The 552,990-nt window shown below is 42.1% G+C and overlaps 9 protein-coding genes, 2 long non-coding RNA genes and 277 other non-coding genes across 306 annotated transcripts; 3 read left to right on the top strand and 285 right to left on the bottom strand.

Moving 5' to 3' along the window:
• Window positions 1-12,143: 12,143 nt before the first annotated feature.
• Window positions 12,144-14,611, bottom strand: LOC134024975 (uncharacterized). 2 transcript variants are annotated; one of them, XR_009930956.1, is made up of 5 exons: window positions 14,047-14,611; window positions 13,292-13,447; window positions 12,964-13,109; window positions 12,695-12,814; window positions 12,144-12,449 (listed from the first exon to the last, which is right to left on the bottom strand). It is a non-coding gene; the product is annotated as an uncharacterized LOC134024975 (long non-coding RNA). The 2 variants fall into 2 exon arrangements; XR_009930957.1 differs by having other exon boundaries at window positions 13,313-13,447.
• Window positions 14,612-17,225: 2,614 nt separating this feature from the next.
• On the bottom strand, window positions 17,226-33,070 carry LOC134025297 (calpain-3-like). 4 transcript variants are annotated; one of them, XM_062468232.1, is made up of 14 exons: window positions 32,933-33,070; window positions 31,916-31,959; window positions 31,418-31,626; window positions 27,588-27,624; window positions 20,971-21,000; window positions 20,647-20,742; window positions 20,015-20,089; window positions 19,835-19,892; window positions 19,691-19,755; window positions 19,408-19,476; window positions 18,129-18,207; window positions 17,911-18,027; window positions 17,755-17,813; window positions 17,226-17,644 (listed from the first exon to the last, which is right to left on the bottom strand). In XM_062468232.1, exons 2-14 carry the CDS (start codon window positions 31,943-31,945, stop codon window positions 17,618-17,620), a joined length of 951 nt encoding a protein of 316 aa, XP_062324216.1. In that variant the 5' UTR covers window positions 31,946-31,959; window positions 32,933-33,070; the 3' UTR covers window positions 17,226-17,617. The 4 variants fall into 4 exon arrangements, with proteins under 4 accessions (XP_062324216.1, XP_062324217.1, XP_062324218.1 ...); XM_062468233.1 differs by lacking the exon at window positions 20,971-21,000; XM_062468234.1 differs by lacking the exons at window positions 20,971-21,000; window positions 31,916-31,959; window positions 32,933-33,070 and having other exon boundaries at window positions 31,338-31,546.
• Window positions 33,071-33,583: 513 nt separating this feature from the next.
• LOC134025298 (calpain-3-like) lies at window positions 33,584-81,233 on the bottom strand. The gene is made up of 9 exons (XM_062468236.1): window positions 80,782-81,233; window positions 68,018-68,087; window positions 37,368-37,486; window positions 36,991-37,124; window positions 36,692-36,860; window positions 36,243-36,323; window positions 33,955-34,046; window positions 33,757-33,829; window positions 33,584-33,600 (listed from the first exon to the last, which is right to left on the bottom strand). Exons 1-8 carry the CDS (start codon window positions 81,049-81,051, stop codon window positions 33,826-33,828), a joined length of 939 nt encoding a protein of 312 aa, XP_062324220.1. The 5' UTR covers window positions 81,052-81,233; the 3' UTR covers window positions 33,584-33,600; window positions 33,757-33,825.
• Window positions 81,234-137,873: 56,640 nt separating this feature from the next.
• LOC134025140 (BUD13 homolog) lies at window positions 137,874-142,675 on the bottom strand. Its single transcript, XM_062468024.1, has 6 exons — window positions 142,601-142,675; window positions 141,959-142,048; window positions 141,703-141,744; window positions 141,567-141,615; window positions 141,044-141,405; window positions 137,874-138,077 (listed from the first exon to the last, which is right to left on the bottom strand). The coding sequence occupies exons 2-6, from the start codon at window positions 142,025-142,027 to the stop codon at window positions 137,874-137,876; spliced, it is 726 nt and encodes a 241-aa protein (XP_062324008.1). The 5' UTR covers window positions 142,028-142,048; window positions 142,601-142,675.
• Window positions 142,676-144,172: 1,497 nt separating this feature from the next.
• Window positions 144,173-144,622, bottom strand: LOC134024654 (uncharacterized). Its single transcript, XR_009930911.1, has 3 exons — window positions 144,501-144,622; window positions 144,363-144,395; window positions 144,173-144,247 (listed from the first exon to the last, which is right to left on the bottom strand). It is a non-coding gene; the product is annotated as an uncharacterized LOC134024654 (long non-coding RNA).
• Window positions 144,623-156,038: 11,416 nt separating this feature from the next.
• On the top strand, window positions 156,039-158,802 carry LOC134025139 (uncharacterized). Its single transcript, XM_062468023.1, has 3 exons — window positions 156,039-156,113; window positions 156,233-157,119; window positions 158,712-158,802. The coding sequence occupies exons 1-3, from the start codon at window positions 156,039-156,041 to the stop codon at window positions 158,800-158,802; spliced, it is 1,053 nt and encodes a 350-aa protein (XP_062324007.1).
• Window positions 158,803-188,176: 29,374 nt separating this feature from the next.
• On the top strand, window positions 188,177-222,698 carry ezrb (ezrin b). 3 transcript variants are annotated; one of them, XM_062468226.1, is made up of 14 exons: window positions 188,177-188,323; window positions 189,264-189,356; window positions 193,063-193,146; window positions 198,620-198,715; window positions 201,648-201,922; window positions 202,391-202,474; window positions 202,861-203,007; window positions 210,367-210,463; window positions 212,633-212,796; window positions 213,696-213,826; window positions 219,146-219,306; window positions 220,588-220,680; window positions 220,949-221,191; window positions 221,315-222,698. In XM_062468226.1, the coding sequence occupies exons 2-14, from the start codon at window positions 189,345-189,347 to the stop codon at window positions 221,477-221,479; spliced, it is 1,752 nt and encodes a 583-aa protein (XP_062324210.1). In that variant the 5' UTR covers window positions 188,177-188,323; window positions 189,264-189,344; the 3' UTR covers window positions 221,480-222,698. The 3 variants fall into 3 exon arrangements, with proteins under 3 accessions (XP_062324210.1, XP_062324212.1, XP_062324211.1); XM_062468228.1 differs by having other exon boundaries at window positions 188,307-188,367; XM_062468227.1 differs by lacking the exon at window positions 188,177-188,323 and adding an exon at window positions 188,821-189,088.
• A 3,370-nt stretch (window positions 222,699-226,068) lies between these two features.
• Window positions 226,069-238,247, bottom strand: sytl3 (synaptotagmin-like 3). Its single transcript, XM_062468225.1, has 15 exons — window positions 237,789-238,247; window positions 236,145-236,360; window positions 235,835-235,902; window positions 232,764-232,815; window positions 232,560-232,626; window positions 232,384-232,456; window positions 231,723-231,832; window positions 231,387-231,497; window positions 230,945-231,114; window positions 230,741-230,843; window positions 230,230-230,403; window positions 229,974-230,073; window positions 229,770-229,875; window positions 229,124-229,329; window positions 226,069-228,782 (listed from the first exon to the last, which is right to left on the bottom strand). Exons 1-15 carry the CDS (start codon window positions 237,911-237,913, stop codon window positions 228,700-228,702), a joined length of 1,764 nt encoding a protein of 587 aa, XP_062324209.1. The 5' UTR covers window positions 237,914-238,247; the 3' UTR covers window positions 226,069-228,699.
• Window positions 238,248-291,578: 53,331 nt separating this feature from the next.
• On the bottom strand, window positions 291,579-310,632 carry pum2 (pumilio RNA-binding family member 2). Of its 12 annotated transcripts, none has more exons than XM_062468161.1 (23): window positions 310,448-310,632; window positions 308,635-309,001; window positions 306,966-307,034; window positions 304,931-305,036; window positions 304,443-304,630; window positions 304,129-304,301; window positions 303,574-303,868; window positions 303,384-303,477; window positions 302,695-302,802; window positions 302,345-302,490; window positions 302,108-302,222; window positions 301,624-301,764; window positions 297,892-298,191; window positions 297,447-297,674; window positions 297,089-297,356; window positions 296,602-296,731; window positions 296,209-296,337; window positions 295,832-295,969; window positions 293,858-293,983; window positions 293,545-293,616; window positions 292,474-292,595; window positions 292,036-292,228; window positions 291,579-291,862 (listed from the first exon to the last, which is right to left on the bottom strand). In XM_062468161.1, exons 2-23 carry the CDS (start codon window positions 308,986-308,988, stop codon window positions 291,731-291,733), a joined length of 3,627 nt encoding a protein of 1,208 aa, XP_062324145.1. In that variant the 5' UTR covers window positions 308,989-309,001; window positions 310,448-310,632; the 3' UTR covers window positions 291,579-291,730. The 12 variants fall into 12 exon arrangements, with proteins under 12 accessions (XP_062324145.1, XP_062324141.1, XP_062324144.1 ...); XM_062468157.1 differs by having other exon boundaries at window positions 296,203-296,337; window positions 310,448-310,631; XM_062468160.1 differs by having other exon boundaries at window positions 296,203-296,337; window positions 297,892-298,188; window positions 310,448-310,631.
• An 844-nt stretch (window positions 310,633-311,476) lies between these two features.
• Window positions 311,477-315,849, top strand: LOC134025258 (rho-related GTP-binding protein RhoB). The gene has a single exon (XM_062468171.1). It carries the CDS (start codon window positions 311,664-311,666, stop codon window positions 312,252-312,254), a length of 591 nt encoding a protein of 196 aa, XP_062324155.1. The 5' UTR covers window positions 311,477-311,663; the 3' UTR covers window positions 312,255-315,849.
• LOC134025255 (apolipoprotein B-100-like) lies at window positions 315,055-334,713 on the bottom strand. Of its 2 annotated transcripts, XM_062468155.1 has the most exons (26): window positions 334,569-334,713; window positions 334,230-334,268; window positions 333,537-333,649; window positions 333,295-333,440; window positions 333,009-333,156; window positions 332,470-332,622; window positions 332,159-332,283; window positions 331,979-332,064; window positions 331,448-331,898; window positions 331,212-331,329; window positions 330,949-331,095; window positions 330,561-330,772; window positions 330,237-330,453; window positions 329,952-330,131; window positions 329,625-329,828; window positions 329,369-329,536; window positions 329,060-329,265; window positions 328,744-328,929; window positions 328,528-328,658; window positions 328,218-328,419; window positions 327,930-328,102; window positions 327,642-327,817; window positions 327,454-327,569; window positions 321,846-322,219; window positions 316,977-321,661; window positions 315,055-316,740 (listed from the first exon to the last, which is right to left on the bottom strand). In XM_062468155.1, the coding sequence occupies exons 1-26, from the start codon at window positions 334,621-334,623 to the stop codon at window positions 315,667-315,669; spliced, it is 9,885 nt and encodes a 3,294-aa protein (XP_062324139.1). In that variant the 5' UTR covers window positions 334,624-334,713; the 3' UTR covers window positions 315,055-315,666. The 2 variants fall into 2 exon arrangements, with proteins under 2 accessions (XP_062324139.1, XP_062324140.1); XM_062468156.1 differs by lacking the exons at window positions 331,979-332,064; window positions 332,159-332,283; window positions 332,470-332,622; ... (3 more) ...; window positions 334,230-334,268; window positions 334,569-334,713 and having other exon boundaries at window positions 331,448-331,477; window positions 331,713-331,773.
• Window positions 334,714-362,809: 28,096 nt separating this feature from the next.
• On the bottom strand, window positions 362,810-363,022 carry LOC134025727 (small nucleolar RNA U3). Its single transcript, XR_009931238.1, has one exon. It is a non-coding gene; the product is annotated as a small nucleolar RNA U3 (small nucleolar RNA).
• Window positions 363,023-363,428: 406 nt separating this feature from the next.
• On the bottom strand, window positions 363,429-363,640 carry LOC134025522 (small nucleolar RNA U3). Its single transcript, XR_009931039.1, has one exon. It is a non-coding gene; the product is annotated as a small nucleolar RNA U3 (small nucleolar RNA).
• A 406-nt stretch (window positions 363,641-364,046) lies between these two features.
• LOC134025667 (small nucleolar RNA U3) lies at window positions 364,047-364,258 on the bottom strand. The gene has a single exon (XR_009931180.1). It is a non-coding gene; the product is annotated as a small nucleolar RNA U3 (small nucleolar RNA).
• A 406-nt stretch (window positions 364,259-364,664) lies between these two features.
• Window positions 364,665-364,877, bottom strand: LOC134025779 (small nucleolar RNA U3). Its single transcript, XR_009931288.1, has one exon. It is a non-coding gene; the product is annotated as a small nucleolar RNA U3 (small nucleolar RNA).
• A 406-nt stretch (window positions 364,878-365,283) lies between these two features.
• On the bottom strand, window positions 365,284-365,495 carry LOC134025654 (small nucleolar RNA U3). The gene has a single exon (XR_009931168.1). It is a non-coding gene; the product is annotated as a small nucleolar RNA U3 (small nucleolar RNA).
• Window positions 365,496-365,901: 406 nt separating this feature from the next.
• LOC134025683 (small nucleolar RNA U3) lies at window positions 365,902-366,114 on the bottom strand. Its single transcript, XR_009931195.1, has one exon. It is a non-coding gene; the product is annotated as a small nucleolar RNA U3 (small nucleolar RNA).
• A 406-nt stretch (window positions 366,115-366,520) lies between these two features.
• On the bottom strand, window positions 366,521-366,733 carry LOC134025730 (small nucleolar RNA U3). Its single transcript, XR_009931241.1, has one exon. It is a non-coding gene; the product is annotated as a small nucleolar RNA U3 (small nucleolar RNA).
• Window positions 366,734-367,139: 406 nt separating this feature from the next.
• Window positions 367,140-367,352, bottom strand: LOC134025688 (small nucleolar RNA U3). The gene has a single exon (XR_009931201.1). It is a non-coding gene; the product is annotated as a small nucleolar RNA U3 (small nucleolar RNA).
• A 406-nt stretch (window positions 367,353-367,758) lies between these two features.
• On the bottom strand, window positions 367,759-367,970 carry LOC134025767 (small nucleolar RNA U3). Its single transcript, XR_009931277.1, has one exon. It is a non-coding gene; the product is annotated as a small nucleolar RNA U3 (small nucleolar RNA).
• Window positions 367,971-368,376: 406 nt separating this feature from the next.
• On the bottom strand, window positions 368,377-368,589 carry LOC134025692 (small nucleolar RNA U3). Its single transcript, XR_009931205.1, has one exon. It is a non-coding gene; the product is annotated as a small nucleolar RNA U3 (small nucleolar RNA).
• A 406-nt stretch (window positions 368,590-368,995) lies between these two features.
• Window positions 368,996-369,207, bottom strand: LOC134025576 (small nucleolar RNA U3). Its single transcript, XR_009931091.1, has one exon. It is a non-coding gene; the product is annotated as a small nucleolar RNA U3 (small nucleolar RNA).
• Window positions 369,208-369,613: 406 nt separating this feature from the next.
• LOC134025521 (small nucleolar RNA U3) lies at window positions 369,614-369,825 on the bottom strand. Its single transcript, XR_009931038.1, has one exon. It is a non-coding gene; the product is annotated as a small nucleolar RNA U3 (small nucleolar RNA).
• A 406-nt stretch (window positions 369,826-370,231) lies between these two features.
• LOC134025623 (small nucleolar RNA U3) lies at window positions 370,232-370,443 on the bottom strand. Its single transcript, XR_009931137.1, has one exon. It is a non-coding gene; the product is annotated as a small nucleolar RNA U3 (small nucleolar RNA).
• A 406-nt stretch (window positions 370,444-370,849) lies between these two features.
• LOC134025613 (small nucleolar RNA U3) lies at window positions 370,850-371,062 on the bottom strand. Its single transcript, XR_009931128.1, has one exon. It is a non-coding gene; the product is annotated as a small nucleolar RNA U3 (small nucleolar RNA).
• A 406-nt stretch (window positions 371,063-371,468) lies between these two features.
• LOC134025712 (small nucleolar RNA U3) lies at window positions 371,469-371,681 on the bottom strand. The gene has a single exon (XR_009931224.1). It is a non-coding gene; the product is annotated as a small nucleolar RNA U3 (small nucleolar RNA).
• Window positions 371,682-372,087: 406 nt separating this feature from the next.
• Window positions 372,088-372,299, bottom strand: LOC134025823 (small nucleolar RNA U3). Its single transcript, XR_009931329.1, has one exon. It is a non-coding gene; the product is annotated as a small nucleolar RNA U3 (small nucleolar RNA).
• A 406-nt stretch (window positions 372,300-372,705) lies between these two features.
• On the bottom strand, window positions 372,706-372,917 carry LOC134025822 (small nucleolar RNA U3). The gene has a single exon (XR_009931328.1). It is a non-coding gene; the product is annotated as a small nucleolar RNA U3 (small nucleolar RNA).
• Window positions 372,918-373,323: 406 nt separating this feature from the next.
• Window positions 373,324-373,535, bottom strand: LOC134025821 (small nucleolar RNA U3). The gene has a single exon (XR_009931327.1). It is a non-coding gene; the product is annotated as a small nucleolar RNA U3 (small nucleolar RNA).
• Window positions 373,536-373,941: 406 nt separating this feature from the next.
• LOC134025820 (small nucleolar RNA U3) lies at window positions 373,942-374,153 on the bottom strand. Its single transcript, XR_009931326.1, has one exon. It is a non-coding gene; the product is annotated as a small nucleolar RNA U3 (small nucleolar RNA).
• A 406-nt stretch (window positions 374,154-374,559) lies between these two features.
• Window positions 374,560-374,771, bottom strand: LOC134025634 (small nucleolar RNA U3). The gene has a single exon (XR_009931147.1). It is a non-coding gene; the product is annotated as a small nucleolar RNA U3 (small nucleolar RNA).
• A 406-nt stretch (window positions 374,772-375,177) lies between these two features.
• On the bottom strand, window positions 375,178-375,390 carry LOC134025574 (small nucleolar RNA U3). Its single transcript, XR_009931089.1, has one exon. It is a non-coding gene; the product is annotated as a small nucleolar RNA U3 (small nucleolar RNA).
• Window positions 375,391-375,796: 406 nt separating this feature from the next.
• Window positions 375,797-376,008, bottom strand: LOC134025778 (small nucleolar RNA U3). Its single transcript, XR_009931287.1, has one exon. It is a non-coding gene; the product is annotated as a small nucleolar RNA U3 (small nucleolar RNA).
• A 406-nt stretch (window positions 376,009-376,414) lies between these two features.
• LOC134025819 (small nucleolar RNA U3) lies at window positions 376,415-376,626 on the bottom strand. The gene has a single exon (XR_009931325.1). It is a non-coding gene; the product is annotated as a small nucleolar RNA U3 (small nucleolar RNA).
• A 406-nt stretch (window positions 376,627-377,032) lies between these two features.
• LOC134025573 (small nucleolar RNA U3) lies at window positions 377,033-377,245 on the bottom strand. The gene has a single exon (XR_009931088.1). It is a non-coding gene; the product is annotated as a small nucleolar RNA U3 (small nucleolar RNA).
• A 406-nt stretch (window positions 377,246-377,651) lies between these two features.
• On the bottom strand, window positions 377,652-377,863 carry LOC134025627 (small nucleolar RNA U3). Its single transcript, XR_009931141.1, has one exon. It is a non-coding gene; the product is annotated as a small nucleolar RNA U3 (small nucleolar RNA).
• A 406-nt stretch (window positions 377,864-378,269) lies between these two features.
• Window positions 378,270-378,482, bottom strand: LOC134025681 (small nucleolar RNA U3). The gene has a single exon (XR_009931193.1). It is a non-coding gene; the product is annotated as a small nucleolar RNA U3 (small nucleolar RNA).
• Window positions 378,483-378,888: 406 nt separating this feature from the next.
• LOC134025616 (small nucleolar RNA U3) lies at window positions 378,889-379,100 on the bottom strand. Its single transcript, XR_009931130.1, has one exon. It is a non-coding gene; the product is annotated as a small nucleolar RNA U3 (small nucleolar RNA).
• Window positions 379,101-379,506: 406 nt separating this feature from the next.
• Window positions 379,507-379,719, bottom strand: LOC134025680 (small nucleolar RNA U3). Its single transcript, XR_009931192.1, has one exon. It is a non-coding gene; the product is annotated as a small nucleolar RNA U3 (small nucleolar RNA).
• A 404-nt stretch (window positions 379,720-380,123) lies between these two features.
• Window positions 380,124-380,335, bottom strand: LOC134025622 (small nucleolar RNA U3). The gene has a single exon (XR_009931136.1). It is a non-coding gene; the product is annotated as a small nucleolar RNA U3 (small nucleolar RNA).
• A 406-nt stretch (window positions 380,336-380,741) lies between these two features.
• LOC134025594 (small nucleolar RNA U3) lies at window positions 380,742-380,954 on the bottom strand. Its single transcript, XR_009931110.1, has one exon. It is a non-coding gene; the product is annotated as a small nucleolar RNA U3 (small nucleolar RNA).
• A 406-nt stretch (window positions 380,955-381,360) lies between these two features.
• Window positions 381,361-381,572, bottom strand: LOC134025604 (small nucleolar RNA U3). Its single transcript, XR_009931119.1, has one exon. It is a non-coding gene; the product is annotated as a small nucleolar RNA U3 (small nucleolar RNA).
• A 406-nt stretch (window positions 381,573-381,978) lies between these two features.
• Window positions 381,979-382,191, bottom strand: LOC134025612 (small nucleolar RNA U3). The gene has a single exon (XR_009931127.1). It is a non-coding gene; the product is annotated as a small nucleolar RNA U3 (small nucleolar RNA).
• Window positions 382,192-382,597: 406 nt separating this feature from the next.
• LOC134025766 (small nucleolar RNA U3) lies at window positions 382,598-382,809 on the bottom strand. Its single transcript, XR_009931276.1, has one exon. It is a non-coding gene; the product is annotated as a small nucleolar RNA U3 (small nucleolar RNA).
• Window positions 382,810-383,215: 406 nt separating this feature from the next.
• LOC134025710 (small nucleolar RNA U3) lies at window positions 383,216-383,428 on the bottom strand. Its single transcript, XR_009931222.1, has one exon. It is a non-coding gene; the product is annotated as a small nucleolar RNA U3 (small nucleolar RNA).
• A 404-nt stretch (window positions 383,429-383,832) lies between these two features.
• On the bottom strand, window positions 383,833-384,045 carry LOC134025611 (small nucleolar RNA U3). The gene has a single exon (XR_009931126.1). It is a non-coding gene; the product is annotated as a small nucleolar RNA U3 (small nucleolar RNA).
• A 406-nt stretch (window positions 384,046-384,451) lies between these two features.
• On the bottom strand, window positions 384,452-384,663 carry LOC134025755 (small nucleolar RNA U3). The gene has a single exon (XR_009931265.1). It is a non-coding gene; the product is annotated as a small nucleolar RNA U3 (small nucleolar RNA).
• Window positions 384,664-385,069: 406 nt separating this feature from the next.
• LOC134025679 (small nucleolar RNA U3) lies at window positions 385,070-385,282 on the bottom strand. The gene has a single exon (XR_009931191.1). It is a non-coding gene; the product is annotated as a small nucleolar RNA U3 (small nucleolar RNA).
• A 404-nt stretch (window positions 385,283-385,686) lies between these two features.
• LOC134025689 (small nucleolar RNA U3) lies at window positions 385,687-385,899 on the bottom strand. Its single transcript, XR_009931202.1, has one exon. It is a non-coding gene; the product is annotated as a small nucleolar RNA U3 (small nucleolar RNA).
• A 406-nt stretch (window positions 385,900-386,305) lies between these two features.
• LOC134025678 (small nucleolar RNA U3) lies at window positions 386,306-386,518 on the bottom strand. The gene has a single exon (XR_009931190.1). It is a non-coding gene; the product is annotated as a small nucleolar RNA U3 (small nucleolar RNA).
• A 404-nt stretch (window positions 386,519-386,922) lies between these two features.
• On the bottom strand, window positions 386,923-387,135 carry LOC134025610 (small nucleolar RNA U3). The gene has a single exon (XR_009931125.1). It is a non-coding gene; the product is annotated as a small nucleolar RNA U3 (small nucleolar RNA).
• Window positions 387,136-387,541: 406 nt separating this feature from the next.
• LOC134025743 (small nucleolar RNA U3) lies at window positions 387,542-387,753 on the bottom strand. Its single transcript, XR_009931253.1, has one exon. It is a non-coding gene; the product is annotated as a small nucleolar RNA U3 (small nucleolar RNA).
• Window positions 387,754-388,159: 406 nt separating this feature from the next.
• LOC134025718 (small nucleolar RNA U3) lies at window positions 388,160-388,372 on the bottom strand. Its single transcript, XR_009931230.1, has one exon. It is a non-coding gene; the product is annotated as a small nucleolar RNA U3 (small nucleolar RNA).
• A 406-nt stretch (window positions 388,373-388,778) lies between these two features.
• Window positions 388,779-388,991, bottom strand: LOC134025609 (small nucleolar RNA U3). Its single transcript, XR_009931124.1, has one exon. It is a non-coding gene; the product is annotated as a small nucleolar RNA U3 (small nucleolar RNA).
• A 406-nt stretch (window positions 388,992-389,397) lies between these two features.
• Window positions 389,398-389,609, bottom strand: LOC134025731 (small nucleolar RNA U3). The gene has a single exon (XR_009931242.1). It is a non-coding gene; the product is annotated as a small nucleolar RNA U3 (small nucleolar RNA).
• A 406-nt stretch (window positions 389,610-390,015) lies between these two features.
• Window positions 390,016-390,228, bottom strand: LOC134025677 (small nucleolar RNA U3). Its single transcript, XR_009931189.1, has one exon. It is a non-coding gene; the product is annotated as a small nucleolar RNA U3 (small nucleolar RNA).
• Window positions 390,229-390,632: 404 nt separating this feature from the next.
• On the bottom strand, window positions 390,633-390,845 carry LOC134025800 (small nucleolar RNA U3). The gene has a single exon (XR_009931307.1). It is a non-coding gene; the product is annotated as a small nucleolar RNA U3 (small nucleolar RNA).
• A 406-nt stretch (window positions 390,846-391,251) lies between these two features.
• On the bottom strand, window positions 391,252-391,463 carry LOC134025592 (small nucleolar RNA U3). Its single transcript, XR_009931108.1, has one exon. It is a non-coding gene; the product is annotated as a small nucleolar RNA U3 (small nucleolar RNA).
• A 405-nt stretch (window positions 391,464-391,868) lies between these two features.
• Window positions 391,869-392,081, bottom strand: LOC134025726 (small nucleolar RNA U3). Its single transcript, XR_009931237.1, has one exon. It is a non-coding gene; the product is annotated as a small nucleolar RNA U3 (small nucleolar RNA).
• A 404-nt stretch (window positions 392,082-392,485) lies between these two features.
• On the bottom strand, window positions 392,486-392,698 carry LOC134025754 (small nucleolar RNA U3). Its single transcript, XR_009931264.1, has one exon. It is a non-coding gene; the product is annotated as a small nucleolar RNA U3 (small nucleolar RNA).
• Window positions 392,699-393,104: 406 nt separating this feature from the next.
• LOC134025709 (small nucleolar RNA U3) lies at window positions 393,105-393,317 on the bottom strand. The gene has a single exon (XR_009931221.1). It is a non-coding gene; the product is annotated as a small nucleolar RNA U3 (small nucleolar RNA).
• Window positions 393,318-393,723: 406 nt separating this feature from the next.
• Window positions 393,724-393,936, bottom strand: LOC134025596 (small nucleolar RNA U3). Its single transcript, XR_009931112.1, has one exon. It is a non-coding gene; the product is annotated as a small nucleolar RNA U3 (small nucleolar RNA).
• A 404-nt stretch (window positions 393,937-394,340) lies between these two features.
• Window positions 394,341-394,553, bottom strand: LOC134025695 (small nucleolar RNA U3). The gene has a single exon (XR_009931208.1). It is a non-coding gene; the product is annotated as a small nucleolar RNA U3 (small nucleolar RNA).
• A 406-nt stretch (window positions 394,554-394,959) lies between these two features.
• Window positions 394,960-395,172, bottom strand: LOC134025741 (small nucleolar RNA U3). Its single transcript, XR_009931251.1, has one exon. It is a non-coding gene; the product is annotated as a small nucleolar RNA U3 (small nucleolar RNA).
• Window positions 395,173-395,578: 406 nt separating this feature from the next.
• Window positions 395,579-395,791, bottom strand: LOC134025593 (small nucleolar RNA U3). Its single transcript, XR_009931109.1, has one exon. It is a non-coding gene; the product is annotated as a small nucleolar RNA U3 (small nucleolar RNA).
• Window positions 395,792-396,197: 406 nt separating this feature from the next.
• LOC134025619 (small nucleolar RNA U3) lies at window positions 396,198-396,411 on the bottom strand. The gene has a single exon (XR_009931133.1). It is a non-coding gene; the product is annotated as a small nucleolar RNA U3 (small nucleolar RNA).
• A 404-nt stretch (window positions 396,412-396,815) lies between these two features.
• Window positions 396,816-397,028, bottom strand: LOC134025753 (small nucleolar RNA U3). The gene has a single exon (XR_009931263.1). It is a non-coding gene; the product is annotated as a small nucleolar RNA U3 (small nucleolar RNA).
• Window positions 397,029-397,434: 406 nt separating this feature from the next.
• Window positions 397,435-397,647, bottom strand: LOC134025707 (small nucleolar RNA U3). Its single transcript, XR_009931219.1, has one exon. It is a non-coding gene; the product is annotated as a small nucleolar RNA U3 (small nucleolar RNA).
• Window positions 397,648-398,053: 406 nt separating this feature from the next.
• LOC134025706 (small nucleolar RNA U3) lies at window positions 398,054-398,266 on the bottom strand. The gene has a single exon (XR_009931218.1). It is a non-coding gene; the product is annotated as a small nucleolar RNA U3 (small nucleolar RNA).
• Window positions 398,267-398,672: 406 nt separating this feature from the next.
• Window positions 398,673-398,885, bottom strand: LOC134025591 (small nucleolar RNA U3). The gene has a single exon (XR_009931107.1). It is a non-coding gene; the product is annotated as a small nucleolar RNA U3 (small nucleolar RNA).
• Window positions 398,886-399,291: 406 nt separating this feature from the next.
• LOC134025581 (small nucleolar RNA U3) lies at window positions 399,292-399,503 on the bottom strand. Its single transcript, XR_009931096.1, has one exon. It is a non-coding gene; the product is annotated as a small nucleolar RNA U3 (small nucleolar RNA).
• Window positions 399,504-399,909: 406 nt separating this feature from the next.
• On the bottom strand, window positions 399,910-400,122 carry LOC134025608 (small nucleolar RNA U3). Its single transcript, XR_009931123.1, has one exon. It is a non-coding gene; the product is annotated as a small nucleolar RNA U3 (small nucleolar RNA).
• A 406-nt stretch (window positions 400,123-400,528) lies between these two features.
• Window positions 400,529-400,741, bottom strand: LOC134025691 (small nucleolar RNA U3). Its single transcript, XR_009931204.1, has one exon. It is a non-coding gene; the product is annotated as a small nucleolar RNA U3 (small nucleolar RNA).
• A 406-nt stretch (window positions 400,742-401,147) lies between these two features.
• LOC134025621 (small nucleolar RNA U3) lies at window positions 401,148-401,359 on the bottom strand. The gene has a single exon (XR_009931135.1). It is a non-coding gene; the product is annotated as a small nucleolar RNA U3 (small nucleolar RNA).
• Window positions 401,360-401,765: 406 nt separating this feature from the next.
• LOC134025583 (small nucleolar RNA U3) lies at window positions 401,766-401,978 on the bottom strand. Its single transcript, XR_009931099.1, has one exon. It is a non-coding gene; the product is annotated as a small nucleolar RNA U3 (small nucleolar RNA).
• A 404-nt stretch (window positions 401,979-402,382) lies between these two features.
• On the bottom strand, window positions 402,383-402,595 carry LOC134025665 (small nucleolar RNA U3). The gene has a single exon (XR_009931178.1). It is a non-coding gene; the product is annotated as a small nucleolar RNA U3 (small nucleolar RNA).
• Window positions 402,596-403,001: 406 nt separating this feature from the next.
• Window positions 403,002-403,214, bottom strand: LOC134025760 (small nucleolar RNA U3). Its single transcript, XR_009931270.1, has one exon. It is a non-coding gene; the product is annotated as a small nucleolar RNA U3 (small nucleolar RNA).
• Window positions 403,215-403,620: 406 nt separating this feature from the next.
• LOC134025560 (small nucleolar RNA U3) lies at window positions 403,621-403,833 on the bottom strand. The gene has a single exon (XR_009931076.1). It is a non-coding gene; the product is annotated as a small nucleolar RNA U3 (small nucleolar RNA).
• Window positions 403,834-404,237: 404 nt separating this feature from the next.
• Window positions 404,238-404,450, bottom strand: LOC134025759 (small nucleolar RNA U3). Its single transcript, XR_009931269.1, has one exon. It is a non-coding gene; the product is annotated as a small nucleolar RNA U3 (small nucleolar RNA).
• A 406-nt stretch (window positions 404,451-404,856) lies between these two features.
• Window positions 404,857-405,069, bottom strand: LOC134025559 (small nucleolar RNA U3). Its single transcript, XR_009931075.1, has one exon. It is a non-coding gene; the product is annotated as a small nucleolar RNA U3 (small nucleolar RNA).
• Window positions 405,070-405,473: 404 nt separating this feature from the next.
• Window positions 405,474-405,686, bottom strand: LOC134025752 (small nucleolar RNA U3). Its single transcript, XR_009931262.1, has one exon. It is a non-coding gene; the product is annotated as a small nucleolar RNA U3 (small nucleolar RNA).
• A 406-nt stretch (window positions 405,687-406,092) lies between these two features.
• On the bottom strand, window positions 406,093-406,305 carry LOC134025705 (small nucleolar RNA U3). Its single transcript, XR_009931217.1, has one exon. It is a non-coding gene; the product is annotated as a small nucleolar RNA U3 (small nucleolar RNA).
• Window positions 406,306-406,711: 406 nt separating this feature from the next.
• On the bottom strand, window positions 406,712-406,924 carry LOC134025664 (small nucleolar RNA U3). Its single transcript, XR_009931177.1, has one exon. It is a non-coding gene; the product is annotated as a small nucleolar RNA U3 (small nucleolar RNA).
• A 406-nt stretch (window positions 406,925-407,330) lies between these two features.
• Window positions 407,331-407,543, bottom strand: LOC134025649 (small nucleolar RNA U3). Its single transcript, XR_009931163.1, has one exon. It is a non-coding gene; the product is annotated as a small nucleolar RNA U3 (small nucleolar RNA).
• A 406-nt stretch (window positions 407,544-407,949) lies between these two features.
• Window positions 407,950-408,162, bottom strand: LOC134025648 (small nucleolar RNA U3). The gene has a single exon (XR_009931162.1). It is a non-coding gene; the product is annotated as a small nucleolar RNA U3 (small nucleolar RNA).
• A 406-nt stretch (window positions 408,163-408,568) lies between these two features.
• On the bottom strand, window positions 408,569-408,781 carry LOC134025663 (small nucleolar RNA U3). The gene has a single exon (XR_009931176.1). It is a non-coding gene; the product is annotated as a small nucleolar RNA U3 (small nucleolar RNA).
• A 406-nt stretch (window positions 408,782-409,187) lies between these two features.
• On the bottom strand, window positions 409,188-409,400 carry LOC134025647 (small nucleolar RNA U3). The gene has a single exon (XR_009931161.1). It is a non-coding gene; the product is annotated as a small nucleolar RNA U3 (small nucleolar RNA).
• Window positions 409,401-409,806: 406 nt separating this feature from the next.
• Window positions 409,807-410,018, bottom strand: LOC134025817 (small nucleolar RNA U3). The gene has a single exon (XR_009931323.1). It is a non-coding gene; the product is annotated as a small nucleolar RNA U3 (small nucleolar RNA).
• Window positions 410,019-410,424: 406 nt separating this feature from the next.
• On the bottom strand, window positions 410,425-410,637 carry LOC134025758 (small nucleolar RNA U3). Its single transcript, XR_009931268.1, has one exon. It is a non-coding gene; the product is annotated as a small nucleolar RNA U3 (small nucleolar RNA).
• Window positions 410,638-411,043: 406 nt separating this feature from the next.
• On the bottom strand, window positions 411,044-411,256 carry LOC134025582 (small nucleolar RNA U3). Its single transcript, XR_009931097.1, has one exon. It is a non-coding gene; the product is annotated as a small nucleolar RNA U3 (small nucleolar RNA).
• A 404-nt stretch (window positions 411,257-411,660) lies between these two features.
• On the bottom strand, window positions 411,661-411,873 carry LOC134025751 (small nucleolar RNA U3). The gene has a single exon (XR_009931261.1). It is a non-coding gene; the product is annotated as a small nucleolar RNA U3 (small nucleolar RNA).
• Window positions 411,874-412,279: 406 nt separating this feature from the next.
• Window positions 412,280-412,492, bottom strand: LOC134025716 (small nucleolar RNA U3). Its single transcript, XR_009931228.1, has one exon. It is a non-coding gene; the product is annotated as a small nucleolar RNA U3 (small nucleolar RNA).
• Window positions 412,493-412,898: 406 nt separating this feature from the next.
• On the bottom strand, window positions 412,899-413,111 carry LOC134025580 (small nucleolar RNA U3). The gene has a single exon (XR_009931095.1). It is a non-coding gene; the product is annotated as a small nucleolar RNA U3 (small nucleolar RNA).
• Window positions 413,112-413,515: 404 nt separating this feature from the next.
• LOC134025750 (small nucleolar RNA U3) lies at window positions 413,516-413,728 on the bottom strand. The gene has a single exon (XR_009931260.1). It is a non-coding gene; the product is annotated as a small nucleolar RNA U3 (small nucleolar RNA).
• A 406-nt stretch (window positions 413,729-414,134) lies between these two features.
• Window positions 414,135-414,347, bottom strand: LOC134025704 (small nucleolar RNA U3). The gene has a single exon (XR_009931216.1). It is a non-coding gene; the product is annotated as a small nucleolar RNA U3 (small nucleolar RNA).
• Window positions 414,348-414,753: 406 nt separating this feature from the next.
• On the bottom strand, window positions 414,754-414,965 carry LOC134025773 (small nucleolar RNA U3). The gene has a single exon (XR_009931282.1). It is a non-coding gene; the product is annotated as a small nucleolar RNA U3 (small nucleolar RNA).
• Window positions 414,966-415,371: 406 nt separating this feature from the next.
• Window positions 415,372-415,584, bottom strand: LOC134025703 (small nucleolar RNA U3). The gene has a single exon (XR_009931215.1). It is a non-coding gene; the product is annotated as a small nucleolar RNA U3 (small nucleolar RNA).
• Window positions 415,585-415,990: 406 nt separating this feature from the next.
• Window positions 415,991-416,202, bottom strand: LOC134025655 (small nucleolar RNA U3). The gene has a single exon (XR_009931169.1). It is a non-coding gene; the product is annotated as a small nucleolar RNA U3 (small nucleolar RNA).
• Window positions 416,203-416,608: 406 nt separating this feature from the next.
• LOC134025682 (small nucleolar RNA U3) lies at window positions 416,609-416,821 on the bottom strand. Its single transcript, XR_009931194.1, has one exon. It is a non-coding gene; the product is annotated as a small nucleolar RNA U3 (small nucleolar RNA).
• A 406-nt stretch (window positions 416,822-417,227) lies between these two features.
• LOC134025729 (small nucleolar RNA U3) lies at window positions 417,228-417,440 on the bottom strand. The gene has a single exon (XR_009931240.1). It is a non-coding gene; the product is annotated as a small nucleolar RNA U3 (small nucleolar RNA).
• Window positions 417,441-417,846: 406 nt separating this feature from the next.
• Window positions 417,847-418,059, bottom strand: LOC134025687 (small nucleolar RNA U3). Its single transcript, XR_009931199.1, has one exon. It is a non-coding gene; the product is annotated as a small nucleolar RNA U3 (small nucleolar RNA).
• Window positions 418,060-418,465: 406 nt separating this feature from the next.
• LOC134025765 (small nucleolar RNA U3) lies at window positions 418,466-418,677 on the bottom strand. The gene has a single exon (XR_009931275.1). It is a non-coding gene; the product is annotated as a small nucleolar RNA U3 (small nucleolar RNA).
• Window positions 418,678-419,083: 406 nt separating this feature from the next.
• LOC134025690 (small nucleolar RNA U3) lies at window positions 419,084-419,296 on the bottom strand. The gene has a single exon (XR_009931203.1). It is a non-coding gene; the product is annotated as a small nucleolar RNA U3 (small nucleolar RNA).
• Window positions 419,297-419,702: 406 nt separating this feature from the next.
• Window positions 419,703-419,914, bottom strand: LOC134025575 (small nucleolar RNA U3). The gene has a single exon (XR_009931090.1). It is a non-coding gene; the product is annotated as a small nucleolar RNA U3 (small nucleolar RNA).
• Window positions 419,915-420,320: 406 nt separating this feature from the next.
• LOC134025520 (small nucleolar RNA U3) lies at window positions 420,321-420,532 on the bottom strand. The gene has a single exon (XR_009931037.1). It is a non-coding gene; the product is annotated as a small nucleolar RNA U3 (small nucleolar RNA).
• A 406-nt stretch (window positions 420,533-420,938) lies between these two features.
• Window positions 420,939-421,150, bottom strand: LOC134025620 (small nucleolar RNA U3). The gene has a single exon (XR_009931134.1). It is a non-coding gene; the product is annotated as a small nucleolar RNA U3 (small nucleolar RNA).
• Window positions 421,151-421,556: 406 nt separating this feature from the next.
• On the bottom strand, window positions 421,557-421,769 carry LOC134025607 (small nucleolar RNA U3). The gene has a single exon (XR_009931122.1). It is a non-coding gene; the product is annotated as a small nucleolar RNA U3 (small nucleolar RNA).
• Window positions 421,770-422,175: 406 nt separating this feature from the next.
• LOC134025711 (small nucleolar RNA U3) lies at window positions 422,176-422,388 on the bottom strand. Its single transcript, XR_009931223.1, has one exon. It is a non-coding gene; the product is annotated as a small nucleolar RNA U3 (small nucleolar RNA).
• Window positions 422,389-422,794: 406 nt separating this feature from the next.
• On the bottom strand, window positions 422,795-423,006 carry LOC134025816 (small nucleolar RNA U3). The gene has a single exon (XR_009931322.1). It is a non-coding gene; the product is annotated as a small nucleolar RNA U3 (small nucleolar RNA).
• A 406-nt stretch (window positions 423,007-423,412) lies between these two features.
• On the bottom strand, window positions 423,413-423,624 carry LOC134025815 (small nucleolar RNA U3). Its single transcript, XR_009931321.1, has one exon. It is a non-coding gene; the product is annotated as a small nucleolar RNA U3 (small nucleolar RNA).
• Window positions 423,625-424,030: 406 nt separating this feature from the next.
• On the bottom strand, window positions 424,031-424,242 carry LOC134025814 (small nucleolar RNA U3). The gene has a single exon (XR_009931320.1). It is a non-coding gene; the product is annotated as a small nucleolar RNA U3 (small nucleolar RNA).
• A 406-nt stretch (window positions 424,243-424,648) lies between these two features.
• Window positions 424,649-424,860, bottom strand: LOC134025523 (small nucleolar RNA U3). Its single transcript, XR_009931040.1, has one exon. It is a non-coding gene; the product is annotated as a small nucleolar RNA U3 (small nucleolar RNA).
• A 406-nt stretch (window positions 424,861-425,266) lies between these two features.
• LOC134025813 (small nucleolar RNA U3) lies at window positions 425,267-425,478 on the bottom strand. The gene has a single exon (XR_009931319.1). It is a non-coding gene; the product is annotated as a small nucleolar RNA U3 (small nucleolar RNA).
• Window positions 425,479-425,884: 406 nt separating this feature from the next.
• Window positions 425,885-426,097, bottom strand: LOC134025571 (small nucleolar RNA U3). Its single transcript, XR_009931087.1, has one exon. It is a non-coding gene; the product is annotated as a small nucleolar RNA U3 (small nucleolar RNA).
• Window positions 426,098-426,503: 406 nt separating this feature from the next.
• LOC134025719 (small nucleolar RNA U3) lies at window positions 426,504-426,715 on the bottom strand. The gene has a single exon (XR_009931231.1). It is a non-coding gene; the product is annotated as a small nucleolar RNA U3 (small nucleolar RNA).
• A 406-nt stretch (window positions 426,716-427,121) lies between these two features.
• Window positions 427,122-427,334, bottom strand: LOC134025570 (small nucleolar RNA U3). Its single transcript, XR_009931086.1, has one exon. It is a non-coding gene; the product is annotated as a small nucleolar RNA U3 (small nucleolar RNA).
• Window positions 427,335-427,740: 406 nt separating this feature from the next.
• LOC134025569 (small nucleolar RNA U3) lies at window positions 427,741-427,952 on the bottom strand. Its single transcript, XR_009931085.1, has one exon. It is a non-coding gene; the product is annotated as a small nucleolar RNA U3 (small nucleolar RNA).
• A 406-nt stretch (window positions 427,953-428,358) lies between these two features.
• LOC134025676 (small nucleolar RNA U3) lies at window positions 428,359-428,571 on the bottom strand. The gene has a single exon (XR_009931188.1). It is a non-coding gene; the product is annotated as a small nucleolar RNA U3 (small nucleolar RNA).
• A 406-nt stretch (window positions 428,572-428,977) lies between these two features.
• On the bottom strand, window positions 428,978-429,189 carry LOC134025558 (small nucleolar RNA U3). The gene has a single exon (XR_009931074.1). It is a non-coding gene; the product is annotated as a small nucleolar RNA U3 (small nucleolar RNA).
• A 406-nt stretch (window positions 429,190-429,595) lies between these two features.
• Window positions 429,596-429,808, bottom strand: LOC134025675 (small nucleolar RNA U3). The gene has a single exon (XR_009931187.1). It is a non-coding gene; the product is annotated as a small nucleolar RNA U3 (small nucleolar RNA).
• A 404-nt stretch (window positions 429,809-430,212) lies between these two features.
• LOC134025618 (small nucleolar RNA U3) lies at window positions 430,213-430,426 on the bottom strand. The gene has a single exon (XR_009931132.1). It is a non-coding gene; the product is annotated as a small nucleolar RNA U3 (small nucleolar RNA).
• Window positions 430,427-430,832: 406 nt separating this feature from the next.
• On the bottom strand, window positions 430,833-431,044 carry LOC134025547 (small nucleolar RNA U3). The gene has a single exon (XR_009931063.1). It is a non-coding gene; the product is annotated as a small nucleolar RNA U3 (small nucleolar RNA).
• A 406-nt stretch (window positions 431,045-431,450) lies between these two features.
• On the bottom strand, window positions 431,451-431,663 carry LOC134025606 (small nucleolar RNA U3). The gene has a single exon (XR_009931121.1). It is a non-coding gene; the product is annotated as a small nucleolar RNA U3 (small nucleolar RNA).
• Window positions 431,664-432,069: 406 nt separating this feature from the next.
• On the bottom strand, window positions 432,070-432,281 carry LOC134025708 (small nucleolar RNA U3). The gene has a single exon (XR_009931220.1). It is a non-coding gene; the product is annotated as a small nucleolar RNA U3 (small nucleolar RNA).
• A 406-nt stretch (window positions 432,282-432,687) lies between these two features.
• LOC134025673 (small nucleolar RNA U3) lies at window positions 432,688-432,900 on the bottom strand. The gene has a single exon (XR_009931185.1). It is a non-coding gene; the product is annotated as a small nucleolar RNA U3 (small nucleolar RNA).
• A 404-nt stretch (window positions 432,901-433,304) lies between these two features.
• Window positions 433,305-433,517, bottom strand: LOC134025590 (small nucleolar RNA U3). Its single transcript, XR_009931106.1, has one exon. It is a non-coding gene; the product is annotated as a small nucleolar RNA U3 (small nucleolar RNA).
• Window positions 433,518-433,923: 406 nt separating this feature from the next.
• On the bottom strand, window positions 433,924-434,135 carry LOC134025536 (small nucleolar RNA U3). Its single transcript, XR_009931052.1, has one exon. It is a non-coding gene; the product is annotated as a small nucleolar RNA U3 (small nucleolar RNA).
• A 406-nt stretch (window positions 434,136-434,541) lies between these two features.
• Window positions 434,542-434,754, bottom strand: LOC134025640 (small nucleolar RNA U3). Its single transcript, XR_009931154.1, has one exon. It is a non-coding gene; the product is annotated as a small nucleolar RNA U3 (small nucleolar RNA).
• Window positions 434,755-435,159: 405 nt separating this feature from the next.
• Window positions 435,160-435,371, bottom strand: LOC134025696 (small nucleolar RNA U3). Its single transcript, XR_009931209.1, has one exon. It is a non-coding gene; the product is annotated as a small nucleolar RNA U3 (small nucleolar RNA).
• Window positions 435,372-435,777: 406 nt separating this feature from the next.
• LOC134025625 (small nucleolar RNA U3) lies at window positions 435,778-435,990 on the bottom strand. The gene has a single exon (XR_009931139.1). It is a non-coding gene; the product is annotated as a small nucleolar RNA U3 (small nucleolar RNA).
• A 404-nt stretch (window positions 435,991-436,394) lies between these two features.
• LOC134025589 (small nucleolar RNA U3) lies at window positions 436,395-436,607 on the bottom strand. Its single transcript, XR_009931105.1, has one exon. It is a non-coding gene; the product is annotated as a small nucleolar RNA U3 (small nucleolar RNA).
• Window positions 436,608-437,013: 406 nt separating this feature from the next.
• On the bottom strand, window positions 437,014-437,225 carry LOC134025524 (small nucleolar RNA U3). Its single transcript, XR_009931041.1, has one exon. It is a non-coding gene; the product is annotated as a small nucleolar RNA U3 (small nucleolar RNA).
• A 406-nt stretch (window positions 437,226-437,631) lies between these two features.
• On the bottom strand, window positions 437,632-437,844 carry LOC134025603 (small nucleolar RNA U3). The gene has a single exon (XR_009931118.1). It is a non-coding gene; the product is annotated as a small nucleolar RNA U3 (small nucleolar RNA).
• Window positions 437,845-438,250: 406 nt separating this feature from the next.
• Window positions 438,251-438,462, bottom strand: LOC134025685 (small nucleolar RNA U3). Its single transcript, XR_009931197.1, has one exon. It is a non-coding gene; the product is annotated as a small nucleolar RNA U3 (small nucleolar RNA).
• A 406-nt stretch (window positions 438,463-438,868) lies between these two features.
• Window positions 438,869-439,081, bottom strand: LOC134025717 (small nucleolar RNA U3). Its single transcript, XR_009931229.1, has one exon. It is a non-coding gene; the product is annotated as a small nucleolar RNA U3 (small nucleolar RNA).
• A 406-nt stretch (window positions 439,082-439,487) lies between these two features.
• LOC134025641 (small nucleolar RNA U3) lies at window positions 439,488-439,700 on the bottom strand. The gene has a single exon (XR_009931155.1). It is a non-coding gene; the product is annotated as a small nucleolar RNA U3 (small nucleolar RNA).
• A 406-nt stretch (window positions 439,701-440,106) lies between these two features.
• On the bottom strand, window positions 440,107-440,318 carry LOC134025674 (small nucleolar RNA U3). Its single transcript, XR_009931186.1, has one exon. It is a non-coding gene; the product is annotated as a small nucleolar RNA U3 (small nucleolar RNA).
• A 406-nt stretch (window positions 440,319-440,724) lies between these two features.
• Window positions 440,725-440,937, bottom strand: LOC134025671 (small nucleolar RNA U3). Its single transcript, XR_009931184.1, has one exon. It is a non-coding gene; the product is annotated as a small nucleolar RNA U3 (small nucleolar RNA).
• A 404-nt stretch (window positions 440,938-441,341) lies between these two features.
• Window positions 441,342-441,554, bottom strand: LOC134025790 (small nucleolar RNA U3). Its single transcript, XR_009931297.1, has one exon. It is a non-coding gene; the product is annotated as a small nucleolar RNA U3 (small nucleolar RNA).
• A 406-nt stretch (window positions 441,555-441,960) lies between these two features.
• On the bottom strand, window positions 441,961-442,172 carry LOC134025818 (small nucleolar RNA U3). The gene has a single exon (XR_009931324.1). It is a non-coding gene; the product is annotated as a small nucleolar RNA U3 (small nucleolar RNA).
• A 406-nt stretch (window positions 442,173-442,578) lies between these two features.
• LOC134025694 (small nucleolar RNA U3) lies at window positions 442,579-442,791 on the bottom strand. The gene has a single exon (XR_009931207.1). It is a non-coding gene; the product is annotated as a small nucleolar RNA U3 (small nucleolar RNA).
• A 406-nt stretch (window positions 442,792-443,197) lies between these two features.
• LOC134025702 (small nucleolar RNA U3) lies at window positions 443,198-443,410 on the bottom strand. Its single transcript, XR_009931214.1, has one exon. It is a non-coding gene; the product is annotated as a small nucleolar RNA U3 (small nucleolar RNA).
• Window positions 443,411-443,816: 406 nt separating this feature from the next.
• On the bottom strand, window positions 443,817-444,029 carry LOC134025595 (small nucleolar RNA U3). The gene has a single exon (XR_009931111.1). It is a non-coding gene; the product is annotated as a small nucleolar RNA U3 (small nucleolar RNA).
• A 404-nt stretch (window positions 444,030-444,433) lies between these two features.
• On the bottom strand, window positions 444,434-444,646 carry LOC134025693 (small nucleolar RNA U3). The gene has a single exon (XR_009931206.1). It is a non-coding gene; the product is annotated as a small nucleolar RNA U3 (small nucleolar RNA).
• Window positions 444,647-445,052: 406 nt separating this feature from the next.
• LOC134025739 (small nucleolar RNA U3) lies at window positions 445,053-445,265 on the bottom strand. The gene has a single exon (XR_009931250.1). It is a non-coding gene; the product is annotated as a small nucleolar RNA U3 (small nucleolar RNA).
• Window positions 445,266-445,671: 406 nt separating this feature from the next.
• Window positions 445,672-445,884, bottom strand: LOC134025588 (small nucleolar RNA U3). The gene has a single exon (XR_009931104.1). It is a non-coding gene; the product is annotated as a small nucleolar RNA U3 (small nucleolar RNA).
• A 406-nt stretch (window positions 445,885-446,290) lies between these two features.
• LOC134025617 (small nucleolar RNA U3) lies at window positions 446,291-446,504 on the bottom strand. The gene has a single exon (XR_009931131.1). It is a non-coding gene; the product is annotated as a small nucleolar RNA U3 (small nucleolar RNA).
• Window positions 446,505-446,908: 404 nt separating this feature from the next.
• LOC134025748 (small nucleolar RNA U3) lies at window positions 446,909-447,121 on the bottom strand. Its single transcript, XR_009931258.1, has one exon. It is a non-coding gene; the product is annotated as a small nucleolar RNA U3 (small nucleolar RNA).
• A 406-nt stretch (window positions 447,122-447,527) lies between these two features.
• On the bottom strand, window positions 447,528-447,740 carry LOC134025701 (small nucleolar RNA U3). The gene has a single exon (XR_009931213.1). It is a non-coding gene; the product is annotated as a small nucleolar RNA U3 (small nucleolar RNA).
• A 406-nt stretch (window positions 447,741-448,146) lies between these two features.
• LOC134025700 (small nucleolar RNA U3) lies at window positions 448,147-448,359 on the bottom strand. Its single transcript, XR_009931212.1, has one exon. It is a non-coding gene; the product is annotated as a small nucleolar RNA U3 (small nucleolar RNA).
• Window positions 448,360-448,765: 406 nt separating this feature from the next.
• Window positions 448,766-448,978, bottom strand: LOC134025587 (small nucleolar RNA U3). Its single transcript, XR_009931103.1, has one exon. It is a non-coding gene; the product is annotated as a small nucleolar RNA U3 (small nucleolar RNA).
• A 406-nt stretch (window positions 448,979-449,384) lies between these two features.
• LOC134025807 (small nucleolar RNA U3) lies at window positions 449,385-449,596 on the bottom strand. Its single transcript, XR_009931313.1, has one exon. It is a non-coding gene; the product is annotated as a small nucleolar RNA U3 (small nucleolar RNA).
• A 406-nt stretch (window positions 449,597-450,002) lies between these two features.
• Window positions 450,003-450,215, bottom strand: LOC134025605 (small nucleolar RNA U3). The gene has a single exon (XR_009931120.1). It is a non-coding gene; the product is annotated as a small nucleolar RNA U3 (small nucleolar RNA).
• A 406-nt stretch (window positions 450,216-450,621) lies between these two features.
• On the bottom strand, window positions 450,622-450,834 carry LOC134025764 (small nucleolar RNA U3). Its single transcript, XR_009931274.1, has one exon. It is a non-coding gene; the product is annotated as a small nucleolar RNA U3 (small nucleolar RNA).
• A 406-nt stretch (window positions 450,835-451,240) lies between these two features.
• On the bottom strand, window positions 451,241-451,453 carry LOC134025661 (small nucleolar RNA U3). The gene has a single exon (XR_009931174.1). It is a non-coding gene; the product is annotated as a small nucleolar RNA U3 (small nucleolar RNA).
• A 406-nt stretch (window positions 451,454-451,859) lies between these two features.
• LOC134025757 (small nucleolar RNA U3) lies at window positions 451,860-452,072 on the bottom strand. Its single transcript, XR_009931267.1, has one exon. It is a non-coding gene; the product is annotated as a small nucleolar RNA U3 (small nucleolar RNA).
• A 406-nt stretch (window positions 452,073-452,478) lies between these two features.
• Window positions 452,479-452,691, bottom strand: LOC134025557 (small nucleolar RNA U3). The gene has a single exon (XR_009931073.1). It is a non-coding gene; the product is annotated as a small nucleolar RNA U3 (small nucleolar RNA).
• A 404-nt stretch (window positions 452,692-453,095) lies between these two features.
• On the bottom strand, window positions 453,096-453,308 carry LOC134025738 (small nucleolar RNA U3). The gene has a single exon (XR_009931249.1). It is a non-coding gene; the product is annotated as a small nucleolar RNA U3 (small nucleolar RNA).
• A 406-nt stretch (window positions 453,309-453,714) lies between these two features.
• LOC134025646 (small nucleolar RNA U3) lies at window positions 453,715-453,927 on the bottom strand. The gene has a single exon (XR_009931160.1). It is a non-coding gene; the product is annotated as a small nucleolar RNA U3 (small nucleolar RNA).
• Window positions 453,928-454,333: 406 nt separating this feature from the next.
• On the bottom strand, window positions 454,334-454,546 carry LOC134025645 (small nucleolar RNA U3). Its single transcript, XR_009931159.1, has one exon. It is a non-coding gene; the product is annotated as a small nucleolar RNA U3 (small nucleolar RNA).
• A 406-nt stretch (window positions 454,547-454,952) lies between these two features.
• LOC134025660 (small nucleolar RNA U3) lies at window positions 454,953-455,165 on the bottom strand. The gene has a single exon (XR_009931173.1). It is a non-coding gene; the product is annotated as a small nucleolar RNA U3 (small nucleolar RNA).
• Window positions 455,166-455,571: 406 nt separating this feature from the next.
• On the bottom strand, window positions 455,572-455,784 carry LOC134025644 (small nucleolar RNA U3). The gene has a single exon (XR_009931158.1). It is a non-coding gene; the product is annotated as a small nucleolar RNA U3 (small nucleolar RNA).
• Window positions 455,785-456,190: 406 nt separating this feature from the next.
• On the bottom strand, window positions 456,191-456,402 carry LOC134025812 (small nucleolar RNA U3). The gene has a single exon (XR_009931318.1). It is a non-coding gene; the product is annotated as a small nucleolar RNA U3 (small nucleolar RNA).
• Window positions 456,403-456,808: 406 nt separating this feature from the next.
• Window positions 456,809-457,020, bottom strand: LOC134025811 (small nucleolar RNA U3). Its single transcript, XR_009931317.1, has one exon. It is a non-coding gene; the product is annotated as a small nucleolar RNA U3 (small nucleolar RNA).
• Window positions 457,021-457,426: 406 nt separating this feature from the next.
• Window positions 457,427-457,639, bottom strand: LOC134025756 (small nucleolar RNA U3). The gene has a single exon (XR_009931266.1). It is a non-coding gene; the product is annotated as a small nucleolar RNA U3 (small nucleolar RNA).
• A 406-nt stretch (window positions 457,640-458,045) lies between these two features.
• LOC134025579 (small nucleolar RNA U3) lies at window positions 458,046-458,258 on the bottom strand. Its single transcript, XR_009931094.1, has one exon. It is a non-coding gene; the product is annotated as a small nucleolar RNA U3 (small nucleolar RNA).
• A 404-nt stretch (window positions 458,259-458,662) lies between these two features.
• Window positions 458,663-458,875, bottom strand: LOC134025747 (small nucleolar RNA U3). The gene has a single exon (XR_009931257.1). It is a non-coding gene; the product is annotated as a small nucleolar RNA U3 (small nucleolar RNA).
• A 406-nt stretch (window positions 458,876-459,281) lies between these two features.
• On the bottom strand, window positions 459,282-459,494 carry LOC134025725 (small nucleolar RNA U3). Its single transcript, XR_009931236.1, has one exon. It is a non-coding gene; the product is annotated as a small nucleolar RNA U3 (small nucleolar RNA).
• A 406-nt stretch (window positions 459,495-459,900) lies between these two features.
• On the bottom strand, window positions 459,901-460,113 carry LOC134025578 (small nucleolar RNA U3). Its single transcript, XR_009931093.1, has one exon. It is a non-coding gene; the product is annotated as a small nucleolar RNA U3 (small nucleolar RNA).
• A 404-nt stretch (window positions 460,114-460,517) lies between these two features.
• Window positions 460,518-460,730, bottom strand: LOC134025746 (small nucleolar RNA U3). Its single transcript, XR_009931256.1, has one exon. It is a non-coding gene; the product is annotated as a small nucleolar RNA U3 (small nucleolar RNA).
• A 406-nt stretch (window positions 460,731-461,136) lies between these two features.
• On the bottom strand, window positions 461,137-461,349 carry LOC134025699 (small nucleolar RNA U3). The gene has a single exon (XR_009931211.1). It is a non-coding gene; the product is annotated as a small nucleolar RNA U3 (small nucleolar RNA).
• A 406-nt stretch (window positions 461,350-461,755) lies between these two features.
• LOC134025697 (small nucleolar RNA U3) lies at window positions 461,756-461,968 on the bottom strand. The gene has a single exon (XR_009931210.1). It is a non-coding gene; the product is annotated as a small nucleolar RNA U3 (small nucleolar RNA).
• Window positions 461,969-462,374: 406 nt separating this feature from the next.
• On the bottom strand, window positions 462,375-462,587 carry LOC134025577 (small nucleolar RNA U3). The gene has a single exon (XR_009931092.1). It is a non-coding gene; the product is annotated as a small nucleolar RNA U3 (small nucleolar RNA).
• Window positions 462,588-462,991: 404 nt separating this feature from the next.
• On the bottom strand, window positions 462,992-463,204 carry LOC134025745 (small nucleolar RNA U3). The gene has a single exon (XR_009931255.1). It is a non-coding gene; the product is annotated as a small nucleolar RNA U3 (small nucleolar RNA).
• Window positions 463,205-463,610: 406 nt separating this feature from the next.
• Window positions 463,611-463,823, bottom strand: LOC134025720 (small nucleolar RNA U3). The gene has a single exon (XR_009931232.1). It is a non-coding gene; the product is annotated as a small nucleolar RNA U3 (small nucleolar RNA).
• A 406-nt stretch (window positions 463,824-464,229) lies between these two features.
• Window positions 464,230-464,442, bottom strand: LOC134025769 (small nucleolar RNA U3). Its single transcript, XR_009931279.1, has one exon. It is a non-coding gene; the product is annotated as a small nucleolar RNA U3 (small nucleolar RNA).
• A 406-nt stretch (window positions 464,443-464,848) lies between these two features.
• On the bottom strand, window positions 464,849-465,061 carry LOC134025659 (small nucleolar RNA U3). The gene has a single exon (XR_009931172.1). It is a non-coding gene; the product is annotated as a small nucleolar RNA U3 (small nucleolar RNA).
• Window positions 465,062-465,465: 404 nt separating this feature from the next.
• On the bottom strand, window positions 465,466-465,677 carry LOC134025556 (small nucleolar RNA U3). The gene has a single exon (XR_009931072.1). It is a non-coding gene; the product is annotated as a small nucleolar RNA U3 (small nucleolar RNA).
• Window positions 465,678-466,081: 404 nt separating this feature from the next.
• On the bottom strand, window positions 466,082-466,294 carry LOC134025775 (small nucleolar RNA U3). Its single transcript, XR_009931284.1, has one exon. It is a non-coding gene; the product is annotated as a small nucleolar RNA U3 (small nucleolar RNA).
• A 406-nt stretch (window positions 466,295-466,700) lies between these two features.
• Window positions 466,701-466,913, bottom strand: LOC134025722 (small nucleolar RNA U3). Its single transcript, XR_009931234.1, has one exon. It is a non-coding gene; the product is annotated as a small nucleolar RNA U3 (small nucleolar RNA).
• Window positions 466,914-467,319: 406 nt separating this feature from the next.
• LOC134025658 (small nucleolar RNA U3) lies at window positions 467,320-467,532 on the bottom strand. Its single transcript, XR_009931171.1, has one exon. It is a non-coding gene; the product is annotated as a small nucleolar RNA U3 (small nucleolar RNA).
• Window positions 467,533-467,936: 404 nt separating this feature from the next.
• LOC134025555 (small nucleolar RNA U3) lies at window positions 467,937-468,148 on the bottom strand. Its single transcript, XR_009931071.1, has one exon. It is a non-coding gene; the product is annotated as a small nucleolar RNA U3 (small nucleolar RNA).
• A 404-nt stretch (window positions 468,149-468,552) lies between these two features.
• LOC134025774 (small nucleolar RNA U3) lies at window positions 468,553-468,765 on the bottom strand. The gene has a single exon (XR_009931283.1). It is a non-coding gene; the product is annotated as a small nucleolar RNA U3 (small nucleolar RNA).
• A 406-nt stretch (window positions 468,766-469,171) lies between these two features.
• Window positions 469,172-469,384, bottom strand: LOC134025721 (small nucleolar RNA U3). Its single transcript, XR_009931233.1, has one exon. It is a non-coding gene; the product is annotated as a small nucleolar RNA U3 (small nucleolar RNA).
• A 406-nt stretch (window positions 469,385-469,790) lies between these two features.
• LOC134025657 (small nucleolar RNA U3) lies at window positions 469,791-470,003 on the bottom strand. Its single transcript, XR_009931170.1, has one exon. It is a non-coding gene; the product is annotated as a small nucleolar RNA U3 (small nucleolar RNA).
• A 406-nt stretch (window positions 470,004-470,409) lies between these two features.
• Window positions 470,410-470,622, bottom strand: LOC134025714 (small nucleolar RNA U3). Its single transcript, XR_009931226.1, has one exon. It is a non-coding gene; the product is annotated as a small nucleolar RNA U3 (small nucleolar RNA).
• A 406-nt stretch (window positions 470,623-471,028) lies between these two features.
• Window positions 471,029-471,240, bottom strand: LOC134025809 (small nucleolar RNA U3). The gene has a single exon (XR_009931315.1). It is a non-coding gene; the product is annotated as a small nucleolar RNA U3 (small nucleolar RNA).
• A 406-nt stretch (window positions 471,241-471,646) lies between these two features.
• LOC134025643 (small nucleolar RNA U3) lies at window positions 471,647-471,859 on the bottom strand. The gene has a single exon (XR_009931157.1). It is a non-coding gene; the product is annotated as a small nucleolar RNA U3 (small nucleolar RNA).
• Window positions 471,860-472,265: 406 nt separating this feature from the next.
• On the bottom strand, window positions 472,266-472,478 carry LOC134025713 (small nucleolar RNA U3). Its single transcript, XR_009931225.1, has one exon. It is a non-coding gene; the product is annotated as a small nucleolar RNA U3 (small nucleolar RNA).
• Window positions 472,479-472,884: 406 nt separating this feature from the next.
• LOC134025808 (small nucleolar RNA U3) lies at window positions 472,885-473,096 on the bottom strand. The gene has a single exon (XR_009931314.1). It is a non-coding gene; the product is annotated as a small nucleolar RNA U3 (small nucleolar RNA).
• Window positions 473,097-473,502: 406 nt separating this feature from the next.
• On the bottom strand, window positions 473,503-473,715 carry LOC134025642 (small nucleolar RNA U3). Its single transcript, XR_009931156.1, has one exon. It is a non-coding gene; the product is annotated as a small nucleolar RNA U3 (small nucleolar RNA).
• A 406-nt stretch (window positions 473,716-474,121) lies between these two features.
• On the bottom strand, window positions 474,122-474,333 carry LOC134025810 (small nucleolar RNA U3). The gene has a single exon (XR_009931316.1). It is a non-coding gene; the product is annotated as a small nucleolar RNA U3 (small nucleolar RNA).
• Window positions 474,334-474,739: 406 nt separating this feature from the next.
• Window positions 474,740-474,952, bottom strand: LOC134025550 (small nucleolar RNA U3). The gene has a single exon (XR_009931066.1). It is a non-coding gene; the product is annotated as a small nucleolar RNA U3 (small nucleolar RNA).
• A 406-nt stretch (window positions 474,953-475,358) lies between these two features.
• On the bottom strand, window positions 475,359-475,571 carry LOC134025586 (small nucleolar RNA U3). Its single transcript, XR_009931102.1, has one exon. It is a non-coding gene; the product is annotated as a small nucleolar RNA U3 (small nucleolar RNA).
• A 406-nt stretch (window positions 475,572-475,977) lies between these two features.
• On the bottom strand, window positions 475,978-476,189 carry LOC134025561 (small nucleolar RNA U3). Its single transcript, XR_009931077.1, has one exon. It is a non-coding gene; the product is annotated as a small nucleolar RNA U3 (small nucleolar RNA).
• A 406-nt stretch (window positions 476,190-476,595) lies between these two features.
• LOC134025549 (small nucleolar RNA U3) lies at window positions 476,596-476,808 on the bottom strand. Its single transcript, XR_009931065.1, has one exon. It is a non-coding gene; the product is annotated as a small nucleolar RNA U3 (small nucleolar RNA).
• Window positions 476,809-477,214: 406 nt separating this feature from the next.
• LOC134025552 (small nucleolar RNA U3) lies at window positions 477,215-477,427 on the bottom strand. The gene has a single exon (XR_009931068.1). It is a non-coding gene; the product is annotated as a small nucleolar RNA U3 (small nucleolar RNA).
• Window positions 477,428-477,833: 406 nt separating this feature from the next.
• On the bottom strand, window positions 477,834-478,045 carry LOC134025534 (small nucleolar RNA U3). The gene has a single exon (XR_009931050.1). It is a non-coding gene; the product is annotated as a small nucleolar RNA U3 (small nucleolar RNA).
• Window positions 478,046-478,451: 406 nt separating this feature from the next.
• Window positions 478,452-478,663, bottom strand: LOC134025563 (small nucleolar RNA U3). The gene has a single exon (XR_009931079.1). It is a non-coding gene; the product is annotated as a small nucleolar RNA U3 (small nucleolar RNA).
• A 406-nt stretch (window positions 478,664-479,069) lies between these two features.
• Window positions 479,070-479,282, bottom strand: LOC134025548 (small nucleolar RNA U3). The gene has a single exon (XR_009931064.1). It is a non-coding gene; the product is annotated as a small nucleolar RNA U3 (small nucleolar RNA).
• Window positions 479,283-479,688: 406 nt separating this feature from the next.
• LOC134025728 (small nucleolar RNA U3) lies at window positions 479,689-479,901 on the bottom strand. Its single transcript, XR_009931239.1, has one exon. It is a non-coding gene; the product is annotated as a small nucleolar RNA U3 (small nucleolar RNA).
• A 406-nt stretch (window positions 479,902-480,307) lies between these two features.
• Window positions 480,308-480,519, bottom strand: LOC134025537 (small nucleolar RNA U3). The gene has a single exon (XR_009931053.1). It is a non-coding gene; the product is annotated as a small nucleolar RNA U3 (small nucleolar RNA).
• Window positions 480,520-480,925: 406 nt separating this feature from the next.
• LOC134025638 (small nucleolar RNA U3) lies at window positions 480,926-481,138 on the bottom strand. The gene has a single exon (XR_009931152.1). It is a non-coding gene; the product is annotated as a small nucleolar RNA U3 (small nucleolar RNA).
• A 406-nt stretch (window positions 481,139-481,544) lies between these two features.
• LOC134025519 (small nucleolar RNA U3) lies at window positions 481,545-481,756 on the bottom strand. Its single transcript, XR_009931036.1, has one exon. It is a non-coding gene; the product is annotated as a small nucleolar RNA U3 (small nucleolar RNA).
• Window positions 481,757-482,162: 406 nt separating this feature from the next.
• LOC134025602 (small nucleolar RNA U3) lies at window positions 482,163-482,374 on the bottom strand. The gene has a single exon (XR_009931117.1). It is a non-coding gene; the product is annotated as a small nucleolar RNA U3 (small nucleolar RNA).
• A 406-nt stretch (window positions 482,375-482,780) lies between these two features.
• Window positions 482,781-482,992, bottom strand: LOC134025601 (small nucleolar RNA U3). Its single transcript, XR_009931116.1, has one exon. It is a non-coding gene; the product is annotated as a small nucleolar RNA U3 (small nucleolar RNA).
• Window positions 482,993-483,398: 406 nt separating this feature from the next.
• Window positions 483,399-483,610, bottom strand: LOC134025535 (small nucleolar RNA U3). Its single transcript, XR_009931051.1, has one exon. It is a non-coding gene; the product is annotated as a small nucleolar RNA U3 (small nucleolar RNA).
• Window positions 483,611-484,016: 406 nt separating this feature from the next.
• LOC134025744 (small nucleolar RNA U3) lies at window positions 484,017-484,229 on the bottom strand. Its single transcript, XR_009931254.1, has one exon. It is a non-coding gene; the product is annotated as a small nucleolar RNA U3 (small nucleolar RNA).
• A 406-nt stretch (window positions 484,230-484,635) lies between these two features.
• LOC134025530 (small nucleolar RNA U3) lies at window positions 484,636-484,847 on the bottom strand. Its single transcript, XR_009931047.1, has one exon. It is a non-coding gene; the product is annotated as a small nucleolar RNA U3 (small nucleolar RNA).
• Window positions 484,848-485,253: 406 nt separating this feature from the next.
• Window positions 485,254-485,465, bottom strand: LOC134025529 (small nucleolar RNA U3). Its single transcript, XR_009931046.1, has one exon. It is a non-coding gene; the product is annotated as a small nucleolar RNA U3 (small nucleolar RNA).
• Window positions 485,466-485,871: 406 nt separating this feature from the next.
• Window positions 485,872-486,084, bottom strand: LOC134025736 (small nucleolar RNA U3). Its single transcript, XR_009931247.1, has one exon. It is a non-coding gene; the product is annotated as a small nucleolar RNA U3 (small nucleolar RNA).
• A 406-nt stretch (window positions 486,085-486,490) lies between these two features.
• On the bottom strand, window positions 486,491-486,702 carry LOC134025528 (small nucleolar RNA U3). Its single transcript, XR_009931045.1, has one exon. It is a non-coding gene; the product is annotated as a small nucleolar RNA U3 (small nucleolar RNA).
• A 406-nt stretch (window positions 486,703-487,108) lies between these two features.
• Window positions 487,109-487,321, bottom strand: LOC134025735 (small nucleolar RNA U3). Its single transcript, XR_009931246.1, has one exon. It is a non-coding gene; the product is annotated as a small nucleolar RNA U3 (small nucleolar RNA).
• A 406-nt stretch (window positions 487,322-487,727) lies between these two features.
• On the bottom strand, window positions 487,728-487,939 carry LOC134025527 (small nucleolar RNA U3). The gene has a single exon (XR_009931044.1). It is a non-coding gene; the product is annotated as a small nucleolar RNA U3 (small nucleolar RNA).
• Window positions 487,940-488,345: 406 nt separating this feature from the next.
• On the bottom strand, window positions 488,346-488,558 carry LOC134025734 (small nucleolar RNA U3). Its single transcript, XR_009931245.1, has one exon. It is a non-coding gene; the product is annotated as a small nucleolar RNA U3 (small nucleolar RNA).
• Window positions 488,559-488,964: 406 nt separating this feature from the next.
• LOC134025542 (small nucleolar RNA U3) lies at window positions 488,965-489,176 on the bottom strand. Its single transcript, XR_009931058.1, has one exon. It is a non-coding gene; the product is annotated as a small nucleolar RNA U3 (small nucleolar RNA).
• Window positions 489,177-489,582: 406 nt separating this feature from the next.
• Window positions 489,583-489,794, bottom strand: LOC134025806 (small nucleolar RNA U3). Its single transcript, XR_009931312.1, has one exon. It is a non-coding gene; the product is annotated as a small nucleolar RNA U3 (small nucleolar RNA).
• Window positions 489,795-490,200: 406 nt separating this feature from the next.
• On the bottom strand, window positions 490,201-490,412 carry LOC134025541 (small nucleolar RNA U3). The gene has a single exon (XR_009931057.1). It is a non-coding gene; the product is annotated as a small nucleolar RNA U3 (small nucleolar RNA).
• A 406-nt stretch (window positions 490,413-490,818) lies between these two features.
• Window positions 490,819-491,030, bottom strand: LOC134025600 (small nucleolar RNA U3). The gene has a single exon (XR_009931115.1). It is a non-coding gene; the product is annotated as a small nucleolar RNA U3 (small nucleolar RNA).
• Window positions 491,031-491,436: 406 nt separating this feature from the next.
• On the bottom strand, window positions 491,437-491,648 carry LOC134025805 (small nucleolar RNA U3). Its single transcript, XR_009931311.1, has one exon. It is a non-coding gene; the product is annotated as a small nucleolar RNA U3 (small nucleolar RNA).
• Window positions 491,649-492,054: 406 nt separating this feature from the next.
• LOC134025562 (small nucleolar RNA U3) lies at window positions 492,055-492,266 on the bottom strand. Its single transcript, XR_009931078.1, has one exon. It is a non-coding gene; the product is annotated as a small nucleolar RNA U3 (small nucleolar RNA).
• Window positions 492,267-492,672: 406 nt separating this feature from the next.
• LOC134025585 (small nucleolar RNA U3) lies at window positions 492,673-492,884 on the bottom strand. Its single transcript, XR_009931101.1, has one exon. It is a non-coding gene; the product is annotated as a small nucleolar RNA U3 (small nucleolar RNA).
• A 406-nt stretch (window positions 492,885-493,290) lies between these two features.
• On the bottom strand, window positions 493,291-493,503 carry LOC134025637 (small nucleolar RNA U3). Its single transcript, XR_009931151.1, has one exon. It is a non-coding gene; the product is annotated as a small nucleolar RNA U3 (small nucleolar RNA).
• Window positions 493,504-493,909: 406 nt separating this feature from the next.
• On the bottom strand, window positions 493,910-494,121 carry LOC134025526 (small nucleolar RNA U3). The gene has a single exon (XR_009931043.1). It is a non-coding gene; the product is annotated as a small nucleolar RNA U3 (small nucleolar RNA).
• Window positions 494,122-494,527: 406 nt separating this feature from the next.
• On the bottom strand, window positions 494,528-494,740 carry LOC134025733 (small nucleolar RNA U3). Its single transcript, XR_009931244.1, has one exon. It is a non-coding gene; the product is annotated as a small nucleolar RNA U3 (small nucleolar RNA).
• A 406-nt stretch (window positions 494,741-495,146) lies between these two features.
• On the bottom strand, window positions 495,147-495,358 carry LOC134025599 (small nucleolar RNA U3). The gene has a single exon (XR_009931114.1). It is a non-coding gene; the product is annotated as a small nucleolar RNA U3 (small nucleolar RNA).
• A 406-nt stretch (window positions 495,359-495,764) lies between these two features.
• On the bottom strand, window positions 495,765-495,976 carry LOC134025804 (small nucleolar RNA U3). Its single transcript, XR_009931310.1, has one exon. It is a non-coding gene; the product is annotated as a small nucleolar RNA U3 (small nucleolar RNA).
• A 406-nt stretch (window positions 495,977-496,382) lies between these two features.
• On the bottom strand, window positions 496,383-496,594 carry LOC134025554 (small nucleolar RNA U3). The gene has a single exon (XR_009931070.1). It is a non-coding gene; the product is annotated as a small nucleolar RNA U3 (small nucleolar RNA).
• Window positions 496,595-497,000: 406 nt separating this feature from the next.
• LOC134025597 (small nucleolar RNA U3) lies at window positions 497,001-497,212 on the bottom strand. The gene has a single exon (XR_009931113.1). It is a non-coding gene; the product is annotated as a small nucleolar RNA U3 (small nucleolar RNA).
• Window positions 497,213-497,618: 406 nt separating this feature from the next.
• On the bottom strand, window positions 497,619-497,830 carry LOC134025584 (small nucleolar RNA U3). Its single transcript, XR_009931100.1, has one exon. It is a non-coding gene; the product is annotated as a small nucleolar RNA U3 (small nucleolar RNA).
• Window positions 497,831-498,236: 406 nt separating this feature from the next.
• Window positions 498,237-498,449, bottom strand: LOC134025636 (small nucleolar RNA U3). The gene has a single exon (XR_009931150.1). It is a non-coding gene; the product is annotated as a small nucleolar RNA U3 (small nucleolar RNA).
• A 406-nt stretch (window positions 498,450-498,855) lies between these two features.
• On the bottom strand, window positions 498,856-499,067 carry LOC134025525 (small nucleolar RNA U3). Its single transcript, XR_009931042.1, has one exon. It is a non-coding gene; the product is annotated as a small nucleolar RNA U3 (small nucleolar RNA).
• Window positions 499,068-499,473: 406 nt separating this feature from the next.
• Window positions 499,474-499,686, bottom strand: LOC134025732 (small nucleolar RNA U3). Its single transcript, XR_009931243.1, has one exon. It is a non-coding gene; the product is annotated as a small nucleolar RNA U3 (small nucleolar RNA).
• A 406-nt stretch (window positions 499,687-500,092) lies between these two features.
• On the bottom strand, window positions 500,093-500,304 carry LOC134025662 (small nucleolar RNA U3). The gene has a single exon (XR_009931175.1). It is a non-coding gene; the product is annotated as a small nucleolar RNA U3 (small nucleolar RNA).
• A 406-nt stretch (window positions 500,305-500,710) lies between these two features.
• Window positions 500,711-500,922, bottom strand: LOC134025540 (small nucleolar RNA U3). The gene has a single exon (XR_009931056.1). It is a non-coding gene; the product is annotated as a small nucleolar RNA U3 (small nucleolar RNA).
• A 406-nt stretch (window positions 500,923-501,328) lies between these two features.
• Window positions 501,329-501,540, bottom strand: LOC134025633 (small nucleolar RNA U3). The gene has a single exon (XR_009931146.1). It is a non-coding gene; the product is annotated as a small nucleolar RNA U3 (small nucleolar RNA).
• Window positions 501,541-501,946: 406 nt separating this feature from the next.
• Window positions 501,947-502,158, bottom strand: LOC134025539 (small nucleolar RNA U3). Its single transcript, XR_009931055.1, has one exon. It is a non-coding gene; the product is annotated as a small nucleolar RNA U3 (small nucleolar RNA).
• Window positions 502,159-502,564: 406 nt separating this feature from the next.
• On the bottom strand, window positions 502,565-502,776 carry LOC134025670 (small nucleolar RNA U3). Its single transcript, XR_009931183.1, has one exon. It is a non-coding gene; the product is annotated as a small nucleolar RNA U3 (small nucleolar RNA).
• Window positions 502,777-503,182: 406 nt separating this feature from the next.
• Window positions 503,183-503,394, bottom strand: LOC134025538 (small nucleolar RNA U3). Its single transcript, XR_009931054.1, has one exon. It is a non-coding gene; the product is annotated as a small nucleolar RNA U3 (small nucleolar RNA).
• Window positions 503,395-503,800: 406 nt separating this feature from the next.
• Window positions 503,801-504,012, bottom strand: LOC134025669 (small nucleolar RNA U3). Its single transcript, XR_009931182.1, has one exon. It is a non-coding gene; the product is annotated as a small nucleolar RNA U3 (small nucleolar RNA).
• Window positions 504,013-504,418: 406 nt separating this feature from the next.
• On the bottom strand, window positions 504,419-504,630 carry LOC134025684 (small nucleolar RNA U3). The gene has a single exon (XR_009931196.1). It is a non-coding gene; the product is annotated as a small nucleolar RNA U3 (small nucleolar RNA).
• Window positions 504,631-505,036: 406 nt separating this feature from the next.
• On the bottom strand, window positions 505,037-505,248 carry LOC134025749 (small nucleolar RNA U3). The gene has a single exon (XR_009931259.1). It is a non-coding gene; the product is annotated as a small nucleolar RNA U3 (small nucleolar RNA).
• A 406-nt stretch (window positions 505,249-505,654) lies between these two features.
• On the bottom strand, window positions 505,655-505,867 carry LOC134025626 (small nucleolar RNA U3). Its single transcript, XR_009931140.1, has one exon. It is a non-coding gene; the product is annotated as a small nucleolar RNA U3 (small nucleolar RNA).
• A 406-nt stretch (window positions 505,868-506,273) lies between these two features.
• LOC134025629 (small nucleolar RNA U3) lies at window positions 506,274-506,486 on the bottom strand. Its single transcript, XR_009931143.1, has one exon. It is a non-coding gene; the product is annotated as a small nucleolar RNA U3 (small nucleolar RNA).
• Window positions 506,487-506,892: 406 nt separating this feature from the next.
• Window positions 506,893-507,105, bottom strand: LOC134025568 (small nucleolar RNA U3). The gene has a single exon (XR_009931084.1). It is a non-coding gene; the product is annotated as a small nucleolar RNA U3 (small nucleolar RNA).
• A 405-nt stretch (window positions 507,106-507,510) lies between these two features.
• LOC134025635 (small nucleolar RNA U3) lies at window positions 507,511-507,723 on the bottom strand. Its single transcript, XR_009931148.1, has one exon. It is a non-coding gene; the product is annotated as a small nucleolar RNA U3 (small nucleolar RNA).
• Window positions 507,724-508,128: 405 nt separating this feature from the next.
• LOC134025651 (small nucleolar RNA U3) lies at window positions 508,129-508,341 on the bottom strand. Its single transcript, XR_009931165.1, has one exon. It is a non-coding gene; the product is annotated as a small nucleolar RNA U3 (small nucleolar RNA).
• A 406-nt stretch (window positions 508,342-508,747) lies between these two features.
• LOC134025668 (small nucleolar RNA U3) lies at window positions 508,748-508,959 on the bottom strand. The gene has a single exon (XR_009931181.1). It is a non-coding gene; the product is annotated as a small nucleolar RNA U3 (small nucleolar RNA).
• Window positions 508,960-509,365: 406 nt separating this feature from the next.
• On the bottom strand, window positions 509,366-509,577 carry LOC134025615 (small nucleolar RNA U3). Its single transcript, XR_009931129.1, has one exon. It is a non-coding gene; the product is annotated as a small nucleolar RNA U3 (small nucleolar RNA).
• Window positions 509,578-509,983: 406 nt separating this feature from the next.
• On the bottom strand, window positions 509,984-510,196 carry LOC134025567 (small nucleolar RNA U3). Its single transcript, XR_009931083.1, has one exon. It is a non-coding gene; the product is annotated as a small nucleolar RNA U3 (small nucleolar RNA).
• Window positions 510,197-510,602: 406 nt separating this feature from the next.
• LOC134025628 (small nucleolar RNA U3) lies at window positions 510,603-510,815 on the bottom strand. Its single transcript, XR_009931142.1, has one exon. It is a non-coding gene; the product is annotated as a small nucleolar RNA U3 (small nucleolar RNA).
• Window positions 510,816-511,221: 406 nt separating this feature from the next.
• LOC134025566 (small nucleolar RNA U3) lies at window positions 511,222-511,434 on the bottom strand. The gene has a single exon (XR_009931082.1). It is a non-coding gene; the product is annotated as a small nucleolar RNA U3 (small nucleolar RNA).
• Window positions 511,435-511,840: 406 nt separating this feature from the next.
• LOC134025737 (small nucleolar RNA U3) lies at window positions 511,841-512,053 on the bottom strand. The gene has a single exon (XR_009931248.1). It is a non-coding gene; the product is annotated as a small nucleolar RNA U3 (small nucleolar RNA).
• Window positions 512,054-512,459: 406 nt separating this feature from the next.
• On the bottom strand, window positions 512,460-512,672 carry LOC134025770 (small nucleolar RNA U3). Its single transcript, XR_009931280.1, has one exon. It is a non-coding gene; the product is annotated as a small nucleolar RNA U3 (small nucleolar RNA).
• Window positions 512,673-513,078: 406 nt separating this feature from the next.
• Window positions 513,079-513,291, bottom strand: LOC134025776 (small nucleolar RNA U3). The gene has a single exon (XR_009931285.1). It is a non-coding gene; the product is annotated as a small nucleolar RNA U3 (small nucleolar RNA).
• Window positions 513,292-513,697: 406 nt separating this feature from the next.
• LOC134025802 (small nucleolar RNA U3) lies at window positions 513,698-513,909 on the bottom strand. The gene has a single exon (XR_009931309.1). It is a non-coding gene; the product is annotated as a small nucleolar RNA U3 (small nucleolar RNA).
• Window positions 513,910-514,313: 404 nt separating this feature from the next.
• On the bottom strand, window positions 514,314-514,525 carry LOC134025631 (small nucleolar RNA U3). The gene has a single exon (XR_009931144.1). It is a non-coding gene; the product is annotated as a small nucleolar RNA U3 (small nucleolar RNA).
• A 404-nt stretch (window positions 514,526-514,929) lies between these two features.
• Window positions 514,930-515,142, bottom strand: LOC134025781 (small nucleolar RNA U3). The gene has a single exon (XR_009931290.1). It is a non-coding gene; the product is annotated as a small nucleolar RNA U3 (small nucleolar RNA).
• A 407-nt stretch (window positions 515,143-515,549) lies between these two features.
• LOC134025742 (small nucleolar RNA U3) lies at window positions 515,550-515,762 on the bottom strand. The gene has a single exon (XR_009931252.1). It is a non-coding gene; the product is annotated as a small nucleolar RNA U3 (small nucleolar RNA).
• Window positions 515,763-516,168: 406 nt separating this feature from the next.
• Window positions 516,169-516,381, bottom strand: LOC134025565 (small nucleolar RNA U3). The gene has a single exon (XR_009931081.1). It is a non-coding gene; the product is annotated as a small nucleolar RNA U3 (small nucleolar RNA).
• A 406-nt stretch (window positions 516,382-516,787) lies between these two features.
• LOC134025777 (small nucleolar RNA U3) lies at window positions 516,788-517,000 on the bottom strand. The gene has a single exon (XR_009931286.1). It is a non-coding gene; the product is annotated as a small nucleolar RNA U3 (small nucleolar RNA).
• A 406-nt stretch (window positions 517,001-517,406) lies between these two features.
• LOC134025780 (small nucleolar RNA U3) lies at window positions 517,407-517,619 on the bottom strand. Its single transcript, XR_009931289.1, has one exon. It is a non-coding gene; the product is annotated as a small nucleolar RNA U3 (small nucleolar RNA).
• A 406-nt stretch (window positions 517,620-518,025) lies between these two features.
• Window positions 518,026-518,237, bottom strand: LOC134025801 (small nucleolar RNA U3). The gene has a single exon (XR_009931308.1). It is a non-coding gene; the product is annotated as a small nucleolar RNA U3 (small nucleolar RNA).
• Window positions 518,238-518,641: 404 nt separating this feature from the next.
• Window positions 518,642-518,854, bottom strand: LOC134025772 (small nucleolar RNA U3). The gene has a single exon (XR_009931281.1). It is a non-coding gene; the product is annotated as a small nucleolar RNA U3 (small nucleolar RNA).
• A 406-nt stretch (window positions 518,855-519,260) lies between these two features.
• Window positions 519,261-519,473, bottom strand: LOC134025768 (small nucleolar RNA U3). Its single transcript, XR_009931278.1, has one exon. It is a non-coding gene; the product is annotated as a small nucleolar RNA U3 (small nucleolar RNA).
• A 405-nt stretch (window positions 519,474-519,878) lies between these two features.
• On the bottom strand, window positions 519,879-520,090 carry LOC134025666 (small nucleolar RNA U3). The gene has a single exon (XR_009931179.1). It is a non-coding gene; the product is annotated as a small nucleolar RNA U3 (small nucleolar RNA).
• A 404-nt stretch (window positions 520,091-520,494) lies between these two features.
• Window positions 520,495-520,708, bottom strand: LOC134025632 (small nucleolar RNA U3). Its single transcript, XR_009931145.1, has one exon. It is a non-coding gene; the product is annotated as a small nucleolar RNA U3 (small nucleolar RNA).
• A 404-nt stretch (window positions 520,709-521,112) lies between these two features.
• Window positions 521,113-521,326, bottom strand: LOC134025532 (small nucleolar RNA U3). Its single transcript, XR_009931048.1, has one exon. It is a non-coding gene; the product is annotated as a small nucleolar RNA U3 (small nucleolar RNA).
• A 406-nt stretch (window positions 521,327-521,732) lies between these two features.
• Window positions 521,733-521,945, bottom strand: LOC134025761 (small nucleolar RNA U3). The gene has a single exon (XR_009931271.1). It is a non-coding gene; the product is annotated as a small nucleolar RNA U3 (small nucleolar RNA).
• Window positions 521,946-522,349: 404 nt separating this feature from the next.
• LOC134025650 (small nucleolar RNA U3) lies at window positions 522,350-522,561 on the bottom strand. Its single transcript, XR_009931164.1, has one exon. It is a non-coding gene; the product is annotated as a small nucleolar RNA U3 (small nucleolar RNA).
• Window positions 522,562-522,967: 406 nt separating this feature from the next.
• Window positions 522,968-523,179, bottom strand: LOC134025544 (small nucleolar RNA U3). The gene has a single exon (XR_009931060.1). It is a non-coding gene; the product is annotated as a small nucleolar RNA U3 (small nucleolar RNA).
• A 404-nt stretch (window positions 523,180-523,583) lies between these two features.
• Window positions 523,584-523,798, bottom strand: LOC134025624 (small nucleolar RNA U3). The gene has a single exon (XR_009931138.1). It is a non-coding gene; the product is annotated as a small nucleolar RNA U3 (small nucleolar RNA).
• A 406-nt stretch (window positions 523,799-524,204) lies between these two features.
• Window positions 524,205-524,416, bottom strand: LOC134025715 (small nucleolar RNA U3). The gene has a single exon (XR_009931227.1). It is a non-coding gene; the product is annotated as a small nucleolar RNA U3 (small nucleolar RNA).
• A 406-nt stretch (window positions 524,417-524,822) lies between these two features.
• On the bottom strand, window positions 524,823-525,035 carry LOC134025564 (small nucleolar RNA U3). Its single transcript, XR_009931080.1, has one exon. It is a non-coding gene; the product is annotated as a small nucleolar RNA U3 (small nucleolar RNA).
• Window positions 525,036-525,439: 404 nt separating this feature from the next.
• On the bottom strand, window positions 525,440-525,655 carry LOC134025553 (small nucleolar RNA U3). The gene has a single exon (XR_009931069.1). It is a non-coding gene; the product is annotated as a small nucleolar RNA U3 (small nucleolar RNA).
• A 406-nt stretch (window positions 525,656-526,061) lies between these two features.
• On the bottom strand, window positions 526,062-526,274 carry LOC134025686 (small nucleolar RNA U3). Its single transcript, XR_009931198.1, has one exon. It is a non-coding gene; the product is annotated as a small nucleolar RNA U3 (small nucleolar RNA).
• Window positions 526,275-526,678: 404 nt separating this feature from the next.
• Window positions 526,679-526,890, bottom strand: LOC134025639 (small nucleolar RNA U3). Its single transcript, XR_009931153.1, has one exon. It is a non-coding gene; the product is annotated as a small nucleolar RNA U3 (small nucleolar RNA).
• A 406-nt stretch (window positions 526,891-527,296) lies between these two features.
• On the bottom strand, window positions 527,297-527,512 carry LOC134025546 (small nucleolar RNA U3). The gene has a single exon (XR_009931062.1). It is a non-coding gene; the product is annotated as a small nucleolar RNA U3 (small nucleolar RNA).
• Window positions 527,513-527,916: 404 nt separating this feature from the next.
• LOC134025545 (small nucleolar RNA U3) lies at window positions 527,917-528,132 on the bottom strand. Its single transcript, XR_009931061.1, has one exon. It is a non-coding gene; the product is annotated as a small nucleolar RNA U3 (small nucleolar RNA).
• A 404-nt stretch (window positions 528,133-528,536) lies between these two features.
• Window positions 528,537-528,749, bottom strand: LOC134025652 (small nucleolar RNA U3). Its single transcript, XR_009931166.1, has one exon. It is a non-coding gene; the product is annotated as a small nucleolar RNA U3 (small nucleolar RNA).
• Window positions 528,750-529,153: 404 nt separating this feature from the next.
• LOC134025551 (small nucleolar RNA U3) lies at window positions 529,154-529,369 on the bottom strand. Its single transcript, XR_009931067.1, has one exon. It is a non-coding gene; the product is annotated as a small nucleolar RNA U3 (small nucleolar RNA).
• Window positions 529,370-529,775: 406 nt separating this feature from the next.
• On the bottom strand, window positions 529,776-529,988 carry LOC134025653 (small nucleolar RNA U3). Its single transcript, XR_009931167.1, has one exon. It is a non-coding gene; the product is annotated as a small nucleolar RNA U3 (small nucleolar RNA).
• A 404-nt stretch (window positions 529,989-530,392) lies between these two features.
• Window positions 530,393-530,606, bottom strand: LOC134025533 (small nucleolar RNA U3). The gene has a single exon (XR_009931049.1). It is a non-coding gene; the product is annotated as a small nucleolar RNA U3 (small nucleolar RNA).
• A 406-nt stretch (window positions 530,607-531,012) lies between these two features.
• LOC134025543 (small nucleolar RNA U3) lies at window positions 531,013-531,227 on the bottom strand. Its single transcript, XR_009931059.1, has one exon. It is a non-coding gene; the product is annotated as a small nucleolar RNA U3 (small nucleolar RNA).
• A 406-nt stretch (window positions 531,228-531,633) lies between these two features.
• LOC134025782 (small nucleolar RNA U3) lies at window positions 531,634-531,839 on the bottom strand. The gene has a single exon (XR_009931291.1). It is a non-coding gene; the product is annotated as a small nucleolar RNA U3 (small nucleolar RNA).
• Window positions 531,840-532,243: 404 nt separating this feature from the next.
• LOC134025763 (small nucleolar RNA U3) lies at window positions 532,244-532,456 on the bottom strand. Its single transcript, XR_009931273.1, has one exon. It is a non-coding gene; the product is annotated as a small nucleolar RNA U3 (small nucleolar RNA).
• A 404-nt stretch (window positions 532,457-532,860) lies between these two features.
• LOC134025762 (small nucleolar RNA U3) lies at window positions 532,861-533,073 on the bottom strand. Its single transcript, XR_009931272.1, has one exon. It is a non-coding gene; the product is annotated as a small nucleolar RNA U3 (small nucleolar RNA).
• A 5,906-nt stretch (window positions 533,074-538,979) lies between these two features.
• On the bottom strand, window positions 538,980-539,190 carry LOC134025784 (small nucleolar RNA U3). The gene has a single exon (XR_009931292.1). It is a non-coding gene; the product is annotated as a small nucleolar RNA U3 (small nucleolar RNA).
• Between the last annotated feature and the right edge of the window lie 13,800 nt (window positions 539,191-552,990).

The following is a 552,990-nucleotide window of genomic DNA, read 5'->3' as shown; positions in this document are numbered from 1 at the left end:
CAGATTTGCATTGGTCTCTATGGGGCGAGAGTTGGACTTTGTCTCGCTTTCGTGGGGCTCTGAACAAATGTACGTCTGTTGGATTCAACAGACAACTGTCTACGACCAGCACAAAATTAGCTATCTATTGATCCAAAAACGATGCATTGTGGCAATGCTGGCAAACTAGAAATATTTTTTCAAGACATCCGAAGCTGCCCTCCACTCTAAGCGTTTCAGTCTGCACTCTAGGGTTTCACGTACACATCCATGTAAATCTCAGAAACGGCTTGAAAAAGTCATGAAACATAATCAGTGATATTGAAAAAAGTTGAATAGATATCAAAAAGCTGTATTATTTAAAAATAGTTTAGGGTTTTGTCAACATTTTAAAGTTCAAATGGTGGCTCTAGCTGAAAGATTGAGGAAGAAGAAGGATTTGGAAGTTGAAGAAGTTTAAAGAAGTTTGAGAGGATTTGAAAGAAAACTCCATTGGAAACCCATGTTAAAAATATTATGAATATTGCAGAAGGTAGACGCTCTTGGAACACCTCACTTGAATTGGTGAATTAGGCAAATTATTAACCGTATCTCCATGAAGCTATTTAGTGAATTAACAACACCAGACAAAATGAACTTGAACCAGATTACGTTTATCAGTGCAATATCTGCATGCTCACAATGTCGTGTTGCGTACTTAGACACAATTGGAGCAGTTAACACATTGACACATGTCTGTGCATGGTAGCTGGTGCTTTCTGCACGTGCAGTGTCCCCCCACACATTGTAGTGTTTTGCACTTGCAGTGTACAAGCTCCATGACACTTGCTGGTGCTGGTGGAAGTGTCATCCAATTAACTGCAAAGCATCCCCTCTCGATCCTCCATCCATGCTGGATTGGTGGAGGTATGTCTGGCATGTTTTCTAAACTTCTCCTGTAGAACAAAGGAATAGATAGTATTTATCTTTATAAATAATAAGTATGCATTATTCTACGACGTTACCGGCAGTAGAAGATGGAATCGCGATTCAAACAGTAGCATCTGCTAACTGAAAATATGCCCCCCAAAACGTAAATAAGCTTGACATTTATTTAGTGGAAAATCGCTCATTCATAAAAAGTTCGCTGGTAGCGATCATTGTCAGTAACAACGCAAAATGCGATATAGCCCTGTGTGGAGAAGCTGCCCCGGTAAATTGTACTACTACGGTACAGTACTAGACTACTGCTGTGTTCGTCTTGGTAGCGATTGCGTTGGTTGAATTGGATTTAACGTTCCATTGTACGGTTTAGGCTGAAATTAATTATTTTCATGAACAGATTGACAAAGTTTAGGCTGTGGCAATGAAGTTCAGGTTAGTAGTTAGATAGACTTTTGATTTAAGTAAGGGGAGTGCCGAACATGTTCTGTCGCCGTTTGACTTCCTAAACAGCTGTGTAGCTTGTAGTGTCTCGCGTAGGCTACAGCGTTGCAGTGATACACTATGGAACGCCGAAAGGGTCAAATGTACTCGTAATTTAAACACGTATTTTTGATCGGACACCCGTTTAGGAAGCGCCTGCAGCTGTTTCATAAGCTATGGAACGCCGACAGGGTCAAATGTACTCGTAATTTAAACGCGTATTTTTGATTGGACACCCGTTTAGGAAGCGCCTGCAGCTGTTTCATAAGCGGCTGCAGCCGTAAATGTGCAGGCGAAAGTTACACATGAATGTACGCGTTAGTTAACGCTTGCAGGCGTTAAATAAACGCCTGTATATTTACACGTGCAATTGCAGGCGTTAAATAAACGCCTGTATATTTACACATGCAATTGCAGGCGTTAAATAAACGCCTTTATATTTACACGTGCAATTGCAGGCGTTAAATAAACGCCTGTATATTTACACGTGCAATTGCATTGCACATGAAAATCACTGCCCACAATTTCCCTAGCTCCTCCTGCAGTTATCTGGGCTAGTGTGATTTGATTCTTCCCTGTATTTTCAAGTACCAGCTCCTCCCCACTGTAGAAGCGGAAGATTTCAAAACAAGTTTAGCCCAGCACACAGAAGTTTGAAGGATGAGAAGATGGCAAGAAGGAACTTCCTAAGACAGTGTAAGCAGACACTAAATGACTGCACTCAGCTTTTGCTGTCGGATAACCCTGGACACGACGACCTTCAGTCCATGTTGACAAAGGTACAGTTTTTTCGAAATCATTATTTGTGACTTAATCGTAATCTTCACTGGCTAGCTAGGCTAACAGGGGTTTAACTTGGTCACTCGCTGTGCGGATAGCTTTTGTTTGTTTGTTTTTTAGCAATGGATTGCTACTGTGATACTTCTGCATTGCTAGCTAGCCAGTCACTGACTAGTCTAGACTGTTGGGTAAAGACTAGCTATTTGCGTTTCGTTTTTATCCGTGAAAGCTGCCATGTTAAGGCTGGACAGTCCATATCCAACTATCTGTCCCCTAGTTATGTAGCTAGCTAAACGAGTTAGCCTCAACCCCCAACCATCTGCTATCCTCAGTAGTCAGTACAGTAGGCTCCAGTGCTGCACATTCTTGACATTCATTTTTTGTTGTTACCTAAAGTCGATTAGTCTAGCTAGCTGGTATTTTGAGGCAAAACCACTGCTGAAGGCAAGCAAGCTCAACCTTCAACCTAGGCGACTATTTGTTCACGTTCTTATGAGATATGGTCGATAAATTATTACTGGTTTAGATACAACAACAAAAAATACTAGCCTTGTCTACTTTAACACCATTGTCTTCTTTCAGGCTGGAAACAATGCAGCAAAGCCTAGAGTGGGCAAAGGGGTACGCTCTTAAATGTTGCTTCAGCAGACGGCCTGATAGCTGAAGTGTCCGAGCTCATGCAGGAGAGTCGCACCCATGGTCGGCATGCACAACCAGGTGGGAACCATTTCAGTGGGGGTGGGTGCTCACAGCTCAGATAGTCCTTTGAGTTGTTTCACACATCGTTCACTTGCTGCCCATTGCATTTTCCCTTGTGCAGTATTTTTTACTGCCCTAATTCATTTGTTGTTAAATTGCAGTGGTATTTAACAGTGCATGCCTAGAGCTTGTGCAAGTTACAGTCTCTTAAATGTTGTAAGCACAGCATTGTATTATTGTTGCAGCCAGTTCGGGTTACAGGATCCATTGACTTGGAGTGGAGCTAGAGGTGCTCCTCATTATCACATCACCGGAGAGCAACTGAGGGGTCTGATGATAGATGGCAGATATTCTTCACGTGTTCCATTCTACACTCAAACCACATCTAAGGTCAGTTGTGCTTGGGGTTGAATGCTATGAAATGCAAAGCTTTTAAATGCATGGTTTCCACAATTCTGGCATGAATGGGTTGTCAATAATCAAGTACTCTAGTGATACATTGTCTCATCTGGGCATTGTCAATCTTTCTGTCTTGTCTTGCATTAACCTGAAGGCAGCTGCATTCCCATCAATGTTGCAGAGGCTGCACAGAAGGTACAGTGTTGCTGCTCTGAATTCTTTATAACACATCGATGGAAACTACAGACTAAAGGTAGATGCTCGCTCACTCACTCACTCACTTTCTTGGTATATCTTGGTTATTGAAACTGTAGGTTGTAACATCTCAAATGCTATCAGGTAGCTCACTTGTTTATCAATTAGAGCAAGAACTGACATGGATATGTGGATAAGAATAGTTTTATGATGTTGCTGCTACTTTGGTTATTGATACAGTAGTAGCACCTTGAAATATACATGCTTATAGTGACAAAGTCCAATGTTATGTCTTTTCTGATTTCAGGTGGAGGATAGTCATCCACGGTGGCATTGATGGCTACAGTCGCCTTGTTGTGTTTCTCCGTGCTTCCAGCAACAATCGCAGCAGTACTGTAATGGACTGCTTCATGAATGCAGTGACCAGATATGGTGTTCCGTCCAGGGTCAGAACAGACCATGGAGGAGAAAACAACGCTGTCTGTTTATTCATGAACATTTTCAGAGGGTCTGGTAGAGGCAGTGCTTTGAGGGGAAGGAGCACACACAATCAGAGGATTGAGAGACTGTGGGGTGACCTGTGGCGTGGTTTGACCAATGTCTACTACCATCTGTTCAATTTCCTTGAGAGTGAGGGGATTGTGGACATTGACAATGAAATGCATGTCTGGGCTCTGCATTATGTGTATCTACCTAGAATCAATAGAGACATGGCAGACTTCTGCAACCAGTGGAACCACCATGGTTTAAGGACTGAGAGGCACCAGTCCCCTCTGCAGATCTTCGTTAGGACTTGCCTTGCACAACAAATGCTACCGACCACTGCAATGCAGGACCTCTTTTCTGCCACACTCCCCGGAAGTGAAGGGGCAGACAGCACTGTACCCAGAGGTATGGACGGGGCAGCTCAGGACGGGGCGGCTCAGGACGGGGCGGCTCAGGACGGGGAGGCAGGGACACATGTTGTTCACTGGCCAGAGAGTGACCATACCTCCAAACCGGTTTACTTTGGGAAATGCTCTCATGCAAGTACTTGCCGCACAAATCAATCCCCTCGGAGGCCTCAGAACAGCCCTTGGAATGGACATCCTGCAAGAGGTCATTTCTTTCCTGGAGTCCTCAAATGACCAATAACATTTTGGACTTTCAGACAAGGAATACACAAGTAATGAGAATTATATTTGCACTGCCAGTTGCACTGCTACTCACTTTACTCTGTAAAATGTTTTTTTTTTGTCTTTTATTGACCTTTTTGATTTTTCATCAACTGGTGCCAAGTTGTTGACCAGTGCTATTCATCTCAAGCATTTCACTGTCCAGTTGACACCATCACTAATGTATACACATAAATGACATTTGTGCCCAAAATAAAATTATAAACACTGTGTGGCCTGCCTTTCCCATAATTCTTGATAACCACAGAAACATATTACATGGTATATAGGCTTAGACTAACATCTAGTGGACAATTAGAACAACACATGTTGCAATTTGTGTTGCAGGCCCTGCATTTCTATCACACAATAAGTGTGTATGTATGTATATACAGTGGGAAAATGTGTCCAAACTTTTGACTGGTACTGTATATATATATATCCAAACTGTATTTGTGAAATCGAATAAATAGAGGAATAGCTTGGTGTTAAAAGTATCAGACTAGATCAACAGGTTTTATACTCAAATATCATTACGTTGAATGCAAGCATCTGCCAAAAACCTACAAGACAAAGACAACGAAAAATACAAATACAGATTTCTCGTCTTTTATTAGAAACAAAACAGAATTTGTCAGAGGGCGAATCAGAAGACGTTAATAACAACTCTGTTAAATGGTACCAAAGGTAGGTGACTGGAGGATTCCACTCTCCATCTTTTCTTTGAAACCTGTGTAAGTGGCGTGGATGGGCAATCTTAAAATGATGGCACAAGTATTTGCCTCTGGGAATATTCTCACAGGCTCATCCCCTTGGTGATGTAAGAATTCAATGGTTGGTGAAACTGGGAAGCCGAACCGAGGAATTGCTGAAGCACCCGATGTGAAAATTAGGATCTGCTCCAGGGTTAATTTCTCAGCGTTCCCCTCTGAAATGTTTTTTCAAAAGATCATTCAAAAAAACATCACATTTAAAAACAAACCTTAATACTGTGAACACCATACTGTCATTGAAAGTAGTTACTGATTGAATACATCTTGTAGAGATGTAAGATACTGAGAACTTATGTCCGGCTGAGTTGTGAGTGATGAGGTTAAAATGATGTGACATGAAATTTTAATTCTGGTTTTGTCTAACCTTCCACCTCCAGCAACCAATCTCTCCAAAAACATATGGTCCTACTCTCCACTGTTCTCTTGTTGCTGCCAGCAGGGGAGAGTTCCGGCTCAAAAAGAGAAGCCAAGTCTTTGGCTGATAGAGGCTTCTCTACATGGATAAAAACCTCTCTGAAGAGGGTTGGGTGTCTGGTTGCAATCGGGAGGAGACTAAGAAACTCCAGTCCCTCTTTGAACCTATAACATATACAAATAAAATGTCATGCAATTTATTGACCCAGATTGACTAATCAGTTTATGTTTAGTCCTCATATGTATAAAAACTCACTGTTCAACAGCATCCCGTAGCCTGCTTTCCAGGTAGAACTTGGTGGCAGATTCCACCAAGGCATCCCTCTCCTCCAAGGTCCGCATATATCGGACTGAACCCAACATAGAGAGTTCATCAGAGGCCTCCAGCACCGCTTCCTGAGCCTCGTCCACAGTTTGTGCTATTTGTACCTTTGATCATTGAAATTAATGAATGAGCAACTGCACACTGTAAATCAATAACCTTGAAAAGATGTATCAACAATGAAATTATTCATAAAAACCAACAGGATAATAACTTAACCCTCGTGCTGCCTTCGGGTCACATGACCCAAAGGTTCATAACGAACCATCGTTGTGTTTACCCAATTTTACCCAATACAAAAACAAATTAAAATAATTTTCTTTTAACCTTTGCAATGTGGGGGGTCTGAGACAGCCCAACGGTTAAAAGAAAATGCTTCACTTTGTCTTTGTATGCGGTAAATCTGTCGCAATACGACGGTGGGTCACAATGACTGATGGGTCAGAATGACCCGAAGATAACACAAGGGTTAATAGCAACATGAGAGAAAGAAAAACATTCACAGTATCAAGTACCTTGGTCAACTTTTCCCTGAAGTTGTAGTCATTGATTTCTGCTATGTCTGTGACAGGAGGTTGTAGGCCACAGACTTGCCTGTAAAGTCGTTCTGAAAAGAACTGTGGCTCTACACCCCCGTGTACCAGACAGACAGAAATCATTCTTCCCACCTGTTTGTACACGCCATCATAGAGTGCTGTCGAATATATAAATATTTTTTAATACATAGTATACACATACATAATTGAACATTTTTGGAAGATATTGGGCTCAAAGGGCTAATAACAAATGTGTATTTGTTGATGTAAAAGTAACTCACCTTGAGAGTTGCAGGAAAGGGATTTTTCCCAGTCTGGTCCCTCAAATATATCAGATGAGTGGATGGCACTCATCAGCAGACGCCCCCTCTCCAATTCCATTAGCGTCCCTGAAAACAACATCCAATTTTGCCTCAGGGTTAAAGCGTGCCCGCCGAAAACCTCTGAGCGCACACTCGAATACGCTGTCTCGCAGGATGTTCATTAGGTTGGCATCAGGGCTTGATGTTGAGTCCACCATGCTGCTCATCAACTGCATCAGTTGCTTGAGATCCACACTAAAAATTTGAACAATTCAAAATAAAGGTCATAAACTGACTACTTAGTCTGTTAATTTGTCAAATACTTTAAACAACATATTGCTCTCATAACTTACACAGTGTCTTCATCTACATCAGGAGATGTAGAACGGGCACTCCATGATGGGGAGGCCACAGGAAGTGGTTCAGAATGAGAAGCTCCAGGAAGTGGTTCTGAATGAGAAGCTCCAGGAAGTGGTTCTGAATGAGAAGCTCCAGGATGTGGTTCAGAATGAGAAGCTCCAGGAAGTGGTGCTGGCAGCGGCAAGGCCACAGGAAGTGGTGCTGACAGCAGCAAGGCCACAGGAAGTGATGCTGGCACAGGTGTGGGGTTGTTTGTGGAAGCAGTCTGTAAAGGATCAAGTAAAAGCATATCAAATAAAAATGTGAAGAAAACAATAAAGCTGTTAAACATGAGTTTCTTGTTTTCTGAAAATGATTTAGTAAAAAAGTAAATAATCGTGAATTCCTCTCTATGTAATGAGGTTGGCATAATTAGGTGAAGGCCTTGAATGATACATCTGTTTTACTACCAAAACTTAAGAGTTGAACCATTAGACATGAACAATAAGATCTACTGATCCAGTACATCACATCAAGCACAGAGTGAAAAATCTGGGTTTTATTACCTTCTCCCGAATGTATAGGGCTGACCTTCCTAGATGGCCACTTGAAAGTATTGCCGCAGGTGTTACAGCGGTTACATTTATTTGGTGAACACACCTGTGCGAATCCACCTTGCAAATATCGTAATCAGCTTCAGGGTCGAGCCGAGGGAATAGGCGCTGTAGCGCATCTTTAAAATCCCTCTCTGCCTGGTCTCTTGGAACCACCAAGTTCTGAGTGGTAGTGCTATCTAAAAGGTAAGTATACATAAAGGAAAGCTCATGAAAATGAACATATTGCTATGAAGAAAGCAACAACAACAAAGATAAATTGCAATATTCTTACTGCCGGTGGTGGAGTAGCGTGTGGCTCCTGGCCTTAAAAGTGTAACCCTAAAAGTTACGGTCCGGTTACGCCTCCTTGTTGTGACAGAACGAGCAGGTCCACCTGCCCGTGGGTGAGTGTTCATTCCACGTGGGTGAGTGTTCATTCCACGTTGTTCATTCCTGAAAAGCTCAAATCTTCGAGGGAAGTAAATACTTTTTGTTATATTAAGGAAAACTGTAGAATCACAAATATAAATAAATTATAATTTACATTTAGACAAAACTCAAAAACACTAAAACAGTGAATGACCACTGAGATCTCTCTGACTGTGTCAGGCTATTATCTAATAGGCTATATCATCTCATCAAATAGCCTACGTGAAGTCCTCTCCATAGAAAAAAATATAAATGTTATATTGTTATTTTATATGATATATTGAGACCTTTCTGTTTTATTAATGATTGCTACAGTATAACGGTGCGTGTCCACTACAGCGACGCGAATCGCTTGCCTTCCCACAATGCACCACGCTCGGGGGCGTGTCAGACAGATGAATGCAGAGTTGTAGTTCTCTAAAGTCACTGTTGTAGTTCGTATAACGTCATGGCAAAGTTTGCAGATTTAGGTAACGTACTCGCTAAGTCGATAAAAATACAACTTTTATACATATTAAGTAAAAATACGATGTAGCATGATGTTATCTACTATACACACTAGTTATGGCTCTTTTTTTGCTGTATTTAATCAGAGTGAAAGATGTTAAAGTACGCGATCGGACGCCAACGTTGTCTCACAATGTCGATGAAACAACTTTTACACACATGATGCAAGAAATCCAATATGCTAGCTATATGTAGAATTATATGTATTTTTTATTTTATTCAGGGTGAAAGATTTAATGTTACAGTATGCCACCGGGCACTCAGGGTAACCAGTCGTGTAACCGACTACTGCTATTGCTAATGCAATAGCGCCATTCAATGTGGCGCTGTTTCGCTGCCACATTGAATTGCCATTTGAAAAATGCATTTCCATTTCAATAAAGAGTCGAAAAACCTTGTCAATATGATGTGCAATATCACATACTTATAAATAAGCTTTCATTCAAAACTGTATTCTTACTGAATTGAGGATTGCATTGCCACTTTGCACATTGAATTGTCATTTGAAAAAATGCATTGCCGTTTAAATAATATGAAAATAGTCTAATAAACTTCCATATATAATAGCCTACTATTGCAGTGATGTTACCTGTCAACAAGGCTATCCTCTCCTTGCTCTGGAGCTTCCTCTTCAAGCAGACTGTCAAAATGATGATTTATGCGATCCCTCATTTCAGTTATTCTCCTTCGAAATCGATCAGCCATAGCTATTTCATTTGAGACACTGTTGAGAAACCTTGGGAAAAGTGCGCGCAAAAACTAAAAACTATTAACTCACTTCCGTTATCGTTTTCTGAAATGATGTGTAATTTTGTAAAAACCCCAAATATATATTCTGCTGATGTGGGTTTTTTACAAAATTACACAGCATTTCAGAAAAAAAATATATATATTTATTGTGTGATAGAAATGCAGGGCCTGCAACACAAATTGCAACATGTGTTGTTCTAATTGTCCACTAGATGTCAGTCTAAGCCTATATAGCTTATATAACTATGTAATATGTTTCTGTGGTTATCAAGAATTCTCAATAGTCTACTCTACTCCAATAGTATGTGACTGCAGTCATGGACGGATTAAGAAACCACGGGCCCCTGGGCCTGGATGTGTCAAGGCCCCCCTCCCTCCCCGCCAAAAAAACAAACAAAAAACATTTATTAATGTTTTTGTCAGGAATAATATTGTTATTGTTTTTGTTGTTTTTTAACGCAGAAGTACTCGAGTAATCAACAAAATAAACAACGTTTATATTACCAAAATATTTGATAGTTGTAACCCTAGTGTACATTTGTAGCCCACACAACCCTCTCTCTTTCTTGAAAAATGACCATCATAGGCTTAACAATATTATATCTTCAATAAATAGTGTGTGTTGGGGGTGCTTAGACACAGCTCTAATGCTATTGTTTTTGGATTTCTCCCTACAAAGTTGAAGGGCCCATATTGCATGGAGTACTCAGCCCCTCTAAAGTCCTATAGATAAACTGAGGGGATAAACACTCACTTGAAAGGTATCATGATGGTTTCTTTCTTGTGACATCTTCAAAGTGAATGTTTAGGCTATTTTTTTTGTTTAATCAGTAGGACTTTTGGGGCCCTCTTAAAGACATTAATGACTTAAGCCTAGCATATACCGGCTATGGCGCATCGTGTCATATCATCATATCAATACAATACATATCAAGTTCATAACAGCGACGTCACGCAGAGGCTCTGGGTTAGGGGCCCCCTGAGCTCATAGGCCCCTGGGCCTGGGCCCGGTAGGTCCGTTGGTTAATCCATCCCTGCCTTCAGTACCGGAGGCTGCAGTTTCAGGACTACAGTTTCAGGACTGCAGTTTCAGGACTGCAGTTTCAGGATCGCAGTTTCAGGACCGCAGTTCTAGGACCGCAGTTCTAGGACCCTAGTTTTACCTGACAGCGCCACTTAGTGAATTGGATGACGAAAGGCAGTGTCACTAGATCGCAACAAGATATTTGAATGGTTTGAGATAGGGAAGAAACAAGAAAAACTCGGTATGGATATATTTAAAATATATATACAATAATAAACAATAATAATTGCAGTATCACATCCATCCACCAAATACACCTGCATCGCTCCATCCAATTCTTCATCATTTCCTCCACCCCATCAACCACTCTTGAGAGCAACATTTTGAAGCTGAAGTTTCAGCACCACATTTCTAGATTTTCGCGACCACCAAAAGACCAAAAAGAGTGCAACCAAAGCAGTATTCCCCACAAATAGTACTTTCTGTCTTCAACTTGGTTGTTAACAGTTGTATGTTTGGCAATCAGTGTAATTAGCTCATTGTTAGGTAAAGACAATCATATATCTCAGGGACTGCTTTGATAACACAGACTGGTCAGTGTTTTTTGACAACACACTTGATGAGGCTGTGGAGGCTTTGTCAGAATGTGATGATGTTTGACCTGTAGCTCTTACATCAACGGTGATGAAGAGTTTTGAATGTCTGATACTTTTGAAACTATAAGAGACAGTCCAAAACCTGGCAGATCAACTCCAGTTTGCTTCCATGAAGAGTAGAAGTCTAGATGATGCTGCCCTTACATTGCTGCATCATGTACATTCCCATCTGGAAAAACTAAAAGGCTTGTGTTTGTGGAATATTTCTAGTGCCTTTAACAGAATGTAACCACATCTGTGGGGAATACAACTACTAAACATGTGTAAATCCTTGATTCATACTGCAGATAATCTAATTCCTAACACACACACAGGGTTCTGTCTACTCCCCGGTCAAAATACTGCAATATACGTATTCTGTGATTAATTTCATTATATGCTCTATTATACATAAATATCAAAGTTAGCTGAGGAAATATAAGTTCAACTCTAATCTGTTATACTTTATTTGTGTGATGTGGGATGGATGGGGCTGCGGAGGATCCACCGCTTCCTTCTCATCTGCTGCTGGTGGTGAACATCTATGGTGGATGGATGGGCTGCATGAGGAGGCTTCCTTTGGTGTGGATGGGCATGCTAGGATGAACTGTTTTGTATTGGACATGACTCAAAACATTGAACACATGTCAGTGGATCAGATCATCTTTCATATACCTGTAAATACTGCACATGCCTGTGTGCATGCTACATTTTGTATGTGTCTGACACCACAACGTTCTGGAAAAGTGAAGTTATATTCTATTCTATTTGCAATGGCTTTGGCAGTCACTCAACCACAAATGTGTAATGTTAGAGAGGCAAGACACAAGGACGACTCTCAGGGCAGATTCAAGATATACATTGTTTACTAATTGTTAAAAATAAACAAACAATGACAATCACCCCTCCATATCACTCCATCAACCTATCTTGTTATGAAACAAGCTACATTCACTTCTTCTCGTTATAATTTAATGTTGAGCAGTAACTTACATTCACTACTGCAGGAAGATATTGATTATCTGTTCCAGTCCATGGTTATCCAATTCAATAGGTGGCAATCACAGAAATCTAGCTTCTACCAGAACCTGTTCTAAGCCTGGACGGACTGTCTGGCCTCAGCATTTAGTAATGCTGCACTTGTTGCTGAAAGCGTGGAGAAACACAAGGAAGCTGTAACCATCAATGCCACCATGGATGACTATCCTCCACCTGAAATCACAAAAAACATAACATTGGACTTTGTCACTTTAAGCATGAATATTTCAAGGTGCTACTACTGTATCAATAACCAAAGTAGCAGCAACATCATAACACTATTCTTATCCACATATCCATGTCAGTTATTGCTCTAGTTGATAAACAAGTGAGCTACCTGATAGCGTTTGAGATGTTACAACCTACAGTTTCAATAACCAATATATACCAAGAAAATTAGTGAGTGAGCGAGCATCTACCTTTAGTCTGTAGTTTCCATCGATGTGTCATAAAGAATTCAGAGCAGCAACACTGTACCTTCTGTGCAGCCTCTGCGACATTGATGGGAAGGCAGCTGCCCTCAGGTTAATGCAAAGTGCCTGACAAGACAGAAAGATTGACAATGCCCAGATGAGACAATGTATCACTAGAGAACTTGATTATTGACAATCCATTCATGCCAAAATTGTGGAAACCATGCATTTAAAAGCTTTGCATTTCATAGCATTCAACCCCAAGCACAACTGACCTTAGATGTGGTTTGAGTGTAGAATGGAACATGTGGAGAATATCTGCCATCTATCATCAGACCCCTCAGTTGCTCTCCGGTGATGTGATAATGAGGAGCACCTCTAGCTCCAGTCCAAGTCAATGGAGCCTGGTAACCGGAACTGGCTGCAACAATAATACAATGCTGTGCTTAGAACATTTAAGAGACTGTAACTTGCACAGGCTCCAGGCATGCACTGTTAAATACCACTGGAATTTAACACCAATGGACACAAAAATACAATGGCAACTGCAATGGGCAGCAAGTGAAAACAACTCAAAAGACTATCTGAGCTGTGAGCACCCACCCCCACTGAAATGGTTCCCACCTGGTTGTGCATGCCGACCATGGGTGCGACTTTCCTGCATGAGCTCGGACACTTCAGCTATCAGGCCGTCTGCTGAAGCAACATTTAAGAGCGTACCCCTTTGCCCACTCTAGGCTTCGCTGCATTGTTTCCATCCTGAAAGAAGACAATGGTGTTAAAGTAGACAAGGCTATAGTTTTTGTTGTTGTATCTAAACCAGTAACAATTTATCGACCATATGTATCTCATAAGAACGTGAACAAATAGTCGAATACATCGCCTAGGTTGAAGGTTGAGCTTGCTTGCCTTCAGCAGTGGTTTTGCCTCAAAATACCAGCTAGCTAGACTAATCGACTTTAGGTAACAACAAAAAATGAATCTCAAGAATGTGCAGCACTGGAGCCTACTGTAACTGATTACTGAGGATAGCATATGGTTGGGGGTTGAGGCTAACTCGTTTAGCTAGCTACATAACTAGGGGACAGATAGTTGGATATGGACTGTCCAGCCTTAACATGGCAGGTTTCACGGATAAAAACGAAACGCAAATAGCTAGTCTTTATCCAACAGTCTAGACTAGTCAGTGACTGGCTAGCTAGCAAGGCAGAAGTATCACAGTAGCAATCCATTGCTAAAAAAAACAAACAAACAAAAGCTATCCGCACAGCCAATGACCAAGTTAAACCCCTGTTAGCCTAGCTAGCCGGTGAAGATTACGATTCATGTCACAAATAATGATTTCGAAAAAACTGTACCTTGTCAACGTGGACTGAAGGTCGTCGTGTCCAGTGTTATCCGATAACAAAAGCCGAGTGCAGTCATTAAGAGTCTGCTTACAGTGTCGTAGAAAGTTTCTTCTTGCCATCTTCCTTCAAACTTCTGACTGTGCTGGACTAAACTTGTTTCGAAATCTTCCGCTTCTACAGTGGGGAGGAGCTGGTACTTGAAAATGCAGGGAAGAATCCAATCACACTAGCCCAGCTAACTGCAGGAGGAGCTAGGGAAATTGTGGGCAGTGATTTGCATGTGGCGTTTATTTAACGCCTGCAATTGCACGTGTAAATATACAGGCGTTTATTTAACGCCTGCAATTGCACGTGTAAATATACAGGCGTTTATTTAACGCCTGCAATTGCACGTGTAAATATACAGGCGTTTATTTAACGCCTGAAAGCGTTAACTAACGCGTACATTCATGTGTAACTTTCGCCTGCACATTTACGGCTGCAGCCGCTTATGAAACAGCTGCAGGCGCTTCCTAAACGGGTGTCCGATCAAAAATACGCGTTTAAATTACGAGTACATTTGACCCTTTCGGCGTTCCATAATACACTGGATTGAAACCACAGGTAATGATAATTTCACCCACAAATCGTTTACTTGTAATCTAATGTCATAATAAATCCTACAACGAAAATGTATATGTGAGGAATGTTTATTTTAACGATTGAAAACAGATACATCATAGACCACTGTAGTATGTGTTGCCCGGGCAACACAGGCTAATGTCATGATGCTAATACTTCAGTGAAATAGTAGACTACTGTTTCCGAAAGTAGATGTACTTCCTTAATAATATCAGCTTATATTGTACATTACACATCACAATTGTGTGTCATTTCACAAAGTAAAATGAGTAAATAGTTATCACCCTGGCCTCTTTGCTTGTGGCGTTTCTGCAGCTGCCTTGCAGTAAAGCTATAGTTAGCCTAGCTATCCCCCAAGTTAACAGATGCGAAACGAATGTTCTGCCAAAGATAGTCACGCGTGTTTTCGTGACGTTAGTGACGTAGTGACGTTAGTAACGTCAGTGACTGTGGCTAGCAAATTAGCTGCCTTGCAGTAAAGCTATAGTTAGCCTAGCTATCCCCCAAGTTAACAGATGCGAAACGAATGTTCTGCCAAAGGTAGTCACGTGTGTTTTCGTGACGTTAGCGACGTAGTGACGTTAGTAACGTCAGTGACTGTGGCTAGCAAATTAGCCACCGTTAGCTTCACTTTTCGCCACAAAAACTTAACTTGAGCCTAAACCATGCAACGGAACGTGAATCCCAATAGAAGCAACTCAATGGCTACCAAGACGAAATAGGCTATTGCCTCGAGACAACCCCAAATACGTGATGAGTAGCCTACATTTGTGTAGTGTCTACTGAAACTAGTTGATTCAGAAGAACCAAAACAACATGTTGCCTGAAGGGCAACGTAGTTAATAAATCCTTGACAGAATTCCTGATATTCCCATGTGCTTCAGTGGCGCAAGGTGTAATGCAACTGACTGCAGTGATGAATGTGGTTTTGCTCATGGGATCGAATCCCACTTCATTCGAGCTTGAGAATCTTTTATTTTCTTAGTTTCCATTTATTATGGCGTGAATGGCTGTAATGTAGTGCTCACTACATTTGATCGGAATATTACATTATGAAATGAATTGATTTCAAAAGATACAGCCATACACAAAATCGCATAGGAAACGAATAGACCCATGTTGTGTTTCAAAGGGTTACGCGTATTTTGATCGTATTGTCTGGGTTAGCAGCGACGTTCTTAGTATGCATTTTTAATATGTGTTGTCAGAATGAGCTTTGATGTTGTGGTAAATACGGCTATTGCCTCGAAACAACCCCAAATACGTGATTAGTAGCCTACATTCGGGTAGTGTCTATGGTAACCAGTTGTTCCAGAAGAAACCAAATCAAGATGTTACCTGAAGACCATGATTAATGATGATTAATAAGTACGTAACTTGTAAAAAAAAGTTGTGTGATCTTGAATAGCTCGCAGTGTAAAGCAATGGCCTTTGGTGTATTATGTGTTTTGCTCTTGTGCGATTGAATCCCACTTCATGCGAGCCTGCAAATGTTTTATTTTGTTTCCATTTATTTTGTCGGGAATGGTAATGTAGTGTGCACGTAGCCTATACTTTCATATTCGCCGCAGCAAATATGAAATCTGACTTGAAAATTGCCAGTAATATGTTTGTGAATTTGTGACGAATCTAGTGATAGAGGCAGACTGATAGGTGCACACACAGCTGGGAAAACAGTAAGTTTGGAAACCAGTAGGGACATAACACCAGTACAGCCTGGAACACTGCATTTACAGTGCTCCATTTTCAATAGCTTGAAAACGTATTAACTTTCTTATTTGTAATTCCTGTGGAAGTACAGAGCAGCGCGCAGCTAGCTAAAAAAAGTGTCAGAGATCTACGCAACCTCCGTTTATGTTCCTGGACCAGAAAACCAGAGGGCGGGTAAATGTAAATTTTGGGGCGTGACAAAGTTGATGCTGCAAGTTGTGACGTCACAACGTCCTGCCATCGCCGTCCGTCCATGCTCTGGGCTCCCCCTAGCGACGGACGTCCATGCTAATCAGGGCCGGCACTCTGAACATCAACGCCGTGCGAAGATTCCCCCTAGCGACGATGTCCATATAGACGTCCATGAAGCTCTGAGGGATTTAGCCCCTACTGGTCTTACCTTGCTAGCTATTTTAGAAAAACGGTTACTTCAGTCTAGAGAGTAGCCTATTACTAACTTAGGCAATTCGGGCCGATCACACCGAGAGCGTATTTTTAAAACATTGCACTTAAAACCCCATTGTTCGTTATGGTACGTCAGTACAGCTCTGTTAAATTCCATATGCACTTTTTGTCTAGGCGTTTTTGAGGCAGACACTTTTCTAAATTATTTATGTGTTTTGATTTTGGTGTGCCACCCCAAGATTTTCCCTTGCCCCATCTGGCCCCTATGAAAATGTCTGGGGGTGTGACTGCAGTGCAGAGCCTGAGATCATAATTCTTAATATGCTCTAGTAGGCTATACACTGAGCATGCACTATGTATATAATAAGGGGATTGTACATTTGTCAACAATAAAATTAAATACGTTCCCATTTTCATGCTATGAAACTTGCTGGGGTAAAATATACGTCAAATGTTTCCCAAATGTCTTTATTCAGAATATGATGAAACTACACATTTAGTCATTGCCCAAATTCTGAGATGACGTTTTGCATAAATGTTACTTCTCCACACTTGTACTGTGTAATGTAATATACACATGTATTAAGATCGTACATTTATAACACTACACAGCTATGGCACTCCAGTCCCACGGACCTTTGATATTTGAAGGGAAGGTCTGTGGGGGCCACGTCCTCACCAGGATGTGTAACAGGCTTACCTCTTGCTTGAGTAGCAGAAGTAGAGAGCGCTTGGACACAGAGAGATGAGGGCAGAGGTAGGAGGAGGTACATGCAGTTATGGTAAAAGCTTTGTCATGAGTAAGCAGGAAACACTTCTGTTCTGTTCAGGGGGGCAAGGAGTCCTAAGCATACATGGTCAGCTGGAGCCACTGTGAGGAAAGAGAGGGAAACTGGATTTGGAAACAACACAAGTTGAGATGGATCCTTACATATCCCTGTACTCCTTTATTTTTGTTGTGACGTCTGTGGTTAGACTCACCTCATTAACGTCAAGTGAGATTGTACCGCGTTTTTCTTTATCAAAGGCATGGAACGCCCCTGCAAGAAGACCTCATAGACATCAACATCCTAAACAATACAAATCTAGGATTTGTGGTTCATTTAGTTTACCATCTTGATTCTGGTGTATACTCACTGAACATTCCCTCAAGCCTCACAAAACAGCAGATGAAGCTGTCAAAGTCGATGTTAAGATGTTCGTCAGCATAGCGCATTGCGATGATGTTGTACAGCTGGTTGTTCAAACGGAAGCCTGTAATGACAAAGATTTTACTTGTATTTAACGGTAGCTGGATGATGATGGCACATTTAGATCTTGGAGGAGAGTAAATCAGGTCCTACGTGGTTTCTTACCTGCATCATTGACTGCGTTCCTCATCTCAAAGCTACTGATGGAATTGAATCTGTCTCTATCATAGCGCATGAAGATCATCTGCAGACAAAACAGAATTCTCCTGATTGTGAGGTTTTAATATCACGTGTGCGGATGAGTTTTAGGTTGTCAGTGACATTCAACAGATGGTAATGAAATTATGTACTTCTTTAAACTTTATTACTGAGAAAGACAACTAAAAGTGTAATTAATTAAATATTTTTTTATGAGGATAAATTGTCTGTAGCCTACAAGATTAAGCCTTTTACAGCAGATTTCCAGCAGGTTAGGTTTAGGGAATGGCATAAGTACCCGAACGTGACAGCGACGATCGACTGTAACAACAATGATCATGTGAGTTTGAAAATACATTTTATTCTTTTTTTCTGAATGGTTGTTATAGCTGAATTTTGGGCGGTACCTTGAGCTCTGATTGGTTTAGCTTTGCCGAAGCATGCAGTACAAAGTTCAGACCGAAGAACAGAGAGAAACATGGCTTCAAAGTTGCGTAGTGATGTCTGGCTTTTCATTCGACAAAATAGATTAAAATACTCCAATGTAATCTTCCATATACATAACATCATGAGAACACTAGCTATAGAATGTAGCCTAATGAATTATTTTTGCTTTACTTGCCCGTGTTTCAGCGCGCTGTTAGAAGAGCGCATCCAGAACGAGAGCCAGAATGGGAGTTCTTGCTATAGCACCTGACTGCATTTGCATCCTTTTGTGCAGATACAAGTTGTAATGTTACGTTTATGTTGTGTAGCCTAACTCAGACATCTGATTAATCTCATAGGAGGTCATAGAAGGGGCTTCAGTTTACTGGATTTAATTTACTCTTTAGTTTCACCTCATGCAGCTGTTCTATTTCAGATGTTTCTTTTTCGATAACATTGATGCAGCATAAACAGTGTCATTTTTTCATGTTTTCATAGACATGTTTTCATGTCATTTATATGTGTCAACATGAATTTTCGTAACAATCGTAAAATATTTTCATTATCTCCATGACGCACATGCCCCGCCCCCCGAGTAATTGATTTTTGAGAAATTGACAAAAATGCCCATCCCTAGTTAGGTAGGTAAGATAGGAACATATTTTATTTGGGTAGTCTCATGCTATTAGTTACCCTCCAACCATCAACCTTGGGGTCCCCCCAAGGCCTCTGGCACACAACACCGAGCTCTGGGTGTAGAAAAAACACAACACACGAGTACAAAGTACATAATACTCCAACAGATAGACTTTCTTCCTACCTGCCACTGTTTAATCTTGTTCCACAGTTGTTTGAACTCATTTAAATTAAGTTTCCCAGTCCCATCCGTCTAAAAGCAGAAACTGAGGACAATAACTCAAGCCAAACTGAGGACAATAACTCAAAGCTACTCAGTCTACATTATACACAGGCATAGATTTTCCCATATGCCCACTATACATGAGCAGTAGTAAGTGGTAAGCAACATGACAGGGAGTAGCTGTGGCAGGAACTGCTGAGTCGTAAAACATGTCTTCACGTGGTACAATGTACAAAAAGGATACATCCATAAGAGCAATCATGCTCCTACAACTCTCCAAGCTGAACCCTTCGGTATTCATATCATTATCTGTGGAGGGAAACAAGAATCAGTCCGGTACATTCACACAGGGAACGAGGGAAGGAATACTCAACTTAAATGCACTTACATTTTTCTAGAACCCGCTTCATGATCACCTTGAGTTCATTGGCACAGATTTGCATATCCTTGAAGGAAAAAGAAGCTTTGCACAATAAGACATATTGGTTTTGCTCTGCTCTTTAGAAAGATTTTGAACACATTTACCTGCCCCAGTCCAACTTTGTTTCCTAATAGCCCTGGTACTCACATTACCAGCAATCTGCTGGAAGATGGCCCTGAAGTGTTTGTCTTGCTCACTTTCCACTGGTGGTTGTACTTTGGGCTGAGAGAGACAGGATGAGAGATAGGGACAGAGGGAATAGGGATGAGGTGAACAGACTAGTATGAGGCATTCAGTTCTGATAGTGGAACCATGGTATTTTCTTCCTTTGACACTGAAACTGTAGTTTAATTGTTTGTTATGGAATGTGCATTACCCCTTCACACTGGCTCTACTCTAACTCTACAACAAGGCAGAACCACATACCAATGATAGTGAATGTGTCAATACATAGACCTCTGAACAGGTGCAAAGGCCACTGACATTTAGAAACTGATTTCTATTTGACGGGACTGTTAAAGTTTCAGTCAGGAGATGTGTGGCCTAGTTCAGCTCAGGTTTCAACCCTGTCCGTGACCTGAAGATATACCAGGTCAATGGTCAAACTGTGCTATGGTTACAATATAACCAACAGCGTTGTTTGGTTGGCAATATTACCAGAATATTTTGTAATATTTACCTCTGTAAAAGTGTACTGTGCACCTGACTTGATAAACATATTCCACACACATTTCTCCACACACACTATTTATTTTTTCAAAGTGAAAAAGGAAAACCACCTTGTCTTTTGTCTCTTTCTTCTTTTTATCTACTTCAATGTCATACTGTTGGATCTCCTTATTGGTCTTTGATCTGTCTGACACGAAGAGGATGGGCTGTAGTGCAGGGAAGTTGGAACAGAAAGGAGTCAGGTAATAGAAGAAGAGGTCAAAGTGTCAAGACCCTCGGCCAGGGGGTGGAGCAGGAGGGGCAGTAGGAAGAGATGATGTAGGAGGTCATGGAGTTGAGACAGAATAGAAAAGATAGAGTCAAGGCTGAGGCTTAGGCACTTATCCTCGCTGAAGTGTGCAACCTCTTCACAAATACACACACAAATGCATTACCTCATATGTTGCTTTCCTGTTTTTGCCATTCTGCACAAGAGGTTGGAATGGAAAGGAAAACAGTGACATGGAAGAAAAAGAATGACATGAACATGCCCATTTTAAAGGACCTTTCATTTGTGACAAGTGCTGCTAAAAGGTCCTCTTGTCGGCAATCTTAAAACAATCTTTACTACTTTACTTTTTTTTTCTCATATTACTAAAGTTAAAATGTTGAAGAATTCAGTCAATAAAATAAACACTTAGGATCACTGAATACCCATAATTAGTAAACAAAGTAGGGTTATTAAGGCATGTTTCCTAGTCAGGTTTTGGGGGTGTGATGGGGCTGAGGTTGATTTGCATCTTTGGTTTGGTTGGCTATTGTCATTTAGTTTTAATATGTGTTATGTAGTCTTACTTTAATATGCCTTATGATAAATAAGGCATCAATCTAACATTCTCAAATTTACACTTGTATTAATTACACAATAGTAGACAGACACCAATATTTACTGCAGTGACGGTGACAGCTACAGTACAAATTTCTATGGTGTAAATATAGTACCTCTTGTAAGAGACAAGACGTGTGTCAACATCTACAACATACAATATCAGTGTTGTTACTGAACTGAACTAATAAGTGGGGGTGGTAGAGAGATCACTTATTTCCACACTCATCAAAGACCTGATGAGTGTGGCGTAACCTGGTTGCTTACCTGGTTGAGTGCATAGGCCTACAACATACAGTTAGGTCCATAAATATTTGGACATTGACACAATTTTCATCATTTTGGCTCTGTATACCACCACAATGGATTTGAAATGAAACAATCAAGATGTGCTTTAAGTGCAGACTTTCAGCTTTAATTTCAGGGTATTTACATCCAAATCAGGTGAACGGTGTAGGAATTACAACACATTTTATATGTGCCCCCCCCCCCTTTTTAAGGGACCAAAAATAATTGGACAAACTAACATAATCATAAATCTAATTGTCACTTTTAATACTTGGTTGCAAATCCTTTGCAGTCAATGACAGCCTGAAGTCTGGAACCCATAGACATCACCAGACGCTGGGTTTCGTCCCTGGTGATGCTCTGCCAGGCCTCTACTGCAACTGTCTTCAGTTCCTGCTTGTTCTTGGGGCATTTTCCCTTCAGTTTTGTCTTTAGCAAGTGAAATGCATGCTCAATTGGATTTAGGTCAGGTGATTGACTTGGCCATTGCAGAACATTCCACTTCTTTGCCTTAAAAAACTCTTTGGTTGCTTTCGCAGTATGCTTCGGGTCATTGTCCATCTGCACTGTGAAGCGCCGTCCTATGAGTTCTGAAGCATTTGGCTGAATCTGAGCAGATAATATTGCCAGAAACACTTCAGAATTCATCCTACTGCTTTTGTCAGCAGTCACATCATCGATAAATACAAGGGAACCAGTTCCATTGGCAGCCATACATGCCCACACCATAACACTACCTCCACCATGCTTCACTGATGAGGTGGTATGCTTTGGATCATGAGCAGTTCCTTCCCTTCTCCATACTCTTCTCTTCCCATCATTCTGGTACAAGTTGATCTTGGTCTCATCTGTCCATAGGATGTTGTTCCAGAACTGTACAGGCTCTTTTAGATGTTTTTTGGCAAACTCTAATCTGGTCTTCCTGTTTTTGAGACTCACCAATGGTTTACATCTTGTGGTGAACCCTCTGTATTTACTCTGGTGAAGTCTTCTCTTAATTTTTGACTTTGACACAGATACGCCTACCTCCTGGAGAGTGTTCTTGATCTGGCCAACTGTTGTGAAGGGGTTTTTCTTCACCAGGGAAAGAATTCTTCTGTCATCCACCACAGTTGTTTTCCGTGGTCTTCCGGGTCTTTTGGTGTTGCTGAGCTCACCAGTGCGTTCTTTCTTTTTAAGAATGTACCAAACAGTTGATTGAGCCACACCTAATGTTTTTGCTATCTCTCTGATAGGTTTGTTTTGATTTTTCAGCCTAACGATGGCTTGCTTCACTGATGGTGACAGCTCTTTGGACTTCATATTGAGAGTTGACAGCAACAGATTCCAAACACAAATACCATACTTGAAATGAACTCTAGACCTTTTATCTGCTCCTTGTCAATGAAATAACGAACTCCCATGAGGGAATAACATACACCTGGCCATGGAACAGCTGAGCAGCCAATTGTCCAATTACTTTTGGTCCCTTAAAAAGGGGGGGGCCACATATAAAATGTATTGTAATTCCTACACCGTTCACCTGATTTGGATGTAAATACCCTGAAATTAAAGCTGAAAGTCTGCACTTAAAGCACATCTTGATTGTTTCATTTCAAATCCATTGTGGTGGTATACAGAGCTAAAATGATGAAAATTGTGTCAATGTCCAAATATTTATGGACCTAACTGTATGCTAAGATAACTTTTCATATCTCGATGTATAATACATAATTTGAAAGCTTACAATCTGCACTTTCATGATCTGTAAAAAACTGTTAAATCATTAAACCATGACCTACATGCGGACCAAAATACCAACACCTTTCACATTTGTAACATTTGAAGAACTCATACTTGAGTATAAATTAAGCATCTGGACATGAGATGGTATAGATACAGATGGTAGAAAGAGAAATGTGAACAGCACAGGTGCAGGGAAAACTATGGTGGCCCTGAAGTTCAAATCACACCCACTAACATGAGTGCATCCCCCAAATGAAAACACTCCACCCAAATACGAGTCAACTCCCCACAAATAGGATGACTTGCTCACCTCCCCCCAATACAAAGGCACGCTCCCCCAAATGGGAAACGACATTACATTAACTCAAAAACACATTACATTAACTCAAAACGGAAAAGGTAGGTACAACACTTCGCCACTGAATGGATGCAGTAACTAACAAGAAATTGATCAACAGAAGTACAAAATGCAATAACCTGAGAGTTACGTGCACCAGGACATTTGTTTGGCTATCGAAGCATGTAGCAAATAGTAGGCTACTTATGCAAAAGTATATATTGCGTGTTAAACGTAAAAATTGATAGCCAAACAATTATCCTGGTCCACGTAACTCTGTCATTGTGGCATTTCGTTCTTCTGTTGTGGACTATTAGTTTTTTCTTCTGAAAAGTCCTGCTTCCTTCAACTGTGTTTTTAGCGTGCGCATAGGATACTTATTTTAATGTTGTGAAACGTTAACAGCATATCTAAGATTATTTCATAGGAATGTCCCTTATTAAAATAAAGAGTAGTGCAAGTCATGACTTTGAATTGTTAACACAAATGTTTCTTCTTTTCTTCCAACCAAAACGATCAACTTCATGGTAATGACAGAGTTACGTGGACCAGGGGGGTGTTCCATCAACGTCGCTAACGCAAGTCGCGCTAACACGAATAAGTCTCACTTGGGTAAACGTCAACTTAGACTTAAGTCTCAAGCCGTTCCACTAACGTTCCGTTCCACTAACAGGCAACGCTAATTCAAGCTAGACCTCAATAAGCTTAGACTGTGCAGCCCAGATCAGGCGATCGTCGAAAAGAGGAGTTATGTCGCAAAAAGTATAGTGTTAAGCAGCAGAGGGGTGTTGTTTCAGCAGCTTAAATTGATTTTTTGAGTTTTTTTGGAGTTGTCCCCAAAAAGGGCAATGTTGCCGCAATTAACATGGCAAGGGAGACAACTTGTCAAACCATTACGACCGTTAAAATGCGTAAATTGTAGACCTACCAAATCTACTTAACATATATATATGCATTTAGGCCTACTGATAATTAGCGTAATTTGATGAGCTGTCTGAAACCGTTCTGACAGTAGGCTAGCCTATGGCCGATATTCTCAACAGGAGATTGAGAATAATAGCCCAAAAAAGAACGTGGCAGCAATTGAAAATTGTAGGATAAAATTCAAAACACTGAAGAAGGCCATGGTTAATTGCACTTGATGTAGGCTAATAATGTTTTTGTCTTCACATCTTGAACAAAATCAAAAATGACTTCAAAATAACTTTGCCACACACATTTATTAACTGATAGGCTAAATGCTGAGCTTTAAGATAAAAGGGAAAGATAACCATGACTTAAATGGGGATTCACTGAAATGACTAGTATTGCACAGATCCAGCACTGACTTTTTAGATCAGAAGGTGACCCAAACTGCACACTTTGTTTGGCAGAACAGTCATTTAAAATTGCTCAGCATGACTATCATTATTATATTACGAGTATTTCCAATTTTGTGACAACGCTTGTGCCAAGTGTTGTCACAGCCTCACTTTAAGCATGCCCTACTGGGAACATTAGGGGAGACTGTTGGGCACAGAGTCTAATTGTCTTCTTTGGAAAGGGCAACATTTGGGACACTGTCATGTAGGGGCAGCATAAAGGGCACTTCATAACAGCACCTTTTTCCATTGGAAGTAAGGGCATGGGAACAGTCCAATTTAGGCCATTGTAAGGGCACCTTATAGGGTACTGCATCACATTTTCTATACTATAAAGGAACTCATAAAGACATGTTTTTACATTTATAGAGGGCACACTGTCATTTATTGCATGGGGCATCCTGTGCACTCAAGCATATTTCACAATGTGAATGGCAGACAGTAGGGCACTTGGTCTAATTTTTGCCACTCTAGAGGGCATTTTAGAAACACTTTCAACCATGGGGGCACCAGGCAGTCACCCCCTGAGTCTTCCAATGGGCCTGGATACACCCATGGGGACAGTATATTGCACCTATAATATTGGGGAAGCCAGAGGAGAGGTAATATAGAGGCTTGTCAACATATAGGCTACTTTAAACAATGAAAATACTTTATACAATTGAATAAAAAGTCTCCTTGATTCTTTGTGTTTCAAGATTACCTGAAAAACTAATGATAATATTCAGGTACTGCTTTGGAGCAAGGTATACCCTTCATATTTCCTGGCATAGTTGCCCGTTCAAGAATGTCCCACATGCAAAGACATAGACAGATGCAGACAGACTGAACAGTTTCAAGGCTTGGCTACAGTCGGTTTGCTTCCTTGTGTGTGATTCCAGCAGACTACATAGTCTAGGCCTACCTACATAGACTGCAGTCTACTACCCTCCTTTCTACTATTATAGTCTACTCTCCTTTCTATTACTTTCTACAAAGGATGGTAGGCTGCTCTTATGTATTCATTGCCATCCTTAAGAGTTGCTAAAGTGTTATTTCATATATATATATATTGTATTGTATATGTATTTATTTTTTTAAGAATGACAATTAAATGTATCTAGATAAACTATGCTGGGCCTGCTGAACCTATACTTCTTCCACAGATACTGGTCAGGGAAGCATTACTTCTGTCTCTGAAGACCCTTGGGGCTGGTGGGATAAACGCTCTTTGTATAATCTGAGCACCTTCATCCACCACAGGGGTTGTCAAAGAACGGATACGCCATAATTGATTGTAACTTGTCTAGACGCTCTGCTTAGTTTCTAAGTCCTTATTTTATGTCAATTAACCAATGGCTTGTGAAAACAGTTAATGTGACATTATTTCTTAACTTGTTTATTTAAATTAATATATTTTTTGGAGATGAAGTAAACATGTAGCTAAATCATTAATGTCTGCACTTCAGACATTAATGATTTAGTCTGAATTTACGTTTCCGAACACGGACTAAATTAAGTGGTTTGCGCGCAGGAATTTACTCGACGGAACTGTCTTGTGAGATTCTGTTTCCGCCTGTTTGAAATTATTTGCAACACATTTTAGTTTATCTTGACTTTTAGCCTGACACGGATCAGGCTAGTTCCGAAGTATAAGTTACCTTAGTTACGTAGCTAGAACTAAAATAAGCCACCTTAATGGAACGGAACTCTCGCTAAAGTAAGTGAGACTTGGCGGAATAAGTCTCGCTTTTCCTTAACCCTTGTGTTATCTTCGGGTCATTCTGACCCATCAGTCATTGTGACCCACCGTCGTATTGCGACAAATTTACCGCATACAAAGACAAAGTGAAGCATTTTCTTTTAACAGCTAGGCTGTCTCAGACCCCCCACATTGCAAAGGTTAAAAGAAAATTATTTTAATTTGTTTTTGTATTGGGTAAAATTGGGTAAACACAACGATGGTTCGTTATGAACCTTTGGGTCATGTGACCCGAAGGCAGCACGAGTCGACGTTGATGGAACCGTAATCGACGTTGATGGAACACCCCCCTGGATGGTTGTTTCGCTATCGATTTTGACGTTTAACATGCAATTTATACTTTTGCATAAGTAGACTACTACTTGCTACATGCTTCGATAGCCAAACAAATGTCCTGGTGCACGTAACTCTGTCAGGCTATTGCATTTTGTAATTCTGTCGATCAATTTCTTGTTAGTTACTGCATCCATTCAGAAACGAAGTGTAGTACCAACTCAACAAACATTACCCTTTCCGTTTTGAGTTAATGTAATGTGTTTTTGAGTTAATATTATGTCGTTTCCCATTTGGGGGAGCGTGTCCTTGTATTGGGGGGAGGTGAGCAAGTCATCCTATTTCGGGGGAGTTGAATCGTATTTGGGGGAAGTGTTTTCATTTGGGGGTTGCACTCATGTTAGTGGGTGTGATTTGCACTTCAGGGCCACCGTAGAAAACAGACAGATCCACTTTCTCACCAGTACACTGTTATCCTCGATGGTGTTGCCCATTTCCCTAAGAAATAAGGAAGAATGTTTTAAGTACATTGTTTTTGTCTACCATAGAGACTTAACTGTTATTGTCCCCTCATCCATTTACGTACACAAAAACAGAACAATACTCAAACATAATGTGATCACACAATTATTTAACACTCAATTATACTTACCGTATTTTACGGAAAATAAGCCGCGGCTTGTACTCCGATTTTACAGTTTTCTTGTGCTTGTGCGGATCATATTTTGAAGCGGTTTATAGTCCGGTTTTAGAACAAAAAAGTGGCTTCTCTCAAGATCTCTACTGACCATGCAGCTAATTTTATGCTCAACACTTAAACGGGGGCTTAGTACTTGAAAGAGGAATTATTTACTGTTTTCTCAGTTACACTATCAGGGCTTGGAAATACAGTGACTTGCTAAATTAGGCAAATGGCTAGTAGAACATAACATTTCATAATAATTTCAGTTAATCAAACAGCTGCAAACCCAGTGAAATGTTATAGGCTAGGCTAGCTAGCAAAATAACGCTAGCATCGCTAACAACATGACTAATTCAACTTTGGTAGTCTAACCGAGTTGTAAGTTCGTTTTAGATATAATTGTATATGATAGTGTGGACAATAGTGATGGTTTGAATGCGTGAGACCTTGGTTGAGAGATTTTAGAGAGTTTGAGACAGTTAGAGAACGTCAGAGACAGTTAGAGAAAGTTAGTTACTTGTGTGCCATTACCGAAATCCTGTTTGTTTATTTGTCTGTTTGTGTGCTGTTGTGTGTATATAAAAAATATATATAAATATATATATATGAATCTGTAACAACTTTATACTGAGTTTATTGGCTCATACAGTTTAATTGTATTGTTAGATGATAGCCATCGCTCCCAAATTCGATACCACGCCATCTGCATTGCAGGACGGCAATAATTCCGTTCAACCATAAGGATCCGTAAGATTTCAATGTGGAATTAGCTATAAGACTGTTAGTTTTGGTATACTCGTAGCTGCCAGCAGATGTGTTGAGTAAAGGTTTCGAGCGTTTCAAAGGCCCCGACTCTAATGTTTCAATTGTATCTGTGTTTTGAAAAGCCTCGATTTGCCCATCACTAGTGGACAATAAGACACAGACGCGGTCTCCTTTCATAACTTGTATTTTACCACTGCTCTTCTTGACATCGCCATTCGAACAGCCCTCACTGATTTCACATACCTCACTGATTTCACGTAATCAGAGCCTGTTTAAGGAGAGCCTGGCCACTCCCTATTAAGCCCCATTGTACTGAATTTTGTTGCAGTTCCACCAGAGTTCCACTGGGAGTGATTGCGGTTGAGTGCAGTATGAATGGGAGTCTATGGAGCCAAACGGCTACATTTGTCTCTTTCGCCTGATTGTCGTTGAGAAATCTCAGATTTTATTGTAGTTTTTGTTCAACATGGATTATAGGTCGAAAATTGAATGAACGAGCACTTATGTCCTTTCTAATTCTTACAGGGTGAGTCGTTGTTGCCCATAACACGCTAGCATTTTGCTAATGAATGCTGATTGGTTAGTGAAGGACTGACTATGACCAGAGATCCCGCTTGATGGCATCCGAAGCAGAATCAGAATGTCAGAGCATTAGCAACATTAGCAACAACATTAGCAACCCAAAACTCTTTCTAGCATGTGTATTGACAAGGAGAGCCTAACCTGTCATCTGTGTTGTCGATAGCTCGAGAGAAAAAATGAAGTGACCAGAGCTTGCCGTAAAACAATATCTCTGGTCGTATGACGTCAATGACATTTTAAAAGGCTTTTTAGAACAGAAAGGCGACTTCAAAAAAATCTAACACCCAGCAGTGTGTATTTGTTTTGCCTCCCCTTTCGAATTCAAAATTCAAATTACTAGAAAAAAAATTATATCCTGAAAAAAGGATTTTGAGGGGGTATAGCTCCATAGACCTCCATTCATTCTGCACTCGACCGTTAGCGTCTTCATATGGAACTAGAGTGGAACTGCAACCAGTTCAGAACCCGGAAGTTTCCCCGAGAGTGGCATTCTCTCCATAGATATATATAAAGACTAGGGCTGTGTCTACTACCGCGCACTTTACTAAGTACACTGCAATACATATGTAGTGCACTCCGTCGCTGAGTAGTGCTGTCTCAAATGGAACACTTAAGTTAACCACTTGGCGGGAAGTGACGGACGCAAATCTGATTGTGACACCCGCGAATCTAAGGCGAATCTGCTCGTGAGTCATTTCGTCTGCCATTATTTTAGAAATGAAATGAAAAGCTGCCGAAAGGGCTCCTCCTCTTCCGCTACGTAGCCAATATGGCGCCCGTTTAGGGCGAGTAGTGTCCATCGTTGTACACTGCATTTTTTTACCATTTGCAGTGCGTCATCCGGGTACTTTCAGTGCACTGAATTCTGCTGGTTCTGTCAGTGTAAGCGCCCTAAGCACTGAAAGTCAGTGCTCGAAGTGCACAAGTGCGCGGTAGGAGACACAGCCTAGATGTCTTACGGCGGAGTCTAGAATGTCCGCACATGGCGGCAATCTTGCTACAGTCAACTCGCTCACCCATAACATTGTGTCAGAGATGTCGTTAAGCCACTGCATACTTATGAATAATTATGTTTTTTTTTTTTTTATAGAATAGAAGTATGCAGTGGCATAACGACATCTCTGACGTTGATAACAAACCAAACCATTTAAAAATCGGTTGAAAATTGAGCAAGTTATGGTCATTTAAAAAGTAGCATCAACACAATGTTATGGGTGAGCGAGTTGACTGTAGCAAGACGGCCGCCATGTGCGGACGTTCGACTCCGATATGCGGCAATGCGAACGAGACATCTACCCTTTATATACATCTGTGGTTCTCTCAATAGGTGCGTTCGACTTCATGCAGCGCCGGCGTCACCTGCAGCCGCCTGCAGCCCGGCTGACTTGAAGCAGCCAATGGCATTCTCAGCTTCAAGGCATCCGGCTGCAGCCGGCTGTTGGCGCAGCCGGCTGTTGGCGCCGCCGGCGCTGCATGAAGACGAACGCACCTTATAGTAGACATTCTCTGACGTAATGCTTTCAGCATCAAGCCTACGGCAACTCCCGAGGGACGAAACACCCTTGTCCGTTACATAGAAAGGTCTGCTACAGTAGGCTATCCTCTGAATTTGCAAGCTAGCTAAACGTATAATATATCTAAATAATTTTGTAGACATAACAATGGATTCTGCCACTAAATGAGTGACTTGGATTTATTTCTGGACATACTATCCACAACCGAAGTGTGTTACACAATGCTGTAAGATCGCCTATACACGTGCATTGCTCTTGGTACCCAGAATGCCCTGCGGCAAGCTGAAAAGCTACTAAGTTAAGGGCATTAGCTTAGTTAAATAAGCATTGTTTGGAGTTCTCTTGTTGTGTTCGTTCTGTTTGGATATGTTAGACCATAGCATAATTTGGGTGTTAGATAATTTGAGTGTTCACCCTGATTGGGAATGTTGTTTAGTTAGATCGCTATCCAAGCTGTCCGCAGCAATAGCATGAACGTGCAAGTGATCATTTGTCAGCATTGGGCCATGCAACGGTAAGATTGTTTGCTTATAAAGTGCGACTTGTACTCCAGTGCGGCTTGTACTCCAGTGCGGCTTATACTCTGATTTACAAACACAAAGTGCTCATTCTGGTGGGGTGCGACTTATACACGATACAGCTTATTTACCGTAACATACGGTACATACCCATCAATATACTTGCTTACTGTCCCACACACAATTTTTTATCCTGCTAAATATTTCTCCCACCTCCACCAAACTCTTACTCAGACATGCTTCTCTTCTCTGAAAAGACCCTGAGGATGAACTCTGTTTCCTGGTGGGGCTCAAAAGTCGAGGGGATGATCACATACTCCCCAGGGGGAAGTCGGAAGCGGTCTGTCACCTCACGGAGGTTGACGTAAGACTTGCATTTAGCCTTGGAGGCGTTGTAGAGGAAGAAGTCCTTTTGCAGGTGCTGTCTGCTACCACATATCTGCAGGCCGGTAAAGAGAGAGAACAGGAAGAGAAGTGGAAAGATGGGAAGAGGGGGATGTAAGTACAGGGCTAGTTTTTAAACATTTAGGATTCTGTTTTCATGTGTTTTATGTGTATTTATGGGTTACACTCAGAGAATTTGAAGACCTTACATAGTGAAAAGAAACATGTAGACACATTATGTTACAGTAAGACGGCAGCAGCCAGAGCTACAAGTCATGTAGCTTTCCATTAAGAGGCAGAGGCTAACACATAAGCAGCATTCTGGATACAGGTGAGAGAATCACCACATCAAGGTCCTCCTTCCACAGGATCATACCTCCTTGGGCACCTGTGCAAAATAATATGAACAGACAGAAAAGCACAGTAAAATCACTAGCACCTTAGAGAACATTATTTCAGGGGCGTCGCTAGACCCTTTTTACTGGGGCAGAAGCCCCAGTATAAATCTGCTGTGCCCCAGTAAAATCTCAAGTTTTAACAATTTACTTTATTAGTCAGTGGATTCATTTAGATAGATAATTCCGAAAACAAGCAGTATCCCAATCAACGCTTTTAAAATCAACGCAGTTTAACCGAAACAAACTGATGCGTGCCGCAGAATTCCATGTCCGTGCACTCTTCTGTTCTTCCTATAATAGCCACTGCGGCGGCACACATAAGTCCAGGCAAGCAAGTCAGAATTGAGGTAGGCTAAGAAAACATTACGAAACTAAAGAAATAGGCCTACCGATCATCTTATTTAGACTCAAGCATAATAAAAACATGAGTCAAAAATATTATATCACGTAAAGCTCAAAAAACAGTATTGGCTCAAATTATTGGGAAAAAAATTGCATTAAGTTGCATTAACTATTGATGTCCATGCCAAAGCTATATTCAAACTTACGTCCCTGAACTGTACGTATAGTGGATTAAGCAAGGGAAGGTTTGTGTGTATTGTGTTGCGCACTTCTTGTATGCAGCTGTAACGGGTGTGAACCTGTGAAACTCACTCCTCAGGTATGTAACAGGCCACCCGTGTCAACGAATATCTAGCTTTTCTTTGGCGTAGTTGGCAGTGGTCATGCTTGGCAAGTCAGAGGTCGTGTGTTCGAGCCCAGCAAGTGGCAAATGACACCTTGTGACTGAGCGTGGCTACGTCTGTTACATACCGTCACACAGCCAGCATGGAAGAAAATAAAGTGATATGAGTAATGAGGGTCCTGTGTTCCAGTTGAGCTTCATGTCTAGCAACGCCCCTGCATTATTCCATGGCACTTTTGGAATAACTTTGGCATGTAATTTGGCATGTATGGCTGTACCTCGTAGATGCAGAAACCGATGTTGAAAAGCCTAGTTCCCATTTGGCGGTTTCCCTTTTGCATCAGAGCCACCACCACGGTGCACACTAACTCGCCGTCCTCAGGATCGTCATCCTCCTCATAGAGACGCAGGCGATACTGGGGGTTAGTCCAGTACGTGTCTGTTGGGAGGGCAGACGGTGTTTGTCACAGTGGTGCTGACAGCCACACTCGAAAAGGGCGATAATCACCAGAGATCCAACAACATGCTACACAACCTTCTGTCAGTGCCTGCAAGTATAAAACACTGTCTGCACATGCTGATACTTTTCTTCTGGAGAGTCTATAGATGACCCAAGCCCATTGTTGAATATCAGAGCTGTAGTTTACTTTCTGTTAATAGTTTCTTGCAGTGAGCAGATGTTGAATATTTCCTCTCTGCGCCCTATTCCTACAATTTTCAAACATTCACATTGTTTTTAGGCAGGCATCAAAACTGAAGGGTAAGGGCAGGATGTGTAGGTTTACCTGGATAGTTCCTGCAACCCCCGGCAGAGCTACCTCTCACCCAGCGACCCTCGTTTATCACCACCTTCCAACTTTGGGTCTCGTCCCCCATCAGACTGTCTGGGGTCAAGTTACAGATCTCGATCTTTGTGAAGTTATTTTGGAAATCTTCAAAGGACATCCTACATGGCAAGACAGAAGGGAACTTAGCAGAAATAGCAGTAACTTCACCTGCAGGTATCTTCACCTACAGGAGTAAAATGGTGGTTGTACAGGGACAGGGATATTCTGTAGAGGATGTTTGGAAAAAGGTTTCAGTTTTAGAGGTCTTCTCTCACCAAAACTCGCTGTCTTCCGCAGTCTGCTTCTTCAGCTTGTCTTTGTCTGCTCTGGAAATGCTGGACCAGTCATCTGCTCTATCGGAAGGTTTACAAGTGAAGATTACAAAATGACTTGGCACAATCATTGTGGATTGCAGGATTTTTTGCTCTTCTGCTGAGTATTTAAAAAAAACAAATGTCAATCAGGTTGCTTACTTTGCGCTCCACGGCCCATTCCATAGGACCACACCCCAAGGATTCCTTAATTGTATCAGACGAACCATGGTGTTCTTTGTCACCTTGTTACACTAAGAAAAATTATGTACTGTCAGTAATGTATGTGTCAGTAGCCATAAATAATAACTTCAAGTTTGTAATGTTCCAGTGTTGCATTAATGCAATAAGAAACAAGAGAGGATACAATTTCTGTGGAAATTGTGGGGTGTGCTTGCGTCGGTTGCAGCTGGGCCTTTTGTTTTTTTTACTATATCACCAAACCTATTGTTTAAACCAATATCAAACATTCCAAGATTTTTCATGTGTACTTAAATTTTGCAACTGATATTTCTGTTTATTTTAAATACGTATGCATACTTATTATTTAAGAAGATTGCATAGATTAAAAAGCATACATTTGTCACTGCTCATTTACACTTCAGAATACCAAGAGTGACGTGTAGAATGAAACGGTTCCTTTCTCATTTCCCTTAGTGCATGCGGGAATGGTGATAGGCTATATGGCAGATCTCAACTATGTGAGGCTGACATGAAAACGAAGAAATATGACAATCCTATGTAAAAATGGTCCTTACCTATATGACTTAAACTTCCCCTTAAGTATTTCCCTTCTAGTGATATGTTAAGCATTTACTCTATTGTATCCATTCATGAACCCCCAAATTTGAAATTGAAATTTATTTTGGGAAAACTGGCTGATATAACAAGTTTACTGGAAGCGATTATTGTCAGTAACGTCCTTGTCTGAAGACCCAGGGCTCATGTGACCGGCTGTCCATGTTGTAAGTAGGGAAAAGCGCATTCAACTTGGTCAGCTTCTCTAATACTCCCTCTACATCATCTCAATCCTGGTCATTGATCCTGGGCCTTGGACCTACTGTAGCCCTGCATGTTTTTGATGTGTATCTGTTCCAAATGACTGGGTTGTCAAAACAAAAGTTGAAAGCACGATGCCACTAACAAGTGTGTCCTTTGTGCACCCCCACTCCCCCACCTGTCTCTGAAGGTCAGTCACTGTGTTGCCAGCCAACCTTCACTGAGGGGATTGTTTGAATGTGCCAATTTTTTTTTTTCTTTATGTATATTTGAGACCACACATTCGTAGATGTAGGCCTACGTTTCAACTAAATTTATATGGAACTATATGAGGTTGATCGGATTAAATAAGCGAAAACAAGGCACCATTTTCCCTCATCTGTCAATTTTTTTTGGTACAGACGGGAGAAATGCCTGTGGCAAGCTAACTAGCTAGAGCGAAGGGCAGTTTGTAACGCTAAGAATAGCTCTAAAACAGGGGCACTTTTCGGACATAAACTCAAATATCTGGAAAATGTTAGCTTTAGCTGTTTTCACAGCCCTGTAGAGGAGACCTTCGCGAAGAGATTGGCATACAGTTAAGCTGTGGCATTGCAGTTCAGGTTAGTATTCGGATTGTTTCACCAATTGAAAAACGAATTGGACTTTTTATAAGGGGCCAAAAATGTACTGTCACCATTTGGCTTCCAAAACAAACAGTGGTGGATTAAAAATAAAAAAATTACCAGTGTCACATACAGCGTTACAGTGAGCTAACACTGGTTTAAAAGTGGTTTACTTCACCAACGAATCGTTGACTTAGAATCTACAGTAATGTCATAATAAATCCTAAAACAAACATTTATTTGTGAGGCATGTTTATTGTTTTAACGACTGAAAACTGACCGCTGTTGTATGCGTTGTCCAACAGAGGCTAATGTCATGATGCTAACACCTCACTGAAATAGCAGACTACCGTTTCCAAAAGTAGATGTACTAATAATTTCAGCGTATATTGTATTGTACATTACATTTCACAATTTTGTTTTTTATCACAATGTTAAATGAGCAAATAGTTATCACCCTAACCTTTCTGCAGCTGTCTTGTTTTTGGTTGCTATAGCTATCTCCCAGAAGTTAACAAGCACGCGGGTTTGCGACGTTAGTGACTGTGGCTAGCTAGTTAGCCACCGTTAGCTTCACTTTTCTCCACAAAAAGTACATTTAGCCTGAACCATGCAACGGAACATAAAATCCAATACAAGCAACGCAATCGTGACCAATACGAACATTTTGACACTGACATTGTCTATGTAGTGCAAAAACTGAGGGACAAGTTAGGTTGGGAAAATAAATAATAAATATATGACAGAGAATATCGGTTGTGCCTTGTGAATATAGGTTGGGTGTAGCAAGAACACTTAATTACAGCATGTGGTTTGTTAAAAAAAGACCCCCAGTAATTTCCCTACCTCCTCCAAAGCTGTGATAGAATAGGCATGACCTTTGACCAGCCCAGTTTTGGTTTTACTTTCATATTCCTGTGGCTGGACCTGAAAAAGGGATAATATGACATCATGACAAATACGCTCAAGTCTAATACAGTCTAATAAGACTTGCTAAGTGTAGTATTTCCCAGGAGGTAGTGTATTCCAGTCTGACAACAATGAGTTACTGGATACTAGACTAGACCACTGGGAAGCACAAGACCAAATATAACTGTAAAACTCCAAAGTCTGTCTGGGCTCAGTTTCTACAGGGTTTGGTGGCTTACTGTTACACATATGTGACAGATTGTGCGGCAGATATTCTAAGTAAAATTAAGAGTACTTAAGTGTTTGAATCCAGTACTTTGCTGAGCAGTGTCCCTGCAGAATATTAAATTGCATTTAGCACACAAGTGGATGCTGAGAATACTCACATCTATGGCGCAACCCAGGAGAGAACCTCTGTCCAGAGCTTTCCTCAGGACCGTGTAGAGGTCTTTGGGAGCCTCAGACATGTCAAAGAACTCAGTCACTCCCCCGGTGAAGTCCTCCATAGCCTCCAGGGAGTTCCCTCCTTTCAGGGCCTCATAGGAGCCATTCAATCTGACCAGAGGGTTGTATTCATCAGGGTTCTGTAGTAATATTTCTTTGAAATTGGGTCTTTATTTGAGGAAAAAAGGTTGATGTAGTGATGCCATGTTGTAGACAAAATGGGCCAATTACATGAACTTACTTGGCATAGGCCTTCTCCAGCAGGGCACTCCAGAACTCATTCTTCCTGCCAGACTTGGTGAACATCAACTTGTTTCTACAGGTGGGGATACGGTCATCCACCACCACATCTACCCATTCCCCATACCTCCAGAACTGGTGGGACATAAAAACGATGAACACAGGATGTTTATGTGCTTCAATTGAAAGGATTTATTTATATTGTTTTAAACATATTTCAAAAGATTGTACAAAGAATGGCAGAACTTACTAATAAACTATTCTCCAATTTGACCAACTGTGCTAAGTTAATTAGGGGGCATAAAATGTACTGAAGAGAATTTTGATCCTCAAAGTAGCCTACTAATTTGCTTTGAGGGTTTGGGACAAGGGCCATACCTGGAAATGAAAGATGCCAGCGTAGTTCTCTGTAAAGTTCTGGTCTGGAGGGATAACTCTATACAACAACTTCTCATTTAGTGTCAGGCATGCAATGGCGGCCAGCAGCCAGCAGTCACCTGTAAACAACAGATCAAATACTGACATTCAGTTACTGTACATGCTGGCTCTGAAACCCAGAAATGGAAAGCTGCTGGGAAAGAGAAATACCTCTATCTTACAGAGATCATGGAGTGTAAGTTCCCAGCGATGTCATTTGTAAGTGAATGCCCTCATGGAAACCATAAATGTGCCCACATATACAGTATGCCTCATGGGCTATTCCAAATGGTCCATGCATCTCCTGTAGACTAGAATGGATGTATGAAGACAGATGACTGGATCAGTAGACTGATCCCCATCCAATTTTCTACCTAACATGGCTAAGCCCTGAAGACAATCTTCTGCATGTGTTCCTTGATTTTTTTCAGTCTCTAAAACTCTTCCCTTACTTCAGCTAGTGCCAGAGTATTCTGCACGAGAGGCTGGAGAGTGCTTACTCATCATACTATGATGCCAGGAATCTGTGTGTTTCTGTGGCTCGATTATCTTGTGAACCGGGCACTGCGTGAAGTTTAAATGTGTCAGGTGTACTGCTTAGCACCCAAGAATGTGTAGTGAAGCGTGTAATGCAGTTTATACGCGACACATAGAGAAAAGTATATTTGAGGCAATATAAAATGCAGTTCTTTAAAGGCAGGTAAAATAGGCTACTTGCTGTGGGTCATTCCATGTACTATGCTCCATGCTACTCAACTTGATGATTAACTTAGCGTTGTCAATCTTCCAAAATGTCAGATCGGATATAATTTTTATCGGGGTATGGTTGGCCGTTTGTTACCAGTGTAGTGAAGTTAGGTCTTAAAGGGGTCATTGACTGGGTTTTGGGGGTATTTCACACTGTTCCTTAAGGTCTCCGAATAGGGCATGTAACATTGGTTGGACTGAAAATGGCCCCGGTGCTGTTCTATGCCCCTGGTACTTCCTGTGAAATTGTCCTGGGAAAAAAACGCTAGGTTTTCTCCTTTTATGGTATGCTCATGAATATATAGATGAGCTGTGCGCTGATTCGTTGGTTTTCAACGTGTAAAGCCGCGGAGCAAAAACGCAACACGGCCAACAGCACACTGAAACATTGAAGGTGGAGACTTGAAATAAAAACTTGCAAATAAATCTATTGTGTCTACACAACACTGTTTTCAACATATTGACTAGATATTGTGGTGGGAAATTGATTAGTGGGAAGGTGGCAACCGGAGAAGTGTACACTGGGTCAGAGGTTTTGGGGCCTAAGATGGCGGACTGAGGCCTACGCAGTTAAGAATTACACTCAGTAACAGGATCAAACCAGAACAGGGAAGATGTCTAGTGAGGAGTTGGTTTGGCAATCTTAGGATGGGGAAAGAGTGTGTGTTTTGATAAGTGTGGCCTGTTATAAGTAAGAACTTGCATAACAGCGGGTTTGCTAGACAAATCAACAGGATGGTCTGAAGGGATACATCTGGTGTGGTGGAACAATAGCTGTATATACTCCCAAAGGATCGAAGTCACGCATTAGGAGTAGAAGTCCCGCATCCGAAGTAACAGGTCCTACTGACCTAAGCCAGATTCAGGAGAGATGGAGGATGTAGGAACGGGTTAAGCATGACGTGGATGGAGACTGAGAGTTGGGGTGAACTGGAGTTGAGATGAATCGAGGACATTGAGAGTGGGGGCTTTCTGGGGGCTTTGGAGGAGAGAAAAGTTGATCAACACTTTAAGAGCCAGGGGATGCGCACGCAGTTTTGGGGTGGATAGGAACTGGTTAAAGAACCTTCTAGAATGTTCTAGAAGGTTATGTCATTGTATCAGACAGGGTGGGGGTCTGATCCTCATATTTGTCTATATAATGAGATGTCCAAGGAAATGTGAGGGCTTTTTGAACCTTCCGTGTATGTATGCTGCATCTGCGTTGCTGAATAAACCACCAAGTCATCTTGACTTTTGAAAAATATTCCGTCTCAGACTTTATTTTTGATAATCCTTATGGAAGACATCTAGTTCTTCAAAATGTTGGTGACCTCCGACTCTATTGTCTTACTTCTAAAAAGCTGTTAAGTTTTTTATGAATGTTTTTGTGAAGTAAGGCTACAACACGATTAAATAATGAGAAGTAATTGTCTTTTAAATCAACATGGCTTGAGTATGTGGTCAGCATTTGCTATGTATGTATTGTTTGTCTTGTTTGCTTGTAACAAAGTTTTCTATGCACCTCCGGGCTTAAAAAAGGCCAGCCCGAAGAGGCTTGTGGACCAGAGATTGAGAAATTTAAAGACTGGTAGCACTCAGTCTTGGCCAAAGCTGCCGAGATGCTGGGAGATGCTTGGAAGTTACTGGCAGGACAAAATGTGTATGCGCGCACACACACCATCCTGAGCAGGCTCACGGAGCTGACGCACTGAAATTATAATTTCTTATTCAGGCGTCAAGGGTTAGGGAGGCAAGGGTTAAATGTATTCTATCTTTGGCCTCAAAGTTGATCTGTCTGGTTTGGAAATATAGGTAGACGAACTACGTGAAGGAGAAGCTTGAGCAAATTCCGTTGTTAGAACGTGTGAGATAAACAGCAAATGTTTACTCCTCGACAGGTCTGCAAACGCCTTTGTAAACCGAGATTTCAAATCGTTTTAACAAATCGAGGCGACAAAGCGTTTGCTGACCTGTCGAGGAGTAAACATTTGGTTTCTTATATACTACAACAATACGTGGGAAGATCACAAATCAAACCATAGAGTTAATATAACTAGAAGCAACTTTTGTCTTCCAAGATGGCGTCCCCATTCATTTCTATGAAAAGTGCTCAGTGGCGCAGTGAGGCAAGCGAGAGTACGAAACTGGACCGCGCCATCTTTCCACTTCCGACTCTTCCGGTCTAGCTTTAAACAGTGGCTCTTTTTTTCCCTAGCTCCGACACCTCGTGCACGCTTGCAACTAGCTGTACACGTCATACTTTGCGACAACCAGTCGCGAGCATAGATTTATATGGTTGCGAGCAGGTGAGCTAAGGCATTGCAGTGGCAGAATGGGGTACAAGTCCGATAAGAATCAGAGACATGATGCAAACTTTACGGAAATGTATGCTGTCACTGTATAGTATTCCTTTCACTTGTTTTTTAGAAATAGGCTATAGGGCTAAATATAGGGCTATTCTAGATGGAACTCATCACATATGTTGGTTTTTTTCTTCGTGATTTGAGTATGATTTCCAACGCATTGTATCGGATTAAATAAACTGTTTACATGAACACTTACCTCTGTCGTTGTAAGCTTAATAGTTATTTTTGTAACAGAAATCTTCCATAATGCAGACTTACCACAGCTTACTGTCAACTTTATATTCAAACGAAATGCCACGAAAATCACACTGCCTTCAATTTAACATCAGTGTAGAAATGTGGCCTGTGTTTTATATGTTCAACCTAACCCAAACGCCTATTAATGGATATAACGTGATCTAACAAGACTTGGTAATAATGTAATAAATTGAGAAGTGTGTCTAAAATATAATCTACTTTATTGAACGTGCCTTTGAAAGGGGCATATTAACAGAACTATATACAAGACGTTTCCATCAGATATAAGTGGGGGTGAAACATAGTCACTGAGGACCTTCATTGTCCCACAAAAGCAGTCTGGCTTTGACACGATCAAAAAAAGAATAATGAGTGTGTTTAACAAAAGCTTCTGAAGACAAGACTAATATTATTTAAATATATATATATAATTTCCTATTGTGGTTATCAGTTAAAGTACTATTAATCTTCGTCTTTGCTCCAGATAGACATGTCAACAATCTATGCTCACGCTTAACATAATATAATATTTGCCATCATGTCATGAACGTTTTTACGAAAAATCAAATCTATTTTAAAATAACGGGAATAAACTATATTAACAACATTTCATGTATGTGTGACAACCATTTGCTAAACTTGCTACAACAGGGCAGGCAACTCAAGCCATTTCTTTCAGCTCCAAGTAAATCGGCTATCGGCCAATGTGAACTTTTGTGCTTGTGCCCTGTTAGTATCCACAAGCACATTTGCAGGCAACTTTTATTGACGTAAGCAAATAAATGGGGTGCTAGTTTACCCATTTCGGATTGGTTTCAAACTTCAGCAAAAATCAGGAAAAATGATTGTATGAAAAAGCTAGTAGTATGAGCCAGGTTCGAGAATCGAACACAAATTATTGGGGGAGATAGTTTTGTAAATGTTGACTGGAGTTAATAGAATAAAAACGACCGGAAGAGTCGGAAGTCAAACACGAAATGCAATACCACCTACATCCACCGGGGCCGTTGCTTCAAGCCGAGGGGCGAGGGGTGGGGGTCTGAATCAAACAGGTCGAATCTGGAGCAGACGCCATGTTGTCAGAGCAATCAGCTGCACTTGCACTGGTGACGTCACTACATATCCAAGGCAACAATTCGTCTTCTGTCTGCTTCAGATACTTCTTTAAAACGGGAAGCGATTGCGGGGCGTTTTTTGACCTGTGCAAAAACCATATTTGGTTGTTTTAGTTTTTTTTTGGCAATTTAGGCTACTTTGTTGCCGAGCAGATGCCACGTCGTTAAGGTCAATGGCTACATCTCCAAGGCAACCGCTTGTTGCTAGGTCCGTAAAAACGTTTATTTACCTCTGCAAACTTTCAGGAGGTATATAAACAGCAAATGTTTAGCTACTCCTCGACAGGTCTGCAAACGCCTTTGTAAACCGAGATCGAAATCGTTTTAACACGCAAAGCGATTGCGGGGCGTTTGCGGACCTGTGCAGAAACCATATTTGGTTGCCGAGCAGATGCTACGTTGTTAAGGTCAATGGCTACATCTCCAAGGCAACCGCTTGTTGCTAGGTCCATAAAACCGTTTATTTACCTCTGCGAACATTCGGGAGGTATATAAACGGTATTATTAACTTTTGAGAACGTCTTCTGGACCAATAGGAACAGCGTATTGGTCCAATTATTACACTAGTATATAAGAAACGGATTTATTAACTTTTGAGAACGTCTTCTGGACCAATATGAACAGCGTATTGGTCCAACTATTACACTAGTGTATAAGAAACACAAGTACATCTTATTGAACATTATTTATTTTCATCACCAATTATCATAGTAGAACAGCTTTCTCAAGCAGTTTGTAATGCATTTTGGAAACAGGAGATGAGCTCCTGGTCTAATGCGCCACCTGGCTTGAGAAACCCGTTCTCAAAGACTTACTTTTAGTCATTATTTGGGTAGCACACATATTCTGAATGCCTTAACCCTTGTGTTATCTTCGGGTCATTCTGACCCATCAGTCATTGTGACCCACCGTCGTATTGCGACAAATTTACCGCATACAAAGACAAAGTGAAGCATTTTCTTTTAACACCTAGGCTGTCTCAGACCCCCCACATTGCAAAGGTTAAAAGAAAATTATTTTAATTTGTTTTTGTATTGGGTAAAATTGGGTAAACACAACGATGGTTCGTTATGAACCTTTGGGTCATGTGACCCGAAGGCAGCACGAGGGTTAATCTAAAAATCGAAAAATTAATCTATGCCCACCACTAATAAATAGTCAGTACCCTTCAGTCACATACTCCATACTACTGCACTCAACCCCTCCCGTTTTCTTCAGAACAAAGAGCTTGCTGTGGCCTGCTCAAGGACACTCAGACAGTAATCTGTTGGAAAGGAATTTGTTGTGCAAACTGAAAAAAATAAAAATGAAATGCACTACTGACTTTTTCTTATCTATTCCTTAGGATAAAGAACACTTGGCCTAGCAATCCCATACACATCTCCCAGCAGTGGAATGCAGAGATTTTAGCGACTGCAGATGTGGCCTTGCTAGAAGCTGGGCCTGAGCTCCTGTGGTCCACACACGCTAATCATATTGGGCGCATTAAGAATGCTACCCCAGTTGTTATCATTGATTGTGACTGTGAATGACTATTGTTTGCTTTCTTTCTCTGTTCCCATTGCAGAAGAGAGCCAGTATCTGTTTGCATTCACGTTTCGCCAGGTTCAGTATACGTTTTCAGTTCTACGACAGGGGTACACCGAATCACCTACGTTGTTTAGTCAAGCATTATGAGAGGACCTCCAGGATGTCACGTTTTCAGTTCTACCACAAGGGTACACCGAATCACCTACGTTGTTTAGTCAAGCATTATGAGAGGACCTCCAGGATGACCTCTCCTCGATTTAATGAAGGGCCAGACTGATACTCATTTGTTGTGGAACACTGAAGCTGATAAATCATTTGTATCTCTCAAGCATACTGGACGCACAAGTCCACAGACATCGCATACATGAGCCACACCGAGAGTCATTATTGCACGCTCCCAATTATACTGATGTGAACATTGAGATTCATCATAAAGCACACATGAAGAACAATCTGTACAACAACACCTTACCGTGGACGAAAAAATGACTGGACGCAGCATTAGAGGGGACAGACCTGGCAGGGTTTGTGGTTAGAGTCCCAAACATTCTGGAGGTTATCCAGGGATATCTGTCCCTCTGTCAATGGCTGATATATGTAAGGTCAAGAAGTGGCCTTGTGTCGGGTTTGATGTAACAAATGTGACTGTTCTGTCGAGCGAGTCAGTCATCTCTTGAATATGCCCCACCTGCAAGGTTATGTGTATGGCACAGTGGTACAGTGAGTGTTGGAAAAAATACATGCAAGGATACGGTTTCTATGTATGCTCACACTCTACTGGATGATTTGTAAGTTCAATTGTATCTGAGTTCAATGTTACTTGTCCTGTATACCATTTGGGCGGGTGACATAAATTCCTGATGTTGCTGACTATGCTATTCCTACACTTTTAGCATACTACAGAAGATGTAGTATATGGTTGATTAAATTATTAAATAATGATGGGAAGGTATTTGGGAAAATACAGTTAGGTCCATAAATATTTGGACATTGACACAATTTTCATCATTTTGGCTCTGTATACCACCACAATGGATTTGAAATGAAACAATCAAGATGTGCTTTAAGTGCAGACTTTCAGCTTTAATTTCAGGGTATTTACATCCAAATCAGGTGAACGGTGTAGGAATTACAATACATTTTATATGTGGCCCCCCCCTTTTTAAGGGACCAAAAGTAATTGGACAATTGGCTGCTCAGCTGTTCCATGGCCAGGTGTATGTTATTCCCTCATGGGAGTTCGTTATTTCATTGACAAGGAGCAGATAAAAGGTCTAGAGTTCATTTCAAGTATGGTATTTGTGTTTGGAATCTGTTGCTGTCAACTCTCAATATGAAGTCCAAAGAGCTGTCACCATCAGTGAAGCAAGCCATCGTTAGGCTGAAAAATCAAAACAAACCTATCAGAGAGATAGCAAAAACATTAGGTGTGGCTCAATCAACTGTTTGGTACATTCTTAAAAAGAAAGAACGCACTGGTGAGCTCAGCAACACCAAAAGACCCGGAAGACCACGGAAAACAACTGTGGTGGATGACAGAAGAATTCTTTCCCTGGTGAAGAAAAACCCCTTCACAACAGTTGGCCAGATCAAGAACACTCTCCAGGAGGTAGGCGTATCTGTGTCAAAGTCAAAAATTAAGAGAAGACTTCACCAGAGTAAATACAGAGGGTTCACCACAAGATGTAAACCATTGGTGAGTCTCAAAAACAGGAAGACCAGATTAGAGTTTGCCAAAAAACATCTAAAAGAGCCTGTACAGTTCTGGAACAACATCCTATGGACAGATGAGACCAAGATCAACTTGTACCAGAATGATGGGAAGAGAAGAGTATGGAGAAGGGAAGGAACTGCTCATGATCCAAAGCATACCACCTCATCAGTGAAGCATGGTGGAGGTAGTGTTATGGCGTGGGCATGTATGGCTGCCAATGGAACTGGTTCCCTTGTATTTATCGATGATGTGACTGCTGACAAAAGCAGTAGGATGAATTCTGAAGTGTTTCTGGCAATATTATCTGCTCAGATTCAGCCAAATGCTTCAGAACTCATAGGACGGCGCTTCACAGTGCAGATGGACAATGACCCGAAGCATACTGCGAAAGCAACCAAAGAGTTTTTTAAGGCAAAGAAGTGGAATGTTCTGCAATGGCCAAGTCAATCACCTGACCTAAATCCAATTGAGCATGCATTTCACTTGCTAAAGACAAAACTGAAGGGAAAATGCCCCAAGAACAAGCAGGAACTGAAGACAGTTGCAGTAGAGGCCTGGCAGAGCATCACCAGGGACGAAACCCAGCGTCTGGTGATGTCTATGGGTTCCAGACTTCAGGCTGTCATTGACTGCAAAGGATTTGCAACCAAGTATTAAAAGTGACAATTAGATTTATGATTATGTTAGTTTGTCCAATTATTTTTGGTCCCTTAAAAAGGGGGGGGCCACATATAAAATGTGTTGTAATTCCTACACCGTTCACCTGATTTGGATGTAAATACCCTGAAATAAAAGCTGAAAGTCTGCAATTAAAGCACATCTTGATTGTTTCATTTCAAATCCATTGTGGTGGTATACAGATCCAAAATGATGAAAATTGTGTCAATGTGCAAATATTTATGGACCTAACTGTACATGTAACCACACTGTGGTATGTATGCTAACAGCCTGTTGCATGATTTGCCTGTTGCAGATGGACCTGTAAGTATAAGGGCATCACCATTTTTGGTTCCTCGTGCAGCTAACAATGGCACCATGTGGGTATGTGGTAAGAGTACTTATTATTTCCTGCCGGCCGACTGGTCAGGAACGTGTTACCTTGGGTTTATTGTATGAGCCCTCAGACCTGTAGATGGGTTGCCCCTGCACCCCTTTCCCAAACATTGGTGGCACCGCCACAAGAGAAGTATTATTAATGCAGATGCACTGGGATCACATCACGTGGATTCAATAGTACACAGTCACGTTTCACATTTTCAGCTGCCATTCTCCCTGTGTATGGTGTTATCACTGCCTTTAGATATATTAGGAGCTTAGCAGTAGGGTTGGAGTCCATTGGTAATGAGACAGCCGACGCCTTAACTGTGGTTGCTTCTGAGATGAAGGCCATAAGGTAGTGCTACAGAACCGTATGGCACTGGATTATCTGTTGTCAGCTCAGGGAAGAACCTGTGCTGTGATAGGTCATGACTGTTGTACTTTTATCCCAGATGAATCTGCTAATATCACAAATATGGCTGCTCACATTAAAGAGATAATTTCAGCTTTGGTGGAACCTGAAGCTTGGAATTGTGCTGACTGACCTCCTCTGTTAGGGGTTTATTTTTCGACTATTATTCAAATGGAAATCACTGGATTGGGCATGTTAATTGTTGTTGTGCTGATTGTGGTTTGTGCTTGGAAGATGTGTACTGCCTGCTGTGTACAGTGCTGTGCAGTGGGCTTTCGTAAGGCTGCCAGTAAGATTATGGTAGCCCAAATCAAGCTACAGACATAAGCAAGCAATGATTACTGCATTGCCCTGAGAATGATTGACATGTCTGATATGTAATCTCAAGTACCAAGTGACTATTTTGCCAATGTAATAAAGATGGCCATTTGCCTCCTTTTATTTTTCCAACTGATATACAATGCTGTATGCAATCTGAATAGATCTGTCCTTAACCACAGATCGGTGAACAATAATTAAAGATAGTGGTTACTTTATTACTTTTATATTGTTTGAAATAATCTGAATTTATGAACAGTGTTTGATCTATACCATGCTGTGTTGAGCTCATGAGAGCATGACCCTTGGTTATGTCCAGGAGAGAAATATGCCTATGTTTCTAGTATCATTGATAAACTGTCAGTATGCTGTTTGCTTATGAAGTGAATAGCTATAAGCTAGTTCTTTTGTGGGGTCTTAGGAAATCCCTGTGTTACTAGGATGAATCAGAGGTCACAATATCGCCAAAGTGTATAATGCCATGCAACTTTGAACAAGGAAAACAGAAGGAGCGTTTAGGTCATTTCCGGGAGCCCTATCTTGAGAACTAAGCAAAAAGCTATTAACTTTGTACTTTTTCACCTGATTGGGTACTACCTAACACTTCTTCAAATCCCATAATCATGTATGCTGTGCTGAGTAGTAACAGATAAAGTATTGTTTGATTGTTAAGGTTTTTAAATGTTATGAAACTTGTGAAATGTAAGGCACTACAGCAGGCCTCAGATAAACAGTTGATAAATGTTTGTTGTGTTGACGTTAAACGTCAAAAGGGGGGACTGTGGAAGAAATTGGAATTTCCTGTGTGCTTACATTATTCACTAATCAATAGAACTAGTCATTGGATACTAGTTAGTACGTTCTCATGTAAGCTTGCTATTAATAAGAGTATATTGTGTCTATGTGTCAGGTTAATAGATGTTCGGGGTTAGGAGAAAGTACTGGCTAAACGTCCCTTGTCATGACTACTAGGAGAGCTCCAACTATGAACTCTCTCGTCTGAGTTGTCATGTGTTGGGAGCAGTGAATCTCTTTCTCTGAGACTGTTGTAACTGTTTACATTCTTGTGCCCTATAAAAGATGGTCCTCCGGCTTTCCCAACGGAGAGAGACATGATTGAGACCTAAGCCTGGTGTTGTGTTGTCATTTATTGTCAGAGGTCTGGTTTTCTCTGCAAAGCATCGTGGAATAGTAGAGGAGGTCTAATGGGCTGAGGAAGCTGCTGAATCATGCCTGCCTTGTAGCTGGAAGGACAGTGAGCCTGCACCACCGCATCCATGCCACTGTGCCATAACATTCAGCACAGTGCTAGTGGAAATATGTTGTCAGGCATGATTTAATGTTTAATGTGTTTTCAGTTTGAAAGGTGTTTTGGTGTCCAAGTAGCCAGCGACAATGGAGTATTATCATACAATCAGTAAATTGCAACCTCACACTGTAGGCTATTTGAGTTTTCTAAATGTGAAATCTGTTCTCATCATTGTCAGGAAAACATTTTTTTTCCAGATTTTTCTTTTACCATAGCACCTTAACACCACTGACAATTAAGTAAAAGGCATTGTTTTGTTTAATGTTGTTTAAGAGTCTTCGTGTGATTAAGATGCCTGTTTAAAGAGTATTAACAATATTGGGTAATGCCTTCTTGTTTGCATTGTCTTATGTTAAATGTGTGTCAGTGCAAAAATAATAATAATAAAGTTACAATCATTTGAAGTACAACGTCTGAATACTTAAATGTAATATATCAGTCTTATTTTTCATTAACTAAACACTCCAAAAACCTGTTTTTGTTTAATATTGTGTGTAGTCTATGTGAGGAAACAAATTAATTGAGTAAGATAAGTCTGGAACATAAAACTTGACATAAGCACTGTATGGCTACGTGTACATAACAATGTAACATGATACATAACACGTACAATATCCATAAGAAATCTGGTGATTTTTTTGTTATATTATACTCATAAAATTCGTTTTTGATGATTGGAGGCTAAGACCAATAACATCTAAATAAAAAATAGTTAGCGCTTCAAACCAATGAAATCAGCAGCGGGAGAAATCCGATGTCAAAAGGTACGTTCGACTTTATGCGGCAGCGCCGACCTTGAAGCTGAGAATGCCATTGGCTGCTTCAAGTCAGCCGTGCTGCAGGCGACTGCCGGCGCTGCATGAAGTCGAACGCATCTAAAAGCAGCAGGTAGGCTACGTAACTGCAAGGATCCACGTGATCGTCAAGATGCAAAGACAAAAGCAACAACCACAGCAAAGACAGGTGAAGTGGCACATTGTAAACGCAACGCTACAAAGTAAACGACTGAGAGCAAAGCAATAGCCAAGATAACCAGACGTATTGTACAAAAGCATCGACTTATTTTTGGCACAAATGGTAAGCTGCAAATCACAAGAACTGCTACGAAGTAAACGACTGAGAGCAAAGCAATCGCCAAGATCCATTGTACAAAAGCATCAACTTTTTTGGCACAAATGGAATCCCATAAGGGGAGTGCCGAACATGTTCTGTCGCCGTTTGACTTCCTAAACAGCTGTGGAGATGTTTTTGTTAGCTACTCACTAGTGTCTCGGGTAGGCTACAGCGTTGCAGTGAGCTACACTGGTTTGAAACCACAGGTAATGGTAATTTCACCAACAAATCGTTTACTAATGTCATAATAAATCCTACAACGAAAAAGTATTTGTGAGGAATGTTTATTTTAACGATTGAAAACAGATACATCTTAGACCACTGTAGTATGTGTTGCCCGGGCAACACAGGCTAATGTCATGATGCTAATACTTCAGTGAAATAGTAGACTTCTGTTTCCGAAAGTAGATGTACTTCCTTAATAATATCAGCTGATATTGTACATTACACATCACAATCCTTCTCTTGGCTCTCGATGAAGGCGGTCACATTTTTCTCTCCTCCCCTCCCTGACATTCCCTGCTTGGCTCTGTCTTGTCTTGTCTGTCTCAAGATATTCTCTCATCATCACTCTCCGAAACTAGAAGCATTGAAATTGGAATTAATTAGCTGGTCTCTCAATGCAATTGACACCAGAGAAGATTAGAGAAGCTCGGGTTCCGTGGAGGACGTTGAAGACATCTTCATATTCGGAACCGTGATTACAGGCTTTCTGCTGTTTGGAATAGGCGCTGGCTTTGTATATCAGAAAATCAAGGAAACGGCTGCGGCCATCAAAAGCCCCGTTAACCTGCCAAACATGATTGATGCGTTGGGCAGAGCTGTTGGAGCTCAGACTGTGAACTTACAATGCAGTATGGATTACAACAGGGATAAGTTTGCGGCTCTGCAAAGGAAGATGGAGGAGATGGAGACCTTCCTGAAGGGTGGACGTGAAAATTGCGTCGCGGCTACTCGTCAAAACAACTACCCCAATCTTATCCACTTTCGGCCCCGTGAAGCACAGGCCTTGGCCAAGGCCGTTGCTGGAAAACAACTCCCCTGGAGAGCGCTGAAGCGAGACTATCTTGCTCTCCCCCCCCCCCCCCCCACCCCCACTGACATCTGTGGTTTGATCTCTGCCCGGGTCATGACCAAGGATGTCTCCTTACCAACACAATCTGCATTGGGAGAATCGGACTGATTGTGGCCTAGGTCGAGGGCGCCAACCCAGACCTACTCACACATTAACTTTCACCTACTACAGATATCACCACCCCCCCACCCCCATCCAACGCCTTCGCCTGCTTGTTTCCCCAGGGTGGCTGGCGGGTCTGTGTCCAGCGCCTACCATGGCTGCAGGTCCAGATGCTGCTTGTCTACCCCCCCCCCCCACTCCCCGTTGCAAGTTACGTGTTTTTGTAAATGTTGTTGGGCTTATGTGCGGTTATGTGAGGTTTTTGCCTGTTCCCACACTGTACTCCTCTAGGAGCATTGTCTGGGGGTTGCCTTTTTCTCTCCTCTCTCCTCATGTTATGCTGTAACTTTCTAGTTGGCGCCGAAAATGGCTGCCGAGGTAGGCTCTCCTGCCAAAGTAAATTCCTTGTCTGTGCAAACTTTCATGGCGAATAAACACCAATTCTGATTCTGAATTGTGTGTCATATCACAAAGAAAAATGAGTAAATAGTTATCACCCTGGCGTCTTTGCTTGTGGCGTGTCTGCAGCTGCCTTGCAGTAAAGCAGTTAGCCTAGCTATCTCCCAGAAGTTAACAAGCTGCTAAACTAATGTTCCGCTAGAGGTAGTCACGCGAGTTTTCGTGATGTTAGTGACGTAAGTACCATCATTGACTGTGGCTAGCAAGTTAGCCACCGTTAGCTTCACTTTCCGCCACAAAAACCCAATTTCTACTTAAACCTTGCAACGGAACGTAAATAAAAATACAAGCAACTCAATCGCTACCAAGACGAAACTTTTGACACCTAGGTTGTCTATGTAGGCCAAATATTGACTGAGTTTTAGGGGGGCAAAACGCCATTGTGTGGTGTAGTCCTAGTGTGCGGAATAAGCCTACTTTGGGCCTATAAATACAGTGATAAGTCACTTATTATTGGATGGCAATTGATTTGAATTGAAGGCAAAGCAAGGCTAGTTTACAGTTTTTTTTACAATCGCTATGACAATCTTTTCGATACATCTAACAAGTTTCCTTAACTCTTAATGCACCAACACACCTACCACACACAATTGGCAAAACTTGTTAATTTCTCTCCCTCTCCCTTGCCCCACTTCTCTCCCTTGTCCTGGTACTTGTCTTCCTCTCCCTCATGCAGGCATTACATATTCTTTCTTTCTTCGTGTTTGTCTGTACTGTTCTTTTTCCACATAAGATCAGCCCAAAGAGGTCCTCTTACTGTATACACCTGAGTGTTTCCGAGTTGGGAATCAGCTGTGATTTACAGTATTTGCATAACTTCAACCAGCTGTTTCTCAGTAGCAATGTAATAAAATACAGGGGATATGTTTGTATTTCAATTTACAATATGAACAGCTGTTCACTTTGACTTTAGCCAATAAGTTAGGTTATGAACATTATGTTATCTGTTCCGACATACAGTGTGAAAGCATTGGTAAATTGAGCAGTAAAAAACGATTGTTTTGGTCTTGGTTGAGCTTGTGTGTAAAAGAAGTTCAGGCATTTAACATTTGTGTTTATTCTATGCATTTTGTGTCAAAGCAACAAGAAATGTGTTAATGGTATAGCCAATACAGACGGATGTTGTGCTTGACACAGTTAAAAGTATTGAAAAAATTGTCATAGCGTTTGTAAAATACTGTATTTATACAGGCCTAGCACAATTCATATACAATGGAAATTCAAAGTGCTTTACAAATGAGCAGAAGTGTAAGTGTAGTGTGTATTTAAACAAAACAAAAAGAATATGTGTAAAATAATGACAATTATTAGTTGGAAAATTATAAATTATTATACATATTCAATTTTAAATTAGAATGGACGAAAACGGTATAACTACTTATTTTGCGCAAACATGTCAGCTCTCAATTGGGCGTAAGAGTGCTCTTGGGTGTGCGTAAATTCCATTCTTACCCAAGAACAAATCCCAAATAAGAAAACATTGGTGAATGCCAGAATCTTCATGAAAACTGCGTAAGTGGGGTTTGAGAACAAATTTGTTCGTAAGAACATTTGGTGAATGAGGCCCAGTGTTTCAGGATTTGGAGAACTTTTTACCATTGCATACAAAATCGGAAATAGGAAGTCGTCTGCTACTGCATGGATGCACGATGCTATTGATGTATGTGGAACATTTGTGTGGGGTTTTTGTTATTGTAGGAATAACCACGTAAACTGTAAAATGTAGTGATTGTCTAATTTGCATAAGGAAGAAAGGAAATGATTGAAAGAATGGATTTGAAAAGAAACCCATGCATACTACTGACTGTGCATGAGGAATGATTCGAGAAAACTTTCGAGAAAATAAGGTGTTGATGTAAAAAAAATAGGTTGGATAAGGTAATTTTAAGAAAATTATGTCAGGTGGAACTTATAAATAAAAGTAATATTGTTTTTGCTCTAAGACCTAATGAAGGTGCCCCAGTGAATGAACGTCATTAGATATATCGGTATGAATGAATATGGGTTTATAGATAAATAAACTGCATGTTTGCCTAAGAGCAGAGAGTAATATCCTTTCTGTTTGTTGGAAGGTCCCCAGAGAGCCAAAAGAGAAATGGAGTCAGACGACAAGTGTTTAGATAAACACCCAGCCTGATTGTTGTATCTGGTATATGCTCCTCTGAAATAAAATTGGTGTAGGACTTGTGGGGACTGATATACATCACATCCATACTGATAAACACGACACCCCAAGGTAAATAATAATGTATGAGAAAGCATCGGACATAACCATGGGGCATGCGATCATAATACGCACACATCACAAAATGGCGGGTCTGGTCAGGAGGGGGAAGTTTGTAGTACTCACCGAACAGAGAATCAGGGCATATTTGGTACTTTTGCGGTACCCCGATGTAATAATAGCTGCATGTACCACTGTGAACCCGGCCGATAGCACACCTCTTCCGCATGAGGGAGAGCCTCATGATTGTGAGATGCAGGTGGCGGAGTATGTAAAGTTAAGATCTTACCAAAGTGCAGAGCCGCTCACCTGTCCGGAATTAACCTTGTTTGTGGATGGTTTTTGTTATAGAGAGGTGGATGGGCTAAGAGCTGGGTGTGCAGTGGTACAGATGCAGGAAGGTATGGAAGCTACCCCGTTGAAGGCAAGCCCCCCGTAGCCAACCGTACTTAGCTCAAAAGTTGATTGCATTTATGGAGGCCTGTAAGCTAGCGGAGGATAAAACTGTTAAATAAAATGCATTTTGAGCATGTAATAATAGTACAATTTCTGTTTGTCAGGGATGGCCCACCGATCACTAATTAAGGAAATGAGGCATAATTGGGCGCTCCGCTGGAAGTGGAGTGCATCTCTCTTTCTCTCTCTCGTTCTTTCTGAGTTGTAGGTGGAGAGTGGGAGAAACGGAGAGTACAGGTGGTTTTAATGAAATTAATATTATCACTATAAGATGGTTTAGTTTAAATAAAATAAGAAGGAAAGTAATAAAGATTGAAATGTGTTCAAATGGTTTTGTTTCCCTGTTATTCTTGATCGGACTGTGCCAACTGAGAGGGACTGATATACACTGCACGCATACTGATAAATTGAGCAATCAGTCCAAGCCTTTAGATAAAGATGAGATCACTCAACTGAAGTGATCAGATAGGACACTAAGATAGATAAAGAAGTTACCTACATGAGGTGACTAGATAGATCCCCTGAGAAACAGGTATGATAAAAGGAACGTGATAAACCTTTAGCATATGAACATAAAGTATTTCCCCCACCACATCACGTGACAAAGTAGGGAGACTAAACAATCACCATGTAAGGAGATACAAGGTGAGAGTTCTAGATAATCATGTTATCTCTGTCTAAACCCAGATCACCACGCACAGGGGAGGTCTGCAGGTGCCCACCTGAACCATGCCATTCCACGCCCGAGCAAAGAAGAGTCTGCCCACAGTGCCAGACAATGCCAAATCCACTGCTGACCAGGTGCTCAAGGCCAAAAATCCCCTGCTGAAGGAGCGAATCTCCGTCCAGAGCCAGAAATGGAGAAATAGGACCCGTGACATGGCCCTTTCCTGGCCTGAGGGTGGCACTTTAGACGTGAGTGTCTGCAAGGTCCTCATTGAGAACCGCCCTGGGAAAGGAGGAGCGGTGAGACGACGGAGAAAGAAGGAGGAAGAGCTAGGTATTCTTGCCCTTTACCTCAACGAAGGAATGAGCTACAGAGCCGCCGCCAAGGCCAGTCGAGAGAATCTCCAGGACCCTAAGACATTACATTTACATTTAGTAGACGCTCTTATCCAGAGCGACTTACAGTAAGTACAGGGACATTCCCCCCAAGGCAAGTAGAGTGAAGTGCCTTGCCCAAGGACACAACGTCATTTGGCACGGCCGGGAATCGAACCAACAACCTTCTGATTACTAGCCCGACTCCCTAACCGCTCAGCCATCTGACCCCTCCCATACCCCCGAAGAAGCTGCCACCGTACGGGCCGCAGATGGTCGTACGGGGGCTAGAGCCAAGAGTCATCAAGTCCAGTGGGAAGGTCAGAGAAATTGCTGACTCTGACCAGGAAGAATGGCTCCCACTGACACAGCCGATGACAGCCCAGTGAGGGTTAGTAAGGGAGCTTATGCTCATGTTAGAGCTGATCTGAGAGAAGCTGAACGCCCCCGCACTAAAAAGACTGTCATGCGGAAGGGGGGGCTCCAGGGAAAGACAGGGAATGAGTTATGAAGTAACCATACAGAAGACTCCAGTACTGATGAAGAGGAAGCCAAGCGTCTGAGGGCATGGAGAAAAGTCAAACCACCAGCCCAGTATCAAGTGCCAATCCTGGTCAGAGGCGCGACCCTGCGCTACATTCCCTGGGCAGCCATGGACATGGTTGGATTGATGAACCGTATTCCTGACCTCCGGGTGGGAGCAGGGAGGTGGATCCATGCGTTCGAAGAAGAGACTGTGGGCCGCCTGCTGGCCATTGGTGACATCAAGGCCATCCTGAGCAAGAGCTTAGGAGTGGGGGAGATGAGGGAGATGCTTGAGGGGAACCCACTCCACCGGTTGACCCTCACGCAGTCACAGGATGGGGATCTGTTTAACACCTACCTTCCAGGACTGTGGAAACATCTAAGGAACAAATTCCCCACTCAGGTGAAACTGGAGCTCCTTACAGGTGAGCTCCTGGGAGAATCTGAAACTCCCTCAGCTCACATTGCTAAAACCCTGAAGATATGGAGGACTGAGCTGGGAGACAGCCCGGAGAAGGATTCACTCCAGAGAACCATGTTTAGGCGGAGTGTAATCAACAAGCTCCCAGCCCAGGTGAAAGGCAGACTGGATGAGGTAGTGGGTCTGACATCAATGACTTTCACTCCATTCTCTGATCATGTGGTCCATGCAATAGAAAAGTTCAGTGAGCATGAGGCAGAGACGTGGGAAAAGGACGGAAGTGATCTGAGAAAGCTCACTCAGATGCACTTGAGACAGTAGTATCCAACCCACGCACCTAGTTTTCTAATGTACCGTGATGACCAAAGTACTTTATCCAACACCATTCTTATGTATATCGACATGCTTCTTTTGGGCTCAGTCATGATAGGACAGTGCCACAAGGACCCCATCACCCTGAAAACTGAACTTATCAATAAACACCTCCCTAAAGAAACAGTAATACTGAAAAACGGAAGGAGCACCTGGCAAGAAGACTTAGAACTGGCACCAGAACATGGTAGAACCACTATGGGACATGATCATGAAAGCAGGCAGTGCCCTGTTATCAGCCAAATTGACCTGGACTGGCGAGGGCGAGGAGGCATTCGTACACCAGGCACCTGCAGTGACCGTATCCGACTACACCCAACCCTTCCATTTGTATGTATCAAACCGCCATCACTATGCCACTGCTATGTTCACCCAGGTATCAGGGGAGGGGGGTAGGAGACAACCCGTAGCTCACTAATCTGTAGCATTGTCAGAGTAGAGAGGAGGTTCCCACCATGATATAAGGGGGTGGCAGCAGTTTAAGGCTTTCTCAATTAAATGTCTGAGAAAGCCACTGTCATCATTATGGGTCATGGGATAATGATGCATACACATCAATTGGCAGGCCTGATCGAGAGGGGTGAAGCATTAAAGCATACTCCGTCATGTTGAGGTATCCTGATGTAGTGATATGAGCATGCACCACTGAAGATCCATCAGACAGCATACCATTTCCGCATGAGTATGAGCCTCATGATTGTGAAACACAGGTTGCAGAGAATACTAAATGAAGATCCGACCTGAGCATAGAACCGCTCTCCTGTGTTGATTACATTTTGTTTACAGATTGTTCTTGTTCCAGAGAATCGGAGAGGCTGGAAGCTGGCAATGCATTGGTGCAGACGCATGAAAATAGGGTACCGATCCCGATATTGTCTGAACCATGGTCTCAACAGTGCTCAGCTCAGTTGGCGGAGCTGCGAGCACTAACTGAAACATTGAAATTGGCCCAAGGTAAAATAGGAGCGATGTTTACCGATTCTGCCATACCCATGGGGTGTGTCACGTGTTTGGATCCCTCTGGGAAATCAGGGATTTATACAAACTGTTCGATCCCCCATACAACACCATGCCTAGGATATTTCTCTAATCTCGGCCATGATGTTACCACAAAATAGCTATGGTGAGGTGCAGAGCACATAAAAAGATAACATTTTAGAGACTACTGATAACAGCATGGCAGAAGAGAGGGACAAATAGGCAGCGAGGGCCACCCCCACTGCTGTCATGATGACAGTTGTAGAGTTGACTGCTGAGTTTACTCTGCTGAGAGTCATGAACCAGCAACCATAGCTGAGAAACAGTTATGGGGTCAGAGGGGGGCGGTCAGAGGACCTTACAACATTTGGAGAGTTTATGAAGGATTAATGTTTAGGGATTAATTGTTGACTTATTGTCTTTTATAATCTTCAGTGTGCATGGCTAAGCCAGTGCGCAAGGGGGGAGTTATATTATAAGAGGAAAATCATAGATTGTAAGATAATGTGAGGGGTCAGGTGGAATACAGGGTCCGGGGGCACCCTCTCCTGGGAGGTCCCGATTAGGTGAAGGAAGGGGAGAGTGGAGCCGGAAAAAGACTTGTGCAGACGGCGGTTGAGGGACCGCCTGTGTTTCGCCGATTGTTTGTAATAACTTTTGTTTTGACGTAAAGTGTTTATTTTTACCATTTTGGAAATCCTAGTATGGTAGTGTGCCTGCTAGTGTTCTGGGTCCTCTGAACCCAAAAATAAAAACGAAGTGTTGCTGCAATTGTCCGTCTCAGCGTCTCGTTTTTGCTGTCCTGCACACAGGGAGGGAACGTATACGGTGACGGAGATAGCGAATCGTCACAATAAGTAAGCAAAATAAAATGAGGATTTGTTAAGTAAAAAATAAATTTAAACAATAATAACTCAAAAGAAGCCACTATTGGGGAAAGGAAAAACAATATGACTTTATTCCAAGTGTTAAAAAATCGGAATCTGGAAAATCTCTGTGCTGGAGGGCCGAGGCACAGTTAAAGTCAGAGACACCATCAGTCTCTACAAGCAGACCAGTCAACGCAACTGCTGGAAGCCATTTGGGCTAAAGAAACAACTGCCTGATGACTAGTGACTAGTCCCCCTTCAAGGTCAACGAATGACTCACTCGAGCTGGTTCCCGGAGGAACCACCAGGCCAGCAGAGAGAGCGGGGACTCAACCTCTGAGTTCCTGGCCATCAACTTCCATACAGCTTGACCCTTCTCCTTCTACGTTGTGGCTGGAGGAGGAGGTGGAGGTTAGTGAGAGCCAGGGGATTGTAGTGGAAAAAGGAATGCACAGCAATGTCTTTATGCAGAATGTATAACCAAAGTAATTTCTAATGCCAACCAGTAAAAGTAATTAAATGTAACTTTAAACCTGCCAATGGAGGTGTGAAAGTTGTAACCAGATGTTTTGAAGTTTGAACTAACCCCTGACAAACCTTCCAAGGACCCAGCTGTTTAAAACGAGCTTAACATTTCAGGCATAGTGATTGATGCAATAAGCCAGCCCCGAGGGATCCTGGGGGGTGTTCCATCAACGTCGCTAACGCAAGTCGCGCTTACACGAATAAGTCTCACTTGGGTAAACGTCAATTTAGACTTAAGCCTCAAGCCGTTCCACTAACGTTCCGTTCCACTAACAGGCAACGCTAATTTAAGCTAGACCTCAATAAGCTTAGACTGTGCAGCCCAGATCAGGCGATCGTCGAAAAGTGTTATGTCGCAAAAAGTCAAAACGTAAACCAGCAGAGGGGTGCTATTTTCAGCAGCGTGAATAGATTTGGAGTTGTCCCCAAAAAGGGAAATGTTGCCGCAATTAATACGGCAAGGGAGACAACTTATTAAACCATTACGACTGTTAAAATGTGTAAATTGTATACCTACTTAACATAACTGACTATATACAGTTAGACCTTCTGATAATTAGCGTAATTTGATGAGCTGTCTGAAACCGTTCTGACAGTAGCCTATGGCCAATATTCTCAACAGGAGATTGAGAAAAATAGCCCAAAAAAGAAAGTGGCAGCAATTGAAAATTTTTGGATAAAATTCAAAACACTGAAGAAGGCCATGGTTGATTGCACTTGATGTGGGCTAATAATGTTTTTGTCTTCACATCTTGAACAAAATGTATGAATTACTTCAAAATAACTTTGCCACACACATTTATTAACTGATAGGCTAAATGCTGAGCTTTAAGATACAAGGGAAAGATAACCATGACTAAAATGGGGATTCACTGAAATAAGTATTATTGCACAGATCAGAACAGTCATTTAAAATTGCTCAGCGGAAAGATTTAAAGGGCTGCTACTGCATGACATGGGCTCTCACCAGTGTAACAATGGGAATGGGACGACACCCCAAGTGTCGTCACAGCCTCAATTTGGGAAAGCATGCCCTAGTGGGCACATTGTAGGGGAGACTGTTGGGCACAGCATCTAATCGTCTTCTTTGTAAAGGGCAACATTTGGGACACTGTCATGTTAGGGGCAGCATAAAGGGCACTTCATAACAGCACCATTTTCCATTGGAAGTAAGGCATGGGAACAGTCCAATTTAGACCATTGTAAGGGCACCTTATAGGGTACTGCATCACATTTTCTCTACTATAAAGGAACTCATTAAGACATGTTTTTCGATTATAGAGGGCACACTGTCAGTTATTGCATTGGAATCCTGTGCACTCAAGCATATTTCACAATGTGAATGGCAGACAGTAGGGCACTTTGTCTAATTTTTGCCACTCTAGTGAGCATTTTAGAAACACTTTTTCAACCATGGGGGCACCAGGCAGTCACCCCCTGAGTCTTCCAGTGGGCCTGGATACACCCATGGGGACAGTATATTGCACCTATAATATTGGGGAAGCCAGAAGGAGAGGTTATATAGAGGCTTGTCAACATATAGGCTACTTGATACAACAAGTAGCAATGAAAATACTTTATACAATTGAATAAAAAGTCTCCTTGATTCTTTGTGTTTCAAGATGACCTGAAAAACAGATGATAATATTCAGGTACTGCTTTGGAGCAAGGTATACCCTTCATATTTCCTGGCATAGTTGCCCGTTCAAGAATGTCCCACATGCAAAGACACACAGAGATGCAGACAGACTGAACAGTGTCAAGGCTTGGCTATAGTGAGTTTGCTTCCTTGTGTGTGATTCCAGCAGACTACATAGTCTAGGCCTACCTACATAGACTGCAGTCTACTACCCTCCTTTCTACTATTATAGTCTACTACTCTTCTTTCTATTACTTTCTACAAAGGATGGTAGGCTGCTCTTATGTGTTCATTGCCATCCTTAAGAGTTGCTAAAGTGTTATTTTATATATATATATTTATGTATATTAAAAAAAAGCCAATTAAATATACCCTTGCGGCTAGTGGGATAAACGCTCTTTGTATAATCTGAGCACCTTCATCCACCACAGGGTTGTCAAAGAACGGATACGCCATACTTGATTGTAACTTGTCTAGATTCTGCTTAGTTTCTAAGGCCTTATTTTATGTCAATTAACCAATGGCTTTTGAAAACAGTTAAAGTGACATTATTTCTTAACTTGTTTATTTAAATTGATATATTTTTTGGAGATGAAGTAAACATGTAAATCATTCATGTCTGCACTTCAAAAAGTCTGAATTTACGTTTCCGAACACGGACTAAAGTACTTTGCGCACAGGAATTTACTCGACGGAACTGTCTTTTGAGATTCTGTTTTCGCCTGTTTGAAATTATTTGCAACACATTTTAGTTTAGCTTGACTTTCAGCCTGACACGGAGCAGGCTAGTTCCGAAGTATAAGTTAACTTGGTTACGTAGCTATAACTAGAATACGCCACTTTATTGGAACAGAACTCTCGCTGAAGTAAGCGAGACTTGGTAAAACAAGTCTCACTTTTCCTTAATCGACGTTGATGGAACACCCCCCTGGAAGAGGCCCGAAATGAGATAGCATTAGATTTGGATCAATTTCAAACAAAATCAAACCTTGCCCAGGGACACGTGCCTTGCCCAGGGACACGTCATTTTGGCCGTGCCAAAATGACGTGTCCCTGGGCAAGGCACTTCACCCTACTTGCCTCAGGGGAATGTCCCTGTACTTACTGTAAGTCGCTCTGAATAAGAGCGTTTGCTAAATGTAAATGTAATATTCTTTATTTATTGTCAGAACACGCTCCAAGTAGACATATGTAAAAATTAAAGCTAATTCGTTTAGAAATTCTAGGCTATACTTGATGTTACATGTTGATGTTCAGCCTATTCATGGGTTTCAGTCACGTGACTTTTTGTTGCGGCCGCCATCTTTAGGACCAATTCGCAGCCTCTCCTCGGGTCTCCTCAGTGAGAATGGATGATGTCGCACACGAAAATAGCACACCTTACCACCGACGAAAAGCAACAATATTTAAATAAGATAGATACTTTAAGTTTTGATCCTTATTCACTGACAAGTGAACTGCTTACTCCACTAAAGTATAGTCAAAACCTGCCAAATTTGACATTTGCTGACATCTATATTTACCTCGTCCACAATCCCTCTCCATACACCGGGGAAGCCCTTAAGGCATTTAAAAGCACCGAAACCTACGGCTACTTCTCATCACGATCCGTTAATGATCCCAAAATGTATCATTCTGGAGATGAAGAAAATGTTCTTGATCATAGGAAGGGTCAGTGGCAGTCTGTTCATCAAGCGATATTAACATTACACGAATAGCGTTTATATCACTGAACTGAATTGCCATCATATTCTGTTGTAATATCAGTCACATCAGGACACCAAATGAAAAGTAGTTTAGCATACGAACGCCACTCCAACAAGTAGCAACATAACATAATTCAACCATATAACTGTAGTCGAGGGTTTTATATATATGTGCTAAACTTAGGTTTGGGCTTTAAAAGAAGGACACAGGCTTCCAATGCCCCGGAACCAAGACGGCACTGCACGTCTCACTTTATTTAACTCACTCCGTCAGACCTTCAGAACAATGACTCCCCTTGTCACAATGAAAGCTCATAATAAAATACCTTACATAACTAACGTTACTAATGTACATTTATATCAACGTTATTCTAGACAGCTAGCATTAGATATAGCTAATGCTAGCATGTAATGCTATCTGTCCAGAATAACGTTATACATGCTAAAAAAAAAATTCTGTTCTGTAGGAGTCCAGTGATCCCTCTTGATAGCAGCAATCCATTTCTCACGAAGCTCAGTGTTTTTTGGAACATTGTAAAAGGTAAATTTATGTATTTGAGATTTGCTGTTATCACAGCCCACAGCACAGCAGATAGACGGCATCTTGCCGTCTGCATATTCCCGTCTATCTGCCATACATACCCTTAAGTCACCCCAGATTTTGTCTCCAGATGTACTCCCCTGCAAACTTATCTCCATTTTATAGATGGCAAAAGAAGCTCCCCTTCCCAGAAGGTGATCTCCTAGAGAGCAATCAGGACCTCAGGTCAACAGACATTTTTCCCCAGCCTGCGGCTAAGACACTTTACAACCTCTGCATGATAAGACACATCACTTTGGCACACATCCTGAAATCTCATTACAGGTTCTCAATGTCTTTTTCTTTTCAAATGAATATCAACTTTTAGTAGTACAAACAGGTTTCTCAAAAACAAAACATGAAAACTTGTCGTCGGACCATTCCTGAATCTTTACAACATTTCTTTAGTTCATGCATATTATGTTTGCTAAAATAGGGTATATGCTAAAAAGGTTTTTTCTTAAAGTTTTTCTTGAATAGTTTGTAACTTCTTATACTGTAAACACTCTTTCGTTATCACTCCCTCCTGTTGAGACATGATTAATCTCATGGCTCAATATTACAGCATAACGAAATAGATTCACTTCTTGCATATCTCTCAAGAAAGTCTCATCCACATTTCCTATTTTTAAGACATCTGGTATAGCTGCCTCTTTTGCTGCCACATCTGCTTTAGCATTCCCCAGAAAAATGAAATCAACGTTATCAGTGTGAAGTATACATTTACAGATGACAACCTTTTCAGGAATTTGGCATAGCCTACTTCTAGTAGAGCAAACTAGTTCTTTATAATTGATGTCTGCCCTTGTAGAGGTGTTCATTCCCTTATTTACCCATTGTTGAGCAAACACATGTATAACAAGACAATACATCGTCATTTGATATTCATATAGTTATGCCTAGAAATTACAATCTGTTTCTTTGTACCCTGATTTAACTGTCTCATTTCTTTTACGCCAAAAAAACGTTTCTTTCTTTGAAAACAGTTAAGTTTAAGACCTCTATTGTTTCAGATTCCTTTATTTTTCCAAATCACACCTCTTTTTGTCAAAGATATGATAAAAACCATTGTCATTATCCCAAACCAGAATAGAATCTGCATGCTTCTTAAATGAAATATAGACCAAATAATGTACTTAACCCTCGTGCTGCCTTCGGGTCACATGACCCAAAGGTTCATAACGAACCATTGTTGTGTTTACCCAATTTTACCCAATACAAAAACAAATAAAAATAATTTTCTTTTAACCATTCCAATGTGGGGGGTCTGAGACAGCCCGACAGTTAAAAGAAAATGCTTCACTTTGTTTTTGTATGAGGTAAATTTGTCGCAATACGACGGTGGGTCACAATGACTGATGTGTCAGAATGACCCGAAGATAACACAAGGGTTAATGTAGCCATTAACCAAACATATTTCCCAACTTTATTTTCTATAAAGGCTATATGGAGCTAGAGCTTCATGAGTGTTTTGCTTCAGACAAAACAATCAGTTAGCTCCAACTTTCATAACCACAAATATTATCAGACCTGAGGATTCTTCCCAAATCATTTCAGAACAAAGTTTATAATAACCCTCTTTATACCATTTATTAATACAACCTCATCACAGCCTAACTGTTTATCCCAAACATTATGCCAGGCTCTGATAAATCTCTCAAACAAAACTTAAAATCAAATTGCAATCAAAACCAAACAAAAGTACATAGTAATTATTTTCTGTAGGAAAAATTCAAGATGTAACTGTTATCCTGTATAATAATGATTCTGAGTTCAGTATTCCTTGGGTGCAAAGAGAGGCCTACCACCAAATCTGAACTCTGGGTAAACATACAAGACCCTTATCTTGGGGCTGAGGACTAAGAAGAGGGGGGTTTTGGTTAAGGAGATACTGTGTGACAAGGACTAGGTGGAGACGCAAGGTCTGGTGACCACTTGCTTGACACCTATGTGAAGGAGCTTTTACGACATCAGGAGATCCTGTTGTTGTGTTGTTTCAATCAGGGTTGATGTTGTAAACATGCACTAACGCACACACGCGAGCTAGGTCTATGCAAGGGAGCCAATGAAAGAAGAGCCATGGGACATTTGCATGCATTTGTTTTCACCAATCACTGTAAAGAGCTGGTCGCCATGCACGACGATGGAGAACCTCGCAGCAAATATGTCTGTTTAAAAAAAGGCCAGTTTTTTTTCTGGGGGTGGAAATTCTGGACTAGCTATGAGGCACAGCTTTCGATGGACAAGGTAAGAATAAAATGTTATATATATATATAGTCGACTTTTGTGTTCCAAATTGAGAAAAAATCCACAGTGGGGTCGTTAAAGATGCACTCTGGTCCCTATCAGCTAAGATCTGGTGAGAACCCAGTGCAGCGAGTATCGGGCGTCATATTTACTGAGACCCGTGATCAGTGACGTATCAGTGTTGAAAACTTATGCGGGAGCAGAAAGATCGGTGAAGTAAATAAACTTTTTGTTTTGCTAAGGAAGGCGCCGGGAGATCCGGGAAGCAGAATTAGTTACGGCCTGACCAACCAGAACTGAGATATTTGAAATATATCTGAGTTTGGTGGTAGTCAAATACCTAACCAAATGGAAAGATTATTGCTAATTTCTGTGAGAATACCATTGAAGTAAAATATAGTTGGATGAAATACTCCGCTGTGAAGTCGTGCACTAAACTCACAATGGGTCCTGACCTGTAAATGTATATTGGTTGAATTTGACATAATTACTGATTGTTATTGCTGATGAATTGGGAATTGTAATTTACACATGGTAACCTAAAGGTGGTTGAATGCCATTAGAGAGTGGAGTTCTACATAAGTGCGTTTATTGTTGCTGAGATGTGTTTGTTTTCAGTATCTGAGTCTGGTGGTAGACACGTGCCTTACAAACATGTTTTATTAAATCCTAGCCAAACTAACAGGTTGACAAGGCCTGGCCGACCAGGACTCAGATGTGCGTGAACATAAGATAGGACTTTTCAGTGTAGAATGTACATGCAGCTGTACCTGTCGTTCCCCCCGACTGATCTGTGGATCTCAGCTAAGATCGAGGCCTGCCTCACAGACATCTCCGCCTGGATGACCGAGCACCACCTCCAGCTGAACCTCGCCAAAACAGAACTCCTCATCATCCCGGCCAAACCCTCCATCTCCCACGATCTCTCAATCATCCTGGGATCAGCGACGGTGACCCCTTCATCCTCTGCCAGGAACCTCGGGGTGACCATGGATGACGAGCTCTCCCTCACAGCCCACATTGCTGTGGTCTCCTGGTCGTGTAGATTCACCCTCTACAACATCCGGAAGATCAGGAGATACCTGTCTGAGCATTCCACCCAGCTGCTAGTCCAAGCACTTGTTCTCTCAAAGTTGGACTACTGCAACTAGCTGCTCGCCGGTCTCCCAGCATGCGCAACCCGTCATCTCCAGAGGATTCAGAACGCAGCGGCCCGTCTGATCTTCAATCTACCCAGACGCTCCCATGTTACCCCGCTCCTCATCTCCCTCCACTGACTTCCCATCACGACCCGTACCAGATTCAAGACTCTGGTACTGACCTTCCGAGCGGTGAATGGTGGAAGGTGAAAGAAATATGCTGCTCCATCTCTATAATTTATTTACCAGTTTAGTTAGTGTACTTCAGGTACAAGTATTATCACTTAATAGATACGCATTACTCCTACGCAGAAGGCGAGCGTTGTACTCGGTGTGCCTGAACAATAGGGGACAAGGCAGAGAAGACGGTTTAAACCAAACATAGAGCGGCGATTCTGGGTGAGACCTGGCTGAACAGCTAACTGGTGGGACAATTTAAAATTATACAACACCAAATAGTATTTCCCGAGGAGTATGTAAACAGAGCAGCGTGGCGGGAGGGAGGGGCAGGAGTGGCGTAACCATGACAATGATTGTCATGTACCCGTGTTAGTGTGGACGGCAAATATTTGGAAAACGATATGAAAACGCTAGTGTGGACGGAGATTGTTTTCAATTCGAATACGCGTATTTGTATTTACCCGGGCTAGTGTGGACGGGGCCGTAGTCTCTACTTGATGGGTCTCACACCTCATTCTGGAACTTACTGTCACATTGCTAGTCATATGTTGAAAAGTAAGGATCCAGATGTGTTTTGATTGGTTGTTCTACAGATAATAGTTTGGTATAAAGGGAATTGTGAATCATTATTCTGTGGATTCTTGATCTCTTGAGGGCTTCTCCTGAGCTCTGGCTTCTCCTACTACTTCTCCTTGCTCACCTCGTGCTTTCTTTCTCTGATTTACAGCTCTTTTTTTTTTAAGTTGAGAATTGTCTCAGTGTGCAGTGGTCTCAATTTTTCTCCAGAGCTGTAATCAAGGTAGAGTAGGTAAGATTATAAACCTTAACTTTGTAACATGTTAGCCTTGTAATTAATTTCATTTATTTGAAATTGTATTTAATATCTATTTCATTTAACTCACTTTTATCATTCTTGCTCTGATATAACCCATAGAGTCAAATAACTTTAATTCCATTGGTATTGGCATTATTTGCAGGGTTTTTCCTGGGTCAAAATGGGTCTTCGGTGCTCCCAAAAAAAGTATATATTTTTTCTACTTTTTTCTAATCAATGTATTTATTCGCCCCCCACCACCCCAAAACTACTTCAGCATAATAATGCACCTAAAATACAAACCTGAGCAAGGGCAGCAATCGCTATCGAATCAACAGACAATTTAGCTAGCAGGGGAAGAATACAAACAACGAAAATCACCAGTTAACTTGATTTAAAATTGCAAGAACTATAGAATTATACAATATCTTATACAATTACAGGCTTAAATGAACTGACAACATAAGTTATACGATTTACAGTTCTCAAGGACGCACACACGCAATCTCAACTGCGGTGTGAAGCGCGTGTCCATGCAATTCTCCAACATGCACTCTAACAATCACTGCTGATAGACGGCCTAAAATTTTGTACAGCCTGATTTCTGATACCGTGGCTGCAGAAATTTAGCCATAGAGGAAACACTGCACTATATATTATCATTCCAGGTTAAGAATACCAATGGAGGCTGTGTTGGAAATCGTAAATTTTGAGTGGAAATTTCATTTGCATTTGTACAGGTGTATTCGTGCACATTGGGTTGGCCCTCGCAGGGGAACGACAATTTACTGGCCGCTCTGTCCATTCGCGCACCTCACAGTTGCGTATTGATCAGACAAGAAGACACGCTTATCAACTCGATTACTATTGATCAAAACAGAACGAGGGTTCGGCTGTAGCCTACTTGAAACATACTATTGAGAACATAATTCGCTGACATGCATTGCACGCTTGATGAACACAGCTTTTTTTTTTCTTCATCACTGACTTTTTTTTGCCTTTGGCGCTCGGAATTTGTCCTTGGCACTCGGTAAAACGGCTTTGGCGCGCGCCAAAATTTTCTCTATGCAAGAAAAACCCTGATTTGATTAATGTTAATAACCTGTTTAGTTTACACATCTTCCTTTAAACATTGGGGAATAGTTTTGGTTGTTTGGCCAATAATTAAACCTCCTACAATTACAAACTGTCTTGTTTCCTATTCTACATGATTTCCTTTTATGTTTTTATTCAAGGATTATTACAGAACATAGTACCTCAAAGCAGAGTTCTCACAGTTTAATGGTAGCTGTTCTATATGCTGACGTTTATGTATGCATGTATTGTCAATGCCTGCATGAAGCTTCAGCTTTTACTCACAGTAAAGCATAATACTTACCAAGGTCTCCTTGACAGATGTCTATCCTATTGGCTCCATCAATGATGAACTGGGGGTTGTCACAAATTTCCTGAAAACACATTCATTAAAACCAGAACAACAACAAAAGTGTTTTAAAGGTGACATGACATGCTGTTTTTGGATGCTTTTATATAGGCCTTAGTGGTCCCTTAATACTGTATCACAAGTCTCTTTCCCGAAATTCAGCCTTGGTGCAGAATTACAGCCACTACTAGCAGTCCCACAAGGAGCTTTCCTCAGAACGCGCTGTTTTGGTGTCTGTAGCTTTAAATGCTAATGAGGAGAGAGGCGACACCATGCGCTAATGTTTACAATGGATGTATCGCAACGGCTCGTAGCGCCGTTGCTGTAAGATGCCTTGATTTTGCCCATTCTCATCTGATCACCCTGGTTTGCAGAGGTGCACATTCAGTCATTTTAATGAGGGGAAAGGCGGATATCGCGTGCGCCATAACACCAACAGCAGAACAGTTATCCAAATAACAAAGAAGTGTACAACACTCGCGTTACAGCGTGTGTATTCACACACATACTAGCTATCTACCTTTACATTAGCTACAGTAACTCAGCTTTTAGCTGCAGAGCTAATTACAGCCACATTCTAAGGGTAGCAAGCTAGGAACCATATACAGTAAAGCAACAAAATGATATAGCGTTAGTTAACTTACTTGTCCGATGTATGTAGCTGGACTTAAGAGAGTTAGTACTGATCCAGAATTTAATTTCAGCAAGACCAGTAGTGGCTGAAATGTTTGGCACAAACATACAAAACTTTGGGAAGTTGTGTCGGCGCATTTCCAGAGAAAATAAAATGAAGACACTGGATCTTCAGAGGCTCGGATGAAGGAATAACTGTAAAAATACTTTTGTTTTCCTTTGTACAATCCAAACTGAGCAAATGTAATGCTTCTACGTTTGCAAGCCATGATGTCTCTCGAGGATAAAAACACTTGCACGGTCGTAGCTCAGTTTCTCATGGGCGGGCCAGATTATCTGGGCGGGCAAAGCAGAGAGAGGGGAGGTAACCTTCCTCCTTGTGACGTCACAAGGAAGAGTTTTTCCAACAGAGAAATTGAGCCTTCATTTTCTCAAAGGCGGAGTAGAACACCCAGGGCTTGGTTTACACCTATCGAAAATTCTACCCACTGGGGGACCAAAGGCAGGCTAGGGGAACTCATATTAAGGTTAAATAAGCTTTTCAAAGTTTTCATGTCATTTCACCTTTAAATCCAGGCAGGATTACAAGTATGGGGCAGCTTTGCTGCTTGGCCACTAATAATAAGAACAGGTAGAAACACAATAGGTGGCTTTGCAGCATCGCTGCTTGGCCCCCATTAAATCCCAGAGCCTCATTATTCTCTGTTATTGGTGGAAATGGTCGACTTTCTTCCTCACAGGTAATGCCTTGGCATTGCCTTGGCACAAAATCATACTCTTTACTGCATTACGGTACATTAGCTTAATGATTGAGGTTTGTTTTGGGCATAGATAATTTTCCTACAATATATACATTGGATGTAGGGTATTCTATTTCTGCAACCCCTTAATACATGTGAACAAATATAGCTGGGTAAAATAGCATAGAAATTGATATTCAGTATTTATCCTTTTAGAGATAGCTACAGCCTTTATGTGCAGTTATGTTTGTGGGCTCGGGAGGTATACAACAAAAGGCCTTACCACACCAACTTCATAGATTATGTTATGATGAAGACACAAACACTGTCGACAAAGTCATCTGCTCACACTATTTAAAGAGCTGCTTGAAAGATTGAGACCCTCATGCCAACAGTGTTAGCTCTATAAAGAACATGAGGAGTGGCTGGCACAACATATTATGTGTAGCCTGGCACATAATGTATTCCCCCTGAAGTGGACTGCATCATATGTCGTCCTTAATGAGCAAACTATAGCATTGCAGTTGAAAAAGGAGAAGGGAACTTGACCGTTACTTCTGTGTCGACCTCGGGCCAGCTGCCCTCTCTGCACAGAAGAGTATGTAGTATGTGCAACCAAAGCAACTGCAGGGGATTTTATTTTGTTGCAAGCACCTGTTGCTAGTCAGAATCCATGGAGTATTCAAGACCCAGAAACACGATATTAATATAGCGATGACCCTTCTCACAGTTTTTGCCATTTTTGCCAGATACGCTAAACTCTTCAAAAGTGAGTTTACATTTGAACCTGATGAAGAAAATAAGGTCTGAATTAGATATGTCATTAAATTATTGTTAAAAAACCTAAAAAAACATTTTAAACAGATTGTTTAACATGTTGGTGGCACTGAGAGCAGCAACACCAAATAGTCACAAAAAAAAATATATATATATGCTTTCTTTTTCCAGCCCAAACGCATCAGCTACCATTCATCTTCATAGTGTGTATAATGTGTGTTTTGAGGCATGCCCCCTTGATTTGCTGCTTGGGCTAAATTTATTCAGCCCACGGGTCACTGACTTTTGACCAATGACAGCCGGGGGTGCTACTGTACCAGAGTGGGGACTTATGAGTGACAGGTGTCTGGGCAACAAATCTATTAGAAATGTGTCAATTAGAAATATGGCAGTCTTAACCGCATTTAGAACTATGCTTAGGTTTCAATTAGTTTTTACTTGTGAGTCAGCACTTGATCAATATCCTATTGCAACGGACCGTTTCTTCACACCATGAAACTCTGCCAAAGCTCTGCTTTTAAAATGTCCCAAATCAAACATCTGACCAATAGATGACTGATCAACCTTATGGCTAATTGGTTAACAATCTTCTGAATACTATGTGAAGTTTAGTATCAACTCTTTGTATGTAAGAAGCCAAAGCCATGACAGTCTCCTAAATGTTAGCATAAGCAGTGCGTTTCTTATTGGATAGGATCAGTGAAATTGTATTTTGTTGAGTCAGCAGCACTCATGTTAGCTGTGACTGAGAAGCTGAAGTTGAGAAGTCACTTAGGGACAAGAAAGCAAACTGGCAAAATCGTTGGCTGGATTTAGCTCTGACTAAAAGTCTTGGGTCAGAACCTTTCAACATTGTTGTCCAACTTGCTGTCAAAAATCTTCCATGTTGTTTTCATCACAGATAAACACTATACTGTATGTGTTGACTAATGTCATACTAATGTGGCCAACTGGAGAAACCACACTGGCTTACCAAAGGAAAAGCCTGGGTAAGGACACTATCTGACAACACTGATCAGTGTGTGACTAGTTATCCCAGATTTCCTACTGTCAGCTTCCTGGCTATTGCCGAAAGAATTGCAAATCCTGCCTGTTGAGGAAAGTCTGCTGCCTGCAATGCTAGAATGTCATAATCCACAACTATGTCCTGATAGACATTCAGCATAAATACTCCCAGGGCCTCATGTACTAACGCTTGTGAGCCCACTTATTTTTTCCGCAATTTGCGCGTAAATGCATGGCAAGGTATGTACAAACATGCCACACTGAGGTAAAAGCGCAGACTGCCTGTAGCGGGAACTGAAAATGGCAATTGCGCTTTTCCATGTCATGCATATGCATTCACGGTAGGGTCAAGGGGAAAGTGGGAGTTTCCCATAAAGAGATGGGAGGGGATGCGTAAAGTGCGCCTAATTATGTATTCCGCGGTATGTACAAAAAACACCTGTGAAAGCGCACCTGTATTTTGCTGTGAAAATTCTTTGCCAAAGCAGGCGTGAACCAGGATGCGCATATGCCTCATGGTGAAATGTCAGCCGTAACCCGAGCAAGACGAAGACAAAGGCCAAAGGATTTGTGCCACAAGGATCACACTTTTTGAGTTGAGTGAACACAAAATCATTACGCGTTACAGATTAAGCAGCCATGCAATATTACAGTTACTGGAAGAAATCAAAGATTACATCGAATCTCCAACTCAGCGTTCACATTCCATTCCAGCAGTTAAACTACTCGCTACATTACAAATATTGGCATCAGGATCCTTTCAAACAGTCATCGCTGTTTTGACTTTGGTGGCTGATCCATGATAGAAAGAGAGCAGTGGCGGAACCAGACTTTTATATATGGGGTGGCCAGGGCTACTTCAGGGGGTCCACAGACCAAGAATGAAAATGTGTGTGTAACCTTAGCCTGGCATCTAAGCAGTGTAAATTATTCATATGATTGCTGATGAGAAATAGAAATTAAAATGTACTTAAGCCTGAGTTCTTCAGTGTGGCCTAGTATGGTCCACTAGGGTTACTTTAATCCAATTCTACATTTACTATGAAAAGACTGTCTCTACATCTGAATTGCAACCTATTTCTTTCTTACACACACTGTACTGTAGGCTACTCACAAACTGGAGAGACTTTGGTCAGTCTGTTTTCATGAATATATTATCTGGGTCTAACCAGGTTAGAGGTTAGATCCTTCTTTTACATTAAAACATAACTATTAGTGTAAACTCACACAAAAAAATGCCACAGCCATCAAAACAACAACACTCATGAATCAACAACCAACATTTTAAAGTGAGGCTTAAACAGACTTTTGTGTAGGCTTACATGTGTGGCCTACAAACACAAGCTAAACTTGGCATGTGACTGACTGCGTAGTATGCTCTGACCTTATGCCTGTAGCCTCGGGGAGGGAGCTGCTCTGAGGTCTTGGGGTGGTGAAAGGACTGGGGTCTATTTCCACCTGATCCTATTTCCTCAGCTTTTTGAAGAAGTCTGCTGTCACTGTATAGTATTCCTTTCACTTGGTTTTTAGAAATAGGCTATAGGGCTAAATATAGGGCTATTCTAGATGGAACTCATTACATATGTTGTTTTTTTTCTTCGTGATTTGAGTATGATTTCCAACGCATTGTATCGGAATAAATAAACTGTTAACCTGAACACCTAGCTCCGTCGTTGTTCTCGCCAGGCAAAGAAAGCTTAATAGTTATTTTGGTAACAGAAATCTTCCATAATGCAGACTTACCATAGCTTACTGTCAACTTTATAATCAAAGAAATGCCACGAAATTCACACTGCTTTCAATTTAACATCAGTGTAGAAATGTGGCCTGTGTTTTATATGTTCAACCTACAAAACCAAACGCCTATTAATGGATATAACGTGATCTAACAAGACTTGGTAATAATGTAATAAATAAAAGCTTGAGAAGTGTGTCTAAAATATATTTTATTGAACATTTGCCTTTGAAAGGGGCATATTAACAGAACTATATACAAGACGTTTCCATCAGATATATAAGTGGGGGTGAAACATAGAGTCACTGAGAATGGACCTTCATTGTCCCACAAAAGCAGTCTGGCTTGATGACACAATAAAAAAAAAAAGAATAATGGGTGTGTTTAACAAAAGCTTCTGAGGGCAAGACTAATATTATTTAAATATATATAATTTCCTATTGTGGTTATCAGTTAAAGTATTCATCTTCGTCTTTGCTCCAGATAGACATGTCAACAATCTATGCTCATGCCTTAACATAATACAATATTTGCCATCATGTCATGAACGTAAAAACTTTAATGACAGAAAAATCTAATCTGTTTTAAAATAACGGGAATAAACTGAAAATGTTTACTCCTCGACAGGTCTGTGTAACGGGTTGAATATTTAGTGATTAATAAATGAAATCTTGGCACCCATTTATTTTTTTTAAAGGTGACATGACATGAAAACTTCACTTTAGGAGGTTATTTAACATTAATATAAGTTCCCCTAGCCTGCCTTTGGTCCCCCAGTGGCTAGAATTTTCGATCGGTGTAAACCAAGCCCTGGGTGTTCTTCTCCACCTTTTAGAAAATGAAAGCTCAATTGCTTCTGTTTGAAAATCTCCTCTTTGCATTACATTTGCTCAGTTTGGATGTACAAAGGAAAACAAAAATCTTTTTACAGTTCCTTCATCCGAGCCTCTGAAGACCCAGTATCTTAATTTTATTTTCTCTGGAAATGCGCCTACACAACTTCTGTTGTAGTTGTATGTCTGCGCCAAACACTTCAGCCACGACTGTTTCCTCAACTTGAGCTAATACAAAACTGGCCTTGCTGAAATTAAATTCTGGATCAGTACTAACTCTCCTTCGTCCAGCTACTAACCTCGGACAAGTAAGTTAACTAACGCTATATCATTTTGTAGCTTTACTGTATATGGTTACCTAGCTTGCTACCCTTAGAATGTCAGGGCTCTCAAGTGTCACGCATTGAGCGTGACAGTCACTCATTTCGATCCTTTGTCACGCACTCCCGCCACACATTGTATTTCTCACGCGGAAAAACTATTTATAATATATTTAATATGCCGCAGCGCTCAACCGATCAAAAAACAGAAAGAGGCTACACAATAGACAATCAGAAAATAGCACTATTGTATCTGGGTAAGATTTAACTCAACAACCAATGAAAAAAGCATATCCTGGAATTGTTCACGTGATCTGCTACAACATCTTCCGAAAGTTTCGTTCACCCACAGAGGAAACCACTGGAGCTCGAGCATCACTTTGAGCACAGAGTGGGCTAAGTCATGATCTCCTGTTTTAATGTTACAACAAATTCACAACTTGTTTGACACAAACAATGACAACTTGACTGCTGTTAGAAAATGTTTCACAGATAATTAGCATCAGTTTTTCATGTGTCTGTAACTTAGCCAACAGTTTTACAGCCTGTTCACTGACAACACCTGCTCAGAACAAGTATTCTAGGCCTAGTAATATTTTCGTTATCACACGATTATAAACATCTCTCCAAATAGGCTTAATAATTTTATTAGCACTAAATACATTTAAGTGTATTGCATAGTTGATGTTATAGGTCACTTTTAAAATCATGTCATATTTTATAATTATATCCTGGCCATGGATGCATTAATCATTGCATCTGTCTTTCAAAGATGTCAGGTAAAAAGTAATTCATTCATTAATTGGGGGGGGGGGGGGGGGGGGAATGTCACTCTTGCCTGTCTTCAAAACTTGAGAGCCCTGAAATGTGGCTGTAACATTAGCTCTGCAGCTAACAGCTGAGTTACTGTCGCTAATGGAAAGGTAGATAGCATCAAGTATGTGTGTGAATACACATGCTGTAACGTGAGTGTTGTACACTTTGTTATTTGGATAACCGTTCTGCTGTTGGTGTTATGGTGCGCGCGATATCCGCCTTTCCCCTCATTGAAATGACTGACTGTGTACCTCTGCAAACCAGGGTTATCAGATGAGAATGGGCAAATTCGAGGCATCTTACAGCAACGGGGCTAGAGCCATTGCGATACATCCATTGTAAACATTAGCGCATGGTGCCGCCCCTCCGCTCCTCATTAGCATTTAAAGCTACAGACACCAAAACAGCGCGTTCTGAGGAAAGCTCCTTGTGGGACTGCTAGTAGTGGCTGTAATTCTGCACCAAGGCTGAATTTCGGGAAAGAGACTTCTGATACAGTATTAGTGGACCACTAAGGCCTATATAAAAGCATCCAAAAACAGCATGTCATGTCTCCTTTAAACATACGTTTGCAAATTGTCAACTGCAATTGTCAGCCTCCACCAGTGCATTAGATGGCGCTAGAGTGTAGAGTGAAGTGTGAAGCTAGAATCTTTGGTGACCAGCAAATATGCGCCAGAATAAAATGGAAACCAAAGTATGCACAGTTTGCTAACTGTCTTCACACGACTTCTATCTTTTCTATTCTCTTTTCTTCTACCACAGGTTGGTCAACCAGCTAAATACTCATTGAATGTTTTGGTGAAATGATAGTGTGGGGTGTTAGCAATGTGTGTATAGTGAATAGATTTAACGGAGGAGTATTTTGTTGTTTAGTTAGGATCGGAGATTTACTGCAAACTTCGAAGCAGTGCGCCGGCCGTTTCAACGCGAGTGTTCAGAAATTCACAAATGTTAGTTAATTAATAGTAGGATTCACAGTACATATAGAGGAAGTATGATCAATATAAAAATGTGATGATTGTAAAAGTTGTAAAATTTAGTAATCTGTATATGGAAGTTGAAAGGAAAGTGCGGGTGGTAGTTTTGGCGGGTTAGCCTAGCAGTGGGCGTCCTTGCTAGATTTTGACTTCACGAGAGTCAACTATGGCGTGAAATTAGTGCCAGGAGAGCGAGCTCTGTAAAAACGATTTGTAACTTGCAAAAAAGATTTGTGTCTCTGTAGAAAATGATTCGTGTACTTGCAAAAAAAAGTTTTGTGTCTCCGTAGAAGAAGGCAAGATTTGTGTACTTGCAAAACAGATTTGTAACTTGCAAAAAAGATTCGTGTACTTGTAAAAAAAAGTTTTGTGTCTCCGTAGAAGAAAAAGATTTGTGTACTTGTAAATAAAAGTTGTGTCTCCGTAGAAGAAAAATATTTGTGTACTTGTAAATAAAAGTTGTGTCTCCGTAGAAGAAGGCGGGAACAATGCTCCCAAAACCATCTAAGCCAATCAAATATAGCCATTTCTGTGTCTACTATCATTGGACATTTTCGTCTGTCTATCACACAAAGACCGTCAGCGAATAAGAACAACTAGAATGCTAATGATTTCAATGGCAAGTCATTTGGTAAGTAGTTCAAAATATCCATGGGCATGTATCTTTAATGCAACATTTAAAGATTATTCGGTTAGCACACTCTTAACAGTATAAATTAATGTCGTAGTAAGTTGAATAGTTTTTTAATGTAAATATGTATTCGGATATTTAATTAGACGACCAGTCATTAAACCTAGCATTAGTTGGACAATGTGCAGCTAAAAGGCAGGGAACTGCCGCGAAATCACTCAATATAGTTAGTGGTTTTCATTCGAAATGAAAGCTGCAGTAAATAATACACTCTAGAGTGAAAGATCCATATCTTTTTAATTTATGCGCTTAACTTTCCCAGCCAACATTTGAGATCTATCCAGTGTGTCCAGCTCATGTTTAGTTTAGCATGGCGAATACACCAACATAAAAAAAATGTAAAGTTGTGAACGCTTAGTATGATGCTTACCGGCTGCAATTTAGCTGCACATTGTCCAACTAATACTAGGTTTAATGACTGGTCGTCTAAATATCCGTATACATATTTACATTAAAAAACTATTCAACGATTTGTTTGTAAACCTCGACATACGGTCTCGGTTAACAAACGTTTTAACAAATCGAGGCGACAAAGCGTTTGCTGACCTGTCGAGGAGTAAACATTTGGTTTCTTATATACTACAACAATACGTGGGAAGATCCCAAATCAAACACGTCGAATCTGGAGCAGACGCCATGTTGTCAGAGCAATCAGCTGCACTTGCACTGGTGACGTCACTACATCGCCAAGGCAACATATCAACAACATCAATTCGTCTTCTGTCTGCTTCAGATACTTCTTTAACCCTTGTGTTATCTTCGGGTCATTCTGACCCATCAGTCATTGTGACCCACCGTCGTATTGCGCCAAATTTACCTCATACAAAAACAAAGTGAAGCATTTTCTTTTAACTGTCGGGCTGTCTCAGACCCCCCACATTGGAATGGTTAAAAGAAAATTATTTGTATTTGTTTTTGTATTGGGTAAAATTGGGTAAACACAACGATGGTTCGTTATGAACCTTTGGGTCATGTGACCCGAAGGCAGCACGAGGGTTAAAACGGGAAGCGATTGCGGGGCGTTTGCGGACCTGTGCAAAAACCATATTTGGTTGTTTTAGTTTTTTTTTTGGCAATTTAGGCTACGTTGTTGCCGAGCAGATGCCACGTTGTTAAGATCAATGGCTACATCTCCAAGGCAACCGCTTGTTGCTAGATCCGTAAAAACGTTTATTTACCTCTGCAAACTTTCAGGAGGTATATAAACAGCAAATGTTTACTCCTCGACAGGTCTGCAAACGCCTTTGTAAACTGAGATTTGTTAAAACGTTTGTTAACCGAGACCGTAGGTCGAGGTTTACAAACAAATCGTTTTAACAAATCGAGGCGTCAGTGTATTAGTCGGTGTTCAGAAACTATTTACTTGTAGGTCCAATCAGCGAACAGAGGGAGTGGCTGAGAAAGATGACGTTGATGTCGTGCACTAGTTTGAGTTGTACTTCAGTAATGGCGGCGGAAAAAGATGCGAACAAAGCTATTCTGCGGTTGTGGCAACGCTGCCGAATATCCATAAGTTAAAGCCGGAGCAAGAACAATCCTTGCTGAGTTTTGTTGGTGGCCATGATGTTGTGGCCCCCCTCCCCACGGGGTTCGGGAAAAGTTTGATTTTCCAGCTACGGCAGCTAGCTCCGTTACAGTGTTGAAGGAGTTGGCTAAGGCGAACGCTAGCGATTGGTTATGGCAGATCAGAGTGGCTCTGCCAGATCCAATAGTTTTAAACTTCAACAGAGTACCCGCCTTCAAGGAAGTTAACTCTTGTCAATGAAGCGATCCCAGACCGTCTGTACAAATGAAATGTACGAGGGTCTGGTTAGGACCAGGCTAGTGATTTGTGACTGACTGGTGAACTGTGTAAATATCCTGCTGCCAGATGTCAAAAGAAACGCTTCTTTTAACAAGATAAATTAAATGTCAATCAGCATCCAATTGCCAGGGATAGCGAATGACACTTTGGGGTGGCCAGTCCGATATCACAGGGGTCCAGTGCCACCCCTCTGGCTCCACAACTGAAAGAGAGAAGGAGGCCCATTCAATTGCACGTTTAAATGCTCGCAATGTACGGTATAGTGGGCGGAGAAAGGCTCTGATTACCCGATGACCTGCAGGTTTCGTAAATACGACGTAAACTGAAGTATCACAGCGTGCGCAATCTGCGAGTTGGCCATGGCGCTAATAACGTTACGTTTGCGAATGTACATAGCCTACATGAGGCCCCCAGTGTCTTATGGGGCAATTGGTGAGTAAATAAAAGTATTTTCTATCATTTCTAATATGCTGTCTTTTGGTCCCCCTGAATACTAGTGAATATATTCTTTAAGAAGATGTTACATGGTTTATTGCTAAATAGGCTCCTGGCAGTTCCCTTCATTGCTGTATAGATCGCTGTATAGATAGTTACGGTTAGGGTAGATGTGTGATGCTATATGCCACACCTTGATTAATCTAGGTCAGGGGTCGGCAACGCAAAATGTTAAAAGAGCCATATTGGACCAAAAAAAAAAAAAAGTGTGGAGCCGCAAAAAAATTAAAGCCTTATATAAGCCTTATAATGAAGGCAACACATGCTAGTGTCTATAGACCAATTATTTGTTTGTAAACATTCGGGATGCGCGCGCAATGTGGCTGCAGAAAACCGGGAAAGGATAGCCTTTATAATGGCTAGAGAAGTACACGGATTATACAACTAGTTCGATTTAAAAAGACCAAAAAGGTCGAGAAGGACAGCCTTTAAGAGAAAAGTCGATTCCCCATTGATCTGTCACATCAGAATTTTGATTTGAGTTACGGAAGACTTGAAATTTGAGTGAGAATGTCGCCCGGCAGACCGCATCTTATGCGGCAGCTATGTCTTCACATCACAAAGTTCATAATTTTACAGTTTTACAGTCAATTATACACCTTAAAAGTCAAGCAGGGCAGCTTTAAAGAGATATGGGAATTCTGCTTTTAGCCAGTCTGAGTGAGACTGCATCCCCGTTACACTGTTTTGACGTCGTTAGCCTCAGTCAGACTCGGGTCGCTCACTGGCAGTGTGCACAATGTTGTATTTCACTCCATTCCCCACTATAAACGTCAGGGAGGACTGCTTTTTGTAGATACAAGCCTGCTGAAGATAGCCAGCATCTCGGATTTCTTTAACCGAGCCTGTTTCATTTGCCTGAGAAAGTGACCTCCGTTAGCCAGGCTAGTTTTGCCCTATCACTTGGTAAGGCTATTTATAGGTATCGGCGGTCAAGTGACTTTTGTGCATGGACAAATGAAACGTAAATGTATTTGTCCAAAGGACAAGTGCCTCAAAAAGTTAATGTCAAGCTCTGAAATCCAGTGGCCAGAGATATATGATGACCTGATCCAAGTGTATACCTGGGAGAAGTCCGTCCTTTGCAGCCGACATGCGCAGTTGAGCATGCTTGACAGTGGTGTGACGTAGGGTGATAATTGGTCTATATTAGCTATATTACTATCAAAATGATAAGTAGGCTACAAATACATAATGAGCATTCATGCAATCACACTTTTTCTCTCACTCCCAACTGGGTACTCAGCTGCAAATGTAGCATGCCTTCCCTGGAAATGTCTTTCCACGTTACTCTTTTTGTTATTTGACAACTTCTCATTACAAAGCAAACATGCAGGCAATCCTTCCGCATTGGAAGCAAATGATTCGGTCCAAAAACGGTTGAATCCTCTGTTCTCCTCAGCTATCTTTCTCTTTTTCCCTTTGGGATCCATGGCCCATACGACACACCCGCCGGTTTGTTTGCAACAGCCACCTGTCTGGCACTACGCCGAGCTGAAAGAAACGTGTGTCGCAGGCTATGACGTAAATCTTCGTTGACAGAAATGTTGAAATAAAATATTTATTATACACATGCACATTTTGCTGTAAAAATGTGTAAATTAAATATTTTTTCAACATTTCTGTTTTAATAATTAATACAAAACATATGTTCACACCATCTTTTTCCATTTTCATATTTTTGAAAAAGCTCCAGGGAGCCACTAGGGCGGCGCTAAAGAGCCGCATGCGGCTCTAGAGCCGCGGGTTGCCGACCCCTGATCTAGGTAAAGAACAACTGAACAGTTTTCTTCTCTAAATCGATGTACAGATGCCATGATACAATTAGAGGCATTCTTACTCAAGTTTTACGTTTATTTGCCATTTGCAAAGTATAATTCAGGTACTCACCGATGGGCGCTTCCACTCAATTTTGAGTGGGAATTTGCAAGTAGGGGAAAGAGAGGAGTCATTTGTTGGGAACAGAGGGTCCTCAAACAGCACCTTCTTTCTCACATATTTGTCACGCAATTCCAAGAAGTTCTTCAGCCTCTTGGCATCTTTAACAGCTTCATTTCTGCTCAGAATGGCAGAGTAGTTGGTGGACGTGGTAAGATAGTCCTGCTTAGTCTCAGGTGATGCCTGGGTTTCCAGTGCCATTGACATTGTAGACTTTTTCATTGGAACCAGCACTTTTATTTGTGTGAGCCCTCAGCTTTCCCAGTTCTACCTTAAGAGTTAGTTCAAAGTATAATGAATTAAACTGCAGAGACTGGGCTTGCCAAACAGCTTTGACTTCCAATCTCCTCCCTTGGTGTTCTCTCTTACTCTCAGTTCCTGTACATGCTGGAAACACACTGAAACCTAACCCCTTGCACACACACACACACACACACTTTAGCCTTCACTTCTCTGATATACCACACCTAAAAATAGGCCTTTTGAAGGGGGCGGGGGTGTTCCTCTCCCATACCTTCAAGTGTATACTGTTCAATTTACTATTAAAAATGTATTGTTAATGTTGATGCATTATCAGATTGGTCTGAGCGTGCTGTTATTAGTAATAAGTATGTTAACAATTTTTGAATGTTTGCCCTTTGTTTATTTGCTATACTAATATAATTGTAAACTAGAGAGGGTACAATTTCTGGGGAAATTGTGGGGTGTGCTTGCGTCAGTTGCAGATGGGTCAGATTTTTTACTTCAATTTTACACTCATTTTAAAAAGCATACTTATTATTCATGAATATTGCATAGATTTAAATGCTGCTCATTTACACTTCAAAAAACTAAGAGTGAAGTGTAGAATGAAACGGTTCTCTTCTCATTTCCGCTGCAAGAGGGAATGGTGAAAGGCTATATAACAGCCTCACATAGTTGAAAAGTTGCATCAAAACGATGAACTGAAAAAACACTCTACTCAAAAACCCCTCCCTTAACCCTGCCGTCCTCCAGAACTACAGACCAGTATCACTGCTACCCTTCTTTTAAAAAACAATTGAACGTGCTGTATCTAACCAACTGTCAAACTTTCTCTCTCAGAACAACCTACTAGACCCCAACCAATCAGGCTTCAAGAACCCATTCCACAGAAACTGCCCTTCTGGGCAGCAACTATGGAATTCAAAATTTTGGGTGGATTTGCTTGAACAGCGATACTACATAAGTGTTGTGTAGTCTCAAATATGCTTCGGAAACTACACTTTAAATCGCACACTAGACAGACAGCAGTGTAACTGCAGTGATGGTAGCTACAGTACACATTTCTAAGGTGTCTTGTAAGACACAAGACAGGTGTTGTCAACATCTACAACATAGGCCTACAGCATTGGTAGCAATCTTTTGAGAAAGATTTCAAGCAAAGACATGATGAGTGAGTATGATACATCAAGGGAGGAGCTGGATTGAGATTTGGGCTCAGAGACATTAATCTGCCAGACATACAATACTTGATAACTTGGATCAGTGCAGTAAGGCAAATGCAAGCATCTTATTGACAGTGCCCATGCATTAGCCAAGGACAAAACAAGACTACTTGTTCCGCCCTCCACTTCCTGATTCCAGGCTCCGGTATTTCAGACCATCTTTTCCACCTTACCTGTCAAACCTACACACCTACCATCCATCACTTCATCAACCCAACAGTACTTAAATCCTGGTGTTCCTTCCACTCACTGCCAGATTGTCTCCTCTGTTTATGCAGTCAGTCCTGTTGGTTACTACCAGTCTAATTCAGCCGTTGACTAGATCCTTACTTGCCTTTTTTGTTTGCAGATCTGCCATCTCCATCTTCCCTGCCCCGCTCCTCCGGTCTGTCTCTTGTTTCAATAACCCCCCCCCCTGAACCTCTATGCCTTGTGTCATGCCCTAACAACTTTGTGTTGATATGGTTAAGTTAAAAAAGGAGACAATGACAAAATGATCTCTGCTCCCACAAACAAGCTCTAGTTATAGTAGCATACTTGTTCTTTCCAGTCAGTGCCTAGTTCTGATGGCCATACCAAGACTGGTCCTATTTGAAAAAACATCCAAACCTCCAGTCTCTATTTTGTTGTTGTTGCCATTGTTCTGTGAGAAACCTTTAAAAATTAGTCACTGTTGAGTTGTCGTTCTTTGAGGCAAATCGATCAACTACATCCTCATACATCTGAACACCATTTGTAGACTCAGTACTGCTCATCTGCAAACCATGAAACTGTCCCCTGTCTTCTTGTTGTTTCTATGAGCCAGACGATAAGGATGGTCACAGAACTTGACTTATTTTATTGAGCCATCTTATTACGTACCACATCCATACTTTCTTGTATCCATGTACCAATTACATCATTATGTACTATACATGTTATAGCACAATACATTAGACCCTGTGTACATGTGAACGGTACTGTGTAGATTTTAAATACATAATTTTTTTTTTTTAAAAGTCAATGTTTTTGTCTTCAAGTTCTGATGTAGTAAACCATTATCAACTCATTGCACTACTTTTTATTTTATTTAACATTTATTTACCCAGGCAAGATCATTAAGAACAAATTCGTATTGACAATGATGGCTACTGCCAGAGCTCTTCAGTAATTATGGATCTCCATAATGTTTGTTTTTCCTTTTTAATTTTACCATAGAGAGGTGTTTAGTTGCCTTGCACATCAAACAAATGAAATACTCATTCAACTTTGTCAGCTTCTCTTATACTCCGTCTATATCAACCTCTCTCAATCCTAGTTTTCGGGCCTACTAGCTTGCATGTTTTTAGAGGTTTATCTGCTCCAAATGAATGGGTTCATTGAAGCGTGTCCAGCACTCTCCACTGTTGATCAAGCTTGCCGAGGTTTCCTGTGTACAGGTGTAGAAATGACAGATGCTAGCTGGGTTTTTTTCTGATCACTGAGCACCGTAGATGGACTCAAGGCCCCAAGAGACTGGAGTTGCTGCATGTTGGTAGGCAGACATTGTTTCATTTGCTTCGCAAATTCAAGCAGGTATTCTTTGCAATATTTTTTGACGTTCTCTGCTGAAGGTGCAGATCTGGATCTGAGTACATCTGAAAGACAATCTCCGCACTGTAGCTTCGGTCCTTGTCTTTTGCAAACTGGAAGTGCAATCTGAGCTCTTCATACTGGTAGAGCACCCGATTCAGGCACGCACTGACAGCTAGCCACCTTGTGTCTGAAAGTTGGAGGATTTTTAGTGGAGCTTCTCCAACGTTAATCGTTTCATAGAGTTAGTTTAGTGAAAACCCCGCATAAGTTTGCGAAATCTGGTATTCTATATTTCTCGGCAACACACGCATTGCATATGAGGAGCACAGCTGAATCGAGTGCAGGGCTGCCAACTTTTCCAAAAACCTTGGCGTGAGATTTGGTAGCAACCCCCCCCCCCCCCCCCCCGGGGGGTGAGCTATCGCGAGCTTCACCCCCCACAACCCCCCCCCCCCCAGGCCAGTTTACACGGCTGTTTACGCGTCAATGATGCTTCACTCCGTTAACCTGCGCCTCGTTCGTTACTGTTTACAACGTTAGCTTGGCTACTTGTTTGGTGTTGCCTTTTCAGCGTGAGATATACAATGTGTGGCGTGAGAGCGTGAGAAATGGTTGAAATGCGTGTGTCACACGGCGAAACCGTGAGAGTTGGCAGCTCTGCGAGTGACACACACATTTCACAAACACAACGTTGGGGTTGTGCTTTCGAAATTTTGTGTGAAGTGAATGTTCTTGCCGCACATAGTATTGCATCCGTCGTTTGCGAGCCCGATGCATCGTTTTGGACATAGCTTGCATTCTTGCAAAAATTTCAGCAATGCGTCTCTTATTGAATTGGCATCTCCGCCGTCAACATTTTTGATACCAGCCAAAGTAGACACAATGCGCTGCTGTGTTTGGCTGTAGTATCGTATTACAACAGCAAGCTGTTTTTGCATGCCCACATCGGTACTTTCATCGATAACTAAAGAATACAGTTCTTCCCTTATATCCTTTAGAACAGGGGTACTCAATTAGAAACCCAAAAGGTCCACTCACCAAATGTCCATTCAGTCCAGGGTCCGGAACAGTGATGGTTTATTTTTCTGGCCCTAGGCTTACCTCAGAGTTCTGGGGGTAATTTTGTTCATAGTGTCTATGCTTTGTGTCATAGTGATGTTTCACATTACCACTTTTGACAAGGGCAACCGTCTCATTGCAGATTAAACACATCGGTTTTGTGCACCCCACCGGCAGTACAAATGCATACTTGAAATTTTTGATTTTCGGAAACAACCTTTCGCTTTTTGTCGGGTTTAGAGCACGGCATGATTTTCGCTAAGGAAGACACAGGTACCGTTCGCAAATCGATTAGCCTGCGTTGTTGCGAATGAAACACACAACCTGCGTGACCCACAGAGGTTGCGGCCAACGTTGAGTGAGTTGTCATGCTAATTACAGTCATTACAGCTCCTGAAAACACGCTTGGATCATGACTAAATTAGATGTTGATTTTGGCTTCGGTCCAAATTGTATTTCGTCTGGATCCGGACCACGGTCCGCCTGTTGAGTACCCCCGCTTTAGAAGCTGGTGCTGAATGTCTGGGCCGATTATGTGTTGTATGAGTGCAGAGCATTTTGTCCTGTGCAGTTTGATGTCATTCTGTGCAATTTCACCAACAAGCTCTCACAGGTGATCCAGGGTCAAAATGTTTGAATGCAAGCAATGTGCGCTGCCATTTTAAGCTTGGCTAACTTGACAGAGAGGTCAATTCTCGCTGTGGTTTTGCCACTGTCAAACAATGTACGCACTCGACAACTGGAGAACGGAGCAGCATTGTGAATGTGTTTCTCCGTTTTGCTGTGGTTTTGGAGATCACTGTGGTGCAAGCGAATCTCGCTTTTGCAGTACGGACAAAAAGCTTTGGTATCATCCCCAGTTGTTCATTGATTTTAATACTGACTGATTTTAAGACCAGCACGTACCAATCTGTATCATCTATTACTTCAGGCTGTTGGGGGGGAGGGCAAGGGACTGCTAGGTGTGTGTGCAGAGATCCCCATGGTTGGCTATTGCCCAGCCTAAGACAACTTTCCTCTTTGCTGTGACTTTGCTGTGACTTTGCTGTGACTTTGCTGTGACTTTGCTGTGACTTTGCTGTGGGTCCTTAATACTGTGTATTCATAATACCTGTAGCAGGTACCTTGCTGTGGGGTAATATTGTTGTGTTGGGGGCTCTCCATATAGCTGGCCAAAGGGGGGGTTTATGCCGAGCACCTAGTGGGGTCCCAAATACAGCTGCTCTGTGCTGCAGTCCTACCTTTTGTTAAATAAACCTTCTAAAAACGTATTCCTGTTTCTGGGAATTGTCTAGGACCTGGGAGGATCTGTGACCTGAGCGCGTTGCTAGGCACGACAGATGTATTATGAACCTTTCGGTCATGTGACCCAAAGGCAGCACAAGGGTTAAGACATGCATACTAACTAGGGATGGAAATTAGCACCCGCCACCAGCCAAATGCGGGTGATTTTGTGATGTGGCGGGTAAACTCGCTTCACCTACCGGCCACCGTGGCGGGTAAATAAAAATAGCATACTGTTTCACCCGGACACTTTAGAGGCGGCGCACCTTCAAAAAATGTGGCGTTACATCGCAGGCGTTAAGAGGTCCGCTGAGAAAACATCTCAGGAGGAGCCAGTGGACAAAGAGGCGAAAGTCAAAAAATGTTTTTTTAAAGAACGATGGAGAAAAGCAGACAATGGGGAGTCTTATTTGTTCTTAGTCCCGCGTTTCTAGTTTACAACAAGACAAATCTGATAATGTACTGCTCTGTAAGTCATCAACACGCTTCAGAAGATGCCAAAACTAATAGTTTCATTGTTGGGACTAAAAACCTAAAACTGGATGGGTGGAGGAATGTTAGTTTGTTGTTTAATCTGCCCTACTCATTTAATGAAATGTATATCAGTTCTTGGTTTGTGTATGTATAAGAGAGAAAGAGAAAGTGTCAGTGTTTCAATGAGACTTGAGATTAAATAAACTGCTTAAGTATTTTAGATCTTGTAGTATTAATTTTCACATGCAGTTACACATTGTCGGTTAAAAACAAGAAAGTGGCTGGTAAAAACATTGAGTGGCTGGTAGATTTTGAAATCCACCAGCCACAGTGGACAACTTTCAGATATCTTGGCCTGATGGGGTCAAAATGCCACCCTTTTGAAAGTGACAACTTTGAAGCTGTTATGGGGTGGTGGTGGTGGGCCCAGGTGCACAACGCAGACTAACAAAACGATGAGGGATGGTCCAGAAAGGGTTTAATGACGGGGTTATTGCAGAGCGGAATGGCAGTGACAAAACAGATGGGACAGGCAGGGTAGGTTTGGCAGGGTGGCAAGGTTGGCTGGTGATCTTGGAGGAACAGGCAAAAAACAAAGTTAGCAAAACGAATGATGATAACGCAACAAACACTTCTACTTGACTATGTTCAGAAGGTAACCGAGAGCATGACTACCAAGGTCGACAAAACTATAATCCTGCGATGAAAGATGTGAAAACCAGGGTTGATATACTGCAGGGCTGATGAGTTGATGGGAAACAGGTGTGGAGACTGAGGCAGTGTGTGGGTAATTGGGAACCGGAGACCATGGCCACACCCACCACTGGGAGAACACAGAAACAAACAAAAAACCACCACTATGGGGCAGAGGTAGAGGCAGGGTAGGAAATTTACATATTTTTGGGGGGGCAATTCTTGCCCCCACTGACTGAAATCCAGGGGCATTTAAAAAAAATTGGGGGCACTTTTTGAAAATTGTGAAATAACATTTAACCTTTGTTCAAGATAATAAATATGCTTATGTAGGCTAACAGTATATGAGCAATTGTCACCAAATGGCAAAAATAAGACTTAAGCAGTAGTCTACAGATTCAAAGTGTTTTCTTAGATTCTTTTTACAAAGAAAAAATCTGACAATCATATTTGTTTTGTTTTTTTACAACTATTAAGTTATAATTATTATTATTTTTTTTATAATTATAACTTATTATATTTAGAAGTAATAAGTAATGAAGTAAGTTGGAAAATCGGACTAATATAGGCTACATGGTAATTATAATGTACAACAGTTTGATCGCACATGCAGCGCGTCTTGTTTATAGGCAACATATGGAAAGGGCATTAAGGCGAGAAAGATTCGTCCGTCATCGCACAAATCCACTGTTAATTTGATTGGTGATCGATTTCCAAGCTGATAGTTTCTGTTTGTTTGTGTTGATAGCCTATTATTAAATTTCCCTGTGAGCACGCTTCTATTCTGAGTAAACAACTCTAGAAGTTTTCTAATTTCTCTATCAGAAATGTATTTTCTTTTGTTTTGTTTTTTTAATCCATGGCTTGTTTTGAAGGGAGATAGGCCAGCTATAGAGTGCGCTTTGGATAGGCTCTTAAATGGGTTGCTTGGCAACGATCGACGCTTTCACATTTTCAACAAGGACGTGCATCTTAAAACCAGGCGTAGCTACGACCGTGGTCTGTCAAGCTTGGTGCACTTGGTGTAAATTCAAATCACAAAGTCGGACGTAGCTAAGACCGACGTAGGAGTTAAGACCAACTTTTTTACGCCCAGCTGGTGCACTTGGCTTATCAGCCTGGGCTGTGTTTCCCGATAACGATGGATCGTAGCAACGATCGAGCAAAAAACGAAACCATCGATATTTCTTACGTGCGTTTCCCAAACATGCTCGTAAGGAGTAGGCTAATCTATGCACTTTCAAGAGTTACGAATTTTCAAGAGACACTTTAGCTACGATGTCTTTAGGAAGGCCAGTAAAACTAAGATTCGTCCTACGATGGATTCTACGATCAACTTAGGCTTACGACGCTTTCGGGAAACGCACCCCTGGGCTCTCCTCTGTTGAGTCCCTTGCTTTGTGACGCGCTTGACGTCAAATGCGTCACAAAGCGAGCAGTGAGTGCTGCTGCCTGTGGCAATGAGCGCTTCTGCCTCCGGAGCAAACATCGCATTTAAGTTGTTTTTGAAGCAAATACTGGATCGATTAAAAAAATTACAAAACGTTTGTTTTGGGGGCAATTTTTGCCCCTCTCCTAGTGATATCAGGGGCATTTTTGCCCTTTGCCCTCGTGTATTTCCGACGCTGGGTAGAGGGCATGACAGTACCCCTCCTCGGACGGACGCCACCTGGCGGACGCCCAGAACCAGTCGGGTGAACACGGCGAAAGTCACAAATGAGTGACGGATCGAGGATCAGGCGCCTAGGAATCCAGGACCATTCCTCTGGACCATAGCCCTCCCAATCCACGAGGTACTGGAACCCGCAACCACGGCCATGAACATCCAGCAACTGCCGGACTTTGTAGGCGGGGTGATCGTCAATGATCCGAGGGGCGGCGGAGCGGGTGCAGGCAGTGACAGAAGACTGTCAGAGACATGCTTGAGCAGGGACACATGGAAGGTGGGGTGCACCCAAAGGGAGGCAGGGAGTCTCCGACGGACAGCACAAGGGTTAACAACTGATTCGATCTCGAAGGGTCCAACAAAACGGGGGGCAAGCTTCTTGGATTCCACTCTGAGTGGGAGATCTTTAGCAGACAGCCAAACCTTCTGACTGGGGGCGTATTGAGGTGCTGGGACGCGGCGGTTGTTGGCGTGCTGCTGCGAGCAGCCTGAGGCACGGAGCAGGGCAGTACAGGCACGCTTTCAGGTGTGCCGGCAGCGCCGCATGTGAACTTGGACAGAGGGGACCGTTCACAGTTAATGGAAATAGGGGGGGTTGGTAACCGAGGGAGCATTGAAAGGGGGAGAAGCCAGTAAAGGCGCTGGTGAGGGTCTTGTGTGCATATTCAACCCTAGGGAGCTGGTAGCTCCAGGTTGAGGGGCGGTCTGAAACAAGACATCGAAGTGCGGCCTCCATCTCTTGGTTGGCTCTCTCTGATTTGGCCATTGGTTTGCGGGTGGTAACCGGAGGATAGACTGACGGTGGCCCCTAGGGCTGAGCAGAAAGCCCGCCACACCTGTGATATGAACTGTGGTCCACGAAACTATATCCAAGGGGATGCCGTGCAAACAGAGAACATAAAGGACCAGCAGGTCAGCGGTCTCCCTAGCAGACAGGAGTTTGGGCAGGGTGATGAAATGGGCGGCTTTGGACAACGGTCTACAACCGTGAGGATGGTGGTGTTACCCCCGGATGGAGGGAGACCTGTGACAAAGTCCAAGGCTATGTGAGACCAGGGACGACTGGGGATGGGAAAGGGACGGAGAAAGCGAACCCGGGGTCTGGTGGAGGACTTGTTACGAGCGCAGGTGGTACAGGCAGAAACTAAAGAACGTGTGTCAGCGTCCATCGTGGGCCACCAGATCCGTTGTCGAAGAACGTCCAGAGTACGGGTGATGCCTGGATAGCAGGTTAGATTGAGCCCATTGGAGCACCTTGGAGCGGACAGAGTCCGGAATGAACAGGCTGTTGGGGGGACCGGTACCAGGATCGGGTTGCAGTGTCTGAGCTTGTTTGACCAGGGACTCGACCTCCCATGTGAGGGCAGAAACCAGGCAGGTGGGAGGCAGGATGGAACCCGGATCAGGCGTGTTATCCCCAACAGAGTGCAGGAGGGAGAGGGCATCTGGCTTGACGTTCCGAGAGCCTGGGCGGTATGTGAGGTGGAACCGAAAGCGACCAAAGAAAAGGGCCCATCTGGCTTGGCGGGCGTTCAGATGCTTGGCGGTCTGTATGTAGGACAGGTTCTTGTGGTCGGGCCACACAATGAAGGGCAGCTCGGAACCCTCCAGCCAATAACGCCATTCCTCCAGCACCAGCTTCACCGCAAGAAGCTCCCTGTTCCCTACATTGTAGTTCCTCTCTGGAGGAATGAGTCTCCTGGAGAGGAAGGCGCAGGGGGGTAATTTCTGGTCTGCAAGAGACCGTTGGGAGAGCACAGCCCCTACCCCTGTGTCCGAGGCATCAACTTCAACAACAAACTGGAGCTCCGTGTCCAGCTGGGCCAGGACTGGGGCGGATACTAAAAAGCTCTTCAACCTCTGGAAAGCAGCCCCGGCCTCTGGAGTCCAAGAGAACGGTGTGGATATTCAGGTGAGGGCTGTGAGAGGGGCAGCAATGCGGCTGTAGTTGCGGATGAAATGGCGAACAAAATTGGTGAAGCTTAGGAAGCATTGTAACCGTTTCAGGTTGTCGGGAGAAGGCCATTCTGCTACTGCAGAGACCTTGGCGGGGTTCATCTTCACCTGACCCTCAGCTATGATGTATCCCAGGAAGGACACGGAGGGAACGTGGAACACACCCTTCTAAGCCTTGACAAAGAGCCTGTTCTCCAAAAGGCGTTGAATGACCTGACACACATGTTGCTCGTGTTCAGCAGGAGACTGAGAAAAAATCAAAATATTGTCCAGATACACAAAAACAAAACAGTTCAACATGTCGCGGAGCACATCATTGACCAGGGCCTGAAAAACGGCAGGGGCGTTGGTTAACCCAAAGGGATTACGGAATACTCAAAGTGTCCAAGGGGGGTCTTGAAAGCGGTCTTCCATTCATGTCCCTCACAGATGCGAATCAGGTGATAGGCGTTTTGTAGATCCAGTTTGGTGAATATGGAAGCCCTATGAAGGGGGATGAATGCAGACCTTATGAGGGGTAGTGGGTACTTGTTCTTCACTGTGATGTTGTTGAGACCCCGGTAGTCGATACAGGGGCGCAGGGTTCCATCCTTCTTCCCAACGAAAAAGAACCATGCACCCAGGGGTGAAGACGACGGAAGGATAAGGCCAGCAGCCAGTGAGTCCTGAATGTACTCCTCCATGGTGAACTGCTCGGTGCAGGAGTGGTTATACAGCCGACTGCTGGGGTAGGGAGAACCGGGTAGGACAGGGGTCGGCAACCCGCGGCTCTAGAGCCGCATGCGGCTCTTTAGCGCCGCCCTAGTGGCTCCCTGGAGCTTTTTCAAAAATATGAAAATGGAAAAAGATGGTGTGAACATATGTTTTGTATTAATTATTAAAACAGAAATGTTGAAAAAATATTTAATTTACACATTTTTACAGCAAAATGTGCATGTGTATAATAAATATTTTATTTCAACATTTCTGTCAACGAAGATTTACGTCATAGCCTGCGACACACGTTTCTTTCAGCTCGGCGTAGTGCCAGACAGGTGGCTGTTGCAAACAAACCGGCGGGTGTGTCGTATGGGCCATGGATCCCAAAGGGAAAAAGAGAAAGATAGCTGAGGAGAACAGAGGATTCAACCGTTTTTGGACCGAATCATTTGCTTCCAATGCGGAAGGATTGCCTGCATGTTTGCTTTGTAATGAGAAGTTGTCAAATAACAAAAAGAGTAACGTGGAAAGACATTTCCAGGGAAGGCATGCTACATTTGCAGCTGAGTACCCAGTTGGGAGTGAGAGAAAAAGTGCGATTGCATGAATGCTCATTATGTATTTGTAGCCTACTTATCATTTTGATAGTAATATAGCTAATATAGACCAATTATCACCCTACGTCACACCACTGTCAAGCATGCTCAACTGCGCATGTCGGCTGCAAAGGACGGACTTCTCCCAGGTATACACTTGGATCAGGTCATCATATATCTCTGGCCACTGGATTTCAGAGCTTGACATTAACTTTTTGAGGCACTTGTCCTTTGGACAAATACATTTACGTTTCATTTGTCCATGCACAAAAGTCACTTGACCGCCGATACCTATAAATAGCCTTACCAAGTGATAGGGCAAAACTAGCCTGGCTAACGGAGGTCACTTTCTCAGGCAAATGAAACAGGCTCGGTTAAAGAAATCCGAGATGTTGGCTATCTTCAGCAGGCTCGTATCTACAAAAGGCAGTCCTCCCTGACGTTTTTACTGTAGAATGGAGTGAACGGGCAAAACTAGGCTGGCTCAGGCAAAACTAGCCTGGCTAACGAAGGTCGCTTTCTCAGGCAAATGATGAATGAAACAGGCTTGGTTAAATAAATCCGAGATGCTGGCTATCTTCAGCAGGCTTGTATCTACAAAAAGCAGTCCTCCCTGACGTTTATAGTGGGGAATGGAGTGAAATACAACATTGTGCACACTGCCAGTGAGCGACCCGAGTCTGACTGAGGCTAACGACGTCAAAACAGTGTAACGGGGACGCAGTCTCACTCAGACTGGCTAAAAGCAGAATTCCCATATCTCTTTAAAGCTGCCCTGCTTGACTTTTAAGGTGTATAATTGACTGTAAAACTGTAAAATTATGAACTTTGTGATGTGAAGACATAGCTGCCGCATAAGATGCGGTCTGCCGGGCGACATTCTCACTCAAATTTCAAGTCTTCCGTAACCCAAATCAAAATTCTGATGTGACAGATCAATGGGGAATCGACTTTTCTCTTAAAGGCTGTCCTTCTCGACCTTTTTGGTCTTTTTAAATCGAACTAGTTGTATAATCCGTGTACTTCTCTAGCCATTATAAAGGCTATCCTTTCCCGGTTTTCTGCAGCCACATTGCGCGCGCATCCCGAATGTTTACAAACAAATAATTGGTCTATAGACACTAGCATGTGTTGCCTTCATTATAAGGCTTATATAAGGCTTTTAATTTTTTGCGGCTCCACACATTTTTTTTTTTTTTTTTTGGTCCAATATGGCTCTTTCAACATTTTGGGTGGCCGACCCCTGGGGTAGGAGGTCTATGGCACAGTCGTAAGGGCGGTGGGGAGGCAAGGACAGGGCGCACTGCTTACTGAAGACAGGGGCTAGGTCATGGTAAACCGCAGGGACAGAGGACAAGTCAGGGGGCTCCTTGGGGAGTGGGATCTTGGAGGGGCCAGGAGCAGGGGCAGAGTCAGACCGGAGACAGTGGGAGTAGCAGTGAGTGCTCCAGGACAAGACCTTCCCTATTATCCAGTCAACGGGAGGGTTATGAGCCTGTAGCCAGGGATGACCTAGCACCAGTGGTGTGAAGGGACAGTTCATGACGTGGAGGCAAAGCAATTCCCGATGCTTACCAGATAAAAGCAGGCTCAGAGGAATGGTCTTGTGTGTCCCTCGAGCAATGAGTGAACCATTCAGTCCCTTGGCGTCAATTGGAGTGTTCAGGGGCGTGGTCTCGATTCCCAGTTGGCGAACAATCCCTTGATAAATGAAACTTCCATCTGCTCCTGAGTCAATGAGTGCATTAACCCTTGTGTTATCTTCGGGTCATTCTGACCCATCAGTCATTGTGACCCACTGTCGTATTGCGACAAATTTACCTCATACAAAAACAAAGTGAAGCATTTTCTTTTAACTGTCGGGCTGTCTCAGACCCCCCACATTGCAATGGTTAAAAGAAAATTATTTTTATTTGTTTTTGTATTGGGTGAAATTGGGTAAACACAACGATGGTTCGTTGTGAACCTTTGGGTCATGTGACCCGAAGGCAGCACGAGGGTTAAGGGGCAAGTGTCGGAGAAATTTAGAATGTAACAGTATATTCTGAAAATACTGGTGATTAGCATTCCTTGTCAGTAGAGAACACTCCTCCCCACATGATGACACTAGGCTTACGTAAACAAACTGACCTAGGTTGACCATTATCATACTAGAGGTGAAATAAATGTGTTTAACCTTATGTGTTGAGTGAATCTTATGGTCAAGCCTAGGGTCAGAGAACTCTGTAAGTTTCCACGTGCACGTGCACTCTTCCTCTGGGATCAATCACATTGACAGCTGGAATTCAGGGGAGGGGACTTCATACCAATATGTTTCAATGGTATCACAATGGCGTATGATGTTTTGTCTCCTTGTGGCCGCAAGCAATAAAGCTTTCTTAACTTGTTTACTGACTGGCTGTGCAATGCTTGATAGATTAATATTTCGGACAAATTGGTCCTTCGGAGCCGGATCTTCAACATCCTTTCCATCATCCAGGAAGAACTGAAATTGTGCACAAAATTGGAGAAAGAACTCGCAGCAAATAATTGTTGTTTAACCCTTGTGTTATCTTCGGGTCATTCTGACCCATCAGTCATTGTGACCCACCGTCGTATTGCGACAAATTGCTGTCTCAGACCCCCCACATTGGAATGGTTAAAAGAAAATTATTTGTATTTGTTTTTGTATTGGGTAAAATTGGGTAAACACAACGATGGTTCGTTATGAACCTTTGGGTCATGTGACCCGAAGGCAGCACGAGGGTTAAAAAGAGTTGCCCTCCAATGAGTTTTTCCCTGGGGGATGGAACGGTGACGAGATTCTGGACTAGTTAGAGGCAAAGCTTTCGGTGGACAAGGTAAGAATAAAATTGTATATACATGTGTATATATAGTCAACTTTTGTGCTGCAAATTGAAAAATTCCACCGTGTAGTCGGTAAAGATGCACTCTGGTCCTATATCTGCTAAGACCCGGTGAAAATCCAGTGCAGCTAGTATAGGGCGTCATATTTTACTCAGACCGGTATTGGTGGCGTATTAGTGAACTAAGTCATTTTGCTAAAACCTAATATGTGAAGTGAAAGTGTGTGCATAATATTGATGACGCGAAATGTTTTGAAAACTGATGCAGGAGAAATACTGGTGACGTAAATAGGCGGGGTTATAATTGCTAACGTGGTGACGGGAGATCCATCATCCGGGAAGCAGAATTAGTTACGGCCTGACCGACCAGAACTGAGATATTTGAAATATATCTGAGTTTGGTGGTTGTCAAATACCTAACCAAATGGAAAGATTATTGCTAATTTCTGTGAGAATGCCATTGAAGTAAATATAACCTGTAAAAGCTCATAGCCTTATTGAGGAGGCTACTGTAAAGAGTATACTCCGTGCAGCACGAAAAAGATTAAATCGTTCTAGAAACTGGCGCGCGATTGTTGTTAGGGGTTAAGGTGCTGCATATTAGGGCTGTCCTCGACTAAGATTTTCTTTGGTCGACCAAGACTCGACTAAACACTTCTGAAAATCGACTAATCGAAATTTGAAACAGATTTTTTTTCTATAAATGTTACAATGTTTTTCATCAAACCCTTTTGTGTGATGTTTATTCTCACTGTTTTAACCCTTGTGCTGCCTTCGGGTCACATGACCCAAAGGTTCATGACGAACCATCGTTGTGTTTACCCAATTTTACCCAATACAAAAACAAATAAAAATAATTTTCTTTTAACCTTCGCAATGTGGGGGGTCTGAGACAGCCCAACGGTTAAAAGAAAATGCTTCACTTTGTTTTTGTATGTGGTAAAGTTGGCGCAATACGACGGTGGGTCACAATGACTGATGGGTCAGAATGACCCGAAGATAACACAAGGGTTAAGAGATAATATGAAAGAAATACATACGTAAGAAGGGAGATTGACAACTAGACAAACATAAATGTACAAACATTTTCCCGATCTGACTCAATGTAGCTGCTGGACATTCCAGATTCAGCCGCTATAAAATAAGCTAATTACTAATAAGTCTTGTGTCACTAGTCCTGTTGTTACCGAATGCCGATATAATACAAAAACCTGATTATTATGTATTATCTCTTACAATGTACTACAAATTAAAAATATTGTTTGTTAAAAATAAACCGTTGTTTGCATTCAACGTTTTTTGAGTCACCCGGTACTTTGTAAATGTACTTTAATGAAATGATGCCATACCACAGATTTCTTTGCCATTTTGACTAATAACACCGACAAAGTAGGCTATGGCAGAGTTTGTAGTTCGGCAGCCAATTGTGCTCGTGCCGTGTGCAAAAAAAATAAACAAAGCGCAGATTAACGAAAGGGAAAACAATAACACCTTTTCTTTTAAATTATATATTTTTAGAGTTTCTTTATTTGTCTTAAATAATATAATCTACAATTTCTGTAGAACATTTCTTTAATTCAGCAATGGTGACACAAGCGGGAATCAGATCTCACACTGCCATACGGCAGCTCGACTAAAAAAACCTTAGTCGACCAAGAGCATATCGACCAGACAATCGACTAGTCGACTGAGTGGGGACAGCCCTACTGCATATATGTGTTTGATGCTGCTGAGATGAATTGTTGAAGAGTTAGAGTTTGGTGGTAGTAATATTAATAATACCTATTCAAATGTACATGCTGAAGGCCTGTCCAACCAGAACTCTTAATCTAGTAATCTTAGGTGCATATGTAGACCGGATCCCAAGTTTTATGTGGAAATTAAAATAGTACTAAGAGTTGATAGAATTGTAAATATCGAGGTTCTATTGTAAATATAACGGTAATTGTTTTACATGTTGTACAGAGGAAGTGTGAAATGCTTAGAAATTTGGAAACCAAAATTCGGGTTCATTGGTGAAATGGAAGTTTTTGTTTGAATTCCGATTTTTACAGTTAAAGAATATAGTGAGGAGAATGTGGTCACTTTTGTCTCCAATGTGTCTTAAAGAAGGCTGACATGACTTTAGTTCCGAATAGGCCGTCCGCTATCTGTTGAACAAAGTGCTATTAGGATAGCTTTGGGATCAGAAAGGAAAGATCCAGGCTGAGGGCTTTGTTAGCTAATTCAGCTAATGGATAATTATCCTCTGGTGAAAACGAGGAGGGAGCAGAGCCTGTTTAAGGAGAGCCTGGCCAGCTATGCGGATGACACACAACTATATATATCCACTGAACCCAACGATGCAACGGTCATCAATTCCATTACCAACTGCCTGTTGGCAATAAACAAATGGATGAATGATAACTTTCTTAAATTAAATGAAGACAAAACCGAAGTCCTACTATGTGGCCCCAAATCCAAAAGAGAGATGCTTATTGAGAATCTTGGGGGCTTAACCTCCTGTCTTAAACCAGAGGTGACGAGTCTCGGTGTAATCCTGGACTCAGATTTGAATTTCAACTCTCACATTAATAAAGTGACCAAAACAGCTTTCTTTCACCTGAGGAATATAGCAAAGGTACGACCATTCATAAACCAAAATGATGCAGAGAAGTTAATTCATGCTTTTATATCCAGCCGGCTGGACTACTGTAACGCACTTTTCACTGGTCTTCCCAAGAAAACCACTGAAAGACTACAGCTCATTCAAAATTCTGCACCTAGATTATTAACCAAAACTAAAAGGAGAGAACACATTAGTCCTGTCCTAGCTACTTTACACTGGCTCCCTGTTACCTTCAGAATTGACTTTAAGGTCCTTTTCCTCACATACAAAGCTCTACACGGACAAGGACCTAGCTACATTGCTAAATCCTTTATAAACTACACACCAGCTAGAACACTGCGATCATCAAATGCAGGCCTATTAGAGGTCACCAGACATAAGAAGATTGGTGATTCGGCCTTTGTCAATTACGCCCCAAAACTATGGAACAAATTACCCATAAATATTAGGGAAGCAAACACTCTAGACATTTTTAAAAGACAGCTTAAAACCTACCTTTTTACCGAAGCATTTAAGTAATTTTATCTCAAAAGGGTTTTCCTACTTTTATTAGTTATATTATTGTACAATCTTGGTTTAGTAAATTTGGGTCATTATTTGACTTGCTAATTTTACTTTGTCTAGGTCAGAGTTGGCGAACTCTGATAGCGTACAAGAACTCTGGTCGCGTGAAGTATTTAAACAAATATGTAAAACAATCTGTATTCTTGATCTGAGGCAAAGGATCCGTTAACAGAGAATACGGCCCATACTCTTGACCTGGGGAAAGGATCTGTTAACAGAGTGTATGGTTTTATATATACAGACCAGGTGTGAACCAAATGTATATGTTACTTTTAAGATGCATGTTTAAAGTTGTTTTCTCTCTTGAACAGAGATCTTATTGGGATTTTTATTTTTGTTTGAATTGTTTATCACTTGTATTATTGTTTTTATTGATTTTATGTAAAGCACCTTGAGCTACAATTCTTGTATGAAATGTGCTATATAAATAGTCTTACTTACTTACTTACTCCCTACTAAGCCCCATTGTACCGAATTGTGTGTAATGAATGCTGATTGGTTAGTGAAGGACTGACTACGACCAGAGATCCCGCTTTATGGCATCCGAAGTGGAATCAGAATGTCAGAGCATTAGCAACATTAGCAACAACATTAGCACGCCAAAACTCTTTCTAGCATGTGTATTAACAGGGAGAGCCTAACCTGTCAGCTGTGTTGTCAATGCCTCGAGAGTAAAAAGGAAGTGACCAGAGCTTGCCGTAATGCAGTATCTCTGGCCGTACAATGTGTATGACGTCATTGACATTTTAAAAGGCTTTGTAGAACAAAAGGCGACTTTAAAAAAAAGTAACACCCAGCAGTGTGTATTTTTTTGCCTTCTCTTTCAAATTCAACATTCAAATTACTAGACAAAGAATTATATCCTGAGAAAAGTGGATTTTGAGGGGTATAGCTCCATAGACCTCCATTCATTCTGCACTCGACCGTTAGCGCTCTCATATGGAACTACAGTGGAACTGCAACCAGTTCAGAACCCGGAAGTTTCCCGAGAGTGGCAGTTCAATCAGGAGAGACCTGGGATGAGTGAAAGTTTATTACAGAATAATAAATATACTATGGAGCTTGAACCCCACGGGGAATTATATAGATCAACGGGCGCCTGCCCAACGCCCGAAGAAGAATCCCCCACGGAGTCCAGACACTGGTGGCGGTGGCGGCAGCCGACGACGGGGTGGTGGAGGATCGCGCACTTGATAGCATGAACAAACTACACAGGGAGAGAATCATATTTAAAGGCATGGATCATTTGACGCCATTAATTGATAAGCGGGAGCGCTAATCGACCTGAACTGCCTGACCAGGGAACGGGGGAAGGTAGGGCGTTCTTAGCGGGGGGAGTGAGTAGTGTACACTACGATTAAGCCTGAGTGCAGGGATCGGGCTTGCCTGACTGAACTTGCGCAAGCTTCATTTCTCCCCATATTAGACATTCTCTGGAAGGAGTCTTTCCTGAGACAAAGGAAAGTCCAGGAAGGAAGTTAGCATGAGCGAAATTGCACAAACTTACAGACAGGATCAACAGCGATGGTGGTGGGTACGGGCTACTGAATGAATTGCAGCTTGACAATTGATACTACAGCTAGCATGACGCATGCGCAGACACAATGAGATTGACAATGTAAAATACATAAATTTAGAGAAATAGACGAATTTGACATACTAACTTGGTTACTTTTGAAATATGTTACGTGATGAGTATTTTGATACATTTGCTAACAAGATTTGTGTTTGTTTGAGTACATTTTACATGAGTTAAAGAAATTCCGATGAGAGATGAAGAAAGGTGGGGGCTAAATTAGAGTCCCGTTACGTTGAGATTTTGCAAAGGTGAATTACCAGAGGGTGTGATTCTGCATAATTATGTGAGTATTAATGCTGAAAGATGTGTTCGTTTAGATGAATTTGAAGTTTGGTGGTAAACAAATGCGTGATCAACATTTCATATAAATCCTAGTCAAACGGGGAGGGTTTTTAAAGCCTTTCCGACCAGAACTAAGATGTAGCTATTTATAAGCGGCAAATCTGTGATGTGTGACAGTATTCAATAAAAATGCAGAAATTGAACCCCTGGTTCATAAATTGGTTTTAATATAATTGGAAAAGTTATACTAGAGTGAAATTAAGTGAATAGAAGACATTCTCGTCTCGTCATTCAAATTCTTATTCTTATATATATTTTATTTTTTTAATTGTTATATTTTTAAATTGTTTAGTTCTTAGAATTAGTTTAACGACTGTACTTTTAAACTTTTATTTAAGACCCGTATCTGTTTATTGTTTGCACCTTCCTGCCACAGTAAATTCCGTGTTTGTGTAACATAGGCTACATGGCAAATAAACCAAATTCTGATTCTGATTGGGATGGGAGAAGAAACCCACCCAAATTAGCTTCGGTTAAACAGGCATGGGAGAAAATTGCCACAATTGTTACAAATCAAGTTCACATACATAGAGATTTCTCATGAAAATATTTTGAATCATTGACATGAAAGAAATGTAACACAGCCATACAATAAATCTAAACTATGTAACGTAGCTTCGCAGGAAGAAGACCCTGGCCTCGCCAGCAGTGCGCACGGGCCAAGCTTGCGTCCTTAAAATAGCATCTGAATAATGCGCCATTGACTTTAGACTACGTTTTTCCTGGTCTGTGGCGGAATTATTTTTCGGAAACTGCAAAATAGCACCAGGGTATGTGTTGTAGAAAAAACATCACACTGTTGTAATTATGAAGATAGAGAATGATTATGGATTATATGATTGAAAATTAACCTCTTAATCACTTTTTGACTTTTATGCCATATTACTGAAAACCAGATGCAAAACTGTTGACTGATTAGTATTGCCAATAATATGTAGAAGATATAGAGGGGCGAGAGAAGACTGTGTGTATATGCTTATTCCATAGAAAACTACAAGGCCCAGCTATCATGAGGCAAATTTACGTCCCTACGCCAAGAAACCCAGTGCACCTGGCCTTCATGGTCGGAGCAGGCCTAAAAAATAGAAGAGTTTTTATGCATCTGTAACCTGAAGTCCCTAGGGGGAGACCAATAGTGTGGGAAATGCATAATGCATCTGTGACCAACAATATTGTACCAATAGCAAAATTACAGAACTGATAAGGTTTTCATATATAAGAGAAATGTCCGGATAAAAATTCCAGTCTGCTCCCGGGAACACGCTCACATGTTGGATACTCTGTCCAATAAACCTTTGCATCAAACTCTGAGTTCCAGTGCGTCTGTTTGGATTTAGGATTTAGCCCTACACGACACTTAGAATCATTCTTCAATTTTGAGATTTAATATTATTTTTCACTTGTCAGAACTTAGTATTTTTTCTTCACTTCAAGACATTACTTCCAAATTATTTCCGTCATTTCCAACTTTGAGGAATTGATCAAAAACGTAGTACATATTCTTCCACTTCAAACGTTTGCACCGGAACACGGCTCCTTTTTTTGCTGAACCGCCCCCGGGAGCGCAAGGTCATTCCCTAATTTACCGAGATGCGTCTGTGGAGGGAAAAGTCTGCTTTGCATCGAGTGCAAACTAGGAATGATACTTTCGTTGTTGAAAAAGTCAATTGCGCTGGGTGCAAGATAGGGCCCATAGGGTGTAGACTAAATAGGCTAAAAAGATAGGAGACAGTAAGCAGAAAGGTAGAAAAGATGGGTGACCTATTTCCTCGTCCGTAGTATTGTGACATTCATGGTACCATATGTAGCTTACTGTTGCTAATATTCATAATAGTCTTCCCTATACTATGGTCTGAAAAGGGAAGTGCTCCTGTATGATGCCCCTAGTGGAAACAATAGGACAGATAGAGACAACACCGCTGAGACAAGAGCAGAACAAACTAGTATTAGGAACTGGATTTACTGACAGAAAATCAGTGGTTGGAATGGATAATGTTTACTGCTCGCCAAAAAGGGCAGTCCAACTGTTTTGCATGTGCCAAAGCTAAACCTCAACTAGGCACAGTGCTATTCCGTCTTAGTGATTAAACAGATCCCACAGGTTTACAATGTGTGCTTCAACTAGGGCTGAACGATTAATTGCATTTGCGATTAATATCGCGATGGGACAGAACGCAATTTTGTAATCGCAAAGGCTGCGATTTTTCTTTGGTCACGTGACACGCGAGAGTAATGCAGTTTGCAGCCGAAGGATCAACTTTGCACCCTACACTGTACCTTGACCTGTACGATCATGGCCTCAGGCTCGACAGAACCTGAGACTACAGTCACTTTGCCAATTTTGCCTTTAACCCTCACGCTCTCCTCATTGTCTATGCAGCCTGAACTTATCCTTCGCGCTGTCTCCGGGTCATTGTGACCCACAGCGTTGTATATTACGCCACCATCGCGCTGTCTCGGGGGTCGTTGTGACCCACAGCGTGGGAATGAAAGGTTTGACTTTATTTATTTTTGTATTATGAAAAGTTGTCAGAAGACCGCTGTGGGTCACAAGGAACCGGAGACAGTGCGGGGTCTCGTAATAGACAACACAGACGTTGCCGTGTCTAACAAAAAGGCAGAGACAGCGCAATAACCCTTACGCTCTCCTCATTGTCTATGCAACCTGAACTTATCCTTCGCGCTGTCTCCGGGTCATTGTGACCCACAGCGTTGTATATTACGCCACCTTCGCGCTGTCTCGGGGGTCGTTGTGACCCACAGCGTTGTCTATTACGCCACCATCGCGCTGTCTCGGGGGTCGTTGTGACCCACAGCGTGGGAATGAAAGGTTTCACTTTATTTATTTTTGTATTATGAAAAGTTGTCAGAAGACCGCTGTGGGTCACAAGGAACCGGAGACAGTGCGGGGTCTCGTAATAGACAACACAGACGTTGCCGTGTCTAACAAAAAGGCAGAGACAGCGCAATAAATAAGTATCTCCCTGGTGGTCTAGTGGCAAGACTGTGGGGCTTTCAGCTCCGTGGCCCGGGTTCGCTTCACGGTCAGGGCAAATATGATTTCATTTTTATTTCGACGGATAATGTTTCACTTCACTATTTTTGTATTACGAAAGGTTGTCAGCACGAGGGTGGCGTAACAGACTAGGTATGGTGAGTCACAGCGCAGACTAGGATACAGCACGAGAGTGTACTAATAGGCTAGGCAGACAAGGCTAGAAAAAAAGGGTTCACTTTATTTATTTTTTATTATGAAAAAGTTGTCACAACGTCAGTTTGCTTCACCACGACCCCGAAACGGCACGAGAGTGGCGTCGTAGACTAGGAAGACAACGCGAGGAATAAAATCAAATGTTTCACTTTATTTTTGTATCATGAAAAGTTGTCACACCACGCATGACACCGTGCTTCACAACGACCCGCAGACAGCACTAGGGGTAAAACCTCCAGCCCGCCGTCCTGATACATCATCTATACATCCCATGCATGTGTTGGTAGTAGCGTTAGCAGCGCTGTGGCTTGAGCAAAGCCCTCTTCTGCACTCGACTGAGTTGTTCAGTCTTCTGCACACACTCCCGCGGGTCGTCCAGGGTCAACGGGAACCTCTCCTTGGCCGAAGCCCAGCTCGGTGGGGCATGTGGGGCAGTATACATGCGAACAGGATTTGCAGACAGGCCTCTTACACCCGCGACAAACGGTGAACGTTTTACGGTCCTTCTTCACCGGGCAGACTTGACATCTCTTCCTCTTACTGGCAGGGACCGGCGAGGTCGGTCCTGCCGATGAGGAGGCGGCGGCGGCTGCTGCTGCTGCCGCTGCGCCATCCTCTCCGGGTCGCCGTTGAGGAGGCGGATCGCGACATCTGGCCATCCGTAGATCTTTCACAACCGCGGCAGCAGCTCCTGTGCGGGGCAGACATCGTCTTCTTTCGATCAGCGGAGTCACGAGGGCCCTTCCGAGCTGCTCGAGGAAAAACCTTCTCTTGTTGCGCTTACGCGGCATCCAGTTGGGGTTGACCTCTCTCCATATCACAAAGGCGTTGTAGGAGGAGACGTCAACGATGTTGCTGAAGATGACGAGGGGCCAGCGGGCCGTCTTCCTTTTACAGCTGTAGGCCGTGATGACCTTATCCAGATTGTCGACTCCGCCTTTGTTCAAATTATAATCCAGGACGATGGTCGGTTTGCCGTCGTTTCTGTCACTGATTTCAGCGTCTGTGTGGCGTGTGCTCATGAGTAAAACGTTCTTATTTTTCTTCGCGAGGTAGGAAACCAGAGTGGTGGTTGGAGTGAAGGCGAACTGCGACGACAGCACCCGTCGCGTCTTCGTCGTCAGCAGCTCGGACGGGAGCTCGGCCCTGTTCTTTCGCACGGTGCCAACCACGGTCATGTTTCTCGTCGCCATGAGCTCTCGTCCGAGTTCGTAAGAGGTGAAGAAATTGTCACACGTGACATTGCGATCCTTCAGGCCCTCTGTCACGTCGAGCACGACGCGCATCCCCTGGTTCCTCTCCGGGACTCCGTCCATCTGCTTCCCGGTGTAGACTTGCATCTTCCAAGCGTAGCTTGATTTTGCATCGCACACGACCCACGACTTGATGCCGTATTTCGCCGGTTTGCTTGGCATGTACTGCTTGAAAGGACACCGTCCTCTGAACGCGAGCAGTTGTTCGTCCACGGTCACTTCGGGCCCTGGGTCGTAGAGGCGTGGTAATCTCTCTACCCACATATCCCAGACCTCTCTTATCGCCGCCAACTTGTCCGTCGCGCGTCTCGCCGCTCGTGTCCCACGGTCGTCAAATCGTATCGACGTCGAATAGGTGTAGAAGAGTTTCAGCTGCATGGTAGCGCGAAAAATCGCTCTGCCGCTTTGCGCGTCCCATAGACTGGCGGCCGCTTCGCCTCGGGACTTGTACACCCCTGCCAGGATTAGCAGCCCTATGTAGGCACGTAGGTCAGTGGCGTCCATGGCTTTACACTCCTCTCCGCGTTTCAGATAACCTTCCCAATTTGTCACGTCCAAGATTACTCTTTCGATTTGTGGCGTGACAAAGAGTAAAAATGCGGAGACGATGTCGTGAGCGTGGGAAACGGCGTAAGCTGTGGGTCCTCTGGGGGTCCTCTCCGTACTGTCACGTTGCAACAGCAGCCTCGGATTCCTCCGATACGCAATCGAACACCATTCAATTTGGCAGTTTTTCAACAAGAAAGTATCTCTGTCGATTTGAGGGGCTTGGTCGGCGGCGGCAGCGTCGTGGTTGACTGTGTCGTACTCTTGCCCGTCTTCCTCTTCGTCTTCTGACACATGCTCCGCGTACTCTTGCCCGTCTTCTTCTTCTTCCTCCTCCTCTTCTGCCACATTCTCTGCACACTCTTCCCCGTCATCTTCTGACACATCCTCGGCCTCCTCTTCAGACTCACTTTGCTCGATATTGGCAAACATCTGCTGTAGAACTTGCAGCGCACTGAAATCCCGAGCCATAGCTGCGTTACCCTAGACAGAAGCTGTCCTGACCCCCACGGAATGTGTGTTAGTAGCACTTGTCTACAGCTTACGTGATTGCATGGACAAATTATTCTAAGGACGCCTCCCTAATTCGACCGCCAAAGAGCGATCAAGAATCGTCGAATCGTAAAGGCCGTCTTTGAAATGTTGGCCTGCGACGACCCCTCTCGGCCGTTCGCTCGGCGAAGAGGTCCGACCGCGGTTTTCATTTGTCTCCCTTCATTCCAACCTTATCAATTTAATCTAGGTCAACGTGGCCCGTCTCATTTCGAGGGCCGCAGCCGCACGGCCGCTTGGCAGACGGGTCCGACCGCGGTTACCATTTGTCTCCCTTCGTTCCGACCTTATCAATTTAATCTAGGTCAACGTTGCCCGTCTCATTTCGAGGGCCGCAGCCGCACGGCCGCTTGGCAGACGGGTCCGACCGCGGTTACCATTTGTCTCCAGCCGTTCCGACCTTATCAATTTAATCTAAGTCAACGTGGCCAGTCTGATTCCGAGGGCCGCAGCCGCACGGCCGCTTGGCAGACGGGTCCGGCCGCGGTTACCATTTGTCTCCCGCCGTTCCGACCTTATCAATTTAATGTCGGTCAACGTGGCCAGTCTGATTCCGAGGGCCGCAGCCGCACGGCCGCTTGGCAGACAGGTCCGACCGCGGTTTCTCTGAACCCAAACGTCACGTGGCCCGTCTGCTTGCCGAGGCCGTCCTACCTGCAAACTTGGCAGAAGGGTCCGACGGCGGTTTTCTCTGGTTCTCTGGTTGGACCAAAAAAAAAAAAAAAAAAAAAAAAAAACAGTGATGAGAGAGGTTCGGCCGCGGTTTCTCTGACGCCAGACGTCACGTGGCCCGTCTGCTTGCCGAGGCCGTCCTACCTGCAAACTTGGCAGAAGGGTCCGACCGCGGTTATCTCTGACGCCAGGCCAATTCTCCCGCCGAGAGGGATCGCCAATCGTCGAATCGTAAAAGGCGGCGCGCGCGCGCGGTTGGACCAAAAAAAATACATAAATGTGAAATAAAATATAAAATAAAATACATAAATAAGTGGACGAGACGAGGTCGGAGAGAGGCGTCGATTTCATCTGTCTCCAGACGTCACGTGGCCCGTCTGCTTACCGAGGCCGTCCTACCTGCAAACCTGGCAGAAGGGTCCGACGGCGGTTTTCTCTGGTTCTCTGGTTGGACAAAACAAAAATAAATAAATAAATAAAGTGGTGAGAGAGGTCCGGCCGCGGTTTTCTCTGGTTCTCTGGTTGGACCAAAAATAAAGAAATAAAAATAAAAACAAAGTGGTGAGAGAGGTCCGGCCGCGGTTTCTCTGACGCCAGACGTCACGTGGCCCCGTCTGCTTGCCGAGGCCGTCCTACCTGCAAACTTGGCAGAAGGGTCTGACTGCGGTTTTCTCTGACGCCAGGCCAATTCTCCCGCCAAGAGAGATCGCCAATCGTCGAATCGTAAAAGGCGGCGCGCGCGTGCGGTTGGACAAAAAAATAAATAAAATTGAAATAAAATAATACAAAATAAATAAAGTGGACGAGACGAGGTTGGAGAGAGGCGTCGATTTCATCTGTCTCCCTTCGTTCCGACCTTATCAATTTAATCTAGGTCAACGTTGCCCGTCTCATTTCGAGGGCCGCAGCCGCACGGCCGCTTGGCAGACGGGTCCGACCGCGGTTACCATTTGTCTCCAGCCGTTCCGACCTTATCAATTTAATCTAGGTCAACGTGGCCAGTCTGATTCCGAGGGCCGCAGCCGCACGGCCGCTTGGCAGACGGGTCCGGCCGCGGTTACCATTTGTCTCCCGCCGTTCCGACCTTATCAATTTAATGTCGGTCAACGTGGCCAGTCTGATTCCGAGGGCCGCAGCCGCACGGCCGCTTGGCAGACGGGTCCGACCGCGGTTTCTCTGAAGCCAAACGTCACGTTGCCCGTCTGCTTGCCGAGGCCGTCCTACCTACAAACTTGGCAGAAGGGTCCGACGGCGGTTTTCTCTGGTTCTCTGGTTGGACAAAACAAAAACAAAAACAAATTAAAAAATAAAGTGGTGAGAGAGGTCCAGCCGCGGTTTTCTCTGGTTCTCTGGTTGGACCAAAAAAATAAATAAAATAAAATAAAAATAAAGTGGTGAGAGAGGTCCGGCCGCGGTTTCTCTGACGCCAGACGTCACGTGGCCCGTCTGCTTGCCGAGGCCGTCCTACCTGCAAACTTGGCAGAAGGGTCCGACCGTGGTTTTCTCTGACGCCAGGCCAATTCTCCCGCCGAGAGGGATCGCCAATCGTCGAATCGTAAAAGGTGGCGCGCGCGCGCGCGGTTGGACAAAAAAATAAAATAGAAAATTGAAATAAAATAATATCAAATAAATAAATAAAGTGGACGAGACGAGGTCGGAGAGAGGCGTCGATTTCATCTGTCTCCCTTCGTTCCGACCTTATCAATTTAATCTAGGTCAACGTGGCCCGTCTCATTTCGAGGGCCACGGCCGCACGGCCGCTTGGCAGACGGGTCCGACCGCGGTTACCATTTGTCTCCAGCCGTTCCGACCTTATCAATTTAATCTAGGTCAACGTGGCCAGTCTGATTCCGAGGGCCGCAGCCGCACGGCCGCTTGGCAGACGGGTCCGGCCGCGGTTACCATTTGTCTCCAGCCGTTCCGACCTTATCAATTTAATGTCGGTCAACGTGGCCAGTCTGATTCCGAGAGCTGCAGCCGCACGGCCGCTTGGCAGACGGGTCCGACCGCGGTTTCTCTGAAGCCAAACGTCACGTGGCCCGTCTGCTTGCCGAGGCCGTCCTACCTGCAAACTTGGCAGAAGGGTCCGACGGCGGTTTTCTCTGGTTGGACAAAACAAAATAAATAAATAAATAAAGTGGTGAGAGAGGTCCGGCCGCGGTTTTCTCTGGTTCTCTGGTTGGACCAAAAAAATAAATAAAAGAAAATAAAGAAAATAAAAACAAAGTGGTGAGAGAGGTTCGGCCGCGGTTTCTCTGACGCCAGACGTCACGTGGCCCGTCTGCTTGCCGAGGCCGTCCTACCTGCAAACTTGGCAGAAGGGTCTGACCGCGGTTTTCTCTGACGCCAAGCCAATTCTCCCGCCAAGAGAGATCGCCAATCGTCGAATCGTAAAAGGCGGCGCGCGCGTGCGGTTGGACAAAAAAATAAATAAAATTGAAATAAAATAATATAAAATAAATAAAGTGGACGAGACGAGGTCGGAGAGAGGCGTCGATTTCATCTGTCTCCCTTCGTTCCGACCTTATCAATTTAATCTAGGTCAACGTTGCCCGTCTCATTTCGAGGGCCGCAGCCGCACGGCCGCTTGGCAGACGGGTCCGACCGCGGTTACCATTTGTCTCCAGCCGTTCCGACCTTATCAATTTAATCTAGGTCAACGTGGCCAGTCTGATTCCGAGGGCCGCAGCCGCACGGCCGCTTGGCAGACGGGTCCGGCCGCGGTTACCATTTGTCTCCCGCCGTTCTGACCTTATCAATTTAATGTCGGTCAACGTGGCCAGTCTGATTCCGAGGGCCGCAGCCGCACGGCCGCTTGGCAGACGGGTCCGACCGCGGTTTCTCTGAAGCCAAACGTCACGTTGCCCGTCTGCTTGCCGAGGCCGTCCTACCTGCAAACTTGGCAGAAGGGTCCGACGGCGGTTTTCTCTGGTTGGACAAAACAAAAACAAAAAAAAATAAAAAAATAAAGTGGTGATAGAGGTCCGGCCGCGGTTTTCTCTGGTTGGACCAAAAAAATAAAAAAAATAAAATAAAAACAAAGTGGTGAGAGAGGTTTGGCCGCGGTTTTCTCTGACGCCAGACGTCACGTGGCCCGTCTGCTTGCCGAGGCCGTCCTACCTGCAAACTTGGCAGAAGGGTCCGACCGCGGTTTTCTCTGACGCCAGGCCAATTTTCCCGCCGAGAGGGATCGCCAATCGTCGAATCGTAAAGGCGTCATTAGACTCAGGGGAGATGTTGGAGGCGTGGATCAAACCTCGTCAAGTTGAGAGAGCCCAATGACGCATACCTAATTCGACCGCCGTAATTGACAACGCAGACACTGCGGTGGGTCACAACGACCCGCGGACAGCTCCACCTAGTGTTAACTAGTGATATAACCTGATATATAAACTTCTGGGGCGGGCGGTGGGTTCACAATTGACAACGCAGACACTGCGCTGGGTCACAATGACCCTGAGACAGCTCCACCTAGTGTTAACTAGTGATATAACGTGATATACACACTTTGACAACGCAGACACTGCGGTGGGTCACAATGACCTGAGGGCAGCACGAGTGTTCCTCCTAGTTTTAACTGTTGATATTATGTGATATACCCCTCCCCTACGTATCTACGTTTTTGTATTAGGAAGAGTCGCACCGACACGGCGGTGGCAGGGTTAATACAAAAATAATAATTCTTTTTTTTTTTTTTTATTAGGTAAAGGTATCGCTACACGACGGTGGGTCACAATGACCCGAAGGTAGCACAAGGGGTAGGAATAGGTATCGCAACACGACGGTGGGTCACAATGACCCGAAGGTAGCACAAGGGGTAGGAATAGGTATCGCAACACGACGGTGGGTCACAATGACCCGAAGGTAGCACAAGGGTTAAAAAAAAAAGATGCTGCGCAGTGTCAAGTATTGTGCAAAACCTGCCTGGCTAACGTTGCTACCTCACGGGGCAACACCACCAACCTAATTCGGGCCTAAAAAAAAACACCACAAGCCATGTACTATGCATAGCTAAAATTCTGAACACCAGTGTGTCAAATAAGCCAAATAACACCCGACAGGATCACTGATCGAAATGTTTCAAAGCCTAACTCAATGTAGCTTACTACAAAATTACTCAAGCAGTAAGCGTTCATCACAAAATATATGATACCCCTCGGTGATACACATACAGTAGGATCACTATGGCTGACGGTGCCATACTGTTTCTGTTGGGCTACTGACTGGATCAGAAATGTTCAGACAGTGTCTCTTTTTCTTTTAAGATTTAACCTTTAGATGCGTGAGTTCTAAATATTTCCGACTGTATCCACAGCGCAAGTTATTTTTACGAAACGGTAGCTATCTAGTTAAGAAGCTTTAGTAAGCTTTAGTTAAGAAAGTGCAACTAAAGCTTACGTTTCTAGTTTAGCTTTGATTTACCAAAATATTTAGGTAGGCTACAGGCGGTATGTTCTCCTTAGTTTTTCTGAACTTTGTGTCTGATTTTGATGAATGAAGTTCACTTCACAAGGTGTCGATATGCTATTGTCAAATTTCTTATTCTACTATGTTCTTTCTGTACATCTGAGCTAACTAATCACCACATCCATACCCAAACCACCATAGCTACTGAACAGGGGCAAATCCATGATGAGTCGGAACACTAGAACAATGGATGGTATTTATCAGTACAGTATGGTCTATCATAAGGGGACACTTTCAGCATGATGGCTGTTATTTTTACAGTGTGCTTTTCAGTGTAAATGAGAGTTCTCATATCTGGGAATACAGCTAAAAAATATGTCCGTGACATAAATGGTGTATACTCTTGGCATAATGGCCTGAATTTCGAGAAATGAATTGGCCTTCCACTGTAAATATGTGGTGCATTATTTTACCATAGTCTACATAATCCAAAGATTAACCACACACCTAATAGTTATTTCTGTGTTCTTGTGCCAACATCGGTGATTTAAAATGTTTTTTTTACTTCAAATAAGTGATCAATTTAATGGGTTTGAATGCTTGTCTTATTGGGTGTGCTTTGCCTTCGGCAAGGGCACAACCTTTGTTCTCTCACATATATATTTATTATTTATTGTGAGAATGCTGTTTAGCATTCTCACTATTGTTTTCCTGTTTCTCTTTATTGTGAGAATGCTGTTTCAGCATTCTTTATTGTTGGAATGCTGCTTCAGCATTCCAAGTATTGTTCTTTGAATCTTTATTCAACTTATTGTTGGAATGCTGCTTCAGCATTCCAAGTATTGTTCTTTGAATCTTTATTGTTGGAATGCTGCTTCACCAAATTGGCCAAACAAGGTATGTACATTGAGCTTAAAGTGTACATAATCTAGCTAGATCGTTTTTATTTTAGCAAGTTTCACAGAAATCTGCAAAAATCGAGGCTCAAGACTGTCATAGCTGACCGTCACGAACAGCCAAAAACCGGGGCTGGGGCATGTGTTTGCTGCATCTGGCTTTAATCCTACGAACAAACGCTTCGTAACTGGAAAGTTTTTACTTTTAATTGACGATATTGAACATAGATGTTAAGTAAATTGTCTTTACTCTAAATATCTTCTGCGTTTTCAATTTGAAGCAGTAAATCTAACACAGTAGGAATTCTCCCACGACATCCGCTCGTTCTGCTTTGACTAACAAATATGTTCTCAGTCCACCATACATTAGACAAGCTAATTTTCGAGCACTTTCGATACAAGATACAGGCCATGTTAGAGTTGAATTGTGTGGGCAATGTAGAACAGCAGACAGAAATATGATCTTTTGTTATGGCCATTCTAGTGACACTACGACATACGGCGAAACCAGGTCACATAGCTAGCTACGTTTTTCCAGACATAATATTCGTTACCTAGCTACAAACAAATGCTTCGTAACTGAAGAGTATTTACTTTTTATCGGCGATATTGACAACAGAGGTTAAGGAACTTGTCCTTAATCAAAAGATGGTCTCCGTTTTCAATTTGAAGCAGTAGATATGGCTTACTGTAGAAAGTCTCCCATTGCATCCTCTCTCTAGCTTAGCTTCGGCTACAGATGGACGACAATCACTATGCATGCATTATTCACGAATGCTACAGTCTGTAAAAATACCACTTTGACACACTTGCAAGATGATCCGCTGGTTAGATGTAGCATGATCTTATTTACTACCCACAATAGTTCAACTTTTTTTGCAGCAGCATTTTAATCAGTTAGCTCCAGGTCCTCACTAAAATACATTTCAGACCAATTTGAAACCTGAGCAAATTACTTTCGTCCAGCTCCTGCCCCTTTCAAAAATACCTTTCGGGCGCTTTGAAGCTTCAGCTTATAACTTTCTACTAAATTTTCAGCATGGTCAGCTATTCAGGTTTTCAGCATTCTCACTGCTGTTTCGCAGGAACATTTTTATTATTTATCTTCTATTTCTTCCGTGGCACCTTTCAGCGCCTTCAAATCTTCAGCTATTAAAACCGTTCAGCTATCAAAAAATTCAGCAGTTTCAGGCCATGGGTGCTATGACTTTTCAGCTTTGTACCTCTTATGCTTGAATTAATATAAATCAATATTCATAATATTTTTAACATGGGTTTCCAATGGAGTTTTCTTTCAAATCCTCTCAAACTTCTTTAAACTTCTTCAACTTCCAAATCCTTCTTCCTCCTCAATCTTTCAGCTAGAGCCACCATTCAAACTTTAAAATGTTGACAAAACCCTAAACTATTCTTAAATAATTCAGCTTTTTGATATCTATTCAACTTTTTTCAATATCACTGATTATGTTTCATGACTTTTTCAAGCCGTTTCTGAGATTTACATGGGTGTGTACGTGAAACCCTAGAGTGCAGACTGAAACGCTTAGAGTGGAGGGCAGCTTCGGATGTCGTTGAAAAAATATTTCTAGTTTGCCAGCATTGCCACAATTTTCGCTCTTCATGCTTCATTTTTGGATCAATAGATAGCTAATTTTGTGCTGGTCGTAGACAGTTGTCTGTTGAATCCAACAGACGTACACATTTGTTCAGAGCCCCACGAAAGCGAGACAAAGTCCAACTCTCGCCCCATAGAGACCAATGCAAATCTGGTGACAAAATCGTCAGAGAAAGCAAAAAGAACAAGATTTTGAAACTGCCGGTAGAGTCGTATTTCAGACCGCACAGAAATATAAAGGACATCTCTGGTTTCGGCAGAGTCTTGGGTCCCGGAAAATATCCTTATTTTTTGGATTGGACGTATAGTTTTGCGTCTAGGTTGACTTGTTTGAGGTGTGGATTCTAGCTACATTTCTGTTATTCTCTGCCCTCATCGCGTTAGCAATCATAGCTGCACCATCACCGTGGCAACGACAGACACGCACCACTCAGTCTCACGCAGGTGATTGGTATTAGCTGATTAGTGGAGTCACAAGACAGAGTTTGATAGTATTTCAACCTAATACAATTTACAAGAGGTGACTCTGCAGGTGTTGCTAATATCTCCTTTACTACTATTGCTAATGGAACTGTTTTATTCTACTACGCCACTGAGTGCGTTTACTTGACCATGAGAAACACGATTACTAGCAATTGTCGGTATATGCCATACGATTACTCCGTTTACATGTGTAATTAGTTATGCGATTACTCAATAAGCGCGTCTACATGATTCTTTTTATTAATTGTTGTATGCTCCACGGACAAAACTTGCACCATCATCCTTCTGCAACAAAGTGTCGCCGTGTCTTCCTGTATCGGCCCTACTGCTGTATGTTTCATTCAATCAACACATTGAATCCTACTAAGAAGGCCGAGTAAACGCACTCAATGCACACATCTGCTACTGCTATTACTATCCCAACTATAATTTCAGCTGTTAAGACTATAATATTCTTTTCATGACTAGCTAGCCTAGGCCTACTTCTTCTTCTGTTTAACAGTTCAGCTTTCAGCTTCTCCCGCATTGTATTTCAGCTCTTAGCGTTGTTAGATGATGCAGTTCAGTTTCCACATTGCCTCTTTTGTGTGACTCACACATTTTTGACATTCATTTCAGCTTGCGGGTATTTTCTCATTTCTGTATTTTCTGCAATTTAAGAAAAATAATTTCATCTTTCAGCATTCCAACGCATTTTCAGCAGGAAATGCCTTTCTAGTTAGTGTGTTTGCTGCAAGCAAAAACACTATTGTTATTCTGCATACTTATTATTATTTATTTATTTATTTATTGGGTGTGCTCAAGCCTTCGGCGAGAGCACAACCTTTGTTCTCTCACATATATATTTATTATTATTATTTATTTTTGCCCCCCTAAATCTTTGTCAATATTTGGCCTACATAGACAACCTAGGTGTCAAAAGTTTCGTCTTGGTAGCGATTGAGTTGCTTGTATTTTTATTTACGTTCCGTTGCATGGTTTAGGCTGAAGTTAAGTTTTTGTGGCGAAAAGTGAAGCTAACGGTGGCTAATTTGCTAACCACAGTCACTGACGTTACTAACGTCACTACGTCACTAACGTCACGAAAACACGCGTGACTACCTTTGGCAGAACATTCGTTTCGCATCTGTTAACTTGGGGGATAGCTAGGCTAACTATAGCTTTACTGCAAGGCCGCTGCAGAAACGCCACAAGCAAAGAGGCCAGGGTGATAACTATTTACTCATTTTACTTTGTGATATGACACACAATTGTCATGTGTAATGTACAGTATAAGCTGATATTATTAAGGAAGTAGGCCCACATCTACTTTCGGAAACGGTAGTCTACTATTTCACTGAAGCATTAGCATGACATTAGCCTCTGTTGCCCGGGCAACACATACTACAGTGGTCTATGATGTATCTGTTTTCAATCGTTAAAATAAACATTCCTCACATATACATTTTCGTTGTAGGATTTATTATGACATTAGATTACAAGTAAACGATTTGTGGGTGAAATTATCATTACCTGTGGTTTCAATCCAGTGTATCACTGCAACGCTGTAGCCTACGCGAGACACTACAAAAACATCTACACAGCTGTTTAGGAAGTCAAACGGCGACAGAGCATGTTCGGCACTCCCCTTACTTAAATCAAAAGTCTATCTAACTACTAACCTGAACTTCATTGCCACAGCCTAAACGTTGTCTATCTGTTCATGAAAATAATTAATTTCAGCTTAAACCGTACAACGGAACGTTAAATCCAATTCAATCAACGCAATCGCTACCAAGACGAACACAGCAGTAGTCTAGTACTGTACCGTAGTAGTACAATTTACCGGGGCAGCTTCTCCACACAGGGCTATATCGCATTTTGCGTTGTTACTGACAATGATCGCTACCAGTGAGCTTTTTATGAATGAGCGATTTTCCACTAAATAAATGTCAAGCTTATTTACGTTTTGGGGGGCATATTTTCAGTTAGCAGATGGTACTGTTTGAATCGCGATTCCATCTTCTACTGCCGGGTAACGTCGTAGAATAATCTTCAAAGGGGGTTCTTTATTAATGAATGAATGCAATGAGTAGGCTAAATGCCTGAAAATATCATGAGAAGGGAAAAACTTAAAATGACGTTTAAGTCATAGAGATTAGGTACATTTTTACACCGGTCTGCCAAATGTATTCGTTTTGATTCAACGATGAGGCTGCCTCTTGCAGGGGAAATGAGAAGACATCTATTTCATTCTACACTTCACTCTTATTTTCAGTTGTAAATGAGCAGCAAAAAAAAAATGTCATTCAAAAACGGACCCCTGTGCAACCGACGCAAGCAAGCACACCCTACAATTTCCCCAGAAATTGTACCCTCTCTAGTTATTATTTTTATTTTTATTTCTTTTTGCCCCCCCCAAACTCAGTCAATATTTGGCCTACATAGACAACCTAGGTGTCAAAAGTTTCGTCTTGGTAGCGATTGAGTTGCTTCTATTGGGATTTACGTTCCGTTGCATGGTTTAAGTGGAAGTTTTTGTGGCGAAAAGTGAAGCTAACGGTGGCTAACTTTCTAGCCACAGTCAATGACGCTACTTACGTCACTAACGTCACGAAAACTCGCGTGACTACCTCTAGCAGAACATTAGTTTAGGAGCTCGTTAACTTCTGGGAGATAGCTAAGCTAACTGCTTTACTGCAAGGCAGCTGCAGAAACGCCACAAGCAAAGAGGCCAGGGTGAGGCCAACTATTTACTAATTGTACTTTGTGATATGACACACAATTGTGACGTGTAATGTACAATATAAGCTGATTTTATTAAGGAAGTACATCTACTTTCGGAAACAGTAGTCTACTATGTCACTGAAGTATTAGCATCATGACATTAGCCTCTGTTGCCCGGGCAACACATACTACAGTGGTCTATGATGCATCTGTTTTCAATCGTTAAAATAAACATTCCTCACAAATACATTTTCGTTGTAGGATTTATTATGACATTACATTACAAGTAAACGTTTTGTGGGTGAAATTATCATTACCTGTGGTTTCAAACCAGTGTTGCTCACTGCAACGCTGTAGCCTACGCGAGACACTACAAAAACATCTAGCTACACAGCTGTTTAGGAAGTCAAACGGCAACAGAACATGTTCGGCACTCCCCTTACTTAAATCAAAAGCCTATCTAACTACTAACCTTAACTTCATTGCCACTGCCTAAACTTTGTCAATCGGTTCATGAAAATAATTAATTTCAGCCTAAACCGTACAACGGAACGTTAAATCCAATTCAACCAACGCAATCGCTACCAAGACGAACGAACACAGCAGTAGTCTAGTACTGTACCATAGTAGTACAATTTACCGGGGAAGCTTCTCCACACAGGGCTATATCGCACTTGGCGTTGTTACTGACAATGATCGCTACCAGTGAGCTTTTTATAAAAGCGATTTTCCACTAAATAAATGTCAAGCATATTTACGTTTTTGGGGGCATATTTTCAGTTAGCAGATGGTACTGTTTGAATCGCGATTCCATCTTCTACTGCCGGTAACGTCGTAGAATAATCTTCAAAGGGGGTTCTTTATTCATAAATGAATGCAATATGAGTAGGCTAAATGCCTTAAAATATCACGAGAAGGGAAAAACATAAAAGGACGTTTAAGTCATAGAGATTAGGTCAATTTTTACACCAGTCTGCCAAATTTATTCGTTTTGATTCAACGATGAGGCTGCCTCTTGCAGGGGAAATGAGAAGACATCTATTTCATTCTACACTTCACTCGTATTTTCAGTTGTAAATGAGCAGCAAAAAAAAAAACGCTTTTAAATCTATGTAATCATTATAAATAATAAGTATGCATTTTTATATAAAATATACAGAAATATCAGTTGTAAAAATGTCATTCAAAAACGGACCCCTGTGCAACCGACGCAAGCAAGCACACCCTACAATTTCCCCAGAAATTGTACCCTCTCTAGTTCTTCTTATTCTATTTCTTCCGTGGCACGTTTCAGCGCCTTCAAATCTTCAGCTATTAAAACCGTTCAGCTATCAAAAAATTCAGCAGTTTCAGGCCATGGATGCTATGACTTTTCAGCTTTGTACCTCTTATGCTTCAATTAATATAAATCAATATTCATAATATTTTTAACATGGGTTTCCAATGGAGTTTTCTTTCAAATCCTCTCAAACTTCTTTAAACTTCTTCAACTTCCAAATCCTTCTTCTTCCTCAATCTTTCAGCTAGAGCCACCATTTAAACTTTAAAATGTTGACAAAACACTAAACTATTTTTAAATAATTCAGCTTTTTGATATCTATTCAACTTTTTTCAATATCACTGATTATGTTTCATGACTTTTTCAAGCCGTTTCTGAGATTTACATGGGTGTGTACGTGAAACCCTAGAGTGCAGACTGAAACGCTTAGAGTGGAGGGCAGCTTCGGATGTCGTTGAAAAAATATTTCTAGTTTGCCAGCATTGCCACAATTTTCGCTCTTCATGCTTCATTTTTGGATCAATAGATAGCTAATTTTGTGCTGGTCGTAGACAGTTGTCTGTTGAATCCAACAGACGTACACATTTGTTCAGAGCCCCACGAAAGCGAGACAAAGTCCAACTCTCGCCCCATAGAGACCAATGCAAATCTGGTGACAAAATCGTCAGAGAAAGCAAAAAGAACAAGATTTTGAAACTGCCGGTAGAGTCGTATGGGTCTCGGAAAATATCCTTATTTTTTGGATTGGACGTATAGTTTTGCGTCTAGGTTAACTTGTTTGAGGTGTGGATTCTAGCTACATTTCTGTTATTCTCTCACCTCAGCGCGTTAGCAATCATCGCTGCACCAGCACCGTGGCAACGACAGACACGCACCACTCAGTCTCACGCAGGTGATTGGTATTAGCTGATTAGTGGAGTCACAAGACAGAGCTATTCAGTCAACTCGTCTCATTAAAAGACTAAGAGCACTATAATTTCAGCTACTAAGACGAATATACTACTTCTACTAGCAATTGTCGGTTTATGCCATACGATTACTCCGTTTACATGTGTAATTAGTTATGCGATTACTCAATAAGCGCGTCAACATGATTCTTTTTATTAATCTTTGTATGCTCCACGGACAAAACTTGCACCATCATCCTTCTGCAACAAAGTGTCGCCGTGTCTTCCTGTATCGGCCCTATTGCTGTATGTTTCATTCAATCAACACATTGAATCCTACTAAGAAAGCCGAGTAAACGCACTCAATGCACACATCTGCTACTGCTATTGTAACTGTTGCCACCATATTACTTTAATATTTTGTAAAGGTTTTTCAGAATTGTACATTTTGAATTTGTATGTAGCATTACTGTATTGTATTGACATTATTGTAATAACAGAAGACTTTTATTTTGTAGCCTTGGTGGAGCTGCTAGTTTTTGAGCGCGAAACACAGAGAAGAAAGCTGATGTCCTTGCACACACGTTAGTTAGGTAGTACGGTCCGTGTACCTTGTGGCCATTGGTTTTTCTATTTTGCAACCCGTGTTGACAAACGCAAAATAGGGCCGTAATATCGTTTTGTCACTTTAGTAAGTCGAACACACATTTAAGTATAACGGCTTGTTTTTGGTTGTTTCGTTTTTTTGGGAATAATGAAATAACCATATAACACAAATGGTATAACGAGCCATTAATCGTTGTTTTATGCAAAAGATAAAAAATAGGCTCGTAATATCGATTTGTCCATTTCGGAACCAGATGATGGGGAAATGCGTGGTATCCGTTGTTTTGTTTTATTTTGGAATAACGGAATAACCATATAACACAAATGTTATTACGAGCCATTTACTCGTTTGTTTGATTATTCCATATCCTTTATGCTGGTATCTGCAAAAAAAAATGAAAAATAGCCTCGTAATATCGTTTTGTCCATTTTGGATGTCAGAACCAGATTATGGGGAAAGGCTTGGTTTCCGTTGTTTTGTTTCATTTTGGAATTACGGAATATCCATATAACACAAACGGTATAACGAGCCATTTACTCATTTGTTTGATCGGCCGTATTATGCATACTGGCACAAGTGAAAAAGAGAGAGAGGGGGAAAAATGTGAAACTATTGGGGGTGTTATTACTTGCGAACACCAGAGGGCAGCAAGGACTAGCTTTTAAAAAAATGTTCCTGTGATCTGCAGGCCTACAATCTTGACGACATGGCAGCAGGTTCTTTAGTAGAAGACACACACACCAAACTGAAGGCACATGTTGACCGCGTTTGCTAGTTGCTACTTAGTTAATAAATCTTTGATGAACCCAAGTTTCTTTAATATATATTAAGTTTCTTTAATATATATTAGAAACATTACAAGACGGGGCTCCAGTGTGTGTTCAAACAAGGCCAAAAGTGCCAGACGGTATCAATCACACCCGTGCAAGTAACACTCCACGCCCCAACCCTCCCTCCCCCAACCTAAATGATGCTGGCCGGGTTTCCCAGATTCGTTAAGATCTCTTAACGCTAAGAGCTTCTTAAGAGTGTTCTAAGAACGCTCTTCAGAATCAGAATGGGATTTATTCGCCATGAAAGTTTGCACAGACAAGGAATTTGCTTTGGCAGGAAGGTGCATACAATAAACATATACCTAAAATTTAAATATGTGGACTATCTATACTAAGGGTACATAAACTAGCAGTACTAAGTGGGATTAGAATAGAATTAAATATACAATAAAATAAAATATAAGTTGCCGTAAATTACAATATAAAAATACAAATATTACAAAAAATACAAATGTACAAGATACCATTTTGTAATGCAGTGCAAAAAGCAGTGTGTTTTAAGCAAGAAGTCATTAGAGTCAGTGTGGTCCCTTGGCCTTGTTGAAGAGGCCAACAGCGGAAGGGAAGAAACTGTTTTTGTGGCGTGAGGTATTGGTCCTGATGGACCGCAGCCTTCTGCCGGAGGGGAGTGACTGAAACAGGGAGTGTCCAGGGTGGGAGGAGTCGGCCACAATCTTCCTCGCTCGCCTCAGGGTCCTCGAGGTGTGCAGGTCCTCGAGGGTAGGCAGATTGCAGCCAATCACCTTCTCAGCAGTGCGGATGATACACTGCAGTCTGCTCTTGTCCTTGGCAGTGGCAGCAGCGTACCAGACGGTGATGGAGGAGGTGAGGATGGACTCAATGATGGCTGAGTAGAAGTGCACCATCATTGTCTTTGGCAGGTTGAACTTCTTCAGCTGTCGAAGGAAGTACATCCTCTGTTGTGCTTTCTTGATGAGGGAGCTGATGTTCAGTTCCCACTTGAGTTCATGGGAGAGGATAGTGCCCAGGAAGCGGAAGGACTCCACAGTGTTGACTGGGGAGTCACACAGGGTGATGGGGGTGAGTGGGGCTGTGTTCCTCCTGAAGTCCACAACCATCTCCACTGTCTTAAGAGCATTGAGCTCTAAGTTGTTCTGGCTGCACCAGGTCACCAGGTTGGCCGCTTCCCACCTATAATCAGACTCGTCTCCACCAGAGATGAGCCCAATAAGGGTGGTGTCGTCCGCAAACTTCAGGAGTTTGACGGACGGATGACTGGAGGTGCAGCTGTTGGTGTACAGGGAGAAGAGCAGAGGAGAAAGGACGCAGCCCTGAGGTGATCCGGTGCTGATGGACCGGGAGTCAGAGACTTGTGTTCCCAGCTTAACGCACTGCTTCCTGTCAGACAGGAAGTCTGTGATCCACCTGCAGGTGGAATCAGGCACGTTCAGCTGCATGGGAGAGCTTGTCCTGAAGCAGGGCGGGGATGATGGTATTGAAGGCAGAGCTGAAGTCCACAAACAGGATCCTGGCATAGGATGCTGGGGAGTCCAGGTGCTGTAGGGTGAAGTGGAGGGCCATGTTAACTGCATCGTCCACAGACCTGTTGGCTCTGTAGGCAAACTGCAGGGGGTCCAGTAGAGGGTCAGTGATGGATTTAAGGTGTGCCAGCACCAGGCACTCGAAAGACTTCATTACCACAGAGGTCAGGGCGACGGGTCTGTAGTCATTATGTCCTGTTGGCCTTGGCTTTTTGGGCACAGGGATGATGGTGGAGGACTTGAGACAGGCTGGTACATGGCATGTCTCAAGGGAGGTGTTAAAGATGTAGGTAAACACCGGAGACAGCTGGTCAGCGCAGTGCTTGAGGGTGGCTGGAGAGACAGAGTCCGGCCCAGCTGCTTTGCGGGGATTCTGCCTCTTGAAAAGTCTGTTAACTTCACCCTCCTGAATGGAGAGAGTCGTCACTGTAGAGGGGGGGAGGTGGGAGGCCTCCTGGGTGGGAAGGGGTAGTTCAGGACTGTCCAATTGTCTTTCAAATCTGCAGTAGAACTCATTCAGGTCGTTGGCCAGGCGGGAGTCGTTAGTGGAGTGGGGGGCTCTGGGCTTGTAGTTGGTAATCTGCCTGAGCCCTCTCCAGACAGAAGCAGAGTCGTTTGCAGAGAATTGGTGTTTTAGTCTCTCTGAGTACAGTCGTTTAGCCTCCCTCACCGCCTTGCTAAACCTGTACTTCGACTCCTTGAAACTGTCTTTGTCCCCACTCCTAAACGCGGCCTCTTTCTCTGACCTCAACCTTCTGAGTTTAGCTGTAAACCAGGGTTTGTCGTTGTTGTAGCTTACCCTGGTGCGTGTTGGTATACAGCAGTCCTCACAGAAGCTGATGTATGATGTCACAGCCTCTGTGAGCTCATCCAGACTATTGGTAGCAGTCGTGAACATGTCCCAGTCAGTGCAGTCCAAGCACGCCCGCAGATCCTCCATAGCTTCACTGGTCCACTGTTTTGATGTCCTCACAGCAGGCTTACAGCGCTTTAGCTTCTGCCTGTATGCAGGAATCAGGTGGACCATGGCGTGGTCAGAGTGACCCAGTGCTGCTCGGGGGACCGCATGGTATGCTTTGCTGATTGTAGAGTAGCAGTGATCCAAGGTGTTTCCTTCTCTGGTAGGGCATTTGATGAATTGTCTATATTTTGGGAGTTCATGAGTGAGATTGCCTTTGTTAAAGTCGCCTAGCACAATAACCAAGGAATCCGGATTTTCATGCTCCACACTCAGTATCTGGCCGGCGAGCACACGTTGAGCCTCGTTGACGCTAGCCTGCGGAGGCATGTAGACGCCAACCAGAATGAATGATGCAAACTCTCGTGGCGAGTAAAAATATCTACAGTTAATAAAAAATGATTCCAGATCAGGAGAACAGTGCTGCAGAATCACTGTCACATCTTCACACCAGCCACTGTTAATGTAAAAACAAATACCACCGCCTTTCGTTTTGCCAGAGAGCACAGGGTCACGATCCGCTCTCAGCAGTTTGAAACCTGCTAGCTGTAGAGCAGAGTCTGGGATCAGTTCACTCAGCCATGTCTCCGTAAAGCACAAAACGGAAGATGAATGAAAGTCTCTGTTTTTCCACACCAGTAGCTGAAGTTCATCCAGTTTGTTGCTCAGTGAACGCAAGTTGGAGAGAAATATCCCCGGTAACGCCGTGCGTGCCCCACGCCGACGGAGTCGCACCAGAGCACCGGCTTGTTTGCCTCTCCTACGGCGCTTCGCTGCTAGGACAAAGCCGAGGGTGGCTTTGACTATAATTCCCACTAATTCTTCCGCTGGAAGCAGAAAAGTGGGAAATAAATCCACAGGAGTTGTAGTCCTGATGTTTAGAAGTACTTCTCTAGTTAGAGAACCCCGGAAATCTTGGCAGAACACTGAATTAACAGACAAAACAAGACAAAAAAGAGCGCACCTAACGACCTTAGAACGCTCCTAAGAAGCTCTTGGCGTTAAGAGCTTCTTAACACATCTGGGAAACCCGGCCGCTTTCAGTTCTGTTGTACGTCTTAATGAAGTGCATTGAGGCAATCATAGTGAGCAAGTTGAGGTCATGTGGGCTACCTTTGCAGTTTACATAGACACACAACTGACAGTTGTGGATACTTTTCTGTTCTGATCATATTCTATGTCCAAATTCAACTTCTTAAAAATCCAAAAACAGCTTAATGAAGAACTTTAATGAAGTGCATCGAGGCAATCATTGAGCAAATCTTCCCTTTTTATTTATAAAAAAACATATTATTTTCTCATGTAACTTTTATTCAGTTTGGATTAAATGTAGAGTTAACTTGACCCAAAACATTACATTTAAATCTATTCAATTTTGCAAAAGGCCATTGTAGGGACAATACAATTGTTGTCCTTACATCCATCAATGTACAACACGTTTAGCCTACATCAATGCATTCATACCCTGTGACACACAATTTAAAAATGTCCTTTGAAAGAAAATTTCTGTTCTGCTTGTGATGATTTGTATATCAGCCTACACTTCTGTGCTTAAAGTTAGTAAACTAGCTTTTGGGGGGGGGGGGGGCAGCAGTTACATTGGGGCCAGAGGTTCTGTTAGAGGGGCCAGTTACATTAAACATTATTGTTGTCATATAGTTTTCTTCACTGCAGTGCAGGCATTAACAGGCAAATGCAGTGGCACCCCCAGAAATGTTTTATAGGAGTGTCCAGATGGGGCCACTGAAATCCTGGGGTGGCTTTCCAAAATCACAAGTCATAACTTAATTTCAGCAATTGTATTATGCTGTTGTAGTATTTAGGTTAGTTGAAAACAGCAGCGGACTGGGGAAGGGTGACAGAATCTGAGTGTGGAGATATGTGGATTTATATGCCGGAATGTTTTATATACAGTACACAGTGATCTTTTGTGCAGGATACAGAGAGAATAGAGTATAGAGACTTGTTTAAACAATTGGAAAGCGTGAGAAGGTAAAGAAGTGAGTGGAGAAAAGAGAAGCAGAAAAGTGCAACACCCTACCATTACCATTATCTCTAATTCACTCTCCTGAGTCTCATCTGTGTTGTATGTCTGCAAACTGCTATAGTATGGGCCTACACGAAAGTTATTAAGTCATTGGACTTGTGTGGGGAGGGTTTGACAAATGTGATGACTGTATTCCTCCACAGATACCATGGGCTTGGACATGGAGTTGGACCAGTTACTTTTCACTTTGACTTGATGGGTGTGACCTGTGAAGAATGAATGGCACCATGCAATGGTGAAGGGCTATAACCCAGGGTTGATTGCAACTGGTGTTGGAAAACACATGTAGTAGGGCAGAATAGAGGAACTGGGCACAAGGTACTGGTTTGGTCCCTGGTTAGTCCCCAAAAATGTGGCAGAAACAGCAGAAACTATTCGATGGCATTGCATCAAGGCCCAATTGGAGCAGAAGTCATAGGATATTTACAATTTTAGTAGGCCAATAGATCTGTTTTAAAAGTTCAGGGGTGTAATTTATTGGATATAAAAGGTGAAGCACAGACAAAAGGGAAATCAGATTTTCCTGGGAACCCTCTCGTTGCTGCTCCGTGCTGTTTTTGGACTTTGAAGAAGTTGAATTTGGAATATGATCAGAACTTTGAAAAAAGTATCCACAACAGTGCCTCTGTCAGTTGTGTGTCTATATAAACTGCAAAGGTAGCCCACATGACCTCAACTTTCTTACTATGATTGCCTCAATGCACTTCATTAAGACGTACAACAGAACTGAAAGCGTCATTTAGGTGGGGGGAGGGAGGGTTGGGGCGTGGAGTGTTACTTGCACGGGTGTGATTGATACCGTCTGGCACTTTTGGCCTTGTTTGAACACACACTGGAGCCCCGTCTTGTAATGTTTCTAATATATATTAAAGAAACTTAATATATATTAAAGAAACTTGGGTTCATCAAAGATTTATTAACTAAGTAGCAACTAGCAAACGCGGTCAACATGTGCCTTCAGTTTGGTGTGTGTGTCTTCTACTAAAGAACCTGCTGCCATGTCGTCAAGATTGTAGGCCTGCAGATCACAGGAACATTTTTTTAAAAGCTAGTCGTTGCTGCCCTCTGGTGTTCGCAAGTAATAACACCCCCAATAGTTTCACATTTTTCCCCCTCTCTCTTTTTCACTTGTGCCAGTATGCATAATACGGCCGATCAAACAAATGAGTAAATGGCTCGTTATACCGTTTGTGTTATATGGATATTCCGTAATTCCAAAATGAAACAAAACAACGGAAACCAAGCCTTTCCCCATAATCTGGTTCTGACATCCAAAATGGACAAAACGATATTACGAGGCTATTTTTTCATTTTTTTGCAGATACCAGCATAAAGGATATGGAATAATCAAACAAACGAGTAAATGGCTCGTAATAACATTTGTGTTATATGGTTATTCCGTTATTCCAAAATAAAACAAAACAACGGATACCACGCATTTCCCCATCATCTGGTTCTGACTTCCGAAATGGACAAATCGATATTACGAGACTATTTTTTATCTTTTGCAGATATCAGCATAAAGGATATGGAATAATCAAAACAACGATTAATGGCTCGTTATACCATTTGTGTTATATGGTTATTTCATTATTCCCAAAAAAAACGAAACAACCAAAAACAAGCCGTTATACTTAAATGTGTGTTCGACTTACTAAAGTGACAAAACGATTACGGCCCTATTTTGCGTTTGTCAACACGGGTTGCAAAATAGAAAAACCAATGGCCACAAGGTACACGGACCTAGTACATTAGTCAAGAGAATTACATTAAGATATTAATGCCTTTAAAATCTGAAAGGGACTGTAAAAGAAGATAAGAAGATTTCCTTTTAGAGCATGCAGCCAACGAGGTATTTTGTCTGTTTGTTATGTACTTTAACTTTGTGTTACTTTTGATGCTGTGTTTGCTAACCAGCTAACGTTATGTCTTATGTGTTTTGATACCGTGTATTACAGTTTTCACGGTTTGATGTGCAGAAGAAGACTTCATTAAAAACCCGTAAAGGAAACCATTTGCTGTCTGACTGTGCTTGGGAGGGAGTCACAGCTATTACTATCCCAACTATAATTTCAGCTGTTAAGACTATAATATTTTTTTTATGACTAGCTAGCCTAGGCCTACTTCTTCTGTTTAACAGTTCAGCTTTCAGCTTCTCTCGCATTGTATTTCAGCTCTTAGCGTTGTTAGATGATGCAGTTCAGTTTCCACGCTGCCTCTTTTGTGTGACTCACACATTTTTGACATTCATTTCAGCTTGCGGGTATTTTCTAATTTCTGTATTTTCTGCAATTTAAGAAAAATAATTTCATCTTTCAGCATTCCAACACATTTTCAGCAGGAAATGCCTTTCTAGTTGTTGGAATGCTGCTTCAGCATTCCAAGTATTGTTCTTTGAATCTTTATTCAACTTCTTCTATTTCTTCCAAGACACCTTTCAGGTGGATCAATAGATAGCTAATTTTGTGCTGGTCGTAGACAGTTGTCTGTTGAATCCAACAGGCGTACACATTTGTTCAGAGCCCCACGAAAGCGAGACAAAGTCCAACTCTCGCCCCATAGAGACCAATGCAAATCTGGTGACAAAATCGTCAGAGAAAGCAAAAAGAACAAGATTTTGAAACTGCAGGTAGAGTCGTATTTCTGACTGCACAGACATATAAAGAATATCTCTGGTTTAGGCAGAGTCTTGGGTCTCGGAAGATATCCTTATTTTTTGGATTGGACGTATAGTTTTGCGTCTAGGTTAACTTGTTTGAGGTGTGGATTCTAGCTACATTAGTTATTCTCTCTGCCCAGCTCGTTAGCGATCACAGCTGCTCCATCGCCGTGGCAACCAAACAAACACGCACCAGGAAAGCAGAAGGAACACGTTTTTGAAACTGCAGGTAGAGTCGTATTTCTGACTGCACAGACATATAAAGAATATCTCTGGTTTAGGCAGAGTCTTGGGTCTCGGAAAATATCCTTAGATTTTGGATTGGACGTACAGTTTTGCGTCTAGGTTATCTTGTTTGACGTGTGGATTCTAGCAAAATTTCTCTTATTCTCTGCCCTCAGCGCGTTAGCAATCATAGCTGCACCATCACCGTAACGACAGACACGCACCACTCAGTCTCTCACACAGGTGATTGGTACGTTTACTTGACCATGAGAAACCCGATTACTAGCAATTGTCGGTTTATGCCAATAATAAGATTACTCCACAGGGCTCGACAATAACGATGGCCCGATGGCCCGGGGCCAGTAAAAAGTAACGTCGGGACAGTTAAACTAGCAACTCACTGGCCCGATCGGGCCACTGCAAATTATTGATTGAAAAAAAAAATTGCATTGTAAAAGTTAACATCCTTCATATGTTTTGCTATCTGCTAAATGCATAAATAACTTTGCAGCTCGTGGGGCGCACAGTTGGCAAATCAAGAGTTGAGGAGTGACGAGTGGTTGTCAAATTGTAATTCTCTAATCTCGATACATTTTTTAACAACTGGCGAGACAATAAAGTGAAGATGGCAGCAAAGTAGAGCTACGAGCTCAAACGGAAGCAACTTTTTTATGGAACGAAGATGCACTGTGTCGTTTGTCGTATGTTCCCGTCTAAAGCAGACAAAAGTGGATATTTTTACATTTTACAGAGGCACCGACAATTTTCGAAAACAATACCTGACCAGCCATGCTAGCAGTAGCAGACAGCACCTGGTTTGCGTGACAGCTAAGCGGATGGTTGACAATCCATCTTCCAGGCCGTTGACTATGCTGGTCAGGAATTTAAATGTAGATGCCCATCGTGTTATTGCACGATTTATAACAACGGCATATCACGTAATTAAGACGGGCCAGCCGTTCGCCTCGTTCCCCCAGGCTATTGAACTGCAGCAGAAGAATGGTGTCGACTTGGGTACTTAGTATCATACTGATGAAATGCTATGGAAGCTTTTATATATTAGCATTGAGGGACCAGAGGTTGGGAGAGAGATGGCTGTCAGCAGGGAAGAGAGCACGTCACGTTTGAGGTTAAAAGTCAATAGTTTTGCTGACTATTACCTTTTTATTTTTTATCACTATAAATGTGATTTCATTTTTGTTCTTTTTATATCCAGGATGTGTTTAATAAATGGTTAAACATGTTAACAGAATAACACAACTTATAAGTCTTTGGTTTTGTTGTAACAATGATAAATTACAACTTTTGGAGGGGGGGCCAGTAAAAATTGTCTTGGGGCCAGTAAGTTTCAAACCCACTGGCCCGGTGGGGCCAGTGCCAAAAAATGTTAATGTTGAGCCCTGCTCCGTTTACATGTGTAATTAGTTATGCGATTACTCAATAAACGCGTCTACATGATTCTTTTTTATTAATCGTTGTATGCTCCACGGACAAAACTTGCACCATCATCCTTCTGCAACAAAGTGTCGCCGTGTCTTCCTGTATCGGCCCTACTGCTGTATGTTTCATTCCATCAACACATTGAATCCTACTAAGAAAGCCGAGTAAACGCACTCAATGGTAGGCTACATCTGCTACTGCTATTACTATCCCAACTATAATTTCAGCTGTTAAAACGATAATATTCTTGTTACGACTAGCTAGCCTAGGCCTACTTCTTCTGTTTAACAGTTCAGCTTTCAGCTTCTCCCGCATTGTAGGCTATTTTAGCTCTTAGCTTTGTTAGATGATGCAGTTCAGCTTCCACACTCCCTCTTTTGTGTGACTCGCACATTTTTGAAATTCATTTCAGCTTTCAGCTTGCGGGTATTTTCTCATTTCTCACTTTTAAACTTTTTAAAATATTAAGGTTTTTGTGCAAATTATTCTCCCTTTAAAAGTAATGGTAAATCCTTTCAAATCATTGGTGGAATGCTGTTCCAGCCCCTTTCAAAAATACCTTTCGGTTGCTTTGAAGCATCAGCTTATAACTTTCTACTAAATGTTCACTATTTTCAGCTTTTTTAGCATAGTCAGCTATCCCCATTCAGGTTTTCAGCATTCTCACTGCTGTTTCGCAGGAACAGCCTTTTCTAGTTATTGTTTATTTTCGCCCCCCTAAGGATCAGTCAATATTTGGACTACATACACAACGGCGGTGTCAAAAGGTTCGTCTTGGTAGCGATTGCGTTGGTTGTATTTTTATTTACGTTCCGTTGCATGGTTTAAGTAGAAATTGCCATATGCATAGGCTATGTGTGCTCATAACTTAGTTGGGTGTGCTTTGCCTTCGGCAAGGGCACAACCTTTGTTCTCTCACATATATATTATTATTATTATTTTTGCCCCCCTAAAACTCAGTCAATATTTGGCCTACATAGACAAAGTAGGTGTCAAAAGTTTAGTCTTGGTAGCGATTGAGTTGCTTCTATTGGAATTTACGTTCCGTTGCATGGTTTAGGCTGAAGTTACGTTTTTGTGGCGAAAAGTGAAGCTAACGGTGGCTAATTTGCTAGCCACAGTCACTGACGTTACTAACGTCACTACGTCACTAACGTCACGAAAACACGCGTGACTACCTGTAGCAGAACATTCGTTTCGCATCTGTTAACTTGGGGGATAGCTAGGCTAACTATAGCTTTAATGCAAGGCAGCTGCAGGAACGCCACAAGCAAAGAGGCCAGGGTGATAACTATTTACTCATTTTACTTTGTCATGTGAAACACAATTATGAAATGTAATGTACAATATTAGCTGATATTATTAAGGAAGTAGGCCCACATCTACTTTCGGAAACGGTAGTCTCACTGAAGCATTAGCATCATGACATTAGCCTCTGTTGCCCGGGCAACACATACTACAGTGGTCTATGATGCATCTGTTTTCAATCGTTAAAATAAACATTCCTCACAAATACATTTTCGTTGTAGGATTTATTATGACATTACATTACAAGTAAAGTAAACGATTTGTTGGTGAAATTATCATTACCTGTGGTTTCAAACCAGTGTTGCTCATTGCAACGCTGTAGCCTACGCGAGACACACTACAAAAACATTTACACAGCTGTTTAGGAAGTCAAACGGCGACAGAACATGTTCGGCGCTCCCCTTACTTAAATCAAAAGTCTTTCAATAGGTGAAACTATCTGACTACTAACCTGAACTTCATTGCCACAGCCTAAACTTTGTCAATCTGTTCATGAAAATAATTAATTTCAGCCTAAACCGCACAACGAAACGTTAAATCGAATTCATCCAACGCAATCGCTACCAAGACGAACACAGCAGTAGTCTAGTAGGCTACTGTACCGTAGTAGTACAATTTACCGGGGCAGCTTCTCCACACAGGGCTATATCGCATTTTGCGTTGTTACTGACAATGATCGCTACCAGTGAGCTTTTTATGAATGAGCGATTTTCCACTAAATAAATGTCAAGCTTATTTACGTTTTTGGGGGCATATTTTCAGTTAGCAGATGGTACTGTCAAGGTGTCATTGTGAAGATAGTGGTTAAAGTCAGTGTGAGCCATTGGCCTTGTTGAAGAGGCCAACAGCGGATGGAAAGAAACTGTTCTTATGGCGTGAGGTTTTGGTCCTGATGGACCGCAGCATTCTGCCGGAGGGGAGTAGCTGGAACAGGGAGTGGCCAGGGTGGGAGGGGTCGGCCACACAATCTTCATCGCTCGCCTCAGGGTCCTCGAGGTGTGCAGGTCTATGATGGCTGTGTAGAAGTGCACCATCATTGTCTTTAGCAGGTGGAATTTCTTCAGATGCCGTGGGAAGTACATCCTCTGTTGTGCTTTTTTGGTGAGGGAGCTGATGTTCAGCTCCCCCTTGAGGTCCTGGGAGATGATAGTGTCCAGGAAGCGGAAGGACTCCACAGTGTTGACTGGGGAGTCGCATAGGGTGATGGGGGTGAGTGGGGCTGTATTCTTCCTGAAGTCCACAACCATCTCCACTGTCTTAAGAGCATTGAGCTCTAAGTTGTTCTGGCTACACCAGGTCGCCAGGTTGTCAGCTTCCCACCTGTAATCAGACTCGTCCCCGTCAGAGATGAGCCCAATGAGGGTGGTGTCCTCCGCAAACTTCAGAAGTTTGACAGATGGATGACTGGAGGTGCAGCTGTTGGTGTACAGGGAGAAGAGCAGAGGAGAAAGGACGCAGCCCTGAGGAGATCCGGTGCTGATGGACCGGGAGTCAGAAACTTGTGTTCCCAGCTTAACGCACTGCTTCCTGTCAGACAGGAAGTCTGTGATCCACCTGCAGGTGGAGTCGGGCACGTTCAGCTGGGAGAGCTTGTCCTGAAGCAGGGCGGGAAAGATGGTGTTGAAGGCAGAGCTGAAGTCCACAACCAGGATCCTGGCGTAGGATGCTGGGGAGTCGAGGTGCTGTAGGGTGAAGTGGAGGGCCATGTTAACTGCGTCGTCCACAGACCTGTTACACCTGTTGGCTCTATAGGAAAACTGCACGGGGTCCAGTAGAGAGTCTGTGATGGATTTAAGGTGTGCCAGCACCAGGCACTCAAAAGACTTCATTACCACAGAGGTCAGGGTGATGAGTCTGTATTCATTAAGTCCTGTTGGCCTTGGCTTTTTGGGCACAAGGATGATGGTGGAGGATGGTTGAGACAGACTGGCACATGGCATGTCTCCAGTGAGGTGTTAAAGATGTAGGTGAACACCGGAGACAGCTGGTCAGCACAGTGCTTGAGGATGGCAGGAGAGACAGCGTCTGGCCCAGCTGCTTTGCATGGGTTCTGCCTCTTGAAGAGTCTGTTAACTTCACCCTTGTGAATGGAGAGTGTCGTCACTGTGTTGAGGGGGGGGGGAAGGGATAGTTCAGGACAGTCCTATTGTCTTTCAAATCAACAGTGAAGCATACATTGTGAAAAGCAAATAAGTGCCAATGGGAAAAAACAGAAGAGCATGTAGTTAAACATTACAAATTAAACAACATGAACGTCGAAAGTGCTAGAGTGTACCTGGAGGAAAGCAAGCAACAATAATATAATTCACAGCAAGCACAGTAGTTCAATCAGTTACAACTAACCAACAAGTCCCTCAATAAGTGTTCCTGGAGGAAATAAACTAACATCTGATCCAACAAATCTTTCCTAAGTACCGTTGTACTTCCGGAGCAAGTGCGTCTTTAGCCTTTTTCTTGAAGGTGGAGAGACAGTGTCTCTGATGGAGGTGGGGAGATGATTCCACCATTGGGGGGCCAGACAGGAGAAGAGCTTGGGTTGGGAGTGGGCACTCTTGAGAGGTGGGACCACCAGATGGTTGTCAGAAGAAGACCGAAGGTGGCGAGTGAAGGTGTAAGGTTGGAGGAGAGACTGGATGTAGTCAGGTGCAGTCCCGTTCACCACTCGGATGGTCAGTACCAGGTTCTTGAATCTGATGCGAGCCGTGATGGGTAGCCAGTGGAGGGAGATGAAGAGCGGGGTAATATCAAATCAGAATGTGTTTGTATAGCCCTTTTACAAGCAATGTCACAGAGGGCTTCACATACGCCCATAGATCTGCCCCTCAACCAACCTAAACCCTCAAGGAAGATAAGGAAAAATTCCCAGAAAAACTCACTAGAGGAGAAAAAATTGAAGAAACCTTAGGAGGAGCAATTCAATGAGGGATTTTCTCCTCCAGAGACGGTTAGTGAAAGAGAGCTGCAGAACACAGGCTAAACATAGTCATACAACAGGGAAGTGTCAATGGGTGTTGAAACACCAAAATCCAGTGTTCCTTGGGTCAGAGTTGGTAAATGTCAGTTTAAGCAGAGGTAGCCACAGGGCTGGGGACTGTGATCGGCGCAGCATCACAGGCAGGGGGATGAGGAAAGGGACCGGGAACTCACTGTTGTCCGTCAGGGAGACTGGTGCCCATTTGGCAACTAGATCCAGCTTTGGCAGACCGTCACAGATCGATGTCCACTGGCGACCAGGTCCAACGTTGGCAGACTGATGACCCGGCAGGTGCTGACAGCTCAAACCCCCCACACCACAGGGGATGTGTGGATTCGGGACAGAGAGAGGAGAGCAGGGGTTAGAGAATGCCAGGAGCAACTAACAGTTACATTAATATTAGAACGAGGTGCCCACCGGTCAAGTGTGGACTAGTGCAGTAATTTAGCAGAGCAAAAAGAGTATTTTATGCAGCCCTAGACACTAAGATAGCGCCAGCCCCCTTCGGTTGTAACATGAAATCTGCTCCAGGGAAGAGAAACTCTAAAATACGTTATTCTTATACGAATAAGAATGCCCTGTCCCCCGTCGTCTCGAACTAGTAACAGAAACAATAACAGTAACAATATACAGTAACAGGTTTACTTTATTTGTATAATTAAGTCGGGCCTCCATGGAAATATAGAAGCTTTATTTGTAATTTAAAGTTATCTATGACACATATACAGACACATGCTTCAGGTTTACATTAAAAGTACATACACACACTTTAGCAGTCATAGAACTGACTAAACAAAAAGGTTTTTTACCTAACTTTGAAACATTGGAGCGTCTGGGTATGTTGAAGATCAGGGGCCTGTTCCATAAAGGCCGCTCAAATAAGTTGGACTTAAAGTCCCAAACCAGACTTGAATTAGCTTAACAAGTCAAGCGGGGCTAAAGCGGTTCCATAAAGGCCAATTTCAGCTCACGCAGTCCTACTAATTCAAGACAGATTTAAGTAGTCAAGCTAATTGTGCGTGCACCCTATTCTTAAGCAGCCAGAGAGGTAAAACATGGATCATACAATCCACCACGGCAAAAGCAATGCACACGGCCACGTGGCTTCTTCCAGAAAGAACGTTCCCTTTAAGCCTTGTACTATGACAGTTCCCTCATCCACCGCTTCATCAAAATGAAATGACACGCCATGATTGACGTGAACGATAGGCTACGTAGGTCGAGGTCCTTTTTTTAGACCTTTAGTTACTTTTTTGACATTGTTTTAAATAAATAGCCTACTATTAATCAATACGTTACCCAGTAGCCTAACTTTTTAACATGGTTGTGTCGGGAAAATAGAGGATATAGATGTAGCCTATGGGTTTAGGTTTGTTTTGCAATTGTATACTACTGTTAACAACTATACAGCTATGCTAATTATACTCAGATAATTTAGATTGAGATAGGCCTATGCCTGATGCCTAAACATTTGAAATCACAAACAAGGCAAGCCATATGCTACGTTTAATGTGGCGTGTATCAAATCATTGTTCATCATCGTTTAATGCATTAGGCTAAATGTTGTAGCCTATGTAGGCTATTTAAGTTGATTTTCTATCAATGTTGAACATATTGAACTGATGAGAATAACAAAATGAGAATATCCGTGGTATATCATCATTTTCCCGTTGGGTCAGTGTTACAGGAAGGTCTGGTTAAGCACCAAGTCACGCTAAGCCTGACAGTTTAGCCTGCCCCGGACCAGACTAGTTTCGCAGCCTAAGTTGCCATAGTAACTGAGTTCGAACTACGTTGAGCTTGCTTTATGGAACCGAATGAACTAGAAATGAGTCCGACTAACTGACATAAGTCTGGCTTATTCGGTAAACTCGCTTTATGGAACAGGCCTCTGGCGGGCTGCTGCGTTCTGAATCCTCTGGAGAGGGCGGGTTGCGCATCCTGGGAGACCGGCAAGAAGAGAGTTGCAGTAGTCCAACTTGGAGAGGACAAGTGCTTGGACTAGCAGCTGGGTGGAATGCTCAGACAGGTATTTCCTGATCTTCCGGATGTTGTAGAGGGTGAATCTACACGACCGGGAGACTGCAGCAATGTGGGCCGTGAAGGTGAGCTTGTCATCCATGGTAACCCCAAGGTTCCGGGCAGAGGATGAAGGGGTCAACATCGCCAATCCCAGGGTGATTGAGAGATCGTGGGAGATGGAGGGTTTTGCCGGGATGATGAGAATTTCTGTTTTGGCGAGGTTGAGCTGGAGGTGGTGCTTGGTCATCCAGGCTGAGATGTCAGTGAGGCAGGCCTTGATTCTAGCTGAAATACCCGGATCAGTCGGGGGGAACAACAGGGACAGCTGCATGTCGTCAGCGTAGCAGTCGTAGGAAAAGCCATGGGAGGTGATGATCGGTCCAAGTGAGGTGGTGTACAGGGAGAAGAGGAGGGGTCCAAGGACAGAGCCCTGTGGGACACCAGGTAACACCTGAAGCTTTTATGATACTTTGAAGTAGGGATGCACAATATATCGGCAGCAATATTGGTATCGGCTGATAAATGTTTATTTTTAATGTTATCGGTCTGATAAGAAAATGTGGTCGATAAATTAAACCCAATAAATTATGGAATAGTTCTGCCCGTTGAACCAAATTTTGTCTGTCAGGCAATATCTTTTACATAAAGTCCTTGGTGTTAACCAGGAGTTGGGCACACATTTTGCTTAAATTCTGAACTTGAGGTTTTATCGTTAGATGTATTTGTTTATACTTAGACGATAAAATGCTTAGAAAGGACAGCGTTTGTTACTCTGGCACAATAATACTTGGTTGACTAAACTGAAAGTCATCAACAGCCTGGTAACAAACCAGCATCAAACCAACGGCATTTACATTTAGCAGACACTCTTATCCAGAGCGACTTACAGTAAGTACAGGGACATTCCCCCCGAGGCAAGTAGGGTGAAGTGCCTTGCCCAAGGACACAACGTCATTTGGCACGGCTGGGAATAGAACTGGCAACCTTCAGATTACTAGCCCGACTCCCTCACCGCTCAGCCATCTGACTCCTTCGCATTTAAATACAGTCAGCCCAGAGAAACAAGTACTGAAGTGATGTACACCGAGCAAAAACCTCTAGCAGTTGTGGAATGGTTGTTACTACCTCAAACCTTGAATGAGTTGTACTCGTTCTATATGTCGTACTATATGTCCTTGAGTCATTTAGAGCAGTCTGGTCCACAGCTGAATTATAGAGATGCATTGAAATGGTGTTTGATGTATTGTCTATTAAGAACAAACTTATAGTATATAAAATATGTTTTAGAAGTTATAATGTGTGAACCACCTGCTGCAATAAGGTATTCTAAATTACTTGGTTTCTTGTTCAAAGCAATGTGTGCACTGTGTAATGTGAACAGGCAGCCATGGTGATAGGATCACCACCTGAATAGCAAAATAATCCTAATTAAGCGTAGCGTGAACACAGCCGACAACTCACAATGAATGTGATAAGGGGGACTGCTGAGATCACTGTGCCGTGATCGGGCATCATGTCTGGACCTGGGGCCGAGTGCAGCAGCTGGGCAGACATTTTACGCCTAGTGGGGAGCAGGCGTAAGTTGGAAAATCAGACTAATATCCATGGTAATTATAATGTACAACAGTTTGATCGGACAATATACTCACAACGATGGCAGCGCGTCTCGTTTATAGACAACTAATTGAAAGGGCTTTAAGGCGAGAAAGAGTCGTCCGTGATCGCACGAATCCACTTGATATTTATCCCGAAAATGAGCTAATTGAGAGGTTTCGTTTCGGTAGGAACGATATTTTTGAGCTAATCGAGGAGCTCTCCCCTCATCTCCAACATGCAACGGACAGAAACGCCGCGCTGTCCCCCACCTTGCAAGTGCTGATTGCACTGAGGTTTTTTGCAAACGGGGCCTTTCAAAATACAATGGGAGACATGATTAATGTTCACAGAACGACTTCTTGTCGAGCAATTCGAAGAGTGTCGTTGGCCCTTCAGTGCTGCTTTAGGCGACATATCCACCTACCCACCTACGAAGAAGCATCCAAAACCAAGCAGGATTTCTATTCGAAATCTGGGGTACCTGGTATTGTCGGGTGCATTGACGGTACTCATGTTCGCATTCAGGCCCCCTCTGATCATGAGTATTTATATGTCAATAGAAAGGGTTATCATTCGATTAATGTACAAATAGCATGCGACTCGGATATGTCCATTATAGACCTTGTGGCAAGATGGCCTGGGTCAACACATGATGCTCGCATCCTCCGAGAGAGTGCCCTCCATCGGGAATTTGAGGCAGGGAGAGGGAACGGCATTCTCCTTGGGGATAGTGGATACCCACTGAAACGGTGGTTAATGACACCGGTGATTGCAGCGAGAACTGCACAAGAACAAACCTATAACAATAAGCACGCACAAATAAGGAACATCGTTGAGCGGTGCATTGGAGTGCTCAAACGCAGGTTAGTAGCCCGGTTAACGGGCAAAAACGAATAGCCTAAGCAGCACTAACACATTTTTTAAAGGTTAGTATAGGACCTATAGGTGTATATTTTGTTCTGATAGCCTATATGGTGATTTTAGTTCTTGTTTCTTTTAGGTTTCACTGCCTCCACAGTGAAATGCGAATGCACCCTGAACGCGTCTGTGTTGTTATTGCTGCTACTGCGGTGCTGCACAACATCTGCGTTAAAAAGAGAATCCCCCTTATGATGCAAGGAGAAGTGGTGCTGGAGGCTGACGAGAACCCCGTGGCTGGCATCCCTGAAGATATCGGTGGACGACTAGTCCGCAATCATATCATAAATAACATCTAGGCCCATATGCATAGGCTATGTGTGCTCATAACTTAGTTGGGTGTGCTTTGCCTTCGGCAAGGGCACAACCTTTGTTCTCTCACATATATATTATTATTATTATTATTCTTTTTGCCCCCCTAAAACTCAGTCAATATTTGGCCTACATAGACAAAGTAGGTGTCAAAAGTTTCGTCTTGGTAGCGATTGAGTTGCTTCTATTGGAATTTACGTTCCGTTGCATGGTTTAGGCTGAAGTTACGTTTTTGTGGCGAAAAGTGAAGCTAACGGTGGCTAATTTGCTAGCCACAGTCACTGACGTTACTTACGTCACTAACGTCACGAAAACACGCATGACTACCTTTGGCAGAACATTCGTTTCGCATCTGTTAACTTGGGGGATAGCTAGGCTAACTATAGCTTTACTGCAAGGCAGCTGCAGAAACGCCACAAGCAAAGAGGCCAGGGTGATAACTATTTACTAATTTTACTTTGTGATATGACACACAATTGTCATGTGTAATGTACAGTATAAGCTGATATTATTAAGGAAGTACATCTACTTTCGGAAACAGTAGTCTACTATTTCACTGAAGTATTAGCATCATGACATTAGCCTGTGTTACCCGGGCAACACATACTACAGTGGTCTATGATGTAGCGTTATCTGTTTTCAATCGTTAAAATAAACATTCCTCACATATACATTTTCGTTGTAGGGTTTATTCTGACATTAGTAAACGATTTGTTGGTGAAATTACCATTACCTGTGGTTTCAAACCAGTGCAGCTCACTGCAACGCTGTAGCTTACGTGAGACACACTACAAAAACATCTACACTACACAGCTGTTTAGGAAGTCAAACGGCGACAGAACATGTTCGGCACTCCCCTTACTTAAATCAAAAGTCTATCTAACTACTAACCTGAACTTCATTGCCACAGCCTAAACGTTGTCAATCTGTTCATGAAAATAATTAATTTCAGCTTAAACCGTACAACGGAACGTTAAATCCAATTCAACCAACGCAATCGCTACCAAGACGAACACAGCAGTAGTCTAGTACTGTACCGTAGTAGTACAATTTACCGGGGCAGCTTCTCCACACAGGGCTATATCGCATTTTGCGTTGTTACTGACAATGATCGCTACCAGTGAGCTTTTTATGAATGAGCGATTTTCCACTAAATAAATGTCAAGCTTATTTACGTTTTGGGGGGCATATTTTCAGTTAGCAGATGGTACTGTTTGAATCGCGATTCCATCTTCTACTGCCGGGTAACGTCGTAGAATAATCTTCAAAGGGGGTTCTTTATTAATGAATGAATGCAATGAGTAGGCTAAATGCCTGAAAATATCATGAGAAGGGAAAAACTTAAAATGACGTTTAAGTCATAGAGATTAGGTACATTTTTACACCGGTCTGCCAAATTTATTCGTTTTGATTCAACGATGAGGCTGCCTCTTGCAGGGGAAATGAGAAGACATCTATTTCATTCTACACTTCACTCATATTTTCAGTTGTAAATGAGCAGCAAAAAAAAAATGTCATTCAAAAACGGACCCCTGTGCAACCGACGCAAGCAAGCACACCCTACAATTTCCCCAGAAATTGTACCCTCTCTAGTTTTCAAATGGTTTTCTTCAATTTCATTTATATATATCTTATTCATAAGAAACAAACAGTACAAACAATCTCTAGCTACATCAGTAGGCCTTAGAAATAGCCTATCAATGGCAATTATTTATTTATATGTATATTTGTAAATATTTGTATAGGCCTGACAATTGTTTTCATTAAATCAAAATAGCTTAACTAAAGAATGGTGTATGTCATCATGGTGTCTTCGTTTGAGACGTTAGTATATTTTGTCTCAAGAAGTTTGAGTTCTAGTTTGAGTTTTTCTTTTTGAAGCTCTATCTTCTCATGTTCTGCCTTGAGTTTGGCGGTCTCGACCTCAACACGAATGATTTCCTTTTCAAGAAGTATGCGCTGCAGCTCAGCAAAATCTCTCTTTCGTTTGGGGGTTGTGGGCATGGACCTCTGGGATTGTGTCATCCTTTGTGTTGTGGGGCTCTCCTCTTCACTCAGGGTGTCGTTTGAGTCTGTAAAATTGCAACAGTGTAGACTATTTGTAGCTATTTGTCTATAGGCTAGCACTTGATCGTAATGCAAACGATATATAGGCCTACTCGCTAGTACGAGGCTATTGATTAGCAAACAAACAAATGTAGCTGTAGTGGGAATAGGCAAAATGACTTACCAATCACACTGACAGCTGTCATATCGTGATCTGTGCTGCACTGAATGTCGGAGTCTTCAACCATTTGAACTGACAGTTCAGAACTGTCAAAGCCGTTCAATCCGTTAAAGGTGGGAGAGTCCTCTCCAAAAATATCAATAATAATACCACTATAAACTGATATTTTTGGTGAAGGACCACCCCCGGTTGGCGGGTTTTTAAATGCCGATGCATCCTTTTTTGCCCTGGAAAGAAGATCTTTCCACTTCTTCCTAACCTCTTCAACTGTCCGCAGTCCTCCGTCACATTCATTATTAATTTGATCGGTTATTGATTTCCACGCTGACTTCTTTTGCTTGTTTGTGTTGCTGTTATTGAATTTTCCCGTGAGTACGCTTCTATTCTTGTTATACATCTCTATAAGTTTTCTAATTTCTGTATCTGTAAAGTTTATTTTCCTTTTTTGGGGGTTTTCTTTATCCTGCATTGCTTAATTTTAAGGGAGATGCTAGGCAGTATTAGGGTGCGCTTAGGCTCTTAAATGTGTTGCTTGCAACGATCAACGCTTTCTCATTTTCACAAGGACGCGCATCTTAAGACCAGGCGTAGCTACGACCGTGGTCTGTCAAGCTTGGTGCACTCGGTGTAAATTCAAATCACAAAGTCGGACGTAGCTAAGACCGACGTAGGAGTTAAGACCAACTTTTTTACGCCCAGCTGGTGCACTCGGCCCCTGGCCTGGGGACTGGGGGCCTCCTGGGATCGGGCATCATGTCTGGACCTGGCCTGGGGACTGGGGGCCTCCTGGGATCGGGCATCATGTCTGGACCTGGCCTGGGGACTGGGGTCCTCATGTCTGGACCTGGCCTGGGGACTGGGGGCCTCCCGGCGTCGGGCCTCATGTCTGGACCTGGCCTGGGGACTGGGAGCCTCCCGAGATCGGGCATCATGTCTGGACCTGGCCTGGGGAATGGGGGCCTCCTGGGATCGGGCATCATGTCTGGACCTGAAGGTGTGCCTCGAAAAACGTGCCGGACCTGATACTGGATCCACTGCTGGACCTACTGCTGGACCTAGTAACATTTAAATTGATTCACTTGGCCATACATTTATAACATGCCATATTTTAACACTGAAACAGACTAACCCCTACTGGTTGACCAAAAATAATGGCTGGAGACCAACCAATAGAAGCCAGCCACTACTGATGCTGTGCCCTGTCCTACTTCTTTACCTGGAGCGATAGCCATCCCTCGCATGACCTCTTGCTGCATGACGAGATCCTGAAAAACACAGAATATTTTTACATTTCACAACGCCTGACAAAATACAAAAGTGACTGTTTCAAGTCTGATGCAATGAATACTCACTGGGTGTCGACAGGTCCCTGCTCCGAGGTGCTGTGCTTGCATCTTGAGGGCAAAGAAAACAAAGAATATTCAAAGATTTACAATTATTGAAATGAAACTAAAAGAATTGGCACTCCGCTCCTCTAAGCTAGGCAAGTCTGAAACATTTCATTAAGCCTGTAAAATAAATAATTACCAAATTTGATTCTCAAGCAGTGAGTAACACTTTGTCCTGAATAGACCTTTGGTTGGTGCAATGGATAAAGTGAATACTCACTTTACATTTCCTGGCGCTGAGATCTGGCAGCACATTTCTCTGGGCCAGAGAAGGCTTCCACAAGGCCATCAAAGGTTTGACTTACGGAGTCTGAAACACGAGTCAGCCTGTAAGTACGGTCATCTCGCATATACAAAATGAATAATGAAATACTTGAGTTATAACTACGCTTAATTCACAAGCAGTGAGAAACTACTCGTTTTGAATGGACAATGACAATGGCCGCGTTTCCCAGATTCGTTAAGGAGCTCTTAACGCTAAGAGCTTCTTAACCCTTGTGTTATCTTCGGGTCATTCTGACCCATCAGTCATTGTGACCCACCGTCGTATTGCGACAGATTTACCGCATACAAAGACAAAGTGAAGCATTTTCTTTTAACCGTTGGGCTGTCTCAGACCCCCCACATTGCAAAGGTTAAAAGAAAGTTATTTTAATTTGGTTTTGTATTGGGTAAAATTGGGTAAACACAACGATGGTTCGTTATGAACCTTTGGGTCATGTGACCCGAAGGCAGCACGAGGGTTAAGAGCGTTCTAAGAGCGTTCTACGCTCCTAAGAAGCTCTTAGCATTAAGAGCTTCTTAACGAATCTGGGAAACGCGGCCAATGATGGTTGGTGCGAGGCGAAAATCAAATACTCACTAGGAGTGGACATTTCACTGCCCCGGGGACTCTCCGCACACTCCACTTGGCCAGACATGGCTCCATCTTCATGGGCTAAAACACATGAATGAGCCTGTGACTCATGTTGTATACAACACATTATCATGCTTCTTAGGTTGTACTCACAAGGGCCGCGTTTCCCAGATTTGTTAAGAAGCTCTTAAGCGCTAAGAGCTTCTTAGGAGCGTTCTAAGAGCGCTGTGAAAGAAGGACGTGTTTCCCAGAGTCGTTCTTAGCTTAAGAAGATCTTTCACTAAGAAGGAAATGTAAGATCAGCCTGACCCACTCTCAACAGCCTTCTTAGCGACCAAACTCTCACTGCAGCCGCATCAGGGAAAGTTATATCTGACACTCAAAGGAATACTAAAACCATGCGTGATGATAAATGTGCGCCCACAGCTGCAGAACAAGAAAAATAATAGCATAAGAAGAAAAATAACTATATAAAAATAAATAATTGCCCATGTGTTCCTGTAGCACATAAATAAAATGAATCATCATTACTATCACTCATTACGTTTTCACACACATTCGGAATCTGCATATGAGTTTACATTAGCTATAAAAACATCAACAACCCTGTGGTATTTCACAGATACCAGGGAAACTGACAGGTGTAATTGAACTCGGCTGGAACCTCATCAAGAGAGGCTCCACCTGCTAGTCTATATAAAGTCCACGCGTGTGAGACACCATGGCTGCAATACAGCATATTCTCTCTGCTAACCAACAGCGTCGCCGTGCGCGAAGCCAGATGGTTTACATATGCCTATGTGAGTCAGCACTTCTCGCCCTCAGCCTGGAGGTGCAGCTCCTGGCCGCGCTGCGTTTTTACGCAGTGGGGAGCTTCCTGGAGGTGGTGGGGGACGGCAACGGCCTCAGCAAGGCATCGGTTTCACGGAGTGTGGCAGCCGTGACACCGATCCTCCTGCGCCATGCCCGGACACACATCAGAATGCCCACCATACGGGACGAGGTCCACCAGGTCCACCATGGATTTCATGCCATGGCTGGGATCCCCCGGGTGATTGGTGTCGTGGATGGAACACTGATCCCAATCTACAATCCCTCCCTGGTGGATCCGTGCTGGATTGGGAGGAAACATTACACTGCCATCAACATAGGGTGCCACCCCCCTACTCCCAAAATTAAACCCACTACCATCACACAACCCATACCAACTATCATGTAGCCTATAGGGCTTGAAAGCTAGGAAATGACGCTAAATGATCCACACAACATATGGTTGAAAAGGAAAAGTAGTTTATTAAAATAAAAGAAGAGAAACAGGGTGTTGTGTGTGATTTATCCGCTGATAAAGTGGTGGGTGATCGATTTGCCTGGCATCGATTGACTTAGTTTCAGCACCACGGCGGTGGGCAGCTCCCTCTAAGAGCTTCTTAAGAAGCGTCTTTGGCGGGATCTTAAGAAGGCAGTTAAGAACGCGTCTGGGAAACACCCCTATCTTAGCGCTCCTTCTTAGCCGAACCCTTCTTAAGAGCCTTCTTAAGTCCTTAAGAACGAAGATCGAATCTGGGAAACCCGGCCAAGTATTGTGCAACATGTTGGTGTCCTCAATGGGCTGCAGCTTCCTTGGTGCAGTAGGGAAGGTGGGTAGCTTGACGCCTATACAGAGGTAATCATGTAAAACTAAGCATATCCATCTCCAAAATATTTAATCTTAAAGAATTTGATTTATTTTGAAACTGGAATTATGAATTCATTGGGAGAAAACCATTACCCTTGAAGCACTCCTCATCCGAATCCGTTAATTCTGCAAAAAAAAATAGAAACATTGATGTCTCAAATTTGAGGCCCAATTTGTATCAAGCGATTTTATATTTCAAATGTATTAAATATTTGAGAATGAGAAACATACCATTTCTGACAAAACCCTCTGGAATTCCTTTTTTAGTGCGCTTCCTCATCGGTGTAATCACCTCATCGTCCTCCTCCGCCTGGCTGGTCAGGTTGTAGGTGTCACATTCACAACGCTTATCTAGAAATGATTCAACAATATTTTGACTTGGAAATGTATTACATTTTCTATTCATCTACGCAAAACTTGCCTGAAGTGATTTTTATTTTGATTAATGAGAATGTCATCCTGGGGGTCAATTTGGTCCTTTTTCCGTTTTTGTAACGCTCATTTTACGTGGCCATCTGACGGTTTTCATTTCTCTGTCGATCGAATTGTCAGGAACTACTCCCTCCTCCTCTAGGGTCCCCTCCCTCCAAACAGCCCTTGTGTACATGACCTGGAAAGGAAAGCATATGCATGTTACTATAGGTTTTCAAGTATGATATTGTGGCAAGAGGACAGAGAGGCCCAGGGAGGTTTATGGATGCAGTGAGAAAGAACATGCAGGAGTCATTAAGTTAAGTTAAAACTTAAGTTTTAACCTTAATATGTGTGTTCCACACCATGGCGATGGGGTATGAGGACAAAACCACCAGCTTCTTGTAGGAGGCAGGCCACCTTCCGGAACAGATCCCTTTCTTGCTGTAGTGCATTTTTCATCCTGACATGACCATTTCCTATGCACACTAGGTTCAGAAGTCCAGAGCTACACGGTTGGTGAAATAATGGTGAAGTGTGACGCTGGCGCAGAATTTCACAAGCAAAAGTCCCATCTGCATTTTGCACGACATGCATATAATCTAAGACAAATGAGCTAACACAAGGAATTCCTGCAGCAATGAAGGGGCTGATACCAGTTTGGTGGTTGCTGTACTCCACTCTGGAGAAACCGTCGTCTGTTCGAGAAGTGCCCTCCTGTTCACTGAAAACTATTCTTCTCTCAACACGAGTACCTCTGACTGATCATCTTTCACAACTCTCATAGGCAGTATGACCCTTAATACATTTCAGATATGCCATTGCTGGCGCATCACAGATGAGAGCATCAATATTGACAGTGTAAGTCTGGCCTTTAAAAACTATTCCATTGTCTTTGAGATGTTTGTATTCAGTGAAAAAGTCTTTTAAATACTCCTCAAGAGGACTTGGCTTACTTTGTCCACTAAACATGGCTACAACAAATGGATCAAAATGGCCACACTTCACCAGTATTGGCCAGAATTGAACACCACTACTTCTGAAAAGTGGGACGCCATCAATGTTTACGCTGAGGTGCACATCCTTACTCTCCATCTGACTTAAATAACGACAAATACCTTTTTCTAAGCCGTAGTACTTGTACTGCCCACAACATTCTGGCTCAGTTGTGTTATGCTGTGGTGTAGCAAGGAGTGTCCGGCAATCCACAGGCAACAGGTGCCCTTGCTTTCTCAATATGGACATTAAACCATTAAGCGCTGTGTCTGTCACTTTGTACTTTAAGGCCCACAGTCTCAGTTCATCCTAAAAGCTGATCACTTCAGCTTAATTTGGTTCCTGTTCCGAGTCAGTAGAGCAATAGTCCATATCAGTGTCAAAGTCAAAATTGTCTGATGTCCCAAGAGCACTGTCATTCATTAAACTATCTGGGGTCCAAGGCACATTGTCACTGCTGCAACTACTTGGAGTCCCAGGCACACGGTTGCAATTATTTTCAATGTCCTCTTGTTCATCACTGTCAGAATAATGTAGCAGTTGATCCAGTTCTCTTTGGCGTTTTCGCCATTCTCTTACTCTCAAAGTCATCTGTAAACACAGACGTTAATCCAAATGAGTTTAGTTTTACTGTTTATTTTACTGGGGCCTGTACAAAAGGAAAAAGGATGAGATCACAACACGTACCTTGTTTAGGTGGTTATCTCCTAAAAGGGAAGGACACCTCACTCCTTACAGCACATAACAGAAAAAAAATGGGTGAAACACCTCAAGTTTTCATTCTCCTTCACACAACAGTTTGTTGCAGTGTTACAAACTAAACTAGAGCCTAAGGTGTAAGGGTGTATGGTCAGTCAATGTGTATGAGGGGCACAGCAACGAATTGTCTTCCATGGGGTATTAGGAAAGCCTTCCCTTCTACCAGTCCAATTTTGCAGTGGTGTGTCATGTCCAAGAGGATATCTACTAAATGTATGCCAAATGTAGAGTAAATCTGTTGAATCTGTGTTTTGTCATTGGCAGATTAAATTGTTTTACTATCTTTGACCACTAGATGGCATATTTATGTACAAAGATAAATGTAACTAGAGAGGGTACAATTTCTGGGGAAATTGTAGGGTGTGCTTGCTTGCGTCGGTTGCACAGGGGTCCGTTTTTTAATGACATTTTTACAACTGATATTTCTGTATATTTTATATAAAAATACATACTTATTATTTATAAAGATTACATAGATTTAAAAGCATATTTTTTTTGCTGCTCATTTACAACTCAAAACACGAGTGAAGTGTAGAATGAAATAGATGTCTTCTCATTTCCCCTGCAAGAGGCAGCCTCATAGCTGAATCAAAACGAATACATTTGGCAGACCGGTGTAAAAAATTGACCTAATCTCTATGATTTAAACGTCCTTTTAAGTTTTTCCCTTCTTGTGATATTTTCAGCCATTTAGCCTACTCATATTGCATTCATTCATGAATAAAGAACTTTATTTCAAGAACTTACTTCCTTAATAATATCAGCTAATATTGTACATTACATTTCACAATTGTGTTTCACATCACAAAGTAAAATGAGTAAGTAGTTATCACCCTGGCCTCTTTGCTTGTGGCGTTTCTGCAGCTGCCTTGCAGTAAAGCTATAGTTAGTAGTGATGTGTCGTTCGTGAATGATTCGTTCATTTTGAACGAATCCTTACAAGGACTCGGGAGTAACGAGTCCTCTCAAAGAGTGATTCGTTCATTTTCTCGTGGCCGCGCATCGGGACTGTTGCATAGGCTCGTCCAAGTAAACATAAATGATTCGTTCATTTCCCGACTCGGTCTTCGGGTACGAGTCTTTGGATCATTTTTCACGTGACCTGCATAGGCTCTGTAGTGGTAGCTAGAGGAAACGAACGATTCGTTCATTTCACGACTCGGTCTTTCTACGAGTCTTTGGATCATATTTCACGTGACCTGCATAGGCTCTGTACTGGTAGCTAGAGGAAACGAACGATTCGTTCATTTCACGACTCGGTCTTTCTACGAGTCTTTGGATCCTTTTTTCACGTGACCCGCATTGTATTTTTTAGTAGAGGAAACAGTTTCCTCATTCCCTTTCGCGTGGCCGCTATTTAGTAAGACGTGAATGATATTCGCTCAAGTCATCATACTGACTGGTTTTGTTATTTTCACTTTACATTTACACTTACAGTTTAGTGCAGTGTAATTGTTTGCCGTGATAATTAAATGCGAGTGTGATAATAAATGACTATTTAAAACCATACAAACTGTCATGTTGTACTGCATTTAATAGAGGAGGTTTTCTTAAAAAAAATATGATCTGGCACACAAATGTGCAATTCAAGTAAAATGGTCTTATATTATATGGAAAATTCTGTGTAAGACACACTTGATTTAAGTCTGTGAACTTTGAGTGACACTGTCCATAGGAGGGGGGCATGCAGCAAGTTCACAGTTCACACCAATTGAAAAAGATCAGGTTACACATGTAGGGCCTACTGCACTTCATGTTGGTGCCAAATAAGGGTGGAGCCGGTGTTGAAGTACAGCTGTCAGTCATGGCTGTCTCCAAGGGGACTGTGGCCCTTCCCCACCCTCCCCCACAGTTTTGCATTAAGTGACTTGCAAGCAGAAGAGACCCCAGACAAATTGGAATAGGTCAAGAGAATGAGCACTAGAAAAAGGAGTGATGTTTGGTCTCATTTTGAAAATATTTCATCGACGAAAGAAAAATGCAAAATTTGCAAAAAACGTATCCATTCAAGGAGGAAGCACCTCAAACTTGAGAAGGCACATTAAATGTGCACATCCAACTGTGCTCTTAGCACAAGTTAGAGGAGACAGTGATGATGCTACTGCGACAGCAGGACCTGTTTCCACCAGCAGCACCTCTTCAACTGGGCCTGCAACTGCTACGTTGACCATGTCCACAGCATCCACAGCAGCACTTACCACCACCCAAGCAGCAGTTAGGCCAAGGAGGCCACAACAACAAACCTCAATGGGCAGTTTTGTTACAAGGCCAATGGATCCGTTAAGGCAGAGTAAACTGGATGAGGCTCTAGACAAAATGATTGCTTGCGATTTCCAGCCCTTTTCTGTGGTTGAGGACAAAGGCTTCAGGGAATATTCAAAGCTTCTGGACCCATCATACAGTCTACCAGGTAGAAAAACGATTTCAACTAAAGTTCTACCTATGATGTATGAGAAATTAAGAACTGAGGTCATGGACAAAATCAAGTCTGCCATGGCTGTATGTCTCACAACAGACTGCTGGACCTCAGTAACTACCACAAGTTACATGTCTGTGACTTGTCATTTCATGGAGGATTTTCAAATGACCTCAAATCTCCTGGACTGTTTTGTCATGACAGAAAGACACACTGCTGACAATCTTGCAAGGGAGCTGACTAGGGTTAGTGAAGAATGGGGTGTAAAGGACAACATTTTAGCCTGTGTCACAGACAATGCTGCCAACATTGTGTCAGCTGTGAGAGACCTTCACTGGGACCACGTACCCTGTTTTGCCCATGTTCTGAACCTTATTGTCAGAGCTGCCCTGAAGATGGTCCAAAGAAAAATGGTCCTCAGCGCTCACTGAAGTGAGCGCTGAGAGGTATGTGATTAACACCTATTTTAAATCATGATTGCAAATTCAATTTCTCCTTAATTATGGATTGTTTTTGTAACCTTTTTTTCACAAACAAGTATGTATTGGCTTTTTAATAATACATTGTATTCATTATATTAAAATAATTGTTAATTTCTTTAGGTTTGTGACTGCCTCCAAAGTGATTTTAATGACAAGAGGCCTTCAGAAGATTGTTGCCCGCAATCAAATGGAATCCCTCCATCCATAAACCTGTCAAAGATCTCGTGGACAGAGTCACCCCTCCCTGAGTCACCACCTTACCGCGGTGGAGGGGTTTGCGTGTCCTAATGATCCTGGAAGCTATGTTGTCGGGGGCTTTATGCCCCTGGTAGGGTCACCCAAGGCAAACAGGTTCCAGGCGAAGGATCAGACAAAGCGTGGCTCAAAAACTACCATGAAGAAAACGAACAATGGTTCTCAGTTGCCCCTGCCCGGAAGCGGGTCACCGGGGCCCCCCCTGGAGCCAGGCCCGGGGGTGGGGCTCGATGGCGAGCGCCTGGTGGCCGGGCCTTTTCCCATGGGGCCCGGTCGGGCACAGCCCGAAGAGACAACGTGGGACCCCCTTCCAGTGGGCTCACCATCCGCAGGAGGGGTCATGGGGGTCGGGTGCAGTGCGAGACGGGCGGCAGCCGAAGGCGGGGGCCTTGGCGGTCCGATCCTCGGCTGCAGAAGCTAGCTCTAGGGACGTGGAACGTCACCTCGCTGGCGGGAAAGGAGCCGGAGCTGGTGCGCGAGGTAGAGAAGTTCCGGCTAGATATAGTCGGCCTCGCCTCGACGCACAGCATCGGCTCCGGAACCAGTCTCCTTGAGAGGGGCTGGACTCTCTTCCACTCTGGAGTTGCCCTCGGTGAGAGGCGTCGAGCTGGGGTGGGAATACTTGTTTCCCCTCGGTTCGGCGCCTGTACGTTCGGGTTCACCACGGTGGACGAGAGGGTAGCCTCCCTCCGCCTTCGGGTGGGGGGACGGGTCCTCACTGTTGTTTGTGCTTATGCACCAAATGGCAGTGCAGAGTACCCACCCTTTTTGGAGTCTCTGGGAGGGGTGCTGGAAAGCGCTCCTCCCGGAGATTCCCTCGTCCTCCTGGGGGACTTCAATGCTCATGTGGGCAATGACAGTGAGACCTGGAGGGGCGTGATTGGGAGGAACGGCCCCCCCAATCTGAACCCGAGCGGTGTTTTGTTGTTGGACTTCTGTGCTAGACACGGCTTGTCCATAACGAACACCATGTTCAAGCATAAGGGTGTTCATATGTGCACTTGGCACCAGGACACCCGAGGTCTCAGTTCGATGATAGACTTTGTAGTCGTGTTGTCGGATCTGAGGCCGAATGTCTTGGACACTCGGGTGAGGAGAGGGGCGGAGCTGTCAACTGATCACCACCTGGTGGTGAGTTGGCTACGATGGTGGGGGAAGACGCCGGTCAGGCCTGGCAGGCCCAAACGTAATGTGAGGGTCTGCTGGGAACGGCTGGCAGAATCCCCTGTCAGAAGGAGCTTCAACTCCCACCTCCGGGAGAGCTTCGACCATGTCTCGGGGGAGGCCGGGGACATTGAGTCCGAATGGGCCATGTTCCGGGCCTCCATTGTTGAGGCGGCTGACCGGAGCTGCGGACGCAAGGCGGTCGGTGCATGTCGCGGCGGTAACCCTCGGACTCGGTGGTGGACGCCGGAGGTGAGGGAAGCCGTCAAGCTGAAGAAGGAGGCCTATCGGACTTTGTTGGCTGGTAGGACTCCAGAGGCAGCTGATGTGTACCGGCAGGCCAAGCGGAATGCGGCTTTGGCGGTCGCGAAGGCAAAAACCCGGGCGTGGGAGGAGTTCGGCGAGGCCATGGAGAATGACTTCCGAACGGCTTCGAAAAGGTTCTGGACCACCATCCGGCGACTCAGGAGGGGGAAGCAGTGCACTGTCAACGCTGTATATGGTGGGGATGGTGCGCTGCTGACCTTGATGGGGGACGTCCTGGATCGGTGGAAGGAATACTTTGAAGACCTCCTTAATCCCACCAACACGTGTTCCGACGTGGAGGCAGAGTCTGGGGACATTGGGGGGGGCCCTTCTATCTCTGGGGCTGAGGTCGCCGAGGTGGTTGAAAAGCTCCGCGGTGGCAAGGCCCCTGGGGTGGATGAGGTCCGCCCGGAGTTCCTTAAGGCTCTGGATGTTGTAGGGCTGTCTTGGTTGGCACGACTGGACATCGCGTGGACATCAGGGACAGTGCCTCTGGACTGGCAGACCGGGGTGGTGGTTCCCCTCTTTAAAAAGGGGGACCGGAGGGTGTGCTCCAACTTTAGGGGGATCACACTCCTCAGCCTCCCTGGGAAAGTCTATTCAGGGGTGCTGGAGAGGAGGGTCCGTCGGATTGTCGAACCTTGGATTCAGGAGGAGCAATGTGTTTTTCGTCCTGGCCGTGGAACTGTGGACCAGCTCTATACCCTCGGCAGGGTTCTGGAGGGTGCATGGGAGTTCGCCCAACCAGTCTACACATGTTTTGTGGATTTGGAAAAGGCGTTCGACCGTGTCCCTCGGGGGCTCATGTGGGGGGTGCTCCGGGAGTACGGGGTACCGGACTCCCTGATCGGGGCTGTTCGGTCCCTGTACGACCGGTGCCAGAGTTTGGTCCGCATTGCCGGTAGTAAGTCGAACTTGTTCCCGGTGAGGGTTGGACTCCGCCAGGGCTGCCCTTTGTCACCGATTCTGTTCATAACTTATATGGACAGAATTTCTAGGCGCAGCCAGGGCGTTGAGGGGGTCCGGTTTGGGGACCTCAGGATCGGGTCGCTGCTTTTTGCGGATGATGTGGTCCTGTTGGCTTCATCGGGCCGTGACCTCCAGCTCTCACTGGAGCGGTTCGCAACCGAATGCGAAGCGGCTGGGATGGGAATCAGCACCTCCAAATCTGAGGCCATGGTTATCGACCGGAAAAAGGTGGAGTGCAATCTCCGGGTCGGGGAGGAGATCTTGTCCCAAGCGGAGGAGTTCAAGTATCTCGGGGTCTTGTTCACGAGTGAGGGAAGGATGGAGCGCGAGATCGACAGGCGGATCGGTGCGGCGTCCGCAGTGATGCGGGCTCTGCATCGGTCCGTTGTGGTGAAGAAGGAGCTGAGTCGAAAGGCGAAGCTCTCTATTTACCAGTCGATCTACGTTCCTACCCTCACCTATGGTCACGAACTGTGGGTAGTGACCGAAAGAACGAGATCGCGAATACAAGCGGCCGAAATGAGTTTTCTCCGCAGGGTGTCCGGGCTCTCCCTTAGAGATAGGGTGAGAAGCTCGGTCATCCGGGAGGGGCTCAGAGTAGAACCGCTGCTCCTCCGCGTCGAGAGGGGCCAGTTGAGGTGGCTCGGGCATCTGATAAGGATGCCTCCTGGACGCCTCCCTGGTGAGGTGTTCTGGGCACGTCCCACTGGGAAGAGGCCCCGGGGAAGACCCAGGACACGCTGGAGGGACTATGTCTCTCGGCTGGCCTGGGAACGCCTCGGGGTCCCCCAGGAAGAGCTGGTTGAAGTGGCCGGGGAGAGGAAAGTCTGGGCCTCCCTGCTTAGGTTGCTGCCCCCGCGACCCGACCCCCGGACAAGCGGAAGATGATGGATGGATGGATGGAAGATCTCGTGGACAGCCTGATGACAGAAATGTTGAAGAGGTTCAGTAAAGTGGAGTTCATTGAGAAGCTTGCTGATGCTACCTGCTTGGACCCGAGGTTCAAAAAGCAAGCCTTTGTCAACAGCAAAGCAGCAGACGAGGCAGTGAAGAGAATAACATCAGCTGCAGCACATGTTAACCCCCTCCATAGGGAGGAAGAGGAGGATCCACATTCTGCTACAGCTGCCAGTACAGGGGCCATGTTTTGGGAGGACTTTGATGAGAGGGTTGCAAGCTTGAGGCCTTCTACTACCACACCAACTGTCTCTACTGATGCCATGATGGAGATGCGGGCTTACCTTGCTGAGCCACTTTTACCCCGCACATCAGACCCTCTGGCATGGTGGATGAAGTGTTCACCTGTTTACAAGAGAGAGTTTTTTCTAAAACGGGGCAGATCATTTCAGATCGAAGAAACAGGCTCAGCCCATCCAAGGTCCGGGAGCTTGTTTTCTTAACCCTCGTGCTGCCTTCGGGTCACATGACCCAAAGGTTCATAACGAACCATCGTTGTGTTTACCCAATTTTACCCAATACAAAAACAAATAAAAATAATTTTCTTTTAACCTTCGCAATGTGGGGGGTCTGAGACAGCCCAACGGTTAAAAGAAAATGCTTCACTTTGTTTTTGTATGCGGTAAAGTTGTCGCAATACGACGGTGGGTCACAATGACTGATGGGTCAGAACGACCCGAAGATAACACAAGGGTTAAATGCAAACCTGCCTTAGAGTACGCCCTCCTAAACTGCAGTTTTGTCACAGAATGTTCCTTTGGTTTCTAGTGTGATTTAATTACTGTTATTGTTATCTATCTGTGGCTGTATAGTGCAATTTAAATTCATTTTTATTTAACCTTATTTATGTCTATCCTTTTGAGATATATCTTATATATATATATATTAATATATTTAGTTACAAAGCTCTGCTTGACAAACTTTTTTAACTTAAAAAAACATACGGTTGTATTGTTTTCTATAATGTAAAGTGTGTTATTGTTATATGCAAAGAGTAAATTATTAATAAATGTAACATGGTGCAATATTGGGATTTTGGGTTACAATAAAAACATTTTACATCACATTTGATTAATTTGGCATTTCATTCAAAGCGACACACTAACTTCTAGATGACTTGCAAGTCACTTAATGCAAAACTGTGGGGGAGGGTGGGGAAGGGCCACAGTCCCCTTGGAGACAGCCATGACTGACAGCTGTACTTCAACACCGGCTCCACCCTTATTTGGCACCAACATGAAGTGCAGTAGGCCCTACATGTGTAACCTGATCTTTTTCAATTGGTGTGAACTGTGAACTTGCTGCATGCCCCCCTCCTATGGACAGTGTCACTCAAAGTTCACAGACTTAAATCAAGTGTGTCTTACACAGAATTTTCCATATAATATAAGACCATTTTACTTGAATTGCACATTTGTGTGCCAGATCATATTTTTTTTAAGAAAACCTCCTCTATTAAATGCAGTACAACATGACAGTTTGTATGGTTTTAAATAGTCATTTATTATCACACTCGCATTTAATTATCACGGCAAACAATTACACTGCACTAAACTGTAAGTGTAAATGTAAAGTGAAAATAACAAAACCAGTCAGTATGATGACTTGAGCGAATATCATTCACGTCTTACTAAAACAGCGGCCACGCGAAAGGGAATGAGGAAACTGTTTCCTCTACTAAAAAATACAATGCGGGTCACGTGAAAAAAGGATCCAAAGACTCGTAGAAAGACCGAGTCGTGAAATGAACGAATCGTTCGTTTCCTTTAGCTACCAGTACAGAGCCTATGCAGGTCACGTGAAATATGATCCAAAGACTCGTAGAAAGACCGAGTCGTGAAATGAACGAATCGTTCGTTTCCTCTAGCTACCAGTACAGAGCCTATGCAGGTCACGTGAAATATGATCCAAAGACTCGTACCCGAAGACCGAGTCGGGAAATGAACGAATCATTTATGTTTACTTGGACGAGCCTATGCAACAGTCCCGATGCGCGGCCACGAGAAAATGAACGAATCACTCTTTGAGAGGACTCGTTACTCCCGAGTCCTTGTAAGGATTCGTTCAAAATGAACGAATCGTTCACGAACGACACCACTACTATTTAGTCAAATACTAGTACTCAAATGCGTTTAAAATCAGCCTCCACATAGCTCTTTAATCAATATCTGGCAACTGTTATTACAGCTATAATTTCCTACAAATTATACATGTAACATAGTGACGTGAAGAACAGGCTGTATTGAAAAGTCAAAATAATATTGTACATGTGCCCTGGGTTGTCTTCTGTCGCTTCCAGTTTAGCTAACGTTAGCTATTCTGGGGCACGTGCTGTGTGTTGCCATACCGATTATTATCAGCTGTGACTAGCACCAACCATAGGTTTCTGTCTTTAGGTTGGTCTGTTGTTTTCACACAAATTGCATGCGTGTATAGTGTAGCAGCAAATATGAATTCGCGATTGTATAATGTCGTATGGCTAGGTGTCAGACAGCTAGCATGGATAACATTGATTGTTCGATTGCATGGATATCTTGCCTACTTGCCGTCTAGCAGCACGTCGGCAGACAAGCGTTTGATAATGGGGTCAGGAGTATGTTAGCAAAATATAATTCCGAAAATACTTTTTAATTGTTCTCAAGCATATTCAGTTCCAGCTCAACCAACTCTCCAGCTGCTGGAACTTTTAAATGTGATTAAATGACTTGGACGACAGTCTCAGGTGTGGCTTAAAATTAATGATTCCACAGCCTAATTTCAGTCAAGCATAATTTATGCTTGTCAACTTTTGCACACTCCGTTTTCAGTCAAAGTCAGAATATCTGATGTGAAAATAGTCAACTGTAAATTGTTTGTTAGCCTACAAGATGTTATGTGTTGAGTTACAATTAGAGAGGGTAACGTTTCTGGTGCTTGCAACTGAACAACTCAATGGTGCCCAAAGGAAACATAGCTAACAAACTAAAACTGCCCAAAATAATACATCATTTGTATAAATCAGCTGATTTTATTTATTCATTTTATTCAACAGAGGTGCATAGGTGTTTAGTGGTGATGGATGAGTTAAACAACTATTTAAGGTCACGGCATGTGCCTGAGGAAGACATACAGAGAATGGAAGATGAGAAGGTAGTTAATATAGGAAATGCTTTGTTTTAGTAATGATCTGGTGCTGTACATGCAGGGTGTTCATTGTTATAATTGAATGCACTTGACCTAAGAATTTATGACATATTTCTTAATTTCAGATTGATTCCAGTGTCATACACCTCATGACAGATGACCAGCTTAAAGAGTATCTGCCATCCTATGGCGATCGACTGGCTGTTTTTGGATACTGCAGACGTAACGAAAATCAACCCAGCAGTCGCAAGTCAAAGATCTTTGAGCGGCTTAGAGCAAGAATCTCACGAAACAAAGGTGATCACGTGTCCGAGAAAGATTATCAAACCCCTCCAAAGAATGCTCAGAAGAATCATAGAAAAATTGAAATAGGATGGATGCATTTCCGAGAAGTGGGATTCATGCAGGTACGAACCAAAAAGGGCGGGGGAACCAGAAAAGAGAGTGTCCCGAAGAGCTGTAACAAATACAACTTGATCGAAAAGGCAGCACAGTTGTTTTTTCCAGGTGGGAAAAATGCTGAGGGGAGTCTTACTGATTTTGACATTGATGTAGTTGACTTCCAGCAGCATGCGTTAGACGATAGTTTCACAGTTGGGAAACTGTATGAAAAAACAAAGTTACCTGTCTTGCGTTTCTACTTAACAACCAAGAAGAGAGACATTGCCAGTGTCATAAGTCTGGATGAAGAGAAATGTGATTCACCTGCTGAAGAAGCTGAAAAGACACAGGAACGACCTGATATCTATCGCCACTCTCCAAACACTTCTGCAACGGACACTGGGGAACAAAATATTTCAGATGTAATTTTTGTTGGAAGCAGCACAGTATTTGCAAATGCAAGCAGTGAGAGTGTTTCCCTTCTTTACAACACAGTCGACCCAACTGATGCATCTATTTTGTCAGAACATGAACAATTACATAATGTGGATGCTTTAGATGATACTGGCATTGTAACTTTCCGCACAGAAATCATCACTGGGATGGATTACTCCAGTCTTGATGATACTTTGTCTCTCTCTCTCTCTCTCTCTCTCTCTCTCTCTCTCTCTCTCTCTCTCTCTCAGGAACTGCCTCCTTCCATGGATATGTTGCAGGAACAATTCAATCAGAGCAAAAGAGTGAAGAAAATTATTGTTCTTCATCGTGGACAGATTCTTAGAGAACTTATTCAAGTGTTTTCTGAGGAAACTGTCATGGAGGACGACGTTTACTTTAACCCTCGTGCTGCCTTCGGGTCACATGACCCAAAGGTTCATAACGAACCATCGTTGTGTTTACCCAATTTTACCCAATACAAAAACAAATTAAAATAATTTTCTTTTAACCTTTGCAATGTGGGGGGTCTGAGACAGCCCAACGGTTAAAAGAAAATGCTTCACTTTGTCTTTGTATGCGGTAAATCTGTCGCAATACGACGGTGGGTCACAATGACTGATGGGTCAGAATGACCCGAAGATAACACAAGGGTTAAAGTAATTCTCCCAGATGGAAAGCCTGAAAAGGCTGTGGATGATGGAGGTGTTATGAGGGATGTACTGTCAGAATTTTGGAATGACTTTTATGAGCAGTGCACTATGGGAAATGGCTTCAAAGTGCCATACCTACGTCATGATTTTGGTCAACAAGAATGGGAAAGTATAGGCAGAATAATAACATTTGGCTGGCAAAAAGAGAAGTACCTTCCTGTGAAACTGGCACCAGTACTTCTGGAGCAAGCTGTTTTGGGCTTTGTGGAGAGTGACCTCATGGACAGCTTCTTCAAGTATGTCTCAGAGTCTGAGCGGGTGCTCTTTGAATCTTGTCGTTCAGATTTTGAAGATGTTGACCAAGAAGAATTGTTGGAAGTCATGGACATTCACAACTGCCGCAGGCTTCCAACAGCAGATAACATTGAGCAAATCTTGAGGGAGCTTGCTCACCAAAAAATGATTCAAGAGCCTGCTTTTGTGATTGAACAGTGGAGCAACATGCTCACACCTGTTAAATCAGAGCTGAGAGGGATCGCAGCAGTCTATGAAGAGCTTCAACCCACATCACGAAAGATCATGAGATCAATTACTTACCCTAGTACCCAGAATGCACAGGAGAAACAAATAGTCAAGTATGTAAACACATACCTTAGAGAGTCAGACACACAGCACCTCTCCTCTCTCCTCAGATTTTGCACTGGGTCAGATTTGTTCACAGGAAAGAGCATCACTGTCAGCTTCACACAGGTTCAGGGTTTTCAGAGAAGACCTGTTGCTCATACTTGTGGCTGTTACTTGGAGTTGCCAGTAAGCTATGATAACTACCCCGATTTTCGACATGAAATGAACAAAGTCTTAGAAAGCAACGTGTGGGTAATGGACATAAAATACAAAGATTTCAGCAAACAGGAATTGGACTGCCATCAGAGTTTAGTGTTTATACATTGTAGGTTTTAAAGATTTGTCTAATGAAGGAAGTACTACAGCCACTTTGTTGAACCTTCCAGAATGTCACAGCTTAATACCTGTGAGATCATTTCTGTGTGGACTGTCACCGAATTACATGCAGACGTAGGTAAGTGAAACGGATTTGAATGATACCCTGCTGTTGCCCTCGTGCCTCTCCTGACAGTAGGCACCGATATACTGGGACTAAGACCTGTTCCCGTTACATGTTCATCCCTACCGGCGTCATCAGGACGGACATCATCACCAGATCCTAAGGGCAAGTCATCGTCTGCACACTCGCTTTCCTGAACACTTGACTCAGTGTCATCAGTGCCCACACCACTACAACCTGACTCATTCCCTATAATAGCACCAAAACCTGTATCTTCCTTTAGGTGCACATCAACCTGTTCTGCCGTGGAGTAGTCAGTGACATCTTCTACCACTACAAAATCAGGCTCCGCTGACTCAAAACCCTCTTCAACCACAGGCTGACTGTTAGTTTGTGCCCTAACCCTAGTTCTTGGTTTAGGCACTGGAATTGCTCCGGGGCGCAATCCAGTCCGGTGAACTCTCTTCATGGGCCCACCTTCCAAAGGTTCAACAGTGTATGTGGTCCCTTGTACATCCACCACTTGGTAGACTATTGGACTCCATGCATCTTGAATCTTATTTCTCCCTAAAGGCCTGTGACGCAAATAGACAAGCTGACCTATGTTTACAGGAGGACAAAACACCTTCTTATTTTGGAGAGAGATTCTTTCCGCTGCCTTCTGTTCTGAGTACTCCCTAGCTCGCTCATGTGCCTGTCTCAACCTCTCTTGATGGACAGACAACCAGTCCTGTTTCCTGTCTGTAACATGCCCATGCCCTAATAATGCATCTACAGGGAGATGTGGCTGTACCCCAAAAAGTAAATAATAGGGCGAAAATCCTGTAGTGGAATGTGGCGTGACATTGTAGGCATGAACTAACTCAGGAAGATACTCGGGCCACCGTCTCTTTTTCCCTGGTGGGAGTGTTTTCAGTAAGTCGTGGAGTGTTCTGTTGTACCTTTCACACTGCGCGTTACCCTGCGGTCTGTAAGGGGTTGTCCTCGACTTTTTAACACCATAGAGCTTGCACAGTTCCGCTAAAACTTCACTTTCAAAATTTCGACCCTGATCAGAGTGTAATCTCTCTGGCACCCCATACTTCATGAACCACTCCTTAACCCTTGTGTTATCTTCGGGTCGTTCTGACCCATCAGTCATTGTGACCCACCGTCGTATTGCGACAACTTTACCGCATACAAAAACAAAGTGAAGCATTTTCTTTTAACCGTTGGGCTGTCTCAGACCCCCCACATTGCCAAGGTTAAAAGAAAATTATTTTTATTTGTTTTTGTATTGGGTAAAATTGGGTAAACACAACGATGGTTCGTTATGAACCTTTGGGTCATGTGACCCGAAGGCAGCACGAGGGTTAAGCAAAACTTTTGCTGTTGTATCAGCTTTTTGGTCCTTTGTAGGATATGCTTGAGTAAATTTGGTAAATACATCCGTGATCACTAACACATTCTCACGTCCGTCTGAAGCTTTCTCTAACACTGTAAAATCTACAGCAACAACCTCAAGAGGTCGGGAAGCTAGAAATGCCTTAACTGGAGCCTGGATCTTGGGCTGGGGCATTTTGGTCAGAATACACCTCTGGCAGTTTTTAACCCAGCTCTCAATATCATCATACATCCCCACCCAAAAACACCTCTCTCTGATTAGATTCACAGTGCGCTCGATGCCCTGATGCCCCATATTGTCATGTACACTTTCTATGACTTGGTCTTTTAAACAGGTAGGCAAGAGCAGCTGCCAACATTCACCATGCTGTGGGCCAGTTTTAACTCGGTACAACAACCCTTCTCTCTGACGGATGTCGCCCCACTGTTTCAGTAGCCGTTTAACTGGCCTGGACATGACAGCTCTGTCCTTTTGGCTCGGCCTCCTATTTTGATCCCAGAATGTCATAAACTCCTTCAGAGCTGGATCATTCTTTTGGAAGTCTATTAGTTCTTCTTTGGTATAACCTGGGAGTGTATAGGTGTTTCCCTGTCTGTCACTCTGCTCAGCAGAATCTGCTTCTAGAGCTCGGATCTGTCTTACCCTGTAACACTCAAGGCCCTTAGAGGCAAGGTCCGGCTCTAAAGCTGTTCCTCTCCATACCACATTACAGATAGCAACACAATCATCAAAATCAGAGTCTGAAGCACCTTCAGGCTCCCCTACAAACTCCTGCCGAGAGAGGGCATCTGCTGCAGCATTACTACACCCGGGTCGGTACTTTACCTCAAAATCAAACACTGACAGCTGTGACACCCACCGCTGTTCTATGGCGCCCAGCTTAGCTGTCTGAAGGTAACAGAGGGGATTATTATCTGTAAGGATCACAAACTTTGATCCAAGCAAATAACCCCTGAACTTTTCAGTGACCGCCCATTTTAAAGCAAGTAACTCCAGTTTCATGCTACTGTAATTACGGTCATTCTTCTCAGCATGGCGTAGCCTGCGACTTGCATACGCTATCACTCGTTTGGTGTCACCTTGTTGCTGATATAACACTGCACCCAATCCGTGCTGGCTAGCATCTGTCTCAACGACAAAGGGGCAAGTGAAATCAGCAAAACCCAGTATGGGGGCAGAAGTAAGCTTCTCCTTTAACTGTTCAAAGGCCTGACTGCACTCAGGAGTCCACAATGACTTAAACATACGATTTCCCTTATCTACTTTTCCTTCACGCAAACAGTGGTTGACGAGGTTGTGCAGTGGCCCAGCAAGCTGCGAGAAACCCTGAATAAACCTCCTATAGTAGCTACCGAATCCCAAAAAGGACCTAAGCTCTTTGACACTGGATGGGATCTCCCACTTCTTAACAGCAGAGATTTTACTTGGGTCTGTCCCCACACCCTCTGCTGACACCTCGTGACCAAGAAACTTCACTGTTTTCTGTAGGAAAGCACACTTCTGCAGTTTTACTTTAAGGCCAGTCTTTGCTAGTCTCCTAAATACAGCTTCCAACCTGTCCAGGTGCTGTTAAAATGTCTCAGAGTAAACCAAAATGTCATCCAAATACACCAGGAGTATTTGGAAAACGAGGTCACTCATAGTAGCCTGCATAAGTCTCTGAAATGTGGCTGGCCCGTTACAGACACCAAACGGCATCCTAACGTACTCAAACAAACCAAACGGTGTGGTAAATGCTGTCTCATGCATAGCCACTTGATGATATCCACTGGCTAAGTCTATGGTGGAGAAAAACTTAGCACCAGTCAAAGCATCAAAACTCTCATCTATTCTTGGTAATGGGAAGGCATCCCGTCTTGTCTTTGAATTAAGTTTTCTGTAATCCACACATAACCTCAGACTGCCATCAGTTTTCCTTACAAGCACTATAGGGGAAGCATATGCACTAGAGCTCTCCTGAACAACTCCCTTTTTCAGCAACTGGCTGATATGCTCCCTTACCTCACTGTACTGTGTAGGGGGAATACGCCTGTACGGTTGCGTCACAGGTGTGTCATCAGTAAGATGTATCTCATGTTTCACCTTATCAGCATGTCCTAAATCCTCATCTTCAACTGCAAATACCCCAATATATTTCTCCAACAGAGCCTTCAACTTTGCTTGCTGTTCTGGACAACCACCAATCTGCAGCTGGTCAATGACAGACTGTGAATTAGAGGACTCTCCTGTCTGCTGATCAATACTGACTTGCTCGGTATCAGACGCGATCCTCTGAAACTTCACTTCACACCCCTCCTCAGCTGAAACACTGTCTACATAAGTCAGAACTCCAAGCCTCGTCTTTGGCTTCAACCAGACATCCTCACTAGATATGTTCATCACTTGAACCGGAAAGGTATGGCTCTCTGAGATGACCAAGGTAGGTAGAACAATTAGCCCTTCAGGTAATGGTGTGTTCACAGGATCCAACACCAGTAAGGGGCTTTTCTCATTTACAACCCTGAGCCCCTTAGCCATAACTGTAGCAGCCGATGATGCTGGCACATGGATCACATCCTTACCAGAGACCCTAGCAAAAGAGACCTTATCTTTTACATCCGCTGTCTGAATTTTCTGGAAGGCTTCCCTCCAGCTGGAGTCAAATTTACCTTCCACTGCATGGTCAAACTCTGTACACACCAACTCCTTGCATTTTTTTTACAATGTTCATGCCTATGAGACCTGGCACAGAGGCAGAGTGAAATGCATCTTTAGTTATTAGAAACCCACGCTCAGGGATAGTCAGACCCATAGCTTCAACATCAAGCTCCACATATCCCACATAAGGTATATTCAGGCCATTGGCGGCAGTAATCTTTAACCACTCAAATGTAGGATGATTTTCCTCGTCTTTACCTGACAAGTGTTCTCTAAAGAAACTCTCTGACATTGTACTGACCTGGCTGCCAGTGTCCAGAAGACATGTTGTCACAACACCCTTAAGTTTTACTTCCACAGTCCTACACTCCCCAACTGCTCTTTCTAATATCCTACTTCTGTCCAGACTGTCTTTCTGTGAGCCAACTGTTTCCCCTCGGTTGGTTTGGCTCCTCACAACCGAGGGTGCTAGTTTTCCTGTACTACAGGGAACTCGGTTTGTGTCTCATCCTGAACTCTCTGTGACCGGAGACATGTCCTTGCTACATGTCCCGCCCCGTTACACTTAACCCTTGTGTTATCTTCGGGTCGTTCTGACCCATCAGTCATTGTGACCCACCGTCGTATTGCGACAACTTTACCGCATACAAAAACAAAGTGAAGCATTTTCTTTTAACCGTTGGGCTGTCTCAGACCCCCCACATTGCGAAGGTTAAAAGAAAATTATTTTTATTTGTTTTTGTATTGGGTAAAATTGGGTAAACACAACGATGGTTCGTTATGAACCTTTGGGTCATGTGACCCGAAGGCAGCACGAGGGTTAAAGCATATAGGCTTTCCATCTGGTGTGAATCTGGGTTGGGGTCTAGCTCGTTGTCTAGGCTCTGGGACTGTCCGACATGTACTGCCTGTAGTCAAATCTTTCAAAGCCCCAGCCAACTCTGACAGTGTTTTAGTTAAATCTGTGATCTGTTTATCTTGACGGGCAACAGCTCTCTGAACCTGATCTAAAATGGTGCGCTGCTCCCTTTCTGTTGTGACCCCAGAGCACAGGGCTTCATTGACATCTGACTGAACCTTCCGGCTCTTGGCAACTCTAGTGTAAGACCTAGTCTCCTCCACTTGCCACAGGAGCGCTTCATCCCGAATATCTAGAATACTGACCTCTGGCCGATCTCTAACCATCCTGCGGAGCTCCCGCCTAAGAGCTGCATCTCCCAAACCCTCAATGAACTGGTCTCTCAGCACAACTTTCTCATTGAGTACAGCATCACTGGACTGTTTCATAACAGATTTCAACAGTTGTGATAGTGCATGGGAGTAGTCACGGAGGTCTTCTCCATCTGCCTGCTTACGGTTATAAAAGGCCTGTAGAAGTTTTGTAACACTACGTTTTTCCCCAAAGGCATTTCTTAAGTAGAAATAGAGCTCACTGGCCTCCACTGACTGATCTCCCATACATAATCGCATCTCTTCTAATGCTAAGTCAAACACCGCCACCGCTGCCAGAGCAAGACAAGCAGCTTGGCAAAAAATTGCCGATAAGCTAAATGCGAAAGTTTTGGGGAAATGTATAAGCTCATCTTAAGTGCCTCATTACCCCAATCAATCAGATCACATTTCTTTAAATGTGCCTGATCTTGCTAGCGAAAATAATGATCTCAACTCTTTCAGAATAAGTAGGCTAGATAAAAACAAGGCCAAAGAGTATCTAATTGATACGAATTCATAGACACTTATGAGGATTTATGTAGGCTACTGCGCTTATATATATATATATATATATATATATATGTGTATATATGCATATACACACATATATATATAGGCCTATGTGTAAATCCCTCTTTGATTTCATTGACTGGGACATGGCCAGGGAATATGATGAATTGATTCATCAGCTGGTTAAGCCCAAGTACACTTTTCTTACAGCAACGCATGCTGCGGCTTTGCCAATGTTTTCTGCATCGCCTATACTGTATAAAAATGTAGCCTATACCTGACGCAAAAAACCTGAAGGCTATGCAGTCTGAAGCACAGTTAAAGTTTCAAGTAGTAGCTTTATTGTCAATTTCTTCACATGTCAAGACATAAAAAGGAATCGATATGACGTTTCCCACTCTCCCACAGTGAAACATATAAAAAGCACAGGCACAATAAATGAGTCCATGTCGGCTGAATCGATATCGCTCAAACAAGAACTCATTCGTGTGAAATAAAGGATCTTGGCAATCGCGAAGAACTCTATTGGTATGGAAAGCTAATCGAACTAAATTATAGCTCCTTGGTCAACTGGGTCTCTCAAAAAGAGAGCTGCCATGTTATTTTCTGGGGGTGTGGCAAGCTTATCCAGCTACACTTACGTTAGCCTGCTCTGGAGCAGGTTAGTGCTAATTGATATGTTACTATGGTGATTTATCGAAAGTTGCTTCCACGAACCAAAAAGAGGGGCGTTTTTTATCTTAGCCTGAAAATTAGCTCGCTAAACCGCTTAGCGAGCTACGACGAATACCCCCCGGGGAAGTGAGCAACAATGGATGTTGACAATAAAACAATTTATATATTTTATCTTCGCGTGGTACTGTCGGACTCCCTGTTGTGACACGGTGTAATGCTAAGGTTACTAGAGCTAGCAACGTCTAGCTAACGTTACATGACTATGAACATTTAGGCTAAAGACAATGAACAGCATTGATCATTTTTCAAAGTTAGCTGGTGAACAAAGCTGGATTTATCACGTACTCAAACGGACAATAAGTTTACTTTTCCACATGTATGTATCTAGCCAATAGTCCAGTTTATAATCCCGCCGGCCAAAATAGTTGGCAAATGCCTTGTGTCATTGTCAACATCCGTTGTTGCTCACTTCTGCTGTGTTGTGATCATACACTGGTTGTGACTTCTGCAAAGCGTTGACATGTCTCGGCCACCGTAGACATGTGTTGGCAAAATGTAATTTGCTGCAGTGCAACAAATGTAACAATTATTATTTTCAAAACGCACATGTTTTTTTGACAAACAATAGTTAATATCCGCATATAACACAGGTAATGACTTTTAACACATGGTCATTACGGCTCTTAAATATACAGACTATTAAGCAATAATTGAACTCAAAATGTGTAATTACCTGTAAGAAGTTGTCTGAAAAGTAGCCATCCTCTCTTAATTTGTCAAACAGGTCCATCCAAAACTGGACACACTCACTTCGCAAGGTCAGCCACCATCGTTCAATCCGCTGGTTTCCAGTGCTTGGACCAAAGGTTACACTGTCTGTTCCTGCTTGGTTCTCCGAAAAATGCAAAAACCGCTGCATTTCAGCCATATGACAATTTTCTGTTCCTAAATCAAGTCTGAGTCTGGCAGGGCATCCACCAATGTTGATCACAGCATCCATAAAGTAGCCAGCGATGATCTTTGGATCATTGTTTGTTTTGTAAGCTTCAAGCCATATAATTTTTCTGGAAAACCCATCAATGCATCCACTGATAGCAATTCCAAATGGCTTAAGTTTGTCATAGCCATCAATGTGCCAGACATAGTTTGGACCACAACTGTGGTAACGCCTTCGCAGTCTGTTTCTTGACCTCAGATCAACACCTTCACCATCCAATAACTGTAGCAATATTCAAATTGTTTCTCTGTCAGTCACAATTCCATGTAACCAACATTTTTGGTGCATCCATCTGTAACCATGACACTGACCAGAGGTTTCCAATTGCTGTTCGATAAAGGTTGCCACCTCAGCCACATCGGTTTTATTCTTCCTACGCCAGAGCTTCTTCTTGCTCAAAATTCTTTCAAGAGTGTGCTTGCTTAACCCTCGTGCTGCCTTCGGGTCACATGACCCAAAGGTTCATAACGAACCATCATTGTGTTTACCCAATTTTACCCAATACAAAACCAAATAAAAATACTTTTCTTTTAACCTTCGCAATGTGGGGGGTCTGAGACAGCCCGACGGTTAAAAGAAAATGCTTCACTTTGTTTTTGTATGCGGTAAAGTTGTCGCAATACGACGGTGGGTCACAATGACTGATGGGTCAGAACGACCCGAGGAGAACACAAGGGTTAATACAACCCCATGTGAATTAGCATGCAATTGAAGTATTTCATCCGTTGTAAAACCACGTTTAAAGTAGTCGTCGATGTACTGACAATCCATGTCCATTTTGAAATTGAATATGCTCTATAATTCTTTTTGTCTCATAATGTTGACTTGGTATCTCATAATTTCGACTTGGTATCTCATAATTTCGATTTAGTATCTCATAATTATGACTTACGTATCTCATAATTATGATTTACGTATCTCATAATTTCGACTTAGTATCTCATAATTATGACTTAGTATCTCATAATTATGACTTACGTATCTCATAATTATGACTTATTGTCCCCCTTTTTTTTTTTTTTACTGGCGGAAATGGGCTTCCATAGGGATCCTATTCTGATTTTGAATAATATATTTTTTCCCTTGAAAATGTTACCTAATTTGCACACTGAAGATACACGCCACATACTGTTCAATATAATCATGACACAAATAATGACCACAACTTGTCTGTAGGTGGCACTACAGTACATGCCAAAGTTATACATTTCAAAACAATAAAATTTCCACTCATTATGATGCAGAAAGCTGAAACTTTGTGTACATGCCCCGTTTCTCATAGTAGTAAATAAGTAAGTACATTTTATTTATAAAGCACACTCTAACACAGCAAGGCTGACCGAGGTGCCGAACAAAAGCACAAAAAAGACACAATAAAATACATAGGGAAAAAAATACAGTCAACAGTAAAATAAGTAACATTACAACTCAAGAGGTAGTGGGAAACGCTAATGCATATAGCTCTAAGTGCGTTTTAAGTTTGGATTTAAAAACAGACAATGCCTTCCTGATAGAAAGGGGAAGTTGATTCCACAGCCCAGGACCGGTGTTATCGTCCAACTGGTTTCCACACTAACTGGTTTCCAGTGTTGTGCACGTTCATACCTCTCATGAACTAGTTCAAAGTTCAGTTCATTTCATAGTTTTAAGGTGTGTGTTTACTGTGTGTAAAAATCCCGCAAAAAATAAGGTGCATCAGATCAGGGGGGTATTCCAGGTAGCGGGTTCAGTGAAAACTTTTAGTTGTTTAACCCTGAAAAGAGGCTTAGGCCTATTCCAAGGATTCCGTTCCAGAAAGAGAGGTAACGAAACCTTTTGGTAAGTTTCCATGGTAACTTACTCCGTGAAACTAACCTGCTCGCTAGCAAGTTTTCCATGCCAAACTCTGTGTTTCTTCATATCCCCTCCCACTTTTTGAGCCTGCTAGCGTTGGCAGACATGGGATATCATTTCCTGGTTCAGCCGAGCGATCTCGAACAAAATTTAATTCGCTTAGTTATACGTCGGGAGACGATATTAAGACTGCGATTTGATGTGCTTTAATTCCCTGATGAATACCTAAATTAACGTTACCGTTTCCCATCACAATCTGTAATTTATTTTAGCAACATTTTAAGCCATTGGGCCTTCATCGCTAATGTTACACTGAGAAGTCAGAACTGACCAAATGCTTTTTCGTACTGAAATAAAGACAAATAATTGGTGGCCAATCCGCGAAGCGGCGCAGCCACCTCAAGTATACCTTTTCTTATAATTGGTGGCCAAGCCGCGAAGCGGCGCAGCCACCTCAAGTGTTTCTACCTTTTCTTATAATTATTGGTGGCCAAGCCGCGAAGCCTACTCCTCCTACAATTCTTCTTTAATCTTCCCCAGAATTGGCACACATCATCGTCAGAGCAACCCTCACAGAAGTTATCCAAAGATTTTTGATTTTCAAAACCGTTTGTCCGGTACAGCCAATCAAAATCGGCAGCAAAGACACCAAACAGGACGTTGGGTCATATCTCAGCCAATCCTTGAGAAATCAACACCAAACTTGGTATGATGACTCGGAACCCTCATCTGAGGATGTCCAAACAATTTGGTGTCATGTGATCACTGGGCGTGGCCGCAGGATGCAAAAATGTGTTTTGGCCAATAACTGTTGATTCGTTTGCCTTTATTAAATGATTCCTTTGTCTCATGATATCTTGGGACATCCCGTGTGTGACACATGATAACTTGTGATAACAGCCGAATTGATGCGGCCGCCATTTTGAATTACTGAAAAAACGTTTTTTCTGTACTCCTCCTACAAATGTTTTCCAATCTTCACCAAATTTGGCAGAGATCATCTTCAGACCAAGCCTCACAAAAGCCATATGTTTTTTGGATTTTCAAAACCGTTTGCCCGGTACGGCCAATCAAAATGTGCCGTTAAGCCAGCAAACAGGAAGTTGGGTCGTATCTCAGCAAATCTTTGATGGATTCGCACCAAACTTGTTGCGTGTACTCGTAACCCTCTTCTGAGGATGTACAACATGTTTTATGGGTCATTCGATTGCTTGGCCACCTCATTGCTGCTTGCAGCTATATTTATTATTACACTTCTTCTGCCATTGGAGTCTATGGCAGCCCCTAGAACCGTATGGTAAAAAGTTGTGAAATTTGGCACACTCATTAAGCACAGTCCCCTCTTTATATTCACCAAGTTTCATGTCTCCCATTGGAGCACTCTAGCGCCACCAACGGGTCAAAGTTGGACTTGTGTTTACACACGTAACTTTTGAACCGTATAACCGATTTTAAAAAATGAGGTACCATTGGATTCCCTGGGTCAAGACGAGTTCAACACACCCTATGACGTCAATTTCCGGTTATATAGATTTTCCGCCATTTCCGGTTTTATCGAAAACCTTTGAAAGCCTACTCCTGCCCGGTACGGCCAATCAAAATGTGCCGTTAAGCCAGCAAACAGGAAGTTGGGTCGTATCTCAGTAAATCTTTGATGGATTCGCACCAAACTTGTTGCGTGTACTCGTAACCCTCTTCTGAGGATGTACAACATGTTTTATGGGTCATTCGACTGCTTGGCCACCTCATTGCTGCTTGCAGCTATATTTGGTGGCCAAGCCGCGAAGCGGCGAAGCCACTTAAGTGTTTCTACCTTTTCTTATTAGGGGCCAAGCAGCGAAGCTGCGAGGCACCTATTGTTATTGTTAGTATTATTATTAGGGTTCCTCCGGTAGGAGAACCCTATTGTTATTGGTGGTATTATTATGTTTTACCCATGGGAGTCAATGGCAGCCCCTAGACCAGTACCGTAAAAAGTTGTGAAATTTGGCATGTTGAAACTGCAGACCATTAGTAACTACCATACCAAACATGGGCCATGTGAGACAATAGGTGGCGCTACAGGCCACGCCCCAATATGTCAATTTTCAAATTGATGCCATTTGCAGGCCATAAGTCCCAAAATTCTGAAATTCATTACATATGCCTTATTTCTCATGAGGAATAAAAAAGCCTCAAGAAGCTATAACGGCCGCCATATTGAATTTGTCTGTACAATAAAGATTAAGGAAACGCGTTTTTTCCCTACTCCTCCTACATTTTTGTTCGAATTTTCTTCAAAATTGCCATAGATGATATCCAGACTGAGCCTCACAAAAGTTATCGTAGGGATTTCTGATTTTCAAAACCGTTTGTCCGGTAGAGCCAATCAAAATCTGCAACAAAGCAACCAAACAGGACGTTTGGTCAAATCTCAGCAAATCTTTGAGATATCAACACCAAACTTGGTATGTCACGTGGAAGACACTACAACATGTTACCATGTGCAAAGGCAACTTCATACCTCTAAAAATGATTGATATAAAGCAAATTGAATTTATTGCTAATGCTAAAATAATGCTTTACACATCCGCCGGCCAAAAAACTATACTCTGATTCAATCACTAGTTCATATGAAGACTCTTGAGAATGTTGAGTACACAAATCTGAGAAAAAGTTGACTGTAACATGAAAACTCGATTTTTAGTGAATATTTGAAACATGCATGCTTGGCTAATTTCTAGAGCTGTTTCCCCAAATCCTCTCTCCCTTTGCTCCTGTGCGCGCGTGCTCCACATTCTCACACACAAGGGGCCAGAGCCCCTTGACACACGCGCGAGCTTGGTACACGCACAAGAAGACGACCATTTTATTTTATCGTTGGAGAACTCCTGCAGCCCTCAGAGATTTTCATTGTTACATTTGACAGTGAGTAATAAGATCCTACAATGGCAGTACAAAACATGTATTTTAGCGTTTGTATTCGTATGATAACTTGAAGACTTTTATACTGTCGTAAACAGGATAGCAGCTAATCTATCTACTGTAGGCTAGCTGAGCTAAGAATATCTCTTTGTACAGACAGTATTACAGGCTAGCAAGTCGTAAAATCTTTAACATTATACTTGCTTCTGTGAGACGCGTTTGAAATTTGTATACTGTGCGTGACTATGCGGTTGGGTTGTTCTATTTTTACATGTCATTGTTGATGTAATTTAAATTAGTACGGTGAGTTCCAAATGTGTCTTTCGATTAAACACTGCAGCGTGTATTACACAATGATCATTTGTGGTGCGGCTTTTATTCGAAGGCAACGTTTAATTAGTAAGACAGATTCAGTGAATTGTAGTTGCAGTGCGGCCATACACAAACATATAGACAAGGAGGTCAGATAAATGCCGAGCAAGCTATAACCCTTAAGGCTAGTTTTTGCTTTTGTGGACGGCGTTTCAAATTTATGTACTGTACCTACCTACGGTTGGGTTATTCTATCTTTAGCTACATGTCATTGTTGATGTAATTTTGTTTGTTCGTTCCAAGTTTTTCTGACGGTCTTCACATTGTAAGTTATTCTTTTTGAAACTGTAGCTAGGTAGCCTAGTTTGCTGCACAGTTAGAGCTACCTAGCATAAGCAAGTAGCAATGGTACCATGGTTGTTTTGCTTGCTAGCTTTGTTTGGGTTCATGGTTTGATCGTTTAGGAGTTCCATTGAAAGCCTATAGACCTACAATACGTTTGTAATCGGCATTTTGTACCATGCTGCACGATTTCCTATCTCTTGATAACATTTTATATTTGTATCAATTTTATACACTAAATTGCCAAAGTATTCGCTCGGTTGCCTTTACACGCTCATGAACGTGAGTGACATCTCATTCTTAAACCATAGGATATGATGTCGGACCACCCTTTGTAATAGTTTCAACTCGTCTAGGAAGGCTTTCCACAAGGTTTAAGAGGTTTATGGAAATGTTTTACCATTCTTCCAGAAGTGCATTTGTGAGGTCCAACATTGATGTGGAACAAGAAGGTTTGGCTCGCAGTCCCTGCTCTAATTCATCCCAAAGGTGTTGTATTGGGTTGAGGTCAGGACTGTGTGCAGGCCACTCAAGTTTGTCCACACCAATCTCGCTCATCCATGTGTTTATGGGCCTTGCTTTGTGCACTGTTGCACAGTCATGTTAGAACAGGAAGGGGCCATCTCCAAACTGTTCCCACAAAGTTTGGAGCATGAAATTGTCAAAATGTTGGTGAATTATTGCATTTCAGGAAATTAACTTATGGGTAGGAAATATTTAATGGATTGGGCTCGGCGGGGTATTTTGTCATCCATCCATTCCTACTCCATGCTCTTGATTATGTAATTGACCTACAGGTACATCTTCTAGGCTATGTTTATTTGTTTTAATTTTCTAATGTGAGTCAGTGGCTTGGCAGTATTTTAACAGTAAGGTTTGGTTATTTGTGTTAAACTGTGATGATTCTTTTGGTGAAACATGAATTTAAAGTAAAAACCATTTGCAAGATAAATTGTTCTCAATTGGTCTTAATTTGTATTTATAGTCGAGTCCGTTTCTCTGTTTACATTTTACAGACTTAAATTTGAATGTAGACAGTGTAAATTGAATAAAGGTAAATAATGGATGTCTAAATATTTTTTTTAAGTACAGAGATTGGTGTTTTGAGAATCCTAACCATTTCAATATTTTCTTAAAGGTCTGTATACTAGAACTGTTGAGTATGAAGTTATGATAATGTAAGACTATGAAATTGTTAAGCAGTAGTGTGGTATGTTACATTTCATAGTTTTTGATGGTTTTTCTATGTGTTTTTTAGATGCCATGTTCCAGCAAGAGATCCAGGGACCAAGGATCCACTGTTGAGGTTAGACTTCCTTGTGGGAAAAAATGCTAAACCAGTGTGTTTAAGTGATAAGATTAATTGAGAAAAATGAATGTGAAGGAGCATTTTTAACAATGTCTTTGTTACGGACCCATGTTTAAAATGTCCTAATTCAGTCTGTATAGTTGTGGTTGTGTGTTTTTTCTTTTCTCCCTTCTTTCTTTCTATTCGCTGCATGCAGGTATGGTCTAGTCAGCGTTTGTTGGCGGTTGGCTATCAGTCTCCCTATCTCGTGATTGGCAATCAGCTGCGCACTTCCAATCAGCGGTTTAGTTGTCAACATAAAATTACCACACTGGTCAGAGATTGCTTTTTGCTTTGGAAAGTTGCTTGTTTAGAGAGTTGTCAAGTCAGAGAGACTTCTTGTTGAAATCATTGTAAATGTTGTTATTATTTTGTTAGAATGGTTTGCTTCATAGTGAACCCTTTTAATAGAGCAGTTAGTGGTGCAGCGTTTATTCGAGGGTGGCGTTCATTCAAGGGCAACGTTTAATTGGTAAGAGAGATTCAGTGAATTGTAGCTGCAGTGCAGCCATAGACAAATACAGAATAGACAAGGAAGTCAAACAAAAGCCCAGTGTAAAATGTATGCCGCGCGTGTCTCTACTTTGTGTACAAATCTGACGCAGCATGCCGTAACATTCTTACAGCTTTCAAACAGAAACCTGTGCAGAAAGCACTCACCACCAGCAACAGATCTATAGCACGCAAACTTGGTGTTGATGAAAAGCACATTCAGGAATGGTTAAGTCAGCTACCTCGCCATATTGTATACAATATGTATAACTATCTATAGGCCTGAATGCAATTGTCGCAATTGCATTATAATAATGTATAATTTTTTTTCAAGCAATGTCTTAATTTAGAATTATATAATTGTATTCAGAATTATTACGTGACTTTATTTTGAAGGCCTTTTGGGACGCTCATGAGTGAGAGAGTCGACAACAGCAAGCGAAGCACAGACAATTTAAAGCTCTGATAAAAGTTTCAAGTTCAAGTTTATTATCATATACTCATAAACAGCATTTATAAGTAATGAAATTCTTTGTGCTCAATGTCCGTTCAACTTGCAGAATAAAAAAATTAAATACTAAAGAATGGAGAAAAAGGGTAGAAAAAATAAGAAAAATTGTAGTGCAAAAAGATATTTCAAGGACAGTTCAGCATCCTGATGGCATGTGTGAGAAAACTATCCCTGTATCTGCTGGTACAGGACCTTATACTCTTGTATCGCCTTCCAGAAGGCAGGAGGGAGAAAAGACTGTGGCAGGGATGACTAGGGTCAGAAATGATCCACTTGGCCTTTCTCCTGCACCGCTGGCTGTAAAGGTCCTGAATGGATGGTAATGCAGTCCTTGTAATACGCTGTGCAGATTTGACCACTCTTTGTAGTGTCTTCCTGTCCTGGGCAGTGCTGTTGCCAAACCATGTTGTAATGCCACCAGTCAGTATGCTCTCAATGGTGCACCGGTAAAAATTGGTCAGTATAGTGCAGTCCATGCCAAATTTCCACAGTCGCCGCTGAAAAAAGAGCCTCTGTTTCGCTGTCCTTGTAACCACACCAATATGGTGTCCAGCTCAGATCCTCACTGATGTTGATACCAAAAAATCTGAAACTTTTGACTCTCCACAGCTGTGCCCGCGATGTGAATGGGTGCATGTTCTCCCTGCAGCCGCCAGTAGTCCACTATCAACTCCTTGGTTTTTGCTACATTAAGCAACAGGCTGTTATGCTGACACCAGGATGTCATTGTTGTCAACTCTGCTCTGTAGGCAGACTCATCACCATTCTTGATGCAGCCGATAATGGTGGTGTCATCAGCAAACATAATGATAGTGTTGGACCTTTTTGTGGCTGCACAACCATAGGTGAACAGAGAGTACAACAGTGGGCTTAACACACAACTCTGTGGGGCACCAGTGCTGAGTGTTAGACTGGTGGGGTGATGTTACCTAACCGTACTGCCTGTGTCCTGTCCAGCTGCACATGGAAGGACTGATGTTCGGTCCTGTAGTTTTATGATGAGCCTGGATGGTACTATGGTGTTGAAAACGGAGCTGAAGTCGATGAAGAGCATCCGCACGTATATGTTGTTCTGATCCAAGTGAAAGAGAGCAGTGTTCAAGGCCAAAGCTACAACATCATCTGTAGACCTGTTCGGCCTATATGCAAACTGGAGTGGGTCTAATGCAGGTGACAGGCAGGATGTAATGTGGTCTTTGACTAAAGTCTCAAAGCATTTCATCACAACAGGGCAACAGGGCGGTAATCATTGAGACAGCTCACTGATGGTTTCTTAGAGACTGGGATGATGGTGGCCCCCTTGAACCTATTGGGGACGACAGACTGCGACAGGGAGAGGTTAAAGATGTCAGTGAACACCTCTGCCAGTTCAGGAGCACAGGCCTTGAGAACACAGCCAGGGATGTTGTCAGGTCCTGGAGCTTTATGCACATTCACTGTAAGTGATAAGTTTAAGGTTGTTATAGAGGTTGTTAGCAATCTAAGGAAACCTCTATTCCCTTGTGTAGGCTACAGCATGCAGCCAACAAAGTATGTTGTTTTGTGTCTGTATTTGACTTTGGTGAATGTTATTTACATGCTGCGCATGTCATTGCATGTTCATATTAAGCTAATGTGGTCTTTATTTTCTCATTACAGCGTGAGTTTAGTTTTAACGGTGGATTTGGAGAAAAAGCTTCAAATAAATCTGTAGCAAGAAAGACACTTGTGCCTGCCAGTGTTTCATGGGATAATAGTATGCTACACTTGTAAATTACTTGTGTAATAAATACTGTGTTTTAATTTAACCAATTAAATAACCGTTTTCTGATTTTTTGGGGGAGGCGTTTAATCGAAGGTGCCATTTATTACACAATGTTCATTTTTGGTGCAGCGTTTATTCAAGGTCAACGTTTAATCAAAGAAAAACTGTAGTTTTCTTCCCAGCATGGGAAGGCCAAAGGATGTTTACAATTGTAGTAGGCCATTGATATGTTTTAAAAGTTCAGGGATGTAATTTGTTGGATAAGAAGCCCCCATCCCCCACTCCAGAGACAATTGATGACAGAGAGGTGCTGACATTAAGTTAAACATAGTCATGCGTTAAAGAGTAGAGTAAAAAATAGAGACAAAATGTGTACATGGATGTTGAAACTCAGTGCTCTGAGTTTGTGCATGTCAGTTTAGACAAACGTAGCCTTTTCAACCTCTAGGTTTAATTCTCTCTTTTATACATTTAAAGTTGGATTTGACATTTAACAGACATTTAATCATTTAGCAAGTTGTTTGACTCAAAAACCATAACGAAGTACATATGGTGTAAAAAATCTGCAGTCAAATTTGGCGAAATTGCTAGCTTGGATGTTATCTTTACATATAGATGGGTTGGTGGTTACAAACAATGAGGATGCGCACGCAGCTTCAAGGCAGAACAATGCCTACCATTTCACCTCTAGTTTATATGTTCCCACCCCCCCCCCCCCTTCTGAATAAAGTTAGATAGATCTGATTTGTTGATATCTGTTTTTATGAAAACCATTTTAGCCAAGCTAACTAACATTGTTTTTAGCTAGCTGACATTACCATTCAATCACTAACAAAACACGAATAGAAATACTTTGCTAACAGTCCTCACGTGTAATCAAAAGCTTGTAGTGAGATCACATGCATGACCCCCCGAGACAAGCTTTCATGTTTGCATCGCTAGCATCTCGTCATATTACACAGCCGGAAGACAGCTAGATAATAAATATTGTAGCGTCAGCGCCCTTGGGTACCCAGCATGCAGTGCACACCAAAAACGCAAATAGCTGTGGAAAATAGTTTGGTTACAACAGCTGTGCAAGGGATTTCAGTTGTTGTGTTCGTTCACTTAAATGTGTGTAATGTTATTGTTTTTTACTTAAGATAATACTGTTGGTCACCCTGATTGTGCATTTTGTGTAGTTTAATGGGATCAGAGAGTCTGACCATGACAAAGTATTGTTAAGCTGCTGTACCATCACAAGGTACACTTGCTAACAGCTGGACATTAGCTATACCTTGGTCCAGTTCCCTACATGACTCTTGACAGTTGTTTGACTGAGACTCTAGAGAGAGCTCAATTCAGGTAGAGTTCTAATAGCCATAGTCTTGTAACCAGTTTCAGTTTTGAAAACAGTGTGACTGTGTATGGTATGTTTTTTGGGCTACTTCTAATACTCATACGGCTGCCGCATTTATGCCTTGGCATGACCTGCGCTGGGATAGAGGGAAACCGCATGGATGGGGAAAGTGTGTGGGCAGAGCAAGCAGTAGTAGTACATAACCTACACACTTCCTTTAGTGAAGTGTATCCTCACTTTCATAAAGTTATTGTTGTAATCAAAGCTTTTAAAGAATGGATCTCTGCATGATGGGCCTGACCAGAGCACAGGTGGCCTGACACAACACGCTTCAAAGTTGTCACTTTCAAAAGGGTGGCATTTTAACTCTGTCAGTCCAACATGTCTAAAAGTTGGTACGCATGCCTTATTGCCAATGGGGAACAAATAAGTCTCAAGAACCCATAATGTCGGCAGCATGGATATTTCTCTACAGTGACAATTTGTGAAGAATTTCAAAAAATGACTTCAAATCAGCCATTGATCCAATTGTCTTGAAATGTTGTGTACATGTATGAAATACATGTCTGTGTCATGTCAATTTTGTAATGGTTTGCAATGCTGAGGAGGAACCCGCCATTGCTGCCTGCAGCTATATTTATTATTATTATTATTAGGGGCCAAGCAGCGAAGCTGCGAGGCACCTATTGTTATTGTTAGTATTATTATTATTATTATTATTAGGGTTCCTCCGGTAGGAGAACCCTATTGTTATTGGTGGTATTATTATTTTTTACCCATGGGAGTCAATGGCAGCCCCTAGACCAGTACCGTAAAAAGTTGTGAAATTTGGCATGTTGAAACTGCAGACCATTAGTAACTACCATACCAAACATGGGCCATGTGAGACAATAGGTGGCGCTACAGGCCACGCCCCAATATGTCAATTTTCAAATTGATGCCATTTGCAGGCCATAAGTCCCAAAATTCTGAAATTCATTACATATGCCTTATTTCTCATGAGGAATAAAAAAGCCTCAAGAAGCTATAACGGCCACCATATTGGATTTGTCTGTACAATAAAGATTAAGGAAACGCGTTTTTTCCCTACTCCTCCTACATTTTTGGTCGAATTTTCTTCAAAATTGCCATAGATGATATCCAGACTGAGCCTCACAAAAGTTATCGTAGGGATTTCTGATTTTCAAAACCGTTTGTCCGGTAGAGCCAATCAAAATCTGCAACAAAGCAACCAAACAGGACGTTTGGTCAAATCTCAGCAAATCTTTGAGATATCAACACCAAACTTGGTATGTCACGTGGAAGACACTACAACATGTTAACATGTGCAAAGGCAACTTCATACCTCTAAAAATGATTGATATAAAGCAAATTGAATTTATTGCTAATGCTAAAATAATGCTTTACACATCCGCCGGCCAAAAACTGATACTCGGATTCAATCACTAGTTCATATGAAGACTCTTGAGAATGTTGAGTACACAAATCTGAGAAAAAGTTGACTGTAACATGAAAACTCGATTTTTAGTGAATATTTGAAACATGCATGCTTGGCTAATTTCTAGGGCTGTTTCCCCAAATCCTCTCTCCCTTTGCTCCTGTGCGCGCGTGCTCCACATTCTCTCACACACAAGGGGCCAGAGCCCCTTGACACACGCATGCTTTCTTGAAAATGTGTGCTGACCAAGCCCCCACCCTCGTTTTTTAGCCCCTGTTTCATTTCGCTTCCAATCGCAGCTCGCTGTTACGAATACAAATTATTTTTCGGCGGCCATTGTTGTTTCCCGTGTCCCGTGAAAGTCGTCTCCCGTGAAAGCCGTGTTGGAGGCAGCCACTTTCGGTAAGTCCTGGTTTTACACATTTTAAGCTAGAATTAATGATTGGGTTTGTGAAAGTACACTACTCTTGAATTATGGTGAAGGTTTAGCACTTTTAGACTTTATAGATCGTGATTCTGAAGTGACGGAAAACCAAACTCGAAAAGTAGCTACTGTAGCTCTAGCTTTTTTCCTCTGTGTTTTTAATTAGTGAGTCATTTTGCATCTCGGCGAATTGTTCATCAAAAAGGTCGAGGAGAGCAGCCTTTAGGAGAAAAAGCAATTCCCCACAGACCTGTCGGCTCATAATGGTGATTTTTGGCGTGAAAGTCTTTGTAATAAGCCTATGCGGCAGGGAGACTTTTTCAAGGCGAGCCTGTTTCATTCGTCATATGCCCTGAGAAAGCGACCTACGTTAGCCAGGCTAGTTTTGCCAATTTCGGTAAGTCAGGCTATTTAAAGGTCTCTTACAGTCAGAATCACTGTTTACAAGCAAAGGTCGAGCTGGTCTTTTGTCAGATGTGTATATATTGACCAGTTTAGAGGTAAATACTCTTGCCAGAGCCTGGAATCGAACCTGTGTTTTGAGTGACTGCATGGGTCTCCATGACGTCAACACATTTGGATTCAAGTTCAAGTAATGACACTGCATTTCACAGTCAAAACTGAAGTCTGTATCAAGTGTAGATGGGAAAAGCTTCATTTTTCACAACTGACATGGACCCTTTCTTCACTTTGACAGGTCTGGAGGGTCATGCAGAGGCCTGCTCAACAGAGTTCAACAGAGGATGCAACAGACTCGAGGATGGTGAGATCCACACAGACCCCTTGCTGGACTACCCCTCTCTAGCTGGACAGCTTCTCTTCAGCCCTGACCCCAGAACAGCTTGATCCAGCTGGCCTGCCTGCCTGCAGGCCCTGCTTGCCCCTGCCTGCCAGCCCTCCAGAGACAGTCACCTCACAGACACAGTAGCTCTGCAGCCTGCTTTTTTGAGGACATTGATGAAAAAGGACAAGCCAGCATTACTTTGATGAAAGTCTAAATGTTTAATCCTTTCCATGTGCCAGTATGCCAAGCTGCTGACTTTGTGTCTTAAGTGATGAAACTAGTTCAAGTGATAGACTTTTGACCTGAATCCAATGATTATTCATCTGAATAAAAACCACTCAAGAAAAGTACTGCTTCTTGGAGCATTTGTGCTCCACATCAGTACATCTCACACATTTGCCTTTGTTTCCATGGGATTCATTGAATTGTTAGTTTCTGCTCCACCATTTCCACCCTAGTGTAATAATAAGTATAATTTAGGACAGCAATTACATTTTTGTGTTATCCTTCCGCATTACACACATTTAGTCAATGTTCTTAAACTCAACCGATTATTGTCATTTTACCATACTGTTCATATTGAACAGACATCAGTGTTTACTTGGAAAGATGACTGTATATTTCCACTTTTGATTTGTATTTCCATCGTAAGTTTGGTCTTTAATTTCATTTGGAAGTGGTATTAAAAGGTCTTACATTTAACTTGTTTATACCTGTAGACACCCTGTGAAGCCCCCACTGCAGAGACAGTTGGTGACAGAGAGGTGCAGAAATTAAGTTAAACATGCCTTAAGAATAGAGTAACAAATAGAGACTAAATGTGTAAATGGCTGTTGAAACTGAGTTGGTGCATGTCAGTTTAGGCAAAGGTAACCTTTTAAACCTCTAGGTTTAAAACAAATTCAGATTTGATTGGAACTCTCTTTTATACATTTATAGTTGGATTTGACATTTAATTCATTTAGCAAGTTGTTTAACTCAAACAACCATAACACGGTACATATGGTATACAATGCTGCAGTCAGATTTGGCGAAATTGTTAGCTTGGATGTTATCTTTACATATAGATGGGGTCTTGTTGATGCGCACGCAGCTTCAAGGCAGAAAGACGCGTTCCATTTCACTTTTACTGTACCTACACCTTTAATGTTCCCGCCATCCCCCCATTTCTGAATAAAGTTCGACTGATCTGATTTGTTGATTTCTGTTGCTATGAAAACCAGTTTAGCCAAGCTAACTAACATTGTTTTTAGCTAGCTTGCATTACCATTCAATTGCTAACAAAACATTAGTAAAAATAGCTTGCTAATCGGGCAGAACTTGAACTCGGGCAGGAGACTCTGAGACCTCAGCGCACCACTAGCATCTCGTCATATCACGCAGTCGGAGCACAGCTAGATAATCAGCGTCAGCGCTCTTGGGTACCCAGCATGCAGTGCGGCATGTTAAAAAAACAACAGCTACGCAAGGGATTTCAGTTGTTGTGTTCGTTCAGTTAGATGTTTGTAATGTTATTGGCCGGGTTTCCCAGATTCGTTAAGAAGCTCTTAACGCTAAGAGCTTCTTAGGAGCGTTCTAAGAGCGTTCTAGAGCGTTCTTAGAACGCTCTTAAGAAGCTCTTAGCGTTAAGAGCTTCTTAACGAATCTGGGAAACCCGGCCATTGTTTGTTAGTTAATATAATCTTGTTGGTCACCTTGAGTGTGCATGCTGTGTAGTTTAATGGGAACAGAGAGTCGGCCATTTTACTATCACAGGCTATACTTGCAAGGAGCTGAACGTGGGCTGTGCCCTAGACCAGACCAATTGCCTATGAGGCTGATCTTGATTCTGGATTGACTGAGATTCTGGAAAGAGATCTACTCAAGAAGAGAGTCAATATCTGTGGTTTTCAAGCCATCTTTGAGAAAGTTTGAAAACAATGTTGCGGTTAATATGTTTTGATTGTGGGAGGCAACTTTTGGACTACACCTAAACCTCATGCGGCCACCGCACCACCCGCACTGGCAAAGAGGGAAACAGCATGGATGGGGAAAGTGTGTGGGCAGAGCAAGCAGTAGTAGTACATAAACTACACACGTCCTTTACTAAAGTGTATTCTGACTTTCATAAAGTTATTGTTGTAATCAAAGCTTTTAAAGAATGGATCTCTGCATGATGGGCCTGACCAGAGCACAGGTGGCCTGACAGAACACGCTTCAAAGTTGTCACTTTCAAAAGGGTGGCATTTTAACCCTGTCAGTCCAAAATGTCTAAAAGTTGGTACGCATGCCTTATTGCCAATGGGGAACAAAGAAGTCTCAAGAACCCATAATGTCGGCAGCATGGATATTTCTCTACAGTGACAATTTGTGAAGAATTTCAAAAAATGACTTCAAATCAGCCATTGATCCAATTGTATTGAAATGTTGTGTACATGTATGAAATACATGTCTGTGTCATGTCAATTTTGTAATGGTTTGCAATGCTGAGGAGGAACCCGCCATTGCTGCCTGCAGCTATATTTATTATTATACTTCTTAAGACTGGGTGTCTATGGCAGGCCCTAGAAGCGCTTGGTCGAAAGTTGTGAAATTTGGCACACTCATTAGGGACAGTCCCCTGGTCCAATTCACAAAGTTTCATGTCCCATACTTGGGCACTCTAGCGCCACCAATGGGTCAAAGTTGGACTTGTGTTTACACACGCAACTTTTGAACCGTATGACCCATTTTCAAAAATGAGGTACCATTGGATTCCATGGACCAAGACGAGTTCAACGCACCCTATGGGGTCAATTTCCGGTTATATAGATTTTCCGCTATTTCCGGTTTTATCAAAAACCTTTGAAAGCCTACTTCTCCTACAATCTTTGTCAAATCTTCTTTAAAATTACCAGATATGCTCTTCAGACCAAGCCGCACAAAAGTTATGGTAGAGCATTTTGATACCCACAACCGTTTGTCCGTGACAGCCAATCAAAATCAGCAGAAAAGCCACCAAACAGGAAGTGAAGTCATATCTCAGCAGTTGTTTGAGGCAGTGAAACTAAATTTGGTAGGCCGCCTCGGAAACTTATTCTGAGGATGTCCTCCAAAGATTGTGTCATGTGACTAAAAGGGGGCGTGGCCGGAAGCATAAACGTGTTTTGGCTAATAACTGTTGAAGTGTTTACCTTAATAAAGTAATTTCTTTGTCTGTTGATGTCTTGTGAGATATCAAGCCTGACTATTAATAACTTTTCATAAAATTCGAACGGACGTGGCCGCCATTTTGGATTTCATGGAAAAGTATAAAAACCTTTTGCACGCCCCAATTTTTGTCCAATGTTTACCAAATTTGGCAAAGATGATCTTTAGACCCAGTTTCACAAAAGCAATCAGAAGAATTTTCAATTTTCAAAAACTTTGTTCGGTAGAGACGATCAAAAGCGGTGGCGAAGCCGCCAAACGAGGCGCAAAAGCATATCTCAGCAACCATTTGCGCGATTGTCACCAAACTTGGGTTCCATCGTTCCCATGAGGAGCAGAGGAGGCCTGCAGTGTTATACCAGAAAAATAACTTTGAACTCTCAGTACTCTTGAACGCAAACATATATTTCAAACAAACTTGGTGTGTTGCATGAGTGCAACAGGTTGTTGTGACTTAATTGTTGCGCAAGTGCTATGGAGGCCATGTCCTGCTCTGGACTGCTTGGCCCCTCCATTGCTGCTTGCAGCTATATTTATTATTATTATTATTATACTTCTTAAGACTGGGTGTCTATGGCAGGCCCTAGAAGCGCTAGGTCGAAAGTTGTGAAATTTGGCACACTCATTGGGGACAGTCCCCTGGTCCAATTCACAAAGTTTCATGTCCCATACTCGGGCACTCTAGCGCCACCAATGGGTCAAAGTTGGACTTGTGTTTACACACGCAACTTTTGAACCGTATGACCCATTTTCAAAAATGAGGTACCATTGGATTCCCTGGAAGAAGACGAGTTCAACGCACCCTATGGGGTCAATTTCAGGTTATATTGATTTTCCACTATTTCCGGTTTTATCAAAAACCTTTGAAAGCCTACTCCTCCTACAATCTTTGTCAAATCTTCTTCAAAATTACCAGATATGCTCTTCAGACCAAGCCGCACAAAAGTTATGGTAGAGCATTTTGATCCCCACAACCGTTTGTCTGTGACAGCCAATCAAAATCTGCAGAAAAGCCACTAAACAGGAAGTGAAGTCATATCTCAGCAGTTGTTTGAGGCAGTGAAACTAAATTTGGTACGCCGCCTCGGAACCTTATTCTGAGGATGTCCTCCAAAGATTGTGTCATGTGACTAAAAAGGGGCGTGGCCGGAAGCATAAACGTGTTTTGGCTAATAACGGTTGAAGTGTTTACCTTAATAAAGTAATTTCTTTGTCTGTTGATGTCTTGTGAGATATAAAGCCTGACTATTAATAACTTTTCATAAAATTCGAATGGACTGTGCCGCCATTTTGGATTTCATGGAAAAGTGTAAAAACCTTTTGCACGCCCCAATTTTTGTCCAATGTTTACCAAATTTGGCAAAGATGATCTTTAGACCCAGTTTCACAAAAGCAATCAGATGAATTTTCAATTTTCAAAAACGTTTGTTCGGTAGAGACGATCAAAAGCGGTGGCGAAGCCGCCAAACGAGGCGCAAGAGAATATCTCAGCAACCATTTGAGCGATTGTCACCAAACTTGGGTTCTATCGTTCCCATGAAGAGCAGAGGAGGCCTGCAGTGTTATACCAGAAAAATAACTTTGAACTATCAGTACTCTTGAACGCAAACATATATTTCAACTAAACTTGGTGTGTTGCATGAGTGCAACAGGTTGTTGTGACTTAATTGTTGCACAAGTGCTATGGAGGCCATGTCCTGCTCTGGACTGCTTGGCCCCTCCATTGCTGCTTGCAGCTATATTTGGTGGCCAAGCCGCGAAGCGGCGAAGCCACTTAAGTGTTTCTACCTTTTCTTATTATTATTACACTTCTTCTGCCATTGGAGTCTATGGCAGCCCCTAGAACCGTATGGTAAAAAGTTGTGAAATTTGGCACACTCATTAAGCACAGTCCCCTCTTTATATTCACCAAGTTTCATGTCTCCCATTGGAGCACTCTAGCGCCACCAACGGGTCAAAGTTGGACTTGTGTTTACAAACGTAACTTTTGAACCGTATGAACGATTTTCAAAAATGAGGTACCATTGGATTCCCTGGGTCAAGACGAGTTCAACACACCCTATGGCGTCAATTTCCGGTTATATAGATTTTCCGCCATTTCCGGTTTTATCGAAAACCTTTGAAAGCCTACTCCTCCTACAATTCTTCTTTAATCTTCCCCAGAATTGGCACACATCATCGTCAGAGCAACCCTCACAGAAGTTATCCAAAGATTTTTGATTTTCAAAACCGTTTGTCCGGTACAGCCAATCAAAATCGGCATCAAAGACACCAAACAGGAAGTTGGGTCATATCTCAGCCAATCCTTGAGAAATCAACACCAAACTTGGTATGATGACTCGGAACCCTCATCTGAGGATGTTCAAACAATTTGGTGTCATGTGATCACTGGGCGTGGCCGCAGGATGCAAAAATGTGTTTTGGCCAATAACTGTTGATTCGTTTGCCTTTATTAAGTGATTCCTTTGTCTCATGACATCTTGTGACATCCCGTGTGTGACACATGATAACTTGTGATAACAGCCGAATTGATGCGGCCGCCATTTTGAATTACTGAAAAAATGTTTTTTCTGTACTCCTCCTACAAATGTTTTCCAATCTTCACCAAATTTGGCAGAGATCATCTTCAGACCAAGCCTCACAAAAGCCATCATATGTTTTTTGGATTTTCAAAACCGTTTGCCCGGTACGGCCAATCAAAATGTGCCGTTAAGCCAGCAAACAGGAAGTTGGGTCGTATCTCAGCAAATCTTTGATGGATTCGCACCAAACTTGTTGCGTGTACTCGTAACCCTCTTCTGAGGATGTACAACATGTTTTATGGGTCATTCGATTGCTTGGCCACCTCATTGCTGCTTTCAGCTATATTTATTATTACACTTCTTCTGCCATTGGAGTCTATGGCAGCCCCTAGAACCATATTGTAAAAAGTTGTGAATTTTGGCACACTCATTAAGCACAGTCCCCTCTTTATATTCACCAAGTTTCATGTCTCTCATTGGAGCACTCTAGCGCCACCAACTGGTCAAAGTTGGACTTGTGTTTACACACGTAACTTTTGAACCGTATGACCGATTTTCAAAAATGAGGTACCGTTGGATTCCCTGGATCAACGGACGAGTTCAACACACCCTATGACGTCAATTTCCGGTTATATAGATTTTCCGCCATTTCCGGTTTTATCGAAAACCTTTGAAAGCCTACTCCTCCTACAATTTTTCTTTAATCTCCCCCAGAATTTGCACACATCATCGTCAGAGCAACCCTCACAGAAGTTATCCAAATATTTTTGATTTTCAAAACCGTTTGTCCGGTACAGCCAATCAAAATTGGCAGCAAAGACACCAAACAGGAAGTTGGGTCATATCTCAGCAAATCTTTGAGAAATCAACACCAAACTTGGTATGTTGACTCGGAACCGTGGTATGAGGATGTCCAATTAATTTGGTGTCATGTGATCACTGGGCGTGGCCGCAGGAAGCAAAAATGTCTTTTGGCCAATAACTGTTGCTTTGTTTGCTTTTATTAAGTGATTCCTTTGTCTCATGATATGATGGGAAATCCCGTGTGTGACACATCATAAATTGTGATAATAGCCGAATTGATGCGGCCGCCATTTTGAATTCATTGAAAAACGTTTTTTCTTTACTCCTCCTACACATGTTGTCCAATCTTCACCAAATTTGGCAGAGAGTATCTTCAGACCAAGCCTCACGAAGGCCTTCACACGATTTTTTGATTTTCAGAACCGTTTGCCCGGTACAGGCAATCAAAATGTGCCGTTAAGCCAGCAAACAGGAAGTTGGGTCATATCTCAGCAAATCTTTGATGGATTCGCACCAAACTTGCTGCGTGTACTCGTTACCCTCTTCTGAGGATGTCTAAAATGTTTTATGGGTCATTTGACTGCTTGGCCACCTCATTGCTGCTTGCAGCTATATTTATTATTATTATTATTATACATCTGCCATGGCAGTCTATGGCAGCCCCTATCTCATAATTATGACTTAGTATCTCATAATTTCGATTTAGTATCTCATAATTTCGATTTAGTATCTCATAATTATGACTTACGTATCTCATAATTTCGAATTAGTATCTCATAATTATGACTTAGTATCTCATAATTATGACTTACGTATCTCATAATTTCGATTTAGTATCTCATAATTATGACTTAATTTGTTAATTTTTTTACTGGCGGAAATGGGCTTCCATAGATCTCTGATCAAAAAGGACCCCTAAAATGGATCCATGTCAGGTTATGTTTGGTGTAAAACATCTACATTTACATTTAGCAGACGCTCTTATCCAGAGCGACTTACAGAAAGTACAAAGACATTCCCCCGAGGCAAGTAGGGTGAAGTGCCTTGCCCAAGGACACAACGTCATCTGGCACGGCCAGGAATCAAACTGGCAACCTTCTGATTACAAGTCCGCTTCCCAAACCGCTCAGCCACCTGACTCATTGACTCCTAAATAGGTGTTTAGTTACTCTTAAATAGCTAATCTATTTCCAATTCATAAACCATTAGCATCCTTGAAAGCACATTAATTAAGCTATAAATATGACTCATGAATACCACACCTGGCAGTTTCTGTAGACTACATGCAGCTCTGCCTCTGACCTGTGGATCCACTACTAGAGAACTACAGGATCCTCCGATATATACCGCTCTATTTTAATCCTGCTCAACTATTGGTTGGTTCAGTTATGAAACCTCCCCAACCTATTTCGCAGCGTTTCCCTAGTGTAGGTTTCGTATTTTATCGTTAGTTTAAAAAAAATTGCTGCCAACGTTGTGAACCAGCTGCCACGACGACTTTTTGTCTATTTATAGATCAGTAAAGTTTACCGTCAATCTCAGGAGAGAGCGCATGAGATATTTGTAAATGTCATTTTTAGTCCATTGACCAATTTAACCCAGATTTTTTTCAGAAAAGCAATTTTAGGCAATTTGTTTTATCTTGTGTTACGTCACCATACATTTAGTCCCTTATTTTGGTATGGTGCCTGTGTATTAGTCTACTAATTAAGGTAGGTTACTAATTCATATGGCCTCAATTGGGTTGCCAGACGGGAGTCTACGTTTACATGCACGCTAAGGAGCAGGACCCAAGAGTTCCAATGTACCTGCAGTTGCAAATGGCCAATAAACACAAACTTGAAATTTAAAACAATGTTAGGGGCCTACTTTTTAAATGACTCGCATAATCATTTTGTCAACAAATGTTCCATGTTTAGGAATGTCAATGCCTAAATGAGTGAACACACTGGATGGCACTCGTCCCTTGATAATTAAGGACATGTTTTATAGGCTAACTAAATCTGTTTATAAAACTGCATAGGGTAATTGAAATGGTCCCATCATTTAGATGCACAGTTTGATGCAGTTACAGAGGTCATTCCGTGGGAGCTGGAATGACAGTACCTTTGTAAAGCATTATGAATCAACAGAAACCACAGTAGCTTCTAGTGAAACCAAGCGGCAGGAGTTGAATAGTGCGATGAAGTGAGCGACGAATCAGCCATATTGCTGCGCTGCGAGGTAAGCAGACGGAGAGGAGTATCCGCGGCTGCAGCCCTGTGGTAGTAGCCTACAGTCTTATCTTTAATCACAACAGATCCGGTAAGATTGACCAAGTAACACTACAAAGGGTATCAAACATTAAAGTAAGTGTAAAGAGCATGAATACTTTATTCTTCATTTCTTGGTGCTCTTATGCCGCCTCATTCCCACAAAGGAGGCGAATCTCACAACAGGTGTCTCTAGGATTATTGTAGTGGGATGTGGCTTGGTTTCAGACTGTAGGCTACACTTAGAATGCATCTTGCGACATTATTTTAAAAACTATAGGTACAGTTGCAGCTGTAAGCTAACCAACAATTTTCTTGAAGACAGGGAAATGTTAAATATGTTTTATATATTTTATATTATGTATTCTATTGTATCCAGTATGTTGATACAGTTGACACAGTCAAACAATGTAAACCCTACGAACGGCAGTGTCATTGGTTGGGTTTCCGTGTAATTGCAAAAAAAGAATCAAAACTCTTGCCTTGTTAAATTACATTTAGCCTAGGCCTAATTTGCTGTCGGTAAACTGTTTGCCTACTCTGAAACGGCAAGTACGCGGGTGATGGCTGATAAATTTGTAGTCTACATTTATTTCCAACCGTAGAAACTTTGATATCGTAACAACGGTCGCCATGTTCCTGTCTGTGACTTTTATGTTGTAGCCTTTGCAGGACTTCTGGTTCTTTTGACAATAATAGACTACAGTTTCTGTCGCGTAGAAGGCTATCCCTCCAGTCTACACACAAACGACTAGTGTTGACCAAGAAGGGTGGAGACTGATCTGTAACTGTATTAGTCTATACCCGTGGCGTTTGGGTGAGGCTTGGTTAATCCAACGTTTTTTATTTAATCGGTTTTCATATGGATATACGTGTAGGCCTACTGCGCCAATCAAATTTATTTCAGATGAGCGTTTAAAGGAAGGCTTGTCCCGTCTGACTCAAAATCACCGGGGGTGGCTGAAACTCGTTTCTCCTCTTTCACTCAACAGGAAGGCAGAGTGGAAACGTCATCTATCCGAAGTATTTCTGAACCATTTTTATAGCTTCCCGAACCACGAAAAGGACAAACTATGCCAAAAGCAGTAAGTATTTATTTGATTGTTTAAAACATTTGAAGTGTATAGAAAACTGTTGTATCAAGTCAACTAGTTTGAAACCGCGTGGTAGTAGAGTAGTGAAGGATTTGTAATTTGGGAGTAGGCTAACCAGAGATGAAGCCTACTGCCACGGTGTCTGATGAGAGAAGGTATTCATCTGGGTCTTGAGAATAACGATGCCTGAAGTAGCTCTGGCAGTACTTATATAACATGTGTAGAAACTGTTCTTTTGTGAATTAAAAGAAACCCCTGAAATGGTTTACTCAAATGTATTTGAACTATACCTTTATGGACCAATCCAAGCAGATTTATTATCTTAAGACTTCTTCCAGGTTTCTATCAATGTATCAGGGAGATCTCTATCTCCCTGATACTCCCTCTCTATCTCTATTTCAGGCCACTCAGCTTCTTCTTTCTGTCATTATTTTATTGGAGTTTCCTTCAGATCTGGGCTGCTGTTAATTTTTTTTTATTTTATTTAGCAAATACTGTATCGGCGTGACAGGGTTGTCTGGACAATGACATGCTTGGCAATTACAACACAGGGCTTCACAAATATGGGAGCAAATGTTAAAATGGATTGATTTCCATTGCTCCGACTAAAGTATGGCTAATTTCAGGGCTCAGTACTTTATTCCATCAATGAAGGCATTATCATAATGTTCCCTTGTTTGTTATGTGTTAGTAGGGGGTTGAGTTTCAGTGACAAACAGCAGATGCTTATTGAACTTTGTAATTTAGTGTATCTGTAATTATGCCGTAATAATATTCTGTCTCCCATTTCTGTCTGGGTCTGCATTATTTGTTGTCGTTAAGCAGTCAGTAATTTGGCTGAATGAGGTAAAGAAAGAGAGAGAGAGAGAGAGAGAGAGAGAGAGAGAGAGAGAGAGAGAGAGAGAGAGAGAGAGGAGAGAGGAATCCAAGGAGATAAAGTCAGACTAGATTTTTATTCTGGTTAGGTCTCAACCTGGCTCATGTTACACTTGTCAGTATGACACATTGTCATTAAGTGAATGACGGTGTTCCTTGACTCTCCCAGAATCCTGTTTCCGTGTGGTCCTTCCAACATCCATGTGACAGACACCATACAAGGCACGGCCTCCATGACCAACATGGATGGGTGTTTCCTCTTCATGTCCCAAACCATTGTTATCATTTGTTCCTCTAAATAATTGATAACTAGATGATGCCTGTAACGCCATCGGGTCAAGTTAGTCCAAACAAGAACTCTGAAAAGTGATGAAAAAATTAAATCTTTAAAACTTACTATTAGTGTTTTGTCAACAAGCGGGCCAAGCATTGGTGGTAGCCTAAACCACAGGCTGCATTCAGTAATCCACTTATCAAAGGTGTCACTTTTAAAAGCTTTAATAAAAGGGGTGAACAGCAGGGATTAGCACTTGTTCCTGCCCCACAGGATATAGACCTTCAGTGCGCTCACTCACCAGGCAGCACAGCGGTTTATGGATATATTGCACTGTAAGCATTTCTACCCTGTTCCCCTGACTACACACATTGCCAAATACTTGTAAAGCCTCCCAAAGCATGCGCATGGTTAACTATTGAAAGACCAATACCGTGGAATGCAGCACAGCCTAGTGAGACTACTCCAGGAAAGAAAACCTCAACACCTTAAAGCACGCCTGACCAGACTCTAACCCCATCAATGGGATAGCCACAGTACAAAGACACTAGGGGAAATCAGGAAGTCTCTTTACTGAAAAGAGCTTCCCTGAACTATAGTAGTAAGTATTTGCTGCCATAAGGCCCCAGATTTCCAAAGCAATACAAATATTTGGCTTTCTGTCTGGATCAGGGGTCATCACAGGGTCTCCTTCAGTTTTGTAGATAGTTACTTCAGTTCATCCTCATTGCGTAGTACAAAAACTGTTGTCAAGTTTTTGGAGGCATGAGATCATGGTTGTGGCTTTCCAGTCTGATTCTTGCTGGGGCTGCACACAGTAGAAATGTGGGTCTTTCCTGAAGGTATTTCTTTGTTTTGTGTCATATTTTCTCATTTGTTGAACAGCTTGCAGTTAACATTTGTAGACTAACACCGATTGATATGAGTCACCCTCTCGCTGGTGTTTGTGTGCATGCTCTCTTCCCCTTGTCTCCTCTGGTCTTGGGGGCTCATAGCTGCCCCACATTGGCCATTAGTGGGAACATCCAGAATCACGCAGCAAGGTTGAGAAACAAAATATAGTTTTCTACTTTCACTAAACTGATTTGAAATCAGTTCTACTGTAGCGCCCCTCATCTGAAGGTCTGAAGTCATTTAAGTGTGTGTGTGTTTTGTAAGCCCTGGCTCCATTAGAAAACAGACAGGCACAGTTGTAAGACACTCACCCTCTCAGTGTCTGCACAATGCACTAATCAATATGTCTTTGGGCTTTATCCAGACCAGCAAAAGCAATTCTCATCAATTCTACCTTTCCATCATAATTTCTGTGGTGTAAAGGGGATGTAAAACATCTGTTTGTGATATAATCCTGATCTATCTGTTTGTGGAAGGAGTATGTTCAGAGAGCTGTGTGAGTCATAAGCCCAGTCAGAGACAGAGCCTCTCCAGTGGGTGTCATTCAGTTTGCTCACTGTAGCCTCAATGTCATTCTCAATGGTCAGGAGATGAAAGATCCCACCAAAGCCTCTGTTAAAACGTCTCTCTCTCTCTATCCTCCTCTCTATCCTCCTCTCTATCCTCTCTCTCCCGACCTCTACACTCCTTTTATATGGCTGGCTCTTTTATCACCTCTGCAAATTCCAGGTTCCCTTGGCTCATAAGTAGCTCACAACTCTGGAGTCCAAATAAAAAACAAAATTGTGCCTTGTCGTTAACTTCACTACTTATGACAATACTGTAACTAGGCCACAGTCCCTTGTATTCTGTCTGTCCACTGTGAATGGCGGTTGACATAATTTGTCTTTGGACAATATGCCTGTTTTAAGGCCGGTTGTTTTGACGGGTAATTGCCGTGTCGGACCTCTGTGAGCGGACACTCACCTCGTCAAGCAGGCCAGTGAGATGGACTACCTTTTTCGTGCGCATATGTCAGTCATATCAATCAATAACCAGTGAATGGATAGGCATGCCTTTCCTCTGTCTTCTGTCAATGGGAATGAGTGGACATTGTCTGTGCCCTAGCATACCTTTCCCCCACCCCCTCCATCCTCAATGGCTGTTCTGTGTCCGGGGCTTACACTCAGCATTCCCTCCCTCCCTCGTTCTGTACACCTACAGTATGCTTGTACCTGTATCTTACACCTTAACAAGCTTTTTTCCCAGCTGCTTTCTTGGCCATGGCACATTTGGCTCTGACAATCAATCAGAGGTCTAATTGTGTATTGGGGGATCTGTTTAAAAGAATGGCTCTTCACAGAAAAAACACGGTAACAAGGAGCCAGAGGAGTCAAATGTTTCAGTTAGAAACTCCCTCAAGATGTTGCCTGTCAGGGTTATTTCAATCAGAGCTTCTTCTCAGAAGAGAGAGAGCTCCATATAAACACACAGTTCCTCATGTTTACTCTGCAAACACCCCCTTCTCCTTTAAAGTTTGGCAGTTTGACACACATAATTCTCTCTGTTCATGATTATAGTTTTCAACCTTTCTCTATTTCTTCGACCCCTCTCTGTTGCTCCCATCGTGTATTGTGAAAAATCTAGTTTTTCTCTGTTGTGTCTCCTCTGCAGGTCAATGTACGCGTCACTACCATGGACGCTGAGCTGGAGTTTGCCGTCCAGCCCAGCACCACCGGCAAACAGCTGTTTGACCAGGTCTGTATACTGTACACACACATACACACAGACATAAGGCCATTGCACACTGAGTCCGAAATTCGTATCCGAAATGTTTGCACGTTAAAAAATAAATACGACCTCACGATATGTCAATCGCGCTTACACACTGCCTCCGAAACTTTCGTCCGTCAAAAAAAAGTTCAGATCGGGTTCGATTTTCTGCGTATTCGCATCCATAGCCAGCATTTTGATAGTTTTTTTGGCAATTCAGAGCCACCGAATGTTGAGGAAAATTTTGCACTCAGTGTGCAAGGGCCTTTACTCACACACTCACACAGGCAACCAGCTTGTTGAACTCCACCCAGAGGCCATTGTGAATTATGTTGCACAGTCCACTTCCTCCAGGTCATAGTTACTGACAACAGTCAGATCTGTTTAGGACTTATGAAAGCTGTCTGTTCATCAACTAACTCCCACTTCCTGTGTTTGAGCTATTCTACGGAAAGATTCATTACATGACTGTTTTTGCCTGTTTGATTTGGATAAGAACAATGTGGATATTGAAGAGTTTTAGCTAACCATAAAGTTCTGTGTTTCTGAAATTAGAATCAACAGTAAACAGCTTAGAAAAGCATAGAACGGATATAATTATACACATACTTGTTTTAAAAGACTTCCTGAGGAATGGAAATTGTGGATTTTGGAATGTACTGTATGGCATTCCTATCAGCAAAAATTGTTATGTAATGGTGGAGGCCAGTTCTGTACAGAGTTTAGAATCCCAAGACACCAAGGGAAATTTACCTTGATTCCATCACAGAGAGAGGTGTAATCACTTCCTGAATAACTAGTTTGTCTGTCTGTGTGTGTGTGTGTGTGTGTGTGTGTGTGTGTGTGTGTGTGTGTGTGTGTGTGTGTGTGTGTGTGTGTGTGTGTGTGTGTGTGTGTGTGTGTGTGTGTGTGTGTGTGTGTGTGTGTGTGTGCATGTATGTGTATGTGAATGATGTTTCACCTTCAGTCTGCCTGACCTCTCAAGGAAACCAAAACTAAAGGATGGCAGCATTGTATATCAGTTAACTTCCACTCAAATTCCTCCACCTACATGCTAAAATACCTCACTGTGGGGTGTGTCACATACTGCTGTTCAATGCAATAAACAGTCAGCTCATATCAGTGTAGATGCTTTGTTATTCTCAGTAACAGACACCGTTCAGACACTATTCAGCTCCTGTTTGATGTCTAGTAGAGGTTTTCAGATGGTAACTCTGATGTCATATCATGACCACCAGCTACTGCTACCACAGTCTCAGAGGTCTATGGCTTGATTTAGTTTTAGCTTGGCCTGAGACAGATATTCCCCCATCTGTGAAAGCAGGGACACTCAGACACACACTCACACACACACACACACACACACACACAGTCCGCTTCTGGGGAAATGCTGAGTAACCGTGGTCAGCTCATCCTGAGGGTGTTCCTGGTAGGGTGAGTGGGTGGGAGAGCTGGACTAGGCTGGAGGCTGGGCTGGGGGTAAGTTACGCTAGGCTTGGCCAGGCTAGACTGGACTGGGCAGTGTAAGGCTGGGACTCAGTGATTAGATCTGCTAAATAAGCATTTGTTTTTCACAATTCCTAAAACAATAAACCCCATTCTCTGAATCAAATGTTCAGTGGCCCAGAGGGTTTTTACCCCGTTTTCTTTGTTCTTTGTTGACAGTACTAAGTTGTGATGGTTACTGTAATATTTTCAAAATAAAATCTAATTTACAGTATCTGTATAGCCCTTTACAAGCAATGTCACAGAGGGCTTCACATACGCCAATAGAACAGAACAGAACACAGTCTAAACAGTCATACACATCATGAAAGTGTCGATGGGTGTTGAAACACCCAAATCCAGTGTTTCAAAATCCAAAATCCATTTTCTTTATTGCTAAATGTATTTACTGTGTATACGTAAACAAATGTGTCTTTACATGCAGTGTTGCCACAGTTACTTTGAAAAAGTAATCGGATTACTGATTACTCCTTTAAAAAGTAACTTAGTTACTTTACAGATTACTTGATTTTAAAAGTAACTACGTTAGATTAAGTTACTTTATTAGTTACATTCAGCAGCTGCTGACAACACCCCCGCCACCTCAACATAAAAATGACAACCGGTTTTGCCAACGCTCACTTTATTAGCAGTGCATTTTTAACAGTAAGGTACACAACAACAATGAATGTGTACAACGAACCTTGATATTTACATCTTTAGCTGACAAATACTCAAAATACTGAGTATAGTAAATCTGAGACATTTGCGAACCATTACTTTTAGAAAAAACATGGATTTAGTTGCGGTTCGTTGCATTTGTTAATGTAATAGTTTATTAATCTTATTTGTCTTTCTTATTTGTCACATATAATCAAATAGAGACGGCACCGGAGCAAAAGGGCTTGAGGAAAGTGGCGACTCAGAGTCACTGGGAGGGAGTGGTAGGTCTATGTATATACACGTGACCCTCATGCTGAAAACGTGACTTAATTGTCGCATAGGCTACATGACTTCACTCCCAGAGACGCAAGAAGAAATCAAATATATATTTGACTATTCCGTTTTTCTCAATTGCTAAAACACTAAAACCCATTGGCTGAACAAAGTTCTCAGTTGCCTGAACTCATGTAGCTAATTGTGCCTGTCGTTGTGTTTACCCAATTTTACCCAATACAAAAACAAATTAAAATAATTTTATTTTAACCTTTGCAATGTGGGGGGTCTGAGACAGCCCAACGGTTAAAAGAAAATGCTTCACTTTGTTTTTGTATGCGGTAAATTTGTTGCAATACGACGGTGGGTCACAATGACTGATGGGTCAGAATGACCCGAAGATGACACAAGGGTTAAACCATTTCACATGGTAAAACACAATTTGCAGATCTCACTTAGACTGTTCAGCAAAACTCTAAACACATTCTCATTTTTAAAACACATTCTGCACTCTAATGCACATGTCATCCATACTGGTAAACACAAATGGCAACAATCAAATACAAATAGAGAAAACATGTAATTGACTAAACACAACCACTCAAAATTGATTTCACTTGTTTCAAATGATGTGACACAACCAATATAAGCCAGTTCAGAGAGCAAACAGGTTGTTGAAGGTGGGAAAATATTGCTTGTGATGTCGACAAAGTGCTCTGGCCTAACCCAGCCCAAAGACAAGAAGAAGCACATTGATCAAGTGTTTACTCCTTTGATTTTTGTCCCTTTCAGTATTGTATACTGTAGTACAGTGCATTGTAGGCTGTATACTGTACAATGAACAAATTGTATGGCCCTGAACATTGTGCTTTCCATTTGTTACAGTAACAGTACTGACTGCTCAATAGATTTTGACTGGTTGCAGGTTCAACAAAGAACAAGAGTGAGGTGTGAGTAGTGAGATGCAGGGTACAGTACTGTATAGGGGTACAAGGGGGAGACCCTACCTTGCAGTTAGACCGTACCCTGGAGTGTTAGACCCTACCCTGGAGGGTTAGACCCTAACCTGGAGCACTAGACCCTAACCTGTAACAACAGGTCAGCAACAGCCTCAACATCAACTACATCAATAGTCGCAAATGTTTGACTTTGCCCAAATTGTGTAATGATTAGTGGTAGTGAAGTGCACTGGCACACCCAGCTCTTTGACTCTTTGGTCCAAGTGCTTTTGATTAGATGCATTCTGCAGCAGCCTGAAATGTACTGTGAGTTAAATATTATGTTACTGTAATATATACAAGACTTCCAAGTTTGATTGGCAGGTTGATCTGTCATGTATTTGTAGGTAGTATTTGTAATGTATTTGTAGGGAGAGTACATATATTTTTCCTTTACATCCTCATTCAACAGTGAATAGGAGTCACAATCAGTTTGACCTATTTCTAGAGGGAAATTATCACTTTAGCAAATAGACCGAGGCCTTTACTAACCCCTGTAGCTGATGCGCTGAACAAAAACCAATCCCAAATTAAAATGCCTCATCAGTCTCTCTACCCCTTCTTCTTCGCTTCTCTTCCTCCCTCTATTTCTCTCTCCCGCCCTCCCATTCTATGAATCCCAGAGTGCAAAGGCATCATGAAAGGAGCTGATTGTACACTGAAAGCCTTAGGAGTTCCATTTCAGCTCTCTTGTTACAGCCCTTGGCCAGTGTTTGTTGTTGGGCAAAGTAAAATCCCATCTGAAGAGTTCTCTGAATCAAAGTCATTCATCCCCCCTCAACCTCAAGTTTAGCCTGTACTGCACAGGATAGCTGGAGCTAAAGGTGGTGGTGGAGGGGTGATTTCATTTTAACCTTGGCCACTGCTTATCGGATAGGAATGGGCTTGGCCCGGAGTTCCTGTGTGTTGACTCAGACTTCACCGAAACAACTTGGCACCCCACTTGGTCACTGGGTGGGGAGTTTGGCTGAGGCTCACCAGAAAGAGCCTTGCCGGAGAGTATCTCCTCCTAAAAGATCAAGTTCTAATTGTGTGTTCCGTCATATTGGAAAACCATTACACATTAAGTCTTTTGAGGCTTTGATGAGGAGTTTAGTGAAGGAGTGGAAAACGGCAGCTACCCTTACCTTAACACACAAGCGCTTTCCCAGATACAAAATTGTGGCCTGCTCCGACTCCAGCCTCTGTTTCGGGTCGATGCTACAGGCACACATTAGTCACGCAGTATGTCACTAGGCCTCAAACTTCAAACAAGAAGTAATTCAACATGCAAACCCTTCTAATTGTTCCCCTGTGTACTATGGCAAACTTTGGCACACAGTGAGAGTGAGAACAATAGCAAACACATACAGAAAGAAAGAGACTTCCAGAATAGGAAGAAGAGATCACTTACTCTCTCTCTCTCCCATTGGACAAAACATTCAACTAACCTTTTGACTTGATTCTAAAGACGGTTTATCTGAGCTTTACTGGAGGTCACTGTTTACTGCTCCAGGTGCTCCGTTTTAGTCAGTTCTAGTGAGTTCTGATGGGATGTGGAGACGGTGCCAGCCCTGTGTCCAGGCCTGGGAAACTGTAACGCTATGAGGGTCTCCCAGATTAGACCGGCACCTGAGTATGTCATCTTAAGGACAGGCACTGACGGCTGAGCCAGCCAACCTCAGAGCCCTATTTCTGCAAGCCCATTCTGTTCCTTAGGCTGTACAACACGGACAGTTTATAGTGATACTAAATTACTTAACAGTTTGTTTCCTGTGTGAAACGATGTGCCTGACGGTTTCAATTACCTAATGTGTTGATAATTGTGACGTCTCCCATTTAAGAATAAAAATGATTTGTATTTCCTGAATGAGCCAGATTTGTGTTTAATGCTGGATTGTGTTTAAAATGGTTATTTGTGATGCATGTGTGTATACGTTTAAGACTGAAAGAGGAAAGGCTATTTAGTTGTCCAGTAGATCGCACACATCTTGGTGATTTCAGCACACAAGGCATATGACTGCTCTACACCAACTTCAATAGTCACTTTCTCCCCACAGGTAGTGAAGACCATTGGCTTACGAGAAGTCTGGTACTTTGGGCTCCAGTATTTGGACGGCAAAGGATATCACACTTGGCTGAAACTTGATAAAAAGGTAAGCTAAGGGGGTAAAAAAACATATAGTGGTCACTGATGCTAGTTTCATCATCATGTTGCCTTGTATGGTGGACAGGAAGTTGTATGTTGCCCTGTCTGATTTTGTAAAGTACTCTCACACCCCCACCCTCATTTCTGCAATACGGTACCTCTTCAACCACAGAGAAAACAGAACATTCTTGTGAATGGATGGTACATTTTCCTTTTTAAAACAGTATTTGCCCTCCACTTAGTCAGTCAGTAGCCAGGAGGTAATGTATTCCAAATTAAGCTGGCTCCACGGTAGCTAATTGTTAAGCTTCTTTTTTCCGGTCCGTTCCATCATTCCGCCAGGCTTTGTCATATCATCTTGGGAAGTATATGGCTTCTTTTTTTTTTCCTGCGGAAATAGAGATGGTTCAGCCTTCATTAGCTTGGAGGCCTGCGTTGTTTGCATTCAACCTAAACTGTATACTGTACCTCCCTATGGTACAGAACATCAGCTTGTGGAATGGAGTTTGGCCTGTGCTGTTGATGGAAATCATTCGGAATGCTTCAGATGGTTTTCTGCTTCAGTGATGTCATACATTATATCCCAACCCCCAACTCCCCCAACCCCCCCACCCTCCGCAACCACCAAGCATAGTTCTTGTCATGGACAGGTCCATGTGGCATGAAACATGCATGACAGATGTTTTGTGAGTGGAGGCTACATTACGTATGGGAACAAGTCAATGAGGCTGCCAATGAAAGTTCAGAAATGACAGATTGGAACTTGACTTTCACACACTGCTATTGAAACCCAAACGTAACTGCAACATTCTCTGATCAAGTTACCCAAAACGTTTTTGTCTTTTGTGTACAAGTCAAAAAACAGGAGGTATCGGTACAGTCAGGTTGAGCATCATCAAGTGGATTTTTTCAAAACCTGTTAATGTGCTCTCCTGCACAGTCCATCCATGGGGAGTGTAGTTTCCTAGGTTCCAATTTGTAGCTTTAGCTTGACGCTCGACTTTGTCTCTCATACCACATGTCACTTGAAAAGATTCCACGAGTCCACTTGTATTTAAATGTTTACTTGACACTATTGAAGCAACATTACAAACAAACAAAATTATCCATAAAGTACATAAAATATCCAAGTATATCTAAGAGCGAGTACGCGAGTGCAAGTACGAGTGAGAGGTCAAAAAACTATTTCGCTCCAATCTTCCTTCAGTTGTTTCAGTTATGCTCTTCTTTTCCCACTCCCCACATATCAAAATAAAAGTCCTCCACAGTAAGCATTAAGATCACATTAAAACTCCTGTCTTAACTTTACAGCGCAAATCAACGCATTTTAACATTTTTAAATCATGAAATTATAAATCATATTTATCTTAATAATGGAATTATACCTTTTTTAAAGTAAAAACATTTTCACTTAAATAAACCACATTTAGGCTCCTACAGGGAGTAACGGATTACAAGTATTCGGATTACTGTCATCTGATTACAAAATAATTGTACCTGTAATCCGTTACTTTACTGGCAATTTTTTTTTATCGGACTACAGATACTTTTGAAAAATATTGAGGATTACTTTGAAATACTTTTACATTTGGGAGTAGTCGCTTTTATTTTGAAAAATGTATCCTTTTAATTGCAAAATTGGCTGTTTTATCATTGGCCATTTTCTCTGTGACGTTTCACATTAGCTTAACAGACACACTAGCTTGTTAAAACTTTGATCATGGCTGATCAAAGTTTGCAAACAGGTTGCAACATTAGCACATGGTAGCAGTCTTGTTTCCCTTTATTCCTGTTCCAGTAAGCCGTGTGCTGACTCTGCGCTGTATCACAGCTTGATGCTGGTCAGCACAATGCCTCTGTCCAGTAGGAATACTCCATTCACTTCACCAAGACCCGCTGGTTATTGTTTTGAGCACTGGGGGGAGAGGTGCGTTGAGTCAAAACATTGCCGAGGGCATTTCCCTTCTGGATTTCAATCACAGCAATTTTTAGATCCCTTTTTTAAATCTGTGAGGTTAGGGTTGGAAGAGGTTTAAATGACTCTCAAATGACATTCCTAAGACAGAAAACCATCTGAAGCATGATCTCCATTCCACAAGCCGATGCGCTGTATGTAGGGAGGTGCGGCATACAGCATTGAGTGGAGCGCAAACAACCCAGGCTTCCAAGCTAAGTGAATGTTGAGCGAGTTGCTCAACATTTTAAAGCCAATTCCTTTGCCTAAATACGTCCACTGCAAACATTTATCATATTCTCATGTATATGTTAGTGCATGTAAACCAGCAGATAATATTTTAAAATAACAATTCCTGCATCATGACAGTTTCTATGATTTGAAATGGTCATTTATTATCACACTAGCATTTAATTATCACGGCAAACAATTACACTGCACTGAACTGTAAGTAAAGTACAAAAAGTTAAAATAACAAAACCTGTAATTATTACTTGTGAATGCATATCATTCACGTCTGATGATCCAAAGACCGGTACCCGAAAGAAGGAACGAATCGTTCACCTTCCGACCGTGTCTTCGGATCAATGTTTCGTTCTTCTGCCAACCGAGTCTTTGGATCAATGATTCGTTCATCTGCCGAACGTGTGTTCGGGTACGAGTCTTTGGATCATTTTTCACGTGATCTGCATAGGCTCAGAAGAGGAAACAGAAAGGATTTGTTTACGTCTTTCACTTTCACCTGACTGCTAGGTTTAGTATAGTAAGACGTGAATGAGATTTGTTCACAAGTGATAATTACAGGTTTGTTATTTTAACTTTTTAAATTATTATATTATTAAATTATTATACTTTTTATCTCGGCCACGAGAAAATTAACAAATCACTCTCTGAGACTACTCGTTACTCCCGAGTCATACAAATGATTCGCTCAAAATGAATGAATCGTTCACGAACGACACATCACTACCTCCCTCCCACCCAGGTGTCGTCCCAGGACGTGAAGAAGGAGAACCCACTCCAGTTCAAGTTCCGGGCCAAGTTCTTCCCCGAGGACGTATCCGAGGAGCTGATCCAAGAGATCACCCAGAAGATGTTTTTCCTGCAGGTGAAGGACGGCATCCTGAGTGACGAGGTGTACTGCCCCCCAGAGACCGCAGTGTTGCTGGCCTCCTACTCCGTCCAGGCCAAGTTTGGAGACTTCTCCAAGGACGTCCACCGGCCTGGCTACCTCACATCTGACCGCCTGCTTCCCCAGAGGTAAGGAGCCAGGAACCTCAACCAATACCAGGCCAGATACAAGCTGAACATGCAGTTTGGAATAAAAACTTGCCAGTACCGTATTTTTCGAAAATAAAGCCGATTTTACATTTTTCTTGTGTTTGTGAGGCTTATATTTCAATGCGGCTTATAGAATGTTTTTATAACAAAAGATCAGTCGAAACACTTTTTTCGCTAGCTATTATGCTAGCTAACTTAGCCCGTTGCGGAAAAATAACTTACGCTTTGGGGACCGTCAGAAATATTTAGAACTCACGTGTCTAAAGGTAAATATTAGTTAATTTTTGTGTAGTATGTATGTTTGTAAGTATCCTTGCTAATAAAAACAGAACAAAAATACACCATCATCAACAACATCAAAAAGGATGACATGACCTAATGCTACACAAAGCCTAACCTGGTAGTAGAGAGTGTGCCATGACGACCTGGTCTCTATCTCCTACTCAGGGTTCTGGAGCAACACAAGCTCTCCAGAGAGCAGTGGGAGGAGAGGATCCAGGTGTGGCATGAGGAGCACCGCGGCATGCTCAAGTGAGTGCATGTCTGTGTGTGCGCATGTGCGTGCATGTCTGTCTGCGTGCGTTTGTGTATGTTTATGTATATATGTGTGTTTGTGTGTGTGCGTGTGTTCATGTGTGTGTGTTCGTGTGTATGTGTTCTTGTGTGTGTGGGTGTAATTGTCAGCCTGTCCATCTGTTTGTCTTTGTCTCTCTTATTTCCAGTTTGTTGAATGTGGCAGTAAATCAATAGTTCTCTATCTCTCTCTTTTGGTTCTTTCTCTCTCTCTCGCTCTATCTTTCTCTTTTTCTCTCTCCCACCACTTCTCTTTTGATAAACGCAAATACATTATTATTGTTTATTATCATTCTTTCCACCCCTCTCTCTCGCTCTCTTTCTCCTTCTATCGGTTGCTATAGGGAAGACGCTATGCTGGAGTACCTGAAGATTGCCCAGGACCTGGAGATGTATGGGGTCAACTACTTTGACATCAAGAACAAGAAGGGGACCGAGTTGTGGCTGGGTGTGGACGCCCTGGGGCTCAACATCTACGAGAAGGATGACAAGTAAGCGCTGCTGCTCACGCACAGGGAACTGACAGGATCCTGCGTTATGTTTTAAATAAATCACAGCTCAGGATTCCCAGAGTTCATTTATTGTAGTTTTCCTGAAAATGGACAAACAACACAGTCACCCATCTGCTCCAGAAACTACATCAACGCTTGCTCAAGCAAGTTAAACTGGGGAGGACATAAAGTGTGTAATTCCCTTAAAGGCAACCACTGAAAAGTTTTAAATAGAGCTGTGAAAAATAACGCGTTAACACGTTATAATTAAATTACAGGATTAATTCGTTATTTTTGTTTAACGCATTTAACATAATATACCCACAATTCCACCCAATCTGCACTTGTCGCCGCTCTAATGCAGTCAGACGGCAGCTGCTATCCAAACAAACAAACAACATGGATAATTCTGATGAACCTGAGGACCATATTGGAAGTTCGTGTTACAAAAAACAAAGATGGAACATCAGTAAAACTAAAGTGATATGCACACTCTACGGGAAGACGTTATCGTTTCACCGAAGCAATACCAGCCTAAAGTAGCTACCACCTCAATGCGAAGCATGCGTTGGTCAGCGAGGGGAGTTCAAGTAGAATGCGCCACCCTCACTGAACAGCGTAGGGCCCTCACTAAGACTGCATGTGACAAGTTGACTAGCACAGTTGCCAAATGGATTGCAAAAAGCTGTAGACCGATTAATATTGTTGAGGACGAGGGGTTCACCGAAGTTTTGCGAGTGGCAACGGGGGACTCGAGCATCAAAGCACCGCAAAGTCAAAAACGCACACTAATGACAAAAATTCAGAAAATCGGTAATATGTGATTAATCATGATTAATCCACAGAAACCTATGATTAATTTGATTAAAATGTTTTATAATTTCACAGCCCTAGTTTTAAAGTGACAGAGCACTAAGCCAAAATAAACGTATTTAGGGCCCTATCTTGAACCCAGCGCAATTGACTTTGTCAAGAACGCAAGTATCATTCCTAGTTTGCACTCAACGAAAAGCGGACTTTTCCCTCCACAGACGCACGTCGGTAAATTAGGGAATGACTTTGCGCTCCCGGGGGCGGTTCAGCGAAAAAAGTAGGCGTGTTCCGGCGCAAACGTTCCCTGGTGCTATTTTGCAGTTTCAGAAAAACTATTCCGCCACTGACCAGGAAAAACGTAGTCTAAAGTCAATGGCGCGTTATTCAGATGCTATTTTAAGGGCGCAAGCTTTGTCCGTGCGCACTGCTGGCGAGGCCAGGGTCTTCTTTCTGCGAAGCTACGTTACATTGTTTTGATTTATGGCGTGTTCCATTTCTTCAATGATTATAAAAAGATTTTCATGAGAAATCTCTATGTATGTGAACTTGATTTGTAACAATTGTGGCAATTTCCTCCCACACCTGTTTAACCGAAGCTAATTTGGGTGGGTTTCTTCTCCCATCTCCATCAGAATCAGAATTCGGTTTATTCGCCATGTAGCCTATGTTACACAAACACGGAATTTACTGTGGCAGGAAGGTGCAAACAATAAACATATACGGGTCTTAAATTAAGTAAAAAAGTACAATAGTTAAACTAATTCTAAGAACTAAACCATTTAAAAATATAACAATTTAAAAAAATGAATATATATAAGAATAAGAATTTGAATGAGCAGCATGAGCGGGAAATTTAGTGCAATGAGAAAACTGCTCTGCCTTTCCCATACAATGTCACTTCTCTATCTGTTACGGCCCTGACTAGAACATCGGTCTCCTCGGCTGTGAACCGCTCCTGGCGTGCGCCTGGCAAATCCGCCGTTATAATAGCAATCCGCCATGGAACAAGCGCTGCTCTTAAAGGGAATGTGAGAGGACGCTCTGATTTGTTTATTGCACGTTACGCCCAAATCACACCCATTAGTAATGTAGTCACTTCGGACCAACCCATTTTAGATTTGCGCCAGTCGCAAAGTCATTTATCCCGCCGACAAAATAGCAACCGCGCCGGAGTCCCGCCCACAAAGTTACTTGCGCTTTGCGTTTTGATACTTGCGTTTCAGATCGTTAAAATAGGGCCCATACACTTCTGGTACAATGGCAAGTGGAAGCATTATCAATCATGTTACATACACTCTCACAGAACTGGACCAGTCCCTCACCCTCACTGAAGTGGGCTATATTAGGTTCAATCCAACTCCTGTATAGAACTGGGTAACCCTAACTGTGTCCAGACTGGCAGCCTTCCAGAACTCAGATCTTGTTGAAGGTTGAGGCATGTGCTGCTGTCCTGTTTGGCTCTTGTCTGACTGATTTGACAGGTGTGTCACAGTAAGGCAGAGACAGAGAGAGCTGGAGCAGGACAGGTCCCAGGTTAATCACTACCCTGCTGAGGTCATCCCCACAATGACTAATGTCTGCAGATCCCCTGTCCACATAGCTTCAATTCAGCCAAGGCTGCTCTGCCAACTGACACTTAGATAAATGCTCCTGTAACAGCTGTAGTCTTCCTGCCAATCTGTACCCACACCAATCTTCGAAATCAGGCCCTCTGACCCACGAGCGTGATAACTAACCAGCTACACCACCGAACAAACTAGATTTCTAGTGCGGAGGAGTGAGTTTACCAATTCACCCTGGCTACACTCCCAAGAGACAGTTCTAAAGATGTCTTACGAGACCATCGCTAGCGGCAACCGTGCAGCGTGCAAAACAGACGTAGCGAGATTTAGATCTCTGGGTTTACTGGGTTTAAGGAGAGTATGTGAAGAGACACTTTGCTGGTCGAACTACCACCCAGTCACTTACTGTCTCTCTCCGGATGGGACAGCAGCCTTCACACACAGAGCTGCCTGTGTTGTTGATGATGGCCGTCGCTCTCCCACACACTCTCAGCTCCCTGTTTGATCTCTCGAAGCCAAGCTTGGTGGCAGGCCGAGCAGAGGCCGGATCCCAGATCCATGTCAGGGTTAATGAGAAAGCAGATGAGCTCAGCCCCCTTAGGACTGAGGCCACAGATGGTCAGGCTGGAATCTGATTCGGCCTCTTTTTGGACCCTGGCTCTGTTCCTTACTCTCTTTTATAAGCTGATGCCAAAGTGTAGAAAGATTTTTAAAATTCTTTCTCAGTTCCCACCAAGCACCAGCTGAGTGGTGTATTATTAAATCCAGTGTTTAATCAATGCTTCTTTTGTTTACTCTGCTACAGTTAATAATAAAGTATTTATTTGGACTGTGGTGTAATTTGATACTTGTTCTCTCAGCCTGCTATTATTGAAAGAAAGAAATGAGGTGAGAGGGCCAGATAATATATTTGTGTGTCTATGCTTGTTTGTGTGTGTATGTGTGTGTTCACGCTACGTGTCTCTGTGGTAATCGTTTGGGTTTGGTTTCAGAAATGCCTCTCTCCCACAGTGCCCTCTTCCGTAACCATGGTGACACCAACTGGTTTTTCAAGCTGTGCTGCACTTAAGAATGCTAGACTAGAACACAGGCCTCGCGAATCGGCTTTAGAGCCGCCAGACAATACACCTGCAGCCTGGCCCTCCCAGAGACAGCCCAGCACAGCCTCCAAACTCCTCTGAAGCCACACACACACTCTAGATTCTAGAGATAGCGACGCTGCTTTTTACGTAGACGTGTGTAACATACACACTCATTGGCTCAAAGGCCTTTTAAGAGATTCATCTTAGATGTAAACCTTAGTGCTTACTAACTTAGTAAATAAAAGCTCCTGTAGTATGCTATAGTTAACTTACATAACAGGTTCACAGTGTCTATTAGATAAACTAGAACTTTCTCAAGCTGGGTTAAAGACAACAACTTGAACAACCCTCCGTTGGAACATTGTAAGACTGTGTGAAGCCTAATCTTAATCTACCTCTAAATGTGTCCTTCGTCTGCCCCTGTACAAACATGCCACCCTGGCTTCTGAGAGCAGCCAAGTCAGCCCTAACTGAGTGGTCAACGCCCTCACACAAGACACGCAGTCAAGTGGACTGTTGTCTGACTTAACCCTGTGCCAACCAAAATCTTCTATCTTCTCTTTATCGGACAAAAGACGACAAAACACTCCCCAAAACAGGCGTGCTAACCCAAACACGTCATTCCCTTAAAAAATACATTAGTGTGCGTTTGAAACTAAACAGCAAATTGCTAAAATGGGTCCACATTCCAAACACAATTCCTTTGCGTAGATGCCAAGGAGTGTAATTGAAATTCCAGTTCAGGCGGTGTGTCACGGCTGCCAATGGCACTCCCCAGACTCCTGACAGCCGTCACTGTGGAGACACATAGGCCCTGTTGTCACGTAGTGCTGAGGCATTTAACACTGTGGAACAGCATACTGTCCTGTCTCAAACGATAATCCTGGAGGATGGCTACTAGGCCTTTATTAAAAATATATATTAAAAAAAGTAAAAAACGTTGAGGGCACTCATTGAGAGCCCAAAGTTTCAACTACCGGGTATCGGAATCCCGTAATGTAGGAAACGTAACAGATCTTCATCCACTTCCATGGGCTAAATATTCTCAAAATCCCTAAATCTGGCAACAATGGCTTTTGCGTATCTTATGTGCACTACTACGTCATTACGCCTCTTGAACGCGCACATTTAAAAAATGATAATCATTACGTTTTGCTAGATGACGGTAGTAGTGAAGGGCATTCCGGCTCTTTTTCGTGAGCCGGCTCGTTTGGCTCAGCTCATTGAGCCGGCTCTTTTGGCTCCCGAACGGCTCTTTAAAAAATACATGTTTTAACTATGAATTTGACTGTGATAGGTGTGAAAACAATTTGAATTAAATTATTATATGAAATCATACTCTACCTTGACCACAATGTCTTTAAAAATGCATTGATTTGTCATGGCTTTTCTCCGAGTTTCGACTACTCGTCTAACTGAGTTTGTGTGAGTTGGCTCGGCCCTCCCTCATGCAGTATAATTGGTTGACACCGCGTGTATGATTGACAGGAACAGAATGTGAGGATGATCGTGTGCAAGTACAGGTATTTTTTTGTTGTTCTTTGAATTAGTCAATTATTTTAAATACAATTAAAATTCATTATTTCATAATCATAAAATTTTTATAGGCTATATTAATCTATTAAAAATAGAGTCGGCTCTTCAGATATGCGAGCCAGCTCCCAACGTTCACCTACAAGAGCCTCTCAGAGCCGGCTCATTCGCAAACGACCCATCACTAGACGGTAGAGACATAAGTAAAAGAAACTAGAGAGGGTACAATTTCTGGGGAAATTGTAGGGTGTGCTTGCTTGCGTCGGTTGCACAGGGATCCGTTTTTGAATGACATTTTTACAACTGATTTCTGTATATTTTATATGAAAATGCATACTTATTATTTATAAAGATTAAATAGATTTAAAAGCATTTTTTTTTTGCTGCTCATTTACAACTGAAAATACGAGTGAAGTGTAGAATGAAATAGATGTCTTCTCATTTCCCCTGCAAGAGGCAGCCTCATCGTTGAATCAAAACGAATAAATTTGGCAGACCGGTGTACAAATTGACCTAATCTCTATGACTTAAACGTCATTTTAAGTTTTTCCCTTCTCGTGATATTTTCAGGCATGTAGCCTACTCATTGCATTCATTCATGAATAAAGAACCCCCTTTGAAGATTATTCTACGACGTTACCCGGCAGTAGAAGATGGAATCGCGATTCAAACAGTACCATCTGCTAACTGAATATGCCCCCAAAATAAGCTTGACATTTATTTAGTGGAAAATCGCTCATTCATAAAAAGCTCACTGGTAGCGATCATTGTCAGTAACAACGCAAAATGCGATATAGCCCTGTGTGGAGAAGCTGCCCCGGTAAATTATACTACTGTACAGTACAGTACTAGACTACTGCTGTGTTCGTCTTGGTAGCGATTGCGTTGGTTGAATTCGATTTAACGTTCCGTTGTACGGTTTAGGCTGAAATAAATTATTTTCATGAACAGATTGACAAAGTTAAGGCTGTGGCAATGAAGTTCAAGTTAATAGTCAGATAGTTTCACCTATTGAAAGACTTTTGATTTAAGTAAGGGGAGTGACGAACATGTTCTGTCGCCGTTTGACTTCCTACAGCTGTGTAGATGTTTTTGTAGTGTGTCTCGCGTAGGCTACAGCGTTGCAGTGAGCAACACTGGTTTGAAACCACAGGTAATGATAATTTCACCCACAAATCGTTTACTTGTAATGTAATGTCATAATAAATCCTACAACGAAAATGTATTTGTGAGGAATGTTTATTTTAACGATTGAAAACAGATGCATCATAGACCACTGTAGTGTGTGTTGCCCGGGCAACAGAGGCTAATGTCATGCTAATGCTTCAGTGAAATAGTAGACTACCGTTTCCGAAAGTAGATGTGGGCCTACTTCCTTAATAATATCAGCTAATATTGTACATTTCACAATTGTGTTTCACATCACAAAGTAAAATGAGTAAATAGTTATCACCCTGGCCTCTTTGCTTGTGGCGTTTCTGCAGCTGCCTTGCAGTAAAGCTATAGTTAGCCTAGCTAACTGTAGGCCAAATATTGACAAATATTTAGGGGGGCAAAAATAAATAATAATAATAAATATATATGTGCGAGAACAAAGGTTGTGCTCTCGCCGAAGGCTTGAGCACACCCAAATATGCAAGCGGTGCTCAAAGGCGCAGCAATAAACTGTTGTCTGAATAAGCTCGAGCAAAACACCCAAAGATTACACACTTATTTAGACCAGCCAGAGAGGAAGCTATCATCAGCATCTCCACAGATGAAACACTACCGCAGCAGCAGGTAGCTAGCAGCAGCTAGCTACCTGCTGTCTTCACCAGCAACCAATATACTTGCTCACTTATTGTCAAGAATACATGTTTTCCTTTCCCTCCATTGAGTGTGTGTTATTTCAGTGGCGGTGCTGAACTATCAGAAGGCTATAGCGCTGTCTTTGGTTTTGAACAATGACAAATAGGCTGCTGTTGTGCTGACGCAATTGTGCTTTTGTTATTTTTTTACTTTTTAATTTCTCTTTCACATTGCTGAATATATGCTATAGTTAAAGGTAGACAGCAATCAGTCTATTGGCAGTGGTATAAGATAATAGATGGAGATGCATTTTGAGTGGATTTAGGGGAGGGGCCTCGAGCTCCGACTTGCGGGGAGGCCTCTGCAAAGTCCCGGCCGCTACTGCTGCCCACTGATAATATCTCCAATAAACAATATGTTATACTTTTTTTGGCACTGGTTACATGTTTGTTACAGTACAGTGTATTCAAATGAAATGTCCTTTGAAAATATTGTAGCATATTAATATCGATATTTCAATTAGAAACAAACAACACATTGGGGTGTTCATGTTGACCTCATCTTGCCACTCGCTCCACCAGACTGACCCCAAAGATTGGCTTCCCCTGGAGCGAGATCAGGAACATCTCCTTCAACGACAAGAAGTTCATCATCAAACCCATCGACAAGAAGGCCCCGGTATGTAAGCCCTCTCCACCAACCCACCAGTCACTCTCCTCACCCTCCCCATCACCCACCCTCCCCACCAACTCCATCTTTCACCTCCCTACCAACATCACCATCCACCTTCCTCACCAACCCCACCTTTCTTTTGTAATATGAAAAAAGGAAAGCGCAAAAAAACTTTTGTGTCATAGCACGATATGAAGATTGCCAACTTGCTGACCTTTTTACCAGCCTAGTGTCTAGTTGTTATGCTTTATTACACTGAAGCAGAACAAGATATTAAACAAGTGAAACTTGGTTCGGGGGAGGTTGGGTAACATAACCTTCAACTGCCCTTCTACAACATCCACCTACCCCTTAACACCGTTTCCCCATATTGTGCCTTCTTACACTTTTGTAATAACCATAACCGTTAACCCTTAATTTAATGTAATCACACAGCAGCTATTTTGTACTTACATTGATGTGACTATACACTAGGTGCTGCAAAATAGTTACATGGTAGTTCATGCAGAGTTCTTGCAGGTTTCAGTAAGTCAAATTGAAGACCTTTTTAAGACATTTTAAGACCATAAAGATTGAAATTTAAGACCTACATGACGCATTACCCCAAAAAATATTCAAATCAAAGAAATTCTGAAAAAAACATTTTATTTCAATGAATTCAGTCATTGAAAAAGCATACATTTAATTTACAGATAAAACAATCACATTAGTAATTTTTGAATATTTTTGGGGCAAAGTTTGCAGCGAGCCTTGTACTTGGAGCTGGGTACCGCTTGTAACCAACAGCGGAAATCGCTGTGATCTAGCCATGTCTCGTTGAAAGTACACTTTCCCATTTTCCACACGTAGCCGAACTTTAACAAACTCTGAGGAAGCGCAGACGTATTTCGCGGGCAGGTATTGCATTTATAACAGGATTTGTATTTTTATCACCGTGTACATACCAACACCAATATCCCCCAGAAAGAACTACAACACACCAAACCAACGTTCTGAGGGCAGCGTTCTGCTGGTTTCGTTTGTAGAGCTTTGTAGGCTGCGACTCAATACTTTTTTGCTACTTTGTCATAACTTTCTGCGGCCAGCAGTTTGGAAATGAACAAGGGTAAAACCTTTTTTAGACCTGACTAAATGAAATTTAAGACCTTGGATGAAAATCTGGCTGTTTTTAAGATGTTTTAAGGCCTTAAATTTAAAGTTCAGAATTTTAGACTTTTTAAGACCCCGCGGGAACCCTGTCATGTAATGTACATCTGATGTGTTACCTACTGCTCTGCAGCAACATGCTGTGGTCTAATGACATCTAACTCACCAGAGACATACAATGAAAGCTAGGAAGGTACCACATCAAGAAAGTACCATAGCTTGCTGTTGTACAAACACACATGCACGCACACATGCACATACACACAGCCCTCTCCTCCTCTTCCATATTATCCAGAGCTCTCTGTTGTCCTGTCTCCATAAAACCCTTAGGCCTATCCTGGTGTACCTGATAACAAAACCCTGTCTCCGGACCAGAACATGGCCCTTACTCATAGGGAGAAACACGCACACAATCTCTCTCGCTCCGTTTTCTCCAGCATCTGTGCTTAACAAGTCATCTAGGGGGTCAGATGGCTGAGCGGTTAGGGAGTCGGGCTATTAATCAGAAGGTTCGATTCCCAGCTGTGCCAAATTACATTGTGTCCTTGGGCAAGGCACTTCACCCTACTTGCCTCGGGGAGAATGTCCCTGTATTTACTGTAAGTCGCTCTGGATAAGAGCGTCTGCTAATGACTAAATGTAAAAATGTAAATCTATCATCTGTGCCAAAGCCAGGAGTGCTGTGTGTGTGCGTGTTGGTCCTTGCTGGATAAGTCTTAAACAAAGATTGTCAGAGTGCTCTACATTACTGACAGTAATCAGAATACCTGTAACCAAAGGTATTATGTACAGTCGGGTTCTCTCTCCCTGTCTCTCCTCTCTCTCTCCCTACACTCTACCTACAGTCTCTCTCTCTTTCCCTATCTCCCTCCCTCCCTCCCTATTTTTCCCTCTCCTTTTCTCCACCTCTCTTGTTCTCTCTCTGTGCACCTGCTCATTGTTAGTGGGCTCTTTGTCATTGAAATAAACCAAACACAAAAGACAAGCCATAAAAAGTCCCTTTTTTATCCCTCCCTCCCCTTCCGCCAGGACTTTGTGTTCTACGCCCCTCGCCTGCGCATCAACAAGCGCATCCTGCAGCTGTGCATGGGCAACCACGAGCTGTACATGCGCAGACGCAAGCCTGACACCATCGAGGTGCAGCAGATGAAGGCCCAGGCCCGCGAGGAGAAGCACCACAAACAGATGGAGAGGTGTGTGTGTTTACACGTGTACGTGTACACGTGTGTTTGTGTGTCGTCAAATGTATGTGTATGTGTGTTTATTGTTCCACATGTCTGTCAGCAGTACACGAGGCGTGTTCAATAAAGTTGAACAGAAACAAAGGCGCTGCCTGGCGTTAGTGGTTGGATGATGAGGGAAGCTGTCTTGCTCTCCTTTGCTGGTCAAGGCTGCTGTTATTTGGACATGTATATGTTCTACACAGCTGTCCAAATAGGATGATGTAATGGCACACACACACACACAACTGTAACCAAACACACTCAAACCTGTTGGACTTTCCCATGTTTTCCAGCGAACATGGGTATCCAGTGAGATGTGTGTGATAACCACCACTGTAGGTCGCTATTTAGCGCAGGAGATAGCTCTGTCTGCTGACTTAGTTATCCAGCCAGAATGGTGTAAACAGAAATAGAGACGTGACGTATTGTAAAATAAATAGCTACCCTATCAGGGGCTGCCTGGGTTTTCAAGCTTCACCCACGTAAACGTATCATACCTGGGGGAAACTGTCTTATTACTTCTACTTTTAGTACTTTATGTATTTACAGCCAGTTTACCAATTCAAAGGTGATACAAATGTTATGTAGAAGTGTTGCATATGTGTTTGTGCATGTATGTCAGAATACATAATTGTTTCAAACGTGTAAAACTGTGCACAAGTGTTTGTGTGTGTGTGGTTGAGTGTGTTTGTGCGCATGCATGCACATAAGAATGCTTCATATGTAAAAATGTGTGTGTGCATATTTGCCCACTTGCATGCATATGTGTTTGCTTCCCACTGTGATAGTGTGTGTGTGTGTTGGTTCAATAGCCAGCACTCGTCATCCCTCTCTTTGTGTCCGACCCTGAGTGTCTGTGTTATCTGCAGGGCCCAGCTGGAGAACGAGAAGAAGAAAAGAGAGGCCATGGAGAGAGAGAAGGAGCAGATGGAGAGAGAGAAGCAGGAGCTGATGATGAGGCTCTACCAGTTTGAGGAGAAGACCAAGAAGGCAGAAAAAGGTAGGCCCGTTATCAACTACACCTGCGTGTGTGTAAGAGACAGAGAGATAGAATGCATGTGTGTGCGAGTGCATGTGTGTATACTATGTCAGAGAGAGAGTGCATGTGTGCAGTGTGAAAGACGTGCTGTTCTTAAAGGTGCTCTATAAATAGACGAGTGATGTGTGTGAAAGAGTGTTCATGTTGAGCCAGCAGTTTTCATTACTCTTTTTCGAATTTTTCAGTTTTTCACATGAAAATACTATGTTTCAAGTAGATTTGGATGCGGTTCTAGTAGCATATTAACGACATGTCTGCTTTGACTACATGCACACTGGTAGTGGGTGTGGTGGATGTGTGACAAGGTGTGTTTATGACTAGGTAGACCTTGGTCCGGCGGTGCTCTCTATGCATCTGATCAGATCAGATCTATCAGGCTGATGCGACATTTACTGACTTTCAGGCTTCCACACCTACCTTTGTGTGTGTGTATACCTGTGTGTTTCCAAGCACAGATTACTTACAGTTTTTCTCGATTGGTTACACAAATTTTCTGAATGCATACCTCATACTCTCAGAACTCTACACACAAATAAAAAAAACACACACACAATGGGCAAAACCCCTCACATCTCCTGCAAAATGTTATTTAATCTCAAAATGGTATTTTGTTTTCAAATGACAAACACAAACCATCATATGAATACACATTTATAAGAACCATTTGAACACTGATGTGCTCAATGTAAAACACTATGATGAATGGAAAACACTTCTTCATTCATCATAGTGAGTTAGGCCTTTTTTTGTTCAGTGTTACATTTACTACAGACAGTACATACATAAGTGTGTTGTAAAATATTTGAGAATATTGTTTTTATACTCAGAACACAGAAATACACGGTAACAAATATATTTTACGTATTTTTTCCAGAAAAAAAATGTACACAGTGTACATCCCAACCAACACAAAGTTGCACATACAGTGGTCTACATACAAAACAGAATAATTTACTGTATAGTGTATACAGTTACATTATTATTATTTTTCTTTGTATTTGCCGTAATGTTATGGCGTTATTTTCTAGGACCATGTTCATGATTTCAGTTTCCTGTTCAGGAGACAGAAGACGTTCCCGACCAAATGTGTTGGTAATCTTTCAGTTCTGCCAAACAAATAGTAAAATACTGTAAATACTGTGTAGGAATACATTTTCCAAATACTTGAAACATACTTTATTTTTACAGTCCTACAGAACAGTCCACAGGCAATACTGTACTACAGTACTCATTGAGTACTGTATTGATATGCAGTAGGCCCACTGCAATTTTGTAGTGAGAGTAGATTTCTTACCTATTCTCATTTCGGAAAGTCCGGATGATGGATGCTACAGTGTACCTGCTCAAATTTGGCTGTACTCTTTGCCCAGCCTCCCTCATTGTTAGCCCATGGTTGGCTACATGGTCAACCAAAGCGGCTCGGATCTCATCAGAGATTATGGTCCTTGGCCTTCCTCATCCTCGTCCTCCCCGTCCTCTTACTTTCTGCCTCTGTTTCCAATGTTGGCATCCATTGCTCAAAAACAGAAGAGGTCACCTGTTGCCCTTTTATGCTAAAGCTCTGATTGCTAATTGTAAAACTGTGTGACAGGTGTTTGTCCATGCGATGAGTCAGTGTGCGTATTTGAATGGCAGTGTGTTCCTTGTGAAAACAAAAGATTTTCTTCATGAAAATTGTGCCAAATGCAGAGAATTGTGTGTAGTGTTTTGAAAAAAGTGTGTTTTAGAACTGCAATTTGAGTGTAAAGCAGGAATTGTGCTTGTAGTTTAGCAGAATTGGTTCATGGGGTTGTTGCATGAGTTACATGTTGTGGTCATTGTGTCTCAAGTACCAGTATTTGTGTGTAAACAATTGAGAAAAACTAACAGTTCAGTCTAATATGTGCTATAACTGTGACAAGAGCTGACATATTTTCAGTTTCATTATAATTCGGGACCCCATTTAGCTGGAGTGTCGATGCATTTGTGACTCTGAGGTAGGGCTGGGCGATAAAAAAATATATCGAAGTAATGACTTCCCTCAATAAAGATATTGTAACATTAATTAATTTTCAATAATATCAATAATGTCGATAGAGAATAATTAGGAACAGCAGTCCATTTAATTTCTGTGATGCAGCAGGAAGTTGCGGAGAAATGGTGGCCTACGCTCATAGATATATATAAAGGGTAGATGTCTCGTCCGCGTTGCCGGCCAACGGAGTCGAACATCCGCACATGGCGTCCATCTTGCTACAGTCAACTCGCTCACCCATAACATTGTGTTGGTGCTACATGTACTTTTTAAATGACCATAACTTGCTCAATTTTCAACCGATTTTGAAACGGTTTGGTTTGTTATCAACGTCAGAGATGTCGTTATGCCACTGCATACTTCTATTCTTAAAAAACATAATTATTCATAAGTATGCAGTGGCATAACGACATCTCTGACGTTGATAACAAACCAAACCGTTTCAAAATCTATATATATATATATATATATATATATATATAAGACTAGATGTCTTACGGCGGAGTCTAGAACGTCCGCACACTTTTTAAATGACCATAACTTGCTCAATGTTCAACCGATTATATATATATATATATATATATATATATATATATGACCTACGCTCACTAAAATATACTGAGCACCTCGAGTGGAGTAGCTAATGTTAACCGCGGAAAATGAGTCTTATTGCCGAAAACAGTGGCACCGATAGCCATGGTGAGGAAGCAACTTCCAATGAAGAAATTAATGATAAAAAGGTTCGTCTTCTTCAGTTATTTGGAAGCGGTTTGGCTTTTTTAAATCCGACAAAGAGCAGAGCAATGTTCGGTGCAAATTGTGTAGTAAACAGTAAACAGGTGGCTACCAACTCTGGTCATTCGACAAACTGCAAATGTGGACTTCTCGACAGGTCTACAAATGCCTTTGTAAGCAGAGATTTGTTAATTGAGGCGACAAAGCATTTGCAGACCTGTCGAAAAATCCATATTTGGTTTCTTACGACAAGAATACGTGGGAAAATCCCAAATCAAACACGACGAATCTGGAGCAGACGCCATGTTGTCAACATCTCCAAGGCAACCGCTTGATGGGTCGTTTGCCGGCTCTTGTAGGTGAACATCGGGAGCTGGCTCGCATATCTGAAGAGCCGACTATTTTTAATAGACTAATATAGACTATAAAAATGTAATGACTATGAAATAATTAATTTTAATTGTATTTCAAATAATTGACTAATTCAAATAACAACAAAAAAATACTTGTACTTACACACGATCATCCTCACATTCTGTTCCTGTCAATCATACACGCGGTGTCAACCAATTATACTGCATGAGGGAGGGCCGAGCCAACTCACACAAACTCGGAGAAAAGCCATAACAAATCAATGCATTTTTAAAGACATTGTGGTTAAGGTAGAGTATGATTTCATTTAATAATTTAATTCAAATCGTTTTCACACCTATCAAATTCATAGTTAAAACATGTATTTTTTAAAGAGACGTTCGGGAGCCAAAAGAGCCGGGTCTTTTCAGTGAGCTGAGCCAAACGAGCCGGCTCACGAAAAAGATCCGGAATACCCATCACTACTTGCTAGGTCCGTAAATCGTTTGCGGACCTCTGGAGAGGCCTGCTAATGGTTTTGTGGACTTCTTAGAACTAGGGCTGCAACAACAAATCGATTAAAATCTATTATTAAACGCGTTGGCAACAAATTTCATTATCGATTCGTTGTGTCGCGCGATTATTACGCCACTCAATATGTCGCGGAGATGTTTGAGTATTAAAAAAAAAAAAGTTTAGTTGAGCGTGGAGGTAGAGGAAAGGCCATCGGAGAGACGTTGTTGAGTAACGTTCTGAAACACATGGCGGAGGCAGAAAGCTCAATTGCTCTGTTTAAAAATCTCCTCTTTGTTACGTCACAAGGAGGAAGGTTACCTCCCCTCTCTCTGCTTTGCCCGCCCAGAGAATCTGGCCCGCCAATAAGAAACTGAGCTACGACCGTGCAAGTGTTTTTATCCTAGAGAGACATCATGGCTTGCAAACAAACGAAGCATTACATTTGCTCAGTTTGGATGTACAAAGGAAAACAAAAATCTTTTTACAGTTCCTTCATCCGAGCCTCTGAAGACCCAGTATCTTAATTTTATTTTCTCTGGAAATGCGCCTACACAACTTCTGTTGTAGGCGCATTTGTTTTGTATGCCTGCGCCAAACACTTCAGCCACGACTGTTTCCTCAACTTGAGCTAATACAAAACTGGCCTTGCTGAAATTAAATACTGGATCAGTATTAACTCTCCTTCGTCCAGCTACTAACCTCGGACAAGTAAGTTAACTAATGCTATATCATTTTGTAGCTTTACTGTATATGGTTACCTAGCTTGCTACCCTTAGAATGTGGCTGTAACATTAGCTCTGCAGCTAACAGCTGAGTTACTGTCGCTAATGGAAAGGTAGATAGCACCAAGTATGTGTGTGAATACACATGCTGTAACGTGAGTGTTGTACACTTCTTTGTTATTTGGATAACCGTTCTGCTGTTGGTGTTATGGCGCGCGCGATATCCGCCTTTCCCCTCATTGAAATGACTGACTGTGTACTTCTGCAAACCAGGGTTATCAGATGAGAATGGGCAAATTTGAGGCATCTTACAGCAACGGGGCTACAGCCATTGCGATACATCCATTGTAAACATTAGCGCATGGTGCCGCCCCTCCGCTCCTCATTAGCATTTAAAGCTACAGACACCAAAACAGCACGTTCTGAGGAAAGCTCCTTGTGGGACTGCTAGTAGTGGCTGTAATTCTGCACCAAGGCTGAATTTCGGGAAAGAGACTTCTGATACAGTATTAGGGGACCACTAAGGCCTATATAAAAGCATCCAAAAACAGCATGTCATGTCTCCTTTAACTTTATGCAGAGTGTAGGGAAAAAGTTGAGGAAGAGACTTATTTTGCTACTACTACGGATCTGTGGTCTATTGTCTTAATTATCGTTATCGAATGGAAATATAAATATCTATATCGATCATTTTTTACCCATATCGCCCAGCCCTACTTTGAGGTAATGTAATATTACGGAACTGTCAGTGTGCTCCATGTGAATTTAGTTTTTTTTTCTGGAAGATTTTCTGGTTTTTGGAAGATTTTCTCTTTTCCTTTGCTTATCTTCCCTCCCTTTCTTTCTCTCTCTCCTTCCTTCACAGTATCAGTTCTTTGCGCTTTTGGATTCTTTAGCACAGCTAGACCAAGCATGTGTGTGTGTGTGTTGTCAATGCCCTAGAGCTGCAGGAGCAGATGCAGAGGGCCATGCAGCTGGAGCAGGAAAGGAGGAGGGCTGAGGATGAGGCAGCACGTCTGGAGGCAGAGCGCCAGTTAGCCCTGCTGGCCAAGGAGGAGCTGGCACGCCAGGCCGAGGACCAGATGAAGAGCCAGGAGCATCTGGTCAGAACAGCCTCTCTCTCTCACACTCACACTCACACTCACACACAGGTTGGTTTTACTATCTTAGGGAGGACCGACAATTCACTCCCATTAAAAGTAATGTTATCCCTAACCCCGTAACTCTAACCTTATCCCTTAATTTAATTCTAATTCTAACGCTAAACCTAGAAATAGTACTAGTGCTAGAAATAGCACTTGAAGTTGCAGGGCTGAAGAAAAGGTCCCGCACAAGGTCAAGTTTTTCTTCATTTACTAACCTTATGGTATCAGGCCGGGGTTTTCAGGCACACACGCAGATGGCAGGTCAGGTGCAACAAAAGAGTTTATTCCAATTAACAAAGGTACATTCCACGGTAGAGTGGTTAGTCCAACAGGAGGTAATCCAGCAGAAAAAGTATAATCCAAAAGAAGTATCCCCTTCGGCATAGAGGCACACAACTAGGTATAAACAATAGAAGTTGCGGCTAGCTTACGCTAAGCTAACTCGATCACATCAGTATTACACAAACGGGGTCAAGGCCCACAAACAAGTCTTCCGGAGAGAAGAGGGAACAAGAGAAGGTACTCACGAAACTCCATGACAGAGGGAAGAGGGAAGGACACCCAGTGCTTAAGTAGGAAGCGGTGATCACCCCAGGTGTAGCTCAGAGTAGAAGAAAAGGTTAGTGCTAGGTGCTCTAGGATGAGTGTCGCCCTCTAGAGGGCTGGTGACCGTGCACGGATGTGACATGTGGGGGCCGTAAGTTGTGCCCAAACAACACCACCACGCCACAAAGTATGCTTGGTGCGTTTTAGGCTGGGGCTAACTCTGTGATATTTAAATGGCATTCACAGAGACAGCGAATACAAAAGGACCAGTCCTGATGTGAGGTCATTTTCCCTGTCCATTGTACAGCTCTCTAGCCCCATACTGTACGACCTGTCTTCCGCTTGCTGCATTATCTTGCAGTGACCAATTTTCTATGTAAGCACATTTCACTGTGCCCAACATCCCCCTGCTTGCAGGGCTTTTGTGTTAGTCTGTTTGTGTGAGTCTGTATGTGTGAGTGTGTATGTGTGTGCATGCACTGAGTATTTACAGTTCAGACAGTGCACACGTGCTGTGAACAACAAAAGCAGAACGGATGAATTGTTGACATTGTCGCCGTTGGACACAGCTCATCTCCTTGGAGCCTACAGGATGAGGAGGTTCTTCTAGAAGCTTCTGGCTCTGTCCTCCTCTCTTACTGAATCCTAACCGTTGTGTGTGTGTTTGTGTGTGTGTGTGCATTTGTGTGTCAGGCTGCAGAACTAGCTGAACACACAGCTAAGATCGCCCTGCTGGAGGAGGCCAGGAGACGCAAGGAGGAGGAGGCAGATACGTGGCAGCACAGGGTGAGTAAACACACACCTTCTAACACACACACACTCTAACACACTCACACACTCATTTATGCACGCACACACACGCATCTCTGTACAGGACAAACAGTATTCATGTATATAAGACACACACTCTCACAAACACATTACGTTTGCATGTATACATATATACACACATACACATACATATATACATATATATAGACACGTATGAATCTTGCACACAACACATACATGTTTAATGCACTGAGCTCTTGGTGCGTGCTCCCTCCCCCTATAGGCCAGAGAAGCCCAGGATGACCTGCTGAAGACCAAGGAGGAGCTCCACATGGTGATGACGGCCCCCCCACCGCCCCCCCCTCCCCCCATGTACGAGCCGCTGCTGGACGACAACAGCGACAGCGAGGAGAACGCCAGCACACACAGCGCCGACCTGGCCACCGAGGGCATCAACGACCACCGCAATGAGGAGGAGCGCATCACCGAAGCGGAGAAGAACGAGCGAGTGCAGAAGCAGCTGATGGTGAGGGACGGAAGGATGGGGGAGTCCATGTTTGCGCTCTCCATGTCGCACCAAAACACATCATAAGGTGGCTGTTTAAACAGGTTCTCTATTCTCACTGTCTGCTCTCCCATCCTCCTCCAGGCACTGAGCTCTGAGCTGGCCCAGGCACGCGATGACACCAAGAAGACCCAGAACGACCTGCTGCACTCGGAGAACGTGCGCGCTGGCCGGGACAAGTACAAGACGCTGCGTCAGATCCGACAAGGCAACACCAAGCAGAGGATTGACGAGTTTGAGGCCTTATAAAAGCAGCGGCGGCCTGCAAGCACACATCCTTTCTGAATGGTCACTGGACTAACCCCTCTGACTTACACACACACATGAACAGTTTCACACATACATACAGTACCCCTCACCACACAGAGCAGTATAAAGGTACACAGTGGTAGAAACAGTTATTACCATGTTTTACTCTATTAAGCGTGTACGTCTCCTGTAACCATGCTATCGGGGCAAGACGGCTTGTCCAAATTCTTGTAAGAAAAAACATACTAGTGCCAAAAAAGTTCTTCCTTCTTTCCTTCTAGTGTAATGAATTTAATTCTGATTATGCTTTGATTGCGTGTAATTTGATCAGATCTGACCAAATCTTTTTTTAACCAGCGCTGTGACTAAAAGAGGGAATAGCCAAATTACATTAATACCATGATACGCACATAGTAAACAAAGTTCAGCCAATCAGAGCCTAGCTATTTTGAATGTGGATTGTTTCTTGTATGTGTTGAAAAACAAGGCCAATGTCTGTTTTTTCCACCGGGACCACTCGTAAAGGGGACACACAGTATGATACCTTACTTAATTTGCATAAAAGTGTATATTCGGTTATTTTGTTTTTCATTTTATTCAAATACTTCCATTTATGTTGAATAGTGCTACAGTAGCTGGAAATCATAAATAGTTGAATATTTATACTGTATATGGGTCATCAAAAGGGAATTTCATCTTGGTTTGTATATTTTTGCAATTCTACTAAGAGCATTTATTGTTCCATATTCTATTTTAGGAATCTTTATTGACTATGAAATAATGGTAGTTTTATGTTCCATACAGTTACTTTAGATCACTAAATTAAAGGTGTATTTGTAAATTATATATATTTGTTTTTTACTTCAGAAAATATTTAGCTGTGTGACATCAAATTGGATAAGGAGATCCATTGATACTTTTGATTTTTTCATGCAGTCAAGCAAATATTTGTATCCAACTCCACTTCAGTCATGTCACAATATTGAAAGCGTCGACGATGTGTTTTTGTAAAATGAATATAGCATATAAAAAGTAACGGCCGTACACCCACCGAGAGGCCTTTTGTAAAGAGGGCTCCTTCCCAGCCGGGCTCTGCCCAGACCTGGTCCTGTCCACACTGGAATGACAACACAGCTGCTGTTGTGCTCCTCGTTTATTTAAACGTGTAATGAGAATGAGGTGTTCAACATTATTGGCAATAAAGATCTCCTATGATTACATTGTGCTGTGTTTTAGCATTTCCTCTCTTGGCTGTGTAAACTGTGAAATAACAGGTCCAACGGATTTGACTTAAATGATTATTTAACAAATTATAAAAACAGTTATGTCATGACAGAAAGACAGTGTTTACTTTTTTACATATTGGTACATATTTGTTTTTCATATCCACAGTACTATCCTACAATAATTGTCAGAAATGACATTTAGGGAAGTGTGCACATATTCTGTAGCTGGAACATGACTAGCTGAGAGGAGAGACTGGTTGAGCCTGAGGGCCTCAATGATTTGGTTGAGAGAGACACACAGTAAAAAAGAGGGACAGAGAGAGAGAAACAGTGAGTGGGGACCAGGAGGGTGTTCCATCAACGTAGCTAACGCAAGTCACGCTTACACAAATAAGTCTCACTTGGGTAAAAGTCAACTTAAACCTCAAGCCGTTCCACTAACGTTCCGTTCCACTAACAGGCAACGCTTATTCAAGCTAGACCTCAATAACCTTAGACTGTGCAGCCCAGATCAGGCGATCGTCGAAAAGAGGAGTTATGTCGCAAAAAGCAAAGCGTAAACCAGCAGTGGTGTTATTTTCAGAAGCGTAAATTGTTTTTTTCTGTTTTTTTTTAGTTATCCCCAAAAAGGGCAATGTTGCCGCAATTAACACGGCAAGGGAGACAATTTGTTAAACCATTACAACCGTAATGCGTAAATTGTAGGCCTATCAAATCTACTTAACATAACTATATGCATTTAGGCCTAACCTACTGATAATTAGCGTAACTTGATGAGCTGTCTGAAACCGTTCTGACAGTAGCCTATGGCCAATATTCTCAACAGGAGATTGAGAATAATTTAATAATAGCCCAAAAAAGAACGTGGCTGCAATTGAAAATTGTACCATAAAACTCGAAACACTGAAGAAGGCCATGGTTAATTGCACTTGATGTGGGCTAATAATGTTTTTGTCTTCACATCTTGAACAAAATGTATTAATTACTTCAAAATAACTTTGCCACACACATTTATTAACTGACAGGCTAAATGCTGAGCTTTAAGATAAAAGGGAAAGATAACCATGACTAAAATGGGGATTCAATGAAATAAATATTAATGCACAGATCCAGCACAAACTTTCAGATCAGAAGGTGACACAAACTGTAGCACACTTTGCTTGGCAGAACATTTAAAATTGCTCAGCATGACTAAGAATATATAATTATTATATTATGCGTGCATATTTAATCCAAATCCAATTATTACTATTCTGGCTGACAGTGTATGGACAGCTGCCCCATATATCCAGATTTCCATCTGCCTCCACAGATCCAGAGGGGGCTTGAACAGTGTCAGACTGTGGCTGTTTGAAGGGCAGGGGCGGAAAAATGTAAAGGGCTGCTACTGCACGACATGGGCTCTCACCAATGTAACAATGGGAATGGGACAACAGCCCAAGTGTCGTCACAGCCTCACTTTGGGAAAGCATGCCCTAGTGGGAACATTGTAGGGGAGACTTTTGGGCACAGCATCTAATTTTCTCCTTTGGAAAGGGCACCATTTGGGACACTGTCATGTAGGGGCAGCATAAACACTTCATAACAGCACCTTTTTCCATTGAAAGTAAGGGCACGGGAACAGTCAAATTTAGACCATTGTAAGGGCACCTTATAGGGTACTGCATCACATTTTCTCTACTATATAGGAACTCATTAAGACATTGTTTTTACATTTACAGAGGGCACACTGTCATTTATTGCATCCTGGGCACTCAAGCAAGGGCGTACGTTTGGTGTCAGCTTTGGTAGGGACACTGCCCGGCACCCTGCCCGGTTTTATGGAACAGCCTTGTTTTTTTATTCAACATCACATAATTCACAATCAAAAAGTGCTGACATAAGGTCAGATTCCCCCAACGTCCTTCAATTTCATTGCTAATGCATGGAAATTCTTAACGAAATGCCATGAGTAAGACCTCACCTGAAGCCCTGATGGTCCAGCTGCTGCTTCCTCAGCCTGCACTATATCTGCACTGGATTTCTGAGTTTCCTGAATGCATTTTAAAATAATGCCTTAATTAACAAAATGACCTAATGAGAAGTACATGCAATACATTTGTTTGTTCAGAAATTACTTTTTTATATGTAGGTAATTGGTTCAGGTTTATGGAGCTGTACTAGGCCTACATAATCTGTACTAGACTTCTGAGCAATGAAATAATGTGTTAATGAATTATATGATGCATACATTTGGGCATCCCAATTTATAGCACATTTTTAATACCTACAAGTATAAGTGTGAATTATAACATTCATGGGTAACATTGTCTAAATGTCCCTTAAAAAACTGCAATTTAATGCAATCTTTACCAAAATGGACAATTCAACTTCTCACCTGAACCCCTGATGCTGATTCATCACCAACCTGCTCTACATCTGTAGCTTCAGGGTGCTGTTTTTCCTGCACAGTAATTCATCAATTTAATACAGACACTAACCATGCTTAGTTGACTGCTGACATTGTTCGAGATTACAGGAATAGCCATGTTACTGACTGTCTCTCCACCTTCAAGAAAAGGCTCAAGACGCACTTGTTCCGGGAGTACAACGGTACTTAAGAATGGTTCGCTTGACCCGATGTTAGTTTCCTCACGGATCACAATGACTCTTGCTTAGAGACTTGTCGCTCTTGTGGTTAGTGGTAACTGATTTAAAAATGTTGTACTCGCTGTGATATATTGTTTTTATTATTGTTGCTTGTTTTTTTTTTCCACAGGTACACTTGCACTTATAGCAGTTCATGTTGTTTAATTGTAACTTGTTTAACTACATGCTCTTATGGTTCTTCCCTTTGGCACTTACTTTGGTTGTTCACAATGTGTGCTTCATGTTTTGGCTACTCGCAATGTTTTTGGGGCTATCTTGTTATCAGTGACCTATGCACTTTGTAAAGCTCTCTCTTGGAAGTCGCTTTGGATAAAAGCGTCTGCTAAATGAATAAATGTAAATGTACTATCCAAGGGATCATATAGGCCTACTTATTACCAGTTAATATCACTTTTGAGTTGCTAGCCTGCTGGTACTAGGCTAAACTAGCACGGTCCCATTATGTGGGTAGGTTATCTTTATCCTTCTGGCTTCAGCAAGACCAGCTGCAGCTAACACACTGGTCGAAAGATTGCAGACGCTAGGGATAGATTTAATACAAGCAAAAGTTACATGCTTTACTACACTAACAACTTTCAAAACATGTTTCCATTGTAGAATGGGTGGCGATGTAAAGCGTAAAGGTTTGCGCTAACTAACGACCTAATCTTGATAGCTACTTACTATCTGGGTGGTGAAAAAACTTCTGATATCTCTGATAGGTGACATTTTCCTATCTACGAAACACAAAAGGGTAAAAAAATATCAATGCTGAGACCAAACGAAATACTAATATGAGGCTTTTATTTCCTGGCGTATTTAGTAGCTTGCCGTGTCAGACTAATGCCAGCTCTCTTTCTGCAAGTCACGATTCACGAAGTGTTTGACATCTCCCACTTCAACCTATTACAGTTTTTTTCAAATGCTTATACACAAATTTCTTACTTTTCACACAATTTCTGAAACCTGACACTCAAACACCAGAACCACACCTCAAATCTGCAAAACCATACGCACATTTTGGCCTTTGACTCAGTTTTCAATTTCATAAAACACTTTTTGCAAAACACAACACACAATTCTCCACGTAACACACAAAATTCTAACAGGAAGCATCTTGATTTCCTTTTTCAAACACAACATTTTAACAGGAAGCATCTTGATTTCCTTTTTCAAACACGAGAAATTTACACATAATAGCTGTTTCAGCACAACACACTGTATACTATACACAAACATATATTTTAGCACCCATGCATCCATTAACTGCAGTGCACTGCATGATTGGTCACAGTTTGGTGGATTGCTGTATCATACCGTGCAACAGTACAGTGACTGTAAGAAGACATTCTGACGATATTGTAGATAATAGTATATATTACTGTCCTACTACACTCTTTCTTTTGTACTGTGTAATACTGTATTCACAACCGCAAATGCTTATAGTAAAAAAATAAGTTTGTTTTCATGTTTACCATGAATTTTTCATAATTTCTGCAATTTACTTTCAATCTTGTACAGAAATGTACAAAGGAGCTCATGAAAGAAGAGCTTTAGATTTTGAATAACTGTGTGTATATGATATATCCAAAAATGTAATATAATGGCAAAAGTGTTTGCAACATGAGACAAATGTGTGATTTTGAGACGTGCTTGTGATATTTTGAATGCAGTGCTTCATTTTGCAAGAGAAGCGAGTTTTTTTGCATTTTGTGTGTGCAGTTGTTGGATTTGTGTGTTAAGTTTTGAAAAGAAATAATAATAATTGTGTAAGCATTTGAAAAAAACTGTCATCATCTTGTCTCGCAGGCTCGAGGGCGTATTGGTTAACTTGGAAATGTATTTTTCCCTTTTCTGGGCGACAAACATAATACAGATAATAATAGGAATGAGTTTTGCAAATATATTGAGAAAAATATTTTCTTCGAAAATTAACAAAATATTGGTGGGGACAATTGTGTCTTCCCCAAACTTTGGTTGTGACTAGTCCCTATGGACCTTATGCAAACCTACGCCCTACGCCCTTGCACTCAAGCATATTTCACAATGTGAATGGCAGACAGAAGGGCACTTGGTCTAATTTTTGCCACTCTAGAGGGCATTTTAGAAACGCTTTTTCAACCCTGGGGGCACCAGGCAGTCACCCCCTGAAGCTTCTGGTGAGCCTGGATACACCCATCGGGACAGTATATTGCACCTATAATATTGGGGAAGCCAGAAGGAGATGATGAAGTAATATAGAGGCTGGTCAACATATAGGCTACTTTAAACAATGAAATACTTTATACAATTGAATAAAAAGTCTCCTTGATTCAAGATTGTGTTTCAAGATTACCTGGAAAACTGATGATAATATTCAGGTACTGCTTTGGAGCAAGGTATACCCTTCATATTTCCTGGCATAGTTGCCTTTGCTAAACCTTTTTAAGTCACCAACCCTGTTCAAGAATGTCCCACATGCAAAGACACACAAAGATGCAGACAGACTGAACAGTGGTCAAGGCTTGGCTACAGTGAGTTTGCTTCCTTGTGTGTGATTCCAGCAGACTACATGGTCTAGGCCTACCTACATAGACTGCAGTCTACTACCCTCTACTACTATAGTCTACTACTCTCCTTTCTACTACTTTCTACGAAGGATGGTAGGCTGCTCTTATGTGTTAATTGCCATCTTTAAGTGTTTTTCTATATATATTTTTTAAGACTGACAATAAAATCTATCAAGATAAACTATGCTGGGCCTGCTGAACCTATACCTCTTCCACATATACTGGTCAGGGAAGCATTACTTCTGTCTCTGAACACCCTTGGGGCTGGTGTGATAAACGCTCTTTCTATAATCTGAGCACCTTCATCCACAGGGTTGTCAAAGAACGGATACGCCATAATTGATTGTAACTTGTCTAGACGCTCTGCTTAGTTTCTAAGACCTTATTTTATGTCAATTAACCAATGGCTTTTGAAACAGTTAAAGTGACATTATTTCTTAACTTGTTTATTTAAATTAATACTTTCTTTGGAGATGAAGTAAACACGTAAATTCATGTCTGCACTTCAAAAAGTCTCCACTTATGTTTCCGACAAAGTACTTTGCGCGCAGGAATTTACTCGACGGAACTGTCTTTTGTGTTTGTGTTTTGTCATTGTGTTTCTGCCTGTTTGAGATTATTTGCAACACATCTTGGTTTAGCCCGACTTTTAGCCTGACACGGAGCAGGCTCTAGCGAGCAGCCACCTTTAATGGAACGGAACTCTCACTGAAGTAAGCGAGACTTGGCGAAATAAGTCTTGCTTTTCCTTAATCGACGTTGATGGAGCACCCCCCAGGGCTTGTGCGTCCGTAGACTCTGACATCGCCGTGTTCTGCTAGACGTTGATGTTGACTTGGACGGGCAGACGGAAGTCATGCCACATGTTGGGCATTTGCAATGCCAGTTGCCATGGCCACCCTGCAGAATACAGTGGGTTAACAGAGACCGTGAGGTCAGTGACATCACCCTCTGCCCCCCCTCCTCCACCTCACAAGAATTCTTTTGTTTTGTCTTTCTCACACAGCTGAGACAGAGAGTCTTTCTAGATAGGAAGGAAGTGTTGACGTCCGTGCCCTGGATACCTTGCTATCAATCAAGTGAAACCACTTCCTGTGATGTGGTATGCATCTAAAACCGGAGCTCATGAGTCAAAGGACTTAGTTCTTGAAGTAATCCGTGTGAAACGAACCTTTTCTTTCTTTCTCTTTTCTTTCAAAATTAGACATTTTAACGATAGTAACAGACAGTAACTAGTTTACCTGGCTCCATTCTGACCACGCCCATGGGGCGGTCTGGGAGGCTGAAGGGGGATTGGTCCCAGAGTTCCATGTGCAAGGTGGAGTCCAGGAGGTCAGAGGGCGTGACTCGGCTGAAGACCAGCTGATGAGACCACCCTGCTCTGGGCTTCACCTTCATGACATGTGTCCTCTGGAGCAGGGCACTGGACCTGGGGATGGCCAGGCACCTGACACACACACACACACACACACACACACACACACGTGAATACTTGTGTGAACACTCTTTTTCACATGAATAGACACTATCTCTCTCACACACACACGCGCACACTGAAACACACCACACGCGTTTACACTCTCTCTTTCACACACACACACGCACAAACACCAAATATAAATACACACCATTGCCCCATTTCTTTTCCTCTTGCTCATTCTCACACTCACTTACAACCAACTGATTACATGGTGTCTTCATTCCTCTCACACACACAGAAACTCCATATCAATACACACAGCAAATATAAATCTCACACTCAATGTCAAACCCTCACTCTAACTGAATAGGAGCACATCTACTGTAAACAGAATCATACACACCTAAATACACACAACACACCTGGCACAGACATTATCACCCCACAGAAACCCATTCATGATTTACCCTTTCACATAGGTGTTCTGGCTACTGTTTGTTTTTGTGGGTAGGTTTTTGGCACCGGTGATGAGAACAGTCAGTTGACCATCATCATGTAGTCCAATCTGAACCTCTGAGGGGAACAAGGAAACATAAGGTCAGCAGATCAGGTCTGACCCCTACTGTTGGAACGTGGAACTGCATAGAGAGCGTGACTGTTGACCATCATACCATCTGTTTTGCAAACCCAGGAAGGCTGGGACAAGGAACTGAACTTGATTCGGACAAGGATTTCTCTCCGGCTCTGCTCTAGGACGCCGCCTTCTGAACCCTCAGGTTGTTGAAGAGAGAGACAAAAAAAGGATTGAGAAAGAAAAAACAGATAAACTTCCACTTGAGCAAAACGCACAGCGCTTTTCTTCTAGCGGTTATTAGTTGGTGTAACTAGGGTCAACAGGTGTTTGGAGAACACCTGCAATCTCCACACCTTTACCTTGGGGCACAAGGGGTAGCAGACAGAGCTCGAATGAGCCCTGTCCTGAAACATCCAGCCCTCCAGAGGGATCAGGACCTCTCCCAGAAACACCTTCTTCAGAGTACCCGAGTGCCACACAGATGCCTGCAGTGTCCTCCCAGACAACTGGGGGCGCTCTATCTGGCACTGTTTGAAGCACAAAGGAGAACATCGTTCATGGATGAGAAGGAGGTACATAGGAATAGTGCAACAGTGAATTGACATATGCTGTCATATGATCATATGACATTGACCACGATATGTGATATACTTTTTCAGAATTACTGCTGCACAGCAAACCATTTTTAATAGGCAGTCATTGCTGTTGCACAACCAATGTGATCCTTTGGGTGACAGGATAGGAGGACATTTCAACGTTTCTCTTTGGGCCCCTCGGTGGTTTGGGGACCCCATGGTAATGTGCCCGGTTACACCCAATCAGTATCAGGGATACACACATGCTCAGTTCATTGTCTTCCCTTACCTGCAAAACTTCATCATAGACAGGATCTGTGGTGTTCCTCTTGATGGTTGTCTTCATCTTACTACTCTGAGATTTGTCAGGTAACAGGTAGATCTTGACATACCTGTGCATGCAGGCCATGGTACAGGAAAAGGATGTTATTAAAAGCTTATACAATTCAATTACAATTTCAAATGGTAGTCAATGTCTTGTTCCCATGCTTACGGATGACACTTCTTTCTCTTGATATCCCCGAAGGTCAGGTTTCTACATGCTCTCACGGTAATCTCTAGGCAGGAAGTGATGTCGTTGAAAGCGATGGCGAGCTCCAAGTCTCCAGTCACATGGACATGTTCAAACAGACTGCAGTCTGTGCTGGTGCGGCTGGTGCTTCCCTACAGACACACATCCCACATTACTGGACACCCCTCACCCAGGCACCAACACCAGAGAACATAAGCATCACAGATCCATCCTAATAGTCTACATCATGTGTTTGAAATGCACTTTCTTTGTTTTTCACATGTTGCAGGTTTCCACAAGCTTTGCAAATGATGAAACACAGACAGAGAAAATCAACCGTGGCACAATCTTGTCAGAATCAGTCACAGGATGCGAATACTGCACAGTATGAACGTTTCCCCATAATTTTCACAATTGCACTTACTCTTTTCTGGCCTGAGTATTCTGACCCCAGGGACGTGTCCTCCTCTGGCCCTGACAGGTCACTGTCCTTGTTCTTCTTGAACAGGCTGGGCAGACTGGGGCCTTTGGTTAACTGTTTGATGAAAAATTAATCAACAATGTGCAACATGTAACCAACTATGGTTTATGATTTATTTACTTACACTTCTACTTACTAATACTTAAAAGTACTTCCTTACTTCCTAAAGCAACGCAAAGCTTCTATACATTATAATACAATACACTGGTGATGTGTGACAAAATATTAGATTGTATTTTGTCGTTTTTTCTGGTGACATGGTTGATTGGTGGATCGTACTTTGTTGGTTTTGTTGATGTCTGTGTCAGAGAAGCTCTGGCGCCGGCTGGTCACCGTGAGAAGGTCCTGGAGCCCCGAGTCTCGCACATCAGTTTGAGACTTGGAGATCTCTGCCGGGAAAAACCAGAAGCAGTCAGCTCCAGTCCAAACAATCTCTCTCCTAATAACTGATAAGGCTGCAGACACCTTCGAAAAGGACAGAAGGCTTGTTGACAGTGATATGACAATTGCCTTTCTTAGTTTTTTTTCTGTTAAAACATTTTTTGTGAGTATATTGTGTTGTTTAATGGCTTTTGCTACTCTGACTGTACAGCCCTTTGGTCAACGGTTGCTGTTTTTAAATGTGTATAAATAAACTTGACTTGTTGCTGCTGCATGCTTATTAGGAGAGATATCTTATCAACGAAGCAGTAGCTGTGCTTTCCTCAGCACTGATGACTTAAAGGTAGATACAGGGTTCTCCTATAAATCAATTATGATAATGCCCTCGGCTCAAAGGAAATTAGCGTCTGCTTCCTCTTATGTAACCACTGTTTTGCCTTAAAATGCAATTTAGTTCTCTGACCACTTAGTAGAGAAGGCCCTCATTACATTAGAGACTTAACGTTTAGTCTGAAGTCTGAGATGGCTTGACACTAAATCAATAGAATGGATCACATACTTTTGATATGGCTCGTGAAGGAAGCCATCAGGTCTTCCACAGACTTGGTGAAGGGTTTAGAGTTCTTCAGCGTCTAGACATTGAATTCATATAATTACTATCATAAAAAATAATAAAACAAAAATGAGCTGTATATTTCAAGTACTGTTAATAATTCGAATGCGTTTTTTGCTTACCCCATATCTGCTAAAAGATGGACCGTCATAATAGGGTGGAGGGGTTGGTGGCACAACTGAAATATGACTGAAAGACGATACACAGAATACTTAATAATAATTAATTAAAATTAAAACAGGTCATGACTGTGAACATTTTTATGACATAAAATAACATATTTTATGGCAGCATTCAGAGACGAGATCCCAAGACTGTTATCTCACCTCAACCTTTGATAAGACTTGAGTAGTTTCTCCCCAACAGTCTCATGTCTATCTGTAATATAAAAGAGAACAGCTGTTGACAAAACCGCCTACTTTACCAATACACTATAAAATATTACTGCTCTGAAAGCTTGTGGGCAGTGTTCCCACAGACAGCAGTAATGTATTATTCAGTCAAACTGTTCAAAGCAGTTCACTCATGGATTGAAGTGTTATGCTTAGAGTAAAATTCAACCCTATTACAGTTTTTCTCAGTTGTTAACACACAAAAAGCACATATTCGGCACAATTTGCACACCCTTCACTTCATGTACCAATCGCTCGACCCAATTTGGCACTACTTCACACTGTCTTATCTGCATTAGACTCTGACTTTCCTTTTTTACACTCTGATGTCAATTACACATCACCTTGTTGTCAAAACACTACACACAATGTTCAGTTGTTGCACACACTTTTCAAGTAAAAGCTCAAAGCATCAACCTACAACACACAAATGTTAAAATCTCTACACTTTCAGGTCTGTTGAGCAATTTGCAATCAGGACTGCAGCATAAAAGTGGGATGAAGAGGAGGAGAAGGACAAGGAGAAGAAGAAGAAGGGAGGAGGAGGAGAAAGAAGGAGAACGGTCGTCTGTAATGAGATTTGGGCCACTGTGGTAGACCATGTGCTCAACCATGGTTTGAGCATGAGGAAGGCTGGCCAGAGGGTCCAACCAAATCTCAGCCGCTTTACAGTTGCTGCCATCATTAGAACCTTCAGGATGGAGAACAGGTACGAAATCTATTTGCCTTGTGTACTGTAATACTGAATATCAATAGAATACAGTGTGCTCACAGTATTTGTATTTTGCAGAACTGAAAGAGAACCACACCGTGGAGGAAGAACACACACTTTCACAGCCGAACAGGAGACTGAAATTGTAAATATGGTTTGTGAGAACAACGCTATCACACTCCGACAAATACAAACTAGGAACCTGGCTGACCATGCTACATTCATGAACGTCCAGACCGTCAGCCTCTCTACATTGGACCGTATTCTTCGCAGGAATGCCATGCGGATGAAACAGGTGTACATTGTCCCATTCAACCGGAACACAGACCACATCAAGGAGTGTGGATGAGGCCCTCTGGCCAGACAGGAACCGGAGGCATGATGCCTAATTCCTTTTTGTGAAGGGGGGGGGGGGATTGAGCAGGCCGGTTTACAGTACTGTACTGTTCTCTGTGTGTACCGAAAAAAATGCTGGATATTTGTGTGCTGTTTTATGTTTGACTATGAAAAAAAGTAGGCCTACACTGAGTAATTTTACAAAAGGAGAAATGGCTCATTCTCCAGAGTCATTGTCATTCATATGGTGTGTTCCATTTTTATAATTGTGTTTTCAATTTTGCACTTGCTGTAAATGCTTGGTAGTGTGCAGACAAATACTTAGTTGTGTGTACTCAATGAATGGTATGTGTGTGTCATTTGAAAATATGGCTGTGTGTACCAAATGAAAACACGAGTTCCATTTTGTGAACAGTTCAGAGATTTTATGGCAAAGAGTCCTCTTGCAAAGGGAGTGTCAGGTTTAGCATTTAGTGTGTGAGGTTTTCAGTTTTGTGTGTGCAGTTTTGGGAAAGCCGTTATTGTTTTGAGAAACGTGTGTCAACAATTGTGAAAAACTGCATCATGTATTGTACCCATGGCAGATATCAATTTATGTAATTTTACACAAGTACGAGTCAAGCTGTAAGTATCTGATCTGTGAATACGCTTTTAACCAGTTTGTCATAGCGAGGGAGATTTGAACCTACGGGACCGATCTTGCACCCAGCGCAATTGACTTTGTCAACGACGCAAGTATCATTCCTAGTTTGCACTCGACGCAAAGCTGACTTTTCCCTCCACAGACGCACGTCGAAATGACCTTGCGCTCCCGTGGGCGGTTCAGCGAAAAAGGAGGCGTGTTCCGGCGCAAACGTTCCCTGGTGCTATTTTGCAGTTTACGAAAAACAATTCCGCCACTGACCAGGAAAAACGTGGTCTAAAGTCAATTGCGCATTATTCAGATGCTATTTTAAGGGCGCAAGCTTGGTCCGTGCACACTGCTGGCGAGGCCGGGTCTTCTTTCTGCGAAGCTACGTTACATTGTTTTGATTTATGGCGTGTTACATTTCTTCAATGATTATAAAAAGATTTTCACGAGAAATCTCTATGTATGTGAACATGATTTGTAACAATTGTGCCAATTTTCTCCCACGCCTGTTTAACCGAAGCTAATTTGGGTGGGTTTCTTCTCCCATTTCCATCAGAATCAGAATTCGGTTTATTCGCCATGTAGCCTATGTTACACAAACACGGAATTTACTGTGGCAGGAAGGTGCAAACAATAAACATATACGGGTCTTAAATTAAGTAAACAAGTACAATAGTTAAACTAATTCCTAGAACCAAACAATTTAAAAAATAAAATATAGGGTAGGCTATATAAAAATAAGAATAAGAATTTGAATGAGCAGCATGAGCGGGCAATTTAGTGCAATGAGAAAACTGCTCTGCCTTTCCCATACAATGTCACTTGTCTATCTGTTACGGCCCTGACTAGAACGTCGGTCTCCTTGGCTGTGAACCGCTCCTGGCGTGCGCCTGGCAAATCCGCCGTTATAATAGCAATCCGCCATGGAACAAGCGCTGCTCTTAAAGGGAATGTGAGATGACGCTCTGATTGGTTTATTGCACGTTACGCCCAAACCACACCCATTAGTAATGTAGTCACTTCGGACCAACCCATTTTAGATTTGCGCCAGGCGCAAAGTCATTTATCCCGCCGGCAAAATAGCAACCGAGCCGGAGTCCCGCCCACAAAGTTACTTGCGCTTTGCGGTTTGGTACTTGCGTTTCAGATCGTCAAAATAGGGGGGTACGACTTCCAGATCTGAAGTAAAATGTTCTATAGCTATCCCTGATCTCAGCTCTAAGGTCCATGTTGCTATGTTTATAGATGGATGGGGATAGTGAATAATGGCTTGATGCACAGAGCAAACACAGTGATAGTTTGTATGTAAAGACAGTGGAAACAAACCTGGTTCAGCTGGATATTTCTTTGCCCTCTCCTCCAAGAACCACTCACCAGACCTTATCTTGACTTCCCTGTAAGGAGCAGACCTGTATTCAATGAAAACGATCTCGCACAAGCATCCACCAGGATTCAAGATGAGTACCCCATTTATCAGAAGAAAAAGTCATTCCTACCCCTCCATCATTAGAACATCGCTGGAGTCTGAATTTACTGAGTACATACTAAAGTGTGCCACACAGTCTCTTTGGGTGACGTTCTCATTTGGGCCAGACAGCCATCTTGAGCTTCTGGCTCGTCTCCCCCCAGAGCTCACCTGTAGGCGTGGCAGACGGTACACTTCCAATCCATGGCCGACTCGCCCACGCGGCACTTGCTGCAGATCCGGTGGCTGCAGCCTCGGCACACAGAGCCTGAGTTCCAGAACTTTCCCAGGGGCCTTTGGCAGCGGGCGCAGGTCTTCTCGCTGTACTGCCTGGAGAAGCTCTTGGCACCCTTCCTTTTGATCTCCTGGAGCTCTGACTTCAGTCTCCTGGGAACATAGGAAGTAGGCAGCGAATCACAGAGGGGCTTTTTACAGTTTTTTCCAATTGCTTAAGCACAATTTTGAAAACAGGGCTCACTTTGTCAAAACACAACACACGATTCACACAACTAGACACACAAGTAGCAGAACACCTCCATCCTTTGGCAAAATAAAACACTTTGTTCAAAACTATACAATCATGTATAAAAACCCATTTCTGTCACCGAATGCCACACACATGGTTCATAAAATTGGACTCACTGTTTGAATCAGTTACACACTGTAGTGAAAAATTTAAAACACTTTTACACTAACTATTCTTTTCTGATGATATAACCTGTTTGATTTTGTCAGAGAGATTGTTCCAGTAGAGTACGTACAAGTACATGAATATGTTGACCAAAAACAACACACAAGACTAGTACTGCACACTGCTGAAAATATTTAGTGTATTTCTCCACATTGTCTACGTAAAGGTTGCGTTTTGCGCAGAAAATCTGAACATATTTCAAATTTAAAACTGTATAGTAGGCTACATACTGTAAACACAGCAAATACATTTGTGGAGACAAATGAAAGTATTCAGCAAATGAAATACAGTACATTGTTTCAATCATGGACTGCCATGAATGTGTACAAAGTACTGATGTAGTGCATATAGTAGGCTACATGTTACTGTACTGTAGACAGTAGAGAATAGTAGTTTTCATCTGTGCTCTTGTTGAAATGTCCAAATTACTGTTGCAACAGTATATCTGCTGAGGTTGGGCTGAACTCTCTGTCCAGCCTCTCTCAATGTTGCCCCATGGTTCACAACATGGTCAACCAATGTTCGAATTGCCTTCCATTTTTGATGGTGCTTTTTATGGTGCTTACACCTGATTGGTATGTTTACAGTTTAGCACTTAAGTGCTTGTACACCTGACGCCTGTGTTTGATCCATTTGTTCACGTGTGGCATTTTACAAGGCAGTGTCTAAAAAAGGCAATGAAGTGACATTATCTTAAATGTATGTGTCTAATGTAGAAAAGTGTGTTTAGTGATTTGCAAAACACTGTGTGTAGTATTTAGCAAATAGTGTGAGGATGAGAATGTGCTTATAGTTGTGCAAGTGTGGGCTTCTGTTTTGCTCCTTGAGTGTCAGGTTTCACTAACTGTGTGTTATTTGACATTTTTGTGTCTAAGCAATCGGAAAAAACTGTAACTACCAGACTAAGAAAGCTCCTCATGTCTGTCAGTGTCGTCATTAGTCACTAGTTCAGGGCATTTGTGTCGTACTCTACAAACCAGACACTACTGTGTGAAACAAATATTTTAAAAGTCTAAAATACAATGTGCACTGTCAGGGGTTATGATTATTCAGTGTTTTCAAAAGTCTCTACACAGAACAGCCCCTTATCAAGATATGAGGCGTTGCACACAGGTGCTGTTTACCTGATTCTTTCCTCCTCTCTGCTCCGCAGAAGTTTGTCCCTCTGAAGAACCTCCAGAACCTTTTCTCTCTCCAGGGCTTGGAGCACGCTCAGATCCATTGGTGTGTCTCTCTCTTTCTCTCTCATAGATAATATTTATCCTGTTGTCTTCTTCTGCCCTCTTTTGTATCTGTGATACAAAATCCTTCTAGAAGAGGACTGTCGTCAGAGTCTTCAGTCAAAGCAGACTGCAACTGGGATCAATATCCCATACTCCAGGTCCCTATCCTCACAGTACCGCCGCAACCGGATATCGATTACTCCGGATGTTTCTTCCTGGACGGAGCTGTTCAAAAAGAGCTGTTCAAGAGGCCGACTTGGTTTCCATAGAGATCCTCTCCTCTCCTGTGAAAGCCCTGAGGTGATGTTTCCTGTGACCAGAGAAGACCGGCGTTTGGTCACTGGAGAACTGTTGTGTTCTGGCCCTGACGGGAGACAGAAAGGTTTGAAACCCCACAAGTTCAGCACGTCACCTGATGCCTAAGCTCTAAGGTCCTGTCAGTGTCGTCTTCTTACTGTGGGCTACATAGATCAGTCATGCTGCCCCGCCTCCAGCCCATTTATGGTGCCCTCAGCCTCCTCTCCCACACCAGCATCACCAGCCTTTACTCAGAATAGTAAAACAACCGCGTTCATCCCCCCCAGCCACAGCCGTACAGCCCCTCCTCCTCCCCCCACCCTGCAGGTTGCTTGTGCTTCTGCTTCAGTTGCAGAAATGCGTCAGAGGACACCAAATGCCAAACCCTTGCATTATTGATGGATGTATCATTTTTTACCTATTTTTTTAAAACCCAGTCAATGTATTTTGGTTTAAGACAGGATGGGAGATGAAGAGAAAGAGGAAGCGTCCTTATCAGAGTCTGGAGGCCACCTTGTGAGGCCAGATAAAGGGCCGTCCCTGCTATTATCCAGACCTGCTGTGGGCCACAGCTGATAGGGTGAAATGTGATTAGGCTTCACTGTAGAGGCCTGGTGTGTAGGCTAATACACATCTTAGAGAGCAAGACAATAACACTGTTCTGTTAGAGGCTATAATGGGTGGGATTCTATGGGGTGGTTATATTTTACACATGTTCCACATGTGAGCAACACAGATTATTGATAAAACCCTAAAAAAGGTCTCTGTTATGAGGTTGAAGCAGTTCTTTTACTTTCAGGAGCTCTTTTTAAAAGTATCAAATGCAGCTTTGTTTTTTAACCCAATTTGTTCATAACAGTGAGTGAACAATATAACAATGCTCTGCACTGCATACCTACCTCTGGTTTTGTAAAGTGATGATCAAAATCACTATACAGAATATTCTGATTCTGAAAATCAAGTCTGATCTGTTCACATTTCAAATCCACTGATATTGACGATGTCATTTCAACAATGATAGACCACCATGACTCAGATGATAAAAAATATAAATAAATGTAGACTTCCCAGAAATGACAATGACAAACTAACCACTGCAATGACAGAACACCTGACTTTGTGTGTGTGTGTGTGGTGTGTGTGTGTGCGTGAGCCCCCCTGAACTGGCGTGAGAAACCACCCCTTCAAAACGAGGCTTTATGACACAGTTCCCAGCCAGAGAGTAATTTCCTGGTAGGTTTAACTTAGTGCGCATCGGACACATACTTTGCATAGTCATCTAACATGTTCACTAAAGTCTCACAGCCCACCACAGACACCAAATAAAGGTATCGTTCAACGTCTTAGATTCCATCCACCCTCACAACATGTGAACTGCCCTGTCCCACTGTTTTTGTCCAGCCCAATGCTAAACTCACTGTGTGCCCATCATGCTGAAGCATGACAACACTAAAAAATAAACCAGTTCATAGGAGAATGCCAGCTGAAGTTTCCATGCAACCACATAGTGCTAACACACAATCTTGCTTACCTGTCCTTAGTTTCAAGGTATATGGCAGAATATGCTAATACAATTTGTGTAGGATGAAAATAGGTCTAAACGTTAGCTTGTTAGTTGTAGCTAACATTAAAGGTTTTAGAAGGTCCATGTCACATTCATCTACTTAACATCTTACCCAGTCAATGTATAACAGCACATAAACTGCTCAGAATCCAAATGAGATATGTTTACCACTGACAGACTCTCTCTTGCCGAAATGTCTTTTTACAGTTCTATACTGTACAGACATAGTAGAGGAAGGGGATCATCAATGGCATGTAAAACAATAAGAAGTAAGATACAGGTAGATGTTGATGCTTAACTTAATAAATGCATCATAAAATGTAAAATGCATAAGAATCTGTACCTCATAGTTCATCAAACCAAAAGTGTTTCGGTTGTCAGAGAAGCAAAAAAACTTACCTCAGTGTTGTTCTCAGCACCAGTGGTGACCTTGTGAAAGCGACTTTTATATTCACACAGAGCAGCAGGAAATACAAAACTTCCAGCTTCCTTCCTGTCTCAACACCAACCACAGAATCACCGTAAAATTGTCACTTTTCTCTAGAATTCTTTGCAGCTTACAGCAGTTTTGTGATTCAGTAAAATTGCTCACTGTTGATTGAATCACACCGTGAGATGTGCTGTAAGCAAAGATCATAAATCACAGGTCACTCTTGTTTATTCTTCCTTTGAAATTGGGTGCACTCACTGCAGCTGTTATTGCTCTACAAATATGTTGTTCTTTGATACACAGGGATAACAAATTTGAAATACTTAATTTGACTGTGCCCTTGAATTGAAAGATGCTGGTTGCAATAAATGTGAAATGTTCAGGCTTGGTGGCAACATTTATAGTTACAGTCACTAGAAAGGGTACAATTTCTGGGGAAATTGTTTGCTTGCATCGGTTGCAGATGGGTCAGTTTTTTTACTGACATTTTTACAATGGATATTTCTTTATATTTTCAATAAGTATGCATACTTCTTATTTATAAAGATGGCATGGATTAAAAAGTTACATTTGTTGCTGCTCATTTACACTTCAAAATACTAAGAGTGAAGTGTAGAATGAAATGTTCTCTTCTCATTTGCCTGAGATTCTTCTCATACCCTGCATGAGGGTATGGTGATAGGCTATGTGCGGATAGCGGATTCTGACAAAGTTTTCACTGATCCTGGTCCTTGGGCCTACTGTAGCCCTGCATGTTTTTGATGTTTATCTGCTCCAAATGACTGGGTTGGAGAGGCAGCTAAATCCCTCAGAGCGTCATGGACGTCCATATGGACGTCGTCACTAGGGGGAGTCTTCGCATGGACGGACGGCGATGGCGGCTTGTATGGAAGGCCTGGTGGGCAAGTATTTATGGGGGGCGGAAAGGGACATTCCTAGGCTTACCAGGAGAAGGATAAGGAGCATGTTAATAATAGTAGGCTAGCCGTTTGTCCCTGTCTTAATGCGATGTGCAAACCAAAACAACGTTTACAAACGTGAATTTATCTTACTTGAGGCCTTTTGCGGGCATCTGTGGGAGTGGGAGAACTCGATGGTCTCTTCAAAAATCGCCTGATATCCATGGCTAATTAATCCATTCCGAACAGGTAGACTAATCCACAACGTGTATGTGTGTACATACTTCGTGGATCCTGATTGGTGTCGCAGCCGCAACGCATTGATTGGACACAGACCATACAGCGCAGATGAAATTATTCACACTACAGCGTTTATATGTTAAACAATATGAAAGTTAGTCTTTGGTGTTTTAAAATTACACCAAATTGTATTAGTATTCTGCCGTTGGATTATTCCAACGGCAGAATACGGGGCACAGAGAACTTAGATGTGCGTAAACGCGCATAAACGCTATTTAGAGGTGGATAAATGCAATTTCTGCAATTTAGAGGTGGATAAACGCTATTTCCGAATTTCGGGAGGTGCGTAAACGGCGTTTACGTGCATTTAGCCCCCACTACATCCCTGCTCCTGATGGAAGGTTGAACTTCCATGTTACTCCATCGTTCAGGATTGCATTTTGGATTCTATGATAAAAAATAGTCTATACCGACATGAGTGAAAGGTGGCAGATCCGGTGAGACACGGTCTTGTGGAAGGTCGGCCATCTTTTGCTCGGCTACTTTGCCACGTCTGCGTCTGCAGAAAAGGCAGTTGTTTATAATTGGGTGTGCTTTGCCTTCGGCAAGGGCACAACCTTTGTTCTCTCAAATATATATTTATTTATTATTGTTTATTTTCGCCCCCCTAAGGATCAGTCAATATTTGGACTACATACACAACGGCGGTGTCAAAAGGTTTGTCTTGGTAGCGATTGCGTTGGTTGTATTTTTATTTACGTTCCGTTGCATGGTTTAACCTATGTGCTGCCTTCAGGTCACATGACCCAAAGGTTCATAACGAACCACCGTTGTGTTTACCCAATTTTACCCAATACAAAAACAAATAAAAATAATTTTCTTTTAACCATTGCAATGTGGGGGGTCTGAGACAGCCCAACAGTTAAAAGAAAATGCTTCACTTTGTTTTTGTAGGAGGTAAATTTGTCGCAATACGACGGTGGGTCACAATGACTGATGGGTCAGAATGACCCGAAGATAACACAAGGGTTAAGTAGAAATTGCGTTTTTGTGGTGAAAAGTGAAGCTAACGGTGGATAATTTGCTAGCCACAGTCACTGACGTCACGAAAACACGCGTTTTTTTCACGTCTGTTAACTTAGGGGATAGCTAGGCTAACTATAGCTTTACTGCAAGGCAGCTGCAGAAACGCCACAAGCAAAGAGGCCAGGGTGATAACTATTTATTCATTTTACTTTGTGATGTGAAACACAATTATGAAATGTAATGTACAATATTAGCTGATATTATTAAGGAAGTAGGCCCTCATCTACTTTTGGAAACGGTAGTCTACTATTTCACTGAAGCATTAGCATCATGACATTAGCCTCTGTTGCCCGGGCAACACATACTACAGTGGTCTATGATGCATCTGTTTTCAATCTTTAAAATAAACATTCCTCACAAATACATTTTCGTTGTAGGATTTATTATGACATTACATTACAAGTAAACGATTTGTGGGTGAAATTATCATTACCTGTGGTTTCAAACCAGTGTTGCTCACTGCAACGCTGTAGCCTACGCGAGACACTACAAAAACATCTACACAGCTGTAGGAAGTCAAACGGCGACAGAACATGTTCGGCACTCCCCTTACTTAAATCAAAAGTCTATCTAACTGCTAACCTTAACTTCATTGCCAAAGCCTAAACTTTGTCAATCTGTTCATGAAAATAATTAATTTCAGCCTAAACCGTACAATGGAACGTTAAATCCAATTCAACCAACGCAATCGCTACCAAGACGAACACAGCAGTAGTCTACTGTACTGAAGTAGTACAATTTACCGGGGCAGCTTCTCCACACAGGGCTATATCGCACTTTGAGTTGTTACTGACAATGATCGCTACCAGTGAGCTTTTTATGAAAGCGATTTTCCACTAAATAAATGTCAAGCTTATTTACGTTTTTGGGGGCATATTTTCAGTTAGAAGATGGTACTGTTTGAATCGCGATTCAATCTTCTACTGCCGGTAACGTCGTAGAATAATCTTCAAAGGGGGTTCTTTATTCATGAATGAATGCAATATGAGTAGGCTAAATGCCTTAAAATATCACGAGAAGGGAAAAACTTAAGATTAGGTCAATTTTTACACCGGTCTGCCAAATGTATTCGTTTTGATTCAACGATGAGGAAGCTTTTTGCAGGGGAAATTAGAAAATCTATTTCATTCTACACTTCACTCGTATTTTCAGTTGTAAATGAGCAGCAAAAAAAAATGCTTTTAAATCTATGTAATCTTTATAAATAATAAGTATGCATTTTTATATAAAATATACAGAAATATCAGTTTTAAAAATGTCATTCAAAAACGGACCCCTGTGCAACCGACGCAAGCAAGCACACCCTACAATTTCCCCAGAAATTGTACCCTCTCTAGTTGGGTGTGCTTTGCCTTCGGCAAGGGCACAACCTTTGTTCTCTCACATATATATTTATTTATTATTGTTTATTTTCACCCCCCTAAGGATCAGTCAATATTTGGACTACATACACAACGGCGGTGTCAAAAGGTTCGTCTTGGTAGCGATTGCGTTGGTTGTATTTTTATTTACGTTCCGTTGCATGGTTTAAGTAGAAATTGCGTTTTTGTGGTGAAAAGTGAAGCTAACGGTGGCTAATTTGCTAGCCACAGTCACTGACGTCATGAAAACACGCGTGACTACCTGTAGCAGAACATTCGTTTCACGTCTGTTAACTTGGGGGATAGCTAGGCTAACTATAGCTTTACTGCAAGGCAGCTGCAGAAACGCCACAAGCAAAGAGGCCAGGGTGATAACTATTTACTCATTTTACTTTGTGATGTGAAACACAATTATGAAATGTAATGTACAATATTAGCTGATATTATTAAGGAAGTAGGCCCACATCTACTTTTAGAAACGGTAGTCTACTATTTCACTGAAGCATTAGCATCATGACATTAGCCTCTGTTGCCCGGGCAACACATACTACAGTGGTCTATGATGCATCTGTTTTCAATATTTAAAATAAACATTCCTCACAAATACATTTTTGTTGTAGGATTTATTATGACATTACATTACAAGTAAACGATTTGTGGGTGAAATTATCATTACCTGTGGTTTCAAACCAGTGTTGCTCACTGCAACGCTGTAGCCTACGCGAGACACTACAAAAACATCTACACAGCTGTAGGAAGTCAAACGGCGACAGAACATGTTCGGCACTCCCCTTAATTAAATCAAAAGTCTATCTAACTGCTAACCTTAACTTCATTGCCACACCCTAAACTTTGTCAATCTGTTCATGAAAATAATTAATTTCAGCCTAAACCGTACAACGGAACGTTAAATCCAATTCAACCAACGCAATCGCTACCAAGACGAACACAGCAGTAGTCTACTGTACTGAAGTAGTACAATTTACCGGGGCAGCTTCTCCACACAGGGCAATATCGCACTTTGCGTTGTTACTGACAATGATCGCTACCAGTGAGCTTTTTATGAAAGCGATTTTCCACTAAATAAATGTCAAGCTTATTTACGTTTTTGGGGGCATATTTTCAGTTAGAAGATGGTACTGTTTGAATCGCGATTCCATCTATTATTGCCGGTGACAACGTTGTTACTTATAATAGCTTGTTTCAAGGGGGTTTAACTTGTTTCAAAGGTAGTTCTTAATGAATGAATGCAATATGAGTGGGCTAAATGCTTGACAATATCACTACTGTAGAAGGGAAAAACTTAAGGTGACGTTTAAGTCATATAGGTTAGGTTCATTCTACATACAGTAAGTACAGGGACATACACTTCACTTTTTGTATTTTGAATTGTACATGAGCAGCAACACATGTACTCTATGCTTTTAAATCTATGCAATCTTCATAAATAATAAGTAGGCATTTTTATATAAAATATACAGAAATTACAGTTAATAAACGGACCCATCTGCAACCGATGCAAGCAAGCACACCCTACAATTTCCCCAGAAATTGTACCCTCTCTAGTTGTTGTTCATATTTCTATTTTTACACTTGTGGATAAATGTTTCTATTTATCAACTATTTGTTGGTCAGTCCGTCGTTATTTCCCAATCACTACTCTTTCTAACCAAATACGGCAAGTCTACAAGAAGTAAGAGCAGAAAGTGATTAACTTTACGCTTGCTTGCGCACATTTTTTTAAAATATTTAATATACGGATCATGCAAGTGTTGAAATGGTAAGTGCAGAAACCAAAAAGACAGAGCTTCAGATAAGAGCACACAAGCTCAGAAGCCACACAGTTTGAGCGATAGATAGATGGATGGATAGAGAGATAGATCTAACTAAAACTAACTAAAAACAGTACTCCTGTGCGGAGTGAATAAAAATAAAGGCAAATAGTGTAGATAACTACGTAAAATATAAATAATGCACTCTTTAGTGGATACAAATGTTTTTCAAATTACACTAAATTAGGATAACATAATGTTTTGATAAGATACACACTTGGAAACTCAAGTGGTTGTTTATTAGAAATAGTAAAAGGTGCCGTAGGTGGGACGCGAACCGCGGACCTTTGGTTCCATTCTACATCTTCCCCAAACGATGTAAAATTCGTCATTTCGGGTGTTTTTTCGAATTATCTTAAAATGTAACGGGTTAAAAATGTTTAAACTATGAATGGGGACTTTTGAGTTTCCCCTTTTCTCTCTTTTTCCTATTTTTTCTCCCTCTTGTATGCTAACAGCCTGTTGCATAATTTGCCTGTTGCAGATGGACCTGTAAGTATAAGGGCATCACCATTTTGGGTTCCTCGTGCAGCTAACAATGGCACCATGTGGGTATGTGGTAAGAGTGCTTATTATTTCCTGCCGGACGACTGGTCAGGAACGTGTTACCTTGGGTTTATTGTAGACCTGTAGATGGGTTGCCCCTGCACCCCTTTCCCAAACATTGGTGGCACCGCCACAAAAGAAGTATTATTAACCCTTGTGCTGCCTTCGGGTCACATGACCCAAAGGTTCATAACGAACCATCGTTGTGTTTACCCAATTTTACCCAATACAAAAACAAATACAAATAATTTTCTTTTAACCTTCGCAATGTGGGGGGTCTGAGACAGCCCAACGGTTAAAAGAAAATGCTTCACTTTGTTTTTGTATGCGGTAAAGTTGTCGCAATACGACGGTGGGTCACAATGACTGATGGGTCAGAATGACCCGAAGATAACACAAGGGTTAATGCAGATGCTAAGAAGCTGGGATCACATCACGTGGATTCAATAGTACACAGTCACTTTTCACTTTTTCAGCTGCCATTCTCCCTGTGTATGGTGTTATCACTGCCTTTAGAGATATTAGGAGCTTAGCAGTAGGGTTGGAGTCCATTGGTAATGAGACAGCTGACGCCTTAACTGCGGTTGCTTCTGAGATGAAGGTCATGAGGCAGGTAGTGCTACAGAACCATATGGCACTGGATTATCTGTTGTCAGCTCAGGGAGGTACCTGTGCTGTGAAAGGTCATGACTGTTGTACTTTTATCCACAATGAATCTGCTAATAGTGCTAATACCAATCACCCTGGGATCTGCGACGGTGACCCCTTCATCCTCTGCCAGGAACCTTGGGGTTACCATGGACGACGAGCTCTCCCTCACGGCCCACATTGCTGGGGTCTCCCGGTCGTGTAGATTCACTCTCTACAACATCCGGAAGATCAGGAGATACCTGTCTGAGCACTCCACCCAGCTGCTAGTCCAAGCACTTGTCCTCTCCAAGTTGGACTATTGCAACTCGCTGCTCGCTGGTCTCCCAGCTTGTGCAACCCGCCCCCTTCAGAGGATTCAGAACGCAGCGGCCCGCCTGGTCTACAATCCATGCTCCCATGTTACCCCGCTCCTCATCTCTCTCCACTGGCTACCTATCATGGCCCGTATCAGATTCAAGACCCTGGTATTGACCTTCCGAGCAGTGAACGGGACTGCACCCGTCTACATCAAGTCTCTCCTGCAGCCTTACACCCCCACCCGTCACCTACGGTCTTTTTCAGACAACCGCCTGGTGGTCCCACCGCTCAAGACCGCCCGGTCCCAACACAAGCTCTTCTCCTGTCTGGCCCCCCAGTGGTGGAATCAACTCCCCACCTCCATCAGAGACACTGACTGTCTCTCCACCTTCAAGAAAAGGCTCAAGACGCACTTGTTCCGGGAGTACAACGGTACTTAGGAATGGTTCGCTTGACCCGATGTTAGTTTCCTCAAGGATCACAATGACTCTTGCTTAGAGACTTGTTGCTCTTGTGGTTAGTGGTAACTGACTTAAATTTTTGTACTCGCTGTGATATATTGTTTTTATTATTGTTGCTTGCTTTTTTCCACAGGTACACTTGCACTTATAGCAGTTCATGTTGTTTAACCCTTGTGTTATCTTCGGGTCATTCTGACCCATCAGTCATTGTGACCCACCGTCGTATTGCGACAAATTTACCTCATACAAAAACAAAGTGAAGCATTTTCTTTTAACTGTCGGGCTGTCTCAGACCCCCCACATTGGAATGGTTAAAAGAAAATTATTTGTATTTGTTTTTGTATTGGGTAAAATTGGGTAAACACAACGATGGTTCGTTATGAACCTTTGGGTCATGTGACCCGAAGGCAGCACGAGGGTTAATTGTAACTTGTTTAACTACATGCTCTTATGTTTCTTCCCTTTGGCACTTATTTTGGTTGTTCACAATGTGTGCTTCATGTTTTGGCTACTCGCAATGTTTTGTGGCTATCTCGTTGTTATGATCAGTGACCTATGCACTTTGTAAAGCTCTCTCTTGGAAGTCGCTTTGGATAAAAGTGTCTGCTAAATGAATAAATGTAAATGTAATGTAATATCAAGTATGGCTGCTCACATTAAAACATAATTTCAGCTTTGGGGGAACCTGAAGCTTGGAATTGTGCTGATTGACCTCCCTCCTCTGTTCGGGGTTTCTTTTTCAACTATCATTCAAATGGGAATCACTGGATCGGGCATGTTAATCGTTGTTGTGCTGATTGTGGTTTGTGCTTGGAAGATGTGTACTGCCTGCTGTGTACAGTGCTGTGCAGTAGGCTCTCGGAAGGCTGCCAGTAAGATTATGGTAGCCCAAATCAAGCCACAGACAAAAGCAAGCAAGATTGAGGATTACTGCATTACCCTGAGAATGATTGAAATGTCTGATATGTAATCTCAAGTACCAAGTGACTATTTTGCCAATGTAATAAAGATGGCCATTTGCCTCCTTCTATTTTCCAACTGATATACAATGCTGTATGCAATCTGAATAGATCTGTCCTTAACCACAGATCAGTGAACAATAATTAAAGATAGTGGTTACTTTATTACTTTTATACTGTTTGAAATAATCTGAATTTATGAACAGTGTTTGATCTATACCATGCTGTGTTGAGCTCACGAGAGCATGACCCTTGGTTATGTCCAGGAGAGAAATATGCTTATGTTTCTAGTATCATTGATAAACTGTCATTTTGCTGTTTGCTTATGAAGTGAATAGCTATAAGCTAGTTCTTTTGTAAGGTCCTAGGGGGTGCCTGTGTTACTAGGATGAATCAGAGGTCACAATATCACCAAAGTGTATAATGCCATGCAACTTTGAACAAGGAAAATAGAAGGAGCGTTAAGGTCATTTCCAGGAGCCCTATCTAGAGAACGAAACAAAAGCTATTCACTTCATTGACTTTGTACTTTTTCACCTGATTGGGTACTACCTAATACTTCTTCAAATCCTATAATCATGTATGCTGTGCTGAGTAGTAACAGATAAAGTATTGTTTGATTGTTAAGGTTTTGAAATGTTATGAAACTTGTGAAATGTAAGGCACTACAGCAGGCCCCAGATAAACAGTTGATAAATGTTTGTTGTGTTGACATTAAACGTCAAAAGGGGGGACTGTGGAAGAAATTGGGATTTCCTGTGTGCATACATGTGTGCTTACATTATTCACTAATCAATAGAACTAGTCATTGGATACTCGTTAGTACGTTCTCATGTAAGCTTGCTATTAATAAGAGTATATTGTGTCTATGTGTCAGGGTTAATAGATGTTCGGGGTCAGGAGAAAGTACTGGCTAAACGTTCCTTGTCATGACTACAAGGAGAGCTCCAACTATGAACTCTCTAGTCTGAGAGTTGTCATGTGTTGGGAGCAGTGAATCTCTTTCTCTGAGACTGTTGAAACGTCATTACTGCCTGACTGTCACAATCTATGTTTACATTCTTGTGCCCTATAAAAGATGGTCCTCCGGATTTCAGAGCTGAGAGAGACATGATTGAGACCTAAGCCTGGTGTCGTGTTGTCATTTTATTGTCAGGGGTCTGGTTTTCTCTCCCAATCTGCAGATTGATAATACTTATTAAAATCCAGAACTCAACGGAACTTAGTCACTCCGTTTATGAAGAGACGGACAAAACACTTTCTTTATCAGGATCTAACACAACGGTGGCTTGCTTCTCAATAAATTTAACCAGATCATGGAATTCTGCTCTGTGGTTTTTATATTCCAGTATATCATTAGCAAAGGATCTCCATCTCTCCCTATACCTGTAGGGCAATTTTAGAACAATAAGCCTGAGATTCGATGGGCTATTTAGCTCTTCCAGATATCGCAAGACTTGCATCGCATTATGGCAGCCCCTAAGATAGAGTCCATAGGCTTGCAATGCTTTTCCATCCTCTACCTTAATGCTCGACCAGTTCAGGGCCTTTTCCATGTATGCATGTGTGATCTTGATCTCATTGCCAAAGGTTTTTTCAAGCAGCTTCTTTGCTTCACTGTAACCTCTGGTTGATGGCATGTGCATGCAGCTACGCACAAGGTCTTTGGATTGTCCAGTGGTATACTGTTCCAGAAAGTAGATCCTGTCCTCATTACTGCTTGTCTTACTCTCAATTCCATGCTCAAAAGCCCTCATAAAAGATCTAAAGGTCAATGGGTCTCCATCAAAAACAGGGATTTCCCTTACTCAGAAGCAGTGCCAGCTTTTGCTGTGCGATAACAATTTCTGTAATGTCATTTTGTCTATGTATGACATCTGATATCATACCCTGCCTGCTTCTTCTTGAGGTATGTACCTTCCCGCTCCCTACATGTGTTCTGGGTGCAGGTCTTAGCTGAGTCTGTGATGCAATATGTTGTTGCTGATGATCACCCGCAAGCTTTTGGAGTGGGGTTTTTGGAACAGTTCCTATATTGGCGTATTCAGCTGGCGAGTGCTTAAAGCTCATAAAGTCGGATAGCGCAGCTGTCCAACCATTTCGGGCGTATGTGACCTCTTGTTCTGGCTTTGACTGGAGAGATCTCTCAAAACCATCAAGGACTTTTAGTTTGGCGGTTGAAGCCGCAATGTCAGTATCTAATTTCAATTTTTCCTTTCTTGCCTTCAGTTCCACCTCTTCCAACTCCAAGATTCGCGTTTGATCCAGCGTAGCCCTTCTTGCTTCCAATTCGGCTCGTTCCATTTCTGCTTTTAGACGCGTGGATGACACCGAGGTAGAAGTAGAGGCGTTCGTGCCGCTCTTGGAGTCATGCGCTGATCTGCCACTCCTACGACTCCTACGTGAGGTTTCACTGTCTGCCCGTTGTATGACAGAAACACTGTCTTCGGGCCCAACGGCTGCTTGATGCCTGTCAATACGGGCACGCTCCTTCCTCCATCCCTCCATCATATTAGAGAACTCCTCGAACTGCATCATTTTCGCCGTAAACCATTCTTGGTCAGTTTCTCTTTCCTCATCATGTAACAACATCCACACTGTAACATGACTGTCCCTGAATCCATCCAGTGCGCGAGTGAATTCTTTAAGACTTTCCAGTACCCTTTCGGCGTTTCCATCCGCGTTCAGTAACGTCTTGATCTCATTCATTTTTCTGGTACAGTTTCCCAGTCTCCATCTACGAGTTGATATGAGTGACATCAGTTCTTCTTCAGCTGCAGACGCAGCCGTCTGGTTGACCTGAGTCAAGCCTTCAGCCATCCCACAATCGTCTTATCGCACACCTCAAATATATACTATATTATACCGTTCCGTTGAACGTCAAAAGGGCGACTGTCCACCCTACCGGATTATCGATTCCGAATCCTATGCAGGGATATATCAAATGCAGATCCCTGTTGGCGTCAAACGGCAAACCCGTACAAACGAACACCAAATAGCTCCGAAGGCTCCAAGCACCTTTACATAGGTCGAGTCCTTCCCAAATGAGCCGTCTCGTCCGTAACAAACTTCGGAATGCCTTGTTTGCAAACGTCCTTATCTTCTCCTCTTGCGAGAGTTTTTCAACTTAATGTAGTGGCTGTCTAAAAACTTAAAGCCCTTACACGTAACCACCGTGCCAGCAGTAATCGTTAGCTCAACGCACCTGTCAGATGTTGATTCACAGTCCAGGTTCGGGCATCCGACGTGTCCAAAGTTGATGTGGGCATGTGTTTGTGTGTGTAAGTGCGTAAGTGTATGTTTGTGCAAGTGAATGTATATTTGCGTGGTTGAAAAACTATATCGCTCTGCTGGCTCTCTAACAACAACTCAAAGCCAACTCATTGTTCCAACAAACAAAATCCTCACACAGGGCTCTATAAGCCCCCTGCCCCATGGGCGGAGCTACAGATATCTATTAAGCAATTAATCAATTAATTAACCCTCGTGCTGCCTTCGGGTCACATGACCAAAGGTTCATAACGAACCATTGTTGTGTTTACCCAATTTTACCCAATACAAAAACAAATAAAAATAATTTTCTTTTAACCTTCGCAATGTGGGGGGTCTGAGACAGCCCAACGGTTAAAAGAAAATGCTTCACTTTGTTTTTGTATGCGGTAAAGTTGTCGCAATACGACGGTGGGTCACAATGACTGATGGGTCAGAACGACCCGAAGATAACACAAGGGTTAATCATACCAAATAAGGTGATTTCCCCAAGGTCTGGGTCAGGACCAAAGGGAGAAAGGAAAAAAGGGGGTTTGGCTCCAACAGCCTAGAATTTCCAAACAAATTAGCTTTCATTTTTACGTATGTCACTTGGATCGTCTCCTGGCAATACATAAAGAACATGCTACATGTTTTGCCAGGATAACTGGATAGACCATTGAATGTTCATGATGTTTGACTGGGTACAACAATGCGATCAGTCAACCGACTATAACATGTTTTTAATGACGGGCTAGCATATAGCACAACTTCTGTCTGATACGCAACGTGTGTGGCATCCTTTAGCCAAATAATTAGCCTACATTTTGCTGAGAGATTGAAGGGCTAGACAACAAATGTTCTAATGAATCACCGACAAGTCATCTTCTGACATTGCCTTTGCTCCGTTTTAAAATCTCCAAAATGATGAACTGGCAAAAACTTTATAACTATAAATTTACTCTGTAGGCTACTTAAAAGTATGGCGACGACATACTTATCCAGAAGTAGTTGCGACGACGTATGCAATTTGTCCAGAAGTAGACGTCACACGACAGTCTCCCTAGGCAGGTTCTCCATGTCCCTATCCACCCCCCATACTGGTAAGCCTAGGAATGTCCCTTTCCGCCCCCCATACTAATCACCCCCCATATACAGTTAGGTCCATAAATATTTGGACATTGACACAATTTTCATAATTTTGGCTCTGTATACCACCACAATGGATTTGAAATGACACAATCAAGATGTGCTTTAAGTGCAGACTTTCAGCTTTAATTTCAGGGTATTTACATCCAAATCAGGTGAACGGTGTAGGAATTACAATACATTTTATATGTGGCCCCCCCCTTTTTAAGGGACCAAAAGTAATTGGACAATTGGCTGCTCAGCTGTTCCATGGCCAGGTGTATGTTATTCCGTCATGGGAGTTCGTTATTTCATTGACAAGGAGCAGATAAAAGGTCTAGAGTTCATTTCAAGTATGGTATTTGTGTTTGGAATCTGTTGCTGTCAACTCTCAATATGAAGTCCAAAGAGCTGTCACCATCCGTGAAGCAAGCCATCGTTAGGCTGAAAAACAAACCTATCAGAGAGATAGCAAAAACATTAGGTGTGGCCAAATCAACTGTTTGGTACATTCTTAAAAAGAAAGAACGCACTGGTGAGCTCAGCAACACCAAAAGACCCGGAAGACCACGGAAAACAACTGTGGTGGATGACAGAAGAATTCTTTCCCTGGTGAAGAAAAACCCCTTCACAACAGTTGGCCAGATCAAGAACACTCTGCAGGAGGTAGGCGTATCTGTGTCAAAGTCAAAAATTAAGAGAAGACTTCACCAGAGTAAATACAGAGGGTTCACCACAAGATGTAAACCATTGGTGAGTCTCAAAAACAGGAAGACCAGATTAGAGTTTGCCAAAAAACATCTAAAAGAGCCTGTACAGTTCTGGAACAACATCCTATGGACAGATGAGACCAAGATCAACTTGTACCTGAATGATGGGAAGAGAAGAGTGTGGAGAAGGGAAGGAACTGCTCAGCATGCATTTCACTTGCTAAAGACAAAACTGAAGGGAAAATGCCCCAAGAACAAGCAGAAACTGAAGACAGTTGCAGTAGAGGCCTGGCAGAGCATCACCAGGGACGAAACCCAGCATCTGGTGATGTCTATGGGTTCCAGACTTCAGGCTGTCATTGACTGCAAAGGATTTGCAACCAAGTATTAAAAGTGACAATTAGATTTATGATTATGTTAGTTTGTCCAATTATTTTTGGTCCCTTAAAAAGGGGGGGGCCACATATAAAATGTGTTGTAATTCCTACACCGTTCACCTGATTTGGATGTAAATACCCTGAAATTAAAGCTGAAAGTCTGCACTTAAAGCACATCTTGATTGTTTCATTTCAAATCCATTGTGGTGGTATACAGAGCCAAAATGATGAAAATTGTGTCAATGTCCAAATATTTATGGACCTAACTGTAGGTGTAAGGTTTTTTTTATACTTTCGAACATGCGTCGCCGCGACGTCGCCGCCGGTAGATGTTCCTTACATGGCGTCGCCGTCAAGTCACCGCCAGTCTCTCGTTTGCATTCCCATTAGTCCCATTCAAAAATCCACACGGCGACGTATGGTTAGGCTGCTCCTTATCCTTCTCCTGGTAAGCCTATGGGGGGCGGATAGGGACATGGAAAACCTGCCTAGGGAGACTGTCGTGTGACGTCTACTTCTGGATAATTTGCATACGTCGTCGCATCTACTTGTTGATAACGTTGTCGTCATACTTTGAAGTACATTTTTGAGTACATTTATAGTTATAAAGTTTTTGCCAGTTCAACATTTTGGAGCTTTTAACACGGAGCAAATTAAGGCAATGTCAGAAGATGACTTGCCTTCTCAATGTGTCATTCATTTCCGTGTTAGTCGGTGATTCATTATAACATTTGTTGTCTACTCTAGCCCTTCAATCTCTCAGCAAAATGTAGGATAATTATTTGGCTCCTATAGGATGCCACACACGTTGCGTATCAGACAGAAGTTGTGCTATAAATGTGTAGCCCGACATTAAAAATATTTTATAGTCTGTTGACTGATCGCGTTGTTGTACCCGGTCAAAGGAATTAACACAAAGGAACATCATAAACATTCAATAGTCTAGCGGCAGTTATCCTGGCAAAACATGTAGCCTAATGTTTTGTATGTATTGACAGGACATGGTCCAAGTAGGCATACAAATTATAGGCTATACTTAATGATTGATGTTCAGCCTATTCAATTTAACAACTTTCCGAAGGACAAGACAGGCAGTGGATAATATCTTAATATCTTTTTGTAGCCTATGCCACTTTCATTCTATCCTTTGTGTAGCCAAAACACTGCTTTTTTAAAGACTGAAAATAGATTAATACAGTTAGGTCCATAAATATTTGGACATTGACACAATTTTCATCATTTTGGCTCTGTATACCACCACAATGGATTTGAAATGAAACAATCAAGATGTGCTTTAATTGCAGACTTTCAGCTTTAATTTCAGGGTATTTACATCCAAATCAGGTGAACAGTGTAGGAATTACAATACATTTTATATGTGCCCCCCCCCCTTTTTAAGGGACCAAAAATAATTGGACAAACTAACATAATCATAAATCTAATTGTCACTTTTAATACTTGGTTGCAAATCCTTTGCAGTCAATGACAGCCTGAAGTCTGGAACCCATAGACATCACCAGATGCTGGGTTTCGTCCCTGGTGATGCTCTGCCAGGCCTCTACTGCAACTGTCTTCAGTTTCTGCTTGTTCTTGGGGCATTTTCCCTTCAGTTTTGTCTTTAGCAAGTGAAATGCATGCTCAATTGGATTTAGGTCAGGTGATTGACTTGGCCATTGCAGAACATTCCACTTCTTTGCCTTAAAAAACTCTTTGGTTGCTTTCGCAGTATGCTTCGGGTCATTGTCCATCTGCACTGTGAAGCGCCGTCCTATGAGTTCTGAAGCATTTGGCTGAATCTGAGCAGATAATATTGCCAGAAACACTTCAGAATTCATCCTACTGCTTTTGTCAGCAGTCACATCATCGATAAATACAAGGGAACCAGTTCCATTGGCAGCCATACATGCCCATGCCATAACACTACCTCCACCATGCTTCACTGATGAGGTGGTATGCTTTGGATTATGAGCAGTTCCTTCCCTTCTCCATACTCTTCTCTTCCCATCATTCTGGTACAAGTTGATCTTCGTCTCATCTGTCCATAGGATGTTGTTCCAGAACTGTACAGGGTTTTTTAGATGTTTTTTGGCAAACTCTAATCTGGTCTTCCTGTTTTTGAGACTCACCAATGGTTTACATCTTGTGGTGAACCCTCTGTATTTACTCTGGTGAAGTCTTCTCTTAATTTTTGACTTTGACACAGATACGCCTACCTCCTGGAGAGTGTTCTTGATCTGGCCAACTGTTGTGAAGGGGTTTTTCTTCACCAGGGAAAGAATTCTTCTGTCATCCACCACAGTTGTTTTCCGTGGTCTTCCGGGTCTTTTGGTGTTGCTGAGCTCACCAGTGCGTTCTTTCTTTTTAAGAATGTACCAAACAGTTGATTGAGCCACACCTAATGTTTTTGCTATCTCTCTGATAGGTTTGTTTTGATTTTTCAGCCTAACGATGGCTTGCTTCACTGATGGTGACAGCTCTTTGGACTTCATATTGAGAGTTGACAGCAACAGATTCCAAACACAAATACCATACTTGAAATGAACTCTAGACCTTTTATCTGCTCCTTGTCAATGAAATAACGAACTCCCATGAGGGAATAACATACACCTGGCCATGGAACAGCTGAGCAGCCAATTGTCCAATTACTTTTGGTCCCTTAAAAAGGGGGGGGCCACATCTAAAATGTATTGTAATTCCTACACCGTTCACCTGATTTGGATGTAAATACCCTGAAATTAAAGCTGAAAGTCTGCACTTAAAGCACATCTTGATTGTTTCATTTCAAATCCATTGTGGTGGTATACAGAGCCAAAATGATGAAAATTGTGTCAATGTGTCAAAATATTTATGGACCTAACTGTATGTAGTCTACATGTTATTAACTTAGATATTTTTCCCATTTTTGATAAAGCCTTAAATTTTGTTTTGGAGGTGTAGCCTCTGACCCTACACCCCTAGGCCACTGTGTATTGAAGAGGTTTGTCCTTAACCACTGATCAGTTAACAATAATTAAATATAATGATTATTTTATTACTTTTATACTGTTTGGAATACTCTGAATATAATGAACAATGTTTGATCTATACCCTGCTATATCAAGGTAATGAGAACATAACCCTTGGTCATGTCCAGGAGAGAAATATAGAGAATCTATGAATTATTTTGCTTGTATCATTGATAAACTGACATTTTGCTGTTTGCCTATGCCTGCATAGCCATAAATTAGTTCTTTGTGAGGTGTGACTAGGAAATGCTAGTGATACTAGTGTAGGTCAAAGGTCACAATATTACCAAAGTGTATAATGCCATGCAACTTTGAACGAGGAAAATAGAAGGAGCGTCAGGGCCATTTCTAGGAGCCCTATGTTGTAACCCGGGAAAAGACACACAGGAAACAATGTGTGGGTTGGTATATTTATAGTTAGTATATACAGCTGTCAAATAAAAAGTATAAATGCTATTTAGTATAATTTAGCCTACTCATATTGCATTCATTCATTAATAAAGAACCCCCTTTGAAGATTATTCTACGACGTTACCGGCAGTAGAAGATGAAATCGCGATTCAAACAGTACCATCTGCTAACTAAAAATATGCCCCCAAAAACGTAAATAAACTTGACATTTATTTAGTGGAAAATCGCTCATTCATAAAAAGCTCACTGGTAGCGATCATTGTCAGTAACAACGCAAAATGCGATATAAACCTGTGTGGAGAAGTTGCATTTTACTGATTCGGTTCTTTGAATCTCGTTCAGTAAAATGAACGAATCTTTTTTCGAGTCATTCGTTCATTTCAACGGGGGGGGGGGGGGGGGGGGGGGGCTATCCGTCCACTGCAAACACGTATCATATTCTCATGTAGGTTAGTGCATGACATGTGCAACAGCAGATACTATTTTAAAAGAGTTAAAAGTTGTATGATTTGGTCATTTATTATCACACTAGCATTTAATTATCACGACAAACAACTACACTGCACTAAACTGTAAGTGTAAATGTAAAGTGAAAATAACAAAACCAGTCAGTATGATGACTTGAGCGAATATCATTCACGTCTTACTAAAACAGCGGCCACGCAAAAGGGAATGAGGAAACTGTTTCCTCTACTAAAAAATACAATGCGGGTCACGTGAAAAAAGGATCCAAAGACTCGTAGAAAGACCGAGTCGGGAAATTAACAAATCGTTCGTTTCCTCTAGCTACCACTACAGAGCCTATGCAGGTCACGTGAAAAATGATCCAAAGACTCGTAGAAAGACCGAGTCGGGAAATTATCGAATCGTTCGTTTCCTCTAGCTACCACTACAGAGCTTATGCAGGTCACGTGAAAAATGATCCGAAGACTCGTAGAAAGACCGAGTCGGGAAATGAACGAATCGTTCCCTCTAGCGTTTCCTCTAGCTACCACTACAAAGCCTATGCAGGTCACGTGAAAAATGATCCAAAGACTCGTACCCGAAGACCGAGTCGGGAAATGAACGAATCATTTATGTTTACTTGGACGAGCCTATGCAACAGTCCCGATGCGCGGCCACGAGAAAATGAACGAATCACTCTTTGAGAGGACTCGTTACTCCCGAGTCCTTGTAAGGATTCGTTCAAAATGAACTAATCGTTCACGAACGACACATCACTACTCACTAGTAGGGAGGACAAACGTTCTGCTCTCAATGTAATCACAACGGAGTTCCAAGCGTCAACAAATGCTAAACTGAACTTATTGCTCATTTAAAATTGTCATAAAAAACACACTTGTGAGATTTAATGTACAATACGATGTACGATGATATTATTAGTACATTTACTTTCGAAAACAGTAGTCAATTTTCGCTTGTTGACTGAGACGTTAGCATAATTAGCCTCTGTTGGACGACATATACGATAGCGGTCTGTGATACATCCGTTTTCAATCGTTAAAATAATAAACATGGCTCACATATCAATGAACGTTTTATGATTTATTATGAGATAATATTACTAGTAAACAATTAATGGGTACAATTATCATTATATACCTGTAGTTTGAAGCCAGTGTAGCTCACTGTTATGCTGTACGCGACGCGGTTTAGAGAAATTTCTAATTCTATTGCTGTTTCGGAAGCCAAACGGCGACAGTAAAATCTTTTTTTACTGTCGTTTTTCAATTGGTGAATCAACCTGTCACTCAAATTAGAGCCAATCCCTGTGCAAATACCATCCCGTATGTGGCACAGAGGTTTTCACATTTTAAGATGTCTGGAATGGGCTGAGAGTACTTTTATGGAATGCCGACAGGGTCAAATGTACTCGTAATTTAAACGCATATTTTTTATTGGACACCCTTAGGAAGCGCCTGCAGCTGTTTCATAAGCGGCTGCAGCCGTAAATGTGCAGGCAAAAGTTACACATGAATGTACGCGTTAGTTAACGCTTGCAGGCGTTAAATAAACACCTCTATATTTACATGTGCAATTGCAGGCGTTAAATAAATGTGTGTATATTTACACGTGTAATTGCAGGCGTTAAATAAACGCCTGTATATTTACATGGGCAATTGCAGGCGTTTATGGGAGTCAGGTGGCTGAGCGGTTAGGGAATCGGGCTAGTAATCTGAAGGTTGCCAGTTCGATTCCCCGCCTTGCAAAATGATGTTGTGTCCTTGGGCAAGGCATTTCACCCTACTTGCCTCGGGGGGAATGTCCCTGTACTTACTGTAAGTCGCTCGTCTGCTAAATGACTAAAATGTAAATGTTAAATGTTAAATAAACAGGAAATGTTTATAGCAAATGCTTTGTCTCCTCGATTTGTTAAAACGATTTGTTTGTAAACCTCGACCTACGGTCTTGGTTAACAAACGTTTTAACAAATCTCGGTTTACAAAGGCGTTTGCAGACCTGTCGAGGAGTAAACATTTGGTTTCTTATATACTACAACAATACGTGGGAAGATCACAAATCAAACACGTCGAATCTGGAGCAGACGCCATGTTGTCAGAGCAATCAGCTGCACTTGCACTGGTGACGTCACTACACATCCAAGGCAACATATCAACAACATCAATTCGTCTTCTGTCTGCTTCAGATACTTCTTTAAAACGGGAAGCGATTGCAGGGCGTTTGCGGACCTGTGCAGAAACCATATTTGGTTGTTTTAGTTTTTTGGGGGGCAATTTAGGCTACTTTGTTGCCGAGCAGATGCCACGTTGTTAAGGTCAATGGCTACATCTCCAAGGCAACAGCTTGTTGCTAGGTCCATAAAACCGTTTATTTACCTCTGCGAACTTTCAGGAGGTATATAAACGGTATTATTAACTTTTGAGAACGTCTTCTGGACCAATAGGAACAGCGTATTGGTCCAATTATTACACTAGTATATAAGAAACGCGTGAACGCCACATGCAAATCACTGCCCACAATTTCCCTAGCTCCTCTTGCAGTTATCTGGGCTAGTGTGATTGAATTCTTCCCTGTATTTTCAAGTACCAGCTCCTCCCCACTGTAGAAGTGGAAGATTTCAAAACAAGTTTAGCCCAGCACACACAAGTTTGAAGGATGAGAAGATGGCAAGAAGGACTTCCTAAGACAGCGTAAGCAGACACTAAATGACTGCACTCAGCTTTTGCGGATAACCCTGGACACGACGACCTTCAGTCCACATTGACAAAGGTACAGTTTTTTCGAAATCATTATTTGTGACTTAACCCATTTAATCCCATTGGTCACAATAGTGACACTAAAAAAAGTTTTCAGTTATGAGGCACTTAAAAGGGTATTGAATGATTTATCAATGTATTTCCAACAAATACTGAAATAATAAAGGGTCTCAATGAAATATGTGCAGTTTCATTTGTTTAGTGTTTGTTTAGTGTTTAGTGTTTGATTAGGGAGTCAGATAGCTGAGCGGTGAGGGAGTCGGGCTAGTAATCTGAAGGTTGCCAGTTCGATTCTCAGCCATGCCAAATGACGTTGTGTCCTTGGGCAAGGCACTTCACCCTACTTGCTTCGGGGGAATGTCCCGGTACTTACTGTAAGTCGCTCTGGATAAGAGCGTCTGCTAAATGACTAAATGTCTAAATGTAGTGTACATTTTTACAAAACTATAGCTGTTTACTTCCTGGATGCACCTTGACATGAGGATGGCTGTATCACAGCTACCAAACAAAAGATTAGTAAAGTATGTTTACATAAAGATATGACAAAGATATTTGGTACACATTACCTTTAAGGTGTCTAGTAGTAATACATGTATTTGCAATTACTCAACTTTGTTCAGTGTGGTTATAGAATTAGTAAACATGTGGATGGCAACAATAGTGACCAGTGGGATAACACTGTGCAAATAGTGTTTTTTTTCAAATACTTATTTTGTACAAATATTGCAGGTGCAATGGTGTTCATATGGTTACTGAGAGGTTAATAATATTAGTTTATGTTAATTAGTCGAGTTGTATGCTAATTAGCCGCGAGCATCACTGCTAATTAGCATACGACGTGGCTAATTAACAAACTAATATTATTAACCTCTCAGTAACCATACATTTGCCATTACACTGAACAAATCTGGAAATCAATACAATACCCAAAGAAGAAAATAATAAAGTCAGGACCGACAACAGTGTTGCTTTCTCATTTAGAACGTTTTTCAAGAATGAAAAAAAGGCAGTGCCCTTATTCCAGTAGAAAAACAGGCATGAGTAATCTATCCAAAACAAATTGATTAGATGTAATGGTAGATTACTTGTCTTTTAAACAACCATAAGGAAAATAACAATATAGTCTTAACTAATATTGTATTTTTAATACTTTTTGATAGTTTTTGTAGTACCTGATTTTCTACTCTGTTCTTTTAGTTTCACTTTGAGTCAAGTTCTGGATATGTTGGATCTAGGGGAGAGCCCAGACAAAGCATGCAACATTGCAGTTATCCCTCAAAATGAGAAAGATGCAGTCCTCACTGACTGTGACAGTGATGGGTCTGATATGGACTACGAAGGGGAGACAGGTAATTTGCCTGCCAGGCTGTTAAATGCATATGCGGAATTTATGCAAACAGATTATGAACGGAACATTATCAGTGAGGATGACCTTCCCCTCACCACCGCACCCCCCTCTCCCCGACCCTTCCCTACTGTTGACAATGAAAAGCCAAGGGCCTCTACAAGTCATAGGGGCCAGCCAGAAGAGCCAAGGGCAAAGCTGCAGGTGGTCAACGATATAAGTAATGATGACCTCCCTCACACCGCACCATCCACTGTTAAAAATAAACAGCTAAGGGCCTGTAAACGCCAGAAGGTCCAGTCAGAAGAACCAGGGGACTCTACAAGCCATAGGGGCCAGTCAGAAGAACCAAGGGCCTCTACAAGCCATAGGGGCCAGTCAGAAGAACCAAGGGCCTCTACAAGCCAAAGGGGCCAGTCAGAAGAACCAAAGGAGGCCTGCCACCAATGTGGTTCCAGAACATCTGGTATACAGCCCAAATGCTGCAGAATGTATCAAACAAAGCTACTCCAACCCAATGGATGTTTTCTTACAAATGTATCCACCCACCCTAAGAGAGATCACCATTGAAATGTCCAACCTCTACTCCACCCAGACCAAGAACAAGAAATGATATCTGAGTATGGATGAGCTCCTTACTTTCTATGGGATCCTAATCACATCTGGGTACAGCTCTGTTCCAAGAAGACACATGTACTGGTCACTTGACAGTGATGTGCACAATGAAAGCATTTCTGATGCAATGCGAAGAAATCGCTTTGATGAAGTAATGGCCTCAATTCATGTGGTTGACAACACAAAAATCACAGATGACCCATTTTTTAAGGTCAGGCCCATCTTCTCTGAGCTCAATCAGTCATACAAAGTCATGCCATTTCAAGAATGGCTGTGCGTGGATGAAAGCATGATCCCGTATTATGGTCGACACGGATGTAAGCAGTTTATCAGAGGTAAACCAATCCGTTTTGGTTACAAGGTATGGAGCCTTGCATCATCCAGTGGTCACATGTACCGCATGGAGCAATATGGTGGATCCCACACTCTCCAAGGTTGCAAGTTCATTCATGACAACCTCTTCACATCGCTTGCACTCCTCGATCACATGACACAAAGAGGATATGGAAGCTCTGGAACAATGAGGCAAAATCGTCTTTTGGATGTCCCATTCATGCCACAGAAGGACTTCATGAAGTTACCCTGGGGAGCCTCTGAGGTTCTGACCCAAGGAGACAAGTTGCTGGTCCGTTGGAAAGACAACAGCATTGTCACAGTGGCAACAAACATGGAGGAGAAATACAGTGACACCTCTGTCAAGAGATGGAACAAGGCGCGACGTGCCTTTGACAAAGTCCCACAACCAAAATGCATCAAGCAATACAATGAGCACATGGGCGGTGTTGACCTTCACAACCAGCAGGTTTCAAGATCCAATATCTCCATCAGGTCTAAGAAGTGGTGGTGGCCTATCTTTGCATGGTCTCTCAACAGTGCCCTTGTAAACAGCCATTTCTTTTACAGAGACATTATGGGAGGGACCATCGGCCTGCTCACCTTCTCACGGATAGTAGCACAGTCTCTTATGCAGAAGTTTGGCACAAAACCACTGAGCCATGGAAGGAGATCTCTTCTGAGTGCTGCTGTTGAAGATCAGGCGAGATACGACAAAACTTCTCACTGGCCAATCAATACAATGCACCGGTTCCAGAGATGTCGTCGTTGTGACAAACGCACCACATATGCATGTGACAAATGCAAAGCGCCACTGCACATTGAGTGCTTCAAGATGTACCATGGACAGTAGAAACGGAGATACAAAATGAATGAAAGGGGCAGAAAAAGCCAATAAAAGAAAGCAGTACAACCTAAGCAGAAAAGAAAAATTGATCAAAATGACAAATGAATTAAATTTACAGTTGTTGGTGAATGTTGCACTAAATGTCATAATGTTATAATCTTAATGTTTCAATACATGTTGCAGTTGCAATAAATATTACAATGTGTTATACAATAAAGTTACAATGTTGAAATACGTTAATTGTTGTTTTTTGTCTTTGCTCTCAGTATTGAAATTGGTGTTGTATAAGGGATTTTGAGAGGTAAAATAAATCCCAATGATGGGGCCTGCCAGTGAATGTTCTAAATGTATTAATAACTGGGCTGGATAGTGTTATTTTGATAACTGCATAGGAGGAATATGTTACATCAATATACAACACACTATCCCACCGGTCACAATTGTGACCGACCATAAAACATACTTTTTCACCTACCTTTCCTTGAAAAAAAATACAAAAAATAATGATTAATTGTTTCAAAGGGTTACTAATGACACATGATTTGGATATTTTTATGACTGGAAAAAATTTGGGATCAAATGGGTTAATCGTAATCTTCACCGGCTAGCTAGGCTAACAGGGGTTGGTCACTTGCTGTGTGGATAGCTTTTGTTTGTTTTTTAGCAATGGATTGCTACTGTGATACTTCTGCATTGCTAGCTAGCCAGTAACTGACTAGTCTAGACTGTTGGATAAAGACTAGTTATTTGCGTTTCATTTTTTTCCGTGAAAGCTGCCATGTTAAGGCTGGACAGTCCATATCCAACTATCTGTCCCATAATTAGCTAGCTAAACGAGTTAGCCTCAACCCCCAACCATCTGATATCAGTACAGTAGGCTCCAGTGCTGCAAACTCCTGAGATTCGTTTTTTGTTGTTACCCAAAGTCGATTGGTCTAGCAGGCTGGTATTTTGAAGTCACTGCTAAAGGCAAACAAGCTCAACCTTCAACCTGGCTGGCGTTAGCTTTTTCTTTTATCTTAAAACGAAACTTTTTCTATTACATTCAAGCCTATGATCTTATCGGGCCACCACTAGTGTTGCCACAGTTACTTTGAAAAAGTAACTTAGTTACGTTACAGTAACTTGATTTTAAAAGTAACTCAGTTAGATTACAAGTTACTCTATTAGTTAGTTACATTCACAGAGCTGCCAACTCTCACGGTTTCGCCGTGGGACACACGCATTTCAACCATTTCTCACGCTCTCACGCCACACATTGTATATCTCACGCTGAAAAGGCAACGCCAAACAAGTAGCCAAGCTAACTTTGTAAACAGTAGGGATGAGACGTATGGCACTGACGCATCGATGCTTGTGTCGCAAAACCAATACGCACAGTTTCGAAAAAGTGTTTTGGAGCTTGTATCAAATTACGAAACCACGTGATAGATGACGTTCAATGCTTCAAACGTCACAAACTGGTTCGAAGTTTTGCCGCTCTTCTGAACCAGAGCCATAGAAGGAACGAAGCCACCGCTTCTTGTTAAAGACAAATCTCACATTGCCAGAGAAGCAGCACCAGGCATCGCTCGAGTTTCTTCCATCAGTCATTATTATTTAGCCAAATCCGTATTGTAATAATTATAAATCCGTGCACTTGAGTGTTGTGTTATTTTATTGAAATGAAACGTAACATGATAGGACTAGGTAGGTCTATACAGTGTCCAGAAAACAAATGTTGATGATTCGTCAACATTGTCAACAGTAATAATAATTAGTAAAAATAAACTCCCTCCAGTTCACAATAGGCCTACATATCACAAATGTTAAGAATAAGAAAAAATCTGTGTAATCTAGTTTAATTGATATAAAATCCGTATCGTATAAAGTCCGTCCACCCCATCAACAGGTAACGGCTTTTTCGGTGGTGTAGCTGGTTAAAGCATTGTACGACAACGTATTGATAATGCGAGGCTGGTTACCCGAGTTCGCGCCCCAATGCTGGGAACCTCGGAAGATATTCTTTAACTTTTACTGTGAGAAAATGATATAATTCTAACGGCCTTCAGATGTATCACAACATTTGTGTGTGGAGCACTAATATCAGATAAAAATGAACACATGTAGCCTTAATTAAAATATTAAATAACGTAGGGTAGTCTACCGTCGGAGACAACCACTACGCCTCATTCAGCCAGTTTAAACGGCTGCTATATGACGCTGTTCATTTTCAATGCGCCGATAGTTCGGCTTTTTGGGCCGGCACAATCCGGAAGAAACCACCAAAGCTTCACAAGGCATCGTTCGCGCATCCCTAGTAAACAGTAATGGACGAGGCGCAGGTTAACGGAGTGAAGCATCATTGACGCGCAAACAGCCGTGTAAACTCTCCTTAAACTCGCCTAAGAGGGGGGGGGGGGTGAAGCTCGCGATAGCTCGCCCCGGGGGGGGCGTGAGACTACCAAATCTCACTCCAAGGTTTTTGGAAAAGTTGGCAGCCCTGCATTCAGCAGCTGCCGACAACACCCCCGCCCGCCGCCTCAACATAAAAATAGGTGCGTTCGACTTCATGCAGTGCCGGCGTCGCCTGCAGCCGCCTGTTGCCCGGCTGACTTGAAGCAGCAAATGGCATTCTCAACTTCAAGGCAGCCGGCTGTCGGCGCCGCCGGTGCTACATGAAGTCGAACACACCTATTGACAACCGGCTCTATAAATTTGACTGTGCAGTGCTGCGACTCCAAATGTTTCTTCAAATTTGACGTCGTGTTTTTGTAGCTTGATAGCACTTTTTCGATACCAGCACAGAGTGTACAACGAACCTTGATATTTCCATCTTTAGCTGACAAATACTCAAAATAGTGATTGTATTTCCAACTCGAAAATGCGCATCTCTATCTCTTCTGCTACATTGTTGTTTGTGTCGCTGAGTGGTAGGTTTATGTATATACACGTGACGTGACGTGACGTGACTTAATTGTCGCATAGGCTTAACTCCCAGAGACGCAAGAAGAAATCAAATATATATTTTACTATTAATGACAAAATAGTAACGCACAGTGACTTGGACAAGTAACTTTAATCTGATTACTGGTTTGGAAATAGTAACGCGTTAGATTACTCGTTACTGAAAAAAGTGGCCAGATTAAAGTAAAGTAACGCGGCATCACTGGCCACCACAGGCTACGCTACCATATGCTACCACAACTTTTAGCTTATAATATTACTGGTATTTCTCCCTTTAGGCTATTGGTATTTCTCCCTTTTGGTTATTTTCAGTTGTTAGGCGATTTATTCGGGAGACTGTGTTCACGTTCTTATTTCAGATACACATGGTCGATAAATTATTACTGGTTTACATACAACCACAAAAAACTGTAGCCATGTCTACTTTAACACCATTGTCTTCTTTCAGGATGGAAACAATGCAGCGAAGCCTAGAGTGGGCAAGGGGTACGGTCTTGAATGATGCTTCAGCAGACGGTCTAATAGCTGAAGTATCCGAGTTCATCCAGGAGATTCGCACCTATGGCCGGCATGCACAACCAGGTGAGAACCATTTCAGTGGGGGTGGGTGCTCACAGCTCAGCTAGTCCTTTGAGTTGTTTCACACATCGTTCTCTTGCTGCCCATTGCAGTTGCCATTGTTCAGTATTTCTGTGTCCATTGGTGTTAAATTCCAGTGGTATTTAACAGTGCATGCCTGGAGCGTGTGCAAGTTACAGTGTCTTAAATGTTCTAAGCACAGCATTGTATTATTGTTGCAGCCAGTTCAGGTTACCAGGCTCCATTGACTTGGACTGGAGCAATGGGGGCTCCTCATTATCACATCACCGGAGAGCAACTGAGGTTTCTCATGTCCTGTGCTTTCAGCCTCTCTCAGATGGCCGAGATCCTCCATGTGTCCCGTTCCACAGTCAAACGGCGCCTACGGTCAGTTGTGCTTGGGGTTAAATGCTATGAAAAGCAAATCTTTTAAATGCATGCTTTCCACAGTTTGTAGACATGAGTTGATTGTCAACAATCAAGAAATCAAGTACTATAGTGATGCATAGTCTCACCTGGGCATTGTTACTGTTTCTGTTTCGTCAGACGCTTGAATCTTTCACAAGCGGGACGTTTTTCAGACTTGTCAGACACTGCTCTGGACGATAAGGTTAAGGACCTGGTGGCTGGGAACGACAGACTTGGACCGGAGTCCGTCCGAGCACAACTGAGGGCAGAGGGAATCCGGGTGCAGAGACGCAGAGTGAGGGACAGCATGCTTCGCGTTAACCCGAGGGCGGCTGCCCTCAGAGCCATGTCGCAGAGGCTGCACAGAAGGTCCTACCGTGTCGCTGGTCCAAATTCTTTATGGCACCTGGATGGAAACCACAAACTGATGAGGTAAGGTTACTCACTGACTGTATTTGTTATTGAAACTATTGGTTGTAACAGCTCAAACACTATCAGGTAGCTCACTTGTTTATCAACCAGGGCAAGAACTGACATGGACATGTGGATAATAATTGTTTTAGGATGTTTCTGCTGTTATTGGTAGTGCAGCTGCACTTTTTCAAGCACAGCTTTTATTGACAAAGTCCTATGTTATGTCTTTTCTGATTTCAGGTGGAGGATAGTCATCCACGGTGGCATTGATGGCTACAGTCGCCTTGTTGTGTTTCTCCGTGCTTCCAGCAACAATCGCAGCAGTACTGTAATGGACTGCTTCATGAATGCAGTGACCAGATATGGTGTTCCGTCCAGGGTCAGAACAGACCACGGAGGAGAAAACAACGCTGTCTGTTTATTTATGAACATTTTCCGAGGGTCTGGTAGAGGCAGTGCTTTGAGGGGAAGGAGCACACACAATCAGAGGATTGAGAGACTGTGGGGTGACCTGTGGCGTGGTTTGACCAATGTCTACTACCATCTGTTCAATTTCCTTGAGAGTGAGGGGATTGTGGACATTGACAATGAAATGCATGTCTGGGCTCTGCATTATGTGTATCTACCTAGAATCAATAGAGACATGGCAGACTTCTGCAACCAGTGGAACCACCATGGTTTAAGGACTGAGAGGCACCAGTCCCCTCTGCAGATCTTCGTTAGGACTTGCCTTGCACAACAAATGCTACCGACCACTGCAATGCAGGACCTCTTTACTGCCACACTCCCCGGAAGTGAAGGGGCAGACAGCACTGTACCCAGAGGTATGGGTGGGGCGGCTCAGGACGGGGCGGCTCAGGACGGGGCGGCTCAGGACGGGGCGGCAGGGACACATGTTGTTCACTGGCCAGAGAGAGTGACCATACCTCCAAACCGGTTTACTTTGGGAAATGCTCTCATGCAAGTACTTGCTGCACAAATCAATCCCCTCGGAGGCCTCAGAACAGCCCTTGGAATGGACATCCTGCAAGAGGTCATTTCTTTCCTGGAGTCCTCAAATGACCAATAACATTTTGGACTTGGAATACACAAGTGAATTATATTTGCACTGCCAGTTGCACTGCTACTCACTTTACTCTGTAAAAGTTTTTTTTTGTTGGCTTTTTGTCTTTTATTGACCTTTTTGATTTTTCATCAACTGGTGCCAAGTTGTTGACCAGTGCTATTCATCTCAAGAATGTCACTGTCCAGTTGACACCATCACTAATGTATACACATAAATGACATTTGTGCCCAAAATAAAATTCTAAACACTGTGTGGCCTGCCTTTCCCATAATTCTTGATAACCACAGAAACATATTAGATGGTATATAGGCTTAGACTGACATCTAGTGGACAATTAGAACAACACATGTTGCAATTTGAGTTGCATGCCCTGCATTTCTATCACACACTGAGTGTGTATGTATGTATATACAGTGGGAAAATGTGTCCAAACTTTTGACTGGTACTGTATATATATATATATATATATATATCCAAACTGTATTTGTGAGATTGAATAAATAGAGGAATAGCTTGGTGTTAAAAGTATCAGACTAGATCAACAGTTTTTATACTCAAATATCATTATGTTAAATGCAAGCATCTGCCAAAAACCTACAAGACAAAGACAACGAAAAATACAAATTTCTCGTCTTTTATTAGAAACAGAACAGAATTCGTCAGAGGGCGAATCAGAAGACGTTAATACGAGGGCGTACGTTTGGTGTCAGCTTTGGTAGGGACACTGCCCGGCACCCTGCCCGGTTTTATGGAACAGCCTTGTTTTTTTATTCAACATCACATAATTCACAATCAAAAAGTGCTGACATAAGGTCAGATTCCCCCAACGTCCTTCAATTTCATTGCTAATGCATGAAAATTCTTAACGAAATGCCATGAGTAAGACCTCACCTGAAGCCCTGATGGTCCAGCTGCTGCTTCCTCAGCCTGCACTATATCTGCACTGGATTTACATTTACATTTAGCAGACGCTCTTATCCAGAGCGACTTACAGTAAGTACAGGGACATTCCCCCAAGGCAAGTAGGGTGAAGTGCCTTGCCCAAGGACACAACGTCAGTTTGCATGACCGGGAATCGAACTGGCAACCTTCGGATTACTAGCCCGATTCCCTCACCGCTCAGCGTGTTGGATTTCTGAGTTTCCTGAATGCATTTTAAAATAATGCCTTAATTAACAAAATGACCTAATGAGAAGTACATGCAATACATTTGTTTGTTCAGAAATTACTTTTTTATATGTAGGTAATTGGTTCAGGTTTTATGGAGCTGTACTAGGCCTACATAATCTGTACTGGACTTCTGAGCAATGAAATAATGTGTTAATGAATTATATGGTTTGGAAAAGGCGTTCGACCGTGTCCCTCGGGGGCTCATGTGGGGGGTGCTCCGGGAGTACGGGGTACCTGACTCCCTGATCGGGGCTGTTCGGTCCCTGTACGATCGGTGCCAGAGTTTGGTCCGCATTGCCGGTAGTAAGTCGAGGGTTGGACTCCGCCAGGGCTGCCCTTTGTCACCGATTCTTTTCATAACTTATATGGACAGAATTTCTAGGCGCAGCCAGGGCGTTGATGGGGTCCGGTTTGGTGACCCCAGGATTGGGTCGCTGCTTTTTGCAGATGATGTGGTCTTGTTGACTTCATCGGGCCGTGACCTTCAGCTCTCACTGGAGCGGTTCGCAACCGAATGCTAAGCAGCTGGGATGCGAATCAGCACCTCCAAATCTGAGGCCATGGTTGTCGACCGGAAAAGGGTGGAGTGCAATCTCCGGGTCGGGGAGGAGATCTTGACCCAAGCGTAGGAGTTCAAGTATCTCGGGGTCTTGTTCACGAGTGAGGGAAGGATGGAGCGCGAGATCGACAGGCGGATCGGTGCGGCGTCCGCAGTGATGCAGGCTCTGCATGGGTCCGTCGTGGTGAAGAAGGAGCTGAGTCGAAAGGCGAAGCTCTCTATTTACCAGTCGATCTACGTTCCTACCCTCACCTATGGTCACGAACTGTGGGTAGTGACCGAAAGAACGAGATCGCGAATACAAGCGGACAGCGCCAAAATGAGTTTTCTCCGCAGGGTGTCCGGGCTCTCCCTTAGAGATAGGGTGAGAAGCTCGGTCATCCGGGAGGGGCTCAGAGTAGAACCGCTGCTCCTCCGCGTCGAGAGGGGCCAGTTGAGGTGGCTCGGGCATCTGATAAGGATGCCTCCTGGACGCCTCCCTGGTGAGGTGTTCTGGGCACGTCCCACTGGGAAGAGGCCCCGGGAAGACCCAGGACACGCTGGAGGGACTATGTCTCTCGGCTGGCCTGGGAACGCCTCGGTGGAAGTGGCCGGGGAGAGGAAAGTCTGGGCCTCCCTGCTTAGGTTGCTGCCCCCGCGACCCGACCCCCAGACAAGCGGAAGATGATGGATGGATGGATGGATGAATTATATGATGCGTACATTTGGGCATCCGAATTTATAGCACATTTTTAATACCTACAAGTATAAGTGTGAATGATAACATTCATGGGTAACATTGTCTAAACGTCCCTTAAAAAACAGCAGTTTAATGCAATCTTTACCAAAATGGACAATTCAACTTCTCACCTGAACCCCTGATGCTGATTCATCACCAACCTGCTCTACATCTGTAGCTTCAGGGTGCTGTTTTTCCTGCACAGTAATTCACCAATTTAATACAGACACTAACCATGCTTAGTTAATTGCTGACATTGGTCGAGATTACAGGGATAGCCATATTACTATCCAAGGGATCATATAGGCCTACTTATTACCAGTTAATATCACTTTTGAGTTGCTAGCCTGCTGGTACTAGGCTAAACTAGCACGGTCCCATTATGTGGGTAGGTTATCTTTATCCTTCTGGCTTCAGCAAGACCAGCTGCAGCTAACACACTGGTCGAAAGATTGCAGACGCTAGGGATAGATTTAATACAAGCAAAAGTTACATGCTTTACTACACTAACAACTTTCAAAACATGTTTCCATTGTAGAATGGGTGGCGATGTAAGGCTTACAGGTTTGCGCTAACTAACAACCTTTTCTTGATAGCTACTTACTCTCTGGGTGGTGAAAAAATCTTCTGATATCTCTGATGGGTGACATTTTTCTATCTACGAAGCACAAAAGGGTCAAAAATATCAATGCTGAGAACAAACAAAATACTAATATGAGGCTTTTATTTCCTGGCGTATTTAGTAGTTTACCGTGTCAGACTAATGCCAGCTCTTTTTCTGCAAGTCACGATTCACAAAGTGTTTCTGACATCTCCCACTTCAACCAATTAAATGACATCATCTTGTCTCGCAGGCGCATTGGTTAACTTGGAAATGTATTTTTCACTTTTCTGGGAGACAAACATAGCATAGATGATATACGAATGAGTTTTGCAAATATATTGTGCAAAACTTTCTTTGAAAATTAACATTATATCGGTGGGGATAATTGTGTCTTTCCCAAACTTTGGTTGTGACTAGTCCCTATGGACCCTATGCAAACCTACGCCCTTGCGACTTTGTATGGAAGTCGGCGCAATGGACGCCGTCTTTGCATGCAAAATCGGCGTTAATTACGCGTGGTTGACACACAGGGGCATCTTAATACTTATGGGGGGCGGATTATGGGGGGCGGAAAGGGACATTCCTAGGCTTACCAGGAGAAGGATAGGAGCAGCCTAACCATACGTCGCCACCAGACCATGTGGATTTTTGAATGGGACTAATGGGACTGCAAATGAGAGACTGGTATGGAACGCCAACTGTGCCAAAACGTCTGAATTGTCGTTCGTGTACAGACGTTACATTTGTATGGAACGCCAACTGTGCCAAAATGTCTGAATTCTCGTTTGTGTACAGATGTTACATTTTAATGTGTACAGACGTCAATTTTTGACCGTTTGGCCGTTTTTAACGTCTGTACATGTTTTGACGTCTGTACACGGCCGTTTTTAACGTCTGTACACGTTTGGACCATCTATGCTTCCATGCTATTGGTTGGGACCAACATAGCCACCCCCCATTTTGACCTAGTGTCTGCGCTAGGCTGTACGTAGTCCTACTGTGATCATGTGGGCTCTTACGTAGCTATCATTTAGTATTTTGGACAGTCCATTTGTGTGGGGAAGAACAACTTGTGCGGCTTATCCTGTGTGACACTCCAGTCCAGTAGGTGGCGATGATGCACCTATACCTTGTTTGCTAACCGCCATTAAAAGAACCAAAGAAGAAGACGAACACGTTGTGTGTGATTCCAGTTAAACGTGAGCCGGTCCCCGCCCGCCCGGGCGGCGCGACGCGGTCGGGTACGCACTGAGGACAGTCCGACCCGGTTGACAGTCACGCCGGAGGCGAGGGGCGACGTCCCTCCCCCCGCGAAGGGGGAGAGATGGCGTAGCCGGTACTGGTCCACGGCCCCGAGAAACGGCGAAGTGCAGGCAGAGGCGCTGTCCACCTTCGCCCCCAGCCCTTCCAAGCCGACCCAGAGCCGGTCACGGCGCACCACCGACGGGGGAAATGCGCCCGGCGGGGGCCGAGCCCGACCGGGGAGGGGTCCCACGAGGGGATCCCCACACACCAGAACAGCCGACCCTGACCCGCCGAGTTGAATCCCCTGGGCAGACTGCGCGGACCCCACCCGTTTACCTCTCAACGGTTTCACGCCCTCTTGAACCCTCTCTTCAAAATGATTTTCAACTTTCCCTTACGGTACTTGTCGACTATCGGTCTCATGCCGGTATTTAGCCTTAGATGGAGTTTACCACCCGCTTTGGGCTGCATTCACAAACAACCCGACTCCGAGAAGACCGTACCCCGGCGCGCCGAGGGCCGTTACCGGCCTCACACCGTCCACGGGCTGAGCCTCGATCAGAAGAACTCAGGCCCTCGAGCGGCACCGGGCATAGCGGTCTTCTGTACGCCACATGTCCCACGTCCGCCGGACGGACGGGGATTCGGCGCTGGGCTCTTCCCTCTTCGCTCGCCGCTACTGAGGGAATCCTTGTTATTTTATTTTCCTCCGCTTAGTAATATGCTTAAATTCAGCGGGTTGTCTCGTCTGATCTGAGGTCGTAGGCGCCCCACGAGGAGACATGCGACGGTTCGCCGCTCGGGGAGGTCAGAGGCGGGAGCCCGGCTTGACAGAGAGAACCATGGCGCGGAGCCCAGTCCCCCCCTCGCTACCAGAACCCCGCATGCGTAACGCGGGCAGCAAGCAGACCACTGGTGTCCACAGGCAGGCAGGCCCGCACCTACGGGGAACGTGGGCGCCACCCAACCCCCCCGAAGGGGGGGAGAATGGAAGGGGGGAAAAGGAGAACCGCAGGAACCTTCCTGCCGTGCTCTGCCTCGGTCTGCACTTAGGGGGACGGACACCCAGAGGCCTACAACGCCCCAACCGCGGAAACGGATTTCCGATTGATGGCAAAGCGACCCTCAGACAGGCGTAGCCCCGGGAGGAACCCGGGGCCGCAAGGTGCGTTCGAAGTGTCGATGATCAATGTGTTCTGCAATTCACATCGACGCGTGAGCCGAGTGATCCACCGCTAAGAGTTGTACTCTTTTTTTTTGGTTTGTTTTTCCCCGGTCCCTGCCTGCGACGCTGAGGCAGAGAACCGAGGTTGTTCGTGTCCGTGTTTCATTTTGAAAAGGGTTGGTTGTTTGACTTGACCCTCGTCCCTACCGACGGACGGTGATGCTCACGCGCCTCCACCATCGGTCGAGACGGGGCTCTGAGGCGACCAAAGCACCCACGGGCGTTACGCTACCCGGGGAAGGCCCAGGAGGGCGGTGGATCGCTCCGCGCTCGCACACTCCTCGGCTGCTTATAGGGGCATTTGGCGGCGCTCCCCGGACTCGCGTCGGAGAGTCAGACCCGTTAATGATCCTTCCGCAGGTTCACCTACGGAAACCTTGTTACGACTTTTACTTCCTCTAGATAGTCAAGTTTGATCGTCTTCACGGCGCTCCGCCAGGGCCGTGACCGACTCCGGCGGGGCCGATCCGAGGGCCTCACTAAACCATCCAATCGGTAGTAGCGACGGGCGGTGTGTACAAAGGGCAGGGACTTAATCAACGCGAGCTTATGACCCGCGCTTACTGGGAATTCCTCGTTCATGGGAAATAATTGCAATCCCCAATCCCCATCACGAGTGGGGTTCAGCGGGTTACCCATGCCTCTCGGCATGTGTACAGACGTCAAAAATTGACGTCTGTACACATTCAAATGTAACGTCTGTACACAAACTAGAATTCAGACGTTTTGGCACAGTTGGCGTTCCATACATTTGAACGTGTACAGACGTCCGTTTTTAACGTCTGTACACGTTTTGACGTCTGTAGTCAATTAGTCAATGTTCTTAAACTCAACCGATTATTGTCATTTTACCATACTGTTCATATTAATTTCATTTGGAAGTGGTATTAAAAGGTCTTAAAAAGTCTTCCATTTAACTTGTTTATACCTGTAGACACCCTGTGAAGCCCCCACCCCCCACTCCAGAGACAGTTGGTGACAGAGAGGTGCAGACATTAAGTTAAATGCCTTAAGAATAGAGTAACAAATAGAGACTAAATGTGTAAATGGATGTTGAAACTCAGTTCTCTGAGTTGGTGCATGTCAGTTTAGGCAAAGGTAGCCTTTTAAACCTCTAGGTTTAAAACAAATTCAGATTTGATTGGAACTCTCTCTTTTATACATTTATAGTTGGATTTGACATTTAACAGACATTTAATTAATTTCGCAAGTTATTTAACTCAAACAACCATAACACAGTACATATGGTATACAAAGCTGCAGTCAGATTTGGCAAAATTGTTAGCTTGGATGTTATCTTTATGTAGCGCCCCTTGAGCCTCGTTTTCGGGCTTAACTTAAGTTAACAAAATACTGGTTGGGGCGCCCTGAGTTCTTTTTACTTACTATTTCTAATAAAATAGGTCCTTTACTTTAACAAAAATACACGTTGTTTAATATAAGCATATCACTCGGTAGTAAACATCAGTACACCATGGTTATTATCTGCCTACCACAGTCACTTGAAAATAAAGAGAAATAAAAGTCTGTCGATTGTTGCCGAATGTTGCTAATGTGCGTTGGGCCACGCCGTGCGATCTCCCTCGGTCGATGGGCAACTCGTGGCGCACCAACCACCTCGTGGCCTGAGGAGTAAAAGTTCGGTGAGTAGCTCAGTGTCCAGAAAAACAAGAAAGGCTCCTTGAATTGGACTGTCCGTCGAATTCAGTTCCTTTCCCGTCCCAAATCCAGTATGCACGTGCAACCTGCTGCTGAGTTATCGGTCCGACAGCCCGCACATTACAGGTTACAGTCATTCAAAGGTCCCCTAATTGGCAACTCAATACTGAACCTCTGGACCCGCTCTCCACCATCTTCTCCCCTCTTCTTCCGTTCCTTCCCATACATATACCTTGACGACGACAGTTCAAAGGTCATATAAAACTTATGAGCCAATAAGCTCACAGACATTCTAATGTAAATATGAACAATCTGTTTAAACATTATTATATAAAATATATGAAACTTAACAGCATTAATTTATCTGAACAGAAAAACAATAAACAAATGCAATATGAAATAAAATACTAGCAATACAATACTCTGAGACCAGGGGGGTATTCGTCGTAGCTCGCTAAGCGGTTTAGCGAGCTAATTTTCAGGCTAAGATAAAAAACGCCCCTCTTTTTGGTTCGTGGAAGCAACTTTCGATAAATCACCATAGTAATATATCAATTAGCACTAACCTGCTCCAGAGCAGGCTAACGTAAGTGTAGCTGGACAAGCTTGCCACACCCCGGAAAATAACATGGCAGCTCCCTTTATGAGAGACCCAGTTGACCAAGGAGATATATTTTAGTTTGATTAGCTTTCCATACCAATAGAGTTCTTCGCGATTGCCAAGATCCTTTATTTCACACGGATGAGTTCTTGTTTGAGCGATATCGATTCAGCCGACAAGGACTCATTTATTTTCAAGACCTTTTCAGGCCGTACATTGCAAATATCACACGCCGCAGCAAGCTTTATGCTTTATTATGAGCTTATGCTGCTGTATGTGAATATGTAATGCTATGTTTCAGGAAATGTCTTGTCTTATCTGTTGTGCCTGTGCTTTTTATATGTTTCACTGTGGGAGAGTGGGAAACGTCATATCGATTCCTTTTTATGTCTTGACGTGAAGAAATTGACAATAAAGCTACTTGAAACTTTAACTGTGCTTCAGAATCTGCATAGCCTTGATGTTTTTTGCGTCAGGTATAGGCTACATTTTTATACAGTTTTGGCGATGCAGAAAACATTGGCAAAGCCGCAGCATGCGTTGCTGTAAGAAAAGTGTACTTGGCGCTTAACCACCTGATGAATCAATTCATCATATTCCCTGGCCATGTCCCAGTCAATGAAATCAAAGAGGGATTTACACATAGGCCTACATGCATATACACATATATAGTACATGATATAAGCGCAGTAGCCTACATATATCCTCATAAGTGTCTATGAATTCGTATCAATTAGATACTCTTTGGCCTTGTTTTTATCTAGCCTACTTATTCTGAAAGAGTTGAGATCATTATTTTCGCTAGCAAGATCTCATTCGATTATTAATTTCCATTAAGCCTACTGCCAGCAGACACATTTAAAGAAATGTGATCTGATTTATTGGGGTAATGAGGCACTTAAGATGAGCCTATACATTTCCCCAAAACTTTCGCATTTAGCTTATCGGCAATTTTTTGCAAAGCTGCTTGTCTTGCTCTGGCAGCGGTTTGACTTAGCCATGATAATATGCTTATTGTCTTCGTAGAGACTCATTATAATAGTTTGCTCGGATGGCGAGAATAGCCTATCACCGCTCTCTCTTTCGTCTTTTCCGCCATTATACCGTTAGAAAATCACGGTACGTGCACGTGCAATTTCCCTGATAAGTTTAGCCTGATTGAAATTAACCACATGATTTGGATGCGGATCAGCCGTTGACAAACCGATATTTGCTGTTCTCACTCATCTCGCTAATGTTAACGGGCTAAAAGGACAATTGATTAACTTAGCTTCAACCCTTACGACGAACGGGGCCCTGAGCGCGCCACTAGCATCTCGCCATATCACGCAGTCGGAGCACAGCTAGATAATCAGCGTCAGCGCTCTTGGGTACCCAGCATGCAGTGCGGCATGTAAAAAAACGCAAAGACTTGTGGAAAATAGTTAGGTTACAACAGCCATGCAAGGGATTTCAGTTGTTGTGTTCGTTCAGTTAGATGTTTGTAATGTTATTGTTTGTTAGTTAATATAATCTTGTTGGTCACCCTGAGTGTGCATGCTGTGTAGTTTAATTGGAAAAGAGAGTTGGCCATTGTACTATCACAGGCTATACTTGCAAGGAGCTGAACGTGGGCTGTGCCCTAGACCAGACCAATTGTCTATGAGGCTAATCTTGATTCTGGATTGACTGAGATTCTGGAAAGAGATCTACTCAAGAAGAGAGTCTATATCTGTGGTTTTCAAGCCATCTTTGAGAAAGTTTGAAAACAATGTTGCGGTTAATGTTTTGATAGTGGGAGGCAATTTTTGGACTACACCTAAACCTCATGCGACTGCTGCAGCATTTCTGCTTTGGCGTGACCTGGGCTGGGAGAGAGAGAAACAGCATGGATGGGGATAGTGTGTGGGCAGATGTGTCTTTATATAGGGTGAAATGGAATGAGAAATGCAATACAAAATGGCTGAAAGGGGTGTATTTATGTAAATGTCCACATTGCCTCAATATCTTTGTGTCAATAAATCAAATATAATTTTGACTGATGGTTTTTCAAACCTTATTTCAAGGTGACATAATTCTGATGTACCATGCGCAATTTCATGCAATTTTACCTTGAAATGTCAACCGTTTCTTAACCTTTGTCCCAAAGCTGACGAAAGCTATTCCTAAAATCTCAACAGTTGGTGTGTAGCAGAGAGGATAAAGAGACTGACTTGAGACCTTAAGCTCATGAGTTCAAATCCCCATTCAGCCTATTGTTGTTGGCCAACTACATGAAGTAGTTTTGCTCTCTTGTCCAACTCGTGGCCCATGTACGCCCATAGGTGGCGCTATAAGCCACGCCCAAAGTCTACGTGATTTCCCCAGCGCCCCATTATTCCAAAATGCCAGAAAATTGGTATACATGCCTTATTTCTCAAGGGGAACAAAAAAGCCTCAAGGACTCATAAGGTCCGCCATGATGGATTTTCCTGTACAGTGAAAACTTGGGGAAATCTTTAAAATTCATCTCCTCTTAAACCAAAGTGTAATTGAACTAACATTTTGTGCAGATGTGTAGAATTGATGTCTTTATATAGGGTGACATGGAATAAGAAATGCAATACAAAATGGCTGAAAGGGGTGTATTTATGTAAATGTCCACATTGCCTCAATATCTTTGTGTCAATAAATCAAATATAATTTTGACTGATGGTTTTTCAAACCTAATTGGGTTGAAGATGACATCACTCTGACGTACCATAAACAACTTCACCTCGGTATGTCAAAATATGATTGAATTACATGTGTTTAAACTTTGGCCGAATCTAACAATGCTTGCCACGGGAGAAACAGATGACTTTTTTATACAGTAACTGACTGAAGGAATTGTCAACACTGAGAATAGCTCAATGGTCTGAGACAGTGCACTGCAATGTGTATGTACACAGGTATGAATTCAGCCACAGCCTTTGGGCCTGTTGTGATACTGATTATTTGTTTAGTTAAACAGGATGACATCATTCTGAAGTACCATGCGCAATTTCCCCTTGATATGTCAAAACATCATTGAATTAAAGCTGTTTAAACTTTGACCCAATCAAACAGGAGGAACGGCTTCCGTTTTTTATACAGTAACTGACTACTTTTTCTCATCTTTGAGGGTAGCTCAGTGGGTTGAAACTGTGTTCTGCAAAGTGCAAGGTCACAGGTTTGGATCCAGCCAAAGCCTTTGGGCCTATCTTAATTTTGATTATCTGTTTTGTTAAACAGGATGACATCGTTCTGAAATACCATGTGCAATTTCATGCAATTTCACCTTAAAATGTCAACTGTTTCTTAGCAGAGAGGATAGAGAGACTGACATGTAACCTTATGCTCATGGCCAAACATGAAGTAGTTTTGCTCTCTTGTTGTCCAACTCTCGATCTTCTACATTGTACATGTTTATAATCATTTTGCCATTTTGCGGAGGAATCCGCATCACTGCTTGCAGGTATATTTGTAATGTTATTTTGCTTGCTGCTGCGCCACAATTGATCCTTGGGTATACCCATCACATTGACCAGAGGCTCTGCCCTTACTATTTGATCTCACACTGCCATCTAGTGGGCACTTTAGCAAACTTAAATGTATACCTTTTTCGAAATGTGAATATGATATAGTATACAAACGTAATTATTTTTTCAGTAGCTAACAAAATAGCCTACAGTTGTTAATAATGTCACTGCCAATTTATATTAGCCTATTTCTTAACCTTAATTCAATCAAGATTGGTTGAGTGTGGACAGGTTTTCTCTTTTGCAATGATCGTTATCTGGTTTCCCCTCAGAAACAAATGAAGTGGTAGCACCCAATTTTAAACGTGTACAGACGTTAAAAACGGCCGTGTACAGACGTCAAAACGTGTACAGACATTAAAAACGGCCGTGTACAGACGTCAATTTATGACGTCTTTACACATTGAAATGTAACATCTGTACACGAACATCAACTTACACGTTTTGGCACAGTTGGCCTTCGATACATACCCACTTTTTGCGCCACTGTGCGGGATGACAAGGTAACGCTTGAGTAATTAGTGAGGAGTTAACATGTTTTGGCATACATTTCTGTGAGGCACTAGTGATATTCTAACAAACATTGTAATCTTGAAGATGTGGTTTTGCTCTTATCGCAACATGCAGCCGATTGTTACCAATCTTCATTAAGGATGCAAATAGTTTTTGACAAGAGAACATCAATGTTTATATTCATATCCAAAAGAGAAGTCCTCCTCAGGTGGCTACTGTAACATAAAGACAGGTCTTTTGAGTCTGAGACATATTGAACTGACACTCAATAGAGCTCATAATAGTGAACTATCCAATCATGAGCGTGTCAGCATCACTTCCTAATTATTTAAAATGTTAAACAAATTATTATTATTTGTATTATTCTATGTTTAAGTTTGAAATAAACAGAGAACATACGTCCATCCTTTGGTCAGAGTTGTAGTCACAATCTCAACCTGTAGCTAACGTATTTGGGGGGATATAATATTCATAAACTGGTTTCCACAAAGAACCCATTTGAGGCACAAGCTTCTGAAATGTTATGACCATGTTAAGATAATAAAAAACACAATTGTTCACTTTTTAGACATGTTACTTTTGTGATTAGTAATTTATTGGTTATTCTTTCTTAATTGGTCATAGTTCACAAGTAGTTCTCAATGAGGATATATATATTTAGTAATAATCAAATACCTACCAAGAAACTACCTTTGTACTAAATTTGTTATTACTTACTGCTTAATTAATATTGGTTCCATATTAGTTAATAGTATTAAGTTCGGTGTTAATGTAATACTGCTTATTACTTCCTGCATAGCTACTCGTTAACAATGGACCATTTTTCTAAAGTTACCGAATAAGGTTTACAATGTGACCTTTATTATAATAAAAACATGAAATTTGTAATACACTTTACTTGATGTGGTAGTGGGGGCAGGAAAGTTTTCAGATGTTGGCTGGTTGAATGGAATCCAACATTTCAAAGCATAAGGATTCAGCAAGAAGATCTCAATGCTGGGTTTGATATGTGCACAAGGTTCCTTTAATTAATTATTCGTAAATATATGTTTTATGCAGAAAAATAATATAGAAAGAAATGTTTTTTTTCGCCACAGACACAAAAATTGTGTTATTGTAAGTAGTTATAAGAGCATACCTTTTGATTGAAGTTGCTTTAGCGTTGTCAGACCAGGATTGATAAATGATGTTAGTTGATAATGTTAGTTCCACATGGTTTGAAGGTTTGAGGTAGTTGCTGAAAAGCAAAACATGAAAATTGTATGAGTGTGATGTGTACAATGTGGGCTTTATTACAGTAAAAACATTTGAATTGTGTATTTTATATTACCTGATGTGGTACTCTAGTTTTCAAATGTTGGGTGGTTGAATGTATTCCAACATATTAAAGCACAAGGATTTGTGTGCTGATGAGAAAAGTATTGCATGGCACTGTGTGTATTTGAGCATTTGTATGTGAGTTTGACAGCTTGTGTGTTTGTGTGTCTGTGTGTGCTCCCAGAAGGCTGTTGAGGGAGATAACATTAAAGAATGATATTTAAATATCAACATGAGTACATGAATATGCAAAGCATAAGTTACCTGTTTTACATTCACAGAATATTTGTACCCTTTCAAATGTTACAAGTTTACATTTTAATGTCATATAAAACATTGTAGTGGTTGTTCATGGGTTAACTACGGTGGCCCTGAAGTGCAAATCACACCCACTAACATGAGTGCATCCCCCAAATGAAAACACTCCCCCCTAATACGAGTCAACTCCCCCCAAATAGGATGACTTGCTCACCTCCCCCCAATACAAAGACACACTCCCCCAAATGGGAAACAACATTACATTAACTCAAAAACACATTACATTAACTCAAAATGGAAAGGGTTGGTACAACACTTCGTCGCTGAATGGATGCAGTAACTAACAAGAAATTGATTGACAGAAGTACAAAATTCAATAGCCTGACAGAGTTACGTGCACCAGGACGTTTGTTTGTGCAATTTCAAAGTGATCGTTCCAAATTTTCAGTCCTGGCATATCACTGTACAGAGGTTTCCCTTTCACAGGTGGTAACTGGTAAAAATCTCCAACAGCAACAATGCGAACTTTTCCAAACAAAGAATGATCTCCGCATTGTTTTATTTGTCTTAGTCTTCCGTGAATGTATGCAAACAGTGCAATGGTGTCTACCATTTCATCGATGATCAGTAATTGTAAATTGGAAAGTTTTGCTCATAAAGAGTTGATCTTTTCCTCACCTAATGGCTGGTATGGTAATTGCACATCTGTGCCAATACAAAAAGTATTGTGTATGGTAGCAGCACCAATGTTATATGCGTCAACGCCAGTAGGAGCTGTTACAGTTTTTTTCAAATGCTTACACACAAATTCCTTACTTTTCACAAAATTTCTGAAACCTGACACTCAAACACCAGAACCACACCTCAAATTTACAAAACCATACGCACATTTTTGGCCTTTGACTCAGTTTTCAATTTCATAAAACACTTTTTGCAAAACACAACACACAACTCTCCACGTAACACACAACATTCTAACAGGAAGCATTTAGATTTCCTTTTTAAAACACAACCGATCAAAATTCATCAGTGCCTTACTCTAACTCCTCACATGTGCAAACACTCATTGCTTTACTCAACACCAACCAATCATGGCTTTAGAATAGGCCTATAAATAGCCTAATTTGAGTCGTGGTGGGTATAATTTGAACCTTTGTAGAAATGATAGCAGGTATGTAACAATCTACGGTAATGTACACATGTTCTAATGTACACATACAGTTTTTTCCAATTGCTTAAGCACAATTTTGAAAACAGGGCTCACTTTGTCAAAACACAACACACGATTCACACAACTAGAAACACAAATAGCAGAACACCTCCAATCTTTTGCAAAATGAAACACTTTGTTCAAAACTATGTATAAAAAACAATTTCTGTCACCGTATGCCACACACATGGTTCATAAAATTGGACTCTGTTTGAATCAGTTACACACTGTAGTGAAAAATGTAAAACACTTTTAAACTAACTATTCTTTTCCAATGATAGAACCTGCTTGATTTTGTCAGAGATATTGTTCCAGTAGAGTACATACAAGTACATGAATATATTGACCAAACACAACCAACAAGACCAGTACTGCACACTGCTGAAAATATTTACTGTATTTTTCCACATTGTCTACGTAAAGGTTGCATTTTGTGCAGAAAATCTGAACATATTTCAAATCAAATACTGTAGTAGGCTACATAGTAGTCTGTAAACACACCAAATACATTTGTGGAGACAAAAGAAAGAATACAGCAAATGAAATACAGTACATTATTTCAATCATGGACTGCAGTGAATATGTACATATGTACCTTCCCTCTCCCTACCTTCCTCCACGGGCCCCCCCTCTCATCCTACCTCTCCCTCTTCCTCTACCTGCAACATTGCCTTCCATTTTTGATGGGGACAGGTACACTGACCTGTTGCCTTTTTATAGTGCTTACACCTGATTGGTATGTTTACAGTTTAGCACTTTAGTGCTTGTACACCTGACGCCCGTGTTTGATCCATCTGTTCACGTGTGGCATTTTACAAGGCAGTGTCTAAAAAAGGCAATGAAGTGACATAATCTGAAATTTCTGCGTTTACAGTTTTTCACAATTGTTAACACACAAAAAGCTAAAATTTGGCACCATTTTCACAACTTTAACTTCATGTACCAATTGCTCGACCCAATTTGGCACTACTTCACACTCCCTTATCTGCATTAGACTCTGACTTTCCTTGTTTACACACTGATGTCAATTACACATCACCTTGTTGTCAAAACACTACACACAATGTTCAGTTGTTGCACACACTTCTCAAGTAAAGTCTCAAAGCATCAACCTACAAAATACAAATATTCAAATCTCTAAACACTCAGGTCTGGGGAGCAATTTGCAATCAGGACTGCAGCATAAAAAGGGCCTTGAGCCTCTGTTTTGTTTGGTGAACAATGGAGAACTTAGAGCATATCAACAACAAGAGAAGGAGAGGGGTAAGAGTGAGAGGAGGAAGAGGAGGACAAGGAAGAGGACAAGGAAGAGGACACGGAAGAGGACAAGGAAGAGGACAAGGTAGAGGAGGGAGAGGATGACAAGGAGGAGGATAAGGAGGAGGAAGAGGAGGACGACAAGAAGGAGGAGGAGGAGGAGGAGGAGGAGGAGGAGGAGGAGGAGGAGGAAGAGGAGAAGAAGAAGGAGGAGGAGAAAGAAGAAAGAGAACGGTGATCTCTAATGAGATTCGGGCCACCTCTGGTCAGACCATGTGCTCAACCATGAGCACATGGTCTGACCAGAGGGTCCAACCAAATCTCAGCCGCTTCACAGTTGCTGCCATCATTAGAACCTTTAGAATGGAGAACAGGTATGAATTATATTTGCCTTGTGTACTGAAATACTGCATATCAATAGAATACAGTGTGCTCACTGTATTTGTATTTTGCAGGACTGAAAGAGAACCACACCGTGGAGGAAGATCATGCACTTTCACAACCGAACAGGAGACTGACATTGTGAAAATGGTTCGTGAAAACAACACTATCACACTCCGACAGATACGAACCAGGATCCTGGCTGACCATGCCACATTCAGAAACATGGGGGAATGGAATGCCCCAGGAATGCCATGCGGATGAAACAAGTGTACAGGGTCCTATTCGACTGAAACACAGACCACATCAAGGAGTTACGGCAAGAGTTTGTGCTTGTAAGTCCCATACATTCAGCACTGACACATGCATGTATTGTACCTGTAATCCAATATTGTTCCTTTTTTACAGTGTCTCACTGTAGCCCACTGTGTTGACCCATCTGTGTCCATACTTTAACTTGCATTACTATCATGCTGTTTGTTCCAGAGGATCCAGGAGCATGACACAGGTAATGAGCTATATGAATACATATTCATTGATGAGGTTGAATTCAACCTGGTGAAGAGGAGGCGCCGGGGCAGAAATGTCATTGGCCAGCGCGCCATTGTTGAGGTCCCCGGCCAGCGTGATGGGAACATCACTTTGTGTGCTGCAATGGGTTGAGCAGGCCCATTGACAGTACTGTACTGTTCAGAAATAAAACTTTTTTTGCCACATGTGTGCTGTTTTATGTTTGAAAAAATTAGGCCTACACTGAGACATTTTACAAAAGTTGAAATGGCTCATTCCCCAGAGTCATTTGTATGGTGTGTTCCATTTCTATAATTGTGTTTTAAATTTTGCACTACTGTGTGCTGTGAATGCTTGATGGTGTGCAGCAAATGCTTATTGTGTGTACTGTTATGTATGGTATGTGTGTGTCATTTGAAAATAGCATTTTGTGTGTGAGGTTTTCAGTTTGTGTGTGCAGTTTTGAGAAAGCCGTTATCGTTTTGAGAAACGTGTGTTAACAATTGTGAAAAACTGTAACGTTGGAAGACAGACAGACCATTATAACCCTTAAAAGTGTAGGTCTTTACTTTAGATAGAAATTGCCAAGAAAGACAAGGTGTCAGTGAGTACAGTTTCCTACACCATCAACTTGGAAGTTGTGCCTACACCAGGGACTTGGAAACTTGAGGAAACTCTTGACAGGAAGAGGTCTGGCAAACCCAAAGCCACAACAGAATCAGAAGACAAGTTTCTGAGTAAATAGCTTGCATGATAGCCGGCTCACAGGACAACAGCTTCAAGTACAGCTTACAGTTTTTTTCAAATGCTTACACACATTTTACTTGTCCTCTTACAGGGATTTGTAACTCGTGTTCTCCGATTTGTAACTTGTGTTGTCCAATTTGTAACTCATGTTCTCCGATTTGTAACTCGTGTTCTCCAATTTGTAACTTGTGTTCGTCAGGTTGGAAACAAATGTAATGGGGTCATTCATTTGTGAATCACGAAATACATTTGTGAATCGCGTTACATTTATTTGTGAATCATGAAATACATTTGTGAATCGTGTTACGTTTGTTTTTTTGAATTATAAAACTAATCTAACTCCATAGTAAACACAGCAAATACATTTGTGGAGACAAAAGAAAGAATACAGCAAATGAAATACAGTACATTGTTTCAATCATGGATTGCAGTGAATGTGTACAAAAAATGCACATAGCTGTAGCTACATGTAGCTACATTTTACTGTACCGTAGACAGTAGAGAATAGTAGTTTTCACCTGTGCTCTTGTTGAAATGTCCAAATTACTGTTGCAACAGTATATCTGCTGAGGTTGGGCTCAACTCTCTGTCCAGCCTCTCTCAATGTTGCCCCATGCGTTCACAACATGGTCAACCAATGTTCAATGTTGTTTGAATTTCATTAGATACTGTAAATTTGGCCCTATTCTTCTACAGCATCCAGGTCTACCTGTACCTCTCCCTACCGTCCTCCATGGGCTCCCCCTCTCATCCTCACTCTCCCTCTTCCTGCAACATTGTCTTCCATTTTTGATGAGGACAGGTACACTGACCTGTTGCCTTTTTATAGGGAAAGCCGTTAAGATCATAGGCATTCCACAAAAACAGCCATCTGATCTTTATATTCAAGCAGTGGAAAGAAAATCCAACTTCATCATCCAGGATGCCTCCCACCCCCTCCATTATTCATTTGCAGTGTTATTAAATATCTATTTAATTTTACCTTCCTTGGACCAGTCTTGCTCTAACAGTCAATGGGATAACCAATTCCATTGGTATTCCATATTTGGTTAATATTACAGTTTTTCTCGATTGGTTACACACATTTTCTGAACGCATACCTCATACTCTCAGAACTCTACACAAATAAAAAAAACACACACACAATGGGCAAAACCCCTCACGTCTCCTGCAAAATTAAACTTAACATTCAAAACAATGTTATTTAATCTCAAAATGGTATTTTGTTTTCAAATGACAAACACAAACCATCATATGAATAGACATGTATAAGAACCATTTGAACACTGATGTGCTCAATGTAAAACACTATGATGAATGGAAAACACTTCTTCTTCATTCATCATAGTGAGTTAGGCCTTTTTTTGTTCAGTGTTACACTTACTACAGACAGTACATACATAAGTGTGTTGTAAAATATTTGAAAATATTCTTTTTATACTCAGAACACAGAAATACACGGTAACAAATATATTTTACGTATTTTTCCCAGAAAAACAATGTACACAGTGTACATCCCAACCAACACAAAGTTGCACATACAGTGGTCTACATACAAAACAACAGAATAATTTACTGTATAGTGTACACAGTTACATTATTATTATTTTTCTTTGTATTTGCCGTAATGTTATGGCGTTATTTTCTAGGACCATGTTCATGATTTCAGTTTCCTGTTCAGGAGACAGAAGACGTTCCCGACCACCTTGTGTTGGTAATCTTTCAGTTCTGCCAAACAACAAATAGTAAAATACTGTAATACTGTGTAGGAATACAAAGTAGGAATACATTTTCCAAATACTTGAAACATACTTTATTTTTACAGTCCTACAGAACAGTCCACAGGCAATACTGTACTACTGTACTCATTGAGTACTGTATTGATATGCAGTAGGCCTACTGCAATTTTGTAGTGAGAGTAGATTTCTTACCTATTCTCATTTCGGAAAGTCCGGATGATGGATGCTACAGTGTACCTGCTAAAAGTTGGCTGTACTCTTTGCCCAGCGTCCCTCATTGTTAGACCATGGTTGACTACATGATCAACCAAAGCGGCTCGGATCTCATCAGAGATTATGGTCCTTGGCCTTCCTCCTCCTCTTACTCTCACTCCTCTGCCTCTGTTTCCAATGTTGGCATCCATTGCTCAAAAACAGAAAAGGTCACCTGTTGCCCTTTTATTCTAAAGCTCTGATTGCTAATTGTAAAACTGTGTGACAGGTGTTTGTCCATGCGATGAGTCAGTGTGCGTATTTGAATGGCAGTGTGTTCTTTGTGAAAACAAAAGATTTTCTTCATGAAAATTGTGCCAAATGCAGAGAATTGTGTGTAGTGTTTTGAAAAAAGCTCAAACTGCAATTTGAGTGTAAAGCAGGAATTGTGCTTGTAGTTTAGCACAATTGGTTCATGGGGTTGGTGCATGAGTTACATGTTGTGGTCATTGTCTCAAGTACCAGTATTAGTGTGTAAACAATTGAGAAAAACTGTAATACTGTTTGGTTTAACCCTCTTCCTTTAAATCTAGGGGAATAGTTTTGGTTGTTTGGCAAATAATTAAACCCCCTACACAACCATGCATCCGTTGACAGCTTTCTGAAAGTGCAAATGCCATGGTCAGCTACATGTATTTTCACTTTATGTAGATATTTTAGAACATTTCTGTTGGAATTATGTTGAGGAAAAAGTGTAGAACACATATCAAATGTTAGAAGAATGGTTTAATCATAGTCACAATTCTGCTTCCAAAAAAAGGAGTTATTTTTTTCTTCATCTAACATCTGGAAATGTACATAAGGCCACCTGAAAATGTACATGACTTTGACAGTGTGACAAAACTCATATGTTCATATTTATATAATTGACAATATCTTACATTTCTTTTGCTTACAAGGTAGTAGCTGTTCCAAAATACAGCACTCTTCTGTACAAAAATAATTCTGTCATATCCTGTGTAGTTTCCATGGTAGCATAGAGGACTGGAAGCAGCCTCATTTTAAGTACAGAGCATAGTTGTTTTTAACCTGTCACACGTCAGAAAGACTATCAACAGAAGCTCTTGCAGTTCCAAGTACAAATCGAGGCTGACCTTTCCCATAACAGATTAAAAGCAACAACAAAAAAGTCAGATTGTGAAGCCATAAAAAGATTGGTTTAAAATAACGCTTGATCAAATAAAACTGTATACATTATATTCGCAGGGAAAGGAGTGATGAATATACACACACATCAAAATGCACGTTTGTTTTTTTCCCCAAAAGTGTAAAAGACATCCCATTTACAGCATCAACGTTTACAAATGTACAACTGTACAGACGAAATAAAAGCATCACTACCAATTTAGCAAGGCCTGTCAAACATCACAATTAGACATTTCAATTAACTAATAAACTTACACTTATTAACTGCACATATACTACAGGTTTTCTACAATTATTCATTTGAAGCCAAAAAAGAGCCATCACTATTAGCATTACAGATGAGTTGTGTAGCATCAGATGGCCCCCACCAGCCTCCACTTTTCACTTGCATATTCAGACCCAAAATAAAAGAAACTAAGGAAACTGAAAATCTAACCTCTTGGGTCTTGCAATACCATAACGACCCTTTAATTCCACTCATTTGATTCCTCTCCTCAAAGATTTTGAAACAGGATGAGCACCTCCAAAAAACAAAACGTCCTACTGCTCTGAACTGCAAGGCGGTGGGGGTACCATCATTTTACCCCAATCTCCCAATCCAAAAAGCAACAGTTTAATATTTACTCATACATAAAGATGCTATACATTGCTAAACTACTTCTATGCAAGAGATGATATTCAGTACATAAACATACCATTTCTAGGGCAGTGTTCATCTCAAACTACAAGACAGATAAGATGTTCCACAAAACATGATAAAGAAAAATCATTCCAAGTATTTAAAACCTGTCACAGCATGCCAATGCTTACCCGCTAACACCCCCCCTCCCCAAAAAGTCCCCCTACAGTTTTAATTTCATGTAAATATTACAGGCCAGTGAACTATACTCCAGACCATCAACCCTACCTACATCCTTTACCTCGAAAGAGAATTGTTTCTGGTTGTTGTTACACCAAGCAACTACAAAAAAAAAACAAGACTGTTTGGATGGGGCTCAGTTGGAAACATCACTGTAAGTGGATGCAACAGCATAGCAGTTTGTTAATCTGCATTGTTTAGTACCTACACTGTCCACTGAGTAGTCGGCAGATCACAAACTGTTCCAAAGAAGGAGGCAACAAAATGTAGACAACCGTAAGCCACTGCCTGGATAACACTACCCAATTTGAAGCACAGATTTTTCCAAAGCAAAGAACTCTAGTTGGTCCAGAAGACCTATGGATGACTTAACTCATTGGCACAAGAGACATAGTAATCGTCTGTGGACAGGAGTATTGTATCCATCGATACCATGTGGTACAAGTAAAAATGAATCAATCAGCTGCTTTGGCATAGGTACTGTCGCTTGTGCATGGGAAAGTGTAGCTATATATATATATATATATATATATATATATATATATATAAAGCCTGACTTATAATCAGAACAGCTGACATAGTAAGTCTGGGTACAAAAACTAATGGAAAATTTAAAAGGATCACTCAGTTTGGCTTATAAAGTCACTTGCTGGTATCATTGTAAGAATTGTAAGTTTCAGCAAATGTGGGTTTTTTTTTCTACAGAGAATTTACAAGGTAAAAAAAAACAAAATGTACAAGATTATATATGAAAACCAGTCAATTACATCATAAACAAATGGGTTTGTGCTTTACCCCGGAGATCCCTGCAGACTGTGCGCCCCCCAGTGGCCACACAAGGGAATAGCAAGCCAGGGGTAGCAGAGAGGCAGGGCCAGATGTCACAGAATTCTTAGGTGAAAGTTAAACTCTTCTCTTTTTTGGGGAGAGGGGGGGGGGGGGATTCCTCAGTGGGACAAAACAGAGGTGCTGAAGGTGACCCCTGATGACTCAGGAGTGGCTGGTAATAAACAATAAAAGAAGGGGGGGGGGGGTTTGTTGGAGGGGGCTCCTCCGGTGTTGTTGAAGGGATGTGGTGTGCCTACATGAGGCCGTTGGTGGGCCCCCCGATGGGTCCAAGGTCAGCTCCGCTCTTCATGTAGTACTTCTCTAGCTTGGCCAGGATGTGCTTTCCGTAGGTGTACTTACGCAAAGTGGCAATATGAGGCCGAATCTAGGTATGTAGGAAAGACCAAAGATTGGAAGGTTACTAGGTGTGGATTATATGGACTTCACGTTAAATGTAATTAAGATGGGGGAGAAAAAAACATTGGGATCCTGATCACAACCCTGATCCAGGCTGACCATCTGAGAAGAGAGGTGTCTGATGGGGGCGGGGATGCTTACCTTGTGCATGATGATTTTGCGCTGGGCGGGCTCAGCCATGTCGATCATCCTCTGCACCACGTAGTTGGCATACTGGTCCTTCATCATGGTGTACAGGGCGCTGTGGGGGCCGTCCTTCTGGCAGCACACCTCGTCGATCAACAGCGCGCGCTCCGCACGAGACGAGTGGATCACACACTTCTCCACTACGTTGCTGAGGACGAGAGGGGAGGCTTCAGTATAAAGATCTGGTTGAATCTGTGCATGCGTGAACATCCTAAACAAACTCTTGAAACAAAACGGCTCTAAAGTTGAACATTAAAAAACAAGGGTATTTGAGAAGGCAACAAAAACAATTAGTAGGAAACGTACATAATACATAAAACATTGAGACAAGTGAACCAAACTACATGCATGAAACCGACCTCTAAAAAGACAAACATCTGAAAAGAACCATACCTTGCAAATTTGTGCTGGCTCAGGACAAGGACCTTGCCACGGACCTCGGCCACGATCTTGCTCTTGTCCTCGGGTCTGCCATGCTCCAGAACATGCTGGATGACGTAGTTACCATACTGATCCTGCAGGGGGGAGGGGGTGGAAAGGGGAAATGCAATTATGACAACCACATTTGCCTGAGTGAGAGAAAATCACAGGCCCAGAAGCTAAATTATTCGCTTCTGGGCCTGTGATTAAATTAAGTTCTCATATTACTCATGCACCGATTAAGACAAGGGAACTGTAATAACTGTGATAAAACAGGGTAAGCCTATGACATCCAAATTCTACACCAAATAAATCCTGCAGGTCAAACTAGAGAGATGCTGTTGGCTGGAGTGTCATCAACAAACATTACAATCAACCAACAACATCTTGGCCCCTTCAAGAATGGGTGACTTAAGGGAAGGTACTAGCATCTAAAGCTACATTGCTAGGCTAAAACTCACCTGACCAGGTAGCATTTAAACCCTTTATTGGAATATTGACTGAAATGCATGTATACTATAGTCTTTACTTTGACCTTATTAGATAACTTATAATACCGGAAAATCAGTTTTCCAGTCTGGTTGCTATATTACACAGACTATATAGCTTTGGTTCCAAGGACAGGTTAGATGGCTTCTGACAGAGAAAACAACCTTAATGGTGAACTACTGGTGAAAGGTTCTTTAGGGGAGAACATCTACCAAGCATTGAGCTGAAAACTGAAGAAAGAAGAAAAGAAGGGGGGGTGGGGGTTAGGACACACTGAACCCAAGAGGGGGTATTATTAATCAGGAAAAAGACGTGAGCTGTGGGAATCCTTTTCCATGACAGAGGTAGGCTTTAAAAGGCAGCAGAGAGGGAGGGAGGGTGAGATGTGGTGGCGTGCTCTGCGAGTTAAAAGGTCTGAAAGTGTGTGTGTGTGGGGGGGGGGGGTCTTTGTGTGTTATAGCAGAATCTTCATTTAGGGGAGGGAGAAAGAAAGAAAGAGAGAGGGAGGGAGGCAACACGAGGATGTCCGGGTGTGAGGGAGGCAAATTCTCTGACCTTGAACAGTGCATCGCTGGACACTGTATAATATGTTTTGGGTGTCATCTCCAATGAAACGCCTTGATATTTCTAGATGGAATAAGTGGGGGGGCAGGTTGGGGTGTTTTTAATCATCATAGCATAGGTCAGATGTAGAAACACCACATCATTACACTTAACATTAGGCTTGACAACCAAACAAACAGTGAGACGAGCACATACACAAACACAATGGAGCTAAACAAATGACACAAACACTTCTCAAAACACACATGCACAAAGCCTCCAGAACCCCACAGAGGAGGGTGTGGGGGGCTGGCTGGAAGCGTACCTGGCCCAGTTGCTCAGAGTGCTGGTGCAGCTCCTCCAGGAGGGGAAGGGTCTGGTCCTGGGTGCAGTGCTCCAGGATCCTCTGGATCACCCTGCAGCCATACGGGTGGGTGGACAGCACAAACACCTGGGGACGGGAGACACAGCAGTCACACCACCACACCCTGGCTTCACATACAGGCTATAGCGGGGGTACTCAATAGGCAGACCGCGGTCCGGATCCGGACCCAGACGCAATACAAATTGGATCTAAACCAAATTCAACATTTTAATTTAGTCATGATCCAAGCGAGTTTTCATTGGTGCGTGCCTTTATTTTGTTCCTACTAGATGTGGTTTCTATCTTCCGTGTCCAATCCAAAGTAAGTAAGTAATTAAGACTTTATTTATATAGCACATTTCATACAAGAATTGTAGCTCAAGGTGCTTTACATAAAATCAATAAAAACAATAATACAAGTGATAAAAGTAATAATTAAAATAGCAAATCTATAAAAACAATAATATAACTAATAAAAGTAGTAAAACCCTGTGGTTTTCTTGGGAAGACCAGTGAAAAGTGCGTTACAGTAGTCCAGCCGGCTGGATATAAAAGCATGAATTAACTTCTCTGCATCATTTTGGTTTATGAATGGTCGTACCTTTGCTATATTCCTCAGGTGAAAGAAAGCTGTTTTGGTCACTTTGTTAATGTGAGAGTTGAAATTCAAATCTGAGTCCAGGATTACACCGAGACTCATCACCTCTGGTTTAAGACAGGGGGTTAAGCCTCCTAGATTCTTAGTAAGCATCTCTCTTTTGGATTTGGGGCCACATAGTAGGACTTCGGTTTTGTCTTCATTTAATTTAAGAAAGTTATCATTCATCCATTTGTTTATTGCCAACAGGGAGTTGGTAATGGAATTGATGGCTGTGAAGGTCCAATCAGGAGCTGTAATAACTGTAACATGACAACTCACTCAACGTTGGCCGCAACCTCTGTGGGTCATGCAGGTTGTGTGTGTCATTCGCAACAACGCAGGCTAATCGGTTTGCCAACGGTACCCGTTTCTTCCTTAACGAAAATCATGCCGTGTGAAACGTCAATATGACACAAAGCATAGAAACTTTGAACAAAATTACCCCCAGAACTCTGAGGTAAGGGCCAGAAAAATAAACCATCACTGTTCTGGACCCTGGACTGAATGGAAATTTGGTGGACCTTTTAGGTTTCTAATTGAGTACCCCTGGGCTATAGGATACCCCAGGGTCCACATACGTGTGAACTTGAACATTTTAATTGAGTCACAGTGATGCATGAGGCGGTGGGTGGGTACAATTAGTGGCCACATGGGTTCTGTGGTACCAGACAATGATCAAGCGCAATAAGTAAATTGACAAGATACACTATGTACAATATGACTTAAATAGATGAACCTCAAAATATTTGAGAGCATTTGTGCAAGTACAAATAATTGTTATGGTGCTACCCGTTTACATTTCTTTACAAAACTTAGAAGCCTACTTCACAGTATGTGCCTGCTGTGAGCTGATACAGTGACCGGTCACGTACACACAAAGCTCTCAGGTATCATGTATTCGCCGTGATTCTACGCATTTCAAGCATTTCTCACGCAACACCTTGTATTTATCATGCTGAGAAGGGATTATTTGTCCTGCTAAAAAATAAAGGATGAGGCGCAGGCATAGAGCAAATTTTTCTGCCGATCAGAAATCCCCCCCCCCCCCCCCACCAAAGAAAATCACTTGTATGCGTAAACTTACTTGGCAATAAACTAGATTCTGATTCTGAAGTAAATATCAACCCACAGGTTTACAGGAGCACCGACTGCCTAATAAAGTAGCCCTAAAGCCTCCTGTGGAACATACTAGCTTAACATGCTGAACTGTGCATCTCTTGCTGTAATGCTCGTATCAGCAGAGGCAGTACCCCAGCAGGTGATGTTTCCTGTCTGTAGATGAGCGAGGGACTCACCTGGCCTTGGAAGGCGTCGATGATGAACTGCAGGGCCTGAGGTTGGACACACTCGATACACTTCTGAACCACATGGTTACCGTTCTGATCCTTCACACACTTCAGCACGTGGCCGTCCAGCTCCCGGACTATGTCACTCTGAGGGAGAGTTGTCCGAAAAGTAGACCGTCAACGCAACATTGTCCTCATTTGAGAACGTTTCACTTTTACAAATGACCGTGAGTGAGTGATACTCCACCAAAAAAATTACATTATGATAATCATAACACTGGTTTTATAATTGTAAATTAAAACTAAACATTAAACTAAATCCAGGACATTCAACACCACGTCACACAACTGAATAAGTAGAGAAGTGAAAGCCTACTTACAATTACCTGCTGGTCAGAGGAAATAGACTCCAGGGCTTTCTGGATGACCCGGCAGCCATACATCTGCAGGGCCAGGGGTAGCACATGGCCGCGAATACGAGTGGCCAGGGCCAGCTTCTGGTCGGCACTCCCAAACTGGACGAGATGGGAAGGCCAGAGCATGTGTTCACTCCACTTGAAACCTCACCCCCCTTCTAGCCTACTAAAATCTCACCCAGGAAATACAGTACAAGATTATTTGCTAATATATATTGCATCAGACTTTTGCACAGTACTGTTACTTATTCAAGGCTCAAATCTACCAGCATAATAGTACTGAGCAAGGCAGTATTGTGAGTGACGTTTTTTTTAGGGAGCCACTTTCTGCTGTCATCCAGGTTTTTTAACTACCGCACCAACCTCAAAGAACTTCTGGATGACGTAGTTCCCAAACACGTCCGTCATGAGCTGGTAGGCTGCCTGCAGGATCTCCCCAAACACCATCTGTCTCTCGGCCGGAGTGGCCCTCTCCAGCTTCTGCTGGATGAACCTGCAGTAAGGGGACATGTTGGCGCTCAACTATCAAGTTGAACATTTGACACTCTCTTTTAAAAGAAAATATCTGACCTTGTGTGGATTCTGTACCCCCATATGTTTTGAGGAGTTATTCAGTGTGTGATATAATTGAAAAATATATCTTTGAAGAAAGACTGTTTTCACTAAAACTCCCTTCTGTGTGATCTATTTCCAGGGACCTGACGGATGTATAGCCAGCAACCCACAATGCTGCTGCTCTGTGCCACAACACATCAGTCCTAGAGTGGACACAATGCTTGGGACGGTTTCTAGTGTATCTGAGCGTGAATGACTGACAACATGGTTGAAGAGAGCAGGGTGTGTTCTGAACCTGGAACCGTGCTGGTCCTGGGAGAACTCCACCATGTGTCCCGGCAGGTCACGGAGCTGCAGGTTGGGGAAGCGGTTGTTGCGGAAGTCCTCCAGCAGCCGGCTGCGTCCAGATGGCATTACGTCTGAGCGGCTGTAGCGCGGGCGGGACGGTGGGAACAGCTGGCTGGAGGAGCTGAACAGGCTAGAGGTGCCCCCAGCGCTGCGGTACTTAGCCTCGGCTCCGGGAGCGGCCGAGATGTAGCGCCCACTCCCATTTGTCAAGCCGCCTGGGAGGAGGAGGCATCAGGGATTTAATCAGAGTGTGACTGGGCACGGGGAAAAAAACCTTCCTCTGGACCCTTAACCATGCGGCTTACCTAGGTGAAGACTGGAGGAAGATCCATGGGAGGAGGGTAGAGAGGGCGGGGGGGTGAGGGGGGAGTGTCCCGGGGTCAGGCCAATGGGGCTGGGTGAGGAGGAGTAGCCCAGGCTGTTGTAGAAGGGCTGGCCGATGGGAGTGAGGCTGCTGCCGCCACGCTTGTACAGGTCGGAGCTGGCCAACAGGGAGTCCCTGCGAGACACGCTGCTAGAGCTGGAGCTGGACACTGTGGATGGGAGGAGAGACGGAAACACAGATAGAGGAAAAACAGGAGAATGAGGGAAGGGCAAAAACATGAGGAAAGGTTAGAGGGAAAATAAAGGCTAGAACCATTAGAGAATACACCAGGATCAAAGAATGCAAATCCTCAAAAGAAACACTAGTCCCTGGTAAAAGCACATACTAGTCCCTCCTGAAAACAAACCCTAGTCTCTGTGACTGACCTGAGGAGCCGAAGCCTCCTAGTGCCGAGCCAAGCCCCACCCCCAGGGAGCCCCCGGTGCTGCTGAAGCCCAGAGAGGAGCTGGGCGGCGGGGCTGCGCTGGTGTGGGAGAACAGGGAGCTGCTCTGGGAGCTGGCGGGCACAGAGCCAGAGCCGTAGAAGGAGCTGGCGGGCAGGCCGCTGTTCTGGGACTGCTGGGGCTGCTGGGGCTGCTGAGGCTGCTGGGGCATGGAGCGGTACATCCCGTTGGCCGGTGGGCCAGACATGTTGTTGCCAGAGGCAGACGCTGACGCTGCAGCTGCTGAGAGAGAGACGAACAGAGGAGAGAGAAACACGGATGAGGAGAGAGACACAGAGAGAAGGAGAGACAGAAGTATAGAGAAAGACACACAAAAGGAGAGGCACAGATAAGGCAAGGAAGAGGGAACACACAAGAAGAGCATGACAGAGAGGGAGAGTGACACCACGTTAAGCGACCTTGTGGAGGTGCACACCTGCAGGGGGGGACAGCGTTACACAACAGCATGGTTGGGTTACAATGGAAAAACTCTTCTGTAACTGGCACACTGGACCACTTACTTGCTTTCACTACAAATAGCAGCCATTGTCATGCTCCAATATGATCAAGCTCATTCAATTCACAAAGTACCAAAGAACCACATTTCCAGTAGCTCATAGCCCCCTACTTGCCTGTCCCCTTTAGAAATAACGTGCACTACAAGCTAGGGGTGGAACAGTACACTGAAATCACGGTTCGGTTCAACGGAGGGAAAAACAAAACAAACCAGGTTCCTCTAAGAGTGAATGCGACGCATTGAAGATGACATTTCCGATTGCGTCAGTAATTTATTTGGCCCTATTTGTATGTGTATTTAATGGCTGGTCAAGCACTGTAGGGAGAAGTTGAGTTTTTTTTTGTCTCGTTCCAGTGATTGGCACACCTGGGTAATGGCGTCGGATATTTTTGGTCATTTAGCACACGCCAGATGCGTTATATGTGTTAGCATGTTAGATGTATTTCCAGTCACATACCCCACAACCAGTGACGTGCGGTGATGTCAGTAAGAGGCTAGGCACTTGAATGGGAAAATGTGTCCAAACTTTTGACTGGTACTGTACATGTTGAAGAATACAGGATCGAAGTGCGCAAGTGAGTTTTTCGCTTGTCGTCCGCAGTGAACGGACAGTAAAAGCACTGCTTATCCCTTTACTGCCTAAGCCAACATTCCAAATGCTGTTGAAATATGATATTCATATTAATATTTTGTGAATTTTCATATTAAATCATACACCTTAACTGTTAATACCATATTGAAGAGGAGAACTAGGGGATTCTAGGGGATGCGACTCTTATCGGCGATAAAAAAAAATATCGCCGTTAATCTATTCTCAAAGTTGGGTTGGGAGCTGGGTCTATACTACGCAAGCTATGATGACTTTCACCTTGACATTTTAGCGCGGATGTATACCTAGCCGAATTGCACTGTAGGGGGCGAGAACGAGTCTTCGAACCTGTGTGTATGCCTTGTGTATGAAATTATCACATCAAACATGACATGCTAACATGGATGCAGCTATGAAGCCGCCTGGTTTGCTTCAGGGAAAATGTATTTTTAAGAAGATTCCCAATAGAAACCTCGACAAGACTAAGGTTGTTTGCACCTTGTGCTATGCGGAATTAGTTTACTGTAGGAGTTCTTCCAGTCTCAAATACCACCTAAACGCAAAGCATCCCTTAGCTAATGCGGAAGATGCCGGGCCAAGCACTGATGTAGCGCAGGGGAAGAGTCGTCGTCAAACTACGATGTTTGAGTGCAACCGAGGCTAGCCCGTCAGCACAGCTCTATCAGCCAAGCTAACTAATCTAATAAACAGTTATTAAACACAAGTACATCTTATTGAACATAATTTATTTTCATCACCAATTATCATAGTAGAACAGCTTTCTCAAGCAGTTTGTGATGCATTTTGGAAACAGGAGATGAGCTCCTGGTCTAATGTGCCACCTGGCTTGAGAAACCCGTTACTTTTAGTAATTATTTGGGTAGCACACATTCTGAATGCCTTCGGCAGAATTCAAATGAGCCATTTTAATCTAGATTAACGCCAAGATTACAGTGAGATTAATCTAGATTTAAAAAAATAATCTATGCCCACCACTAGAATAAATATATGATTACTTAAGGAAAATTATATTTTATCAAGGTGATTTCAGGCAGCCATTTTTTACAAAAACTTCTCCATCCACCATACCTCATCAGACAACTTAATTTTTAACCACTTTAATTACAAGATGGAGAAATACTTTGAATAGGTGGAATATCCACAATTCTGTGGGAAATGTAGAACAGAACACAGATTAGAAATATCATATTTTGATTAAAAGTTATGACCATTCTAGTGACTAGTGGAAACATGGGGGAAACCGGAATTCTCCTCCCCCAAAAGTAGCTAGCGCTATGGCTGGATACACCTCTCGATAACTAAAAAACGTTTGAGTTTCTTCCACAATCGACCGAATTGGCCAAACAAGGCATGTACATTTAGTTTAGGGTGTACATAATCTAGCTAGTTAATGTTGTTTTTCCAAGTTTTCTAGAAATATGCTCAAATCGAGGCTAAACAGTGCTACTACAGTCATAGCTGCCTGTCACGAACGGCCAAGCCGGACACGTAATTCTTTCCTGAAAAAACTTGCGTCACTCCCACAAACAAGTTCTTCGTAAGTAAAAAGTTTAGACTTTTAATTGACAATATTGACAACACATATTAAGAAACTTGTCTTTACTCATAATATCGTCTCCGATTTCAATTCGAAGCTGTAAATCTAACACTGTAGGCAATCTCCCATGGTATCCGCTCTGGCTCCGCCTCGGAAAACAATGGCTGCCGTTGCTGACGATACATTTATTTCCCCCTCCCAGCAACCCCTTAACCGATGATATGTGCTTTGAGCTTAAGTTGTCATGAGTATCTGGCAGTTTTCAGAAATAAAATCGGTGATTGGACAGCAAAGATATTAAGGCGGGAAACATGGGAATTTTATTTCCCATATTTGAATTGTCCGGCAGGAAAGGGTCTACAATTTATTTTATTTGATTATGCGTAACTGCTACATTCATCATCGTAACTTCTAAACAATTGCAATAACACACATATTGCATATATAAATCACAACAATAAACAGTAAAAATACAAATACAAGTTTATTAAATAAAATGATTTAATAAAAATGTTTACGTTTGAATTTTGGAAGGGTAGGCAGTGCCTACCTTGCCTACCCAGACTGCACGTCACTGCCCACAACTGCTGAACAACGCCGACACACAGTGCTCGTCTTATCCACCACTCTCTCGCCTGTACTACTGTAACTGAATGGGAAAACAACGTTTTCCCAAATTTGCAATCTTAAAAAGGTCGGCAGGTCCTCTATTTCTCGTGGGTCACCACCACTCGCCATACTCTTCCTTAGTGCTGCTAGCTAGCCTATCTCTGACTCACGGCGGCGCCAATCAGAGCTTCAGAGCTACAGATTAGATGTTCCGAAAGAACACGAGTATCTAACAGTAGTTCCGAATTACATTAATTAATTTGCACGCAAGTTTTATTTATTTTTATACCGTGTATTCTCCGTGTAATTTCATGCACCGAACCGTGACGCCCGTACCATACGGTTCGGTACGAATACATGTACCGTTCCACCCCTACTACAAGTGAGATGGGCTGAACTCACCGGCCTGTGCTGCTGCAGGGTTGATGAGCAGGGGGGTCTGGACCAGACGAACAGGCCCCCCAAGGCCACTGCGGGCCCCAGGCCCCATGACCAGGGCCCCGGTCTGGTCGTAGTACGCTGCAGGGGCCAGAACCTGGTAACCTGGGGAGGACAACACAGGCAACGTTCCAGAAGAGAGCAGACAGCCAGTTCCTCAGACATCTGGCTACTGTCTACGTATCAGTACAGCAGCTGTGGGAATATAACTAATGGCTTAACAGCACTTCGCAGGCTCGCTTAGTCTGCGTAGTGCGGAGGGCAATTAAATCAGCCATGGCTTGGGGCAAGTCTCGTTAAAGTCACTTAACAAAATGGCTTTCTAATAGTCATATCCCGAGATTTGTGGATTTAAATGTGTCAGACCCCATACGGTCTTTTATGGTGTGACCCGCTGAGCAACACGTTTGAAGTGGGAGTTTGGAGGTGAATGGCCTGTTCTGCTGACCTGACATCCCAGCGTAGGCTAGGGCTGGGTTTGCTGCCGCAGCCAGGGACTCCTGCTGGCTCTGCTGGCCCTGCCCTGGGGTGAGGGGACGCTGGCTACTGCCAGCACGCATCACCTGCGGGGCAGTCCACACAAAGCACTCGTTATTATTTCTAATTTAGAAAAGGGAGGGACAAACAAAGCAAAGACACCATACATGCCAATGTATGGTGACAATAATATTTAAGACACCCCTACCTGTTGCTGTCCAGGTCCTGGCCCCTGATTGGATGCCTGCTGGTTAGCGGAATGACTGGCGGCGGCAGCGGCCTGTTGTTGGAAGAGGTTTGCGGGGTACACGCCCCAGGGCACGCCGTAGTACTGCGGGGGGACTACTGTAGGCCCTTGAAGGGAAATTCAAATCCTTGTCACATACATTGGTATTGAAGCGGATTAGTCACTTTCATGACGTTGACGGGGTGAATACAACTTAATGTTTCCACGTACACCAAAAATAGTATGAAATGAAGCCCCTGTGCTTTTAAATCACATTGAAAATTAAATTGCACAAATAAGTGGTTGGGAAATGTGTGTGTGAGACTGCAAACCTGCGAGAGTGGCAGCTGCTGCTAGCCCAGCAGCAGTGTAGGGGTCTGCTCCGGGGGGCGCAGCGTTGATGATGTAGGGGTTTGGCACAAACGCTGGAGCAAGGCCTGCTGGAAAAACAACATGATTATTATAGCATACAATTAAAAGAATTGCATCCTTGACTACATCACTTTCCCAGCTTAGACAAGATAGAATCACCCAAGGCACTGAAGAGCACACACACAGCGTGAAGACTCGAATGATCAGTTTGTTCTGAGATAGCACAGCGGATGAATCCTGATGGAAATTTGCAACACTTACAGTACTTCATGTTTTCTGAGTCAACATCCGTCAAGCCTAAATGCATCAAGGCTACATAATTTAGACTGCTATGCTTAATTACTCAGCTGTTTTTTGGATTAGTAAACTCACATGGAGACGATATTTGGGGGCTACTTCCAGAATGTTGTGTGTGCAACCTGTATTGACCCAATTGGTAGCTAAAAACAATACATGTGTAGTGGACAGAATTAATGTCCAGAAAAGCTGAATGAACTGTAAGGCTGAATGTTAGCTTATGAACCATGTTTACTTAGTTGTAGTTAGAGGCAGCTCTCATACGATTGAAGTCAATGACAGTGAATGGCATTAGATTCTGACAGTACACAGCTCCCTGTGCTTTGGCAACCTAAAAACACACAGGACTAACCAAGGTGTTGCTGCTGGGCAGCCGCAAGGGCATATTGCTGCTGCTGAGCAGCAGTGAGTTGCTGAACAGCCAAATGGTTGGACCTCTGGAACAACTGCAAAACAAAACCAAGGCACAGACAGGTTCAAGTCAATGAGCAGAAAGGCTTGGTCCGTCCCTACGCTAAACGCAGTTTTGTAGTATAACTGACCTGCTGCTGGGAGTTGTAGTCAAACAGCCCCACCGGAGTGCCAGAGGAGTCCACCTGGATCTGGTTCCCAGCGTAGTCAAACTGGAGGGACTCCACGCCAGCCTGCTGCTCCATGCCACCCATGTTCTGGGCCTCCTGGTTCTGGAAGTCCTCTGCCAGGGGTTTGTTCTGGGTTGGGTTCTGGGGCTGGAGGACATGGGTGTGGTGCTGACCCATCATTTCCAGACCTGCCTGGGTCGGGCCCATCCTCTCCACCGCCTCAGTGGGAGATGCCTGGCGACTGCCTGGGGTGGGACTAGTTAAGCAAAAACACCATTCATGAAACCGCAACTCTAATGCCTTCATTCTAAACATGCCTGGTTGGGTGAGAATAGTAACCTCACAAAAAAAACTTGTTTCCTCAAGATTTTTATCCAGCAAGTAAAAAATAAAAAAGCACCGGTCTAACCACCAACATTTTTACAATGGTACATTAGAAAATGGTTTTAGTATCCTGTTTCAAAATTCCAATTTGAGCATGTCTCTTTTAAAACCACCTAAATATAGGACCCATACTTGAAGTCTTTGACATCTCGGTCCATTCCATTGAGTAGGCCTCTCCCGTTAGATTTGGAGGTGTCGGTCTCTTCTCCAACCTTCATCTCTGGGCTTTGGTCCTCTTCAAACGGAGACGTTTTCTCTTGTGCGTCATTCTTTTCTCTCCCGTCTGGGTCAGGGTCCACAACACACTGTGACCATGAACAAAGTGTGTTTCTATGAACAATTGACAGCAGGGGCCCTAAGCTCAGACTAATCACTCGACCACTAAAAAGAAATGACTAGAAATATCGGATTACTACTGAGAATGCAGGGCAGAGGGCTCCACTCACATAGCCACCGTTCCTGTAGCGGCCATCCAGCTTGTCTCCGGGGGAGGAGCTCAGGACATACTCTACCATGCTCACCCCCAGCCCACCGCCTTCAGAACGGGGGGACAGCACAGAGCTGGCGTCTCCGTTTCCATGGAAACCCTGCCCTGGCCTTCGCTGCACCATGATTGGCTGGGACACGGAGTGATCTAGTCATCATCGGAGCAGGTGTGGCATCATTGCAAAAATGAGAGAAAACAATAGTGCAAAGTCAATACGTGTACGTCTCGCATTAGCAGTAGGAACTTGCACTCAACAAACTTCCATACAATTACAGACGGGGTAAATCAACAGAAAATAAACTAATCAATTACATTACATAGATACCCGCATCAGGCATCTAGTCACTAATTTTAGATAAATAGATGAAATTATTAACTTATAAGATATTGTAAAAAAATATATAATAATTATGTAGGAAACTGATCAATCGATCCTACAATACTCACGAGAAGAACCCCACGCATTCTCTCTCCACTCTTCTCCAAGAAGCAGCCCTTTCCTTCCATCCTTGGCCAGTTCATCAGAATCCCAGAGTTTTTTTGCAGGCAATAGCTGTCAAAAAAAGAACAAATAAATAAGAGAAAAAAAGAGAAAGACAATAGATGACGTCAATTTTGATGAGATGTTATATAATATTGCACTGTTCACATCTTTATTTTACTGTGTTTTGTAAATATCGCAAAAAAAATATTTAGGCGAAATACATTTCTGCATTAATTGCAACAATATGTGAATACCTGAGCATTCTTTAACTGACTTGAATGACAAACAATAGAACTAACTAGAGAGGGTACAATTTCTGGGGAAATTGTAGGGTGTGCTTGCTTGCGTCGGTTGCACAGGGGTCCGTTTTTTAATGACATTTTTACAACTGATATTTCTGTATTTTATATAAAAATTCATACTTATTATTTATAAAGATGACATAGATTTAAAAGCATTTTTTTTTGCTGCTCATTTACAACTCAAAATACGAGTTAAGTGTAGAATGAAATATGATGTCTTCTCATTTCCCCTGCAAGAGGCAGCCTCATAGCTGAATCAACAAATAAATTTGGCAGACCGGTGTAAAAATTGACCTAATCTCTATGACTTAAACGTCCTTTTAAGTTTTCCCCTTCTTGTGATATTTTCAGGCATTTAGCCTACTCATATTGCATTCATTCATTAATAAAGAACCCCCTTTGAAGATTATTCTACGACGTTACCGGCAGTAGAAGATGGAATCGCGATTCAAACATTACCATCTGCTAACTGAAAAAATGCCCCCAAAAACGTAAATAAGCTTGACATTTATTTAGTGGAAAATCGCTCATTCATAAAGCTCACTGGTAGCGATCATTGTCAGTAACAACGCAAAATGCGATATAGCCCTGTGTGGAGAAGCTGCCCCGGTAAATTCTACTACAGTACAGTACTAGACTACTGCTGTGTTCGTCTTGGTAGCGATTGCGTTGGTTGAATTCGATTGAACGTTCCGTTTTACGGTTTAGGCTGAAATTAATTATTTTCATGAACAGATTGACAAAGTTTAGGCTGTGGCAATGAAGTTCAGGTTAGTAGTCAGATAGTTTCACCTATTGAAAGACTTTTGATTTAAGTAAGGGGAGTGCGGAACATGTTCTGTCGCCGTTTGACTTCCTAAACAGCTGTGTACTGTAGATGTTTTTGTAGTGTGTCTCGCGTAAGCTACAGCGTTGCAGTGAGCAACACTGGTTTGAAACCACAGGTAATGATAATTTCACCAACAAATCGTTTACTTGTAATGTAATGTCATAATAAATCCTACAACGAAAATGTATTTGTGAGGAATGTTTATTTTAACGATTGAAAACAGATGCATCATAGACCACTGTAGTAGCTATGTGTTGCCCGGGCCACAGAGGCTAATGTCATGCTAATGCTTCAGTGAAATAGTAGACTACCGTTTCCGAAAGTAGATGTGGGCCTACTTCCTTAATAATATCAGCTAATATTGTACATTACATTTCACAATTGTGTTTCACATCACAAAGTAAAATGAGTAAATAGTTATCACCCTGGCCTCTTTGCTTGTGGCGTTTCTGCAGCTGCCTTGCAGTAAAGCTATAGTTAGCCTAGCTATCCCCCAAGTTAACAGATGCAAAACGAATGTTCTGCTACAGGTAGTCACGTGTGTTTTCGTGACGTTAGTGACGTTAGTTACGTCAGTGACTGTGGCTAGCAAATTAGCCACCGATAGCTTCACTTTTCGCCACAAAAACTTAATTTCCACTTAAACCATGCAACGGAACGTAAATAAAAATACAAGCAACTCAATCGCTACCAAGACGAAACTTTTGACACCTAGGTTGTCTATGTAGGCCAAATATTGACAAAGATTTAGGGGGGCAAAAATAAATAATAAATATATATGTGAGAGAACAAAGGTTGTGCTCTCGCCGAAGGCTTGAGCACACCCAATTAATGTACTTGTGCTTTAAGTGTAAAAGCTTCGCCTACCTCCCCCATGCCTCTAGACTCCAAAGCCAGAGCTTGGAAATCATAGTTCATCTCATCCACAGCACGAACCTGGTACAGCATTTTAAACATAAAAAGGTTTATTCCATACATATTTTAGCTGGTGTCAGGTGGGTTAATAATAATAATAATAATTTTAATTGTAACGCACTTTATATTTAGGTAAAATATAAAAGTGCTAGAGGTTAAAAACAAGAAAGGGCGCAATCTTTTTTTTTTTTTTAAGACTGCTAAATCATCTCAGTACAGCCTATTTCATTTGTGAGAGAACAAGAACTTTGTGAAATAACCTCCAAAAGATTCTACAACAAACAGGCTAATTTGTGACACGCTCTGGTGAAAAGGGGCCGTTGTCAGCCAAGGTCATTTCTCCGTTTTTTTTTACAGATTGTGAAAGTGCAGATTGTATGCTTTCAAATGGTGTGTCATACATTGAAATCTGAAAATAGTTGAAGATATGCATATCTGAATGTTGGTAAACCTAGAATGCCCTAGCAGAGAAATCCCCCTTGAAAGATTCTAGACATTTTCATGCCTTCAGACAGGGTGTGATTGTTTTTGTTTTTGTGTTTATCATTAGAAGTGGCAAGCGCCGGTCATTACCCTGCAGTGAAGAGAGAAATATAAGGGTACTTGACTCAAGACCAAATCTGCCGATTTACTTGGTATTTGGAGGGGGGGATGGGATGTTGCACTTTGTACAGACAAACACAGCCTAGCCTACATACGAAACATTAGCCTACAGATACTATAGGCTGATCCGACTTCTATGGGAACTGCGCTAGAAAGATAGCCTACTGAATGGAGTTGGGAAATAGAGGTAGAGTTTGCTTCTGTTATACAGAATGTTCACTGTCTATCATCTGTCCTTTTAGTTGTTGTAGATAGGCTGCCTGCCAACTTAATGCAAATGTTGTTTGCACACAATGCGCTACTGCTCATGCGTAACCCGAGATCCACACTAGGACCTGGTCTGGAGTCCCAATGTTACAGTAATAAATAAAAGGACGAATTTCAGAAGAAATTGGAGAATTTCCAAACAAGTAACACACCTCATCAATCAATCATTAATCAAAAACTAATTGAAGGGCTAGACAACAATATTTCTAATGAAATAGCAACAGACTATCAACAGAGACATTAATGACAGATTGCCCTAGGCCACTTCAGTTTCCAACCTTGCCTTCAATGCGTGTAAGAAGCGCCATCTAGCGCTCATTAGGGCACCATTGACCAACTATCTGCGCTAAAAGTAGCCCAGGGATAACCGGCTGCACCGTGATGCAAATAAAATTACATCACGCCCACAACTCAACTGGAAGCTTAGAAGAAAAGAAAGTAAAGTATTTAAGGATCCTAAATATGTTGTTTCTTATATTGACTGACTTATTCAACACTAACTTTTGTAATATGCAAGAAAAGGAAAACTGTAAAAAAAAAAAAAAAAAGAAACAAAAGCTTTTTCGGCTCCTAGCGGAAAATATGGAATGCAGACAACAGCCCCTTTTCACCAGAGCGTGTCACATTTGGTAACAAATTTGACAAAAAATCGTTGAGAGCATACATTACTTGGCACACTGTCAGAAATCAGCTACGCCTGTTAAAATTGTGTGAATGATAGTCTTCAGAAAGGAAGGAAAGAGCGTTGTACCTGATCAACATGGTTTCCGTCACCAGTAGGCCAGCGGTGCTTACTGGGGGCACAGCCTCCCAGCTGCTCCCCAGGCTGCCGCTGAAAAAAGTACCCCACTGTGGCATCGTCCTGAGATCGGCCACTCAGAGGAGGCTGTGGGATACCTGGGGTGGGGTTGGGGCCCCTGTCCATGCCCTGTAGAGTATGTGGCCCCCCAGGACCCTGGCCTGCTCCTCCGACGGAGGCAAGGGAACTGCCTCCATGAACTCGACCCCGCCCTGCTTCAGGAGCACCGTTTGTGTGCAGCATCCCACCTCTCGATTCCTGCCAGGCCACGTCATTCATACCTAGGATGCTGCATGGAACGCTCATTCCACGGGGAAACCTGTGAAATTGATTATTATGGACAGAGAGGTTAGCTAAAAATTGGTCTGAATTACAAATGAGCTAGTGATATTACTATCAGATTTAACTCATTTAAATAGTAATATCATTGCTAAGATCATTAATAAAGCATACATGCTTCCAGAGATGACCAATTAGATACAAGTATGAACTGTACTCATAGCCAGGCTATCTTGTTTCTGGACCAGGAATATATGCCCACGTTTCATTGCAATCTACATTGTGGTGTGAGCCACGTCAATAAAATAGCATGGCAACAATAGGATTTTAGCCAAGGAAATATGATAGGATCAGACCCATCGATTAGCTTGCATAGTCTTTTAATTAATAGTTCCCTACTAGCAGAGATCGTGTCATCTCATGCAAGGCTACTGCTCAAAATTAGCTAGCTACGCGCTAGTTGGTTGAGACGAACTAGTACTAGGTAACAACAACATGTTTGCTCGGCAGCCATCAAATTCAAAAAGTGGAGGGGGGGTCGTCGCTAGCTATGCTAATACTACTGAGATAGCTACGCATCATCGAGGTAGACTACAGTAGCTAGCTAACTGTGAGGACGGCTAGTCCAACGATATTCTGTACAACCATACAACGTAATAATTGGTTAAGTCAATTTACTAGAATGGGTACAGCAACATGTACGTCAGATAGTTATGACAAGCCAACGATACTACTAGCTAGGCTGACTACACTACATGTATTATTATTAGGTTGCTAGCTAGCTACAGTAGCGCTTCTACAGTCTAGCTATGTAATGTTGTTGAATTGAACATACAAAAGGTTTTGCGTTCAGCCAAACAAAAGGGCTATACTGCTAGGTCGCATTGATGCTTCTATTTACAGACTATAATTATTGTCTCCAGATATTAGGCTAACCAGTTAACTACTAAATTGTTCCTATACGGTAGACATCGGCCTCACTTGTAGCTAGCCTAGTGCTAGCCTAGATACCATAGGATAGCAATGCTGCTAGCTACCTAGTAGCAGCTAGCTATTCAGTTACCAATATGATGAGAGGAGAAAGGCCTTGTACCCCTTCAGCTAGCTAGCTACAGTAGTCAAGCTATCAAAATCGGTGGAAAAAAAATCGAACTTATGATTTTTTAGCAAATAATTAATAAGAACAGTGGAGATCACACGGCAGCAACTCAATTATATTACATCGAATAAAACAAGAACGTCGTCAGATGTCGTTAGCTACAAATAAAACACAATTGCTGCTGGGTAGCTAACTAGCTTAGCTAACACAGAGTTTGTAAGACACTCACCGAGCTAACAACATGGGCCCCCTCCAAGTCCCAAACAGACTGAGGGCCTTACACGCTAAACAAAAGGGGGAAATACTAAGAAACCACGGCTACAACAATCCACGCTTAACCAAAATATGCACAGCACAGTTATGTAAAGACTTCTAGCAGATACTCACGCACAATCTCAAGCGAAGGTCGATGTTTTTGTAAAACGTCAGGCCTAAAATTTTGTAATGTTTTGTTTCCGTGGAGATCGGTGTTTTAATGATTTAGCTAGCTGTAGCTAGTAGCCTACGATTGAACATGCAATGTAGTTTGACTAGCTATCACGCCAGTGCCTCCCTGCAGTGTGCATATTATCCGTAGACCTGCGCAGTAAGATGTCTATCAAGCCAACATATTGGAAAGTCTTCATTATGAAACCCTTATGTAATTTAAACCAGAAAAAAAAACTCACTAGACCTCAACTTTTGCCTTAGTAGAGAAGAGACAATGTGATAGTTAAGTAATGCAACCTACACGGCATTAGGAATGATTTCACACGCCTGGGATCTTTCCGAATACGAATTGTAACCTATACCATTCTTTAAAATTAGGCTATAGGTCTACAAAAATATAGGCAATATTCCCAGATATAAAAATAAATCCCCAGTCCAATAGGCATACGTCATACCTTTCATAGGATTGCCCCCATTCACAACTGAATTGAAATAAACCTTTTTTTTTTTTGAGGCTATATACCTAAACATTAGCCAACAACTGCAATTTAACCTACCACGAAACCGCAATATTCTAACTTTGATTTATTATGATCTTAAACAATTAGACTAATATAGGCGCTGTTAGGCAGCATGCAAACTATAGGAGGCAATGCAATGTGTGTAGAACATTATGTCTGTCACGATAGGCGTTTCAACACCAACATTTCACCTCTTAGACTTTGTCACGTTATCCTTTTAATTCCTTGTCCACAGTAGAGGCTGAAGACCCTCGTCTCTGTAAGAATGTATTCGGCTGATTCAGAGTCAGATGGTGTAGCCTAAATCATTTTCCTCGTGGTACACGATCCTCCCCTACTAACCAAACAGACTGTCCAGATCCAATCACATTCTCCCTTAGAAATAGTGATCTCACCTCCCCACTTCCGATTGGGTTGCTATATTAAGAAAGCGTCCGTGTGCTTTATAAAGGAAGCGCCTCAGCTGTTACTATTGCATCTACTTGGAAAAAGAGACTGGTGTTTGCAGAGCACAACGTTCAGTGCACAAGAATCGTCACCATAGGCCTATTGCGACCAAGCGGCGAATAGTCTGGGATTCATAGTTTTCATCGAATTTTGTATTTTGTCACAATTAAGTTTATAGACCGTCATTCTCTTTTCCAGAACAACAAATGGCAGATATACGTAAGAAACTTGTCGTGGTTGGCGACGGCGCGTGTGGAAAAACCTGCTTGCTTATTGTATTTAGCAAAGACGAGTTTCCAGAGGTGTATGTTCCAACTGTGTTTGAGAACTATGTGGCTGACATTGAAGTGGACACTAAGCAAGTCCAACTAGCATTGTGGGACACAGCCGGCCAGGAGGACTATGACCGCCTTCGCCCACTGTCCTATCCGGACACTGATGTCATTTTGATGTGCTTCTCAGTGGATAGCCCAGATTCACTTGAAAATATTCCTGAGAAATGGGTACCAGAGGTTAAACACTTTTGTCCAAATGTGCCCATTATTCTTGTAGCGAACAAAAGGGATTTGCGTAACGATGAGAATGTCAGAAACGAGTTGTCCAGAATGAAGCAAGAACCTGTAAAAACCGAGGACGGACGAGCCATGGCCATGCGCATTGGCGCATATGACTATTTGGAGTGCTCTGCGAAAACTAAGGACGGTATACGGGAAGTGTTTGAGACTGCGACACGCGCTGCTTTACAGAAGAGATCCAGTCCATCTACAGGTTGTGCCAATTGCTGTCTGTTGTTATGAATAAACGACCACGACGAGCGACGACCACTGTAGACTACTCCGTTAACACCACTAAGATCGGTTTTCTTTCCCTGAGAATCATCATTGAATAACGGTGGATCCATAGCATGGACCTATTCGCCAATTCAGTTGACCTAGATTGAGTCTGCCAAGTCCACCATTAAGATTAGTTAGAGGTCCTATGCCAAATAAATTATTTCTAATGCGAGGGTATCCTACAGGTTTACTAAAGAATGCTGCTTCAGAGGGCTTGCACAGGTCTTAATTGGCACACGGCATTTGATGGACATCATAATGGAATTGTGATGGTAATACAAACGAGTGGTTTCAAGGACAAAAACCAACGCATCTTCATTACTACAGACTACTTAATCTACCAGTGTTGTCAAGTTTTATTTATATGAAAGACTCAAGCTTACAAGCCAAGTTTTATTGCACAATGAAAGGGTTGTATCTTTCATTAGACGTTCTGTTTTTTAATGTATCTGAATACTTTTGCCACAGGTTCTTTTGTTTTGGTCAAGCTGCTTTCACAAAGACTTCCTCCAGAAGGCTGTGTATTCTGCCTTTGTGTCAGTATTTCATAGGCACTTGACTATATCAGGTCAGGGAATATGTATAGCAGCTTCAATGTGTACTTCACATTGACATTTAGTCATTTAGCAGACGCTCTTATCCAGAGCAACTTACAGTAAGTACAGGGACATTCCCCCAAGGCAAGTAAGGTGAAGTGCCTTGCCCAAGGACACACCATCATTTTGCACGGCCGGGGAATAGAACCAGCAACCTTCTGATTACTAGCCCGATTCCCTAACGGCTCTTGCCACCTGACTCCCATACTGTATTGTGAATGTCATATGACATAAAAAGTGCAATATTTGTATGTCCTCAAGAATTTGCTAGTTGAAAAAATATATACATTATTTTGTGCTTTTAAAAAGATACTATGATTTTATTACAGCCTGTTTAGTCACGTTGAATGCCTTGATGATCCCAAAAGTGCAATAACGTAAAAATGTTTAGTAAAGTCCCGATGGCATCAATGAAACCACCATATTTACTGTATTCTACTTAGCCCAGGATCTTACAACTTGGTTTCTAAATAAAACTCTTAATAACCTGATTATTACTATGTCAACTATGAGGAAGTATTTGGTGTATATTAGTTACAGATAGAGCATGTTTATATTTGTTTTTTCAACAGTAAAGTGGATATGAAGTGTATTTTTACAGAAACTGTGTAAATAGGATTGCAGCACAATAAGAGGAAACTAACCCAAAACACAGAAAGCACACATAAAGCACTGTACTATATTATGGACTGGGCAAACAGGAAATCAGGAAGACTGTTTTTTGTCACAGCCCACCAACACAAAAAGTAACTGGAAGTACAAAGTTGGATTTCATATCAAGGGCTTTAACTACAGATTATGTTTGTCTAATTTAATGCAAACATGTTGCATTCGTGTTATGTAATGGACAGTGTTTCATGACAGCATTTAACGTCATTGTTACAATTGATTTCCTTTGGTCCCTTACCAATAGGGGATTTCTTTGGGATGTAAAGAGCTCGGTCTTGATTTGGGTTCAATCATTTAAAAGGCACATTCTTTCTAAATGTCTGTTGCTGGGCTGTTTGTTGACAGGAACTACATGTTCCCTCTCTCTCTCTCTCTCTCTCTCATCACATCTGTGCAATCAATCTTGTGTCATTTTGTGTCATACAAAAGTTTTAGTACACTGTGTTGTTTGTGTGTTATACTGCAGAAAATGGACATTAAGCCAGAAAAAGTATTGATAGAAACTAAACAGTGTTATTTAATATTTTCTCATACATTCAGGATAATGGCACTATAGAAGGGGTCAACTGAAACCACAGTGAAGTCATTCGAGTGGACTATGTATCTTGGAATTACACTGAGAGGGAAACAAATGGAAAGTTTTAAATAGAAAAGCGATGCAGAATACAGCCAACAGCAGTCAAATCAATAAATAAATCCATACATTTCTCCATCACTGGCTTTCTGTTTTCCATTTTCACAACCAAGCGGAACTATTAATAGTAGGGGTGGAACAATATATCGTGGAACAATATATCACAATACAACATTTTTACAATATGTATCGTAGAGTTATGGCAATATTTTTACAATATGACGTCCGTTTGATCCTATTGGTTGAGCTACCAGCACGCGACCTACTCTGCACCTGCGTTATGTGTGCATTCATTGCATTCACAGAAATCGCTTGAACGGAGTTAACTAAATTGTATGTACAACAAAGAAAATTATTATGTTTAATGTTTTGGAAATAAATCTGTTAAGTGAATTTCAGTTGAATTTAAAATGTTGTTCAAAATATCGTGATACGTATTGTATTTTACACCCAGTATCGTGATACGTATCGAATAGTGAGCTGAGTGTATCGTTACACCCCTAATTAATAGGGCAGTTTCATGCCTCATTAAATTTGTATAGGCCTCACTAATCCAGAAGCAGTATTTCATGTCTGTGCATACACGTTTTGAGAGCTATTAAAATAGACTTTAAATGTGAAATATCCTGTCATGTTCTGTTGTGCTTTGGTACCCATTCATAGATGCCTACCTTTTATCTCCATCAAAGGATGTGCTTACGCTCTGCCAACAGAAAGTCAGCAACCAAGAATGCCTTTGCTTTCTGTTGTCATGAATTACTTTGTTAATAGCTGATGTCATGCTGTGGACTGTGGAACATTTTTAAGGGGAGGGACACTTTAGCCTGCTCTGTATTTAGCTTGAGAGATGAAAATGACACAATGCTAAATTTATAAAGGGTGTTTTCTTTATTCTGTCCATAAACAAAATACAGTTTAAGTAGAGTACATACATTTGATCAAGTAAAGCAAGTTTTGCAGTGAGTAACAATGAATTTGGAAAATGTCTTCATTTCTGTTGCTGTGAGGCTTACGTGTATAATCTTACTTGATGATCTTCTCTGTTGTTGAACACTTAGTAAGTACAAGGGTTACTAAAATATTTCATTTCATGTGGAACTTAATTTCAACTTTTGTTAATTCAAAGAGAATGACTGTAACACTAAAGTGTGTAGAAGGAGTTAGAAAAATTAAACTTGCATTCCAAATGGTCTTTATTTATGTGTTTAGGTTTTTAAATACAGACACAAGGGGGACATAGTAATATCAGCTGAGGTGGTAGACATCTGAATAATTAATACTAAAACAAAATAAGCAATTTACAAAAAAAATGTGGGGAAAAACATGGAAACATGCCTTTGCCTGAATAACTAGGACTGTTGCATACAGAATGACAACAATGTAGGTTTAGTTGTTTTCCATGTCTAGCTGTTTCAGACATACTTAAGTGATTTAAAAACATTCTTTGACTGAATAGCATTGGTTACAGGTTACTGGTTCAATCTGCCTGGTCAGAAAATGGAATGTCAATTTCTATCCTTCTATCAGACACTCTCACATACGACTCTGCATGCTTGGATATCTCCTTAAGGAACTCTATAACCATGTTGTGGAAAGCATTCAGGCGCTTGACCACTGAGCCAATCCATGACTGGATGTCAGCGTTCAGCTGCTCAATAGACATGTCAGCAAAAATAGCCTGGAAATTGGTATGGATATCACTGAAGTAGGCCTCAGCCATGTTCCTAAAGTTTTCAACCTGGGTGTTAATAGAAGACAATCCACGAGAGTTAACAAAATCAGTATAAATGTCGCTCATCCAATTGAGCCCCTCCAGTTTCTGAATACAAAAACGATTTGATTTATTCACAATTTCCACAATGTCCTCCAGTGTTATAGTCCTGATTGTCTGAACAATGTCAATGAGAATACGTTGGAGTTCTTCAAATGTGATGGAGGACACAAATCCTTCCTTTCTGAAATCAGGAATGGGAATTTGGATATTTGTAATAAATCTATGAACAGTTTCACTGCGGGCAGCAACAAATTCTGGAACCTTTGTGATAGCCTCTTCAGTTACATCAGTAATGAAGCTAGTGAATTTACGGTAGACTTCAAGCCCAGACAGTTTGTCTTCAAATCCAGGGAGTTGGAACTGTGTTTCCCTCAGGAACTCAATGACAGCATTGAGAAGAATCTGAATCTTCTCCTCATACTCTTTGAGGACATAGATCATGCTCTCTGAGACCTTTTCGGTCAAGTCAGCAAGACCTAAAGCTTCAAAATTGTCAGCAGCCCTCTTGAACATTATTCTGCCCTCTTCCTTAATCTGCTCAAGTGGACCCTCAAGATTGCTGGCTAGCCTGGTGATTTCATTATATGCTTTACAAATGGGATTGTTCACAATATCCTGCAGAGTAACTGTGGACACAATGGTCGGTATGTTCTCCTTTAGTCCCAACATCATCTCATTGGGAACCTCCATATTCCAGGTTGTCTGAATGTTAAGCATAGCTGAGTCGATCACAGACATCTTGATGGACATGATATCCACATCATTTGTTGGATCAGACTACATGAGAGAGAAAGAATTATGTTTCAGGAAAAAGTAAAAAAAAAAGAAGGTATTTACTGCCATGCACATTATATATCATTGTCAGATATTTTTCTAAATTATTCTGTCAGGGTGTGGTAAGGTGTGCTTTAAGTCAGCCCAATTCTGTCAATTACAACCAAGCTAGACCCTATTTAGATTCTACCTGAGAACATGCAACAACAGATATTACACAAAATATATATAGGTCTTACCGGATAGCGGCTGTAGAGCCTTCCTTTCACTTGAGCTGGGCGCTTTGTCAACAACTGGAGTCCAAGGAGACCAGAAGATGGACTGGACAGAGATACAATGAGCCCATCCTGTGCATTTGCGAACAATTCCTGGTTGGCTTCGATCATCAGGGCGGACATGCCAACCTTAGCTGAATTGGTGATAGAAGCATCCACAGCCTCGTTACTGAAGATGATGGTGCTGTCGTGATTGCTGTCAATGATCATGTGCTTCACAGACAGGACAGATGACAGTTTCACTCCGTTATCTCTGTTTAAAGTGCTGGTACCCTCGATCTTGCCTGTCAGGACCTTAAAGTCAGAGGTGGAGGTGGCATCAAGTTTGATTACGATTTCATGCTGATTGATGATGCTAGCATCAGTTTTAAGTGTGACCACAGGTGTCTTCATGGAAAACTCATATGTCAGGTCACCCATGACAGGGATCTTGATGCTCCTCTGCATTTTGGGCAGAGTGATTTTTGGAAGAGTCAGCTTGCTGAGGGCAGATGGAACATGCAGAGCCGGCATGGTGATGAGACTGGCGTCAGGCAGAGGGATGGTGAAAGAAGACACCTCTATATTCATCACTGGAACTTTGTATGCTGGAACTGTGAGGGTTTTTGGCAGCTCAATATTGTATTTCTCATATTCTGCCTTTGCTTGATCCAAGGAGATTGTGAGTAAGGCAACAACCTTATCCTTACCAATGATTATGTTTTTGTTCAGCATTCTGGTATTCTTATTGATGGCACTGACAACAGGCTGCAAGTCAAGGTCAATGGTTAACATATCAGGGTTCTTTTTATAAACAATTTTGGACTCCATGTCAAAGGTCTGCTGAGTTGTTGTCAAGAGCATGCTCAGGCCGGTGTCCTCCCACAGAGAGTAGTCCTCAACTGCGGATGTCTTCACACTGAGGAATGGCACAGACATTTCAGGAATGGTGATGGGCTCCTTCAACACATCAAGGTTGGCTTCTCCATTAATCTGTGCAAATATGTGAATTTCCTTTTCACCATTGTCCATCGTGAAGTAATGGGAGTACTTGTACTGATTGAATCGAGCATGACCCACCCAACTGCACTGCTGCACTCCAGAATTGAGGGTAACGGCAAAGTCATTCTGAAGATCAATCTTTCCAGACAACTTGAAAGGTAGTTTCACCTTGGTATTTTCCTTGTTCTTGATGTCAAACATGAGCTCATACGGTGTTATCAATGCAGTGAGAGAGTTGGAGATAGTTCCCTCAACATTGCCTACCAGCTCAGTGTTATGGGAAGCAGTTATCTCAATTTTCATATCCTGTACCTTAGCCTCTCCTTTCAGCTCAGCAACACTGCTTGTGATGAAGGGTGTTTTTGTCTCAGCAGATGCCTCAATGTTGATTTGACCATAAATGCAGAACTCAGCCTGAACATTTTGCTTCATCTGAACGTGATTTGTGTTTGTTTCTCCAGTGAAGGTCAGTTTGATGTCATGGAAATTAACAGTTATCTCCATGTCACTCTTCTGGGTTCCCTCATCTCCATACTCCTGAATGGCAAATTTACCCCTGCCTTCATGACCTAGGGTCAGAGTAATGACCCCATTCTCCAGGAAGGCAAAAGTCTTCTGGGTGTGGGAAGTTTCGCTAAAGATTTCAAGTAGGGGCATGTTCACCTCATGGTTGTAGGCAGTCTCCAGTGTGGCTGAGACTCCATTCCCTGTTGTAAAGATCGCACTGTTGACAAGTTCAGCTTTGTATGGCTCGGTCGTAGCCTTGGCAGTGGTCTTGGAGGATGCCTCTGCAGAAGTACCATAGAAACCCATTGTTCCCTCGTGGTCAAAGGAGAAAGAGGTGTGCACAACTTTGATGGTCTCAGAGAGAGAAAGCTGACTCGTTCTGCGTACAACATGTGCAGTGGCATCCAGAGTGTAGGCAATGAGGTCAAAGGTAGATGTGGCCTGAGAGTTGAGGTTGACAGTGAGCTCTGGAGACTCAGAGGCAGTGGTAGAGTTCTGCAGCTCTGCAGTCGTTCTGAGGCTGTAGTCAGGTGAGATGAGTCTGAACTCACCATTAAGTTTTCCAAAACAAGGAATCTTGCTCATGTCAGTGATTTTTTCTTTAAGCTCCTCAGTGAATGTTTCATAATCAAAAGATTTGATCTTCTGGACCAATCGTGAAAAATAGACATTCATGTCTTCGAACATGTGCTTGAAGTCAAATGTGCTTAGTTGATTCACAAACTCCTCCACTGGTGTCATGACTTTGTTTAGGAATGGTTGGATGTCAATAGACTTGAGAGCAGCAATTGCTGACTGAATGTGTTCCCTGAGCTGAAGGTGCTTCATGATTTCCACAGCTTCATCCATAACACTCTCAATCATCTTGTCAACCTCATAGTTGGTAAGAAGCTCCTCAAGTTTGGTATTTGGTATATTAAATTCCACGAAGAAGTCGGAAATGGTGTCCTTAACTGATTTGATCAAATTTTTGAATTCTGCATGAGGAAGCTTTGACATCAGACCTGTCATGTGATTTACCATGGAGTTGATGAAGTGTTTCAAGTCTTGAATGAACAAATTAATGTCAAAAGTGGCAATGACTTGTTTTAGTCCATTTACTTTCGCCTGAAGGTTGACCCTGATTTCATACTTTGAGTCAATGTCCTTCAGCAACTCAATGCTATTGTCCATAACTCCCATAATTGTAGCCTTCACTTGCTCAATGACTGCAGGCAGATGCTCAATGAAAGGGATCTGGAGGAGATGGCTGTCACTGTTCTTGTCATACTTTACAAATCCGGAGATGGAGTAGTCCTGGTTCTCACTAGCTTTGCTCAACACAGTGGTGGAGAAAGTTCCAGTCATTTCAACTCCAAGCTTCTCAGGTTTGTTGTAGGCCGTAATTTCCTGGTCAAATGCATGTTTGTTCAGTTTGGATGTAGTCTTGAATGTGACACTCTGCTCTTTAGTGGTTATCAAGCTGTTGAACTTGTTGTCCATATTTGTCTCAATAGAGGTGCCACTTTCCAGCTTGTGGGTAGTTGAGGCTCTGCATTCATGGGAGTAGGAGAAAGACAGGGGCTCTGCCTTCAGGAGGAACTTGCTGTACACTTCACCAGTCTGCTTTCCATAGAAATTCAGCTCAGAATTTGAGTTGAAGATTGCATCAACATTCAGAGTGAACGGTTCAGCAACAGTGTGGATAGTGCTATCCAGACGAAGCAACGGAGAGTTGAAGTTTGCCAAGCTGTTGAACTTCATGGTCAGACCAGAAAGTTCCATGTCTGTGTTATGAGACATCTGTGACCCCATGAGTTTTCCATTGGTGTTGCACTTAGCAGTGGATGTCATATCAGTAAAGCTAATCTCGTAGGTGTGCTTCAGCTCGTCTTCTGAGTAGGTGCCCTTTACACTGCCAGTCAGGTCCATATTGTAAGGCTCTGCCTTGAACTCGGCTTCATTGACAAAGTGGACATCCATAATCTTTAGGTCATTGTTTACAACCACAAAGGCAGTGAAACGTTCAATGTCAATGGTAATGTCATGCTTGTAGGAATTACTGTCACTAAGGAAGTTATCAGTTTTGGAGCGGACAGCCAGAGATCCAAGAGTAAGAGTCATGGAGTGTTTGTTGTCAGTTTTCATGTCCTGCAGAGAGGCTACCAGGCTATTAGAGATGATCAAACCATCTTCATTCATTCTGAGATTTACTCTATTTCTGGTGTTGGCATCAAATAGGTTACCTTTGTACATGCTGTTCATGTATAGCTCAGAGGTGCTGACTTTCCCCTCCACATTTAACTCAGCTGTGTTCTCTTGGATGGCGCCCTTAGTGTTGATGCTCATACTGGCCCCGGTGGTGTCAAATCCACCATGAATAATGTTCTCGAAGGTCACTGGGCTACTCTGTGCAGTTGTGGTGCAGCTGGTGGCCAGGCTGTCCTTATTCAGGGTCAATGTGGCTTTGTGGGAGGCACGGCTAGCAAATACATTAATAGAGGCATCCGCATTAATCTCAAGGCTAGACGGATTCAGGGATGCGGAGACCAAGGAATATACACGATTCTGGGTATCATCTGCCTGGTTCTCCATCCTTATGCTGGCCTCGTTTCTGGTCGCAGTGAAGTCGACCTGGCTACGGAGCATTCTTTCATCAGCCTTGGTCACAGAGTCAGACTGAATAGTGAGCTGAGCTTCCTTGTAGCCAATGCTGAACTTGGTGGTGTGCTTCATTGGGTCGTTGTTCATGTTGGTGTTGGACTCGATGAGAAGCTGCTCATCAGCATATCCTGCCTTGATCTTATTGACAAATTCTAGCATTGGAGCATCCATCCTCAATGTAGACTCAGCTCTTGCTTCTTTCTTCATTGGCTCAACAGAGAATGACTGGGAGTAGGTGGTGCTGGCAGTCAGGGATCCCACGGTCAGACTTCCGTCAATGTTGGCGTCACCAATGAAAATGTCGGCGGCCAGGGAACACTGGGAGGTGATGTCCAGGGATGTCTGCAATCCCAGGGGGCTAAATGCCTGGATCTTGTAGTTGCCTGTTGCTTTAACTTTGTCTGAAACACTGACACTCTCCATGATCCCAAAACTTGTGTCAATAAGCTTGTGGCTAAGGGAAGCATTAACAATGGCCTTCATTGTGTCCTCTGGGATGTCAGTAATCAGCGCAGTTCCTGTAATAAGATGGACAAGGTAAATTAAACTTCCTAAATGTCCTCTAGAGCAGACATCAGAGCTGATGCATGAAATGTCCTGTTAGTTTAATGCCAGACACTTGAGCTTAATTCTTTAACCTAAATCGAATGTCAAATAATATCAAGATTACCTCATTGCTACGTTTATGAGAGAGGTAGTTACCTTCAGTTGTGTAGGAGAACAGCTCGATGGGACTGTCAGCCATCACTTTGTACTGGACCATGTAGCTTGGATCCTCTATACTGTTGTTGCCAGCTGAGATCATGGCTTCCCAGTTGTAATAGTTGCTGTTGACCTTAGCAGATACTTCCACCATTCCCATGAGTGGCAGAGTAAGATCATAGTTGGAGGGGATGGAGAAGGTGGGGACCTGGATCTCCTTAGAGGGAAGGTCTAGACCCATCTGGGGCACTGCCAGGTGTGGTGTGGTCAGCAGGGCTGGGATCCTGAGTTCCTCAGATGACTTTCCTCCAAGAGGTATGGGGATGATGATGATGACACGGTCCTTGTTGAACTGGTATCTGAATGTGCTCTCACTGGTGAATGAATGACAGAAAATTTAGTCTAAAAGTAAAAATACGTTATTTTGATAACAAATTCAAAAGAAAATATAGCTGCAAGCCGCAATGAGGGGCCAAACTGGTCAAATGACCCCCAAAACTTTTTTTTGACATCCTCGAGTACATATAGAAAGTTTTGTGTGAATCCATCAAAGATTTTCAGAGATACGACCCAACTTCCTGTTTAACGGCTAGGCTTACGATTTTGATAGACTGTAAAGGAGAAATGGTTTAGAAAATCATAAATCCATGTGAAACCTTTTGTAAGGCTTGGTCTGAAGATAATATGTGCCAGATTTGGTGAAGATTGGACAAATTATTTCATGAGTTCCAAATGACGGCCGCATCAATTCAGCTGGTTAACATGTCGGACATGGGATCTACCAACATATCACGAGACAAAGGAATCACTTAACCCTCGTGCTGCCTTCGGGTCACATGACCCAAAGGTTCATAACGAACCATCGTTGTGTTTACCCAATTTTACCCAATACAAAAACAAATTAAAATAATTTTCTTTTAACCTTCGCAATGTGGGGGGTCTGAGACAGCCTAGCTGTTAAAAGAAAATGCTTCACTTTGTCTTTGTATGCGGTAAATCTGTCGCAATACGACGGTGGGTCACAATGACTGATGGGTCAGAATGACCCGAAGATAACACAAGGGTTAAATAAGGCAAACAAATCAACAGTTATTGGCCAAAACACATTTTTGCTTCCTGCGGCCCTTCCCAGTGGTCACATGACACCAAATTGTTTAGGCATCCTCAGAAGAGGGTTCAGAGTCCAGGGGTCCGTTCTTCGTACGTCGCTAACTCAGTTAGCTGGATTTGATTATTGACGATTTGTCATGATGATCTTGGATTGTTTGGTTCTTCAACGCTCATTCTGGACTTCTGTTGCGGAAGGTGCAAGAATAATTAGCAGAATTGAACATGAACCCGAATTAATCGCACATTGCGTGATCCTTTAGCACAGCGCGATAGGCTACTATACGTTTGGAGAGATATCGGTTTTCTCGTGAGGTGTCATTTACATCATTAATTTGTTGTAACCACATTAAATTATATGACATTGAAGATGATAAACAAAGTAATTATGAAAATCAGAAAATACAAAAACATATAGGCCTAGCCTACTGTAATAGGCGATAAAACATCTAATGTGGTCACTATACATTTAATTTGTCTGCTACTTTTTGCCAGCCCTCTCTCCTGGATTTTGCAGTCTTTGAGGTGTTCCCTGGCGTTCTGATTAAATCTTCAAATTTGGAGTAACCTTTGAGCAAGCTCTTGCTCTGTTGGCTCTGTTGCGGAAAAAAACGGTACATACCCCCTTTTAAACAAACGCATGAACTCGCAATTATCCCAGACAATTCAATCCAGCTATACTAATCATAAACAACAGGGGTGTTCGAAGAACCTAATTAGCCAGATCCTGATTAGCAAGATGATGTCATCTTGGATGTGTCATTTCGATCTCGGATGTCATAAGCGACGTACAAAGTACGGACCCCTGGTACAAAGTTTGGTGTTCTTTGTGTTCTCAAAGAGTTGATGAGATATGACCCAACTTCCTGTTTGGTTGCTTTACTACTGATTTTGATTTTCTGTACCAAACAAATGGTTTCAAAAATCTAAAATCTGTTGATTATTCATTTGAGGCTTGTTCTGAACATGATCTCCTTTTTGAAAATTGGACATACAGTTCCAACGTTATGTGTAAACGCACCTCCAAATTATACCTATTGGTGGTGCTAGAGTTCTCCAATAGGATACATGAAACTTGGTGAAAATGATAAGGGGTCTGTCCCCAAAGAATGTGCAAAATGTCACAACTTTTGACCATACGGTTCTAGGGGCTGCCATAGACTCCAATGGCAAAAGAAGATGCGTAATAATAATATGAAAAGGTAGAAACACAATAGTTGGCTTCGTATCTTTTCTGCTTGGCCCCAATAATAATAACAAGAGAGGGTTGCATCGGTGGCAGATGGGTCAGTTTTTTTACTTACATTTTATGACTGATATTTCTGTATATTATAAATAAGTATGCCTACTTATTATATAAGATTATTATACCTATTATATAAGATTGCATAGATTAAAAAGCATACATTTGTTGCTGCTTATTTACACTTCAAAATACTAAGAGTGAAGCGGCTGACCGGAGCTGCGGCCGCAAGGCGGTCGGTGCATGACGCGGCGGTAACCCTCGAACCCGGTGGTGGACTCCGGAGGTGAGGGTTTCCGTCAAGCTGAAGAAGGAGGCCTATCGGACTTTATTGTCTGGTAGGACTCCAGAGGCAGCTGATGTGTAACGGCAGGCCAAGCGCAACGCGGATTTAGCGGTCGTGGAGGCAAAAACCCGGGCATGGGAGGAGTTCGGCGAGGCCATGGAGAATGACTTCCAAACGGCTTCGAAAAGGTTCTGGACCACCATCCGGCGACTAAGGAGGGGGAAGCAGTGCACTGTCAACACTGTATATGGTGGGGATGGTGCGCTGCTGACCTGACAGGGGACGTCCTGGATCGGTGGAAGGAATACTTCGAAGACCTCCTTAATTCCACCAACACGCTTTCCGACATGGAGGCAGAGTCTGGGGACATCGGGGGGGGGCCCTTCTATCTCTGGGGCTGAGGTCGCCGAGGTGGTTGAAAAGCTCCGCGGTGGCAGGGCCACTGGGGTGGATGAGGTCCGCCCGGAGTTCCTTAAGGCTCTGGATGTTGTAGGGCTTTCTTGGTTGACACGACTCTGCAACATCGCGTGGACATCGGGGACAGTGCCTCTGGACTGGCAGACCGGGGTGGTGGTTCCCCTCTTTAAAAAGGGGGACCAGAGGGTGTGCTCCAACTTTAGGGGGATCACACTCCTCAGCCTCCCTGGGAAAGTCTATTCAGGGGTCCTGGAGAGGAGGGTCCGTCGAATTGTCAAACCTCGGATTCAGGAGGAGCAATGTGGTTTTCGTCCTGGCCGTGGAACAGTGGACCAGCTCTATACCCTCGGCAGAGTCCTGGAGGGTACATGGGAGTTCGCCCAACCAGTACACACATGTTTTGTGGATTTGGAAAAGGCGTTCGACCGTGTCCCTCGGGGGCTCATGTGGGGGGTGCTCCAAGAGTACGGGGTACCGGATTCCCTGATCTGGGCTGTCCGGTCCCTGTACGACCGGTGCCAGAGTTTGGTCCACATTGCCGGTAGTAAGTCGAACTTGTTCCCGGTGAGGGTTGGACTCCGCCAGGGCTGCCCTTTGTCACCGATTCTGTTCATAACTTATATGGACAGAATTTCTAGGCGCAGCCAGGGCGTTGATGGGGTCCGGTTTGGTGACCCCAGGATTGGGTCGCTGCTTTTTGCAGATGATGTGGTCTTGTTGGCTTCATCGGACCGCAATCTCCGGGTCGGGGAGGAGATCTTGACCCAAGCGGAGGAGTTCAAGTATCTCGGGGTCTTGTTCACGAGTGAGGGAAGAATGGAGCGCAAGATCGACAGGCGGATCGGTGCGGCGTCCGCAGTGATGCGGGCTCTGCATCGGTCCGTCGTGGTGAAGAAGGAGCTGAGTCAAAAGGCGAAGCTCTCTATTTACCAGTCGATCTACGTTCCTACCCTCACCTATGGTCACGAACTGTGGGTAGTTACCGAAAGAACGAGATCGCGAATACAAGCGGCCGAAATGAGCTTTCTCCGCAGGGTGTCCGGGCTCTCCCTTAGAGATAGGGTGAGAAGCTCGGTCATCCGGGAGGGGCTCAGAGCAGAACCGCTGCTCCTCCGCGTCGAGAGGAGCCAGCTGAGGTGGCTCGGGCATCTGATAAGGATGCCTCCTGGACGCCTCCCTGGTGAGGTGTTCTGGGCACGTCCCACTGGGAAGAGGCCCGGGGAAGACCCAGGACACGCTGGAGGTACTATGTCTCTCGGCTGGCCTGGGAACGCCTCGGGGTCCCCCAGGAAGAGCTGGTGGAAGTGGCCGGGGAGAGGGAAGTCTGGGCCTCCCTGCTTAGGTTGCTGCCCCCGCGACCCGACCCCCGGACAAGCAGCAGATCATGAACGAGGACGAACGAATACTAAGAGTGAAGTGTAGAATGAAACAGGGTTCTCTTGTCATTACCTTAGTGCAAGAGGGAATGGTAGGCTATGTGGCAGTTGCATCAAAATGAAGAAATTGGGCAATCCTGTGTAAAAATGGTCCTAACCTATTTTATGATTTAAACTTTCCATCAAGTTTTTTCGTCCTAGTGATACTTTTAAACATTTACTCAAATTGCATTTCATTAATAAAGAACTCCCTTTGAAACAAGCTGATTCTAACAACGTTGTCAGTAACAACGCCCTTTCTGAAGACTTGAGTATCCGCGTTGTAAGTAGGGAAAGCGCATTCAACTTTATCAGCTTCTCTTATACTCCCTCTATATCAGCCTCTCTCAATCCTGGTCATTGATCCTGGTCCCTGGGTCTACTGTAGCCATGCATGTTTTTAGATGTTTATCTACTCCAAATGACCTAGGTACGAAGTTTTCATTTAAAGTTTTCACTCGTTCGACATTCCCGAGACAGCAACGCGCGCAAGTAGAATACTATACGTGTTGCCTTCCCGGTCTGTTCAAATTTATGCTAAATAAGTATTTTTTTTGACGAAAACAACTAGCTAGCTAGCACTAGCTATCGAAGGAGTGAAAACTTTAAATTTTAGAGTAGAATAAACTGGTTTAAATAAGCCTAAATACAAAACTTTGTACCTAGTAACCAGTGTAGAAACCATGACAGTTTCCTGCTAGCACGCATAGATATCTCAGGAATTTAAGGTCGGCATAGCGACGGACGCGTCCTTGCATCGGAATGGCATTGTGACGTCAGGTAGGACACTATTTGGCCCTAGGACACTATTTGGCCTGACAGTTGCACTATCAGCAATACTGCACTATTGTACTTCACTTGTCTTAGGTTAGTATAGGTTTATAAGGTTAGTATAGGTTATTATGTGTATTTAGAGGTTTAGTATACTGTATTGAATATTGTATATTATTTGTATATTAGGAGGATATTTACTATATTTGAGCTTATCATAGATGTAATCTATGTTCTGTGTACTTATATGTTATGTTATGCCAGGTTGCTTTGCATTGTCCTGTCCTAAGAATTTCAGTGCCCAGTCTGTGTTGTTCTATCCATCTGACAATAAAAGACTTGAACTTGAACTTCTTCATTTATACTTACGATTTCAGGAACAGCTTCTCAGGCATGGAGGGCATTACTATCTCTGGCATGTTGTTCTTAAGTGTCTCAAAGGCAGGGACATCAGTTGTGATCTTGTCCAGCCACATGCTGCTTGCCTGTACATTTTAAGATCTTGTAAGTCTTATTCTCATGAAAATTAGAAAGCTGAAAAATTGACAAAGTTTTACCTCAAGAGCCTTTGTGTAAATATGACGCAATTTCATGTCAGTCTTGGCCACCTTATGGTCCATGATGTCCTCAGAAAGCAGTATGAGCCAGTTCTGGACGTCTTCAGTGTAAGGTAAGAGCTTATGGATTTCAGAGTTCATGTCAGACATCAGTTGTACCTGAACCTGGTCCTCTCCTAAAAATGGGTATTGTCAAACGTTGAACATTTCACTTCATAATGACAGCCTTAGAATGGACATAAACTAGGCTTTCTCCCAAAAAGTTGTTGAAATAAAATGTTGGTGTACCATATTTGAAGATGACTCCCTGCACAGAGGAGGTCTCTGGGAGTTTGACGTCACTCTTAATCTCCAGAGTGAGTCCTTCTACATTCCTCAGTGTGGCAGTGACAGCTGCATCTGTCTGAAGTGAGGGCACCACCAGTTGCACCTGGAGCATCCCATCAGTCATGGCCTCAAGCCTGTAGGAAAGACATTTTCAATTAAACAAAGATACAGAACTAAATGTACTCAAGGATAGAAAAAGTTTGGCCAATTAAAAATGTTCCCTCTGAATGTGTGCCCATGTTAACTTACTTGGCGCGACCAATCAGAGACAGCTGGGGAATGTTCTTGTTGGAGATTTCGATGGTGATGGACTTGCCCTTGGTGCTGCTGTCAGTGAGGCCCACCCTGACTCCAGCCTCCACATCATAGTCAGGAATCTGGACATTGGTGGTGAAGACGTTCTTGTTCCTGTTGTACTTCATTGTGGCTGTGGCCTCAGTGGGTTCGGAACCTAAAAGCAGGAAGAGTGATTGAGAAGCTGCTCGTTTAAACAAAATTATTTCAAAATAAAAGGGAATCAAGGTGGAATCGATTGGAGTATGTATGGAAATGCTCATACCTTCTGCTTTCATAATCATCTTCAGAGAATCAACCTTCTGGCGTCCATCTTTTCCCTCACTGAGGAGCTCATAGGAAAAGGTGGCTGTGTATTCAGTCACCTCTCCAGTGGGCTGGATGTCCACAGCAAACCTTCAGAGACAGATGATACGGTGTTAAAGTATAATCAAGCACGCCACATATCCAAAACATTTATGTCTTTACTGAAATTACTTACTTAGTCTCTCCATTAAGTGGGAAGTAGGGAGCAGCAGCGTTGACACCAGCTATGGAGTAACGGACTGTGGTGCAGTACTTAACTCCAGAGAAGAGAGGACTGCAGTTGACAACATTAGTCCTGGAGTAGTCCTCCATGGGAGGGACCAGGGAAACATGACCAGTGGTCACTGTCAGAACTCTGTTGCTATTAATGGGAAGTGCAGAGGATACAAAATTAACTATACACAGTGGTGCCTTTGGTAATTTTCCCAAACATTAATATTATGAATAATTATTAATATGTGTTTGCGTTTGGAGTTCAGATGTTTCTTTACCTAACTCTGAAGAGCTGTGTGGTTCCCTGAGGGGCAGGTATGGCCAGCTTGACCTGGTTTTGTTCCATGGTGACCTTGGCATTAAAAGTACTCTCATGGTACATGTTTGTGTGCATCTCAATGGCGGAGACAACAAATTCAGGCATGTGTACTCCCATCTGTGTCACAAACTCCACCCCCAGAGAGGGCATGAAGGATACTTCCTGCTGTTGTAAGAAGAAGTAAAGATTAAAAGTTCATGATGAAATTACTTAAAATACTTTCTATGCTTTTAATGGAGGAATGTACAACAAAGAGTGGGCTATTTACCATGTTTGGTGCAATGTGCAGTCCCCCTTTAACTCCAGGAACAAAAGTCCCAGACAGAGCGAACTTCAGAGGCAATCCAGCAGCAGTTGGTAGGCTAAAACTGTTGTCCATGAAGATGTAATGGGCGAAAAGTTCATTATCAGTGCTTGACATCAGTTGTTGCAAGGTCTGGAAAAGAAAACCCATGTTATGAGGAACATCAATCATCTTGGTAGGAAGAAACTAACACAAGTGTTCATCCCAGAATGAGATGTACCTTTGTGGGGATGGTCTTGAAGAGGATTTCAGCATACATCACTGCTGTATCGACGATGCCCTTCAGATCGGTGCCCTTGATGTAGCCAAGCTCAGCTCCCATAATCCTCAGATAAGCTGTGGCCTCAGGGGATTCCTGAGTCTGCAGCTCCTTGGCTAGCTTGTTAAAGTTACGGACAATTTCTCTCACAATGTTCTCAGGGACCTAAAATGAAGGTTTAGTTCATAATTATGACAGTGGCACAGCTAATGCTAAAGTGTTATAAAGCAACTCAAATGCAATTATTGTTGCAGGTAAACACAAAATAAATGTACAGTCAAGTCTCACCTGTCTCTTCAGCTTCTCACTCATCAAAGGCTCAATCCATTTCTCTAAAACCTCATTGATCTTGTTTGGCATTTTATCTTCAGCCCAGTACATGGTCTTGGACAACGTGTCTGGGAAGAACCCATTCTTTCCAAACAGAGCCTCAATGGTTGGTTCAAAGCCTTTTCCCTCCATGCCAACCTTTAAACAATTTAAATCATTTATGAATGTCGGGGGATATGATAGTGAATAAAACCTAGAAGGGACCTTTCTATCATGGACTTCTGGATTTATTTTTAAACATACCTCCCACATATCCATTGAATAGCCAAAGGCATTCAGTGTCATCTCAAGCATGACTTCTCTAGGCAATTGGCTGGTTGGATCAAATACCATGTTGCCCCTAATGTCAGTTTGCATGTAATTGGCACCAGTCTCCATCTTGTAGTTGCGGGATTTTGTGTAGTCAAAATCAGTAGTCACATCATTTTCTCCCATGACATCCAAAATCTTCTTTCCCATCCTAAGGAAGAAGACAAATCATGGACAATTAGGTTACAAGATTAGATTGTGTGACTCATGTTGCTTAATTGGACAGTAAATCCGTTCAAGTGGGAATATTGTCCTTACTTTTGGGTTTCTGAGTCCTTAGAGGAAATAATGTTGTAGATGTGGGAGGCCACAAAGGCCTTGACCTGCATGTTCTGATCCTGGGTCAGCACCTTCTTTACCAGTTCTAGGTCACTGTCCTCAGGTGCTCTCATCAGAATGAGATAGGCGGCTAGGCGCTTTTGCACGGCTCCCTTGGCATACTGGCTGACCCTCTGGAGGTTCGAGCGCACCTAAAGAAGACAAGAAAGTCTATTGACCATGGAAGTCCCAAATGTGTCGTATAGCCGTTGTGATGTTATTTTACGTGTTTGACCCAGTATGCCAGACTTTGTAGAATTAGTGTTGTTTACATAAATACAGTTTGTAAAGCTATCTCTAAAGGAAAGTGCAAATGCATGTAGCTGACCTCATTAGTCACAGACATGTGTCTAAAGGCCTGGATGGCTGCCAGCTGGACAGACAGGGTTGTGGCTGGCTGTCTCATGCACTTTACTAGGGTAGTCTTTACACTGGCATCTGCAGCCTCCATGGCCTCTCCCATGTTACCAACAACCTGGACACATTGAAAAATAACATATTCACAGTTAGCAAAGAAACAAGACCTTGGAGGTTTGTGTATTGCGACAATATGGAACGCAAAAATTAAGAATGTAGAAAGAGGTCCCATACCCTCAGGGTCAAGAAAGTCAGCTCCTTTTCACCTGCACAGTCACTGCCCAGAATTGAGGCCATGAACTCAGACACAGCAGTGATCTCAGGGGTGACATTGCCCTTGGCCTGGTATAGCCTGGCAACACAGGAGGGGACAGTAATGAACACTTGAAAACATGAAAATGTAATTTTGATGTAGTTTTCATATTAAGCTTCTGAGAGGAAAACTCTGAATGTAAAAACATTTTACTTACTTTCTGACGACGTTGCTAAGAGCATACATGATGGGCTTGCTCTGCTTGTACTGAGCCATAGCCAGCATGTCCTTGACAAGAAGACGGGATGGATTAGGTAACAGGCCCAAAGCATATACGGCAGCATCGACCTCTATGGCGTCAACATCGAAGGTCCTCAGGACCTGGAGCATGGTACTGCTGCACTCTGGGGTGCCGCACTGGGCCAGCGCTTGCCAGGTCAGGGAACCAGACATATCCATCATGTGAACCACGGCATCGCTCATAACCTCAGCCTTTAACCCACGGAGCTGCATTACGAGTTTCTGGAAAGTGCTGGCACGCTGGTGACCCTGATTTGTCTGGGACAGGGAGGTGAGCTCACCCATGGTGGCAATAATGCTATCCTTAGTCTGGACAGGGTTCTTCTCTTCAACAGTCTCCATGGGCAGGAACTTGAGGTTGGCCTCAACTTTAGAGAAGTAGAAAACTATTTATCAACTGATATCAGCAGTCTGCTACAATTTTTTTTTATTAGTCTTGGTTACTTACTTGGGTCAAAGACCCTGTCGTTAATATTCTCAGACTCCACCAGAGTCATAATCTGTTTCACCACTGTTGAAACTCCATACTCATTCCTGTAATCAGAAAAGAACATAAAAGAAATGACAAACTGGCCATGCTCTGTAAAGTATTCTGTAAAACTCTGGCTACTGCTTTTTCTAGACTTACTGGTGAGAGAAAGGAAGGAAGATGTGCTTCTCAGTGCAGGCTCCTGAAAGTATATGACTTTCCTCATTGGAAAACTGGTAGTTGCAAGTCTGAGTGCTGCTGATTAGTTTGGACAGAGGGAAGTGCTGTTGAGAGGGAAATAGTGCATTATTATACATCATCAGGTTAGGATTAGTGGAGCAATTCAACTCATCGTAAACTCAACTCAAATGTTGAGTTTAGTTGAGTTTATGGTGTTCTTTTCACACAAAATAATGATCGTCTTGGTATCATGTATTATACAGTTTGAAGGTCATCATGTAGACACCTACCATGCCAGAGATTAGGGCCAGAGGGCTGGTGTGGTCCTTCTGGGCAGTAAAACTGTCACATCTGGACAGATCCCTGGTGAGGGTGAGGTCGGTGACATCATTTTCCCTGGCATTGACAGTGTTATCAGTGTCACAGACTCCATGCAGTGTGGCCTGAAAATGTAAAGAGTTACAATAAAAAATGAGCTCAGACCACGTGATTCAATTCCAGGAAAGGAAAGATTTACAAGAATATAATTAACTGTTTACAGTTTGATTTGCTGATTATCTTAATAAGGCTGTGATACTAAGATGGAAATTCCCAATTGACACAACATGTGAATCCACACCTACAGATAAAGTTGTTTTTATGAACTTTGACCTGGCAATGAGGACAGTCACTTTAAGGACACAATGTTTGGTGCAGCATTTATCACCCCAGATTGGGGCTTCTTATCACTGTATTATCTAACCTGTTATTATTGATTTAATCTGCATCACAAACAACCTTGATGACACATACTTCAGCAATAAAGGATTGAGAGATCTAAAACTCGTACCATTTTCACGTTTTTCTCCACTTTCAATGAAGGCACGAGAAGAGCAGAAACAATTCCCCTCTTGATGTTGAGGATGGTGGCTGGCTCATTCTCCTCAGGGAAAAGTTTCACACCTGTCTCTCCCTCAACCATGACCTTCAGGGGGTTCCTGGTACAAAAAGCGAACTTGGTGTTATTAATTGTGTGGTTCTACTAATGTTTTTAACACACATTGTCTGACTTAATCACATTTAAGTACAGGGAACTGGTTCAAGACCTTTTAGGACAAAGTTATATAATGACATACTTTTCCATGGCAAACTGGAAGGTCTCAGCATTGGCAGAAGGCTCATACACAGGAGAACCCACAGAGTCTACAGCTGATACCTCACTTAAAGAGCACTCTGAGGTACGCACAATGAAGTTGCAGGTCTGGACAACATCAATCTCAACCTGTAAGATGGAGATAGGGATTGGTCAGGCTATTCTATGTTGTGAGAATGTTTTTGTGAGGAGTTAGTTAATATTTCTGTTAGTCATGACACTTACTTTACAGTACACTTTGGGGCCATTCTTGAGGCTGGTTGCCCCATGCACACCGTTATGGGTCTCAGCGTCATAGTTATACACATATCTCCTGAAGTTCTGGAACCTCTTGTCCACTAAAAAGTTAAAAGGAATGAGACATTGTGTAATTAAAATAAAGATCATTAAGTTCAGGTCAGTCCAAAGACATCTTATCTCCTAGATAAGTAGCTCTGGACTCTGATATAGCATTTTACACAATAAACAGGATAGTGTTGACTCAGAGAACTTGACAAACTGATATGAAATAGTATTCTTGGTAAGGGTTCAAAGGTAAACTTTTCAGCTAAGAGTGGCACAAGGTGAGTAGGTTAATTTTGCCAGTGTCTGTATCTGTTCAGTTATTTTGTACACACTTTGGTCACTGAAACAATTAAAATAGGTCCCTTGATGATGATTTTCTGTTTCTATTATTTTAACATGGCTTTTTGTCTTTTCATTTGATCCATTTAGCTGACACAGTTTTTTATACAGTACAGTAAATTACAGTACTGTATGTTCAACTATAAACATTCGGAGTGTGTTTCACCTACTACTAGTTACTTACAGTTGTACTGTACTTAAGTAAAAAAAATATATATATATTTTGACATTTTGTTAATTACTTTATATATCTTGCTTCACAATTCAAATTAAAGTTTAGTATTAAACACTTACAAAGACATGTTGGAGAGCCCCCTTTGGAATCTACTTGCTCTGTAAATGATAGGGTCATGAACAGTTAAAAGAACATACAAATACAAAGGCTGTTGGTAGTTTCGATTAATGCCATTAATTGATTGTGTCTGATATGAAGACCATGGTACAGAACATCAACCATCATAAAAACGGGATAGATTAATAACTGTGAGCTGTTAAATTATTGTCATTTATTAACAGATACACATATTTGATATAAAATACATGAATAAATAACATTAATATTCAATTAAAATATGTAAAACTTCATTAATAGTCACAAAAGTGTCAATTTAGTTTAAGTTGAGTAGTACTTACGGGCCAAGGCATAGGTGCTTAGCAGCAGCAAAAGGCAGAGCTTAGTATCCCCCATGATGGGTTGGATATAACTCTGAAAGCCTTTGGAGAAAGGGAGTCTACGCTAAGTGAAGACTGAGTCCTTGTAATGAATTTAGCCTTTTTATAGTTCCCACATCTCACTTTGTGAGACTAATCAGAGTTGCAAATGTGTTAAACTAATTCCAAAGTTCAGACAGTCCTTGTGGCAGGCCAAAGGTACGCCATTTCACAAACCCTTATAAGACTTGTCAGTCAGCACTGGATTGGACTGCGATTGCATTAGATTAGCATTTGTTTCAAACTCATGATTCCCTTTGTCATGTTGCGAATACCAGTCAAAATCAGATCACAATCAATATTTTGTTTCATTTCACTCTGGTGTTTATTGTATATTATTGAGAGAACATCTGTTTTCTGGTTGTCTACAACTGAGAATGATTAATAATTATTATTCATTACTGACTATTACATTTTCAACATCTTCTATACTGCATTTAATTATATCCTTTAATGTATGTTGTATCCATGTTATTGTGATATATACAAAATAATGTAATATATAGTATAATACTGAGGTCTATCTTATTGAATAGACTAACACAGTGTAAGCCACTATACTTTTTAGTGGCCAACAAGACTAATTGCATACGCAAATCTTCCCGTCTGGTGATTAAAAAATTGTTATCTTATGGACATTTTTTTGGTGTACAAGATTAAATTAAGTGTAATTGTACTGCAGACATCATTACAAGTCTCTACAAGTAAGTGTTTCTTCTTTCTGAATGTTTGATGTTATTTATTTATTGTCTGTAAATTTGTGAAAAGTTAAAATATTTTGTGTTTCTTTGTCAAGATATGGTATGTTTTGCAGACAGGTATGAAACAATCCATTCATTTCAATATTGAATTAAAGCTGTTGAAAAAATGCATTTATTTATTTATTGTATGTACTGTAGAGAATACTTTTGAAATACACTGTGACTTAAGAAGACTTCCAGCTACTGTCATGTTAAATATGCACTTGTAACCCCAAAATAAATAATTTATGATAAGCAGCAATCTTAACACAGTAATAATTTATATTTTTGAAAGAGTCTGAACATGATGACATAATCAATACCATCATGTAACTTGTGTCTACACCATAACCCCTTTGCTAAAATCCAATTTTCTAAAGATAAAAGTGGTCCCTAGTCCCGCTGTTACTCTTTTATGACTTGCAAAATCAGCTGTGTTCTTCTGCATGATTAAGTTATCTACTCACTGTACGTGATCGCTGACAGAGACCACTTCTGTTGGTCATTTATTGATTTATGGTTGGAAGTAAAAGGCATGTCTACATGATTTAAGATAAGTTGTGTGAGCAAAATGTGGAAATAAACATGTAGGTTTCTTCAACTCATGGCAAGGTTTGAGTTTTGGGTAAATGTGATCTTGAAATATAGTTCCCTTTATATAACAAGCCAGGACACAATGTTCTACATTACGCAATAATTCACTTTCAAGGTTTATTGAAAATAACAAAGACAATAATTGCAAAATATCGACATTTCTAAAGGATTAGGCCAGTGCAAAGACTATTAAGATGCTTATTATTAAATGAATAAAGATACATTTTTACTGTATTAGGCTACAAAGATCATAGGTAATACTGGATGTGAAAGAAATGTGAAAATACTTAATACTTTATAAATGTAAAATATCTTAATATAATTGGGTGTGCTTTGCCTTCGGCAAGGGCACAACCTTTGTTCTCTCACATATATATTTATTATTTATTATTGTTTATTTTCGCCCCCTAAGGATCAGTCAATATTTGGACTACATACACAATGGCGGTGTCAAAAGGTTCGTCTTGGTAGCGATTGCGTTGGTTGTATTTTTATTTACGTTCCGTTGCATGGTTTAAGTAGAAATTGCGTTTTTGTGGTGAAAAGTGAAGCTAACGGTGGCTAATTTGCTAGCCACAGTCACTGACGTTACTACGTCACTAACGTCACGAAAACACTCGTGACTACCTGTAGCAGAACATTCGTTTCACATCTGTTAACTTGGGGGATAGCTAGGCTAACTATATCTTTACTGCAAGGCAGCTGCAGGAACGCCACAAGCAAAGAGGCCAGGGTGATAACTATTTACTCATTTTACTTTGTGATGTGAAACACAATTATGAAATGTAATGTACAATATTAGCAGATATTATTAAGGAAGTAGGCCCACATCTACTTTTGGAAACGGTAGTCTACTATTTCACTGAAGCATTAGCATCATGACATTAGCCTCTGTTGCCCGGGCAACACATACTACAGTGGTCTATGATGCATCTGTTTTCAATCTTTAAAATAAACATTCCTCACAAATACATTTTCGTTGTAGGATTTATTATGACATTACATTACAAGTAAACGATTTGTGGGTGAAATTATCATTACCTGTGGTTTCAAACCAGTGTTGCTCACTGCAACGCTGTAGCCTACGCGAGACACTAGAAAAACATCTACACAGCTGTGGAAGTCAAACGGCGACAGAACATGTTCGGCACTCCCCTTACTTAAATCAAAAGTCTATCTAACTGCTAACCTTAACTTCATTGCCACAGCCTAAACTTTGTCAATCTGTTCATGAAAATAATTAATTTCAGCCTAAACCGTACAACGGAACGTTAAATCCAATTCAACCAACGCAATCGCTACCAAGACGAACACAGCAGTAGTCTACTGTACTGTAGTAGTACAATTTACCGGGGCAGCTTCTCCACACAGGGCTATATCGCACTTTGCGTTGTTACTGACAATGATCGCTACCAGTGAGCTTTTTATGAAAGCGATTTTCCACTAAATAAATGTCAAGCTTATTTACGTTTTTGGGGGCATATTTTCAGTTAGAAGATGGTACTGTTTGAATCGCGATTCAATCTTCTACTGCCGGTAACGTCGTAGAATAATCTTCAAAGGGGGTTCTTTATTCATGAATGAATGCAATATGAGTAGGCTAAATGCCTTAAAATATCACGAGAAGGGAAAAACTTAAAAGGACGTTTACGTCATAGAGATTAGGTCAATTTTTACACCGGTCTGCCAAATGTATTCGTTTTGATTCAACGATGAGGATGCCTTTTGCAGGGGAAATGAGAAGATCTATTTCATTCTACACTTCACTCGTATTTTCAGTTGTAAATGAGCAGCAAAAAAAAAATGCTTTTAAATCTATGTAATCTTTATAAATAATAAGTATGCATTTTTATATAAAATATACAGAAATATCAGTTTTAAAAATGTCATTCAAAAACGGACCCCTGTGCAACCGACGCAAGCAAGCACACCCTACAATTTCCCCAGAAATTGTACCCTCTCTAGTTATTATTATTATATTAAATCTAACATTGCTTCCTAATCTAATATTTAATATTCTCAAATCTTCTCACTGTGTTGAAAGGTACAGGTGTAATAAAAAATGTGGACAGAAAAGACACGGTAATTTACATTTTCACAATACATTTTACATTACAGGAAGAACGTTTTATTGTAAATTAGTAACTTGAAGATTTTATGCTTTTCCACTTAAGCATTTCATGTCCTTGTATAAGTTCAGCAATTGCTTTCTGTGGCAGATAACCGAAATATCTCTCTTATAATGCCAGTAATTTCTGTCTGTCTATTTGTGTACTTTTTAGAATGGTATTGTAGGGCAGCGAGTTTTCCACGATTGCTGTTGAGTTTATATTTATTATTCAATAATCTATTATTCAACACTAAGACGAATACATTTACTATATATTTGTATAGTAAATCTTTATTTGAAATATCCATTTGTATGAATGGCCATTTCACACCCTTTGATTATATATTTTTAAAACTGTTGTAACACTATTTTCATTATTCAAAGGTTACCATCCCTTAACACATGTAAGTCGTACCTGTCTTTCAATGATTGACACTTCCTGTCAATTCTGTTAGTGTGGTCCTGCTAGTGCCTCTGCTACTCCCCCCATTTGGGCCTTTGAAGAAGGACATCGGTTACAATACCTCTTGTGATCATGTCAAATGAGCTTAGTGAGGCAAAATGAGAAGTTGCTTTCCTGTGTGGTTTCCCCAGCACTCAACTGCAGCTAATTGCCTTTTTTAAATGGTAAGTAAAATTCACAAGACATTTTCTGAAATCAAAGCAAGATAAGCCAGACCAAGTGATCACACTACAAGACCACTAGCTCCTACAACCAGGGCTGGACTGGCCATCTGGCATACCGGGCATTTGCCCGGTGGGCCGACGCACTTTTGGGCCGAATCGCCGATATATATTTTTTGTCTTTTCGGGCCGGCCCATAAAGAACTGACACCAGCCCATTGTATTTTTTTTGTTTTTGTCGGGCCGGCCCATAAAGAACTGACAGCGGCCCATTGTATTTTTTGTTTTTTTGGTCGGCCCGGCCCATAGAGAACTGACAGCGGCACATTTTTTACACTGACGTGTAACTCGTCTGCAAAGCTAACAATCACTGCCACCACTACGTCTTCCTAGGTGGTATTTAAGACTTCAATATCTATGTTCTGTAGAGCACTTAGCCGCCCGCCCATGTACCTCTACAAAATCTACAATGTTTGCCAAAATAATACATTCTGACAAGCCATGCATCAATTTGATCTATAAGGCCAGCATGCGATCTCTGACACGACTAATGTCTTCCATCATCTACCGAATCTAGGTGTCCCTATCTGCCTTCGATCTTGTGTGGAGCTGCGTTGGTCTGAAGATAACCACGCCCCTCTCGTTTGCATGTGAGATCGGAAATAAATACAGCACAAAAATAAATGTGATGTGGAAATAAATGTGGTGTGGAAATATCAACCCAGTCTCATAGTTCTGCGTATCTATGACACACATCTATTTTGCGTGCCATATATACGCCAAATAGCTGTTTTGCGTGCAGTTTATACGCGAATTCCTCCCATTAATTTCTATCGGCAGGAAATGCGTCTATATCACACGCAGAACTTCATCAACTCTTTATCCATTAAACGTCATCATCCAGACTCGGATTTTACGGAGATTCACGTTATAGAAGCTTCCAAATTTATTTTTTAAACGTTTTTGTGGGGGAATTTTCACCTCAAACACTTTTAAATAACAGTCATTTTTATTTGACACCAACACCAAGCAGCATTCTTGCAAATATAAATAAGAAAAAAGATAAGCTGTAGCCTACAGGTTTTTGCCAGCTATGGAAGGGTGGGCTGTGGAGATTTAAAACAATGTTTTCTGATTTAACTCTGTTTAACTCGAGACAACTATCATCTCAATATTTAGGCTACCACACGACAATATCGATTAGTAAGTAGCAAAATCCGACTCTGGGTGATGACGTAAAATGATAAGCGTTTATGAAGTTCTGCGTCTAATATTGATGCACTTTCTGTTGATAGACATGAATGGGAAGATTTTGCGTATAAACTGCACGCAAAATAGGGATTTGGCGTAAAACTAACAATAACAATAGTTATTATTCAAACTTGTTGGCGGCGATCTGGGAAATGTCGTTTTCTTTTTAAACTAGTTATTTTAAACATCTTTTTCAACAATTACAATTAAAATATAGCTGCAAGCAGCAATGTGGTGGCCAAGCAGGTCAGATAAACCAGAAGAAACTTTCGACATCTAGTGACTGCGGTGTAACTGGCTTCCTTTGCAGTGGCTTATAGTCTCGCTAAACAGAGAAATGACAAGCTTGTCAGCTTTGGCTGGATTTGAACCTCTGACGTTGACGTAGCCAGGACACCAATTTTTACTAGTGAGCTATTCTCAGATTTCAGTGACTGCGTAAAAATATAAGGAATTTTTCCTGTGGCAAGCGGTTGTCAGATTTGTCCCAAGTTTAAACAGCTGTAATTCAGTTCTATTTTGACATGTCAAGGTGACTGTGGTCTGAAGATAATCTGTGCCAAATTAGGTGAATATTTGGTATGCACCAAAAACGTTTTATTCATTCATCCAAAATGGCGGCCACATCAATTCAGCTGGTATCACAATTTAACATGTGTCAGACACGGGATCGCCCCCTAGAGGTTAGATGACACAATCTTTTATGGACCTCTTTGAAACAGGGTCCCGAGCACCTGTACCAAGTTTGATGTCAATTCAGCGAATATTTCCTGAGATATGATCTTCATCGCCGACTTTGATCAGCTTTACCGGAATGTGAAAAGGTTTGTGAGGCTTGATCTGAAGATAAATGGTGCCAAATTTTTGCTTATTGCAGCGCCACCTAGAGGTGAAATGGCATGACCTATTTTGGACCTCTTTAGAACAGAGTCCCTAGTCCTTATACCAAATTTGGTGTCAATGCAGTAAAGAGGTGCTGAGATATGACCTCACTTCTTTTATGGTGGCTTGGTTGACGACTTTGATTGGCTGTTCCAGTCAAAAGGTTTAGATAATCAAAAAACACGTCATGTGTCAACATGTGATCTTTTGTGAGGCTTGGTCTGAAGATGATCTGTGCCACATCAATTTGATTGGCTGTAACTAAAAAACGGTTGCGAAAATCAAAGCTCCAGGGGATAACTTTTGTGAGGCTTGGTCTGAAGATCATCTGTGGCAATTTTGAAGAAGATTTGTCAAGAATTGTAGGAGGAGTAGCGAAAAAACGCTTTTCGTTAACATTCAAAATGGCGGAGAATCTATATGACTGCGTATGACGTCATAGAGTGTGTTGAACTTGTCTTGATCCAGGGAATCCAATGATACCTCATTTTGGAAAATGCGGCATATGGTTCAAAGGTAACGTGTGTAAACACACCTTCAACTTTGACCCATTGGTGGCGCTAGAGTGGTCTAATGGGATACATGAAACTTGGTGTAGGTATAGAAGGAACTGTCCTTAATGAGTGTGCCAAATTTCACAAAAGGTTATCCAAGGGTTCTAGGGGCTGCCATTGACTCCCATGGAACTAGAATAATAATAAATATAGCTGCAAGCAGCAATGGAGGGGCCAAGCAGTCCAGAGCAGGCCATGGCCTCCATAGCACTTGTGCAACAATTAAGTCACAACAACCTGTTGCGCTCATGCAACACACCAAGATTGGTTGAAATATGTGTTTGCGTTCAAGAGTACTGAGAGTTCAAAGTTATTTTTCTGGTATAACACTGCAGGCCTCCTCTGCTCCTCATGGGAACGATGGAACCCAAGTTTGGTGACAATCGTGCAAATGGTTGCTGAGATATGCTCTTGCGCCTCGTTTGGCGGCTTTGCCACCGCTTTTGATCGTCTCTACTGAACAAACGTTTTTGAAAATGGAAAATTCATCTGATTGCTTTTGTGAAACTGGGTCTAAAGATCATCTTTGCCAAATTTGGTAAACATTGGACAAAAATTGGGGCGTGCAAAAGGTTTTTACACTTTTCCATGAAATCCAAAATGGCGGCCACGTCCGTTCGAATTTTATGAAAAGTTATTAATACTCAGGCTTGATATCTCACAAGACATCAACAGACAAAGACATTACTTTATTAAGGTAAACACTTCAACAGTTATTAGCCAAAACACGTTTATGCTTCCGGCCACGCCCCCTTTTAGTCACATGACACAATCTTTGGAGGACATCCTCAGAATAAGGTTCCGGGCAGCGTACCAAATTTAGTTTCAGTGCCTCAAACAACTGCTGAGATATGACTTCACTTCCTGTTTGGTGGCTTTTGTGCTGATTTTGATTGGCTGTCACGGACAGCCTATCGATGTGGGCCTACTTCCTTAATAATATCAGCTAATATTGTACATTACATTTCATAATTGTGTTTCACATCACAAAGTAAAATGAGTAAATAGTTATCACCCTGGCCTCTTTGCTTGTGGCGTTTCTGCAGCTGCCTTGCAGTAAAGCTATAGTTAGCCTAGCTATCCCCCAAGTTAACAGATGCTAAACGAATGTTCTGCTACAGGTAGTCACGCGTGTTTTCGTGACGTTAGTGACGTTAGTAACGTCAGTGACTGTGGCTAGCAAATTAGCCACCGTTAGCTTCACTTTTCACCACAAAAACGCTATTTCTACTTAAACCATGCAACGGAACGTAAATAAAAATACAACCAACGCAATCGCTAACAAGACTAACCTTTTGACACCGCCGTTGTGTATGTAGTCCAAATATTGACTGATCCTTAGGGGGGCGAAAATAAACAATAATAAATAAATATATATGTGAGAGAACAAAGGTTGTGCCCTTGCCGAAGGCAAAGCACACCCAATAATAATAATAATACTACCAATTACAGCTTCGCTGCTTGGCCCCTAATAAATATAGCTGCAAGCAGCAATGGCGGATTCCTCCTAACATTGCGAACCATTGAAAAATGTATATTCTTCACAAATTGTCACTGTATAGAAACATCCATGCTGTAGACTTACCAATGGGATACCAAATCTGAAATGCAATACCATCAAGATCCACAAGGGCTTTTATATTTCTGTATATTTTATATAAAAATGCATACTTATTATTTATAAAGATTACATAGATTTAAAAGCTTTTTTTTTTGCTGCTCATTTACAACTGAAAATACGAGTGAAGTGTAGAATGAAATAGATGTCTTCTCATTTCCCCTGCAAGAGGCAGCCTCATCGTTGAATCAAAACGAATACATTTGGCAGAGCGGTGTAAAAATTGACCTAATCTCTATGACTTAAACGTCCTTTTAAGTTTTTCCCTTCTCGTGATATTTTAAGGAATTTAGTCTACTCATATTGCATTCATTCATGAATAAAGAACCCCCTTTGAAGATTATTCTACGACGTTACCGGCAGTAGAAGATGGAATCGCGATTCAAACAGTACCATCTGCTAACTGAAAATATGCCCCCAAAAACGTAAATAAGCTTGACATTTATTTAGTGGAAAATCGCTTTCATAAAAAGCTCAGTGGTAGCGATCATTGTCAGTAACAACGCCAAGTGCGATATAGCCCTGTGTGGAGAAGCTGCCCCGGTACTACGGTACAGTACTAGACTACTCCTGTGTTCGTTCGTCTTGGTAGCGATTGCGTTGGTTGAATTGGATTTAACGTTCCGTTGTACGGTTTAGGCTGAAATTAATTATTTTCATGAACAGATTGACAAAGTTTAGGCTGTGGCAATGAAGTTAAGGTTAGTAGTTAGATAGACTTTTGGTTTAAGTAAGGGGAGTGCCGAACATGTTCTGTCGCCGAAACGAAAATGTATTTGTGAGGAATGTTTATTTTAACGATTGAAAACAGATGCATCATAGACCACTGTAGTATGTGTTGCCCGGGCAACACAGGCTAATGTCATGATGCTAATACTTCAGTGAAATAGTAGACTACTGTTTCCGAAAGTAGATGTACTTCCTTAATAATATCAACTTATACTGTACATTACACATCACAATTGTGTGTCATATCACAAAGTAAAATGAGTAAATATTTATCACCCTGGCCTCTTTGATTGTGGCGTTTCTGCAGCTGCCTTGCAGTAAAGCTATAGTTAGCCTAGCTATCCCCCAAGTTAACAGATGCGAAACGAATGTTCTGCCAAAGGTAGTCACGCGTGTTTTCGTGACGTTAGTGACGTAGTGACGTTGGTAACGTCAGTGACTGTGGCTAGCAAATTAGCCACCGTTAGCTTCACTTTTCGCCACAAAAACTTAAGCCCAAACCATGCAACGGAACGTAAATTCCAATACAAGCAACTTAATCGCTACCAAGACGAAACTTTTGACACCTACGTTGTCTATGTAGGCCAAATATTGACTGAGTTTTAGGGGGGCAAAAAGAAAATAAATAAATAAAAATAATAATATATATGTGAGAGAACAAAGGTTGTGCTCTCGCCGAAGGCTTGAGCACACCCAATAATAATAAATATAGCTGCAAGCAGCAATGGAGGGGCCAAGCAGTCCAGAGCAGGACATGGCCTCCATAGCACTTGCGCAACAATTAAGTCACAACAACCTGTTGCACTCATGCAACACACCAAGTTTGGTTGAAATATATGTTTGCGTTCAAGAGTACTGAGAGTTCAAAGTTATTTTTCTGGTATAACACCGCAGGCCTCCTCTGCTCCTCATGGGAACGATGGAACCCAAGTTTGGTGACAATCGCGCAAATGGTTGCTGAGATATGCTCTTGCGCCTCGTTTGGCGGCTTCGCCACCGCTTTTGATCGTCTCTACCGAACAAACGTTTTTGAAAATTGAAAATTCATCTGATTGCTTTTGTGAAACTGGGTCTAAAGATCATCTTTGCCAAATTTGGTAAACATTGGACAAAAATTGGGGCGTGCAAAAGGTTTTTACACTTTTCCATGAAATCCAAAATGGCGGCCACGTCCGTTCGAATTTTATGAAAAGTTATTAATAGTCAGGCTTGATATCTCACAAGACATCAACAGACAAAGAAATTACTTTATTAAGGTAAACACTTCAACAGTTATTAGCCAAAACACGTTTATGCTTCCGGCCACGCCCCCTTTTAGTCACATGACACAATTCTTGGAGGACATCCTTAGAATAAAGTTCCGAGTAGGCGTACCAACTTTGGTGTCACTGCCTCAAAGAACTGCTGAGATATGGTTTCACTTCCTGTTTGGCGGCTTTTCTGCAGAATTTGATTGGCTGTACCGGAAAAACGGTTGTGAGGATCAAAATTCTTTTCGATAACTTTTGTGAGGCTTGGTCTGAAGATCATATCTGGTAATTTTGAAGAAGATTTGACAAAGATTGTAGGAGGAGTAGGCTTTCAAAGGTTTTTGATAAAACCGGAAATAGCGGAAAATCTATATAACCGGAAATTGACGTCATAGGGTGGGTTGAACTCGTCTTCGTCCAGGGAATCCAATGGTACCTCATTTTTGAAAATGGGTCATACGGTTCAAAAGTTGCGTGTGTAAACACAAGTCCAACTTTGACGCATTGGTGGCGCTAGAGTGCCCAAGTATGGGACATGACACTTTGTGAATTGGACCAGGGGACTGTCCCCAATGAGTGTGCCAAATTTCACAACTTTCGACCAAGCGCTTCTAGGGCCTGCCATAGACACCCAGTCTTAAGAAGTATAATAATAATAATAATAATACTAACAATAACAATAGGTGCCTCGCAGCTTCGCTGCTTGGCCCCTAAATATAGCTGCAAGCAGCAATGGAGGGGCCAAGCAGTCCAGAGCAGGACATGGCCTCCATAGCACTTGTGCAACAATTAAGTCACAACAACCTGTTGCACTCATGCAACACACCAAGTTTGGTTGAAATATATGTTTGTGTTCAAGAGTACTGAGAGTTCAAAGTTATTTTTCTGGTATAACACTGCAGGCCTCCTCTGCTCCTCATGGGAACGATGAAACCCAAGTTTGGTGACAATCGCGCAAATGGTTGCTGAGATATGCCCTTGCGCCTCGTTTGGCGGCTTCGCCACCACTTTTGATCGTCTCTACCGAACAAACGTTTTTGAAAATTGAAAATTCATCTGATTGCTTTTGTGAAACTGGGTCTAAAGATCATCTTTGCCAAATTTGGTAAACATTGGACAAAAATTGTGGCGTGCAAAAGGTTTTTACACTTTTCCATGAAATCCAAAATGGCGGCCACGTCCGTTCGAATTTTATGAAAAGTTATTAATAGTCAGGCTTGATATCTCACAAGACATCAACAGACAAAGAAATTACTTTATTAAGGTAAACACTTCAACAGTTATTAGCGTAAACACGTTTATGCTTCCGGCCACGCCCCCTTTTAGTCACATGACACAATCTTTGGAGGACATCCTCAGAATAAGGTTCCGAGGCGGCGTACCAAATTTAGTTTCACTGCCTCAAACAACTGCTGAGATATGACTTCACTTCCTGTTTGGTGGCTTTTCTGCTGATTTTGATTGGCTGTCACGGACAAACGGTTGTGGGTATCAAAATGCTCTACCATAACTTTTGTGCGGCTTGGTCTGAAGAGCATATCTGGTAATTTTGAAGAAGATTTGACAAAGATTGTAGGAGGAGTAGGCTTTCAAAGGTTTTTGATAAAACCGGAAATAGCGGAAAATCTATATAACCGGAAATTGACCCCATAGGGTGCGTTGAACTCGTCTTGGTCCAGGGAATCCAATGGTACCTCATTTTTGAAAATGGGTCATACGGTTCAAAAGTTGCGTGTGTAAACACAAGTCCAACTTTGACCCATTGGTGGCGCTAGAGTGCCCAAGTATGGGACATGAAACTTTGTGAATTGGACCAGGGGACTGTCCCTAATGAGTGTGCCAAATTTCACAACTTTCGACCAAGCGCTTCTAGGGCCTGCCATAGACACCCAGTCTTAAGAAGTATAATAATAATAAATATAGCTGCAGGCAGCAATGGCGGGTTCCTCCTCAGCATTGCAAACCATTACAAAATTGACATGACACAGACATGTATTTCATACATGTACACAACATTTCAATACAATTGGATCAATGGCTGATTTGAAGTCATTTTTTGAAATTCTTCACAAATTGTCACTGTAGAGAAATATCCATGCTGCCGACATTATGGGTTCTTGAGACTTCTTTGTTCCCCATTGGCAATAAGGCATGCGTACCAACTTTTAGACATTTTGGACTGACAGGGTTAAAATGCCACCCTTTTGAAAGTGACAACTTTGAAGCGTGTTCTGTCAGGCCACCTGTGCTCTGGTCAGGCCCATCATGCAGAGATCCATTCTTTAAAAGCTTTGATTACAACAATAACTTTATGAAAGTCAGAATACACTTTAGTAAAGGACGTGTGTAGTTTATGTACTACTACTGCTTGCTCTGCCCACACACTTTCCCCATCCATGCTGTTTCCCTCTTTGCCAGTGCGGGTGGTGCGGTGGCCGCATGAGGTTTAGGTGTAGTCCAAAAGTTGCCTCCCACAATCAAAACATATTAACCGCAACATTGTTTTCAAACTTTCTCAAAGATGGCTTGAAAACCACAGATATTGACTCTCTTCTTGAGTAGATCTCTTTCCAGAATCTCAGTCAATCCAGAATCAAGATTAGCCTCATAGGCAATTGGTCTGGTCTAGGGCACAGCCCACGTTCAGCTCCTTGCAAGTATAGCCTGTGATAGTAAAATGGCCGACTCTCTGTTCCCATTAAACTACACAGCATGCACACTCAAGGTGACCAACAAGATTATATTAACTAACAAACAATGGCCGGGTTTCCCAGATTCGTTAAGAAGCTCTTAACGCTAAGAGCTTCTTAAGAGCGTTCTAAGAACGCTCTAGAACGCTCTTAGAACGCTCCTAAGAAGCTCTTAGCGTTAAGAGCTTCTTAACGAATCTGGGAAACCCGGCCAATAACATTACAAACATCTAACTGAACGAACACAACAACTGAAATCCCTTGCGTAGCTGTTGTTTTTTTAACATGCCGCACTGCATGCTGGGTACCCAAGAGCGCTGACGCTGATTATCTAGCTGTGCTCCGACTGCGTGATATGACGAGATGCTAGTGGTGCGCTGAGGTCTCAGAGTCTCCTGCCCGAGTTCAAGTTCTGCCCGATTAGCAAGCTATTTTTACTAATGTTTTGTTAGCAATTGAATGGTAATGCAAGCTAGCTAAAAACAATGTTAGTTAGCTTGGCTAAACTGGTTTTCATAGCAACAGAAATCAACAAATCAGATCAGTCGAACTTTATTCAGAAATGGGGGGATGGCGGGAACATTAAAGGTGTAGGTACAGTAAAAGTGAAATGGAACGCGTCTTTCTGCTTTGAAGCTGCGTGCGCATCAACAAGACCCCATCTATATGTAAAGATAACATCCAAGCTAACAATTTCGCCAAATCTGACTGCAGCATTGTATACCATATGTACCGTGTTATGGTTGTTTGAGTTAAACAACTTGCTAAATGAATTAAATGTCAAATCCAACTATAAATGTATAAAAGAGAGTTCCAATCAAATCTGAATTTGTTTTAAACCTAGAGGTTTAAAAGGTTACCTTTGCCTAAACTGACATGCACCAACTCAGAGAACTGAGTTTCAACAGCCATTTACACATTTAGTCTCTATTTGTTACTCTATTCTTAAGGCATGTTTAACTTAATGTCTGCACCTCTCTGTCACCAACTGTCTCTGCAGTGGGGGCTTCACAGGGTGTCTACAGGTATAAACAAGTTAAATGTAAGACCTTTTAATACCACTTCCAAATGAAATTAAAGACCAAACTTACGATGGAAATACAAATCAAAAGTGGAAATATACAGTCATCTTTCCAAGTAAACACTGATGTCTGTTCAATATGAACAGTATGGTAAAATGACAATAATCGGTTGAGTTTAAGAACATTGACTAAATGTGTGTAATGCGGAAGGATAACACAAAAATGTAATTGCTGTCCTAAATTATACTTATTATTACACTAGGGTGGAAATGGTGGAGCAGAAACTAACAATTCCATGAATCCCATGGAAACAAAGGCAAATGTGTGAGATGTACTGATGTGGAGCACAAATGCTCCAAGAAGCAGTACTTCTCTTGAGCAATGGCGGAGCCAGGGGGTGGCCGGGGGTGGCCACGGCCACCCCCCGTAGAATCTCGGCCACCCCATTGGCCACCCCAAGCACCACATCAGAGCGGTTAAAAGTTTTGACGGCTGTGGAAAAATGCGGAACCTTTCTCGCACCGCTAGTACACTGTCGGACCCTTTAGCCACGCGCAGCGCGCACACATCCTGTATTTGAATTAAACGGCTCAAGCATGGCCTGAGAATGCCTGTTACCACCTGACGCTTCGACCGGCACCTGCGGCTAAGTGAAGAAACGCAAAACAGAAAGGTATGATATCATAATGGATGTTGTTTTTGTCTTCTAATAACTGTGACTATCCCACCCATGACTATCTATTTTGCGAAGTTTAGAAGCAAGCTAGATCGGAGGAGAACATAGTAAACTGTTAAAATTGCTATATGCTATGCTGTATTTGATAACTACGTTGCCAGAACGTGTTATGATTGTGTCAGGTATATACAGTATGCATTTTGGATAGGTGTCATTAAAGAGGGAAAAATAATGAAGAGGAAGAAGGCAGACATAGCGTCCTTCTTCAGGGCAAGTGGAAAGAAGACAGCTAAGGCAAAGAATGAGGATGAGATGGAGAAAAAACAGGCAGAGAGTGAGGATGAGGAGCCCCCAGAGAGCAGCAACTTAAATGGACCTCCAGGTATACAGTATAGAGACTCACATATAGTACAGCTTGATATGATGTTATCTTATTTACAATTGGCTTAAAGTGTGTCTATTCATATACAGGTCAGGTTGAAAGGGCAAGTATGAATACAGAATAAGTGTATTCTTTTTTTTCACCTGAATTCCGAATAATGTTGAGATGTTTCCTATATGTGTCTAAAATAGCTCTGCATCGCCTGGTGAGACACATGCTTGCCACCCAAAAATTATCACTGGCCCCATCCTGGCCACCCCAATGGAAATTCCCTGGCTCCGCCACTGCTCTTGAGTGGTTTTTATTCAGATGAATAATCATTGGATTCAGGTCAAAAGTCTATCACTTGAACTAGTTTCATCACTTAAGACACAAAGTCAGCAGCTTGGCATACTGGCACATGGAAAGGATTAAACATTTAGACTTTCATCAAAGTAATGCTGGCTTGTCCTTTTTCATCAATGTCCTCAAAAAAGCAGGCTGCAGAGCTACTGTGTCTGTGGGGTGACTGTCTCTGGAGGGCTGGCAGGCAGGGGCAAGCAGGGCCCTAAGAACGCTCTAGAACGCTCTTAGAACGCTCTTAGCGTTAAGAGCTTCTTAACGAATCTGGGAAACCCGGCCATTGTTTGTTAGTTAATATAATCTTGTTGGTCACCTTGAGTGTGCATGCTGTGTAGTTTAATGGGAACAGAGAGTCGGCCATTTTACTATCACAGGCTATACTTGCAAGGAGCTGAACGTGGGCTGTGCCCTAGACCAGACCAATTGCCTATGAGGCTAATCTTGATTCTGGATTGACTGAGATTCTGGAAAGAGATCTACTCAAGAAGAGAGTCAATATCTGTGGTTTTCAAGCCATCTTTGAGAAAGTTTGAAAACAATGTTGCGGTTAATATGTTTTGATTGTGGGAGGCAACTTTTGGACTACACCTAAACCTCATGCGGCCACCGCACCACCCGCACTGGCAAAGAGGGAAACAGCATGGATGGGGAAAGTGTGTGGGCAGAGCAAGCAGTAGTAGTACATAAACTACACACGTCCTTTACTAAAGTGTATTCTGACTTTCATAAAGTTATTGTTGTAATCAAAGCTTTTAAAGAATGGATCTCTGCATGATGGGCCTGACCAGAGCACAGGTGGCCTGACAGAACACGCTTCAAAGTTGTCACTTTCAAAAGGGTGGCATTTTAACCCTGTCAGTCCAAAATGTCTAAAAGTTGGTACGCATGCCTTATTGCCAATGGGGAACAAAGAAGTCTCAAGAACCCATAATGTCGGCAGCATGGATATTTCTCTACAGTGACAATTTGTGAAGAATTTCAAAAAATGACTTCAAATCAGCCATTGATCCAATTGTATTGAAATGTTGTGTACATGTATGAAATACATGTCTGTGTCATGTCAATTTTGTAATGGTTTGCAATGCTGAGGAGGAACCCGCCATTGCTGCCTGCAGCTATATTTGGTGGTATTATTATTATGTTTTACCCATGGGAGTCAATGGCAGCCCCTAGACCAGTACCGTAAAAAGTTGTGAATTTTGGCATGTTGAAACTGCAGACCATTAGTAACTACCATACCAAACATGGGCCATGTGAGACAATAGGTGGCGCTACAGGCCACGCCCCAATATGTCAATTTTCAAATTGATGCCATTTGCAGGCCATAAGTCCCAAAATTCTGAAATTCATTACATATGCCTTATTTCTCATGAGGAATAAAAAAGCCTCAAGAAGCTATAACGGCCGCCATATTGAATTTGTCTGTACAATAAAGATTAAGGAAACGCGTTTTTTCCCTACTACTCCTACATTTTTGGTCGAATTTTCTTCAAAATTGCCATAGATGATATCCAGACTGAGCCTCACAAAAGTTATCGTAGGGATTTCTGATTTTCAAAACCGTTTGTCCGGTAGAGCCAATCAAAATCTGCAACAAAGCAACCAAACAGGACGTTTGGTCAAATCTCAGCAAATCTTTGAGATATCAACACCAAACTTGGTATGTCACGTGGAGGACACTACAACATGTTACAAAGGTGCAAAGGCAACTTCATACCTCTAAAAATGATTGATATAAAGCAAATTGAATTTATTGCTAATGCTAAAATAATGCTTTACACATCCGCCGGCCAAAAACTGATACTCTGATTCAATCACTAGTTCATATGAAGACTCTTGAGAATGTTGAGTACACAAATCTGAGAAAAAGTTGACTGTAACATGAAAACTCGATTTTTAGTGAATATTTGAAACATGCATGCTTGGCTAATTTCTAGGGCTGTTTCCCCAAATCCTCTCTCCCTTTGCTCCTGTGCGCGCGTGCTCCACATTCTCACACACACAAGGGGCCAGAGCCCCTTGACACACGCGCGAGCTTGGTACACGCACAAGAAGACGACCATTTTATTTTATCGTTGGAGAACTCCTGCAGCCCTCAGAGATTTTCATTGTTACATTTGACAGTGAGTAATAAGATCCTACAATGGCAGTACAAAACATGTATTTTAGCGTTTGTATTCGTATGATAACTTGAAGACTTTTATACTGTCGTAAACAGGATAGCAGCTAATCTATCTAGGCTAGCTGAGCTAAGGATATCTCTTTGTACAGACAGTATTACAGGCTAGCAAGTCGTAAAATCTTTAACATTATACTTGCTTCTGTGAGACGCGTTTGAAATTTGTATACTGTGCGTAACTATGCGGTTGGGTTGTTCTATTTTTACATGTCATTGTTGATGTAATTTAAATTAGTACGGTGAGTTCCAAATGTGTCTTTCGATTAAACACTGCAGCGTGTATTACACAATGATCATTTGTGGTGCGGCGTTTATTCGAAGGCAACGTTTAATTAGTAAGACAGATTCAGTGAATTGTAGTTGCAGTGCGGCCATACACAAACAAATAGACAAGGAGGTCAAACAAATGCCGAGCAAGCTATAACCCTTAAGGCTAGTTCTTGCTTTTGTGGACGGCGTTTCAAATGTATGTACTGTACGTACCTACGGTTGGGTTATTCTATCTTTAGCTACATGTCATTGTTGATGTAATTTTGTTTGTTCGTTCCAAGTTTTTCTGACGGTCTTCACATCGTAAGTTATTCTTTTTGAAACTGTAGCTAGGTAGCCTAGTTTGCTGCACAGTTAGAGCTACCTAGCATAAGCAAGTAGCAATGGTACCATGGTTGTTTTGCTTGCTAGCTTTGTTTGGGTTCATGGTTTGATCGTTTAGGAGTTCCATTGAAAGCCTATAGACCTACAATACGTTTGTAATCGGCATTTTGTACCATGCTGCACGATTTCCTATCTCTTGATAACATTTTATATTTGTATATATTTTATACACTAAATTGCCTAAGTATTCGCTCGGTTGCCTTTACACGCTCATGAACGTGAGTGACATCTCATTCTTAAACCATAGGATATGATGTCGGACCACCCTTTGTAGCTATAATAGTTTCAACTCGTCTAGGAAGGCTTTCCACAAGGTTTAAGAGGTTTATGGAAATGTTTTACCATTCTTCCAGAAGTGCATTTGTGAGGTCCAACATTGATGTGGAACAAGAAGGTTTGGCTCGCAGTCCCTGCTCTAATTCATCCCAAAGGTGTTGTATTGGGTTGAGGTCAGGACTGTGTGCAGGCCACTCAAGTTCGTCCACACCAATCTCGCTCATCCATGTGTTTATGGGCCTTGCTTTGTGCACTGTTGCACAGTCATGTTAGAACAGGAAGGGGCCATCTCCAAACTGTTCCCACAAAGTTTGGAGCATGAAATTGTCAAAATGTTGGTGAATTATTGCATTTCAGGAAATTAACTTATGGGTAGGAAATATTTAATGGATTGGGCTCGGCGGGGTATTTTGTCATCCATCCATTCCTACTCCATGCTCTTGATTATGTAATTGACCTACAGGTACATCTTCTAGGCTATGTTTATTTGTTTTAATTTTCTAATGTGAGTCAGTGGCTTGGCAGTATTTTAACAGTAAGGTTTGGTTATTTGTGTTAAACTGTGATGATTCTTTTGGTGAAACATGAATTTAAAGTAAAAACCATTTGCAAGATAAATTGTTCTCAATTGGTCTTAATTTGTATTTATAGTCGAGTCCGTTTCTCTGTTTACATTTTACAGACTTAAATTTGAATGTAGACAGTGTAAATTGAATAAAGTTAAATAATGGATGTCTAAATATTTTTTTTAAGTACAGAGATTGGTGTTTTGAGAATCCTAACCATTTCAATATTTTCTTAAAGGTATGTATACTAGAACTGTTGAGTATGAAGTAATGATAATGTAAGACTATGAAATTGTTAAGCAGTAGTGTGGTATGTTACATTTCATAGTTTTTGATGGTTTTTCTATGTGTTTTTTAGATGCCATGTTCCAGCAAGAGATCCAGGGACCAAGGATCCACTGTTGAGGTTAGACTTCCTTGTGGGAAAAAATGCTAAACCAGTGTGTTTAAGTGATAAGATTAATTGAGAAAAATGAATGTGAATGAGCATTTTTAACAACGTCTTTGTTACGGACCCATGTTTAAAATGTCCTAATTCAGTCTGTATAGTTGTGGTTGTGTGTTTTTTCTTTTCTCCCCTCTTTCTTTCTATTCGCTGCATGCAGGTATGGTCTAGTCAGCGTTTGTTGGCGGTTGGCTATCAGTCTCCCTATCTCGTGATTGGCAATCAGCCGCGCACTTCCAATCAGCGGTTTAGTTGTCAACATAAAATTACCACACTGGTCAGCTGTTTCAGAGATTGCTTTGGAAAGTTGCTTGTTTAGAGAGTTGTCAAGTCAGAGAGACTTCTTGTTGAAATCATTGTAAATGTTGTTATTATTTTGTTAGAATGGTTTGCTTCATAGTGAACCCTTTTAATAGAGCAGTTAGTGGTGCAGCGTTTAATTGGTAAGAGAGATTCAGTGAATTGTAGCTGCAGTGCAGCCATAGACAAACACAGAATAGACAAGGAAGTCAAACAAAAGCCCAGTGTAAAATGTATGCCGCGCGTGTCTCTACTTTGTGTACAAATCTGACGCAGCATGCCGTAACATTCTTACACTTTAGCTTTCAAACAGAAACCTGTGCAGAAAGCACTCACCACCAGCAACAGATCTATAGCACGCAAACTTGGTGTTGATGAAAAGCACATTAAGGAATGGTTAAGTCAGCTACCTCGCCATATTGTATACAATATGTATAACTATCTATAGGCCTGAATGCAATTGTCGCAATTGCATTATAATAATGTATAATTTTTTTTCAAGCAATGTCTTAATTTAGAATTATATAATTGTATTCAGAATTATTACGTGACTTTATTTTGAAGGCCTTTTGGGACGCTCATGAGTGAGAGAGTCGACAACCTAACAGCAAGCGAAGCACAGACAATTTAAAGCTCTGATAAAAGTTTCAAGTTCAAGTTTATTATCATATACTCATAAACAGCATTTATAAGTAATAAAATTCTTTGTGCTCAATGTCCGTTCAACTTGCAGAATAAAAAAATTAAATACTAAAGAATGGGGAAAAAGGGTAGAAAAAATAAGAAAAATTGTAGTGCAAAAAGATATTTCAAGGACAGTTCAGCATCCTGATGGCATGTGTGAGAAAACTATCCCTGTATCTGCTGGTACAGGACCTTATACTCTTGTATCGCCTTCCAGAAGGCAGGAGGGAGAAAAGACTGTGGCAGGGATGACTAGGGTCAGAAATGATCCACTTGGCCTTTCTCCTGCACCGCTGGCTGTAAAGGTCCTGAATGGATGGTAATGCAGTCCTTGTAATACGCTGTGCAGATATGACCACTCTTTGTAGTGTCTTCCTGTCCTGGGCAGTGCTGTTGCCAAACCATGTTGTAATGCCACCAGTCAGTATGCTCTCAATGGTGCACCGGTAAAAATTGGTCAGTATAGTGCAGTCCATGCCAAATTTCCACAGTCGCCGCTGAAAAAAGAGCCTCTGTTTCGCTGTCCTTGTAACCACACCAATATGGTGGTCCAGCTCAGATCCTCACTGATGTTGATACCAAAAAATCTGAAACTTTTGACTCTCCACAGCTGTGCCCGCGATGTGAATGGGTGCATGTTCTCCCTGCAGCCGCCTGTAGTCCACTATCAACTCCTTGGTTTTTGCTACATTAAGCAACAGGCTGTTATGCTGACACCAGGATGTCATTGTTGCCACCTCTGCTCTGTAGGCAGACTCATCACCATTCTTGATGCAGCCGATAATGGTGGTGTCATCAGCAAACATAATGATAGTGTTGGACCTTTTTGTGGCTGCACAACCATAGGTGAACAGAGAGTACAACAGTGGGCTTAACACACAACTCTGTGGGGCACCAGTGCTGAGTGTTAGACTGGTGGGGTGATGTTACCTAGCCGTACTGCCTGTGTCCTGTCCAGCTGCACATGGAAGGACTGATGTTCCGGTCCTGTAGTTTTATGATGAGCCTGGATGGTACTATGGTGTTGAAAACGGAGCTGAAGTCGATGAAGAGCATCCGCACGTATATGTTGTCCTGATCCAAGTGAAAGAGAGCAGTGTTCAAGGCCAAAGCTACAACATCATCTGTAGACCTGTTCGGCCTATATGCAAACTGGAGTGGGTCTAATGCAGGTGACAGGCAGGATGTAATGTGGTCTTTGACTAACGTCTCAAAGCATTTCATCACAACAGGGCGGTAATCATTGAGACAGCTCACTGATGGTTTCTTAGAGACTGGGATGATGGTGGCCCCCTTGAACCTATTGGGGACGACAGACTGCGACAGGGAGAGGTTAAAGATGTCAGTGAACACCTCTGCCAGTTCAGGAGCACAGGCCTTGAGAACACAGCCAGGGATGTTGTCAGGTCCTGGAGCTTTATGCACATTCACTCTAAGTGATAAGTTTAAGGTTGTTATAGAGGTTGTTAGCAATCTAAGGAAACCTCTATTCCCTTGTGTAGGCTACAGCATGCAGCCAACAAAGTATGTTGTTTTGTGTCTGTATTTGACTTTGGTGAATGTTATTTACATGCTGCGCATGTCATTGCATGTTCATATTAAGCTAATGTGGTCTTTATTTTCTCATTACAGCGTGAGTTTAGTTTTAACGGTGGATTTGGAGAAAAAGCTTCAAATAAATCTGTAGCAAGAAAGACACTTGTGCCTGCCAGTGTTTCATGGGATAATAGTATGCTACACTTGTAAATTACTTGTGTAATAAATACTGTGTTTTAATTTAACCAATTAAATAACCGTTTTCTGACTTTTTGGGGGAGGCGTTTAATCGAAGGTGCCATTTATTACACAATGTTCATTTTTGGTGCAGCGTTTATTCAAGGTCAACGTTTAATCAAAGAAAAACTGTAGTTTTCTTCCCAGCATGGGAAGGCCAAAGGATGTTTACAATTGTAGTAGGCCATTGATATGTTTTAAAAGTTCAGGGATGTAATTTGTTGGATAAGAAGCCCCCATCCCCCACTCCAGAGACAATTGATGACAGAGAGGTGCTGACATTAAGTTAAACATAGTCATGCGTTAAAGAGTAGAGTAAAAAATAGAGACAAAATGTGTACATGGATGTTGAAACTCAGTGCTCTGAGTTTGTGCATGTCAGTTTAGACAAATGTAGCCTTTTCAACCTCTAGGTTTAATTCTCTCTTTTATACATTTAAAGTTGGATTTGACATTTAACAGACATTTAATCATTTAGCAAGTTGTTTGACTCAAAAACCATAACGAAGTACATATGGTGTAAAAAATCTGCAATCAAATTTGGCGAAATTGCTAGCTTGGATGTTATCTTTACATATAGATGGGTTGGTGGTTACAAACAATGAGGATGCGCACGCAGCTTCAAGGCAGAACAATGCCTACCATTTCACCTCTAGTGTATATGTTCCCACCCCCCCCCCCTTCTGAATAAAGTTAGATGGATCTGATTTGTTGATATCTGTTGCTATGAAAACCATTTTAGCCAAGCTAACTAACATTGTTTTTAGACAGCTGACATTACCATTCAATCACTAACAAAACACGAATAGAAATACTTTGCTAACAGTCCTCACGTGTAATCAAAAGCTTGTAGTGAGATCACATGCATGACCCCCCGAGACAAGCTTTCATGTTTGCATCGCTAGCATCTCGTCATATTACACAGCAGGAAGACAGCTAGATAATAAATATTGTAGCGTCAGCGCCCTTGGGTACCCAGCATGCAGTGCACACCAAAAACGCAAATAGTTGTGGAAAATAGTTTGGTTACAACAGCTGTGCAAGGGATTTCAGTTGTTGTGTTCGTTCACTTAAATGTGTGTAATGTTATTGTTTTTTACTTAAGATAATACTGTTGGTCACCCTACACCATGTTGTGTAGTTTAATGGGATCAGAGAGTCTGACCATGACAAAGTATTGTTAAGCTGCTGTACCATCACAAGGTACACTTGCTAACAGCTGGACATTAGCTATACCTTGGTCCAGTTCCCTACATGACTCTTGACAGTTGTTTGACTGAGACTCTAGAGAGAGCTCATTCAGGTAGAGTTCTAATAGCCATGGTCTTCTAACCAGTTTCAGTTTTGAAAACAGTGTGACTGTGTATGGTATGTTTTTTGGGCTACTTCTAATACTCATACGGCTGCCGCATTTATGCCTTGGCATGACCTGCGCTGGGAAAGAGGGAAACAGCATGGATGGGGAAAGTGTGTGGGCAGAGCAAGCAGTAGTAGTACATAACCTACACACTTCCTTTAGTGAAGTGTATCCTCACTTTCATGAAGTTAATGTTGTAATCAAAGCTTTTAAAGAATGGATCTCTGCATGATGGGCCTGACCAGAGCACAGGTGGCCTGACAGAACACGCTTCAAAGTTGTCACTTTCAAAAGGGTGGCATTTTAACCCTGTCAGTCCAAAATGTCTAAAAGTTGGTACGCATGCCTTATTGCCAATGGGGAACAAAGAAGTCTCAAGAACCCATAATGTCGGCAGCATGGATATTTCTCTACAGTGACAATTTGTGAAGAATTTCAAAAAATGACTTCAAATCAGCCATTGATCCAATTGTCTTGAAATGTTGTGTACATGTATGAAATACATGTCTGTGTCATGTTAATTTTGTAATGGTTTGCAATGCTGAGGAGGAACCCGCCATTGCTGCCTGCAGCTATATTTAGGGTTCCTCCGGTAGGAGAACCCTATTGTTATTGGTGGTATTATTATTTTTTACCCATGGGAGTCAATGGCAGCCCCTAGACCAGTACCGTAAAAAGTTGTGAAATTTGGCATGTTGAAACTGCAGACCATTAGTAACTACCATACCAAACATGGGCCATGTGAGACAATAGGTGGCTCTACAGGCCACGCCCCAATATGTCAATTTTCAAATTGATGCCATTTGCAGGCCATAAGTCCCAAAATTCTGAAATTCATTACATATGCCTTATTTCTCATGAGGAATAAAAAAGCCTCAAGAAGCTATAACGGCCACCATATTGGATTTGTCTGTACAATAAAGATTAAGGAAACGCGTTTTTTCCCTACTCCTCCTACATTTTTGGTCGAATTTTCTTCAAAATTGCCATAGATGATATCCAGACTGAGCCTCACAAAAGTTATCGTAGGGATTTCTGATTTTCAAAACCGTTTGTCCGGTAGAGCCAATCAAAATCTGCAACAAAGCAACCAAACAGGACGTTTGGTCAAATCTCAGCAAATCTTTGAGATATCAACACCAAACTTGGTATGTCACGTGGAAGACACTACAACATGTTAACATGTGCAAAGGCAACTTCATACCTCTAAAAATGATTGATATAAAGCAAATTGAATTTATTGCTAATGCTAAAATAATGCTTTACACATCCGCCGGCCAAAAACTGATACTCTGATTCAATCACTAGTTCATATGAAGACTCTTGAGAATGTTGAGTACACAAATCTGAGAAAAAGTTGACTGTAACATGAAAACTCGATTTTTAGTGAATATTTGAAACATGCATGCTTGGCTAATTTCTAGGGCTGTTTCCCCAAATCCTCTCTCCCTTTGCTCCTGTGCGCGCGTGCTCCACATTCTCTCACACACAAGGGGCCAGAGCCCCTTGACACACGCATGCTTTCTTGAAAATGTGTGCTGACCAAGCCCCCACCCTCGTTTTTTAGCCCCTGTTTCATTTCGCTTCCAATCGCAGCTCGCTGTTACGAATACAAATTATTTTTCGGCGGCCATTGTTGTTTCCCGTGTCCCGTGAAAGTCGTCTCCCGTGAAAGCCGTGTTGGAGGCAGCCACTTTCGGTAAGTCCTGGTTTTACACATTTTAAGCTAGAATTAATGATTGGGTTTGTGAAAGTACACTACTCTTGAATTATGGTGAAGGTTTAGCACTTTTAGACCTTATAGATCGTGATTCTGAAGTGACGGAAAACCAAACTCGAAAAGTAGCTACTGTAGCTCTAGCTTTTTTCCTCTGTGTTTTTAATTAGTGAGTCATTTTGCATCTCGGCGAATTGTTCATCAAAAAGGTCGAGGAGAGCAGCCTTTAGGAGAAAAAGCAATTCCCCACAGACCTGTCGGCTCATAATGGTGATTTTTGGCGTGAAAGTCTTTGTAATAAGCCTATGCGGCAGGGAGACTTTTTCAAGGCGAGCCTGTTTCATTCGTCATATGCCCTGAGAAAGCGACCTACGTTAGCCAGGCTAGTTTTGCCAATTTCGGTAAGTCAGGCTATTTAAAGGTCTCTTACAGTCAGAATCACTGTTTACAAGCAAAGGTCGAGCTGGTCTTTTGTCAGATGTGTATATATTGACCAGTTTAGAGGTAAATACTCTTGCCAGAGCCTGGAATCGAACCTGTGTTTTGAGTGACTGCATGGGTCTCCATGACGTCAACACATTTGGATTCAAGTTCAAGTAATGACACTGCATTTCACAGTCAAAACTGAAGTCTGTATCAAGTGTAGATGGGAAAAGCTTCATTTTTCACAACTGACATGGACCCTTTCTTCACTTTGACAGGTCTGGAGGGTCATGCAGAGGCCTGCTCAACAGAGTTCAACAGAGGATGCAACAGACTCGAGGATGGTGAGATCCACACAGACCCCTTGCTGGACTACCCCTCTCTAGCTGGACAGCTTCTCTTCAGCCCTGACCCCAGAACAGCTTGATCCAGCTGGCCTGCCTGCCTGCAGGCCCTGCTTGCCCCTGCCTGCCAGCCCTCCAGAGACAGTCACCTCACAGACACAGTAGCTCTGCAGCCTGCTTTTTTGAGGACATTGATGAAAAAGGACAAGCCAGCATTACTTTGATGAAAGTCTAAATGTTTAATCCTTTCCATGTGCCAGTATGCCAAGCTGCTGACTTTGTGTCTTAAGTGATGAAACTAGTTCAAGTGATAGACTTTTGACCTGAATCCAATGATTATTCATCTGAATAAAAACCACTCAAGAAAAGTACTGCTTCTTGGAGCATTTGTGCTCCACATCAGTACATCTCACACATTTGCCTTTGTTTCCATGGGATTCATTGAATTGTTAGTTTCTGCTCCACCATTTCCACCCTAGTGTAATAATAAGTATAATTTAGGACAGCAATTACATTTTTGTGTTATCCTTCCGCATTACACACATTTAGTCAATGTTCTTAAACTCAACCGATTATTGTCATTTTACCATACTGTTCATATTGAACAGACATCAGTGTTTACTTGGAAAGATGACTGTATATTTCCACTTTTGATTTGTATTTCCATCGTAAGTTTGGTCTTTAATTTCATTTGGAAGTGGTATTAAAAGGTCTTACATTTAACTTGTTTATACCTGTAGACACCCTGTGAAGCCCCCACTGCAGAGACAGTTGGTGACAGAGAGGTGCAGACATTAAGTTAAACATGCCTTAACCCTCGTGCTGCCTTCGGGTCACATGACCCAAAGGTTCATAACGAACCATCGTTGTGTTTACCCAATTTTACCCAATACAAAAACAAATTAAAATAATTTTCTTTTAACCTTTGCAATGTGGGGGGTCTGAGACAGCCCAACGGTTAAAAGAAAATGCTTCACTTTGTCTTTGTATGCGGTAAATCTGTCGCAATACGACGGTGGGTCACAATGACTGATGGGTCAGAATGACCCGAAGATAACACAAGGGTTAAGAATAGAGTAACAAATAGAGACTAAATGTGTAAATGGCTGTTGAAACTGAGTTGGTGCATGTCAGTTTAGGCAAAGGTAACCTTTTAAACCTCTAGGTTTAAAACAAATTCAGATTTGATTGGAACTCTCTTTTATACATTTATAGTTGGATTTGACATTTAATTCATTTAGCAAGTTGTTTAACTCAAACAACCATAACACGGTACATATGGTATACAATGCTGCAGTCAGATTTGGCGAAATTGTTAGCTTGGATGTTATCTTTACATATAGATGGGGTCTTGTTGATGCGCACGCAGCTTCAAGGCAGAAAGACGCGTTCCATTTCACTTTTACTGTACCTACACCTTTAATGTTCCCGCCATCCCCCCATTTCTGAATAAAGTTCGACTGATCTGATTTGTTGATTTCTGTTGCTATGAAAACCAGTTTAGCCAAGCTAACTAACATTGTTTTTAGCTAGCTTGCATTACCATTCAATTGCTAACAAAACATTAGTAAAAATAGCTTGCTAATCGGGCAGAACTTGAACTCGGGCAGGAGACTCTGAGACCTCAGCGCACCACTAGCATCTCGTCATATCACGCAGTCGGAGCACAGCTAGATAATCAGCGTCAGCGCTCTTGGGTACCCAGCATGCAGTGCGGCATGTTAAAAAAACAACAGCTATTGGCCGGGTTTCCCAGATTCGTTAAGAAGCTCTTAACGCTAAGAGCTTCTTAAGAGCGTTCTAAGAACGCTCTAGAACGCTCTTAGAACGCTCCTAAGAAGCTCTTAGCGTTAAGAGCTTCTTAACGAATCTGGGAAACCCGGCCAATAACATTACAAACATCTAACTGAACGAACACAACAACTGAAATCCCTTGCGTAGCTGTTGTTTTTTTAACATGCCGCACTGCATGCTGGGTAAATCCACTCAGAACATGATCCTTTCGTCCAAGTTCCATTCAAGAACTTGGAACAGTCATCAATGGTGGTAGGACAGTGAACACAGCCACACCTTTCCACCAGATTCCTGTTCAGAAAGGAACATCTGCATCTTCATCATAGATAGTGAGACCACTCCTTAGAAACACATTTCTCAAAGAACAACCTATAGAAACGATCCCTGAAAGTATAGTCTTGGTTGTTGGACTGGGAACAACATGGCCTTATATCTTGAGGAGAACATATGCACCACTGGGTTCCAAAGCCAATTGAATCGTCGACATCTGTAACAATCAATTATGCTAAAGCCGCGACACGTGGAATGTGTCTCTTGGTCAAAGACATTTCACGCAGAGTTCTGAAATCTTCCACATGACCAAATTTTGCATAGAGAACTAAATTGTTCATTTGTATCCGTGGATTCCTTGCATACAGAGAACCAAATTCAGCTAAACTTGGCACGGATATAAGTATTGATTAACATCAAGGCCGTTGTTGCAATCCCTCCACATCCCAGCAGCGTCGCAAATTGCACATTCCAGCGCATCATAAGACAGATGCAAACATTACTGTGACTGACTTTGCTTGAACAATCAATGTAAATCCACTCAGAACATGATCCTTTCGTCCAAGTTCCTTTCAAGAACTTGGAACAGTCATCAATGGTGGTAGGACAGTAAACACAGCCACACCTTTCCACCAGATTCCTGCTCAGAAAGGAACATCTGCATCTTCATCATGGATAGTGAGACCACTCCTTAGAAACACATTTCTCAAAAATAAACTATAGAAATGATCCCTGAAAGTATAGTCTTGGTTGTTGGACTGGGAACAACCTGGCTTTATATCTTGAGGAGCACATACGTACCACTGGGTTCCAAAGCCAATTGAATGGTCGACATCTGTAACAATCAATTATGCTGAAGCCGCGACACGTGGAATGCGTCTCTTGGTCAAAGACATTTCACGCAGAGTTCTGAAATCTTCCACATGACAACATTTTTCATAGAGAACTAAATTGTTCATTTGTATCCGTGGATTCCTTGCATACAGAGAACCAAATTCAGCTAAACTTGGCACGGATACAAGTATTGATCAACATCAAGGCCGTTGTTGCAATCCCTCCACATCCCAGCAGCATCGCAAATTGCACATTCCAGCGCATCATGAGACAGATGCAAACATTACTGTGACTGACTTTGCTTTAACAATCAATGTAAATCCACTCAGAACATTATCCTTTCGTCCAAGTTCCATTCAAGAACTTGGAACAGTCATCAATGGTGGTAGGACAGTAAACACAGCCACACCTTTCCACCAGATTCCTGCTCAGAAAGGAACATCTGCATCTTTATCATGGATAGTGAGACCACTCCTTAGAAACACATTTCTCAAAAATAAACTATAGAAATGATCCCTGAAAGTATAGTCTTGGTTGTTGGACTGGGAACAACCTGGCTTTATATCTTGAGGAGCACATACGCACCACTGGGTTCCAAAGCCAATTGAATGGTCGACATCTGTAACAATCAATTATGCTAAAGCCGCGACACGTGGAATGTGTCTCTTGGTCAAAGACATTTCACGCAGAGTTCTGAAATCTTCCACATGACAAAATTTTGCATAGAGAACTAAATTGTTCATTTGTATACGTGGATTCCTTGCATACAGAGAACCAAATTCAGCTAAACTTGGCACGGATCTAAGTATTGATCAACATCAAGGCCGTTATTGCAATCCCTCCACATCCCAGCAGCGTCGCAAATTGCACATTCCAGCGCATCATGAGACAGATGCAAACATTACTGTGACTGACTTTGCTTGAACAATCAATGTAAATCCACTCAGAACATGATCCTTTTGTCCAAGTTACATTCAAGAACTTGGAACAGTCATCAACGGGGGTAGGACAGTGAACACAGCCACACCTTTCCACCAGATTCCTGCTCAGAAAGGAACATCTGCATCTTCATCATGGATAGTGAGAACACTCCTTAGAAACACATTTCTCATAGAACAACCTATAGAAATGATCCCTGAAAGTATAGTCTTTGTTGTTGGACTGGGAACAACCTGGCTTTATATCTTGAGGAGCACATACGCACCACTGGGTTCCAAAGCCAATTGAATGGTCGACATCTGTAACAATCAATTATGCTAAAGCCGCGACACGTGGAATGTGTGTCTTGGTCAAAGACATTTCACGCAGAGTTCTGAAATCTTCCACATGACAAAACGTTGCATAGAGAACTAAATTGTTCATTTGTATCCGTGGACTCCTTGCATACAGAGAACCAAATTCAGCTAAACTTGGCACGGATCTAAGTATTGATCAACATCAAGGCCGTTGTTGCAATCCCTCCACAACCCAGCAGTGTTGCAAATCGCACAGTCCGGCGCATCATGAGACAGATGCAAACATTACTGTGACTGACTTTGCTTGAACAATCAATGTAAATCCACTCAGAACATGATCCTTTCGTCCAAGTTCCATTCAAGAACTTGGAACAGTCATCAATGCTGGTAGGACAGTGAACACAGCCACACCTCTCCACCAGATTCCTGCTCAGAAAGGAACATCTGCATCTTCATCATGGATAGTGAGACCACTCCTTAGAAACACATTTCTCAAAAACAAACTATAGAAATAATCCCTGAAAGTATAGTCTTGGTTGTTGGACTGGGAACAACCTGGCTTTATATCTCGAGGAGCGCATACGCACCACTGGGATCCAAAGCCAATTGAACGGTCGACACCTGTAACAATCAATTATGCTAAAGCCGCGACACGTGGAATGTGTCTCTTGGTCAAAGACATTTCACGCAGAGTTCTGAAATCTTCCACATGACAAAACGTTGCATAGAGAACCAAATAGTTTGTTTGGATCCGTGGATTCCTTGCATACAGAGAACAAAATTCAGCTAAACTTGGCACGGATATAAGTATTGATCAACATCAAGGCCGTTATTGCAATCCCTCCACATCCCAGCAGTGTCGCAAATTGCACATTCCAGCGCATCATGAGACAGATGCAAACATTACTGTGACTGACTTTGCTTGAACAATCAATGTAAATCCACTCAGAACATGATCCTTTCGTCCAAGTTCCATTCAAGAACTTGGAACAGTCATCAATGGTGGTAGGACAGTGAACACAGCCACACCTTTCCACCAGATTCCTGCTCAGAAAGGAACATCTGCATCTTCATCATGAATAGTGAGACCACTCCTTAGAAACACATTTCTCAAAGAACAACCTATAGAAATGATCCCTGAAAGTATAATCTTGGTTGTTGGACTGGGAACAACATGGCTTTATATCTTGAGGAGCACATACGCACCACTGGGTTCCAAAGCCAATTGAATGGTCGACATCTGTAACAATCAATTATGCTAAAGCCGCGACACGTGGAATGTGTCTCTTGGTCAAAGACATTTAACGCAGAGTTCTGAAATCTTCCACATGACAAAACGTTGCATAGAGAACTAAATTGTTCATTTGTATCCGTGGATTCCTTGCATACAGAGAACCAAATTCAGCTAAACTTGGCACGGATATAAGTATTGATCAACATCAAGGCCGTTGTTGCAATCCCTCCACATCCCAGCAGCGTCGCAAATTGCACATTCCAGCGCATCATGAGACAGATGCAAACATTACTGTGACTTACTTCGCTTGAACAATCAATGTAAATCCACTCAGAACATGATCCTTTCGTCCAAGTTCCATTCAAGAACTTGGAACAGTCATCAATGGTGGTAGGACAGTGAACACAGCCACACCTTTCCACCAGATTCCTGTTCAGAAAGGAACATCTGCATCTTCATCATAGATAGTGAGACCACTCCTTAGAAACACATTTTTCAAAGAACAACCTATAGAAAAGATCCCTGAAAGTATAGTCTTGGTTGTTGGACTGGGAACAACATGGCTTTATATCTTGAGGAGCACATACGCACCACTGGGTTCCAAAGCCAATTGAATGGTCGACATCTGTAACAATCAATTATGCTAAAGCCGCGACACGTGGAATGCGTCTCTTGGTCAAAGACATTTCACGCAGAGTTCTGAAATCTTCCACATGACCAAATTTTGCATAGAGAACTAAATTGTTCATTTGTATCCGTGGATTCCTTGCATACAGAGAACCAAATTCAGCTAAACTTGGCACGGATATAAGTATTGATTAACATCAAGGCCGTTGTTGCAATCCCTCCACATCCCAGCAGCGTCGCAAATTGCACATTCCAGCGCATCATAAGACAGATGCAAACATTACTGTGACTGACTTTGCTTGAACAATCAATGTAAATCCACTCAGAACATGATCCTTTCGTCCAAGTTCCATTCAAGAACTTGGAACAGTCATCAATGGTGGTAGGACAGTAAACACAGCCACACCTTTCCACCAGATTCCTGCTCAGAAAGGAACATCTGCATCTTCATCATGGATAGTGAGACCACTCCTTAGAAACACATTTTTCAAAGAACAACCTATAGAAAAGATCCCTGAAAGTATAGTCTTGGTTGTTGGACTGGGAACAACATGGTTTTATATCTTGAGGAGCACATACGCACCACTGGGTTCCAAAGCCAATTGAATGGTCGACATCTGTAACAATCAATTATGCTAAAGCCGCGACACGTGGAATGCGTCTCTTGGTCAAAGACATTTCACGCAGAGTTCTGAAATCTTCCACATGACCAAATTTTGCATAGAGAACTAAATTGTTCATTTGTATCCGTGGATTCCTTGCATACAGAGAACCAAATTCAGCTAAACTTGGCACGGATATAAGTATTGATTAACATCAAGGCTGTTGTTGCAATCCCTCCACATCCCAGCAGCGTCGCAAATTGCACATTCCAGCGCATCATAAGACAGATGCAAACATTACTGTGACTGACTTTGCTTGAACAATCAATGTAAATCCACTCAGAACATGATCCTTTCGTCCAAGTTCCATTCAAGAACTTGGAACAGTCATCAATGGTGGTAGGACAGTAAACACAGCCACACCTTTCCACCAGATTCCTGCTCAGAAAGGAACATCTGCATCTTCATCATGGATAGTGAGACCACTCCTTAGAAACACATTTCTCAAAAAAAAACGATAGAAATGATACCTGAAAGTATAGTCTTGGTTGTTGGACTGGGAACAACCTGGCTTTATATCTTGAGGAGCACATACGTACCACTGGGTTCCAAAGCCAATTGAATGGTCGACATCTGTAACAATCAATTATGCTAAAGCCGCGACACGTGGAATGTGTCTCTTGGTCAAAGACATTTCACGCAGAGTTCTGAAATCTTCCACATGACAAAACGTTGCATAGATAACCAAATAGTTTGTTTGGATCCGTGGATTCCTTGCATACAGAGAACCAAATTCAGCTAAACTTGGCACGGATATAAGTATTGATCAACATCAAGGCCGTTGTTGCAATCCCTCCACATCCCAGCAGCGTCGCAAATTGCACATTCCAGCGCATCATGAGACAGATGCAAACATTACTGTGACTTACTTTGCTTGAACAATCAATGTAAATCCACTCAGAACATGATCCTTTCGTCCAAGTTACATTCAAGAACTTGGAACAGTCATCAACGGTGGTAGGACAGTGAACACAGCCACACCTTTCCACCAGATTCCTGCTCAGAAAAGAACATCTGCATCTTCATCATGGATAGTGAGAACACTCCTTAGAAACACATTTCTCAAAGAACAACCTATAGAAATGATCCCTGAAAGTATAGTCTTTGTTGTTGGACTGGGAACAACCTGGCTTTATATCTTGAGGAGCACATACGCACCACTGGGTTCCAAAGCCAATTGAATGGTCGACATCTGTAACAATCAATTATGCTAAAGCCGCGACACGTGGAATGTGTCTCTTGGTCAAAGACATTTCACGCAGAGTTCTGAAATCTTCCACATGACAACATTTTTCATAGAGAACTAAATTGTTAATTTGTATCCGTGGATTCCTTGCATACAGAGAACCAAATTCAGCTAAACTTGGCACGGATCTAAGTATTGATCAACATCAAGGCCGTTATTGCAATCCCTCCACATCCCAGCAGCGTCGCAAATTGCACATTCCAGCAAATCATGAGACAGATGCAAACATTACTGTGACTTACTTTGCTTGAACAATCAATGTAAATCCACTCAGAACATGATCCTTTCGTCCAAGTTCCATTCAAGAACTTGTAACAGTCATCAATGGTGGTAGGACAGTGAACACAGCCACACCTTTCCACCAGATTCCTGTTCAGAAAGGAACATCTGCATCTTCATCATAGATAGTGAGACCACTCCTTAGAAACACATTTCTCAAAAATAAACTATAGAAATGATCCCTGAAAGTATAGTCTTGGTTGTTGGACTGGGAACAACCTGGCTTTATATCTTGAGGAGAACATATGCACCACTGGGTTCCAAAGCCAATTGAATCGTCGACATCTGTAACAATCAATTATGCTAAAGCCGCGACACGTGGAATGTGTCTCTTGGTCAAAGACATTTCACGCACAGTTCTGAAATCTTCCACATGACCAAATTTTGCATAGAGAACTAAATTGTTCATTTGTATCCGTGGATTCCTTGCATACAGAGAACCAAATTCAGCTAAACTTGGCACGGATATAAGTATTGATTAACATCAAGGCCGTTGTTGCAATCCCTCCACATCCCAGCAGCGTCGCAAATTGCACATTCCAGCGCATCATAAGACAGATGCAAACATTACTGTGACTGACTTTGCTTGAACAATCAATGTAAATCCACTCAGAACATGATCCTTTCGTCCAAGTTCCTTTCAAGAACTTGGAACAGTCATCAATGGTGGTAGGACAGTAAACACAGCCACACCTTTCCACCAGATTCCTGCTCAGAAAGGAACATCTGCATCTTCATCATGGATAGTGAGACCACTCCTTAGAAACACATTTCTCAAAAATAAACTATAGAAATGATCCCTGAAAGTATAGTCTTGGTTGTTGGACTGGGAACAACCTGGCTTTATATCTTGAGGAGCACATACGTACCACTGGGTTCCAAAGCCAATTGAATGGTCGACATCTGTAACAATCAATTATGCTGAAGCCGCGACACGTGGAATGCGTCTCTTGGTCAAAGACATTTCACGCAGAGTTCTGAAATCTTCCACATGACAACATTTTTCATAGAGAACTAAATTGTTCATTTGTATCCGTGGATTCCTTGCATACAGAGAACCAAATTCAGCTAAACTTGGCACGGATACAAGTATTGATCAACATCAAGGCCGTTGTTGCAATCCCTCCACATCCCAGCAGCGTCGCAAATTGCACATTCCAGCGCATCATGAGACAGATGCAAACATTACTGTGACTGACTTTGCTTTAACAATCAATGTAAATCCACTCAGAACATTATCCTTTCGTCCAAGTTCCATTCAAGAACTTGGAACAGTCATCAATGGTGGTAGGACAGTAAACACAGCCACACCTTTCCACCAGATTCCTGCTCAGAAAGGAACATCTGCATCTTCATCATGGATAGTGAGACCACTCCTTAGAAACACATTTCTCAAAAATAAACTATAGAAATGATCCCTGAAAGTATAGTCTTGGTTGTTGGACTGGGAACAACCTGGCTTTATATCTTGAGGAGCACATACGCACCACTGGGTTCCAAAGCCAATTGAATGGTCGACATCTGTAACAATCAATTATGCTAAAGCCGCGACACGTGGAATGTGTCTCTTGGTCAAAGACATTTAACGCAGAGTTCTGAAATCTTCCACATGACAAAACGTTGCATAGAGAACTAAATTGTTCATTTGTATCCGTGGACTCCTTGCATACAGAGAACCAAATTCAGCTAAACTTGGCACGGATCTAAGTATTGATCAACATCAAGGCCGTTATTGCAATCCCTCCACATCCCAGCAGCATCGCATATTGCACATTCCAGCGCATCATGAGACAGATGCAAACATTACTGTGACTGACTTTGCTTGAACAATCAATGTAAATCCACTCAGAACATGATCCTTTCGTCCAAGTTCCATTCAAAAACTTGGAACAGTCATCAATGGTGGTAGGACAGTGAACACAGCCACACCTTTCCACCAGATTCCTGCTCAGAAAGGAACATCTGCATCTTCATCATGGATAGTGAGACCACTCCTTAGAAACACATTTCTCAAAGAACAACCTATAGAAATGATCCCTGAAAGTATAGTCTTGATTGTTGGACTGGGAACAACCTGGCTTTATATCTTGAGGAGCACATACGCACCACTGGGTTCCAAAGCCAATTGAATGGTCGACATCTGTAACAATCAATTATGCTAAAGCCGCGACACGTGGAATGTGTCTCTTGGTCAAAGACATTTCACACAGAGTTCTGAAATCTTCCACATGACCAAATTTTGCATAGAGAACTAAATTGTTCATTTGTATCCGTGGATTCCTTGCATACAGAGAACCAAATTCAGCTAAACTTGGCACGGATATAAGTATTGATTAACATCAAGGCCGTTGTTGCAATCCCTCCACATCCCAGCAGCGTCGCAAATTGCACATTCCAGCGCATCATAAGACAGATGCAAACATTACTGTGACTGACTTTGCTTGAACAATCAATGTAAATCCACTCAGAACATGATCCTTTCGTCCAAGTTCCATTCAAGAACTTGGAACAGTCATCAATGGTGGTAGGACAGTAAACACAGCCACACCTTTCCACCAGATTCCTGCTCAGAAAGGAACATCTGCATCTTCATCATGGATAGTGAGACCACTCCTTAGAAACACATTTTTCAAAGAACAACCTATAGAAACGATCCCTGAAAGTATAGTCTTGGTTGTTGGACTGGGAACAACATGGCCTTATATCTTGAGGAGAACATATGCACCACTGGGTTCCAAAGCCAATTGAATGGTCGACATCTGTAACAATCAATTATGCTAAAGCCGCGACACGTGGAATGTGTCTCTTGGTCAAAGACATTTCACGCAGAGTTCTGAAATCTTCCACATGACCAAATTTTGCATAGAGAACTAAATTGTTCATTTGTATCCGTGGATTCCTTGCATACAGAGAACCAAATTCAGCTAAACTTGGCACGGATATAAGTATTGATTAACATCAAGTCCGTTGTTGCAATCCCTCCACATCCCAGCAGCGTCGCAAATTGCACATTCCAGCGCATCATAAGACAGATGCAAACATTACTGTGACTGACTTTGCTTGAACAATCAATGTAAATCCACTCAGAACATGATCCTTTCGTCCAAGTTCCATTCAAGAACTTGGAACAGTCATCAATGGTGGTAGGACAGTAAACACAGCCACACCTTTCCACCAGATTCCTGCTCAGAAAGGAACATCTGCATCTTCATCATGGATAGTGAGACCACTCCTTAGAAACACATTTCTCAAAAATAAACTATAGAAATGATCCCTGAAAGTATAGTCTTGGTTGTTGGACTGGGAACAACCTGGCTTTATATCTTGAGGAGCACATACGTACCACTGGGTTCCAAAGCCAATTGAATGGTCGACATCTGTAACAATCAATTATGCTGAAGCCGCGACACGTGGAATGCGTCTCTTGGTCAAAGACATTTCACGCAGAGTTCTGAAATCTTCCACATGACAACATTTTTCATAGAGAACTAAATTGTTCATTTGTATCCGTGGATTCCTTGCATACAGAGAACCAAATTCAGCTAAACTTGGCACGGATCTAAGTATTGATCAACATCAAGGCCGTTATTGCAATCCCTCCACATCCCAGCAGCGTCGCAAATTGCACATTCCAGCACATCATGAGACAGATGCAAAAATTACTGTGACTTACTTTGCTTGAACAATCAATGTAAATCCACTCAGAACATGATCCTTTCGTCCAAGTTCCATTCAAGAACTTGGAACAGTCATCAATGGTGGTAGGACAGTAAACACAGCCACACCTTTCCACCAGATTCCTGCTCAGAAAGGAACATCTGCATCTTCATCATGGATAGTGAGACCACTCCTTAGAAACACATTTCTCAAAAATAAACTATAGAAATGATCCCTGAAAGTATAGTCTTGGTTGTTGGACTGGGAACAACCTGGCTTTATATCTTGAGGAGCACAGACGTACCACTGGGTTCCAAAGCCAATTGAATGGTCGACATCTGTAACAATCAATTATGCTGAAGCCGCGACACGTGGAATGCGTCTCTTGGTCAAAGACATTTCACGCAGAGTTCTGAAATCTTCCACATGACAACATTTTTCATAGAGAACTAAATTGTTCATTTGTATCCGTGGATTCCTTGCATACAGAGAACCAAATTCAGCTAAACTTGGCACGGATCTAAGTATTGATCAACATCAAGGCCGTTATTGCAATCCCTCCACATCCCAGCAGCGTCGCAAATTGCACATTCCAGCGCATCATGAGACAGATGCAAACATTACTGTGACTGACTTTGCTTGAACAATCAATGTAAATCCACTCAGAACATGATCCTTTCGTCCAAGTTCCATTCAAGAACTTGGAACAGTCATCAATGGTGGTAGGACAGTAAACACAGCCACACCTTTCCACCAGATTCCTGCTCAGAAAGGAACATCTGCATCTTCATCATGGATAGTGAGACCACTCCTTAGAAACACATTTCTCAAAAATAAACTATAGAAATGATCCCTGAAAGTATAGTCTTGGTTGTTGGACTGGGAACAACCTGGCTTTATATCTTGAGGAGCACATACGCACCACTGGGTTCCAAAGCCAATTGAATGGTCGACATCTGTAACAATCAATTATGCTAAAGCCGCGACACGTGGAATGTGTCTCTTGGTCAAAGACATTTCACGCAGAGTTCTGAAATCTTCCACATGACAACATTTTTCATAGAGAACTAAATTGTTCATTTGTATCCGTGGATTCCTTGCATACAGAGAACCAAATTCAGCTAAACTTGGCACGGATCTAAGTATTGATCAACATCAAGGCCGTTATTGCAATCCCTCCACATCCCAGCAGCGTCGCAAATTGCACATTCCAGCACATCATGAGACAGATGCAAAAATTACTGTGACTTACTTTGCTTGAACAATCAATGTAAATCCACTCAGAACATGATCCTTTCGTCCAAGTTCCATTCAAGAACTTGGAACAGTCATCAATGGTGGTAGGACAGTAAACACAGCCACACCTTTCCACCAGATTCCTGCTCAGAAAGGAACATCTGCATCTTCATCATGGATAGTGAGACCACTCCTTAGAAACACATTTCTCAAAAATAAACTATAGAAATGATCCCTGAAAGTATAGTCTTGGTTGTTGGACTGGGAACAACCTGGCTTTATATCTTGAGGAGCACAGACGTACCACTGGGTTCCAAAGCCAATTGAATGGTCGACATCTGTAACAATCAATTATGCTGAAGCCGCGACACGTGGAATGCGTCTCTTGGTCAAAGACATTTCACGCAGAGTTCTGAAATCTTCCACATGACAACATTTTTCATAGAGAACTAAATTGTTCATTTGTATCCGTGGATTCCTTGCATACAGAGAACCAAATTCAGCTAAACTTGGCACGGATCTAAGTATTGATCAACATCAAGGCCGTTATTGCAATCCCTCCACATCCCAGCAGCGTCGCAAATTGCACATTCCAGCGCATCATGAGACAGATGCAAACATTACTGTGACTGACTTTGCTTGAACAATCAATGTAAATCCACTCAGAACATGATCCTTTGGTCCAAGTTCCATTCAAGAACTTGGAACAGTCATCAATGGTGGTAGGACAGTAAACACAGCCACACCTTTCCACCAGATTCCTGCTCAGAAAGGAACATCTGCATCTTCATCATGGATAGTGAGACCACTCCTTAGAAACACATTTCTCAAAAATAAACTATAGAAATGATCCCTGAAAGTATAGTCTTGGTTGTTGGACTGGGAACAACCTGGCTTTATATCTTGAGGAGCACATACGCACCACTGGGTTCCAAATCCAATTGAATGGTCGACATCTGTAACAATCAATTATGCTAAAGCCGCGACACGTGGAATGTGTCTCTTGGTCAAAGACATTTAACGCAGAGTTCTGAAATCTTCCACATGACAAAACGTTGCATAGAGAACTAAATTGTTCATTTGTATCCGTGGATTCCTTGCATACAGAGAACCAAATTCAGCTAAACTTGGCACGGATCTAAGTATTGATCAACATCAAGGCCGTTATTGCAATCCCTCCACATCCCAGCAGCGTCGCAAATTGCACATTCCAGCGCATCATGAGACAGATGCAAACATTACTGTGACTTACTTTGCTTGAACAATCAATGTAAATCCACTCAGAACATGATCCTTTCGTCCAAGTTCCATTCAAGAACTTGGAACAGTCATCAATGGTGGTAGGACAGTAAACACAGCCACACCTTTCCACCAGATTCCTGCTCAGAAAGGAACATATGCATCTTCATCATGGATAGTGAGACCACTCCTTAGAAACACATTTCTCAAAAAAAAACCTATAGAAATGATCCCTGAAAGTATAGTCTTGGTTGTTGGACTGGGAACAACCTGGCTTTATATCTTGAGGAGCACATACGCACCACTGGGTTCCAAAGCCAATTGAATGGTCGACATCTGTAACAATCAATTATGCTAAAGCCGCGACACGTGGAATGTGTCTCTTGGTCAAAGACATTTCACGCAGAGTTCTGAAATCTTCCACATGACAACATTTTTCATAGAGAACTAAATTGTTCATTTGTATCCGTGGATTCCTTGCATACAGAGAACCAAATTCAGCTAAACTTGGCACGGATATAAGTATTGATCAACATCAAGGCCGTTGTTGCAATCCCTCCACATCCCAGCAGCGTCGCAAATTGCACATTCCAGCGCATCATGAGACAGATGCAAACATTACTGTGACTGACTTTGCTTGAACAATCAATGTAAATCCACTCAGAACATGATCCTTTCGTCCAAGTTCCATTCAAGAACTTGGAACAGTCATCAATGGTGGTAGGACAGTGAACACAGCCACACCTTTCCACCAGATTCCTGCTCAGAAAGGAACATCTGCATCTTCATCATGGATAGTGAGACCACTCCTTAGAAACACATTTCTCAAAAATAAACTATAGAAATGATCCCTGAAAGTATAGTCTTGGTTGTTGGACTGGGAACAACCTGGCTTTATATCTTGAGGAGCACATACGCACCACTGGATTCCAAAGCCAATTGAATGGTCGACATCTGTAACAATCAATTATGCTGAAGCCGCGACACGTGGAATGCGTCTCTTGGTCAAAGACATTTCACGCAGAGTTCTGAAATCTTCCACATGACAACATTTTTCATAGAGAACTAAATTGTTCATTTGTATCCGTGGATTCCTTGCATACAGAGAACCAAATTCAGCTAAACTTGGCACGGATCTAAGTATTGATCAACATCAAGGCCGTTATTGCAATCCCTCCACATCCCAGCAGCGTCGCAAATTGCACATTCCAGCGCATCATGAGACAGATGCAAACATTACTGTGACTGACTTTGCTTGAACAATCAATGTAAATCCACTCAGAACATGATCCTTTCGTCCAAGTTCCATTCAAGAACTTGGAACAGTCATCAATGGTGGTAGGACAGTAAACACAGCCACACCTTTCCACCAGATTCCTGCTCAGAAAGGAACATCTGCATCTTCATCATGGATAGTGAGACCACTCCTTAGAAACACATTTCTCAAAAATAAACTATAGAAATGATCCCTGAAAGTATAGTCTTGGTTGTTGGACTGGGAACAACCTGGCTTTATATCTTGAGGAGCACATACGCACCACTGGGTTCCAAATCCAATTGAATGGTCGACATCTGTAACAATCAATTATGCTAAAGCCGCGACACGTGGAATGTGTCTCTTGGTCAAAGACATTTAACGCAGAGTTCTGAAATCTTCCACATGACAAAACGTTGCATAGAGAACTAAATTGTTCATTTGTATCCGTGGATTCCTTGCATACAGAGAACCAAATTCAGCTAAACTTGGCACGGATCTAAGTATTGATCAACATCAAGGCCGTTATTGCAATCCCTCCACATCCCAGCAGCGTCGCAAATTGCACATTCCAGCGCATCATGAGATAGATGCAAACATTACTGTGACTTACTTTGCTTGAACAATCAATGTAAATCCACTCAGAACATGATCCTTTCGTCCAAGTTCCATTCAAGAACTTGGAACAGTCATCAATGGTGGTAGGACAGTAAACACAGCCACACCTTTCCACCAGATTCCTGCTCAGAAAGGAACATATGCATCTTCATCATGGATAGTGAGACCACTCCTTAGAAACACATTTCTCAAAAAAAAACCTATAGAAATGATCCCTGAAAGTATAGTCTTGGTTGTTGGACTGGGAACAACCTGGCTTTATATCTTGAGGAGCACATACGCACCACTGGGTTCCAAAGCCAATTGAATGGTCGACATCTGTAACAATCAATTATGCTAAAGCCGCGACACGTGGAATGTGTCTCTTGGTCAAAGACATTTCACGCAGAGTTCTGAAATCTTCCACATGACCAAATTTTGCATAGAGAACTAAATTGTTTATTTGTATCCGTGGATTCCTTGCATACAGAGAACCAAATTCAGCTAAACTTGGCACGGATATAAGTATTGATCAACATCAAGGCCGTTGTTGCAATCCCTCCACATCCCAGCAGCGTCGCAAATTGCACATTCCAGCGCATCATAAGACAGATGCAAACATTACTGTGACTGACTTTGCTTGAACTATCAATGTAAATCCACTCAGAACATGATCCTTTCGTCCAAGTTCCATTCAAGAACTTGGAACAGTCATCAATGGTGGTAGGACAGTAAACACAGCCACACCTTTCCACCAGCTTCCTGCTCAGAAAGGAACATCTGCATCTTCATCATGGATAGTGAGACCACTCCTTAGAAACACATTTCTCAAAAATAAACTATAGAAATGATCCCTGAAAGTATAGTCTTGGTTGTTGGACTGGGAACAACCTGGCTTTATATCTTGAGGAGCACATACGCACCACTGGGTTCCAAAGCCAATTGAATGGTCGACATCTGTAACAATCAATTATGCTAAAGCCGCGACACGTGGAATGTGTCTCTTGGTCAAAGACATTTAACGCAGGGTTCTGAAATCTTCCACATGACAAAACGTTGCATAGAGAACTAAATTGTTCATTTGTATCCGTGAATTCCTTGCATACAGAGAACCAAATTCAGCTAAACTTGGCACGGATCTAAGTATTGATCAACATCAAGGCCGTTATTGCAATCCCTCCACATCCCAGCAGCGTCGCAAATTGCACATTCCAGCGCATCATGAGACAGATGCAAACATTACTGTGACTTACTTTGCTTGAACAATCAATGTAAATCCACTCAGAACATGATCCTTTCGTCCAAGTTCCATTCAAGAACTTGGAACAGTCATCAATGGTGGTAGGACAGTAAACACAGCCACACCTTTCCACCAGATTCCTGCTCAGAAAGGAACATCTGCATCTTCATCATGGATAGTGAGACCACTCCTTAGAAACACATTTCTCAAAGAACAACCTATAGAAATAATCCCTGAAAGTATAGTCTTGGTTGTTGGACTGGGAACAACATGGCTTTATATCTTGAGGAGCACATACGCACCACTGGGTTCCAAAGCCAATTGAATGGTCAACATCTGTAACAATCAATTATGCTAAAGCCGCGACACGTGGAATGTGTCTCTTGGTCAAAGACATTTCACGCAGAGTTCTGAAATCTTCCACATGACCAAATTTTGCATAGAGAACTAAATTGTTTATTTGTATCCGTGGATTCCTTGCATACAGAGAACCAAATTCAGCTAAACTTGGCACGGATATAAGTATTGATCAACATCAAGGCCGTTGTTGCAATCCCTCCACATCCCAGCAGCGTCGCAAATTGCACATTCCAGCGCATCATAAGACAGATGCAAACATTACTGTGACTGACTTTGCTTGAACTATCAATGTAAATCCACTCAGAACATGATCCTTTCGTCCAAGTTCCATTCAAGAACTTGGAACAGTCATCAATGGTGGTAGGACAGTAAACACAGCCACACCTTTCCACCAGCTTCCTGCTCAGAAAGGAACATCTGCATCTTCATCATGGATAGTGAGACCACTCCTTAGAAACACATTTCTCAAAAATAAACTATAGAAATGATCCCTGAAAGTATAGTCTTGGTTGTTGGACTGGGAACAACCTGGCTTTATATCTTGAGGAGCACATACGCACCACTGGGTTCCAAAGCCAATTGAATGGTCGACATCTGTAACAATCAATTATGCTAAAGCCGCGACACGTGGAATGTGTCTCTTGGTCAAAGACATTTAACGCAGGGTTCTGAAATCTTCCACATGACAAAACGTTGCATAGAGAACTAAATTGTTCATTTGTATCCGTGGATTCCTTGCATACAGAGAACCAAATTCAGCTAAACTTGGCACGGATCTAAGTATTGATCAACATCAAGGCCGTTATTGCAATCCCTCCACATCCCAGCAGCGTCGCAAATTGCACATTCCAGCGCATCATGAGACAGATGCAAACATTACTGTGACTTACTTTGCTTGAACAATCAATGTAAATCCACTCAGAACATGATCCTTTCGTCCAAGTTCCATTCAAGAACTTGGAACAGTCATCAATGGTGGTAGGACAGTAAACACAGCCACACCTTTCCACCAGATTCCTGCTCAGAAAGGAACATCTGCATCTTCATCATGGATAGTGAGACCACTCCTTAGAAACACATTTCTCAAAGAACAACCTATAGAAATAATCCCTGAAAGTATAGTCTTGGTTGTTGGACTGGGAACAACATGGCTTTATATCTTGAGGAGCACATACGCACCACTGGGTTCCAAAGCCAATTGAATGGTCAACATCTGTAACAATCAATTATGCTAAAGCCGCGACACGTGGAATGTGTCTCTTGGTCAAAGACATTTAACGCAGAGTTCTGAAATCTTCCACGACAAAACGTTGCATAGACAACTAAATTGTTCATTTGTATCCGTGGACTCCTTGCATACAGAGAACCAAATTCAGCTAAACTTGGCACGGATACAAGTATTGATCAACATCAAGGCCGTTGTTGCAATCCCTCCACATCCCAGCAGCGTCGCAAATTGCACATTCCAGCGCATCATGAGACAGATGCAAACATTACTGTGACTGACTTTGCATTAACAATCAATGTAAATCCACTCAGAACATTATCCTTTCGTCCAAGTTCCATTCAAGAACTTGGAACAGTCATCAATGGTGGTAGGACAGTAAACACAGCCACACCTTTCCACCAGATTCCTGCTCAGAAAGGAACATCTGCATCTTCATCATGGATAGTGAGACCACTCCTTAGAAACACATTTCTCAAAAATAAACTATAGAAATGATCCCTGAAAGTATAGTCTTGGTTGTTGGACTGGGAACAACCTGGCTTTATATCTTGAGGAGCACATACGCACCACTGGGTTCCAAAGCCAATTGAATGGTCGACATCTGTAACAATCAATTATGCTAAAGCCGCAACACGTGGAATGTGTCTCTTGGTCAAAGACATTTCACGCACAGTTCTGAAATCTTCCACATGACCAAATTTTGCATAGAGAACTAAATTGTTCATTTGTATCCGTGGATTCCTTGCATACAGAGAACCAAATTCAGCTAAACTTGGCACGGATCTAAGTATTGATCAACATCAAGGCCGTTATTGCAATCCCTCCACATCCCAGCAGCATCGCATATTGCACATTCCAGCGCATCATGAGACAGATGCAAACATTACTGTGACTGACTTTGCTTGAACAATCAATGTAAATCCACTCAGAACATGATCCTTTCGTCCAAGTTCCATTCAAAAACTTGGAACAGTCATCAATGGTGGTAGGACAGTGAACACAGCCACACCTTTCCACCAGATTCCTGCTCAGAAAGGAACATCTGCATCTTCATCATGGATAGTGAGACCACTCCTTAGAAACACATTTCTCAAAAAAAAACCTATAGAAATGATCCCTGAAAGTATAGTCTTGGTTGTTGGACTGGGAACAACCTGGCTTTATATCTTGAGGAGCACATACGCACCACTGGGTTCCAAAGCCAATTGAATGGTCGACATCTGTAACAATCAATTATGCTAAAGCCGCGACACGTGGAATGTGTCTCTTGGTCAAAGACATTTCACGCAGAGTTCTGAAATCTTCCACATGACCAAATTTTGCATAGAGAACTAAATTGTTTATTTGTATCCGTGGATTCCTTGCATACAGAGAACCAAATTCAGCTAAACTTGGCACGGATATAAGTATTGATCAACATCAAGGCCGTTGTTGCAATCCCTCCACATCCCAGCAGCGTCGCAAATTGCACATTCCAGCGCATCATAAGACAGATGCAAACATTACTGTGACTGACTTTGCTTGAACTATCAATGTAAATCCACTCAGAACATGATCCTTTCGTCCAAGTTCCATTCAAGAACTTGGAACAGTCATCAATGGTGGTAGGACAGTAAACACAGCCACACCTTTCCACCAGCTTCCTGCTCAGAAAGGAACATCTGCATCTTCATCATGGATAGTGAGACCACTCCTTAGAAACACATTTCTCAAAAATAAACTATAGAAATGATCCCTGAAAGTATAGTCTTGGTTGTTGGACTGGGAACAACCTGGCTTTATATCTTGAGGAGCACATACGCACCACTGGGTTCCAAAGCCAATTGAATGGTCGACATCTGTAACAATCAATTATGCTAAAGCCGCGACACGTGGAATGTGTCTCTTGGTCAAAGACATTTAACGCAGGGTTCTGAAATCTTCCACATGACAAAACGTTGCATAGAGAACTAAATTGTTCATTTGTATCCGTGGACTCCTTGCATACAGAGAACCAAATTCAGCTAAACTTGGCACGGATCTAAGTATTGATCAACATCAAGGCCGTTATTGCAATCCCTCCACATCCCAGCAGCGTCGCATATTGCACATTCCAGCGCATCATGAGACAGATGCAAACATTACTGTGACTGACTTTGCTTGAACAATCAATGTAAATCCACTCAGAACATGATCCTTTCGTCCAAGTTCCATTCAAAAACTTGGAACAGTCATCAATGGTGGTAGGACAGTGAACACAGCCACACCTTTCCACCAGATTCCTGCTCAGAAAGGAACATCTGCATCTTCATCATGGATAGTGAGACCACTCCTTAGAAACACATTTCTCAAAGAACAACCTATAGAAATGATCCCTGAAAGTATAGTCTTGATTGTTGGACTGGGAACAACCTGGCTTTATATCTTGAGGAGCACATACGCACCACTGGGTTCCAAAGCCAATTGAATGGTCGACATCTGTAACAATCAATTATGCTAAAGCCGCGACACGTGGAATGTGTCTCTTGGTCAAAGACATTTCACGCAGAGTTCTGAAATCTTCCACATGACAACATTTTTCATAGAGAACTAAATTGTTCATTTGTATCCGTGGATTCCTTGCATACAGAGAACCAAATTCAGCTAAACTTGGCACGGATATAAGTATTGATCAACATCAAGGCCGTTGTTGCAATCCCTCCACATCCCAGCAGCGTCGCAAATTGCACATTCCAGCGCATCATGAGACAGATGCAAACATTACTGTGACTGACTTTGCTTGAACAATCAATGTAAATCCACTCAGAACATGATCCTTTCGTCCAAGTTCCATTCAAGAACTTGGAACAGTCATCAATGGTGGTAGGACAGTGAACACAGCCACACCTTTCCACCAGATTCCTGCTCAGAAAGGAACATCTGCATCTTCATCATGGATAGTGAGACCACTCCTTAGAAACACATTTCTCAAAAATAAACTATAGAAATGATCCCTGAAAGTATAGTCTTGGTTGTTGGACTGGGAACAACCTGGCTTTATATCTTGAGGAGCACATACGCACCACTGGATTCCAAAGCCAATTGAATGGTCGACATCTGTAACAATCAATTATGCTAAAGCCGCGACACGTGGAATGTGTCTCTTGGTCAAAGACATTTCACGCAGAGTTCTGAAATCTTCCACATGACAAAACGTTGCATAGATAACCAAATAGTTTGTTTGGATCCGTGGATTCCTTGCATACAGAGAACCAAATTCAGCTAAACTTGGCACGGATATAAGTATTGATCAACATCAAGGCCGTTGTTGCAATCCCTCCACATCCCAGCAGCGTCGCAAATTGCACATTCCAGCGCATCATGAGACAGATGCAAACATTACTGTGACTTACTTTGCTTGAACAATCAATGTAAATCCACTCAGAACATGATCCTTTCGTCCAAGTTCCATTCAAGAACTTGGAACAGTCATCAATGGTGGTAGGACAGTAAACACAGCCACACCTTTCCACCAGATTCCTGCTCAGAAAGGAACATCTGCATCTTCATCATGGATAGTGAGACCACTCCTTAGAAAAACATTTCTCAAAGAACAACCAATAGAAATGATCCCTGAAAGTATAGTCTTGGTTGTTGGACTGGGAACAACATGGCTTTATATCTTGAGGAGCACATACGCACCACTGGGTTCCAAAGCCAATTGAATGGTCGACATCTGTAACAATCAATTATGCTAAAGCCGCGACACGTGGAATGTGTCTCTTGGTCAAAGACATTTAACGCAGAGTTCTGAAATCTTCCACGACAAAACGTTGCATAGACAACTAAATTGTTCATTTGTATCCGTGGACTCCTTGCATACAGAGAACCAAATTCAGCTAAACTTGGCACGGATCTAAGTATTGATCAACATCAAGGCCGTTATTGCAATCCCTCCACATCCCAGCAGCGTCGCAAATTGCACATTCCAGCACATCATGAGACAGATGCAAACATTACTGTGACTGACTTTGCTTGAACAATCAATGTAAATCCACTCAGAACATGATCCTTTCGTCCAAGTTCCATTCAAAAACTTGGAACAGTCATCAATGGTGGTAGGACAGTGAACACAGCCACACCTTTCCACCAGATTCCTGCTCAGAAAGGAACATCTGCATCTTCATCATGGATAGTGAGACCACTCCTTAGAAACACATTTCTCAAAGAACAACCTATAGAAATGATCCCTGAAAGTATAGTCTTGATTGTTGGACTGGGAACAACCTGGCTTTATATCTTGAGGAGCACATACGCACCACTGGGTTCCAAAGCCAATTGAATGGTCGACATCTGTAACAATCAATTATGCTAAAGCCGCGACACGTGGAATGTGTCTCTTGGTCAAAGACATTTCACGCAGAGTTCTGAAATCTTCCACATGACAACATTTTTCATAGAGAACTAAATTGTTCATTTGTATCCGTGGATTCCTTGCATACAGAGAACCAAATTCAGCTAAACTTGGCACGGATATAAGTATTGATCAACATCAAGGCCGTTGTTGCAATCCCTCCACATCCCAGCAGCGTCGCAAATTGCACATTCCAGCGCATCATGAGACAGATGCAAACATTACTGTGACTGACTTTGCTTGAACAATCAATGTAAATCCACTCAGAACATGATCCTTTCGTCCAAGTTCCATTCAAGAACTTGGAACAGTCATCAATGGTGGTAGGACAGTGAACACAGCCACACCTTTCCACCAGATTCCTGCTCAGAAAGGAACATCTGCATCTTCATCATGGATAGTGAGACCACTCCTTAGAAACACATTTCTCAAAAATAAACTATAGAAATGATCCCTGAAAGTATAGTCTTGGTTGTTGGACTGGGAACAACCTGGCTTTATATCTTGAGGAGCACATACGCACCACTGGATTCCAAAGCCAATTGAATGGTCGACATCTGTAACAATCAATTACGCTAAAGCCGCGACACGTGGAATGTGTCTCTTGGTCAAAGACATTTCACGCAGAGTTCTGAAATCTTCCACATGACAAAACGTTGCATAGATAACCAAATAGTTTGTTTGGATCCGTGGATTCCTTGCATACAGAGAACCAAATTCAGCTAAACTTGGCACGGATATAAGTATTGATCAACATCAAGGCCGTTGTTGCAATCCCTCCACATCCCAGCAGCGTCGCAAATTGCACATTCCAGCGCATCATGAGACAGATGCAAACATTACTGTGACTTACTTTGCTTGAACAATCAATGTAAATCCACTCAGAACATGATCCTTTCGTCCAAGTTCCATTCAAGAACTTGGAACAGTCATCAATGGTGGTAGGACAGTAAACACAGCCACACCTTTCCACCAGATTCCTGCTCAGAAAGGAACATCTGCATCTTCATCATGGATAGTGAGACCACTCCTTAGAAACACATTTCTCAAAGAACAACCTATAGAAATAATCCCTGAAAGTATAGTCTTGGTTGTTGGACTGGGAACAACATGGCTTTATATCTTGAGGAGCACATACGCACCACTGGGTTCCAAAGCCAATTGAATGGTCGACATCTGTAACAATCAATTATGCTAAAGCCGCGACACGTGGAATGTGTCTCTTGGTCAAAGACATTTAACGCAGAGTTCTGAAATCTTCCACGACAAAACGTTGCATAGACAACTAAATTGTTCATTTGTATCCGTGGACTCCTTGCATACAGAGAACCAAATTCAGCTAAACTTGGCACGGATCTAAGTATTGATCAACATCAAGGCCGTTATTGCAATCCCTCCACATCCCAGCAGCGTCGCATATTGCACATTCCAGCGCATCATGAGACAGATGCAAACATTACTGTGACTGACTTTGCTTGAACAATCAATGTAAATCCACTCAGAACATGATCCTTTCGTCCAAGTTCCATTCAAAAACTTGGAACAGTCATCAATGGTGGTAGGACAGTGAACACAGCCACACCTTTCCACCAGATACCTGCTCAGAAAGGAACATCTGCATCTTCATCATGGATAGTGAGACCACTCCTTAGAAACACATTTCTCAAAGAACAACCTATAGAAATGATCCCTGAAAGTATAGTCTTGATTGTTGGACTGGGAACAACCTGGCTTTATATCTTGAGGAGCACATACGCACCACTGGGTTCCAAAGCCAATTGAATGGTCGACATCTGTAACAATCAATTATGCTAAAGCCGCGACACGTGGAATGTGTCTCTTGGTCAAAGACATTTCACGCAGAGTTCTGAAATCTTCCACATGACAACATTTTTCATAGAGAACTAAATTGTTCATTTGTATCCGTGGATTCCTTGCATACAGAGAACCAAATTCAGCTAAACTTGGCACGGATATAAGTATTGATCAACATCAAGGCCGTTGTTGCAATCCCTCCACATCCCAGCAGCGTCGCAAATTGCACATTCCAGCGCATCATGAGACAGATGCAAACATTACTGTGACTTACTTTGCTTGAACAATCAATGTAAATCCACTCAGAACATGATCCTTTCGTCCAAGTTCCATTCAAGAACTTGGAACAGTCATCAATGGTGGTAGGACAGTAAACACAGCCACACCTTTCCACCAGATTCCTGCTCAGAAAGGAACATCTGCATCTTCATCATGGATAGTGAGACCACTCCTTAGAAACACATTTCTCAAAGAACAACCTATAGAAATAATCCCTGAAAGTATAGTCTTGGTTGTTGGACTGGGAACAACATGGCTTTATATCTTGAGGAGCACATACGCACCACTGGGTTCCAAAGCCAATTGAATGGTCGACATCTGTAACAATCAATTATGCTAAAGCCGCGACACGTGGAATGTGTCTCTTGGTCAAAGACATTTAACGCAGAGTTCTGAAATCTTCCACGACAAAACGTTGCATAGACAACTAAATTGTTCATTTGTATCCGTGGACTCCTTGCATACAGAGAACCAAATTCAGCTAAACTTGGCACGGATCTAAGTATTGATCAACATCAAGGCCGTTATTGCAATCCCTCCACATCCCAGCAGCGTCGCATATTGCACATTCCAGCGCATCATGAGACAGATGCAAACATTACTGTGACTGACTTTGCTTGAACAATCAATGTAAATCCACTCAGAACATGATCCTTTCGTCCAAGTTCCATTCAAAAACTTGGAACAGTCATCAATGGTGGTAGGACAGTGAACACAGCCACACCTTTCCACCAGATTCCTGCTCAGAAAGGAACATCTGCATCTTCATCATGGATAGTGAGACCACTCCTTAGAAACACATTTCTCAAAGAACAACCTATAGAAATGATCCCTGAAAGTATAGTCTTGATTGTTGGACTGGGAACAACCTGGCTTTATATCTTGAGGAGCACATACGCACCACTGGGTTCCAAAGCCAATTGAATGGTCGACATCTGTAACAATCAATTATGCTAAAGCCGCGACACGTGGAATGTGTCTCTTGGTCAAAGACATTTCACGCAGAGTTCTGAAATCTTCCACATGACAACATTTTTCATAGAGAACTAAATTGTTCATTTGTATCCGTGGATTCCTTGCATACAGAGAACCAAATTCAGCTAAACTTGGCACGGATATAAGTATTGATCAACATCAAGGCCGTTGTTGCAATCCCTCCACATCCCAGCAGCGTCGCAAATTGCACATTCCAGCGCATCATGAGACAGATGCAAACATTACTGTGACTGACTTTGCTTGAACAATCAATGTAAATCCACTCAGAACATGATCCTTTCGTCCAAGTTCCATTCAAGAACTTGGAACAGTCATCAATGGTGGTAGGACAGTGAACACAGCCACACCTTTCCACCAGATTCCTGCTCAGAAAGGAACATCTGCATCTTCATCATGGATAGTGAGACCACTCCTTAGAAACACATTTCTCAAAAATAAACTATAGAAATGATCCCTGAAAGTATAGTCTTGGTTGTTGGACTGGGAACAACCTGGCTTTATATCTTGAGGAGCACATACGCACCACTGGATTCCAAAGCCAATTGAATGGTCGACATCTGTAACAATCAATTATGCTAAAGCCGCGACACGTGGAATGTGTCTCTTGGTCAAAGACATTTCACGCAGAGTTCTGAAATCTTCCACATGACAAAACGTTGCATAGATAACCAAATAGTTTGTTTGGATCCGTGGATTCCTTGCATACAGAGAACCAAATTCAGCTAAACTTGGCACGGATATAAGTATTGATCAACATCAAGGCCGTTGTTGCAATCCCTCCACATCCCAGCAGCGTCGCAAATTGCACATTCCAGCGCATCATGAGACAGATGCAAACATTACTGTGACTTACTTTGCTTGAACAATCAATGTAAATCCACTCAGAACATGATCCTTTCGTCCAAGTTACATTCAAGAACTTGGAACAGTCATCAACGGTGGTAGGACAGTGAACACAGCCACACCTTTCCACCAGATTCCTGCTCAGAAAAGAACATCTGCATCTTCATCATGGATAGTGAGAACACTCCTTAGAAACACATTTCTCAAAGAACAACCTATAGAAATGATCCCTGAAAGTATAATCTTTGTTGTTGGACTGGGAACAACCTGGCTTTATATCTTGAGGAGCACATACGCACCACTGGGTTCCAAAGCCAATTGAATGGTCGACATCTGTAACAATCAATTATGCTAAAGCCGCGACACGTGGAATGTGTCTCTTGGTCAAAGACATTTCACGCAGAGTTCTGAAATCTTCCACATGACAACATTTTTCATAGAGAACTAAATTGTTCATTTGTATCCGTGGATTCCTTGCATACAGAGAACCAAATTCAGCTAAACTTGGCACGGATCTAAGTATTGATCAACATCAAGGCCGTTATTGCAATCCCTCCACATCCCAGCAGCGTCGCAAATTGCACATTCCAGCACATCATGAGACAGATGCAAACATTACTGTGACTGACTTTGCTTGAACAATCAATGTAAATCCACTCAGAACATGATCCTTTCGTCCAAGTTCCATTCAAAAACTTGGAACAGTCATCAATGGTGGTAGGACAGTGAACACAGCCACACCTTTCCACCAGATTCCTGCTCAGAAAGGAACATCTGCATCTTCATCATGGATAGTGAGACCACTCCTTAGAAACACATTTCTCAAAGAACAACCTATAGAAATGATCCCTGAAAGTATAGTCTTGATTGTTGGACTGGGAACAACCTGGCTTTATATCTTGAGGAGCACATACGCACCACTGGGTTCCAAAGCCAATTGAATGGTCGACATCTGTAACAATCAATTATGCTAAAGCCGCGACACGTGGAATGTGTCTCTTGGTCAAAGACATTTCACGCAGAGTTCTGAAATCTTCCACATGACAACATTTTTCATAGAGAACTAAATTGTTCATTTGTATCCGTGGATTCCTTGCATACAGAGAACCAAATTCAGCTAAACTTGGCACGGATATAAGTATTGATCAACATCAAGGCCGTTGTTGCAATCCCTCCACATCCCAGCAGCGTCGCAAATTGCACATTCCAGCGCATCATGAGACAGATGCAAACATTACTGTGACTGACTTTGCTTGAACAATCAATGTAAATCCACTCAGAACATGATCCTTTCGTCCAAGTTCCATTCAAGAACTTGGAACAGTCATCAATGGTGGTAGGACAGTGAACACAGCCACACCTTTCCACCAGATTCCTGCTCAGAAAGGAACATCTGCATCTTCATCATGGATAGTGAGACCACTCCTTAGAAACACATTTCTCAAAAATAAACTATAGAAATGATCCCTGAAAGTATAGTCTTGGTTGTTGGACTGGGAACAACCTGGCTTTATATCTTGAGGAGCACATACGCACCACTGGATTCCAAAGCCAATTGAATGGTCGACATCTGTAACAATCAATTATGCTAAAGCCGCGACACGTGGAATGTGTCTCTTGGTCAAAGACATTTCACGCAGAGTTCTGAAATCTTCCACATGACAAAACGTTGCATAGATAACCAAATAGTTTGTTTGGATCCGTGGATTCCTTGCATACAGAGAACCAAATTCAGCTAAACTTGGCACGGATATAAGTATTGATCAACATCAAGGCCGTTGTTGCAATCCCTCCACATCCCAGCAGCGTCGCAAATTGCACATTCCAGCGCATCATGAGACAGATGCAAACATTACTGTGACTTACTTTGCTTGAACAATCAATGTAAATCCACTCAGAACATGATCCTTTCGTCCAAGTTCCATTCAAGAACTTGGAACAGTCATCAATGGTGGTAGGACAGTAAACACAGCCACACCTTTCCACCAGATTCCTGCTCAGAAAGGAACATCTGCATCTTCATCATGGATAGTGAGACCACTCCTTAGAAACACATTTCTCAAAGAACAACCTATAGAAATAATCCCTGAAAGTATAGTCTTGGTTGTTGGACTGGGAACAACATGGCTTTATATCTTGAGGAGCACATACGCACCACTGGGTTCCAAAGCCAATTGAATGGTCGACATCTGTAACAATCAATTATGCTAAAGCCGCGACACGTGGAATGTGTCTCTTGGTCAAAGACATTTAACGCAGAGTTCTGAAATCTTCCACGACAAAACGTTGCATAGACAACTAAATTGTTCATTTGTATCCGTGGACTCCTTGCATACAGAGAACCAAATTCAGCTAAACTTGGCACGGATCTAAGTATTGATCAACATCAAGGCCGTTATTGCAATCCCTCCACATCCCAGCAGCGTCGCATATTGCACATTCCAGCGCATCATGAGACAGATGCAAACATTACTGTGACTGACTTTGCTTGAACAATCAATGTAAATCCACTCAGAACATGATCCTTTCGTCCAAGTTCCATTCAAAAACTTGGAACAGTCATCAATGGTGGTAGGACAGTGAACACAGCCACACCTTTCCACCAGATTCCTGCTCAGAAAGGAACATCTGCATCTTCATCATGGATAGTGAGACCACTCCTTAGAAACACATTTCTCAAAAAAAAAACTATAGAAATGATCCCTGAAAGTATAGTCTTGGTTGTTGGACTGGGAACAACCTGGCTTTATATCTTGAGGAGCACATACGCACCACTGGGTTCCAAAGCCAATTGAATGGTCGACATCTGTAACAATCAATTATGCTAAAGCCGCGACACGTGGAATGTGTCTCTTGGTCAAAGACATTTCACGCAGAGTTCTGAAATCTTCCACATGACCAAATTTTGCATAGAGAACTAAATTGTTTATTTGTATCCGTGGATTCCTTGCATACAGAGAACCAAATTCAGCTAAACTTGGCACGGATATAAGTATTGATCAACATCAAGGCCGTTGTTGCAATCCCTCCACATCCCAGCAGCGTCGCAAATTGCACATTCCAGCGCATCATAAGACAGATGCAAACATTACTGTGACTGACTTTGCTTGAACTATCAATGTAAATCCACTCAGAACATGATCCTTTCGTCCAAGTTCCATTCAAGAACTTGGAACAGTCATCAATGGTGGTAGGACAGTAAACACAGCCACACCTTTCCACCAGCTTCCTGCTCAGAAAGGAACATCTGCATCTTCATCATGGATAGTGAGACCACTCCTTAGAAACACATTTCTCAAAAATAAACTATAGAAATGATCCCTGAAAGTATAGTCTTGGTTGTTGGACTGGGAACAACCTGGCTTTATATCTTGAGGAGCACATACGCACCACTGGGTTCCAAAGCCAATTGAATGGTCGACATCTGTAACAATCAATTATGCTAAAGCCGCGACACGTGGAATGTGTCTCTTGGTCAAAGACATTTAACGCAGGGTTCTGAAATCTTCCACATGACAAAACGTTGCATAGAGAACTAAATTGTTCATTTGTATCCGTGGACTCCTTGCATACAGAGAACCAAATTCAGCTAAACTTGGCACGGATCTAAGTATTGATCAACATCAAGGCCGTTATTGCAATCCCTCCACATCCCAGCAGCGTCGCATATTGCACATTCCAGCGCATCATGAGACATATCAAACATTACTGTGACTGACTTTGCTTGAACAATCAATGTAAATCCACTCAGAACATGATCCTTTCGTCCAAGTTACATTCAAGAACTTGGAACAGTCATCAACGGTGGTAGGACAGTGAACACAGCCACACCTTTCCACCAGATTCCTGCTCAGAAAAGAACATCTGCATCTTCATCATGGATAGTGAGAACACTCCTTAGAAACACATTTCTCAAAGAACAACCTATAGAAATGATCCCTGAAAGTACAGTCTTGGTTGTTGGACTGGGAACAACCTGGCTTTATATCTTGAGGAGCACATACGCACCACTGGGTTCCAAAGCCAATTGAATGGTCGACATCTGTAACAATCAATTATGCTAAAGCCGCGACACGTGGAATGTGTCTCTTGGTCAAAGACATTTCACGCAGCTTTGAAATCTTCCATATGACAAAACGTTGCATAGAGAACTAAATTGTTCATTTGTATCCGTGGACTCCTTGCATACAGAGAACCAAATTCAGCTAAACTTGGCACGGATCTAAGTATTGATCAACATCAAGGCCGTTATTGCAATCCCTCCACATCCCAGCAGCGTCGCAAATTGCACATTCCAGCGCATCATGAGACAGATGCAAACATTACTGTGACTGACTTTGCTTGAACAATCAATGTAAATCCACTCAGAACATGATCCTTTCGTCCAAGTTACATTCAAGAACTTGGAACAGTCATCAATGGTGGTAGGACAGTGAACACAGCCACACCTTTCCACCAGACTCCTGCTCAGAAAGGAACATCTGCATCTTCATCATGAATAGCGAGACCACTCCTTAGAAACACATTTCTCAAAGAACAACCTATAGAAATGATCCCTGAAAGTATAGTCTTGGTTGTTGGACTGGGAACAACATGGCTTTATATCTTGAGGAGCACATACGCACCACTGGGTTCCAAAGCCAATTGAATGGTCGACATCTGTAACAATCAATTATGCTAAAGCCGCAACACGTGGAATGTGTCTCTTGGTCAAAGACATTTCACGCACAGTTCTGAAATCTTCCACATGACCAAATTTTGCATAGAGAACTAAATTGTTCATTTGTATCCGTGGATTCCTTGCATACAGAGAACCAAATTCAGCTAAACTTGGCACGGATCTAAGTATTGATCAACATCAAGGCCGTTATTGCAATCCCTCCACATCCCAGCAGCATCGCATATTGCACATTCCAGCGCATCATGAGACAGATGCAAACATTACTGTGACTGACTTTGCTTGAACAATCAATGTAAATCCACTCAGAACATGATCCTTTCGTCCAAGTTCCATTCAAAAACTTGGAACAGTCATCAATGGTGGTAGGACAGTGAACACAGCCACACCTTTCCACCAGATTCCTGCTCAGAAAGGAACATCTGCATCTTCATCATGAATAGCGAGACCACTCCTTAGAAACACATTTCTCAAAGAACAACCTATAGAAATGATCCCTGAAAGTATAGTCTTGGTTGTTGGACTGGGAACAACATGGCTTTATATCTTGAGGAGCACATACGCACCACTGGGTTCCAAAGCCAATTGAATGGTCGACATCTGTAACAATCAATTATGCTAAAGCCGCAACACGTGGAATGTGTCTCTTGGTCAAAGACATTTCACGCACAGTTCTGAAATCTTCCACATGACCAAATTTTGCATAGAGAACTAAATTGTTCATTTGTATCCGTGGATTCCTTGCATACAGAGAACCAAATTCAGCTAAACTTGGCACGGATCTAAGTATTGATCAACATCAAGGCCGTTATTGCAATCCCTCCACATCCCAGCAGTATCGCATATTGCACATTCCAGCGCATCATGAGACAGATGCAAACATTACTGTGACTGACTTTGCTTGAACAATCAATGTAAATCCACTCAGAACATGATCCTTTCGTCCAAGTTCCATTCAAAAACTTGGAACAGTCATCAATGGTGGTAGGACAGTGAACACAGTCACACCTTTCCACCAGATTCCTGCTCAGAAAGGAACATCTGCATCTTCATCATGGATAGTGAGACCACGCCTTAGAAACACATTTCTCAAAGAACAACCTATAGAAATGATCCCTGAAAGTACAGTCTTGGTTGTTGGACTGGGAACAACCTGGCTTTATATCTTGAGGAGCACATACGCACCACTGGGTTCCAAAGCCAATTGAATGGTCGACATCTGTAACAATCAATTATGCTAAAGCCGCGACACGTGGAATGTGTCTCTTGGTCAAAGACATTTCACGCAGCTTTGAAATCTTCCATATGACAAAACGTTGCATAGAGAACTAAATTGTTCATTTGTATCCGTGGACTCCTTGCATACAGAGAACCAAATTCAGCTAAACTTGGCACGGATCTAAGTATTGATCAACATCAAGGCCGTTATTGCAATCCCTCCACATCCCAGCAGCGTCGCAAATTGCACATTCCAGCGCATCATGAGACAGATGCAAACATTACTGTGACTGACTTTGCTTGAACAATCAATGTAAATCCACTCAGAACATGATCCTTTCGTCCAAGTTCCATTCAAGAACTTGGAACAGTCATCAATGGTGGTAGGACAGTGAACACAGCCACACCTTTCCACCAGACTCCTGCTCAGAAAGGAACATCTGCATCTTCATCATGAATAGCGAGACCACTCCTTAGAAACACATTTCTCAAAGAACAACCTATAGAAATGATCCCTGAAAGTATAGTCTTGGTTGTTGGACTGGGAACAACATGGCTTTATATCTTGAGGAGCAAATACGCACCACTGGGTTCCAAAGGCAATTGAATGGTCGACATCTGTAACAATCAATTATGCTAAAGCCGCAACACGTGGAATGTGTCTCTTGGTCAAAGACATTTCACGCACAGTTCTGAAATCTTCCACATGACCAAATTTTGCATAGAGAACTAAATTGTTCATTTGTATCCGTGGATTCCTTGCATACAGAGAACCAAATTCAGCTAAACTTGGCACGGATCTAAGTATTGATCAACATCAAGGCCGTTATTGAAATCCCTCCACATCCCAGCAGCATCGCATATTGCACATTCCAGCGCATCATGAGACAGATGCAAACATTACTGTGACTGACTTTGCTTGAACAATCAATGTAAATCCACTCAGAACATGATCCTTTCGTCCAAGTTCCATTCAAAAACTTGGAACAGTCATCAATGGTGGTAGGACAGTGAACACAGCCACACCTTTCTACCAGATTCCTGCTCAGAAAGGAACATCTGCATCTTCATCATGAATAGCGAGACCACTCCTTAGAAACGCATTTCTCAAAGAACAACCTATAGAAATGATCCCTGAAAGTATAGTCTTGGTTGTTGGACTGGGAACAACATGGCTTTATATCTTGAGGAGCACATACGCACCACTGGGTTCCAAAGCCAATTGAATGGTCGACATCTGTAACAATCAATTATGCTAAAGCCGCAACACGTGGAATGTGTCTCTTGGTCAAAGACATTTCACGCACAGTTCTGAAATCTTCCACATGACCAAATTTTGCATAGAGAACTAAATTGTTCATTTGTATCCGTGGATTCCTTGCATACAGAGAACCAAATTCAGCTAAACTTGGCACGGATATAAGTATTGATCAACATCAAGGCCGTTATTGCAATCCCTCCACATCCCAGCAGCGTCGCAAATTGCACATTCCAGCGCATCATGAGACAGATGCAAACATTACTGTGACTTACTTTGCTTGAACAATCAATGTAAATCCACTCAGAACATGATCCTTTCGTCCAAGTTCCATTCAAAAACTTGGAACAGTCATCAATGGTGGTAGGACAGTGAACACAGCCACACCTTTCCACCAGATTCCTGCTCAGAAAGGAACATCTGCATCTTCATCATGGATAGTGAGACCACTCCTTAGAAACACATTTCTCAAAAAAAAACCTATAGAAATGATCCCTGAAAGTATAGTCTTGGTTGTTGGACTGGGAACAACCTGGCTTTATATCTTGAGGAGCACATACGCACCACTGGGTTCCAAAGCCAATTGAATGGTCGACATCTGTAACAATCAATTATGCTAAAGCCGCGACACGTGGAATGTGTCTCTTGGTCAAAGACATTTCACGCACAGTTCTGAAATCTTCCACATGACCAAATTTTGCATAGAGAACTAAATTGTTCATTTGTATCCGTGGATTCCTTGCATACAGAGAACCAAATTCAGCTAAACTTGGCACGGATATAAGTATTGATCAACATCAAGGCCGTTGTTGCAATCCCTCCACATCCCAGCAGCGTCGCAAATTGCACATTCCAGCGCATCATGAGACAGATGCAAACATTACTGTGACTTACTTTGCTTGAACAATCAATGTAAATCCACTCAGAACATGATCCTTTCGTCCAAGTTCCATTCAAAAACTTGGAACAGTCATCAATGGTGGTAGGACAGTGAACACAGCCACACCTTTCCACCAGATTCCTGCTCAGAAAGGAACATCTGCATCTTCATCATGGATAGTGAGACCACTCCTTAGAAACACATTTCTCAAAAAAAAAACCTATAGAAATGATCCCTGAAAGTATAGTCTTGGTTGTTGGACTGGGAACAACCTGGCTTTATATCTTGAGGAGCACATACGCACCACTGGGTTCCAAAGCCAATTGAATGGTCGACATCTGTAACAATCAATTATGCTAAAGCCGCGACACGTGGAATGTGTCTCTTGGTCAAAGACATTTCACGCAGCTTTGAAATCTTCCATATGACAAAACGTTGCATAGAGAACTAAATTGTTCATTTGTATCCGTGGACTCCTTGCATACAGAGAACCAAATTCAGCTAAACTTGGCACGGATCTAAGTATTGATCAACATCAAGGCCGTTATTGCAATCCCTCCACATCCCAGCAGCGTCGCAAATTGCACATTCCAGCGCATCATGAGACAGATGCAAACATTACTGTGACTGACTTTGCTTGAACAATCAATGTAAATCCACTCAGAACATGATCCTTTCGTCCAAGTTACATTCAAGAACTTGGAACAGTCATCAATGGTGGTAGGACAGTGAACACAGCCACACCTTTCCACCAGACTCCTGCTCAGAAAGGAACATCTGCATCTTCATCATGAATAGCGAGACCACTCCTTAGAAACACATTTCTCAAAGAACAACCTATAGAAATGATCCCTGAAAGTATAGTCTTGGTTGTTGGACTGGGAACAACATGGCTTTATATCTTGAGGAGCACATACGCACCACTGGGTTCCAAAGCCAATTGAATGGTCGACATCTGTAACAATCAATTATGCTAAAGCCGCAACACGTGGAATGTGTCTCTTGGTCAAAGACATTTCACGCACAGTTCTGAAATCTTCCACATGACCAAATTTTGCATAGAGAACTAAATTGTTCATTTGTATCCGTGGATTCCTTGCATACAGAGAACCAAATTCAGCTAAACTTGGCACGGATCTAAGTATTGATCAACATCAAGGCCGTTATTGCAATCCCTCCACATCCCAGCAGCATCGCATATTGCACATTCCAGCGCATCATGAGACAGATGCAAACATTACTGTGACTGACTTTGCTTGAACAATCAATGTAAATCCACTCAGAACATGATCCTTTCGTCCAAGTTCCATTCAAAAACTTGGAACAGTCATCAATGGTGGTAGGACAGTGAACACAGCCACACCTTTCCACCAGATTCCTGCTCAGAAAGGAACATCTGCATCTTCATCATGAATAGCGAGACCACTCCTTAGAAACACATTTCTCAAAGAACAACCTATAGAAATGATCCCTGAAAGTATAGTCTTGGTTGTTGGACTGGGAACAACATGGCTTTATATCTTGAGGAGCACATACGCACCACTGGGTTCCAAAGCCAATTGAATGGTCGACATCTGTAACAATCAATTATGCTAAAGCCGCAACACGTGGAATGTGTCTCTTGGTCAAAGACATTTCACGCACAGTTCTGAAATCTTCCACATGACCAAATTTTGCATAGAGAACTAAATTGTTCATTTGTATCCGTGGATTCCTTGCATACAGAGAACCAAATTCAGCTAAACTTGGCACGGATCTAAGTATTGATCAACATCAAGGCCGTTATTGCAATCCCTCCACATCCCAGCAGCATCGCATATTGCACATTCCAGCGCATCATGAGACAGATGCAAACATTACTGTGACTGACTTTGCTTGAACAATCAATGTAAATCCACTCAGAACATGATCCTTTCGTCCAAGTTCCATTCAAAAACTTGGAACAGTCATCAATGGTGGTAGGACAGTGAACACAGCCACACCTTTCCACCAGATTCCTGCTCAGAAAGGAACATCTGCATCTTCATCATGAATAGCGAGACCACTCCTTAGAAACACATTTCTCAAAGAACAACCTATAGAAATGATCCCTGAAAGTATAGTCTTGGTTGTTGGACTGGGAACAACATGGCTTTATATCTTGAGGAGCACATACGCACCACTGGGTTCCAAAGCCAATTGAATGGTCGACATCTGTAACAATCAATTATGCTAAAGCCGCAACACGTGGAATGTGTCTCTTGGTCAAAGACATTTCACGCACAGTTCTGAAATCTTCCACATGACCAAATTTTGCATAGAGAACTAAATTGTTCATTTGTATCCGTGGATTCCTTGCATACAGAGAACCAAATTCAGCTAAACTTGGCACGGATATAAGTATTGATCAACATCAAGGCCGTTGTTGCAATCCCTCCACATCCCAGCAGCGTCGCAAATTGCACATTCCAGCGCATCATGAGACAGATGCAAACATTACTGTGACTTACTTTGCTTGAACAATCAATGTAAATCCACTCAGAACATGATCCTTTCGTCCAAGTTCCATTCAAAAACTTGGAACAGTCATCAATGGTGGTAGGACAGTGAACACAGCCACACCTTTCCACCAGATTCCTGCTCAGAAAGGAACATCTGCATCTTCATCATGGATAGTGAGACCACTCCTTAGAAACACATTTCTCAAAAAAAAACCTATAGAAATGATCCCTGAAAGTATAGTCTTGGTTGTTGGACTGGGAACAACCTGGCTTTATATCTTGAGGAGCACATACGCACCACTGGGTTCCAAAGCCAATTGAATGGTCGACATCTGTAACAATCAATTATGCTAAAGCCGCGACACGTGGAATGTGTCTCTTGGTCAAAGACATTTCACGCAGAGTTCTGAAATCTTCCACATGACCAAATTTTGCATAGAGAACTAAATTGTTTATTTGTATCCGTGGATTCCTTGCATACAGAGAACCAAATTCAGCTAAACTTGGCACGGATATAAGTATTGATCAACATCAAGGCCGTTGTTGCAATCCCTCCACATCCCAGCAGCGTCGCAAATTGCACATTCCAGCGCATCATAAGACAGATGCAAACATTACTGTGACTGACTTTGCTTGAACAATCAATGTAAATCCACTCAGAACATGATCCTTTCGTCCAAGTTCCATTCAAGAACTTGGAACAGTCATCAATGGTGGTAGGACAGTAAACACAGCCACACCTTTCCACCAGCTTCCTGCTCAGAAAGGAACATCTGCATCTTCATCATGGATAGTGAGACCACTCCTTAGAAACACATTTCTCAAAAATAAACTATAGAAATGATCCCTGAAAGTATAGTCTTGGTTGTTGGACTGGGAACAACCTGGCTTTATATCTTGAGGAGCACATACGCACCACTGGGTTCCAAAGCCAATTGAATGGTCGACATCTGTAACAATCAATTATGCTAAAGCCGCGACACGTGGAATGTGTCTCTTGGTCAAAGACATTTAACGCAGAGTTCTGAAATCTTCCACATGACAAAACGTTGCATAGAGAACTAAATTGTTCATTTGTATCCGTGGACTCCTTGCATACAGAGAACCAAATTCAGCTAAACTTGGCACGGATCTAAGTATTGATCAACATCAAGGCCGTTATTGCAATCCCTCCACATCCCAGCAGCGTCGCATATTGCACATTCCAGCGCATCATGAGACAGATGCAAACATTACTGTGACTGACTTTGCTTGAACAATCAATGTAAATCCACTCAGAACATGATCCTTTCGTCCAAGTTCCATTCAAAAACTTGGAACAGTCATCAATGGTGGTAGGACAGTGAACACAGCCACACCTTTCCACCAGATTCCTGCTCAGAAAGGAACATCTGCATCTTCATCATGGATAGTGAGACCACTCCTTAGAAACACATTTCTCAAAGAACAACCTATAGAAATGATCCCTGAAAGTATAGTCTTGATTGTTGGACTGGGAACAACCTGGCTTTATATCTTGAGGAGCACATACGCACCACTGGGTTCCAAAGCCAATTGAATGGTCGACATCTGTAACAATCAATTATGCTAAAGCCGCGACACGTGGAATGTGTCTCTTGGTCAAAGACATTTCACGCAGAGTTCTGAAATCTTCCACATGACAAAACGTTGCATAGATAACCAAATAGTTTGTTTGGATCCGTGGATTCCTTGCATACAGAGAACCAAATTCAGCTAAACTTGGCACGGATATAAGTATTGATCAACATCAAAGCCGTTGTTGCAATCCCTCCACATCCCAGCAGCGTCGCAAATTGCACATTCCAGCGCATCATGAGACAGATGCAAACATTACTGTGACTTACTTTGCTTGAACAATCAATGTAAATCCACTCAGAACATGATCCTTTCGTCCAAGTTACATTCAAGAACTTGGAACAGTCATCAACGGTGGTAGGACAGTGAACACAGCCACACCTTTCCACCAGATTCCTGCTCAGAAAAGAACATCTGCATCTTCATCATGGATAGTGAGAACACTCCTTAGAAACACATTTCTCAAAGAACAACCTATAGAAATGATCCCTGAAAGTATAGTCTTTGTTGTTGGACTGGGAACAACCTGGCTTTATATCTTGAGGAGCACATACGCACCACTGGGTTCCAAAGCCAATTGAATGGTCGACATCTGTAACAATCAATTATGCTAAAGCCGCGACACGTGGAATGTGTCTCTTGGTCAAAGACATTTCACGCACAGTTCTGAAATCTTCCACATGACAACATTTTTCATAGAGAACTAAATTGTTCATTCGTATCCGTGGATTCCTTGCATACAGAGAACCAAATTCAGCTAAACTTGGCACGGATACAAGTATTGATCAACATCAAGGCCGTTGTTGCAATCCCTCCACATCCCAGCAGCGTCGCAAATTGCACATTCCAGCGCATCATGAGACAGATGCAAACATTACTGTGACTGACTTTGCATTAACAATCAATGTAAATCCACTCAGAACATTATCCTTTCGTCCAAGTTCCATTCAAGAACTTGGAACAGTCATCAATGGTGGTAGGACAGTAAACACAGCCACACCTTTCCACCAGATTCCTGCTCAGAAAGGAACATCTGCATCTTCATCATGGATAGTGAGACCACTCCTTAGAAACACATTTCTCAAAAATAAACTATAGAAATGATCCCTGAAAGTATAGTCTTGGTTGTTGGACTGGGAACAACCTGGCTTTATATCTTGAGGAGCACATACGCACCACTGGGTTCCAAAGCCAATTGAATGGTCGACATCTGTAACAATCAATTATGCTAAAGCCGCAACACGTGGAATGTGTCTCTTGGTCAAAGACATTTCACGCACAGTTCTGAAATCTTCCACATGACCAAATTTTGCATAGAGAACTAAATTGTTCATTTGTATCCGTGGATTCCTTGCATACAGAGAACCAAATTCAGCTAAACTTGGCACGGATCTAAGTATTGATCAACATCAAGGCCGTTATTGCAATCCCTCCACATCCCAGCAGCATCGCATATTGCACATTCCAGCGCATCATGAGACAGATGCAAACATTACTGTGACTGACTTTGCTTGAACAATCAATGTAAATCCACTCAGAACATGATCCTTTCGTCCAAGTTCCATTCAAAAACTTGGAACAGTCATCAATGGTGGTAGGACAGTGAACACAGCCACACCTTTCCACCAGATTCCTGCTCAGAAAGGAACATCTGCATCTTCATCATGGATAGTGAGACCACGCCTTAGAAACACATTTCTCAAAGAACAACCTATAGAAATGATCCCTGAAAGTATAGTCTTGGTTGTTGGACTGGGAACAACCTGGCTTTATATCTTGAGGAGCACATACGCACCACTGGGTTCCAAAGCCAATTGAATGGTCGACATCTGTAACAATCAATTATGCTAAAGCCGCGACACGTGGAATGTGTCTCTTGGTCAAAGACATTTCACGCAGCTTTGAAATCTTCCATATGACAAAACGTTGCATAGAGAACTAAATTGTTCATTTGTATCCGTGGATTCCTTGCATACAGAGAACCAAATTCAGCTAAACTTGGCACGGATATAAGTATTGATCAACATCAAGGCCGTTGTTGCAATCCCTCCACATCCCAGCAGCGTCGCAAATTGCACATTCCAGCGCATCATGAGACAGATGCAAACATTACTGTGACTGACTTTGCTTGAACAATCAATGTAAATCCACTCAGAACATGATCCTTTCGTCCAAGTTCCATTCAAGAACTTGGAACAGTCATCAATGGTGGTAGGACAGTGAACACAGCCACACCTTTCCACCAGATTCCTGCTCAGAAAGGAACATCTGCATCTTCATCATGGATAGTGAGACCACTCCTTAGAAACACATTTCTCAAAGAACAACCTATAGAAATGATCCCTGAAAATATAGTCTTGGTTGTTGGACTGGGAACAACCTGGCTTTATATCTTGAGGAGCACATACGCACCACTGGGTTCCAAAGCCAATTGAATGGTCGACATCTGTAACAATCAATTATGCTAAAGCCGCGACACGTGGAATGTGTCTCTTGGTCAAAGACATTTCACGCAGAGTTCTGAAATCTTCCACATGACAACATTTTTCATAGAGAACTAAATTGTTCATTTGTATCCGTGGATTCCTTGCATACAGAGAACCAAATTCAGCTAAACTTGGCACGGATATAAGTATTGATCAACATCAAGGCCGTTGTTGCAATCCCTCCACATCCCAGCAGCGTCGCAAATTGCACATTCCAGCGCATCATGAGACAGATGCAAACATTACTGTGACTTACTTTGCTTGAACAATCAATGTAAATCCACTCAGAACATGATCCTTTCGTCCAAGTTACATTCAAGAACTTGGAACAGTCATCAATGGTGGTAGGACAGTGAACACAGCCACACCTTTCCACCAGACTCCTGCTCAGAAAGGAACATCTGCATCTTCATCATGAATAGCGAGACCACTCCTTAGAAACTCATTTCTCAAAGAACAACCTATAGAAATGATCCCTGAAAGTATAGTCTTGGTTGTTGGACTGGGAACAACATGGCTTTATATCTTGAGGAGCACATACGCACCACTGGGTTCCAAAGCCAATTGAATGGTCGACATCTGTAACAATCAATTATGCTAAAGCCGCAACACGTGGAATGTGTCTCTTGGTCAAAGACATTTCACGCACAGTTCTGAAATCTTCCACATGACCAAATTTTGCATAGAGAACTAAATTGTTCATTTGTATCCGTGGATTCCTTGCATACAGAGAACCAAATTCAGCTAAACTTGGCACGGATCTAAGTATTGATCAACATAAAGGCCGTTATTGCAATCCCTCCACATCCCAGCAGCATCGCATATTGCACATTCCAGCGCATCATGAGACAGATGCAAACATTACTGTGACTGACTTTGCTTGAACAATCAATGTAAATCCACTCAGAACATGATCCTTTCGTCCAAGTTCCATTCAAAAACTTGGAACAGTCATCAATGGTGGTAGGACAGTGAACACAGCCACACCTTTCCACCAGATTCCTGCTCAGAAAGGAACATCTGCATCTTCATCATGGATAGTGAGACCACGCCTTAGAAACACATTTCTCAAAGAACAACCTATAGAAATGATCCCTGAAAGCATAGTCTTGGTTGTTGGACTGGGAACAACCTGGCTTTATATCTTGAGGAGCACATACGCACCACTGGGTTCCAAAGCCAATTGAATGGTCGACATCTGTAACAATCAATTATGCTAAAGCCGCGACACGTGGAATGTGTCTCTTGGTCAAAGACATTTCACGCAGCTTTGAAATCTTCCATATGACAAAACGTTGCATAGAGAACTAAATTGTTCATTTGTATCCGTGGACTCCTTGCATACAGAGAACCAAATTCAGCTAAACTTGGCACGGATCTAAGTATTGATCAACATCAAGGCCGTTGTTGCAATCCCTCCACATCCCAGCAGCGTCGCAAATTGCACATTCCAGCGCATCATGAGACAGATGCAAACATTACTGTGACTTACTTTCCTTGAACAATCAATGTAAATCCACTCAGAACATGATCCTTTCGTCCAAGTTACATTCAAGAACTTGGAACAGTCATCAATGGTGGTAGGACAGTGAACACAGCCACACCTTTCCACCAGACTCCTGCTCAGAAAGGAACATCTGCATCTTCATCATGAATAGCGAGACCACTCCTTAGAAACTCATTTCTCAAAGAACAACCTATAGAAATGATCCCTGAAAGTATAGTCTTGGTTGTTGGACTGGGAACAACATGGCTTTATATCTTGAGGAGCACATACGCACCACTGGGTTCCAAAGCCAATTGAATGGTCGACATCTGTAACAATCAATTATGCTAAAGCCGCAACACGTGGAATGTGTCTCTTGGTCAAAGACATTTCACGCACAGTTCTGAAATCTTCCACATGACCAAATTTTGCATAGAGAACTAAATTGTTCATTTGTATCCGTGGATTCCTTGCATACAGAGAACCAAATTCAGCTAAACTTGGCACGGATCTAAGTATTGATCAACATCAAGGCCGTTATTGCAATCCCTCCACATCCCAGCAGCATCGCATATTGCACATTCCAGCGCATCATGAGACAGATGCAAACATTACTGTGACTGACTTTGCTTGAACAATCAATGTAAATCCACTCAGAACATGATCCTTTCGTCCAAGTTCCATTCAAAAACTTGGAACAGTCATCAATGGTGGTAGGACAGTGAACACAGCCACACCTTTCCACCAGATTCCTGCTCAGAAAGGAACATCTGCATCTTCATCATGGATAGTGAGACCACGCCTTAGAAACACATTTCTCAAAGAACAACCTATAGAAATGATCCCTGAAAGCATAGTCTTGGTTGTTGGACTGGGAACAACCTGGCTTTATATCTTGAGGAGCACATACGCACCACTGGGTTCCAAAGCCAATTGAATGGTCGACATCTGTAACAATCAATTATGCTAAAGCCGCGACACGTGGAATGTGTCTCTTGGTCAAAGACATTTCACGCAGCTTTGAAATCTTCCATATGACAAAACGTTGCATAGAGAACTAAATTGTTCATTTGTATCCGTGGACTCCTGGCATACAGAGAACCAAATTCAGCTAAACTTGGCACGGATCTAAGTATTGATCAACATCAAGGCCGTTATTGCAATCCCTCCACATCCCAGCAGCGTCGCAAATTGCACATTCCAGCGCATCATGAGACAGATGCAAACATTACTGTGACTGACTTTGCTTGAACAATCAATGTAAATCCACTCAGAACATGATCCTTTCGTCCAAGTTACATTCAAGAACTTGGAACAGTCATCAATGGTGGTAGGACAGTGAACACAGCCACACCTTTCCACCAGACTCCTGCTCAGAAAGGAACATCTGCATCTTCATCATGAATAGCGAGACCACTCCTTAGAAACACATTTCTCAAAGAACAACCTATAGAAATGATCCCTGAAAGTATAGTCTTGGTTGTTGGACTGGGAACAACATGGCTTTATATCTTGAGGAGCACATACGCACCACTGGGTTCCAAAGCCAATTGAATGGTCGACATCTGTAACAATCAATTATGCTAAAGCCGCAACACGTGGAATGTGTCTCTTGGTCAAAGACATTTCACGCACAGTTCTGAAATCTTCCACATGACCAAATTTTGCATAGAGAACTAAATTGTTCATTTGTATCCGTGGATTCCTTGCATACAGAGAACCAAATTCAGCTAAACTTGGCACGGATCTAAGTATTGATCAACATCAAGGCCGTTATTGCAATCCCTCCACATCCCAGCAGCATCGCATATTGCACATTCCAGCGCATCATGAGACAGATGCAAACATTACTGTGACTGACTTTGCTTGAACAATCAATGTAAATCCACTCAGAACATGATCCTTTCGTCCAAGTTCCATTCAAAAACTTGGAACAGTCATCAATGGTGGTAGGACAGTGAACACAGCCACACCTTTCCACCAGATTCCTGCTCAGAAAGGAACATCTGCATCTTCATCATGAATAGCGAGACCACTCCTTAGAAACACATTTCTCAAAGAACAACCTATAGAAATGATCCCTGAAAGTATAGTCTTGGTTGTTGGACTGGGAACAACATGGCTTTATATCTTGAGGAGCACATACGCACCACTGGGTTCCAAAGCCAATTGAATGGTCGACATCTGTAACAATCAATTATGCTAAAGCCGCAACACGTGGAATGTGTCTCTTGGTCAAAGACATTTCACGCACAGTTCTGAAATCTTCCACATGACCAAATTTTGCATAGAGAACTAAATTGTTCATTTGTATCCGTGGATTCCTTGCATACAGAGAACCAAATTCAGCTAAACTTGGCACGGATATAAGTATTGATCAACATCAAGGCCGTTGTTGCAATCCCTCCACATCCCAGTAGCGTCGCAAATTGCACATTCCAGCGCATCATGAGACAGATGCAAACATTACTGTGACTGACTTTGCTTGAACAATCAATGTAAATCCACTCAGAACATGATCCTTTCGTCCAAGTTCCATTCAAGAACTTGGAACAGTCATCAATGGTGGTAGGACAGTGAACACAGCCACACCTTTCCACCAGATTCCTGCTCAGAAAGGAACATCTGCATCTTCATCATGGATAGTGAGACCACTCCTTAGAAACACATTTCTCAAAGAACAACCTATAGAAATGATCCCTGAAAATATAGTCTTGGTTGTTGGACTGGGAACAACCTGGCTTTATATCTTGAGGAGCACATACGCACCACTGGGTTCCAAAGCCAATTGAATGGTCGACATCTGTAACAATCAATTATGCTAAAGCCGCGACACGTGGAATGTGTCTCTTGGTCAAAGACATTTCACGCAGAGTTCTGAAATCTTCCACATGACAACATTTTTCATAGAGAACTAAATTGTTCATTTGTATCCGTGGATTCCTTGCATACAGAGAACCAAATTCAGCTAAACTTGGCACGGATCTAAGTATTGATCAACATCAAGGCCGTTATTGCAATCCCTCCACATCCCAGCAGCGTCGCAAATTGCACATTCCAGCGCATCATGAGACAGATGCAAACATTACTGTGACTTACTTTGCTTGAACAATCAATGTAAATCCACTCAGAACATGATCCTTTCGTCCAAGTTCCATTCAAGAACTTGGAACAGTCATCAATGGTGGTAGGACAGTGAACACAGCCACACCTTTCCACCAGATTCCTGTTCAGAAAGGAACATCTGCATCTTCATCATAGATAGTGAGACCACTCCTTAGAAACACATTTCTCAAAGAACAACCTATAGAAATGATCCCTGAAAGTATAGTCTTGGTTGTCGGACTGGGAACAACATGGCTTTATATCTTGAGGAGCACATACGCACCACTGGGTTCCAAAGCCAATTGAATGGTCGACATCTGTAACAATCAATTATGCTAAAGCCGCGACACGTGGAATGTGTCTCTTGGTCAAAGACATTTCACGCAGAGTTCTGAAATCTTCCACATGACCAAATTTTGCATAGAGAACTAAATTGTTCATTTGTATCCGTGGATTCCTTGCATACAGAGAACCAAATTCAGCTAAACTTGGCACGGATATAAGTATTGATCAACATCAAGGCCGTTGTTGCAATCCCTCCACATCCCAGTAGCGTCGCAAATTGCACATTCCAGCGCATCATGAGACAGATGCAAACATTACTGTGACTGACTTTGCTTGAACAATCAATGTAAATCCACTCAGAACATGATCCTTTCGTCCAAGTTCCATTCAAGAACTTGGAACAGTCATCAATGGTGGTAGGACAGTGAACACAGCCACACCTTTCCACCAGATTCCTGTTCAGAAAGGAACATCTGCATCTTCATCATAGATAGTGAGACCACTCCTTAGAAACACATTTCTCAAAGAACAACCTATAGAAATGATCCCTGAAAGTATAGTCTTGGTTGTTGGACTGGGAACAACATGGCTTTATATCTTGAGGAGCACATACGCACCACTGGGTTCCAAAGCCAATTGAATGGTCGACATCTGTAACAATCAATTATGCTAAAGACGCGACACGTGGAATGTGTCTCTTGGTCAAAGACATTTCACGCAGAGTTCTGAAATCTTCCACATGACCAAATTTTGCATAGAGAACTAAATTGTTCATTTGTATCCGTGGATTCCTTGCATACAGAGAACCAAATTCAGCTAAACTTGGCACGGATATAAGTATTGATCAACATCAAGGCCGTTGTTGCAATCCCTCCACATCCCAGTAGCGTCGCAAATTGCACATTCCAGCGCATCATGAGACAGATGCAAACATTACTGTGACTGACTTTGCTTGAACAATCAATGTAAATCCACTCAGAACATGATCCTTTCGTCCAAGTTCCATTCAAGAACTTGGAACAGTCATCAATGGTGGTAGGACAGTGAACACAGCCACACCTTTCCACCAGATTCCTGCTCAGAAAGGAACATCTGCATCTTCATCATGGATAGTGAGACCACTCCTTAGAAACACATTTCTCAAAGAACAACCTATAGAAATGATCCCTGAAAATATAGTCTTGGTTGTTGGACTGGGAACAACCTGGCTTTATATCTTGAGGAGCACATACGCACCACTGGGTTCCAAAGCCAATTGAATGGTCGACATCTGTAACAATCAATTATGCTAAAGCCGCGACACGTGGAATGTGTCTCTTGGTCAAAGACATTTCACGCAGAGTTCTGAAATCTTCCACATGACAACATTTTTCATAGAGAACTAAATTGTTCATTTGTATCCGTGGATTCCTTGCATACAGAGAACCAAATTCAGCTAAACTTGGCACGGATCTAAGTATTGATCAACATCAAGGCCGTTATTGCAATCCCTCCACATCCCAGCAGCGTCGCAAATTGCACATTCCAGCGCATCATGAGACAGATGCAAACATTACTGTGACTTACTTTGCTTGAACAATCAATGTAAATCCACTCAGAACATGATCCTTTCGTCCAAGTTCCATTCAAGAACTTGGAACAGTCATCAATGGTGGTAGGACAGTGAACACAGCCACACCTTTCCACCAGATTCCTGTTCAGAAAGGAACATCTGCATCTTCATCATAGATAGTGAGACCACTCCTTAGAAACACATTTCTCAAAGAACAACCTATAGAAATGATCCCTGAAAGTATAGTCTTGGTTGTTGGACTGGGAACAACATGGCTTTATATCTTGAGGAGCACATACGCACCACTGGGTTCCAAAGCCAATTGAATGGTCGACATCTGTAACAATCAATTATGCTAAAGCCGCGACACGTGGAATGTGTCTCTTGGTCAAAGACATTTCACGCAGAGTTCTGAAATCTTCCACATGACCAAATTTTGCATAGAGAACTAAATTGTTCATTTGTATCCATTGATTCCTTGCATACAGAGAACCAAATTCAGCTAAACTTGGCACGGATATAAGTATTGATTAACATCAAGGCCGTTGTTGCAATCCCTCCACATCCCAGCAGCGTCGCAAATTTCACATTCCAGCGCATCATAAGACAGATGCAAACATTACTGTGACTGACTTTGCTTTAACAATCAATGTAAATCCACTCAGAACATGATCCTTTCGTCCAAGTTCCATTCAAGAACTTGGAACAGTCATCAATGGTGGTAGGACAGTAAACACAGCCACACCTTTCCACCAGATTCCTGCTCAGAAAGGAACATCTGCATCTTCATCATGGATAGTGAGACCACTCCTTAGAAACACATTTCTCAAAAATAAACTATAGAAATGATCCCTGAAAGTATAGTCTTGGTTGTTGGACTGGGAACAACCTGGCTTTATATCTTGAGGAGCACATACGCACCACTGGGTTCCAAAGCCAATTGAATGGTCGACATCTGTAACAATCAATTATGCTAAAGCCGCGACACGTGGAATGTGTCTCTTGGTCAAAGACATTTAACGCAGAGTTCTGAAATCTTCCACATGACCAAATTTTGCATAGAGAACTAAATTGTTCATTTGTATCCGTGGATTCCTTGCATACAGAGAACCAAATTCAGCTAAACTTGGCACGGATATAAGTATTGATCAACATCAAGGCCGTTATTGCAATCCCTCCACATCCCAGCAGCGTCGCAAATTGCACATTCCAGCGCATCATGAGACAGATGCAAACATTACTGTGACTTACTTTGCTTGAACAATCAATGTAAATCCACTCAGAACATGATCCTTTCGTCCAAGTTACATTCAAGAACTTGGAACAGTCATCAATGGTGGTAGGACAGTGAACACAGCCACACCTTTCCACCAGACTCCTGCTCAGAAAGGAACATCTGCATCTTCATCATGAATAGCGAGACCACTCCTTAGAAACTCATTTCTCAAAGAACAACCTATAGAAATGATCCCTGAAAGTATAGTCTTGGTTGTTGGACTGGGAACAACATGGCTTTATATCTTGAGGAGCACATACGCACCACTGGGTTCCAAAGCCAATTGAATGGTCGACATCTGTAACAATCAATTATGCTAAAGCCGCAACACGTGGAATGTGTCTCTTGGTCAAAGACATTTCACGCACAGTTCTGAAATCTTCCACATGACCAAATTTTGCATAGAGAACTAAATTGTTCATTTGTATCCGTGGATTCCTTGCATACAGAGAACCAAATTCAGCTAAACTTGGCACGGATCTAAGTATTGATCAACATCAAGGCCGTTATTGCAATCCCTCCACATCCCAGCAGCATCGCATATTGCACATTCCAGCGCATCATGAGACAGATGCAAACATTACTGTGACTGACTTTGCTTGAACAATCAATGTAAATCCACTCAGAACATGATCCTTTCGTCCAAGTTCCATTCAAAAACTTGGAACAGTCATCAATGGTGGTAGGACAGTGAACACAGCCACACCTTTCCACCAGATTCCTGCTCAGAAAGGAACATCTGCATCTTCATCATGGATAGTGAGACCACGCCTTAGAAACACATTTCTCAAAGAACAACCTATAGAAATGATCCCTGAAAGTATAGTCTTGGTTGTTGGACTGGGAACAACCTGGCTTTATATCTTGAGGAGCACATACGCACCACTGGGTTCCAAAGCCAATTGAATGGTCGACATCTGTAACAATCAATTATGCTAAAGCCGCGACACGTGGAATGTGTCTCTTGGTCAAAGACATTTCACGCAGCTTTGAAATCTTCCATATGACAAAACGTTGCATAGAGAACTAAATTGTTCATTTGTATCCGTGGACTCCTTGCATACAGAGAACCAAATTCAGCTAAACTTGGCACGGATCTAAGTATTGATCAACATCAAGGCCGTTATTGCAATCCCTCCACATCCCAGCAGCGTCGCAAATTGCACATTCCAGCGCATCATGAGACAGATGCAAACATTACTGTGACTGACTTTGCTTGAACAATCAATGTAAATCCACTCAGAACATGATCCTTTCGTCCAAGTTACATTCAAGAACTTGGAACAGTCATCAATGGTGGTAGGACAGTGAACACAGCCACACCTTTCCACCAGACTCCTGCTCAGAAAGGAACATCTGCATCTTCATCATGAATAGCGAGACCACTCCTTAGAAACACATTTCTCAAAGAACAACCTATAGAAATGATCCCTGAAAGTATAGTCTTGGTTGTTGGACTGGGAACAACATGGCTTTATATCTTGAGGAGCACATACGCACCACTGGGTTCCAAAGCCAATTGAATGGTCGACATCTGTAACAATCAATTATGCTAAAGCCGCAACACGTGGAATGTGTCTCTTGGTCAAAGACATTTCACGCACAGTTCTGAAATCTTCCACATGACCAAATTTTGCATAGAGAACTAAATTGTTCATTTGTATCCGTGGATTCCTTGCATACAGAGAACCAAATTCAGCTAAACTTGGCACGTATCTAAGTATTGATCAACATCAAGGCCGTTATTGCAATCCCTCCACATCCCAGCAGCATCGCATATTGCACATTCCAGCGCATCATGAGACAGATGCAAACATTACTGTGACTGACTTTGCTTGAACAATCAATGTAAATCCACTCAGAACATGATCCTTTCGTCCAAGTTCCATTCAAAAACTTGGAACAGTCATCAATGGTGGTAGGACAGTGAACACAGCCACACCTTTCCACCAGACTCCTGCTCAGAAAGGAACATCTGCATCTTCATCATGAATAGCGAGACCACTCCTTAGAAACTAATTTCTCAAAGAACAACCTATAGAAATGATCCCTGAAAGTATAGTCTTGGTTGTTGGACTGGGAACAACATGGCTTTATATCTTGAGGAGCACATACGCACCACTGGGTTCCAAAGCCAATTGAATGGTCGACATCTGTAACAATCAATTATGCTAAAGCCGCAACACGTGGAATGTGTCTCTTGGTCAAAGACATTTCACGCACAGTTCTGAAATCTTCCACATGACCAAATTTTGCATAGAGAACTAAATTGTTCATTTGTATCCGTGGATTCCTTGCATACAGAGAACCAAATTCAGCTAAACTTGGCACGGATCTAAGTATTGATCAACATCAAGGCCGTTATTGCAATCCCTCCACATCCCAGCAGCATCGCATATTGCACATTCCAGCGCATCATGAGACAGATGCAAACATTACTGTGACTGACTTTGCTTGAACAATCAATGTAAATCCACTCAGAACATGATCCTTTCGTCCAAGTTCCATTCAAAAACTTGGAACAGTCATCAATGGTGGTAGGACAGTGAACACAGCCACACCTTTCCACCAGATTCCTGCTCAGAAAGGAACATCTGCATCTTCATCATGGATAGTGAGACCACGCCTTAGAAACACATTTCTCAAAGAACAACCTATAGAAATGATCCCTGAAAGTATAGTCTTGGTTGTTGGACTGGGAACAACCTGGCTTTATATCTTGAGGAGCACATACGCACCACTGGGTTCCAAAGCCAATTGAATGGTCGACATCTGTAACAATCAATTATGCTAAAGCCGCGACACGTGGAATGTGTCTCTTGGTCAAAGACATTTCACGCAGCTTTGAAATCTTCCATATGACAAAACGTTGCATAGAGAACTAAATTGTTCATTTGTATCCGTGGACTCCTTGCATACAGAGAACCAAATTCAGCTAAACTTGGCACGGATCTAAGTATTGATCAACATCAAGGCCGTTATTGCAATCCCTCCACATCCCAGCAGCGTCGCAAATTGCACATTCCAGCGCATCATGAGACAGATGCAAACATTACTGTGACTGACTTTGCTTGAACAATCAATGTAAATCCACTCAGAACATGATCCTTTCGTCCAAGTTACATTCAAGAACTTGGAACAGTCATCAATGGTGGTAGGACAGTGAACACAGCCACACCTTTCCACCAGACTCCTGCTCAGAAAGGAACATCTGCATCTTCATCATGAATAGCGAGACCACTCCTTAGAAACACATTTCTCAAAGAACAACCTATAGAAATGATCCCTGAAAGTATAGTCTTGGTTGTTGGACTGGGAACAACATGGCTTTATATCTTGAGGAGCACATACGCACCACTGGGTTCCAAAGCCAATTGAATGGTCGACATCTGTAACAATCAATTATGCTAAAGCCGCAACACGTGGAATGTGTCTCTTGGTCAAAGACATTTCACGCACAGTTCTGAAATCTTCCACATGACCAAATTTTGCATAGAGAACTAAATTGTTCATTTGTATCCGTGGATTCCTTGCATACAGAGAACCAAATTCAGCTAAACTTGGCACGTATCTAAGTATTGATCAACATCAAGGCCGTTATTGCAATCCCTCCACATCCCAGCAGCATCGCATATTGCACATTCCAGCGCATCATGAGACAGATGCAAACATTACTGTGACTGACTTTGCTTGAACAATCAATGTAAATCCACTCAGAACATGATCCTTTCGTCCAAGTTCCATTCAAAAACTTGGAACAGTCATCAATGGTGGTAGGACAGTGAACACAGCCACACCTTTCCACCAGATTCCTGCTCAGAAAGGAACATCTGCATCTTCATCATGAATAGCGAGACCACTCCTTAGAAACACATTTCTCAAAGAACAACCTATAGAAATGATCCCTGAAAGTATAGTCTTGGTTGTTGGACTGGGAACAACATGGCTTTATATCTTGAGGAGCACATACGCACCACTGGGTTCCAAAGCCAATTGAATGGTCGACATCTGTAACAATCAATTATGCTAAAGCCGCAACACGTGGAATGTGTCTCTTGGTCAAAGACATTTCACGCACAGTTCTGAAATCTTCCACATGACCAAATTTTGCATAGAGAACTAAATTGTTCATTTGTATCCGTGGATTCCTTGCATACAGAGAACCAAATTCAGCTAAACTTGGCACGGATCTAAGTATTGATCAACATCAAGGCCGTTATTGCAATCCCTCCACATCCCAGCAGCATCGCATATTGCACATTCCAGCGCATCATGAGACAGATGCAAACATTACTGTGACTGACTTTGCTTGAACAATCAATGTAAATCCACTCAGAACATGATCCTTTCGTCCAAGTTCCATTCAAAAACTTGGAACAGTCATCAATGGTGGTAGGACAGTGAACACAGCCACACCTTTCCACCAGATTCCTGCTCAGAAAGAACATCTGCATCTTCATCATGAATAGCGAGACCACTCCTTAGAAACACATTTCTCAAAGAACAACCTATAGAAATGATCCCTGAAAGTATAGTCTTGGTTGTTGGACTGGGAACAACATGGCTTTATATCTTGAGGAGCACATACGCACCACTGGGTTCCAAAGCCAATTGAATGGTCGACATCTGTAACAATCAATTATGCTAAAGCCGCAACACGTGGAATGTGTCTCTTGGTCAAAGACATTTCACGCACAGTTCTGAAATCTTCCACATGACCAAATTTTGCATAGAGAACTAAATTGTTCATTTGTATCCGTGGATTCCTTGCATACAGAGAACCAAATTCAGCTAAACTTGGCACGTATCTAAGTATTGATCAACATCAAGGCCGTTATTGCAATCCCTCCACATCCCAGCAGCATCGCATATTGCACATTCCAGCGCATCATGAGACAGATGCAAACATTACTGTGACTGACTTTGCTTGAACAATCAATGTAAATCCACTCAGAACATGATCCTTTCGTCCAAGTTCCATTCAAAAACTTGGAACAGTCATCAATGGTGGTAGGACAGTGAACACAGCCACACCTTTCCACCAGATTCCTGCTCAGAAAGGAACATCTGCATCTTCATCATGAATAGCGAGACCACTCCTTAGAAACACATTTCTCAAAGAACAACCTATAGAAATGATCCCTGAAAGTATAGTCTTGGTTGTTGGACTGGGAACAACATGGCTTTATATCTTGAGGAGCACATACGCACCACTGGGTTCCAAAGCCAATTGAATGGTCGACATCTGTAACAATCAATTATGCTAAAGCCGCAACACGTGGAATGTGTCTCTTGGTCAAAGACATTTCACGCACAGTTCTGAAATCTTCCACATGACCAAATTTTGCATAGAGAACTAAATTGTTCATTTGTATCCGTGGATTCCTTGCATACAGAGAACCAAATTCAGCTAAACTTGGCACGTATCTAAGTATTGATCAACATCAAGGCCGTTATTGCAATCCCTCCACATCCCAGCAGCATCGCATATTGCACATTCCAGCGCATCATGAGACAGATGCAAACATTACTGTGACTGACTTTGCTTGAACAATCAATGTAAATCCACTCAGAACATGATCCTTTCGTCCAAGTTCCATTCAAGAACTTGGAACAGTCATCAATGGTGGTAGGACAGTGAACACAGCCACACCTTTCCACCAGATTCCTGCTCAGAAAGGAACATCTGCACCTTCATCATGGATAGTGAGACCACTCCTTAGAAACACATTTCTCAAAAACAACCTATAGAATTGATCCCTGAAAGTATAGTCTTGGTTGTTGGACGGGGAACAACCTGGCTTTATATCTCGAGGAGCGCATACGCACCACTGGGATCCAAAGCCAATTGAACTGTCGACACCTGTAACAATCAATTATGCTAAAGCTGCGACACGTGGAATGTGTCTCTTGGTCAAAGACATTTCACGCAGAGTTCTGAAATCTTCCACATGACCAAATTTTGCATAGAGAACTAAATTGTTCATTTGTATCCGTGGATTCCTTGCATACAGAGATCCAAATTCAGCTAAACTTGGCACGGATCTAAGTATTGATCAACATCAAGGTCGTTATTGCAATCCCTCCACATCCCAGCAGTGTCGCAAATTGCACATTCCAGCGCATCATGAGACAGATGCAAACATTACTGTGACTGACTTTGCTTGAACAATCAATGTAAATCCACTCAGAACATGATCCTTTCGTCCAAGTTCCATTCAAGAACTTGGAACAGTCATCAATGGTGGTAGGACAGTGAACACAGCCACACCTTTCCACCAGATTCCTGCTCAGAAAGGAACATCTGCATCTTCATCATGAATAGTGAGACCACTCCTTAGAAACACATTTCTCAAAGAACAACCTATAGAAATGATCCCTGAAAGTATAATCTTGGTTGTTGGACTGGGAACAACATGGCTTTATATCTTGAGGAGCACATACGCACCACTGGGTTCCAAAGCCAATTGAATGGTCGACATCTGTAACAATCAATTATGCTAAAGCCGCGACACGTGGAATGTGTCTCTTGGTCAAAGACATTTAACGCAGAGTTCTGAAATCTTCCACATGACAAAACGTTGCATAGAGAACTAAATTGTTCATTTGTATCCGTGGATTCCTTGCATACAGAGAACCAAATTCAGCTAAACTTGGCACGGATATAAGTATTGATCAACATCAAGGCCGTTGTTGCAATCCCTCCACATCCCAGCAGCGTCGCAAATTGCACATTCCAGCACATCATGAGACAGATGCAAACATTACTGTGACTTACTTCGCTTGAACAATCAATGTAAATCCACTCAGAACATGATCCTTTCGTCCAAGTTCCATTCAAGAACTTGGAACAGTCATCAATGGTGGTAGGACAGTGAACACAGCCACACCTTTCCACCAGATTCCTGTTCAGAAAGGAACATCTGCATCTTCATCATAGATAGTGAGACCACTCCTTAGAAACACATTTTTCAAAGAACAACCTATAGAAAAGATCCCTGAAAGTATAGTCTTGGTTGTTGGACTGGGAACAACATGGCTTTATATCTTGAGGAGCACATACGCACCACTGGGTTCCAAAGCCAATTGAATGGTCGACATCTGTAACAATCAATTATGCTAAAGCCGCGACACGTGGAATGCGTCTCTTGGTCAAAGACATTTCACGCAGAGTTCTGAAATCTTCCACATGACCAAATTTTGCATAGAGAACTAAATTGTTCATTTGTATCCGTGGATTCCTTGCATACAGAGAACCAAATTCAGCTAAACTTGGCACGGATATAAGTATTGATTAACATCAAGGCCGTTGTTGCAATCCCTCCACATCCCAGCAGCGTCGCAAATTGCACATTCCAGCGCATCATAAGACAGATGCAAACATTACTGTGACTGACTTTGCTTGAACAATCAATGTAAATCCACTCAGAACATGATCCTTTCGTCCAAGTTCCATTCAAGAACTTGGAACAGTCATCAATGGTGGTAGGACAGTAAACACAGCCACACCTTTCCACCAGATTCCTGCTCAGAAAGGAACATCTGCATCTTCATCATGGATAGTGAGACCACTCCTTAGAAACACATTTTTCAAAGAACAACCTATAGAAAAGATCCCTGAAAGTATAGTCTTGGTTGTTGGACTGGGAACAACATGGTTTTATATCTTGAGGAGCACATACGCACCACTGGGTTCCAAAGCCAATTGAATGGTCGACATCTGTAACAATCAATTATGCTAAAGCCGCGACACGTGGAATGCGTCTCTTGGTCAAAGACATTTCACGCAGAGTTCTGAAATCTTCCACATGACCAAATTTTGCATAGAGAACTAAATTGTTCATTTGTATCCGTGGATTCCTTGCATACAGAGAACCAAATTCAGCTAAACTTGGCACGGATATAAGTATTGATTAACATCAAGGCTGTTGTTGCAATCCCTCCACATCCCAGCAGCGTCGCAAATTGCACATTCCAGCGCATCATAAGACAGATGCAAACATTACTGTGACTGACTTTGCTTGAACAATCAATGTAAATCCACTCAGAACATGATCCTTTCGTCCAAGTTCCATTCAAGAACTTGGAACAGTCATCAATGGTGGTAGGACAGTAAACACAGCCACACCTTTCCACCAGATTCCTGCTCAGAAAGGAACATCTGCATCTTCATCATGGATAGTGAGACCACTCCTTAGAAACACATTTCTCAAAAAAAAACGATAGAAATGATACCTGAAAGTATAGTCTTGGTTGTTGGACTGGGAACAACCTGGCTTTATATCTTGAGGAGCACATACGTACCACTGGGTTCCAAAGCCAATTGAATGGTCGACATCTGTAACAATCAATTATGCTAAAGCCGCGACACGTGGAATGTGTCTCTTGGTCAAAGACATTTCACGCAGAGTTCTGAAATCTTCCACATGACAAAACGTTGCATAGATAACCAAATAGTTTGTTTGGATCCGTGGATTCCTTGCATACAGAGAACCAAATTCAGCTAAACTTGGCACGGATATAAGTATTGATCAACATCAAGGCCGTTGTTGCAATCCCTCCACATCCCAGCAGCGTCGCAAATTGCACATTCCAGCGCATCATGAGACAGATGCAAACATTACTGTGACTTACTTTGCTTGAACAATCAATGTAAATCCACTCAGAACATGATCCTTTCGTCCAAGTTACATTCAAGAACTTGGAACAGTCATCAACGGTGGTAGGACAGTGAACACAGCCACACCTTTCCACCAGATTCCTGCTCAGAAAAGAACATCTGCATCTTCATCATGGATAGTGAGAACACTCCTTAGAAACACATTTCTCAAAGAACAACCTATAGAAATGATCCCTGAAAGTATAGTCTTTGTTGTTGGACTGGGAACAACCTGGCTTTATATCTTGAGGAGCACATACGCACCACTGGGTTCCAAAGCCAATTGAATGGTCGACATCTGTAACAATCAATTATGCTAAAGCCGCGACACGTGGAATGTGTCTCTTGGTCAAAGACATTTCACGCAGAGTTCTGAAATCTTCCACATGACAACATTTTTCATAGAGAACTAAATTGTTAATTTGTATCCGTGGATTCCTTGCATACAGAGAACCAAATTCAGCTAAACTTGGCACGGATCTAAGTATTGATCAACATCAAGGCCGTTATTGCAATCCCTCCACATCCCAGCAGCGTCGCAAATTGCACATTCCAGCAAATCATGAGACAGATGCAAACATTACTGTGACTTACTTTGCTTGAACAATCAATGTAAATCCACTCAGAACATGATCCTTTCGTCCAAGTTCCATTCAAGAACTTGTAACAGTCATCAATGGTGGTAGGACAGTGAACACAGCCACACCTTTCCACCAGATTCCTGTTCAGAAAGGAACATCTGCATCTTCATCATAGATAGTGAGACCACTCCTTAGAAACACATTTCTCAAAAATAAACTATAGAAATGATCCCTGAAAGTATAGTCTTGGTTGTTGGACTGGGAACAACCTGGCTTTATATCTTGAGGAGAACATATGCACCACTGGGTTCCAAAGCCAATTGAATCGTCGACATCTGTAACAATCAATTATGCTAAAGCCGCGACACGTGGAATGTGTCTCTTGGTCAAAGACATTTCACGCAGAGTTCTGAAATCTTCCACATGACCAAATTTTGCATAGAGAACTAAATTGTTCATTTGTATCCGTGGATTCCTTGCATACAGAGAACCAAATTCAGCTAAACTTGGCACGGATATAAGTATTGATTAACATCAAGGCCGTTGTTGCAATCCCTCCACATCCCAGCAGCGTCGCAAATTGCACATTCCAGCGCATCATAAGACAGATGCAAACATTACTGTGACTGACTTTGCTTGAACAATCAATGTAAATCCACTCAGAACATGATCCTTTCGTCCAAGTTCCTTTCAAGAACTTGGAACAGTCATCAATGGTGGTAGGACAGTAAACACAGCCACACCTTTCCACCAGATTCCTGCTCAGAAAGGAACATCTGCATCTTCATCATGGATAGTGAGACCACTCCTTAGAAACACATTTCTCAAAAATAAACTATAGAAATGATCCCTGAAAGTATAGTCTTGGTTGTTGGACTGGGAACAACCTGGCTTTATATCTTGAGGAGCACATACGTACCACTGGGTTCCAAAGCCAATTGAATGGTCGACATCTGTAACAATCAATTATGCTGAAGCCGCGACACGTGGAATGCGTCTCTTGGTCAAAGACATTTCACGCAGAGTTCTGAAATCTTCCACATGACAACATTTTTCATAGAGAACTAAATTGTTCATTTGTATCCGTGGATTCCTTGCATACAGAGAACCAAATTCAGCTAAACTTGGCACGGATACAAGTATTGATCAACATCAAGGCCGTTGTTGCAATCCCTCCACATCCCAGCAGCGTCGCAAATTGCACATTCCAGCGCATCATGAGACAGATGCAAACATTACTGTGACTGACTTTGCTTTAACAATCAATGTAAATCCACTCAGAACATTATCCTTTCGTCCAAGTTCCATTCAAGAACTTGGAACAGTCATCAATGGTGGTAGGACAGTAAACACAGCCACACCTTTCCACCAGATTCCTGCTCAGAAAGGAACATCTGCATCTTCATCATGGATAGTGAGACCACTCCTTAGAAACACATTTCTCAAAAATAAACTATAGAAATGATCCCTGAAAGTATAGTCTTGGTTGTTGGACTGGGAACAACCTGGCTTTATATCTTGAGGAGCACATACGCACCACTGGGTTCCAAAGCCAATTGAATGGTCGACATCTGTAACAATCAATTATGCTAAAGCCGCGACACGTGGAATGTGTCTCTTGGTCAAAGACATTTAACGCAGAGTTCTGAAATCTTCCACATGACAAAACGTTGCATAGAGAACTAAATTGTTCATTTGTATCCGTGGACTCCTTGCATACAGAGAACCAAATTCAGCTAAACTTGGCACGGATCTAAGTATTGATCAACATCAAGGCCGTTATTGCAATCCCTCCACATCCCAGCAGCATCGCATATTGCACATTCCAGCGCATCATGAGACAGATGCAAACATTACTGTGACTGACTTTGCTTGAACAATCAATGTAAATCCACTCAGAACATGATCCTTTCGTCCAAGTTCCATTCAAAAACTTGGAACAGTCATCAATGGTGGTAGGACAGTGAACACAGCCACACCTTTCCACCAGATTCCTGCTCAGAAAGGAACATCTGCATCTTCATCATGGATAGTGAGACCACTCCTTAGAAACACATTTCTCAAAGAACAACCTATAGAAATGATCCCTGAAAGTATAGTCTTGATTGTTGGACTGGGAACAACCTGGCTTTATATCTTGAGGAGCACATACGCACCACTGGGTTCCAAAGCCAATTGAATGGTCGACATCTGTAACAATCAATTATGCTAAAGCCGCGACACGTGGAATGTGTCTCTTGGTCAAAGACATTTCACACAGAGTTCTGAAATCTTCCACATGACCAAATTTTGCATAGAGAACTAAATTGTTCATTTGTATCCGTGGATTCCTTGCATACAGAGAACCAAATTCAGCTAAACTTGGCACGGATATAAGTATTGATTAACATCAAGGCCGTTGTTGCAATCCCTCCACATCCCAGCAGCGTCGCAAATTGCACATTCCAGCGCATCATAAGACAGATGCAAACATTACTGTGACTGACTTTGCTTGAACAATCAATGTAAATCCACTCAGAACATGATCCTTTCGTCCAAGTTCCATTCAAGAACTTGGAACAGTCATCAATGGTGGTAGGACAGTAAACACAGCCACACCTTTCCACCAGATTCCTGCTCAGAAAGGAACATCTGCATCTTCATCATGGATAGTGAGACCACTCCTTAGAAACACATTTTTCAAAGAACAACCTATAGAAACGATCCCTGAAAGTATAGTCTTGGTTGTTGGACTGGGAACAACATGGCCTTATATCTTGAGGAGAACATATGCACCACTGGGTTCCAAAGCCAATTGAATGGTCGACATCTGTAACAATCAATTATGCTAAAGCCGCGACACGTGGAATGTGTCTCTTGGTCAAAGACATTTCACGCAGAGTTCTGAAATCTTCCACATGACCAAATTTTGCATAGAGAACTAAATTGTTCATTTGTATCCGTGGATTCCTTGCATACAGAGAACCAAATTCAGCTAAACTTGGCACGGATATAAGTATTGATTAACATCAAGTCCGTTGTTGCAATCCCTCCACATCCCAGCAGCGTCGCAAATTGCACATTCCAGCGCATCATAAGACAGATGCAAACATTACTGTGACTGACTTTGCTTGAACAATCAATGTAAATCCACTCAGAACATGATCCTTTCGTCCAAGTTCCATTCAAGAACTTGGAACAGTCATCAATGGTGGTAGGACAGTAAACACAGCCACACCTTTCCACCAGATTCCTGCTCAGAAAGGAACATCTGCATCTTCATCATGGATAGTGAGACCACTCCTTAGAAACACATTTCTCAAAAATAAACTATAGAAATGATCCCTGAAAGTATAGTCTTGGTTGTTGGACTGGGAACAACCTGGCTTTATATCTTGAGGAGCACATACGTACCACTGGGTTCCAAAGCCAATTGAATGGTCGACATCTGTAACAATCAATTATGCTGAAGCCGCGACACGTGGAATGCGTCTCTTGGTCAAAGACATTTCACGCAGAGTTCTGAAATCTTCCACATGACAACATTTTTCATAGAGAACTAAATTGTTCATTTGTATCCGTGGATTCCTTGCATACAGAGAACCAAATTCAGCTAAACTTGGCACGGATCTAAGTATTGATCAACATCAAGGCCGTTATTGCAATCCCTCCACATCCCAGCAGCGTCGCAAATTGCACATTCCAGCACATCATGAGACAGATGCAAAAATTACTGTGACTTACTTTGCTTGAACAATCAATGTAAATCCACTCAGAACATGATCCTTTCGTCCAAGTTCCATTCAAGAACTTGGAACAGTCATCAATGGTGGTAGGACAGTAAACACAGCCACACCTTTCCACCAGATTCCTGCTCAGAAAGGAACATCTGCATCTTCATCATGGATAGTGAGACCACTCCTTAGAAACACATTTCTCAAAAATAAACTATAGAAATGATCCCTGAAAGTATAGTCTTGGTTGTTGGACTGGGAACAACCTGGCTTTATATCTTGAGGAGCACAGACGTACCACTGGGTTCCAAAGCCAATTGAATGGTCGACATCTGTAACAATCAATTATGCTGAAGCCGCGACACGTGGAATGCGTCTCTTGGTCAAAGACATTTCACGCAGAGTTCTGAAATCTTCCACATGACAACATTTTTCATAGAGAACTAAATTGTTCATTTGTATCCGTGGATTCCTTGCATACAGAGAACCAAATTCAGCTAAACTTGGCACGGATCTAAGTATTGATCAACATCAAGGCCGTTATTGCAATCCCTCCACATCCCAGCAGCGTCGCAAATTGCACATTCCAGCGCATCATGAGACAGATGCAAACATTACTGTGACTGACTTTGCTTGAACAATCAATGTAAATCCACTCAGAACATGATCCTTTCGTCCAAGTTCCATTCAAGAACTTGGAACAGTCATCAATGGTGGTAGGACAGTAAACACAGCCACACCTTTCCACCAGATTCCTGCTCAGAAAGGAACATCTGCATCTTCATCATGGATAGTGAGACCACTCCTTAGAAACACATTTCTCAAAAATAAACTATAGAAATGATCCCTGAAAGTATAGTCTTGGTTGTTGGACTGGGAACAACCTGGCTTTATATCTTGAGGAGCACATACGCACCACTGGGTTCCAAAGCCAATTGAATGGTCGACATCTGTAACAATCAATTATGCTAAAGCCGCGACACGTGGAATGTGTCTCTTGGTCAAAGACATTTCACGCAGAGTTCTGAAATCTTCCACATGACAACATTTTTCATAGAGAACTAAATTGTTCATTTGTATCCGTGGATTCCTTGCATACAGAGAACCAAATTCAGCTAAACTTGGCACGGATCTAAGTATTGATCAACATCAAGGCCGTTATTGCAATCCCTCCACATCCCAGCAGCGTCGCAAATTGCACATTCCAGCGCATCATGAGACAGATGCAAAAATTACTGTGACTTACTTTGCTTGAACAATCAATGTAAATCCACTCAGAACATGATCCTTTCGTCCAAGTTCCATTCAAGAACTTGGAACAGTCATCAATGGTGGTAGGACAGTAAACACAGCCACACCTTTCCACCAGATTCCTGCTCAGAAAGGAACATCTGCATCTTCATCATGGATAGTGAGACCACTCCTTAAAAACACATTTCTCAAAAATAAACTATAGAAATGATCCCTGAAAGTATAGTCTTGGTTGTTGGACTGGGAACAACCTGGCTTTATATCTTGAGGAGCACAGACGTACCACTGGGTTCCAAAGCCAATTGAATGGTCGACATCTGTAACAATCAATTATGCTGAAGCCGCGACACGTGGAATGCGTCTCTTGGTCAAAGACATTTCACGCAGAGTTCTGAAATCTTCCACATGACAACATTTTTCATAGAGAACTAAATTGTTCATTTGTATCCGTGGATTCCTTGCATACAGAGAACCAAATTCAGCTAAACTTGGCACGGATCTAAGTATTGATCAACATCAAGGCCGTTATTGCAATCCCTCCACATCCCAGCAGCGTCGCAAATTGCACATTCCAGCGCATCATGAGACAGATGCAAACATTACTGTGACTGACTTTGCTTGAACAATCAATGTAAATCCACTCAGAACATGATCCTTTCGTCCAAGTTCCATTCAAGAACTTGGAACAGTCATCAATGGTGGTAGGACAGTAAACACAGCCACACCTTTCCACCAGATTCCTGCTCAGAAAGGAACATCTGCATCTTCATCATGGATAGTGAGACCACTCCTTAGAAACACATTTCTCAAAAATAAACTATAGAAATGATCCCTGAAAGTATAGTCTTGGTTGTTGGACTGGGAACAACCTGGCTTTATATCTTGAGGAGCACATACGCACCACTGGGTTCCAAATCCAATTGAATGGTCGACATCTGTAACAATCAATTATGCTAAAGCCGCGACACGTGGAATGTGTCTCTTGGTCAAAGACATTTAACGCAGAGTTCTGAAATCTTCCACATGACAAAACGTTGCATAGAGAACTAAATTGTTCATTTGTATCCGTGGATTCCTTGCATACAGAGAACCAAATTCAGCTAAACTTGGCACGGATCTAAGTATTGATCAACATCAAGGCCGTTATTGCAATCCCTCCACATCCCAGCAGCGTCGCAAATTGCACATTCCAGCGCATCATGAGACAGATGCAAACATTACTGTGACTTACTTTGCTTGAACAATCAATGTAAATCCACTCAGAACATGATCCTTTCGTCCAAGTTCCATTCAAGAACTTGGAACAGTCATCAATGGTGGTAGGACAGTAAACACAGCCACACCTTTCCACCAGATTCCTGCTCAGAAAGGAACATATGCATCTTCATCATGGATAGTGAGACCACTCCTTAGAAACACATTTCTCAAAAAAAAACCTATAGAAATGATCCCTGAAAGTATAGTCTTGGTTGTTGGACTGGGAACAACCTGGCTTTATATCTTGAGGAGCACATACGCACCACTGGGTTCCAAAGCCAATTGAATGGTCGACATCTGTAACAATCAATTATGCTAAAGCCGCGACACGTGGAATGTGTCTCTTGGTCAAAGACATTTCACGCAGAGTTCTGAAATCTTCCACATGACAACATTTTTCATAGAGAACTAAATTGTTCATTTGTATCCGTGGATTCCTTGCATACAGAGAACCAAATTCAGCTAAACTTGGCACGGATATAAGTATTGATCAACATCAAGGCCGTTGTTGCAATCCCTCCACATCCCAGCAGCGTCGCAAATTGCACATTCCAGCGCATCATGAGACAGATGCAAACATTACTGTGACTGACTTTGCTTGAACAATCAATGTAAATCCACTCAGAACATGATCCTTTCGTCCAAGTTCCATTCAAGAACTTGGAACAGTCATCAATGGTGGTAGGACAGTGAACACAGCCACACCTTTCCACCAGATTCCTGCTCAGAAAGGAACATCTGCATCTTCATCATGGATAGTGAGACCACTCCTTAGAAACACATTTCTCAAAAATAAACTATAGAAATGATCCCTGAAAGTATAGTCTTGGTTGTTGGACTGGGAACAACCTGGCTTTATATCTTGAGGAGCACATACGCACCACTGGATTCCAAAGCCAATTGAATGGTCGACATCTGTAACAATCAATTATGCTGAAGCCGCGACACGTGGAATGCGTCTCTTGGTCAAAGACATTTCACGCAGAGTTCTGAAATCTTCCACATGACAACATTTTTCATAGAGAACTAAATTGTTCATTTGTATCCGTGGATTCCTTGCATACAGAGAACCAAATTCAGCTAAACTTGGCACGGATCTAAGTATTGATCAACATCAAGGCCGTTATTGCAATCCCTCCACATCCCAGCAGCGTCGCAAATTGCACATTCCAGCGCATCATGAGACAGATGCAAACATTACTGTGACTTACTTTGCTTGAACAATCAATGTAAATCCACTCAGAACATGATCCTTTCGTCCAAGTTCCATTCAAGAACTTGGAACAGTCATCAATGGTGGTAGGACAGTAAACACAGCCACACCTTTCCACCAGATTCCTGCTCAGAAAGGAACATATGCATCTTCATCATGGATAGTGAGACCACTCCTTAGAAACACATTTCTCAAAAAAAAACCTATAGAAATGATCCCTGAAAGTATAGTCTTGGTTGTTGGACTGGGAACAACCTGGCTTTATATCTTGAGGAGCACATACGCACCACTGGGTTCCAAAGCCAATTGAATGGTCGACATCTGTAACAATCAATTATGCTAAAGCCGCGACACGTGGAATGTGTCTCTTGGTCAAAGACATTTCACGCAGAGTTCTGAAATCTTCCACATGACCAAATTTTGCATAGAGAACTAAATTGTTTATTTGTATCCGTGGATTCCTTGCATACAGAGAACCAAATTCAGCTAAACTTGGCACGGATATAAGTATTGATCAACATCAAGGCCGTTGTTGCAATCCCTCCACATCCCAGCAGCGTCGCAAATTGCACATTCCAGCGCATCATAAGACAGATGCAAACATTACTGTGACTGACTTTGCTTGAACTATCAATGTAAATCCACTCAGAACATGATCCTTTCGTCCAAGTTCCATTCAAGAACTTGGAACAGTCATCAATGGTGGTAGGACAGTAAACACAGCCACACCTTTCCACCAGCTTCCTGCTCAGAAAGGAACATCTGCATCTTCATCATGGATAGTGAGACCACTCCTTAGAAACACATTTCTCAAAAATAAACTATAGAAATGATCCCTGAAAGTATAGTCTTGGTTGTTGGACTGGGAACAACCTGGCTTTATATCTTGAGGAGCACATACGCACCACTGGGTTCCAAAGCCAATTGAATGGTCGACATCTGTAACAATCAATTATGCTAAAGCCGCGACACGTGGAATGTGTCTCTTGGTCAAAGACATTTAACGCAGGGTTCTGAAATCTTCCACATGACAAAACGTTGCATAGAGAACTAAATTGTTCATTTGTATCCGTGGATTCCTTGCATACAGAGAACCAAATTCAGCTAAACTTGGCACGGATCTAAGTATTGATCAACATCAAGGCCGTTATTGCAATCCCTCCACATCCCAGCAGCGTCGCAAATTGCACATTCCAGCGCATCATGAGACAGATGCAAACATTACTGTGACTTACTTTGCTTGAACAATCAATGTAAATCCACTCAGAACATGATCCTTTCGTCCAAGTTCCATTCAAGAACTTGGAACAGTCATCAATGGTGGTAGGACAGTAAACACAGCCACACCTTTCCACCAGATTCCTGCTCAGAAAGGAACATCTGCATCTTCATCATGGATAGTGAGACCACTCCTTAGAAACACATTTCTCAAAGAACAACCTATAGAAATAATCCCTGAAAGTATAGTCTTGGTTGTTGGACTGGGAACAACATGGCTTTATATCTTGAGGAGCACATACGCACCACTGGGTTCCAAAGCCAATTGAATGGTCAACATCTGTAACAATCAATTATGCTAAAGCCGCGACACGTGGAATGTGTCTCTTGGTCAAAGACATTTCACGCAGAGTTCTGAAATCTTCCACATGACCAAATTTTGCATAGAGAACTAAATTGTTTATTTGTATCCGTGGATTCCTTGCATACAGAGAACCAAATTCAGCTAAACTTGGCACGGATATAAGTATTGATCAACATCAAGGCCGTTGTTGCAATCCCTCCACATCCCAGCAGCGTCGCAAATTGCACATTCCAGCGCATCATAAGACAGATGCAAACATTACTGTGACTGACTTTGCTTGAACTATCAATGTAAATCCACTCAGAACATGATCCTTTCGTCCAAGTTCCATTCAAGAACTTGGAACAGTCATCAATGGTGGTAGGACAGTAAACACAGCCACACCTTTCCACCAGCTTCCTGCTCAGAAAGGAACATCTGCATCTTCATCATGGATAGTGAGACCACTCCTTAGAAACACATTTCTCAAAAATAAACTATAGAAATGATCCCTGAAAGTATAGTCTTGGTTGTTGGACTGGGAACAACCTGGCTTTATATCTTGAGGAGCACATACGCACCACTGGGTTCCAAAGCCAATTGAATGGTCGACATCTGTAACAATCAATTATGCTAAAGCCGCGACACGTGGAATGTGTCTCTTGGTCAAAGACATTTAACGCAGGGTTCTGAAATCTTCCACATGACAAAACGTTGCATAGAGAACTAAATTGTTCATTTGTATCCGTGGATTCCTTGCATACAGAGAACCAAATTCAGCTAAACTTGGCACGGATCTAAGTATTGATCAACATCAAGGCCGTTATTGCAATCCCTCCACATCCCAGCAGCGTCGCAAATTGCACATTCCAGCGCATCATGAGACAGATGCAAACATTACTGTGACTTACTTTGCTTGAACAATCAATGTAAATCCACTCAGAACATGATCCTTTCGTCCAAGTTCCATTCAAGAACTTGGAACAGTCATCAATGGTGGTAGGACAGTAAACACAGCCACACCTTTCCACCAGATTCCTGCTCAGAAAGGAACATCTGCATCTTCATCATGGATAGTGAGACCACTCCTTAGAAACACATTTCTCAAAGAACAACCTATAGAAATAATCCCTGAAAGTATAGTCTTGGTTGTTGGACTGGGAACAACATGGCTTTATATCTTGAGGAGCACATACGCACCACTGGGTTCCAAAGCCAATTGAATGGTCAACATCTGTAACAATCAATTATGCTAAAGCCGCGACACGTGGAATGTGTCTCTTGGTCAAAGACATTTAACGCAGAGTTCTGAAATCTTCCACGACAAAACGTTGCATAGACAACTAAATTGTTCATTTGTATCCGTGGACTCCTTGCATACAGAGAACCAAATTCAGCTAAACTTGGCACGGATCTAAGTATTGATCAACATCAAGGCCGTTATTGCAATCCCTCCACATCCCAGCAGCGTCGCATATTGCACATTCCAGCGCATCATGAGACAGATGCAAACATTACTGTGACTGACTTTGCTTGAACAATCAATGTAAATCCACTCAGAACATGATCCTTTCGTCCAAGTTCCATTCAAAAACTTGGAACAGTCATCAATGGTGGTAGGACAGTGAACACAGCCACACCTTTCCACCAGATTCCTGCTCAGAAAGGAACATCTGCATCTTCATCATGGATAGTGAGACCACTCCTTAGAAACACATTTCTCAAAAAAAAAACCTATAGAAATGATCCCTGAAAGTATAGTCTTGGTTGTTGGACTGGGAACAACCTGGCTTTATATCTTGAGGAGCACATACGCACCACTGGGTTCCAAAGCCAATTGAATGGTCGACATCTGTAACAATCAATTATGCTAAAGCCGCGACACGTGGAATGTGTCTCTTGGTCAAAGACATTTCACGCAGAGTTCTGAAATCTTCCACATGACCAAATTTTGCATAGAGAACTAAATTGTTTATTTGTATCCGTGGATTCCTTGCATACAGAGAACCAAATTCAGCTAAACTTGGCACGGATATAAGTATTGATCAACATCAAGGCCGTTGTTGCAATCCCTCCACATCCCAGCAGCGTCGCAAATTGCACATTCCAGCGCATCATAAGACAGATGCAAACATTACTGTGACTGACTTTGCTTGAACTATCAATGTAAATCCACTCAGAACATGATCCTTTCGTCCAAGTTCCATTCAAGAACTTGGAACAGTCATCAATGGTGGTAGGACAGTAAACACAGCCACACCTTTCCACCAGCTTCCTGCTCAGAAAGGAACATCTGCATCTTCATCATGGATAGTGAGACCACTCCTTAGAAACACATTTCTCAAAAATAAACTATAGAAATGATCCCTGAAAGTATAGTCTTGGTTGTTGGACTGGGAACAACCTGGCTTTATATCTTGAGGAGCAAGTACGCACCACTGGGTTCCAAAGCCAATTGAATGGTCGACATCTGTAACAATCAATTATGCTAAAGCCGCGACACGTGGAATGTGTCTCTTGGTCAAAGACATTTAACGCAGGGTTCTGAAATCTTCCACATGACAAAACGTTGCATAGAGAACTAAATTGTTCATTTGTATCCGTGGACTCCTTGCATACAGAGAACCAAATTCAGCTAAACTTGGCACGGATCTAAGTATTGATCAACATCAAGGCCGTTATTGCAATCCCTCCACATCCCAGCAGCGTCGCATATTGCACATTCCAGCGCATCATGAGACAGATGCAAACATTACTGTGACTGACTTTGCTTGAACAATCAATGTAAATCCACTCAGAACATGATCCTTTCGTCCAAGTTCCATTCAAAAACTTGGAACAGTCATCAATGGTGGTAGGACAGTGAACACAGCCACACCTTTCCACCAGATTCCTGCTCAGAAAGGAACATCTGCATCTTCATCATGGATAGTGAGACCACTCCTTAGAAACACATTTCTCAAAGAACAACCTATAGAAATGATCCCTGAAAGTATAGTCTTGATTGTTGGACTGGGAACAACCTGGCTTTATATCTTGAGGAGCACATACGCACCACTGGGTTCCAAAGCCAATTGAATGGTCGACATCTGTAACAATCAATTATGCTAAAGCCGCGACACGTGGAATGTGTCTCTTGGTCAAAGACATTTCACGCAGAGTTCTGAAATCTTCCACATGACAACATTTTTCATAGAGAACTAAATTGTTCATTTGTATCCGTGGATTCCTTGCATACAGAGAACCAAATTCAGCTAAACTTGGCACGGATATAAGTATTGATCAACATCAAGGCCGTTGTTGCAATCCCTCCACATCCCAGCAGCGTCGCAAATTGCACATTCCAGCGCATCATGAGACAGATGCAAACATTACTGTGACTGACTTTGCTTGAACAATCAATGTAAATCCACTCAGAACATGATCCTTTCGTCCAAGTTCCATTCAAGAACTTGGAACAGTCATCAATGGTGGTAGGACAGTGAACACAGCCACACCTTTCCACCAGATTCCTGCTCAGAAAGGAACATCTGCATCTTCATCATGGATAGTGAGACCACTCCTTAGAAACACATTTCTCAAAAATAAACTATAGAAATGATCCCTGAAAGTATAGTCTTGGTTGTTGGACTGGGAACAACCTGGCTTTATATCTTGAGGAGCACATACGCACCACTGGGTTCCAAAGCCAATTGAATGGTCGACATCTGTAACAATCAATTATGCTAAAGCCGCGACACGTGGAATGTGTCTCTTGGTCAAAGACATTTAACGCAGGGTTCTGAAATCTTCCACATGACAAAACGTTGCATAGAGAACTAAATTGTTCATTTGTATCCGTGGATTCCTTGCATACAGAGAACCAAATTCAGCTAAACTTGGCACGGATCTAAGTATTGATCAACATCAAGGCCGTTATTGCAATCCCTCCACATCCCAGCAGCGTCGCAAATTGCACATTCCAGCGCATCATGAGACAGATGCAAACATTACTGTGACTTACTTTGCTTGAACAATCAATGTAAATCCACTCAGAACATGATCCTTTCGTCCAAGTTCCATTCAAGAACTTGGAACAGTCATCAATGGTGGTAGGACAGTAAACACAGCCACACCTTTCCACCAGATTCCTGCTCAGAAAGGAACATCTGCATCTTCATCATGGATAGTGAGACCACTCCTTAGAAACACATTTCTCAAAGAACAACCTATAGAAATAATCCCTGAAAGTATAGTCTTGGTTGTTGGACTGGGAACAACATGGGTTTATATCTTGAGGAGCACATACGCACCACTGGGTTCCAAAGCCAATTGAATGGTCAACATCTGTAACAATCAATTATGCTAAAGCCGCGACACGTGGAATGTGTCTCTTGGTCAAAGACATTTAACGCAGAGTTCTGAAATCTTCCACGACAAAACGTTGCATAGACAACTAAATTGTTCATTTGTATCCGTGGACTCCTTGCATACAGAGAACCAAATTCAGCTAAACTTGGCACGGATCTAAGTATTGATCAACATCAAGGCCGTTATTGCAATCCCTCCACATCCCAGCAGCGTCGCATATTGCACATTCCAGCGCATCATGAGACAGATGCAAACATTACTGTGACTGACTTTGCTTGAACAATCAATGTAAATCCACTCAGAACATGATCCTTTCGTCCAAGTTCCATTCAAAAACTTGGAACAGTCATCAATGGTGGTAGGACAGTGAACACAGCCACACCTTTCCACCAGATTCCTGCTCAGAAAGGAACATCTGCATCTTCATCATGGATAGTGAGACCACTCCTTAGAAACACATTTCTCAAAAAAAAACCTATAGAAATGATCCCTGAAAGTATAGTCTTGGTTGTTGGACTGGGAACAACCTGGCTTTATATCTTGAGGAGCACATACGCACCACTGGGTTCCAAAGCCAATTGAATGGTCGACATCTGTAACAATCAATTATGCTAAAGCCGCGACACGTGGAATGTGTCTCTTGGTCAAAGACATTTCACGCAGAGTTCTGAAATCTTCCACATGACCAAATTTTGCATAGAGAACTAAATTGTTTATTTGTATCCGTGGATTCCTTGCATACAGAGAACCAAATTCAGCTAAACTTGGCACGGATATAAGTATTGATCAACATCAAGGCCGTTGTTGCAATCCCTCCACATCCCAGCAGCGTCGCAAATTGCACATTCCAGCGCATCATAAGACAGATGCAAACATTACTGTGACTGACTTTGCTTGAACTATCAATGTAAATCCACTCAGAACATGATCCTTTCGTCCAAGTTCCATTCAAGAACTTGGAACAGTCATCAATGGTGGTAGGACAGTAAACACAGCCACACCTTTCCACCAGCTTCCTGCTCAGAAAGGAACATCTGCATCTTCATCATGGATAGTGAGACCACTCCTTAGAAACACATTTCTCAAAAATAAACTATAGAAATGATCCCTGAAAGTATAGTCTTGGTTGTTGGACTGGGAACAACCTGGCTTTATATCTTGAGGAGCACATACGCACCACTGGGTTCCAAAGCCAATTGAATGGTCGACATCTGTAACAATCAATTATGCTAAAGCCGCGACACGTGGAATGTGTCTCTTGGTCAAAGACATTTAACGCAGGGTTCTGAAATCTTCCACATGACAAAACGTTGCATAGAGAACTAAATTGTTCATTTGTATCCGTGGACTCCTTGCATACAGAGAACCAAATTCAGCTAAACTTGGCACGGATCTAAGTATTGATCAACATCAAGGCCGTTATTGCAATCCCTCCACATCCCAGCAGCGTCGCATATTGCACATTCCAGCGCATCATGAGACAGATGCAAACATTACTGTGACTGACTTTGCTTGAACAATCAATGTAAATCCACTCAGAACATGATCCTTTCGTCCAAGTTCCATTCAAAAACTTGGAACAGTCATCAATGGTGGTAGGACAGTGAACACAGCCACACCTTTCCACCAGATTCCTGCTCAGAAAGGAACATCTGCATCTTCATCATGGATAGTGAGACCACTCCTTAGAAACACATTTCTCAAAGAACAACCTATAGAAATGATCCCTGAAAGTAAGTCTTGATTGTTGGACTGGGAACAACCTGGCTTTATATCTTGAGGAGCACATACGCACCACTGGGTTCCAAAGCCAATTGAATGGTCGACATCTGTAACAATCAATTATGCTAAAGCCGCGACACGTGGAATGTGTCTCTTGGTCAAAGACATTTCACGCAGAGTTCTGAAATCTTCCACATGACAACATTTTTCATAGAGAACTAAATTGTTCATTTGTATCCGTGGATTCCTTGCATACAGAGAACCAAATTCAGCTAAACTTGGCACGGATATAAGTATTGATCAACATCAAGGCCGTTGTTGCAATCCCTCCACATCCCAGCAGCGTCGCAAATTGCACATTCCAGCGCATCATGAGACAGATGCAAACATTACTGTGACTGACTTTGCTTGAACAATCAATGTAAATCCACTCAGAACATGATCCTTTCGTCCAAGTTCCATTCAAGAACTTGGAACAGTCATCAATGGTGGTAGGACAGTGAACACAGCCACACCTTTCCACCAGATTCCTGCTCAGAAAGGAACATCTGCATCTTCATCATGGATAGTGAGACCACTCCTTAGAAACACATTTCTCAAAAATAAACTATAGAAATGATCCCTGAAAGTATAGTCTTGGTTGTTGGACTGGGAACAACCTGGCTTTATATCTTGAGGAGCACATACGCACCACTGGATTCCAAAGCCAATTGAATGGTCGACATCTGTAACAATCAATTATGCTAAAGCCGCGACACGTGGAATGTGTCTCTTGGTCAAAGACATTTCACGCAGAGTTCTGAAATCTTCCACATGACAAAACGTTGCATAGATAACCAAATAGTTTGTTTGGATCCGTGGATTCCTTGCATACAGAGAACCAAATTCAGCTAAACTTGGCACGGATATAAGTATTGATCAACATCAAGGCCGTTGTTGCAATCCCTCCACATCCCAGCAGCGTCGCAAATTGCACATTCCAGCGCATCATGAGACAGATGCAAACATTACTGTGACTTACTTTGCTTGAACAATCAATGTAAATCCACTCAGAACATGATCCTTTCGTCCAAGTTCCATTCAAGAACTTGGAACAGTCATCAATGGTGGTAGGACAGTAAACACAGCCACACCTTTCCACCAGATTCCTGCTCAGAAAGGAACATCTGCATCTTCATCATGGATAGTGAGACCACTCCTTAGAAACACATTTCTCAAAGAACAACCTATAGAAATGATCCCTGAAAGTATAGTCTTGGTTGTTGGACTGGGAACAACATGGCTTTATATCTTGAGGAGCACATACGCACCACTGGGTTCCAAAGCCAATTGAATGGTCGACATCTGTAACAATCAATTATGCTAAAGCCGCGACACGTGGAATGTGTCTCTTGGTCAAAGACATTTAACGCAGAGTTCTGAAATCTTCCACGACAAAACGTTGCATAGACAACTAAATTGTTCATTTGTATCCGTGGACTCCTTGCATACAGAGAACCAAATTCAGCTAAACTTGGCACGGATCTAAGTATTGATCAACATCAAGGCCGTTATTGCAATCCCTCCACATCCCAGCAGTGTTGCATATTGCACATTCCAGCGCATCATGAGACAGATGCAAACATTACTGTGACTGACTTTGCTTGAACAATCAATGTAAATCCACTCAGAACATGATCCTTTCGTCCAAGTTCCATTCAAAAACTTGGAACAGTCATCAATGGTGGTAGGACAGTGAACACAGCCACACCTTTCCACCAGATTCCTGCTCAGAAAGGAACATCTGCATCTTCATCATGGATAGTGAGACCACTCCTTAGAAACACATTTCTCAAAAAAAAACCTATAGAAATGATCCCTGAAAGTATAGTCTTGGTTGTTGGACTGGGAACAACCTGGCTTTATATCTTGAGGAGCACATACGCACCACTGGGTTCCAAAGCCAATTGAATGGTCGACATCTGTAACAATCAATTATGCTAAAGCCGCGACACGTGGAATGTGTCTCTTGGTCAAAGACATTTCACGCAGAGTTCTGAAATCTTCCACATGACCAAATTTTGCATAGAGAACTAAATTGTTTATTTGTATCCGTGGATTCCTTGCATACAGAGAACCAAATTCAGCTAAACTTGGCACGGATATAAGTATTGATCAACATCAAGGCCGTTGTTGCAATCCCTCCACATCCCAGCAGCGTCGCAAATTGCACATTCCAGCGCATCATAAGACAGATGCAAACATTACTGTGACTGACTTTGCTTGAACTATCAATGTAAATCCACTCAGAACATGATCCTTTCGTCCAAGTTCCATTCAAGAACTTGGAACAGTCATCAATGGTGGTAGGACAGTAAACACAGCCACACCTTTCCACCAGCTTCCTGCTCAGAAAGGAACATCTGCATCTTCATCATGGATAGTGAGACCACTCCTTAGAAACACATTTCTCAAAAATAAACTATAGAAATGATCCCTGAAAGTATAGTCTTGGTTGTTGGACTGGGAACAACCTGGCTTTATATCTTGAGGAGCACATACGCACCACTGGGTTCCAAAGCCAATTGAATGGTCGACATCTGTAACAATCAATTATGCTAAAGCCGCGACACGTGGAATGTGTCACTTGGTCAAAGACATTTAACGCAGGGTTCTGAAATCTTCCACATGACAAAACGTTGCATAGAGAACTAAATTGTTCATTTGTATCCGTGGACTCCTTGCATACAGAGAACCAAATTCAGCTAAACTTGGCACGGATCTAAGTATTGATCAACATCAAGGCCGTTATTGCAATCCCTCCACATCCCAGCAGCGTCGCATATTGCACATTCCAGCGCATCATGAGACAGATGCAAACATTACTGTGACTGACTTTGCTTGAACAATCAATGTAAATCCACTCAGAACATGATCCTTTCGTCCAAGTTCCATTCAAAAACTTGGAACAGTCATCAATGGTGGTAGGACAGTGAACACAGCCACACCTTTCCACCAGATTCCTGCTCAGAAAGGAACATCTGCATCTTCATCATGGATAGTGAGACCACTCCTTAGAAACACATTTCTCAAAGAACAACCTATAGAAATGATTCCTGAAAGTATAGTCTTGATTGTTGGACTGGGAACAACCTGGCTTTATATCTTGAGGAGCACATACGCACCACTGGGTTCCAAAGCCAATTGAATGGTCGACATCTGTAACAATCAATTATGCTAAAGCCGCGACACGTGGAATGTGTCTCTTGGTCAAAGACATTTCACGCAGAGTTCTGAAATCTTCCACATGACAACATTTTTCATAGAGAACTAAATTGTTCATTTGTATCCGTGGATTCCTTGCATACAGAGAACCAAATTCAGCTAAACTTGGCACGGATATAAGTATTGATCAACATCAAGGCCGTTGTTGCAATCCCTCCACATCCCAGCAGCGTCGCAAATTGCACATTCCAGCGCATCATGAGACAGATGCAAACATTACTGTGACTGACTTTGCTTGAACAATCAATGTAAATCCACTCAGAACATGATCCTTTCGTCCAAGTTCCATTCAAGAACTTGGAACAGTCATCAATGGTGGTAGGACAGTGAACACAGCCACACCTTTCCACCAGATTCCTGCTCAGAAAGGAACATCTGCATCTTCATCATGGATAGTGAGACCACTCCTTAGAAACACATTTCTCAAAAATAAACTATAGAAATGATCCCTGAAAGTATAGTCTTGGTTGTTGGACTGGGAACAACCTGGCTTTATATCTTGAGGAGCACATACGCACCACTGGATTCCAAAGCCAATTGAATGGTCGACATCTGTAACAATCAATTATGCTAAAGCTGCGACACGTGGAATGTGTCTCTTGGTCAAAGACATTTCACGCAGAGTTCTGAAATCTTCCACATGACAAAACGTTGCATAGATAACCAAATAGTTTGTTTGGATCCGTGGATTCCTTGCATACAGAGAACCAAATTCAGCTAAACTTGGCACGGATATAAGTATTGATCAACATCAAGGCCGTTGTTGCAATCCCTCCACATCCCAGCAGCGTCGCAAATTGCACATTCCAGCGCATCATGAGACAGATGCAAACATTACTGTGACTTACTTTGCTTGAACAATCAATGTAAATCCACTCAGAACATGATCCTTTCGTCCAAGTTACATTCAAGAACTTGGAACAGTCATCAACGGTGGTAGGACAGTGAACACAGCCACACCTTTCCACCAGATTCCTGCTCAGAAAAGAACATCTGCATCTTCATCATGGATAGTGAGAACACTCCTTAGAAACACATTTCTCAAAGAACAACCTATAGAAATGATCCCTGAAAGTATAATCTTTGTTGTTGGACTGGGAACAACCTGGCTTTATATCTTGAGGAGCACATACGCACCACTGGGTTCCAAAGCCAATTGAATGGTCGACATCTGTAACAATCAATTATGCTAAAGCCGCGACACGTGGAATGTGTCTCTTGGTCAAAGACATTTCACGCAGAGTTCTGAAATCTTCCACATGACAACATTTTTCATAGAGAACTAAATTGTTCATTTGTATCCGTGGATTCCTTGCATACAGAGAACCAAATTCAGCTAAACTTGGCACGGATCTAAGTATTGATCAACATCAAGGCCGTTATTGCAATCCCTCCACATCCCAGCAGCGTCGCAAATTGCACATTCCAGCACATCATGAGACAGATGCAAACATTACTGTGACTGACTTTGCTTGAACAATCAATGTAAATCCACTCAGAACATGATCCTTTCGTCCAAGTTCCATTCAAAAACTTGGAACAGTCATCAATGGTGGTAGGACAGTGAACACAGCCACACCTTTCCACCAGATTCCTGCTCAGAAAGGAACATCTGCATCTTCATCATGGATAGTGAGACCACTCCTTAGAAACACATTTCTCAAAGAACAACCTGTAGAAATGATCCCTGAAAGTATAGTCTTGATTGTTGGACTGGGAACAACCTGGCTTTATATCTTGAGGAGCACATACGCACCACTGGGTTCCAAAGCCAATTGAATGGTCGACATCTGTAACAATCAATTATGCTAAAGCCGCGACACGTGGAATGTGTCTCTTGGTCAAAGACATTTCACGCAGAGTTCTGAAATCTTCCACATGACAACATTTTTCATAGAGAACTAAATTGTTCATTTGTATCCGTGGATTCCTTGCATACAGAGAACCAAATTCAGCTAAACTTGGCACGGATATAAGTATTGATCAACATCAAGGCCGTTGTTGCAATCCCTCCACATCCCAGCAGCGTCGCAAATTGCACATTCCAGCGCATCATGAGACAGATGCAAACATTACTGTGACTGACTTTGCTTGAACAATCAATGTAAATCCACTCAGAACATGATCCTTTCGTCCAAGTTCCATTCAAGAACTTGGAACAGTCATCAATGGTGGTAGGACAGTGAACACAGCCACACCTTTCCACCAGATTCCTGCTCAGAAAGGAACATCTGCATCTTCATCATGGATAGTGAGACCACTCCTTAGAAACACATTTCTCAAAAATAAACTATAGAAATGATCCCTGAAAGTATAGTCTTGGTTGTTGGACTGGGAACAACCTGGCTTTATATCTTGAGGAGCACATACGCACCACTGGATTCCAAAGCCAATTGAATGGTCGACATCTGTAACAATCAATTATGCTAAAGCCGCGACACGTGGAATGTGTCTCTTGGTCAAAGACATTTCACGCAGAGTTCTGAAATCTTCCACATGACAAAACGTTGCATAGATAACCAAATAGTTTGTTTGGATCCGTGGATTCCTTGCATACAGAGAACCAAATTCAGCTAAACTTGGCACGGATATAAGTATTGATCAACATCAAGGCCGTTGTTGCAATCCCTCCACATCCCAGCAGCGTCGCAAATTGCACATTCCAGCGCATCATGAGACAGATGCAAACATTACTGTGACTTACTTTGCTTGAACAATCAATGTAAATCCACTCAGAACATGATCCTTTCGTCCAAGTTCCATTCAAGAACTTGGAACAGTCATCAATGGTGGTAGGACAGTAAACACAGCCACACCTTTCCACCAGATTCCTGCTCAGAAAGGAACATCTGCATCTTCATCATGGATAGTGAGACCACTCCTTAGAAACACATTTCTCAAAGAACAACCTATAGAAATAATCCCTGAAAGTATAGTCTTGGTTGTTGGACTGGGAACAACATGGCTTTATATCTTGAGGAGCACATACGCACCACTGGGTTCCAAAGCCAATTGAATGGTCGACATCTGTAACAATCAATTATGCTAAAGCCGCGACACGTGGAATGTGTCTCTTGGTCAAAGACATTTAACGCAGAGTTCTGAAATCTTCCACGACAAAACGTTGCATAGACAACTAAATTGTTCATTTGTATCCGTGGACTCCTTGCATACAGAGAACCAAATTCAGCTAAACTTGGCACGGATCTAAGTATTGATCAACATCAAGGCCGTTATTGCAATCCCTCCACATCCCAGCAGCGTCGCATATTGCACATTCCAGCGCATCATGAGACAGATGCAAACATTACTGTGACTGACTTTGCTTGAACAATCAATGTAAATCCACTCAGAACATGATCCTTTCGTCCAAGTTCCATTCAAAAACTTGGAACAGTCATCAATGGTGGTAGGACAGTGAACACAGCCACACCTTTCCACCAGATTCCTGCTCAGAAAGGAACATCTGCATCTTCATCATGGATAGTGAGACCACTCCTTAGAAACACATTTCTCAAAAAAAAAACTATAGAAATGATCCCTGAAAGTATAGTCTTGGTTGTTGGACTGGGAACAACCTGGCTTTATATCTTGAGGAGCACATACGCACCACTGGGTTCCAAAGCCAATTGAATGGTCGACATCTGTAACAATCAATTATGCTAAAGCCGCGACACGTGGAATGTGTCTCTTGGTCAAAGACATTTCACGCAGAGTTCTGAAATCTTCCACATGACCAAATTTTGCATAGAGAACTAAATTGTTTATTTGTATCCGTGGATTCCTTGCATACAGAGAACCAAATTCAGCTAAACTTGGCACGGATATAAGTATTGATCAACATCAAGGCCGTTGTTGCAATCCCTCCACATCCCAGCAGCGTCGCAAATTGCACATTCCAGCGCATCATAAGACAGATGCAAACATTACTGTGACTGACTTTGCTTGAACTATCAATGTAAATCCACTCAGAACATGATCCTTTCGTCCAAGTTCCATTCAAGAACTTGGAACAGTCATCAATGGTGGTAGGACAGTAAACACAGCCACACCTTTCCACCAGCTTCCTGCTCAGAAAGGAACATCTGCATCTTCATCATGGATAGTGAGACCACTCCTTAGAAACACATTTCTCAAAAATAAACTATAGAAATGATCCCTGAAAGTATAGTCTTGGTTGTTGGACTGGGAACAACCTGGCTTTATATCTTGAGGAGCACATACGCACCACTGGGTTCCAAAGCCAATTGAATGGTCGACATCTGTAACAATCAATTATGCTAAAGCCGCGACACGTGGAATGTGTCTCTTGGTCAAAGACATTTCACGCAGAGTTCTGAAATCTTCCACATGACAACATTTTTCATAGAGAACTAAATTGTTCATTTGTATCCGTGGATTCCTTGCATACAGAGAACCAAATTCAGCTAAACTTGGCACGGATCTAAGTATTGATCAACATCAAGGCCGTTATTGCAATCCCTCCACATCCCAGCAGCGTCGCAAATTGCACATTCCAGCACATCATGAGACAGATGCAAACATTACTGTGACTTACTTTGCTTGAACAATCAATGTAAATCCACTCAGAACATGATCCTTTCGTCCAAGTTCCATTCAAGAACTTGGAACAGTCATCAATGGTGGTAGGACAGTGAACACAGCCACACCTTTCCACCAGACTCCTGCTCAGAAAGGAACATCTGCATCTTCATCATGAATAGCGAGACCACTCCTTAGAAACACATTTCTCAAAGAACAACCTATAGAAATGATCCCTGAAAGTATAGTCTTGGTTGTTGGACTGGGAACAACATGGCTTTATATCTTGAGGAGCACATACGCACCACTGGGTTCCAAAGCCAATTGAATGGTCGACATCTGTAACAATCAATTATGCTAAAGCCGCAACACGTGGAATGTGTCTCTTGGTCAAAGACATTTCACGCACAGTTCTGAAATCTTCCACATGACCAAATTTTGCATAGAGAACTAAATTGTTCATTTGTATCCGTGGATTCCTTGCATACAGAGAACCAAATTCAGCTAAACTTGGCACGGATCTAAGTATTGATCAACATCAAGGCCGTTATTGCAATCCCTCCACATCCCAGCAGCATCGCATATTGCACATTCCAGCGCATCATGAGACAGATGCAAACATTACTGTGACTGACTTTGCTTGAACAATCAATGTAAATCCACTCAGAACATGATCCTTTCGTCCAAGTTCCATTCAAAAACTTGGAACAGTCATCAATGGTGGTAGGACAGTGAACACAGCCACACCTTTCCACCAGATTCCTGCTCAGAAAGGAACATCTGCATCTTCATCATGAATAGCGAGACCACTCCTTAGAAACACATTTCTCAAAGAACAACCTATAGAAATGATCCCTGAAAGTATAGTCTTGGTTGTTGGACTGGGAACAACATGGCTTTATATCTTGAGGAGCACATACGCACCACTGGGTTCCAAAGCCAATTGAATGGTCGACATCTGTAACAATCAATTATGCTAAAGCCGCAACACGTGGAATGTGTCTCTTGGTCAAAGACATTTCACGCACAGTTCTGAAATCTTCCACATGACCAAATTTTGCATAGAGAACTAAATTGTTCATTTGTATCCGTGGATTCCTTGCATACAGAGAACCAAATTCAGCTAAACTTGGCACGGATCTAAGTATTGATCAACATCAAGGCCGTTATTGCAATCCCTCCACATCCCAGCAGTATCGCATATTGCACATTCCAGCGCATCATGAGACAGATGCAAACATTACTGTGACTGACTTTGCTTGAACAATCAATGTAAATCCACTCAGAACATGATCCTTTCGTCCAAGTTCCATTCAAAAACTTGGAACAGTCATCAATGGTGGTAGGACAGTGAACACAGTCACACCTTTCCACCAGATTCCTGCTCAGAAAGGAACATCTGCATCTTCATCATGGATAGTGAGACCACGCCTTAGAAACACATTTCTCAAAGAACAACCTATAGAAATGATCCCTGAAAGTACAGTCTTGGTTGTTGGACTGGGAACAACCTGGCTTTATATCTTGAGGAGCACATACGCACCACTGGGTTCCAAAGCCAATTGAATGGTCGACATCTGTAACAATCAATTATGCTAAAGCCGCGACACGTGGAATGTGTCTCTTGGTCAAAGACATTTCACGCAGCTTTGAAATCTTCCATATGACAAAACGTTGCATAGAGAACTAAATTGTTCATTTGTATCCGTGGACTCCTTGCATACAGAGAACCAAATTCAGCTAAACTTGGCACGGATCTAAGTATTGATCAACATCAAGGCCGTTATTGCAATCCCTCCACATCCCAGCAGCGTCGCAAATTGCACATTCCAGCGCATCATGAGACAGATGCAAACATTACTGTGACTGACTTTGCTTGAACAATCAATGTAAATCCACTCAGAACATGATCCTTTCGTCCAAGTTCCATTCAAGAACTTGGAACAGTCATCAATGGTGGTAGGACAGTGAACACAGCCACACCTTTCCACCAGACTCCTGCTCAGAAAGGAACATCTGCATCTTCATCATGAATAGCGAGACCACTCCTTAGAAACACATTTCTCAAAGAACAACCTATAGAAATGATCCCTGAAAGTATAGTCTTGGTTGTTGGACTGGGAACAACATGGCTTTATATCTTGAGGAGCAAATACGCACCACTGGGTTCCAAAGGCAATTGAATGGTCGACATCTGTAACAATCAATTATGCTAAAGCCGCAACACGTGGAATGTGTCTCTTGGTCAAAGACATTTCACGCACAGTTCTGAAATCTTCCACATGACCAAATTTTGCATAGAGAACTAAATTGTTCATTTGTATCCGTGGATTCCTTGCATACAGAGAACCAAATTCAGCTAAACTTGGCACGGATCTAAGTATTGATCAACATCAAGGCCGTTATTGAAATCCCTCCACATCCCAGCAGCATCGCATATTGCACATTCCAGCGCATCATGAGACAGATGCAAACATTACTGTGACTGACTTTGCTTGAACAATCAATGTAAATCCACTCAGAACATGATCCTTTCGTCCAAGTTCCATTCAAAAACTTGGAACAGTCATCAATGGTGGTAGGACAGTGAACACAGCCACACCTTTCTACCAGATTCCTGCTCAGAAAGGAACATCTGCATCTTCATCATGAATAGCGAGACCACTCCTTAGAAACGCATTTCTCAAAGAACAACCTATAGAAATGATCCCTGAAAGTATAGTCTTGGTTGTTGGACTGGGAACAACATGGCTTTATATCTTGAGGAGCACATACGCACCACTGGGTTCCAAAGCCAATTGAATGGTCGACATCTGTAACAATCAATTATGCTAAAGCCGCAACACGTGGAATGTGTCTCTTGGTCAAAGACATTTCACGCACAGTTCTGAAATCTTCCACATGACCAAATTTTGCATAGAGAACTAAATTGTTCATTTGTATCCGTGGATTCCTTGCATACAGAGAACCAAATTCAGCTAAACTTGGCACGGATATAAGTATTGATCAACATCAAGGCCGTTATTGCAATCCCTCCACATCCCAGCAGCGTCGCAAATTGCACATTCCAGCGCATCATGAGACAGATGCAAACATTACTGTGACTTACTTTGCTTGAACAATCAATGTAAATCCACTCAGAACATGATCCTTTCGTCCAAGTTCCATTCAAAAACTTGGAACAGTCATCAATGGTGGTAGGACAGTGAACACAGCCACACCTTTCCACCAGATTCCTGCTCAGAAAGGAACATCTGCATCTTCATCATGGATAGTGAGACCACTCCTTAGAAACACATTTCTCAAAAAAAAACCTATAGAAATGATCCCTGAAAGTATAGTCTTGGTTGTTGGACTGGGAACAACCTGGCTTTATATCTTGAGGAGCACATACGCACCACTGGGTTCCAAAGCCAATTGAATGGTCGACATCTGTAACAATCAATTATGCTAAAGCCGCGACACGTGGAATGTGTCTCTTGGTCAAAGACATTTCACGCACAGTTCTGAAATCTTCCACATGACCAAATTTTGCATAGAGAACTAAATTGTTCATTTGTATCCGTGGATTCCTTGCATACAGAGAACCAAATTCAGCTAAACTTGGCACGGATATAAGTATTGATCAACATCAAGGCCGTTGTTGCAATCCCTCCACATCCCAGCAGCGTCGCAAATTGCACATTCCAGCGCATCATGAGACAGATGCAAACATTACTGTGACTTACTTTGCTTGAACAATCAATGTAAATCCACTCAGAACATGATCCTTTCGTCCAAGTTCCATTCAAAAACTTGGAACAGTCATCAATGGTGGTAGGACAGTGAACACAGCCACACCTTTCCACCAGATTCCTGCTCAGAAAGGAACATCTGCATCTTCATCATGGATAGTGAGACCACTCCTTAGAAACACATTTCTCAAAAAAAAAACCTATAGAAATGATCCCTGAAAGTATAGTCTTGGTTGTTGGACTGGGAACAACCTGGCTTTATATCTTGAGGAGCACATACGCACCACTGGGTTCCAAAGCCAATTGAATGGTCGACATCTGTAACAATCAATTATGCTAAAGCCGCGACACGTGGAATGTGTCTCTTGGTCAAAGACATTTCACGCAGCTTTGAAATCTTCCATATGACAAAACGTTGCATAGAGAACTAAATTGTTCATTTGTATCCGTGGACTCCTTGCATACAGAGAACCAAATTCAGCTAAACTTGGCACGGATCTAAGTATTGATCAACATCAAGGCCGTTATTGCAATCCCTCCACATCCCAGCAGCGTCGCAAATTGCACATTCCAGCGCATCATGAGACAGATGCAAACATTACTGTGACTGACTTTGCTTGAACAATCAATGTAAATCCACTCAGAACATGATCCTTTCGTCCAAGTTACATTCAAGAACTTGGAACAGTCATCAATGGTGGTAGGACAGTGAACACAGCCACACCTTTCCACCAGACTCCTGCTCAGAAAGGAACATCTGCATCTTCATCATGAATAGCGAGACCACTCCTTAGAAACACATTTCTCAAAGAACAACCTATAGAAATGATCCCTGAAAGTATAGTCTTGGTTGTTGGACTGGGAACAACATGGCTTTATATCTTGAGGAGCACATACGCACCACTGGGTTCCAAAGCCAATTGAATGGTCGACATCTGTAACAATCAATTATGCTAAAGCCGCAACACGTGGAATGTGTCTCTTGGTCAAAGACATTTCACGCACAGTTCTGAAATCTTCCACATGACCAAATTTTGCATAGAGAACTAAATTGTTCATTTGTATCCGTGGATTCCTTGCATACAGAGAACCAAATTCAGCTAAACTTGGCACGGATCTAAGTATTGATCAACATCAAGGCCGTTATTGCAATCCCTCCACATCCCAGCAGCATCGCATATTGCACATTCCAGCGCATCATGAGACAGATGCAAACATTACTGTGACTGACTTTGCTTGAACAATCAATGTAAATCCACTCAGAACATGATCCTTTCGTCCAAGTTCCATTCAAAAACTTGGAACAGTCATCAATGGTGGTAGGACAGTGAACACAGCCACACCTTTCCACCAGATTCCTGCTCAGAAAGGAACATCTGCATCTTCATCATGAATAGCGAGACCACTCCTTAGAAACACATTTCTCAAAGAACAACCTATAGAAATGATCCCTGAAAGTATAGTCTTGGTTGTTGGACTGGGAACAACATGGCTTTATATCTTGAGGAGCACATACGCACCACTGGGTTCCAAAGCCAATTGAATGGTCGACATCTGTAACAATCAATTATGCTAAAGCCGCAACACGTGGAATGTGTCTCTTGGTCAAAGACATTTCACGCACAGTTCTGAAATCTTCCACATGACCAAATTTTGCATAGAGAACTAAATTGTTCATTTGTATCCGTGGATTCCTTGCATACAGAGAACCAAATTCAGCTAAACTTGGCACGGATCTAAGTATTGATCAACATCAAGGCCGTTATTGCAATCCCTCCACATCCCAGCAGCATCGCATATTGCACATTCCAGCGCATCATGAGACAGATGCAAACATTACTGTGACTGACTTTGCTTGAACAATCAATGTAAATCCACTCAGAACATGATCCTTTCGTCCAAGTTCCATTCAAAAACTTGGAACAGTCATCAATGGTGGTAGGACAGTGAACACAGCCACACCTTTCCACCAGATTCCTGCTCAGAAAGGAACATCTGCATCTTCATCATGAATAGCGAGACCACTCCTTAGAAACACATTTCTCAAAGAACAACCTATAGAAATGATCCCTGAAAGTATAGTCTTGGTTGTTGGACTGGGAACAACATGGCTTTATATCTTGAGGAGCACATACGCACCACTGGGTTCCAAAGCCAATTGAATGGTCGACATCTGTAACAATCAATTATGCTAAAGCCGCAACACGTGGAATGTGTCTCTTGGTCAAAGACATTTCACGCACAGTTCTGAAATCTTCCACATGACCAAATTTTGCATAGAGAACTAAATTGTTCATTTGTATCCGTGGATTCCTTGCATACAGAGAACCAAATTCAGCTAAACTTGGCACGGATATAAGTATTGATCAACATCAAGGCCGTTGTTGCAATCCCTCCACATCCCAGCAGCGTCGCAAATTGCACATTCCAGCGCATCATGAGACAGATGCAAACATTACTGTGACTTACTTTGCTTGAACAATCAATGTAAATCCACTCAGAACATGATCCTTTCGTCCAAGTTCCATTCAAAAACTTGGAACAGTCATCAATGGTGGTAGGACAGTGAACACAGCCACACCTTTCCACCAGATTCCTGCTCAGAAAGGAACATCTGCATCTTCATCATGGATAGTGAGACCACTCCTTAGAAACACATTTCTCAAAAAAAAACCTATAGAAATGATCCCTGAAAGTATAGTCTTGGTTGTTGGACTGGGAACAACCTGGCTTTATATCTTGAGGAGCACATACGCACCACTGGGTTCCAAAGCCAATTGAATGGTCGACATCTGTAACAATCAATTATGCTAAAGCCGCGACACGTGGAATGTGTCTCTTGGTCAAAGACATTTCACGCAGAGTTCTGAAATCTTCCACATGACCAAATTTTGCATAGAGAACTAAATTGTTTATTTGTATCCGTGGATTCCTTGCATACAGAGAACCAAATTCAGCTAAACTTGGCACGGATATAAGTATTGATCAACATCAAGGCCGTTGTTGCAATCCCTCCACATCCCAGCAGCGTCGCAAATTGCACATTCCAGCGCATCATAAGACAGATGCAAACATTACTGTGACTGACTTTGCTTGAACAATCAATGTAAATCCACTCAGAACATGATCCTTTCGTCCAAGTTCCATTCAAGAACTTGGAACAGTCATCAATGGTGGTAGGACAGTAAACACAGCCACACCTTTCCACCAGCTTCCTGCTCAGAAAGGAACATCTGCATCTTCATCATGGATAGTGAGACCACTCCTTAGAAACACATTTCTCAAAAATAAACTATAGAAATGATCCCTGAAAGTATAGTCTTGGTTGTTGGACTGGGAACAACCTGGCTTTATATCTTGAGGAGCACATACGCACCACTGGGTTCCAAAGCCAATTGAATGGTCGACATCTGTAACAATCAATTATGCTAAAGCCGCGACACGTGGAATGTGTCTCTTGGTCAAAGACATTTAACGCAGAGTTCTGAAATCTTCCACATGACAAAACGTTGCATAGAGAACTAAATTGTTCATTTGTATCCGTGGACTCCTTGCATACAGAGAACCAAATTCAGCTAAACTTGGCACGGATCTAAGTATTGATCAACATCAAGGCCGTTATTGCAATCCCTCCACATCCCAGCAGCGTCGCATATTGCACATTCCAGCGCATCATGAGACAGATGCAAACATTACTGTGACTGACTTTGCTTGAACAATCAATGTAAATCCACTCAGAACATGATCCTTTCGTCCAAGTTCCATTCAAAAACTTGGAACAGTCATCAATGGTGGTAGGACAGTGAACACAGCCACACCTTTCCACCAGATTCCTGCTCAGAAAGGAACATCTGCATCTTCATCATGGATAGTGAGACCACTCCTTAGAAACACATTTCTCAAAGAACAACCTATAGAAATGATCCCTGAAAGTATAGTCTTGATTGTTGGACTGGGAACAACCTGGCTTTATATCTTGAGGAGCACATACGCACCACTGGGTTCCAAAGCCAATTGAATGGTCGACATCTGTAACAATCAATTATGCTAAAGCCGCGACACGTGGAATGTGTCTCTTGGTCAAAGACATTTCACGCAGAGTTCTGAAATCTTCCACATGACAAAACGTTGCATAGATAACCAAATAGTTTGTTTGGATCCGTGGATTCCTTGCATACAGAGAACCAAATTCAGCTAAACTTGGCACGGATATAAGTATTGATCAACATCAAAGCCGTTGTTGCAATCCCTCCACATCCCAGCAGCGTCGCAAATTGCACATTCCAGCGCATCATGAGACAGATGCAAACATTACTGTGACTTACTTTGCTTGAACAATCAATGTAAATCCACTCAGAACATGATCCTTTCGTCCAAGTTACATTCAAGAACTTGGAACAGTCATCAACGGTGGTAGGACAGTGAACACAGCCACACCTTTCCACCAGATTACTGCTCAGAAAAGAACATCTGCATCTTCATCATGGATAGTGAGAACACTCCTTAGAAACACATTTCTCAAAGAACAACCTATAGAAATGATCCCTGAAAGTATAGTCTTTGTTGTTGGACTGGGAACAACCTGGCTTTATATCTTGAGGAGCACATACGCACCACTGGGTTCCAAAGCCAATTGAATGGTCGACATCTGTAACAATCAATTATGCTAAAGCCGCGACACGTGGAATGTGTCTCTTGGTCAAAGACATTTCACGCACAGTTCTGAAATCTTCCACATGACAACATTTTTCATAGAGAACTAAATTGTTCATTTGTATCCGTGGATTCCTTGCATACAGAGAACCAAATTCAGCTAAACTTGGCACGGATACAAGTATTGATCAACATCAAGGCCGTTGTTGCAATCCCTCCACATCCCAGCAGCGTCGCAAATTGCACATTCCAGCGCATCATGAGACAGATGCAAACATTACTGTGACTGACTTTGCTTGAACAATCAATGTAAATCCACTCAGAACATGATCCTTTCGTCCAAGTTCCATTCAAGAACTTGGAACAGTCATCAATGGTGGTAGGACAGTGAACACAGCCACACCTTTCCACCAGATTCCTGCTCAGAAAGGAACATCTGCATCTTCATCATGGATAGTGAGACCACTCCTTAGAAACACATTTCTCAAAGAACAACCTATAGAAATGATCCCTGAAAATATAGTCTTGGTTGTTGGACTGGGAACAACCTGGCTTTATATCTTGAGGAGCACATACGCACCACTGGGTTCCAAAGCCAATTGAATGGTCGACATCTGTAACAATCAATTATGCTAAAGCCGCGACACGTGGAATGTGTCTCTTGGTCAAAGACATTTCACGCAGAGTTCTGAAATCTTCCACATGACAACATTTTTCATAGAGAACTAAATTGTTCATTTGTATCCGTGGATTCCTTGCATACAGAGAACCAAATTCAGCTAAACTTGGCACGGATATAAGTATTGATCAACATCAAGGCCGTTGTTGCAATCCCTCCACATCCCAGCAGCGTCGCAAATTGCACATTCCAGCGCATCATGAGACAGATGCAAACATTACTGTGACTTACTTTGCTTGAACAATCAATGTAAATCCACTCAGAACATGATCCTTTCGTCCAAGTTACATTCAAGAACTTGGAACAGTCATCAATGGTGGTAGGACAGTGAACACAGCCACACCTTTCCACCAGACTCCTGCTCAGAAAGGAACATCTGCATCTTCATCATGAATAGCGAGACCACTCCTTAGAAACTCATTTCTCAAAGAACAACCTATAGAAATGATCCCTGAAAGTATAGTCTTGGTTGTTGGACTGGGAACAACATGGCTTTATATCTTGAGGAGCACATACGCACCACTGGGTTCCAAAGCCAATTGAATGGTCGACATCTGTAACAATCAATTATGCTAAAGCCGCAACACGTGGAATGTGTCTCTTGGTCAAAGACATTTCACGCACAGTTCTGAAATCTTCCACATGACCAAATTTTGCATAGAGAACTAAATTGTTCATTTGTATCCGTGGATTCCTTGCATACAGAGAACCAAATTCAGCTAAACTTGGCACGGATCTAAGTATTGATCAACATAAAGGCCGTTATTGCAATCCCTCCACATCCCAGCAGCATCGCATATTGCACATTCCAGCGCATCATGAGACAGATGCAAACATTACTGTGACTGACTTTGCTTGAACAATCAATGTAAATCCACTCAGAACATGATCCTTTCGTCCAAGTTCCATTCAAAAACTTGGAACAGTCATCAATGGTGGTAGGACAGTGAACACAGCCACACCTTTCCACCAGATTCCTGCTCAGAAAGGAACATCTGCATCTTCATCATGGATAGTGAGACCACGCCTTAGAAACACATTTCTCAAAGAACAACCTATAGAAATGATCCCTGAAAGCATAGTCTTGGTTGTTGGACTGGGAACAACCTGGCTTTATATCTTGAGGAGCACATACGCACCACTGGGTTCCAAAGCCAATTGAATGGTCGACATCTGTAACAATCAATTATGCTAAAGCCGCGACACGTGGAATGTGTCTCTTGGTCAAAGACATTTCACGCAGCTTTGAAATCTTCCATATGACAAAACGTTGCATAGAGAACTAAATTGTTCATTTGTATCCGTGGACTCCTTGCATACAGAGAACCAAATTCAGCTAAACTTGGCACGGATATAAGTATTGATCAACATCAAGGCCGTTGTTGCAATCCCTCCACATCCCAGCAGCGTCGCAAATTGCACATTCCAGCGCATCATGAGACAGATGCAAACATTACTGTGACTTACTTTCCTTGAACAATCAATGTAAATCCACTCAGAACATGATCCTTTCGTCCAAGTTACATTCAAGAACTTGGAACAGTCATCAATGGTGGTAGGACAGTGAACACAACCACACCTTTCCACCAGACTCCTGCTCAGAAAGGAACATCTGCATCTTCATCATGAATAGCGAGACCACTCCTTAGAAACTCATTTCTCAAAGAACAACCTATAGAAATGATCCCTGAAAGTATAGTCTTGGTTGTTGGACTGGGAACAACATGGCTTTATATCTTGAGGAGCACATACGCACCACTGGGTTCCAAAGCCAATTGAATGGTCGACATCTGTAACAATCAATTATGCTAAAGCCGCAACACGTGGAATGTGTCTCTTGGTCAAAGACATTTCACGCACAGTTCTGAAATCTTCCACATGACAACATTTTTCATAGAGAACTAAATTGTTCATTTGTATCCGTGGATTCCTTGCATACAGAGAACCAAATTCAGCTAAACTTGGCACGGATCTAAGTATTGATCAACATCAAGGCCGTTATTGCAATCCCTCCACATCCCAGCAGCGTCGCAAATTGCACATTCCAGCGCATCATGAGACAGATGCAAACATTACTGTGACTTACTTTGCTTGAACAATCAATGTAAATCCACTCAGAACATGATCCTTTCGTCCAAGTTCCATTCAAGAACTTGGAACAGTCATCAATGGTGGTAGGACAGTGAACACAGCCACACCTTTCCACCAGATTCCTGTTCAGAAAGGAACATCTGCATCTTCATCATAGATAGTGAGACCACTCCTTAGAAACACATTTCTCAAAGAACAACCTATAGAAATGATCCCTGAAAGTATAGTCTTGGTTGTCGGACTGGGAACAACATGGCTTTATATCTTGAGGAGCACATACGCACCACTGGGTTCCAAAGCCAATTGAATGGTCGACATCTGTAACAATCAATTATGCTAAAGCCGCGACACGTGGAATGTGTCTCTTGGTCAAAGACATTTCACGCAGAGTTCTGAAATCTTCCACATGACCAAATTTTGCATAGAGAACTAAATTGTTCATTTGTATCCGTGGATTCCTTGCATACAGAGAACCAAATTCAGCTAAACTTGGCACGGATATAAGTATTGATCAACATCAAGGCCGTTGTTGCAATCCCTCCACATCCCAGTAGCGTCGCAAATTGCACATTCCAGCGCATCATGAGACAGATGCAAACATTACTGTGACTGACTTTGCTTGAACAATCAATGTAAATCCACTCAGAACATGATCCTTTCGTCCAAGTTCCATTCAAGAACTTGGAACAGTCATCAATGGTGGTAGGACAGTGAACACAGCCACACCTTTCCACCAGATTCCTGTTCAGAAAGGAACATCTGCATCTTCATCATAGATAGTGAGACCACTCCTTAGAAACACATTTCTCAAAGAACAACCTATAGAAATGATCCCTGAAAGTATAGTCTTGGTTGTTGGACTGGGAACAACATGGCTTTATATCTTGAGGAGCACATACGCACCACTGGGTTCCAAAGCCAATTGAATGGTCGACATCTGTAACAATCAATTATGCTAAAGACGCGACACGTGGAATGTGTCTCTTGGTCAAAGACATTTCACGCAGAGTTCTGAAATCTTCCACATGACCAAATTTTGCATAGAGAACTAAATTGTTCATTTGTATCCGTGGATTCCTTGCATACAGAGAACCAAATTCAGCTAAACTTGGCACGGATATAAGTATTGATCAACATCAAGGCCGTTGTTGCAATCCCTCCACATCCCAGTAGCGTCGCAAATTGCACATTCCAGCGCATCATGAGACAGATGCAAACATTACTGTGACTGACTTTGCTTGAACAATCAATGTAAATCCACTCAGAACATGATCCTTTCGTCCAAGTTCCATTCAAGAACTTGGAACAGTCATCAATGGTGGTAGGACAGTGAACACAGCCACACCTTTCCACCAGATTCCTGCTCAGAAAGGAACATCTGCATCTTCATCATGGATAGTGAGACCACTCCTTAGAAACACATTTCTCAAAGAACAACCTATAGAAATGATCCCTGAAAATATAGTCTTGGTTGTTGGACTGGGAACAACCTGGCTTTATATCTTGAGGAGCACATACGCACCACTGGGTTCCAAAGCCAATTGAATGGTCGACATCTGTAACAATCAATTATGCTAAAGCCGCGACACGTGGAATGTGTCTCTTGGTCAAAGACATTTCACGCAGAGTTCTGAAATCTTCCACATGACAACATTTTTCATAGAGAACTAAATTGTTCATTTGTATCCGTGGATTCCTTGCATACAGAGAACCAAATTCAGCTAAACTTGGCACGGATCTAAGTATTGATCAACATCAAGGCCGTTATTGCAATCCCTCCACATCCCAGCAGCGTCGCAAATTGCACATTCCAGCGCATCATGAGACAGATGCAAACATTACTGTGACTTACTTTGCTTGAACAATCAATGTAAATCCACTCAGAACATGATCCTTTCGTCCAAGTTCCATTCAAGAACTTGGAACAGTCATCAATGGTGGTAGGACAGTGAACACAGCCACACCTTTCCACCAGATTCCTGTTCAGAAAGGAACATCTGCATCTTCATCATAGATAGTGAGACCACTCCTTAGAAACACATTTCTCAAAGAACAACCTATAGAAATGATCCCTGAAAGTATAGTCTTGGTTGTTGGACTGGGAACAACATGGCTTTATATCTTGAGGAGCACATACGCACCACTGGGTTCCAAAGCCAATTGAATGGTCGACATCTGTAACAATCAATTATGCTAAAGCCGCGACACGTGGAATGTGTCTCTTGGTCAAAGACATTTCACGCAGAGTTCTGAAATCTTCCACATGACCAAATTTTGCATAGAGAACTAAATTGTTCATTTGTATCCATTGATTCCTTGCATACAGAGAACCAAATTCAGCTAAACTTGGCACGGATATAAGTATTGATTAACATCAAGGCCGTTGTTGCAATCCCTCCACATCCCAGCAGCGTCGCAAATTTCACATTCCAGCGCATCATAAGACAGATGCAAACATTACTGTGACTGACTTTGCTTTAACAATCAATGTAAATCCACTCAGAACATGATCCTTTCGTCCAAGTTCCATTCAAGAACTTGGAACAGTCATCAATGGTGGTAGGACAGTAAACACAGCCACACCTTTCCACCAGATTCCTGCTCAGAAAGGAACATCTGCATCTTCATCATGGATAGTGAGACCACTCCTTAGAAACACATTTCTCAAAAATAAACTATAGAAATGATCCCTGAAAGTATAGTCTTGGTTGTTGGACTGGGAACAACCTGGCTTTATATCTTGAGGAGCACATACGCACCACTGGGTTCCAAAGCCAATTGAATGGTCGACATCTGTAACAATCAATTATGCTAAAGCCGCGACACGTGGAATGTGTCTCTTGGTCAAAGACATTTCACGCAGAGTTCTGAAATCTTCCACATGACCAAATTTTGCATAGAGAACTAAATTGTTCATTTGTATCCATTGATTCCTTGCATACAGAGAACCAAATTCAGCTAAACTTGGCACGGATATAAGTATTGATTAACATCAAGGCCGTTGTTGCAATCCCTCCACATCCCAGCAGCGTCGCAAATTTCACATTCCAGCGCATCATAAGACAGATGCAAACATTACTGTGACTGACTTTGCTTTAACAATCAATGTAAATCCACTCAGAACATGATCCTTTCGTCCAAGTTCCATTCAAGAACTTGGAACAGTCATCAATGGTGGTAGGACAGTAAACACAGCCACACCTTTCCACCAGATTCCTGCTCAGAAAGGAACATCTGCATCTTCATCATGGATAGTGAGACCACTCCTTAGAAACACATTTCTCAAAAATAAACTATAGAAATGATCCCTGAAAGTATAGTCTTGGTTGTTGGACTGGGAACAACCTGGCTTTATATCTTGAGGAGCACATACGCACCACTGGGTTCCAAAGCCAATTGAATGGTCGACATCTGTAACAATCAATTATGCTAAAGCCGCGACACGTGGAATGTGTCTCTTGGTCAAAGACATTTAACGCAGAGTTCTGAAATCTTCCACATGACCAAATTTTGCATAGAGAACTAAATTGTTCATTTGTATCCGTGGATTCCTTGCATACAGAGAACCAAATTCAGCTAAACTTGGCACGGATATAAGTATTGATCAACATCAAGGCCGTTATTGCAATCCCTCCACATCCCAGCAGCGTCGCAAATTGCACATTCCAGCGCATCATGAGACAGATGCAAACATTACTGTGACTTACTTTGCTTGAACAATCAATGTAAATCCACTCAGAACATGATCCTTTCGTCCAAGTTACATTCAAGAACTTGGAACAGTCATCAATGGTGGTAGGACAGTGAACACAGCCACACCTTTCCACCAGACTCCTGCTCAGAAAGGAACATCTGCATCTTCATCATGAATAGCGAGACCACTCCTTAGAAACTCATTTCTCAAAGAACAACCTATAGAAATGATCCCTGAAAGTATAGTCTTGGTTGTTGGACTGGGAACAACATGGCTTTATATCTTGAGGAGCACATACGCACCACTGGGTTCCAAAGCCAATTGAATGGTCGACATCTGTAACAATCAATTATGCTAAAGCCGCAACACGTGGAATGTGTCTCTTGGTCAAAGACATTTCACGCACAGTTCTGAAATCTTCCACATGACCAAATTTTGCATAGAGAACTAAATTGTTCATTTGTATCCGTGGATTCCTTGCATACAGAGAACCAAATTCAGCTAAACTTGGCACGGATCTAAGTATTGATCAACATCAAGGCCGTTATTGCAATCCCTCCACATCCCAGCAGCATCGCATATTGCACATTCCAGCGCATCATGAGACAGATGCAAACATTACTGTGACTGACTTTGCTTGAACAATCAATGTAAATCCACTCAGAACATGATCCTTTCGTCCAAGTTCCATTCAAAAACTTGGAACAGTCATCAATGGTGGTAGGACAGTGAACACAGCCACACCTTTCCACCAGATTCCTGCTCAGAAAGGAACATCTGCATCTTCATCATGGATAGTGAGACCACGCCTTAGAAACACATTTCTCAAAGAACAACCTATAGAAATGATCCCTGAAAGTATAGTCTTGGTTGTTGGACTGGGAACAACCTGGCTTTATATCTTGAGGAGCACATACGCACCACTGGGTTCCAAAGCCAATTGAATGGTCGACATCTGTAACAATCAATTATGCTAAAGCCGCGACACGTGGAATGTGTCTCTTGGTCAAAGACATTTCACGCAGCTTTGAAATCTTCCATATGACAAAACGTTGCATAGAGAACTAAATTGTTCATTTGTATCCGTGGACTCCTTGCATACAGAGAACCAAATTCAGCTAAACTTGGCACGGATCTAAGTATTGATCAACATCAAGGCCGTTATTGCAATCCCTCCACATCCCAGCAGCGTCGCAAATTGCACATTCCAGCGCATCATGAGACAGATGCAAACATTACTGTGACTGACTTTGCTTGAACAATCAATGTAAATCCACTCAGAACATGATCCTTTCGTCCAAGTTACATTCAAGAACTTGGAACAGTCATCAATGGTGGTAGGACAGTGAACACAGCCACACCTTTCCACCAGACTCCTGCTCAGAAAGGAACATCTGCATCTTCATCATGAATAGCGAGACCACTCCTTAGAAACACATTTCTCAAAGAACAACCTATAGAAATGATCCCTGAAAGTATAGTCTTGGTTGTTGGACTGGGAACAACATGGCTTTATATCTTGAGGAGCACATACGCACCACTGGGTTCCAAAGCCAATTGAATGGTCGACATCTGTAACAATCAATTATGCTAAAGCCGCAACACGTGGAATGTGTCTCTTGGTCAAAGACATTTCACGCACAGTTCTGAAATCTTCCACATGACCAAATTTTGCATAGAGAACTAAATTGTTCATTTGTATCCGTGGATTCCTTGCATACAGAGAACCAAATTCAGCTAAACTTGGCACGTATCTAAGTATTGATCAACATCAAGGCCGTTATTGCAATCCCTCCACATCCCAGCAGCATCGCATATTGCACATTCCAGCGCATCATGAGACAGATGCAAACATTACTGTGACTGACTTTGCTTGAACAATCAATGTAAATCCACTCAGAACATGATCCTTTCGTCCAAGTTCCATTCAAAAACTTGGAACAGTCATCAATGGTGGTAGGACAGTGAACACAGCCACACCTTTCCACCAGACTCCTGCTCAGAAAGGAACATCTGCATCTTCATCATGAATAGCGAGACCACTCCTTAGAAACTCATTTCTCAAAGAACAACCTATAGAAATGATCCCTGAAAGTATAGTCTTGGTTGTTGGACTGGGAACAACATGGCTTTATATCTTGAGGAGCACATACGCACCACTGGGTTCCAAAGCCAATTGAATGGTCGACATCTGTAACAATCAATTATGCTAAAGCCGCAACACGTGGAATGTGTCTCTTGGTCAAAGACATTTCACGCACAGTTCTGAAATCTTCCACATGACCAAATTTTGCATAGAGAACTAAATTGTTCATTTGTATCCGTGGATTCCTTGCATACAGAGAACCAAATTCAGCTAAACTTGGCACGGATCTAAGTATTGATCAACATCAAGGCCGTTATTGCAATCCCTCCACATCCCAGCAGCATCGCATATTGCACATTCCAGCGCATCATGAGACAGATGCAAACATTACTGTGACTGACTTTGCTTGAACAATCAATGTAAATCCACTCAGAACATGATCCTTTCGTCCAAGTTCCATTCAAAAACTTGGAACAGTCATCAATGGTGGTAGGACAGTGAACACAGCCACACCTTTCCACCAGATTCCTGCTCAGAAAGGAACATCTGCATCTTCATCATGGATAGTGAGACCACGCCTTAGAAACACATTTCTCAAAGAACAACCTATAGAAATGATCCCTGAAAGTATAGTCTTGGTTGTTGGACTGGGAACAACCTGGCTTTATATCTTGAGGAGCACATACGCACCACTGGGTTCCAAAGCCAATTGAATGGTCGACATCTGTAACAATCAATTATGCTAAAGCCGCGACACGTGGAATGTGTCTCTTGGTCAAAGACATTTCACGCAGCTTTGAAATCTTCCATATGACAAAACGTTGCATAGAGAACTAAATTGTTCATTTGTATCCGTGGACTCCTTGCATACAGAGAACCAAATTCAGCTAAACTTGGCACGGATCTAAGTATTGATCAACATCAAGGCCGTTATTGCAATCCCTCCACATCCCAGCAGCGTCGCAAATTGCACATTCCAGCGCATCATGAGACAGATGCAAACATTACTGTGACTGACTTTGCTTGAACAATCAATGTAAATCCACTCAGAACATGATCCTTTCGTCCAAGTTACATTCAAGAACTTGGAACAGTCATCAATGGTGGTAGGACAGTGAACACAGCCACACCTTTCCACCAGACTCCTGCTCAGAAAGGAACATCTGCATCTTCATCATGAATAGCGAGACCACTCCTTAGAAACACATTTCTCAAAGAACAACCTATAGAAATGATCCCTGAAAGTATAGTCTTGGTTGTTGGACTGGGAACAACATGGCTTTATATCTTGAGGAGCACATACGCACCACTGGGTTCCAAAGCCAATTGAATGGTCGACATCTGTAACAATCAATTATGCTAAAGCCGCAACACGTGGAATGTGTCTCTTGGTCAAAGACATTTCACGCACAGTTCTGAAATCTTCCACATGACCAAATTTTGCATAGAGAACTAAATTGTTCATTTGTATCCGTGGATTCCTTGCATACAGAGAACCAAATTCAGCTAAACTTGGCACGTATCTAAGTATTGATCAACATCAAGGCCGTTATTGCAATCCCTCCACATCCCAGCAGCATCGCATATTGCACATTCCAGCGCATCATGAGACAGATGCAAACATTACTGTGACTGACTTTGCTTGAACAATCAATGTAAATCCACTCAGAACATGATCCTTTCGTCCAAGTTCCATTCAAAAACTTGGAACAGTCATCAATGGTGGTAGGACAGTGAACACAGCCACACCTTTCCACCAGATTCCTGCTCAGAAAGGAACATCTGCATCTTCATCATGAATAGCGAGACCACTCCTTAGAAACACATTTCTCAAAGAACAACCTATAGAAATGATCCCTGAAAGTATAGTCTTGGTTGTTGGACTGGGAACAACATGGCTTTATATCTTGAGGAGCACATACGCACCACTGGGTTCCAAAGCCAATTGAATGGTCGACATCTGTAACAATCAATTATGCTAAAGCCGCAACACGTGGAATGTGTCTCTTGGTCAAAGACATTTCACGCACAGTTCTGAAATCTTCCACATGACCAAATTTTGCATAGAGAACTAAATTGTTCATTTGTATCCGTGGATTCCTTGCATACAGAGAACCAAATTCAGCTAAACTTGGCACGTATCTAAGTATTGATCAACATCAAGGCCGTTATTGCAATCCCTCCACATCCCAGCAGCATCGCATATTGCACATTCCAGCGCATCATGAGACAGATGCAAACATTACTGTGACTGACTTTGCTTGAACAATCAATGTAAATCCACTCAGAACATGATCCTTTCGTCCAAGTTCCATTCAAAAACTTGGAACAGTCATCAATGGTGGTAGGACAGTGAACACAGCCACACCTTTCCACCAGATTCCTGCTCAGAAAGGAACATCTGCATCTTCATCATGAATAGCGAGACCACTCCTTAGAAACACATTTCTCAAAGAACAACCTATAGAAATGATCCCTGAAAGTATAGTCTTGGTTGTTGGACTGGGAACAACATGGCTTTATATCTTGAGGAGCACATACGCACCACTGGGTTCCAAAGCCAATTGAATGGTCGACATCTGTAACAATCAATTATGCTAAAGCCGCAACACGTGGAATGTGTCTCTTGGTCAAAGACATTTCACGCACAGTTCTGAAATCTTCCACATGACCAAATTTTGCATAGAGAACTAAATTGTTCATTTGTATCCGTGGATTCCTTGCATACAGAGAACCAAATTCAGCTAAACTTGGCACGGATCTAAGTATTGATCAACATCAAGGCCGTTATTGCAATCCCTCCACATCCCAGCAGCATCGCATATTGCACATTCCAGCGCATCATGAGACAGATGCAAACATTACTGTGACTGACTTTGCTTGAACAATCAATGTAAATCCACTCAGAACATGATCCTTTCGTCCAAGTTCCATTCAAAAACTTGGAACAGTCATCAATGGTGGTAGGACAGTGAACACAGCCACACCTTTCCACCAGATTCCTGCTCAGAAAGGAACATCTGCATCTTCATCATGGATAGTGAGACCACGCCTTAGAAACACATTTCTCAAAGAACAACCTATAGAAATGATCCCTGAAAGTATAGTCTTGGTTGTTGGACTGGGAACAACCTGGCTTTATATCTTGAGGAGCACATACGCACCACTGGGTTCCAAAGCCAATTGAATGGTCGACATCTGTAACAATCAATTATGCTAAAGCCGCGACACGTGGAATGTGTCTCTTGGTCAAAGACATTTCACGCAGCTTTGAAATCTTCCATATGACAAAACGTTGCATAGAGAACTAAATTGTTCATTTGTATCCGTGGACTCCTTGCATACAGAGAACCAAATTCAGCTAAACTTGGCACGGATCTAAGTATTGATCAACATCAAGGCCGTTATTGCAATCCCTCCACATCCCAGCAGCGTCGCAAATTGCACATTCCAGCGCATCATGAGACAGATGCAAACATTACTGTGACTGACTTTGCTTGAACAATCAATGTAAATCCACTCAGAACATGATCCTTTCGTCCAAGTTACATTCAAGAACTTGGAACAGTCATCAATGGTGGTAGGACAGTGAACACAGCCACACCTTTCCACCAGACTCCTGCTCAGAAAGGAACATCTGCATCTTCATCATGAATAGCGAGACCACTCCTTAGAAACACATTTCTCAAAGAACAACCTATAGAAATGATCCCTGAAAGTATAGTCTTGGTTGTTGGACTGGGAACAACATGGCTTTATATCTTGAGGAGCACATACGCACCACTGGGTTCCAAAGCCAATTGAATGGTCGACATCTGTAACAATCAATTATGCTGAAGCCGCAACACGTGGAATGTGTCTCTTGGTCAAAGACATTTCACGCACAGTTCTGAAATCTTCCACATGACCAAATTTTGCATAGAGAACTAAATTGTTCATTTGTATCCGTGGATTCCTTGCATACAGAGAACCAAATTCAGCTAAACTTGGCACGTATCTAAGTATTGATCAACATCAAGGCCGTTATTGCAATCCCTCCACATCCCAGCAGCATCGCATATTGCACATTCCAGCGCATCATGAGACAGATGCAAACATTACTGTGACTGACTTTGCTTGAACAATCAATGTAAATCCACTCAGAACATGATCCTTTCGTCCAAGTTCCATTCAAAAACTTGGAACAGTCATCAATGGTGGTAGGACAGTGAACACAGCCACACCTTTCCACCAGATTCCTGCTCAGAAAGGAGCATCTGCATCTTCATCATGAATAGCGAGACCACTCCTTAGAAACACATTTCTCAAAGAACAACCTATAGAAATGATCCCTGAAAGTATAGTCTTGGTTGTTGGACTGGGAACAACATGGCTTTATATCTTGAGGAGCACATACGCACCACTGGGTTCCAAAGCCAATTGAATGGTCGACATCTGTAACAATCAATTATGCTAAAGCCGCAACACGTGGAATGTGTCTCTTGGTCAAAGACATTTCACGCACAGTTCTGAAATCTTCCACATGACCAAATTTTGCATAGAGAACTAAATTGTTCATTTGTATCCGTGGATTCCTTGCATACAGAGAACCAAATTCAGCTAAACTTGGCACGTATCTAAGTATTGATCAACATCAAGGCCGTTATTGCAATCCCTCCACATCCCAGCAGCATCGCATATTGCACATTCCAGCGCATCATGAGACAGATGCAAACATTACTGTGACTGACTTTGCTTGAACAATCAATGTAAATCCACTCAGAACATGATCCTTTAGTCCAAGTTCCATTCAAAAACTTGGAACAGTCATCAATGGTGGTAGGACAGTGAACACAGCCACACCTTTCCACCAGATTCCTGCTCAGAAAGGAACATCTGCATCTTCATCATGAATAGCGAGACCACTCCTTAGAAACACATTTCTCAAAGAACAACCTATAGAAATGATCCCTGAAAGTATAGTCTTGGTTGTTGGACTGGGAACAACATGGCTTTATATCTTGAGGAGCACATACGCACCACTGGGTTCCAAAGCCAATTGAATGGTCGACATCTGTAACAATCAATTATGCTAAAGCCGCAACACGTGGAATGTGTCTCTTGGTCAAAGACATTTCACGCACAGTTCTGAAATCTTCCACATGACCAAATTTTGCATAGAGAACTAAATTGTTCATTTGTATCCGTGGATTCCTTGCATACAGAGAACCAAATTCAGCTAAACTTGGCACGGATATAAGTATTGATCAACATCAAGGCCGTTGTTGCAATCCCTCCACATCCCAGCAGCGTCGCAAATTGCACATTCCAGCGCATCATGAGACAGATGCAAACATTACTGTGACTGACTTTGCTTGAACAATCAATGTAAATCCACTCAGAACATGATCCTTTCGTCCAAGTTCCATTCAAGAACTTGGAACAGTCATCAATGGTGGTAGGACAGTGAACACAGCCACACCTTTCCACCAGATTCCTGCTCAGAAAGGAACATCTGCATCTTCATCATGGATAGTGAGACCACTCCTTAGAAACACATTTCTCAAAGAACAACCTATAGAAATGATCCCTGAAAATATAGTCTTGGTTGTTGGACTGGGAACAACCTGGCTTTATATCTTGAGGAGCACATACGCACCACTGGGTTCCAAAGCCAATTGAATGGTCGACATCTGTAACAATCAATTATGCTAAAGCCGCGACACGTGGAATGTGTCTCTTGGTCAGACATTTCACGCAGAGTTCTGAAATCTTCCACATGACCAAATTTTGCATAGAGAACTAAATTGTTCATTTGTATCCGTGGATTCCTTGCATACAGAGAACCAAATTCAGCTAAACTTGGCACGGATATAAGTATTGATTAACATCAAGGCCGTTGTTGCAATCCCTCCACATCCCAGCAGCGTCGCAAATTTCACATTCCAGCGCATCATAAGACAGATGCAAACATTACTGTGACTGACTTTGCTTTAACAATCAATGTAAATCCACTCAAAACATGATCCTTTCGTCCAAGTTCCATTCAAGAACTTGGAACAGTCATCAATGGTGGTAGGACAGTAAACACAGCCACACCTTTCCACCAGATTCCTGCTCAGAAAGGAACATCTGCATCTTCATCATGGATAGTGAGACCACTCCTTAGAAACACATTTCTCAAAAATAAACTATAGAAATGATCCCTGAAAGTATAGTCTTGGTTGTTGGACTGGGAACAACCTGGCTTTATATCTTGAGGAGCACATACGCACCACTGGGTTACAAAGCCAATTGAATGGTCGACATCTGTAACAATCAATTATGCTAAAGCCGCGACACGTGGAATGTGTCTCTTGGTCAAAGACATTTCACGCAGCTTTGAAATCTTCCATATGACAAAACGTTGCATAGAGAACTAAATTGTTCATTTGTATCCGTGGACTCCTTGCATACAGAGAACCAAATTCAGCTAAACTTGGCACGGATATAAGTATTGATCAACATCAAGGCCGTTATTGCAATCCCTCCACATCCCAGCAGCGTCGCAAATTGCACATTCCAGCGCATCATGAGACAGATGCAAACATTACTGTGACTGACTTTGCTTGAACAATCAATGTAAATCCACTCAGAACATGATCCTTTCGTCCAAGTTACATTCAAGAACTTGGAACAGTCATCAATGGTGGTAGGACAGTGAACACAGCCACACCTTTCCACCAGACTCCTGCTCAGAAAGGAACATCTGCATCTTCATCATGAATAGCGAGACCACTCCTTAGAAACACATTTCTCAAAGAACAACCTATAGAAATGATCCCTGAAAATATAGTCTTGGTTGTTGGACTGGGAACAACATGGCTTTATATCTTGAGGAGCACATACGCACCACTGGGTTCCAAAGCCAATTGAATGGTCGACATCTGTAACAATCAATTATGCTAAAGCCGCAACACGTGGAATGTGTCTCTTGGTCAAAGACATTTCACGCACAGTTCTGAAATCTTCCACATGACCAAATTTTGCATAGAGAACTAAATTGTTCATTTGTATCCGTGGATTCCTTGCATACAGAGAACCAAATTCAGCTAAACTTGGCACGGATCTAAGTATTGATCAACATCAAGGCCGTTATTGCAATCCCTCCACATCCCAGCAGCATCGCATATTGCACATTCCAGCGCATCATGAGACAGATGCAAACATTACTGTGACTGACTTTGCTTGAACAATCAATGTAAATCCACTCAGAACATGATCCTTTCGTCCAAGTTCCATTCGAAAACTTGGAACAGTCATCAATGGTGGTAGGACAGTGAACACAGCCACACCTTTCCACCAGATTCCTGCTCAGAAAGGAACATCTGCATCTTCATCATGAATAGCGAGACCACTCCTTAGAAACACAATTCTCAAAGAACAACCTATAGAAATGATCCCTGAAAGTATAGTCTTGGTTGTTGGACTGGGAACAACATGGCTTTATATCTTGAGGAGCACATACGCACCACTGGGTTCCAAAGCCAATTGAATGGTCGACATCTGTAACAATCAATTATGCTAAAGCCGCAACACGTGGAATGTGTCTCTTGGTCAAAGACATTTCACGCACAGTTCTGAAATCTTCCACATGACCAAATTTTGCATAGAGAACTAAATTGTTCATTTGTATCCGTGGATTCCTTGCATACAGAGAACCAAATTCAGCTAAACTTGGCACGGATATAAGTATTGATCAACATCAAGGCCGTTGTTGCAATCCCTCCACATCCCAGCAGAGTCGCAAATTGCACATTCCAGCGCATCATGAGACAGATGCAAACATTACTGTGACTGACTTTGCTTGAACAATCAATGTAAATCCACTCAGAACATGATCCTTTCGTCCAAGTTCCATTCAAGAACTTGGAACAGTCATCAATGGTGGTAGGACAGTGAACACAGCCACACCTTTCCACCAGATTCCTGCTCAGAAAGGAACATCTGCATCTTCATCATGGATAGTGAGACCACTCCTTAGAAACACATTTCTCAAAGAACAACCTATAGAAATGATCCCTGAAAATATAGTCTTGGTTGTTGGACTGGGAACAACCTGGCTTTATATCTTGAGGAGCACATACGCACCACTGGGTTCCAAAGCCAATTGAATGGTCGACATCTGTAACAATCAATTATGCTAAAGCCGCGACACGTGGAATGTGTCTCTTGGTCAGACATTTCACGCAGAGTTCTGAAATCTTCCACATGACCAAATTTTGCATAGAGAACTAAATTGTTCATTTGTATCCGTGGATTCCTTGCATACAGAGAACCAAATTCAGCTAAACTTGGCACGGATATAAGTATTGATTAACATCAAGGCCGTTGTTGCAATCCCTCCACATCCCAGCAGCGTCGCAAATTTCACATTCCAGCGCATCATAAGACAGATGCAAACATTACTGTGACTGACTTTGCTTTAACAATCAATGTAAATCCACTCAAAACATGATCCTTTCGTCCAAGTTCCATTCAAGAACTTGGAACAGTCATCAATGGTGGTAGGACAGTAAACACAGCCACACCTTTCCACCAGATTCCTGCTCAGAAAGGAACATCTGCATCTTCATCATGGATAGTGAGACCACTCCTTAGAAACACATTTCTCAAAAATAAACTATAGAAATGATCCCTGAAAGTATAGTCTTGGTTGTTGGACTGGGAACAACCTGGCTTTATATCTTGAGGAGCACATACGCACCACTGGGTTACAAAGCCAATTGAATGGTCGACATCTGTAACAATCAATTATGCTAAAGCCGCGACACGTGGAATGTGTCTCTTGGTCAAAGACATTTCACGCAGCTTTGAAATCTTCCATATGACAAAACGTTGCATAGAGAACTAAATTGTTCATTTGTATCCGTGGACTCCTTGCATACAGAGAACCAAATTCAGCTAAACTTGGCACGGATATAAGTATTGATCAACATCAAGGCCGTTATTGCAATCCCTCCACATCCCAGCAGCGTCGCAAATTGCACATTCCAGCGCATCATGAGACAGATGCAAACATTACTGTGACTGACTTTGCTTGAACAATCAATGTAAATCCACTCAGAACATGATCCTTTCGTCCAAGTTACATTCAAGAACTTGGAACAGTCATCAATGGTGGTAGGACAGTGAACACAGCCACACCTTTCCACCAGACTCCTGCTCAGAAAGGAACATCTGCATCTTCATCATGAATAGCGAGACCACTCCTTAGAAACACATTTCTCAAAGAACAACCTATAGAAATGATCCCTGAAAATATAGTCTTGGTTGTTGGACTGGGAACAACATGGCTTTATATCTTGAGGAGCACATACGCACCACTGGGTTCCAAAGCCAATTGAATGGTCGACATCTGTAACAATCAATTATGCTAAAGCCGCAACACGTGGAATGTGTCTCTTGGTCAAAGACATTTCACGCACAGTTCTGAAATCTTCCACATGACCAAATTTTGCATAGAGAACTAAATTGTTCATTTGTATCCGTGGATTCCTTGCATACAGAGAACCAAATTCAGCTAAACTTGGCACGGATCTAAGTATTGATCAACATCAAGGCCGTTATTGCAATCCCTCCACATCCCAGCAGCATCGCATATTGCACATTCCAGCGCATCATGAGACAGATGCAAACATTACTGTGACTGACTTTGCTTGAACAATCAATGTAAATCCACTCAGAACATGATCCTTTCGTCCAAGTTCCATTCGAAAACTTGGAACAGTCATCAATGGTGGTAGGACAGTGAACACAGCCACACCTTTCCACCAGATTCCTGCTCAGAAAGGAACATCTGCATCTTCATCATGAATAGCGAGACCACTCCTTAGAAACACAATTCTCAAAGAACAACCTATAGAAATGATCCCTGAAAGTATAGTCTTGGTTGTTGGACTGGGAACAACATGGCTTTATATCTTGAGGAGCACATACGCACCACTGGGTTCCAAAGCCAATTGAATGGTCGACATCTGTAACAATCAATTATGCTAAAGCCGCAACACGTGGAATGTGTCTCTTGGTCAAAGACATTTCACGCACAGTTCTGAAATCTTCCACATGACCAAATTTTGCATAGAGAACTAAATTGTTTATTTGTATCCGTGGATTCCTTGCATACAGAGAACCAAATTCAGCTAAACTTGGCACGGATATAAGTATTGATCAACATCAAGGCCGTTGTTGCAATCCCTCCACATCCCAGCAGAGTCGCAAATTGCACATTCCAGCGCATCATGAGACAGATGCAAACATTACTGTGACTGACTTTGCTTGAACAATCAATGTAAATCCACTCAGAACATGATCCTTTCGTCCAAGTTCCATTCAAGAACTTGGAACAGTCATCAATGGTGGTAGGACAGTGAACACAGCCACACCTTTCCACCAGATTCCTGCTCAGAAAGGAACATCTGCATCTTCATCATGGATAGTGAGACCACTCCTTAGAAACACATTTCTCAAAGAACAACCTATAGAAATGATCCCTGAAAATATAGTCTTGGTTGTTGGACTGGGAACAACCTGGCTTTATATCTTGAGGAGCACATACGCACCACTGGGTTCCAAAGCCAATTGAATGGTCGACATCTGTAACAATCAATTATGCTAAAGCCGCGACACGTGGAATGTGTCTCTTGGTCAAAGACATTTCACGCAGAGTTCTGAAATCTTCCACATGACAACATTTTTCATAGAGAACTAAATTGTTCATTTGTATCCGTGGATTCCTTGCATACAGAGAACCAAATTCAGCTAAACTTGGCACGGATCTAAGTATTGATCAACATCAAGGCCGTTATTGCAATCCCTCCACATCCCAGCAGCGTCGCAAATTGCACATTCCAGCGCATCATGAGACAGATGCAAACATTACTGTGACTTACTTTGCTTGAACAATCAATGTAAATCCACTCAGAACATGATCCTTTCGTCCAAGTTCCATTCAAGAACTTGGAACAGTCATCAATGGTGGTAGGACAGTGAACACAGCCACACCTTTCCACCAGATTCCTGTTCAGAAAGGAACATCTGCATCTTCATCATAGATAGTGAGACCACTCCTTAGAAACACATTTCTCAAAGAACAACCTATAGAAATGATCCCTGAAAGTATAGTCTAGGTTGTTGGACTGGGAACAACATGGCTTTATATCTTGAGGAGCACATACGCACCACTGGGTTCCAAAGCCAATTGAATGGTCGACATCTGTAACAATCAATTATGCTAAAGCCGCGACACGTGGAATGTGTCTCTTGGTCAAAGACATTTCACGCAGAGTTCTGAAATCTTCCACATGACCAAATTTTGCATAGAGAACTAAATTGTTCATTTGTATCCGTGGATTCCTTGCATACAGAGAACCAAATTCAGCTAAACTTGGCACGGATATAAGTATTGATTAACATCAAGGCCGTTGTTGCAATCCCTCCACATCCCAGCAGCGTCGCAAATTTCACATTCCAGCGCATCATAAGACAGATGCAAACATTACTGTGACTGACTTTGCTTTAACAATCAATGTAAATCCACTCAGAATATGATCCTTTCGTCCAAGTTCCATTCAAGAACTTGGAACAGTCATCAATGGTGGTAGGACAGTAAACACAGCCACACCTTTCCACCAGATTCCTGCTCAGAAAGGAACATCTGCATCTTCATCATGGATAGTGAGACCACTCCTTAGAAACACATTTCTCAAAAATAAACTATAGAAATGATCCCTGAAAGTATAGTCTTGGTTGTTGGACTGGGAACAACCTGGCTTTATATCTTGAGGAGCACATACGCACCACTGGGTTCCAAAGCCAATTGAATGGTCGACATCTGTAACAATCAATTATGCTAAAGCCGCGACACGTGGAATGTGTCTCTTGGTCAAAGACATTTAACGCAGAGTTCTGAAATCTTCCACATGACCAAATTTTGCATAGAGAACTAAATTGTTCATTTGTATCCGTGGATTCCTTGCATACAGAGAACCAAATTCAGCTAAAATTGGCACGGATATAAGTATTGATCAACATCAAGGCCGTTATTGCAATCCCTCCACATCCCAGCAGCGTCGCAAATTGCACATTCCAGCGCATCATGAGACAGATGCAAACATTACTGTGACTTACTTTGCTTGAACAATCAATGCAAATCCACTCAGAACATGATCCTTTCGTCCAAGTTCCATTCAAGAACTTGGAACAGTCATCAATGGTGGTAGGACAGTGAACACAGCCACACCTTTCCACCAGATTCCTGTTCAGAAAGGAACATCTGCATCTTCATCATAGATAGTGAGACCACTCCTTAGAAACACATTTCTCAAAGAACAACCTATAGAAATGATCCCTGAAAGTATAGTCTTGGTTGTTGGACTGGGAACAACATGGCTTTATATCTTGAGGAGCACATACGCACCACTGGGTTCCAAAGCCAATTGAATGGTCGACATCTGTAACAATCAATTATGCTAAAGCCGCGACACGTGGAATGTGTCTCTTGGTCAAAGACATTTCACGCAGAGTTCTGAAATCTTCCACATGACCAAATTTTGCATAGAGAACTAAATTGTTCATTTGTATCCGTGGATTCCTTGCATACAGAGAACCAAATTCAGCTAAACTTGGCACGGATCTAAGTATTGATTAACATCAAGGCCGTTGTTGCAATCACTCCACATCCCAGCAGCGTCGCAAATTGCACATTCCAGCGCATCATAAGACAGATGCAAACATTACTGTGACTGACTTTGTTTTAACAATCAATGTAAATCCACTCAGAACATGATCCTTTCGTCCAAGTTCCATTCAAGAACTTGGAACAGTCATCAATGGTGGTAGGACAGTGAACACAGCCACACCTTTCCACCAGATTCCTGTTCAGAAAGGAACATCTGCATCTTCATCATAGATAGTGAGACCACTCCTTAGAAACACATTTCTCAAAGAACAACCTATAGAAATGATCCCTGAAAGTATAGTCTAGGTTGTTGGACTGGGAACAACATGGCTTTATATCTTGAGGAGCACATACGCACCACTGGGTTCCAAAGCCAATTGAATGGTCGACATCTGTAACAATCAATTATGCTAAAGCCGCGACACGTGGAATGTGTCTCTTGGTCAAAGACATTTCACGCAGAGTTCTGAAATCTTCCACATGACCAAATTTTGCATAGAGAACTAAATTGTTCATTTGTATCCGTGGATTCCTTGCATACAGAGAACCAAATTCAGCTAAACTTGGCACGGATATAAGTATTGATTAACATCAAGGCCGTTGTTGCAATCCCTCCACATCCCAGCAGCGTCGCAAATTTCACATTCCAGCGCATCATAAGACAGATGCAAACATTACTGTGACTGACTTTGCTTTAACAATCAATGTAAATCCACTCAGAATATGATCCTTTCGTCCAAGTTCCATTCAAGAACTTGGAACAGTCATCAATGGTGGTAGGACAGTAAACACAGCCACACCTTTCCACCAGATTCCTGCTCAGAAAGGAACATCTGCATCTTCATCATGGATAGTGAGACCACTCCTTAGAAACACATTTCTCAAAAATAAACTATAGAAATGATCCCTGAAAGTATAGTCTTGGTTGTTGGACTGGGAACAACCTGGCTTTATATCTTGAGGAGCACATACGCACCACTGGGTTCCAAAGCCAATTGAATGGTCGACATCTGTAACAATCAATTATGCTAAAGCCGCGACACGTGGAATGTGTCTCTTGGTCAAAGACATTTAACGCAGAGTTCTGAAATCTTCCACATGACCAAATTTTGCATAGAGAACTAAATTGTTCATTTGTATCCGTGGATTCCTTGCATACAGAGAACCAAATTCAGCTAAACTTGGCACGGATATAAGTATTGATCAACATCAAGGCCGTTATTGCAATCCCTCCACATCCCAGCAGCGTCGCAAATTGCACATTCCAGCGCATCATGAGACAGATGCAAACATTACTGTGACTTACTTTGCTTGAACAATCAATGCAAATCCACTCAGAACATGATCCTTTCGTCCAAGTTCCATTCAAGAACTTGGAACAGTCATCAATGGTGGTAGGACAGTGAACACAGCCACACCTTTCCACCAGATTCCTGTTCAGAAAGGAACATCTGCATCTTCATCATAGATAGTGAGACCACTCCTTAGAAACACATTTCTCAAAGAACAACCTATAGAAATGATCCCTGAAAGTATAGTCTTGGTTGTTGGACTGGGAACAACATGGCTTTATATCTTGAGGAGCACATACGCACCACTGGGTTCCAAAGCCAATTGAATGGTCGACATCTGTAACAATCAATTATGCTAAAGCCGCGACACGTGGAATGTGTCTCTTGGTCAAAGACATTTCACGCAGAGTTCTGAAATCTTCCACATGACCAAATTTTGCATAGAGAACTAAATTGTTCATTTGTATCCGTGGATTCCTTGCATACAGAGAACCAAATTCAGCTAAACTTGGCACGGATCTAAGTATTGATTAACATCAAGGCCGTTGTTGCAATCACTCCACATCCCAGCAGCGTCGCAAATTGCACATTCCAGCGCATCATAAGACAGATGCAAACATTACTGTGACTGACTTTGTTTTAACAATCAATGTAAATCCACTCAGAACATGATCCTTTCGTCCAAGTTCCATTCAAGAACTTGGAACAGTCATCAATGGTGGTAGGACAGTAAACACAGCCACACCTTTCCACCAGATTCCTGCTCAGAAAGGAACATCTGCATCTTCATCATGGATAGTGAGACCACTCCTTAGAAATACATTTCTCAAAAATAAACTATAGAAATGATCCCTGAAAGTATAGTCTTGGTTGTTGGACTGGGAACAACCTGGCTTTATATCTTGAGGAGCACATACGCACCACTGGGTTCCAAAGCCAATTGAATGGTCGACATCTGTAACAATCAATTATGCTAAAGCCGCGACACGTGGAATGTGTCTCTTGGTCAAAGACATTTCACGCAGAGTTCTGAAATCTTCCACATGACAACATTTTTCATAGAGAACTAAATTGTTCATTTGTATCCGTGGATTCCTTGCATACAGAGAACCAAATTCAGCTAAACTTTGCACGGATATAAGTATTGATCAACATCAAGGCCGTTGTGGCAATCCCTCCACATCCCAGCAGCGTCGCAAATTGCACATTCCAGCGCATCATGAGACAGATGCAAACATTACTGTGACTGATTTTGCTTGAACAATCAATGTAAATCCACTCAGAACATGATCCTTTCGTCCAAGTTCCATTCAAGAACTTGGAACAGTCATCAATGGTGGTAGGACAGTGAACACAGCCACACCTTTCCACCAGATTCCTGCTCAGAAAGGAACATCTGCATCTTCATCATGGATAGTGAGACCACGCCTTAGAAACACATTTCTCAAAGAACAACCTATAGAAATGATCCCTGAAAGTATAGTCTTGGTTGTTGGACTGGGAACAACCTGGCTTTATATCTTGAGGAGCACATACGCACCACTGGGTTCCAAAGCCAATTGAATGGTCGACATCTGTAACAATCAATTATGCTAAAGCCGCGACACGTGGAATGTGTCTCTTGGTCAAAGACATTTCACGCAGAGTTCTGAAATCTTCCACATGACAACATTTTTCATTGAGAACTAAATTGTTCATTTGTATCCGTGGATTCCTTGCATACAGAGAACCAAATTCAGCTAAACTTGGCACGGATATAAGTATTGATCAACATCAAGGCCGTTGTTGCAATCCCTCCACATCCCAGCAGCGTCGCAAATTGCACATTCCAGCGCATCATGAGACAGATGCAAACATTACTGTGACTGATTTTGCTTGAACAATCAATGTAAATCCACTCAGAACATGATCCTTTCGTCCAAGTTCCATTCAAGAACTTGGAACAGTCATCAACGGTGGTAGGACAGTGAACACAGCCACACCTTTCCACCAGATTCCTGCTCAGAAAGGAACATCTGCATCTTCATCATGGATAGTGAGACCACGCCTTAGAAACACATTTCTCAAAGAACAACCTATAGAAATGATCCCTGAAAGTATAGTCTTGGTTGTTGGACAGGGAACAACCTGGCTTTATATCTTGAGGAGCACATACGCACCACTGGGTTCCAAAGCCAATTGAATGGTCGACATCTGTAACAATCAATTATGCTAAAGCCGCGACACGTGGAATGTGTCTCTTGGTCAAAGACATTTCACGCACAGTTCTGAAATCTTCCACATGACAACATTTTTCATAGAGAACTAAATTGTTCATTTGTATCCGTGGATTCCTTGAATACAGAGAACCAAATTCAGCTAAACTTGGCACGGATACAAGTATTGATCAACATCAAGGCCGTTGTTGCAATCCCTCCACATCCCAGCAGCGTCGCAAATTGCACATTCCAGCGCATCATGAGACAGATGCAAACATTACTGTGACTGACTTTGCTTTAACAATCAATGTAAATCCACTCAGAACATGATCCTTTCGTCCAAGTTCCATTCAAGAACTTGGAACAGTCATCAATGGTGGTAGGACAGTAAACACAGCCACACCTTTCCACCAGATTCCTGCTCAGAAAGGAACATCTGCATCTTCATCATGGACAGTGAGACCACTCCTTAGAAACACATTTCTCAAAAATAAACTATAGAAATGATCCCTGAAAGTATAGTCTTGGTTGTTGGACTGGGAACAACCTGGCTTTATATCTTGAGGAGCACATACGCACCACTGGGTTCCAAAGCCAATTGAATGGTCGACATCTGTAACAATCAATTATGCTAAAGCCGCGACACGTGGAATGTGTCTCTTGGTCAAAGACATTTCACGCAGAGTTCTGAAATCTTCCACATGACAACATTTTTCATAGAGAACTAAATTGTTCATTTGTATCCGTGGATTCCTTGCATACAGAGAACCAAATTCAGCTAAACTTGGCACGGATATAAGTATTGATCAACATCAAGGCCGTTGTTGCAATCCCTCCACATCCCAGCAGCGTCGCAAATTGCACATTCCAGCGCATCATGAGACAGATGCAAACATTACTGTGACTGACTTTGCTTGAACAATCAATGTAAATCCACTCAGAACATGATCCTTTCGTCCAAGTTCCATTCAAGAACTTGGAACAGTCATCAATGGTGGTAGGACAGTGAACACAGCCACACCTTTCCACCAGATTCCTGCTCAGAAAGGAACATCTGCATCTTCATCATGGATAGTGAGACCACGCCTTAGAAACACATTTCTCAAAGAACAACCTATAGAAATGATCCCTGAAAGTATAGTCTTGGTTGTTGGACTGGGAACAACCTGGCTTTATATCTTGAGGAGCACATACGCACCACTGGGTTCCAAAGCCAATTGAATGGTCGACATCTGTAACAATCAATTATGCTAAAGCCGCGACACGTGGAATGTGTCTCTTGGTCAAAGACATTTCACGCAGAGTTCTGAAATCTTCCACATGACAACATTTTTCATAGAGAACTAAATTGTTCATTTGTATCCGTGGATTCCTTGCATACAGAGAACCAAATTCAGCTAAACTTGGCACGGATATAAGTATTGATCAACATCAAGGCCGTTGTTGCAATCCCTCCACATCCCAGCAGCGTCGCAAATTGCACATTCCAGCGCATCATGAGACAGATGCAAACATTACTGTGACTGATTTTGCTTGAACAATCAATGTAAATCCACTCAGAACATGATCCTTTCGTCCAAGTTCCATTCAAGAACTTGGAACAGTCATCAATGGTGGTAGGACAGTGAACACGACCACACCTTTCCACCAGATTCCTGCTCAGAAAGGAACATCTGCATCTTCATCATGGATAGTGAGACCACGCCTTAGAAACACATTTCTCAAAGAACAACCTATAGAAATGATCCCTGAAAGTATAGTCTTGGTTGTTGGACTGGGAACAACCTGGCTTTATATCTTGAGGAGCACATACGCACCACTGGGTTCCAAAGCCAATTGAATGGTCGACATCTGTAACAATCAATTATGCTAAAGCCGCGACACGTGGAATGTGTCTCTTGGTCAAAGACATTTCACGCACAGTTCTGAAATCTTCCACATGACAACATTTTTCATAGAGAACTAAATTGTTCATTTGTATCCGTGGATTCCTTGCATACAGAGAACCAAATTCAGCTAAACTTGGCACGGATACAAGTATTGATCAACATCAAGGCCGTTGTTGCAATCCCTCCACATCCCAGCAGCGTCGCAAATTGCACATTCCAGCGCATCATGAGACAGATGCAAACATTACTGTGACTGACTTTGCTTTAACAATCAATGTAAATCCACTCAGAACATGATCCTTTCGTCCAAGTTCCATTCAAGAACTTGGAACAGTCATCAATGGTGGTAGGACAGTAAACACAGCCACAACTTTCCACCAGATTCCTGCTCAGAAAGGAACATCTGCATCTTCATCATGGATAGTGAGACCACTCCTTAGAAACACATTTCTCAAAAATAAACTATAGAAATGATCCCTGAAAGTATAGTCTTGGTTGTTGGACTGGGAACAACCTGGCTTTATATCTTGAGGAGCACATACGCACCACTGGGTTCCAAAGCCAATTGAATGGTCGACATCTGTAACAATCAATTATGCTAAAGCCGCGACACGTGGAATGTGTCTCTTGGTCAAAGACATTTCACGCAGAGTTCTGAAATCTTCCACATGACAACATTTTTCATAGAGAACTAAATTGTTCATTTGTATCCGTGGATTCCTTGCATACAGAGAACCAAATTCAGCTAAACTTGGCACGGATATAAGTATTGATCAACATCAAGGCCGTTGTTGCAATCCCTCCACATCCCAGCAGCGTCGCAAATTGCACATTCCAGCGCATCATGAGACAGATGCAAACATTACTGTGACTGACTTTGCTTGAACAATCAATGTAAATCCACTCAGAACATGATCCTTTCGTCCAAGTTCCATTCAAGAACTTGGAACAGTCATCAATGGTGGTAGGACAGTAAACACAGCCACACCTTTCCACCAGATTTCTGCTCAGAAAGGAACATCTGCATCTTCATCATGGATAGTGAGACCACTCCTTAGAAACACATTTCTCAAAAATAAACTATAGAAATGATCCCTGAAAGTATAGTCTTGGTTGTTGGACTGGGAACAACCTGGCTTTATATCTTGAGGAGCACATACGCACCACTGGGTTCCAAAGCCAATTGAATGGTCGACATCTGTAACAATCAATTATGCTAAAGCCGCGACACGTGGAATGTGTCTCTTGGTCAAAGACATTTCACGCACAGTTCTGAAATCTTCCACATGACAACATTTTTCATAGAGAACTAAATTGTTCATTTGTATCCGTGGATTCCTTGCATACAGAGAACCACATTCAGCTAAACTTGGCACGGATATAAGTATTGATCAATATCAAGGCCGTTGTTGCAATCCCTCCACATCCCAGCAGCGTCGCAAATTGCACATTCCAGCGCATCATGAGACAGATGCAAACATTACTGTGACTGACTTTGCTTGAACAATCAATGTAAATCCACTCAGAACATGATCCTTTCGTCCAAGTTCCATTCAAGAACTTGGAACAGTCATCAATGGTGGTAGGACAGTGAACACAGCCACACCTTTCCACCAGATTCCTGCTCAGAAAGGAACATCTGCATCTTCATCATGGATAGTGAGACCACGCCTTAGAAACACATTTCTCAAAGAACAACCTATAGAAATGATCCCTGAAAGTATAGTCTTGGTTGTTGGACTGGGAACAACCTGGCTTTATATCTTGAGGAGCACATACGCACCACTGGGTTCCAAAGCCAATTGAATGGTCGACATCTGTAACAATCAATTATGCTAAAGCCGCGACACGTGGAATGTGTCTCTTGGTCAAAGACATTTCACGCACAGTTCTGAAATCTTCCACATTACAACATTTTTCATAGAGAACTAAATTGTTCATTTGTATCCGTGGATTCCTTGCATACAGAGAACCAAATTCAGCTAAACTTGGCACGGATACAAGTATTGATCAACATCAAGGCCGTTGTTGCAATCCCTCCACATCCCAGCAGCGTCGCAAATTGCACATTCCAGCGCATCATGAGACAGATGCAAACATTACTGTGACTGACTTTGCTTGAACAATCAATGTAAATCCACTCAGAACATGATCCTTTCGTCCAAGTTACATTCAAGAACTTGGAACAGTCATCAATGGTGGTAGGACAGTGAACACAGCCACACCTTTCCACCAGATTCCTGCTCAGAAAGGAACATCTGCATCTTCATCATGAATAGCGAGACCACTCCTTAGAAACACATTTCTCAAAGAACAACCTATAGAAATGATCCCTGAAAGTATAGTCTTGGTTGTTGGACTGGGAACAACCTGGCTTTATATCTTGAGGAGCACATACGCACCACTGGGTTCCAAAGCCAATTGAATGGTCGACATCTGTAACAATCAATTATGCTAAAGCCGCGACACGTGGAATGTGTCTCTTGGTCAAAGACATTTCACGCAGAGTTCTGAAATCTTCCACATGACAAAACGTTATATAGATAACCAAATAGTTTGTTTGTATTTGTGGATTCCTTGCATACAGAGAACCAAATTCAGCTAAACTTGGCACGGATATAAGTATTGATCAACATCAAGGCCGTTGTTGCAATCCCTCCACATCCCAGCAGCGTCGCAAATTGCACATTCCAGCGCATCATGAGACAGATGCAAACATTACTGTGACTTACTTTGCTTGAACAATCAATGTAAATCCACTCAGAACATGATCCTTTCGTCCAAGTTCCATTCAAGAACTTGGAACAGTCATCAATGGTGGTGGGACAGTGAACACAGCCACACCTTTCCACCAGATTCCTGCTCAGAAAGGAACATCTGCATCTTCATCATGGATAGTGAGACCACTCCTTAAAAACACATTTCTGAAAAATAAACTATAGAAATGATCCCTGAAAGTATAGTCTTGGTTGTTGGACTGGGAACAACCTGGCTTTATATCTTGAGGAGCACATACGCACCACTGGGTTCCAAAGCCAATTGAATGGTCGACATCTGTAACAATCAATTATGCTAAAGCCGCGACACGTGGAATGTGTCTCTTGGTCAAAGACATTTCACGCAGAGTTATGAAATCTTCCACATGACAAAATGTTGCATAGATAACCAAATAGTTCTATTGGATCCGTGGATTCCTTGCATACAGAGAACCAAATTCAGCTAAACTTGGCACGGATATAAGTATTGATCAACATCAAGGCCGTTGTTGCAATCCCTCCACATCCCAGCAGCGTCGCAAATTGCACATTCCAGCGCATCATGAGACAGATGCAAACATTACTGTGACTGACTTTGCTTGAACAATCAATGTAAATCCACTCAGAACATGATCCTTTCGTCCAAGTTCCATTCAAGAACTTGGAACAGTCATCAATGGTGGTAGGACAGTGAACACAGCCACACCTTTCCACCAGATTCCTGCTCAGAAAGGAACATCTGCATCTTCATCATGGATAGTGAGACCACTCCTTAGAAACACATTTCTCAAAGAACAACCTATAGAAACGATCCCTGAAAGTATAGTCTTGGTTGTTGGACTGGGAACAACCTGGCTTTATATCTTGAGGAGCACATACGCACCACTGGGTTCCAAAGCCAATTGAATGGTCGACATCTGTAACAATCAATTATGCTAAAGCTGCAACACGTGGAATGTGTCTCTTGGTCAAAGACATTTCACGCAGAGTTCTGAAATCTTCCACATGACAACATTTTTCATAGAGAACTAAATTGTTCATTTGTATCCGTGGATTCCTTGCATACAGAGAACCAAATTCAGCTAAACTTGGCACGGATCTAAGTATTGATCAACATCAAGGCCGTTATTGCAATCCCTCCACATCCCAGCAGCGTCGCAAATTGCACATTCCAGGGCATCATGACACAGATGCAAACATTACTGTGACTTACTTTGCTTGAACAATCAATGTAAATCCACTCAGAACATGATCCTTTCGTCCAAGTTCCATTCAAGAACTTGGAACAGTCATCGATGGTGGTAGGACAGTGAACACAGCCACACCTTTCCACCAGATTCCTGCTCAGAAAGGAACATCTGCATCTTCATCATGGATAGTGAGACCACTCCTTAAAAACACATTTCTGAAAAATAAACTATAGAAATGATCCCTGAAAGTATAGTCTTGGTTGTTGGACTGGGAACAACCTGGCTTTATATCTTGAGGAGCACATACGCACCACTGGGTTCCAAAGCCAATTGAATGGTCGACATCTGTAACAATCAATTATGCTAAAGCCGCAACACGTGGAATGTGTCTCTTGGTCAAAGACATTTCACGCAGAGTTCTGAAATCTTCCACATGACAAAATTTTGCATAGAGAACTAAATTGTTCATTTGTATACGTGGATTCCTTGCATACAGAGAACCAAATTCAGCTAAACTTGGCACGGATCTAAGTATTGATCAACATCAAGGCCGTTATTGCAATCCCTCCACATCCCAGCAGCGTCGCAAATTGCACATTCCAGCGCATCATGAGACAGATGCAAACATTACTGTGACTTGCTTTGCTTGAACAATCAATGTAAATCCACTCAGAACATGATCCTTTCGTCCAAGTTACATTCAAGAACTTGGAACAGTCATCAATGGTGGTGGGACAGTGAACACAGCCACACCTTTCCACCAGATTCCTGCTCAGAAAGGAACATCTGCATCTTCATCATGGATAGTGAGACCACTCCTTAAAAACACATTTCTGAAAAATAAACTATAGAAATGATCCCTGAAAGTATAGTCTTGGTTGTTGGACTGGGAACAACCTGGCTTTATATCTTGAGGAGCACATACGCACCACTGGGTTCCAAAGCCAATTGAATGGTCGACATCTGTAACAATCAATTATGCTAAAGCCGCAACACGTGGAATGTGTCTCTTGGTCAAAGACATTTCACGCAGAGTTCTGAAATCTTCCACATGACAACATTTTTCATAGAGAACTAAATTGTTCATTTGTATCCGTGGATTCCTTGCATACAGAGAACCAAATTCAGCTAAACTTGGCACGGATCTAAGTATTGATCAACATCAAGGCCGTTATTGCAATCCCTCCACATCCCAGCAGCGTCGCAAATTGCACATTCCAGCGCATCATGAGACAGATGCAAACATTACTGTGACTTACTTTGCTTGAACAATCAATGTAAATCCACTCAGAACATGATCCTTTCGTCCAAGTTACATTCAAGAACTTGGAACAGTCATCAATGGTGGTGGGACAGTGAACACAGCCACACCTTTCCACCAGATTCCTGCTCAGAAAGGAACATCTGCATCTTCATCATGGATAGTGAGACCACTCCTTAAAAACACATTTCTGAAAAATAAACTATAGAAATGATCCCTGAAAGTATAGTCTTGGTTGTTGGACTGGGAACAACCTGGCTTTATATCTTGAGGAGCACATACGCACCACTGGGTTCCAAAGCCAATTGAATGGTCGACATCTGTAACAATCAATTATGCTAAAGCCGCAACACGTGGAATGTGTCTCTTGGTCAAAGACATTTCACGCAGAGTTCTGAAATCTTCCACATGACAACATTTTTCATAGAGAACTAAATTGTTCATTTGTATCCGTGGATTCCTTGCATACAGAGAACCAAATTCAGCTAAACTTGGCACGGATATAAGTATTGATCAACATCAAGGCCGTTGTTGCAATCCCTCCACATCCCAGCAGCGTCGCAAATTGCACATTCCAGCGCATCATGAGACAGATGCAAACATTACTGTGACTTACTTTGCTTGAACAATCAATGTAAATCCACTCAGAACATGATCCTTTCGTCCAAGTTACATTCAAGAACTTGGAACAGTCATCAATGGTGGTAGGACAGTGAACACAGCCACACCTTTCCACCAGATTCCTGCTCAGAAAGGAACATCTGCATCTTCATCATGGATAGTGAGACCACTCCTTAGAAACACATTTCTCAAAAATAAACTATAGAAATGATCCCTGAAAGTATAGTCTTGGTTGTTGGACTGGGAACAACCTGGCTTTATATCTTGAGGAGCACATACGCACCACTGGGTTCCAAAGCCAATTGAATGGTCGACATCTGTAACAATCAATTATGCTAAAGCCGCGACACGTGGAATGTGTCTCTTGGTCAAAGACATTTCACGCAGAGTTATGAAATCTTCCACATGACAAAATGTTGCATAGATAACCAAATAGTTCGTTTGGATCCGTGAATTCCTTGCATACAGAGAACCAAATTCAGCTAAACTTGGCACGGATATAAGTATTGATCAACATCAAGGCCGTTGTTGCAATCCCTCCACATCCCAGCAGCGTCGCAAATTGCACATTCCAGCGCATCATGAGACAGATGCAAACATTACTGTGACTGACTTTGCTTGAACAATCAATGTAAATCCACTCAGAACATGATCCTTTCGTCCAAGTTCCATTCAAGAACTTGGAACAGTCATCAATGGTGGTAGGACAGTGAACACAGCCACACCTTTCCACCAGATTCCTGCTCAGAAAGGAACATCTGCATCTTCATCATGGATAGTGAGACCACTCCTTAGAAACACATTTCTCAAAGAACAACTTATAGAAACGATCCCTGAAAGTATAGTCTTGGTTGTTGGACTAGGAACAACCTGGCCTTTTATCTTGAGGAGCACATACGCACCACTGGGTTCCAAAGCCAATTGAATGGTCGACATCTGTAACAATCAATTATGCTAAAGCTGCGACACGTGGAATGTGTCTCTTGGTCAAAGACATTTCACGCAGAGTTCTGAAATCTTCCACATGACAACATTTTTCATAGAGAACTAAATTGTTCATTTGTATCCGTGGATTCCTTGCATACAGAGAACCAAATTCAGCTAAACTTGGCACGGATATAAGTATTAATCAACATCAAGGCCGTTATTGCAATCCCTCCACATCCCAGCAGCGTCGCAAATTGCACATTCCAGCGCATCATGAGACAGATGCAAACATTACTGTGACTTACTTTGCTTGAACAATCAATGTAAATCCACTCAGAACATAATCCTTTCGTCCAAGTTCCATTCAAGAACTTGGAACAGTCATCAATGGTGGTAGGACAGTGAACACAGCCACACCTTTCCACCAGATTCCTGCTCAGAAAGGAACATCTGCATCTTCATCATGGATAGTGAGACCACTCCTTAGAAACACATTTCTCAAAAATAAACTATAGAAATGATCCCTGAAAGTATAGTCTTGGTTGTTGGACTGGGAACAACCTGGCTTTATATCTTGAGGAGCACATACGCACCACTGGGTTCCAAAGCCAATTGAATGGTCGACATCTGTAACAATCAATTATGCTAAAGCCGCGACACGTGGAATGTGTCTCTTGGTCAAAGACATTTCACGCAGAGTTATGAAATCTTCCACATGACAAAACGTTGCATAGATAACCAAATAGTTTGTTTGGATCCGTGGATTCCTTGCATACAGAGAACCAAATTCAGCTAAACTTGGCACGGATATTAGTATTGATCAACATCAAGGCCGTTGTTGCAATCCCTCCACATCCCAGCAGCGTCGCAAATTGCACATTCCAGCGCATCATGAGACAGATGCAAACATTACTGTGACTTACTTTGCTTGAACAATCAATGTAAATCCACTCAGAACATAATCCTTTCGTCCAAGTTCCATTCAAGAACTTGGAACAGTCATCAATGGTGGTAGGACAGTGAACACAGCCACACCTTTCCACCAGATTCCTGCTCAGAAAGGAACATCTGCATCTTCATCATGGATAGTGAGACCACTCCTTAGAAACACATTTCTCAAAAATAAACTATAGAAATGATCCCTGAAAGTATAGTCTTGGTTGTTGGACTGGGAACAACCTGGCTTTATATCTTGAGGAGCACATACGCACCACTGGGTTCCAAAGCCAATTGAATGGTCGACATCTGTAACAATCAATTATGCTAAAGCCGCGACACGTGGAATGTGTCTCTTGGTCAAAGACATTTCACGCAGAGTTATGAAATCTTCCACATGACAAAACGTTGCATAGATAACCAAATAGTTTGTTTGGATCCGTGGATTCCTTGCATACAGAGAACCAAATTCAGCTAAACTTGGCACGGATATTAGTATTGATCAACATCAAGGCCGTTGTTGCAATCCCTCCACATCCCAGCAGCGTCGCAAATTGCACATTCCAGCGCATCATGAGACAGATGCAAACATTACTGTGACTGACTTTGCTTGAACAATCAATGTAAATCCACTCAGAACATGATCCTTGCGTCCAAGTTCCATTCAAGAACTTGGAACAGTCATCAATGGTGGTAGGACAGTGAACACAGCCACACCTTTCCACCAGATTCCTGCTCAGAAAGGAACATCTGCATCTTCATCATGGATAGTGAGACCACTCCTTAGAAACACATTTCTCAAAGAACAACCTATAGAAACGATCCCTGAAAGTATAGTCTTGGTTGTTGGACTGGGAACAACCTGGCCTTTTATCTTGAGGAGCACATACGCACCACTGAGTTCCAAAGCCAATTGAATGGTCGACATCTGTAACAATCAATTATGCTAAAGCTGCGACACGTGGAATGTGTCTCTTGGTCAAAGACATTTCACGCAGAGTTCTGAAATCTTCCACATGACAACATTTTTCATAGAGAACTAAATTGTTCATTTGTATCCGTGGATTCCTTGCATACAGAGAACCAAATTCAGCTAAACTTGGCACGGATATAAGTATTAATCAACATCAAGGCCGTTATTGCAATCCCTCCACATCCCAGCAGCGTCGCAAATTGCACATTCCAGCGCATCATGAGACAGATGCAAACATTACTGTGACTTACTTTGCTTGAACAATCAATGTAAATCCACTCAGAACATAATCCTTTCGTCCAAGTTCCATTCAAGAACTTGGAACAGTCATCAATGGTGGTAGGACAGTGAACACAGCCACACCTTTCCACCAGATTCCTGCTCAGAAAGGAACATCTGCATCTTCATCATGGATAGTGAGACCACTCCTTAGAAACACATTTCTCAAAAATAAACTATAGAAATGATCCCTGAAAGTATAGTCTTGGTTGTTGGACTGGGAACAACCTGGCTTTATATCTTGAGGAGCACATACGCACCACTGGGTTCCAAAGCCAATTGAATGGTCGACATCTGTAACAATCAATTATGCTAAAGCCGCGACACGTGGAATGTGTCTCTTGGTCAAAGACATTTCACGCAGAGTTATGAAATCTTCCACATGACAAAACGTTGCATAGATAACCAAATAGTTTGTTTGGATCCGTGGATTCCTTGCATACAGAGAACCAAATTCAGCTAAACTTGGCACGGATATTAGTATTGATCAACATCAAGGCCGATATTGCAATCCCTCCACATCCCAGCAGCGTCGCAAATTGCACATTCCAGCGCATCACGAGACAGATGCAAACATTACTGTGACTGACTTTGCTTGAACAATCAATGTAAATCCACTCAGAACATGATCCTTGCGTCCAAGTTCCATTCAAGAACTTGGAACAGTCATCAATGGTGGTAGGACAGTGAACACAGCCACACCTTTCCACCAGATTCCTGCTCAGAAAGGAACATCTGCATCTTCATCATGGATAGTGAGACCACTCCTTAGAAACACATTTCTCAAAGAACAACCTATAGAAACGATCCCTGAAAGTATAGTCTTGGTTGTTGGACTGGGAACAACCTGGCCTTTTATCTTGAGGAGCACATACGCACCACTGAGTTCCAAAGCCAATTGAATGGTCGACATCTGTAACAATCAATTATGCTAAAGCTGCGACACGTGGAATGTGTCTCTTGGTCAAAGACATTTCACGCAGAGTTCTGAAATCTTCCACATGACAACATTTTTCATAGAGAACTAAATTGTTCATTTGTATCCGTGGATTCCTTGCATACAGAGAACCAAATTCAGCTAAACTTGGCACGGATATAAGTATTAATCAACATCAAGGCCGTTATTGCAATCCCTCCACATCCCAGCAGCGTCGCAAATTGCACATTCCAGCGCATCATGAGACAGATGCAAACATTACTGTGACTTACTTTGCTTGAACAATCAATGTAAATCCACTCAGAACATAATCCTTTCGTCCAAGTTCCATTCAAGAACTTGGAACAGTCATCAATGGTGGTAGGACAGTGAACACAGCCACACCTTTCCACCAGATTCCTGCTCAGAAAGGAACATCTGCATCTTCATCATGGATAGTGAGACCACTCCTTAGAAACACATTTCTCAAAAATAAACTATAGAAATGATCCCTGAAAGTATAGTCTTGGTTGTTGGACTGGGAACAACCTGGCTTTATATCTTGAGGAGCACATACGCACCACTGGGTTCCAAAGCCAATTGAATGGTCGACATCTGTAACAATCAATTATGCTAAAGCCGCGACACGTGGAATGTGTCTCTTGGTCAAAGACATTTCACGCAGAGTTATGAAATCTTCCACATGACAAAACGTTGCATAGATAACCAAATAGTTTGTTTGGATCCGTGGATTCCTTGCATACAGAGAACCAAATTCAGCTAAACTTGGCACGGATATTAGTATTGATCAACATCAAGGCCGATATTGCAATCCCTCCACATCCCAGCAGCGTCGCAAATTGCACATTCCAGCGCATCATGAGACAGATGCAAACATTACTGTGACTGACTTTGCTTGAACAATCAATGTAAATCCACTCAGAACATGATCCTTGCGTCCAAGTTCCATTCAAGAACTTGGAACAGTCATCAATGGTGGTAGGACAGTGAACACAGCCACACCTTTCCACCAGATTCCTGCTCAGAAAGGAACATCTGCATCTTCATCATGGATAGTGAGACCACTCCTTAGAAACACATTTCTCAAAGAACAACCTATAGAAACGATCCCTGAAAGTATAGTCTTGGTTGTTGGACTGGGAACAACCTGGCCTTTTATCTTGAGGAGCACATACGCACCACTGAGTTCCAAAGCCAATTGAATGGTCGACATCTGTAACAATCAATTATGCTAAAGCTGCGACACGTGGAATGTGTCTCTTGGTCAAAGACATTTCACGCAGAGTTCTGAAATCTTCCACATGACAACATTTTTCATAGAGAACTAAATTGTTCATTTGTATCCGTGGATTCCTTGCATACAGAGAACCAAATTCAGCTAAACTTGGCACGGATATAAGTATTAATCAACATCAAGGCCGTTATTGCAATCCCTCCACATCCCAGCAGCGTCGCAAATTGCACATTCCAGCGCATCATGAGACAGATGCAAACATTACTGTGACTTACTTTGCTTGAACAATCAATGTAAATCCACTCAGAACATGATCCTTTCGTCCAATTTCCATTCAAGAACTTGGAACAGTCATCAATGGTGGTAGGACAGTGAACACCGCCACACCTTTCCACCAGATTCCTGCTCAGAAAGGAACATCTGCATCTTCATCATGGATAGTGAGACCACTCCTTAGAAACACATTTCTCAAAAATAAACTATAGAAATGATCCCTGAAAGTATAGTCTTGGTTGTTGGACTGGGAACAACCTGGCTTTATATCTTGAGGAGCACATACGCACCACTGGGTTCCAAAGCCAATTGAATGGTCGACATCTGTAACAATCAATTATGCTAAAGCCGCGACACGTGGAATGTGTCTCTTGGTCAAAGACATTTCACGCAGAGTTATGAAATCTTCCACATGACAAAACGTTGCATAGATAACCAAATTGTTCATTTGTATCCGTGGATTCCTTGCATACAGAGAACCAAATTCAGCTAAACTTGGCACGGATATAAGTATTGATCAACATCAAGGCCGTTGTTGCAATCCCTCCACATCCCAGCAGCGTCGCAAATTGCACATTCCAGGGCATCATGACACAGATGCAAACATTACTGTGACTTACTTTGCTTGAACAATCAATGTAAATCCACTCAGAACATGATCCTTTCATCCAAGTTCCATTCAAGAACTTGGAACAGTCATCGATGGTGGTAGGACAGTGAACACAGCCACACCTTTCCACCAGATTCCTGCTCAGAAAGGAACATCTGCATCTTCATCATGGATAGTGAAACCACTCCTTAGAAACACATTTCTCAAAAATAAACTATAGAAATGATCCCTGAAAGTATAGTCTTGGTTGTTGGACTGGGAACAACCTGGCCTTTTATCTTGAGGAGCACATACGCACCACTGGGTTCCAAAGCCAATTGAATGGTCGACATCTGTAACAATCAATTATGCTAAAGCTGCGACACGTGGAATGTGTCTCTTGGTCAAAGACATTTCACGCAGAGTTCTGAAATCTTCCACATGACAACATTTTTCATAGAGAACTAAATTGTTCATTTGTATCCGTGGATTCCTTGCATACAGAGAACCAAATTCAGCTAAACTTGGCACGGATATAAGTATTAATCAACATCAAGGCCGTTATTGCAATCCCTCCACATCCCAGCAGCGTCGCAAATTGCACATTCCAGCGCATCATGAGACAGATGCAAACATTACTGTGACTTACTTTGCTTGAACAATCAATGTAAATCCACTCAGAACATGATCCTTTCGTCCAATTTCCATTCAAGAACTTGGAACAGTCATCAATGGTGGTAGGACAGTGAACACCGCCACACCTTTCCACCAGATTCCTGCTCAGAAAGGAACATCTGCATCTTCATCATGGATAGTGAAACCACTCCTTAGAAACACATTTCTCAAAAATAAACTATAGAAATGATCCCTGAAAGTATAGTCTTGGTTGTTGGACTGGGAACAACCTGGCTTTATATCTTGAGGAGCACATACGCACCACTGGGTTCCAAAGCCAATTGAATGGTCGACATCTGTAACAATCAATTATGCTAAAGCCGCGACACGTGGAATGTGTCTCTTGGTCAAAGACATTTCACGCAGAGTTCTGAAATCTTCCACATGACAAAATTTTGCATAGAGAACTAAATTGTTCATTTGTATACGTGGATTCCTTGCATACAGAGAACCAAATTCAGCTAAACTTGGCACGGATCTAAGTATTGATCAACATCAAGGCCGTTATTGCAATCCCTCCACATCCCAGCAGCGTCGCAAATTGCACATTCCAGCGCATCATGAGACAGATGCAAACATTACTGTGACTTACTTTGCTTGAACAATCAATGTAAATCCACTCAGAACATGATCCTTTCGTCCAAGTTACATTCAAGAACTTGGAACAGTCATCAATGGTGGTGGGACAGTGAACACAGCCACACCTTTCCACCAGATTCCTGCTCAGAAAGGAACATCTGCATCTTCATCATGGATAGTGAGACCACTCCTTAAAAACACATTTCTGAAAAATAAACTATAGAAATGATCCCTGAAAGTATAGTCTTGGTTGTTGGACTGGGAACAACCTGGCTTTATATCTTGAGGAGCACATACGCACCACTGGGTTCCAAAGCCAATTGAATGGTCGACATCTGTAACAATCAATTATGCTAAAGCCGCAACACGTGGAATGTGTCTCTTGGTCAAAGACATTTCACGCAGAGTTCTGAAATCTTCCACATGACCAAATTTTGCATAGAGAACTAAATTGTTCATTTGTATCCGTGGATTCCTTGCATACAGAGAACCAAATTCAGCTAAACTTGGCACGGATATAAGTATTGATCAACATCAAGGCCGTTGTTGCAATCCCTCCACATCCCAGCAGCGTCGCAAATTGCACATTCCAGGGCATCATGACACAGATGCAAACATTACTGTGACTTACTTTGCTTGAACAATCAATGTAAATCCACTCAGAACATGATCCTTTCATCCAAGTTCCATTCAAGAACTTGGAACAGTCATCGATGGTGGTAGGACAGTGAACACAGCCACACCTTTCCACCAGATTCCTGCTCAGAAAGGAACATCTGCATCTTCATCATGGATAGTGAAACCACTCCTTAGAAACACATTTCTCAAAAATAAACTATAGAAATGATCCCTGAAAGTATAGTCTTGGTTGTTGGACTGGGAACAACCTGGCCTTTTATCTTGAGGAGCACATACGCACCACTGGGTTCCAAAGCCAATTGAATGGTCGACATCTGTAACAATCAATTATGCTAAAGCTGCGACACGTGGAATGTGTCTCTTGGTCAAAGACATTTCACGCAGAGTTCTGAAATCTTCCACATGACAACATTTTTCATAGAGAACTAAATTGTTCATTTGTATCCGTGGATTCCTTGCATACAGAGAACCAAATTCAGCTAAACTTGGCACGGATATAAGTATTAATCAACATCAAGGCCGTTATTGCAATCCCTCCACATCCCAGCAGCGTCGCAAATTGCACATTCCAGCGCATCATGAGACAGATGCAAACATTACTGTGACTTACTTTGCTTGAACAATCAATGTAAATCCACTCAGAACATGATCCTTTCGTCCAATTTCCATTCAAGAACTTGGAACAGTCATCAATGGTGGTAGGACAGTGAACACCGCCACACCTTTCCACCAGATTCCTGCTCGGAAAGGAACATCTGCATCTTCATCATGGATAGTGAGACCACTCCTTAAAAACACATTTCTGAAAAATAAACTATAGAAATGATCCCTGAAAGTATAGTCTTGGTTGTTGGACTGGGAACAACCTGGCTTTATATCTTGAGGAGCACATACGCACCACTGGGTTCCAAAGCCAATTGAATGGTCGACATCTGTAACAATCAATTATGCTAAAGCCGCAACACGTGGAATGTGTCTCTTGGTCAAAGACATTTCACGCAGAGTTCTGAAATCTTCCACATGACAACATTTTTCATAGAGAACTAAATTGTTCATTTGTATCCGTGGATTCCTTGCATACAGAGAACCAAATTCAGCTAAACTTGGCACGGATCTAAGTATTGATCAACATCAAGGCCGTTATTGCAATCCCTCCACATCCCAGCAGCGTCGCAAATTGCACATTCCAGCGCATCATGAGACAGATGCAAACATTACTGTGACTTACTTTGCTTGAACAATCAATGTAAATCCACTCAGAACATGATCCTTTCGTCCAAGTTACATTCAAGAACTTGGAACAGTCATCAATGGTGGTGGGACAGTGAACACAGCCACACCTTTCCACCAGATTCCTGCTCAGAAAGGAACATCTGCATCTTCATCATGGATAGTGAGACCACTCCTTAAAAACACATTTCTGAAAAATAAACTATAGAAATGATCCCTAAAAGTATAGTCTTGGTTGTTGGACTGGGAACAACCTGGCTTTATATCTTGAGGAGCACATACGCACCACTGGGTTCCAAAGCCAATTGAATGGTCGACATCTGTAACAATCAATTATGCTAAAGCCGCAACACGTGGAATGTGTCTCTTGGTCAAAGACATTTCACGCAGAGTTCTGAAATCTTCCACATGACAACATTTTTCATAGAGAACTAAATTGTTCATTTGTATCCGAGGATTCCTTGCATACAGAGAACCAAATTCAGCTAAACTTGGCACGGATATAAGTATTGATCAACATCAAGGCCGTTGTTGCAATCCCTCCACATCCCAGCAGCGTCGCAAATTGCACATTCCAGCGCATCATGAGACAGATGCAAACATTACTGTGACTTACTTTGCTTGAACAATCAATGTAAATCCACTCAGAACATGATCCTTTCGTCCAAGTTCCATTCAAGAACTTGGAACAGTCATCAATGGTGGTAGGACAGTGAACACAGCCACACCTTTCCACCAGATTCCTGCTCAGAAAGGAACATCTGCATCTTCATCATGGATAGTGAGACCACTCCTTAGAAACACATTTCTCAAAGAACAACCTATAGAAACGATCCCTGAAAGTATAGTCTTGGTTGTTGGACTAGGAACAACCTGGCCTTTTATCTTGAGGAGCACATACGCACCACTGGGTTCCAAAGCCAATTGAATGGTCGACATCTGTAACAATCAATTATGCTAAAGCTGCGACACGTGGAATGTGTCTCTTGGTCAAAGACATTTCACGCAGAGTTCTGAAATCTTCCACATGACAACATTTTTCATAGAGAACTAAATTGTTCATTTGTATCCGTGGATTCCTTGCATACAGAGAACCAAATTCAGCTAAACTTGGCACGGATATAAGTATTAATCAACATCAAGGCCGTTATTGCAATCCCTCCACATCCCAGCAGCGTCGCAAATTGCACATTCCAGCGCATCATGAGACAGATGCAAACATTACTGTGACTTACTTTGCTTGAACAATCAATGTAAATCCACTCAGAACATAATCCTTTCGTCCAAGTTCCATTCAAGAACTTGGAACAGTCATCAATGGTGGTAGGACAGTGAACACAGCCACACCTTTCCACCAGATTCCTGCTCAGAAAGGAACATCTGCATCTTCATCATGGATAGTGAGACCACTCCTTAGAAACACATTTCTCAAAAATAAACTATAGAAATGATCCCTGAAAGTATAGTCTTGGTTGTTGGACTGGGAACAACCTGGCTTTATATCTTGAGGAGCACATACGCACCACTGGGTTCCAAAGCCAATTGAATGGTCGACATCTGTAACAATCAATTATGCTAAAGCCGCGACACGTGGAATGTGTCTCTTGGTCAAAGACATTTCACGCAGAGTTATGAAATCTTCCACATGACAAAACGTTGCATAGATAACCAAATAGTTTGTTTGGATCCGTGGATTCCTTGCATACAGAGAACCAAATTCAGCTAAACTTGGCACGGATATTAGTATTGATCAACATCAAGGCCGTTGTTGCAATCCCTCCACATCCCAGCAGCGTCGCAAATTGCACATTCCAGCGCATCATGAGACAGATGCAAACATTACTGTGACTGACTTTGCTTGAACAATCAATGTAAATCCACTCAGAACATGATCCTTGCGTCCAAGTTCCATTCAAGAACTTGGAACAGTCATCAATGGTGGTAGGACAGTGAACACAGCCACACCTTTCCACCAGATTCCTGCTCAGAAAGGAACATCTGCATCTTCATCATGGATAGTGAGACCACTCCTTAGAAACACATTTCTCAAAGAACAACCTATAGAAACGATCCCTGAAAGTATAGTCTTGGTTGTTGGACTGGGAACAACCTGGCCTTTTATCTTGAGGAGCACATACGCACCACTGGGTTCCAAAGCCAATTGAATGGTCGACATCTGTAACAATCAATTATGCTAAAGCCGCGACACGTGGAATGTGTCTCTTGGTCAAAGACATTTCACGCAGAGTTCTGAAATCTTCCACATGACAAAATTTTGCATAGAGAACTAAATTGTTCATTTGTATACGTGGATTCCTTGCATACAGAGAACCAAATTCAGCTAAACTTGGCACGGATCTAAGTATTGATCAACATCAAGGCCGTTATTGCAATCCCTCCACATCCCAGCAGCGTCGCAAATTGCACATTCCAGCGCATCATGAGACAGATGCAAACATTACTGTGACTTACTTTGCTTGAACAATCAATGTAAATCCACTCAGAACATGATCCTTTCGTCCAAGTTACATTCAAGAACTTGGAACAGTCATCAATGGTGGTGGGACAGTGAACACAGCCACACCTTTCCACCAGATTCCTGCTCAGAAAGGAACATCTGCATCTTCATCATGGATAGTGAGACCACTCCTTAAAAACACATTTCTGAAAAATAAACTATAGAAATGATCCCTGAAAGTATAGTCTTGGTTGTTGGACTGGGAACAACCTGGCTTTATATCTTGAGGAGCACATACGCACCACTGGGTTCCAAAGCCAATTGAATGGTCGACATCTGTAACAATCAATTATGCTAAAGCCGCAACACGTGGAATGTGTCTCTTGGTCAAAGACATTTCACGCAGAGTTCTGAAATCTTCCACATGACCAAATTTTGCATAGAGAACTAAATTGTTCATTTGTATCCGTGGATTCCTTGCATACAGAGAACCAAATTCAGCTAAACTTGGCACGGATATAAGTATTGATCAACATCAAGGCCGTTGTTGCAATCCCTCCACATCCCAGCAGCGTCGCAAATTGCACATTCCAGGGCATCATGACACAGATGCAAACATTACTGTGACTTACTTTGCTTGAACAATCAATGTAAATCCACTCAGAACATGATCCTTTCATCCAAGTTCCATTCAAGAACTTGGAACAGTCATCGATGGTGGTAGGACAGTGAACACAGCCACACCTTTCCACCAGATTCCTGCTCAGAAAGGAACATCTGCATCTTCATCATGGATAGTGAAACCACTCCTTAGAAACACATTTCTCAAAAATAAACTATAGAAATGATCCCTGAAAGTATAGTCTTGGTTGTTGGACTGGGAACAACCTGGCCTTTTATCTTGAGGAGCACATACGCACCACTGGGTTCCAAAGCCAATTGAATGGTCGACATCTGTAACAATCAATTATGCTAAAGCTGCGACACGTGGAATGTGTCTCTTGGTCAAAGACATTTCACGCAGAGTTCTGAAATCTTCCACATGACAACATTTTTCATAGAGAACTAAATTGTTCATTTGTATCCGTGGATTCCTTGCATACAGAGAACCAAATTCAGCTAAACTTGGCACGGATATAAGTATTAATCAACATCAAGGCCGTTATTGCAATCCCTCCACATCCCAGCAGCGTCGCAAATTGCACATTCCAGCGCATCATGAGACAGATGCAAACATTACTGTGACTTACTTTGCTTGAACAATCAATGTAAATCCACTCAGAACATGATCCTTTCGTCCAATTTCCATTCAAGAACTTGGAACAGTCATCAATGGTGGTAGGACAGTGAACACCGCCACACCTTTCCACCAGATTCCTGCTCGGAAAGGAACATCTGCATCTTCATCATGGATAGTGAAACCACTCCTTAGAAACACATTTCTCAAAAATAAACTATAGAAATGATCCCTGAAAGTATAGTCTTGGTTGTTGGACTGGGAACAACCTGGCTTTATATCTTGAGGAGCACATACGCACCACTGGGTTCCAAAGCCAATTGAATGGTCGACATCTGTAACAATCAATTATGCTAAAGCCGCGACACGTGGAATGTGTCTCTTGGTCAAAGACATTTCACGCAGAGTTCTGAAATCTTCCACATGACAAAATTTTGCATAGAGAACTAAATTGTTCATTTGTATACGTGGATTCCTTGCATACAGAGAACCAAATTCAGCTAAACTTGGCACGGATCTAAGTATTGATCAACATCAAGGCCGTTATTGCAATCCCTCCACATCCCAGCAGCGTCGCAAATTGCACATTCCAGCGCATCATGAGACAGATGCAAACATTACTGTGACTTACTTTGCTTGAACAATCAATGTAAATCCACTCAGAACATGATCCTTTCGTCCAAGTTACATTCAAGAACTTGGAACAGTCATCAATGGTGGTGGGACAGTGAACACAGCCACACCTTTCCACCAGATTCCTGCTCAGAAAGGAACATCTGCATCTTCATCATGGATAGTGAGACCACTCCTTAAAAACACATTTCTGAAAAATAAACTATAGAAATGATCCCTGAAAGTATAGTCTTGGTTGTTGGACTGGGAACAACCTGGCTTTATATCTTGAGGAGCACATACGCACCACTGGGTTCCAAAGCCAATTGAATGGTCGACATCTGTAACAATCAATTATGCTAAAGCCGCAACACGTGGAATGTGTCTCTTGGTCAAAGACATTTCACGCAGAGTTCTGAAATCTTCCACATGACAACATTTTTCATAGAGAACTAAATTGTTCATTTGTATCCGTGGATTCCTTGCATACAGAGAACCAAATTCAGCTAAACTTGGCACGGATCTAAGTATTGATCAACATCAAGGCCGTTATTGCAATCCCTCCACATCCCAGCAGCGTCGCAAATTGCACATTCCAGCGCATCATGAGACAGATGCAAACATTACTGTGACTTACTTTGCTTGAACAATCAATGTAAATCCACTCAGAACATGATCCTTTCGTCCAAGTTACATTCAAGAACTTGGAACAGTCATCAATGGTGGTGGGACAGTGAACACAGCCACACCTTTCCACCAGATTCCTGCTCAGAAAGGAACATCTGCATCTTCATCATGGATAGTGAGACCACTCCTTAAAAACACATTTCTGAAAAATAAACTATAGAAATGATCCCTAAAAGTATAGTCTTGGTTGTTGGACTGGGAACAACCTGGCTTTATATCTTGAGGAGCACATACGCACCACTGGGTTCCAAAGCCAATTGAATGGTCGACATCTGTAACAATCAATTATGCTAAAGCCGCAACACGTGGAATGTGTCTCTTGGTCAAAGACATTTCACGCAGAGTTCTGAAATCTTCCACATGACAACATTTTTCATAGAGAACTAAATTGTTCATTTGTATCCGAGGATTCCTTGCATACAGAGAACCAAATTCAGCTAAACTTGGCACGGATATAAGTATTGATCAACATCAAGGCCGTTGTTGCAATCCCTCCACATCCCAGCAGCGTCGCAAATTGCACATTCCAGCGCATCATGAGACAGATGCAAACATTACTGTGACTTACTTTGCTTGAACAATCAATGTAAATCCACTCAGAACATGATCCTTTCGTCCAAGTTCCATTCAAGAACTTGGAACAGTCATCAATGGTGGTAGGACAGTGAACACAGCCACACCTTTCCACCAGATTCCTGCTCAGAAAGGAACATCTGCATCTTCATCATGGATAGTGAGACCACTCCTTAGAAACACATTTCTCAAAGAACAACCTATAGAAACGATCCCTGAAAGTATAGTCTTGGTTGTTGGACTAGGAACAACCTGGCCTTTTATCTTGAGGAGCACATACGCACCACTGGGTTCCAAAGCCAATTGAATGGTCGACATCTGTAACAATCAATTATGCTAAAGCTGCGACACGTGGAATGTGTCTCTTGGTCAAAGACATTTCACGCAGAGTTCTGAAATCTTCCACATGACAACATTTTTCATAGAGAACTAAATTGTTCATTTGTATCCGTGGATTCCTTGCATACAGAGAACCAAATTCAGCTAAACTTGGCACGGATATAAGTATTAATCAACATCAAGGCCGTTATTGCAATCCCTCCACATCCCAGCAGCGTCGCAAATTGCACATTCCAGCGCATCATGAGACAGATGCAAACATTACTGTGACTTACTTTGCTTGAACAATCAATGTAAATCCACTCAGAACATAATCCTTTCGTCCAAGTTCCATTCAAGAACTTGGAACAGTCATCAATGGTGGTAGGACAGTGAACACAGCCACACCTTTCCACCAGATTCCTGCTCAGAAAGGAACATCTGCATCTTCATCATGGATAGTGAGACCACTCCTTAGAAACACATTTCTCAAAAATAAACTATAGAAATGATCCCTGAAAGTATAGTCTTGGTTGTTGGACTGGGAACAACCTGGCTTTATATCTTGAGGAGCACATACGCACCACTGGGTTCCAAAGCCAATTGAATGGTCGACATCTGTAACAATCAATTATGCTAAAGCCGCGACACGTGGAATGTGTCTCTTGGTCAAAGACATTTCACGCAGAGTTATGAAATCTTCCACATGACAAAACGTTGCATAGATAACCAAATAGTTTGTTTGGATCCGTGGATTCCTTGCATACAGAGAACCAAATTCAGCTAAACTTGGCACGGATATTAGTATTGATCAACATCAAGGCCGTTGTTGCAATCCCTCCACATCCCAGCAGCGTCGCAAATTGCACATTCCAGCGCATCATGAGACAGATGCAAACATTACTGTGACTGACTTTGCTTGAACAATCAATGTAAATCCACTCAGAACATGATCCTTGCGTCCAAGTTCCATTCAAGAACTTGGAACAGTCATCAATGGTGGTAGGACAGTGAACACAGCCACACCTTTCCACCAGATTCCTGCTCAGAAAGGAACATCTGCATCTTCATCATGGATAGTGAGACCACTCCTTAGAAACACATTTCTCAAAGAACAACCTATAGAAACGATCCCTGAAAGTATAGTCTTGGTTGTTGGACTGGGAACAACCTGGCCTTTTATCTTGAGGAGCACATACGCACCACTGGGTTCCAAAGCCAATTGAATGGTCGACATCTGTAACAATCAATTATGCTAAAGCTGCGACACGTGGAATGTGTCTCTTGGTCAAAGACATTTCACGCAGAGTTCTGAAATCTTCCACATGACAACATTTTTCATAGAGAACTAAATTGTTCATTTGTATCCGTGGATTCCTTGCATACAGAGAACCAAATTCAGCTAAACTTGGCACGGATATAAGTATTAATCAACATCAAGGCCGTTATTGCAATCCCTCCACATCCCAGCAGCGTCGCAAATTGCACATTCCAGCGCATCATGAGACAGATGCAAACATTACTGTGACTTACTTTGCTTGAACAATCAATGTAAATCCACTCAGAACATGATCCTTTCGTCCAAGTTCCATTCAAGAACTTGGAACAGTCATCAATGGTGGTAGGACAGTGAACACAGCCACACCTTTCCACCAGATTCCTGCTCAGAAAGGAACATCTGCATCTTCATCATGGATAGTGAGACCACTCCTTAGAAACACATTTCTCAAAAATAAACTATAGAAATGATCCCTGAAAGTATAGTCTTGGTTGTTGGACTGGGAACAACCTGGCTTTATATCTTGAGGAGCACATACGCACCACTGGGTTCCAAAGCCAATTGAATGGTCGACATCTGTAACAATCAATTATGCTAAAGCCGCGACACGTGGAATGTGTCTCTTGGTCAAAGACATTTCACGCAGAGTTATGAAATCTTCCACATGACAAAACGTTGCATAGATAACCAAATTGTTCATTTGTATCCGTGGATTCCTTGCATACAGAGAACCAAATTCAGCTAAACTTGGCACGGATATAAGTATTGATCAACATCAAGGCCGTTGTTGCAATCCCTCCACATCCCAGCAGCGTCGCAAATTGCACATTCCAGGGCATCATGACACAGATGCAAACATTACTGTGACTTACTTTGCTTGAACAATCAATGTAAATCCACTCAGAACATGATCCTTTCGTCCAAGTTCCATTCAAGAACTTGGAACAGTCCTCGATGGTGGTAGGACAGTGAACACAGCCACACCTTTCCACCAGATTCCTGCTCAGAAAGGAACATCTGCATCTTCATCATGGATAGTGAAACCACTCCTTAGAAACACATTTCTCAAAAATAAACTATAGAAATGATCCCTGAAAGTATAGTCTTGGTTGTTGGACTGGGAACAACCTGGCTTTATATCTTGAGGAGCACATACGCACCACTGGGTTCCAAAGCCAATTGAATGGTCGACATCTGTAACAATCAATTATGCTAAAGCCGCGACACGTGGAATGTGTCTCTTGGTCAAAGACATTTCACGCAGAGTTCTGAAATCTTCCACATGACAAAATTTTGCATAGAGAACTAAATTGTTCATTTGTATACGTGGATTCCTTGCATACAGAGAACCAAATTCAGCTAAACTTGGCACGGATCTAAGTATTGATCAACATCAAGGCCGTTATTGCAATCCCTCCACATCCCAGCAGCGTCGCAAATTGCACATTCCAGCGCATCATGAGACAGATGCAAACATTACTGTGACTTACTTTGCTTGAACAATCAATGTAAATCCACTCAGAACATGATCCTTTCGTCCAAGTTCCATTCAAGAACTTGGAACAGTCATCAATGGTGGTGGGACAGTGAACACAGCCACACCTTTCCACCAGATTCCTGCTCAGAAAGGAACATCTGCATCTTCATCATGGATAGTGAGACCACTCCTTAAAAACACATTTCTGAAAAATAAACTATAGAAATGATCCCTGAAAATATAGTCTTGGTTGTTGGACTGGGAACAACCTGGCTTTATATCTTGAGGAGCACATACGCACCACTGGGTTCCAAAGCCAATTGAATGGTCGACATCTGTAACAATCAATTATGCTAAAGCCGCGACACGTGGAATGTGTCTCTTGGTCAAAGACATTTCACGCAGAGTTATGAAATCTTCCACATGACAAAACGTTGCATAGATAACCAAATTGTTCATTTGTATCCGTGGATTCCTTGCATACAGAGAACCAAATTCAGCTAAACTTGGCACGGATATAAGTATTGATCAACATCAAGGCCGTTGTTGCAATCCCTCCACATCCCAGCAGCGTCGCAAATTGCACATTCCAGGGCATCATGACACAGATGCAAACATTACTGTGACTTACTTTGCTTGAACAATCAATGTAAATCCACTCAGAACATGATCCTTTCGTCCAAGTTCCATTCAAGAACTTGGAACAGTCCTCGATGGTGGTAGGACAGTGAACACAGCCACACCTTTCCACCAGATTCCTGCTCAGAAAGGAACATCTGCATCTTCATCATGGATAGTGAAACCACTCCTTAGAAACACATTTCTCAAAAATAAACTATAGAAATGATCCCTGAAAGTATAGTCTTGGTTGTTGGACTGGGAACAACCTGGCTTTATATCTTGAGGAGCACATACGCACCACTGGGTTCCAAAGCCAATTGAATGGTCGACATCTGTAACAATCAATTATGCTAAAGCCGCGACACGTGGAATGTGTCTCTTGGTCAAAGACATTTCACGCAGAGTTCTGAAATCTTCCACATGACAAAATTTTGCATAGAGAACTAAATTGTTCATTTGTATACGTGGATTCCTTGCATACAGAGAACCAAATTCAGCTAAACTTGGCACGGATCTAAGTATTGATCAACATCAAGGCCGTTATTGCAATCCCTCCACATCCCAGCAGCGTCGCAAATTGCACATTCCAGCGCATCATGAGACAGATGCAAACATTACTGTGACTTACTTTGCTTGAACAATCAATGTAAATCCACTCAGAACATGATCCTTTCGTCCAAGTTACATTCAAGAACTTGGAACAGTCATCAATGGTGGTGGGACAGTGAACACAGCCACACCTTTCCACCAGATTCCTGCTCAGAAAGGAACATCTGCATCTTCATCATGGATAGTGAGACCACTCCTTAAAAACACATTTCTGAAAAATAAACTATAGAAATGATCCCTGAAAATATAGTCTTGGTTGTTGGACTGGGAACAACCTGGCTTTATATCTTGAGGAGCACATACGCACCACTGGGTTCCAAAGCCAATTGAATGGTCGACATCTGTAACAATCAATTATGCTAAAGCCGCGACACGTGGAATGTGTCTCTTGGTCAAAGACATTTCACGCAGAGTTATGAAATCTTCCACATGACAAAACGTTGCATAGATAACCAAATTGTTCATTTGTATCCGTGGATTCCTTGCATACAGAGAACCAAATTCAGCTAAACTTGGCACGGATATAAGTATTGATCAACATCAAGGCCGTTGTTGCAATCCCTCCACATCCCAGCAGCGTCGCAAATTGCACATTCCAGGGCATCATGACACAGATGCAAACATTACTGTGACTTACTTTGCTTGAACAATCAATGTAAATCCACTCAGAACATGATCCTTTCGTCCAAGTTCCATTCAAGAACTTGGAACAGTCCTCGATGGTGGTAGGACAGTGAACACAGCCACACCTTTCCACCAGATTCCTGCTCAGAAAGGAACATCTGCATCTTCATCATGGATAGTGAAACCACTCCTTAGAAACACATTTCTCAAAAATAAACTATAGAAATGATCCCTGAAAGTATAGTCTTGGTTGTTGGACTGGGAACAACCTGGCTTTATATCTTGAGGAGCACATACGCACCACTGGGTTCCAAAGCCAATTGAATGGTCGACATCTGTAACAATCAATTATGCTAAAGCCGCGACACGTGGAATGTGTCTCTTGGTCAAAGACATTTCACGCAGAGTTCTGAAATCTTCCACATGACAAAATTTTGCATAGAGAACTAAATTGTTCATTTGTATACGTGGATTCCTTGCATACAGAGAACCAAATTCAGCTAAACTTGGCACGGATCTAAGTATTGATCAACATCAAGGCCGTTATTGCAATCCCTCCACATCCCAGCAGCGTCGCAAATTGCACATTCCAGCGCATCATGAGACAGATGCAAACATTACTGTGACTTACTTTGCTTGAACAATCAATGTAAATCCACTCAGAACATGATCCTTTCGTCCAAGTTACATTCAAGAACTTGGAACAGTCATCAATGGTGGTGGGACAGTGAACACAGCCACACCTTTCCACCAGATTCCTGCTCAGAAAGGAACATCTGCATCTTCATCATGGATAGTGAGACCACTCCTTAAAAACACATTTCTGAAAAATAAACTATAGAAATGATCCCTGAAAATATAGTCTTGGTTGTTGGACTGGGAACAACCTGGCTTTATATCTTGAGGAGCACATACGCACCACTGGGTTCCAAAGCCAATTGAATGGTCGACATCTGTAACAATCAATTATGCTAAAGCCGCAACACGTGGAATGTGTCTCTTGGTCAAAGACATTTCACGCAGAGTTCTGAAATCTTCCACATGACAACATTTTTCATAGAGAACTAAATTGTTCATTTGTATCCGTGGATTCCTTGCATACAGAGAACCAAATTCAGCTAAACTTGGCACGGATCTAAGTATTGATCAACATCAAGGCCGTTATTGCAATCCCTCCACATCCCAGCAGCGTCGCAAATTGCACATTCCAGCGCATCATGAGACAGATGCAAACATTACTGTGACTTACTTTGCTTGAACAATCAATGTAAATCCACTCAGGACATGATCCTTTCATCCAAGTTACATTCAAGAACTTGGAACAGTCATCAATGGTGGTGGGACAGTGAACACAGCCACACCTTTCCACCAGATTCCTGCTCAGAAAGGAACATCTGCATCTTCATCATGGATAGTGAGACCACGCCTTAAAAACACATTTCTGAAAAATAAACTATAGAAATTATCCCTGAAAGTATAGTCTTGGTTGTTGGACTGGGAACAACCTGGCTTTATATCTTGAGGAGCACATACGCACCACTGGGTTCCAAAGCCAATTGAATGGTCGACATCTGTAACAATCAATTATGCTAAAGCCGCAACACGTGGAATGTGTCTCTTGGTCAAAGACATTTCACGCAGAGTTCTGAAATCTTCCACATGACAACATTTTTCATAGAGAACTAAATTGTTCATTTGTATCCGTGGATTCCTTGCATACAGAGAACCAAATTCAGCTAAACTTGGCACGGATATAAGTATTGATCAACATCAAGGCCGTTGTTGCAATCCCTCCACATCCCAGCAGCGTCGCAAATTGCACATTCCAGCGCATCATGAGACAGATGCAAACATTACTGTGACTGACTTTGCTTGAACAATCAATGTAAATCCACTCAGAACATGATCCTTTCGTCCAAGTTCCATTCAAGAACTTGGAACAGTCATCAATGGTGGTAGGACAGTGAACACAGCCACACCTTTCCACCAGATTCCTGCTCAGAAAGGAACATCTGCATCTTCATCATGGATAGTGAGACCACGCCTTAAAAACACATTTCTGAAAAATAAACTATAGAAATGATCCCTGAAAGTATAGTCTTGGTTGTTGGACTGGGAACAACCTGGCTTTATATCTTGAGGAGCACATACGCACCACTGGGTTCCAAAGCCAATTGAATGGTCGACATCTGTAACAATCAATTATGCTAAAGCCGCAACACGTGGAATGTGTCTCTTGGTCAAAGACATTTCACGCAGAGTTCTGAAATCTTCCACATGACAACATTTTTCATAGAGAACTAAATTGTTCATTTGTATCCGTGGATTCCTTGCATACAGAGAACCAAATTCAGCTAAACTTGGCACGGATATAAGTATTGATCAACATCAAGGCCGTTGTTGCAATCCCTCCACATCCCAGCAGCGTCGCAAATTGCACATTCCAGCGCATCATGAGACAGATGCAAACATTACTGTGACTGACTTTGCTTGAACAATCAATGTAAATCCACTCAGAACATGATCCTTTCGTCCAAGTTCCATTCAAGAACTTGGAACAGTCATCAATGATGGTAGGACAGTGAACACAGCCACACCTTTCCACCAGATTCCTGCTCAGAAAGGAACATCTGCATCTTCATCATGGATAGTGAGACCACTCCTTAGAAACACATTTCTCAAAGAACAACCTATAGAAATGATCCCTGAAAGTATAGTCTTGGTTGTTGGACTGGGAACAACCTGGCTTTATATCTTGAGGAGCACATACGCACCACTGGGTTCCAAAGCCAATTGAATGGTCGACATCTGTAACAATCAATTATGCTAAAGCCGCGACACGTGGAATGTGTCTCTTGGTCAAAGACATTTCACGCAGAGTTCTGAAATCTTCCACATGACCAAATTTTGCATAGAGAACTAAATTGTTCATTTGTATCCGTGGATTCCTTGCATACAGAGAACCAAATTCAGCTAAACTTGGCACGGATATAAGTATTGATCAACATCAAGGCCGTTGTTGCAATCCCTCCACATCCCAGCAGCGTCGCAAATTGCACATTCCAGCGCATCATGAGACAGATGCAAACATTACTGTGACTGACTTTGCTTGAACAATCAATGTAAATCCACTCAGAACATGATCCTTTCATCCAAGTTCCATTCAAGAACTTGGAACAGTCATCAATGGTGGTAGGACAGTGAACACAGCCACACCTTTCCACCAGATTCCTGCTCAAAAAGGAACATCTGCATCTTCATCATGGATAGTGAGACCACTCCTTAGAAACACATTTCTCAAAGAACAACCTATAGAAATGATCCCTGAAAGTATAGTCTTGGTTGTTGGACTGGGAACAACCTGGCTTTATATCTTGAGGAGCACATACGCACCACTGGGTTCCAAAGCCACTTGAATGGTCGACATCTGTAACAATCAATTATGCTAAAGCCGCGACACGTGGAATGTGTCTCTTGGTCAAAGACATTTCACGCAGAGTTCTGAAATCTTCCACATGACAACATTTTTCATAGAGAACTAAATTGTTCAATTGTATCCGTGGATTCCTTGCATACAGAGAACCAAATTCAGCTAAACTTGGCACGGATCTAAGTATTGATCAACATCAAGGCCGTTATTGCAATCCCTCCACATCCCAGCAGCGTCGCAAATTGCACATTCCAGCGCATCATGAGACAGATGCAAACATTACTGTGACTTACTTTGCTTGAACAATCAATGTAAATCCACTCAGAACATGATCCTTTCGTCCAAGTTCCATTCAAGAACTTGGAACAGTCATCAATGGTGGTAGGACAGTGAACACAGCCACACCTTTCCACCAGATTCCTGCTCAGAAAGGAACATCTGCATCTTCATCATGGATAGTGAGACCACTCCTTAGAAACACATTTCTCAAAGAACAACCTATAGAAATGATCCCTGAAAGTATAGTCTTGGTTGTTGGACTGGGAACAACCTGGCTTTATATCTTGAGGAGCACATACGCACCACTGGGTTCCAAAGCCACTTGAATGGTCGACATCTGTAACAATCAATTATGCTAAAGCCGCGACACGTGGAATGTGTCTCTTGGTCAAAGACATTTCACGCAGAGTTCTGAAATCTTCCACATGACAACATTTTTCATAGAGAACTAAATTGTTCATTTGTATCCGTGGATTCCTGGCATACAGAGAACCAAATTCAGCTAAACTTGGCACGGATATAAGTATTGATCAACATCAAGGCCGTTGTTGCAATCCCTCCACTCCCAGCAGCGTCGCAAATTGCACATTCCAGCGCATCATGAGACAGATGCAAACATTACTGTGACTGACTTTGCTTGAACAATCAATGTAAATCCACTCAGAACATGATCCTTTCGTCCAAGTTACATTCAAGAACTTGGAACAGTCATCAATGGTGGTAGGACAGTGAACACAGCCACACCTTTCCACCAGATTCCTGCTCAGAAAGGAACATCTGCATCTTCATCATGGATAGTGAGACCACTCCTTAGAAACACATTTCTCAAAGAACAACCTATAGAAATGATCCCTGAAAGTATAGTCTTGGTTGTTGGACTGGGAACAACCTGGCTTTATATCTTGAGGAGCACATACGCACCACTGGGTTCCAAAGCCACTTGAATGGTCGACATCTGTAACAATCAATTATGCTAAAGCCGCGACACGAGGAATGTGTCTCTTGGTCAAAGACATTTCACGCAGAGTTCTGAAATCTTCCACATGACAACATTTTTCATAGAGAACTAAATTGTTCATTTGTATCCGTGGATTCCTGGCATACAGAGAACCAAATTCAGCTAAACTTGGCACGGATATAAGTATTGATCAACATCAAGGCCGTTGTTGCAATCCCTCCACTCCCAGCAGCGTCGCAAATTGCACATTCCAGCGCATCATGAGACAGATGCAAACATTACTGTGACTGACTTTGCTTGAACAATCAATGTAAATCCACTCAGAACATGATCCTTTCGTCCAAGTTACATTCAAGAACTTGGAACAGTCATCAATGGTGGTAGGACAGTGAACACAGCCACACCTTTCCACCAGATTCCTGCTCAGAAAAGAACATCTGCATCTTCATCATGGATAGTGAGACCACTCCTTAGAAACACATTTCTCAAAGAACAACCTATAGAAATGATCCCTGAAAGTATAGTCTTTGTTGTTGGACTGGGAACAACCTGGCTTTATATCTTGAGGAGCACATACGCACCACTGGGTTCCAAAGCCAATTGAATAGTCGACATCTGTAACAATCAATTATGCTAAAGCCGCGACACGTGGAATGTGTCTCTTGGTCAAAGACATTTCACGCAGAGTTCTGAAATCTTCCACATGACAAAATTTTGCATAGAGAACTAAATTGTTCATTTGTATCCGTGGATTCCTTGCATACAGAGAACCAAATTCAGCTAAACTTGGCACGGATCTAAGTATTGATCAACATCAAGGCCGTTATTGCAATCCCTCCACATCCCAGCAGCGTCGCAAATTGCACATTCCAGCGCATCATGAGACAGATGCAAACATTACTGTGACTTACTTTGCTTGAACAATCAATGTAAATCCACTCAGAACATGATCCTTTCGTCCAAGTTACATTCAAGAACTTGGAACAGTCATCAATGGTGGTGGGACAGTGAACACAGCCACACCTTTCCACCAGATTCCTGCTCAGAAAGGAACATCTGCATCTTCATCATGGATAGTGAGACCACTCCTTAAAAACACATTTCTGAAAAATAAACTATAGAAATGATCCCTGAAAATATAGTCTTGGTTGTTGGACTGGGAACAACCTGGCTTTATATCTTGAGGAGCACATACGCACCACTGGGTTCCAAAGCCAATTGAATGGTCGACATCTGTAACAATCAATTATGCTAAAGCCGCAACACGTGGAATGTGTCTCTTGGTCAAAGACATTTCACGCAGAGTTCTGAAATCTTCCACATGACAACATTTTTCATAGAGAACTAAATTGTTCATTTGTATCCGTGGATTCCTTGCATACAGAGAACCAAATTCAGCTAAACTTGGCACGGATCTAAGTATTGATCAACATCAAGGCCGTTATTGCAATCCCTCCACATCCCAGCAGCGTCGCAAATTGCACATTCCAGCGCATCATGAGACAGATGCAAACATTACTGTGACTTACTTTGCTTGAACAATCAATGTAAATCCACTCAGGACATGATCCTTTCGTCCAAGTTACATTCAAGAACTTGGAACAGTCATCAATGGTGGTGGGACAGTGAACACAGCCACACCTTTCCACCAGATTCCTGCTCAGAAAGGAACATCTGCATCTTCATCATGGATAGTGAGACCACGCCTTAAAAACACATTTCTGAAAAATAAACTATAGAAATGATCCCTGAAAGTATAGTCTTGGTTGTTGGACTGGGAACAACCTGGCTTTATATCTTGAGGAGCACATACGCACCACTGGGTTCCAAAGCCAATTGAATGGTCGACATCTGTAACAATCAATTATGCTAAAGCCGCAACACGTGGAATGTGTCTCTTGGTCAAAGACATTTCACGCAGAGTTCTGAAATCTTCCACATGACAACATTTTTCATAGAGAACTAAATTGTTCATTTGTATCCGTGGATTCCTTGCATACAGAGAACCAAATTCAGCTAAACTTGGCACGGATATAAGTATTGATCAACATCAAGGCCGTTGTTGCAATCCCTCCACATCCCAGCAGCGTCGCAAATTGCACATTCCAGCGCATCATGAGACAGATGCAAACATTACTGTGACTGACTTTGCTTGAACAATCAATGTAAATCCACTCAGAACATGATCCTTTCGTCCAAGTTCCATTCAAGAACTTGGAACAGTCATCAATGGTGGTAGGACAGTGAACACAGCCACACCTTTCCACCAGATTCCTGCTCAGAAAGGAACATCTGCATCTTCATCATGGATAGTGAGACCACTCCTTAGAAACACATTTCTCAAAGAACAACCTATAGAAATGATCCCTGAAAGTATAGTCTTGGTTGTTGGACTGGGAACAACTTGGCTTTATATCTTGAGGAGCACATACGCACCACTGGGTTCCAAAGCCAATTGAATGGTCGACATCTGTAACAATCAATTATGCTAAAGCCGCGACACGTGGAATGTGTCTCTTGGTCAAAGACATTTCACGCAGAGTTCTGAAATCTTCCACATGACCAAATTTTGCATAGAGAACTAAATTGTTCATTTGTATCCGTGGATTCCTTGCATACAGAGAACCAAATTCAGCTAAACTTGGCACGGATATAAGTATTGATCAACATCAAGGCCGTTGTTGCAATCCCTCCACATCCCAGCAGCGTCGCAAATTGCACATTCCAGCGCATCATGAGACAGATGCAAACATTACTGTGACTGACTTTGCTTGAACAATCAATGTAAATCCACTCAGAACATGATCCTTTCATCCAAGTTCCATTCAAGAACTTGGAACAGTCATCAATGGTGGTAGGACAGTGAACACAGCCACACCTTTCCACCAGATTCCTGCTCAAAAAGGAACATCTGCATCTTCATCATGGATAGTGAGACCACTCCTTAGAAACACATTTCTCAAAGAACAACCTATAGAAATGATCCCTGAAAGTATAGTCTTGGTTGTTGGACTGGGAACAACCTGGCTTTATATCTTGAGGAGCACATACGCACCACTGGGTTCCAAAGCCACTTGAATGGTCGACATCTGTAACAATCAATTATGCTAAAGCCGCGACACATGGAATGTGTCTCTTGGTCAAAGACATTTCACGCAGAGTTCTGAAATCTTCCACATGACAACATTTTTCATAGAGAACTAAATTGTTCATTTGTATCCGTGGATTCCTTGCATACAGAGAACCAAATTCAGCTAAACTTGGCACGGATCTAAGTATTGATCAACATCAAGGCCGTTATTGCAATCCCTCCACATCCCAGCAGCGTCGCAAATTGCACATTCCAGCGCATCATGAGACAGATGCAAACATTACTGTGACTTACTTTGCTTGAACAATCAATGTAAATCCACTCAGAACATGATCCTTTCGTCCAAGTTCCATTCAAGAACTTGGAACAGTCATCAATGGTGGTAGGACAGTGAACACAGCCACACCTTTCCACCAGATTCCTGCTCAGAAAGGAACATCTGCATCTTCATCATGGATAGTGAGACCACTCCTTAGAAACACATTTCTCAAAGAACAACCTATAGAAATGATCCCTGAAAGTATAGTCTTGGTTGTTGGACTGGGAACAACCTGGCTTTATATCTTGAGGAGCACATACGCACCACTGGGTTCCAAAGCCACTTGAATGGTCGACATCTGTAACAATCAATTATGCTAAAGCCGCGACACGTGGAATGTGTCTCTTGGTCAAAGACATTTCACGCAGAGTTCTGAAATCTTCCACATGACAACATTTTTCATAGAGAACTAAATTGTTCATTTGTATCCGTGGATTCCTTGCATACAGAGAACCAAATTCAGCTAAACTTGGCACGGATCTAAGTATTGATCAACATCAAGGCCGTTATTGCAATCCCTCCACATCCCAGCAGCGTCGCAAATTGCACATTCCAGCGCATCATGAGACAGATGCAAACATTACTGTGACTTACTTTGCTTGAACAATCAATGTAAATCCACTCAGAACATGATCCTTTCGTCCAAGTTACATTCAAGAACTTGGAACAGTCATCAATGGTGGTAGGACAGTGAACACAGCCACACCTTTCCACCAGATTCCTGCTCAGAAAGGAACATCTGCATCTTCATCATGGATAGTGAGACCACTCCTTAGAAACACATTTCTCAAAGAACAACCTATAGAAATGATCACTGAAAGTATAGTCTTGGTTGTTGGACTGGGAACAACCTGGCTTTATATCTTGAGGAGCACATATGCACCACTGGGTTCCAAAGCCAATTGAATGGTCGACATCTGTAACAATCAATTATGCTAAAGCCGCGACACGTGGAATGTGTCTCTTGGTCAAAGACATTTCACGCAGAGTTCTGAAATCTTCCACATGACAACATTTTTCATAGATAACCAAATAGTTCGTTTGGATCCGTGGATTCCTTGCATACAGAGAACCAAATTCAGCTAAACTTGGCACGGATCTAAGTATTGATCAACATCAAGGCCGTTGTTGCAATCACTCCACATCCCAGCAGTGTTGCAAATCGCACAGTCCGGCGCATCATGAGACAGATGCAAACATTACTGTGACTGACTTTGCTTGAACAATCAATGTAAATCCACTCAGAACATGATCCTTTCGTCCAAGTTCCATTCAAGAACTTGGAACAGTCATCAATGCTGGTAGGACAGTGAACACAGCCACACCTCTCTACCAGATTCCTTCTCAGAAAGGAACATCTGCATCTTCATCATGGATAGTGAGACCACTCCTTAGAAACACATTTCTCAAATAACAACCTATAGAAATGAACCCTGAAAGTATAGTCTTGGTTGTTGGACTGGGAACAACCTGGCTTTATATCTTGAGGAGCACATACGCACCACTGGGTTCCAAAGCCAATTGAATGGTCGACATCTGTAACAATCAATTATGCTAAAGCCGCGACACGTGGAATGTGTCTCTTGGTCAAAGACATTTCACGCAGAGTTCTGAAATCTTCCACATGACAAAACGTTGCATAGATAACCAAATTGTTCATTTGTATCCGTGGATTCCTTGCATACAGAGAACCAAATTCAGCTAAACTTGGCACGGATATAAGTATTGATCAACATCAAGGCCGTTGTTGCAATCCCTCCACATCCCAGCAGTGTTGCAAATCGCACAGTCCGGCGCATCATGAGACAGATGCAAACATTACTGTGACTGAATTTGCTTGAACAATCAATGTAAATCCACTCAGAACATGATCCTTTCGTCCAAGTTCCATTCAAGAACTTGGAACAGTCATCAATGCTGGTAGGACAGTGAACACTGCCACACCTCTCCACCAGATTCCTTCTCAGAAAGGAACATCTGCATCTTCATCATGGATAGTGAGACCACTCCTTAGAAACACATTTCTCAAAGAACAACCTATAGAAATGATCCCTGAAAGTATAGTCTTGGTTGTTGGACTGGGAACAACATGGCTTTATATCTTGAGGAGCACATACGCACCACTGGGTTCCAAAGCCAATTGAATGGTCGACATCTGTAACAATCAATTATGCTAAAGCCGCGACACGTGGAATGTGTCTCTTGGTCAAAGACATTTCACGCAGAGTTCTGAAATCTTCCACATGACAACATTTTTCATAGAGAACTAAATTGTTCATTTGTATCCGTGGATTCCTTGCATACAGAGAACCAAATTCAGCTAAACTTGGCACGGATCTAAGTATTGATCATCATCAAGGCCGTTATTGCAATCCCTCCACATCCCAGCAGCGTCGCAAATTGCACATTCCAGCGCATCATGAGACAGATGCAAACATTACTGTGACTTACTTTGCTTGAACAATCAATGTAAATCCACTCAGAACATGATCCTTTCGTCCAAGTTCCATTCAAGAACTTGGAACAGTCATCAATGGTGGTAGGACAGTGAACACAGCCACACCTTTCCACCAGATTCCTGCTCAGAAAGGAACATCTGCATCTTCATCATGGATAGTGAGACCACTCCTTAAAAACACATTTCTGAAAAATAAACTATAGAAATGATCCCTGAAAGTATAGTCTTGGTTGTTGGACTGGGAACAACCTGGCTTTATATCTTGAGGAGAACATAAGCACCACTGGGTTCCAAAGCCAATTGAATGGTCGACATCTGTAACAATCAATTATGCTAAAGCCGCGACATGTGGAATGTGTCTCTTGGTCAAAGACATTTCACGCAGCTTTGAAATCTTCCATATGACAAAACGTTGCATAGAGAACTAAATTGTTCATTTGTATCCGTGGACTCCTTGCATACAGAGAACCAAATTCAGCTAAACTTGGCACGGATCTAAGTATTGATCAACATCAAGGCCGTTGTTGCAATCCCTCCACATCCCAGCAGTGTTGCAAATCGCACAGTCCGGCGCATCATGAGACAGATGCAAACATTACTGTGACTGACTTTGCTTGAACAATCAATGTAAATCCACTCAGAACATGATCCTTTCGTCCAAGTTCCATTCAAGAACTTGGAACAGTCATCAATGGTGGTAGGACAGTGAACACAGCCACACCTTTCCACCAGATTCCTGCTCAGAAAGGAACATCTGCATCTTCATCATGGATAGTGAGACCACTCCTTAAAAACACATTTCTGAAAAATAAACTATAGAAATGATCCCTGAAAATAAAGTCTTGGTTGTTGGACTGGGAACAACCTGGCTTTATATCTTGAGGAGAACATAAGCACCACTGGGTTCCAAAGCCAATTGAATGGTCGACATCTGTAACAATCAATTATGCTAAAGCCGCGACATGTGGAATGTGTCTCTTGGTCAAAGACATTTCACGCAGCTTTGAAATCTTCCATATGACAAAACGTTGCATAGAGAACTAAATTGTTCATTTGTATCCGTGGACTCCTTGCATACAGAGAACCAAATTCAGCTAAACTTGGCACGGATCTAAGTATTGATCAACATCAAGGCCGTTGTTGCAATCCCTCCACATCCCAGCAGTGTTGCAAATCGCACAGTCCGGCGCATCATGAGACAGATGCAAACATTACTGTGACTGACTTTGCTTGAACAATCAATGTAAATCCACTCAGAACATGATCCTTTCGTCCAAGTTCCATTCAAGAACTTGGAACAGTCATCAATGCTGGTAGGACAGTGAACACTGCCACACCTCTCCACCAGATTCCTTCTCAGAAAGGTACATCTGCATCTTCATCATGGATAGTGAGACCACTCCTTAGAAACACATTTCTCAAAGAACAACCTATAGAAATGAACCCTGAAAGTATAGTCTTGGTTGTTGGACTGGGAACAACCTGGCTTTATATCTCGAGGAGCGCATACGCACCACTGGGATCCAAAGCCAATTGAATTGTCGACACATTGTAACAATCAATTATGCTAAAGCCGCAACACGCGGAATGTGTCTCTTGGTCAAAGACATTTCACGCAGAGTTCTGAAATCTTCCACATGACAAAACGTTGCATAGATAACCAAATAGTTTGTTTGGATCCGTGGATTCCTTGCATACAGAGAACCAAATTCAGCTAAACTTGGCACGGATATAAGTATTGATCAACATCAAGGCCGTTGTTGCAATCCCTCCACATCCCTGCAGCGTCGCAAATTGCACATTCCAGCGCATCATGAGACAGATGCAAACATTACTGTGACTGACTTTGCTTGAACAATCAATGTAAATCCACTCAGAACATGATCCTTTCGTCCAAGTCCCATTCAAGAACTTGGAACAGTCATCAATGGTGGTAGGACAGTGAACACAGCCACACCTTTCCACCAGATTCCTGCTCAGAAAGAAACATCTGCATCTTCATCATGGATAGTGAGACCACTCCTTAGAAACACATTTCTCAAAGAACAACCAATAGAAATGATCCCTGAAAGTATAGTCTTTGTTGTTGGACTGGGAACAACCTGGCTTTATATCTTGAGGAGCACATACGCACCACTGGGTTCCAAAGCCAATTGAATGGTCGACATCTGTAACAATCAATTATGCTAAAGCCGCGACACGTGGAATGTGTCTCTTGGTCAAAGACATTTCACGCAGAGTTCTGAAATCTTCCACATGACAACATTTTTCATAGAGAACTAAATTGTTCATTTGTATCCGTGGATTCCTTGCATACAGAGAACCAAATTCAGCTAAACTTGGCACGGATCTAAGTATTGATCAACATCAAGGCCGTTATTGCAATCCCTCCACATCCCAGCAGCGTCGCAAATTGCACATTCCAGTGCATCATGAGACAGATGCAAACATTACTGTAACTTACTTTGCTTGAACAATCAATGTAAATCCACTCAGAACATGATCCTTTCGTCCAAGTTCCATTCAAGAACTTGGAACAGTCATCAATGGTGGTAGGACAGTGAACACAGCCACACCTTTCCACCAGATTCCTGCTCAGAAAGGAACATCTGCATCTTCATCATGGATAGTGAGACCACTCCTTAGAAACACATTTCTCAAAGAACAACCTATAGAAATGATCCCTGAAAGTATAGTCTTTGTTGTTGGACTGGGAACAACCTGGCTTTATATCTTGAGGAGCACATACGCACCACTGGGTTCCAAAGCCAATTGAATGGTCGACATCTGTAACAATCAATTATGCTAAAGCCGCGACACGTGGAATGTGTCTCTTGGTCAAAGACATTTCACGCAGAGTTCTGAAATCTTCCACATGACAACATTTTTCATAGAGAACCAAATTGTTCATTTGTATCCGTGGATTCCTTGCATACAGAGAACCAAATTCAGCTAAACTTGGCACGGATATAAGTATTGATCAACATCAAGGCCGTTGTTGCAATCCCTCCACATCCCAGCAGCGTCGCAAATTGCACATTCCAGCGCATCATGAGACAGATGCAAACATTACTGTGACTGACTTTGCTTGAACAATCAATGTAAATCCACTCAGAACATGATCCTTTCGTCCAAGTTCCATTCAAGAACTTGGAACAGTCATCAATGCTGGTATGACAGTGAACACAGCCACACCTCTCCACCAGATTCCTGCTCAGAAAGGAACATCTGCATCTTCATCATGGATAGTGAGTCCACTCCTTAGAAACACATTTCTCAAATAACAACCGATAGAAATGAACCCTGAAAGTATAGTCTTGGTTGTTGGACTGGGAACAACCTGGCTTTATATCTTGAGGAGCACATACGCACCACTGGGTTCCAAAGCCAATTGAATGGTCGACATCTGTAACAATCAATTATGCTAAAGCCGCGACACGTGGAATGTGTCTCTTGGTCAAAGACATTTCACGCAGAGTTCTGAAATCTTCCACATGACAAAACGTTTTATAGATAACCAAATTGTTCATTTGTATCCGTGGATTCCTTGCATACAGAGAACCAAATTCAGCTAAACTTGGCATGGATGTAAGTATTGATCAACATCAAGGCCGTTGTTGCAATCCCTCCACATCCCAGCAGTGTTGCAAATCGCACAGTCCGGCGCATCATGAGACAGATGCAAACATTACTGTGACTGAATTTGCTTGAACAATCAATGTAAATCCACTCAGAACATGATCCTTTCGTCCAAGTTCCATTCAAGAACTTGGAACAGTCATCAATGCTGGTAGGACAGTGAACACTGCCACACCTCTCCACCAGATTCCTTCTCAGAAAGGAACATCTGCATCTTCATCATGGATAGTGAGACCACTCCTTAGAAACACATTTCTCAAAGAACAACCTATAGAAATGATCCCTGAAAGTATAATCTTGGTTGTTGGACTGGGAACAACCTGGCTTTATATCTTGAGGAGCACATACGCACCACTGGGTTCCAAAGCCAATTGAATGGTCGACATCTGTAACAATCATTTATGCTAAAGCCGCGACACGTGGAATGTGTCTCTTGGTCAAAGACATTTCACGCAGAGTTCTGAAATCTTCCACATGACAACATTTTTCATAGAGAACTAAATTGTTCATTTGTATCCGTGGATTCCTTGCATACAGAGAACCAAATTCAGCTAAACTTGGCACGGATCTAAGTATTGATCAACATCAAGGCCGTTATTGCAATCCCTCCACATCCCAGCAGCGTCGCAAATTGCACATTCCAGCGCATCATGAGACAGATGCAAACATTACTGTGACTTACTTTGCTTGAACAATCAATGTAAATCCACTCAGAACATGATCCTTTCGTCCAAGTTCCATTCAAGAACTTGGAACAGTCATCAATGGTGGTAGGACAGTGAACACAGCCACACCTTTCCACCAGATTCCTGCTCAGAAAGGAACATCTGCATCTTCATCATGGATAGTGAGACCACTCCTTAAAAACACATTTCTGAAAAATAAACTATAGAAATGATCCCTGAAAGTATAGTCTTGGTTGTTGGACTGGGAACAACCTGGCTTTATATCTTGAGGAGAACATAAGCACCACTGGGTTCCAAAGCCAATTGAATGGTCGACATCTGTAACAATCAATTATGCTAAAGCCGCGACATGTGGAATGTGTCTCTTGGTCAAAGACATTTCACGCAGCTTTGAAATCTTCCATATGACAAAACGTTGCATAGAGAACTAAATTGTTCATTTGTATCCGTGGACTCCTTGCATACAGAGAACCAAATTCAGCTAAACTTGGCACGGATCTAAGTATTGATCAACATCAAGGCCGTTGTTGCAATCCCTCCACATCCCAGCAGTGTTGCAAATCGCACAGTCCGGCGCATCATGAGACAGATGCAAACATTACTGTGACTGACTTTGCTTGAACAATCAATGTAAATCCACTCAGAACATGATCCTTTCGTCCAAGTTCCATTCAAGAACTTGGAACAGTCATCAATGCTGGTAAGACAGTGAACACTGCCACACCTCTCCACCAGATTCCTTCTCAGAAAGGAACATCTGCATCTTCATCATGGATAGTGAGACCACTCCTTAGAAACACATTTCTCAAAGAACAACCTATAGAAATGAACCCTGAAAGTATAGTCTTGGTTGTTGGACTGGGAACAACCTGGCTTTATATCTTGAGGAGCACATACGCACCACTGGGTTCCAAAGCCAATTGAATGGTCGACATCTGTAACAATCAATTATGCTAAAGCCGCGACACGTGGAATGTGTCTCTTGGTCAAAGACATTTCACGCAGAGTTCTGAAATCTTCCACATGACAAAACGTTACATAGATAACCAAATAGTTTGTTTGGATCCGTGGATTCCTTGCATACAGAGAACCAAATTCAGCTAAACTTGGCACGGATATAAGTATTGATCAACATCAAGGCCGTTGTTGCAATCCCTCCACATCCCAGCAGCGTCGCAAATTGCACATTCCAGCGCATCATGAGACAGATGCAAACATTACTGTGACTTACTTTGCTTGAACAATCAATGTAAATCCACTCAGAACATGATCCTTTCGTCCAAGTTCCATTCAAGAACTTGGAACAGTCATCAATGCTGGTATGACAGTGAACACAGCCACACCTCTCCACCAGATTCCTGCTCAGAAAGGAACATCTGCATCTTCATCATGGATAGTGAGACCACTCCTTAGAAACACATTTCTCAAAGAACAACCTATAGAAATAATCCCTGAAAGTATAGTCTTGGTTGTTGGACTGGGAACAACCTGGCTTTATATCTTGAGGAGCACATACGCACCACTGGGTTCCAAAGCCAATTGAATGGTCGACATCTGTAACAATCAATTATGCTAAAGCCGCAACACGTGGAATGTGTCTCTTGGTCAAAGACATTTCACGCAGAGTTCTGAAATCTTCCACATGACCAAATTTTGCATAGAGAACTAAATTGTTCATTTGTATCCGTGGATTCCTTGCATACAGAGAACCAAATTCAGCTAAACTTGGCACGGATCTAAGTATTGATCAACATCAAGGCCGTTATTGCAATCCCTCCACATCCCAGCAGCGTCGCAAATTGCACATTCCAGCGCATCATGAGACAATGCAAACATTACTGTGACTTACTTTGCTTGAACAATCAATGTAAATCCACTCAGAACATGATCCTATCGTCCAAGTTCCATTCAAGAACTTGGAACAGTCATCAATGGTGGTAGGACAGTGAACACAGCCACACTTTTCCACCAGATTCCTGCTCAGAAAGGAACATCTGCATCTTCATCATGGATAGTGAGACCACTCCTTAGAAACACATTTCTGAAAAATAAACTATAGAAATGATCCCTGAAAGTATGGTCTTGGTTGTTGGACAGGGAACAACCTGGCTTTATATCTTGAGGAGCACATACGCACCACTGGGTTCCAAAGCCAATTGAATGGTCGACATCTGAAACAATCAATTATGCTAAAGCCGCGACACGTGGAATGTGTCTCTTGGTCAAAGACATTTCACGCAGCTTTGAAATCTTCCATATGACAAAACGTTGCATAGAGAACTAAATTGTTCATTTGTATCCGTGGACTCCTTGCATACAGAGAACCAAATTCAGCTAAACTTGGCACGGATCTAAGTATTGATCAACATCAAGGCCGTTATTGCAATCCCTCCACATCCCAGCAGCGTCGCAAATTGCACATTCCAGCGCATCATGAGACAGATGCAAACATTACTGTGACTTACTTTGCTTTAACAATCAATGTAAATCCACTCAGAACATGATCCTTTCGTCCAATTTCCATTCAAGAACTTGGAACAGTCATCAATGGTGGTAGGACAGTGAACACAGCCACACCTTTCCACCAGATTCCTGCTCAGAAAGGAACATCTGCATCTTCATCATGGATAGTGAGACCACTCCTTAGAAACACATTTCTCAAAAAAAAAACCTATAGAAATGATCCCTGAAAGTATAGTCTTGGTTGTTGGACTGGGAACAACCTGGCTTTATATCTTGAGGAGCACATACGCACCACTGGGTTCCAAAGCCAATTGAATGGTCGACATCTGTAACAATCAATTATGCTAAAGCCGCGACACGTGGAATGTGTCTCTTGGTCAAAGACATTTCACGCAGCTTTGAAATCTTCCATATGACAAAACGTTGCATAGAGAACTAAATTGTTCATTTGTATCCGTGGACTCCTTGCATACAGAGAACCAAATTCAGCTAAACTTGGCATGGATCTAAGTATTGATCAACATCAAGGCTGTTGTTGCAATCCCTCCACAACCCAGCAGTGTTGCAAATCGCACAGTCCGGCGCATCATGAGACAGATGCAAACATTACTGTGACTGACTTTGCTTCAACAATCAATGTAAATCCACTCAGAACATGATCCTTTCGTCCAAGTTCAATTCAAGAACTTGGAACAGTCATCAATGGTGGTAGGACAGTGAACACAGCCACACCTTTCCACCAGATTCCTGCTCAGAAAGGAACATCTGCATCTTCATCATGGATAGTGAGACCACTCCTTAGAAACACATTTCTCAAAAAAAAAAACTATAGAAATGATCCCTGAAAGTATAGTCTTGGTTGTTGGACTGGGAACAACCTGGCTTTATATCTTGAGGAGCACATACGCACCACTGGGTTCCAAAGCCAATTGAATGGTCGACATCTGTAACAATCAATTATGCTAAAGCCGCGACACGTGGAATGTGTCTCTTGGTCAAAGACATTTCACGCAGAGTTCTGAAATCTTCCACATGACAAAATTTTGCATAGAGAACTAAATTGTTCATTTGTATCCGTGGATTCCTTGCATACAGAGAACCAAATTCAGCTAAACTTGGCACGGATATAAGTATTGATCAACATCAAGGCCGTTGTTGCAATCCCTCCACATCCCAGCTGTGTTGCAAATCGCACAGTCCGGCGCATCATGAGACAGATGCAAACATTACTGTGACTGACTTTGCTTGAACAATCAATGTAAATCCACTCAGAACATGATCCTTTCGTCCAAGTGCCATTCAAGAACTTGGAACAGTCATCAATGCTGGTAGGACAGTGAACACAGCCACACCTTTCCACCAGATTCCTGCTCAGAAAGAAACATCTGCATCTTCATCATGGATAGTGAAACCACTCCTTAGAAACACATTTCTCAAAGAACAACCTATAGAAATGATCCCTGAAAGTATGGTCTTGGTTGTTGGACTGGGAACAACCTGGCTTTATATCTTGAGGAGCACATATGCACCACTGGGTTCCAAAGCCAATTGAATGGTCGACACCTGAAACAATCAATTATGCTAAAGCTGCGACACGCGGAACGTGTCTCTTGGTCAAAGACATTTCACGCAGCTTTGAAATCTTCCAAATGACAAAACGTTGCATAGAGAACTAAATTGTTCATTTGTATCCGTGGACTCCTTGCATACAGAGAACCAAATTCAGCTAAACTTGGCATGGATCTAAGTATTGATCAACATCAAGGCTGTTGTTGCAATCCCTCCACATCCCAGCAGTGTTGCAAATCGCACAGTCCGGCGCATCATGAGACAGATGCAAACATTACTGTGACTGACTTTGCTTGAACAATCAATGTAAATCCACTCAGAACATGATCCTTTCGTCCAAGTTCCATTCAAGAACTTGGAACAGTCATCAATGGTGGTAGGACAGTGAACACAGCCACACCTTTCCACCAGATTCCTGCTCAGAAAGGAACATCTGCATCTTCATCATGGATAGTGAGACCACTCCTTAGAAACACATTTCTCAAAAATAAACTATAGAAATGATCCCTGAAAGTATAGTCTTGGTTGTTGGACTGGGAACAACCTGGCTTTATATCTTGAGGAGCACATACGCACCACTGGGTTCCAAAGCCAATTGAATGGTCGACATCTGTAACAATCAATTATGCTAAAGCCTCGAGACATGGGATGTGTTTCTTGGTCAAAGACATTTCACGCAGAGTTCTGAAATCTTCCACATGACAAAATTTTGCATAGAGAACTAAATTGTTCATTTGTATCCATGGATTCCTTGCATACAGAGAACCAAATTCAGCTAAACTTGGCACGGATCTAAGTATTGATCAACATCAAGGCCGTTATTGCCATCCCTCCATATCCCAGCAGCGTCGCAAATTGCACATTCCAGCGCATCATGACACAGATGCAAACATTACTGTGACTTACTTTGCTTTAACAATCAATGTAAATCCACTCAGAACATGATCCTTTCGTCCAAGTTCCATTCAAGAACTTGGAACAGTCATCAATGGTGGTAGGACAGTGAACACAGCCACACCTTTCCACCAGATTCCTGCTCAGAAAGGAACATCTGCATCTTCATCATGGATAGTGAGACCACTCCTTAGAAACACATTTCTCAACAATAAACTATAGAAATGATCCCTGAAAGTATAGTCTTGGTTGTTGGACTGGGAACAACCTGGCTTTATATCTTGAGGAGCACATACTCACCACTGGGTTCCAAAGCCAATTGAATGGTCGACACCTGAAACAATCAATTATGCTAAAGCTGCGACACGCGGAACGTGTCTCTTGGTCAAAGACATTTCACGCAGCTTTGAAATCTTCCATATGACAAAACGTTGCATAGAGAACTAAATTGTTCATTTGTATCCGTGGACTCCTTGCATACAGAGAACCAAATTCAGCTAAACTTGGCACGGATCAAAGTATTGATCAACATCAAGGCCGTTGTTGCAATCCCTCCACATCCCTGCAGTGTTGCAAATTGCACAGTCCGGCGCATCATGAGACAGATGCAAACATTACTGTGACTGACTTTGCTTGAACAATCAATGTAAATCCACTCAGAACATGATCCTTTCGTCCAAGTTCCATTCAAGAACTTGGAACAGTCATCAATGGTGGTAGGACAGTGAACACAGCCACACCTTTCCACCAGATTCCTGCTCAGAAAGGAACATCTGCATCTTCATCATGGATAGTGAAACCACTCCTTAGAAACACATTTCTCAAAAAAAAAAAACTATAGAAATAATCCCTGAAAGTATAGTCTTGGTTGTTGGACTGGGAACAACCTGGCTTTATATCTTGAGGAGCACATACGCACCACTGGGTTCCAAAGCCAATTGAATGGTCGACATCTGTAACAATCAATTATGCTAAAGCCGCGACACGTGGAATGTGTCTCTTGGTCAAAGACATTTCACGCAGAGTTCTGAAATCTTCCACATGACCAAATTTTGCATAGAGAACTAAATTGTTCATTTGTATCCGTGGATTCCTTGCATACAGAGAACCAAATTCAGCTAAACTTGGCACGGATCTAAGTATTGATCAACATCAAGGCCGTTGTTGCAATCCCTCCACATCCCAGCAGTGTTGCAAATCGCACAGTCCGGCGCATCATGAGACAGATGCAAACATTACCGTGACTGACTTTGCTTGAACAATCAATGTAAATCCACTCAGAACATGAGCCTTTCGTCCAAGTTCCATTCAAGATCTTGGAACAGTCATCAATGCTGGTAGGACAGTGAACACAGCCACACCTTTCCACCAGATTCCTGCTCAGAAAGGAACATCTGCATCTTCATCATGGATAGTGAGACCACTCCTTAGAAACACATTTCTCAAAAATAAACTATAGAAATGATCCCTGAAAGTATAGTCTTGGTTGTTGGACTGGGAACAACCTGGCTTTATATCTTGAGGAGCACATACGCACCACTGGGTTCCAAAGCCAATTGAATGGTCGACATCTGTAACAATCAATTATGCTAAAGCCGCGACACGTGGAATGTGTTTCTTGGTCAAAGACATTTCACGCAGAGTTCTGAAATCTTCCACATGACAAAACGTTACATAGATAACCAAATAGTTTGTTTGGATCCGTGGATTCCTTGCATACAGAGAACCAAATTCAGCTAAACTTGGCATGGATCTAAGTATTGATCAACATCAAGGCTGTTGTTGCAATCCCTCCACATCCCAGCAGTGTTGCAAATCGCACAGTCCGGCGCATCATGAGACAGATGCAAACATTACAGTGACTGACTTTGCTTGAACAATCAATGTAAATCCACTCAGAACATGATCCTTTCGTCCAAGTTCCATTCAAGAACTTGGAACAGTCATCAATGGTGGTAGGACAGTGAACACAGCCACACCTTTCCACCAGATTCCTGCTCAGAAAGGAACATCTGCATCTTCATCATGGATAGTGAGACCACTCCTTAGAAACACATTTCTCAAAGAACAACCTATAGAAATGATCCCTGAAAGTATAGTCTTGGTTGTTGGACTGGGAACAACCTGGCTTTATATCTTGAGGAGCACATACGCACCACTGGGTTCCAAAGCCAATTGAATGGTCGACACCTGTAACAATCAATTATGCTAAAGCTGCGACACGCGGAACGTGTCTCTTGGTCAAAGACATTTCACGCAGCTTTGAAATCTTCCATATGACAAAACGTTGCATAGAGAACTAAATTGTTCATTTGTATCCGTGGACTCCTTGCATACAGAGAACCAAATTCAGCTAAACTTGGCACGGATCAAAGTATTGATCAACATCAAGGCCGTTGTTGCAATCCCTCCACATCCCAGCAGCGTCGCAAATTGCACATTCCAGCGCATCATGAGACAGATGCAAACATTACTGTGACTGACTTTGCTTGAACAATCAATGTAAATCCACTCAGAACATGATCCTTTCGTCCAAGTTCCATTCAAGAACTTGGAACAGTCATCAATGGTGGTAGGACAGTGAACACAGCCACACCTTTCCACCAGATTCCTGCTCAGAAAGGAACATCTGCATCTTCATCATGGATAGTGAGACCACTCCTTAGAAACACATTTCAAAAAAAAAAAAAAACTATAGAAATGATCCCTGAAAGTATAGTCTTGGTTGTTGGACTGGGAACAACCTGGCTTTATATCTTGAGGAGCACATACGCACCACTGGGCTCCAAAGCCAATTGAATGGTCGACATCTGTAACAATCAATTATGCTAAAGCCGCGACACGTGGAATGTGTCTCTTGGTCAAAGACATTTCACGCAGAGTTCTGAAATCTTCCACATGACAACATTTTGCATAGAGAACTAAATTGTTCATTTGTATCCGTGGATTCCTTGCATACAGAGAACCAAATTCAGCTAAACTTGGCACGGATATAAGTATTGATCAACATCAAGGCCGTTGTTGCAATCCCTCCACATCCCAGCAGCGTCACAAATTGCACATTCCAGCGCATCATGAGACAGATGCAAACATTACTGTGACTGACTTTGCTTGAACAATCAATGTAAATCCACTCAGAACATGATCCTTTCGTCGAAGTGCCATTCAAGAACTTGGAACAGTCATCAATGGTGGTAGGACAGTGAACACAGCCACACCTTTCCACCAGATTCCTGCTCAGAAAGGAACATCTGCATCTTCATCATGGATAGTGAGACCACTCCTTAGAAACACGTTTCTCAAAGAACAACCTATAGAAATGATCCCTGAAAGTATGGTCTTGGTTGTTGGACTGGGAACAACCTGGCTTTATATCTTGAGGAGCACATACGCACCACTGGGTTCCAAAGCCAATTGAATGGTCGACACCTGAAACAATCAATTATGCTAAAGCTGCGACACGCGGAACGTGTCTCTTGGTCAAAGACATTTCACGCAGCTTTGAAATCTTCCATATGACAAAACGTTGCATAGAGAACTAAATTGTTCATTTGTATCCGTGGACTCCTTGCATACAGAGAACCAAATTCAGCTAAACTTGGCATGGATCTAAGTATTGATCAACATCAAGGCTGTTGTTGCAATCCCTCCACATCCCAGCAGTGTTGCAAATCGCACAGTCCGGCGCATCATGAGACAGATGCAAACATTACTGTGACTGACTTTGCTTGAACAATCAATGTAAATCCACTCAGAACATGATCCTTTCGTCCAAGTTCCATTCAAGAACTTGGAACAGTCATCAATGGTGGTAGGACAGTGAACACAGCCACACCTTTCCACCAGATTCCTGCTCAGAAAGGAACATCTGCATCTTCATCATGGATAGTGAGACCACTCCTTAGAAACACATTTCTCAAAAATAAACTATAGAAATGATCCCTGAAAGTATAGTCTTGGTTGTTGGACTGGGAACAACCTGGCTTTATATCTTGAGGAGCACATACGCACCACTGGGTTCCAAAGCCAATTGAATGGTCGACATCTGTAACAATCAATTATGCTAAAGCCGCGACACGTGGAATGTGTTTCTTGGTCAAAGACATTTCACGCAGAGTTCTGAAATCTTCCACATGACAAAATTTTGCATAGAGAACTAAATTTTTCATTTGTATCCATGGATTCCTTGCATACAGAGAACCAAATTCAGCTAAACTTGGCACGGATCTAAGTATTGATCAACATCAAGGCCGTTATTGCAATCCCTCCACATCCCAGCAGCGTCGCAAATTGCACATTCCAGCGCATCATGAGACAGATGCAAACATTACTGTGACTGACTTTGCTTGAACAATCAATGTAAATCCACTCAGAACATGATCCTTTCGTCCAAGTTCCATTCAAGAACTTGGAACAGTCATCAATGGTGGTAGGACAGTGAACACAGCCACACCTTTCCACCAGATTCCTGCTCAGAAAGGAACATCTGCATCTTCATCATGGATAGTGAGACCACTCCTTAGAAACACATTTCTAAAAAAAAAAAAAACTATAGAAATGATCCCTGAAAGTATAGTCTTGGTTGTTGGACTGGGAACAACCTGGCTTTATATCTTGAGGAGCACATACGCACCACTGGGTTCCAAAGCCAATTGAATGGTCGACATCTGTAACAATCAATTATGCTAAAGCCGCGACACGTGGAATGTGTCTCTTGGTCAAAGACATTTCACGCAGCTTTGAAATCTTCCATATGACAAAACGTTGCATAGAGAACTAAATTGTTCATTTGTATCCGTGGACTCCTTGCATACAGAGAACCAAATTCAGCTAAACTTGGCACGGATCTAAGTATTGATCAACATCAAGGCCGTTATTGCAATCCCTCCACATCCCAGCAGCGTCGCAAATTGCACATTCCAGCGCATCATGAGACAGATGCAAACATTACTGTGACTGACTTTGCTTGAACAATCAATGTAAATCCACTCAGAACATGATCCTTTCGTCCAAGTTCCATTCAAGAACTTGGAACAGTCATCAATGGTGGTAGGACAGTGAACACAGCCACACCTTTCCACCAGATTCCTGCTCAGAAAGGAACATCTGCATCTTCATCATGGATAGTGAGACCACTCCTTAGAAACACATTTCTAAAAAAAAAAAAAACTATAGAAATGATCCCTGAAAGTATAGTCTTGGTTGTTGGACTGGGAACAACCTGGCTTTATATCTTGAGGAGCACATACGCACCACTGGGTTCCAAAGCCAATTGAATGGTCGACATCTGTAACAATCAATTATGCTAAAGCCGCGACACGTGGAATGTGTCTCTTGGTCAAAGACATTTCACGCAGCTTTGAAATCTTCCATATGACAAAACGTTGCATAGAGAACTAAATTGTTCATTTGTATCCGTGGACTCCTTGCATACAGAGAACCAAATTCAGCTAAACTTGGCATGGATCTAAGTATTGATCAACATCAAGGCTGTTGTTGCAATCCCTCCACATCCCAGCAGTGTTGCAAATCGCACAGTCCGGCGCATCATGAGACAGATGCAAACATTACTGTGACTGACTTTGCTTGAACAATCAATGTAAATCCACTCAGAACAGGATCCTTTCGTCCAAGTTCCATTCAAGAACTTGGAACAGTCATCAATGGTGGTAGGACAGTGAACACAGCCACACCTTTCCACCAGATTCCTGCTCAGAAAGGAACATCTGCATCTTCATCATGGATAGTGAGACCACTCCTTAGAAACACATTTCTCAAAGAACAACCTATAGAAATGATCCCTGAAAGTATAGTCTTGGTTGTTGGACTGGGAACAACCTGGCTTTATATCTTGAGGAGCACATACGCACCACTGGGTTCCAAAGCCAATTGAATGGTCGACACCTGTAACAATCAATTATGCTAAAGCTGCGACACGCGGAACGTGTCTCTTGGTCAAAGACATTTCACGCAGCTTTGAAATCTTCCATATGACAAAACGTTGCATAGAGAACTAAATTGTTCATTTGTATCCGTGGACTCCTTGCATACAGAGAACCAAATTCAGCTAAACTTGGCACGGATCAAAGTATTGATCAACATCAAGGCCGTTGTTGCAATCCCTCCACATCCCTGCAGTGTTGCAAATCGCACAGTCCGGCGCATCATGAGACAGATGCAAACATTACTGTGACTGACTTTGCTTGAACAATCAATGTAAATCCACTCAGAACATGATCCTTTCGTCCAAGTTCCATTCAAGAACTTGGAACAGTCATCAATGGTGGTAGGACAGTGAACACAGCCACACCTTTCCACCAGATTCCTGCTCAGAAAGGAACATCTGCATCTTCATCATGGATAGTGAAACCACTCCTTAGAAACACATTTCTCAAAAAAAAAAAAACTATAGAAATGATCCCTGAAAGTATAGTCTTGGTTGTTGGACTGGGAACAACCTGGCTTTATATCTTGAGGAGCACATACGCACCACTGGGTTCCAAAGCCAATTGAATGGTCGACATCTGTAACAATCAATTATGCTAAAGCCGCGACACGTGGAATGTGTCTCTTGGTCAAAGACATTTCACGCAGAGTTCTGAAATCTTCCACATGACAAAATTTTGCATAGAGAACTAAATTGTTCATTTGTATCCGTGGATTCCTTGCATACAGAGAACCAAATTCAGCTAAACTTGGCACGGATCTAAGTATTGATCAACATCAAGGCCGTTGTTGCAATCCCTCCACATCCCAGCAGTGTTGCAAATCGCACAGTCCGGCGCATCATGAGACAGATGCAAACATTACCGTGACTGACTTTGCTTGAACAATCAATGTAAATCCACTCAGAACATGATCCTTTCGTCCAAGTTCCATTCAAGAACTTGGAACAGTCATCAATGGTGGTAGGACAGTGAACACAGCCACACCTTTCCACCAGATTCCTGCTCAGAAAGGAACAGCTGCATCTTCATCATGGATAGTGAGACCACTCCTTAGAAACACATTTCTCAAAGAACAACCTATAGAAATGATCCCTGAAAGTATAGTCTTGGTTGTTGGACTGGGAACAACCTGGCTTTATATCTTGAGGAGCACATACGCACCACTGGGTTCCAAAGCCAATTGAATGGTCGACACCTGTAACAATCAATTATGCTAAAGCTGCGACACGCGGAACGTGTCTCTTGGTCAAAGACATTTCACGCAGCTTTGAAATCTTCCATATGACAAAACGTTGCATAGAGAACTAAATTGTTCATTTGTATCCGTGGACTCCTTGCATACAGAGAACCAAATTCAGCTAAACTTGGCACGGATCAAAGTATTGATCAACATCAAGGCCGTTGTTGCAATCCCTCCACATCCCTGCAGTGTTGCAAATCGCACAGTCCGGCGCATCATGAGACAGATGCAAACATTACTGTGACTGACTTTGCTTGAACAATCAATGTAAATCCACTCAGAACATGATCCTTTCGTCCAAGTTCCATTCAAGAACTTGGAACAGTCATCAATGGTGGTAGGACAGTGAACACAGCCACACCTTTCCACCAGATTCCTGCTCAGAAAGGAACATCTGCATCTTCATCATGGATAGTGAAACCACTCCTTAGAAACACATTTCTCAAAAAAAAAAACTATAGAAATGATCCCTGAAAGTATAGTCTTGGTTGTTGGACTGGGAACAACCTGGCTTTATATCTTGAGGAGCACATACGCACCACTGGGTTCCAAAGCCAATTGAATGGTCGACATCTGTAACAATCAATTATGCTAAAGCCGCGACACGTGGAATGTGTCTCTTGGTCAAAGACATTTCACGCAGAGTTCTGAAATCTTCCACAGGACAAAATTTTGCATAGAGAACTAAATTGTTCATTTGTATCCGTGGATTCCTTGCATACAGAGAACCAAATTCAGCTAAACTTGGCACGGATCTAAGTATTGATCAACATCAAGGCCGTTGTTGCAATCCCTCCACATCCCAGCAGTGTTGCAAATCGCACAGTCCGGCGCATCATGAGACAGATGCAAACATTACCGTGACTGACTTTGCTTGAACAATCAATGTAAATCCACTCAGAACATGATCCTTTCGTCCAAGTTCCATTCAAGAACTTGGAACAGTCATCAATGGTGGTAGGACAGTGAACACAGCCACACCTTTCCACCAGATTCCTGCTCAGAAAGGAACATCTGCATCTTCATCATGGATAGTGAAACCACTCCTTAGAAACACGTTTCTCAAAAAAAAAAAACTATAGAAATGATCCCTGAAAGTATAGTCTTGGTTGTTGGACTGGGAACAACCTGGCTTTATATCTTGAGGAGCACATACGCACCACTGGGTTCCAAAGCCAATTGAATGGTCGACATCTGTAACAATCAATTATGCTAAAGCCGCGACACGTGGAATGTGTCTCTTGGTCAAAGACATTTCACGCAGAGTTCTGAAATCTTCCACATGACAAAATTTTGCATAGAGAACTAAATTGTTCATTTGTATCCGTGGATTCCTTGCATACAGAGAACCAAATTCAGCTAAACTTGGCACGGATCTAAGTATTGATCAACATCAAGGCCGTTGTTGCAATCCCTCCACATCCCAGCATTGTTGCAAATCGCACAGTCCGGCGCATCATGAGACAGATGCAAACATTACCGTGACTGACTTTGCTTGAACAATCAATGTAAATCCACTCAGAACATTATCCTTTCGTCCAAGTTCCATTCAAGAACTTGGAACAGTCATCAATGGTGGTAGGACAGTGAACACAGCCACACCTTTCCACCAGATTCCTGCTCAGAAAGGAACATCTGCATCTTCATCATGAGACCACTCCTTAGAAACACATTTCTCAAAGAACAACCTATAGAAATCATCCCTGAAAGTATAGTCTTGGTTGTTTGACTGGGAACAACCTGGCTTTATATCTTGAGGAGCACATACGCACCACTGGGTTCCAAAGCCAATTGAATGGTCGACACCTGTAACAATCAATTATGCTAAAGCTGCGACACGCGGAACGTGTCTCTTGGTCAAAGACATTTCACGCAGCTTTGAAATCTTCCATATGACAAAACATTGCATAGAGAACTAAATTGTTCATTTGTATCCGTGGATTCCTTGCATACAGATAACCAAATTCAGCTAAACTTGGCACGGATCTAAGTATTGATCAACATCAAGGCCGTTGTTGCAATCCCTCCACATCCCAGCAGCGTCGCAAATTGCACATTCCAGCGCATCATGATACAGATGCAAACATTACTGCGACTGACTTTGCTTGAACAATCAATGTAAATCCACTCAGAACATGATCCTTTCGTCCAAGTTCCATTCAAGAACTTGGAACAGTCATCAATGCTGGTAGGACAGTGAACACAGCCACACCTTTGCACCAGATTACTGCTCAGAAAGGAACATCTGCATCTTCATCATGGATAGTGAGACCACTCCTTGGAAACACATTTCTCAAAGAACAACCTATAGAAATGATCCCTGAAAGTATAGTCTTGGTTGTTGGACTGGGAACAACCTGGATTTATATCTTGAGGAGCACATACGCACCACTGGGTTCCAAAGCCAATTGAATGGTCGACACCTGTAACAATCAATTATGCTAAAGCTGCGACACGCGGAACGTGTCTCTTGGTCAAAGACATTTCACGCAGCTTTGAAATCTTCCATATGACAAAACATTGCATAGAGAACTAAATTGTTCATTTGTATCCGTGGATTCCTTGCATACAGATAACCAAATTCAGCTAAACTTGGCACGGATCTAAGTATTGATCAACATCAAGGCCGTTGTTGCAATCCCTCCACATCCCAGCAGCGTCGCAAATTGCACATTCCAGCGCATCATGATACAGATGCAAACATTACTGCGACTGACTTTGCTTGAACAATCAATGTAAATCCACTCAGAACATGATCCTTTCGTCCAAGTTCCATTCAAGAACTTGGAACAGTCATCAATGCTGGTAGGACAGTGAACACAGCCACACCTTTGCACCAGATTACTGCTCAGAAAGGAACATCTGCATCTTCATCATGGATAGTGAGACCACTCCTTGGAAACACATTTCTCAAAGAACAACCTATAGAAATGATCCCTGAAAGTATAGTCTTGGTTGTTGGACTGGGAACAACCTGGATTTATATCTTGAGGAGCACATACGCACCACTGGGTTCCAAAGCCAATTGAATGGTCGACACCTGTAACAATCAATTATGCTAAAGCTGCGACACGCGGAACGTGTCTCTTGGTCAAAGACATTTCACGCAGCTTTGAAATCTTCCATATGACCAATTGTTGCATAGAGAACTAAATTGTTCATTTGTATCCGTGGACTCCTTGCATACAGAGAACCAAATTCAGCTAAACTTGGCACGGATCTAAGTATTGATCAACATCAAGGCCGTTATTGCAATCCCTCCACATCCCAGCAGCGTCGCAAATTGCACATTCCAGCGCATCATGAGACAGATGCAAACATTACTGTGACTTACTTTGCTTGAACAATGTAAGGATGAGATCTCTCAGCAGGCAGGCCAGAAAGAGTCACGACAATTATAAAAAGGGTTGACTCGGTTTTATTAGCTCGACGTCGGATCATGCCACCAATCCACAACAGAGTGGCTAGCATGAGTGAGAAAACATGTCTCTCAGAAGTCCTTTATATATGGCTGGACTGTACAAATATAGTTACCATCACAACATCTCCTTAAACGGTACTCATTCCACAACTTGATGCACAGAAGAAACAACACACAGGTGATGCGGTCATCAATCATTGCTTGTACTATTCTCTGCATCTTGCACTTAACCTAAGTTGACCATAGCACATTCCTTGATCTATATGTGTATTGTCCAAGGATTGCTCCGTGACCTCTTGACCACCGCAAGAGACAACCTCACACATGTATAGAAAATCTGCGTATCAGTCCTCCCTTTTCTCCCTTTGGAAATGGTTTCACCATTTTCAACGCACGAATCACTGTACAAATGTCTGAGAAGCCTGCACCGTTTAAATCACACTGGAATCCAATTGAATTCCCATCACAATTATCAATGATGCATGAGTTATCAGTCACCAGTAATCTATACTCGCACAAACAAAACCTCACTCCACACTTGACAAAGAATGAGTAAAAGATCATGCGGCTAATCTACTCTACACTTCACACTTAGACAATCACTTGGTCAAAACTCCTTCCGAGCAAGGATAAAATCACCAAATGTCATCTTTTAGTGTGACAATGCTAAGTTCACAACACTCACATGCTAAATATACATAACTCTCAACACTATTCATCATTACGACTATTCATTATCACATCATTACATCCCTAACGTAAGGAAGGCTCTGAACTTAAATCATCATTGCACACAAACAAATTTCAAGAAAGAGGATGTCTTCATCCGAGGTTCAGCCAAACTCGAATTTCTCTATAGGTATGGCCTCTCCTTCTATTTCTCTCTCCATCTTTTCTGTGGAGTATCCTTCATCCTTTTCACTGATCTCATGGTCCTTCTCTGGATTGGTATTACTGCCAATGTCTCCCCTGCTATATATCATGAACAGAAAGAGAAGAACAACACCATATCCATACTCATGATAATGAAATATTAATGCTGAGGCGAGAAATATTACCCATCCTTTGATGTTCTGTCTGCTTCATTCCATAAGTCCTATACCGCATCTGCTATAGGAGGTGCTTGTCAAAGTCGAGATGCATGGAACCATTGTGGTTGACCTGTAACCTTAACAGCTGTTCTGGTTGCCAAAATAACCTGAGTTGGAGGTCCAAACCTTGGCTGATCTTGCTGTGCCAATGTTTTTAAACTGCGTACCAAAACATAATCACCCGTCTGAAAATTATGAATACTCTGATCACCTGGAGTAGGAAGAGAATCTGTTACTTGTTGATTAATGTCAGACACAAAAGACCACAACTGTTTCACATACTGTTGTTGAGTCTCCTGCAACAAAGTTAAATCATTTGCTGGAGTCTTGTCCATCAGCACCTAGAGGAAAAATATCTAGCCATCAACACTTCATGGGGAGCAAACCCTGTGCCTGAATTTGCCATAGCTCTGATTGATAGAATCACCTGTAGCAGAGCATCTATCCAAGTTGTCTGTTTTGTCTGATGTATTTTCACCAGTTTTTCTTTAATGGTCCTATTTGTCCTTTCCACTTGTGCTGAGCTTTGAGGATTATAAGGAATGTGAAATGTCCAATTAATCCCTAATGCTGCTACTCGTTTGGTTACTCTAGAAGTATAAGGAATTCAATTGTCAGAGTCTATCGCATTTGGTATCCCAAAGCGAGGAATAACATGTTCCATTAAACATTATCTGAGCTATACAAGTTATGGTCAAATCTATCAACTCTGTAGCCTAAGTAGAATACACATATCTATGGGCTTTGATACAATTACCTAAATTATCCGCTATGGAATATCCTGAAAGAATAGTTTTATCATTTGGGTGCATTGCTGAACCATCACAAAATAGAATACAATCACTATATTCCCAAGCTGTTTGTTGCAAATCTGTCCTTACACTGGATGTAGAATCAATAATATCCATGCAATCATGAGAATCAACATCATCTGAGTCAGTTCCGTGCTATAAATCTTTAAGTGCACAGCTGGATTTGTGTGTGTCATTTTGAGTTCCTGTCAAAACGTGTTCGTGATTATTACGTCTCTGTCTTGTCATGTGTTGCGTCGTAATATGTACTAAGAAAATGTTCACGGTATGTGAATTGTGTAATATCATTGAATGTCCAATAACTATTATTTGTGCCTTTTCCACCATTAAAGCAGCGGATGCAACAGCTCTTAAACAGGGAACCATGCCTTTGACGATTAGTGGCAACATTTTACTGTAATAGGCTACTGGCCTAACTCCATTTCCATGTTCCTGTCCCAGAACTGCGGATACTATTTCACCATTGTCTGCAACGCATAAGTGAAAAGTTAGTTTGTGGTCAGGTAATCCCAGTGCAGGTGCAGTACACAAGATACTTGATATGACGGAAGCCATGTTTCATTTTCTCATTCCATTGAATGACTTCAGGAGAGTCTTTGAATGTGGCCTTTCGAAGTTCTGCATCATGAACTGCGTATTCAGAAATCCCATTTCTGCAATAGTTCACCGATCCTAGGAAGAACAACATCTCAGTTTTGTTCCTTGGTCGTACAATGTCCTTAATGCTGTTCACTCTTTCCTGTGACAAAATCGACAGCCATCCTTTAAGATGTATCCCAGGTAGTTTATTGATTCTTGACAGAATTGAAGTTTAGCAAGTGAGGCCCAGTGTCCACCTGTTGCCAATGTTTGAGCAGGGCACTCAATTCTGAGACACATTCTGTCTAATTTCTGGCCGCCACCAGAATATAGTCCACATATTTGCAATAAGGTCAGGTAACATGGGAGTGATAATTGTGCCAGATGCCTATTAACTATTGCACTATAGACAGCTGCTGAATCAATATAGCTCTTTGGAGGGCGTGTCCAAATATACTATTGTTGTAATAGACTGTCAATAACAGGGTTCATCCCCTCTTCTTTATCTTTGAATAAAGGATAATGTTTAATAATTATGTTTCAACATTACCCTACCGAATCCGTGTTTCAACGTTAGTCTGTATTGTTCAATAAATAAATGCCTAGGTTCCAAACCATACGTCCAGATGATACAACTATTAAGATTCCTCCTAATCTGTGGGCATTAATAAATATTGATGAAAAGCAACAATCAAATGAGGGACATCAGAAAATCCTCCCTGACTGCACACACAACGGTTTCAACGTTATCAGAAATAGTCTTCCCCATTAACAGAATCCCATGTGGTGAGATAAATATGTTCCTTGAAACGTCTTGTAAGACCTCAGGATCTATGAGTGTCTCTGAAAAAGGAAAATCAACTGATTTCAAATTAACAATCCTAGCAGCTGCAGTGACATTACAAGAGGCCAATGTCTTAATATCACTAATGGTAGACAACGCCTACACAAACTCAACATCCCCTAAAATAGACTCAGCTCTGTGGCATGCCTTTACACTACTGGAAAAAACTGAGTAACTCTATCCCATCCTGAAAACATAAGATGATTACATTCAATGTACTTAATAAGTCTCTTCCCAATAATGCCATTGGAGAAGTTGCGCTAACAATGAAAGAATGTTGTAATTTATAATCATCAAGATCAATTTATAATGGAAGTGACATAGGGTCTATCTGAGGCTTACCACTGATGCTGACAGACTGGTCAGTGTCTTTACTCAGGGGACAATCAATATCATTTTCCTTAAGCAGGAAATTGTGGCTCCAGTATCAACCAAAAAGAGAATTATTTTTCCTGCAATACTCAAACTCAATTGTGGTATTTCAGAGGGTTTATCTGAAACTTGAAATTGTGGAACATTAATGATACATTTAACATTGTCCAAGTCCATGGCAGTATACAGCGTCACTTATCCCACATCAAGTCGACAAGTGTGTCAGTCTGGTATGTGGCCTGTTTGGTCTTGGATGGGTCGTGTGAGGAGGGGTGAGTCTCTCCTTGAGCATATCTCCTTTCTCTCATCTTTCCTCCTAAAGGGACACCTTTGGAACGAATGACTTGCGAATAAAATTTATAGTTGGAACTTGTTTTAAATGTAGATCCATTTTTAGTGACTCTGACATGGTATTTTTCTCCTTGCATGGTCTCTGTCCTGAATTTAATTACCATAGGCACATTCGGTTTACTAGATTGGCTCCCCATTTTTTCATGCACGTTTAGTTAAAGAAAAACGTTAGTAACTAATATCCTAAGTCAAACCTTTCATTTCTTTACGTTCATTTGTGTATTTATCTTTTAAGTTTTGATTATCTTTTAAGAAGATATCTCTTTACATATGAATTTAGCACTTGAATGACTGTAATTTATCATAATACGTTTTTAGTCCTTGGAAAACATTGCCCGAGTCTTACACTTCAACTTAACGTGTCTTTCAACGCTTTACTAATCACGTGCGTATCTACAACCATTAACCTAAGTTTTCATATCGTTCGAACCAGCAACGAGACTTGTTAACGGACTTTACAGTACCGGGAATCCTGCCCTTAAATTACTGACCTTCTAACCAAGTTTTGTTAGAGGATTTTACGGTCCATACGTCTTACCATGACACATCATTTCATATAACCTACGCAGATACAAAACTTTATTAACCAATTTAGAAGCCAAGCGGACTAGCCCTTGCTCACGGTCTCTTTCTCGTATCTGTTCCGTAGTCCATCGTTCCCCAAGCAACTGATAGGCCTTGTCGTAATTTGTATAACATGAACAGTCATCAAATGCCGTAATGCACAGCTCTGCCAATTCATTTTCAAGGTGTTAGATTACACCTAAATCGTGTCCCTTTCCTTAACGCCTGCACAGAAATCATCCACTCCCCCTTTAAAAACTACTCAGATTCGTTATCCCAGCAGCCAGTCCCCTCCAGGTAAGCAGAAGTCAACATAACCATTTGATAATTACAATCAAAGTCTGCTCACCTGGGCTCTGGCAGAATAATTTACTGTTCGTGACGCCAATTGTAAGGATGAGATCTCTCAGCAGGCAGGCCGGAAAGAGTCACGACAATTATAAAAAGGGTTGACTCGGTTTTATTAGCTCGACGTCGGATCATGCCACCAATCCACAACAGAGTGGCTAGCATGAGTGAGAAAACATGTCTCTCAGAAGTCCTTTATATATGGCTGGACTGTACAAATATAGTTACCATCACAACATCTCCTTAAACGGTACTCATTCCACAACTTGATGCACAGAAGAAACAACACACAGGTGATGCGGTCATCAATCATTGCTTGTACTATTCTCCGCATCTTGCACTTAACCTAAGTTGACCATAGCACATTCCTTGATCTATATGTGTATTGTCCAAGGATTGCTCCGTGACCTCTTGACCACCGCAAGAGACAACCTCACACATGTATAGAAAATCTGCGTATCAAACAATCAATGTAAATCCACTCAGAACATGATCCTTTCGTCCAAGTTCCATTCAAGAACTTGGAACAGTCATCAATGCTGGTAGGACAGTGAACACAGCCACACCTTTCCACCAGATTCCTGCTCAGAAAGGAACATCTGCATCTGCATGTTTGGATGTTAGTTTGGATCTGTGTATTCCTTGCATATAGAGTAAGTAGCAATCAATTATGCTAAAGCCGCGACACGTGTAATGTGTGTTGGAAAAATTGAAGATGTAACACATTTATCCTGTATAAGAATGATTCTGTGTTCAGCATTCCTTGGGTGCAAAGAGAGGCCTACCCCCAGATCTGAACTCTGGGTAAACATACAAGACCCTTATCTTGGGGCTGAGGACTAGGAAGAAGGGGGTTGGTTTGGTTGTTTTAAGGAGATACTTTGTGATAAGGACTATAGGTGGAGATGCAAGGTCTGGTGACCATTTGTTGACACCTATGTGAAGGAGTTTACGACCCCAGGGGCCTGGGGGGTATTCGTCGTAGCTCACTAAGCGGTTTAGCGAGCTAATTTTTAGGCTAAGATAAAAAACGCCCCTTTTTTTGATTCGTGGAAGCAACTTTCGATAAATCACCATAGTAACATATCAATTAGCACTAACCTGCTCCAGAGCAGGCTAACATAAGTGTAGCTGGATAAGCTTGCCACACCCCCGGAAAATAACATGGCAGCTCCCTTTTTGAGAGACCCAGTTGACCAAGGAGCTATATTTTAGTTCGATTAGCTTTCCATACCAATAGAGTTCTTCGCGATTGCCAAGATCCTTTATTTCACACGGATGAGTTCTTGTTTGAGCGATATCGATTCAGCGGACAAGGACTCATTTATTTGCAAGACCTTCTCTGGCCGTACATTGCAAATATCACACGCCGCAGCAAGCTTTATGCTTTATTATGAGCTTATGCTGCTGTATGTGAATATGTAACGCTATGTTTTACGAAATGTCTTGTCTTATCTGTTGTGCCTGTGCTTTTTATATGTTTCACTGTGGGAGAGTGTGAAACGTCATATCGATTCCTTTTTATGTCTTGACATGTGAAGAAATTGACAATAAAGCTACTTGAAACTTTAACTGTGCTCCAGACTGCATAGCCTTGAGGTTTTTTGCGTCAGGTAGGCTATAGGCTACATTTTTATACAGTATAGGCGATGCAGAAAACATTGGCAAAGCCGCAGCATGCGTTGCTGTAAGAAAAGTGTACTTGGCGCTTAACCAGCAATTCATCATATTCCCTGGCCATGTCCCAGTCAATGACATCAAAGAGGGATTTACACATATGCCTATATGCATATACACATATATAGTACATGATATAAGCGCAGTAGCCTACATATATCCTCATAATTGTCTATGAATTCGTATCAATTAGATACTCTTTGGCCTTGTTTTTATTTAGCCTACTTATTCTGAAAGAGTTGAGATCATTATTTTCGCTAGCAAGATCTCATTCGATTATTAATTTCCATTAAGCCTATACCAGCAGGCACAATTAAAGAAATGTGATCTGATTGATTGGGGTAATGAGGCACTCCCTTTGGTCATCCTGTTTCGCCCGCGAGACAAAAATGCTGCCTCCCCCTCCCTCAGTTACGACAAATTCTAACAAATATATTTTTTAGACGCTACACATGTTATACATCATTGGAAAGCTACGATTCTTGTGCTTCCATTGAAATAAACCAATTGAAGATCAAGTCGCAATAGCAAGCAAAGTCAACGTCTTTTTCCGGTGAACATTCCTTCAACAATGCCAAAGAAAAAAGTTTTACTCACCCTAAGTGGTTCAAATAGGTCCAGGTGTGCAAATCATGCCATCAAAACTTGATCTGCTTACAGTCCCAAGGGTTCAAAGTATCTAACCATGTAAAGTAATTTGTCCAAATACAATGTTTTACGTTCATGAATAGCCATTATCCTTTGTTTCATTATGCAAGTTAGCCGACGGAAGAAACAACTTGTTCACATAAAAGTGTTCTTTTCTCCGGTTAGCAACGGAGTATTTACAATATGAAGGCATCAAAATGTCCGTTGAACCCTCCCCTTTTGATTGACACCTTGTTTGACCCAATAGGAGTTTCCATGCCCCGTTGACAGCCCTCTAAAGTCTAAAGCCAACTAGGTCTGTGCGTCCTGCCCCCCCCCCCCCCCCCCACACTCGTTCTAAACAAATTTCTCGAACTGGCTTCGACTGGCTCTGAAATTAGCTTGTTAGCCTTGTAGCTGACAGCTAGCTGAAAATGCCAATACCTCATTTGTATGCGTCTGTGGAGCCTTCAAAATAACAGTCGATTGCGCAATATGGTTGACAGAATCAGTGTTCTTTGTGCGCCAATCCTTGGAATCAGATAAAGCACACCAATGTGTTCATGCTTCAGTTTTTGTGTTTCAGTAATACTAATTAGGGATTTAGCTATTATATATGATAGTTCTAAGTACCACCTTTCATTAGAGATAACAATTATGAAAAATAATACCTTTTTATCCTGAGTATTTGATCCAAAAGGCCCTTTTAGAAAATGCCTGGATGTAGTCTTATAAAAACATGTGTCAAATATGAATATATTGTGGTATTATGTTTGAATTTTGATTTGAATTGGGTAAGGCTTCAACCTGTGGTCCAATTTAGTCTTCCAGCTAATACCTACCACCTCTAGGCCTCTTCAGGCCTCTGTTTTAAAAACAAAATCTAGGCGGAAATAGACATTTTCACTTTCCTTGTGTTCAAGCTTCTATTACTCAACACTAGTAGGACTGACAGGGGTCCTGACAACAGGGGACATAACTTCAGAGTGTCAGCTTTCAAAATAGATCATTTACATGCATGTACTCCAAATGGTTCAAGAACAGCTTCCAATTTACTTTGGGTATGCTGTTTAGGCGTTTTTAGGCACATTTAACAGGAGGCTTATTAAGATGAGCCTATACATTTCCCCAAAACTTTTGCATTTAGCTTATCGGCAATTTTTTCCCAAGCTGCTTGTTTTGCTCTGGCAGCGGTGGCGGTGTTTGACTTAGCCATGATAATATGCTTATTGTCTAGAGACTCATTATAATAGTTTGCTCGGATGGCGAGAATAGCCTATCACCGCTCTCTCTTTCGTCTTTTCCACCATCATACCGTTAGAAAATCACGGTTTTGGTGATCGACCTTTCCTGCCTTTTGAAGTACGACGTGCATGTGCAATTTCCCTGATAAGTTTAGCCTGATTGAAATTAACAACATGATTTGGATGCGGATCAGCCGTTGACGAACCGATATTTGCTGTTCTCACTCATCTCGCTAATGTTAACGGGCTAAAGGGACAATTGATTAACTTAGCTTCAACCCTTACGACGAACGGGGCCCAGTACTACGAATCAAGATCAACATGCTCTGGATTATTTTCAGTTACCCGGCTACACGAAGCCTAACAATCGCAATCACGATAAGCGGTATCACGACAGCGGTCATCAACTCTCTAACTCAACCCAGATCTTTCCAATCTAGAGACGTGCGCGTTCACATAAAGGGGCGGTGTTTGCACCGTATGTCCAATCGCAAACATGGACAAAACAAGAGCCGCATATTTCACGGGGGAGGAGCGGACAATAATCTTACAAACTTTGTCTACTCCTCCTGAGTGAAATATTGTAATACAAACATATCAGGAATACAGACATATATTACAGGCAAAAGTCAACAAAGTCGATGCTGCCAAGCTGGCAGAAAATAGCAGACGCTGTAAATGCGTAAGCTACATGACTTATTGATATCACTGCCCCAGGCACAAGATGTGACCATAATTACACGTGCGCATTCCATAACGTTAAACTTTTGTTTCTGTATTGTTTTAGTTGCAACCCTGGCAGTGGCAAACAATGAAATTGCTTGCAGCCAACAGGAAGAAAAATTAGGCAAAGAAAACTGGGGGGGCCCTTCTCCACAGGACTTCACTCCTGCTGAGGAGCTGGCCCTCTCCAGCTATCAGGGTCGCCCCATGATGGAAGGAGTGGAGGGGGCATTTCTTCAGACCCTGATGGCAGCAGCTCGGAAACCCAGGCATATGTATGTTTCAAGTAATCTATATGACCATGTTCATTCAACAATTATTTATGAATATTGTAGAAGTGAAATGTATTACTGTTCTCTGCAGTGACAGGAAATACAGTGGTGTTGCTGCCACCACCCACTGTCATCCCACTGTGCCATACAGAGGTAACAGGGAAACTAATAGTCATACGCCAGTATGTATGCCATATGTGGTTGCTGAATATTGATCGAATATGCCATTTACTTTCTCAAGTGGAGGTCCTAGATGATCAGGAAACTGTGTCTGCCTGCTCAGAGAGCATTTTGTGGGTACACTTTTCAGTTTTTTTACCACTTGCAACACAGATGGTGAGAGTGTGTGAATGTGTGGCTGTGATTGAAGTGTCTGTAATGACTTGCTAATGGTGGTGGTCTGAACATGAAACACAAATCCTTAAAGTGCTCATTTCAAATATGACTCAATTGATTAAATTGTTATGGTGTTAAACTCAGCAGGAGGAGGAAATTCTTCCTCCCCCTGAGCAAAGGGCCTCCACTTCAAGGCCAAGACAAAGACACAAGGTTTTAGCAATGAACCTTGAAACACAGTAGTCAAATGGACACCTTCAACTTTCAAGTGTGCCTTGCAAAGAGACAATGTTCTTTATTTGTTTCAGGTTGGAGCAGACAGTACCAGGGGCCTGTACTACGAATCAAGATTTGCCGTTAGCGAGGTAACTTCAGGTTCAACCCAGGGTTTTCTGTACTACGACGGTGGATCACTTGTTACCGGGGTAGGTCGCCATGGTAACACATGCTGAACGGCTAACCTGGTCGGGAGCAGGTTAAGTTGGAGATCAGAGATCAACCGGTATAAAAGCCCCCCCACTAACTCATTCTTGAGGATAATGCCGTCACCGTTCATAGAAGATCCTGTGGAGCTTGGTGCGCGGATAGTGAGAGGTGCGCTCAGAAGAGCAAGAACATTTAGAGACCGACAAAACCCTTTCGCATTCCCTCATGAGTATCTTTATGAAAGATATAGATTCTCAGCAGAAGGAATTACGTATCTTTGCCAGCTTCTTGAGCCGTATGTTGCCAATGCGACACATCGAAGCCGTGCGCTCACAGTCCCACTATATATAGCGTTTCGTTATTTCGCTACCTACTTTTATAGTGTGGGTGATGCGGAGAACCTGAGCAAGAACACGGTCTGCCGCGCAATTTGCAAAGGATTTTCTTCAATGGCTGTTGCCACCATATTCTGATTAATGGAGTGATGACAAAGAGATATCCAAAGTGCCCTTTGTAAAAACTTTGGACTCTAATATCTTGACAAAATGAAACAAGGATTTTCATTCTGTCTTCATGCAATGTTCTGATTTCCGTTCTTGAAATGTATGCAAATGATATCATATTTTACAACTTAATGCATCATTTGCTCATTTAAACATACATTTACAGGAAACTAGTAATGAAAACAATATTTGACCTAATATTAGTTATCAACTGGGGAGGTTTCATGTTGATATGTTATCCCTGGGGTGTCTCCCCTTAACCCTTTCTGTTGTCCTTGGGTTGCTTTGAGCCTTTTTCTAATAATTTCCATATCAGAAAATTGTGTTTCTTTCAACCAAAACATTTCAAACCAAAAAGAACAATGTGTATGGTACCATACAATGCTCTTCACAAGTTAAATAAATGATGATTTCACTACTTTCATTGAATTTGGATGTTTCATTCACTTTTATAGCATTTTTCAAAAAGAATAAATAGGACATTGAAAGAAAGAAATGGTGAAAACCCCCACAAAAGACTCAAAATGCACAACAAAAAAAGCCACAAAAAGGTATAAAAAGACCAAAACGTAGAACAAAGTTTAACAAATACATCCTTATGTGTTCTCCCTTCCCTAGGAACACAGAAACGCCAGCCTTGTTTTTTTTTATTAAAAGCCTCTTATACTCTATATCGAGCTCCAGGGTTCTTTTATACAGGGCCCTCACATTGTCTGCTCCAACCTGAAACAAAGAACATTGTCCCTTTGAAAGGCACACTTGGAGAAAGTTGAAGGTGTCCATTTGACTACTGTGTTTCAAGGTTCATTGCTTATAATTTGTGTCTTTGTCTTGGCCTTGAAGTGGAGGCCTATAGGCTCAGGGGGAGGAAGACGTTCCTTTAACACCGCAATTTAATCAATTGAGTCATATTTGAAATGAGCACTGTAAGGACTTGTGTCTCATGTTCAGACCACAACCATTAGCAAGTCATTACAGACACTTCAATCACAGCCACACGTTCACACACTCTCACCATCTGTGTTGCAAGTGGTAAATAAAACTCAAAAGTGTACCCCCAAAATGCTCTCTGAGCAGGCAGACACAGTTTCCTGATCATCTAGGACCTCCACTTGAGAAAGTAAATGGCATATTTGATCAATATTCAGCAACCACATATGGCATACATACTCGCGTAGGCTACAGCGTTGCAGTGAGCTACACTGGTTTGAAACCACAGGTAATGATAATTTCACCAACAAATCGTTTACTAATGTCAGAATAAATCCTACAATGAAAATGTATATGTGAGGAATGTTTATTTTAACGATTGAAAACAGATACATCATAGACCACTAGTATGTGTTGCCCGGGCAACACAGGCTAATGTCATGATGCTAATACTTCAGTGAAATAGTAGACTACTGTTTCCGAAAGTAGATGTACTTCCTTAATAATATCAGCTTATATCGTACATTACACATCACAATTGTGTGTCATATCACAAAGTAAAATGAGTAAATAGTTATCACCCTGGCCTCTTTGCTTGTGGCGTTTCTGCAGCTGCCTTGCAGTAAAGCTATAGTTAGCCTAGCTATCCCTTAACAGATGCGAAACGAATGTGCTGCCAAAGGTAGTCACGGGTGTTTTCGTGACGTTAGTGACGTAGTGACGTTAGTAACGTCAGTGACTGTGGCTAGCAAATTAGCTGCCTTGCAGTAAAGCTATAGTTAGCCTAGCTATCCCCCAAGTTAACAGATACGAAACGAATGTTCTGCCAAAGGTAGTCACGCGTGTTTTCGTGACGTTAATAACGTAGTGACGTTAGTAACGTCAGTGACTGTGGCTAGCAAATTAGCCACCGTTAGCTTCACTTTTCGCCACAAAAACTTAACTTGAGCCTAAACCATGCAACGGAACGTAAATCCCAATAGAAGCAACTCAATGGCTACCAAGACGAAACTTTTGACACCTAGGTTGTCTATGTAGGCCAAATATTGACTGAGTTTTAGGGGGGCAAAAAAAATAAATAAAAAAAAATAAATAATAATAATATATATGTGAGAGAACAAAGGTTGTGCCCTTGCCGAAGGCAAAGCACACCAAATAATCATATATATGTGAGAGAACAAAGGTTGTGCCCTTGCCGAAGGCAAAGCACACCCAATTATATATGTGAGAGAACAAAGGTTGTGCCCTTGCCGAAGGCAAAGCACACCCAATAATAAGTATGCAGAATAACAATAGTGTTTTTGCTTGCAGCAAACACACTAATAAGTTGAACTAGAAAGTGCATTTCCTGCAGAAAATGCGTTGGGAATGCTGAAAGATGAATTATTTGTTTTTACATTGCTGAAAATTATGGAGGACTAAAAGTGCCACAATGAATTAAATAAATACACCATTAAATAAATAAATACACCATTAAATAAATACACCATTAAATAATTACTTAAATGTGTCATTAATTAATTAAAATAGACATTAAATACATAAATGTGTTCTTAAATGCGTCATGAATTAATTAAAATACTAATTCATTTAATGTTTTTATATATAATTATTTCACTATTTAAGTATTTCATGCTACATATCATGCTACATTTCATGCTACATTTCACAACGAGTTGTGTGCTTCATTAATTGTGTTATCTGTCAAACTCGCCCATCAAAGTCAGTGGGGTGGGGCTAGCGCGAATCTCGTCTGATCCATTACTTTGATCTGAAGTAGAGTGCCTGGATAGTGACAATGGAGGATCTCCGTGAACTTTCTAGGGAGTTGGTGAGAGAAATTTTAGATTTAGCAGAGGATGTGGAAGCAGGATCTGCTGACCCAGAGCGTGTAGCCAGTAAAGCAGAGGAAGTTATTGAAGTTATTGGAGTAATTTCCGCACTTTCCGACTACGATATTGACCATAGAGTGACTGCAAATTTAGAAGAAGTAGTCCACCGCTTCTCTGGTAGGGTGCATCCGGCCCAACACACACAGGGACCGGGGCGTTTGGCGTTTGACATACCGAGTGCAGTTCTGGAGCAACAAGTTCTTTGTGGATTACCCGCTGGTCAAATTGCAGCGATGTTCGGAGTGTCAAAGAGGACCATCAGGAGGCGCATGAAACTAAACGGTTTAAGGTATTTACAATAAGTTTAGTTTTCAGTTTATGAATTGCCGCTCTCATCCACTTAGAAAGAATATTACGTTTAAGGTAACATTACTTTATGTTATTTGTTTTTGTTTGTGCAGAAAGACAGACCTCTATTCAGCTGTGAATGATGAGGAGTTAGACCGTATTATAAGTGAAATTAACAGAAGACATCCAAACACCGGCTACAAGCTAATGCGTGGTCATCTGAATGCAAGAGGTGTACGTGTTCCAAGTGAGTATATGGGTATTATTTAAATTTATTATGGCAACGATAGTACGAGCGTTCTGACTGGCTAATGGGTAGTCATGCCAGCCGCGTATTGACCTCATCGCCGGTCAGCGGTCTGATACGGATTATTATTACTGTACCCTGCTCTGACGTCAACTTCAAAATGAGCTATATCGAGGAGTCAGCTGAGTTTTACTATCCAGACGATACTGAAGACATCAACACCGACTAAGAAATTGTTAATTTTCTAAAAGAGTCGTTATTTGTGTTGGAATTAAAGCCATTTTAGCAAAACCGTGTTTGTCCGCTTTCTATCAAAAGTAATTGGTTGCTAGTCCACACCTGAAACACACCGTGAGAAGATTTGAGAGCTAGCTACAATTAACCTACCATTTATTTTCATTCACAAAATGAAAAGAGCTAAAAATGCCATATAATAAACAACTTACTAACCTCGACCGTTCGGTTAGTAAGTAGCTACTAGTAGTTAGTATTGTAGCGACCCGTCACCCGCACATACAGATGTTGGGCTGTTGGTTGTTCTTCCTGTTACGCCTGGGTTTTAAGAGAACCGGTCACGATTGTTATGTGTGCTACTATTCTTTTATTTGGCGTAGGCTACGGCCAAACAGTAGCTTGTGTACCATGAATAAACTGGAGATTATTAAACGCCATCGCATGCCTGGACAATCGTTTCTTTCTGACCTAGTCAGGTCATTACAGTATTTTTAATGCTGAGCTCTGCCCCTTTGAAAGGTGAAGGAAGTCCGCTTGTGGAAATACGTTGCCACTGAGATGTAGAATCTGTATTATCTAGACGAGAAACACATTTCAGGACCGCTGACTTGTATCATCAGAACCAATAGACATGTCCTGTGATTTTTAGACTCCTATTTAATAAAATAAACATATCTGACAGTAATATTCTCAGCTGTCCGGATATGCCCCCACCCCTGCTGTAAAGTGTATAATATAATCATAGAAAAGGATATAATCATAGGAGGATGAAAATCTCAGGTCATTTCTGTTCTGATGATACAAGTCAGCAGTGTAAAGCTCGAGCATGTGGAATCTTTTATATATTAAGAGGGACAATATCTGACAGTACAATTTTGAGGCTGTGGTAGTTCTGTAATAGTTGAGTTTTACACACATCATGTATTTCATTATGACACCACTATCTCCTCAAAATAAGTAGCCAGTGAGTGTGTGGTTATTAATTTAATTTCCTCCCCTTAGTGTCAAGACTGCAAGAGTCTTTACGCAGAGTCGATGCAGAGGGAGTCTACATGAGACGTCTAAGGCTGTGTGTATTAAGATGACGGCAGTATTCTGTTCCTGGCCCAAACTCTTTGTGGCATATAGATGGCCACCATAAGCTCATCAGGTCAGTGATATTAGCAGATAAACAATGCATCTTTCTAGATGTTTCATTAGAATTGTTTTACAATAAAGTTGTTCTTTTTCATGTGTTCACAATTGGCTGACAGGTGGAGATTTGTTGTCCATGGTGCGGTGGATGGATTCAGTCGTTTAGTGGTCTACCTGACTGTGGCTGGCAATAATAGAGCTCATACGGTCTTACAGAGCTTTATCACTGCTGTTGAGCAGTATGGTCTGCCATCAAGGGTACGGTCTGATAAAGGGGGGGAGAATACAGATGTAGCCGAATTCATGATCAGAAGCAGAAGTACCGACAGGAATTCACACATCACAGGCAGAAGTGTCCACAATCAGCGGTAAATAAATATGTTTGGCAACCTGGCTCACACAACAAATGTACCAGTTGAATGTACTTCTTTAGCATATGTCACGTAAATTAACAATTTGTCAATTTGATCCAAAACACAGAATAGAGAGGATGTGGAGAGATGTTTATGAACATGCCCTGGACCTCTTCTATCAGATCTTCACTTCATTGGAAGATCAGGGAACACTGAATCCAGACAATGAAGTCCATCTTTTCGCACTGCATCACATCTTCCTTCCACTAATCCAGCAAAGCGTCGACTCTTTCCGAGATGCTTGGAACTTTCATGGTCTTAGAACTAGAAAGGAATTGGTCACCACAGCAACTCTGGAGAAGATACAGAGAGCAAGGCCCTATGGAGGATCCTACTGAGGTTAAAGAACAATCAACTTTAAACACTTTTTAAACTGTTTTTCCCCAAAGGAATTATATAGGAGAAAATATTGTGCTAAATGTGGTACTTTAAATAAAAAGTTATACCCCCCTATTTTGACGATCTGAAACGCAAGTACCAAACCGCAAAGCGCAAGTAACTTTGTGGGCGGGACTCCGGCTCGGTTGCTATTTTGCCGGCGGGATAAATGACTTTGCGCCTGGCGCAAATCTAAAATGGGTAGGTCCGAAGTAGCTACATTACTAATGGGTGTGGTTTGGGCGTAACGTGCAATAAACCAATCAGAGCGTCATCTCACATTCCCTTTAACCCTCGTGCTGCCTTTGGGTCACATGACCCAAAGGTTCATAACGAACCATCGTTGTGTTTACCCAATTTTACCCAATACAAAAACAAATAAAAATAATTTTCTTTTAACCTTCGCAATGTGGGGGGTCTGAGACAGCCCAACGGTTAAAAGAAAATGCTTCACTTTGTTTTTGTATGCGGTAAAGTTGTCGCAATACGACGGTGGGTCACACGGCTGATGGGTCAGAACGACCCGAAGATAACACAAGGGTTAAGAGCAGCGCTTGTTCCATGGCGGATTGCTATTATAACGGCGGATTTGCCAGGCGCACGCCAGGAGCAGTTCACAGCCAAGGAGACCGATGTTCTAGTCAGGGCCGTAACAGATAGACAAGTGACATTGTATGGGAAAGGCAGAGCAGTTTTCTCATTGCACTAAATTGCCCGCTCACGCTGCTCATTCAAATTCTTATTTTTATATAGCCTACCCTATATTTTATTTTTTTAATTGTTTGGTTCTAGGAATTAGTTTAACTATTGTACTTTTTTACTTAATTTAAGACCCGTATATGTTTATTGTTTGCACCTTCCTGCCACAGTAAATTCTGTGTTTGTGTAACATAGGCTACATGGCGAATAAACCGAATTCTGATTCTGATGGAGATGGGAGAAGAAACCCACCCAAATTAGCTTCGGTTAAACAGGCGTGGGAGAAAATTGGCACAATTGTTACAAATCATGTTCACATACATAGAGATTTCTCATGAAAATCTTTTTATAATCATTGAAGAAATGTAACACGCCATAAATCAAAACAATGTAACGTAGCTTCGCAGAAAGAAGACCCTGGCCTCGCCAGCAGTGTGCACGGACCAAGCTTGTGCCCTTAAAATAGCATCTGAATAATGCGCCATTGACTTTAGACCACGTTTTTCCTGGTCAGTGGCGGAATTGTTTTTCGGAAATTGCAAAATAGCACCAGGGAACTTTTGCACCGGAACACGCCTCCTTTTTCGCTGAACCGCCCACGGGAGTGCAAGGTCATTTTGACGTGCGTCTGTGGAGGGAAAAGTCAGCTTTGCGTCGAGTGCAAACTAGGAATGATACTTGCGTCGTTGACAAAGTCAATTGCGCTGGGTGCAAGATCGGGCCCATTGTCTCAAAGTCTCCCGAGCTTTCAAAGATCAACCTCTGAGCTGTAGTTTCTACGGTGCATACTATGCACAACTATATTACTTGAATACAAAAACTGAATTGAATAGGCAACATTTAATTTCTCACTTGGAGACCAAAAAGAACTATCTTGTGTAATGACATGTCAAACTAGTTTTAAGTACAAGATTGATCATGCTTGTCCTCCATTCAGGTTCCTGAAGAGTATGGGATCGACTGGAACGGACCTCACAGTCTTCATAGAGGCACTGTGTCAGTCCCTGAGGTCCAGCTGGCCCGTGAGCTCTCAGATGAAGAGGTTGCCATTTTGCCAGCTCCAGGAGTGTCTGTAACTGATGCACTTAGATTATATGTAGAGACTGTGCAAGTTTTATCAAGAATCCTAGCAGACTGATCAACCCATGCTTTTATTTAGCGTGTACATGAATGCTGTACTGTTTGAAATGTAATCAAGGACATTCATCCTCTCATGCCATGAGTTCCTGAAGTCTGTAACCCGGCGGTCTCATCCAGCTCTTGGGATCTTTGTAGCTGTCACTCTTCCAAGCTCCAAAACTCTTTTCAGTGTCTCAAAGAGACTTCAGTAGTGACCCTAATCTTCTCTTTTACTAGTAACAGTACTCAGGGACGGTACAGAGTAGCAGAAAACCAAGCTGTAGCTGGCTTCTCCTGACACATCTTTTTATTCAACTCCATGGGAAAATCTAAAATACAATGGCTCGTATCAACTGTACAAAATGGTGGACAGTGGTTTTCAAACTTTTTGTGCCCAAGGCACACCAACAATATGCAGATACCCTTTCTTTGCCCTCCACACAATGCAATAATTACTGCAATATCACAAAGACCATATGTGTGGAATAACCATATTCTAATGTGGTCTCTTAAGTTAACTGCTTGAATGAGTTCCACTGATATTTGTTTTTACAGTTTTTATATTTTTCAGTATATATATTACAATCTATACTGTTAATGAATTATGGGGTGAATATATCATATACTATTGTAAATGAATGATATATTACTCATTAAGTGAGAATGCTAGTCATGGCCAGAAGAGATACCCCTTGGGAATCCAAGACCAGGTTCATTCCAGGAGTTATTGACCTCAATGTTATTTGAGATGTAAATAAAAGAGATGCACTTTGAGTGTGGAGTGGACCTCCAATCTTGTGCACACCATCACACACACACAGTATGGGTACACACACAAACACGGTGCTCCGCAAAGGTACGTCTACTGTAGAGAACAAGTCTGTTTATCTTGTGCAAAGCCACACTTCATTTATTCAAGGAGGGCAGACTGTCTGTTCAACCTATCTCGATCGCGATCTCTGCACTTTCTCTCATTCTTCCGTCTGCCCCCGTGTGACTGGAATTACTAAACACAGTGTGTTTACATTTTCAAAGACACTGAACTTGTCATTTGACCTGAATTACTAAACACAGTGTGTTTACATTTTCAAAGACACTGAACTTGTCATTTGACCTGAATTACTAAACACAGTGTGTTTACATTTTCAAAGACACTGAACTTGTCATTTGACCTGAATTACTAAACACAGTGTGTTTACATTTTCAAAGACACTGAACTTGTCATTTGACCTGAATTACTAAACTACTTAACAGTACATACAATGACATTTGTCTGGAAAAATCTTAAAGAAGTCCAAATCCAGTGTTTGCACTATTTATGGCAGAGACAAGTGCTTTCTCAAAGT

Source organism: Osmerus eperlanus, chromosome 8 (genome assembly GCF_963692335.1).
Source record: "Osmerus eperlanus chromosome 8, fOsmEpe2.1, whole genome shotgun sequence".
Taxonomy (NCBI): domain Eukaryota; kingdom Metazoa; phylum Chordata; class Actinopteri; order Osmeriformes; family Osmeridae; genus Osmerus; species Osmerus eperlanus.
The sequence above is the reverse complement of the archived record's forward strand: the minus strand, read 5'-3'. Positions and strand labels throughout refer to the sequence as shown.

What these genes read in the sequence shown, in the direction of transcription:
- LOC134025139 (XM_062468023.1), top strand. Translation starts at nt 156,039, where the DNA reads ATGGATGAGTTAAACAACTATTTAAGGTCACGGCATGTGCCTGAGGAA. An exon ending in AGAGAATGGAAGATGAGAAG is followed by an intron (nt 156,114 to 156,232) that starts GTAGTTAATATA and finishes TCTTAATTTCAG; the next exon opens with ATTGATTCCAGTGTCATACA. An exon ending in TCCAGTCTTGATGATACTTT is followed by an intron (nt 157,120 to 158,711) that starts GTCTCTCTCTCT and finishes CTCTCCTGACAG; the next exon opens with TAGGCACCGATATACTGGGA.
- sytl3 (XM_062468225.1), bottom strand. Translation starts at nt 237,913, where the DNA reads ATGAGAGAGAAAGAGAGAGACACACCAATGGATCTGAGCGTGCTCCAA. An exon ending in GAAATATCCAGCTGAACCAG is followed by an intron (nt 232,816 to 235,834) that starts GTTTGTTTCCAC and finishes TTTATATTACAG; the next exon opens with ATAGACATGAGACTGTTGGG. An exon ending in AAGAGAAAGAAGTGTCATCC is followed by an intron (nt 230,844 to 230,944) that starts GTAAGCATGGGA and finishes CTGCATGCACAG; the next exon opens with GTATGTCAAGATCTACCTGT.
- pum2 (XM_062468157.1), bottom strand. Translation starts at nt 308,988, where the DNA reads ATGAGCGTTCCATGCAGCATCCTAGGTATGAATGACGTGGCCTGGCAG. An exon ending in TCGACGCCTTCCAAGGCCAG is followed by an intron (nt 293,984 to 295,831) that starts GTGAGTCCCTCG and finishes TCCCGTCCCCAG; the next exon opens with GTGTTTGTGCTGTCCACCCA. An exon ending in AGCCAGCACAAATTTGCAAG is followed by an intron (nt 292,229 to 292,473) that starts GTATGGTTCTTT and finishes TCTCGTCCTCAG; the next exon opens with CAACGTAGTGGAGAAGTGTG.
- LOC134025255 (XM_062468155.1), bottom strand. Translation starts at nt 334,623, where the DNA reads ATGGGGGATACTAAGCTCTGCCTTTTGCTGCTGCTAAGCACCTATGCC. An exon ending in GGGCTCTCCAACATGTCTTT is followed by an intron (nt 333,650 to 334,229) that starts GTAAGTGTTTAA and finishes TTAACTTTTTAG; the next exon opens with TGGACAAGAGGTTCCAGAAC. An exon ending in CCACTTAATGGAGAGACTAA is followed by an intron (nt 328,659 to 328,743) that starts GTAAGTAATTTC and finishes CTGTCTCTGAAG; the next exon opens with GTTTGCTGTGGACATCCAGC.
- LOC134025140 (XM_062468024.1), bottom strand. Translation starts at nt 142,027, where the DNA reads ATGGCCTTGTGGAAGCCTTCTCTGGCCCAGAGAAATGTGCTGCCAGAT. An exon ending in AGGGATGGCTATCGCTCCAG is followed by an intron (nt 141,406 to 141,566) that starts GTAAAGAAGTAG and finishes AAATGTTACTAG; the next exon opens with GTCCAGCAGTAGGTCCAGCA. An exon ending in GCCGAGTGCACCAGCTGGGC is followed by an intron (nt 138,078 to 141,043) that starts GTAAAAAAGTTG and finishes ATTGCGGACTAG; the next exon opens with TCGTCCACCGATATCTTCAG.
- LOC134025298 (XM_062468236.1), bottom strand. Translation starts at nt 81,051, where the DNA reads ATGAAAAAGTCTACAATGTCAATGGCACTGGAAACCCAGGCATCACCT. An exon ending in CATCTGTCAAGGAGACCTTG is followed by an intron (nt 37,487 to 68,017) that starts GTAAGTATTATG and finishes TGTTGTTTACAG; the next exon opens with GTGACTGCTGGCTGCTGGCC. An exon ending in CTGGAGAAGGCCTATGCCAA is followed by an intron (nt 36,861 to 36,990) that starts GTAAGTTCATGT and finishes CCCTCTGGTCAG; the next exon opens with ATTGAATGGCTCCTATGAGG.
- ezrb (XM_062468226.1), top strand. An exon ending in GAGCACCGCGGCATGCTCAA is followed by an intron (nt 202,475 to 202,860) that starts GTGAGTGCATGT and finishes CGGTTGCTATAG; the next exon opens with GGAAGACGCTATGCTGGAGT. An exon ending in CCATCGACAAGAAGGCCCCG is followed by an intron (nt 210,464 to 212,632) that starts GTATGTAAGCCC and finishes CCCTTCCGCCAG; the next exon opens with GACTTTGTGTTCTACGCCCC.
- LOC134025258 (XM_062468171.1), top strand. Translation starts at nt 311,664, where the DNA reads ATGGCAGATATACGTAAGAAACTTGTCGTGGTTGGCGACGGCGCGTGT.
- LOC134025297 (XM_062468232.1), bottom strand. Translation starts at nt 31,945, where the DNA reads ATGATCCTGTGGAAGGAGGACCTTGATGTG. An exon ending in GGAAGGAGGACCTTGATGTG is followed by an intron (nt 31,627 to 31,915) that starts GTGATTCTCTCA and finishes ACCGGCCTGCAG; the next exon opens with ATATGTGGTAGCAGACAGCA. An exon ending in TCTCACTTGACGTTAATGAG is followed by an intron (nt 17,645 to 17,754) that starts GTGAGTCTAACC and finishes CTTTCCTCACAG; the next exon opens with TGGCTCCAGCTGACCATGTA.